The following is a 576716-nucleotide window of genomic DNA, read 5'->3' as shown; positions in this document are numbered from 1 at the left end:
AAAGGACACTATTATTAAGTAAAGAGAAACACTGTCTAAATAATAATAATAATAGTAATAATAAATGCAGACAGACCTAAAGAAGTCAATATTCTTCTGGTTACAAAATTTGAGGAACGGTTCTCCACAAATTTAGTATTTTGGATGCTTAAGAATAGGACAAAGAACCTTAGAATGAACAGTATTAGCAACAACATCCTTAAAATCAAAACAGCCGGGGCACCTGGGTGTCTCAGTGGGTTAAGCCACTGCCTTCGGCTCAGGTCATGATCTCAGGGTCCTGGGATCGAGCCCCGCATTGGGCTCTCTGCTCAGCGGAGAGCCTGCTTCCCCCCCCCTCTCTGCCTGCTTCTCTGCCTTCTTGTGATCTCTCTGTCAAATAAATAAATAAAATCTTTAAAAAAAAATCAAAACATCCTGTTTAGTGCAGCTCTTTCCTGTAACAGCCTTCAGTGGAAGTGGAGGGTGTAGGGCCAAAGCATGATGTAGTAAATGCAATTCTCTCTAAGTGGGTGGTACAGAAACGAACAAACAAAAAGCAAGTAAGTTTTCTTAATGTCTGAGTTGATCTAAGGATCAGTATTTAAATTACTTATTGGGCTGAGTGGACTCTATTCCCCTTAATTAGTCCTTCATGAATATTATTTCTTGCACTTTGACTTTTGATAAATTTGACCAGAGACAGGTAATTGGAGTAATTATTGGAGCAATTATTTGGTGTTACTGATTGAAGTACATGTATTTTTAAAGCTTATATACTTTGAAAAGTATTTTATAAATCAACTGAGCAAAGAGAAAAAAATAAATGTCCCTTAAGAAAATTAAGGTGCCTAGTGTAAACTTTGTCTTGAGGAGGAGTTGGCCTACATCTGCAGAGCAGAGGCCTGGGGAACACTGTAGACAGTATAAAGATTTTTCTCAGAAAACAATTCTGGATCTGCTCCAGGATAAAGGCAAATCAATAAATAAGGTTCCAAAGTTCTATTCTGTAGGCCATGGCTTTGACAATTTTAACCTAGGAAATTTTCAAAGCAAAATTGCCCATACAAAAATTTTAGAAATCCATTTATGAGATGTGTGAATTTGAGAGCTTCCTGGAGAATCTTCTGGAGGTACTTTATGAAATGTACCCTATGCTAGTAAAAAGTATTGACATGCTGTTTAGAGTTGTTGATTTCAACCAATTAAACCTTGGAGGACTTCGGCCAGAAATGTGAATTGTGTGTTCAGAGATAAATTGGCCTTAATTGAACTCTTTCTGACTGTTACATGGTAGCAGCCTAGTACAATCACAAAATAGTTTTTTGTTTTTGTTTTAACAAAGGAATTATATGTGAGTTATAAATTTGAGATTGGTGTTTTTCAATTTCTGATAGTCTTAATGAGATTGCTGTTAATAACTTATTATTATATGTTATATTATATATTATATTATATTATATAAGTTGTTAACAAATTATAAATATTTTATTATATTATAAATATTAGGATTTTCCACACAACTGCTCAAGGAAGGTGGAATATTAGAATAAGTACTCCAAGGCCTTCTGAAATTCCACTGAGTAGGTATGGGCCAAAGCCATATATATGTGGGGTACCTGGCTAGCTCAGTGGATAGAGCACATGACTCTTGATCTAGGGGATGGGAGTTCAAATCTCCTTTTGGGTATAGATCCTTCTAAAACAAACAAACAAACAAAAACTGCATGTGTTGAAGGAACCCTTAGTGACTGAACTTGCATATAATGAGTCATACCTCAGTCACATAAAATGGCTTCTGTCCTCTGAGTGACCTCATGCCTTCCTTATTAAAATTTCTAATTTTAACTCAGGTGCTATAGCATGCAGAACTTCAGGAGTAGATCAACAAACATCACCATGGGAGGGTGGGAGGAAGTGAGAATGAAAAAGAAAGTTGGCATGTTCTAAGTCTTTAAAAAAAATTAAAACCAACAATTTTTTCCTTTTTTAAAAAGTAGGCTCCACAACCAGTGTGGGGCCCAACATGCGGCCTGAACTCAAGACTGAATCATCAAGACCCCAAGATCAAGACCTGAGCTGAGATCAAGAGTCAGGTGCTCAACCTACTGAGCCACCCAGGCACCCCAACGACTTTTTCACCTTTAATCTCTCTTCAAAAATTGCATAAGTTATGTGAGTTTAGTGTGAGTAAAATAGTATAAAGATAAATTTAAAAAGTGAATGATTAATCATTTTTCCCACCTCCTTTTCCAGCTACCCCCTTCTCTTGGGCCTTCACAAGTGACAAATGTTAACCTGATGTCCATCCTTCCACACATTTCTACATGCTCATTCATTCCCAAATCTGTATGTGAAATCCCATGAGTCTTGAATTCAGCTTCTCCTTTCTCTCAATGGACCTGGATTTGGGCTATCTTTTTTCTTTGTCTTTTTCTTTTTCTGAAAAGATTTATTGATTTATTTGAGAGAGAGAGAGATAAAAAGTGTGAGCAGAGGGAGGGTCAGAGGGAGAGGGAAAGAGAGAATCTCAAACAGACCTCCCTTTGAATGTGGAGCCCAACAAGGGGCACAATCTCACAACCCTGAGATCACGACCTGGGCGGAAATCAAGAGTCAGATGCTTAACTGACTGAACCACCCAGGTGCTCCTGGACTATCCTTTTTTTAATGGACATTGAGTAGTTGCTATAGCAGCCTGGGCTGTGAAATGAGGGCTGCAGAAACTTGGAGAGAGCACAGCAGAGATGGCTCTGGGGTCTTAGGTAGCATGACTCAAATGGCTGAGGTGACTTGAATGACTGGGGTTGAAGATCTGCTTCTAAGACAGCTCCTCCATTTCACATCTCTTCTGGACTGTGATGGCTAGCTCAGAAGCAGCTCAGCTGGGATCGTCAGTGGTCTCTGTCTCTGCCCTCCATCATGGCCAGCTCGGGTAGTCAGATTTCTTCTAGTGCCTCAGGTGATTCCAGGGCTGAGCAAGGCGGAAACGTCATGGCTTTTTAGGCCACCCAAGAAATCACATGGTATTGCCTTATCAGTACCCTATTGACCAAAGGAGTCACAGGCCCACCCAGATTCATAGGATGGGCACATGGGCCCCACCTTTTGATGGGAGGCCGGGTACAAAATGTGTGGTCACTCCTTAAGAGTCTTCATATGTAATAGTAATCCGAGAAGCTCATACTTGCATTGTATCAGAATGAAGTATGGAAAAGCTTACGGGCAGACAATTTTGTGTTACTCTTTTAAAAGTTGCTCTTTGAAAACATAGGGCTGTGTATATTCTGAATCTAACCAGGCAGGACCATCTTCTTCGAGATTATAGGTGCCCGTAGAGATTTTCAGAGTGAAAATCAGCCTGCCAGAGAAGAATTGACTGAATAATGGCAAGAATTCCTCAATTACGTATTTTATTTAGCTTGAGCTGTTAAACACCTCTTCTAAAGGTAAAACTTTACTGATACTAAGGTAGAAATAGGCCTGGGTCACCAAGTTCAGAGTCATTGCCCTAAAAATAAAGCTGAGAAAAGCAAACTTCTCAGGCATCATGTGTGCTTTGGACGTGCATGATCTCACCCAACACAATGATACTGTTGGCTTCCCTATCTCCACATCTGCCTTCATTAGTGGTTCCAACAGTGGAACTCAGGCCCTGCACAATCATTTATTATGTGTAAGGGTTCACAGTGCAGCAAGAAGTTTACAGGAGAACTATGGCTAAGTGGTGGGCATGGTACCAGGTGCTCAGATATAAAGATGAATAAGGCAGGGTGGTTGGTTACAAAGCACACACACACACTGGTGGGTGTTTCAGGCATTTGAACAGATAAACTGCACCACAAGGCATTACTTGTAAATGAACCAGGTGATCTCAGAGGGAGATCTTCCTGCCTGGGTGTTCCCCTGGATTAGCACCTATAACCACTACCTCTCTGTCCCATCTGAGCCTTTGAACCTTATCTCTTATCTGGTCTTCTAGGATGTCTCTTTGATAGTCTTCAAACCCAGTGTTTCCCTCTGCCTAGATTTTTTGCTTTAAGTTCTGACTTGTATTTTTCTCTCTTTACCTATCATTTTCCATCCCCCCAATATCCTGTCTCAACACTGTTTATTGCATCTGTGCTCTAAAGCTTGAGGGTAAGAGATTCATTCATCAAAAATATATGAGCTGAACAGTGACTATATGCTGGGCAAAATGTTAGATGATGGGGATATAATGGTGAGGTGGTTAGATACAATTCCTGTCTGTTGCAAGGAGTTTAGTTCTAGTATGATGTCTACTCAACTCTTGGAATTATATGCCCAGCCTCGTCAAATGTGGGGTGGTTTAGACCCTGAGAAAAATCAGAGAACCTTTCTAGCCAGGTGAAATTTGATCTATTTATTTATTTTTCTTAATGAAAAAAATAGTTTTCCAGGTTGGAATGGAGGTAGAGTGGGGAAGATCAGACATTTCATGCAGAAGGCATAACATATGCAAAAAGTAGTAAGGATGCAGTTTGGGAGATGAAGAGAAATTCATTTTTGAGTGTAGTGAGGCATATCAGTGAAGATGGAGAAGTAGGTTGGGGTCATACTGGGAAGGGCCTTGTATGGATAGCCCTTCTGATTAAGTGTGGACTTAATCTATAGGCAAGGGAGAGTCAGCAAAAACTTCTTATAGGTTTGTGACAAAATTGTATTTGTTGTTTGTTAAGAAGATAAAGCCAGGGGAGTGGTCTCAGAAGTGGGGAAAAGACAAGTGACAGGAAGGTGATGTCACTTAGGAGACTATTGTATTAGCCTAGATTAGAACAAAGAGGAATGAGAGCCTGAGGAAAATATTGGAAGAGGGAACAGAGGATAGAGGTTAATTTAGTGACAGCATTTTAAGGTGGAATCAAGAACTCTTGGCCACCCATGAGTATGGAACACTTGATGAATGGTAAGATCATGAATCTACAGTGGAAAAAAAAGGGAAGAGGAGCAGAATTTGTAAAATGAAATCAAGTTTTGTTTTGGATACTTGGATATTCAAGTGAAATGAACAGTAGGCAGTTGGAGACTTTGATATAAATCTAAAAAGGGAGAGAAGATGGGCTAGAGACCCATTTTTGGAGGCCAGAAGAGAGGCAAATGGACAGAAAATTAAACAAATATTTGAGAAAAGAGAAAAAAACCAGATCAGTGAATAAGGAGGAAAACCAGGAAAAGATTAGCCTCCCGGAAGAGAGGAAAGGTTAAATAGATAAGTAGTGTTGCTTTGCTGACCAAAGTTCTGTGAGTCCTGGTGTCAGATGTTGGCCATGTCATGACAAAGTTATAATAAGGGTCAGCTGTCAGCCCTGCAGCTTGGAAGGCTGCCATTGATGGTTGCACCAAAGGTGATATCCTGTGTATTTCCTGGCCCTCCCTCTTGGTTCTTGCCAATCAGGAGTCAAAATGGAGTTAGAATACTTCCCAGATTGGTGTCACTCCCAAGAAAGAGAAGACTCAAGAGACCTGGTACATCATTTTCCGAAACTTGGAAGACATAATTGTTTTGTCTTGGGAGATGATAGCACTTAGGTTTGGCCTTAAACCTGTTTTCTGTGCCAGAATATCTTTTGCCCTATTTTTTTTGTTGAATACAAATTTTTGTTTTCTACTATATTAGAGATGTTTTTGAGTGTATATGTTATGAAATTTTATGCTGGACAATATTTCAAATTATTCTAATAACTTCCTCTCCGGTAAAGTGGTCAGAATTTTCTCTTTTCTCATCAAACATACGTACACAAGCTGACCCGAAGAGAAGACCTGTCCAAATGTCATTGGCTTCCATAGTTTGTTTATTTATTCATTTAATTTGCACTGGGAAGTGTATTAATTATAAATGCTCCACTCGTTTAGGATGAGTCATTTAATTTGCTCAGCTGCTTGTGAGTAGTGTTTGGTATCAAAGGATCTGGGCTCAGTTCAGATGCTAAGTGACACTTAACTGGGGTGTGGTGGAGTTAGGGCAGGATGTTGTTGGCTAAGGGCCTTGGATGGATTAATATCCAAACGCTGGATTATCTAGCGGATGAAAGCACTGCTTGTAGAGTAAAAGAGAGTATAGCAGCCAGGTGACCTGGAAACAATCTTAATAGTGGAGGAAAGTCACCATAAAACCAATCAAACCAAGTCAAACCACTTTGTCTGCCCTGGGAAGGAGACATTGGGACAGGGCTTATGGGAGCCCTGAATTTCACTTCTAAAATTTCATCTTTGTAATCCCTCATTGTTTATAGCATTTTCATTTTTTATTCCTTGTAAGTGACACAGTCTGTGTGATGACTCCTTCCTTATTTTTAAAAATTAGATGTTAATCAACACTGTAATTGAGGCTTTCCTGTTTGGCCTAGGAATGAAAGTGGTCCATGAAATGCACTTAACTAGGCTTTCTTTCAGATCGCAATCTCTGTTGTAAAAATACAGTGGCAAACACACCACATCTTTCGGCTTGTATCTGCTCAACTCCCTGTGTACCAGTTGTATTTTTCTTACTTTATAATAAATACCTTGAGCACAGGAGACACTAGCCTTTCACCCATCTGACCATTCAGCCATTTACCTAAAATATGAGTATCTCCGTGTCAGGCACTGTGATGAATTTTGGAATGACCAAGACATAGTCTTTTCCTTCGAGGAGTTCACAGTCCAGTTAGGGTGGTGGTTCTGAACCGTGGCTGCACATATGAATCGCTTGGTTGCCAGACTTTGCTTTCAGGAGGTCTGTTCGCATGGCACTAGAGTGTCACCTGGTTTCTCCAATATAATTTTTAGAGCTTCCAAGGTGATTCCAGAAGGGAAGCAGATTGAGAGCCACTGAGTTAGGCACTTAGGCCTATATTATGTTAAGTTCTATAACAAGGTAAAAATAGAATTTTGCTGGCTCACAGAAGGAAATGCAGTCATAGAATTTGTTTTTCTTTTACTCCTCGTAGCACCAACCATGGGGCACAGGTCTTGAATATGTTAAACATTTCTTTAATTAATGAACTTACTACCGTTAGACTCAATCATCTACTTCAGTATCATTAGATGCTTTTTCGTACTGCAGTTAAATTAGGACAATGCTTTCATTTGTTAATTGGCTTTCTGTTCCAACTTAAAGAGTTTGGGACCTTTAAAAAAAAGAAATGATGAATTTGGTCATTTCTATATTTACTTTTATAGGGTTTGGATTCTTGATTTTATTTGTTAAAATCTAATTTATCTTTTTATGGGTGAAATTCTTTTTTGATTTCAAAAACACCCTGACTTGTTTTTTCATATTGGTTTTTCCTAGTTTAGTTAGGTAGTTGACCCATGTAAATTATCTATTTTTTAAAAAGATTTTATTTATTTGAGAAAGTGAGAGAGAGACTGAGCATAAAAGGGGGAAGTTCAGAGGGAGAAGCAGACCTCCTGCTGAGCAGGAAGCCTGATGTGGGACTGGATCCTGGGACTCCAGGATAATGACCTGAGCTGAAAGCAGTTGCTTAACCAACTGAGCCATCCAGGCACCTGTAAATTATCTATTTTAATGTACTACATCGCTTAAAATTTTAATTGCAACTCCTATAAAGTAGATAATGAAGCTGATATCAGCCTCTGACCTAGGAAGAATATTTGAAAGATCACTTAGGCAATAGTATGGTACTGTACTTTTCTTCAGAGGGGAATCCATTTCTACTCAGATACCCAATGTAGAAATAACTCTTCTCATTCAAGTTCAAGTGAGATAAAAATCCCCCTCTGTTCATAATAAACAGCAAGCGTGAGATTGGAGAGGACACAGGGGCAGACCACTGAGTACACAGCTATAGTCCAGTTCTAGTCATGCTGAGAGAAGCTGGTTTTGGGGGATCCAGTAAACTGTGGTTGACATTAATTATATATTGAAGGTAGCCAACCTCGTCAGAAATGCTATTGATCAAACATAGTTGTTTTTTTTTTTTAAAGAGAAAGAAAGAGAGTGAGGGGGAGGGGCAGAGAGAGGGAGAGAGTCTTAAGCAGATTCCATGCCCAGCCCAGAGCCTAACGTGGGGCTCGATCTCACAACCTTGATATCATGACCTGAGCTGAAATGGAAAGTTGAACACTTAACTGACTGAGCCACCCAGGTGACCCTGATCAAATGTAGTTCTTCTAGTGAACTTCAAGGAGTTTCAGAACAAAAGTGTAAAAATCTGCAAGTAAGACTTTGGCCTAGGAAAATGGCCTCTCAACACAGACCATGTTTTCTAGTTTCCCTTGTAGCGCAGTGTGTCCATGTGACTAATTTCTGGGTAAGAGGATGTGAGTAGAAGATCTGTGTGCAACTTCAGGCTTTTGCTCTTGGAAATGTTCTCTCCTCTTCCCTGTCTGTCTTCCTACTTACTGAAACATGCATGTGGTGGTGAGCTACACTGAACAATATGGATAAAGACAAAGATAAGAGGAACAGAGACCTGGATGATTTTAAGGAGCAGAGAAATCATACCTGCTCAGAGTTTTATGTGAGAGCAGGATGAACTATCAAATTCAAGCCACTGCTACTTGGAGTCTCTGTCATATGCAGTCTGTACCATATCTTAATTCACTGTTCCTTCAACTTGCAATTTTTATTAATATAAAGATTTTGTTTATTCGTTTTAGTGAAAGACTGTAAACAGAGGGGGAGGGAGAAAGAAGGGGAGGGAGAAGTTTTTCATATCTTTTTACCTTCACCTTGCTGTTCCCTGTACCTGAACGGTATTTTCTTTTCTTTTTCTGAACCGCATTTTCAACTACATCTTCTCTATTAGCCAGGTAAATATCTACTTGTTTTTTAAGACTCAGATTAAATATGACTCTCTCTAGGAAGTCTTCCTCAACATTTCCATGTAGAAGTGAGAATCCTTTTTTGATTGCCCTCGATAGACCTTGTACCTAATTACAATGATGACAATATACACACTTCACTGAGCATCTACTTATGTCATATAGTTTAGATTTGCTTTGCATAAAATAGCTTATTTGTTCTCACAACAGAGAATAAGTTTTATGGGGTGTATGTATTAAACCCATTTTATAGATGAGAAATCCAGACTTGCAGAGAGAGACTAGATAATTTGCCCTTGTCATAATGTTAGAGTAAACCAGAGAGCTAGATTTCAAAGACAGATAAATCTGGTTCCAATTCCATGTTCTGTGTACCCTGCCTTCATCACAGCACTTCTCATAAGGCCTTGCATTTATTTGTTTACATGTTCACCTGGTCCAATTATACTCTGGATTCCTCACCCCTAGCTCATTGTGGGAGCTCAGTATTTAGACGTTAAATTAACTGAGCTACTCAGTTTTCCTCACCAGTCAGTTGCCTTCCAGAGTTCTGGTACAAACTCCAGAAAGAGCACCACACTGCCGGTGCAGGGCCAGGGGCAACCACTGTCTCGTGTTCTGATTGCTCTCCGGATCGTGTCTCTGCAATTGATCCAAGGCTCCATCTGCTCTGTCAAGCAGTGGGTTGTCATCACAGAATACCACCGGCTCGGGGGGCTTAAGCAGCAGAACCTTATTTCCTTGCTGTCCTGGGGGCTGGAGGTCCAAGATCAAGGCGCTGTCAGGGTTGACTTCTGGAGAGACTTCTCTTCCTGGATTGTAGACGTCTGTATGCTTGCTGTGTTTTCATGGGGCCTTTACTCCGTGCCACACGGGCCTGGTATCTCTGTCTCTTTCTTTTTCTAAGGCTACCGGTCCTATCAGATCAGGGTGTGCCAACCCGAATGACCTCACTGTTCAAGTGAATTTCTAGGCCCAAGACAGAGCCACTCCCGTCCCCAGTGGCAAGTCCGTCCTTACAGCACTTTCCTTACCCGTGGATGCTCCCCTTGATCAGACACACAGTATATCCAGTCAGCCAGTTCCAGAATGCCAAGCCAACTCTGGACTCTATACATATTTTGTTGTTGTTCATTTTTCTATTTTTCTCTTTTTTGTTCTTTATTTTTTATCCAATAAAGTTTCCTGCCTTCCACCCCATTTTACAGTTCTCTGGATCCTTGAGAATAGAGGCTGCCTGCTTTGTGGAGTGTTGGATGAAGTTGTTAGTGTCACCTAAATTGTTTTCTTTAATCATTTTTAACACTACACAGACACAAAGCTCCCCTCCTCACTATGTTCTCTGCACACTACTGCCCAAATGTGAGGTGAAGACGTACCTCAGACTCCCTCATCCTTAGTTTACTAATCTTTAAGATGGTGGATAATGGTAACTGTCCCATATAGCTCACAATTTTTTTCTTTTTCTTTTTCTTTAGTGTCGAATGCAGTAATATTCAGAAAGTGCTTTACTGATTAAAGGTGCTATGTCTGAAATGTTCTTTCCCCAACTGCCTGGTTAAGTGTTGACTCATTTTAAGACTGATTAAATATCACCTTCACTGTGGAGCTATTATTCTTGCTTTTCATATGTGTTGACTAGTGGATGGGTGAAGTTTTTATATCCCCAGGGGTCAGATCTCATTTGGGTGGAATATAAAAAAAGCACAGATAATTTGCTGAAGTCTTGTAAGTAACCAGCACTTGCTTTTCTAACTTCGAAAGTACATGGTTCTGAGTAAGTCCGGACCCGGAGCAGACTTCTGGTCATTTCCTTCCTTCTCATCCCGTTTCTCATCAGTGTCTTACAGAATAAAGTGTAAGATTTGTAGGTAGATCGATCAAGGGTTTAAATCTTGGTTCTGGGGGTTCCTGGGTGGCTGTCGGTTGAGCATCTGCCTTTGGCTCAGATCATGATCCCAGAGTCCCAAGATTGGGCCCTGTGTTGGGCTCCCTGCTCAGCTTCTCCCTCTGCCACTTAGCCGCCTTCTCTCTCTCTCTCTCTCTCTCTCAAATAAAGAAATAAAATCTTTGAAATAAACATCCTAATTCTGCAACTACCTGCTTATTTGACCTTGGGCAGCTCATTTGACTTCTTATGAGTCTCAGTGCTCTATAAGTCTGATACTTCAGACAGAATTGCTTCTCTGATTTGGTTCCTACCTCTGTATGGGCATCAAGTGCAGGGGTTATGAGTGCAAGAGAAAACAGACAGGTAGTGGAGAGTGAAAGAGAGAAGTACTGAAAACCATGAGGATAAGTGGCATTTGTGCCATTCTTTGACTTTTGACTGCTGTATGTGTCCCCAGATTGGGATCCTTCTCTAAAATCTCTGGATCTTCTATGTTAATTTCCCATTGAGTAAAATCAGGCTTGTATTGTCTTTTATAAGCAATACTCTTTGTGTTCGGGGAAGACAGATGTCATAGCTTACGCACAGAGTTCCAGGAGCTGGAGGAGGAAGCAGGAGACGTGACCTTACGGTAAAGCAGGTGGTAGGCTGTGGATGCCCATAAAGCGTGTGTGTGTGTGTGCGTGTGTGTGTGTGTGCGTGTGTGTGTGTGTGTTACTGTTGGTTACTGTGTTTACTTGGCCTATTAGAATATAGGAGAGCTTGGATTTTCCAAGAAGGTGAAATTTTTTTTGGCACATGGGACAGAACAAAAGACACTAACCTTCTCTGTTGGTTTCAGATTTGTAGGGGTCTAAGGAATTTGAGAAGGGTGTGCCAATCAAGCAAGAGTGGAAGCTTCACAAACTGAATCAACCAAGTATTTTGAGGCTTGCACAAGTACTGAACATGGTCCAGGCCTTTCAGTAAACATTTATGACATTTCTCAACTCTTAGATAGTGAAAGGAAAAAAAAAAAGGAAACTCCTAACAAGAAGAACCAATTTACAAAACGACAGGAAAGGTTTTATTTTAAGACTGCCAGTAAATGCTGTTTTATTCCAAGAGGATCTGAAATTCTTACTAGTGACTTAGAGGCTTGAACTTCCCTGCTCTAACCTGCTGTTAGGTATAGATTCATTCTTCATTAGAGTGATTTTTTTTTCAAATGGACAATGTTAACTCCTACCCATGTGGTTATTTAATGTAAGCGATGTATGTGTGGTTTGAGACTCCCAGGAAATGAACTGACAGGTATCTAAGAGCAAAGTTCTGTAGTAATGATTGGGTTATAAAATTTGCATCTGGGAAAGGTGTCTTGGCACCAAGAGAGAGAAAGGGCTGGAAAATAGGAGGTATAAAAGGCAACGGTCTCCCAATCCAGACAGTATCTCCTCCATCCCGTCCTTATGGTCTGTCCTGTCCCTTGAAACACCTTACCTTGGAAAATCTTGCCCGGAGAAGCATAATCAAGCATGTGTCTATCAAAAGGTGGCTGATACATTGAGGGCCTCTTAAATTAATGAATCAGTGACCTTGGTTTACATTTTTTAAAGCCTGTTTCCTTCTCTGAAGAATAAAAACAATAATAATAGCTATGTCTAGTGAGCATCGACCAGGTGCTTCACATTCATTATTTTTGGTCTTAAATAAAACAACCTTATAGGAGCGCCTGGGTGGCTCAGTCGGTTAAGCATCTGTCTTCAGCTCAGGTTACGATCCTGGAGTTCCCGCATGGGGCCTCACGTGAGGCTCCCTGCTCAGCAGGAAGTGTGCTTCTCCGTCTCTATCTGCCCTTACCTCACTCATGTTCTTTCTCACTATCTCCCTATCTCAAATAAATACGTAAAAGCTTTAAAAAACCCAAAGAAACCCAACCTTATAAACTAAGCATGATTTTCTCATTTACTCGAAGAGAAAATGATGTACAAAGCGGTTAAATAATATCCCTGAAGTCGTCATGAATGAGTGCCTGAGCCAGGATTCAAGGCAGACGTGTGGGATTAGGGGACTGACAGCCTATTGGTGCAAAGCAGCCCTCGAGGAGCACAAGTGCTGTGGTCAGGACTGAAGTGTGAGCGTGCCCTGTGTGAAGGAAGTACATGCCAGGCATTTTTCATATGTTGGTTCCCTGACCCTTTGCTTTGGGTGTCCAAACCCTGCCCATGTCTACATTATTTCCTTCTTCAAGATAAACTTATGTGTGTATGTATGGGATCCAGGGGGATTCATAAGATGTCCCTATTGATGTGGTACCCCAATAATTAATCATGAAAAAGATGTTCGGCTCTTAGTCACTTAATTTTCATTTACGTAAGGGACAATCAAGTTTTATTTTTCACTGCACTTTGGGTACAGATATGAGGGGAAGCCTAAACATTGGAGGATTAGGGGAAGAGACATACTTAAAATGGAAACTGTGGTACCATGTCCAGGATGTAAGGGGCTAGGCCAGAGCCTCTATAGGGGGCTCTCAGGGGAGGCAGGCAGTGGCCGATGTGAAAATTCTCTTCACCGAGGAGTTCAGAATAAGCTGAACATTGCAGGGCAAGGGCTCAGCAGGCTGGCGTGAGATTAAAGTAAACCCATCAGCCAGGGTCTTAAGGTGTAGCGAGTTTTTTGATTTGAAGAAAGGAACTACTTTCTAAGAAAATGGTAATGAGGCAAGATTTCTCAGGGTCAGTGGGGTGATTTAGCAATCCAATAATGGTGATGTGTATCTAATCTCTGAAGGGCCTTTGACCATATCTACCTAATAGTCTAGCTCTGATAATTCTGGGGTTGTGTGTTGACTGATACTCTCTTTGAAGAGAACTTTGAACTATAGATTCAAACTAGAAAGGAAAAATAATCAATAGTCAAAGAAAAGCCACGCAGGTAAGGAGCCCGAGTTTTAGGCTGCTGAGCCGTGAAACGTACGGCAGATAGACGCCAGGAATTAAAACCAGGCTGCAAATCGGAAGCTGAACCTTCCTGGAAGGGCTCTCGGTAGGCAGTCTTTCTTCTTGTCTTTGCTTTTTGCAGAAGATTACATCTATTCCCATTTTTACTGAATGGAAAGAATAGCGCGGGAGCCGACAGTGATGGCCAGAGGGACAGCTGAGTTTGGCAAATCCTCCATCAGCCCTGCTAAAATCCACAAGACAGAGGTTTTGTGTAACATCTCTCTCTCCTCAAATTGCATCACCGCTACAAAAACAAAAACGAGATAAAAAACAAACAAGACATGACAAACAAAAACAAAATTCCATACTAGACTGTTAGTGATATACTTCCACGGGGGTTAAACATTACAGAGGCAGAACTAATAGCTGCCACAGTGAGGTTATTGCCAGTTTTTTTTTTGTTTTGTTTTTTTTGTTTTTTTTTAGTCTGGTCCAGACATGCTGTTTAATTAAAGAAGGTGCTAAATTCAGGAATTCAGTATTGGGGACGTATAATGACATGTGGGCCTTCACCGTGCCTGACACTAGAGTGAGTCACGCAGGTCAGGACCCTGAGCCTGTGGCCTCCAGTCTGAGGGCCTGTCTCCAAAGGAATCTTCCTTACTGTTTTCTCTCGAACTCTACTCTTTCAGATCCAGGAAGGGCGCCAAGCATTGTATATATAATTCTTGAAGATTTCCTTTGAAATTCACATCTTAGCGGTCTATCTCGTAACTCAGTTTTTTTTTTTAACTTATTTTTAAAAAGATTTTATTTATTTATTTGAGAGACACAGAGTATAAGCTGGGGGGGGGTGGGTGGGGAGGGGCATAGGGAGAGGGAGAAGTAGACTCCCCGTTGAGCAGTGAACCTGATAGGGGACTTGATCCCAGGAGTCTGGCATCAGGACCTGAGCTGAAGGCGGACGCTCAACCCACTGATCTACCCAGGTGCCTTCATAACTCATTGTTATACCTGATATCTTTCGTATCTCAGTCTTTAGATACAACTCGGTAGCAACTTCCAAGTTAATATTCTGGGATGTGTGCATGGGGTTGGGGGAAGAGAAGATTTGAATAGTTCTTATTTTCCTTTTTATGCTTATCTCTATTTTCTATAATAACCATAGATTACTTTTATAATAAGAAAAATTCATATGAAGTGTCACTCTCATTTATTTAACTTTTTAGCTCCAAAATACTCAACGAGAGGTAGATAAATTCATAATACCAATCAGGTACAGAAAGATTGCACGCATAAACAAAGTAAAACAGTTTGGAAAAGTATCTCTCTAACTATTTTAATTTTGAAATGATTTTAGATGTATAGGAAGGTTGCAAGAATATTACAAAGAACTCCCAGAAATCTTTTGTCCAGAGACTGCATTCAAGTTTCCCATTATTGTAATAATTGTTTTTACAGCAAAAGTTTCCTATTCAGTACAACGTGTTGCACCCAGTTGTCAAGGTCTCAGTCTACTTCAATCTAGAACAGTTCCTCAGTATTTCCTCCACTTTGAAGACCTTGATATTTTTTAATATGATAAGCCAATCATTTTATAGAATGTCTATCAATCTGGATTTGTCCATTGTAGCCTCATGATTATAGCCAAGTTTTGCATTTTTGCAGACTATCACGGACGTAATTCTTTGTTCTTCCCATCATATCCTATCAGGAACATACTGTGGCTGTTTGTCCCATTACCGGTAGAGTTATATTAGTAATCACTTTATCAAGATGTAGCTGCTTTGTTTTTCTGTTATAAAATTACTTTTCCACCTACTTAATAAATATTTGTGGGGAGACACCTTGAGATCAACTAAAATCTTTTTTTCTTTTTTTTTTTTTTTTTGCTGGTTGATTCTTTTTTCTCTTATTTTAAAATTTTATTTAAATTCCAGTTAACATACAGTGTAGTATTGGTTTCAGGAGTAGGATTTACCGATTCATCACTTACATGAAACACCCAGTGCTCATCCCAAGTGCCCTCCTTAGTGCCTGTCAACCACCTATCCCATCCCCCCCACCTCCCCTCCAGTAATCTTCAGTTTGTTCTCTACATTTAAGAATCTCTTATTGTTTGCCTCCTTGTCTGTTTTTATTTATTCATTTATTTGAGAGAGAGAATGCGTAAGCAGGGTGGGAGGGGCATAGAGAGTAGAAGAGAGAAAATCATAAAGAGCTGGATGTGAGGGCTCAATCTCACAATCCTGAGATCATGACCTGAGTTGAAATCAACAGTCAGATGCTTAACTGACTGAGCTACCCATGTGTGCCTGTTTTTTTTTTTATTATTTAAATTCAATTTAGTTAATATATACTGTATTATTAGTGTCAGGGGTAGAATTTAGGGATTCATCAGTTGCATATAACACCCAGTGCTCATTACATCAAGTGCCCTTCTTAATACCCATCACCCAGTTACCTCACCCCTCACCCACCTCTCCTCCAACAACCCTCACTTTGTTCTCTATAGTTAAGAGTCTGTTTTGGTTTGCCTCCCTCTCTGTTTTTACCTTTTTAAATTTTTCCTTCCCTTCCACTATGTTCATCAGTTTTGTTTCTTAAATTCCACATATGAGTGAAATCGTACAGTATTTGTCTTTCTCTGACTGACTTACTCCACTTAGCATAATACCCTTTAGTTCCATCCACGTTGTTGCAAATGGCAAGATTTCATTCTTTTTGATGGCTGAGTAATATTCCATTATAGCTATATATATATATATATATATATATATATATATATATATATATCACATCCCTATCTATTCATCTGTTGATGGACATCTGGGCTCCTTCCATGTTTTGGCTATTGTGGACATTGCTGTTATAAAATTGGTGAGCATGTGCCCTTTGAATCACTATTTTTGTGTTCTTTGGATAAATACTTGGTAGTGCAATTTCTGGGCCACAGGGTAGTTCTATTTTTAATTTTTTGAGGAAACTACTGTTTTCCAGGGTGCTTTCACCAGTTTGCATTCCCACCAACAGTGTAGGAGGGTTCCCTTTTCTCTGCATCTTCGCCAACATCTATTATTTCCTGAGTTGTTAGTTTTAGCCGTTTGACTGGTTTGAGGTGGTATCTCATCATGGTTTTGATTTGTATTTCCTTGATGTCGAGCAATGTTGAGCATCTTTTTATGTGTCTGTTAGCCATTTGAATATCTTTTTTGGAGAAATGTTTGATCATATCTCCTGTCCATTTCTTGACTAGATTTTTTGTTTTTTTGCATGTTGAGTTTGATAAGTTCTTTTTTTTTTCAAAGATTTTATTTATTTATTTGACAGACAGATCACAAGTAGGTAGAGAGGCAGGCAGAGAGAGAGGGGAGGAAGCAGGCTCCCTGCTGAGCAGAGAGCCTGAGCGGGGCTCAATCCCAGGACCCTGAGATCATGATCTGAGCCGAAGGCAGAGGCTTTAACCCACTGAGCCATCCAGGCACCCCAAGTTTGATAAGTTCTTTACAGATTTTAGATACTAACCCTTTACCTGATATGTCATTTGGAAATATCTTCACCCATAATGTAGGTGCCTTTTAGTTTTGTTGATTGTTTCCTTTGTTGTGCGAAAATTTCTTATCCTGATGAAGTCCCAATAGTTCATTTTTGCCCTTGCTTCCCTTGCCTCTGGAGACATGTCTAGAAAGAAGTTGCTAGGGCCAAGGTCAAAGAGATTGCTGTCTGTTACCTTCTATAGAATTTTGATAGTTTCCTGTCTTATATTTAGGTGGAGATCAGATAAAATCTTTGTCCTTATCCTGCCCTCATCTATTAGTTTTGCATCTATTGATAACAGTTGTGCAAATTAATTATTATGATCGTGATTGCCAAATTGTGATTTTCAATTTTGTCATTCATTTTATATTTATTAGTTGGCATTTTATTCTAAAGAGGAATTTACTCTTCTCCCATTTATTTACTCATGTATTTATTTATACCCATGGTCTTTTGAATCCTTATATTAATAAATGGGTTATAATTCATTGCTGTTACTATTTATTGAGACATTCAAATTATTCCAGATTTGGGTGGTAACAGGCTTTTCAAATGGTTTCTGAATCTGTTTGACATGTCTCTATCATTTTTTGCACATGTTCTAGGATCATCTTGTTCTTTCCCTGTTCAAGTCCTAGAATTAGCCACTTTTTCTAAGCACTTTGGTTCTACTTAGTGGAGAGTGATATCAGAAGGGCCAGTCTGGCTGATAGGTGTGTTTATTGCTTCTGAGATATTGCTGATCCCACATCCTTTCAGTGGACAGCATTAGAAAAAATATATGTATACACACACATCTCTATCTTATTTATTTCTATCTGTATTGCAAAACATGAGTTCACACTTATGTCTCCCATTCCAGCTCAGCACCACAGGACATATTCCAGCTTTCCTTCTTTCTGTATTTGTACCTTTTTTTGCTGTCATTATCCTCATCATACTTACTTACTTTTTTTTTTTTTTTTTTTTTGTCTCTCTGAGTATCTCTCTCTTGACCTCATTAAGCTGCACCCCCAAGTGGCCACCTTCTTTGTGTGGACCCTGAGACACCCTTCTCACTCAGACACCCTGCTTGTCTGGACTCCTATTTCAGCTGGGCTGGTTTCTTGTCCTCTGGGACCATCACGTGGGCCCTGGCCACCTCTTGGCTGCCATCAGGGAGAGAAGGAAAAAAGAAAGGAAGGAATCTAAAGAAATACCCACAGTGTTAACAATATAAGGGAAAGCCATTTATATAGTCATTGTCTTTTTTGGAAACTCAAGTTATAGATTGTGTTGTGTTATAGCCATTACTAAGGAATTGTTGCATTGAGGCCTAAAAGAAAAGTTAAAGAATTTCTAATCAAATTCTCTCATGTAACACATATGAAGTAGATATCCTGAGAAAGTAAATTACTTGGAAAGGTCACACAACTAATTAGATGCCTTAATGTAAACAAGAAGTCAAGATACCTGAGTCCCTGGAAGGTTCTGTCTTTGCTAGATTATTCAGAGGCTATTAGATACTTTTTTTAAAGTATCAAATATGGTTTCCATATTACAGTGGAAATTTGTTGTTTTTGCTTTCTTGGTATACCATTTTTTCCTTTTGGGAGATGTCTCATTGCCACCATTAGTTTCCTCTCAGCCATCACCATGTGTGGGGCTAACTCTACTCAATGGCTCCAGGAGTGGGCACGGCTCCAGGCCTGTCTGATAAGAGTCCATGGGGGGCATTTGTGGAGCCCCTGAGGGAGTTTCTCTCTATTGGGATAGTTAAGTTGACTGGAGGTAAATCTGGCACTGTGTGGAAAATAGATACCAAAGATGGACTTGACTACAATTTAGGAAAAGACTGTCTATTAATGTAGCCAAGAGATAGAGAGCTTCCTGATGACATCCTTAATCCCTGGAGCAGCTTGTGCTTCAAACCACAAGATATCCCTAAACATCAATGTTGCATAATCCAGTAAATTCTTTTGTTTGCTTAAGGCAATTTGAATTGGGCTTCTGTTACTTGAAACCTAAAGAGTAACATGCTCCCAGTTAACATCTCTGTCTCTAAAAGTGGGAAGCAGTAAAACAGAGCTGAGTTTATCTTCTGTTAACTTGATGTCAGAGAGTTCTTCCTTAATACTTTGATACAGGATAGGAGGAGGCAATAAGGAGTATTGGTTGAATACCTGGCCCTTTTGCTTAATTATATAACGGCAGTCTCACCCATGTGAAGTTTCTAAGTGGTGAAGATGATTACTTCACATAATAGATCTTTAGCAGTGGACCGCATCATCTTTTGGCAAATAGAGGACTTTATCTCTCCTTTTAGTTATTAGCCTCCCTGAAGAGATGATTTCTACTGTGGAGCAATGCTGGTTCATTTACCTCAGCTTAAAAATAGGAACGGATACACATCAGATGGGTTCTGTTTTCTCTGAAGAACACTAATATAATAGCACATACTTTTCTTCTCATAAAACTCTTACCAGGCTTCCTAAAATTAAGTGATTAATGTTTCTGCTTCTTTGTGTCCTCCTGAACCTCAGGAAAGACTTGCCCACTATACAGAGGAAGAGAAGGGTCAGAGGGACTCAAGAAACCCACCTATTTAAATAGGCAGCTGCTAAATAATTGAGACATTAGTAGTACATATCTGAATTTCTGAGCAAATTGAAATAAGACAATAGAAGGAGTTGATAAGGCCAAGGGAAGACAAAGAGTTTATGTTGACAATTTTTTGTAAACCTGTGCGTTCAAAGATTTTTAAAATATCTACAACTGTGCTCATTAGAATCTTTTGTATTTGCCTTATTATTAAAATTTGTTGGTAGTTCTAGTACATATTTGTCTTGTTGCTGTTAGAATATACTGCCAGCTATCTGGCTCCAATGTTGATGAGCAGGTTAAATGACAGTCTTCCCTTTGAATATACCATCAATGTCAAGCTTTCCCTGATAGCGCTGTGCTCACATATGACTTGCTTTTCTAGGTTGTGTTGTGCTTTGAAATTCTTCCTGTGGAGTTTCCTATGGCAGTCCTAGACCACCACAACTCTTCTCACTGTCAGATCCAGAAATGCTGGAGAAGAGTTGCAATTGTTTGATAATAAAAGATACATGAATTGAAGGAGATTAATACATATGTTACTAAAGTGGAGTCCTAATTCAACATTCTGCTGTCTCAGTCAATTAGCCTTAATCACACTCGGTAAAGGAGTTTGGGATTAAGAGCTTGTCCAAAGTAAAGTTACGAATTGGCGTAGGTAAGCAAACATACTTCTAATATGGAAAATTTACTAATGAACTTTCGCTCAAAAAACTTAATCCCAACTTATACTTTCTTCTCTTTAACATGACTAGAGATTTTGGTGACTATCGTGTGCCTTCTCCACCTGGACCTAACAGATTTTTGGATGCCAACATAAAATGCAAATCAATTGCAAAGTGAAACTCCAAATCTTGGCAAAAAAGGAGGATTACATGCAGCATTGAATACAGTGTTGAAGAACTTCTCAACCCCTTTATTGCAAAAAGAACATCAGGCACAATTAAACCAGTTAGCAATAGAAGATAGCAAGTCTATGTAGATGTTAGAGTAATCGGAATGTCAAAAGAGATTGATTTGAATACATTTTGAATATCAAAGGATGAAGAAACATACAGTAGGTTCCCCCTTATCTGCAGCAACCAGGGTCCGGAAGCACGTGATCCTCCTTTTAACATATTGTCAGAAGGTGTAGCCTATCGTTTAATCACAGTGCCTACATGGTTGTCACTTCATCTCACCATGTAGGCGTTTATTTTCTCACATCATCACAAGAAGAGGGGTGAGTACAATACAATAAGATATTTTGAGAGCGCGAGACCACAATTGCATAACTTTTATTCCAGTGTATTTTTATAATGGCTCTATTTTATTACTAGTTATTGTTAATCTTGTACTGTGCCTAATTTATAAATAAACTTTGTCGTATGTATGAATAGGAAAAGACAGTTTGTAGAGGGTTCGGTAGCATCTGTGGTTTCAGATATCTACTGGTGGCCTTGGAACATATCCAGTGTTGATGGGAGGGTGGGGGAGACTACTGTACCAGCAATCAAATATTTCTATAAAAATGATGAGACATGCTGCTTGATCAAATATGAAGGATATAATACAGTGATCTCTTGGAATTTTGTTGGAAAAATGCTACCAAAAAACCACCCAAATTCAAATAGTACTTTGGCTCATTTTTTTTACTTGTTTTCCTCCTCTTTTGTTTGATTACAAGTGGAAAAACGTTAAGTTAATAATGCTTTTTGGCTCATGAACTACTATTAGTATTATTTTATTAGGTGCATTTCTTGTTCTGTCTGTTTGTCAGCTATCTATCTATCCCTATCTCTTTGTCCCTTGTCTATCTCATCTATTCTGTTTTCACCCCATTTCCGAATTCTGTTCAGCAACCTCCCATATGAACTCAGACATATTTATTGTATATTCAAGTAATGTCATTCTTCGACCCTTGGCTCTTGACTTTTAGACTTCACGGTAGAGGGACCAGAACATCACAAAACCAAATTTATCTAAGAGCACCCAGGAGCCTCAATCACTAGCAATCCAGTGTTCAGAGATACAGCATAACCTGTCTCTCTCAGCATTCACACTCCTGAATAACACCACTTACTACTCTGGGGAGAACTTCTGTGTCTTTTGCCTGTACCCTTGTGGGCAAATACCCAGAAAGTTTGTGCATCGTGCTGTTGCCAGCATCAAGACAGACAATGTCTGCAGTGCAGGAAGGGTTTGAGCAGTGCAAACACGTAGGTAAGAGAAAAGACAAATTACTTTGTCAAATCCTTGCTCTCAGATAGTATGAATGTCACAGATTATGGACCAATGTTTTAAGTATTAAGTATTTTCTTGACTTCTCTCTGGGAATATTTCTTGCTTCTCTTTGTGTTCAAGTTGTGTGGTTGAAGGAGGATTTGTGAATTAGTGTGTTATTTGCCACAGTTACACATGGCAGCCAAGGAATGGTCTGTAATTCAATAATTACTCATATATATATCTATATATATCTTTTACATATATGTATATAAATACATAAATATTTGTGAAGATATGTTTACATATGCTATTAAATTTTATCATTAGGAAAGTATATTTGCTAAAGTAAAAGAATAAAACATTTTGTTTAACAATATATCGACTTGATTTATAACTCTTAAATCCTTAGATATGCAGACCTTTATTTGCATTCTTGTTCTAGGCCCTGCAAATTCTGTATATGGACTTGATCCATTTGTTAGTTTTTGCTAAATATGTATGGTTAGTTTATATGCATTCTTAAAGAAAAATTATAGAAATGCTACTGTTTGGTAGACCTCATCTCATTCATTTGTTCTTTTTTTTTTTTTTTTAAACTTGGCTTCTTGTTGTAAGATCTGTCTATGTAACTGTGTAAATAGCAGAGTCTTTCTAATATTGTATAATATCCTTTACTGTGCCTCTGTCAAATTGTATTTATCAGTTCACATGAGGGATGACTGTCAAATTGTCTTTGACTTGCTTTTATGACAATGCTGTAATGAGCATCCTTGAATATGTTTCCTACAGATTTGTGGGATTGTCAGATTTTTCTCCAGAGAGACTGCACCAGTTTGCATTCCTGTCAGTAGAGCATGGGGGTCCCTCTAGTCATATATCCCTGCCCAAACCTGGCATTATCCTGCTAGCTAATTTTTGACAATATAATCACTCTTGTTTAAATTTTAATTTCTCCCATGGCTGATAAGTTTGGTTTCTTCTGTGAGTTTCCTGTTCATAACTTAAGTCTTGTCTTCTTTTTTTTTTTTTAAGAGAATTTTAATCTATTTTACATATTAGATCCTAGTAGATTTCACACATTTCTTTCAATCTACCACTCATTTGCTTACTTTATTGACATTGTCATTTGTTGGAAATACATCTTTACTTTTGATCTAATCAAATGAATCAAATTTAACCTTATGGTTTGTGGTACTGGGATTTTATATAAGAAGTTCTTTCTCTTGTTCACAAAGATACTCTCCTACATCAGCCTCTCTAATGTATCTTAACATATAACATCATTGTAACATTGATTCTTGGGTTTATAATTCATCTGTGATCCTATGATGCTTGTGATGCTAGATCTTCAATCCATACATTGACATACTTTTCCACTGACATCCACTGCAACAGTTTTTACCTTCTCCATTGATTCATGGCGTCTTTTTCAACATATGTTAAATTCCCATGTATACAGTAATATATTTTTGAGTTGTCTATTCTGATACATCGTTTCATTTTCTCTTCTTGTGTTATAGTATTATTATAACACATTTTAATATCTGGCAAGGAGGTCTTCCCCTTTCCTCTCTTTTTTTCAAAATTGCTTTAATTATTTGTGGCCATTTATTTTTTCATATCAATGTTAGAATTACTCATTGAGTTTCTTGAGTTGAATGACCTCATTTCTCACTACAATTGAGAAGTCATATTACATATTTAGAAATTATATATTTTCTCTCTTTCTAGGATCCTATTTTCAAGATTGGTTTCTCTACTTTTGTCCTCCATATCTCTTAGCTTTTCTTTGCTATTTTTATTTATTTATTTAAGATTTTATTTATTTATTTGACAGAGATCACAAGTAGACAGAGGCAGGCAGAGAGAGAGAGGAGGAAGCAGGCTCCCTGCTGAGCAGAGAGCCCGATGTGGGGCTTGATCCCAGGACACTGGGATCATGACCTGAGATGAAAGCAGAGGCTTTAACCCACTGAGCCACCCAGGTGCCCCTATTTATTTTTAAGAGATTTTATTTTTAAGTAATCTTTTGCTCAATGTGGGGCTTGAACTCACAACCCTGAGATCAAAAGTCCCATGGTCCACCAACTGAGCCAGCCAGAAACCCCTTCTTCTATATTTTTAGTCTTTTTACATTTTTCTGATAGTTTCTGGGAGAAATTCCTTCATTTTATCTTCTAGTTCATTGACTTATTCATTAGTAGTATCTATCTTATTTATCCAATTTATTGTGTTTCAGTTCAATTATAATATTTCTTCAAACTCTATGACTTCTTTTACTGGTTCTTATTAATATTATACTCTTGTGTGCCATTAAAGATAATTATTATGCTTACTTTAAATTCTTCTTCAAGTGGTAGATTCTTTTCATTTTGATTCCTTTCTTTTATACTGGTAGTATTCCTGACATGTTAGTTATGTAGGCAGTTCCTAGTATTTCCATGGAGATATCAGATATCTGTCTGGAAACACGCATTTAGAAGAACTCTGACCCTAGGTAATTCCAAATGAATAAATCATTTCAGTGGAGATAAGTAGAATGTGAACAATAAATCAGGATGGTGTGATGGAATGGATGTGGGAATGTTAGGTATGTTAGCATTGACTGGTTAGTAAGGGCAGATGTTTCTGAGGTTATAGCTGAGCTAGGAGTGGACTAAGAAAGAACAGCAATGAGCAGATCTGGGACATGAGCATTCTAGGTAGACACATATGTAGACAGTTCGTGGACAAATAAACTTGGTGTATACTTGAAGAACAGATGGAAGACCAAAGTCATTGGAGCAGAATGACACTATGATGGAGTGATACTGGATGAAAACAGAGAGTGCCCTTTGGCCTAGATTACACAGGACAGTGCATGCCATGCTTCAGGAGTAAGTGTTTTATTCCAAATGAGATGAGAAGCTTCCTTAGGTTCTAAATAAGGAATGAAATATCTCATTTGCTCCCTTTGCCAAACATTTTATTATGATAATTTTAAACATACAACAAAATTGAAAGATTTTTACATTGAATACCTGTATGTCCATAGATTCTACTATTAACATTTTCCAAACTTGTTTTATCACATACTTATTTACTTGACCAGCTATTAATCTATCAGATTTTAAAATACATTTTATAATATTTTACAGACCCCAGTGTATTACCTCTAATTAATTCAGTGTGTATAGCATTAGTTAGAGTTTTAGTCCTTTTTATTTGGATGAAAACTATACATAAAATGAAATGCACCTATTCCTGACTTTTTAAAAAATTTAAATTCAAGTTAGTTGCCATTTAGTGTATTATTAGTTTTGGGGTAGAATTTAGGGATTCATCAGTTGTATACAACACACAGTTCTCACTACATCAAGTGCCCTCATTAATGCCCATCACCCAATTACCTCATTCCCCCCCACCCCACTTCCTCCAGCAACCTTAACTTTGTTCCCTAAAGTTAAGAGTCTCTTTTGGTTTGCCTCCCTCTCTGTTTTTATCTAATTTTATTTTTCTTTCCCTTCCTATATGTTCATCTGTTTTGTTTCTTAAGTTCCACATATGAGTGAAATCATATGGTATTTGTCTTTCTCTGATTGACTTATTCTACTTAGCATAATACCCTCTAGTCTCATCCATGTTGTTGTAAATGGCAAGATTTCATTCTTTTTGATGGCTGAGTAATATTCCATTATATATACATACATATACACACACATATGTATATAATCTCCATATCTTCATTATCCATTCTTCTGCTTTTGGACGTCTGGGCTCCTTCCATATTTTGGCTATTGTGGACATTGTTGCTATAAACATTGAGGTGCATGTGCCCCTTTGAATCACCATTTTTGTATTCTCTGGAAAAATATTTGGTAGTGCAATTGTTGGGTCATAGGATAGTTCTATTTTTAACTTTTTGAGGAAATTCCATACTGTTTTCCAGAGTGGTTGCACCAGTTTATATTCCCACCAACAGTGTAGGAGGGTTCCCCTTTCTCTGCATCCTCACCAACATCTGTTATTTTCTGAGTTAATTTTAGTCATTCTGACTGGTGTGAGGTAGTATCTCATCATGGTTTTGATTTGTATTTCCTGATGCTGAGTGATGTCGAACATCTTTTCATGTGTCTGTTGGCCAGATGTATCCTCTTTTGGAGAAATGTCTGATCATGTCTTCTGTTCCATTTCTTGACTAGATTTTTTTGTTTTTTAGGTATTAAGTTTGATAAGTTCTTTATAGATTTTGGATACTAGTCCTTTAATGATATGTCGTAATGATAAAGATATTTATGTTCTCCCATTTTGTCAGTTGCCTTTTAGTGTTGTTGATTGTTTCTTCACTGTGCTTAAGTTTTTTTTATCTTGATGAAGTCCCAATAGTTTATTTTTGTGACAAATTGCTGACTTTTGACAAGTACTATCACCTGTGCAACTTGAACCCCTATTGAAATACAGATCATTATCATGACACCAAAAACCTGTGCTCTTTTCCAGTTAATGTTCATACCTTCTACTATGCTTACTTTCCCCTACCATAGATTAATGAGTCCTGTTGTAGAACTTCCTATGAATATATTCATACAGTGTGTGCTCTTTTGTGTAAGATGTCTTTCATTCAACATGTTTTCTTTGAAATTCATCCATGTTGTTGCATATATCAGTAACTTGTTCTTTTTTTTATTGTAAATAGTAGTCCATTATATAAATATTTGACAGTTTATCCACTTTAATGATGGACATTTGGGCTGTCTCTGGTGCTTCACAATTATGAATAAAGCTGTAATGAGATTCTTATACAAATCTCCCTATAAACATGTATTTTTATTTCTCTTGGGCAAATCCCTGGGAGTATAATTGATGGTTCATAGAATAGGTCTGTTTCATTTTACAAGAAATGAGCAGACCTTTTCTGAATTGCTCATGCCATACTCACTGAGTTTTAAAAATGATCATTTTGATTACAGTGTGGGAAGGAGTGGAAAGGGATGGGAATAGAAACTGGGAAGCCAGTATTTTGTCCTAGCCTAAAGCCAGAATGTATGTGTAGGTTTCACCCAGAATTTTTGTAAGATATTTGTATGATTTTTAATTGCCAATAAGGCTGATATTTAACTCAGAATGTGATAACTAACCCTGGGCCAGTTTCAACGGTGTACTTTGGAGATCTGAAAAGAATTTAAAACTCCACTTCTACCTAGAGGAAAGAATTTTTCATTTGAGGGAAGGCAATACTTGTAAATCATGCAAGGAAAATATTTCAGTGAGCCTGTATGGTGCTGTTCATGTGAGTGATGAGGTGTCAAATAAAGCTGTATTAGTTTGGGCATTTTTTTTTTTTTTAGTCACAAAGTTCATATTATTTCTTCTTTATCGTAGGATAAAATACAGATCCAGAAAACCACACAAAAGAATTGTATGCTTCAAATTGTTATAAGCTGAACACTCTTTTAACTACCACTTAGACTAAAATGTAAAACTTTGCTGACCATTCCAGAAGCCCATCCAGGTGATCTGTTCTAAATATACCCACTCTTTTCTCCAAAGGTGAGTACTATCTTGGCTTTTATGGTAATCACTTCCTTCCTTGGAATTTATCACATGAATAAGCTTTTTTTTAGATACTATAGTTGATTTTGCCTATCTAAAAAAATTTTGTATGTCTTTTATGTTTCTTTTATTCTCCAGGCTTATTCTCCATCACATTCTTTGTCTTACAGTTTATCTGCTGAAGAGTGTAGGCTATCTAACATAAAGGATCTTACACTCTGGACTTTTCTTATTGCATCCTGATGATGAAGTTCAGGTCAGCATCTTTTATCTTTTGTCTTTCCTAAACATTGGCAGCTGGATCCAGGAGCTGGATCAGTCTCAGATTTTATTTCATTGACTCATATGTCTGGCTCCTTCACTTTATCTGATGCTAGCAGATATTAACACTCATTGTCTCAAATTTTTCATTCACTGAAGATTGTAAAGGATAATACTCTAATTCTATCATGGTTTGCAATTATTAGCTAAAATACTTCTATGAAGAGATGCTTCCTTCCCTTACTACTGGGTTATCTGCTAGTACAATGTATATAGGAAAGGCAGGATGAACTTTTGATTCATGTCCTGTTTTTAAGTAAAGGATTGGAATTTGTTCCATGTCATCTTCTGTAGGTGAATAATTAGTTTTATATATGTATAGGGGGAGGGAATTTGAAAAAGGTTTTGAAAAATTCTCTTAACCTACAATGTTAGCGATTGTGCTAGTATTTAAAAAAAAGGCTGTTTTGCAAAGATATACATCATGAGTGTGTGTGTCACAGGAGAAACAAACTAGTACAATAAAAATGTTGATGAATTATGGTACTTTGGCTAATATAACTAGTGCCCCTCACTTTCCACACAGTAATTTTTCTGTAAAACAAGACAAATGACCACTGTTTGTCTGCCATATGACATAATACATTGTATTAAGTCACTATCCTTATGTCTGTATAAGAAATAATGAGTAGCCATTTCCCTTACTTCATAAATTCCTTGGCAGTAAAATACTGCAAGAGAAAGGAAAATTAGAAATCATAGTTACCTCATTAAGAGTTAATATGCGAGGATCTAAAGTTGACCAGACTCTGATAACTTCACTTTATTTCTTTTGTTCAGGAAGTAGAATAACTTCATCTCCAAAAAATAAAAAAGAAGAGGGGCGCCTGGGTGGCTCGGTGGGTTAGGGCCTCTGCTTTCGGCTCGGGTCATGATCCCAGTATCCTGGGATAGAGCCCCGCGTCAGGCTCTCTGCTCGGTGGGGAGCCTGCTTCCCTTCTTCTCTCTCTGTCTGCCTCTCTGCCTACTTGTGATCTCTCTCTGTCAAATAAATGAATGAAATCTTAAAAAAAAATTAAAATTTTAAAAATAAATAAATAAATAAATAAATAAGAAGAAATATACTTCCAGATATTTTGGCCAGACATTTTGGAACATGCGGTCATAGCTGTAACCTGGGCACAGTGGTTGTGGATCCCATTCAGGCTGAGTAACTCCTCCGCACCGGCATGTCCCGGCCCCACTTCTTTAAAGAGGAGCAGCCATAAAAAAGTTTTGTTCACTCTCTTGTGTTGAAAAGGAGATTGAGTAAGTTCTGCAAATTTTTTCAACCCCTATTTTTTCAATTTTCAATGCAAATTTTTACATCACCCCACTTTGCTTTTTAAAAATTTATTTATTTGAGAGACAGAGCACATGCACAGGGAGGGGGCTGGGGGAGAGGAAGGGAGAGAATCCTTAAGCAGATTCCCCGCTGAATGTTGAGCCCCACTTAGGTTTGATCTCAAGACCCTGAGATCACGACCTGAGCCGAAATCAAGAATTGGTCACTTAATGGACTGAGCCACCCAGGCACCGCATACCCCACTTTGCTTTTATGAGAGATCTACATTAATCCTTGTTTTTGCTGAAAGAAATCCGAAGAGGATTTCATTTTTAAGAAAAACACCATTACTGTGCTAGTATAGATCTTTCATAAAAGTAAAAAAGACTAACATGAATTTTTTGGAAATTTTGGAAATTGGGTGATACTCTTCATTTTAGGTCACGTTGGCTTACAAAAGTTTTCACAGGAGGGCTCTGTTTTTGGATAGTTGGGGAAACCTGTATTATGAAATCTGCTTGTTGCCCTAGCCTGGTCCCAGATTCCATTTCTCAAATACCTCCCATTCTCTTGGTTATGAAGACTTCTAGGAGCCACCTTCATAGTTGCTAGCATTTTAAATTCCCCTCCCCCTTAAAAAAATAGGGCTATTCTCAGCAACATTAGGAATCACTTTCTGTAAATAATCTGTGAATTGTGTATGAAAGTTCAACGCTGGCGTTCCCTGTCATTTTAGAGCTAAAATGTTTCTGTCTCTATTTTTGGTTTTGTTTTGTTTATGTAATTTATCTCCTAAAGCTGTCACCCTACTTAGTGACGTTAAGGTAGAAACCTATGAAATGAATAAAAAATCATTACCATTTAATGCAGAAGAGTAATTAGTGTTGCCAATATGAACCATGATTCAGTAGCTACTGATTCTTGTTGAGCTGGTTTTAGCCTGTTTCTACTGCCTGAGTTTTGAATCCCAGTCTTTCACTGGTTGTTTGAATTATTTATCACTGAAGCTGCTATCTTTAAGTAGCTTGGTTGATCCAATTTAACTAGCAATCAATCTGTGCTGCCTGAGTAGATACAAAGGTGGATAAAACATGCCCCCATCCTCGAGGAATATACATCTAAAGCAGCGCTACCCAAAGTGTGGGTCATGGACCAGTGCCAGTCTGCGCTGGTTTCTTAACCAGTCTATCATGAAATAAATACAGGAATTGAGAGTAATGTCTAAGAAATCCTATAGCAATTTAAGAGAGTCATTTATGTGTGTTGATTTTATTCTGTTAGCCATTTATTTTTATTGTATTTTTAAAAAGTATTGGTCTGAGACAGACTGAAAACTGAAAAAAAAATTTTATCCAATGCTGCTGATGATTTGAGAGGCACCTGTTAAAATTATGTTAGACAGGAGTGCCTGGGTGGCTCAGTTGGTTAGGTGTCTGCCTTTGGCTCAGGTCATGATCTCGGGGTCTCTGCTCCTGGTTCTCCTTCACCCTCTACTCCTCCCCATTGTTCATGCTCTCTCTCTTTCAATAAATAAATAAAATCCTTTTAGAAAAAGCATGTCAGGCATTTAAACAAAGAGCTACAGGTAATCAAAAGGTAATCACTAACTATAAATAACTGATAACTAAGTTTCCTGTCATGAAATTAATCTCTGATTTCAGTATTTTCTTCACATCATAAGTGGTTTTTCTTTTTCTCTTTTCTTATTTTTTAATTGGGAAGTGATTCATATAGAGTAAAATCAACCCCTTTAAAACATACAATTCAATAGTTTTTAGTATATTCACAGCTGTGCACTCTATACCACTACCTAATTCCAGAACATTTTCATTACCCTCAAAAAAAACCTCAGACCCATAAGCAGTCACTTCTCATTTCCCCATCCTCCCAAGCCTTGGCAAATGCTTATCTACTTTCTGCATGTATGGATTTGCCTATTCTGGGCATTTCCTATAAATAGCATCCTATAATATATGACCTTTTATGTCTGGCTTCTTTCACTTAGTGTAATGCTTTCAAGGTTCATCCATGTTTTGGCAGATACCAGTAATGCGTTCCTCTTTATGGCTGAACAATATTCTATTGTATTGATATGTCACGTATTGTTTATTCATTCATCCATTGGTGAATATTTGAGTTGTTTCTACTTTTTGGCTCTCTTGAGTAATTCTATTATGAACATTCACTTGAGAGTTTTTCTGAAAACATGTTTCTGGTTCTCTTGGGTACATACATAGAAATTGCTGGATCATAAAGTAGCTATGTTTAATTTTTTGAGGAACTGTCAAAATGTTTTCCAAAGTGGCTGCACTATTTTACTCTCCCACCAGCAACATATGAAGGTTCCAACTTCTTCACATTCTTGCCAACATCTGTTATTATTCCTCTTTCTATTATAGCCATCCTAGTGGGTCTGAAGTATCTCATTTTAGTTTCTGTTTGCATTTCCCTAATAATTAATGATGTTAAACACTATTTCATATACTTGTTGGCCATTTGTAGGTCTTCTTGGATAAATGTATATTCACATTCTTTGCCATATTTCTTATTGAATTCTTTGTCTTATTGTTGAATTGTAAGAATTCTTTATATAGTCTGGATTCTAGACTCTTATTAGATACATGATTTGTAGCTATATTTTTCTCATTCTATAGGTTGTCTTTTCGTATTCTGGACAGTGTTTTTAAAACACAAATATTTCTCATTTTGAAATTCAAATTTGTCTATTTTTCCTTTCATTGCCTGTGCTTCAGCAGTCAAATCTAAAAAGCTGTTGTCTAATCCATTGCTGCAAAGATTTGCACCCAAACACAAAAAGATGTTTTTCTAAGCATTTTATCATCTTAGCTCTGACATTTAGGTCTTTTATCCATTTAGAGTTAATTTTTATATATGGTATGAGTTAGGGGTCCCACTCCATTCTTTGCATGTAGCTAACCAGTTGTCATGACATTATTTGTTGAAAAGTCTAGTCATTCCTACTTGAATTGCCATGGCACTTTTGTAGAACATTAATTTCCTATGTTTGTATGGGCTTATTTTTGGACTTTTAAGTTATTCTGTCAATCCATATGTTTATATTTATGCCTGTACTACACAAATTTAATTACTGTAGCCTTGTAGTAAGTTTTGAAGTTGGGAAGTGTGAATCATGCAAGCTTGTTCTTCATTTTCATGACTGTTCTGGCTAATCTGTGTTTTTTTGCATTCCATCTGAATTATAGGATCAGCTTATCAATTTAAAAAAAAAAAAAAAAGCCTGCTGGGATTTTGGTAGAGCTTCAGTGAATCTATAGGTCATTTTAGAGAGTACTGTCATTCTAATACTATTAAAATTTCTGACCTATAGACATGTGATGCCTTTCCATTTATTTAGTTCTTCTTTATTTCAATGATGTTTTGTAGTTTTTAGTGTACACACCTTACACCTCTTTAATTTATTCCTAAGTATTTTATTCATTTTGATGCTATTTTAAAATGAAATGGTTTTCTCATGGGCAACTGACTAGCTTAGGAAGAGCATGTGACTCTTGATCTCAGGGTCATGATTTTGAGTCCCACGTTGGATGTAGAGATTACTTAACTAAATAAAACTTTAAAAAAAAGAAATGGTTTTCTTAATTTTATTTTCAGATTGTTCATTGCTAATTATAGGAAAGCAATTGAATTTTGCATATTGATCTTATATTCTATAACTTTGCTGAACTCATTTATTTGTTCTAATATTTATATAAGTATATTTCTTAAGGTTTTCTATATATAAGATCGTGTCATCTGTGAGTGGTTTTACTTCTTCTTTTTCAGTCTGGATATTTTAAATTCTTTTTCATGCTTAATTGCATTAGCCAGAACTTCTAATGCAAAGTTTAACAGAACTGGTGTGAGCAGACATCCTTGTCTTGTAATTAATCCTAGTGGTGACCCTTCTGTTTCAATCAGAGATATATAAAATGTGGGCTGTATTTTCATAGTGTTTTCAGCCCAGTCCCTCCTGTGAGGGTTCACTTCAGCATTTTTTAAGCTAGTCATAATCTTAACACTTGAAGATTTTAAAAGGAAATCCTTCATTTTGTATAAAGTATAAATAAATCTAGATGAGGATATTAAAAATTATAGCACATACAATAATCTTTTAAAAATCTAGAAGAAGGGTGCCTGGGTGGCTCAGTGGGTTAAAGCCTCTGCCTTTGGCTCAGGTCATGATCCCAGGGTCCTGGGATCGAGCCCCACATCGGGCTCTTTGCTCATCGGGGAGCCTGCTTCCTCCTCTCTCTCTGCCTGCTTCTCTGCCTACTTGTGATCTCTCTGTCTGTCAAATAAATAAATAAAATCTTTTAAAAAAAATCTAGAAGATAATGCATAGAATGCTAGACTAAAGAGCTAGTTTTCTTATAATTTATCATTCACTCTAAGTTTTGTTATTGTTAGTGTAATGAACCACTGTGATCTGAATAAATTTCAGGATATATTTCAAAGGTGAAGTGGGAGGGAGGGAAGAGGTAGTTCTTGGTTGCTCGGGACTTGTTTATTGAGCATGTAGAATTTAGAATCATGGGATTTCAAGGTTGATACTGCAAGTCCACCAAGTTCAACTGTCTTCTAATACCTGAATTCCCCTTACACTTAGTTTTTCTAAGTTATGTACGTAACGTGTGGTTCAAACCCTCTGATGAGAAGAAACCCTATCAGTCATTCCACCTTGAGCACTTCAGAACATTTATTGTTTCAATGACCTAAACTTTTTTTTCTCATTAAAACCTTCTGCAGAGAGTGGTAAAGTAAGTTAAATGAGACAAGATTATTATTATCAGTAGTAGTACAGTTAGCTAGAAAGTTATGAATGAATTGCTTCCATGTAATTTAAGAATAATAAATATCAACGTGTTTTTACTTAGGAAATGAAATTTGATAGAAAGTTAAATATCAAAAATAAACCAAATAGAGTATAAAAAACCAAAACATTTCTTTAAATTTATAGTCAAATGTTCAACTATTAGATCATAGGTATATCATGCATATAATAGGAGAAATCCATCAATTAAACATGTTTATTGAAGACCTCTGTTGTAGGTGCTGTGGATGGTGAACAACACCTTGAGATTCTGCCTTTTAATGGGCTTATAATCTCTTTGAACAGGTAAGATAAAAAAGGAAAAAAAATAACTGAAAATAGGAGGACAATGACAGTTTGGCCAAAAAAGGGTTAAAAATAATAACATGTAGGGCTTCCCAGGAAGGTGAGGTACCACCGAAGGGTCAGTGGGCTGCGCTGTGGAGGATAGGATTTATCTTAGCAAGAAATATTATTTTTATTCTATTATATTTGGGGTGGGGGACTGAGGGGTACCTTTGAAGGTGGTGTAATTGGTCGTACTGAGGATGAGCCTGAGGATGAGGATGCCATTTCGGGCTGAAGAGTGTGAGCGCAGCCAGGGAGACAGGGCGGAAGAATGCCTGCAGGCAAGTCAGAGAGCTGCCGGAGAAAGGGATGACAAGGGGGAAACGGGGCACATGGTAGAGGGCCAGGCTGAGGAATGAAGGATTTTGTCTTGCAAATGTTTGACAATGAAAAAATGAGTTTGGATCCAGACATGCTATGCTTCTAAAGCTCTAAAAAGCCAGAAGAACAAAGGAAACGGCAGTCATGTAGACTGTGATTATTTCAGAACTGAAATGAAAGTCCAACCTACGATCGTGGTGGGAATAGGAGAGTAGGGCTGCATGTCAGTGAAGTTACACAAGAAAAATCAGAAGAATTCAGCAACTTAGAGTCAAGGGGCAAATAACTTTCCAGCTTCTTGATAATGATTACTATGAGACAGGTATTTATATATTTCCCATAGAAGTATGTATATGAATAATACATGTATATGTAAAACAGAAACAGAATGAATTCCAATAGTATTTACCTTTACTTTAAAGTGATTCTTGCCTTGACATTTCTATTTCATTAAAAGATAACCTGATGTTAACCCACTCAATAGGTTGTTATCCCCAATTGGAATACTATATCCCACGGGGTAAGATTTAAAGGATACCACAAAGGTATCTTCCCTTAAGACCTTTTGCTGTTGTTGCATCTCTAGCCTTAGAAATGAGATTTTTGTTCTCTGTTTAAGGAAACAGCTTTGGAAAGGGGCTAATTTTTGCCAATCTTGTACTTGAGAGTAAATTATTTATTAATTTTTCTGGAAAGCAAGCTGCGTGAGAGGGAAGACTAGAGAAAAACTGGAAGCTTGAAATGTGTGCCTGAAAGGGACCAAAGGTGAGAGAAGTTCTGAGAAAAATGTTACCTTTATCATTTTACCTAGAGGTTGCTGCCATATGTACAGAATAAAAGTAATATTTCTCGCTAAGACAGGACCTTAGTATTTCATTCTCTGAGTGAGGAAGAAAGAATCTGGGAAGAAGGTTAAATCGGGACTGGCAAATGGACAGTGACACGTCATTTCTCAACTATGCAGATAAGGTACTAACCGTACAGCTGGAAGATGGGAGACAGGAAAGGGAGTGGTCTGGAATTACCAGAAGAGGAAAGGAGACAGAATGTAGGGTTTATCTCATCATTCATTTGTTCATTCATTCATTCACGAGACAGAGAGCATGTGTGCACCAGGGAGAGGGGAAAGGAAGAGGTAGGGCAGGGGGAGGGAGAAGAAGACTTCCTGCTGAGCAGGAAACCCAACATGGGACTAGAACCCAGGACCGTGAGATCCTGACATGAGCCAAAGGTCGACATGCCCCCAGGGCTTACCTCTTTTAAGCAAGCTGTGTCAATGGGCCTTAATAAAAGTGACTCTGGTCTTCAGGTTTAGGCAAGTTACCTAATCTGGGCCCTTTATTTTTATTATTATTATTTTTGTTATGAAGACTTAACCCCACCAGATTAATCTGCCCAAACAAATCAACAGCTAGAGAATTAGGACAATTGGTTCAGAGGTCATCAATCGTTTTGTCAGGAGGACAGAAGAGTCAGGATGCTGGTACTGTCCTAGTGGTTCTACAGATTGAAAAAAAAATCATATTGGAAAAGGCGCTTTGAGTGCATGTTTAAATTTGTGTGTCTAGAAAAGGCCTCTTGTCACTAAGCTTGAATTTTGCCATGTTGGTATGTTCTGTGCTTCCATGGTTTTGTCTGGGCTGAGGGGTCACTTATTAGCAATGCAGGGTTATTTTGTAGCAGGTCATTTTGTCAGTATGTAGAACTTGGCAGTTTCACCTTCAAAACTGAGGTGTTAATTTGTTACAAATAGCAATCAGGGAGTGAAGTTCAGATAATTTAAATGGAGCACAGTGGATGCATTAAATTTTATCAGTCTCTGTTATCGATTGTGTGAGACTACTTCGCTCTGGAAGGACCAATACCCGTAGAAGAAAGATTAATTTTCTCTTACTTAATAAATAGAGGCATTATATATTAAGTTGCAGTTCAATCCTCAAGATTTCTACCTAAAAGTTTCTCTTAAAATTGGGAGTAATTTCTGTGGAACTGGAATAACCAGATGAGTTCATCTGTTTTCTCTTTATCAATTTACAGAAGAGTCAGATAAAAGGATATGGCCACATTGCTTCATCCCAGAATAACAACCGCTCAAGTGCCCGAGAAGCCCAGCACAGAGTTCAGTCTTTATTTCTAGTCTCTGGTGAGAGTGTACAAGGAAGAATGTGGGCCTGTTCTTACCTGCCTGAGATTGAGGAGGAAGGGAAGCATGTGTGTGACCCCCTCCTCCCACCTTCAGTGACTTTGCCCTTTGAGCCTTGCATTCAGGGCTGAGTCCCCACTTACCCTAGACTGGCAGCAAGAGAATTTAGTTGGGTGGTAGGATCAGGAATTCCCCTGAATGTTGTACCCCCCCAAAACCTGTGCCATTTCTGGTAATTGTGTAAAATGACATACAACTGACGGATGGCTGTGACTCCTGTTCCTCAATGCAAATGCCCCCCTTATCCCCCTCTACTCCCTCTCGGAGACAGAGGTAAGTCCTATCTGAGCCATATTTGGAATGCTGCCAGCCCGGGGCAGAGATGAGAGTCTGCAGAAGAACCAGTGGACCACAGCACTAGATCTGGAAGTTCTGAGTCTCTCTCATCGAGAAGCAGGGAGTACCTGTTTGAGATCTTCAGTGAGCAACAGCACCTGTTTCCTCTGGCAGAACTCCTTCATCACTTCACTGATTCCGCAGTGGACCATATTTTAAAGGTTTTGCTGGGGGATCCGGTCCGTGAACATTCACTCCTCGTTCTGTTTCACAAGACCAGGTGTGAGAACTTCAAGGTCATAAACAAATCCAATGATCAGCTCAGAAGACTAATTCACTATCCACAAGAGGCTAGCATTTGCACATTTGATAGGATTTCACAACTGTGATAAATGACTAAGAATAGCATGGAACATGCAACGAGCCAACTACTCGAGAATGACTTTGGGAGATTGCCTCTCCATCCTCTGAAAGCTGTGGCTGAAGAGTCCTGATTTTTGTAACACAGCCTTCTCCTTTCCTGAGTTGTAGTTGGTTAAAACAACTGGGCTGTATACCATTGATTGCCAACCTACGTTGTACAGTTCTTCACAAAGGCAGGTGAAATGAGAAAAGTCACAGACTGGAGGGGGGTGTTCAGAGGCCAAGTTTACTGCATTTGACAGAACTTCTCTCACTTTAAGATTATGCTTTTACATTTAGATGATAAAATATCCTTCCTTCTAAAGGAATATTATGTACAGTGAGTGTGGATATACCTGTATGTGTTTGTGTGCACACATGTATGTATTTAACGTACTTACTTGGCAAAGAAAGGTGAAAAAAATCTGTCTCTGAGACATTTTACTGGTGTCTGCATTTCCAAGATCTAGGAGCTGTTATTTTTGTGTAGTGTTTTGTGGACTGGAAGGTAAAAGAGATGGAGTTCATCTTAGCCTATTTCTTTAAAAAAATTAACTGATTTATTTTAGAGCAGTTTTAAGTGTACAGAAAAATGAGTGAAAAGTACAGGGAGTTTTCATAAGCCCCCTTCTGTTCCATCTGTTTTCCCTTAAAAATACATAATGTAGTATTCATTTGCTACTAATAAAAGGACATTCATCATGAAATTTCAAGAGATACAAGAAATATAATGAAGAAAATAACTGTAAAAAATGTTATTGGTCATCTCACTCCAAAGATAGCACTAGTAACTCTTAGTGTATCTATTCTTTCTTTTTTCCTTAAATCTATATCTAGCTATATTTGGAAGCTCTATCTATGTCTACATATGCCTCAGTTAATTTTTTTATAAGCTTGGGAATTACATATAGAGAGAGCTACATCATATAGAGAGAGCTACATCATATGGAGAGAACTATATATACATATATAGAGTTTTGTATCCTTTTTTGGTGGTCTTTTTCCCACTTAACATGGAAACATTATGTGTATGTATTTTTAAATCTTTAAATTTTATTCTTTGGGAGACAATATTTAAAACTACACAGTGACTCATTGTATGATAAGTGTTTTTTAAAATGAACTGTATGTTATTTTGCTCTAATTCTACTAAAATATGAACTCTAAGAAAGCAAGGATTTAGTCTGTTTTGTTCATCAAAGATCCCTTAATACCTAGAAGAGGGTCTGGCAGACACAATACAGACACTCCAAAAATATTCACTGAATAAATGAAAGAACTGTATTTTGGAAATTTGTGTGATTTCATTAGCTGACACCTTAGAGTCACACAAGAACTTATAGTAAAAGTTATTGCCTGCTAAATTGGGAATCAAAATAATTGTGCGGACTCAAATAGAGCATTTTTAAAGAAATGAGTACTGTAGTGGCTCTCTCGTATAGCTGGTGATGACAATGTGTCTGCATGTTGGGGTATTTCAGTGAAGGGATGGTGTGGTTCCTGCCCATTCTCTTGAGGACAATGGCACAGTGTTGCTAAGATGCTGAGCAACACTGTCTGGATTATGTAGGAAACAGCTCCTCCAGGGCAACAGCGATGACCTAATGATAGTCTCAGCTAGGAGGTGCTTCTCAAGTCTTCCTGGGATGGGAATTGTTTACCGGGAGTGATTGGTAAGATTCCACAAATTCCCTCTAGAATGTCCAGAAAACCAACCTCCCCACCATAGCTCACCCCAAATTCCCACTCATGCACTCAAGTGCTGTTATTTGTTGGTTCCAACAAAGTGGAGAGGCAGAGAATGGCAGGGACTACACATTATTTAGATGGTGGGTTGCTGGGAAGGGCAGTTTACCAAGGACATCTGATAAGATTCGGTGTGGCCAAGGGGCAGGGAGGGTGGTGGGCAGAAACAGGAAGCTTCTGACTTGAGAGCACGTTGCTGAGGTGGAAGCAGTGAGAGGAGAAAGAGCACCATCAGAGTGAGAACCCGTACAGTCATGGCCTAGAACAAGTTTTACTTACTTCTCAGTCTTACTGAAAGGGTACTCTTGTTTAGTGCCTTACTGGTCCATTGAATGAGGTCATAAATGAGAACCATCTCATTAAAAAGTCATTTCAAAATTCATTAGGTTATGGGATTGACTTAATTTTCCATTGAAAATGCTGGCTTTGTATTACAAGCTTTTTAAATTGCTTTCTAAGTAATAGATTTAAAAAGTCTGAGTAGGCATGTATCCATGGTTACAGCAGTAATGGTATCAAAGATTTCTGAAGATAGCATTTTTGTCCTAGATTTTTATAGAGTTTCTATTTATTAATCTTCCTTCTGTTTTGCTTCATCCTTTCTATATGATTTGAAAATTTGTTTGCCAGGTTTTCTGTTGTGAAAAGTGTTTAGTAACATTATTCAACAGTTTGTCTTTCATTTATTAATTCATTTATTTTAATATATTTATTGGATATCTGTGCAGTACTTGAGAGATGATGGTAAATAGAAATCTTCAAAAATTATAATCAAATGTATGACATAAACAAATAAACAGGCAATTAAGACATAGCATAATATGTCTTGAGAGGAAATAGAAGAGGCACCTAATAAGTCAACATCAGAGGTTTTTAAGATTGAGTGCCAACTAAATTAGGAATGGCAAAGCTGAGTGGTAGTGGTGATGAAGAGTGGGGAAAAAAAAGAAATTTCAAGAGGAGGGAGCAGCATGTGCAAAGGCCCTGAGGGGAGATATTGCATGGCTGGTCAGAGACCTAAAAATAGCTTAATGATCCAGTCTACCAGGTGAAAAATGAAGGATGAAACTGGGGAGGAAAACTAAAAGACCTTGCAAATCATGTAAAGGACATCATGCTAAAGACAATTGGGAATACCTGAAAGTTTTTATGAGTGAGTAAGTAAGATCAGACAGTCTATTTAGAAAGCACACACTGACTTCCCTCAGTAGAACAATTTGGTGAGGGGCAATTCACAAGACAAAGAAAATTAGTGAGAAGATTGTATTATTATCCAGTTAAGAGCAGATGGTGGCCTGAACCCAGGGTAAAGGCAGTGGGCTTGGAGAGATTAAACTAATTTGAAGTCCATGGTAGAATCAGCAGAAATTAATAATAGATGGCCAGATAAAATGGTTGAAGGAGGAAGCCAAGAGAATGACATTGACTCTTTCCATGTGGGTTTTCATTCAAAACAAGTATGAGATTAGGACTGGGGTTCAGGAGGTTTATTTTAAAGGTGATCACAGGAAGTAAGAGCGGGGGAATGGAGGGAGTGAGTCAGAAAATGAGAAAAGCCAATTTAGGAAGGAGAAAAACCAAAAAAGTGTACATCACTGAGCTGTTTATTGCTGAAAAAGCTGGAGCACAATTTGAAGGGCCTCTTCTGTGGAACTGTGTTGAAAGCTCTTCAGAAGTGTCCCTCTGGACTACTGGAGATGGCTTTTATTTCTGCACTCTCCTCTGGTTTGTGTGTACCTCCAGGGATAACTCCTCTGCTCTTGAGAACTGCTGAGCAAGTTCTTAGAATTTTGGAGAAAACCCCAAGGCAGAAAATCAGAGAGAACTCTTTGAGGGAAAACTGGAGCTTGAGGTAGGCGAAGGGGTTTGACATGGGACACAAATAGCATCCACAACAGTGACCGTGTTTCTGGCTCAGGCAACCAGATGCCCCAACATATGGCAAATTCTTGAAGTATTTTTGAGACACCAATTGGTGAGATCCAGCAGGAGTGGGATATGATCAGAGATGGCACCACAGTCATAAGTCTAGCCTAATCAGGGGTCATGTATGAATTTCCTGAGGTTACCAAGCAAATTCCACAGACTGAGTGGCCAAAACAACACACATATACTTTCTCACAGTCCTGGAGGTTGGAAGCCCAAGACCAGTGTGTCTACAGGGATGATTTCTTCTGAGGATTCTCTCTTTGGTAATCTCCCGTGTCTTCATATCATCTTTTGCTTATGTCTACCAATGCCCAAATCTCTTCTTCCTATAAGGACATCATTTATATTGGATGAAGGCCAGTCACATGATCTCATTTTAATTCATTTGCCTCTTTAAAGATCATTTGTAGCCACATTCTGAGGTACTGGGCATTAGGACTTCAACATATGAATTTTGAAGGGACACAATTCAGCCCTAACAGGTATAACTGACACGAAGGGAATAGACAAGCTTATTCAAGAAAAGTGCATCTAGAACAGGGTTTATTTTTTAAAAAATTATTATTATTATTATTTAAAGATTTTTCTTTTAAAGTTTTTTGTTTAAGCATTCTCCACATCAAACACGGGGCTTGAACTCATGACCCTGAGATCAGCAGTTGCATGCTCTTCCAACTGAGCCAGCCAGGTGCCCCAGAACAGGCTTTAGAGGGACACTAACATTACACAGGAGTAACATGAACGCTAGAAGGACTCACATTTAGCATTAACAAAACAGACTGCTAAGGAGTATAGGAAAATTGAAGAAAAACAAGGTGAGTGTAGCTTTATGAAAGACAAGGCAGGATTGTTTCAGGGAGAGAGCTGTCATCCAATGCCAAATACTGCTGACAGGCCTAACAAAGGAGGGATACCCTGAGATTGTTGAGCCTGTGGGTTGATAATTGAAAAAGAAGTTTCAGACTTTGGCTGGGAGAAGAAGAGTGAAATAGTGTATTGGCTCCAGTGGAGCATGAAGTAAGTGGATGAGTGTGAGTGCTGCTGGGAAGAAACCAAGGGCTAGGAAAAGGCTGAAGGTATGGGAGAGAGAGGTGAGCAGTGCCTCAGGTGCAGGCAGAGAAGAGGGTTAGTAGTTCAGGTACAGGGCTGCCTTCAGATAAGTGTAGAGATGCCTCTTCCATTTGTTAGGTTGGAAAGAAAAAATGATGGGAAATCTGATTGGAAAGTAAGGAAGGGTGGTTAAGAGGCAGAGTTTTGGGGGAGAGAGAAGTCAGTTGAGTTAAACCAGGGGTTGAAGTAAGATTTCATAAAATAGAATGCAAATGTATTTTTATAAATGATTTTTGTCTTGTTAAATCCAATATCACTTTTCCTTAAAAGTTCTGGAATTAATTTTCTTCTTGAAGTTAATGAGTTAACATAATTTTCGAAAAAGATGACTTTAGTGGAAATATGAAACACAGTATTCACAAAAGTATGGTCATTCTATATATACATAGATGATTAAAATACTTTTGTTATATTACTCTCATTTCTGAAAAAGAGCTTGAAAAAAATTCATAGTGTCCTTCTTCTATGGAGGCCTCTATAGGCAGTGTAATGATGTATCTATGATATCTTTAATTTGCTGCCTTATCTCGCTGTTACTGATAGAGAGGGCAACGAGAAAATGGGAAGACAAGTTCATGTGGATACAGATGGTTGATCCCTGTGAACTATCACATCATAGATTAATGTGATCATAGTCTTATGCACATTGCAGATAATGTACTTTCTGAATATGTTTAACAGTGCTCCTTAATTTTCTCTTTTTCTCACTCACTGTGCTAAATTTTTGCTGCTCCTCAGAGCACTGACCTGAGCAAGAAATCTTCATTTATTCATTTGTTTGCATAATATATCTGATTTCATATTCCTCGTCTATAAATTGCCATAATATCCAGGAAGAAGTTATTTTTTTCTCATTTAGTATAATCAAGATAATAATCTTAAATGTCAGTGAAATTATAAGGTAGGTTTGATGGTGGGTGATTTTACTGGAAATTAAACTGATTTGATCAGTTTGTGTTTTCTCATTCACGCACTTAGATGTCGCAAGAAGGCCCCTTTGCTCACAAGTCATTTAGTTTCTGAATCTGTAATATACAAGTTAAAATAAAATTTCCTTTCCCCAGTACATAGGATGAATATGAAGAGTAATATCTGCTAATAGCTTGGGAAGGGAGAATATAAAATAGAGACATCACAGTTTACCCTAGGGTGAAGAATGAGTAATAATATATGCTTGCAAAGCATTAATCACATTTTTTTTAATTAAAAGATTTTATTTATTTATTTGACAGACAGAGATCACAAGTAGGCAGAGAGGCAGGCAGAGAAAGAGAGGGGTAAGCAGGCTCCCCGCTGAGCAGAGAGCCTGAAGTGGGACTCGATCCCAGGACCCTGAGATCATGACCTGAGCTGAAGGTAGAGGCTTAACCCACTGAGCCACCCAGGTGCCCCGATAAATCACCTTTTTTAGTAGCCTTCAAATTCCCGAAAACTGCAACAAATTCCTTACAAAATTTCTAACATCCATAATTAAAGAGTATTTAAACCCCAGTAGAAACTTTATGTATCACATGTAATTAATACTCTAAAAGTAAATGTATTACATCATTCAACAAAATTTCACTAAGGACCCACTGAGTGCCAGGACCTGGAGGGAGCCAGTGAAAACATACACCAATTCCCTGTCATTTTGGGAGCTTAGATTCTAGCGAGTGAGATAGACAATAGCTAAATTAAGAAGTAAATATAAAATTTTACTTTTTTTGAAGAAAAGCAAAGTACAGTAAGTTATCTTGACAAAAATAGCATCTGAGGAGTGGAGAGAAGGTGAGGATCTTGACCAGAATGAGTGTACTAGAAGACAGGAGAGTAAGTAATGGCACCACTTAGAAGTGACTCTAAAGAAATTTCCTGTAAAAGGGAAGCACAGGTGAGGTGCTTGAGTGACTTAGTCGTTAAGGGTCTGCCTTTGGGTTAATTCATGATTCCAGAGTCCTGGGATCGAGCTCCACAGGGTCCTGGGATTGAGTCTCACATGGAGCCTCACATCAGGCTCCCTGCTCAGTGGGGAGCCTGCTTCTCCCTATGTCCCTCCCCATACTTGTATTCTGTCTCTCTCTGTTAAATTAATAAATAAAATCTTAAAAAAAAAAAAAGAAAAGAAAAGAAAAAGGAAGTCAGGAATTGGTTGCTAGCTTAAGGAAGATTTAGGGTCAAGGGAATTTTTAAGTGATAAAAAATAATGTTTTCTGCTCTTGGGAATAATCTAATACAGAGTGGAAATGATCTATTTGTTTCCCAGGGTTGTTGTAACAAAGTACCAGAGATTGAGTGGCTTAGAACAGCAGACATCTTTTGTCTCAGTGGTTCTGGAAGGTAGAAGTCTGAAATCAGATTGTTGGCATGGCCATCCTCCTCCTGAAACCTCTAGGGGGAATGTCTCCTTGCTTCTTCCTAGCTGCGGGTGGTTTACCAGCAATCTTTGGCATTCCTTGACTTGCAGCTGCATAACTCTGATCTCTGTCTTCATCATCACGTGGTGTTCCTCTGTGTGTCTCTGTGTTTTCACATGCTTATTTTCTTACAGGACACCAGTCATATTGGATCGGAACCCACCCTACTCCAGGATGACCTCCTCCTAACTAATTCCATCTGCAATGACCTTATTTCCAAATAAGGTCATGTTTTGAATCACTGAGGGCTAGGACATCACTCTGTCTTCTTTTGAGGAAAACAATTCAACTTATAACAAATCGAGTGACAGCTCGAGACATTTATAGGGTGAAAGGATCTTTTTTAAGAGGTAAGAGAGAACGTTTTTTCTTGGGAGTAATCGAGTACAGAGGGAAAAACTGATGCTATGGTCAGGGAGAGAAGGTATAATATGGGGGGATCTGCTCCATTGTTCCAGTGGAGGGTTGGTCTTGGAGAAAAGCTTGGAAAATTCATTTGCTCTACCAGGGAAGAAGGCAGTTTGAGAATTTAGAGAAGGATGGGCTACAGAGTTGAGGTAGGAAAATAATTTTCTCTTCTGAGGGTTTATAGTTTTTCAGTGAAAACAGATGTTTCTGATTTGGAATTCAGGTCAATGTCATAATCAAGGATAGTATTATTTTAGGGGCCTGGGGCACATATGAAAGTCTAGCACAGTGCTTGAGACCCACACACACATCCCTATGCCTTTATGCTAGGTACTCTACATATTGGACCTACTCTAATTCTCACAACAATTGAAAAAGCATCTCCTGGTCAAATCTCCTCTTTTTCTATATACCACAAAGGTTTGGGCTAAGTGTTCAGTATATTCACATAGTAGTCCGGGGGTTTACCAAAAGCATGTTGTCATATCAATAGGTTCTGTGAAGGTTATAACGCAATCAGCGCAAAGCTGAGAAAAACAGAGTTAAACGTTTTTTAGAAGAAGCATTTAGGATATAGATTAAAGATGAATTAGTGACTATTTACCAAAGAAAACCACTTCATGAAAATCAGTGTTTATTGTAATCAACCATGTCCTATCAGTGACAGGATGGAGTGGTCCCAAACCAACCAAAGCAAGAAATCCTTCTTCTGTCTTTTAAAATGTTTAAGGAACTCCATGCTATTCTTATTTTTTTGTCATGTATTTTAGATAATAATTAGGTGTTAGAAGAACTCAAGCCAAGAAAAGAAATGAAAAAACAAAACAAAACAAAAACCAAACCAAACCAAAAACCAAAACCACCAAAAAGCCAAACCCAAAAACCAAAATGAAACAAAAGAGAACCCGTTCTAACAGTTATAAAAGAGTTGCAGGTAGAAAAGTACTGGGACCCGCACACTTGGGTTCGTCATAACCCACTCCACCGGCTGATCAAATAGGGCAGCCTCTGGGTACTTTGACCGGACTTCTTGGCAGGAAGCCCAGTGATGAGACATTGTCTCTTTTTGTTTTTGTTTCTCAAATGTAGATCCATTTGTTAGCAGGTAGTGCTCTTTACCAATATTTATATCAATAGAAGACTACAAACTTGAAATATATATTGCTTATGATATTAATGCTGTTCTTTGTTTTGAATGAGTCAATATTTAAAAACCAGTTTACTGGGGCGCCTGGGTGGCTCAGTCGTTGGGTGTCTGCCTTAGGCTCAGGTAGTGATCCCAGGGTCCCGGGATGGAGCCCCGCGTCGGGCTCCCTGCTCAGTAGGAGGTCTGTTCTCCCTCTCTTCTCGCTTGTGTTCCCTCTCTTGCTTTGTCTCACTCTGTCAAATAAATGAAATCTTTAAAACAAAGCAAAACAAAACAAAAACAGTTTACTTTTCTGTGTTTGGTCTATCCTTGATGTAAATGAACTCCTCATAGTTAAGAACATAAACTCTGTGTGAAGCGATATGGTGAAGGCCATGAATTAACTTCCCAAATACTGACCCACTAGAATTGAAATGCCAGGCAGTAGTCATTCAAGACAGAGTATATGACCAAAATAACATCTGTAAGGAAAAGATGTCATTTGGCCAATTACACACGAATCTGATGATGCAGTGAAAACGTTGTTATCTTCACTGTAGGTTCCACCAGATGGGCCCCACAGACCAGATTGCCTCAGAGAGATTATATCTTTGTAGTAACTTTGGCTTTGAGAGAGCAAATTATAGATATGATTTGTGTTGATGGCATTGAAGCTGCAGCTATCAATATTGAGTTTGGTTTTTTTGTTTAAGATTTTTATTTATTTATTTATTTATTTGACAGACAGAGATCACAAGTAGGCAGAGAGGCAGGCAGAGAGAGAAGAGGAAGCAGGCTCCCTGCTGAGCAGAGAGCCCGATGCAGGGCTCGATCCCAGGATCCTGAGATCATGACCTGAGCTGAAGGCAGAGGCTTTAACCCACTGAGCCACCCAGGCGCCCTGAGTTTTTTTTTTTAAAGATTTTACTTATTTATCAGAGAGAGAGAGAGAGAGAGAGAAATAGCGAGAGCGACCATGAGCAGGGAGGGAGAAGCAGCCTTCCCACAGAGCAGGGAGCCTGATGTAGGACTTGATCTCAGGACCCCGGGGTCATGACCTGAGCTGAAGGCAGATGCTTAACCAGCTGAGCCACAATATTGAGTTCTATAGTGTCAGCAGGGAGATATCTGAGTAAAACATGACAGTGATATAAATGTTCTCTAATTATCTTAAAAGCCAGGCATCTCTGAACCTACTTTAGAAATGGTTTTGATATGATCTGGTCTGTGCTGGTACCCAACCCCATTCTTTGGTTCTATATCTACAACAGATCTGAGGGGCAGTGTCTACAGATGGTGAAGCTGTGACATACCTCTTCTTTTTCTAACAAGCCATTTTGTAGTCTGATTCTCCAGAGTTGGCCTAATAGAGCATTACAAACCTCTTTCTAAATAAAAGAGCAGAAAAGACACAGTTTTATCAACTTCACTTTCTCTCTGACCTCTCTAGATGATAAATTTATTTTGGCTCCACATTTGTTCCAAGATTTTTCTGAGTCTTTGAAAATTCAAATCCTAGAATCACAAAATGATGAAGAATAAAGTAGGCGGAGACCTAATAGAAATGATTTTAAACTTGAGCATGATATTGGTAAAGTCCTTTTTATATTAACTTTCAGTGGGTTAAGTAGGAAGAAACAACTTGAATAACTTGGAGAAGTTACTTATTCCAATTTTAGATATTTTAGATGAAATGCTTTAGATTATTTTAAATTGTTAGTTTTATTTAGATTCTAATTAGATTTATTAGTTTTATTTAGTTTTTAAATATTTTATACTATTTTAGATTAAAACTCTCTAAAGTAATTATTATTCTTATTTAATATTTTATCTTATTATTTTCTAAGAGCGTAGTGATTCATCACTTCCATATAACACTCTGTTCATCACAAGTGCCCTATGTATTCTTATGTAATATTTTAGATAAAAACTTGCAAAGTGGTAACTGTTTAGAATTTTGGGGGTCATTTATTATATCCTAATAATTTAGATTTTAAGGTTTTAGTCTACCTTTTTCCTTTGCATGTAGGCGGGAATAATTGCAGTTGGAAAGTTTTATGGAGCATAAAAATTCTGGCCTTTGGGGATTTTCCCCTGCTATGTATTGAGTTTGCTAACTCAGTTTTTATTCTTAATGTGAGTCTATAATTAGCTCTGTAAATAAGGAGAAAGAAGAGTTCTTTCTTCAAATTAAAGGAAACCCCACATACATGAAATCCACAATGGGAAAATCTCACCCACCTTAACATTGGCTTTTCAATAAAAAGCTGTTGGTATCCTCATTCTACTCAACTCTCTAGCTATTCATTTTGTTATTGCTGTCCTAACATCAATATTGAACATTTAATTGTGAAATAATTTTTTCAGATTTAGAGAATATAAAAACATTATAAAGAAAAAATTTTATATTCCTACCATCTAGAGATGATCCATGTTGATAAATTTATGCGTGCAAGTCTTTTCTGTGTGCATATTAACTTCTTTTTTTTACAAAAATGAATTCAAGCTCATTTAAAAAAATTAAGGGGATCTCAGCAACATTTTCACATAACATTTAAAATAATGCAATTAGGGGTGCCTGGGTGGCTCAGGGGATTAAGCCTCTGCCTTCAGCTCGGGTCATGATCTCAGGGTCCTGGGTTTGAGCCCCACATGGGGCTCTCTGCTCAGCAGGGAGCCGGCTTCCCCCTCCTCTCTGCCTGCCTCTCTGCTTACTTGGGATCTTTCTCCCTCTGTAAAATAAATAAATAAATAAAATCTTTAAAATAATGCTCTCTTTAAAGAGCAATAGTAGCAGGGTGAGAGCTCAAATAATAAACCCTCATGTTATCTTCAAAAGATAAAACAGTTCAGAAATCACTGTTTGGAGATTAGATTCCATTTTTAATACTAAAAGTAATTGGGAAGTATCAAAGGAAATAAGAACTTAACTAAGCATATGCAATTCATTTGATCAAACATATCATTATAGAATATCTCCCTCTGTTGTCCTTCTTTTCTCCTCCCCTCATATTCACAAGTGACAGATAATCAGTAATGGAGAAGGAATCCATCTAAACTCTCTGTTTTCCTTGAATGAGCACTGGGATAACAAAACTTTCTTCTTCTTTAAGAGAGAAACCTAGGCAGTAGTTATGGGGCTCTGGAATAAAGTACAACCATTCCTGCTTGTAATAAGCTTAAAGACTCATGGTGCTTTTGTGTAAGTAAGTATTTAGCCTTCTTTCAACATGAGTTTTTCTCATATCTAATTGAGTTACCAAACTTCAATGGAAAATATATTTTTCTGTTACAAAAAAGAGCAAACTTGGTTTGGATAGCTTGAATTAAGAAATAACCTGTGGAGATCCTAGAAGACACCCAAGGGCCATCAGTCATCCATCGGCTGTCCGTGCATTACTCGCGACAAGCCATTTCTAGAGACTATGCCTATAACATAAAAAACCTAGGATATTAGTAAACCCATAATTCTCTCAGTGGCATCAGATCTTATGTCTGGGGAATATTTATTCTATTGTAAATACAAGCTGAAAACTACTCTACAGTCCTTAGGCCATTAGGACATGTTATTTTTGGACCGGATGTTTCCTGTGTATTGTAACCATTATCTTTCCCTGTAACATCTATCCTGCTTTTATTTTGTTTTGTGTAAATGATGCTTTATTCTGAGTACATTTATCTACATTAAGACTTTTACCTAAGAATGGATCATATTTAAGGATAAAGCCACAGGTATCAAAGCTTGGTTTTTCATGTGTGTGTGCCAAGAATAATGTTCCTCCTTCTGAAACGTACAAAACAAAGGCATCAAAACAAGAAATAGAACTAGAAAACATTAAAGTTTCTTTGATAAAGTGACAAACTCCATCCAAGTTAAAAAAAACAAAACAAAAAAACAACAAAAAACAAGCAAGCAAGCAAGCAAGCCAGCTGTGTTTTCTAGAGTGAGCTCTCTGGACCATGCTCTGGCCCTATAGAGAAGGACTTCTCTTTCAGGAGAAGGTGGGCTGCCTGGCTTGTTTGGTGCTGTTGTGTGTGTGCCTTAGAGTGACAAATCATGTCACAATGCTGTAAACTGTGCTGAAAATGACATCTCAATCTGGTTTGGCTCGTTTAGCATTTTTAAAGTTTTCCTTGGCTTCGTGGTTTACGAAATGCTTTAATTTGTATTCTCTCAATGAACTCTTATAACGACCCCTGGGATACCTGGAAGAACTAGGAACTCCAACTACATAGATGACAAAACTGTTCTCATGTTTCAGTTAGAAGGAGAACCCAGATCTTCTGATTCTTATTTCACTTTTTCTTCCTCAATGCCTTGCTGCCAGGAGACCTTGGGTGGGAGTAGTCTCCAGGCGCGTTGCTTGGAAATCATGGAGCTCTTTCAAACAGGGTTTCACCTCCTTGTCAGGAGTCCTAGATGAACGTGCAGTAACAGTGAGAGCACTTCTTGTTCAGCAAGAATGTGGTGTGAGTGAGTTTCCGGAGAAAAGACTAGAAGTGAAGCTGGTCAAAAGGATTCTACTAGCACAGGCACGGAAGAGACGACACTTAGTATTTTGTTTTCATACTTCCAGTAGTCTCATTTAAATTCTTTAGTTGAAAATGTTTTGTGAACTGGAAAAGCCAGTGATACAACTGGTGCATGCACACACACACACAGATACAAAAAACAAATAGTCAATTATCATTTTTTAATTAGTAATTTTTTATATTTTAAGGGGAACAGGAGATCCTGGGATTACAAGATGTGAAGGAAGGGAAGGCAAAGAAGAGGGTGTGGGTCCCAGGTATTAAGGGGCTGAGAACCCAGAGGAAAAAAGTGTTCTGTGTTAGAGTTTCATTCTATAATTTTGCCTATGGCTAAAGCTTTGTTCTCAGTTGTTATCTTGAAAACAAAATTCTTAATTGTTCTTACATGATTATGGTTTCCAGCAGCTCAATTTCAATCAAGCTTTGGAACTCTGAGCCTCAAATTTTGGGAGAGTTGAGATACGGGTAGTACCTCTCCTGTGGAGACTTACTCATGCCTGCTGTTCAGCTCACTCCATTCCCCATCAAAGACCTGGGGCTATTCTGGATTCATAGAGTAAGGGGTTGGATGCCTTTTGGTGCTCTTTTTATAAATCTGTGCTATTTTTGCAGGCGTTCTGTGATACAAAGAAGCGTGCCAGCTACACAGCATGGGATCTTCGTGTCTTCTGCTCAGGACTGTCCCCACTGGGCACATGGAGATGCACTGCTGATTCTAACCCCCCATCTCAGAGGCCACCCAGCCTTCTGCCAGTATGTATGGTTTGATAATTTTTTGTTCCTTTAATTATAAAAGATATACCTGTTTTTTTAAAAATAATGAATGGTATGGTCTAGACCATAGTTAATCTTTTTTTTTTTTTTTTTTAAGATGTTATTTATTTATTTGACAGAGAGAGATCACAAGTAGGCAGAGAGGTGGGGGTGGGGGGGAAGCAGGCTCCCTGCTGAGCAGAGAGCCCGATGCGGGGCTGGATCCCAGGACCCTGGGATCATGACCTGAGCCGAAGGCAGAGGCTCAATCCACTGAGCCACCCAGGCGCCCCTAAAAGATATACCTTTTAAAAATTCAAACACCATAAAAGCATGTGAAGAAAAAGGTATGTTTTCCTTATTCTTCTTTCTAGAGAAAGATACTCTTGCCTTTGAATCCCCTGTTTTCCAAACCTGCTCCTTAGGAGGAAAACATTGTAAACAGCTTGGTGCATGTTTCCCCAGACTTTTGTTAAGTGCAAACATAACACACGTGCGCACACACACACACACACACTGCTGTTTGTTTTACAACATATTCTGTTCTTACTGCTTTCATTAATTTACTCAACACCTTTCCATGTTAGTACATATACATTTTTCAAAAATTTTAACAACATGATAAAAACTGTCTAGAATTACAAAGCACAAAAACCATGGTGAGGTCCTGCTGGGTGAGCTGAGCTGAATGGGAGCAAAGGGCTTTGGGCTATCGGTCCATTAGAAAATAACTCAAGAAAAAGAAGGAAGAAGAGCCAAGAAAAACAAAGGGTGATACAATTTGTTTAATTTACTCAAATTAAAGTCACACAGGTATTATTTTTAAAACATTGACTGGTGGTTTTTTATTTTTTAAGATTTTATTTATTTGTCAGAGAGAGAGAGACAGAAACCATAGCAGGGGGAGCAGCAGGCAGAGGGAGAAGCAGGCTCCCCGCTGAGCAGGGATCCCAATATAGGGCTCGATCCCAGGGTCCCGGGGTCATGACCTGAGCCAAAGGCAGACACTTAACTGACTGAGCCACCCAGGCGCCCCTATTTGTTTTTTTTTTTTTTTTGGATGGTAAAATGGAAAGAAGCAGATTTGGGCCTATATTCCAGTCTAAACGTGTTACTTTACTATTTCATTTGACTCTCTTGAACTTTCTCTTCCTTAGTCAAAAAACGACCAGATTAGAATTGATGGTATTCATGGTTCTGTCTATTTCTGACTAGTGCTTTAATTTCCTGGGGGGAGGAAACCGAACCAAAACAAAAACACCTCAAGATTTTTGTTAGCTGTAAAGCAGTCTTTTGTTCCAAGGTATTCTTGGTGCTCTTATTCATTTCTCAGTGGCACCTCACTGGGCTGATTACGCAGGTCACATTACCCTACCATGTTAGCTTATAATAATACTGACATTCTGTTTTATAGTTTATGAAGAGTCTTCACACACCTTATCACATCTGATTCTCACAGTTATTCGGTGACATAGATTACACAGATATTATTTTAATCCCCATTTTATAGATTAGGAATTTAGTTCACAGAGGAGCAGAAATCTGATTCCGGGATACACTGTAGCACTGTTGGCCGAACAGACATATAAACACGTATGATAAAAAAAAAAACAACACACACACACACACACACACACAAACACGTATGATACGGACAAAGTCATTACCTTACCCTTACTTGAGATTTATGTGTGGCATGTTTGTAATAATGAGGAATGGATATTATTTGGTGCTTATAGTATAGGAAAAAGGAGGCTTAAATTCACTGAGGATATTTTTTTTTTTTTTTTTTTTTAAACCACAGATGACCACAAAGAATCTTTTGGAGCATCAGTAGATGAAGTCGTCTTTGACCCAGTGGAACTTGGAGAGTGTTTTGGATTCTGTTAGATGCTGCTTTATGCTCCAGACTCTCCAGTTCCAAAGACTGCCTTGTGGTTCTTTTTGCTCTTTCAGGTCTCTCAGCGTTTTTTAGTTAAAAAAAATTTTTTTTTTATTTTCATGTCCTTCAGCATTTCTTCATCTTGCAATGTGCTTCCACTCCTTGTTTTCCTCTCAAACTTCTACTTATCCTTCAGGCTCAAGGGTTACCTGCTCTATCAATTATTTGCTCAGCAGCTTCTGCAAATATAGGGGCTTTTATCTCTCTCTACAGCAACCTTTAAAATCTTCACTACAGCAATCATCTTACTTCTCTCTAAACTGAACTACAAGCTTCTTAAAGCTAAGCTAAAATGCATCCTTTCATTCTTGTATTCCTAGACAGTATGGACTGTGATACATGTTAAAAATATGTATGAAATGAGTAAACTGATTTCACTGAATATTATAAAGTTGGGATTTTAGCAAAACTTTTAGATTTGATTTCTATGTAATTTGTTGTGGGAACTTCTTATCTCTAATACTCAGTGTTTTATTTTTTAAATTTTGAAGCAATGACAAACTTACAGAAAAGATGCAAGTGAAGACCTTTCCTCACTGAACCATTTGAGTATAAGCTGCTGATCTAATGCTCCGTTATCTTGGAATACTTTACTTTTATTTATTTATTTTTAAAAAGACTTTATTTATTTGAGAGAGAGAGAGAGAGAGAAAGTACAAGCAGGGAGAGAGGCAGAGGGAGAATCAGGCTCTAGGCTGTGCAAGAAGCCCAAAGTGGGACTTGATCCCAGGACTCTGGGATCATGACTTGAACCAAAGGCAGTTGCTTAACCGACTGAGCCTACCCAGGCACCCTCTTGGAATACTATAATATGTATTTTCTACATTCTTTGACCACTTCCTTGTCTTCAAGCACAATGAGAGTCTCCAGGGTTAGCTTGTGCTTTGCCTGCCTGGAGTTAAACCTTTCTCTAAGGAGCTCTGGTTCTTATTAGTGAATAGTTTTTATTTTATTTTTAATTTTATTTTATTTATTTTTTTTTTTAAAGATTTTATTTATTTATTTGACAGACAGAGAACACAAGTAGGCAGAGAGGCAGGCAGAGAGAGAGTGGGAAGCAGGCTCCCCGCTGAGCAGAGAGCCTGATGCGGGGCTCGATCCCAGGACCCTGGGATCATGACCTGAGCTGAAGGCAGAGGCTTTAACCCACTGAGCCACCCAGGCGCCCCTTTAATTTTATTTTTAAAAGCTTTATTTTTACTTTCATAATCTCTATACCCAGCATGGGTCTCAAACTCATGACCCCAAGATCAGGAGTCCCATGCTCTTCCAATTGAACCAGTCAGCCACCCCCTGAGAATAGTTTTTAGAAGCCAAGCTGAGGGCCATAGGTATTCTCATTGATTGCTGTTAGGGCATCACTGTTTCCGGGACCTGCCAGTGGACAGAGCTAGGGTATTTTTTCAACTATAGTGAAAACCATGAATTTGCAATGACATCTCCAATCCCAAAACAACAGCATGGGTTCATCCTAAATTTTCTCCCTCTCTGAGTTTGCAAATTCCTTCCTTGATAGTGAGAAAACTGGCTGCAATTATTATCTTTATTTACTTGTTTAATGAATCCTTTTATGTGTAATTAATTTTTTCTCTCTGCTGCCATTTTCTTCCCCCTCATTTCCTCCCAGTCTTGCTTGGATTCTGACACTCTATGATTCTGGGCCCCAAATTCATATGAGGGGGTTTTCCATACATATCTGAGCAATTTTCAGACACTAGCTGAGTGTCCCACAATTAATTTATCATACCAACTCATCATACCTGGGTGCTGACATTCCGTGCTAGGTGCATGCACACACTCTTGTTGTCCAGAAATAAATGCCCACTAAGGAAGCATCTTCTGATTTTCCACGTTCCCTCTACATCTGGACACCTTTGCCACCCTGCGTGGGCTATAGCTGCCCATACTAAATTTCCCTCCTACTTGGATACCCTCCTTCTCTCTCTCTCTCTCTCTCTCTTTTTTTTTTTTTTTTTAAAGATTTTACTCATTCATTTGACAGACAGAGATCACAAGTAGGCAGAGAGGCAGGCAGAGAGAGAGGAGGAAGCAAGCTCCCCGCCGAGCAGAGAGCCCGATGCGGGGCTCGATCCCAGCACCCTGGGATCATGACCCGAGCTGAAGGCAGAGGCTTTAACCCACTGAGCCACCCAGGTGCCCCGAGGATACCCTCCTTCTCTTGTTCAGGTTCCAGCACCCCACTGTGACTGCACTCCACACAGCTACTATTTATCAATGCTATGCTCCACTTCATGGCTTTAAGACTGGAGGGAGCAGAAGAGAAGGGAAGGGGGAGAGAGGGATGTGTTGTCTCTTAGATTTGCTTATTAGTCATTCTGCAGAGAAATAAATGCATGAGAAAGTTTAAAAGAAGCCCATTTGCTCCTTATTTGCAATAGTAACAAAAGATGTGGACTGGAAAAAATTTGAAGCTATTAGAAAAAATAAGACTTGACTTTAAATGCCCTTTCAGGCAGTTAAGCATCTGCTTTCCACCCAGGTCATGATCCCAGTGTCCTGGGACCAAGTCCTAAACTGGGCTCCTTGCTTAACAGGGAGCCTGCTTCTCCCTCTGCCCTCTGCCTGCTACTCCTCCTGCTTGTATTCTCACTCTCACTCTCTCTCTGGAAATAAATAAAATCTTTTTTTAAATGTCCTTTCCATTGGCGAATTGATTTTTTTTTTTTTTTTTTTTTGAAGAGAAGAGAAGAGGGGCCCAGGGAGAGAATCATTTTTTTTTTCTTAAAAGATTTATTTATTTATTTAAAAGAGAGAGAAAGAGCACAAGTTGGGGGGCAGAGGGAGGTGGAGCAGAGGGAGAGCGATAAGCAGACTCCCCCTTGAGCAGTGAGCCCACGAGGGAGGAGCTCAGTCTCAAAACCCTGAGATCGTAACTTGAACCCAAATCAAGAGTCAGACCCTTACCTGACTAAGCCGCCCAGGTGTCCCTGGGTCAGTGAACTTTTATTTCTCTTCCAGGAGTTTCATGTTTTGTTCTGAAAGATGACTCCTAAATTAGACATTTAGAAATAAGGCTGGAGTGGATACTTCTTCTTCTATCCCAATTTTCCTGTTTCATAGATGAAGGAATTGAACTTGTCACCCAGTTTCACAGGTAAATTGTTGGAAAGACAAAGCGTCTTTCAGTATCCTGGCTGGACTTCCTGGCATGCTCCCTTAAATATTATCATTTGAAATTACTTAACCACTCAGGCAAATTTCTGAGAGAAATTATAGTTATTAACGTTACACTTTATATTTTAAACTGGAAGTCCTTTTTTCAGTAATGATATTGCTGAAAGAATGCCATATTTTGAGCCCTAAAATCTTATCTGAGTAGTACTTTGGTGATTATATTTCATTAGAGTGGAAGATGTAGAAATTAGCCTTACCGGTTTGGTAGTTAGTAACTTGTAATTTTCTGAATACTCTCTCTTAATTGCATGTTTAAATTATATTAACTGGATTTGGTAAAGTTGCTGAGCAAGTTGATTATTACTTATTTTACTGTTTATTGTCTTTTGGGGTTGATGGGCAGGCAAAGTGCATATATATAGACGTGAATGACTAATACAAAAATTTTATTAAAAAAAAATCCCCAATACAAAATTTGTATTAGTTAAAACACATTTATATTTGTGGAAAATCCAACATCTTATCAATGTTGCATTTCAAGCTGGGAATAAACAGCTTGCTGGATGTGGATGAACCATCTGAAGCATTCACTAATTTCTAAGAAACACCTTGAGTCACTGACGTCAAAAGGAAAAATAACAGTGACATGAATTTTCTTTTGGCCCTTGGGTGAGATATTTGCCCTTTATGTACCATTATAATTTCATAAGTTATTACTGATAAATATACAGATTTTATAATTGGAAGGGACACACCATCAAGATCATTTTGCTGATCTCCCTCCAAGACAGGAATCCTTCTATCACTCACCTGTGGGTTTGAAACACTCGAAATCTTGGAGAAATCACTACCTCCCAAAGCACTTGTGCTTTATATTCTGCGGAAACCTTTCTCTTGGTGACTTTGCTCTGTTACTAGTCAGAATACAGTTAAACATTTTCCATAGGACAGCCCTTCGGTTATGTCCACCTAGAACCTTATCCCTCTGGAATTTTCTCTCTTGTCTCTATTTTTCACATTTACATTTAAGTTTCCCTTCCACATCTCCTTGCCTTTTTCTGCACTTAGGGTATCTTAACATCTGCTGTTTAAAATCTGCACTTAGTATCTCTTAAAATCTGCTGTGCACTCTGAGCCAAGTGAAAGGCAAGAACAGCACTTTGAATTCTTATTGTACTTTGCCATGTAGCAGCGAACCAAGATTTACTTTATTTTGGGACAATTACATCCACTAGACACAACCTTTGTCCCCAAACACCGCATTCACTTTGCACAAGCTTGTTGATCTCACACCTAAGTCAGCTTTTCTTGAACCCTCATTTGAACAAACAAACATTCATTCTGATCTGCGGATATCCTGTGCGGCGTCAGGAAGGGCCGACCTGGGCAGTGCAGGCTCAGTTCGCCCGCCACCACGCTGGAGATCTGGTTTCCTTTTTTTCCTCGGAGTTTACCAAGTAACACAAAAAAGCAATTCCTGCTAATCTCTTAGACAATGCATGGGGCTCCAGACTCTATTCCAGGAAGCTGGTTTCATCAAGGTAACAAAGAGACCACCGAGACCAGAAAGGAGGCTGGGGACACCGACACAAACGTGGCATTCAGGTAACCCCCCGGGGTGAGGGTGGAGAGCCCGGTCCGGTGAGGAATGCGCCAACGCCAGCGGCTCTGCGCCCCGGCGTGGACGAGCGCGGGAGTTCAGGCTGGGGGAGTGCGTGTCACCACGTGCCAGAGAGGCGGGGACAGGGCCCGCCTCTTATCTGTAAAGGGCGTAGGGCCGGATCTCGGAGTTTCAGAGCTGACTTGCCAGAGATAGTGTTGAGAGAGAGACAGAGAGACAGACAGACTCACGTGGACACACTCAGAGACGCAGAGACAGAAACAGACAGGCGAGGTGAGAGATTAGCAGGCTACGGTTTGCCAAGCCCAGCGAAGAACTCTGGGAGAGGGAGGGTCCCGCAGAGACGCAAAGTCCAGGACTCCGAAGGGGCTATTTCCTGCAGCTCAGTCGGGACTGTTTCACGGTGTCTAAGTTTGCTCTGAGGGAATTTAGCCGCAAAAGAGGAAGAAGAGGTGGGGTTCTCTAGTGAGAGCGGTTTTCGTTCTTCCTAAAGAAATTGTTTGGTTTGGGGCTTTATATCCGGGAGGAGCCTGTGTCACCACGCTATGCAAATCCTGGGACGTTTGCAAACCTGGCTCGGGAGCAGTTGGCCCCCTGCCTGGCTGGGCGTCCGAGGGCTGCCGCAAGGCCCTGCTCCGGGGGCTGGCCGGTGGGTGGCCCGCTGGCCTTTATCTCTGTCCCCCTTTGTCCTCTTTATCTTAGGCTCTCCAGGAGGCCCGGGGGCCCGCTCTGCTTATCGCTCCCCACCCCCGTTCCACCTGCACTTCAATGCCCCGCAGGTCGCGGGCTGCTGCTCTTCCGAAGGCGGCGGCGGACCAGGGGCGCCCTCGTCACCGCTGACTCGGACCCGCGTGGACCACGCCTGATCCGCGCGCCCTCGGGCACCGACGCCGGTGCGCCCAGAGCGTCCCGGTGCGCTTCGGCCAGTTCCAGGTCCTCGAGAGGCAGCCCCGGCCGGGATGGTCCCGGGCCGGGCGGTGGCTGGGCTCCTACTGCTGGCGGCCGCGGGCGTCGGAGGCACGGCGGTGGGGCCCGGGCTCGCCTTTAGCGAGGATGTGCTGAGCGTATTCGGCGCGAATCGGAGCCTGTCGGCGGCGCAGCTCGCGCGCCTGCTGGAGCAGCTGGGAGCCGCCCCCCAGGAGGGTGTCGCCGAGCCCGGCCGGCTGCACTTCAATCAGGTACGGCGGGGGCCCCCCGCGCCCTGCCAGGCTCTCGGTGTCCGTGAACTTTCATTTGTATGAGAACACTATTTGTCTGGGAGAAGTGAGGGAGGCAGAATAGCGTGAGGCGTGACTCATTGGTGGCACTTGGTTTTCACCACACTGGGCTTTTCTTCCACCGGGCTTTTATAAAGCTGGTGTTGTTGAGGGAGCTAGACGTTGCAGTTTTACTCCTGATGAGCTGAGAGGTCCCACGCTTGTGGTTATACAATTTTAGAGAAGAGTTTATGAAGTAGTTGAGGGCTGGAAGCACCTTATGAGGTGCTTTTCTATTGGAACGGCGGACCTCAATCTTCCTTGCAAAGATAATGGCTCACAACCCGCCCTCATCAACAGTTGCTTGATGGGTAAGAACTGCCAAGGAGATACGATGCAGTTGTCTTTCCTGGGTGGGTTTCACGAGCCTTACAGAGCTGGGGGGGGGGGGGGGGGTGTCCATTGTACAGAGATCAGGAAACCAAGGAGGCCCTGACCAAGATCACATACCCAGTTGGTGCTTGGACTGGGCTTAGAGCCTTTGTTTTTAATCACTGGTCAGGGCAAGTGTTTGATTCTAATTTTCATTCAAAATAAAAATATATTTCTCAGTATGTATACGCAGTATTAGCTAGACATTCTGTAATGCCTAGAATATGAGGACAGCCATGAGCTACCTGGGAGAATTTTAAGATCATACCTATTAGTAAGTTCCCCCCCCCCCAAAAAAAGAAGATGCCATTATAGATTCCTAGTCACCTCCATAATAAAATATTCTGTGATTGAGTATTTCTTAAAACTGCGAGGTAGGCAAAGTGTGCTTTTAGCATCCTTCACAGAACTCCTCACCACTTCTAAAAATTTAGTTAACTCAGTGCTTTGATTTTTTTTTTTTTTCCTTCTGCTCTTGTTCCAGTGACAACTGATGATGAATGGCAGTATGCAGTAATTTGCGTAGTGTTTGCCACTTCTGGGCGATATGTTAGTTTCTGTTAGAAAAAGTGTTTATGTTTTCAGATGTTTTGGGAAATACTGCATACTATGTATTCTTCACTCAGGAATTTAGGATCCTGATATCCTAAGAAACCTAATCTTAGATGCCAGATAGGGAAACTTTAATCAGGTAAAATCCTTGCTAATAAAACTACAGCTAGGTTGGCATTCTTTTTATTAGAAATATCTTACCCCAATTAAAACATACAATAATTGGGAAGTAGAACTTTCTGATGCCATGGAGTGGGGGAGTGGTGGGGGAGGGGGTTAGAGAGCGACCTGCCTTTGATCTGGAAGGGTTTTGTGGTCTGCTTATATAAGTTCTTTAGTAAACTATGTATAGTTCCCGTTCTGGCATGATACTGCCTTTGGTTTAATGTCTGAGAACTTCTGTGTTGGAAGACTGAAATGCTCCCATAGTATATAGCTATTTTAGAAAATAAAGCAAACACCTTCCTAAGTATTTTCCGTCTAGTTGCAGTCTCTTTTCAATTAGAAATAGCTGACCGAAGTATTCTAGGAGGAGTAGGGGTGGTCATATGCTTGCAAAGGAGTGTGGAGATTTCGTTTGCAGCTGCATATCTGAGGTCCACACATTGTTTTCACTTAAATTATCTCCTTATCATGTCTGGAGGGGTAGATGAATTATAAAGTGACAAAAGACCCCTGAACCATCTGTTGGCAAAGACACTGGAAAATATGCCTAAATTTTTTAGGAAAATCAGATAACTTTATTAGCGATATGATCCCTGGTTTATGAGTAAGTTGGATGCCTCAGTAAGTAAATTATAGGTATGTTGACACCTTGTTTCTTATTCTCATGTTTGCATATTTAACTGCCTTCATTATGGCATCTGTGGGCATCAAAAAGAGAGAGGAAGAAGCTCATAATTACTTTGGAAACAAAGGCAAGCTGAGGAAAGTTTATCATGTAATCAGGCCTAACAAACATCAACTAAAAAGTTCTAAAGAAAACAATAGTCATCAGTTAAATGGTGACAAATGAAATGCCATTACAGAGAATCTACTAATTTGCTGGCATTCTGCTGCAGCAAGACACCATCCAGTTTGGAACAAGATTTAGAGCTATTAATATCTCTATTTTTTAAAAAGACTTATTTATGATTTGAGAGAGAGAGAAAGCAAAAGCACAGCACCAGTGAGTGGGAGAGATGGAGGGAGAGAAAGAATCCCACATGGAGCCAGCACTGAGTGCAGAGCCCATCAAGGGGCTTGATCTCACCATCTCGTGATAGGATCTGAGCTGAAACCAAGAGTCGGCTGCTTAGCCAACTGAGCCACCCAGCTGGCCTTTACTATTTCTATCTTAAAGAATGCAACTTCAGTTTCCCCGCCTGCCTGAAAGTAGAATAAATAATACCTGGGACTATTGTGAGAAGCCTGACTTTCTGACTTTGAATAGGGCTGGGAAAATAGAATTTATTTTGATGAGCCAGGGATTTATTGAATTTTCTGAGCGATCTATTTACAAATGACATTGTTCCTTTGGATGAGGGCTGTGATATTTCTCAGGTCAGCTTCTCTCGAGTAATAGACTAATGTGCGGTGGAATTTTGTTAGACAGTTTTGGAAGGGAGTTTCTAATATCTTTTTTCAGTATCCCTACGTACTATTAAATTAAGTCATCGCTGTAGGAGATGAAAGTGGCCAGAGTTCAAACTGGAAGCAACAGAACAATTGAGTTTTATCTTTCTGCTTCTTGTGGTTACTGAGGGTACAAAAAGCTGGTAGAAGAGGTGACCCCAGCAATGAGAGGACAGAACTCTTTGAGCTAATTGAGTCTTTGGGACCCCAGGACTGGGTGTAAGTGTGATTTATCTCGGGGGGTTCTTGCAATAAACAGGGGCACCCCAGCTGAATGAACACCCTGGGTGATTGATTTAGGGGACTTAAGAATAGCTTCAGTGTTAACCTTTTGTTTGTCTGATGTTCTTCTCTTCTTCTCCAAATGTTCTTTTTTCTTCATTTTCTTTTCAGAAAAACCCCTCACCTCCTAGTTCTTAGGTGTAGACACTGGTTAAACAGCTTCATAAAGGAGGAGACTCTCATCCTCTGAATGATAACACGAAGCTGCAGGAAATGGGTCTATTCAGATAAGGCAGCCTGGCAGGGAGTGTTAGTAGGGGAGCTGGAGACGTGGGGGTGGGTGTAGGAGGCTGGCATGTGAGGCGACCTTTGTTTCACCGCGATCACCCAACCCTATGCTTTTACTTCTCTCTCTTAACTCTTCTTCTTCTTCTTCTTCTTCTTTTTTTTTTTTGCTATGTATCTTGCAGCACATCTCCTGCTTTTGTTTTTCCTTTTATGTTGCTACACCCTATTACCTGGACCTTGTTTTTAAACCTCTTCCAATTCATACTCAATCTTCCCAATACAACACGCAGTATGCCTCTCCCCTTTCAAAACTCAGCCAGGAGCTGGCTGTCTCTTTGCTGGTGAGGTTTAAATCCTGAGACTGGCATTCAAGGCCCCCATCCCTGCTCTAAGATGCCAACCTGCACCTCCAGACTTGGCACTAAACTATTCGCTCTTCTGTGAATTCATCTGAAACTTCTGCACAGCCACTTCCTAGCTCATTATCTTCCTTGTACCTTTCCTGTTTCTAACTAGAAAGTTCTTTTCCTTGAATTACCCTATCAAAATTGTACAGTTTTAAAAGAACAGCTGAACTCCCCCATAAAACCTTTCTGGGACATCACAGCCAGGACCAATTCACTGATTTCTCTCCTTTTTAATTCCTACAATATTTTTTATTATGCTGTTTACACTTAACTATGCATGTATTCAACAAATTCTTTGAATGACTACTATATTCTAATTAAAGTGGTCATTTTTAAAGTAGAAATCTGATCATATCACTCCTTTTACTAAAGCAATTCAACTGCTTCAAGATAAATGTCAAATTCTTTAATGTAGCTAAAGTCCTTTTAAGATCTGGCTCCTGAATATTTCTCAAGCCTTCTCCTTTGCCGCCACTGTAGTCTTAATGGACTGCTCATAGTTCCTGGTTCTCCCTGTATATCTGCCGATGTTTCAGCCATCAGTTTAAGACCTTATTTCTTCTGAAAAGCCTTTCTTGATCTGCTCAAGGGTTTAGTAGGAGCCCTTCTCTGTGATTCTATGTTAATTGGTGCCTGTGCAATCAAAATATATTATATATCACAATTATATCATAATATTATAAAATGTAAATAATTTCATGCGTTACAATTTTCTGTTTATATGGCTCTCCCCAACACCACCCCCCCCGCCCCAACCCCTGCAACCAACATAAACACAAATGATTTTTAAAAAATTGAAGGGAATGACCTGATTCATCTCTAGGGGCTCATATAGTGCCAGGTACATAACACATATTTTCTGCATGTTTTGAGTGAATGGGTGAAGATTGTTTAATAGTAATACAGTCTGGGTTCTCCCATGGCATTACAGTTTATTGAGGGAGGTATGACATATGCACACATAATTTTAATCATGCACAATAGCATGATATATCTAATGAAAGAATTGCAAATGAAAGTGGAATAGGGATCAACCATGTGTTTTCAGAAAATTCACCTGCATGAGAGTGTGGAATGTGTTGGGTTGGGTCTAGACGGAGCCAGGGAGGAGACCGCTGTTGTTTGCTGATGTCACGATTGTTGGAGCCTGGAGACAGTCAGAAGGTAGCATAAAGGCTCTGTCTCTTGCAGAAAAGCAGGCAAAAAAGCTCCCTTCCCCCAGTGAATATCTTCTACTTCATTCTTTTGCCTGTAGTGTCTTTGACTCTTGTTAAATCTTTTCCTTTATTAGCTTCCAGCCTAATGATGCCAAAGGGAGAGGCAGTGAGATAACTCTTGGCTTTTTATTTCACTGGATGGCGGCATGTAGCCAACAGAAGGTGTGTGTGTGTGTGTGTGTGTGTGTGTGTTCATTCCGTATGTATTGTATGCGTAGTTTGTTGTTCTCTGTTGAACTTTTACTTGGGGTGGGGGTAATGGTGGGTTAGATGAGGGAGGCTGTGGGAACCGCTGACATGGACAGAGGAGAGAAAGAACATCTGTTGTTGTTGTTGTTGTTGTTCTTCTTCTTCTTTTTTCTTTTGACCTTCATGTTCTGAGAAATGGTGGGGGGTAGATCTTCCAGGAATGCCTTCCAGCCTGCTTGTTCAGGTGAGAAATGAAGGGTGAGACAGAAGGGCAAGACAGAGGGTGAGGCTGCATTTAGGTCTCTGGTTGCTTTACCTTCAAGACAATGTATCTTTTCTCACTTATTATATCCCTCTCATTTAAGTTGAGGGTGTATAGTTAGATCATTGTTTCCAAGAGGTTTTGGGAAAGTGAAGGACACTTGTAATTCATTTGACTATGATGTCAAGAGCTTAGCTTGCCTCCATGCCTGGTATGATTGGGATCTGTATGGGAAAATGCTCTTTATTCTTTCCATATCTAACTGCCCTAAGAGTCATATGCACCCTTTTGTACATATCATAAATAATTATATCTAGGAATTTACTGGTGTTTCACTATGTGCCATATCTCTTAACCAATTTATTTGTATTATCTCATTTCATCCTCACAACAGTTCTATGATAATGGCACCATTATTATCTTCATTTTACACAGGAGAAACATGTGGTACAGAATGGTTAAGTAACTTAAATAGTGTCACACAGTAAGCGGTAGAACCTCAGGCAGTCCTAAACACTACGCTGTTGTGGATGTTTTGATTATAGTCTTGAAAATCATACTCCCGGGGTGCCTGGGTGGCTCAGTGGGTTAAAGCCTCTGCCTTCGGCTCAGGTCACGATCCCGGGGTCCTGGGATCGAGCCCCGCATCGGGCTCTCTGCTCAGCGGGGAGCCTGCTTCCCTCCTCTCTCTCTCTGCCTGCCTCTCTGCCTACTTGTGATCTCTGTCTGTCAAATAAATAAATAAAATCTTTAAAAAAAAAAAAAGAAAATCATACTCCCTCTAGCCTGGGAAACTATTACTTCATATTTTGAAATATGAATATAAGTTACTCATCGTTGATCACAATCAGCTTATCCATAGCTTAGTCACATGAAGGACCTGTGCCAAGAGTGTAGGAACCACAGTGGTGATATGTCCCTTTCCTCAGAGAGCTTTGAATCGAAATAAGAAATAAGACAGAAACTTGTGAAAGGTGCACAAGGCAAAACTGCATAGTTAATTAATCACTGGGGCAAAGACGGTGAGAGAGAGCATTAGGCTGGCTATGATTCACTGTCATATGAACACTGCTGAGAGCCTGTGCTGCTGGTTTAGAAGGAAGCAATGAAGGAAGAGTAGGTGAGTGGAATTCCTAGCTCTGACCATGCAAGTCTGCGCTGCGAGGGAGCTTGAGCTCTCACACATATGAACGGAAGAGGGCAGAGGTAAAAACTTTTTTCCTTGGTAGGGGTAGATCTTTATTCCTCATGAGGGATGTTCAGAGTAGAGTAGCTGGGTGGGAGGTTTGTGGGCTTTATGCTTTCCAAGAGTCATGCCATATTCCTGTTTCCTGAAGAGACCCATCCTGGGAGATGCTAGGACTTCATTTCTCCAACATAAAAACCCATTTCTTTGGGTGCCTGAGTGGCTCAGTTGGTTGAGCGACTGCTTTCAGCCAGGTCATGATCCTGGAGACCTGGGATCGAGTCCCGCATCAGGCTCCCTGCTCAGCAGGGAGTCTGCTTCACCCTCTGACTCACCCCCGTCTCCTGCTCTCTCTCTCTCTTTCAAATAAATACATAAAATCTAACAAAACCAAAACAAAAACCCCATCGCATTTCAACTGTGACTGTAGTTTAAGAGTCTTTATTTTCCCCTTTAAATTTAATGCACATTGAATCCACTAGGTTTCCCGTTTCTTTTGGTGATGGTCGTGGTTGAGGGAGAAAAATAGGACTATAAATAGGATGGAAAATGAGGCCTGAAGTTGAGAGGGATTGATATTCCTCAGGGAAAAGAAAAGCAACCCGTTTATGAAGGCAGCTTGATGTGGTTGGTAATAAGGGTCTGCGAGTTACTTATATTCAGAGGGCATTTCCTCAAAGGAGTGTCCATATTGCTAGATGCACACAATTAATATTAGGATCATTTACCATGCAATTTATTATTTAAAAAAAAAAGAATCTTACTGAACTCTAGACTACCTAAGAAGCTGTAGTTTTCAGAGTTTTCCCATCCCCAACTCCAGATAACAGTAGATTCCTGCTTGTAATTGAAACTAATTAATTTATTCTCAAACTATTCCCAGTTGTCTGTTTCAGGAGCCAAATGGGTTTGCCAGGTCTTGAGATTTATTTTATAAAGAAATGAAACTATCATTGAATTACCTTTGTGATGATGGGATTTGGGAGCATAGAAAATCTCTAGAATGGAGCCTTGTTTCAACTGGTTTCTGTCTCCTTCCAAAGATCCTCTGTTGTTTTTCTTGGCCTGGAGTTTAAGGAGAGCAAAAACAAAAATCTGTGAATCTAGATCAAAGGTGTTAACCTGAAAAGTAGTATTATGCCTTCCAAGTCCAAATATCTAATACGTTGACTTTTTAAATTACGAACTGAATGGCTAGAGAACAAAAACAGGTGTGCATTGATAAGGCCTGTAAGGCTTTAGTTCCACAAGCCCAGCTTAAAAATAATCCAGAGTTGTCATCGATTTATTTGGTGAGCTCCTTAGATCTCAAACTGTAGTAGAGAATACAACATAATGGTTAACAATTTGGCCTCTGGAATCAAACAGACCTGGGCTGAAACTCTAATTCTGTCACTTATTAGCTGGGGAATCACAGGCAAGTCACTTAACTTCCTTAATCCTTAGTTTTTACATCTGTGAACTGAAAAAATTATCCTTACTCATAGGTGGTTGTTTGAACTAAAAAAATAAGAACAATAATAACATTTACTGAGCAATCACTGTATTTCAGACACTTATATATTTACTGCATTACATGTAATAAAGATTTTTGTCATTGCCTATATTACTTCAAATATTAAGTAACATGTAAGACAGTACATGTAAGACACATATTGCCTGGCTTAAATATGTGCTCAATGCATAGTTATTATAATACTGTGTTACTTGGTATAGCTATACCTTTTTTAACAAAATTGTCTTTTACTGGAGGCCTGAGTACCCCAGGGTCAGTCAACTTACGGAGGAAAGCGCTGCTCTAAAAAGACAGCAAGGATTAATGAAATGAAAAGTTCAATGAGAAATATGTCAGTCCAGCGCTGGTTTCAGTGTTAGTTTCCATGACAACTCTCACCTCAAGAGTCTTCTACCTTTCGCCTCTGCTTCCCGTTGATCAAACACTCCTGATAAATTCCTAAATATGTAAACCTTAGGTGTATAGGCTAATGAGATGATGTTGGGTATTTCAGACTGTGGACATTTCCTCTCCTCCAGATTACTTCTGAGGCTCCATTTAGGAATTAGCTGTATTTTATTACTCTTGTCCAAAATTTACATCACTACTGAAATGTGAAGCGTTGGGAGTCTATGTTCTATTTCCAGAAATTCATGTAATTGTGGTTTGAAGTTTAGATTGACTTCAGGATCTCTGTATGGGTTTTACAAGCTGGCAGAATCCAGGGCTCTTCACGTCTAGCCGGCCTTGTTTGTTGAAAGCAGGTAAGAGAACAGGGGCTGCTTTGGTCTCACTGGAATAAGTGAGAGATGAAAGGTAGCCCAGACTTCAGGTGAAAGGGAACAGTAGAATTGGTAGTCTAAATCTGAGTTGGGTCACAGATCGATCCTGCTTTATATACATGTGTAGGAAAACGCAGTCTCTTTTGTTGAGGAATGCATGCTGTTGATGCTACCAGCTGATTGAGTTTGTGTATCAAATCGTGATCCAGTTCTCTTTAGGATCAGGAACCTCAGAATTTAGGGATATTCTTTGCTTATTTCACCTACACACCGTAATGAGAAAAGCTAGACATTGGCTCTGTTCCTAATTTTGGGATGAATGCCAGTCAAGGAAATATTCTATTTTTAATTAATTAATGTAATTAGTTAGTTATTTTAGAGAGAGGGAGAGAGGAGGGAGAGGGGCAAAGGGAGCGGGAGAGAGAGAATCTTACGCGTGGGGCTCGATCTCGCGACCCTGAGATCATGACCCGAGCTGAAATCAGGAGTTGAGTGCTTAACCAACTGGGCCACCCAGGCACTCTCCCCCTTTTTTTCAGTTAAGGAAATATTCTGAGTAGGACCTTCACCCTAGGAGAGGAAGCAGTTTCTGTCGTAAGGGGAATGAGGCTAATATTTTCGGAGGACTTACCGTGTTCCAGGCAGTGTGCTCAGTGCTTCTTATACATCATCCCGTTAACCCTTAATTAATCTTAATTAACCCTCCTAATCTTACAGGAAGGCCAGTCTTAGCTAGGTTAAATACCTCACTCGGAGTCATCGCTCCAAGGTGGCAGAGTGAGCATTCCATCGCAGGGTGACCGGACTTCAAAACCTATGCTCTTTCCACTTTCGTTCCTCAGGCTGAGGGGTATCACTCCCAAGAAGGGGCTGGTTGATTTTCCGAAAACCCACGTGTCCCCTACTGTCATCCATGTGCCTGGATGTCAGGGTAGAACTGATGGGAGAGAGCTTCTTGAAGCCATTGGGACCTGCATAATTGTTTGAAGTAGGAAGGTATTCTCTGCTGATACTAGCCTTGTGTCAGTAAAACAAGAAAAAAGTTACTATTTTTGTTCCCCCTGCTGAAGTTGTCTCTGCAGTAGTCAGGGTTAGCTCTAAAACCTGATGTTAGTTCCTTCACAGCCATTTTTCAACCTTACGGTGTTATTTCCTGATTACCGGCGTTTGATACTCAAAATAGTATTGTGAGAGAATGAAGACAAATCTGTTTCCCCAGAAAGTGAGACACAAGTGAGTCATTTGGCAGAAGTCACCAAGGGTCCAGACTGGACTGGGAAAACAGATATTCCAAGTTTGAATGCCCATTTCTTCTCATGGTTTGGGGCAGATGCTGTGTTAGTGGGGCCCCTGTGCTGTGAATCCCCTGAATGTATCATGGTCCTTGTGCCTCGTTTTCTGTTCATAACTGGACAGTGGAAATATTTGAAGTTCCATTCCATTTCTGCACCTTTCTGTCCCTCCACAGCACATTGTGGTCTGGCTCTGTCCCGGAGCTTTCATGAAATTAATCCTGGAGGACATTACCCAGAACCTTCTTCTTGCTAAATACAATGGGCGCTTCTCAGGCCTTACCTCTCTCTATTAGTGTTGGTGGCGTGGAGCACGTCCTACTGGAAACACACACCCTTTCCTTGCTGGAAACTAAGTGTGCCTTGATTTTCTTACCTCTCTGCTGCTTTTCAGTTTCAGTGTCCTTTGCTCATCCTTTAACTACTGATGTTCCTCAGGGTCCTGTCTCAAGTCCTGTTCCCTTTGATTTTGCACACTGTGTCTGCACAATCTCCTGTCTGTCCCTCTGGCTGCAGTAATCACTTGTGTGTAGATGCTCTCTAAGGAGAGGGTTCAGATTTCTCTCTGGAGATTTAGCCTAGCCACCCCCATTACCCAGTGATGTGCAACTCCCTCTCCTCCCCAACTCGGCAGGTCTAAACTTGTTCCAGACCGAGCTCATCAACTCTAACCTTTCTCCCTCACAACCTCCAGGTAATCCTGTTTTGCTAGTCTCAGGGATCCTCATCACCCTGTGCTTGCTTGGTTGATGAAGCTGAAAACTGGATGTCGTTCTTGACACCCCTCCCCCCCTTATCGTAATTTCACCTAAGTCCTGTCACTGTATCGTCCACATATTTCTGTCTCAGTCTGTCTAAACTCCAGGGTTCTCTCTTGTCTGATGGGGGTAATTTTACCTACCTGATGGGACTGTTGTGGAGATTAGGTGAGTTATTGCATCTCGTCACTCCGTCATGTGCCTGGCATGCAGTAGGTGCTCAGTAAATGGCTGCCACGGGTCTGCTGCTGCCCTCAGTCTTGCCCCATGCCCTCCCTGTGCTCCCCATTGCCACCAGACTTAATATCTCATATGCACATCTGATAATCGCACCATCCTCAAATTGCTTCTCATTACTCTTAGAATCAAATCTAAGCACCTTTCCTGATATTTAAGGCACTGCAGTAATATTCCTACACCCCTGTTTCTCCAACCCTATTTCTCCTTGTCCCTTTCCATCTCAGCTTAGATACTGTTTTCCCCTGGAGGCCTCTGACAATCCCATACATTTAGGGTGGCTTAATTAACCTTTTTTCACATTAAGGGATCCTACCCTAGCCCTTATCGGCCCATCCTGTAGTTCCCTATATTTCTATCCAAACCCTGCAACAGTCTCTAACATCTTAGTTGCTTAGGGGCTGGGTGCATTTCAATCACTTTTTGTATTTCTGTAACTAGCATAGTATCTGGCATTTAGTAGGTGTTCAGGAAATACTTGTTGAATGAATGAAAACTTCCACCTTTTAACACTAAATTTTATACTGACGTACCAACAAAACTTTAAATCAACCTAGATGTCTCACTTAATTCAATTCAAGGTAAACCAGCAATTCCTTCATTTGTTGAAAATTTTTAAAATAGTGTAAAGGAAATAGAATGTTAAACTAAAACCGGTGTATTATCGAAGTAGAAGGATATAATAGTTTTTATCTCTTCTAATTTGTGAATTTTGTCAGATTTTTTTTTTTTTTCTCATTTAGCCGTGGGTTTTCTCCATAGCTTATAGTTATAATTTCTAGGGCAAGTTGGAAATGTTGGTGACAGTATAGCTTATCTGTAGTATCAAGGCTACACAAGGCTCATTCTGGGAAAGTTTCCTGGCATGAGTAGAGAAACTTGTGTCTTGAAAATTTGGCTCTTCAGAGGTAAATGACTGGTAAATGACTCTCAGGCTATCCAGTTGTCTTTCTCGGAATTACACTCAGGTACTGTGTACTAGTTTCTAATTTCTTTTCCATCCACCCTTCCTTTCCTTAATCTGGCAAATTAATGATTATGATAAGTTGAGCATCTTACATGTCCCAAGCCTCGGTAGGGGTTGAGAAAGATAGAAAAGGAACACATCCATCCTTTCTAGATCTTCATGTGATCTTATTAAAGAGATATCCATTTTCACAAACAGATGATAATACAAAGAGATATGCAGTGAATTCCCAAAACACTGTAGTAGTCTGGTGAGCATAGCCCTATTAGGCAGAGGAGGTGAGGGCCAAATGTTAGCACAGATAGGAGTTGGGTTCTTCAAGAGGAGATACATCAGCATTCTAAGTGGGGGGTGCAGGGCCTACAAAGTCACAGTGAAGGTATATTATAAGACTTACTAAAACTTTTTTATTAGAATAGAGAGTTCAGATATGCTTTTCAGGTTGGTAGAGGGACAAAGGTAGAGGTTGGAGATAGATAATTGAAGTTCTTCAGTGTTGGGATTTTAGACTCTTGGCAGAAGAGAAGTTTCTTGTTTTTGTGTGGGGAGCCAGTTTGAGTAGAAGAGTGACAATGACAATGATCAGCAGAAACCATCTTATGGGAATATAGGATGAACAGGGTGAAAGATACATTAGGTAAGATCTGCCGGAAGCTCCCAACTTGTCAGTTAAGTGGTATATAGGAACCTCTGTGTCATTCTTACGTGCAGACAAAAGTTTGTGCCCCTTTGTACTCTTAATAATTATTGAGAACAGCAAAGACCTTTAGTAAATGTGGTTTATATCTATTGATATTTACCATTATAAAATTTAATGTTGAGGAATATTTTAAATATTTAACATATTAAAAATAACATTAATAAGTCCATACCATGTTAACATTTTTGATGAAAACACAACTGTTTTTTCCATGATAAAAGATTAATGAGAAGAATGGCGTTGTTTTACATTTTTGCAAATCTCTTTAATGTTGGGGTTTCATAGAAGACAGTTGTGTCCTCATATATTCTGCGGCATTCACTCTGTTGTGACGTATATCACACAGCCTCCGGAATGCCCATTTTCACTCATAAAAGAATGAAAGTGAAAAAGGAAAATGCAGTTTTTGTAATATTATAAAAGTAGGTTTAACTGTATATGTTCTCTGGAAGGGTTTTGGTAACCCCTAGGGCTCCCTGGAGCATGCTTTGAGAACCACCGTGCTAAAGGACTGTCATAAAATTGGGGCTGTGATGGATAAGGTCATTCCTTGTATGCAGTGGTGAAATGACTTTGAAGGATGAGCTCCCCCCTGGTGGCATTTACCCCAGCCCTGCCTGGAGAACATCATACCTTCTACACCTCAATCCTGGAGGGACTGAGTGGGAGGCTCTTGGTGAGCAGGAAGACTCAAAGATCTTTTGAGCCTGGCAGCAAATACAAGAAGGTCATCCTACAGGTGATGGAAACTAGGGTAGCTTCTGTCATCTGGAGACGGGTTAGGGTCAGAAAGGTAAGAGTCCAGACTGAGTGTCTGTGCTTTGATACCATGCCAGGCTTTTAGGCGTGGCAGGGCCTTAAGAAACTGAATGTGGATGGGACAGGATTGAGAAATATGTCAATAGCTATGGTAAAATCAGAAAACTTTGTAAACCTCTTTTAAAAAGTGTATCATAGATTCTAAAATTCCTTTTGCTTTAGTAGAAAAAGAAAAAAAATTCCAACTTGTCTTAATTGTGTTTGGAGGAACCTAGAAGAAGAGATTTAAGAAACTTCCCATGATTTAACTTTATTTTTCTAATTGAGATAGGAATACATATATATTGTCTAAAACTTTGGCAAATATCGAGAAACAGAAAAGAAAGAATAAAAATCACTCATAATTTCGTCATCCCAAGGTAAACACTGTTAAGATTTTGAAGCATACATCTCCAGGTTTTCTCTAACCTTATTCATAGCAATGATGTCACTCTATGCGTATTGTTTCATAATACTCTTATTTCCCTGAATGGTGTTTCATAAAACAAGGTGTCTTTCTTCAAATAGCGTATGTAGGAAAGGCCCTTTTTGTCTCCTCTTAATGAATAGTTTGGAGAGTGAATGTGAACATGTGCACGTATGTGCATATGTGTGCTTGCGTCTTTGTGTCTATGTGTATTCCGGGTGGGACTTCCTGAGCACTCTAGTGGCATAAGTAAGAAGCATAAGAAAAACTTGAGGGAAAAGTGAAAAAAACAAATCGGGAAAAGAGAGTTGGGAATCACTTGATTAGCCACTTCTTAAAACTAGAGATCACTTGTCTGGAATGTTTTTTGCTCAAACCTTCGAAAAGTCTGTCTTATCTTGGTAAAATAGTATTGAGAAAACTTTGGACAGGAAAGTAAGAGGGAAAAGTTCAAGAGAATGTTGGTAAGTGTGACTCAGTGCATTTTTGCGTTGAGCAACATCAAGGAGGCTCAGAAGTGGTATGTACTCATGCTCCTTGTGACTAAGGTTTGGTCGTTCCGTTATTGCATCAGTAACAAATCTGGAAGTGGTGTTCTCAGTCACTCTTACTTTGAACACTCCTGGTGCCAGTGTGGTTCTATGCTGCCACTGCTTGTGACCTTGTGCAGTCACCCCAGAAGGGATAAGTGTATGGGATTCTTCCCTTGTTTCAGGGTCAGAAATGTACCTTCCCCCCATTGTTAAACTCAAATTCCTCTGTAAACATTTAAGTATTTGAGTTGTTCTTCTGGGAACTTTGGCTAGTTGCCATACATGAAACACGCTTATGTATATGTCACTTTCCGCACTTGCTTACTTTCCTGTAATTTCATTTAGGTTACCCTGTGAACTTGAAATGTTTTTGCCATAGGCTTTTAAAAATACCATGAAGATGAGTGAGGAGTTCATTCATGCATTTAGGCATTCATTCATTCAGCAAGTATTTACTGAGCCCTAGTGTGTGCCAGGCACACAATATTATATTATTAGTATTAGGGTTCGTGAATACTGGGGTAAATATGATCTCAAGGATTCTAGAGGGTTCTTTCCCATTACATACTTACTTTGGATCTTCACCTTTTCCTCCTCTTCATATGTTCCTGACAACCTATGTCAGTCGTACTGGTGTCATAGTCCAGTGTGGTTATGTGATGGTAGCTCGGGTGGATAAATTAACCTGTTGACTTCTCCCCCTGAGCTACAAAAACACTGACTCTGAAACAGTGACGGGGAAGTGAAGCATTCAAAATGGCACACGTGGAGGTACTCTAGGTTTGACAATCCTGTTGCAGGAGAACTTCATGGCGGTGTCAGCGGCCAGGCATCGGTGGCAGAGAGGACTGTGCCAGATTCTGAGCCATCTGCTGCGCTGGTGTGGTCATTGTGTCCAGCGTTTCTGTTTGGGTGATGGGTAGGAGGGGTCTTTGAAGGGCAAAGAATCAAAACCATCATGCATTTCCTTCTTAATTCTCAGCACGGTGAGAAAACCTGGCTGATGTTTGAGTGTTTTCGAGCTCTGTCTTTGGGTATAATGCTAAATATGATGTAAGAGTAATTTAACCCTATCACTCAAGTCACTTTAGGGGCAACAAATATACTCCTCACCCTGGTCTAAGTGGTCCTTTTATTTATTATCTGTGTTCTTATCCATGTTCAATCAACAAAACGTAAGGGTATAGCAGCGAGAGTATGGGCTTAGAAGTCAGAAAACACACAAAGACATTGGTCTGAATTCTGTTGTTAACAGTTATAAGTTATTTCATCTTGGACAACTTACTTCTCCAAGATATTGATTTCTTCATCCCAGATTTCTCCTTAAATCTACTTTTGTAATTGATGTGGGGATTAGACGAATATAGCTTTTCTGTGTTTCTCAGTACTCCTATAATAACTATTGTCTACAAAATTCATTTGTCAACTGATCACATACTTACTTGCATTACTGATTTCTGCCTAATGTAAGTTTTTGTGGTTCCTGTCTTATCTCTCCAGCCAGCAGAAGCACTGAACGAATATTCTGGACTCAGCACATGTATCTCGTTCTTCCGGAAGCCTTCCCAGACCTCTTCCCTCTCAATAGCTTGCACGTATCTTTACTATTCTCCTTCCTACATTGTTCTATAGCTATAAATTTGTATGTATATGTTTTGTTTTCTGAATGGTGAGCTTACTGAAGATGGAGCCATGTCTTATTCTCAGCACTTTTCAGAACACCTGGCCCAGAGAAGATGTCCTCGACGTGTGCTTGGTGAATGAATACGGGAATGGCAGTGAGGGAGGAGCGGGACTGGTTTTGATGAGAGTAGCGCCGATGAAGATTTTCGTTGGATTCTTACTCAAACTCTTACCCTTTCAAAGCACAGCAGATGAGTCATTCACTTGGGGTCTGGGGAGGATGAGTTGTTTGGCTTTCATCTCGGCTCCATACACGGCAAGTTCCAGAAGGTAGCTAGAGTTCTTGCTATAAACAGGTGTGCAGAGCAAGGCAAGGTAGAAGAGTCACTAAAAGAGAAGGGTTAGACAGGGCTTTTTCGGATGTGGATTCTAATTCCAGTTTTACCCCTGGCTTCTCTGGGGCCTGGTAATGAAATTCAAAGTTTGTGTGGCTCAGGTACTTGACATCCTATATAAAAGACTGGACTAGGTGTTTCATTCTAATTTTGAGTGTCCCTGAGTTTAAGTACATTACAAGGTGCTCTCTCTTCCTACATTGACCCTTGTAAGAGAGAGCACAACCATACCCAGCGGTGTCCTTATTGGGTTCGTGAACTGCTCAGCTTCCGCAGAAGCACAGTTCATGGAAAAACAGAATCTGAAACCATCTTTGGGGTGACTTTTGAATGGGATGATGTTTCACTTCTGGTGTGGTGTGAAGGCTTTGGCACGATGGGTGTGGGATCAGGTGGTCAGAGTGTTCTGTATTATTTAATCTGTGCCATTTGACTAGAGAAAATGGTCTATGTGTTGAGAATAAGAAGACTGGAGAAGATTTAAAGAGTAGAAATCTTATCTTTTTGTTTTCCCTGTAGGTTCTGGATGTAGCATTCATTTCCTAGCTTTGAAAATGTCTTTTGAATGATTACTTTATGTATCAATCAGGACTCTTTCATTTGTAGGTTAAAAAACTTCTTCGTTTGAATTAGCTTAAGTCACAAAGGCCATTCATTGTCTTAGGTCGCTGAAGAGTTTAGCTTCAGGCACAGGTATATCTAGGGGATTAAAAATGGTGTTGGAAACCTGTCTCTGTGCGTTAGTTCACCTGCTTTCATGTGCTAGAAAAATGGCCTGAGGAAATCCCAGAATCAAAGCAATCCTAGTCCAAAAAGATTTTTTCCAATAGCTCTACCAGACAACGGACATGTTCCCTGGTCAGCCCCAAGTACATCACGTGGGAGGAGGCTCCCATGGCATGAAGGTGGTCTGTTACTGGATGATGAGGATCTCAGGCAGGCAAAACCAACAGGCATTCACTATATTTTACTGGCCTAGATGACTTCTTCTGTTTGGTGCTTGTATTGCTCTTTCTTGTTCTCTGGCTCTTTTTGCTGCTTTTGCCCAAATGAAGTTATATGTTCCTAAAGCTTTTCTCTGCTTTCTGTGCTCTGTCTCCTGATGATCTCCTCCCCTCCCACTCATCTCTTATCTCCTCACAGAAGACAGCCACATCCTTATCTCTGGCCTCTCAGAAAAAACTCCCTCTTCATTTTCATCTGGTATCCCACAGGCATTATTACTTAAAATGTTTAAAACCAAAGTGGCCATCAACCTCCCAAATGTGTTTCTTTTCTGAGGTCCCCAGTCACACCTGTGGCAATATCCTCTGTCTACTTTCTGGGAGGTCTAACCTCAAAGTTGTTTTTGACAATTTCCTCTGCATATCATTTCTCTTTTATAGAAACTTCCCTAGTTTTTTTGTCATTATCTTTCATGAATTTAACACTTTCGCTCTGGTTTTATGGATATGGGTGTGAGATTTATTTCTGCCACAATTATTAGGTTTCTTGATGGAGAATCTTAGGACTTACTTACCCTTGTGCGATTTCTTTCTTGGTTGTCATCCTTCAGCTTCCCCTACCTTCCCCTCCTCCCATCAATATTATACCCAGACTTTTATGATTCCAGAAATATTTGTTGAATGAAGAAAAGCATTTATGCAATGCATAGTACAATTACATGCTTATGATACTTGTAGCATAGTACAACAGTAGTTGAAGTGATAAAGACAGATTTTATTCAAGAACTGCTGCAGTAGAGGAGAAGGGACCTCAGTGTAGGACTGGGCTCAGTTCCAAATACATCATGGACAAGTGAGGATTTATAGCCAAGGAGCAGGTGAGGGTCAGTGAATGGAAAATTACTATGGGGAAGCATCATGGGTGGGTGGGAGGGATTTGGGTTAAGCAAACTTAATAGGATTCTTGCTGAAGGCAGGCCAGGGTGATCAGATATCAAAGATGGGGGATTCTCTGTAAAATAACTTAGCAAGATTCTTGCTAAAACCGGACAATGCAGGCCCTATAAGGATGGATGCCAGACTAAGGCTTCATGGGCTTAGAGGAACCTGACCAAATTTAGTCAAGTTCAGCGCCCTTATCATTATCCACACTGTGTAATTTCTTTTCTTTCTTTCCTTTTTTTTTTTTTTTAAAGATTTTATTTATTTGGGGGCACCTGGGTGGCTCAGTGGGTTAAAGCCTCTGCCTTTGGCTCAGGTCATGATCCCAGGGTCCTGGGATGGAGCCCCGCATCGGGCTCTCTGCTCAGCAGGAAGCCTGCTTCCTCCTCTCTCTCTGCCTGCCTCTCTGCCTACTTGTGATCTCTGTCTGTCAAATAAATGAATAAAATCTTAAAAAAAAATTTTTATTTATTTGACACAGAGATAGAGAGCACAAGTAGGCAGAGCGGCAGGGAGTGAAAGAGGGAGAAGCAGACTCTCCGCTGAGCAGGGAACCCAATGTAGGCTCCATCCCAGAACTCTGGGATCACGACCTGAGCCTAAGGCAGTTGCTTCACCAACTGAGCCACCCAGGCTTCCCACACTGGGTAATTTCAGATCTTGCCTGACTCTTTGGCATTTATCACAAGCAGATTTTAACTCTACAGAATGTTGGAGGAGGAAGTGACCCTTATCATTCAACCCTGTCCCGTCCCCTCCCTGTATTAGCATTTCCACAAAGATATGTCTGGGAAAGACACAAAAACAATGAAACAAAAAAAAATTTCTGGCTAGTCAGAATTGGTGAGGAAAAAGGAATAGGGGAAGTAGAAGAAGTGCATGGAACTCCTTGGTTATATGATTTCAAATATAATCTGAGATCATGTGTATGATATGAATCTCAACACCCTTACCTCTACTCGTTCCCTACTTTGGCACTTCCTCTATAGAAGACCCATTTGAGATTTAAGATCACCTTAATGTGGCAAGAGACTCAAGGAGTTTAAGACAGACACTGAGAAAATATCTTTTTTTTTTTTTAAAGATTTTATTTTTTTATTTGACAGAGATCACAAGTAGGCAGAGAAGCAGGCAGAGAGGAGGAAGCAGGCCCCCCGCTGAGCAGAGAGCCTGATGTGGGGCTCCATCCCAGGACCCTGGGATCATGACCTGAGCTGAAGGCAGAGGCTTTAACCCACTGAGCCACCCAGGTGTCCCCTAAGAAAATATCTTTAAGACGTCAACCCACTGAATATTAGGGTGTCGGCTGGCTGGAGTTTGCCTTGAGGAGCACAAAGCTCAAAGGGCCGCAGCAAACAGCAGGGTGGTACTCTTGAGAATAGGGGTGTTGTAAAAACAAATGGATGGAAAGAAAAAAGCTCAGTCCATAAATGTAAAGCACATGGTAAAAAAACTCAGGGGGTTTTATGAAGACATACTGTTCAGGCTCATCATCCTCCCCTTGTGGCTCCTGCTGGTTTCATAATTTATTCCTTGTTTGTTTTGGAGGTGAAGGGGTGTGTTTGACAGGATGTTTGACCTTCCTCAACGGTTCCACCGGTTTTGTTGTCACCTCAGTGTTCGGGCACTGGGCTCTCATCCTGTTTGTCCTTGCCCTGGGAAACACCGCCCTTTCTTAGACAACTGCTCTCTTTGTTGCCGGTTCAACTTTGTTACATCAAAGCATTATGGAAATTCAGATTGTAAAGCTAACTAGGCAGCTGTGTAAAGCTATGGGCATCCTACTTGCTGGCCGATAGCAAAATATTTTAAATAAAGCAGGCCTGCCATTAACTGAGTTTTGCCACACTTTAAGGATTCTGTGAATATTCTCTCCTCATTCTAGGCAAGGCGAAGAGGGTTTTTTTTCTTTTGTTTTGTTTTGTTTTGTTTTTAGTTTTTATTTAAATTCCAGCAGTTTCAGGTGTGTAATTTAGTGATTTGGCACTTCCGGGCAATACCGGGTGCTCATCCCGACAGATGCACTCCTTAATCCCCATACCCTATTTCCCCCATCCACCCACCCACCTCCTCTCTGGTAGCCATCAGTTTGTTTGTTCTCCATAGTTAAGAGTCTCTTTCTCAGTTAGGTGAGGCTTAGAGTTTTGTCATGTCTCCACCTCCTTGTTCTTTCTGGAGATGGAGCAGTTGCCAGTGTCCAGGTGTTATCCACGACAACCTGTCTACATAGATGCTGCACAGATCTTCAAGACTCCAGTAAGCTATTTTCCAGTACTGATTGTATGTTCCTTTGGCTACACGATTTTTCCCCCCAACTGTATGGAGGAGAGTGTCTTTAATGATGTGTGATGCACAATTAAAACATTTTTGAGGACAGTGATTTTCAAACTCTTCACTGCCATTTATAGTAAAAAAATGAATTTTACATTGTGATCCAGGAGTTGTGTGCCTGCTGTCTAACTGGAGCAAGTCTCTCTACGTAACACTTACTCTTGTGAGGTGTGGCGGCGCTCTGTAGTTTCTATTATATTTTTAGCTCCTTACAAAATGCTGACTGTGACGTGGTAAGTGGATTTCTTGATCCACTAATGAGTCACCATCTGAGTTTGAAAAGAACTGCTTAAAACAGTTTCAAGTTTTAGGAAGTCTTAGTATGCTAATTCTGAGAAGACTTTGGAAATTATCTATGGGCAGCTTCCCATTTTTATCCTCGTTTAGAGTTGGAGGAACTTTAAGTCCAAGTAGGTTAAGACCTCCTTGTAGGGGAAGAGTACCATTTTATGCTGCTATACCCATTTATGCTACTATACCCATTTATTCCTGGAATCACGCTGTGGGCAGTTTGACCACATGGACTCTAATGTTTGAGTCTAGCCATTATGCTCCTGGGTGGCTTCATGGTGACAAAAAAATTTTTCCCACTTTCCTTCCTCCAGTAGAGCTATTTTCTCCTTCCATTAGCTTATTATCCCCCTAGTTGGCCAAGGCCAAAGGGAAGACTGTTAACAGAGCATTGAGAGTGGTGTCTCCTCTTCTACAGATGACACACATCTATCATTGTCATAAATCCAAACCCATTGTCATGGCTTGGACAAGAAATAGCTTTAGGCACATACTTGGGCATTAAAAAAACAGAGAGAAGTCTAAATGTGAACTTTCTTTAAGGCATTTGCAATTTTATTTCGACACCTACACACATCTTGGTGTATTAGATGTTTTTCATCTTAGTAATCAGTAGTGAGTGATCTCTTTTTACCTGCATCTTACATTTTTAGTTTCATTGTTTCTGTTGCGAAGGGAATTGCAGAGCTTCATGATCAAACAGTTAACACCAACTTTCGAGTTCTCAAATGCCATGCATAGAGTGTTAGTCAGCTCTTGATGACATAACAGAGTACCATCAACTGGATAGCTTAAACGATGGAAATTAGTGTTCTCACGGTTTTGGACTCAGGAAGTCCAAATCGAAGGCTCAGAAGGGTCAATGTCTGTCTGGTAAAGGGTCTGTCTTTGGATTGCAAATGGCTGCCTTCTAGCTGTCTGCCATGGTGGAGAGAGAAAGGGCCGGCAAGCTCTTTGGTGTCTTTTCTTATAAGACCACTAATCTAGTTGGACTAGGATACCACTCTCATTATCTCATCTAACCCTAATTATTTCCCAAAGGCCCCAACTTTAAATATCATTATATTAAGAGTTAGGGCTTCAGTATATGAATTTTGGGGGAGAATGCAGTCCAGTCTGTAGCACAAAGCCAAGTAAGATCTTAGTGGGGTTTAAATATTGGGTGAAGCATGCAAAGAACTTTTCTGAATTGTACTTATTAAAGATAGACTCTTCTGTTTGAGTGAGTGGATATTTTTCACAGTCTGTAACTCTTAAAATGATTATTAACCACTGTAACACATTTAATTTCTTTTATATTCTCATAATGTAAGTATATGGATGATATGTTGTTTATAGTTAAAATATGCCCAAGAATAAAACGATACCTTTAAAAAGTGATTTTCATAAAGAATTTTTTCCTAAAAATTTTATTGATAGTTAATGAATTTCTAAGCAGCCTAGTACTATTTTCAAAACCTTGTATAAGGAGAAAAGCTACCCACTGTCGTTGAGAACAATACATATTTTAGCAAGTAACCATATGTGCTAAAGACATACTTTAAAACAAGTATTTTAAATTGGAATTATTGTTGCTGTCTAGAAGCATGGACGAATTTCTTAATTAAGAAGCTGTAAGGGAGCCAGGTGTTTGTCTACAAGAAATGTTGCAGAGAGTTACTCCAATAGCCTACACAAAAGATCCAGTCTAAAGACAAAGAGAGAGGAGATATTGAGAATATAGAATCTTCTTAAACCTTTTGATTTGAAAGCTATTGGTCAACTTTTAATGTTTGTAAAGTGCTTGGTACTCCCAACTCAGTTCTTACCTTTTTGGGAGCCATAGTTAGACTATTGATCAAGGAGGACTTTTTGTTTTTTGGGTTTTTTCTTTTTCTTTTCTTTTCTTTTCCTTTCTTTCTTTCTTTGTATTTTTTCTTGTTTCTAGGTTTATAGAAGTAAGGACTGTTTTAAAATTTTAGGGTATAGAGTTAGTGCTGTGTGTCTAAATGAAATATTCTCTGTCTCTTTAAAGTATGTTTGCTGGAATGCTTTTACTATGTTAATACATACATGTTTACTTTGTTTATCCTGTTTCAGTGTCTATCAGCTGAAGAGATCTTTTCCCTTCATGGCTTTTCAAACGCTACTCAGATAAGCAGCTCTAACTTCTCTGTCATCTGTCCAGCAGTCTTACAGCAGTTGAACTTTCATCCTTGTGAGGATCGGCCCAAACACAAAACCAAACCAAATATTTCAGAAGGTATGTTGGAAGTTTTTTCTCCTGTTTGTTTGAAAAGTCTATAGGCTGGTCTGAAATTAAATTAACATGCTTCTTTCTTTGCTTTATTGCTTTTAATTAATCTACGTGGAGGCCCTTGGTAAAATACTTATATTCTGAAAGTATTTAGAATAAGAATAATTAGAACTCATTTAAACTTCATGAACTGTGCTCTTCTGTTTGTGGAGTCAAAATTATACTTGGTACTGCTTAAAAATTTTGTAAAATGCAATATTTGACTTTATTCTATTATTTATTTACCTAGTTATGTATGTATGTATTTATTTATTTATTTTTAGAGAGAGAGAGAGTGCATGGGATGGGGAAGGAACCGGAGGGGAGGGAGAGAGAATCTTAAGCAGGCTCCATGCTCAGCCCGGAGCTGATGTGGGGCTTGATCTCACAATGCTGAAATCATGACCTGAACCAAAGTCAAGAGTCAGACACTTAACTGACTGAGCCACCCACATGCCCCCTCAATTCCTGATTTTATTTTATTTATTTATTTATTTATTTTTTTTAAAGATTTTATTTATTTATTTGATAGACAGAGATCACAAGTAGGCAGAGAGGAGAGGCAGGTAGAGAGAGAGGAGGAAGCAGGCTCCCTACCGAGAGGCAGGTAGAGAGAGAGGAGGAAGCAGGCTCCCTGCCGAGCAGAGAGCCCGATGTGGGGCTCGATCCCGGGACCGTGAGATCATGACCTGAGTTGAAGGCAGAGGCTTAACCCACTGAGCCACCCAGGCGCCCCTCAATTCCTGATTTTAAATAAAACATGTTTTATACTGCTCATGTTGAATTGACATTCACTATTTGGCTCAGAATTGATCAATTTCCATTACCTGTGCTTATCATATTATTTAAAAGCTTGTCAATTTATCTGTACTTTTCAGTAAAGGGATAGGGAATAGCATGGTTCTAGATTAAATATTAAGGTACTGAGTTATTACTGCTTTAATTTTTGTAAATGAAAGAAAATGCCAGTGACTATTTTAAGTGCCTCTTACAGTATTGCCATAGATGTATTTCAAAGGAATAACCTGCGCAAAGAAATTTTAAAATATAAGAAAACAAGTGGGGCACCTGGGTGGCTCAGTGGGTTAAAGCCTCTGCCTTCAGCTCAGGTCATGATCCCAGGGTCTTGGGATCCAGCCCCGCATCGGGCTCTGTGCTCGGCAGGGAGCCTGCTTCCCCCTCTCTCTGTCTGCCTCTCTGCCTACTTGTGGTTCTCTGTCTGTCAAATAAATAAATAAAATCTTAAAAAAAAAAAAGAATTCTTTTGCAAATGAAATAAATCATTTATTTGCCATCTATGTGCAGTTTCTTGGTGTCCTTAAATTGTTAACCCGACCCACATGGGCATTTTAATTCTCATTTTTTTGTACATTATTCATTCAGTAAGTGTTTATTGAATGACATGCCAAGCAGTGTTCTGGGCATTGGGGATTCAATAGTCAACAAGAAAAATTCCCTGCCCTTTTAGGACGTACAGTATAATGGAGAAGAGAAATAATAACTATTTATAAAGCAAGCAAATAATATAATTTCAGGGTGATAACTGCTAAAATAAAGTAGGTAAGGAATAGAAGGAAACAGTGGGCAAATGTGATTTTTGACAGGAGGCCTTTCTGATGAGATTGTTTTTGAGCAGAGTCCTGACTGAGGGGAAGGAGAGGACCAAGGCAAGATCTTCTCTGGGAAAAGAACATTCTCAGTCAAGGGAATGGTCAGCATAAGCTTGGGAATGAGCTTTGTGTATGTAAGGAACAGCTAGAAAGCGTGTGCATCCGGAGCATGGTAAGCAGGAGGGAAAATAGAAGGAAATGATTGCTGGGACCTAGTAGGGGACGGTAAGTTGACTGGGTTTTGTTCTGAATGTGGTATGAAGACACTGTAGGGTTCTAAGTGGGGGAATCACGTGATTTTTTTGGATTTGTAAGAGATTATTCTACCTGCAGTTTGAAGTGGGGTAAGAGTAGAAACAAGGAAATTAGTCAGGAGGCAGTTTCCAGGGGTTGGTGCTCAGATGATGGGACTTCGACTAAGGTGAGTGAGGTAGAGGGAGAAGTGATTGGATCCAGAATGGATTTTGGAAACTGTGCTAGAATGGTTTACCTCTAACTAAATGTGGAGATTGGGAAGAATGAATCTAGGTTCGAGCCCCTGAAACTGGAGAGATGGTTGTGCCGTTTCACAGGATGGAGAAGACTGGAAGGAGAAGTTTCCTTTGGGGGAAACAAGGGGTGAGGATCAGGTGTAATTTCTCACATGGTCAGTTTGAGACATTGACATAGACCCACAAAGAGGGATGTTCAGTGGGCAGTGACATGCACGCATTTAGTGCCCAGAGCACAGGTCAAGGCTAGAGATTGGTCGGCTTAGTGATGGCCTGTGAAGCCACTGGTCTGAGTGAGCACATCTGACCTGAGTATAAAGGACTATAAAAGAGAGAAATGAGGGAGAAGAAAAGGGACACCTCAACAAAGGAAGTTCTTAGTCTACTGACTTTTGGATTCCTTTGTGTATATATGAATACTTTGATCTCTCTCTTACAACAATGATGAAAATATTGATAATAGCCAACTTATGTAGTACTTACTACATGGTGGATACTGTTCCAGATACTTGACCTATGTTAACTCATTTTATCATCATACAGCCCTATGGCATAGGAACTGCTGTCCGCATTTTACAACCAAGGAAACTTAAGTCCAGAGTGTTCCAAGTCATTTGCTCAAGAATATACAACTCGTATGTGATAAGGTCTGGTTCAAAACCCAAGCTATCTCAGCTTTAGGATCCACATCCTCTTTTATAGTTTATTTACAAACACGAAGAACAGAAGGCCCCAGACATACCTTATTAATATAGTTAGCACTTTTATGACTAACAATTATTTTACAACTAATTTTTTAAGCAAATATTTTTCTAGATTACATACTAAATAGGAAAATGTTTGTATCTCTACAAGTTTATTTATTATGATTTGCATTTTATATTTAAAAGTAAATTCAGAAAATGTTTTACGTATCAACATTTAATAGTGTATAACATATGAAAAGCATAGATTCTGAAGCCAGCCTACCTGGGCCCAAATCCCAGCTCTATAATTTTCCAGCTATGTTGCGCACATGACTATGTCTTTATACCTCTGTTTTCTTATCTTAAACAGTATCTTTATCATAAGGTTACTGTAATGATTAATAACTTAATATTTGTAAAGTGTGTAGAATATAATATAGCATGTGGTTAGGCCCTGTATATACATCTGTTAAATAAAATATATCTACCATGTACGTAATTCTGGACGTAGGAGATGAAGCTTCAGAAAAAGCAAGTCCTCTACTTGTGCATTCAAAATGTTTTTAACCTTAATTCCAGATTTCCTTTATCTTAGGAACCGGGAGGGTAGGATCAGAGAATTGGGAAGCAGGAAGTGAGAGCACTCCAGGGTCAACACTGCAAAGTCATAAAATGGAAAATCAATAGTTCTAAGTTACAAGATTAGACAGGCACCAAATATTTGGACAGAGACCCAGTAAGGACAGAAATTCCTCTTAGGGTACACATTATCTTAGGAACTGAAATGGGGCTGGGGTGGGTGGGACAGGTTAGGAGAAGAGACAGAAAAATTTCTGGAGAATTAGGGAATCTGGTGAAGTACTCATTATTACTAATCTAAGATGCTTAATTTGACACTACAGTGCCTTTGTTTGGTGTATGCTTTTGTTTTTATTTTAAAATGTGCAGTTGTGTGTGCAGCTGTGTTGAGCAATTTATTCAATATCTCTGTGCCTCAGTTGTCTCATCTGTCAAATGGAGATAATTATAGTACGTTCTCCTCCTAGAATTGTTGGGGGTATCAAATGAGTTAATACATGAAAATGTCTGGAATAGTGCCTGGCACAGAGAAGGAAGACTCTGTCTTCCCTCCTCTTAGACATGTGTTCATAGGTTCACTCCATTTCCTGTTCCCTATGTAAGCCTTTTCTTTTCCCACAAATAAATAATTTTTTAAGTAAGGAAAGGCACTGGATTCTTGAGGTAACTGTTCACTTAATATAGAGCCAATCCTGAGTTCATTCAAAGACAAGAAAAACCAAAGTAAAACTAATTCAAAGGAGTCATGATATAAGGATTGTATAAACATGGTAAGTGGTCCAATTGTCTTTAGCCAAAGAGCCATGGGAAGCCTGAGGAGCGAGCGACAGCTGCCTGGAGGAGCTGGTGAAGCTCTAGAGATGTCTTGGAGTTGACTTAGAGAAACAACTGTGAGTTTCTCAGGCAAGGAAGATAGAAAGATGTTTTCAGATAAAGAACCACAAGTAAAGGTAATTCTGTACGTGGAAAGCATTGTGTTAGCATAAAGGCCATGTTGAAAAGTGTGTAAACAACACTGGAAAAGTTGTGTGGGAGTCTGTTTATGAACAGCAGTCTCTAATAGGGACATGAGATGATCCAAGTTGTGTTTTAGGATAGTGAGTCTGGTTGGTGGTCATGTCATGTAGGGGAAGGCTGTCATAATGCGTCAGAAGAGAGAGTGAGCGCTGATGAGGGCCTGAACTCAAAGCATTGGCAAGGAGGACGGAGAAGCTGGAGTGAGATATGTCTGAAGCAAAACTGATAGGATTTGGTCGTCAATAATCTATGAAATTGACTGGTGTGGGTGAGATATTGAAATTAATTGTAACGTCTCTGCTCTCTGCGGAGGTCCCAGATTTCTAAGGGGAAGGCGATGTGTTTCATACGTATATGTGATTTTGACAGTCTGGTACTGAGAAACTTCTTTGCGTTTTTATTTCAGTTTCAGCATTACATATCCTGTCTACTTGATGAGATTATAAATATTTGTTGAATGTATGAGTGCATGTAGGCTAGTGAAGGGACAGAAGGCTATTCGTGTTAAAGGAAACTACACATCGCTACACCATGGAGGTAGAGGTGGGATTGTGAGTTTTGTCTAAGGGGAGAGTCTGAGGGGAGTAGATAGTATTGTTTTAGGTGATAAGGTAGTAAACGGTAATGAGGTGGACCTTCCTAGTTCCGATGAGATGACTTTGCAGGGCCTGGTCAGGGGTCTGGAACTGATAGGAAAGCATCTGGGGAAGATAAAGTCATGATCAGTGCTGTGATGATTCTCATGGAAACAGGAATGTTTACTCTCTGTTCGTTTTATTTGGTATGCAGCATAGGCAACCTGTATTGCTTTGTGTGCATATGTGCCTACACATTTCCCAGTTCCCCAAGCAGAAGATCTAGGCTCCTCGTTGGCAGGAACCATGGTTACGTCTATCTGTGTGGCTCCATAAGCATTTGCTAAGGTTGTTTATTTGTAGATAGAGTCGCTTGAACTAGAATCATGGTGAGCAACCTTATATTCATGAAGCACAATATAAAATATCTGCAGTTTCGCTGAGTCCCTTGGTTTTTTTTTTAAAAAACTAGAATATCTCTATGGGAATAATAAAGCATATTGCTCATGTATGTCAGCCCTAGAGCCAGCCAGACTGCCTGGGTTCAAAATCCAGCTTTCTGTCTGCATGGCTCGAGCATCTCACTGGAGCTCCGTATGCTTTGGTTTCCTCAACTGTATGGGGAAGGAGATAGTAGTCCTTACCTCACAGAGTTTTGTGAGGATCAAATTCATGAATATATGTTAGTTTCCTTCCTTCCTTCCTTCCTTCCTTCCTTCCTTCCTTTCTTTCTTTCAAGATTTTATTTATTTGACAGAGTGAGAGTGAGAGAGAACACAAACAGGGGGAGCAGCAGGCAGAGGGAGAGAGAGAAGCTGACTCCCCGCTGAGCAGGGAGCCCAATGCCAGGCTCCATCCCAGGACCCCGGGATCATGACCAGAGCAGAAGGCAGCTGCCTAACTGACGGAGCCACCCGGGCGTCCCTACATGTCAGTTTCTTAGCATGTATCTGGCAGTGGCAAATACTCATTAGCATTAGGTGTTGCTACAGTACTCCACTGAGAGTGTCATTAGGAAAGGGGCCTAACATTTAAAAATGTTTTCTGGGCATTTTAAAGAAGCGACAGGGCAGAGGCAGCTTCCTCATCTTTCACACTGTCCTTCATGCACAGCGGGTGGGCAGAGGTAAAGCCATGTTGTGCGGTTCCGGGGCCTGCACTGCCGACTGCAGATGTCCTGGATGTGCTTCGCTTGCACTCCCATTGTGTCCTTAAACCAGCCCCCCCTCCAGAATAATTGGGGAAACTGAGGTCACACACGCCCCTGGCTGTAGAGCTCAGGATAACATTCATTCATTTCATTGTAAGCAATATTAAGCACCTGTTGGGTACCAGGCCTTACAGGACAGAGAGTCAAAAGACTCACCACCTCCTTCTGTCATCAGAGTCCTCATTGCACAGGATATTTTCGCCCTGATCTGGGAGAGTTGGTCAACACAAGCTACTCCCTGGTTCCCACGTGCTCCCCTCCTGAGTGCTCACCGCACTCAGCTAAGTCCAAGTCCTGGGGGCCCCAGCTGGAGGGCCAAGGTGCTGCCTTCCCAAGGAAGTGCACTCCATAGGATCCTGCAGACCAGTGATTATGACAAGCGCAGTGTCAGCAACTCTGGTCACCTCGAAGCTAACTCCTATTCACCCATCTCCACCCCTACCCTCCACCCATCACTTTGTACTTTTCCCCTGAAACTCACACTGCCTCTATATTCCTCCAAAAGGCTGAGTTTTAAACCAGGCTTTGAGCTACAGATGAAAGTAGGTGACTTGGAGCCTCTGGGGTTTAGATGGTTTGTCACCATTCCAGATGTCTTCCACATTTCCTGCAAGCTAGAAAATTCTTTGAGCCTTTGAGTGGTTTAGGGCTGATGACAGTATAAGCAGTATTACTATTAATATTTATTATTCTGCATTTATGTTCACAGTTTTCTGCATATTTTTTGTTGAGAAGACCTTGTTATTTTAAAGAAGATCTGTTTCAAGCTTTTAAAGAAAAAGTTGTTTCAGGCTTCTTGTACAATAAGACTTCATTTGGCTTCATTGCTCTGATTAATTTCTGCTCTTTACTTCCGATCTACAGTTTGGGGATATGGATTCCTGTCAGTGACAGTTATTAATCTGGCATCTCTCCTTGGATTGATTTTGACTCCACTGCTAAAGAAATCTTACTTCCCTAAGGTTTTGACCTTTTTTGTGGGTCTGGCTATTGGGACTCTATTTTCAAATGCCATTTTCCAGCTTATTCCAGAGGTAAGGATCTTGGCTATTTGTTTCTGTGAATAATTGTTCCTTTTAGATGTTTTAGCACTTTGTACATTTTAAGGCTCCATAATTCTCACAGCATTTTATGGTCTGGTTGATAGCATTGAAGAAGAGAGAGCTGAATCACAGTAGATGAAAAAGCTTGTCTCAAGCTACAGGGAATATCAGTGTCAGAGGTAAAATTAATATTCTAGGAGGCCAGCCACCAGGACGTGCCCAGACAGCTCTGGGACACCTCTGAGGGCCTGAAACTTTATTTTGTCTTGCATTTGGCAAACTTAATTTTTCTACATACTTTTATTATTTATTTATTTTCTGAAGAGCCTGCAATGTTAGATTTATTGATGAGATACCACAAAGTGTCCTCAGACATTCATTGTAGCTTTTATTTAAGTTTATGTGTCTTGTCTGGTAGGAAAACCTGGACTCTTCATAATTTCAAACCCTAGCTCTTGCCCTGTGTCCTTTAAACAGTAGATTATTTCATTCTCATGGGTATGTATGGGTGTGAAAGAAATCTTTTCTTCTTCATTCTTGGGCCCAGCCCTTGAGTTCTTTATCTCTTCAGGGCCAACCAGGATCCTCTGGGTTTAAAAGGATCTCTCTTGGGAAAACAGTAATCCAAATGGCTTGTCATATTTGCTTTAAAAATTTGAATCTGGATATAATGGACAATTATATTACTTTTAGAGAAAATGGATTATCAGTGTCTCATTTTTCTTTATTACTCATATCTAATATTATCTATAAAGGTGGGAATCAGTGCTTCTTTACTATGAAAAGATTTCTCTTTCGAGGTAAATATTGCTGAAGGTAGGAAACTATCTTATAGTCAGGAAACTATAAGATACTCTGGGGGTTTTAGTAATAGAACTTCTTCTGGTTATTAGACTCCTGTATGATCTCTTACAGTTTGGTTACTTAAGTTTCAGAGTTTTTGTTTTGTGATTTTGGTGGTTAAATTCCCCATATTACCTGATCTGAAGATGGACTTAGAACTTTGATGAAAATTGTATACTGAAAGATTTATTGTTTTCCAGAAATCAGGTTAAATTACTTGTTTTACCTGATTTTTTTTTTTTTTTCTCTCTCAGGCATTTGGATTCAATCCCAAAAGTGACAACTATGTTGAGAAGGCAGTTGCTGTGTTTGGTGGATTTTACTTGCTTTTCTTTTTTGAAAGAGTGCTTAAGATGTTATTAAAGACATATGGTCAGGTAAATAGACCTTATTGAAAATGTTTGTTTGACCCCTTAAAGCTACTTTATATAGCTTTATAGGCAAATAAGGCAAGAATTTTATTTTATTTTATTTTATTTTATTTTATTTTATTTTATTTTTGAGAAAGAGAGAGAGAAAGCATGAGCAGAGGGGAGAGGCAGAGAGAGAGAGAGAATCTCAAGCAGGCTCCATGCCCAGAGCAGAGCCTGCCACAGGGCTCCATCTTACAACCCTGAGATCGTAGCTTGACCTGAAATCAAGAGTCAGATGCTTAACTGAGTGAGCCACCCTGGTGCCTCAGGAATTTTATTCTTACAATTATGTGAACAGCTCAGTTATAGACTTGAATGTGAGGAGAAAGAAAAGAGTCAATATATTCATAAATATAAGAGAAATGATTCACAGTGTAGAATTTGGAATAAGTACTAGTAATTTAATGTCAAGAAAAATGTGCACAATCTGTATTCATTCGTGTTCATCAAAATAAGAAGGCATATATACCCTAACATGAGAAAACATAACATAATAAATGAAGATACATTTATAAGTCTAAAAAGATTTATATTGAATAGATGTGTGAATTTTCTCTTACAAATAAAAAGCACTAAACTCTCTATTTTGTGTGAGCCATCATTTTTTATTCTTATAACCTCCTCTTACTTTTTAAATTTTTTTCATGTAGAATGATCACACTCACTTTAGAAATGATGACTTCGGTCCTTCTCATGAGAAAACTCATCAACCTAAAACATTACCTGCCATCAATGGTGTGACGTGTTATGCAAATCCAGCTGTCACAGAGCCTAATGGACATATCCATTTTGATAACGTCAGTGTGGTATCTCTACAGGTATGGTGATTCCATTTTTTTCTTTGCTATATTGCATCCTTTATAAAATCTGAAGACTTCTGTGAATGCAGCCAAGTCAGTATTTTACACACTTAAATGTGTCTGACTTATTCTTGTGTATGAGGGATATGTGGAATGTTAGTCTGTATTCTTTTTCTAATTTTCCTCCATATATTTACCCTGAACAAGTGAGTTAAGTAAGAAATGGAGAGTTACTGGATCTGAGACTTTATTATCCTCTAAGATTATTTAAGTATATGTATGAATTACTTAGATTTATACAGTGATATGTAGCAAACTTAATCAGAGCTTTTCTCTTATTTTGCAATTCTTTCAAGATCCCAAACCAAAGAATCCCTTTGAGTAATTTTGAAACTGCAAGAAAAAAAAGATGTATAAGCTATTAAAATTGTGTTCATTAATTAATTGATTGAGAATTTGTACCTCCATCTTCTAAATAATAGGTATCATTTCTTTCTTTATTTCTTTTTTAAAGATTTTATTTGTTTATTTGACAGAGATCACAAGTAGGCAGAGAGGCAGGCAGAGAGAGAGGAAGGGAAGCAGGCTTGCCGCTGAGCAGAGAGCCCGATGTGGGGCTCGATCCCGGGACCCTGGGATCATGACCCAAGCCGAAGGCAGAGGCTTTAACCCACTGAGCTACCCAGGCGCCCCAATAGGTATCATTTCTTGAGTGAATATTATATGCCAGGTAGTATGCTAGGCACATAATTGTTTTATTTCTTTTACTTTTACTTTTTAATTAAAAAAAAAAAGATTATTTATTTATTTGACATAGAGAGCGAGTGAGCACGTACAAGTAGGGGGAGAGCAGCAGAGGTAGAAGCAGCTCCCCACTGAGCAAGGAGCCTCGACTCGGGGCTTGATCCCCGGATCTTGGGATCATGACCTGAGCCCAAGGCAGACGCTTAACCTACTGAGGCACCCGGGTGCCCCTCTTGTTTATTTTTTATAACAATTATTCAAAATAGTTTATTTTCTACATATTAGAACTATTTTGGTTTCAAGAGCTGGATATCCAACCCGAATTATGTATGCAGAAAGGAGACTTTATTGGAAAGATAGTAGGCTGTCTCATGGAACAGCCAGGCTATAGGAAGAGCAAGAACTTAGGAAGCATTAGAACCATTAGAACTCCTTGTCTTCCCCCTCCCTATAGCTTACAGTCATTCTTTTCCTTCGCTGTGCACTGACTCCTTCCATATGTGGGAAACAGCCACTAGCAACTCCTGAGGTTTGAGTCTTGCAGTTTCAGTCACTGGAAGGAAACCGACCAGACTCTTTCAGTCCTAAGTCCAAAATTCCTGGCAGGTGTCTCCTTGTTTGGGCTTGAATTAGACATCCACTTCTAGACTAATCTAGAGGGTTAGGCCCTTGTACGGGTGCAAGGGCATATGGATGGAGTAGAGGAGCAGATATGGAAAAAGGGTGCTAGTTGACAGTATCGTTGGTGCTCACAACAATTCTCATTCGACAGACCAGGGAAGTGGAACTTCAGATGTTAAAAAAGTCCCCTAGGGTCACTCATTTGGTAAATAGTAGAGCCGTAAGATACAAAGTTAAACACAACATAAAAAAGAGATATTGAAAACAAAATCAAGGAAAGCCAGCTAAGAAAAAATAGAAAGTTGAAAAAAGGGTATCTGGAAGAGGCTGTTACGGCAAATCACCTGAGTTTCCTTCTGGAAAGAAAACATCATCAGTCATATATTTTGCCCCACCGGATTAAGGAAAATCTCAAGTGTGTTTGAAGAGGCATTTTTGTGTTAGCACTGAGCTAAGAGAGGAAATTATTTCATGCAATGTAATGAATGATACTTTCAGCCAAGATTTTGCAAAGAATGTGAGAATGTTCAAATAGATAATTTCTTACAATAATTATAGATAACATTTATTAATGCTCAGGGACTCTGCCTGGAATTTTAAATGAATGATCTGCTTGGACCCTCACCATAGCCTAGGAGAGAAGTACTGTCATAATTCGGAGACTAGCTTAAAAAGGTTAAATAACAAACCCAGGGACAGGTAGCTCCTACATGGCAAAGCTTGGATCAGGACCAAGGTCATCTGATACTGAAGCCTACAAGCTGGCATACCTTGCTGGATTGTCTTCTTTCGGTCATTGCTCTACTGGAATCAAGATGATGACATTAACTCTTAACCTAATAACTATGAATTTTTTGTAAGGAAAGGAGATAATTTGGCCTGAGGCTTTTGCTTTCTGAGGACAAATAAATTGAACTGCTCAGAAGTTCGATTTTAGTTTTAAAGTTTTTGGGCTCCTCCTGATTTATAATTTACTATTGCCAGAAGACGTGTTTGTAGTAAATATAAACACCATGACAAGAATGGGATCCTACACATGATCCTGTTTTGCGTAATTTAGAAATGTCAGTTGAAAAGCTATTCTTACTCTACTTCCGGAAGTAAAGCTGGTACACAAGCTTTTATTCATTTACCCAATAACAATTTATTGAGTACCTGCTCACTGTCCTAGGCACTGGGGATTCAGAAGCACATGAATTCTTGTAAAACTTACAGTTTATTTAATGGTCAATATAGAAAAGAGTAAAACTAGAAAATACCGCATGACAATATGTACTTTGATGCAAATAAAATAAGGTGATGTGGGGGGGTCCCTGGGTGGCTTGTTAGTTAAGTGGCTGCCTTTGGCTTGAGTCATGGTCCTGGGGTCTTGGGATTGAGCCTCGTATTGGGCTCCCTGCTCAATAGGGGGTCTGCTTCTCTTTCTTTCCCTCTGCCTCTCTCTCTACTCAGGCTCACACTCTCTCTGTCTCTCTTTCTCTCTCTCTGAAATAAATACATGGAATCTTTTAAAAAAATGGTGATGTGGGAGTGATATGTGGGAGCTTCCTTGATCAAGAAAGACCCCTACAGAGATCAACAGAGAATTAGATAATGAGAAAGAAAAGCCAGCCATGCAACTGTCTCAGAAAAGAATGTTCTAAAATCTTTGAGACTAACCAAATGGGCTATATACATACAAGGGCGCTAGAAGCCAAATGGCTTTGGACTTCCTGACATCAGCGCTGGAGACTAATGGCACAATTCTGTCAATATTGAATAGAAATGACTGTGGAGGGCAACAGGGTGGCTCAGTCAGTTAAGCATCCGACTCTTGATTTCCGCTCAGGTCATGATCTTAGGGTCCTGAGATGGATCCCCGTGTTAGGCTCTGTGCTCAGCGTGGAGTCTGCTTAAGATTCTCCCTTTCTCTCTGTCCATCCCCACCCTGCTTGTGATCTCTGTCCCTCTAAATAAAGCAGTCAATAAATAAAATCTTAAAAAAAAAAAAAGAAACAACTGTGAAATTATAAACAGTGGTAAGCTATAAATCTAGTGAGAGAGTGTAATGAAGCTAGGATTCTGGAAATACACTTCTAGGAATGGGAAGTCCAACTGAAGGCAGAGAAGTTGTGTTCCAGGATGACAACCATGCACCAGGCCTTGAAATGAACCATATAAATAGCCCTGACACTAATTTCTTATGGGGTCTACTGTCTAGCCCTTTTGGTTGAAGGCATAGTCTTAAATGAAGAGAGACTTAAACTGAGTAATGTACCATTATTTTCAGTTTTCTCTTTAGATTGCATTAAAAAAAATTGAAAGAGGTAGAATTTAAGAAATGCTGTAAAGTTTTAGATATTGTTTTAATAGACAGTAGTAGGTAGTGTAATATAAATGTTAGTGATTTCAATAATAAAATTAAAATACTCTCTAATATTTTATATAATAAAAATAATTAACCTAGATGCTCCATTGTGAGAATTGAACAGGATATGGAAGATTCATGGTTCATATCTAAGTTCAAGTATTGCCTTAAGAATTTTGTTGATGATTCTTGTTGCTCCTGCTTCAACACAGTCAAGTTTTTTCAAATTGAAAATAATAAGAAACTAAGAGCAGGTTAAGAAAAGTAGTCTAATTTGACATTCTATTAATAGAATACAAATTATCTGACAATCTAGATGATAATAGCATGAATTTTTATTTTACTGGAATATAGGAAGAACAAAGGAATTACAGAATAATTAAAATCCATGACTTAGGGATATCTTTACCAGTATTCATTCTGGTCCATCATTGAATACTCAGGTATGCAATAATACTTAACTTTAGTTGCCTTTGGTATTTTGTTTGTGTTCAGTCATGTAAAAACCATAGCTTTACGCATTTTAAAAAATTGTATTGCCATGGAAGGGTATTTATGACATTTTAAGAGGATAGGAGAGATTTTATTCAATAGTTCTTTAGTTTGATTATAACTTTGACATACTTAGACAAATTAGTGAGACTTCCTTAGTAGCCTTGTTCCAGACCCTGTAGATGCACAATCCATGGGGGGGTGTGTGGGTGTGTGCACGCGTGCACGTGTGTGTGCACGCGCGCATGCGCACAGGCCCACAGGTGCTTGTATGCTGGAGCATGCGTATTTCCAGGACAACCTGGGAGTCACGGGAATAAAAGAAAGCAGTTATGAGGGAAGAAGCTGAGCACAGTTACTCAGTTACTGCTATGAGGTAATGTTTCACAGCTCAGCTTGTGACACTTGCTTTGTTCTTCTCCCTCTCTGACAACTGTACAACCCTGTGGAGGAGTCATTGCAGTATCTATGCAACCAAATGGGTCTTGTCCGCCTGAATCTACAGCTTTAGAAGGACTGGTTTTTTATTAGGTGTTGATTGCTTAGGCAGGGGTGGTACTCCGGAGAGTGGTAGTTTTCTAGGCCACTAGGGGGCCCATCTGGCTTATTTCACCTGTAGTCTGGAATCAGTTTTTTTCTAAAGGAAACCTTTTGTGCTTTTCTTTAGGAATCAGTGTCAATAAATATAAAGTGATAGGCATCACTTTTTTTCCTAACAGAAGAAGCATTAATATCAGCTATTTTTAGAAGTTAACTGTTGTACCTTTTATCTTTAAAACTGAGGTGCAGGGAAGTGGAATTCAGCTGTAAAATGTGGCAATGTTAGGGACACTTCTTTGTCAACAACTGACATGAAATGATACTCTCCAGATATGGAGAGAATATTTTTGAGTTGCTTGGATCTCCATGAGAGTCCAATAGCTGTTAAATACATTTAATTCATTCCTCAAACGTTTATTGAGCACCTAATACGTTCTTGGCACTCTTCTAAGTACTGGTAAATATCAGTGGGATAGAACAGACAGATTTTGTGTGCTTTCATAACAAGTGAAATATTACACTGAATGTGGAAAGCATTCTTTTTAAAGTATGAGGTAGAAAAAAAATTTAATCAGGAAGCTCATATGTGTGGGGCTTGTCCATTGGTCTTTTCTCTCAGGTGGTTGGTTTTTCTCTGTTGTTGCCTGGAGGTGGCAAGGGTGGTGAGCCTTCCCGGCTGCCTGTGTTGGGAGTGGGGTGGGAGCAGAAAGGAATGGGGCACTGTGCAGTTTTGACTTAATACCCCGTCTTCAGCTCTGCATCTCATTGCAGCCTTCAGTTTGCCTTGTGTCCTTGAAGTGAAAGTCTCTCTGGTTCAGTATTCCCAAAAGGTGAATCTCTAGTCATGTGGGGTGTTTGCCTTGTTGCATTGTCTTGGGAGCAAAGAGCTGGGGTTCTGATTGCTCCTTAATAAACTTACAATGAATTCTCTTATTTTTAGTTTCATGCTTCACCTGTCACCTTCTGAGGTACTTGGTGCCTCCATTTCCTAAACTTCTCTGGAGTTCTGGGCCTCACATCACTTTGTTTCTTGTTGACTTTTTTCTCATAGGAAGTCAGTTCGACTGCATCCTCCACTTTTCATTTTCTAAAATAAATATCTCCATGTTGTCATATAATCTCCCATTCTTTCTGTCCCTTGACATGTCATGTCCCATGACATGATGACTCCTTTATTTATTTATTTTAAGGAGTTTCGGGAGGGGCTACAGATAAATATATATGTCCGGTCTGCTGTATTTCTTTCCTTTTTTTTTTTTTTTGGCCTTACTTATCTGTCTATTTATTTTTTCAGTGTCCCAAGATTCATTGTTTATGCACCACACCCCAGTGCTCCATGCAATACATGCCTTCCTTAATACCCACCACCAGGTTCACTCAACCCCCCAACCCCCTCCCCTCCAAAACCCTCAGTTTGTTTCGCAGAGTCCACAGTCTCTCATGATTTGTCTACCCCTCTGATTTCCCCCAACTCACTTCTCCTCTTCATCTCCCAGTGTCCTCCATGTTATTCCTTATGCTCCACAAGTAAGTGAAACCATATGGTAATTGACTCTCTCTGCTTGACTTATTTCACTCAGCATAATCTCCTCCAATCCTGTCCATGTTGATACAACTCTGCTGTATTTCACCAAAAAGCTATTTGCTGTTTAAAATCACAGTAGTTAATAAAACAGAAATCGGTTACTTTCCTGTACGTGGTTATATTAGCTATTAGTTAAAATTGAAAACTACATGGGGCACCTGGGTGGCTCAGTGGGTTAAAGTCTCTGCCTTCGGCTCAGGTCATGATCCCGGAGTCCTGGGATCAAGCCCCACATGGGGCTCTCTGCTCAGCAGGGAGACTGCTTCCTCCTCTCTCTCTGCCTGCTTCTCTGCCTACTTGTGATCTCCATCTCTCAGATAAATAAATAAAATCTTTAAAAAAAAACAAAAACAAAACCCCCCCCCGAAAACTACGTAAGTAATAAAATGATGTAAGAGATTATTTTCATTGATTTTGAGCGACTGGTGTTTATGAAAAAGCTGATTTAGTGGCAGGCACGTGATGCCCCTAGATTGTGGTGAAGGAGAATTCTGGGTAGGGCTGGGCTGTCAGTGGAATTTGCTCTGGATCCGGCTCAACAGTTCCTGCCCCATGTGCCATTTTACCTGGCTCTGGTCTTTATGTTGGAAACGTCCCAAAAGCTGATACCTGAATCCTCTCTGAATTTAGCCCACACTTCACCAGTATTAACTCTACTTTTATGCATCTCTAGTGAATTTTTTGAAATTTTTAAGAATCTCTCTTCTAAAATCTTTTCATTACTTTGCAGACTTCCCACTATTACCTCTGCTTCCTTTAGTGAGACGGAGGTCTTTCTTTGCAATCTGTGACCTTTGCTGTCTCACCTCCTCTTTTACGTCCTGAAAACTGCTCTGTTTCCTCATCTGCTCTCGACCTCTTCACTGTATCAGGACTTGTATTCTATATCTTTTCTTAAGGCCAGTTCCTCCATATGTGTTCATCTTTCCCGCAGCTTCTTCCTGTTTCCGTTTACCTTTCCTGAATCTCTCCTTCTCTCCATGTCCACAAACATGCTTGAGTCTTTTCTACCTTAACGTATTGTTCTTTTCCTGACTCTGCTTCTCCGCAAGATTTCCCAACCTTACTCCTTCCCTACACTCTCCAGCTTCTTGAAAGACTAGTTAATACTGAAGACTCTGTGTCAGACATTTTCTTCAGTGCTTCATATATAGTAACTCATTTACTCATTACAGTAACAGCCTTGTGACATAAGTATGGTTATTATCCCCATGTTAATGATATGGGAAGTGATGTACAGGGAAGTTAAGTAACTTGACCAAGGTCACACACATACCAAGTTAGGGTTTAACCCCAGACATCTTGATCCATGGACCCATCTGGTTAACCCTTACTCTGTGCTACTCTATTATTTCCATCTGTGAGCTAGTCTTCATGTGTACCTTCCTCTTTTTCATCATTTCCTCAAGTATTTAATCATGTATAAAAAAATCAGTACTCTTTATCTAAAATACCCCTTTGGGGTGATACAAGTAATTTTTCTAGACAGTACACTATAAAATTTTTTTTTTAAGATTTTATTTATTTGACACACAGAGAGAGACAGCGAGAGAAGGAACATAAGCAGGGGGAGTGGGAGAGGGAGTGGGAGAGGGAGAAGCAGGCCTCCTGGTGAGCAGGAAGCCCGATGCCAGGCTCGATCCCAGGACCCTGGGATCATGACCTGAGCCGAAGGCAGATGCTTAACGACTGAGCCACCCAGGCACCCCAACAGTGCGCTGTATTCTTAACACTCATTCTCGTTCTTTTTGAAACGTTCCTGTAGTTTAGTTCATATTTGAGTACTTACTGTTGGCTGAGTGCTAGGAATATAAAGGCACTGGAAGCCATTCCCTCCATTTTGGAATTGCTCATTAGGTAGTGTCTGTGGTGCTGTACTAACCTTCTCCTGCCATTTTAGCTACTACTTTTCTGGTGCTTTCTCTGTATCTCCTTTACCTTGCAGGGCAGCTAAATGTGGAGGAGGAAGCAAGGGTTTTGCAGTTACACGGGCTAGTGTTCACATGTCAGCAGTAAAATTTTCGTTGTATGATACAGGGAAAATCAGTTCATGTCTCTGGCCTTTGTTTGCTCTTCTGTTAAATGATGAGCAAAAATTTTTATGCTAATGAATTTTTATGCAAATTGAATAATTTGTTACGGGTTAACTGTGTACCAGTGTCTGGAGCACTGTATGCATGTGATAAGTATATTATTTCTCTTCTCCTGTTTGTCATTTTTTTGGTTTGTTTTTGTTTTGTTTGGTTTTGCTTTGTTAATTCCTTTTTTATTAACATATAATGTATTATTTGCCCCAGGGGTACATGTCTGTGAATTGTCAGGCATACACACTTCATAGCACTCACCATAGCACATACCCTCCCCAATGTCCATAACCCAACCATCCTCTCCATACCCTCCTCCCCCCGGCATCCCTCAGTTTGTTTTGTGAGATTAAGAGTCTCTTATGGTTTGTTTCCATCCAGATCCCATCTTGTTTCATTTTTTTTCCTTCCCTACCCCCTAGACTCCCGACTCAGCCTCTCAGATTCCTCATATCAGGGAGATCATATGATAATTGTCTTTCTCTGATTGACTTATATCACTCAGTGTAATACCCTCTAGTTCTCTCCATGTCGTTGCAAATGGCAAGATTTCATTTCTTTTGATGGCTGCATAGTATTCCATTGTGTGTGTGTGTGTGTGTGTGTGTGTGTGTGTGTGTGTATACACGCTATATATATAATAAAGAAGAATATATATATATAATACATATATATACACACTATATATAATAAAGAAGAATATATATATATTATAAGAATATAAGAATATAAGAATATATATATAAGAATATATAAGAAGGTATATATATTATATATATATATGGATAAGAAGATGTGGTGTGTGTGTATATATATATGTGTATATATGTGTATATATATGTATGTATATGTGTATATATGTATATATGTATATATGTGTGTGTGTATATATATATGTGTGTGGTGTGTGTGTGTGTATGTATATATATATGTGTGTATATATATACACACATATATATACACATACACACACACACACCACACACACACATATATACATATATATGTGTATATATACATATATATACACATATATATGTGTATATATATATGTATATATATACACATATATACACACATATATATGTAAGTATATATATATATACACACACACACACACACACCACATCTTCTTATCCATATATATATATATATATATATATATATATATCTTCTTATATATATATATACACACACACACCACATCTTCTTTATCCATGCATCTGTTGATGGACATCTAGGTTCTTTCCATAGTTTGGCTGTTGTGGACATTGCTGCTATAAACATTCGGGTGCACATGCCACTTCGGATCACTGCATTTGTATCTTTAGGGTAAATACCCAGTAGTGCAATTGCTGGGTTGCAGGGTAGCTCTATTTTCATCTTCTTGAGGAACCTCCATGCTGTTTTCCAGAGTGGTTGCACCAGCTTGCATTCCTACCAATAGTGTAGGAGGGTTCCCCTTTCCCCACATCCTCGCCAGCATCTATCGTTTCCTGACCTGTTAATTTTAGCCATTCTGACTGGTGTGAGGTTATATATCATTGTGGTTTTGATTTGTATTTCCCTGATGCCAAGTGATGTGGAGCACTTTTTCATGTGTCTGTTGGCCATCTGAATGTCTTCTTTGCAAAAATGTCTGTTCATGTCTTCTGCCCATTTCTTGATTGGATTATTTGTTTCTTGGGTGTTGAGTTTGATAAGTTCTTTATAGATTTTGGATACTAGCCCTTTATCTGATATGTCATTTGCAAATATCTTCTACCATTCTGTCAGTTGTCTTTTGGTTTTGTTAACTATTTCCTTCACTGTGCAAAAGCTTTTGATCTTGATGAAATCCCAATAGTTCATTTTTGCCCTTGCTTCCCTTGCCTTTGGTGATGTTTCTAGGAAGAAGTTGCTGCAGCTGAGGTTGAAGAGGTTGCTGCCTGTGTTCTCCTCAAGGATTTTGATGGATTCCTGTCTCACATTGAGGTCTTTCATCCATTTTGAGTCTATTTTTGTGTGTGGTGTAAGGAAATGGTCCAGTTTCATTTTTTTGCATGTGGCTGTCCAATTTTCCCAACACCATTTGTTGAAGAGACTGTCTTTTTTCCATTGGATATTCTTTCCTGCTTTGTCGAAGATTAGTTGACTATAGAGTTGAGGGTCTATTTCTGGGCTCTCTATTCTGTTCCACTGATCTATGTGTCTGTTTTTGTGCCAGTACCATACTGTCTTGATGATTACAGCTTTGTAATAGAGCTTGAAGTCTGGAATTGTGATGCCACCAACTTTGGCTTTCTTTTTCAACATTCCTCTGGCTATTTGAGGTCTTGTCTGGTTCCATATAAATTTAAGGATTACTTGTTCCATTTCTCTGAAAAAAATGGATGGTATTTTGATAGGGATTGCATTAAATGTGTAGATGGCTTTAGGATAGCATAGACATTTTCCACAATATTTGTTCTTCAATGAATGAGTATGGAACGTTTTTCCATTTCTTTTTGTCTTCCTCCATTTCTTTCATGAGTACCTTATAGTTTTCTGAGTACAGATTCTGTGCCTCTATGGTTTAGGTTTATTCGTAGGTATCTTATGGTTTGGGGTGCAGTTGTAAATGGGATCGAATCCTTAATTTCTCTTTCTTCTGTCTTGTTGTTGGTGTATAGAAATGCAACTGATTTCTGTGCATTGATTTTATATCCTGACACTTTAATGAATTTCTGTACAAGTTCTAGCAGATTTGGAGTGGGGTCTTTTGGGTTTTCCACAAAGTATCATATCATCTGCAAAGAGTGATAGTTTGACTTCTTCTTTGCTGATTTGGATGCCTTGAATTTCTTTCTGTTGTCTCATTGCTGAGGCTAGTACTTCTAGTACTGTGTTGAATAGCAGTGGTGATAATGGACATCCCTGCTGTGTTCCTGACCTTAGGAGAAAAGCTCTGTTTTTCTCCATTGAGAATGATATTTGCTGTGGGTTTTTCATAGATTGCTTTGATGATATTGAGGTATGTACTCTCTATCCCTGCACTTTGAAGAGTTTTGATCAAGAAAGGATGCTGTACTTTGTTAAATGCTTTTTCAGCATCTATTGAGAGAATCCTATGGTTCTTGTTCTTTCTTTTATTAATATATTGCATCACATTGATTGATTTGCAGATGTTGAATCAACCTAGCAGCCCTGGAATAAATCCCACTTGGTCGTGGTGAATAATCCTTTTAATGTACTGTTGGATCCTATTGGCTAGTATTTTGGTGAGAATTTTCACATCTGTGTTCATCAAGGATATGGGTCTGTAATTCTCTTTTTTGAGGGGGTGTTTGTCTGGTTTTGGGATCAAGGTAATGCTGGCCTCATAAAATGAATTTGGAAGTTTTCCTTCCATTTCTATTTTTTGGAACAGTTTCAGGAGAATAGGTATTAATTCTTCTTTAAATGTTTGGTAGAACTCCCCTGGGAAGCCGTCTGGCCCTGGGCTCTTGCTTGTTGGGAGATTTTTGATGACTGCTTCCATCTCCTTACTGGTTATGGGTCTGTTCAGATTTTCTGTTTCTTTCTGGTTCAGTTGTAATTTATATGTCTCTAAGAATGCATCTATTTCTTCCAGATTGTCAAATTTGCTGGCATATAGCTGCTCATAATATGTTCTTATAATTGTATTTCTTTGGTGTTTTTGCAATCTCTTCTCTTTCATTCATGATTTTATTTATTTGGGTCCTTTCTCTTTTCTTTTTGATAAGTCTGGCCAGGGGTTTATCAATCTTATTAATTCTTTCAAAGAACCAGCTCCTAGTTTCTTTGATTTGTCTTGTTTTTGTTTTTGTTGTTGTTTTTTGTTTTGTTTTGTTTTGTTTCTATTTCACTGACTTCTGCTGTGATCTTTATTATTTCTCTTCTCCTGCTGGGTTTAGGCTTTCTTTGTTGTTCTTTCTCCAGCTCCTTTAGGTGTAGGGTTAGGTTGTATACTTGAGAACTTTCTTGTCTCTTGAGAAAGGCTTGTATCGCTATGTATTTTCCTCTCAGGACTGCCTTTGCTGTGTCCCACAGATTTTGAACTGTTGTGTTTTCATTATCATTTGTTTCCATGAATTTTTTCAATTCTTCTTTAATTTCCTGGTTGACCCATTCATGCTTTAGTAGGATGCTCTTTAGCCTCCATGTACTTGAGTTCTTTCCAACTTTCCTCTTGTGACTGAGTTCTAGCTTCAGAGCATTGTGGTCTGAAAATATGCAGGGAATGATCCCAATCTTTTGGTACTGGTTGATACCTGATTTGTGACCCAGGATGTGATATATTCTGGAGAATGTTCCATGTGCACTACAGAATAATGTGTATTCTATTGCTTTGGGATGGAATGTTCTGAATATATCTGTGATGTCCATCTAGTCCCATGTGTCATTTAAGGCCTTTATTTCCTTGTTGATCTTTTGCTTGGATGATCTGTCCATTTCAGGGAAGGGGGTGTTAAAGTCCTCTACTATTATTGTATTATTGTCGATGTGATTCTCTGATTTTGTTATTAATTGGTTTATATAGTTGGCTGCTCCCATGTTAGGGGCATAGATATTTAAAATTGTTAGATCTTCTTGTTGGACAGACCATTTGAGTATGATACAGTGTCCTTCCTCATCTCTTATTACAGTCTTTGGCTTAAAATCTAATTTATCTGATAAAAGGATTGCCACCCCAGCTTTCTTTTGATGTCCACTAGTATGGTACATTGTTTTCCACCCCCTCACTTTAAATCTGGAAGTGTCTTTGGGTCTAAAATGAGTTTCTTGTAGGCAGCATATTGATGGGTTTTGTTTTTTTATCCATTCTGATACCCTGTGTCTTTTGATTGGGGACATTTAGCCCAATTACATTCAGGGTAACTATTGAGAGATACGAATTTAGTGCCACTCTATTGCCTGTAAGGTGACTGTTACTGTATATTATCTCTTTTCCTTTCTGGTCTACTACTTTTAGGCTCTCTCTTTGCTTAGAGGACCCCTTTCAATATTTCCTGTAGAGCTGGTTTGGTGTTTACAAATTCTTTTAGTTTTTGTTTGTTCTGGAAGCTTTTTATCTCTCCTTGTATTTCAGTGATAGCCTAGCTGGATATAGTATTCTTGGCTGTATGTTTTTCTCATTTAGTGCTCTGAATATATCATGCCAATTCTTTCTGGCCCACCAGGTCTCTGTGGATAAGTCTGTTGCCAATCTAGTATTTTTATCATTGTATGTTACAGACTTCTTGCCCGGAACTGCTTTCAGGATTTTCTCTTTGTCACTAAGACTTGTGAATTTAACTATTAGACGTCTGTGTGTGGACCTATTTTTATTGATATTGATTTCTGTGCCTCCTGGATTTGATGCTTGTTCCCTCTGCCATATTATGGAAATTCTCTGCTATAATTCACTCCAATATACCTTCTGCCCCCCTCTCTCTAACTTCTTCTTCTGGAATCCCAATTATTCTAATATTGTTCTGTTTTATGGTATCGCTTATCTCTCAAATTCTCCCCTTGTGGTCCAGTAGTTGTTTGTCTGTATTTTGCTCAGCTTCTTTATTCTCTGTCCTTTGGTCTTCTATATCACTAATTGGCTCTTCTTCCTCATTTATCCTAGCAGTAAGAGCCTCCATTTTTTATTGCACCTCATTAATAGCTTCTTTAAAATTTCAGTTTGTTAGACTTTAGTTCTTTTCTTTCTCCAGAAAGGGCTTTTATCTCTCCAGACAGGGTTTCTCTAATATCTTCCATGCCTTTTTTGAGACCAGCTAGCACCTTGAGAATTCTCATTCTGAACTCTAGATCTGACATATTACTAATGTCCGTATTGATTAGGTCCCTAGCCTTCGGTACTGCCTCTTGTTCTTTTTTTTTTTGTGGGGAGTTTTTCCACTGTGTCATTTTATCCAGATAAGAATATATGAACAAGTGAATAAAATACTAAAAGGGTGGGAAAGACCCCAGAAAAATGTAGGCTAACCAAATCAGAAGAGACCCCAAATCAGAAGAAGAATAGGGTAAGAGGAAATTAAAAGAAATTTAAAAAAAAAATTAAAAAATATATATTAAACTGTTGAATAGAACAGAGGCACTCACTTGATTTTGGGTGTATTTTGGTCTCTTAGAAGAAACTACCTCCCAAAATTTTAAAGAAAGAAAATGTTACATATATACAAAGCTAGGGTATACATGATGAAGGGATGGAATATGACTGTAAAGATGAAAATTAAAAATAAAATTCTAAAAAGGAATTGATAAAATAAGTTGGTTGGAAAAAGAAAGAAAAAGAAAGTAGAGAGAATTTGCTCAGGCTGGAGGCTAGAACAAAGCCCTGTGCTAGATTTAGGGTATATTTTGATCTATAGAAAGCAGAAGAAATTGTATCCCAAAATTTTTTAGAAAAAACACAAACAAACCCTATATGTATACACAAAATAAGTTAGATACAGTGAAGGATAAAATATGACCATAATAATGAATGCTTAAAAAGTTTTTTTTTTTTTTTAAGAAAGGTGTTGTTAAGATAAACTAGTAAAAAATGTTAAACGAGGAAAGAGGAAAAGTTAAAAAAATTAGAATAAGAAAAAAATAAAATTAAAAAAATTTAATTAACTTTGCAAGGCTAAAGAATTATGGGGAGAAAGCCATGAATTCCATGCTTTGCTTTCCCCTCCTTTGGAATTCCGCTGTTCTCCTTGATCAGTGAGCTTGGTCTTGGCTGGATGTTATTGCTGATCTTTTGGGGGAGGGGCCTGTTGTAGTGATTCTCAAATGTCTTTGCCCGAGGTGGAATTGCGCCACCCTTGCCAGAGGCCAGGCTATGTAATCTGCTCAGGTTTGCTCTTGGGAGCTTTTCTTCCTTGAACACTTTCGGTAGAGCTGTGGAGGTCGGGAATGAAAATGGCAGCCTCCCAATCTCCGGCCCAGAGGAGCTGAGACCTTGGGGCTCCACTTCTCAGTGCACCTTTGGAGAAAAGCAGTCACTCCCATCTCCCTGGTCTCTGGCTGCGCTCTGAGCTCACCCGGCCTGTGACTGAGCATTTCTGTCTCTGGCACACAACCCCATTTGGAGTCTCCAAAACTAGCAGATTCCTGCCTCATTGCTCTTCTGGTGGAGGAAGGCGGGTCTCCTTGGATCTGTCAGTTGTGGGGTCCCTGCTCAAAGAGCAGTGGTCCGACTGTGTCATGGATCACAGCTTAAGGTAACCTCTCGCTGAGAGCTCACTCCTTAGCTCCGTCTCTGTAGCCGGCTTACCCACTCTAAGACCTGCAAGCTCTGCTACACTCAGACACTCCCAATCCTTCTGTGACCCCACGGAACCTGAGACCACACTGTCTCTGTGAGCCCCCCCACCCCTGCTTTTTCTGTGGAGTGATGTCCCTCAGTGGAGCAGAGTTCTAAAAGTTCGGATTTTGTGCTCTGTTGCTCCACTGCTTGCTGGAAGCCAGCCCCTCCCACTGCAGTCTGTCTTTCTGTCACTTCAGATTTACTACTCTGCACGTCCTACCTTTCAGAATGTGGTCGATTTTCTGTTTCTAGAATTGCTGCTCCTCTTCTCTTCGATCCCCTGTTGGGTTTGTTGGTGTTCCGAATGGTTTGATAACTATCTAGCTGAACCCCTGTGACCTGATGTCATCTCAGTCTGCTATTCCTCCGCCATCTTGACTCTGGATTTCATTCATCAGTTTTTATCCTTCTCTTTCCTTAATTTTTAATCATAGTGATCTTATCAAATCCTATCACTTGACCTTTCAGTTCTCTGGAAATAACTTCTAAATCTATATAATTATTTACACATCATCCTTTATGAAGCCATAAAGGCTTTTGAATCTATTTGCATTTTCCATTGGGAAACACAGAGTAACACATTGAGAGGATAAAACATACAGAATTTCATGCCTTCTTATCTCCATTATTTACCTTTTTAACAGTTTGAGTACTTTTTCTAAAAACTAAAGTTTGATTTATTTTTATATATATATTAAGATTTTATTTTTTTATTTGACAGAGGGAGACATAGCAAGAGAGGGAACAGAAGCAGGGGGAGTGGGAGAGGGAGAAGCAGACTCTGCTGAGCAGGGACCCTGACACTGGGCTCTATTTTAGGACCCTGAGATCATGACTTTAGGTGCCCCTAAAATTTGATTTTTAAAACTTGAAGGCCATCTGGTAATAAAGATAAGCTTCTGAATGTAAATGCTTGCATGTCAGACATCGGCTTTCTGGTAAATAGACTATGAGAACGTGAAACATTTATTCTCACTTAATGGAGAATAATGGAGAATAATGGAGTAGAACTTTAAAGTCTAATTTAATTTGCCATTTGAATGATATTATCAGTTTTTGCACCCCAGACTCTCTGTCATAGTTGTTCAGCTATGCACTTTAAGTCCAGTTGTATCTGTCACACTATGAACATCAGTTCATTTGAAAGGACATTGCTAAGGATGTTCTTAAAGGAAATTCCTAAGGAGGAACTTAGGGTTATCTGCTGTGACTCATTAAATGAGCCAGTCATTTGGACATCTAGAACATCCCTGATTTCACACAAGGAGGCTGGTATCACCAGAGGCAGACACATTAAATCATAATGAAAAATGTTGGTACTACCAGCTACTTACTAGATCAGCTGAGAGGATCAAATAAGTTAATGTATATGAAACTGCTTTGAAAGGTAGCCAAACCTGTACTATTTAACCTATTTGAAAGACAGTTGCTTAAAGGTTTCAGTCAGGGATTGCTATGATATCCAATCAAAAGGGGAATATATTAGTTTCCTGATAAACATTTAAATGGTTACTATTTTTGTGGAGTTTATAATTTTAATCAATTGATATGTGCTATTAGCTTCATGCAAACATAATTAAAATGTGAAGCAGTTTGAGTTCTGGGTATAACTTGTAGATTTTTAGGGCTTTTTTTCTCTTTTGTATAGAGATACAAACACAGTCTATTTTCTGTTGAATGAATGAATATCTTGAAGTAAAAAAGACAAGAGAGAGAAGATGTTCAAAGACTTTCCAGTAGAAATCTTCTCAGTCTCCCTAGAAATTTCCAGAAATATCTTGACGATTTCTTATCCCACATAGTGTTTGCCAAAGAATCCTTTAAAATACCCTCAAAAAGTCCAAGTCAAAGCAGACAGAAGCCTTTTAAGAGTTTTCAGATAAGATTCCCAAAACATCTTGGTTCTGAACTTGATTTATAAAACACAGAGTGAGACAGAAAAGAGAAGATCTGTTTAATGTTGGTGGGAAAGAAGGAAAGACAAATTTGATAAAAGTTGCAGTTTGTATTTGTCAGTGTTGGCAAGAGTTGGTCTTCTGGGGTTGAAAGACTGAAAATGAGGGGATGAACCTAAGTTATAGAAAAAATTATGGTGTGATTGACAATAATGAGGCAGTTGGGAAGAGATCCCTGGGAAGCAGGGGTGGGCAGAAAGGAGGATAGATGATTAAATTTTCTCTAAATAAACATTTTTGTCAAGACAAAACATACAGAAATGTGAACAGGTCATCAATGTAAAGCTCTATACCTTTTTACAAAGTAAATTTGTTCCCAGAACCACCACCTACACCATGAAAAGGACATCACCAGCAATTCAAAACCTCCTTTGTCTTCTTTCCAACGATTATACCCTTTCCTCCCAAAGGGAACGGATGTAAGTTCTAATGTTATACAGCAGTTTTTCATAAAGTATGTAATCTTTTATATCTGCCGCCTTTTGCTCAGTATTACATTTGTGAAGTTCATTTGTGTTGTTGCTTATAGTAGTCATTCGCTCATTTTCATTGCTTTATAGTATTCCTCTGCAGGCATAGATCAGTCACATCAGTGTCATTATCATGAATTTATTAAATTACCGTATATCTTTATGCCCATCTATTTCTTATATATCGATATATCTGTACGATATATTGAATTTCACATTTTAAAAACTGAGTGAAGGGCATGCAGGTGGCTCAGTTGTTAAGCATCTACCTTTGGCCCAGGTCATGATCCTAGGATCCTGGGATTGAACCCTGGATCGGGCTCCCTGCTCTGAGGGAAGCCTGCTTCTCTTTCTCCCACTGTCCCTGCTTGTGTTCCCTCTCTCACTGTGTCTCTCTCTGTCAAATAAATAAATAAAATCTTAAAAAAAAAAACAAAACTGTGTGCAAATAGTATTTTGGACATTTCATTGTGCAGCTTGCTTTTTTTTTGGCCCATATTTTAGTACTTCTGTTATCAGTTCATTCCTTTTAACTGCATGATGTTACTACTACTTATTTACCCATTTCCTCTGACATTGATAATTTTTTTTTTACTTTTTTGCTATAACAGCAATGTGTGTGTGTATATATATATATATATATTTTTTTTTTTTTTTTTTTTTTTGAGAGAGGGAGAGAGAGAGGTGGGGCAGAGGCAGAGGGAGAGAGAGAATCTTAACTACGCTCCACATCAGTGTGGAGCCTGTTGCTGGACTTGATCTCACCACCCTGAAACCATGACCAGAGCCGAAATCAAGAGCTGGATATTTAACTGACTGAACCACCCAGGCGCCACTGCAATGTATTCTTATCCATGTCTCATTGTGTCTGCACGTAGAGGTTGTCTAGGGTTGAGGTGGGTGCCAGTGACATTTCTGGCAGAGTAATTCTTTGTGTTAAAGTGCCCTGTGCATTGAAGGATATTAAACATTTAAGACTCCCGGGGTGCTATTTGTCAGATGTAGGACTCCAGTCACTAATGACAATGGAAAAATAGCCTCCATCACCCTCACATTTCTCAATGCCCTTGGGTGATATTAGGTAGTTTCTGATTCAGAATCATTGATCTAGAGCTATTCTCAACTGGAATTTTGTGAGACAAGTTTAGTGAGACAAGAAAATGATTTAAAATGATTGTTTTCTCTCATCTTTTGAGGATGGTACATAGTATCATTCAACATGCACAGAAGAGAAAACAATTTATTATGCATGATGGATACCTCAAGGCATTAAGACTTGTCTTTCAGAACATCTGTGAGAAAGATTGGCTTATATAGCTAGAATTAAAAGAAATGGGTCGTAAGGTATGCACATAGATAATTTTATTGAATAACAACAAATTGTTCTCCCAACTGTTATTATTATTATTTTTTATGTTCGTATCAACAGCAGAAGACAGTTCACATTTTTTTCACATCTTTAGCAATACTTGGGAATTTCAGGCTTCAAAAAATTTTGTTGCCCATTTTCATGGGCTTAAAATCTTATCTTTTTATGATTTGCTTTGTTTAATTCTGATTACTGGTGAAGTCGAGTATCTCTTTATCTGCTTATTGGTCATAAGTGTATTTTTGTGTTTTCTGTTCAACTATTCTACATACTTTTTTTATTGATTCACATTTTATTTATTTATTTATTTATTTATTTATTTTTGATTCACATTTTAAAGAAAAAATTATTCTGATGCTTGTTAAAATGGTGAAGAGGATTTGAGTCCAGGTTATTGCAATACAGTTTTACTCTGTAGAGGACGGGGATTGGACTCAACTTGGACTATAGAAAGGGAAGCTGAGGATTTGTAGCTAATGAGCAGAGTGAGGGGTTTGGTGGATAGGAAATCACTAACAGGAGACATCAAGGGTAGGGGGGCTCTCACAAATCTGACTCTGTGTGATTCTTGCTACTACTGGACCTTGCAAGGACACACAGAAGCCCAGGATTGAGGCTTGATGAGAAGAGGGCTCAGAGGAGACTGAGTGAGGGTTGGTCAAGGAGTCTTTGTTATTTGTAGGTATTTTACATATATTCTGGATCCTAATCTTCATTGAGTAAATGGGTTACACATATATTCTCTAAGTCCTGTGACTTCTCTGTTCACTTAGTTTGTATTTTATTTTTAAAAGGTTTTAATTTTAATGTCATCAGTAAATTAAATATCATCTTCAGGTTTTCTTTTCTTCTGGGTTTGTTTAAAAAAACCTTCCCTTGCCAAAGTAAAGAAGATATGTTTCCATACTTTCTTCTATAAGTTTAATTTCCCATGTGGAATTTATTTTTGTATATGATAAAAGAAAAAGATCTAGTTTTTTTTTCTGTATAAATAAGTTGTTATCTTAGCTTCTTTATTGAATAGATCAGTTTATCTCTACCATATAACAAGTTTCTTTCCTTTTTTTTAAAGGTTTTATTTTTAAAATTTATTTTAAAGGTTTATTTTATTTATTTGACAGAGAGAGACACAGCGAGAGAGGGAACACAAGCAAGGGAGTGGGAGAGGGAGAAGCAGGCTTCCTGTTGAGCAGGAAGCCTGATGTGGGGCTCAGTCCCAGGACCGTGGGATCCTGACCTGAGCCAAAGGCAGATGCTTAATGACTGAGCCACGCAGGCGCCCCAACCCCCCGCCCATTTTAGAATCTTTAAAATGTTTTCTGATCATATCTTCATAGGAGATAAGATGCATAAAATGTTCTCCTCTTTCTAGTTGACTTGTGCTTATAAACCTGGGATATGATCCCACAACTTTGTACAAAGTCTGAGCTGCTCCATACTTGGCCATTGAACTTCGAGTTCACACACAGTTCTGTCCACTGCTACTCTGATTTAATCCCCATTGCTCCTCTGGAACATGGTATGTTTGGTAATGTGGTAGTAGCAGTAATATGATTTAATATTTACTGCATACCTTATACATTACTTTTTAAGTATTTCATTTAATCCTGGTAATAATCTTGACTGGTGGAGATTTTTCCAATTTACAAATGAAGACATTTTAACAAAAGTAAAGTAATCTGATTAGTTGTCAGAATCAGAATTTAAACTCAAATCCATCTGACTCAAAGTTTTAAACATTACTAATCAGTTACATCTACTGGATAATACTGTAGTTCAGAAATGACACAAACATAGAAAATAACTTATTTATTCATTTAGTCTTTCACCCTGATCAAAGACTCCTGAATTCTGAAAGCAGAAAAATTAACTGTTATAGATTATCCATATTTGGTCATAGTATAGAAAACAACAAAAAAAAAGTCCAATAAAATCTAACACTGAGAACAACACTTAGTAAATTCTGAATAGGAAGGAATTTTCTTAATCTAATTAAGGATATCTATTTTAAAAAACACTAAAGCAAGCAATCTACTGACTTTGGAAGTATTCCCATCAAAGTCAAAAACAAGACAAAATGCTGACCATCACAACTTCTACTCAGCATTATCTCAGGAATCCTTATCAGTGTAATGAGACAAGAAAAATAAGAGTTTTTTTGACAATTGGAAAAGAAGGAAAAAATGTGCTTACTTGTTCTTCAGTGTCAACAGAGAAAATCCAAAAGAATAAGTAAATAAAATATAAGAAATAGTGGGACACCTGGGTGGCTCAGTGGGTTAAAGCCTTTGCCTTTGGCACAGGTCATGATCTCAGGGTCCTGGGATGGAGCCCTCTATCAGTCTCTGCTCAGCAGGGAGCCTGCTTCTTCCTCTCTCTCTGCCTGCCTCTCTGCCTACTTGTGATCTCTGTCTGTCAAATAAATAAATAAAATCTTAAAAAGAAATATGAGAAATAGTAAGAGAAATCAGCAATGCTGCAGAATACAGTTACTATATGAAATCTGTCATTTCTGCCTACCAGTAATAGCCAATTAGAAAATACAGTAGGGGAACATCTGACTGGTTCAGTTCAAATGCGACTCTTGATCTCTCTTGTAAGCTTATGCCCTACGTTGGGTGTAGAGATTACTTAAAAATAAAAATCTTTAAAAAAAGAAAAAGAAAAAGAAAAATATAGTAGGAAAAGGATACTAAGAATATCTGCAAAGCTACAGAATAGGAATAAATCTAAATGAACAGTTTAAAGAGATTCATATGGAAAATTACAAAAGAAAGAAAATCTGAAATATTATAAAGATGTCAGCTGTCCCTCAATTGATCTCTAAGTTCAATTCAAAGTCAGTAAAAAAATCCCCAAAATCATATTTATATGGAAGAACAAGGATAAGTTTCAGTGGCGGGGAGTGGGAAACAGGGTGAGGAGTCTTGTCTTAGAAGAGTCACTGCTTACTACAAACTATAATATTAAGGTAATGTGGTATTGGGCCCCCAAAACTCATTTTTAATATATATAAACAAAAGAGAATAGAAAGCCTGGATATAGACACATTGATATACAGAAACTTGAGTGGCGCCTGGGTGGCTCAGTTGTTAAGTGGGAAGCCACTTCTCCCTCTCCCACTCCCCTGCTTGTGTTCTCTCTCTCACTGTCTCTCTGTCAAATAAATAAAATATTTAAAAAAAAAGATTCAAAAATAGATGGCTAGCTTCAGTGCAGGAGCAATTTATACCTAAGAGTTATATTAATGAAGGTTTCTAGAATAGAGGAGGAGAGCAGAGTTTTCATGACAGTTTGCAGAGAACAAAACCAAGTAGCAAGTTTGAATAAAAGATCTGGAGGTAGTTGAATCAAATTTTTTTTTTTTTTTTTTTTTTTTTTTGCTTATCTTTCAGAAAAAATGTCCCAAAGTCAAGGTTATTAGAAGAAACTTTGGTGGACAGAGCCCTGTATACTAGGCAATGCTATCTTCAGGGATATTAGAGAGAAAAAGTGGAAGAAAATGGCCAGGGCCTGGGGTGGAATGGGGTGGTGCCATGTTTCCATCTGTGAAAGAAGACACCCTATGGGTCCCCAGTATGGTAAATCCTCCTTGATGTGTCTTTGTTTACAGTAACCCTAGCACAGGGTAATGAAGGAGAACAATGGATCAGCGTCCACAGTAATGAGTTTATCGGAAGATGGAGAACTGGTGTGGGGTGGGGAGAGAAACTTTGGGAAGAATTTTCAAGAAAGATGAGATCTGGAGGATCTGCTCTGATGGCTGGAGCTATGGCTGAGGAGACAGTTCCGAGGGATATTTAGAAGTGGTGCCAAATGTGTTCTGAATAATTCCTTCCTCAGTGTTTTTGAAAAGGCTTTGGAAAAGAATACATACATTTTCAATGCTTCTGAGACCAGATATAGCTATCTTTGGAGGCATTATTATGCTGCAGTGGGCTATAAGGAGAGGAAAGGCCAGATTTAATAAGTACAGAAAAAGACTAGAAAAATGAACTATTTTAAGGAGTTTGTCATTGAAGGGAAAAATGAGATTTGGGAAATCCAAGGGAGATTTCATACAGGGAGGAAAGCTGAGTAGACAGGGAGAACTTCAAGATGCAGAAGAGAATGGAAGTCATGGGAAGAATATCGGTTGGAGCAAATTCTTAGAAAAGGAATGAAGAGGAAATTAGAACACAGATGGAGCTGTTGATCATGAAAAGGTGAAGGGGGTCCTACTCTAAGATGGAGTGGAAGGTGGAGAAAGTGTCTGTGGGTAGAGGAGAAGGAGTGTATGTCACATGGCTTCCATCTCAGGCAGGTGGGAAATGGTGGTGGAAGATGTGGGGTTGGGGAAAAAGGGAAAACATTTGGACTGGACTCTGTTCCTGTGGTGATTGTAACAGATTGTAGCAGATTGCTGAGCAGAAAGGCAGAATTCTCAGAATTCTCAGAAGTCTCAGTAAGGACAGTTGAGCCTGTGTCCTTACTTTCAGGGATGGACATGTTGACCTTCACAGCCTTGTGTGGAGCCCACAGACTTGGGCACCACTCTGTACAGATGTGAGACAGAGAAAGCAATAGGCTATCTGGGTGGAGTCTCACACTATTGCAAACAGGGAGAATGACATGCCTGCTACTTTCAGAGGGCTGACGGGCTCAGGGAGCCAGGCGACCACATATGGAAATAGCTTGCCTTGACGTTGAAGTTCCAGAAACATCATTTGGACTCCATCTCTTGGAAGGCTGTTTCTGCACAGATTTTTCTTTTCTTCTAGTCTCTAATACTAGTCTCTAGTCAGTGTTAGGGAGAGCAGTCCATTAATATGCATGTCATATTTCTATTACTTGTCATTCTTGAGTAATTCACAGCAAGGATGGTGATGGTGGTAGTTGGTGTTGTGATGGTGGTGGTACCTATCATGTGCAGGGAGTATTCTCAGTACTTAACAAATATTATTCAGGTACAACCTTGATTGGTAGGTGTCATGAGATGATCTCCATTTTCACAGATGAGGAAAATGAGTTTGAGAGAGGTCAGAATTTACTTGAACTGAGTTCAGTCAAGCTCAGAGTTCTTCTAACAGTGCTAAGCTGCTTCCTGATTTGCGTGCTTCTCATCAACTACAATGACTACTTTTAACGAAACCCAAATATAAATAAATTTTTGTGAGAAAAACAATTCTCACCTACTTGACAAGCACCTACCATGTACTTGGTCCTCCTTAAAGGTCTTAGAGACATGTGAAAAAAGTTACAACACAGTGTGACGAGTGCTGTAGGTGTACACATGGTGACAAGAAAGATGTGGCATGTTAGAGTGGGAAGTGAGACAAGTGATGTGGGCACGGGTGCTTTCCCGAGAAGATGATGCTTGTACCATCTTAGGAAGGGCGGGTTGGAGATTACTAGGTAAATAAGATTTGATGAGATGGTCACCAAGCTGCAGAGGATACTTCCAATTACGATTTTTAAACCTTTGTGAAAAGTTCAGGGAAGTTTGCCTATAGAACATTCTGAAGCATTCCCCTCAGGAAGCTGTTTGATGAAGCGTGTTAACTTTTGCAACAGAAGAATATACATACTCTCACCAATTATTAAATATAATTTAAAGCGGTTCATGAACCCATTGAATTGCTTCTGTAACCTCCCAGCTAATCTGCTCTGATGTAGAGAGATAGTTGAGAAAAGAAAAGGAATGCCCAGGGGTAAGAGTAGGTAGCACTTATGGTAGGTGCTTTACAGCTATTATTATGTTTGGTTCTTACAACAGCCCTGTAAAATAGTATTAAATTAATTTATGCATGAGTAACTTAAGGACTCTTACATCACTCACTCAGGTTCAACCAGGTAATAAGTGGCAAAGCTATGATGAAATCCCCTCCTGGGGTTCTGAGTCCCAAGTCCATGTTCCTTCCACACACGTGAGACTAAGTTCCTAATGGAAACATTGCTGGGATCAATTCCAATTCCTAACAAATAACTTACAGGTGAACTTCTGGAATATAACTTGTAGTGAGTTGAGGATTGCTTGCATAGTGAAATCTCCTTAATTTTGACTCTACTAATCTGTCATAGCTGATGAATTATGATTTGCTATATTTTGTTTATATGCCTGTGAGCTGGGCTGTAGAGTATCTTGGCAGCATCTGTGAAAATTGCTTTTGAACAGTTTGTAGGCAAGATACACCTAATAAGGTTTTTAAGTTATCTAAAGAAATAATAACCAAGTTGTTATTATGTAATTGAAATACTATACTAGTCTCATCCATATAATGTGGCTGGATGGCTTAAGGACTTCTTACCCTGCACCATTCTTGTTGTGGGAGCCATTCCTTGGTGTGAGTTCTGGAAAGCAATAATAGTGTATTTATCTAAACATGCTCTATACTAAATTGCTTTCACTAATCAAGCAGGACTTATCCCTATTTAGAAGAATTAGTGAGGTTTTACTCAATTAGGCTTGATGTCAAGTTAATTTTCCCCCTGTTAGTATAATGAAGAATTGCTGTGTTGCTCTGTCATGCATGCTGATTGATTAAAAAAAAAATTGAGAATGAATGCCAACACATTTTTCTTCTGATAAATGACGAAAAAATTTGAGAGGTTCAAGTAAATTATTCCAGTCATCAGAAAGTTGCTTAATTCTATTGTGTAGAAAGCCCATTGCAAACCAACATAAGCAATGGAAGAATTTTAAATACATATTCTGTTGCTGGTTTCTTTAACATCAGGTTTTTCAAAATTTTCTAAAGGTTGCATTATAAAGGTTGTTCTTGTCATAAATACTGGACTTGCCAACATTGTCTGTCTTTTCTTTGACTTCTGCTATTTGCTCATTTGAAAATATTTATAAATTACTATATTCTTTGCATGCTACCTCGTGCAGTTTGGGAATAATGGATCAAGACCTGGTAAGTAATGTTTACTCACATGAATTGCATGATGGAAAATTTGTCGAAGCTTGAGTTGTTTTGTTATAATAAATAGAATTTATTGTTCTAGGGAGAAGCAGTTGGGGAGGTAGATTTTATTCTATATTCAGTTATTCTAGGTTATATTTATCCTGTATATTTCAAAATAAATATCCTAAATTAGAAAGATTACAAAGTGAAAGCATCTTGCAAATGAAGTGTGGTCTTGCCAAAATGTTTTTTGAGTTTGAGAGTACTACACTATAGAGTATTAGCAGATTGTTACACACACACACACACACACACACACACACACGGTCATCTGTAGACACTCATCTGTCTCTCTGTTCATATCTATTCAGTTTTATGTCTGAGGTACATGTCCAGATCAAAAATATAACCCTTATAACTAATAATACTTCACTGATAATCTTAGTGAATAAAAAAATAATTGCAGGTTTTGAAGACTGAATTAAGTGCTCACTTTTAACAACTATACCAAGTTAGAGTCAGATCACTGATTGAGTGATGAAATTTGATATTACTATATGGCTGTTTTTTACATAGGGGATTTCAGTCTCTTTCTGAGGGTCTTATTCCAATTAAGTTAATAACTCATTTATTTTAATTAACTAGTGACTTTCTGTCTTTAACTTTTCTTGGCATGTTAATCAGAGGACCAGATGATTCAGATGTATTAGAAGTTTTGAGTTCTTACTGGTAGGAAGGAGACAGCCCAATGTGTGAGCTCCATTATTTTTTAAAAGATTGGGAAATTATTACTTTATATTTCTGTTATCTGGTATAAGAGTATTAAAATTTAAAAAATAACTATTTTGTATTAAAAGTAAAAAAAAGAACAAAATTTATTTTATTGAATCTTGTTTGTAGGAATATCAATTGCTTAATGAAAATGACTTTATTTAACCTTTATAGCAACTTAGTGAAAGCACATTAAAGTGAAAATAAGTAGCAAGAAAGATTATTTTTGCATGTTCAGTAAACCTTAAAGTTCTGGTTTATATTCTGGTCGTAAAGTATGTATCAGAAAAAACAAAGTGAGGGATCATCGTTAATAGCTTTCTAGGCTGCAAAACAAATACTTAAATCTAGAGATAGTTTTACTTTTAGGAAGTAAAATAGCGAAAATCTTTTACTAGGAAGAAATAGTCCCCATTTTCTCTGGATTCTTTATATTTTTTGTGACTTTGACCAAAATTTCAGAGACATGCAACTTATATGTTAAAACAATAGTGGCTATATATATATATATATATACACACACACACACACACACACAAAGATTTATTTACTTACTTGAGTGGGAGAGAATCTCAAGCAGACTCTGTGCTGAGTGTGGAGCCCACTGTGGGTCTTGATCCCAGGACTCCGAGATCATGACCTGAGCTGAAATCGAAAGTTGGAAGCTTAACCTACTGAGCCAGCCAGGTTCCCCGAGATTGGCAATTTTATTTATTTAATTTTATTTTTTAAATGGATCAGGTATTAGATGCTTCTTCTTTTTTTTTTTTTTTAAGATTTTATTTATTTATTTGACAGAGAGACTGCAAGAGAGGAAACACAAGCAGGGGTTTTGGGAGAGAGAGAAGCAGGCTTCCCACTGAGCAGGGAGCCTGATTTGGGTCTCGATCACAGGACCCTGGGACCATGACCTGAGCTGAAGGTAGACACTTAACCAACTGAGCCACCCAGGCATCTTTTAAATTGGGACTTTTGTGGTAACATTTCTTGTTTTGAATGACATTCTAATCTATAGGGCAAATCAGTGAAGTATATTAAAGGGCAAGAGATGGTATTCATTAATTCATCTTGTCAATCACTCACTTGTCATGTATCCTGTGACCCCTTGCCTAGTGCTGGGCTCTGTTCTATGCCCTCTTAACACTGTGGCAAGTTGGAAAATGTGCCTACTTCGTGGCACTCTATTCCAGTGGGACTCACAGCTCAGTATCCTAGGGTTGGTTACACATGATGTTCAGGAAATTTAAAACATGGTGGTGTGATGATGTCTGGGTGATGACTTTAGTAGTTCAGGTGGCCAGGAACACATTTAAGTTAAACTTTGAACCATAAGAAGCAGCTATCTGTGCAAAGATGAGAGAGAAAAAGGTCATGGCTGAGGGAACAGCCAGCACAGGTCTCTAGGGTGGGAGTTTGGTGGGTTTTAGGAATAGAAAGAAGGTCAGGGTAGCTAGGGCACAGTGGATGCTGGTAAAAAAGGGACACTGGAGAAAATTCAAGATGTGATTCTTTCTTCAAATTTTTACTGTATTCTGACATTTAATTATCTCAATAACCTCAAATAGGTGCCTTGTTCTAAAATTACATTTTGTTAAATGTAAAAACTTAGGAAGAGACAGTGAAGAAACCATGTACATTTTTCCATCCATAATAACAGATCGTGGATTTGAAAGCCCAAGGATGATGTCTTTTCCCCTCAATGACTGGAAGCATTTTCAGTGCGTATGAAGTGTTAGCAAACCTCTGAACACCAGCTTAGTGCATTCTACTCAAAGTCAGAGAGAGGTACTTGAATCACTGGTACCTAACAAGATGGAGGCTGGCGACAGCAATAAAATAATCCATCATTGTAATGACAGACTACTGAATTCGGAAATTCTTATTTGAAAAACCCAGTTTTCTTTTGAGCAGTTTCTGGCTTTCACTGCGTGGGCTTAGGAGCCACATCATGTGGGTTCAAGTCCTGGCTCTTTCCATTGCTAGCTGTGTGTTTTCCCTATCTGTGATTAGGGTGTTAGAAAAGTCATTCAGGAGACTACCTTGAAACAGTAAGCACGCCACAGTGTTTGTTGGGTTTGTTGCTGCTACTCTTATTTTTATGCCTTCTTCTCCAACAGTCTTCTGGAAGATGTGTCAGTCACATAAAGTGAGATGCAAGATGGCTGCTGATAAAAATATTCTGCCCTTTACCGGTCTCTAGAATGGAGGTGGGAGCACTCTGAGCTCTCTCCGCAAGAGTGTCATTTCCACATTCTACTTCTCTACTCAGTTTAGCAAAACAAGTCCCCATTCCCCATCATTTATTTAAAGAACACACTTACTGAACACCTACTAATGTTGAACTCTGGGCTGAAATGAAAGCAAATCCTGTCCTCTAGGAGCCTTTGATCCAGCTCCACAACTTTTAGTCACTAAGAATTGGCAAGGAAACAAAAGACAACAGAAACACTTCTGCACTTGTCCAGTTTTTTAGTGTAGATGAACCAAATTAGCACTGATGAGTGGACATTCTTTTGTGCACACCCTTCTCAATGTTGTATGCAAGTGTCCATGTGTTTGTTCTTTGGACACATTGGAATAGATTCTTCACATGACAACGACTTGTGAGCCCATCGTGAGAGAACATGTATTTTACTATTATTACACCTTCATTTCTTCAGCCAAAAATGTTCGGAATGCCTGCAGCAGTGCTGGATACAGAGGTGAACAGGAAAGAAGATAAAATTCCACATCTCCTAGAGATCAGGGGTGTGATTTGGCATAGGTGTTAAATCCTGTTGATGAAGTTCTAGAATATAAGTGAGGTTCGGTGGGGTGAGGTCCGGAGCTGATGACCAAGGAAGAATTCTTGAGACATCTTTGGTGCAAAATGGTGGTTTATTAAAGTACAGGGACAGCACCCATGGGCAGAAAGAACTGCTGCCCTGGGGTTGGGAGAGGTAGCAGGTTCTGCACCATGGGGCGGGGGAAAGTAAGGAAAAGGGAGGTTTCAATAGAACTTTCATATGCTAAAGTGGGCCTACAAGATACCGGACACCAGAGGCCTTGTCTTCCACCAAGGTCATTCTGCCCTTTTTAGCAAGCTATTAAGAGTAGTTGGGAGAGGGGCCCCTGGGTGGCTCAGGTGGCTGGGCCTCTGCCTTTGGCTCAGGTCATGATCCCAGGGTCCTGGGATCAAACCCCACATCGGGCTCTCTGCTCAGTGGGGAGCCTGCTTCCCACTCTCTCTCTGCCTGCCTCTCTGCCTACTTATGATCTCTGTCTGTCGAATGAATGAATAAAATCTTAAAAAAAAAAAAAAAGAAAAAGAATAGTTGGGAGATTCCTAAAGAATGTCACATATGTCCCACCCAGGAGTGCGGGTGGGAGAAGGCTGCTGGGTGTCAGCTTTTGCTTTGTCCTCAGCCAGCCTTCTGTCTCTCCTCCTTTCCAGAGGTATAACTTCTTATTATACCTTATTATTTAACCTCTTCATACCTCAGCTTCCTCATCTGTAAGATGGGAATAATAACCACCTAGGGTTGTTGGGAAGAGTAAATAACTTATACTACTAATGTTAGGATTACTGTTCTGGGCCAGTGAGTATGCCCTGTGCCTTTCGTGCTCAGTTCCTCACTATAAAACTTCTTAAACTAGTGAGCAGAGCTTCAGAGTGTCATAGTGACATCTTTAAAAGGGAAGGAGGTCCTGCTACCCTTATCTCCTGTGCATTCCCACTCCTTACTTTCCAAATATGAAGTAGACATAGGCTCTCTTTTCCTGAACGACTGAGGTACAGAAGTGAGCAGCTTTTGATTTCTAACTCTGGTGCTTATTTTTCTTTCTACCACAGGCCGAATGCCTATTTCTTAACATCTCCTCTAGGGTCCTAGTGACCTGCTTGGTCACAGTGACAGCAGTTAGCCCTTGCTCTCATCCCTTTCCTCTCTTGTCTCTTCACTTCAAGCTTCTTGCTCTGGGGGCTTGCGTTTCTGGATCTTCTCTGCCAATCCCAGAGCTCTCCTTCATCTTTTGAAGGCTGGTTAATCACTTATTTGTATTACATTGGGTGGGACCATCTGCATTTCAATTCTTTTGACATAACTTCCCATCAAATGGTAATTACGCATTGGGCAGCTCCCACAAGGGGCTGGTTCCTCTACTACATCCTGTCCTACCCCTATTCCCTTGTCTGAACTATTCTGATGCTGAGCAATGTAGATACTCCTGGATTTGGGGAAATCACTTTTCAAGAGCCTAGCAACATTCTCCAGCTTACATTAAAACTTAACCAGTTTCCTGGTGCCTCCTGATTCCCTTTAAGACTTCTCAGCAGTAACGAGGGTTGTGTGGGCTGGGGTGCACATTATATAGGCTTTTTTTGTAAGAAATGATATCTTGCTTCCCAAATGTCTCAGAGAGCATTAATGCTATCCCCATCTGTATTAGCAGTAGGCAACCTTTTAGAGTGGTGTAAATGGTCCATTAGGATAACTGCAAATGCTTAATTAGTGTATACTTTAAATTCCATTGGCAAAATAGTAGCATATTTCTTGAAAACCTGTCAGATTTCTCCTAAGTAATTTTTTTTAAGACAGTAAAATGATATAGTCCCAGGCTGAAAATGAAAGGCAATTATTTCAACTCCTAAAGATCAAAACAACTTTACTCACGTTCCACTGAAGGGATGGAGGGAAAAGAAATAATTTTCAAGGTGTCTGGAAATTGTTATTTTCCTGTTAATGGTTATTTTTATTAGCGAGGGGAGTTTTGGAAGTAGTTATGAGATTTTCCTAAAACCAAATGACTAGCAACTAAGTGCATTTGAATTATGTTTGGTTGCATACATTAAAGATAAAATCGGTTTCTTCTTTCTTATATGAAGTTTCATTTTGGTTATAGTGATTTGAGACTGACTGTTCTGGGCCAGAGGAAGGACAAAGGAACCACTAGCTATAAAGTACATCAAGATTACTAGAAAATACAGTCATAAAAGCAAAGCCCACTAAAATTTTACATTTGTTATTTTAAAATTTATTTTTATTTTGTATTTTTAGAGGTGGGGGAAAGGGAGAGAGAGGGAGAGAAAGAATCATAAGCTGGCTCCACCCCAGTGTGGAGCCCGATGTGGGTCTTGATCTCAGGACTCTGAGATCATGACTTGAGCTGAAATCAACAGTCTGACACTTAACTGACTGAGCCACCCCAGCACCCCTAAAATTTTACATTTGTATGGTACCTTTAACTCTTTATGGTATCTTTATATTTATTTAATCCTTTTTGTAATTATTCCCATTAAAATATATTTGATGGTACATGTAGAGTCTGTGAGCATTCTGTGTGGAAAGAGCATTAGACTGAATCAGTCATGTTCTTTCCAGAATGAGTTGGCATATTTAAATAAGGATAAATAATAAATAGGAAAGGGACAATTTACAAAACTCTGATCAAGGTATAAGTGAGCCACAAGGGAGAGTGTAGTAAAACTGGGACTTGGAATAGTGGAGCTATGAGTAATCTTATCAAGCTAAGAATAATCAAAGGGAAAGGGAAGGAAGAAGTTACTGGAACCTAGGAGGTAGTCTTGTACAGAAAAACACTGTACATTGAACGGTGATCTTTTATTAAGGACAAGCTCAAGTTACCCCTCAAATAAAGAGCCCAGGGAATAAGTACCTTGGTCTTCCTCTCTTTCCCTCCAGTTTTATGGTAGAGCTCTTTGTTTGGAACCAACTAGAAGCCAGAGCATGGGAGCTTTGACATGGTTGATCCTGGTCTGCTAGAGCAGAGAACGGAAAAAGAGGGGTAGAAAGTGGATCTAGAAGGGGGAAGGGGAAATGAAAGATATTTGGTATACTCCACCTCTTTGTTTTCTGTCAACCTCCACTCTTGCCCTTCATCTGGGTGAAAAATGCATGTCCCCAGCACAGAGACTGCATAAATCCCCATCCACTACTGTGTGGTTATATCATCCCTGTGTGATTGCAATTCAGTAATATGCAATCTAGAACTAAAATGTTGGCTGCCACCAGTATTCTTCATATGAAATACCAGCGGATGGAGGTAGGGAGAAGAGATGTAATTAAAGAATATAAACTTAAATTATAGCTGATCTTAGTTTCTGTAGATGGTTTTTTTTTTTTAATTTTATTTATTTATTTGACAGAGAGAGAGAGAGACATCACAAGTAGGCAGAAGGGCAGGCAGAGAGAGAGGAGGAAGCAGGCTCCCCGCTGAGCAGAGAGCCCGATGCGGGGCTCGATCCCAGAACCCTGAGATCATGACCTGAGCCGAAGGCAGAGGCTTTAACCCACTGAGCCACCCAGGCACCCCAGCTTCTGGAGATGGTTTTAAGACCTAAGCCAGTAATTATAGCTGCCTCCTTCCACTAAACCTTTTGTATTTACCTCACTGTCTGATACCACCTTGACTGGTAAGGTCTTTTTCAGGTGAGGTGATCCAGACCTTGATTCCTGCCAGATCTGAGTCCTTGGTGGTCTGGTCTTCACTGGGTTGTTGCTCTTCTTCCTTGACAAGGATCATTGGAAGGGGTGTATTAAGAAGTGCCCCATTAATTTTCCTGAGTTTCAAACATTGTTCTTATCTTTATTCTGTAGCAGAAACCAGGTTTTCCTGATCATTGGATGCCATTATCCTGGGTAATATAGTGACTTTCCTCATCTACCTATGGTTTACAGATAAAAAGAAAATTAAATTTCCTAGGGTTAATCTCCACTTCCAGTGAATCAGAAAATGACCATGTTTTCTGGTGGATGAATTATTCCCTTGGACATTAGGACCTTCAGACTCACCAAATCTAAAGTATTGGGGACAGAAAGCAAGAATACTTCAGGTGAGTTATTAGGTATAAACATGAAAGGGGCCACCCTAATCTCCACTGGCTCTGTGCATCCCTATGGCAGTGGTAGTTCCATATATTTAACTGCTGGTGTAAGGCACATATCTACATCCTGTGGGCAGAGTTCAGTCTCTCAGGCTTTCATCTCTTGGCTTACACCTTAGCTGAGCCTTCACTAGGGCATTCCATAATTCTTTCAGGCTAGTTTCTTCTATGAAGGGGAAAGTGATTATGACATGTGAATTCTAAGGATTGAGCCTATTGTCTCATTTGCTTTGCTGCAGAATGGCTTGGAGACAATTTATATAGGTTATTTTGGCTATATTTCAGGCATACTATAAATCTGTGAAAGATGATTCTAGCAGAAACTGCAAGCAGAGAAGTCATATTACATATATCTATTTTTGTGAGTCCAAAGAGTACCCCCTTATGATGGGTGGTATCATCAGTACAATCATCCTACCTCTGCCTATAGCCAGGTGTGCCTTCCCATCCCATTGGGTGATGATACCTTTTTGGAGGTCCAGCATCAATCCTGGTTTTTGACAGGTTGGACCTTGTTTGGTGCAAGCCAGATCAACCCTGGCTGGAAGAAGAGAATGCTGAGCTGTGAATAGTCACCAACCCCACTATTCTGACACCTTTGTTTATGGGCCCATTGACCAACATTGGAATGGTTGAAAGATACCAACTGATGTTTACAATTAGATCTTCTTGTTCACTTCATCGTGGAGACTGCTCTCCGTGACAGTCTCTTATGAGATTTAACAGAATAGAAGTATCTTCACACTCTGTGCCTTTTTACAAGAGGTCCATCTGTATATTTCTCTTCAGATATCCTTGCCACCAATGTCCAGTTTTGGTTTTTGGAAGTTTCTGACCACCAAGCCAACTTTCCAGCACCCACCCATGAGTTAGTACAGATCCAAATCTCAGTCATTTCTTTTACATGAAGTTTAACACTGCACCTAAAAGTTTTGCCCATGTAGAGAATTTTCCCTTATCAATGTATTTTGAGTTCATTTTGAGTAACATAGTATAGCTGTCTGGTGCTGGCACACTTACAGATGTCCCCATAGTTTACTGGCTTTAGGGAGCTATCCATGAAGCCTTACTGTTGTTGAGGGAAAAGAAAAGAAACATCAGGCTCATATACTAGAGAGGTCTGAATCTCCTGCCATTGCGGTTTGTTTGTGTCTCCTAAGGCTGGTGTGGCCTGTTCTTACATATATAATTTAATAATGGAATGCTGCTGTGAACAGCTGATTTTATGACTTGCTGACCCAGATAACATCCAGTTCATGTGGGGCGTGATCTCATGGCCACTTACTATCCCACGGGCATGAGATAAGTCTCTGTAAGGATCCAGGAGCAAGGGACACCTTGAAAAAGGGAATAGTTAGTGGCAAAGGAAGACATGGCTTTACTCTAACATCTTAGGGGTTTGCACTGTGATTCTCTCACCAGGGCTTCCAAAGCCTCCTTTCAGCATCTCTGTCTTCCATAGACTCTTCTAATTTCACTGGTCCACTGGGTCATAAGAACCAAATGACAGGAAGGCTTGCAACATGGCCCAAACCTTGCAGAGTGCTTTTATGCTTTTATGGTCCACTGGGTCATAAGAACCAAATGACAGGAAGGTTTGAAACATAGCCCAGACCTTGCAGAGTGCTTTTATGTTCTGAGCATCACTATAAAATGCAGCCCACTTATGGGTAACCAGTGTGCTATTTCCCCATTCTTCAAATATATGAAAAACCCAATTAAATCCCATTTGGGGTGCTGTTTGTTATGGCCATGTCCAACACCAGTGATTGTATCATTTAGGATCCCAATAGAAAACTGATGGAACGCTCAAATTAGAATAATGTCAGGAAGATATAGGTATAAGGTGTGAGTGGGGTGTAAGAGGACCACAGGGACCAGTAATCGGCAAAATTTTTACCACCACTGGACCTGAAAGGGTGGAGGGGAGAGAGCAGTTACTAGACTCTACAAACAGAGTTGTCTTGAGAAGAGATGTGGCCTTCATCTGAGGGTCATGGACAGCCTTAGATGACCACACAAATGGGTATCAGAGGAATCAGTACCCTGACTTCTTCCACCTTTCTCCCCTGAGGTCACTTTAGAGCTCCCCAATGGTTAATCTCAAATGAGAACTAGAGGACAAAGAGCCTGAAGAGGTGGCTCGTTTGGAACAAAGAGGAGTGAGAGGTTAGAGGGTTATTCTGGAAGGGCAGATAAGAGCTATTTATCATAGGCCTTGAGTTTGAATCCTGGCTGTTCCTTTCTGGATTATGAATTCCAGCCAGATGGAGATCCTCTGATTTATTTTCTATCCTCAGTTCTCAGCACAATTCCTGCCTCGTATAAAATAGCTGCTCAATGAACAATTGAGTAGCCTCATCCCAGCAGCTCCCGTATGACTTTGAGAAAGTTATTTATATTCCTGGATTGCCATTTTCATCATCTTTAAAGTCAAGATGCCAGTATCTGTTTTGTTTCACTCATGAGGATGTTGTATAGGTCAAAAGAAAATGAAGACCCAAACATATGGAAGTGCTTTGTAAACTCTGAAGTGTTCAGTGTGCAAGGTATTATTTTACATTTTGGAGATTCCTTTTCTCCTACACCCAGTCAGCTATCTGACTCATAGAAACTTACCAACTCAGACTTCCTACTTTTCACAGTGGGTTTTATTAATTAATCTCCTGGCCCTTTCATACACCTTGGACTCTAGTAGTTGAATGTTCAGTAGTTTTCTGCAAGAGTATATTTATGTTCAAGCTCAAGCATCTTTTAAAAAAGTTTTCCTTTTTTTCTGGTTAACAAGTCTCTTTACCCCCTCACTTTTCTAAAGCTCTTTTTTGGGGGATAGATTAAATTTTTCTCCCTTTTTTCTTTAATAATCTTGACCAGTGTGCTCCAAAATATATTCAAAGATGTGAGCAATCTCATGTCTTGCACACTTGTAGGCAGTTTTTGTTTTTCTTGTAATAATTCTGTGTTCATCTGTACTGTGTTAGGAAAAGCGATCTGTGGTAGATGTTAATAAGCATTCATGGAATACTTAGTGGCTTATAAACGTCTCATTTCATTCATCACAACAATCCTATGAAATCTGTAATATTATTTTCTCCATTCTACAGATAAGGAATTTGAAGGCATATTGAAAGTGATTCTTTCTAAAGGACTTCGTTTTTTTTTTTTAAGAGCAGTTCTAGGTTCACAGCAAACTTGAGAAGAAAGTATAGAGATTTTCCATAGACTGTCTGCCCCCACAATGCATAGCCTTCCCTGTTACCAGCATCCCCCACCAAGTCAGGACATTTGTTACAACTGGTGAGCCTACAGTGACACATCATAATCACCCAAAGTCCATAGTTGCAGTTGACTCTTGGTGTTGTACATTCCATAGGTTTGGACAAATGTGTGAGGACATGTATCCATCAATGTAATGTCGTATAGAGTATTTTCACTGCCCTAAAAATTCTGTCCTCTGCATGCCTATCCCTCTTCTTTTCCCAGTCGCTGGCCACTGTTGATCTTTTTATTGTTTTCATAGTTTTGCCTTTTCCACACTGTCATATAGTTGGAATCATACGGTCTCTTCAGATTGGGTTCGTTCACTTAGTAATATCCACTTAAGAGTCCTCATGTCTTTTCACAGTGTAATACTTCATTTTTGGGGGAGGGTGTTAATATCACATGTCCTACAGTTTATTTATTCATTCACCTACTGAAGGACATTTTAGTTGCTTCCAAGTTTGAGCAATTAGGAATAATATTGCTATAAGTATCTGTGTGCAAGATTTTTTGTAGACTTAAGTTTTCAACTTCTGTGGGATATACCAAGGAACATGATTGTTGGATCATATGGCAAGAGTGTGTTTAATTTTGTAAGAAACTGCTAGACTATCTTCCAACGTAGCTGTACCATTCTGTATTCCCATCAGTAATGAATGAGAGTTCCCGTTGCTCCACATCCTTGCTAGTGTTTGGTGTTGTCAGTGCTCCAAATTTTTGTGACCCTAATAGGTGTACAGTGGTATCTCATTTTTGTTTTAATTTTCATTTCCCCAATGATGTATGATATGGAGCATCTTCTCATATGCTTATTTGTTATTGATATTTCCTTTGGTAATGTGTCTGTTAAGGTCTTTGACCCTTTTTTAATCAGGTTGTTTTCTTATTGTTTAGTTTTAAGAGTTCTTTGTATATTTTAGTAGTTCTCTATCAGATTTATCTTTTGCAAGTATTTTCTCTCAGTCTGTGGCTTGTCTTTCCATCCTGTTGACATTGTCTTTGGCAGACAGAAGTTTTTAATTTTAATGAAGTTCAGGTTATCAATATTTCTTTTGTGTGTTGTGCTTTTTTGGTGTATCTAAAAATTCATTGCCCTACTCGAGGTTATCTAGGTTTTCTACTGTGTTATTTTCAAGGAGTTTTATAGTTTTGCCTTTGCATTTAGGTCTGTGATCCATTTTTTTTGAAGGATGTAAGGTATCTAGATTTTGTTTTGTTTTGTTTTGTGGATGTCCACTCGTACCAGCACCATTTGGTGAAAGACTATCTTTTCTCCATTGCTCTGCCTTTACTCCTTTGCCAAAGATGAGTTGCCATTATTTATGAGTTTATTTCTGGACTCTCTGTTTTCTTGATCTGTTTATCTGTTATTTCACCATTATCACACTGTATTGATAACTGTAGCTATACTAGTAAGTTTAAGTCATGTAATGTGAGTCCTCCAACTTTGTTCCATTCCTTCAATGTTGTGTTGGCTATTCTAGGTCTTTGCCTTTCCATATAAACTTTAGAAAAACAAAATACCCACAAAATAACTTGCTGAGATTTTGATGGGGACTGCATTGAATCAGTAGGTCACACTGGGAAGAACTGACATCTTGACAATATTGAGTCTTCCAATCCATAAGCATAAAATATCTCTCCATCTATTTAGTTCTTCTTTGATTTCTTTTATTACAGTTTTGAGCTTTTCCTCATACAGACCTTGTACATATTTTGTTAGATTTATATATATTTCATTTTGGGGGGATTCAAATGTAAATAGTATTGTGATTTAAAACTCAAATTCCACTTATTCATTGCTGGTGTTTAGGAAAGTAATTAACCTTGTTATACATCTTGCCATAATTGCTTATTAGCTCTTGGAGCTTTTTTTGCCAATTCTTTTGGATTTTCTGTGTAAACAGTCATGTCATTTGCCAACAAAGACAGTTTCATTTCTTTCTTCCCAAATGTGCATGCCTTTTATTTCCTTTTCTTGTCTTACTGGATTAGCTAGGACCCAAGTAACTTTCTATAGGACACAAACCCATTAAGGAGATATTATTCAAACTCATGCTGACTTGATGCCAAGTCCCATATCCTCTAATCATTAAGCTAGCTTGCACTCAGTGCTCCTCTCCCTAAATGTCACCCCTTCCTCTTATCTGCAGCCTCTTAAAATGTCATTTTAAAATTTTTATTTATATTACATTAATTTCTCTTTCATGGACATAGAATTTATATATTTCATTGCATATAATTTCCATGTTTTTTGTCATTTATACTTCCCTTTTACCATCTTTATTATGCTTTTTGGTGGGTTGCTCCTTTCCTTTTTGGTTTGGTTTTATTTTTATCAGAGCTCTTCTTCCCCCTGCCCCACCCTGTCATGCCATACCTTTTTCTTATGTTCTTCCTTTTCTGCCCCTTATGCCCTCCACCTCTTTTCAGTCTTCCTCCTCTTTGCTTAAAGATAAGAATTCTGTAGTAAGTCTACTGGATTTCTTAATTTTGATTTCTTAGTACTTTGTTTGTTTTTCTTTTCCTATTTGCTTCTTCCCCTCTATGCTTGCATTGGGATTCTAGTCTCCCCTCCACTCTTAAAACTTTGGTCCATGATATTCTTCCCATCCCTCCCATTCTGAGTAGTCTGCACTTTGCTTTGACTTTTATTTCCATTAATAACTAAGGTGAGAGATGTTAAGAGCCTTGCTGATGATTATGTGGTAATTCCTATCAGAGCCGAGGAAGAATTTAGTCTTCCTGGGTTTCAGATTTAAGGTCTTTTCACTAGATTGAATTGCCTCATCATGGCTGAGGTTAGAAAGAGCCTTAAAAAAAAAAAAAAAAAGAAAAAGAAAAAGAAACAGTTTCAAATGCACTATATGTCACAGAAGTAAGCAAGCAAACAATGACAACAACAGTAACCAAAATAAAAGACAGAATACTCACTAACTTAACTAGAGGGACTTAAATTTTGTGTTTTCTTTGCTCAGTGACTTAGTGTCAGGTGAATTAAAAACAAGCTCTTTGTGAATGCTTGCCTACTTATGTTTGTTCCAAAAGTATTAAAAATACATGGCTGTTAACCTACCCAAAATGTCATTTGACACAGAAACCTGTAAAGCATAAGAAATACAGTCAATAATCTGTACTTAGAGGTAAGAGAATCATGCCTGATATATTAATTTAATTTCTTTTTCAGAATTAAAGGAGTTTGTATATAGACTCTGTACATAACATCAGGTAGTCAAGATTTGGTCTTTGAATCTTTCCCCTAAATACTCACAAGTAAATAAAAACATTATAAATATTTGACTGGGTGAATCAGGTTGGAAGATGAAAGCAACTGGTCTTATTAAGTGTCTTTGGCAGTAAGATTTTGCAAAGCTAAGGTCTCTTCCTCTATTGCTTTTCTCATGACCACTTTTGTTCCTTCTTTGGCAGTTAATGCTTCCTGCTCTGGGGTATTTCTTACCCAAGTCACCCATATGACTTGTACTAAATCATGATTGTTTATTATATTGTCCATTTATGATATAGCAATTGCTCAATTAATTAAACTGGGGTGTCTCTAATGCCTTGGCAGCCTGTGTAAACAAACCAAAATCTAAGCTGTAAATGTCTCAAGGTTATGACATTGAAACCTAAAGATAATTGGTCACAAAAAGCCAACTGGGCTTTAAGTTACAGCCCATCAATAATTTTCTTGCCTTGCTTCTGCCTTTTCTCTGTAAAAGCCTCTTCCTGAGCTCCTGTCGATGGAGTGCTCCTATCCATGTCTGGTTTGACACTGCCCAATTTGAAATTTTTTTCACATACACTCTTAAAGTTTTAAATTTACCTCAGTTTATCTTTTAACACTATAAAGTAAAAAGACCACATTGGAAGACTGGATGGAATTCTTTTTATGCTTCAGATTTACCTTTAAAATGAAAGGAGATTGAGCACTTACTCCAACATTACTTCAAGTGTTTAAAAGAGTTTTTTGAGAGAAGGGGGCATTCTCCTTGTGAATTGCCTTCAGAGCCTATTTCACACAGTAAGTGTCCACCCACCACCATAAGTCTGGAGTAGTAAAACAGTTACTAAAAATAGTCGACTTACTTCTTTTGCATCCCTCGGTAAGCTCACCAAAGTTTCTGTGTTTCAGTTTCTTTAACTCTGAAGTGATGATAATAGTAGACCTTAATTCACAGAATAGTTCTAAAGGAGTGGAGTATCTCAAGGACTTAGAGCAGTGCCAGGCACATGATAAATACTCTATGCCTTTGCTGTGTCTCTTCCGACAACTATTACGGCCCCTGCTATTACTACAACCACTGCCCCTACAAATAACAATCCTCCCTCCTTCCATGTTAATTTAAGAATTTAGTGGCTCCAAATGGCTTTTGGTTGTGTCTACACACGAAAACTTTCCCCAAAGATGAAGCTTTGCCACTAAAGACACAGAGAAAAGATGTATGGCAAGATTTAGTCCATTCTGAAAGAGGAGTCGCCAAAGTGTTTTGAGCAATGAAGCGACATTGGGATAAATCTCAAACCTCCACCATAATGGCTTGGAAGGCAGCCCTTCTCGTCTGGGTGTGTACTGAACATTTTTTAAATGGTCAGTCATATTCTTTACATCTTGTCTCTCCAATATAAATACACTTCTTGAAGATAGAAGTTGTGTTTTCCACTTCTGTGCACTCCCCATAGCATCCAGCACCCTGTTTTACAGATTGCAGATGCTTAGTAAATATGTTGATTGGTTGCTGAGGTAGAGTTGAGGGGAGGAGAATCAGGAATAAAATGTGCTCCGGTTAATTGCAAATTGCTTCCCTACTTAAAAATAAATTTGCATTTGATTATCTTATCTATGATTTCTGGAAAATGCTTTTGGTTGGCATTTGGTATTTGATTTTATGTGATTTTGTAAATTTTATGGAAATCTAAATTCTTACAAAGGGTTTGTTTTAGGATTTTCTGTTTTTATTATTGCTCCAAAATGGAAAGAGGTGTTAGTACAAAGGTAAGCCTGTTCTAATCACATTTCATGAAAATGTTAAGAGAATCATTGAAATTTAGAGCTGATAGGGAACACATTGTTACAGCTTAATCACCTGACGCACTACTTTGGAACACAGTGGAGACTTAATAAGTCATTGAGAAATAAATGAATCATTTAGTACATTATCTTCATTTCACAACTGAAGAAACTGAGGCCCAGATTACCTGCTCAGATAATTTAGGAGGGATTACAGTAAATGTTCTTTGATGTCATTGTTCTCTAAATATGGATTTCACATGAACATTGTAACACGCAAAAGTTTAGTTTTTGAAAATTTACCTTTATTTTAAAGTATGCAGATGAATCAGATTCTTAGGTTAGTATCTGTTACATTTTAGGAAGGCAATAGTAAGAATTGTTCATACAAATCAAAAGGATTTTTTTTTAAGGGGAAACCAGAGTAAAATGTCTTTTAAGTGGGTTGTTCAAGGGCTGTCAACCGATTCATTTCCTTTCTCCCTACTGTAAGTTTTTGTTGTCATTTTGTTGTTGTTATAAATGATTAGGAGTTCTTAACCACTATGAAAGACTCTCTGTTGGGACCGTTTGTCTTTCTTAATACATAACACACCTCTTATTTCTGTGTATCTCTGAGACTTTCAAGAAATGATGGTTATTGGGGCACGTGAGTGGCTCAGTGGGTTGGGCGTGGGCCTCTTGATTTCTGCTCAGGTAGTGATTTCATGGTAGTGAGATCGAATCCCCATGTCAGGCTCAGGCTTGGAGCCTGCTTGGGATTCTTGCTCTCTGCCCCTTCCCCCCAGCTCCTGCGAATGCACTCTTTCTCAGTTTCTCTCTCTAAGAAAAAAAGTGTTGGTTATTTTATTGATTGATTTTCTGTTATTTTACAGGATGGCAAAACGGAGTCAAGTTCGTGTACCTGTTTGAAGGGACCCAAACTGTCAGAAATAGGGACCATTGCCTGGATGATAACACTCAGTGATGCCCTCCACAATTTCATTGATGGCCTGGCGATTGGGGCTTCCTGCACCTTGTCTCTTCTTCAGGGACTCAGTACTTCTATAGCGATTCTGTGTGAAGAGTTTCCTCATGAGTTAGGTAAGAGGCTCTGTTCATACTGTGAAAGTCACTTCTTGGTTTTGGTGGAATGAGACATTTTAAGCGACACACTCTTAAAAATCCCACTGATGCATCAAAATGGAGGAGCCCTGATTGGACATTGACGCTTATCTTTTCTCATCCAAAAATAGCCAAAACTATTCCCTTGGTATTTTCTTCTTTTCCTAGGGGACTTTGTGATCCTACTCAGCGCAGGAATGAGCACTCGGCAAGCCTTGTTATTCAATTTCCTTTCGGCGTGTTCCTGCTATGTCGGGCTAGCTTTTGGCATTTTGGTGGGCAACAATTTTGCTCCAAATATTATATTTGCCCTTGCTGGAGGCATGTTCCTCTATATTTCTCTGGCGGATATGGTAAGAAATTTTTAAATTTTTATTTTAACTTAAAATTTAGAATTAAACATCTGGGTTATGAGTTGAGTAAGCGTAACCTGCTTCCCACAGTGTAGAAATTCTGTTGTAATTTGAAACATTCTTGGTTCAACAGACAACTTGTATTAGCAGTAATTTGAAAGTAATTCTCACTGATCTTTTGATCTAGGATCCTATTGGTAGAAAAGAAATGATTTGCTTCTGTTAAAGTAGAGAGATTTTCCCAGGTTTTTTGCCTTGTGGGAGGTAAACCCTGTATTCTATTATAGTATGTCCCCATGGGACCTCTCCCCCACTCTTTTGTGAGGATGTTACATTTAGAAGGGAATAACTTGTTAGAGTAAATAGCATTTTGTTATTTCAAAGTTCTAAACAGTGGGAGCCTTTTGGGTGGAACTAAAGTTGGTAAATTGAAATTGGACCACATCGACTTGGGTCAGTATATATTTGTATCTGTTTATGTTGGTGCTCTGTCTACATCTTTATTTATGTCTGTGTGTGTGTGTGTGTGTGTAAGAGAGAGAATATTAATAGTCCTGTGCCCTGTGCATTTTCAAATGAATCATGGACAGCTTTCTAGAAAATGAAAATGTGCTCCATATATGCAAATCAAGGAACATTTCCTTTGCATTTGGAACTGAATATGTATTACATACATAATTTAGTAATTTAGCTTCCTTCATCTGCATTCTTAGCTCCAAATGGTAACTGTCTAGCTCTGTTCCTTGCTCTTTGCAGGCCTTTATCAGAGCAAGCATTTCATCTCGGGGAACCATCACTGCATTTATATTTTTCTTCACAGAATTAATGTCTCGTATTGTATCTGTGCTAGGGCATCACTTCTTTCTCTGTTATAAGAATGGAATCTATTAGAAGTGTTCAGTCTAAGGAAATAATGCTAATAAATGATGCTGTATGCCCTAACAGCAGTTTTGCTTTTTTTCGGAGTAGTTTCACAACTTTCACTCACTTTATTCTGGTAACAGCTTCTTCAGTCAGGCACTTGGATTGGTGGGATTCTGGAGACCTCTTTGGTTCTTTGGTACATTGTGCCATTGTATATATAGCACATCATTTTGGAATATGTTTTAGAAAGCTGACATTTACAGATCTTACTGAACCTTTTCTGTAGAGTTTATTCACTGAGTGAGGGTAGATTTTCAGTACAGAACTTGGAGTTTTAATTGCCTTCATTGTAAGGAGATTGTTATAGCGTTCAATAACAGCACATGATTTATTTAAAAGCCATAAGATTATGTGAGGAGTAGAGCAAGCAGAAGGCAACAAATTGAAGAGAACAGGAATTAAATGCATAGTGATTTCTAAAAATTAACTTAATCAGCTACTATTGATTGCTATTATGTTCCTGGCCTGGAATTTATTTTATTTTATTTTATTTTATTATGTTACGTTAATCACCATACAGTACATCATTAATTTTTGATGGAGTGTTCCACGATTCATTGTTTGCGTATAACACACAGTGCTCCTTGCAATCCGTGCCTTCCTTAATACCCGTCACTGGGCCAATCTATCCCCCCAACTCCTTTCCCTCTAAAACCCTCTGTTTCTCGGAGTCCGCAGTCTCTCATGTTTCGTCTCTCCATCCGATTTCCTCCCCTTCATTTTCCCTTCCTTCTCCTAATGTCCTCCATGCTATTCCTTATGCTCCACAAGTAAGTGAAACCATATGATAATTGACTTTCTCTGCTTGACTTATTTCACTCAACATAATCTCTTCCAGTTCCATCCATGTTGATGCAAAAGTTGGGTATTCATCCTTTCTGATGGCTGAGTAATATTTCATTGTGTATATGGACCACATCTTCTTTATCCATTCGTCTGTTGAAGGGCATCTCGGCTGTATCCAGAGTTTCTGGCCTGGAATTTGTAAGGCACTGGAGACACTGGAGTGAGCAAAGGAGGCACAGTCCCTGCATCTGTGGGGCATTCTGTCTTTAAAGAGAGGAAACTAGAAATTCAGTGAACAAAATCACGTTCCATGACTAAATAATTACAAGTAAAAAAATCTGTGAGCTAAGAGGAAATGCAATATATGTGGTGAGAGATGATGTTAGGGGAATCTAATGTAAGGTAGGAGGGCCTAAGGGAAGCCTTGCTAGAAAGTATGATTTAAGCTGAAACCTCAATGTAGCTCATTGAAAAATTGGAGGGGAAAGAGTTCAGATAGCAGTTTGGGTAGGTGTGAAGATTTTGATGCTGGAAAGAGGATGGATGCATTTGAGGTCCTGAACGAATGGTGTGGATGGAGCATAGAGAGTAGGGGGGAGAGAGACGCACATAGACAGACAAAGAAGAAAGAGAGACGGATAGATAGGAGGCATAAGATGAGGTACATCCCATCCCACTGATTCACTCACTTGGGGAACACTATTTACATACATTTATTTTTGTTGGTGTCTGATATGGCTACATATCCCTTTAATGCTGTCTATACTGAACATACACACGTCTGAATTAAATCCCAACTGCTTCCCCCAAAGAAATCTCTAGGCGACTGTTTCATGTTTTACCACCAGATGGCAACAGTTGTCTAACAATGTCTCTCTCTCTCTCTCAGTTTCCAGAGATGAACGATATGCTGAGAGAAAAGATAACTGGAAGAAAAACCGATTTTACTTACTTCATGATTCAGAATGCTGGAATGTTAACTGGATTCACAGCCATTCTGCTCATTACTTTGTATGCAGGAGAAATCGAATTGGAGTAATGGGAAATGAAAGATCGTGTTGCTAATGAAGGCATTTAATAAATAAAAACATCTCCAAAGGGATTTTTAAGCTGATCCTATTTAGTTAAAAGATAATTTTGTTTTCAACTGTAGGTCAAGAAAACTGATTATTGGTTTCAGATCTGTTAAATAGGCCGTTATTTGTTGTGAGAATTGCTTCAAAGTGTTTTTGGTTCCCTTCGGAAAGGCTGGTATACGGGATCTTTGGTCAATACTCACTTCTTCATGTTTCATGCATTCTACAATCAGTTAGACACCCAGACCCAGAGGAAAATACAAGCTAGGTTGTATAAGCCCTTAAACCTCCATGGCGGGCTCAAAAGCTCAGGCAGTATTCAGAGTGGTTTTCTTTCAGTTAATTTGTTCCAGTGCTTTTCATTCAAATGTAGAAGAGGATTGGCTTGTATACAACACAGATAGAAGTGATTCCAAGGCCTCATATACCGGTCAGGGACTTGGAGGATTGTTTTAAAAACCATTCTGGGGGCTCCTGGGTGACTCAGTTGGTTGAGTATCTGCCTTCTGCCCAGGTCATGATCCCAGGGTCCTGGGATCAAGCTCCGCATCAGGCTCCCCTTCTCAGTGAGGAGCCTGCTTCTCCCTCTGCCTGCTGCTCCTCCTACTTTGTGCTCTGTCAAATAAATAAATAAAATCTTTAAAAGAAATAAATTTAAAAAAAACATTCTAAAAAAAAAAGTGAATTATGATACCAGTAAAGTTTTGTTAGCCCTACTAAGTTCAGACTTTATCTCATACTTTATCTCTTAGTGAAAGCTCTCCCAGATCCCACACAAATCCAGATTTGCTATTTTTAATGACTTAGGCTCTAAGCGCACCACAGCACACGGCAGAACGTGTGCGGCTGGGACTCCTCAGCTTCAGGATACCGTGTGTTTGTGTTGTGAAGGGAGAGACTATGTTGGCTTGTAGGAAGAAACCGAATGTAATTTTAAGCAATTTACTTTTAAAAATAAACACAATTATTTAGCAGAGGATATTTTAAATAAATGCAAAATAACAGATGGACTGCGGAATGTCAAGGACTGATTAACTAGAAAACACATCCCTTATGGACGACTGAGAGTGATCAGAAAAGACTTCTGTGTTCAGTCTACATTTTTGCTGTATGGCATACCTTGAAAACAACTTCCACACACCATGGTTATTTTTGTACCTCTTTTAGGTGATAGGGCCTATTTGCTCCTTTAGCTGCTCTAGAAAGCTGGTCTGCAATTGAGCATCCTAACCCCAATTCACACTCCCACGTCACTTCAGGAGAATGATTGACAGCGAGGCAAGTGATGGATAAAAGCCAACAATGATCTCAGGAATCACATTTTCCCACAGACCGTGCGGTGGTGTCACACAGCAGTAACGCAGATTAGATCAACATTTAACGTGTCTGTTAATGTTGATTACATTTTCTGACCGACAACTCAAAAAAACTTAAAAAAATTCTTGTTTGACCAAATAGTAAACACCTTTGAAGCTGTGCGTTGTGTCCTTCGTTATTCATTTTAATATGTATCCTTTGAGTGACTTCCATGTATTTGGCATTATGGGGAGAGAGAGAAATAGGAAGTTGGTGATATGTTTATTGCAAAGATATTCAGCAAAAAAATACTGTAAAGATTAATCAGTAAATGTAGAATCAATTTTTATCCTTTAATCTGTTTACATTCAGTCCTAAGAAATAATCTTTAACTTTTTAAAGCATAGATTGTTTGTCTGGGTTAAGAAGCTATGTACAACATGATATTAAAACAAGACAGTTTAACGGACTCTCATTTGGTATAGATCATTGTGTATGTGGGCAATCCAGGTGCTTTATATGATTCTCTCCACCTGTTGATCTTTTGACCATTTTCTTCAACTATGAGGGAGAACAAAAGGCAATAGGGCGTAAAGGCCCAAAAAGAAAATTGCTACTTACTGGCTGTTATGGTAGCAGGTAGAAGGTAGGATATGGAAAACCATGATTGCACTTAAATTTCCCTAGATAACAACTCAAAAAACCAGTTAGCGTATCTTATACTGAGGCATTCATGATACCAGTTGAAGATTCTGTAATTTGCAAACTTTAAAGATGCTACTGTGACACACCAACAATGATTTCAATGCATAATTTTGGAGGTTACGTCCTTCTATTTTTGCATTATCGAACTTTAAAAAAAATGCCTACTACTAGCTGGCACTTTTTTGAGTACTGAATCAGACCCTGTCTTTGCCCATCCAGACTACCCTAGACTGGGGGGCTTATAAATAAACAGAAATTTATTTCTCACAGTTCTGGAGTCCAGAAGTCCAAGATCAAGGCAGTGACAGATCTGGTGTCTGGTTCGTAGATAGCATCCTTCTTGCTGAGGCGTCATGCAGGGAAGGATAAGGGAGCTCTCTGAAGAGCACTAATCCCATTCATGTGGGCTCTACCTTAAGCACTTTAACATCTCTCAGAGTCCCCTCTCCTAATATCATCATCTTTGGGGGGTTAGGATTTCAACACACAAATATTTGTTGGATGTAACTGACCCCTATTAACCATGCTGACGTGGAGAAACCACCCACCCAAAGAATCTGCGGCTCACAGCAGGTTATTCTCAGGCTCCCAGGTCTGCAGATGAGGTTCCCCTGATGCACCCTGGGCTCTGCTGGGTGGCCCACTTCCAGCTGGGGGTCATCTAGGTCGAACCAGTGTGGTCGGAAGTGCTGCAGTCACGTGGCATAGGGCACAGGCATGCAGTTCTAGTAGCAGAGGAGAGTGAAGTTCTAATGGCTTCGTTTTACCTTAAGTAGTCTCCAGACACTATTATTTTTCCTAGCAGAAAATAGCTCATATCCATAATAATTCACCCACAGCTTCCAGAATTAACTTCCTTGTTTTAAGTCTAGTATTTATCCTCGTTCCTTTTAGAAGAATATGTCCTTTCCTTTACCTGTATGTCAGTATGCATAAATGTGTGGATGCAACACGGCTTTACCCTACTTCAGGACAATTTCTTCTTCTTCAGTTGGTGAGTCTAATCCTGCCATGTTCATTTCTACGGCAATTACCTAAAATGACCAACGCGGGAGTCCAGGCGTCTGACGGTCCCCGACTGGCATTTTGTAATGATCTTGAGATGCTTAGGAAACCCTGCCATGTCTACAAGGCTTTCATTCAGCAGAGCTCAAATTCTTAAAAATGAATTAATTGAGAAGAACCAAAATAGGACTAGGAACTTACCAGATACTTAGCATAGGTGTCTTCCCAGATCTAATGATGGATTGCCTGTGCCAGGGGATGGACTGCCAGTCTGCTCCTATGCTCTGATTGCCATTGACTTCCTCGGCAGCTCACTGTGGTTTTTTATCAGTGGGCTACCATGATTTCCAGACTCTCTGTTTCTTTAAGATCCATCAGAGGACAAGAGGTTCTTAACCCCGCAATAAATAAATTCCCTCACCCAGATGTTGTTACAGCTGTGTTCTCACTGACACTTTGCCTTCTCCCAGCTGTGGGTTGCAATAGCTGAGCGAACTTGCGTTTCCCTTAGCGGCCTTTCTGTGCTGACTGTGCACACGGCACTCCCTGGTGGCCATTGAACTTCCTGTATTGGAGGCTTCCAACTTCCGTATGTCTCATAAGCAGGGGCTTTACTAGGAAGACTTCAGGTAGGCCAAGGCAGCAGGAGAAACTAAAAACTCTGAAGACCTGTTCCATTAATTCTGAGATGGGCGTTTCCCCCGTCTTTTAACAATTCCAAAGGACATGCTGCTATCACTGGCAACCAGGTGGCGTTGTTGAGATAGTTACAGTTGAGTGAAAATGAAAGTAATCTGTTGGGATCTGGTAGTATCACTGTGTTTAGGCTTTGATGGTATATAACAGGCACCTAAACATGTCAGGTTTACTTTCTTTCCTATGAAAGAATGTGGAAGAAGCCGTGTGGGGCTGGCAGGGCAGTGCCTGGTCACTGGGGATCTAATCTGTCATCTGTGGCTTCTGACTTGGAGATGACTTCATGTTCTAAGACATTTGCTAGAGAAATCCAGTCTTAAGGACTAATTCCACATAGCAGAAGGGAGGAAAGGGTAGAAAACAAAAAATTCACACCTAGCTCTTCGTCCCCCCACAACGGAACTTTCTCAGAAAGAACATACAACAATTTCTACTTCTATTCACTGGTCAGAATGAGTCATATGGCCACACCAAATTGCAGGAGAAGCTGGGAAATGTTGCTTCTAGCTGGATATACTACCACCAATAAAATCAGGGTTCTGTTACTAAGAAGAAGCAAAGGATGGATATTGGGTAGACTAGTAGCCTTTTCAGGTGCAGACAGGTTTGTTGTCTGGTTCACTTGGGGAACTTACTATTCTAGATGGTTCTGACACAGCCAGTTCAGGGAACTGCTTCTTTTAGGGATTCTTATGGTTTCTTTCAAATTAATTCCTGTCACCTTGACGATTTTAATTACACTGGCCCACCTGATCAGTGTTACCTCCAAATAGAATTGTTCATACACATTGGTACTTCCCTTTGTAGTTCCTCTGTCTCAGTCTGTTGTGAATACTACTTACTTACCTTGAAGACATCCTATGTTTTTTTACAGGATGGTCTAAATTCTAAGGAAACTGAAATAAAACTTTGCCTATGGACTTTGATCTATCTGTTTAAAACTCTTCTGATCACTAGGCATATATCAAGAATTATGAAACTATACTATTAGCAGATCTTGGCAAAAATAACATTTAAAAATCATTTATTCCTCCACCCTCCTCTACCTGGATCAACACAGCTATTTAGCATAAGCAAAGTTGGGACAAAAATGTTATTTGTTACTAGGTTTTGCAGGTACTTAGATGGGCCATTGGAGACATCAAATCTTAAGGTCATTTAGCTTGCATATGCACAGCAAGAATGCTAAAGAACTGTGCTAATGGTAGGGATTGCATGTGTTGAACTTTACGTGATGACTTAATTCCTACTGTAGTGATTATGCATGTTATCCCCACAACTGTATGGACCAATCTGTGGTAAAGCCCCAGTAAGTGGATAATTTATGACCATGTTTGTGGTCACCAAAGGAATGTCTGATCAGGGGTGTGGGAAAGAAAAATAAAGATGTAAAAATATGAATTACATGCAAAGTCTCTTAGGAAGAATTCAAGTCAAAAAAGTTTCCTTCCCTTAAAAAGCTGAAGAAGCATATAATACCCTTCTGGTTCTGTATTTGGGGGCAGGATCCACCAGTGGGCCCTGCAGAATCCTTGGTAGGAGCTCGCACAGTCAGGATGGACAGGTCGAACTGGTGGTCTGACATCCCCCAGGAAACAGAGAGGCTGAGAGTTTGCTGGCAAGTGGCTTTGGAGGTCAAGTGGGAAAGATGCTGCTGCTTTCAGCTAGAGCTTCAGTCTTAGAGTTTTTTGAACAAAGGATACATGAATATTCCCTTGGCCTGGTGTGAGCCATGCAGTGGGTAAGAGATCTACCTGGTCTGGAACAATTTTAAGTCATGCGTAAGAGGAATACCATCCTGAGGACAGAGAAGGTGAGTACTGGTAGACTTCCAGGAAACCAAGGACTTAGTCAGGTGGGACAAGCTGAGAACTAGAATACATCGTTGGGGAGGAGCCCCTCTGAAAAATCCTAAAAGTGCAAGTAAAAGAAGGAGTTAGCCTTAAGTACCTGTAAGTCCAGATCACATGAAGACACACTTTGTACCCTTCAACTGAGAACTTTCTATATGTCTTTTTCTCTCTGCCATCCAAGCACTTACTCTGGAGGGACCAGAAGCATCCCCTGTGTTAACAAACACAGGGAGTAAGAGAGATAAAAGACAAGGATTTCTTCCCAAGTTCCTTGTCTTTGAATAAAGATGGAATTACTGATTAGTATACTGGACTGCATACTTTCCATAATTGACCTGAAACCATATGATTGTAGGACTTGATGTCCCCTCAAGTCCTGTGTCAGAATGGTCATTTTGCTAACCCCAATTTCACCCAGGGGTAGAAGGACTGCCCAGGCCCTAGGGCCCAGGCAGGTGGGGAATAAAATCAAAGGTGTTTTTGGTTCATCCTGTGAGAACTGCTTGTCAATATACTGATAACATACAAACTCTAAAAATTAGTCCTCACAGCAACCCTAGGAAAGGGTTCTGTTTGTAATTGCAGGCCAGGCTGGAGCTGAGAGCTGGAAGAGGGTCGTGTTGTATGGTTGGGTGTATTGTTGTTGGGGTATGGGTGCATGGGCACAGTAGAGCATGACTGAAGTCTTCCCCCCTCCATCTCCCCCACTGCTGACCTCATGTAGCAGCTGTCAACAGCAGGTGCACCCCTCCCCCCTGCAGTACCCCCCAGGACCTTTTCTGGAGAAAGCTCAGCATGGTGCTCACGCATGAGAGAGTGTGTAAAGAAATTTAATAGGAGAGGTGTGTAAAGAAATTCTGTCCCTCAGAGCAGAGCGTGTACTGAGGAGTGAATCTGGAGCCGAGGGGTCATATATTGGTAAGTGGCACAGGGAGTATGACCAAAACGCCATTACTCTATGATGATGGAACTTTGTGCATCTGCTATGTTGGGAACATGAACTTCTTAATTGTGCAGAAAGGAGATCCACTTTCCCCATTTCTGTATCCTGCTGTTTGTCCCAGACGACTGACCTGTATGGCCATCAAAGCCTTAGTCCATGAGGAACTCCAGTAGGATTGGAGGGAGAGAGGAGCAGGAGGATAGAGTATCAGTTTCCTTGACTATCTTCCCACTTGGTTCCCTTGGATTGTTTGTGTTGCGTAACAGAGGGGCAGCTCCTCTCTAAAGCCTTCTCCAGAGCAGAGCTTCTTACGTTATCCAAATTCCAGTTTGTCACTGGTTGGTACTTCTATAAATAGAATGCAAAGGAATTGCCAGAAAAACGAAGTAAAATTTAAAATAAGGCCATAGATAATCCATGCCATTTTTATTATTAGATACATGAGACAGTTGCTATCGAGATTTGTAAATGCTTACTCTCAGCTTCCGTACTTATCTCATCTAACAGCCACTCGGCCAACACTGGTCTGTGGATTTCTCTCCTTTGCTTCCGGCAAACACTCTCCCAGTCCCCTTGGCCTTGGGGTGGTTAACAATGGGGACAGGGTCGCTGGAAGCCCCTGGTTCACAGAGCAGGCTGTGGGGTCCCTAACTCCCACTCGTGTATTTGCAGTGAAACACTTTGTAAATAAATGAACTCCCCCCTTACTTAGGTTCAGTGGGCTATTTGTTTCTTGTGGTTAGGAATGATCAGCAGTAAATGTCTTAGCTTGGAAGAGGCTGTGGCTCTGTGAATTAGGGAGAGAGAGTAAGACACTGAAGTGGGTAAAATCGGAGTAGAGTTAGTATAATTTGAAAGCAAACTGAAAATTCGTAGGGGGCTAAAGAAGATTAGAAGACATGCATTAAGTGTTTTTAGGTTAACAGGGCAGGACTGGCTTCGATTAATTTGTTGGACTATTCAAACAGAGAATCTCTAGGATGTTTTGAGAGATTAGCAATGGAGGGGACTTAACACACTTCTGGCAGATAAATATCTTTTTTTTTTTTTTTTTTTTTTTTTTTTTTTCAGTTCTAAATTTTTTTTTTTTTTATTTTAATAAACATATAATGTATTTTTATCCCCAGGGGTACAGGTCTGTGAATCGTCTGGTTTACACATTTCACAGCACTCATCATAGCACATACCCTCCCCAATGTCCATTTCCCCACCACCCTCTCCCATCCCCCTTCCCCCCCGCAACCCTCAGTCTGTTTTTTGAGATTGAGTCTTTTATGGTTTGTCTCCCTCCCAATCCCATCTTTTCATTTTTTCTTTTCCTACCCCTCCCCAAACCCCCCCACCTTGCATCTCCACTTCCTCATATCAAAGAGATCATATGATAGTTATATTTCTCCGATTGACTTATTTCGCTAAGCATGATACCCTCTAGTTCCATCCACGTCGTCGCAAATGGCAAGATTTCATGTCTTTTGATGGCTGCATAGTATTCCATTGTGTATATATACCACTTCTTCTTTATCCATTCATCTGTTGATGGACATCTAGGCGCTTTCCACAGTTTGGCTATTGTGGACATTGCTGCTATAAACATTCGGGTGCACGTGCCCCTTCGGAGCACCACGTTTGTATCTTTAGGATATATACCCAGGAGTGCAATTGCTGGGTCGTAGGGTAGCTCTATTTTCAGTTTTTTGAGGAACCTCCACACTGTTTTCCAGAGTGGTTGCACCAGCTTGCATTCCCACCAACAGTGTAGGAGGGTTCCCCTCTCTCCGCATCCTCGCCAGCATCTGTCATTTCTTGACTTGTTAATTTTAGCCATTCTGACTGGTGTGAGGTGGTATCTCATTGTGGTTTTGATTTGTATTTCCCTGATGCCGAGTGATGTGGAGCATTTTTTCATGTGTCTGTTGGCCATCTGGATGTCTTCCTTGCAGAAATGTCTGTTCATGTCCTCTGCCCATTTCTTGACTGGATTATTTGTTCTTTGGGTATTGAGTTTGATAAGCTCTTTATAGATTTTGGATACGAGCCCTTTATCTGATATGTCGTTTGCAAATATCTTCTCCCATTCTGTCAGTTGTCTTTTGGTTTTGTTAACTGTTTCCTTTGCTGTGCAAAAGCTTTTGATCTTGATGAAATCCCAATAGTTCATTTTTGCCCTTGCTTCTGTTGCCTTTGACGATGTTCCTAGGAAGAAGTTGCTGCGGTGGAGGTCAAAGAGGTTGCTGCCTGCATTCTCCTCAAGGATTTTGATAGATTCCTTTCGCACATTGAGGTCCTTCATCCACTTTGAGTCTATTTTCGTGTGTGGTGTAAGGAAATAGTCCAATTTCATTTTTCTGCATGTGGCTGTCCAATTTTCCCAGCACCATTTGTTGAAGAGGCTGTCTTTTTTCCATTGGATATTCTTTCCTGCTTTGTCGAAGATTAGTTGACCATAGAGTTGAGGGTCTATTTCTGGGCTCTCTATTCTGTTCCATTGGTCTATATGTCTGTTTTTGTGCCAGTACCATACTGTCTTGATGATGACAGCTTTGTAATAGAGCTTGAAGTCTGGAATTGTGATACCACCGACTTTGGCTTTCTTTTTCAATATTCCTTTGGCTATTCGAGGTCTTTTCTGGTTCCATATAAATTTTAGGATTATTTGTTCTATTTCTTTAAAAAAAATGGATGGGATTTTGATAGGGATTGCATTAAATGTGTAGATTGCTTTAGGTAAAATAGACATTTTCACAATATTTGTTCTTCCAATCCATGAGCATGGAATATTTTTCCATTTCTTTGTGTCTTCCTCAATTTCTTTCATGAGTACTTTATAGTTTTCTGAGTATAGATTCTTTGCCTCTTTGGTTAGATTTATTCCTAGGTATCTTATGGTTTTGGGTGCGATTGTAAATGGGACTGACTCCTCAATTTCTCTTTCTTCTGTCTTGTTGTTAGTGTAAAGAAATGCGACTGATTTCTGTGCATTGACTTTATATCCTGACACTTTACTGAATTCCTGTATAAGTTCTAGCAGTTTTGGAGTGGAGCCTTTTGGGTTTTCCACATATAGTATCATATCATCTGCAAAGAGTGATAGTTTGACTTCTTCTTTGCCGATTTGGATGCCTTTAATTTCTTTTTGTTGTCTGATTGCTGAGGCTAGGACTTCTAGTACTATGTTGAACAGCAGTGGTGATAACGGACATCCCTGCCGTGTTCCTGACCTTAGCGGAAAAGCTTTCAGTTTTTCTCCATTGAGAATGATATTTGCGGTGGGTTTTTCATAGATGGCTTTGATAATGTTGAGGTATGTGCCTTCTATCCCTACACTTTGAAGAGTTTTAATCAGGAAGGGATGCTGCACTTTGTCAAACGCTTTTTCAGCATCTATTGAGAGTATCATATGGTTCTTACTCTTTCTTTTATTAATGTATTGTATCACATTGATGGATTTGCGGATGTTGAACCAACCTTGCAGCCCTGGAATAAATCCCACTTGGTCGTGGTGAATAATCCTTTTAATGTACTGTTGGATCCTATTGGCCAGTATTTTGGTGAGAATTTTCGCATCTGTGTTCATCAAGGATATTGGTCTGTAATTCTCTTTTTTGGTGGGATCCTTGTCTGGTTTTGGGATCAAGGTGATGCTGGCCTCATAGAATGAGTTTGGAAGTTTTCCTTCCATTTCTATTTTTTGGAACAGTTTCAGGAGAATAGGAATTAATTCTTCTTTAAATGTTTGGTAGAATTCCCCTGGGAAGCCGTCTGGTCCTGGACTTTTGTTTGTTTGGAGATTTTTGATGACTGTTTCAATCTCCTTACTGGTTATGGGTCTGTTCAGGTTATCTATTTCTTCCTGGTTCAGTTGTGGTAGTTTATACATCTCTAGAAATGTATCCATTTCTTCCAGGTTGTCAAATTTGTTGCCATAGAGTTGCTCGTAGTATGTTCTTATAATTGTTTGTATTTCTTTGGTGTTGGTTGTGATCTCTCCTCTTTCATTCATGATTTTATTTATTTGCGTCCTTTCTCTTTTCTTTTTGATAAGTCTGGCCAGGGGCTTATCAATCTTATTAATTCTTTCAAAGAACCAGCTCCTAGTTTTGTTGATTTGTTCTATTGTTTTTTTAGTTTCTATTTCATTGATTTCTGCTCTGATCTTTATGATTTCTCTTCTCCTGCTGGGTTTAGGCTTTCTTTGTTGTTCTCTCTCCAGCTCCTTTAGGTGTAGGGTTAGGTTGTGTATTTGAGACCTTTCTTGTTTCTTGAGAAAGGCTTGCACTGCTATATATTTTCCTCTCAGGACTGCCTTTGTTGTGTCCCACAGATTTTGAACTGTTGTGTTTTCATTATCATTTGTTTCCATGAATTTTTTCAATTCTTCTTTAATTTCCTGGTTGACCCATTCATTTTTTAGAAGGATGCTGTTTAGTCTCCATGTATTTGCGTTCTTTCCAAATTTCCTCTTGTGATTGAGTTCGAGCTTCAGAGCATTGTGGTCTGAAAATATGCAGGGAATGATCTCGATCTTTTGGTACCGATTGAGACCTGATTTATGACCCAGGATGTGGTCTATTCTGGAGAATGTTCCATGTGCACTAGAGAAGAATGTATATTCTGTTGCTTTGGGATGGAATGTTCTGAATATATCTGTGATGTCCATCTGGTCCAGTGTGTCATTTAAGGCCTTTATTTCCTTGTTGATCTTTTGCTTAGATGATCTGTCCATTTCAGTGAGGGGAGTGTTAAAGTCCCCTGCTATTATTGTATTACTGTTGATGTATTTCTTTGATTTTGTTATTAATTGGTTTATATAGTTGGCTGCTCCCATGTTAGGGGCATAGATATTTAAGATTGTTAGATCTTCTTGTTGGACAGACCCTTTGAGTATGATATAGTGTCCTTCCTCATCTCTTATTATAGTCTTTGGCTTAAAATCTAATTGATCTGATATAAGGATTGCCACCCCAGCTTTCTTCTGATGTCCATTAGCATGGTACATTGTTTTCCACCCCCTCACTTTAAATCTGGAGGTGTCTTCGGGTCTAAAATGAGTTTCTTGTAGGCAGCATATGGATGGGTTTTGTTTTTTTATCCATTCTGATACCCTGTGTCTTTTGATTGGGGCATTGAGCCCATTAACATTCAGGGTAACTATTGAGAGATATGAATTTAGTGCCATTGTATTGCCTGTAAGATGATTGTTACTGTATATTGTTTCTGTTTCTTTCTGATCTACTACTTTTAGGGTCTCTCTTTGCTTAGAGGACCCCTTTCAATATTTCCTGTAGAGCTGGTTTGGTGTTTGCAAATTCTTTCAGCTTTTGTTTGTCCTGGAAGCTCTTTATCTCTCCTTCTATTTTCAATGATAGCCTAGCCGGATATAGTATTCTTGGCTGCATGTTTTTCTCGTTTAGTGCTCTGAATATATCATGCCAGTTCTTTCTGGCCTGCCAGGTCTCTGTGGATAGGTCCGCTGCCAATCTAATGTTTTTACCCTTGTATGTTACAGACTTCTTTTCCCGGGCTGCTTTCAGGATTTTCTCTTTGTCGCTAAGACTTGTAAATTTTACTATCAGGTGACGAGGTGTGGACCTATTTTTATTGATTTTGAGGGGCGTTCTTAGCATCTCCTGGATTTTGATGTTTGTTCCCTTTGCCATATTAGGGAAATTCTCTCCAATAATTGTCTCCAATATACCTTCTGCTCCCCTCTCTCTTTCTTCTTCTTCTGGAATCCCAATTATTCTAATGTTGTGTCGTCTTATGGTGTCACTTATCTCTCGAATCCTCTCCTCATGTTCCAGTAGTTGTTTGTCTCTCTTTTGCTCAGCTTCTTTATTCTCTGTCATTTGGTCTTCTATGTCACTAATTCTTTCTTCTGCCTCATTTATCCTGGCAGTGAGAGCTTCCATTTTTGATTGCACCTCATGAATAGCTTTTTTGATTTCAACTTGGTTAGATTTTAGTTCTTTTATTTCTCCAGAAAGGGCTTTTATCTCTCCGGAGAGGGTTTCTCTAATATCTTCTATGCCTTTTTCGAGCCCGGCTAGAACCTTGAGAATTGTCATTCTGAACTCTAGATCTGTCATGCTACCTATGTCTGTATTGATTAGGTCTCCAGCCTTCGGTACGGCCTCTTGTTCTTTTTTTTGAGGTGAGTTTTTCCGCCTTGTCATTTTGTCCAGGTAGGATTTGCTTTCTCCTGCTGTGGAATTCCGCTGTTCTTGGTGACTGAAGTTGGTTTTGGATGGTTTCTTGTTGATCTTCTTGGGGGAGGGGCCTGTTGTAGTGATTCTCAAGTGTCTTTGCCGCAGGCGGAATTGCACCGCCCTTGCCAGGGGCCAGGCTAAGTAATCCGCTCGGGTTCGCTTTCGGGAGCTTTTGTTCCCTGAGCGCTTTCCGTAGAGTTCCGGAGGACGGGAATGAAGATGGCGGCCTCCCAATCTCTCGGCCCGGAGGAGCCGAGAGCTTGGGGTTCCGCTCCTCAGTGCACTCTCAGAGCAAAGCGCCCAATAGCCCCGCCTCCCTGGCTTGCGGTCGCGACTCGAGGAAAGCAGTCAATTGTTGGAGCTGGAGAAAAGCGCCGGGTCGCTTTTGTCTCCGTGGCCTCCGGCCGCGCTCCGAGCCCACCCAGCCTGCGACCGGCACAAGGTAACCCCGGGCTTAGAGCTCACTCCTCGGCTTTGTCGCTATAGCCGGCTTCCCCGCTCTAATACCTGCGAGCTCTGCGGCACTCAGACATCCCCAGTCCTTCTGTGACCCTGCGGGTCCTGGGATTATGCTGACCCCGCCTGGGTTTCCCCCCAGTTTAGCCTCTGGAGCGATGTCTCCCAGTGGAGCCGACTTTTAAAAGTCCCGATTTTGTGCTCCGTCGCTCCGCCGCTTGCCGGGTGCCGGCCCCTCCCCCCGGGGTCTATCTTCCCGTCGCTTTGGATTCACTTCTCCGCAGGTCCTACCTTTCAGAAAGTGATCGATTTTCTGTTTCTGGGATTGTTGCTCTTCTTCTCTTCGATTTCCCGTTGGATTTATAGGTGTTCACAATGGTTAGATAAGCTATCTAGCTGATCTCCTGCTACCCGATGTCGTCTCAGCCTGCTACTTCTCCGCCATCTTGACTCCTCCCCCAGATAAATATCTTTTGAATAGATGAAAAATCCCACCACCTGTGTGGCAATGCTTCTTAAATGGAAGCATCACTTCTTTTAAAATAAAGACTGATTTCTGGGTCGGGAAGAGTGAGTACGTTTCTGTAAATACCAAACAAGCAGTTTGTGCCTTATGAGAATATTTCCCATGTAGATGTATTCTGTTCTTTCATTTAAAATGCACTGTGAATTAGTAGGAGGACTATCGGACTGAGAAACTCCAGCATATAATCAGAGAACAGAGAGGCTCCTCCTATTTGCGGCAGACACCTGTAAATAGGTAATGGGATTCATTGTATTTGTTAGCCTTAAGGTTGTTATTCTTGTGATTAAGTGAGGGATTGTCAATGAACTCGGAAACGTTGATTTTTAGAAATCTTAGAAACTGGTGAGAAGACACTTCCTCTGCATCCTTCACCTTTCTCCACCTTTGCTTTTTGCCTTTCAATTAAAAAAAAAAAGGAACCTCAGAATTCTGTGTTGCATGCTTTCTAGATGCCCGTGAGATGAATCCACTGCACTGTGGAAGTAATCTCTTGCTGTTTTAAGGTGAAAGAAGTTTAAGACTTCTAGAATGGTGAACATTCGGGGTAATATTGTGTAAGGCAGGGGCTCATTTGCCCTAGTGGTGTTAAAGTCACTGCCGACACGGTTGGAGTGATGGACTTCTGTTGACCTTGGCTTCAGCTCTTGTTCTTGTCACAGCTTCAGTCTTTCTCTTGGGAATCATTGCTGCCATCCCCAGGGGTCTGGAGGACCTGTTAACCACTGCACGTACCCCACCCCTGCAACACGAGCTGGATAGGCCACCCAGACGGGGCCGGGCATAAGCTCTCCATACAACTTCCCACCATGGCGAAAGCTTTTTTGGATGTGACTCCAGGACTGCTGGTTGTCACGTCCCTGGCATGAAGAGGAAAATGGAACTGAGACCCAGAGAGAAGTAGAAGACACAGCTGGGGATTGGGGTGGAAAGAGAGTCATTCAGTCCTCAGTGTTTCACGCCTCTGACAGCCTTGGTCTATCTCTACTTTTTCAGCCTGTCCTTCAGTTTTGTGAAGGACTTATTCTAATGTCTCCATATGTCTTTTTTCATTTGCTTTAGGTAATTTGGTTTGAGTTCCTCTTACTTGCAATAAAAACTTTCAAGGGAATACAGCAGTTAATACCAAGATATTTATTTCAAGCATAATTTCTAGATTTTCTAGCTCTTGAATTCAGCACACGCTGAGTACTTTTTGGACCCTCCATTGTTAAGGTACGGGGTGGACTTCCTATTTGGGGCAGCGTATGGCAAAGTCTTCATTATGTTCCACTGGTGGTGAACCAAAGTCTAAACGTGCAGATAATATCCAACTTATTTTTGTTTCACTTTGGAATCCAGAAACACAGTAGGTATTTTAATTTTTGTGTTTAGCTCTGTTAGTGTAGCAAAAGTGACGAGCTTTCCTCGGTAGTGACTGAAACCCTTTGGGGCTACGGGGGCCTCTGTCTATAATCTAAATAAGCTGAGGTTCAGAACAGACAATGTAGCTGAAATCATATTCTATGTATAGAATTGTGATTTTTAATAGCAGGAGCAGCACAGCAGAGGGAGTAACTTATGCGCCTTGACAAGCCATGCAAAATCAGACTTTTTAGGTAACTCCAAGGAAGATGTTTTATGTAGGATATGAATCTAGGCCATACTTCATACACCATGTGTTCACAGAAAAATGCAGTTTCTTAGCAACCATCACCTGGTTGTCAAGTTATCACTTGATTTTTAGAGACACTTGCCTTTTTTAGGTACATGCCTCGCTAATACTTAAATCTAATATCCAGGTTAGTATTGAAACGATTACATTTCACTTTCTTCCAAGTGCTACTTTAAAAACTAACCATTCCAACCTTACCTCTTTTTTTATTTTAAGTAAACTACTGCAGATAATGAGAAAAAACCATCTGAGTGTGTTCTCTTGTGAATGAATGAATTCATTCATTTGTTCAATAAAGCATATATTTGATGTCTACTGAAGCCAGGCCCAGAGGATACAAGATGAATCGGAACCCACGTCAGGAGGATCGTGGGGGTATGGTCATGCAAAAAAAACCACTGATACCACACCATTCAAGGTATTTTGAGAGAAGACACAGGCAGTCAGATAGGTAGACACTGACAAATAATAATTGAGCACAAGTAGGGAATTCTCAGGCTGGAGTGAGAGTCAGATAAGCAGTAATTGACAGAGAAGGTAACATTTGACAATATGACTTTGGCCTTCCTGAGTAATGTGTAATTCCTTTCTGAATAGACGCTCTCTAACAACACATAGCTGGAATCAAGAACTTCACTTTGTTATTTAACTTGAGATGGAAGGCTTTTGTGATTAATTATATCAAATGATACATTTGGTATCACCAGTATGATGCTCTTGGCATCGTTACACTGGTGTCATTTATACCATATATTATCTGGGATATCCATTGGAACCAAATGTATGTATCTTGGTATACTTGCACTGCAAAGTATAAATATGTTGGAGGTAAGTTGTTCCAGGTAATATGATGGTATCCATTGATACCAAATATATACCTTTTAATATCATTTACACTGTAGATTGTAAATACGTTTGAGGTAAGGCACACCAGATATGATTACTATGGACACTACAACAAAAAAGGAAATGTAAACAATTAATGTTAACTAAAAAAAGCAGTCTACCCAGCAGTATACACTATAATCCTAATATTTGTTTATATGTATGTATAGGTATAAATATATATTTTCTAATGCATCAGTGGGGGGATCTCTGTGGGATTATGAATGGCTTTAAATTGGTTCTTTGTAAGATATTAAGATTTTTTTCCAACTTCCTTCCATAAACATGGATATATCAGTGTTTTAAAAGAAGAAATCTCAGTTGTTGGAATTTGAATCATTCAAAATTTGTCATTTTTAATACTTCCTAAATTTTCTTCAGTGAATATTCTAAAAAAAACTAATAAATGCAATCAGTAAAAATAGAGAATTGCTTACAACTTAGATGACTGGAAAATGTTAGTGTGCATACATCTTACATGTGTAATATCTTGTTATGCTCTTTCTCCTTGTCTATCAAGTTGAGACAGTAATTGCATTCTCTGGAGAATTTTGCTTCCAAATATCTGCATTTCCAACCTGTTCACCAGACATTGGTTAGGGGTAGGCATATGAAATAGTTCTGGGCACTGAGACAAGACAGTATGTGTCCTGAGAAGTTTCTTAAAAGGAGTGAGGAAGAGATAGCCTCCATTTCCTTGGGACATTGTATCTTGATGTGATGTCTGGAGCAGCGGTTTTTGTAATATTATACATTGAACTGTGTCCCCCCCCCCCCAAAATAGATGTGTTGGAATCCTAATCCTCAGTACTTCAGAATGTGATCTTATTTGTCAATAGAATAATTGTAGATGTAATTAGTTAAAATGAGGTTGTATCAGAGCAGAGTAGGTTCCTAATCTGGTTATGCCTGGTGTTCTTCTGAAAAGGGCAAGTTTGGGTATAGATGTGCATGCAGGAGGAACGCCATGACAAACTGAAGGCAGAGATGGGAGTGATGCTGCAACAAGCTAAGGAATACCAGAGATCCTCTGCAAACTGCCAGAAGCTAGGAGAGGGGCATGGAGATGATTTTCCCTCGCATCCCTTAGAAGGAACTAACCTCACACCCAGCTTGATCTTGGACTTCTAGCCTCAAGAACTGTCAGACAATACATCTATATTGTTTAAGCCATTCAGTCAGTGGTACCTGGTTATGGCAACCTCAGCGAGCTCATCCCGGGACCCTGATAGGAAATAACCTAAGAGCCCAGGTGAGTGCTAAAGCGGCAAGGTAGAAAGTGGAAGTGTGGTCCAAGGTGACATCCTTAGCAGCTGGATTATCAAATCTCCTCCATACAGACCCCCTTTCTTGGGACTTCTTGATGTATGTAATGTCAGTTTTCCTAGTCTTGTGAACTCTTTTGAGTTGCTTTCAATTACTAGCAGTTAAAGAAAACTGGGTGATGGGGTTATGGACATTGGGGAGGGTATGTGATATGGTGAGTGCTGTGAAGTGTGTAAACCTGGCCATTCACAGACCTGTACCCCTGGTGCTAATAATACATGTTTATAAAAAAATTTAAAAAATTAAAAAAAAAAGAAAACTAACTGATTCATTCCTCCCTAGTGTTCTCTTTTGCAGTACAAATTCTGATGTCACACACTGCCCTCTGGCCATCCTTTTCCACTCATCCCCCAGAAGTTTCTCTATATGTCCAAACTTGAGAGGAATCATGCAGTATTTTTTGTCCTTCTGTGACTGGTTTATTTCACTTTACATAATGTCCTCCAGGTTCATTCATGTTGTCACATATTGCAGAATTTCCTTCATTTTTTAAGGCTGAATAATATTCCATCGCATCTATGTAGCACATTTTCTTTATTTATTCACCCACCAATGGACATTTAGGTTGTTTCCAAGTCTTGGCTATTGTGAATAATGTTGGTATGTACATGCAAATGCTAATATCTCTTCAAGATCCTGATTCAATTCTTTTGAATAAATACCCAGGAATGGGACTACTGGATCATATAGTAGCTCTATTTTTAATTTTTTGAAGAACCTCCATACTGTTTTCCGTAGTGACTGCAGCATTTTGCGTTCCCACCAACAGTGTACATAGATCATCATTTCTCTACCTCCTTGTCAACACATGTTTTGTTTATGCATGATTCCATCTACTTAAAGGCATTTTATCTAGGGGTATCTAAAATGGTTATAATCATATAATTGAAGAATAGAACCATGACTGTCAGGTACAAGGTCAAGGGGGTAATAAGGAGTTGCTAACCAGTGAGAATCAAGTTTCAATTAAGCAAGAGGAGTAAGGTGTTTGGTTTTTTTTTTTTTTTAAGACTTTTATTTATTTATTTATTTGAGAGAGAGAGAGAGAGAGAGAGAGCTAGTGAAGGGATGGGGAGGAGCAGAGGGAGAAGGAGAGGGACAAATGTACTCCTCGCGGAGCACAGACCCTAGCGCAGGGCTCCATCCTGGAACCCTGAGATCATGACCTGAGCCGAAGTCAAGAGTTGGATGCTTAACCAACTGAGCCACCCAGTCATCCCAAGTGGGGTAAGTTCTAGAGATCTGTGGTACAACATTTTGCCAATAGTTAACAATATTATGTGATACACTGAAAATGTTATTAAGAGGATAGATCTCATTTTAGCATTCTTATGATAATTTAAATAAAAATCCAAGAGGAAAGAGGGGTAAATCATTTTTTTCTCCCCTGAGATTACCCTGCTTCTGAAACACCCAGAAGGAAGGGTGGTATCTTGTTCTTCTAAATCAGTAAGAGCCAAGCTCAGTCATGACCCGTGCTCTGCCATTTAGATAGCAGCATTTAATGAGGAGAGACTAAACAGACCAGCCTGTTAGAGCTTTCATCATTATGCATTCTTTGCTTAGTGCTGTAGGGAATGCCTGATTGCTGCCCAGTAGAAAAAAAAGAAGCAATTTCAGGCCTACGCTCTAGTTCCCCACTTCTTAGAGTTGGCTTTTGGGCCTGGACTTTCTAGGACTGAGGAAAGGTAGCTATTTTCATACTCTGCTTTGGTGGAGAGATGCTTTGAAAAGTTGTGTGGTTGGACATAATCTCCAGGAGGAAAGGAGAGAAGACAGTGCCTAAGGTCACAAGGTCACAAGGCCTGGGAAATCAGAGAAGGCTTTGAGGTGGACCATTGTCCCTGAAAGTGGCCTGTTGGAACTCCTCTTTTTGTACAACCCGGCTAGGTGCCAATGCTAACCCTACCTGCACAAGTACAGGGCTAGCATCCCCTCAGGATGGGTTCCTAGGACTTCATCTTCACATGGCTTCCCCGTGTCTTTAAGCCACTGAGCTAACTCACACCTCCACAGGGGAATGGGTCATGGGTTTTGAGGAAAAGGATACTCACATAAGCTATTCAACCCAATTTCCTGGTAGCATTCCCTATAGCTGTCCTGCTTCCATTTGTGTTATGGATCACGGGCTTGAATGATCTGATAAAACTTTGGAGTTCTTACCCTGGGATGCTGTTACGGGCTTTCGTCTTATTTACTCATCCACTGAGTAGATCTACTCAGGGGTTCATCTACTGAAGAAATGGTGGTAGATTGATATTCAAGGAAAGGTATTTTTGAAGGTGGTATTTACCTGCTGAAGAGTAAACAGTGGGAAGTATCTTCCTTGAATTCTTTGTTTATAAGAGCCGAAAGGAATGATTTGTGAAGTATTCACACAAAATTGCGAAGGTAAAAAACTTTCTTAAAAGGTTCTCAGAGGGTGCAAAGAAACTAGATCATCCTTCAACCTGGTTTTAAAATACAGAACTTGCTAGTGCTATTTCAAGATCAGTATAAAAATAGTATAATATTGAGCAGAGAACATTTTATTAAATATAACACTTTTTTTTAAGTGCTGATCTGTTTTCAATCAATCAACCAATCAATATTAGCTGTTAGGGACCTCTGTTATTTTAAGTGATAAGTTATATTACTTCTTTCACGTATCATTACACTACCACTAACTAAGTAGTAGTTTGTAGTACATCTGTTAAAAGTAATTTTTCTTTTGAAACTTCTCCTATGCATGTAATGTTAAAAATAAGTTTTGGGGATAACTGTAGGAACATTTTTTTGTATTAAAAATTTACTATGAGGGGTGCCTGGGCGGCCCAGTGGGTTAAGTCTCTACCTTCAGCTCAGGTCATGTTCTCAGGGTTCTGGGATTGAGCCCTGCGTCAGGCTCTCTGCTCAGTGGGGAGCCTGCTTCCCCATCTCTCTCTGCCTGCCTCTCTGCCTACTTGTGATCTCTCTCTCTGTCAAATAAATAAATAAAATATTTAAAAAAAATTTACTATGAGCTTATTTTCAGCTACTTACACTTTTAGATTTCATCTTATATCGCCAAAAACATTTGTTTTCAGTTTATTAATTTTTAAAATTATTTTGTTTCTTTAAGAAAATGTAGAAACAGCAGACTTACTGGAGACGGAAAAGATTCTGGAGTGAAAGAGATCAGAACTTTTAATCCTACCTCTGATATGTATTTGCTATGTGAACATGGTCATTCCTCTGTGAACCTCAGTTTCCTTATCTGTAAAACAGGGATATTAATTTCTGTCTCCCAGTGTTAAATAGATCATGCATGAAATGTGCCTGGTGAGTGGTGGACACCTAGGTCATTATTTTATAAGCTTTTTTATTTTCTGAAAAGCACTTAGGAAGAGTGAATAGTTTCTGTTTCATAGTAACAAGGCCACCGAGCTGTTATCATTTATAAAAAAAAATGTAATTGAGGGTATTTTTAAGGTTCTGCCCTCCTGCTAGATTTGCTTTCTTTGAAAGTATACTTGGGTAGCAGGAATATTACTAATATTACTTTAAAAGAGCAATATGTAAATGCTATTTTCACTTAAAATGTTGATGTTTTGTAACAGGTTCTTAAGATTGGTGGAATTTCTACTTTGGTTCGGATGGATTCATCAAATGACTTAGTTGCCATCTTGACCTTACCTGACAGAGAACTTTACTTTGGTTTTAGTTCTTTGATTATTTCTATTGCTTTGTAGTTTGTGGTGGTTTTCAGACACACGTTACTTAAAATGCTACAGATTTTTCCTTTCCCTATATTGCCCCTGATGGAGGAAATATGATTCTGTTACAATAACCTAAATAATAATAAAGTAATAAAGGATGTAGTTTTTCTTTATTATATTATTTCATTGCCATATTAACTCTACAAAGGACACAAGACAAAGCATATGCAAATGAAGAAACTAAACCCCAAAGAAATTGTGATTTGTCTGAAATTATAAACAGGATCTAGAATTTAGCATTCATATCACCTTTGTAAAGATTATTTTGACTGTGTAAAGTACAGTTGATTTCTCAGCTTTTTTGGATCCTGGGAATTATTCAAATCTCTGATGAACATGATGGAGCTTCTCTCAATATGACAGTGGAAATAAACATAGACACACATAGCGTCCGTAGTTCATGGTCCCACCCCTAAAGGTACAAACTTCCAGCTATAAATGAGTAAGTCACAGGGATATATAATGTACAGCATGGTCAACATAATTAGTGATACTGTATTATATTTGAAAGTTGATACAAGAGTAGATCTTAAAAGTTCTCATCATAAGAAAAATATGTTTTAAAGGGAAATTTATCTATTTATTTATTTAAATCTGTTGATAATTTGATTGATTATATTCTCGTTGTCTTGACTTATCTGACTCCAGACTGAAGATAACTTTGATACAAACTGATTAGAGAAATTTTAATTCTGGTGCCTGAAGCTCTAACGAATTGATACACTATTTTGTTGTTGATTTTTAATAGCTTATACCCAGTAAAGAGCAGCCAATTTTCTTTCTTGCTTATTTGAAAGAATTTTCCTGCCAAACTGCACCTAAAGATAGTAGAGCTGTGCGTGTCAGGTTGTATCTAAAGCAGCTTCAGGAAGGGGGAAGAGGCAATTATGTTAAACCTTCAGGAAATGCACAATCATCAAGAAAGTCACAGTTAATGGAAAAAAAACCTGATCCCTACTGCTGTGTTTATTTTTTCATTCCTAACTATTCATTACATTTGCCATAGAGTGAAGGAATGGAGTCAGTGTAGTTTACTCTCACAACCTAAATAAATTGCTCAGAAAAAAGAAAGTAAGGGGGCGCCTGGGTGGCTCAGTGGGTTAAAGCCTCTGCCTTCGGCTCAGGTCATGATCTCAGGGTCCTGGGATCGAGCCCCACATCGGGCTCTCTGCTCAGTGGGGAGCCTGCTTCCTCCTCTCTCCCTGCCTGCCTCTCTGACTACTTGTAATCTCTGTCTATCAAATACATAAATAAAATCTTAAAAAAAAAAAAAGAAAGTAAGGCCTACATTTTCTGTTCTTTGCTTATTTTTCATTTTATTTTACCTTATCTTACCTTATTTTATTTTGTCTTAGGTAGGCTCCACCCCCAGCATGGAGCCCAACATGGGGCTTCATTTGAACTCACAACCCTGAGATCAAGACCTGAGCTGAGATCAAGAGTCTGATGCCTTACCAACGGAACCACCCGGGGTGCCCCTGCTTATTTTTCCTTTTAAATTCTATTTTTCCTCTCCTCCTTCAGGAATAGTTATGAACAGTTTTAAGTGCAAAGTAGTTTTATGATCAAGATTTGTTTCCTCCTGAAAGGAGAAAAAATTACCAGTACCAATTTGGATTTATTTGTAATGGTCATTAGCCATTTTCATCAATCAGAAATATAACCTTTTAAAAAGCCAAGCAGTTAGGTTTGAGAGTAGGTTGACTGGGCTCTCTTGGGAAGTGTCAACTGTCGGTGGTCATTGAAAGAATATATGCAAAAGAAATCTCTGGCATAAGGGAAGCCCCGTTCCATGTTACCAAGCAGTTTTCAGACACTTTTTTTTTTTTTTTTAACAACGGGACTAATTATTTACGTGAAATCTTATTTGGAACCTAGATATGAAAGAAGAGACAATAAAAATGTGAGAAACCTGACAACTCCAGGTTTGAGCATCACTGAGATGTGGAAGAAATGAATATCCTTGATAAATTTGTCACTCTCGTATATAAGGTGAAATATTTAAAAATATGGTTAAGCTTTCATATTTGTCACTGGGACTCTAGAAAAGGAGTGGCAGTTTTTTTCTGTAAACAAGCCAGAGAGTATTTTATGCTTAGTGTGCCAGGGTGCAAAATTGAGAATATTATGTAGATAATTATACAACATGAAAGGAAACAAATTTCCACAGAAGTTTTTGAAAAAATTCAAAATAGAATTCAAATTCAAATAAATAAATAAAATAAATAAACAAATAAATAAATAAAATTCAAAATAGAATAATGATTATTGGATACAAGTTTTCATAATGTAGGCTGGCTAATGAGAAGAACTGAATTTTTTTCAAATAACATTTCACTTAATTGGAGTCCTATCATCAAATTGATTGCAAGTGTTCATCTATGAAAACATTACTTAGCTTGTGGATATGCAAAACTAGACAGTGAGTGAGATCTGGTCTGTGGGCCATAGTTTGTCGATTCCTTCTCTAGAATAAACTTCAACTAGAAAATAGCAAGTTAGAGATTTCAATTAGCCGTTACAGTGCTTCTATTTTATAGTGACAGCAATGAAACCCTTTCTCACCGCTATCATATTGGCAATGCTCTTTCTCTTTGAAGGTGAAATTCTAATACTCAGTATTGTGGATAGTTTCAGAAAAAAAGAGAATTTCACATATTCTTAGTGGGAGTCTTTTCTGGAAGAAAATTTGCCAAAAGGTGTCAAAAAACTTTTAAAAAGGGCACATTCACTTTGTTTGACCTGGCGATTTCACTTCTAGGAATTTAACCCAATGAGGATTATATTGAAATATTTATGTGTAAGGTTATGCTTCATGGCACTGCTTATCATAGTGAAAATTTAGGTGCATCGTAAAGCTCAGCCATAGGAGGATCTGTGAAATAAATTATCGTAGAGCTATAAAAGAAAGTATGAGGCAGCCACTGGAAATTATATGGTTGAACTTTATTTATCGACATGGAAAGATTGCTTTAAGAAAACAAGCTACAGACATTATGCATAGTATGATCCCATAATTGAATAAAAGATATGTGAAGCATAAACACAGAAAACAAAATGAAAGCTTACATGCCAAAACATTAATGGTGCTTATTTGTGAGATAAGAGTATAGATCATTATTAGTAGTAGCACAATAATCAGTACTGTTTCTTGGGTGCTTAGCAATTGCAGGCACTCTGGGAAATGCTTAACATACATAACCTCATGTAATCTTTAAATCAATGGTACCAAGTAGGAATGCTTATATCCTCTAATATAATGGGGATGCTTAGGCTTGGAGAAGTTAAATTGCTTCCCCAGTGGACACAGCTAGAAATGGGGGGTCCGGGTTTTGTACTCAGATGTGTCTGATTCTGAAATTTTGTCCTGCCTTCTTGCATGCCATATTGACTCTTATTTTCCTCACACTAGTTTGTACTTCTAATCTTGCTCTAACGTGTCAGGGGTGTTTCGAAGAAAGCCGAAGATATAAGAACATTGGGTGTAATTACACTAAAGCCACTGAACTGCCATGTGGAACATTTAACCATTTCTTGTCCTGTTACTTCTGATTCTGGGGATTTGCATCTGTCTGTCCTTTCTAACTGGCTCACAGGCATCCATGAAGATATGGAAGACAGCAGTTATTCCTCTAGCAAAGAATGGGTATTCCTGCTGCTTTTAAGTCTATAACCTAGCCAAGAAAATGTGCTTTATTTAAGTTGAAGAATAATCTTCCATATTTTAAAGGTAAATTCCCTTGCTCCAAGAGACCATCTGATTCTCAGAGCTTTTTAGAATCAGTGCAAGAAGTGGGAGTAGTTGTCAACTGGTGACCAAGAAACTTCCTCTCACTTCCCCACTATTTCCCTCCTCCTCACCACATTCCCTCAAAAGTGGATAGGAACAGCATTAGTCCAGGAAGGGAGTGTTAACTTATTCAAATTAAAACCTTAAGTGCTTACTTAATAATGTGTCTCCCAGACATAAATTATCACCTGGATTTAAACTTCATGATTCTTTTCTTTTTTTTTTTTTCTGTGTGCTAGGCCACAGATGCTATAAAAATGATAACTATTAAACTCCGACATTTTCCATTCACTGAACAAGATGAACTGTTCTTTCCTACTAAATTGCTCTTTAAGATAATGAGTCCTGTCACCAAAGGTCTGTGATCATCTTGCCACTTTGGTTTGTGTGATTACTGGCTTATAGAGCATAGTCAACATGATCAACTTTTTTTTCTGACCTGTTTTGTCACATCTTTTGTTCCCAGCTCCTTGAAAACAGAATGATGGGTAAATTTATCTTTCTTAGGAATTATGAAAAACCCTAGCTTTATTTATTGAATCCAGGGAGAATGGCCTACTGTGAAATGATGCTGGATCATAGATAGACAAGTAGGGTCATGTAAAACTATTACAGGAGACACATGACAAATCTTGAAACACTGGTAAATTAAAAGCGCTTATAAGTACAAATCTGGGCGTTGGAGTGGGCATATAATGGTCACTATTCACTCTGAAATCATTTTGGAGTCCGCAAGAATCAAGTTGTATAGCGGAGGAGAATAGTTAAGTATAGTAATTGGAGGTGGAGTGGGGGATAGAAAGAACTAATATATAATGGTAGCTCCGATTTCTTTTTAATTCCCATTCATTTAACAATTAGAAGTTCCTTAAAATTAATTTCTTCTAAAAATTAATTTCTGTATAGGGAGCAACTAGTCTCTGATTTCAGAGACTTCATTCCCTTATTTTGTGCAGTCTCAGAGGTGGAGGGGGAAGGAATTAATTTTGGAGGACATGATGGTTGCAGAAGATTCAAGAATCATGGCCTCATATTACAGTATTGGGAAGAAAGTGGCCCTTTCTTGTATTCCTTTTTCCAGAGCTCTTTGCAGACTTCTCTTCAGATTCATTGACCCACTTAGGCCAATCACTATAAAGGGGAGTGGAATTACTGTGCTGGCTTTTAGACCAATCATGATTCACCCTCAGGGTCTGGAGAGTTCAACTTCCCTTGTGGCCTAAGCTTCTTGAAGAACGATGGACATAATAGAGTTTTTTTGGAACAAAGGAGAGTGAATTACTAATGGGTAGGCAAGCTAGGGTGTTTGCCAAAGTTGTTTTTGGCAAGTTAATATTATCAATTCTGGATTTAAAAAAAAATTTCCTCTTGTATCTTTTAAAAATTCTTTTCAGTTAGTGGTATTCTAATTGTTCTTCACATGTTAATTTCCTTATCAAAATGATTGCTTATAGATAACAAGTCAAATATTTAAAAAACGTATAACTCAATATGTAATGTTTTACTGTAATGACATTTTATTAAAGTGGATGTATTTTTAGAATCACTACTTAAAATTTCAGGATTTAAGAAATGAAACAGGGGAAGGAAAATAAAATTTACTGTTTATTGCAGGAATAGGAAGTTATACATAAACTTCTCTGTTACTTCAGGCTCTGATAATAGGAGCATTTAAACTCCTGTTTTTTAAGTTTTGTTTGTTTTGTGATAGTTGAATTATCTGAGATGAAGTATAGTGTTATGGGCTGGACTGTATTCCCCCCAAATTTATATATTGAAACTAACCCCCCCTCCTTTTTTGGATTTGCCCGTGGTTTAGTGATTATAATACCAAAAAATAGGTAATAAAAGAAAAAAAAATACATAACTTAGACATTATCAAATTTAAAAACTTTTATGCAAATGGCAAGTATGCCAAGAAGATAATAAGACAGTCCACAGAATGGAATAAAATCTTCACAAGTCACAACTTTGATGAGGGATTAATATTGAGACTATATAAAGAACACCTACAACTCAAAAACAATAAAAAACCCCATTCCAAAATGGGCAAAGGGTATGAATAACATTTCTCCAATGAAGACATTCAAATGGACTATAGGACGTGAAGAGGTGCTCAACACCATAGTCATCAAGGAAATGCAAATCAAAACCACCATGAGATATCATTTCACACTCACAAGAATGACTTTAATCTTTAAAAATGGAAAATAAGTTTGGTGATCTTGTGGAGAAATTGGAGCTCACATATTGCTGGTGGGATTGTAAAATGCTGCAGCCTCTGTGGAAAAAGAGTTTGCTGTTCTTCAGCAAGTTAAATATAGACTCACCATAAGATCCAGCAGTTCTACTCCTAGGTATAGAGCCAAAGGAATAGGGAGCAGAGACTCAGATGCCTGTACACCGGTGTTCACGGAAGTAATATTCACAACAGTCAAGAGGTGGAAACAACCCCTCCATCTCAGAGTGAGACTGTATTTGGAGATAGAGCATTTAAAGACATAATCGAGTTAAAATGAAGCCATTAGGGTGGGCCTTAACCCCATCTGACTGGTACTCTTATAAGAGAGATTAGAACACACAGAGGGACAGCAGGGGTATGTTTATTCAGAGGAAAGACCATGTGAGGGCACAGGGAGAAGACAGCTATCTGCAATTCGAAGAGAGAGGCCTCAGAAGAAACCAAACTTGCTGAGACCTTGATCTTGGGCTTCAGCCTCCTGAGCTATGAGAAAGTTAAATTCTGTTGTTTAACCTACCCATTCTGTAGTATTTTGTTATGACAAATTAATATAAATAGGAATTTTAATGAGTATTTGCAAAGTGTCAAAGATTGTAATAAGAGACTTTATGAACCCCTATTTGAGGGGAGAATTATCCCATTTTCACCACTGAGAAACAACTGAGCTTCAGAGAAGTTAAATAACTTGTAAGTGAAAGAATTGGATATCAATCCACTCTAAATACTTTCTATATATCATTCAGCCTGGATAAGTCCATTTAGAATATATTAAAAATTTAGTAAAAATTCACCTTATTGAATTCTTGCTATTTGTCAGGCATAAAGTGCTAAGCATATTACTTGTGTTGATGTGTTTGATCTTCACCATGACATCATGACCTGTGTGCTATTATTATTCCACATTGCTGGTAAGGCTCACAGACTCTAAGTCAATTTCCCTGGATCACAAAGCTACCCAAGTTTGGAGTGAAGACTGACTGGATAATCTCACTCTAGAGTATACTCTATTATCCAGCATCCAAACTACTTTCTGTTTGAATGGATCATTAGAAGGAAGAATTTAAAATGTATTAAAGCTTAAGTCAGAATGACACAGAGCACTCACAGTGTAGGAGACATGTAAATTCAATGATATGTTAATTGGTAAATGAATCTTGAAGAGATTTTTAAAAGGCAAATATGAAATAATATTTTTCTATGAAACTAGTACATGCTTGGAAATAGTTACTTGCCATAATAGCACATAGACCAGGCTTTTAATCAGTTAGTCAAAGGATCAACAAAAGAGACAGAGGTAGCCCTTGAAATGGCATCGTATTAACAGAATGGCCAAATGAATTCCACTTTTCTATAGGGACATGCTATAGTTAGGGCTTTAACAACAAACACCCAGTATCAAATAACTCACACAGGTGACAAAAATATGTCACAAACATGGAGATACATTTGAATATAAAATTGTAAGATATCTTGAAGAGAAAAAAATATGTCTGAGGCCCGTAAAATGGGCATTGGTATATTGTTTCAAATATAGTTTCAATTTTAAGTTTCAAAAAAATAATAGGTATCTGATGTATATTATGAAAAAGAAGCAGAAGCAGCAGTCATTCCTGGTGATAGCAGGTGGTGTCTATGAAATCACAATGCAGCTATAAGTCTAGGTTTTTTTCCCCTAAATTCCAGCTATACCCCCTCTCACAGCTTACTTGAGTCACTGCCCAGAAACCAATGGATGAATGGGAAATGCAGCAAGATGTGAAGCAGAGTGTTAATTAGTAGCAATGAATGAAAACTCATGATTTGTGAAGAACCCTGAAGCAGAACTGACTGTAGGAATTCCTGTGATTCATATAAAACATCCTGACTTTCTGAGCTATAAAATCCTTTCTTGGTTAATTTGAGTTTTATTTCTCTTGCCATTAGTAAATTATATGTAATATGCCATATGGTCTGGAACTAAAATTAATTCAGCTTCAAGAAATTTTGTATCATTCTTTGGAATAAATATTTAAGACCTTGAAGGGAAGGAAAAATTCTTCCCCTACCCTTCAAGGTCTTCCAGCTGGACTAAGAATTAAACTGACATAAGACAGATTAACAGAAAAAAAATCCAAAGTTTTATTAAGTGCATAGGAAGGCCCAATAATAAAAAAAATTTTTTGAGAGGGACAGAGAGCAGGAGAAAAAGAGAGAGAGAAAACAAAGGGGGAGGGAGAGAGAATCTTAAGCAGGCTCCACGCCCAGTGTGGAGCTCAGTGTGGGGGCTCGATCTCAGAACCCAAAAAAGATCTGCCCTGAGCTGAAATTAAGAGTTGGACGCTTAACTGACTGAGCTACCCAGGCACCCCCAATAATGAAATTGAATAATGAATTGAACAAGGCAGACAGTTTTTACACTTTCTAGACAAAAATAGACAAAGAGATAATGAATCTGTGAGGAATTGACAGGACAAAGAAAACTTAACTTTGGAAGCTTCAGTTAGTAAGGAATTCTAAACAAAATTTGGGCTATGGTAGTAAATTCGTAAAAAGCAACAAGAGTTCTTTATCTATCCTTCTTGGCTCTGAGTTACCCATCTCTGGTGATTAAGATGTCTCTTTACCTCCTGGTGCAGGGAGGGCTATCTTTCACATGGGAGATTTCTTTCCTGCTTTCAAGAGGACAGAGGAAAGGCTGAGGGTCTTTCTTGCACAGGCTGTCTTTTAAGTAAATTTTATTTAAAATAATCAGTATGCCAAAGTGGACCATCATGGAGAGTCCTGCCCTTCGCCCCTGCAACCTCAAAAGTTCAAGATTGAAAATTATTTCCTTTGAGTTGCATTTAGCATCACATTGGTAGGAATAAACTTAGAAAGAATAAACATAGAAAGTATGTCAGCTTAAATCATGCCAAAGAGACTTTTATACCATGGAATAAAGGGTGGGGGTTGGAAAAGTAAGGTGTTTAAAAAAATATACCTCACTGTCATATTAAGGGAAGTACCAATATAGGCAGGAACGAACTCTCCAAAATTCACATCTGGCATGCAGGAGTAATAATCATGACTCAGCACTTCTAGGGAAGAATGAGAAATACACTGATCTTTGTCAAGAATAAATGTGGAAATTTTGTAAGTGAGTCGGAAAGCTTTTCACGATGGTTAATTCAGACCTTTAAGTCTGACTATTTTCTTTTTTTTTTAAGATTTTAATTTATTTATTTATTTGACAGAGAGAGAGAGAGAGACAGTAAGAGCAGGAACACAAACAGGGGGAGTAGGAGAGGGAGAAGCAGGCTTCCAGTGGAGCAGGGAGCCGGATGCGGGGCTGATCTCCCAGGACCCTGGGATCATGACCTGAGCTGAAGGCAGACACTCAAAGACTGAGCCACCCAGGTGCTCCTTAAGTCTGACCCTTAAACTTACACTTTCCTTGAATATTTAGGCCACAGTGGCTAAACTAATTTCATCTAACATTCATCAAGACGCCCCCTGGGCTGCTGGCAGTCGCATTAGGATTCCCAAGTCCATTTCCTCCCAGTCTCTTAGACCATGACATAGTTCTCAGCCTTATGCCTCTGCTCAAATCTCCAAAACTCTCTCTCCCGCCTTCTGATAGATGAGCTTTTTATCTGTTTCCCCGAGGAAAAAAAAAACAAACAGCAGAGACCTTCCATAAGGTGCTACAAACACTTCTACATAGCCTTACACATCTGTTTTCTCTTCTGATGTCACTTCTAATGCCTCCACTTGTCTATTAGCTCTCATCCCTTCTTGTCTACTCAGAGACACTGCTCAGCAATTCTCCCCTCCTGTCCCTTGTAATCAATTTGGTCCTTTCTGCTTGAATATTCTTAGACTGCAAATATGCTTGAAAGTCTCCTATTAAAAAAAAAAAAAGGAACAAAGAAGAAGGAAAAAAAGTCACTTTTGATGACCTGACATTTCCTTCCATTATCATCTCATTTCTCACCTCCTATTTACAGCTACCATTTTGAAATGAAATTTTTACACTATTTCTCTTCAATTCCTCTTCTATTCACTCTTGAATTCAATCAGATTGGGATTTTGAGCTCACTGGTACATTTAACTGCCCTTGTGAAGACCATCATTCACCTCCGTGTAGCTAAATCTAATTATCAATTCCCAGCCCTCATACTACCAACTTCGAAGCATTTGACATCTTGATCACTCCCACTCTTTGAAATGTGCTCAGCATTTGGCTTCAAGGACACCCCACTTTTCTGTCTTTTCTGATTATCTCCCTGGCCACTCCTCGGTCCCTGTGATGATTCCTACTCAGATCCCTGAGTAGGAATGTTGAAGTAGCCCAGTATTTAGACATGGAGCTTTTCTCCATTTATACTCACTTCCTAGGAAACAGCATGCAGACTGGTGATTCACAAATTTCTACCTCCAACCCAGGTATCTCCTGAATTTCAGAGTCATAGATCCAGCTGTCTACTTGACATTGCTACCTGGGTGTCTCATAGATGATTTAATATTAATGGGTCCCTAAACCTGCTTCCTCCAATCTTCCACATCCAGTAAAAGGCAGCTCCAATTTTGGAAATTCTTTCTAATTTCTCAAGTAAAAAGCCATGACTCTTCTCCTTCTTGATCCCACATCTGATTCTTCCGCAGATTCTTTTGACTCTGCCTTTAAGTTTTTTCTAGAACCTTACCATTTCTCATGACCACCACAATGATCAGTCTGATCTCATCCAACATCATTTCACCATAAGTACAGGAATACCTTCTACCTGGTTTCCCTATTTCTATTCGTGTGTCTCTGATAGCCTATTCTCAATTCAGATGCCAGAATGATCCTTTTAAGCATTAGTGAGTCAATGTAATTTCTCTGTGAAAAAATCTTCTTATAGCTTCTTCCTGTCACATTTGAGATAAAAGTCAAAGGTCACACTATGTGCCTCCCGTGCTGAAATTATTACGTATCACCTCATCTTCTACAACTTTCTCCCTCATTCCGTTTCTTCCCTCACACTAAGCTCGGGATGTTCCTCTGAAAGGCCAAGTATGTTTCTGCCTTGGGTTTTTGCACGTGATATTTCCTCTGCCTTGAACATTCTTTTCCCCAATATTTGTAAGACTTGCTCCCAAATCATGTTCAGATTTTTATTCAAATGTTATCTTCTTTTTATTTTTTTTTATTTTTTTATTTTTTTTTTTTTTTTAAAGATTTTATTTATTTATTTGACAGACAGAGATCACAAGTAGGCAGAGAGGCAGGCAGAGAGAGAGAGGAGGAAGCAGGCTCCCCGCTGAGCAGAGAGCCCGATGCGGGGCTCGATCCCAGGACCCTGGGATCATGACCTGAGCTGAAGGCAGAGGCTTTAACCCACTGAGCCACCCAGGCGCCCCCAAATGTTATCTTCTTTTTAAAGGTCTTCTCATACCAGTTATTAAAAACAGGAACCATCTTATTCCTGGCTTTATATTTTTCTGTAGCACTTTTTACCACCTGGCCTGGTAGCTATTTTACTTCATTTTTTATTCTCTGTCTTCTTTCCTAAAATGTAAACTCTATCATAGTAGTGGTTTTGACTTCCTTAACTCAAACACATGGAGCAATGTCTTGCAGTTAATAGTACTTAGTAAACATTTGAATATATGAACATGTGAATACAATTGGATGGGCATCTAAATGGAACTGGAACAATTTTCCAGGAGATGTGAAATAAGTTAGTGATTTATAGCAGTAGGTTTCTGTATTTTACCATAAGGATTCCATCTTAGAAGAAGTAAAAGGTATTTTTTTATATTGATTAGATGGACATTATTATAACTGGAGAGCCAATATAGCGAATTAAATGAAATTAGTCAAGCCAAAGGTTACACTTTTCACTGTTAACTTACAGCTCTTTTTCCAAAATAGACTTTTGTTCTCTTTCACTTCAGTGGTTTTAAATACTTCCCTATGTTTTTTGTCTCAAAAATGGATTATCTCTGTAGGTCATCTGTAGAAAAGTGGCATCCATCACATTTATAAATGATCTTCTGAATGCCAACACAGATAGCAGAGTGGAAGAAAGTTAGCTATAGTTAGATTTTTGAGTAATTCTCAAGTTTTGAGTGGTTTCAAACTGTCAGGTGCATAGGAACCCCCTGGAGCTGCTTGTTCAATACAGCCTCCCTGGCTCCACTACACACTTGCTTTTCTAGAATCTTTGACAATAAGCCCTGGGAATCTGCACAATGCCCCCAGGGATGCTGATGTATGAGTTCCTGGACTTGTCTTTGAGATGGGCAGCTCTGATCATTCAAAAGATGCTTAGTATCTTTCCTAGAAATCAAGCAAAGGCTTATGGTAAGAAGACAAGTATCATATATTTCATTCCTGTGGAGACCAATTATCCTGCTATGAATGGTGGCTTGTCTGCAAACTGTCCCCTATCCCCAGGATGCCATCTTACATATGTGCTGTGGCATACAAGAGGAAGGTGGGGGGGGCAGTAATTTCAACTAAGCTCTGCTTGATCAATACTAACCTATCACCTTTACTGAAGAAATAATTCCATGGAAATGTCACAGAACTGTAGGTGGTTAGAATCACCTCCTGGCTGTGTTTGCTGACCTATCATCATCCACTCCACAAATGACTACTTTTTATTTTTTTATTTTTTTCTTAGGGCTTTTGTCTCCATGCTTTCTTTATCCTGAGGGAATCAGGTGATGAAAGGGTCAGATTATGACACACTGTTACTATGGAGACCAGAAGCTACTCAGCTTCTGTGTGGGTTGGCTTCCCCCCTTTCTAACCAGCTGTTATTCCATCAGTGTAAAGGATTTTTACCAAGTGGAAATATGAGTCTTCGAGATCTTTTCCTTTAGCTTTAGCTTGTGAGAGAGAGGAATGCCACAGAACACTTTTCATTATTCTGAGACAAAGTGTCAAGAAAATGTTGGGTTTGGGATGGTGAAATTTCCTGTCATCGTGGCATTTGGTTTCTGGACTTGTAGTTATTTTGTTTGAAGCCTTTGGTTAGCATATTATAATCATAAGTGGGAAGACATGGAGTGCTTTTAAGCACTCACCTCCTGCTATGAGAGAAAGAAATGACTATGTTCATAATTATGAATTATTTGATAGAATTCTATCCGCCCCTTTGTGTACTTAATATATTGAGGCCCCCTTCTAAGTACTTTACATGTATTATTTAATTTAACCTACTTCAAACTATGAGGTGAATTTTATTATGTCCATTTTCTAGGTGAGGAAAAGGAAAGACATTGAATTTAAGGGACTTATGCATGCAGGCTTTCTAGTCATGAAACCAGGAGAAGAGCACATGGCCCACAGTCAGGCTATGATCACTGCTCCAGAGAAGCTACTGCTGAATCAATTATGTGTATTGTGATAGTGCCACCCCATAACTGTAATTAAGGTCACATTCATGTTAGTATGAGCATGTAAGTCACAAGGCTAACTCAACAGTTATTTCAGAGAGTTTTGAAATATCCTGGACTTATGGTAGTGCTAACGCCCTTGTGTTTGGAACATAGCCTCTGGGTCTAGCTTTAATTTCAGTGGTGGCCGTGGCAGGCAGGGCTCCTCTAGCTCAATCTCAGCTCAACTCAGTCAACTGCCACCTGGGTCTTTCTGGGCTTTACCCCAAGGTTGTCTGACTCCGGGGCCTCTTATGTGGCACACAACAATGTCCAGAAATTGCAGGAGAGTTAATATGCCTAGGGACAACTCTCGGACCATGGGGGTAGAAGTGGGAGATTAGTGTGTAAATGTCCCAGTCTCCCATTGACAGCTGGATAATTCTAGAAGGCCTTCTATGTGCTTCTCAGAGGTTCTGATAGAGACAAGAATCCATCCTTGAGGAATCCATCTGTGACCTCAAAAAAACAAAAACAACAATTTATAGTAGTTTTCCTCTCTCCTATCTTACTGTACCTACTTTTTTGCTCCTGGTTCCTGGGTTCAGTTCCTAAATAAAGCACCTGCACCATGTCTTTGTTTCAGGTTTGATTTCTGGAGGAGCCCAAACTAAGAACCAGAGTCATTTATCAATGTTCAGAATTGTGATGATTATGCTGTGCAGACAGTGCAGCCAGAAAAATATGGCCAAGTCCATGAGCTCAAGACATACTTGTGTGTGTGTTTGAATCCTGGCTCTGTCACCATATACTTCACAACACTGTCAGTCAAATATTCTGAGCCTCAATAACATCAAATGGAAAATTGAGGAAAACACTACTACCTCATAGAGTTGTTATGAGCTTTCTCAGAACCCTGACAGACTAGTCTTGGTGTGGCTGTGATCCTTGTCCCCACCTCTGGACTCCCACCCACCATGACCAGATATTGGGTAGAAGGGAGAGTGTGAAATAGTCATGAAGATGTGCATGTGGCAGATGAGAACTCAGAACATGCATTTTCTCTTCAGGGAGAATGAGAACTAAATGGTTGGCCAGTGATCTCTGTTTATAAAACATGGCAGAGGATTTGTGGGGCAATGTTGTTTCAACATGCTTATAAGGAATTTAATAAAACGCACTTGCTTTCTTCATTCTCTTAGACAAAGAACTATGAGTCCACTGTAACATACAGAGGACTCTGGAGACTCCAAAAATGCCAAAAGCTTCTATGTAAATTATACCCCCATTTATTAAAATGCTTCTACTTTATTAAACTTTCTGTCTCTTGCTGTTAAAGAGATGTTACAGTGAATGGGAACAGAAAGTGGGTGAGTGTGAAATGGATCAAAAGTTGCCATGGAAACAGGTGGTACAACCAATCTATGAAGAGCTCTGTGTTCATCTGGGAAGTCTTCAAATTGCCCCCGAAGGCCATCTGACTATAAGTGAACTGCATAACCACAGCTGATGTCTGGTGCCTAGTATGCACCACTGAATCCAGGTAAAGGTGTAAGAGAAAGCTTATCTTTCACAAACAGCTGTATGACTCTGTAGATAACAGAAATCATCTGTCCATCAGCTCCCTCCACTACCTTTGCAAATAACAGGAGAGACAATGAGGATGGCAGTAATAATGGCTTACATGTGAATTGTTCTTTCCATATTTCCTAGGGGTTTTATGTTCATTGACCCATTTGATCCTGTAAGACAGGCAGTCTTGGCCTAACTACGCGAGTGTCACAAAGAGCATCGAGGCACAGAGGGATTTGTTCAAGGTCATACAAATAGTAAATAATTAAAATGGAACTAGATTCCTGAACTCTTGTTTTTGCAACTTTTTTTTTTCTGCTAAGGCACAGCCTAGAGATACATCAGAAGAGAAGGGAAGACTTGAGTTGAGTTCCTCTGCAACTGGGAAGAAGTCCTGGTGCTGTTGGGAGCTCAGTTGAGGTGTGAAACATGGGTCCCCCTCCTCTCCAGTCTGTCCTCCATTTCTGCCCTTTGTCAAACCTTAATTTTTTTTTTTCTGCAGCAGTTATTCCTCTATGACACTTTTCTGAAGTTAAGTGATACCCACATACATATCTTTCTCAAAGTAAGCCATGGTACTGAGATACTATGATTTATAAAAAATAAATATTTATCATTCAGATGACCAAATCATCCAAGGTTCCTGGCCCAAAAGTTCCCCAAGCTCTTGGAATTTTCTAGCTATATGAATAATGGGAGTATCTTTTCTCATAATACTGGGTCTCTTGTCCTCAGTTTCTGAAATTTCATAGAGCCATAAATGTGTTGTGTGAGGAGACACTGGTCTGGGAAATTTCTATTGTTTTCTGTGTTTATTTGCAACACATATTGTTTTATGCGTTGCAAATAAAACCTTTCCTTTTCTTATTCTTTGGCTTGGCTGTGTCTTTTGGTTCCACACCTATCAAGAGACGAACCCAGTTTCAGATAATGTTGTAAGCCCTTTGTTTCTCCCCAGTTTCTGGCAGTGTTGGACACAAACTAAGGGTTTAGATGCGCTAATTGGTAGTATGATGATTTGCAGCATCCCCCCTACCTTAGAGATGTGGTTGTTATCATTCTGATTCTTTTTAGCATGTTCAGAAACGTGATATTACATTTTCAGGTAATATCTCTTTATGATTCAGCTGAAGTCTTAATAAGTGGTAAACAAGTTGCTAACATTACCAGAGTCCCCTCTCAGTTGCTGTGGCTTCACTGAGGTTCTGTGCTAACTTAGTAAATCCAGAAACAAGTTTAACTGCTAGAATCTTAGGATATTTTGCTAACGTTAGCCGGTGTGCTTACAATGAGCTATGTATCGCAAGTCTAACTCAAAGGAGTTAAAACCGAAGCAAACTGACAACCCTTGATACAGGTGAAGCTTCTACACATTGCAGTATGCCTTCCTACTTTAGTCCTTCTCTATACTTAGGGTAGGTGAACTGCTATCACAAATACACGCTCAAATAAGTAATGGCTTAAGCACGATAAAAGAATATTCCTGACTCATGTAATAAAGTTGAGAGGGTCAATAAGTCAGAGATGCTGCTCTCCACTTATCCTTAGGCTTGAAGCTGGTGTAAGTCCTGCCTTTTTCAAGGAGTGGCTTCTAAGTTCATCCCGAGGATGTCTCCATTTCAGCGAGATGGAAGAGAAGAGAGGAGAAAGGCTTAGCTGGTTGGTATGGGCCAGGCTTAGATCACATGCATTCAAATTCAATGGTTTTACCTATTTGGAGGGGAGCAGGGAATCTAGTCTGTGCCAGAAGAAAAGGAGACTATGGATTTTGGAGCATAGCCACCAATCTGGGACACCTCTTCCCTTCATCACCCCAATAACCTATATTTTAGAGTAAATACTCAGACTCAGAGTTTCACCTGGAAATACCAAGACGAGCAAAGAAAGGCAAAGAGAAGCAAATTTATGAATGCCTTCTTTATTCCCAAAAGAGAATTTCATTTTTGGAGGTATCAACCAGCAATCTTGTGGTCTCTTAACCCCTTTCAGCCCAGATTTAAGGGATTGCAAAATGTCCTTGGGAGGAAAAAAAACAACTGTCTCAAAGGTGTATAAAGGCAAATAAAAGAGGGGAGGGATACTGGCTAGCCAAGGAGGGTTGGTAATATTTGAGGTTTTTAGACCTGGGTGATCAGTACATCTCATCTCGTTTGTTTGCATATTCATTCCCCTGGTGACTGGCTATAAAAGAGAAAGCCTGAGGCTTTGGCAATGGAAGGGGAGGAAGACCAGGGCAGTGATGGAGCTGTGGGAAAGGAGAAATGCTCAGGGCTTGGTTTTGAGTGGGGGTTGATGAATCACCCCATAGGGGGTGTGACTTGTCAGGTTTCTATGACATTGTTGATGCCACGTGGTCCCACACTTCTCTGCACCTCTTCATTAGGTAGGATGGCACCCTTGCATTCTTTGCTCACAGTGTAGGGTTTTGTTTTAATTTTTACTTCTGTCTCACAATGAGTGAGTGAATGAATGAATGAATGAATGAATTTATTGCCACATAATTTAACCCATTTATTATAGGCTAGCAATGTTTCACATGGCACAGCTTCTACTGGTCTTTCATTCCTTTAGGCTTCTGATGGCAGGTTTTGCTGGATCGTCAGAAGTGGTGTCAGAGGTCCAGACACTGCCAGCTGCAGCATGGTGGCAGATCCCTGCAACTCACCTTTTCATTTGGGTTTGCCATGGAAGGAATAAGCATGCTGGCTAATTTTGATTTTCTTCTTTGTTTTCCTGGGGTGGCACCATAGCAGGTCCTGTATTTACCTATAATTCCATCTTCCTTAGTGCATATTAACCATGTTGTGTTATCAACTCTTTTTTCCCCCCTTTGGTTGTAATAGTAGATTGGACTGTATATTTATTAAAATCTTAACTTTTTCTTTTTTTGGGGGGGAGGGAAGAGAGGGAGAGTGAGTGAGCAGGGAGGGGCAGAGGGAGAGAGAGAATCTCAAGCAAGCTCCATGCCCAACTTGGAGCCCAAAGCAGGGCTTGATCTCTTGACACTGAAATCATGACCTGAACCAAAATCAAGAGTTGGATGCTTAACCAACTGAGCCACCTAGCACCCTTAAAATCTCAACTTTTAATGCTTAGGTTTTACTCATGTAGGAAATACACACTGTTATGTAGGCATTGCATCTAGTGTTCCTAAAAACTGTGTATTATCTCATTGTAAAAATTGAACTGTGTTTGGTGAAAAGTAAATAGACTCCCAGGCCCAGAAGAGATTGTGTTAACTCATTGGGTTGTTTATTTAATTCTTTAAAACTATTTTAGAAAGAAGATGATCTAATTCCATTTTAAAGAACTGAGGATTAAAGATTTTACATGCTGTTAACAATGACAAAAATATTGATCTTCATAGTACTAGTGTGCTAAAAATTAAAAGAGACTTCTTTCCTTTGCCCTAGAATTAGGGTTAATGTTTTTGTTTGCTCATTTATTAACATTTTTCTTTATTTATTCTCTGCCTTTTTGCTTTAAGAGATATTTGAATTTCCATGGTAGCTTCTCTTCCAAATTGGTTAGAATCAATTCAATGTTCTAAGAAATAATTTGTCTCTAGTACATGGATTTTGATTATTTCTCTGAAGTCTTTTTTTGAAGGGGAACTAAAATGTCACTCCTTCTACTCAAAGAAATCATACTCATTGGTATACAGTTACATTGGTGAGTAACTGCAATGACTTATGTTATCCATAACTACATGTCTACTCAAGTTATCATGCTGTAAGTAGGACAACTGTAAATTTGGACAATTTATAAAAATGCTAATATTTATTATTTTGTAATTAAAATAAATAATAATGTGTTATGTTTTCTAAGAAAAAGTGTTCATGCTTATTTTCCAGGAATCTTGAGTCCTCCAAGTTTGCATGTTTTCTTTTTTTTAAGGTTTATTTATTAAAGAGAGAAAGAGAGCATGTGTACATGAGTGGGGGGAAGGGCAGGGGAGAGAATCTTTGAGCAGACTCTCTGCTGAACATGGCACCCAGCGTGGGGCTTGAGGCAGGCTCTTTTGGGGCCATGAGAGCATGACCTGAGATCATGACCTGAGCAAAAACCAAGAGTTGGATGCTTAATTGCAGAGCCATCCAGGTGTCCCCAAGTTTCCACATTTCTAAGGTGCCTTTTACATTTTAAATACAAGGCTCTATTTCATTAACCCATTAATTGGTCATCCTCATTACTGAATAAGTTGGTAGAGTTAGAGGTTTTCTGCATTGTGATGATGTACTGTGTTGTTTGCTGCCCTCTGGTGAACACCAAAGAAGGAGGAAGCCTAAAGTAGATAAGGTAACTTATCTCTAGGGGGCCAATGGGAATGAAATAGTATATCCATTTTCTGGCTACGTACAGTTTCAAATGATTTATTGAAAATCACATACTTATACCTAAGTTCTTTTAAGAGAGTGTGGGAACAGGTTTTTAACTCTAGGTCAAGGAGAAAAAGAAAGGATTTTAGGCTCCCTGGGAGAACCGGATAGGAATAAGAAATCCTTTAATTAACATTTAATCCATGTGTATTCTGAAACCTGAAAATAGTGTTCTGTTTTAGAATGAAACGCTTCTCCTTTTACCTTCCAGAGGCTTGAAAAGATAAAGCATTACATTTTCAGAGAATGGATTGATTGATTTCTTGTTGGCTTCCTCTACCTCCTCTTCCAGGTCCCTGGGGTGACCTTCTCTTTAGGGTGATGGGAAAGCCAGGAAAGAGAGAGCAGGTCCAACCCCTGCTCAAAGTGCCTCTTGACTTTCTGAGCAACTGGGAATTCCTTCCAAGCTGTCTGGATTAGACCAGACATGACACTGAGGATGGGAATTGGTACAGCTTACTTCCCTGATTCTGATGACAGTCAGCATGAGAAACTAGAGAGCCAAAGAGTTCCTTCTTTAGATGAGAGGCTCAAGTTGTCATATCTAAGTAGACTAAGCACATATTTGGTCCTAATGACTTATTGTCCAAACTGAAATATATCTGGGAGTGAAGAGAAGAACTATCAATGATTAAGCCAAGACAACAGGCTTAAATCATGCCAGGCAAACCAGGATGCATGAGGACCTTACAAATGAATCAATTCTTTTTCTTTGTCATGGCATTCACTGCCTTGGGCAGAAATCCCTCCACTTCATCCCAGATTTTCCATGAAGGAGAAGCTACCCAGACCTTACAGTACTTAGCGCTTATTTACTGCTTGCTATACTTGTTTGTGGTTTTTCTTGTAATGCCATTGTGAGGTTGGGGGTTTCCTATTGTGGAAAAAGAGTCTGTGCAATGCAATCTTACCTGAGGTTATTAGTTCCATTTACTTTGAATCCCTGTGTTCTGGTCTTTCCTCATTCTCAGTATTAAAAGATGGCAAGAATACATACAATCTCATTGTTGTACAGATTTTCTGTTCATTGTTTTTCTTTGATTCTAAATTACAGCTGACCAGCATAGATCATCTGAATTTTCTAATTTGGAGAGCCTGGGAAAGCGGCAGAGTAGGAGGACCCTAAGCTCATCTCTTCCCACTGATACACCTAGATAATGGTCACATCACTGCTTCTAACCCAGAAAATGAACAAAAGTTTGGCAGAACGGACTCTCTGTAGTTAATCCTGTAAAGGAAGCCACACCAAAAACAGTAGGAAGGGCGGAGTCCCTCTTGGGAACCAAAGTAATAGGCCAGACTGAATTTACTAATTTAATTTATTCTGTTCCTTCTGCTTAAAGTCAATGCCTGTTCTCTTCTCTTATAAGGAGATTTTCCTTTCTCATTAACTTACCACTCAATCTTATTTTTTTAAAAAAATTGTTGCAGACTACTTCTTTGCTTTGGTCTTAGTTTTTCTTTTTCATGGATGAAAATGCAAATTGATCTGCTTTTTCTGTATTTTAGTGTTTGCTCACTTTTAAGTATATGAATTTTTTTTTAAGATTTTATTTATTTATTTGACAGACAAATCACAATTAGGCAGAGAGGCAGGCAGAGAGAGGAAGGGAAGCAGGCTCCCTGCTGAGCAGAGAGCCCGATGCGGGGCTCGATCCCAGGACCCTGACCTGAACCACCCAGGCGCCCCAGTATATGAAATATTTTAATAATTTAATAAACTTGGATTCAGAAAAGTATAATAAATACTAATGAGATAAATGCTACTTTTGGTAGCAGAGTACATGTAGTATTTTGAAAAACTCCATTTCTAGAATGAAGGTAAACAGTTTAAAAAAGACATTTCATGTCTATCCTATTAAGTATTTAGAATCTAATATAGTTATCAATCATTCTTCAGAAATTCACATTATGCTACTTCATTTTTGTGAAAGACCTACACCAGAGTACCTGTTGTCACTAAGTGAAAGAAATCCAAAGAGGATTTTTGCTTTTCTGGACGACGGTGAAAAGCGAAACTAGTCATCAGTGTTGTATTTGCAGTGAGCAGTTAGAGGCAGCACACACCTGGAGCAGTGAATGTGGCCCCACTGAGCCCCTTCCCCAGGAACTACGCTAGGCATCTCAGCCTTGAACTGTCATAGCTTTGAACTGTGTCTGTGAGCATCTGTGCTTTAGTTCGATTTATTTCTTGCATCCTTTAGCAAGACATGTCCTAAAGTATCAGAAAATCCAAAGATAATTTATTTTTGGGGTCTGGGAAGGCTCAAATATTTTTCCATATAAATTAATGGTAATTGCTTCCTTGCCTTATGCCATCTCAGCTTATGAAAGTTTTCATAGGAATACTCTACTTTCAGATAGCAGAGGAAACTTGTATGAAAAGTGTTTTTGCCTCAAGGATGTCATCATTCTGAATAAAATCTGAATAATTCTAAAATGACTTGCATACTGGTGAAACCAAACCGAACGTTTCTGAGAAAACAAAAATCAAAAGATGGCTATTCTCTCTACTATTTATTCCTCTACTTTTTCTTGTTTTCCCCTTATGCCCCCTATTGAATACAGGTAAATCATTTCATTTTGGTTCACTATTTACAAATCATGAAGCTAATCATATTTCATATTAAGAAAAATAGGTTATCATATATTATTTCTACCTCTGTAACACCTACATTTCTTTTGATATAAAGGTATTCTAAAAATGAGGTATGGAGAAGCACTTCCAGAAAGATGGAGCAAGGATATCCAAAAACGCACTCCTCCATTAAAGCTACAAGAACACTGGCAAAATGGTTGAATCAAATTTCCCCGCACTATGAAAATGAACTAAAAGCTTGCCACAATTTAAAAAGCATTTATTCAATAGAAACTTGGTCAGAACAGGGAGTTCTGTGGATTTAAAATTCTCCCAATCCTACCCCCTCTCTCTAGCTCTCTCAAAGATTGGGAGGGGGCTGGTTTTCAGCAATCCCAGAGAATTGTCTCTATGTAACTTGTCTTTAGCTTGTTTACCAGGTGCCAGGACAACATTAGCAATGGGTAAGTTGGATAACACCACACCTAGCTGGGATGGAAAGGAAAAAACAGTGGGTGCAGATGCCCTCTGAGCATTCCTCCCATTCTTCCCTTTTCTAAGAAGGTGATGTGATTTTTATTGTGAGAGACTGCAATTGCAAAGGAACAGTGCCAGGACAGAAGTGTTGTCCTTAACTCCAGAGGTTTTCCACCTTGAGTAATATCTGGGCCCTCTCCATTAAAGATAGACCCTGGACTCACACCCTCTTCAGAGGAATCCATCACTAGCTGAGCTCTCCAACACTCCTTCCTTCCAGGGGGAAAAGAAGACATTTGAAGTTTGATGTTATTTAAAAGGACAACAAATTTTTTACAAAGCATACTAGATAAACAGATATATGAACCAAACAAAGAATTTAAAACAGGCAAATACAATCTCAGAGAGATGAGGATTGTGGCAGATACTCAAGTCTGGTTAGCTCAATGTTCTTTCCAAGGAGCTTTTGCCATGCCTTCAACCATTTTAAGAGTGTGGGAAGCCAAAACCTGCCATCAAGATGGCCTTGCAGCTTAAGTTGAATATGTGACACAATGGTAGATGATGAGATGTAAGAAGTCTATTGCGGATTTCTGAGGAAGTGTTTGTCTGCCAGATAAACGTATTGCTTCTTCTCTTCCTTCTCTTTGTCCTCCCTTCTTCCTGCTACCAGCTGCAAGATGGCTGGCAGGCATTCACCATCTAGCCTCCATGAAGAAAAGACGTGGGAAGAAGAGACCTTGACCCTAACACTTGGAACTGCCAGTAATTAGTTCTGTAGCTCTTGCTATTTATGAAAGGTAAGCAGTTTAATTTGCTTAAGCCCCTAGCAATGAGATTTTTCTGTTACTCATATGTATAAGTAATTCCCAAATGATGCAGACAGGAAATCTGACATTTGAAACAAAAAGCAGTCATTTATACAATTCACTGGAAATACTTAGCATGAAAAATATAACTTGAATAAAGAACACAATAGAGGGGTTAAAAAGTTCAGTGGGGACAATGGAAATAAATAAGAGAGGTTGAAAGGAGGTCCAGGAACTTTCTCAAAAGGCATCAGAAAAGGATAGAGAAGGACTATGTGACAAAAACTTAAGAATTATGGAAAAGAGTAGTAGCATTAGGGTCTGAATAAAAGATATTTCAGATGGCAAGACAAGCAATAAATAGAAGGAAATAATTGAAAAAAAGTAATGAGTAAGATTTACTCAAACTAAGGAAAAATATTCATGTGATGAACTGACAAGATCCATGCAGTGTGAAACAAAATAAGTAAATGAGAACTTACACATCTGCATATTATGATGAAATGTAAGAACATCTAAGTCTAAGAGAAAAATTCTAATAGCTTCCAGAGATTAAAAGCAGATCGCCTCCATCTTGATAACAAGAATTTCATTGCTATCAGGTTGTGCAATAGCAATATTGGATAATGGAATTCTATTTTTAGAGTATTGAATAAAAAGATATCTGAACCTAGAATTTTTTTCCAGTTGAATTATTTAAATGCCTGAAAAAAATTCTTACATGTACAGTGCTTCAGAAGATTTACCACATAAGGATCCTTTTTGAAAGTACTCTAGAACAAGAGTCAAAAAACCATGGGCCATAGGTCAAAACTAGTCCACCACATGTTTTTGTAAATAACGTTTCATTGGAACACAGCTCTGCTCAGTCCTGGATGTCGTATCTGTGGATTCCTTCCAGCCATGACAGCTTAGACGAGTGGTTGCAACAGAGTCTGTATAAGCGACAGGCCCAAGCTATTTGCTATTTGGTCTTTTACTGAAAAAGTTTGTCAACTCTTGCTCTAGGACAAAGGATGCAAGCAAGAAGAGAAAGAGATCTAGGCAACTTCAAGATAAGGGAAGTTAGGATGAGTAACTAAACAGTAAAGTTCACTTAATAGCAAAGGATGAGTAAACAGTAAAGTTCACTGTTTAAATAGCAAAGGATAAAAGCAAGCTAAAATGTATCTCAAACAATTCAGAACTAAACTATTTTATGTGATGATCACATTGTCGTGGGAAAGTCAGAGGAGGCAAGTTTATGCTCAAGTGTTTGGCTCATTCAGGCAGCATGGTAGTGTGGCAGGGGGTGGGTGTCCTCAGGTTTGGTCTGGACACTGGCATCGCATCTAAGAGGGCATCATTTACATTACTGATGCATCTTAGATAATCAAGGCCTGAATTTTGGCTCTCATGTTACTACCTTACTTGCTGAAGCATGGAGTGAGGCCAGAACTTGTATGTGCTGCCACACTGTGATGTCTGAGATGCTGGTGGTGGGGGTGGCAGGGGCATGTGTGAGCATATATCTAGCAGGGCTGCTGCCTGTCAGGGCACTAGAAAACCCTCCTCACCAATTTAAAATGATTCTTTTCTTGAGGAAGTGTTGTCTTAGTCTCTAACTCATACAAATTTGCCCTCTGAGTTAGCAGTTGTCATTTAAAAAGGGGACATTTTAGCTATGAATAGGTTTAAAAATGATAGGAGAAAGTAATCAGATATATATTATCAATAAATTAGTGGTAATCACCAGAAGTATAGAAATAGACCAGCAGAATAGTCTATCCTGAGGGTGCCCGGGTAGCTCAGTGGGGTAAGCCTTGGCCTTCAGCTCAGGTTATGGTCTCAGGGTCCTGGGTTGGAGCCCCGCATTGGGCTCTCTGCTCAGCGGGAAGCCTGCTCCCCCCACCCCCTCTCTGCCTGCTTTCTCTGCCTACTTGTGATCTCTGTCTGTCAAGTAAATAAATAAAATCTTTTAAAAAAATAGTCTATCCATCCAATGGAAGGTAGGAAAGACAGAGGTGAATAAGAAAACATGATAGTACAATAGTCTGTAAGAAATAAACTCCAGTGTGATAGTAATTACAATAAATATAAATGCATAAAACTGATCCAAAGACATAGTTGCTCAGATCAGATTTCAAAATAGTAATTGTTAGGCAAGAGAATCAAATGACCATATCTCCATGGAAATACAGACATGACATGGTAGTTGTCAAGTGATAGTTATTACTGTGCTTTTTCTGTATTGAGTTAATTATTCAGAATTAAAGCTGTATCTGATATCCTGGAGTCAGAGGTGGGCATCCTAAGGTTTTACTTTCCAATTAATGATCTGTTCCAGCAGTGACTCTGCTTAGTAAAGTCTTACTCTGAGAGTGAAAAGAAAGAGAACTTCTAAGATAATTCCCAAGAGAGCTTTTTACATAGAAAAAGTTCTGCTTTACTAAGAATAAAGCTTAATGAAACAATACTTGGGGTGCCTGAGTGGCTCAGTCAGTTAAGTGTCCAACTCTTGATCTCAGCTCAGGTCTTGATCTCAGGGTTGTGAGTTCAAGCCCTGCAGTGGGCTCCTGCTGGGTGTGGAACCTCTATCAAAATAAAACAATACTAAATATCATAATTTTGAAAATTTTGATTAACTTGCTTGGAACCAAATTTGTCAGAAAAGAGCTGTCAGCTGTAATATAAAGGATGATTAAAATGTGTATAGAGTCTCAGAGAAATTAACAATCTCTTGTATTTTGCATAAAAGTTGACTAGTTCATTATGAAGAACAGAGAAACTATAATTCAATGAATTTTTTGTTACATGACCACTTGTTTAAAGTATTGGTAGATTTCTTCTATAAACTTGATTCTGTCTTATTTAACTTTGGGTCATTAAGTTGCAAACTACTGTATATGATGTAGTTTTGTTTCAGATAGTAGGAACCAAAACCCTCACCTGTTTCTATGACTAAAAGCCATATTAAAAAAAAATGAGAACCCACAGTAGGCAATATGTGATTGGAGAATAATTACTAATTTTCACTAACAATAAGCACCTGGTTCCAAAAATCTATTTTAGTGCCAAAATGTAAAGTAATACAGAGGACACATTTGGCTTTTTTGGAGCTGGTGAAACGAAAGTCATTCTAAGCCATACTTACTGAGATTGATCACCACTTTGGTCCTTCACAGTGTTGTCTAATATCTAAGAATGTTTACACTGCAGAATTGCAAAATTTCCACTGCTTTGCTCCACCTGGACTGGTGAGAGAATGATTAACACTCAGGGAATAGTCACATTATATTAGTCACCATCTTAGTATCTTGTTCATCTTTTATTATTTTTTTAAAGATTTTATTTTTATTTATTTAACAGAGGGAGAAAGAGAGAGCAAGCACAAGCAGGGGGAGCAGCAGGCAGAGGGAGAGGGAGAATCAGGCTCCCCCTGGAGCAGGGAATTTGATGCGGGACTTGATCCCAGGACCCCGGGATTGTGACCTGAGCTGAAGACAGATGCTTAACTAACTGAGCCACTCAGGTGCCCCCATCTACAAATGTTTTCTACGGTAAAATAATTAAACTTCCAAATATTCCAATGTCATGAATATTTATAGCTAGAGAAATGGGGAAAATTAGTTTTGTGACTTTAAAAAGGACATTCAACTAGAAGCCAGATCAAGATATTCTTTTTGGTTGATGCACTAAAAATCACAAAAGAAAGACATATTCTCTGTGACCACTTGGAGGAAGTTGGAAGATAAATAAGTTAGCCTCCGCTCTGTAGTCAACATCTTGTGACCAGTAGTGAGTTAGACTGAGCCCAAGACAGTGGCAGGACTGGAGAGGAAATAGACAGGCTGGCTGAGGGTAGAGCATCCGGTGAGTGAAGCCCTAAGGAAAATGGGGAAGAGGAAAGCGATAACATTTGTTTATACCTAGAATTTAACACTGTTTACCCAGGACATGGCAGGCAGTCTGTGGTTACCTACAATATTGCTGAGACTCATTTGAAAAATTGAAGTGCTGCACACTTACTTGACATTTGGCTGCAGATAAGTGGCTACAAAATTTCTAACAGCTCTGGCTTCTTAGGTTAAATTTGGGTTACCTCTTTCTAGTACCAATATCTGCATGAAGTTGGAGATGAAAACCATCAGAGTGAATTCTATACCTTCTTTCTTTACATACATAAGTTATATATATTTTTTGTCATTTGAAAAATAATTGTTGAAAACCTAATATATCTCAGGCATTTTGCTTGGTGCCATAGTTATCTCTGGTTAGAACGAAGTCCCTTTATTCAAGGAGTTAACATTTTAGTGTGAAGATAGGGAAATGAATAGGTAATCACAATATGGCATATGGTTTTAGGATGTTTTGGGAGCCCACATAGGAGTGTTCCTTGATCCAATTTCAGATATCAAGTACAGCTGCTTAAAAAAAGTGCAGTTGTTAGCTGAGAGCCAAAGCATACAAAGATTAGTCGGGTGAAGGCCAGTGGGGGTAGGGAGTGGTATAGAAGTGTATTCTAGGCAGAGAAAACTGCCCATGCAAAGTTCAGTGGTTAGAAATATTGCAATTTATAAGGAATTCATTATAATTCAGGAATAGAGTAGCCGGTTGGAGGAAAGAGAGAAAAGAGATGACCTCATTAAGATCTACTCTGTAATCCATGATAGGGAGTCTGAACTTCATGACACAAGCTCCAGAAGCCACTGGAGGATTTAGCTAGCATTAGGTTTGTGCCTTAAGAAGATCAGTTTGGAAGCAGTTTGAAGAAGGACCTAGAAAGAAGAAACCTGGGGGTACCAAGAGAGAAATTGGGATACTATAGTGTAAAACAGGTAAGAAGTGGTGGTGGTGAATTCAGATAAACAGCTGAGAGAGTGGAGAAACGAGAGGGAGGTGGGATGATTGGAACTGATGAGTAATCGGACATAAGGAAAGACAGAAGTTAAAGCTGATTGCCAGAGTTTGTGATTTGGGCAAATGGTGGATGACGATATTCTTTGCAGACAGGGAAAATCAAAAGGAGCCTATAATCTCATGAGAGGTTTTAAGCAGCATTATATGCTTGTCATTGTGCCTGACCTGCCTTCTGTTTCAAGGATTCTTACTGTTCCTCCTTCCCATTCCTCTGTTTGGTTCTCATTTCAAGACTTACCCCTTATTTGTTTATTTTCTCTGTCTCTCATTGGGATGTTTTGTCTTTACTTCATCAAAGGCTAAGGCTGGTCAAAATTTTTTTTGTTGCAGGGTGCCCGGGTGGCTCAGTTGGTTAAGTGTTCGACTCTTGGTTTTGGCTCAGGTCATGATCTTGGGGTCATGAAATTGAATACTTTGGTGGGCTCCGTACTCAGCAGTGAACCGGCTAGAGATTCTCTCCCTCTCTTTCTGCCTCTCCCCCTGCTCATGCTCTCTCTCAAATAAAAAATAAATCTTAAAAGAAAAAAACCCCAAACTTTCTTTGTTGTTGTTAGCCCCAATTCTGTGAGTTTTCAGATGCCCCAGGAACATGAGACATTTAGGACTTTGAGATACTTTGCAAAAGTGTCTTCATATTGAGCTCTTCACTGTCATTTTGCATCAGTTTGTTGGAAGTTTGTTTTTAGGCTGATTGTGAAAGATTAGCATGAGCTACACAAAACCACAAATGCTCTTACTATTTCTTGTGATAGCGATGAAGCCTTAAAGACTGAAAACTTAGGGATAGTAATGACCTAATTACCAACTTTCTTATTTTGGTTGTTTCCTTATTGCTACTATGTCACAAATCACCACAAATGTAGTGGCTTAAAACGACATAAGTCTATTATTTTATAGTTTGGTAGGTCAGAAGTCTGACAAGAATCCTAATTGGGCTTAAAATAAGGGTGTTGGTAGGGAGGTTGTTTTCTCAAGGGCTCTAAGAGAGAATCCTTTTGTAAAATTATTATTAAGAACTTTTTTAACCTTTTCCAGCTTCTGGAGGTCACCTATATTTCTTGACTCATGGCCCCTTTATTCTAACTTCAAATCCGTCATTGGTGGATGGAGTCCACTGCATTACTCTGACCTCTTCTACTCTTTCCTTTTCAAATTTTTACAGACCCTCATGTTTACGTCATCCTACCTGGATAGTCCATGATAACTTCCCTATTTTAAAGTCAGTTTAAGGACTGGTAACCTTAATTCCATTTGCAACTTTAATTCACATTTGCCATGTTACATAACATATTCACAGATTCTGGGGATTAGAATTTGGACATCTTTGAGTGGGTGAGGGGATCATTATTCTGCCTACCACACTTATGAAATCCGATTAAGCAGTATTTTAATTGTCAAGGTTTTTCCTCTGTTTTTCAAATTTAATCAAACCGAGGTCATTAATAATTTTCATGTGGCAAAGTACAATGGAGAATTCTCAGTTCTCCACTTGACCTAAGAGCACCTTTGATTTATGAATGATTTACTTCTCCTTAATGCCCATTCTTCTACTAGCTTCCAGGACATTACATCCTTACCACTTTCCCTCTGTCTGATGGACTACTTCTCTGTCTCCCTTGCTGGGTGTTCCCATTTCTCTGAGCACATAATGATAGAGTGCCTCAAAGAGTTCTTTGTCCACTGCTTTTCAACATTTATATTCACTTGCTTGGCAACCTCATGGACTCTTAAGACTTTAATATCACTCAGAAGCTGACAGCTTTCAGACTCGGATTGCTGTGCCTAGACCTATCAAATTCCAGACTTGTGTATTCAGCTGCTTCCTCTACATCTTTACTTGAAGTCTAATAAACATTTCAAAATCAACATACTCATAACTGAACTCCCACTCTTCCCGTCAAAATCTGTTCCACTGTGGTTTGCTCTATCTGTTGAAGTCAACTGTATCATTCCAGGACCTTGGGACAAAAATATTTTAGTTGCTACCGAATTTTTCCTTTCCTTCACACCCCATATCCCTTCTGTTATAAAATCCCATGGCTGTGCTTTTAAAATATACCCAGAATTCATCACTTCTTAACACCTTAACTATTATCACTATGATCTGTAAACTATTTTCAGGACCTCACCAGCCACATGACATTGGTGAAGTTTGTCTTGCAATAAGAAACACCATATTCAGAAGCATGATATACAAAAATTGAGGAACCTGCTATTTTATATGCAGGCAGTAACTTAATACTTTTATTGCATGCTTTATATACCTTATAGATTCCTGGATGAATGCACTATCAAGCACAAATTTTCCTCAGTTCCATTTTCTAAGATGTTTCATTCTTTAAGAAGAAAAGAAAGTCATCTGACTTTAAAAATTATAGCAGCATTTCAAATTGCTTTCCATGACTGGCCAAATATAAAAATGTTCTGAATATGTTTTTGGTCAAGGTAAATCTAGAAATGCTTGGATTTGGATTATACTCACTTCAATCTTTATCAGACTATAGTAACACTTATCTCTAATGGAATGAAAAAGAAGCTTAGAGTACTATATCCTGATTATGTAGGGAGGCAGACACCAACTCAAAAATATTTTATGCATTCCTTTGTATACCTCCTAAATACCTAATTGTTCCTGACCAGAGTAATAACATTAGGCTAAATTTGATACAGTGAAATAATTTTTAATTACAGCCAAGACTGCTTTTGATTTCTTTATTGGCTTAATCTCCCATTAAAATGAAGGAGAAAAGTAAAATTTGCAGCCCAAGTAGAGATTATGTCAAACTTCCTGCATTAACTAATGTGGTGATTTTGCATTAGTATCTTGAGTGTTTCTTTACTACTAAAAAGGTTTGCATTTCTAGATGTTGGTTCTGATTCATTTCTTCCTTCCTGCTGTACCCTCTTGATGATGTTTATTTGAGATAAATATTCCAGAAAAAAATTTCTTTGCTATTCTTTAGCTATATTTTGAAAAGTTTTCTTCATGGTGTTTATTTTTTAAACAGAGATATTAAAATCTAATTGCTATGGCACCTTGAACTATAGAACTTCCCAAACCAACCCAATGTTTCTTAGAATATTGATGAGAACACACTGTTCACAATGGTGGTTCTAAACTATCTTTTGTCTCTTGGAAACCCATCAAAGGAGAGAAAGAAAATGACTCGGGGCCTCTGAAGAAGAAGACTCGGGGCCACTAAGAAAACTTCTGGGAATAAAAACTACAATAAACAAACAAACAAACAAATAAATAAATGCAAAGTATAGAAGATCCTAATGTTTAGGAAAATGCATTTGAAAGAACAATTAGGAAGGAGAGAGAAAAGGACTCCTCTGAGGCACATCAGTTATTATTCCTCCATTTTAGAATACTCTGTGTACCAAGCAATATAGGTCTGATGGACCCACAGAAAAGGCAGGAATTATGACCTCTGCTCTTATATTTATGCATCCCAGTGGTTATCTTGCTGACATAGCACAGGCTACAATATTCCCTCTTAATCTGGGAGCTAATTCTCCAACTCAAGAGCATCCTTGGAGGCCCACTTGGCATTGAAGACAGAGGAACTGTTCAGCCAGTTTTAGCATCTCCATAAAATAGGTGACAATAATTTTCTCAATACTTAAGTAAAGTGGGAGGTAGCATTTCTAAAAGATGCTTTCCATAGCTTCTCTCAACTCTTCTTTTAAAATACTAATGGTGTGGCTCCTAATTGCCTTCTGGCACATATTTGTTCTATGGTTGATCCTGGAATGAACATAGACATTAAGTGTGACTGATATCCCTGGAAGTAAACTAATTACTGTTTTTACAACCTTTAGCACATTAGATAATTTGTTTCTTAGTTTTGTTATATATACTATGGGGGGGGGATGATAGTAATACTTGCCTCATAAGATTGTTGACTGGATTGAATTAGTACCCTCAAATAAATGCTGGTCAATATCACTGGGGTGAGCAGTTCAAATTTTAACATTGACAATTTTTCTTGGGTTCAAGCCTACCCTAAAATAAGAATGAGGCATCTTTAGGGAAATGGCCTATTTTAATCCTCAGAGTTCTAAAGAAAACTGAATCGAAAAATTTTGCCAATATTGAAATAAGTTGTGTAGTAAGAAGAGACCCTGATGACCAGAGGTAGATGCCTGAGACTTTGGTAGGGTAATCACAATATTTTTACATAGAAGAGTAAGTTCTGAAGCTCAAAACCCTGGACTTAATTTTGTTTAAGTCTATCAAACAATACTGATGTCTAAGAGCTTGGAATTTTTAATTGCCAGGAACTATCTAAAAAGCAGATAATGTTATTTTGAATCTATACTTCTATTACTAATTAGCAATTGGGATAGATTGTGTGTTTGTTACAAAATATAATGTTGTTGATGACCATAAAATCAACAAACAAACAACACAATTATCTGCCATTTTGATTGTTCATGGCAATTAAAAAGAAGGTTTTTCTTGGATTCCCATGAATCTAAGTTTCTTTAGAAATTTCCAGGTTGCTCTCACCTCACTGCCCAAGGAGTATGTGCCCAGAGAAAAGAAACTGTAGTCAAGCTTGTTTAAACTGATTCAGTTCAAAAGATTATTAAGTACCTACTATATTCAAAGTTAGTGCCAAGGACTGAGAAGAAATATCGAGAAAAGACAAATACAGAGGCAAATAGATTCATTAACAAATATTGTTCAGAGCTGCAAGAAACTTAGTCAATACACTGCATAATATAATAACATGACTTACTATTATAACAATGTGTTATACTTGATGGTCAATGATGCTAGTGGATATAAGATAATCTGTTAACTTTTTCTTTAAGCAGGCTCCACGTCTAGCATGGAACCCAACTTGGGGCTTGAACTCACACCCTGAGATCAAGACCTGAGTTGAGATCAAGAGTTGGACACCTAACTGACTCAGCCACCCAGGCATCCATCTATTAAGTTGTTTTTAAAGTGCTATTCACATGGAGATGGCTTTACTGTCCTTGGCCATCTCCTCCAACTTAAAATTCTCTGAAATCCCAAAGAACTTTATCTTTTCCTCACCTAACTTTCATCAAGGTCTATGATTTTTGTCGTTACTTAACTTATAAGATAGAATAGTTATTACTACATCAATATCTGATATCAGAATAATTATAAACATTCTCAGCTAAAGCTCTTACTATGTAACCTTGAGCAGGGCTTCTAATCATTTCATGTGTCAGTTTCCTTCTATTTAAAATGGAAGCTAAAGACAGTACTTATCTCACAGAACTATGAGGTTTGAAGGTGTTAACAACACATAAATATGCCTAAGAAAGTGTCCTTCTTATGCACATCACTCATTGTATTAGATTGAATTAAAATTGAAAAGTATTTTTGTCATTCTTTTTTGAATCACATTTAAAACCAAATATAATCATACATTTAACTAACAAAAACTGACAAAAACCTTTCCACAAAATAGTGCACACAACATTATCTTGAAACACTGTAAATGAATGGATACTGGAGAAGACTGAAAGAAAGATTCTTAAAATTTGCTATCACTACATGTATGATCATTGATTTTAACTTTATTTTCATGCACAACTTGAAAACCTGCCTACAACAGAACAATTAGAAATTACAATTAAGATACAAGTTATTCTTTTGAATATGTAGGATGAACTTAGTGATGCCTACATGACCAAAACAAAGAATGGACTAATATATAGCTAATATCATAGTGCCAAAGTGATTAGAAGAGCTGGACTCAGTGGTAACATGAGGCAGGGAATTAGACTTGGACCTTACCACCACAGAGAACAGAAGCCGAGGCCTCTCTGGAAGCAGCATCCATAGTGAGGTGTGAACAAAGAAAACAACAACAACAACAAATGCTTACAAAGATGTGAGATAATGAGGAAGTTTATATATTTCTGTTTAGTTCCTTGTATGGGAAAAAACTCTCTGAGTAACTTGTAATCATGTTTCGGCCACATATGCATGAAGTTTACATTTATACAAACTGCATTACATAGAAATCACCAAGCTAAGAAGTTTAGCATAAAAAAATGCTCAGCTAGCCTGAGAGTGGCTGGCAGAAGTAAATACATACCCTTTTGAATAGGTCCACCCTACCCTCAGGCTGCACAAGATTGTCACAGATAGAGCCCCTCATAATCCCAAATTCAAAAGATACGAGGAAGATCTACTTATGGTTAGTGTCAATAGACACACAAACAGTAGGATCAGATGCCTAAGGACTTTAGATATAAGAATTATTAGAAGAGGGGTGCCTAGGTAGCTCAGTTGGTTAAGCGACTGCCTTCAGCTTAGGTCATGATCCTAGAGTCCCAGGATCCAGTCCCACATCAGGCTCCCTGCTTGGTGGGGAGTCTGCTTCTCCCATGACCTTATCCCCTCTTGTGCACTCTCTCTCTCTCATATAAATAAATAAAGTCTTCAAAATTGTATTTAAAAAAAGAATTATTAGTAGGCACTATGAAATATGTATGTTACAGGAGATACAAAAATGAATCAAAATTGTTACAAAAGAGAGCATTAGGAATAAAAAGTATGTTGAAAATAAAATTGAAATTGCAGAAATTAAAAAAAGCTATTAAAAATATAACGGAGAGGTTAAATAGATATAGCTGAAGAGTGAATTAGTAAATAGGAAAGCAGATCAGAGGAAATGAGACAGAGGCAAAACAAAGTGTTAAAAAGACAAGAGATAGGAAAGAGAGGTTGAGCAATATGGCAGATATTACAAAAAGACCAAGCATACTCTAATAGGATCTCCAGACAGAGAATTGAGAGAATGAATGAGAAGGATTCAATGAATATTGAGAGCCTCCTCTGTGCAAATATTATTCTAGGTCCCTGGGATACATCAATGAACAAAGCCAATAGTATTTACACTTATGTTTTTCACATTCTAGCATAGAGAACAGAAAATTAAATATATTTCTATTGATATAATACATACATACATAATAGAATACATTAAATAGCAAATGTGCTACAAAAGAAATAAAGAATAAAGTAGGTTAAGGTATAGGGTGTAAGTGATGTGTGTGGGGAGTGGGGATAAGGTTGCAATTTACAATAGTGTGGGAAGAGTTAGGCTTTGTTTGAGAAAATGACATTTGAGCCAAGATTTGAAGGAGGTCAGGAATTAATCATTCAGATTCCTTGGGGGACTTTTCTATTTTGATAGTTCAAAAGCCCTAAGATAAGAGTCTACCTGGGTGTTAAAGGACTTTCTTTATGGTTGTTGCCATAGCTTAATGAATATTAACTAGGATATAATAGCTGATCAATTGATATTTGTCAAATTAATGAATATTGTATATATATTCTTATTTCTATTGTAGAGGATGTCTTTTCCTTTTTTCTTACTGAACTTTGTCTCAATAATCTGTGTAGATTTGTTTTGAGGATTATCATGATGTCAATGCCATATCATCAATGTGATGTATGTAGGCAAGGTACAGGTGTAGGGGGATTTTGTGGTGGAAACATACAGAAGTTCTTTTTCTGATGGTTTCTGATGTTTTAATAAAATGAGAAGCAAGGCTATTACCAGAGAGTGAAGGAAATGGAAATGGTGTTAGAAGTTTGGAGAGAATAGAAAGTATAAAATAGTGACCTAGGAGACTGGGAGAGTGAGTTAGAAAGGAAAATATGGTTGGATTACTAGAAAGTTCCTTTTTTAAATTTTAAATTTAAATTTATTTATTTATTTATTTATTTAAAGAGAGATTGGTGGAAAGGGAGAGAGGGAGAGAGAGAATCTTAAGCTGAGCATGGATCCCGACATGGGGCTCAATCTCAAACCCTGAGATCATGGTATGAGCAGAAATTAAGAATTGGATGTTTAATCTACTGAATGGTCCAGGTGCTCCCGATTAAAAGTTCGAAGGAAGATTTGTGGTTAGTACCCAATTGGCATAGTGAGTCATCACATCAGGTACAGGGCATGCAGAGAATTGGATTTATGCAGTACTAGGGTTTGGTCAAGCAAAAACAAGGGAATATGAGAGAGATAAGAAAGTTATGGCTTGTGCAGAAGAGTTGGTATAATGCTGGGCCATAGAATTCAAGGTGAAAGTGGAAGGAAGTGAGGACCTGAGGAGATGAGTTTCAGTTTAAATGTTGCCAGTGGGGTGAAGGTCAAAAGGGGATGAAAGAATATTTTGAGTGGCCTGCTTAAAATTAATATTATAGAGGACTGAAGATATTGGTAAATTTTATTGTGTAACCATGGGTGTGGGTGGCTGAAGTGAGGTGAGGGACAGGGTATCTGGAAGAAGGCAGATTAGGAATGAGGATTCTAGTGTAGGGGGGATAGTATACATTAGTGATTCTCAATCCTGGGTGCTTACTAAAATCACCTGGAGGATATTTTAAAAATATGAAACCTAGGCTCCATCTCAAGCCAATTACACCAGAATTTGTGGGAGTAGGACTTAAGCACTAAAAGTTCCTCATAAGATTTGGTTTGTCACCCATACTGAGAACCACCAACAGATGTGGAGTAGAAAATAATGAAAGAGAGAGAAGATGAGCCAGTAGGTAAAACCTTCAAAGAATGGAGTAAGGTAAGTGAGGATCCAGATGTCTGTAAATAAAGCCACTACATACATTTGTAAAACAATAGTAGTGCCTAGATGTGAAACATCTTGATTCAGTCTACGAGAATGTATGAGGAATGTTTGGATTCCCACGCCCCTAGAAATCGCCCAGTTTTTTGAAATGAAGAAGGAACCCCCTTCTTGGTTTTGTCTTAGAGAATGCTTCTGGTATTTTGATTCTTCTTTAGCAACCCTCATTGTATTTAATTTTGCAACTGTGATATATAGAATAAACTGGCTTTCAAAATCAAAATTTTCTAAAAAATGCAGAATGGAGGAAAGAACAACGAAAACAGAATTAAGTAAATATTTCTAATGCAGGATATAAATGATCTGGAGTCCCTTGCTTCCATAACAAATTAGATTAATTTACATTAAAAAAAATCTAATTGTTAATGCTCACCTTGAATACCGTGCTTTAATTATTCAGGATGCTTTACTGGTGTTATGGTCTGCTGAGGTAGATTCTTCCACAAGTTTTATGTTAAAAGAGTGAAATCAGCCCATACTGAGTTTAAATTTAAATTTTCTTTTGTCCTTGCAATCTCTCATGATTCAGTTTTGCAATTCTCAGCAAAAGCTAGTGTAGCTACCAGACCATTTCACGAATGATCATCCTGGGTACTTTTCCCAGTAATGACTTGGTCTTCCATTATATGTGGAAAAGGTAGAACATAAACCTATCGCTCTCTTCATGGCGTTGCATTGTTGTTATTGTATGTACCTGTTTAAGGATGTTGATCTAAATCATGCATCTTTAAAAAAGGTAATGGAAGTCGACTTTTGATATGTCCATGTAAAACTGTGGTTGGCAGACACATTTGAGGGAATAGAGAGGAGCATAGTCGTGTTTTACTTTTACACTCTGAGAAAATTGGGTATTGGATATGCTCTTGTGTTCTACCATTCCTCTAGGTACAGTAAGAAGAGTCAACTTTATGAGAAGGTGGGAAGGCAATGCTGTTTACCTGTAATTTAAGGGCCCTACAGCGTTTTCATCACATTGCCTGAGAACTGCATTTGGAGGTTTAATAATTTTCAGTTTTGAATTTTATTATCCTTTAAGAGCTCACAGTTCAAATGTCAGTAACACTAGGAATCTCTATCATATACCTTTGGAAGGCTGAAGACTTCATTTAGCTGAGCACAGAGATGTACAGAAAGAAGAGACAGTTTTTTTCCAGTGGGAAGTCAGATCCAGTGTGTAAGGCAGGAGCGGAAGACGGGAGAAAATCAGATAGAGGTACATAAAGAAGAGTGGTGTGAGCTCTATAATTATATTAGAGTTTTGCCTTTTGCTAGGCTTGTCCCCATGGAAGTAATGCAAAGAGTAGGGGGCTAAGGAGACCATACTTATTTATGAATTTAAAAATTGTTTTTCATGTGTTTAGGTGTGGGTGCTGGTGTGGGGGACATAAGTTCATATAATAAACAAATTCCTACAAAGGAATGTTTGCTCTGAGGAACTCAGTGAATCATCAAGAAGAGAGATTGGTTTCTCTTTAATAAAATGTCAAATGCAGGTGAAATTACCCAAGATGGAAAGTTATAAGATTATGAAACCTTTTTTAAAATCAGTCTTTAATAAAATAGAATCTAGGTAATGAATAAGGATTTCACATTAGAAGCTATTTAACAAAGAGACATCAGGAGAGGCTGATAATAAAACTTTACTGGCAGTCATTCTCTGAGAATTCTACTTTGTATAATTAAACCAAGTAAGGAAAAAGAAAGAAAAATAAAATATAATATGGGATCTTTAGACCTCAGTTCTAATTTAATTGATTCATACTGGAAGAAATGCATCCTAAGTCTACATTATTATAATGGAACTGCCATTATTTTAATGTTTATTCGAGTTTTGGTATTAGTTTATTCATTGCTTCAAGAAAAAACTTCTATTAAAAAAATATGAATGTGGTATTTCAAAGTAAAAAGCCAGGGCTTTGATTTTACACATACATACACATGTGTGCTCGTACATGCTATATATATATATTCATATACACATACCATACATACATATCTATACATACACACTTAAACATCTACAAATACCCACAAGCATGCAAACGTGCACAGGTATACTGTATATGCATTTATGCATACATAATATACATATAACCCCCACATACATACATTAGGGTGACCTGGATGAGCTTAAGGCTTCAGGAGAGACAAGACATGTGAGACCTTATATCCCCTTGCTCCTATCACCCCTCCCAAAATAATTATTTGACTGAGTTGAATGCATAGGGACTTCTGTTTTCTTGACTGAAGAAGGAGAAAGGATGCTGATATGAGAGCAACTTCGACAGAAAAAGAGGAGAAATGAATATTGGAAGGATAATGTGGTGGCTTGGTACTGTGTTAGTTTAGCTAGGATGGAACTCTGTTTCCCAGAATTCTCCCCCTGTAGAGTTCAGAGTTAGGGCTGGCTACAAGAGAAACTTGAGAGAGATGCGGGAGCTGGTAGTAAAGCAGTGGCTGTTACATTAGAAAGGTTCGTGTATGATAACAGCTTCTGTTCACATATCTTGTGGCTTATCTGCTGGTTCACTCTGGGGCATGGGCAGGGACTCTGGCTCTAAGGCATTCCTTCTTCGGCTTCTCCAAGTCCTGGGCCAAGCCTGTACATATAAAGGGTGAAGGATAGAACTCCTCCTCCACCAAGACCATCAAGGATAGAGGCAGTGACAGAATCCTGTTTGTCTTTGTGTGTTCTTGTGAGGCCTGGTTTGTCATTACTCTTTTCCTCTTAACATCTAGCTTTTCTTCCAGGGGCTGAGCATTGTGAAAATGAAGCCCAAAGTCTAACTGTAGGGGTGGCTATATTATGTTATATCATATTATCAATCATATCATATCTTATATATTATTGTGTATATGCAAACTGAGTTCCTAACCTTGACAATTCTCTTATGTAAAAGATAGAGCACTGGGAATGAGTAGAATCATAAAAACTGGGATGGAGACATATGGACAGATTCTAATGAAGCCATATATTCCGTCAAGACTGCTTTTTCAGCAGCCCTTCTTCCCCTGTCTGAAGAAGTTAGTCTCCCTTTCCTGAAGGACCTATAACTGCCTCTCTTGAGATAGTTGCATTGTAAGAGGATGCTATACTCCTCAGGACCTAGTCTTAACATCTGTTATTACTTCTAGAACTATAATCATACTTCAGTTCAAGGTAATCCTGCAGGGTGAGGTACAGAGAGTTTGCTATGAGTAGTTATAACACACACCCAAAATAATGGCATAATTTTGCCAATTTATAATGATAGAAACCTGAAGAACATATATCAGAATAGATCCTCAGAAATAGATCAGACTGAATTCATTGAAATGGACACATTGAGCAGATTTTCTGGATTCAACATATTAACATGACCAGTTAAGAGTAGCTCTCTTTAAGAGTTTTCTTAATTAGTTGACTAAAACCTGAATTCTACATTAAATCGAAGTTAAAAATTTCATAACTTCCATGAAATACTGAGGAGAAAGCCTTTGAATAAAGGCTTTGAAAGGTCAGAGTGCTACAGCAGATTTATCCTGTGAAATATGCTTACCCACCCCCTACTTATGTGTCCTAAGACAGTGGAGAGGACACTTGCTTCACCCGATTTGTGGGAAATGTATTCCTGTAACATCACAGAGGAGCTCTGTGGTACCTCTTCTCTCTAGGCTAAGACAGTGGAAATTGCTGCCATTAGAATAAACTCCCTCAGGTCAATGGGAAATGGAGTTCTGAGGTGGCAGGGAGCTAATAGGCAGCATTCAATTGGCAGAGGCAATGTGAGTATGATTACCATAAAGGACAAGGGAACCAAAACAGTTATCAGAATAGTCTGATTTACAGACATCTTTGGCATTGATAATTGAGCATATCATTAATTTCCCTCCCTTTCCCACTAGCCACTGTGATCCTTTGACCTTTAATTGACCCTCTGGGAACTTAGGGCAGTTACCAGCTCCACTCTGCCAGGAAAATGGGCAGGAAGGAACAGGGCAAAGCTATTGCTCACCTAGCACACTGACAGCAGAGTTTTGAGGAGCCTCTCTCAACCACATGCTGGCAGGAGACCCCGGGATCACGCCAAACCTTTGTCATTAGAACTAATACGGTGTCTCTGACAGTGATATCTTTGGTCTTTGATGTTGAGAGTGTGTTTTCCCTTACTGAGTATTTTTGTGCCCCCAAATAATTTCTCCTTCTGCTGTTTATAACAATCACCTGTGTAAGGCTCAAATGCGTAGACAGAAGGCACTTGACGAGAGAAGAAAATAGATGTTGCAGAAGTGAACAAAATCTTCCTTTGGTCAATTTCCATCAGCTGATTCTAATTCTCACTTTATTTACTTTATAGAGAATAAATCTAAGTCCTCTCTTACCAGTTCTCACTCAAAGAGTTTTTCTCTGAGATAATATCTTTGTTTTCCTAGCAGCTCCTCATCTAGCCTAATAAAGAGCTCTTTTTCCTGTCTGGCTGCCTTACTGTGAATTTCCCTTGGGGTTATGTTATGGGTTGAATTGTGTTCCCCTGTCAAATTTATATATTATAATTTTAACTTCCTGTACCTCAAAATATGACCTTATTGGAACATGGGATTTTTTACACAAGCAACCAAGCAATGAAGTCATTGGGGTGGGCCCTGATTCAGTATGACTGCTGTCCTTATAAAAGGTGAAATTCAGACACAGAGACACACATAGAGGGAAGACAATGATAAAGGACATAAGGAGAAGAGGGCCATCCATAAACCAAGGAGTGAGGGCTGGAACAGGACATTCCCTCACAAGCCTCAGATGGAACCAACCCTACTAGCACTTTGATTTCCAACTTTCAACCTCTAAAACTGTGAGACAAGAAATTTCTGCTATTTAAGCCATAACTTTGTTATGGCAACCCTAGATAACAATTACAGGTGAGGCTGGCTTCTATATTTGACTCTATGTTACATGAAGTGATGTATAGAAGGAGCTCTGAAGCTGAATTAAGAAAACTTGGTTATTTATAGACTTGGCTTTCCCACTGTCAAATTATATGACTTTAGTAAGTCATCTAACTTTGCAGATCAAGTGTTTCCTCATTTTTGTAATCCTTCATTCTCAGGACTTGATCTTAAACGAAAAGGGTATTCTGATCAGTCTTAACCAAAATGCTTGTAGTTGACATTATTGGGCATCCATAAGTTCTACGGTGAGTGGAAAGTATCAGTTTATATCTATCATATGGGGGAATTCTTGATTGAGCACCCTTTGGTTCTCAGTAACATTCCAGCTGGATGATAAATTGTATGGTCTCCTTATCCTTTGCCCTTCTCCTAATGCCAGTTTTGTGCAGATATCCATTCTCTCTCCAACTTCAGGGCTGGATCCTGATTGGTTAATGTCAGTTATGTTAATCTCACTCCTTGCTTGTGATTGGTTTAAGAACACTGTCTCACATTAATTAGGGAATAGCATTTCTAAGTCGTTATTGGCCCTGGGTAGAGCACATGCCCCAATTTGGCCAAATCAGATTAAAAGGCAGGATCTATAGACCTCAACTTAGTGACAGCTTTCTTAATCAACAAATGAGATAGTATATTGTCCCATTGTCACTGGCAGGAATAAAATTTCATGCAAAGTGGGTATAACACAGAGGAATGGGAAGAAGCCAGAGTTGTGACTTTAACAAACCTAAAATCTGCCCTAATCTAGATTTCCTAATATATGAAATAATGTATTATTGTTCAAGCTTGGCATTTAAATTACTTATAGCTAAATTCATTGTAAATGAGATAATATTGTATTCATATACTATGATTGATGTGACAAGTTAACGGAACATGGTGGCTTATAACAATAGGGATTTATCCTCTAATAGTTCTGGAGGCCAGAAGGCCTAAGCCAGTTTCACTAAGCTAAAAGCAGTACATGGGACTCTTTCTTTCTATAGGCTTTCGTGGAAAATTGATTTCCTCCCATTTCTTAGATTCTGGAGGCCTACTGCATTTCTTGGCTCCTGAGCTCTTCCTTGCATCAGTCTAACTTGCTGATTCTAACATCACACTTATTTTTGAAGTCAAATGTCTCTCTGCCTCCCGTATATGAAGACATTTGTGATTACATTTAGGACTAACCTGAACAATGCAGGAAAATTTCTCCATCTTAAGAGCCTCCACTTAATTACATCTACAAAGTTCCTTTTGTCATTTAAGGTAACATATTCATGGGTTCTAGGTATTAGGATATGAACAACTGTGAGGGACATTAATTCAGTCTACTACACAATACTTTTGACTTCAAAGCAGACTGACAGAGATTCTGGAATGGTAAGATAGGTGAGACAGGATGTTGACTAGGATTTTTTTTTATTGTCTTGGAATTTCAACTGAGGTCATAAACCTGAGGAAGGTAAGTACACTCACATCTTAAAGAGATGCCAAAATTGGGGTGCCTGCATGGCTCGGTCGGTTAAATATCTGACTCTTAATTGTGGCTCAGGTTGTGATCTCAGGGTCATTGAGATTGAGATCTGTTGTCAGTCTCCACGCTCAGCATGGAGTCTGTTTGAGATTCTCTCTCTCCCTCTCCCTCTGCCCTTACCCCTGCTCACACATGCACCTTCTCTCTCTAAATAAATAAATAAAAGTAATAAAAAAAAGTCTTTAAAGAGATGCCAAACACATCAATAACTAAATTACCAAAAGAAAACAACTTATCTAGGAACTATCAACCCAGTTGCCAATTTCTATTAGAGAAGAACACAAACTTTAAAGAGTGATTGGAGAGAGAAGTTAAAATAGGTATGCCACTGAATTAATTAAAAGTACTATGGCATTTTCTGTTCTCTCCCAAATGAGTAAGTAAGAATAGGATTCTGGCACTTACCTCAAGCCAAATGGTGAGTCTCCAAGAGCCGGGAGATACTAGGAATTTGGAAAGTGTAGACTCCTATTTCCTGACACTTACATAGCTTCAGAAACTTAAGTTTGTCCAGTATTCCCACCAAATTGAAGTTTGGCAGGAAAATTCTTCAGAGACCTTGACATGTCCCTTAGAGCAGAGGCATACATAAACAAAGAAACTGGTCCATGGCTCCTGTCTGCTTCCAGCCTGGAGAACTCTTAAGCCACAAAGCTTAAGTGGCAGTGGCAGGAGGAGTAGAGAAGACAAAGCCCTCACAATGGTTTTCTACTATTTGGTGGGTGAAGAGTACATAATTTTCTGTGGCCCAAGTAGCTGCCGTGGAAGGGCACCTGTCTCATTGAGCTTTTATCCAAGAAAGAAGCTTCTGTGGGGAGGGAACTCCTGGGTAAGAGGCCAAAAGGGCAGGATCTGAGGATAGTTGGAACAAGTCAACTGGAGATGCATCACTGCTATAGGCTGGAAGCAACTAGGCTGGAGGTCCCAAAGAGGACACGCATGTGTCCCGTGAGGGCATCTACTATGGAAAATTATAATTTGTCTATTACAATAAGATATCCTATACACCTGACGTATGAAATATCATAATCTCCCCCATCTACTACCTTCACCCTGGGAGAAGCTGCGGCAAAAGACCAAGGGAAGGGAGAAGACAGACAGTATCACTTTGTCATTGCAGTTACCTCTTTAAATGATCAAGTTCGAACTGTAGGGAGGGATGAGGTTTTGAAGTGAAAGTCATATCGAAGTCCTAATTTAGACCAGACAGGATTTTTTAGTATCTGAAGGTGAATCACAGTTACTTAAATGAAATTGTTTTTGATATTGAAAGAGACTGGATAGGAATGGGATATACCTGGGATATTATCTTGGAGCAGTGAAGGGAGCTGTCAACAGACAAGACTGGTTAGCAACGGCTGGAGAAAAAACGTAGTTTACTCCTTTTGACAAACTGCTATATAGGTAAGAATGGGTTAAGGAAAAAAGAATGAAATTGTGACTCTGGCAGCCAAACGGAATAGTAGATTCAAAGTATAACTAAGTATATTTTGAAGGTAAGAGAACGCCCAACATTAGAATAAATAACATTAGAATAAACTTCTAGGTCTCTTAAAAACAAAGCAAATAATAATCCAAGCCAAATTACAACCAATCTGACCAAAATTTTTTTTTCATTGAAAATTTGAATAACTTGGTTATGTATTGACAGTTATCAACTTGAAACTCCATCAAAATTGTTCTTGTAATTTTAAAAAAACTTTAGGTTTTTGTAATTAAGTGTAGAATGGCATTTCTGAATTAGGGGGCAAGTCAAATTCCACACTTTTTTTCTTACCCCAGTACGTGACTCAAATGAAGAGGAGGTATTCATAGAAGTGAGAGCAAGAATACCGAATGAATACTGTGCATGGCATTTTCCTGTTCATTTTATTTAACAGAAATGTTAAAATAAGTCTTTCATGTGACACATTAGGTAACAGCAACCTAGAAGATCTTTTTTTCACAGCTGGCTTTTACTGTGCCATTTCCTTTCATTTCCTATAAATGTGTTTGGCCCACAGACCTCCCATTAGTTTAAAGGGACTCAGTGTCTAAATATATACGAGAACATGAAAATGTGTCCTACTAAGGAAAAAGCTCTACTGCCTCATGCAATAGTGCTTCAGGGGAATCCTGAAAGATTAGCCATTAATTCTACTTCCTGTCCCGGTCAGTGATTAGATAAGGAAATAACAGCGTTAGAATGAATCAGTCACACAGGGGACATTAATTAAACCACCAACTTTAGAAAATAATGTAAGATTTTTTTTTTTCTTAAATTTAAGTGTAAAGAATCGAGGTGAAGGAGAATATTTTGTTGAAATGCCAAGGTAAAGCAGAGCTGACATATTAAATGATGAAGACTGTGTATCTGTTAAAAATACAAATGTGTACATTAATTCGTTCAACTAATGATTTTGTGACTACCGCTAGGCACAGTTGTGGATGTCAGAAATGTGAACAAAATGTACAACAGAGTTTGTATTCATGTAGTTTACATTCTAAAGTGCAGAGATAGATAATATGCATAATAAATTTTATGTATATGTAAGTTTTACGTACATGCACACGCAATGATGAGTTCTATGAGGTACATATAACCAGGAAGTGGAGGGCAGGAAAAAGAAAACTATCTTAAATAGGATAGTCCTGGAATTCCTCATCAATTAGGGAACTGAATAAATCCAGAAAGTGGAGAAAATAGACATGGCAATTACTGGTAGAAGAGGTTTTTAGGCAGAAGGGGAAGCAAGTGCAAGTCTTGTTTGGTAGTTACTAGAGACTAGGATGGCTGGAGGAGACAAAGAAGGAAAGTGGTAATAGATGAGGACAGAAAGGTTGCAGGATGTAGATTACGTAAGACCTTAGAGACTGTTAAAAGGAATGAAGCTTTTCCTCTGAGTGGAATGAAAGCCACTGGAAGATTCTGAGTAGTTCCATGATGTGAATTTCGCTCTAGTTTTGAAAGGATAACTCTGGTTTCTGGGTTGAAGATAGACTATCTATGAAGAGAAGATCAGTTAGGGGGCCATGGCAGCAATCCTGATGAAAGAGGATAATGGCTCTGGGCAAGGTGGTAGTGGCTAGAATCATGAGAAGTAGATATGTTTTGAAGGTAAGTCTAATAAGATTTGCTAATACATTGGACATGGAATCAGAAATAGAAAAGACCTAGGAATGACTCCAAGATTTTTGATCTGAGGAACAGGAAGGATAGAAGTGCTCTTTATTGAAGCTGGGCAGGCAGTGAGTGGGAGGGGCAGGTTAAAAGGAAGTTCTGCTTTGGGTCTGTTAGGTTTAAGAAGTCTATTAGACATTCACGTGGATTTGTCTAGCAGAAAGCTGATATATGAATTTGGAGTTCTGGAGAGAGATCTTGGCTATTAATATAAATTTGGGAACCAGAAGCATATGTATATACATCCTGGAAGTGTGTGGGGATAAAAATGGAATCATAAGGGACTATGCATGAACCAGAAATGATAAGACGTAAAAAAAGCAAAGCTGGAGAAAAATTAGGAGAGTATGTTATTCCAGAAATCAAAGGATGGAAGTTTTCCAAGGGAGCATGGCTGACTGGTCAAGTTGTTGAGTAGTGATTTGATCAAAGAGAAGTTGGTTGGTGTCTTTGATAAGAGGAGTTTTGAGTGGAGTGCTGGTAGAGGGTGAAAGCCTCCTTGTAATATAGTGGGTTCCAAAAATGGGGATAAACTGGATATAGCAGGTGTAAGAAAATGCGAAAGGAGTTTTGTAGGACTATAGATGCAGTTAATGGAAAATGACTGGAAGGAGATGTGAGGTCAAGGAGAGATTATTTTTAATGGTTTTTAGGTGGTAGCAATTATAGCAGTTTTTGTTTGTTCACTGGTGGGAATGTCACAGTGGAAAGTAGAAAATTAATGATGGAAGAAAGAGAGACAGAGGCATTGCTGAACTGATGAGTTTGTGTAGGCAAGAGGTAGTGGGATCCAGTGCATAAGAGGAATTGCCTTTAGACAGGAGCAGGGATAATCCATCTAAAGTAATGGGTGCGAAGGCAGACCACGTGGGTGCAGATGCTGGTACAGGAATAAATGGTGGGGGCGCCCCTGGAAATTCTTTCCTGTTTAATTTTCTCAGTGAAAGAGGAAGCACATTCTTCAAATGAGAGTTGGGGGAGACGGCTATTGGAGATTTGAAAGAGAGGAGGTTGTGGCATGTAGTCTTCCAGAAGGCTGCAAGAGTGAGTGGGCTAGAGAAATCTAGGAGGCTAACTGGTCTGCACTAAGGGCTGACCACTTGCTTGTTGTTCTCTAACCTGGCACATGGAAGACCATTTTACCATTTCTATTGGATCATTTAAAGTGAAGCCAGTCAGCATTGTTTTATGCTTCCCCAGCTGACATTCAGTACGCGGGGGCAGGCACAGTATGAGGAAAATATTGCTGTTGTCAGGTTTGGAGTTTTGCCAGATCTAAGAAGCAGATCTAAGCCAGGGAGGCTGGAATTGTGGGTTATAGGGCAGGTGGGGATGTGGACATGAAGGAGAAGGAGAGTATAATGTGGGTTTCATTCATTAGACCCTGGGAGTTTTGGCTCAGGGAGTGTTGGCTATAGGTGTAATGGTTTGAAAGTGTGATGCTTGATACTGGTCACAACAAGGTGTGTACTCTAAAGTACAACAGTGGGAAAGAACACCAGGCTAGGAGGATGTCATTGGAAGAGAGGAGGATGAGGGACTGAGAAGCAAGGCAGAACGTTGGAAGGTTCATATGCATTGATAGTAACATCGCTAAAGCCTATATAAAGCCTATATCAGAGTTGTGTTGGAGAAACAGTGAGGCAGAAGCTAAAAACTCAGAGAGAGTAATAGGATGATCCACTACAACAAAACAAACCAAAAAAACCAAAACAAAACAGTGATATGAATACATATCCAAGAACATTCAATGAAGTCTTGCCTGGAAGAGTGAAAAACAAACAAACAAACAAAACAAACAAATAAAAAACCCACACAACAATTTAAACATTTTTTTTTTTCTTTTTAGAGAGAAAGAGAGCATGCCTGTGTGCGTGAGCAGGGGTGGGCGGGGCAGAGGGAGAGGGAGAGAGGATCTTAAGCAGGCTCCATACCGAGTGAGAATCCCAACATGGGGCTCAATGTGAGGTTTGATCTCATGACCCTGAGATCATGACCTGAGCTGAAATCAATAGTTGATGCTTAACTGACTGAGCCACATGGGCACCCTTAAACATCTTTCAATAAGTGAATAATTAAGTAAATTATGGTATATCTATACAACGAATGCTCTGCAGCCTCAGAAAAATAAGGCTAATAAACATCTACTGACCAGGAAATACGTTTATGATATATTATTTAGTGAAGAGATTTTCACATATTAATTGTAAATGAAAGATTATCATGTGTTAATATGAATGGTAACACTTATTTTAAAAGTTAAAAAGCTGTGGTATATACAGAGATGGGTGTATGCACAGGGAGAGAAGTACCCAACAGAAATTCCTAGGGGTTGGAGCTAAGGATGCTCTTAGATCAGGAGGAACTTTTCATTTCTTTGGTAAACTTTTTCTTTAGGTAACTTTTCATTTCTTTTGGTAGCCATATAAGTGTCTTTAACTTTTTTCTTGTAAAACATAACTCATAAATATAAGTGAACAAACCTTGAAGTAGAAATTGATGAGATTCCAAGCCAGCATTAGTGAGACCACCACTTGGATCAAGAAATACAAAACTGCCAGCACCACAGAGGTGTACCCCAGAGGGAGTGTATGCCTACTTCCTATTTCCTCCTACTTCCTCCTCCCTTCTGTTCCAAAGTTAAAAACTCTCCTGACTTGTGGTCACCACAGTCTCATTTTTCTTTAGAGTTTATCACCATAGCATGAATTTTTATACACTGTGTCCTGCCTATTTGTGAACTTCATATAAATAGAATAATCCAATGTGAATTCTATTGTGTTGACTTCTTTTATTCAATATTATATCTATAAAATCCATCCATATTGCTGTGTAGAGTTTTTATTATCCCCTCTGCCCCCGCCTATTTATTTATTTATTTATTTAGGTGAGGACATTTAAGTCCTCATTTAATTAGCAAATTACAAGTATATAATACATAGAATGCAGTTAGTTGTATAATCAACTGTAGTCACCATGTTGTTCACTAGATCCACAGATCTTACTTATCCTAGAACTGAAAGGTAGCAGTTTATTTTTATACTGTATTCTATGTATAAATGCACCCCAATTCATCTTGCCATCCTACTATTAATGGGCTTTTGGTTTATTTCCAGTTGTGGTCTGTCATGAGTAACACTGTTATAAATTCTTGTACACAGTTCTTGGTGCCCACATGCATGCATTTCTGCTGAGCACACTTCTAGCAGCCGACTTGCTGAGCAACAGGGGTTGTGTGGTTTCAGATTAAGTAGATGATGACAAAATGTCTGACTCCCACCAGCAGTAGAGTCCCTTTTGCTTCAGAGTCTTTTCAGCATTTAGTATTGTCATTTAAACTTCTTCCCCAAGATGTGTTAATGGCAGCATAGGGATATTGCTTTATGGTTTTAATTTTTATTTCCATCATTTTCGGTGAGGTGGTTTTTTGGCTCTTTGAACAACCTCTGATTCAAACTGCCTATTCAAACTCAAGAGCATTTTTACCATTGTATCTTCTGACTTTCTTTTTTGATTTTTTGGAAGTTGTTTTTTTTTTTTTTTAATATAAACTCAAGATGTGCATCTTCTTTCAGCTCTATGTTTTGCAAATACTTTTTCTCATTCTGTGGTTTGCTTTTTTATTCTATTAACAGTGACATTTGACAAAGAACTTTAATATGGTCAGTTTTATCAGTATTTTCTGTGTAGATCAAGCTTTTTGTGTCCTGTTTAAGAAGTCTTGTCCTACTTTAAGGATACAAAGATAGTCTCTTTTATTACTTTTTATTACTTTTTATTACTCTTATTACTTATTACTCTTATTACTCTTATTACTCTTATTACTCTTTTATTACTTTTTAGAAAGTTTCCTGTCTTTTGTCCTTTACATTTGGCTAATTAATCTACCTGCAATTGATTTTTGTGTTTGGTATGAGGTAAGGGCCCAGTTTCATTTTTGTCCTTGTAGATATCCATATATCTATCTAATTGTTCCAGCATCATTTTGGAAAAAAGTCTTCTGTCTCCACTGCTCTGCAGTGCCATATCTACAGCAAATCACATGTTCATCTCTTCATAAGTTTAATTCTCAGATTTCTATTACATTCTTTTGAGCTTTTTCTACTCTCAGGATGCTAGTCCTTAGTGTCTTCATTACTGTACCTTTATAGCCATATATATTATATTCAGTATATATATATATATAATATATTATATAATATATAATATATATTATATAATATATTATATATATATATATAACTTATATTCAGTGGAACAAATATTTTCCACCCATTTCTTTTTCGTTAAGAATGCCTTGGTTAAGCTTAGCCCTTTCCATTTGTACCTTTCCATATATATCTTAGTACTGGCTTATCAAGTGCCACTTACACAGATACACAACACTTGAATTTTTATTAGGATCATATCAAAACTATAGATCAAATTGGGGAGATGTGACGTCTTTGCGACATTCAGCCTTTAACTGATATCCATGGTATATTTTCTCCTGTGTTGCTATCTTCTTTGATTTTTCATTTATTGAGGACTTCTTTGATTTCTTTCCATAAAATTTAATAGTTTTCTACATTGAGAGCCACCACATTTTTTTTTTAGATTTATGATGTGAACTTTTCATAAAATTTTATTTAACAGAGATTAAAAGTAGGCAGAGTGGCAAGTAGAGAAGGGTGGAGGGGGGAGCATGCTCCTTGTTGAGCAGAGAGCCTGATGTGGGGCTCGATCCCAGGACCCTGAGATCATGACCTGAGCCAAAGACAGAGGCTTTAAACCACTGAGCCATCCAGGTGCCTCTATGATGTTAACTTAACCCAAATACCATCTGCAGTTGGTGTCATGGTATGCCACCCCCCCAACTCCCATCCCAGCTCCTCCTTCAGGGGCGGGAGCACTTGTTACCTTTTCTGCTGGGAGTATAGAAATTCCTGATGCTCTGCTGAGTCTCCTTGAAACTTGCCCTACATTCTATGGTTGTATGATAGAAGAGACGAAAAGCCTGGCAATCCCCCAAACAAAATTGCAGCTGTTTCTCTCTGTGTTAGTTATCTACTGCTATGTAACAAGTAAGCCCCAAACATCGTGTTTTAAAAGAACATTTATATTCTCACAGGTTCTGTGGATCAACAAAAGCTTAGGTGGGTCCTTTGGCTTTCAGACTCTCACAGGTCTGTACTCATTTAAGCCTCAGATGTGAAAGATCCACTATAGGCTGACTCACAGATTGTTGGAAAGATTCAGTGCCTTGCTGGTTGTTGCATTAAAGCTTCAGTTTCTCATAAGTTGCTGGCCCAAGGCCACTCTCAATTCCTTGTTATGTGAGCCTTTCCATAGGGGCAGCTCACAACAAGATAGCTGGCTTCATCCAAGTGAATAAAGAGAGAGAGAGTGCCAGCCAGAGAAATCCTGCTAGCAAGACAGAAGCCCTCGTCTTTGGTGACTGATCTTAGAAGTGAGAACCCATCATTACTTTATCTTGTTCATTAGAAGCAAGTTACTTGGTTCAGTCCACACTCAAGGATGGGCAAGGATTCCAGGAGGCAGGGATTGTTGAGCATCATTGCATAAGCCTCTTAACACACTGTCGGTTTCTACTTTTTGGAAAATTGTGTGTAAGATTTGTATTATTTCTTCCTATGTATTTCAAGTTATCTGGAACAGGAGGATTTACTTTTAATGTTTTTAAATTGTGGGATGACAACAAGAAGATCTAACAATTTTTTTTAAGATTTTATTTATTTCTTTGACAGACAGAAATCACAAGTAGGCAGAGAGGCAGGCAGAGAGAGAGGAGGGAAGCAGGCTCCCTGCTGAGCAGAAAGCCCAATGCAGGGCTCGGTCTCAGGACCCTGGGATCATGACCCGAGCTGAAGGCAGAGGCTTTAACACACTGAGCCACCCAGGCGCCCCAAGACCTAACAATTTTAAGTATCTATACCCCTAATATGGGAGCAGCCAACTACATAAACCAATTAATAACAAAATCAAAGAAACACATCAACAATAATATAATAATAGTAGGGGACTTTAACACCCCCCTGCCTGAAATGGACAGATCATCCAAGCAAAAGATCAACAAGGAAATAAAGGCCTTAAATGATACACTGGACCAGATGGACATCACAGATATATTCAGAACATTCCATCCCAAAGCAACAGAGTACACATTCTTCTCTGGTGCACATGGAACATTCTCCAGAATAGATCACATCCTGGGTCACAAATCAGGTCTCAACCAGTACCAAAAGATTGGGATCATTCCCTGCATATTTTCAGACCACAATGCTCTGAAGCTAGAACTCAGTCACAAGAGGAAAGTTGGAAAGAACTCAAGTACATGGATGCTAAAGAGTATCCTACTAAAGATGAATGGGTCAACCAGGAAATTAAGGAAGAATTGAAAAAATTCATGGAAACAAATGATAATGAGAACACAACAGTTCAAAATCTGTGGGACACAGCAAAGGCAGTCCTGAGAGGAAAATATATAGTGATACAAGCCTTTCTCAAGAAACAAGAAAGGTCTCAAGTATACAACCTAACCCTACACCTAAAGGAGCTGGAGAAAGAACAATAAAGAAAGCCTAAACCCAGCAGGAGAAGAGAAATAATAAAGATCACAGCAGAAATCAATGAAATAGAAACAAACAAACAAAAAAAGAAAACCACAATAGGACAAATCAAGGAAACTAGGAGCTGGTTCTTTGAAAGAATTAATAAGATTGATAAGCTCCTGGCCAGACTTATCAAAAAGAAAAGAGAAAAGACCCAAATAAATAAAAGCATGAATGAAAGAGATCATGACCAACACCAAAGAAATACAAAAAATTATATGAACATATTATGACCTATATGTGCCAGCAAATTTGACAATCTGGAAGAAATGGATGCATTCCTAGAGACCTATAAACTACCAAAACTGAACCAGGAAGAAATAGAAAACCTGAACAGATCCATAACCAGTAAGGAGATGGAAGCAGTCATTAAAAATCTCCCAACAAACAAGAGCCCAGGGCCAGATGGCTTCCCAGGGGACTTCTACCAAACATTTAAAGAAGAATTAATACCTATTCTCCTGAAACTGTTCCAAAAAATAGAAATGGAAGGAAAACTTCCAAACTCATTTTATGAGGCCAGCATTACCTTGATCCCCAATATCTTTGATGAACACAGATGCAAAAATTCTCACCAAAACACTAACCAATAGGATCCAACAGTACATTAAAAGGATTATTCACCATGACCAAGTGGGATTTATTCCAGGGCTGCAAGGGTGGTTCAACAATACATTAATAAAAGAAAGAACAAGAACCATATGATATTCTCAATAGATGCTGAAAAAGCATTTGACAAAGTACAGCATACTTTCTTGATCAAAATTCTTCAAAGTGCAGGGATAGAGAGTACATACCACAATATCATCAAAGCAATCTATGAAAAACCCACAGCAAATATCATTCTCAATGGAGAAAAACTGAGAGCTTTTCCACTAAGGTCAGGAACATGGCAGGGATGCCCATTATCACCACTGTGATTCAACATAGTACTAGAAGTCCTGGCTTCAGCAATCAGACAACAAAAAGAAATTAAAGGCATCCAAATTGGCAAAGAAGAAGTCAAACTATCACTACTTGCAGATGATATGATACTTTATGTGGAAAACCCAAAAGACTCCACTCCAAATCTGTTAGAAGTTGTACAGTAATTCATTAAAGTGTCAGGATATAAAATCAATGCACAGAAATCAGCTGCATTTCTATACACCAACAACAAGGTAGAAGAAAGAGAAATTAAGAAGTCAATCCCATTTATAATTGCACCCCAAACCATAAGATACCTAGGAATAAACCTAACCAAAGAGGCAAAGAATCTGTACTCAGAAAACTATAAAGTACTCATGAAAGAAATGGAGGAAGGTACAAAGAAATGGAAAAACGTTCCATGCTCATGGATTGGAAGAACAAATATTGTGAAAATGTCTATACTACCTAAAGCAATCTACATGCTTAATGCAATCGCTATCAAAATACCATCCATTTTTTTTTTCAACAAAATGGAACACATAATCGTAAAATTTATATGGAACCAGAAAAGACCTCAAATAGTCAGAGGAATGTTGAAAAAGAAAGTCAAAGTTGGTGGCATCACAATTCCAGACTTCAAACTCTATAACAAAGCTGTTATCATCATGACAGTATGGTACTGGCACAAAAATAGACACATAGATCAGTGGAACAGAATAGAGAGCCCAGAAATAGACCCTCAACTCTAGGGTCAACTAATCTTTGACAAAGCAGGAAAGAATGTCCAATGGAAAAAAGACAGTCTCTTCAACAAGTGGTATTGGGAAAATTGGACAGCCAAATGCAGAAAAGTGAAACTGGACCATTTCCTTACACCACACATGAAAATAGGCTCAAAATGGATGAAGGACCTCAATGTGAGAAAGGAATCCATCAAAATCCTTGAGGAGAACACAGACAGCAACCTCTTTGTCCTTAGCTGCAGCAACTCCTTCCTAGGAATATCAACAAAGGCAAGGGAAGCAAGGGCAAAATGAACTATTGGGACTTCAAGATCAAAAGCTTTTGCACAGCAAAACAAAACAAAACAAAAAACAGTCAAAACCAGAAGACAACTGACAGAATGGGAGAAAATATTTGCAAATGACATATCAGATAAAGGGCTAGTATCCAAAATCTATAAAGAACTTATCAAACTCAACACCCAAAGAACAGATAATCCAATCAAGAAATGGGCAGAGGACATGAACAGACATTTCTGCAAAGAAGACATCAAGATGACCAACAGACACATGGAAAAAGTGCTCCATATCACTTGGCATCAGGGAAATACATATCAAAACCACAATGAGCTACCACCTCACACCAGTCAGAATGGCTAAAGTTAACAAGTCAGGAAATGACAGATGCTGGCGAGGATGCAGAGAAAGGGGAACCCTCCTACGCTGTTGGTGGGAATGCAAGCTGGTGCAACCACTCTGGAAAACAGCATGGAGGTTCCTCAAAAATGTTGAAAATAGAGCTACCCTACAACTCAGCAATTGCACTACTGGGTATTTACCTTAAAGATACAAATGTAGTGATCCGAAGGGGCACGTGCACCTGAATGTTTATAGCAGCAATGTCCACAATAGTCAAACTATGGAAAGAACCTAGATGTCCATCAACAGATGAATAGATAAAGAAGATGTGGCATATATATATATATATATTGTGCAGCCATCAAAAGAAATGAAATCTTGCTATTTGTGATGATGTGGATGGAACTAGAGGGTATTATGCTGAGCGAAATAAGTCAATCAGAGAAAGACAATTATCATATGATCTCCCTGATATGAGGAAGTTGATAGACAACGTGGGGTGTTTGGTGGGTAGGGAAGGAAAAAAATGAAACAAGATGGGATCAGGAGGGAGACAAACCATGAGACTCTTAATCTCACAAAACAAACTGAGGGTTGCCAGGGGGAGCGGGGTAGGGAGAGGCCGGTTGGGTTATGGACATTGGGGAGGGTATGTGCTATGGTGAGTGCTATGAAGTGTGTAAACCTGGCGATTCACAGACCTGTACCTCTGGGGTTAATAATACATTATATGTTAATAAAAAATTTAAAAAAATTTTAAAAAATTGTAGGAATTTTGGATTCAGCATCTTTAATAATTAAAGGAACATTATATATTTTTCTTTTGGTAGTGTTGGTAAGTTCTATTTTCAAGAAACATGACCTATGTACATGTTCAAATTTACTAATTTGAAGTTGTTTATAATATCCTCTTTTGATGCTGATGGCAAGATCTGTAATGATGTTTATTTTTTCATTTCTGACACTGGTTATTGGTGGTTTCCTTCATTTTTCCTTGATCAGTCTGACAAGAATTCTATGAGTTTTTTAATTCTCTTCCAAGAATTATTTATTGGCTACACTGATCTTTATTTTCTCCTGTCTCTGTGTGTGTGTGTGTGTGTGTGTGTGTGTGTGTGTTCTTTTCAGTGTTTGCATGATAGATCTTTTTTTATCCTTTTCTTTTTCAAGCTCTTGTAAATTATGTTTTAGATGTATCTTTCATAAACAGCATACAATAAAGATTTTTACAAAAATTTGGGTTTAAGTCCATAACCTATTAATTTTTTCTCTCTTATACTTCTTTTACTTCCCTTTGCCAGCTATGGGATTTTTTTAAAAAGTCAGGTTTATAGAGGAATAAGTTGTATAAGTAAAACTACAATTTTAAATGCAGAGTTTGGCGTGCTTTGAGGAGTCAATACGTTCATATAACTGGCATAATTAAGATGTAGAACACTTACAGTATACCTAAAAGATGCCTTGTACTTCATTGCAGTCAATCCCTTCTTTAGACCTTTAGACTCTGGTAACTACTTATCTGATTTCTGTCACCATGACTGCATTTTTCTGAATCTCATGGACGTGAAATCATATAGTATATAGCCGTTTGTTTCTGGCATCCCTCATTTACCATAATGTTTTCAAGGTTCATCCATATTGGTGCCTGTGTGGCTCAGTTGGTTAAGTGTCTGCTTTTGGCTCAGGTCATGATCCCAGGACCCCATTGGGCTCCCTGCTTAGGAGGGAGCCTGCTTCTCCCTTTTCCTCTGCCTGCTGCTCTCCCTGCTTGTGCTCTCTCTGTGTGTGTAAAATAAGTGAATAAATAAAATCTTTTGAAAAAAGATTCATCCATATTTTTGCATGTATCAAGAATTACTTCTTTTTCATTGCTGAATAGTATTGCTTTGTATGGATATATCACAATGTTTTTTTACCCTTTTTTTAACAGATGGACTTTTTTTTTGTCAGTTCTGGGTTATTATGAATAAAGCTGCTATAAACTTAAGTACCTAGATCATCTGTTGGCATGTTCTTTAGTAATCTTAGGAAAATACCTATAGCTAGAATTTGCACATCATACAGAAGGGTAAGTTCTGTTATATAAGAAAATGGCAAACTGTGTTCCAAAAACAGTACCATTTGCAATCCCATTAGCAGGGTATGAGAATTCCAGTTGCTCTGCATACTTGGTATCAGTTGGTATTGTCATTTACTTTTTTTTTTTTTTTTAACAAATCTAGTAGATGTGTAGTTTCTACCTCATTGTGGTTTTAATTTGCCTTTCCCCAGTGACTAAGTGCCCTTTACAGCTAAGTCCCTGGAAGAGAGAGTTGCATCTGGTCAGTGCCACTAGTGTCTTCTGTTCCACCAGCCAGCTATGCCATGACACATATGCCTTAGGGCCCCCCGGAGGATCCAATAGGACACACATCAAGCAGGGTGCTGGAGAGATGCTCCCCAAGCTGGGATAATGGGGCATGGACAACACTGTTACACCTACACTTTTTTATTTGATTCTCGGAGAGGATCAGCATTTCCGTTTTACAGATGAGGAAGTTGAGGCTCTTCAACTTTGTATAATTTGCCCAAAACGATAGACTGGTAAGCAAAGGTGCCAGAATTCAGTTCAGGTTTTTGTGGTTCCAAATGACTCTAAAATATATAGCCGATAACTAACCCCTCAAGGTTCTTTGCTCCAGACTGAATAACATCTTTTTAAAAATCCTTATTCTTCAAAACTTTCATCAAATTCAAGGTTTTACTGGATTTTTTTTCTCCCCAAACTACCTATTTCACTCTGTTTTCTACACTACAGTGTTGAATAATTAAATCCAGATTTGCTCCTTGGGTGACAATTACTGTCACCATTATGTCAAGCTATTCTGATTGGGCCCATTGACTCTGAGTAAATGGAACACGGGACTGTTGGCAGGGTTTGGCACAGGCTGTTATGATGTAGCTTAATGCACCCCAAGGGTTCATGGATGGGTAAGCTGCACCTAAACAAGCCAACTACACTTTATGGCCCATCTTTTCTAAAAGAGGCACTGAACATGTTTATTTCAATAATGCACATTCCGTAATAATTTAACATTTAGCACTCACGAGTTGCTGTTCGACCTTTAGTGTTCTAGACAACACGATTCGATTTAGAGGGTTGTTGTTATAGATGGTTAATCCATACTGCTGCAAATTAATAGTTGTGGTCAATATGTGGTTATGGTCACTGCCCATTACAATTTATCTCTGAGTTTTGAGTTATGTTAAAAATATGGGGATTTTTTATAGTACCCTTTCTATTTCATACCACAAGTAATTAGCCTTACTGCTTTTAACAAAAGTTTCACAGTCATATTATATGGTACCTGTTGAGATATTTCGCTATCCTTTGACAATGTGTCCAGAATGGATCACTTTTAATGAACTTTATCTAATCATACAGAGACAGTATCTTGGGGGGGGTAAGAGATAGTTTGTAACATCAGCATATTTTGGCACATATTATTGGCAGCAGATAAAGTTGCATTTATTGAATTTTGAACTGGGAGGCTTATGCAAATGCTAAACTGGGTAGGACAGACAAATTTTAACATAAATCTGATTATTTGGTTAGCTCTTACAGTATAGAGGGCAAGGCTGAGAATATAACCGAAAGGGAGTAACATTTAAAATTTTTAGTGTGCTATCCTTTTTTTTTTTTTTTTTTTTTGCCTTCCAAGCCTTCCAACCTAATTTGCCTGAGCATCTAACTACTTGGTGGATGGGCATGGGTAAGCAGGCAGAGATTATAATTTGTAAAGGAAGAAAACCAGGAAGAGACCAAGAATATGTTCAGCCTTTATTATTCCATCATATGTTCATATAACAGAATATCAGGGCTAGCTTTCTGCCTTGAGAGAGCAGATCTCCTTCATCAGTAGACCCACAACCAAGTAAGACGGGCTTAGCTTATCAAGCTCTCCTGTGGTATAGTGGAGATATAACAGCCTGCCATTTAGGATTGGCTGGAGTTCTGAAGAAGATGTTACTGAGGAAGAGAAGAAAAACCTTCCTTTTTTTCTACTCCAAGAAACTTTTTTTTTTTTTTAAAGATTTTATTTATTTGCCAGAGAGAGAGAGAGACAGAGAGAACACACAAGCAGGCAGAGAGGCAGGCAGAGGCAGCAAGAGAAGCAGGCTCCCTGCCCAGCAAGGAGCCCAATGCGGGACTCGATCCCAGGACTCTGGGATCATGACCTAAGCCGAAAGCAGCGGCTTAACCAACTGAGCCACCCAGGTGTCCCTCTACTCCAAGAAACTTTTGAAGAAGAAATGTATGAAATTATTGAATACCTTCTATGTGTTTGACTGCTGTTAAGTATTTATATGTATATAGATATGTATTAACTCATTTTGTCCTCACAATGACACTGTGAGGTACATTGTTATTTTCCACAGTTTTGGGACTGAGGCACAGAGCCAGTCAACAGCTCCTCTGAGATCACGTGTCTAATGAGTAGCAGAGCAGCCCTGGGCTATCTTGCGCCACTAGCTCCAGAGGCGATGGGTTGGTGAGGATGACGTGGTAGGAAAAGAGGCAGGCAGCTTTTGTCCCTACTACCTATCTAGGACGAGGACATCACCTCTGAGCCTTAGAACACACCAATTTCAGGAATGGCCAAAGCAATGTAGCCATAGAAAGAAGAGGGAGATCTTCCGGTATGACCTTCCTGAGCTGCCTTTGGTGGCCTACATGAGAAGCTGAACTGAGAGCCAGTAAGTAACCCAGCAGGTGATTTTGCACACACAGTGCACACCAGGCTTATGGACCGGAAGGGGGTGGTGACTATCACGCGGAGATCTGTGGCCCCTAGGAGCAGAGAACAGACAAGGTTAACCAGGATATAGTATTAGGCGCTGACCAATCCAGGAGACTGAAATGAGAGTCCTGCTGACGTAGAGTGGGACTCTGCAGCACAGCCGCAGGGCAAACAGCACCCAGGAGCCAAGGGTGTTGCCATGGAGACCTGGGGAAGCAGAGTAGAGTGCATTAAAGACTCTGACTCTTTATTTCCCCTGAGGACTCAAAAGCCTATTCCCCACTCCTACCACCATGCACTGCATGTCATGACAGGGAGAAGTACAGGGGAGCGGGGCTAGCTCAGGGACCGGATGATTTGTTTGAAAAGTCTGAATGTGTCCATAGGGGAAGTGGGCACAATTGGATGAGACTAAGTTTTAACTTAATTAAGTAAATGTGTTGATGAGTGGGGAGGGGTCTATAACAGAGGGCCAGATGAAGTAGAAAACTATAAAGAACTTTCATTCTCTCCTCGCATCTGAGTTAAAGTGCGAGCGAAATCTTATAAACCTGCTGCAAAATAAGGCTGATCAGAAAAAAAAAGAAAAAAATGTGTGTTTTTTTTTAATCAACTCTATGGGCAAAGGGAAATGCACACATAAAATAATCAAAACAATTTGCAGAAGGACATGGAATTCCAGAAAGAGGACAACAAGATAATGACAACCTTATTGATGGTAGCCAGTTGTATTAGAACCTAATTTGACAAAGAAGAATTTGCAAGACATTTAATGTCAATGCTCCCTCACTGTGACAGAAATGTATATGGTTGTAAAAAAAAAAGAAAAGAAAAGAAAAGAAAAGAAAAGAAAAGAAACAAATATCTAAATACTGTGAGTAGGATGGAAAAAATAAATTATAGGGAGAGAATAATAATTTCAATTTCAGTAGATTGTACCAAGGCCACCCACACCTTTATTTGTCAGACTGTACTGTTTTTCCTCCCCACTGCACTTCTGGGTCTGGGCCAGAGGGTGGTGGGCGGAGAAAGAACAGTCGCCTCTACCGTCTTCCACAGCACTTAACTACCTTATCTTGTTTCACATTTGCCTGTCAGCACCCACTGCTCCACTTTGTTCAGGCCCTCGTTTGCTTCTACTTGGGCCATTGTGAAGGCTTCATAATTGCATTTACCTCCTCTAATCTCTCTTCCTTCAATCCATCCTAGATGACTTTGCCAGATTCATTTAACAGAAGCACGGTTTTATCATTTTGCTCTCCAGCATGACATCTACAGAAATCCCTTCAAAGAGCTCTCATTTGGTGACTGAATTGGGTAAAAACTCTTTTCACCAGCATGCAAGGTGCTTCCCAAGACCACTGCAACCCTGTTACCGAAGTCCCAGTGTTCCTTTCCTTGGAAGTGTTATAGTCATGACGGGGACCTGTTCCTTTGCTCCTGGAGGATCTATAGTTTTGATGGTTTAGTAATTATAGGCACATAGATCAACAAACAGATGAAGGAAGAAAAAGAATTGAAGAATATAACCATGTGATCAGGTTAAGTGGAAGCAAGTAGGACCTCAGAAAAAGAATCATGTTATTAGAGAGGAGATCTCTTAGGATTCCTAGAAGAGGCCTAGTTAAGGCTGTAACTCATTTGAAGGCCACAGAAATGCAAAGGAGCTAGTGAAATGGAGGGTATGCTATTCAGTTTCAACTTATGGTAATAGCAATGGGACTATTGGGGGGCACCTGGGTGGCTCAGAGGGGTAAGCCTCTGCCTTCGGCTCAGGTCATGATTCCAGGGTCCCGGGATCAAGCCCCACATCAGGCTCACTGCTCAGCGGGGAGCCTGCTTCTCCCTCTCTCTGCCTACTTGTGCTTTCTGTCAAATAAATAAATAAAATCTTTAAAAAAAAAAAAAAAGAAATGGGAATATTGGGTTGTGAGTAGATTTTGGCAAACACACACCTCCCCTACCTTTGATATCCTTGATCTTAATCCCTTTTTGGGTCCTATCAGAGACTGATCTTTATCTTTCAACCTATTATCTATCTATCTATCTATCTATCATTTATCCATCATCTATCATCATCTGTCATCTGTTTGTATCTAACTATTTCTTATAAGTTTTACTGAAGTATAATTTGTATGCAATAAAATTTATCAGTACCGGCTGTATATTTCAATGAGCTTTCATAAATGAACTCAACCAGGTAATTACCAACACAATCATGAGAGAGCATTTCCATCACCTCCAAAACTGCCCTCCTGCCTCTTTGCATATAACCTCCTCTCTGATTCCTCTCTCCACAATCACTAATCAGCATCCTACCTCTCTAATTTTACCTTTTCTTGAATTTTATATACATGGAATCATATTGTACACATTCTTTTGTGTGGGTTTTTTTTTTTTAACTTAACATAATGCATTTGGGACCAGAGAACCCATTTTTATGTTAATCAGTAGCATCTGAGCTGTGAAAAACCAGGAACTTTGGACTCAGAAGGCAATGATTTTATTCCTAGATTTGATACTTACTATCTGTATGGCTATGGGCAAGTTAACTAACTTCTTTGAGCATTAACCTCTTAACCATTAAAATGGGGGCAAATATTGACTTTATAGTATTGTTTTGAGAATTAATGTTATCATAAAATTATTTACTCTATTAATAAGTAAAAAGCCAAGAAAATACTACATGGCTGACATATTTTTGGCCTTCAGAATGACAGTCAGTATTATTAACAATAGCAGAAACTGCTTGTCGTGCTCCAATATCTGATCTTCCTAGGGTGACCGTATGTCCCAGGTTATATGTACTGTCCTGGCATAACTAATAATGGTGACTTCATGCAGCTCAGTAGAGTTTCAGTTTGGAAGATAAATTACATGATCATTCTAGGTCTCCCCTTCTTCCTCAGTAATGAAATTCCCAAATTTTGATTGGTATGTGGCCTACAAGAATACCAATTATTTTTATGACTTCCTTTGTAACCCAGGGGTTATTTGACTAAATTTTGGTCAATGGCATGTAACTGAAACTGTTGGGAAACTTTTGGGAAGCTTTTTTGTTTTTCTAAATTCCTGGTGTTATCTATTTACTTATTCCTGGTGTTAATTATCTATTTACTTTCCTTTTTCTATTTTGATACAATTTTGAACCTCAAGAAAGATTTCAAGAAAAGTACAAAGAATTCCTGTACACTGTGCCCAGAATCCCAAATGTTAGCATTGTACCACATTCTTTCTCTCATTCTCTCTCTCTAACACTTATTACTGTCAATTGTTTTGCTTGTAGCTATCTAAGGGGGCGTGATGTGGTATCTCATGGTGGTTTTGATTGCATTTCCCTGACAGCTAATGATGTTGCTCATCTTTTCTCCTATTTATTGATAAGAGATTGTTTGCTGAATCAAAAGATTTGGATTCAAATCCCTTTCCAGTTTTTAGTTGTATTATTTGTCTCTTTATAGTTGAGTTGTAAGAATTCTTTATATATTCTGGATACTAGACCACTATCATATATCTGATTTGGAAATATTTTCTCCCATTCAGTGGGCCGTGATTTTACTTTCTTGATAGTGTACTTTGACACAAAATCTTTTAATTTTAATGAAGTATAAATCCAATTTGTCTAGTTTCCCTTTTTTAAAAATACAGATATAATTTTGACATTAACATTACATTAGTTTCAGGTGTAAATATAATGACTTGATATTTGTATATATTATAAAATAATCACCACAATAAGTCTAGTTAATACATATCACCATTGGTAGTTGTAAAAGGTTTTTCTTGTGGTAGAACTTTTTAAGATCTTATGAAAAATTTTGAGTGTTCTTATGGGTGAGGGTATGTCTTTCTCTTTCTTTTACTTACCCATGTTCACTGTAATGGTGGGGAGGAGAGCACATAGTGACCAGAGCTGGAGTAGCCATCTTGGGCCATCAGGTGAATTTGGCAATGGAAATTATGCCAAATGGGCCACAAAGTAAAAGGATCTTCTTATATTTTACTTGAGAGAGGAATGAACTTTATTTGTTTTTAAAGCTAGTATTACCCTACCTTTTTTGTTATTTAGAGACAAACCTATTTCTAATTAATACATTAATCCTTTCTTACACACTACTCTCAAATCTTGATACCCTAACTTACCTTGGGCAAAGTGTCTCAAAACCAAGTGCTACTACCTTCTCTCATTCTGTCCTCTTCACCCTGGAACACAGGAACCAGTTAGAAGAAAAGCATACACAAAAAGCTCCACCTAGCTCATTAAGAGTGGTAAAATTTTCCTTTCATGTGTAATAATTATCAATAAAGTTTGTAGAGTTACGTTCTGAAAAAAAAAAACCAACTAAGTGCTACTAGAAGATAATCTTTCCTTTTGCTGTCTGGCAAAAGATAAATGTCCTTTATGATATTTCTGTTCTTCAGATAACTTATTTGCCAGTTTGTGGCAATTTTATTTATATCTGTGGAACCCACTTGGTTGAATTAATATTCACATGGACTCCAAATGCCCTTTTATTTTTCTTATCATGGTGATAAGAGAAATCGTCTAATGAAGTTAGGATGAATGGTGAGGGTCTTCTACAAAGGAAGTCCCAGAGCCTCTTTATTTGCCTTCTTTTATTTGCACAGGTGCTCTCTCTTATCTTTCAGCTCACTGACATTCAGTTTTGTGGCCAAGGTTATTGTCTTTCAAACATATTACTTGTTCTTTATGCCAGTTACCAGAGGCATACAATACATGCTGTATGGTAAGAATCAAAATATTTATTTAGATATCACTGGGTCTTAGAATTTTAGAGCTGGATGGCATGTTAGCAATCATCTGGTTCAAAGACTTATTGCATGTATGTTTTTGTTTTTGTTTTGTTTTGTTTTTAAAAGGGGAAAGGGCAGAAGGAAAGGGAGAGAGACTCTTAAGCAAGCTCATGCCCAGAGCAGAGCCTGATGTTGGGCTTGACCTCATGACCCTGAGATCATGCCCTGGGCCAAAATTAAGAGTTGGACCCTTAACCAACTCAGCTACTCAGGCACCCCATTACGTATTTGTTTTAACTATCTTTTTTCTTTTACTGTTTATTACAACCAAAGATTCTTCCATCTTAATAGTATCATGTCAGTTTGGCACAAGTTAACTGCAAGAAAAATTTTTTAAGTTGTCAGAGTATAATTCATAAGAAGTAAAGAGTAAGCGGAAAATATGATTAAGAGCACTGTGAATGTGAAATCTTAATTCAGAAGACACTTTATCAACAGGCTCATCTAAAGTTGGTGATGAGTTAAGTATGGACTGATAATTGGGGAGGTACAGTGATTGAATACTTGGTTTCTACTTAATTATAGAGGGGACATTAATCTCCATCAAAATAAGTAGTTAAGCTTCATAAAAATGCAGAGAAAGAAACTCCTTCCCAATGGCCCATGACTATTACCTTAAATATGAGTGTCTATATTCTTGTATGCAGACAGGTTCTCACTCTGTAAAATGTAAGCAGTATAATGAAAAGATGAGAATTGTGTAACAGAGACACTATGACTTCTTCAGCATTTAAGTGTGCACAGAGAAGTATGGTCATATTCAATTCATTCATTCATTCAAATGATGTTCATAATGATATTGAACCAAAAACAGGACCAAATAAAGATTGTTTCCTCTTTTTCTCAGCTGTTGGAGATAGTTTGAGAATGAGTCATGGCTAGAATTTCATTTTATTTTATTTTATTTCATTTATTTTTAAGATTTTATTTATTTATTTGACAGAGAGAGACAAGCAAGAGAGGGAACAGAAGCAGAGGGAGTGGGAGAGGGAAAAGGAGGCTTCCCCCCCACCCCACCCAGAGCAGGGAGCCCGATGAGGGGCCCAATCCCAGGATCTTAGGATCATGACCTGTGCCGAAGGCAGTCACTTAACAACTGAGCCACCCAGGCGTCCCATGGTTAGAATTTTAAACCAGTTGAAACTTCATAGTCAAAGAGCATGTTTTTGTGCAGTTTTGAGAGACTCTATTAAGTAACAGCCTCTTTACTAGTTTCAACTGGTTCCAAGAGGTTGACAAATCAGAGTAGGGGATGAAGGGAAGGAATAATCACTCATGCATGTTAACATGGTGTACTGATTCTGCTGTGAGGATTTGTGTCTTTCCAAATTAGAGGGCCTTCTGGAAAACATTTCTATCATCCTCATGTGTTTATTTATTCTGTCTTTCAGAATTAACATTTGTCTTTAGAAAGGGTGTGCGTGTATGTGTGTGTGCTTGTACGTGTACTTGTGCTTATTCTGATATGAAGAAATGATTTCTTGATGGAGAATCAAGAGAATAAGCAGTCTCACATCATGTGTCTGCTGCTGGAAGATCTGGAAGGAGAATAGATTTAGAAGGTCCGTGCCCATCTTGAACCACCATTTTGCAGGATTTTGAATGCCAGTGGTTAAAATTTTCCATCCTGCTGACGCATCCTGCTCCCACTCTCTTGTTAATCTAGGCCTGTGGTTCTTAAACCTAAGCACACCTCAGAATCACCTGGAAATCTTGTTATGCCCCAGGCTGCTGGGCTTCCCTCCAGGTAAGTTCCTAGGTAATGCTGAGCTTCTTGTTTGGGGATCACATTTTGAGAAACACTGATCTAGACTAAATAATGTAGACATGAACAAATGACTTTTTGGAGAGAGAAGCCTGGATCCTAGGAAAACATAATCTCTCTTGGTAGAGGGAACGAACTTCTGAAAGATAATTGGTGTTTTATGGGTATTACTTCACTTAAGCAATAGTTTATTTCAAGAGTTGAGGTTTCAGAAGGATGGCATGACTTTTGGGGTCATCCAAATAAATGTACAGAAGAGGCTGTTCTTTCTTGAAGGGCAGAGCTTGAGAAGAATTTTTTTTTTTTAAGATTTTATTTATTTGACAGACAGAGATCACAAGTAGGCAGAGAGAAAGAGAGAGGAAGAAGCAGGCTCCCTGCTGAGCAGAGAGCCTGATGCAGGGCTCAATCCCAGGACCCCAGCATCATGACCTGAGCCGAAGGCAGAGGCTTTAACTCACTGAGCCACCTAGGCGCCCCGAGAAGAATGTTTTTGAAGAGTTTCAATTTTTATACTTGAACATAATGATGCAGGCCATGCAGCATAGTTTTGTTGTTCTGCTGCTGAAGACCCATACACTGATTTGACCGGCACCGTCACGTATATCCTGGTGAGATTTGTTTTAATGGAGACCCCCAGATTCTAGTCCTAGTTATTCTTTTTTTTTTTTTTTAAGATTTTATTTATTTATTTGACATGCAGAGATCACAAGCAGGCAGAGAGGCAGGCAGAGAGAGAGGGAGGAAGCAGGCTCCCTGCTGAGCAGAGAGCCCGATGTGGGGCTTGATCCCAGGACCCTGAGATCATGACCTGAGCTGAAGGCAGAGGCTTTAACCCACTGAACCACCCAGGTGCCCCTTGTCCCAGTTATTCTAACTTACTATGTTTGGAATAGGGCCAGGAGCATATATATGTATATATTTTAGAAGATTCCCAAATGATTTTGATGGAAAGACCTATAAAGTACTTAAGTAGTGTGTGTAGGCTCATTCAAATAGCTGCATGGGGAGGCAGTGCATTCTTTCTAGGATCAACAACTTATTGGAATAACCATAATTTAAAAACTCATAGTTATGTTGAGTCAAATTTAGACCTTTTTAAAACTGATACTTTCATAACCAAGTTTTGGTTCCAGTTCAGCTTTCTTTCTTTTTTTCTTTTAAAGATTTATGTATTTATTTTAGAGAGAGAGAGTGAGAGAGAGAATGAGCACAATCGAGCATGGAGGAGAGGTAGAGGGAGAGAGAAGATTTCTAGCAGACTCACCCTTGAGTGCAGAGCCCAATGCAAGGGGGTCCATCTCACGACCCTGAGATCATGACCTGAGCTGAAATCAAGAGTTGGATGCTTAACCAGCTGAGCCACCCAGCTGCCCCCCTAGTTCTGCTTTCCATATAGTAAAGTAGAACAAATCTATAAATTCTTCCTCATGACAACTTTGCAGTTTTTACTACACTTTTTTTCTGAAGGTTTTCTATCTGTGATTTGGTCAAATGTTCATCTAAAACTTGACTTACATACTTTCTATATCCATGTTGTACTCCAATTTGTTAAAGTTCAATTTTAATTTCTGGAATTCAGAATTGAAAATGGTGCTTCATTTCAATTTAGAAATCTGGCCATTGGACATTTCTTAGTACAACCTGAGTTATATAGACTTTTTCTTTCTTTCTTTCTTTTTTTTTTTTTAAAGAACATACAACACTTTTGGATTGTATAAAACTTTCAATTAGCTAATTTTCCCAAATCTTGTGTGTGAATGTGTGTATACAGTTTTAAAACCGGAACACAAGGAAGTTGGTAACTCCAAGGTAGGAATCATAATTTCATATATCTACATGGGGCTAGCAGGTAAAAGATAAATGTGTGACTTAGGCCAGTTGTAAACAATTGGGAATGATAGAATCTATAGCAAGATGGAGAGATCATATTCCACCTAAGGGCTATAAAATTAAAAAAATTAAAAAAAAATTTAAAAACATTGCCGTACCAAAGTTAAATTATTCCAAATCAGAATCTTACCAGTGGGCCAAATGAAGTCATTTCAGCTCCCTTTGTTAGGTCAAAAAGTTGAGAGGCTTGGAAAATATTTCCATAGATTCTTATGTTGTTGTTGATATTTTTAAAAAGAGATCTTTAGGAACAAGAGTGTCATTTTACCATCTGTTCTTTGAGAGCGTCAGTTTTTGAAAACATGCTAATAATTTGAGTTTACTGTCCATAATCAGGGTATGTTGTGTAAGCGCATCATTCTGATGCTCATTTCCCCAGTTATACAAGTGAGGTTGCTATGTAAAACTAGGAGTACAAAAGACAGTTTCCACCACAAAGGATTTCCCCAGTAGGCATCAACCTAGACTCTAATTGAAAATGTTTACATGTTTCCAGCACTTGCGTGCTTATGTTTATTTTTATATACATTCCTTCCAGCCCGTTAATTGAAATTTCTCTTGGGCAAGTGACCTTTTTTTTAAATTAATTTTTAATTAAGTAGTCTTCCCATAACATATCACAACCTGTTACATTACAATGGGCAATTACTGTTGTTTGCTTACTGAACTCTAAATCAATTTGTGAAATCTATGATAATGGTCTATAGAGCCCCATCTTTACATTAGAATAAAGGTATTCCAACTCTAGAACTTTGCTCCAGCTGTACATCTGCTTTGATCAGCTCCTTCCTCTACACTCTGTGCCGGTCACAGTTGGGATGGGTTACAGAAAGTTGAAAGAGTTCTTCCACGATGCTTGTTGAGGTGTTCTAACAGCACCTGTCTTCTGGGTTCATGCCACACGTTCTCACCTAACTAGCTATTTTCAGTGTTGAATTTAGTCTTAAAAAGACTTCTGAGTACATTGTGATTAAGGCCCTCATCATTATTAACTTGTAAACTCTTTAGACTTTCTCTTTTAGCTTTAGGGTCTAAAGGTAATGTTTGAGCTTATTAAACTCTTAAATCCTTCTGCTAAAGGAAGGAAACCTAGTTGTTGTAGTAACCATGGCTTCCTAAATTGTGTTTTCTTTTACAAAGCCATTGTCTTTGGCCAAAGAAGCTTAATTCGGGGGAAATGAGACAGGAGTGTCACCAGCCAGAGGAAGCCCACAGCTTCTATTAGCAGAGCTGCTGATGCACTTTCTTATCTCAGTTGTGGCAGTAATTCCCCCAAGACTGCCTTTGATTTAAGGCAAAGCTCTAGTTCAAACCTTTTTCTTCTTAAGCTGTGGGTATCTGCAGGAGTTTATTTATTTATGTTGGTATGTGCTGTAGGGGATTTGGGACTACATAGAGCTTGATGAAATCTGATTTGAAAACCTTAGAAAAACAAGGTGAAAGCAACCTGATGATTTTGTGTACGAGAAGCGGGAAGAATAGCTCCATGCTGGGCTTTTTTATTCCACTAATCAGTGTAGTAACAGGAGCATGAAAAGTAGCTTTCCAAACTCTCCCCTCCCTAAATTCTCCTTGCACACTTAAAAAAAAAGGCACAGTTGCCTCAATCACTTTTTTTTTTCCTGCAGTCAAGAACAGATTGTAATAATCTGGATATTTTGGGGAGTATTCTTTATCCTGGAATATTGGATCATGGAGTGAAAACTAAAGAGGGGCCTGTGGGTGGTTGCCTGTAAGACATCTACAATTTGTTTTAATTAAAATTGGAAAAGAGGTACCAGAATATTCATTCTTCTTCATATCATTTAATCTAAGTGAGAATCTGTGATTAATATCTATTGAGAAAGTTGTCATAATTTTTTAATGTGAATCTGAAGAACCCCAAAAGGGTGGGCATTTAACTAGCAGTTTTTACATATGAGCTGTTTGATTTGGCCAGGTTCCCCGCACTGGCTCCGCGCTATGGAGTGCTGGTCTGAGTTGGAAGCAGCAGTGAGAAGGGGGAGGTGACCGACTGTAACATAGTCCCAATTTTCTCACTGCCTGGCTATGTGATCTTAGGAAAGTCATGTAGCTCTCTGTGTTTCATGGTTTGGAATTATAAGATAATGGGTGTGGAATTAGATTATACCTCATCGAAATTTCTGCATATAGTTGGCATTACCAAATGCAGATGCCCTACTGAAATTAAAGGTTATCACGAGAAGCATTAAAGAGTATTTCAGAAAACTCAAAAGGATCACCCAGTGTTTATAGTAACAGACACTCTGCACTTGACTGGAAACAAAACTGGTTATAGTATGAGAGAGATAGCTAATTATGATCTGAGGGTTTATTGGAAAAGATTTTTCCACCAATAGTTTTCCAGCTACTAACAGCCATTCTGGAAGAGGTATCTTTTAAATGCCAAATTCATCAATTAAAAAGAAAGCTGTGACTTCTCAGCCCATATATGCAATTTATTAGAATTGTGGTTGGAAGGATCAGACTGTAGAGATAGCATAAACTGGAGCATTTATAGTATGTTTATTCAACTAGAGCTGTTAGTTTATTTTACTTAGATGAAATCAACCTATCCATAGATTCTTGGGGTTTTCTTTTAAGATTTTATTAATTTATTTGTCAGAGAGCGGCAGGGGGTGGGGGGGAGCATACAAGCAGGGGGAAAGGCAGGCAGAGGGAGAAGAAGACTCCCTAGTAAGCAAGGAGGCGGACGTGGGACTTAACCCCAGGACCTGGAGGTCATGACCTGAGCTGAAGGCACTTAACCGACTGAGCCACCCAGGCATCCCTATCCATGGATTCTTTCAACAAAAAACATTATAAGCACCTTCTATGAGTCAGGCACATATGTTGCTCTGGTTTTTAAAGCAAAGGGCACATCTCTATTTCATATTTTCTTGCATCTGGTTAAATATTTTCATTGGGGAGTATTTTTTTTTCCCAAGCCTCCACTTTAATTATAAAATGTTGAACCACTTTTTCTATGGAGTGGTGGATTCTCTATTGGCATCTTGGACATATATTATAATTTTTGAGTTATTTTTAAGTATTAATGCTCAGGCCAGTCCCACACACATATCTTGATTCAAACTTCTGGGCTTCTGCGTCTTTTAGGTTCTATTGACTGTGTTGGAGTGGGAAGAAGGAAGAGCTAACAGGGCCAGCATCCCATTGTTTAACTTTCTCCATTTTGTGGATCTCTCCTACTTGGTTGTCATGATGCCTATGATTAACCCCGGTGGGGCAAGGGTTCAAAGCCTGGCTTAGTCATGGGGGACAGATCCTATGAACTTTTCCTTATGCACAATCCCTGACATGTGGAATCCAGGTCTGGCCAACCTCTTCTACTGTCTCTCCATAAGTGTCTCCCTGACAGCCTCCTGCTGCTGAGATCACCTCACAGTACAGCTGAGCATCCTTGTAAGAAGCCCCAACAGAGCTTTTAAAGCCCAGCTACACTTTCCAGAACTCAAGGGGAGGGCAGGTTGCTCTGTGGTTGCCTCTCTTTCCAACTCTTTTTCCCTTTGTTTGGGTAGAGTCAAAGGGAGATCAGCATGTCCTACTGCCTTAGCAGATAGCCAACAGAGGAATGAGATGATGGTTTTACTCTGATGGAATCACTCAGAATCTTTACAGTTTTGGCCTCTGGGAGGAGAAGGAAGCTCCTGCAGAAGAAAGGGAATTGTCACCAGGCAACAGAACTTGTAGGCTCTGAGGACTCCAAGGCATGTTCCTCCTTTTCCTAGCACTCTCATTTTATGGATTTGCGGGTGGAGGGATGTAGTGTTAGGTGACCATCCTCAATTGTGCTATCCTTTGGAAAATCCTGAGGGGAGATCCATGGCCCCATTTTGGGTGGTTCTCCTTAGAAAATGGAGTATACAGCACCCTATTTTCAGATCTAGGACTTAGTTACAAATCAAGGACAGAATGGAAATATCCTGTCATCATGTCACTGCAACTCTTGATTTAAAAACATTTGTCTCCATAAGGAGTTTCTTTAGATGTTTTTTGTTAATACAGAGAGAAACTCAGATTATAGTTTTAGCTAACAAGGTTAGTACTTAGTGGTGAAAATTTCTTGAGCGGGTAAAGTTAACCAGAAGTCTGAAAACTCTTCAAAATTTTAGTCCCCATTGGTTCATCTGTTGCAAATTGATACTGTATGTGGCTTCACCTGATTGTCTCCTAGTAGAATCCAGAGATCAACAGAGTAGGAAACACTTTATTTTTAGGAGTCTCATAATTCATCAGCAGTTTGGAGCATGTGACTTTATGCTTATAAACTTATTTTGCATCTTTGATCTCTATGAGACTTCAAAGTTTCCCACAGCTTATGGCATGGAGAGAGAAAGAATGCACGATCACTTTGTTAAAGGATCTCTCCAAATGAATATTATGCTATAAATTTATGTAACTAGTGAATATTTAGAAGAAAACATACTCCTATTTCAAATTACTCCTTCCAATATGTCTTCTCTTTCCCTCTTTTACTTTTTCCCTTAGGAATTATAGTAGTCTAGCATACTGTACCTTTTGCTTATTTATCTTATTATCCTCTGTCTTCCCCCTTTAGAATGTGTGCCTCAGGAGGCCAAGGAATTTGTTTTGTCCACTGTGGTACTCCACTCCAGAAGAGTGTCTGGCACTTAAAAGGGATTATGTATTCATGAATGAAGAAATGAATGAATGAATAACACATCTTTTATAGTCCACATTTCCAAGTGTCCACAAAACACACATATGTTCTTACTGCCAAATATAAGAAGCACACCAGAACATTTTAGCTAAGTTACCACAATCTGTGTTGGATTACTTTTAACATAGACTATTTTGGTAGAAAAAAAAATTCAATGTGGGGATTTGTCATTATTTTCACATGATTTTTATCTAGGTCTTCAACTTCTCCCTGACTTTTATGGAAGCTAAGGCATGAATTAAAATATCTTGATTTTTTTTCAGTTCTCAATGATGTCAGTAGTGAAAAAAGAAAATATGAAACTATCTTATTAAAAAAAAAAAAAAAAAGCTCTATTCTTGGTATTTCCAGAGGCAGGACAGAGGCCCAGAATACAGAGTTGGGGGTGTGGTGTTCATTGGATTCTCTCTTGTCACTTAGGAATGTGAGGTAAGAGACATGGTAGAGATTCAAAGTTAGTGGGGTTGCTGATGTTGAAAGGTCAACCTGGCTGTGATGAGATGTGTATGGCCATGAGGCAGAGATCCAGGACTCAACGAACTAACCACTAGGGCAGAAATGTGTCCCCAGTATTATATTTGGATGACAGTCAGTACATCAGACCTAACAACACCTTCATTTTAAAATGCAAGTGTAGAATGATGGGTCATGTTTAGTGGTATTAAAACAGATTCTTATTTGTTTTAGTAATTGTTTAAGCATGGTCATTTCTGACTCAAAATAGACCTTGATGAAGGACATTTTCAGCTTTACGTGTTTTGGGGCCCTGTTCCTGGGTTCCCTGGGGAAGCTATCCTTTTACTAGGGTCAGAATGACTTCCCCAAACTCCAGAGCATGGGCTCTACCTCTGCCCTGAGCACACGTTGTGCAACTTCTTCCTTAGCAAATAACCTGAAAGAAACACTTCCAATTAAAGATAAGGGTAAAAATCTCCCTCAATTCCAATCCCACACCTCTAAAGCCTGCAACCCTGCACATACTAAATGCATAAGACAGAGTTTGTAATTTTCTGAAATGTCTTTCATCCTGATGATTTGTAACTCTTGATGTAACAAAAAACAGAGAACCTTGTATCAAACATTCCCTCTTGGGAGCACTCTCTCCTTTGTGAAGATTGTGTGTCCTGGGCAGCAGCTGTCCTTAATTGGTCTTGAATAAAACTCTCTTCCTTATTTTCTTTTTTTTTTCTTTTTTTTGTTAAGGAATTCTCAAAGGTTTGTTCATTTTGCTTCTGACAATAGTGAAAATGCTGGTAGCTTTGAGACACGTTTCTTTCCTGGATGGTGTTGGCATTTCAGCTCCTGTGAATAGTCCTGAAACATGACAGGCTTGGCTGAGAAAGTGAGAGAACGGCAATAATGTTGATTTCTACACTCACAACATATGATTAACAAAATTCAGAGTTGACTCCCTGGGGTTATGTTGTTGTTGTTAGTTGATTAATTGTTTATGAAAGTGAAATTCTGGTGGGGATCTAGATGATGCAGTCAAGCAATGATAGCTGGGGGATGTCAACATGTTCTTGTGACCCAGGCACAACAGGGAAGGAATTAACTGGATAGAGACTTGGCCTCACTTGTTCAAAGAATAATGCATTTTGCTTTATACTGCAGCTGTTGTGGAAACACTTCTGAATAAGAAAATTATACACCAGGATACCATTGTGTGACTAGGAACATACTCAATTTACCTAAATAACCCTTCTTCCTCTCATTCTGCCCCCTTTTGCTTGCTTGCTTCTCATTTGTTCTTCTTATTGCTTTCACTTATTTTCAGATTCTATTGCCTGGTGTTGACTTGTGTTTGAGAGGCTGAGTTGAAAATGGACTTAACCTTTTTCCATTCTCTGTATCAAAGGTAAAATAATAGAGCCATGAAGGTCTCCACTGAGCCTCTTTTTCCTCATCCTTTCTGCTCAGCTTGCCCTGCCTGTTTTTTAAAAGAAAACAGTTGCATTTATTTTATTTCTGTTTCTTGTTGTTGTTGTTTTCCATTTCATTTTATTGTTGCAAGCACTCTTAATTGGCTGAAGTCATAGAGAAAACCACTTAGGGTTTGGCCTCCAGCTGATAAAAGCCTATTGTCTTTTGGACTAAAAGAGAGTTTCTGTTACTCATTTTATATCTGATTAGTTGTAGAATGAAGCTTAATAAGACAAAAAAAACCTAATACAAGGGGTTTATGTTTTCGCCCCCTTTTAAGCAACATATAATGTAATATAATTAAATACTTAAACCACTTCATCTCCACAGTGTGGAGTGCTACACTGAATGTGGTGGGTATGGGAGCGCAGCAGGCCCAAGTTTCAATTCTGAGCACCCTTCTTGGTAGCTCCCCCCCCTCCCCGCCCCCCAATACATCACTGTGCCAAGCCTCAGGGTCCTCATCTGAAAAATAGCTCTGTGAGGGGTTTTGGAGTGTGGGCTCTAACCTCAATTGCCTGCCTTGACAACCCAGCCTTGTCACTTAACTGAGCAATCTTGGGCAGATTATCTAGTTGTCTTGCGACTCAGTCTTATCAGTTGTAAATGGGATAGCAATAGAAGTCCTGCACAGAGTTGTGGAAGCCATGACTACTGAAAGACAATGATAATAAGGCACTTAAACTAGCCATAAACTTTCACTAGCTATTACAACTGACCATTTTGTGAGATATTTTGCATGAAAATCCTGAAGGCATACAACAACCGTCAGTTCTCTTCTTTATTTCTTTAATCTTAATCAAATTATTTTCTTTTTTCAAAAAAGATTTATTTATTTGTTAGACAGAGAGAGAGAGCATACACACATGGGTGGGGTTTGGGACACAGAGAGAGAGACTCTTAAGCAGGCTCCACACGCAGCATAGAACCCTACAGAGGGCTCGATCTCATAACCCTGAGATCATGACCTGAGCCAAATCCAAGAGTTGGACACTTAACCTACTGAGTCACCCAGGTGCCCCTTTACCAAGTTATTTTCTGCATTTAATTCTTTTATTTGTTTGTATGTTTGGCTTCTGTATCATAAACTGTTGGCATCTGCATTGTTGCCAGTATCCTACTCGTAGTAATTGTTATGAGTAACATTCTTGCTGTGATATACGAGTCCGACGGTTGACTTTTGGTGGAAAGCAACATTATCCTTCAGTGCCCGCCGAGTGCCGTACACCGTACCAAATTATCAAATTCAATGTCTGTGCCTTTGGGGACTTTCACTTTGGGGAGCTACCTTATTGAACAGCACTGCCTCCCCATCTGATGAACAGCAAAACTTAGAAAGAGAAAAAAGCTAAAGAGTGAATTAATTTGAAGACAAACAGACAAGGGGAAATGTGAGCTTAGGGATGGCTTAGCTTAGGGTTAGTTTAGGGACAGCAAATATGTGCGTTTCCTGTAGCCTGCGGCTGTCATTGCTGGGATCGAACACAGTTTTGTGATGTTTTCAGCCCAATTCTCCATAAGGCTACAGTCAGCACTGGCCTCTTGGTTGTTAGCCGTCTGTTGGAGATAAAATAGTGTGGTCAGCTTTGTTTTTCTGGGTTGGATGAATGTCACCTTTTGAAAAAATAATTAGTTCTTTAAGTCTCTCTAGTCCTTCCTGAACATGGAAACAAGCTTATGTTTGGATTTTCAAATTCTAAAGATGGTCCTTTGGGCTAGAAGTTTATTTTCCTGAGGAAAATTTGAAAGGTTTTCTGCATGGGCAAAGGAAGGGTTTAGGCAAATGATGTGTTAACATTGGTCAGTGAATTCATATTTGTATGTTCATTTGACATGAAAAACTACCAAACTATCTTATTTTTGTAAGAAATGAAGAATCTCTCCTTTCATGTTAAAACTAGTTTTTAATGAGTGATACTGTGTCCATCTATACATCTTCACCTCATGGAGTCTTACTAAGGATCAAATATACCGGGACTCATAAAACCATGGTACCAATCAGTTTGTACCACTGATTTTTATTTTACTTATAAAATAAATAAATTATTTTATCACCATTTTCAGATAATGTTATGCTTTAGAATCTTGGGTCAGATAGCCCTAGTAGCCTACAAGAAGGAATTGATTTGTGCTTTATAACATATCTCACTATTTTTACCAGAACCTGGTGGGCCAAAAGTCGCTTACAACGACTGAGGTGTATTTTTAAATTTTTTATTTTACTTTTACCTTTTTCCTAAGAAATATTTCTAGGCTTACTGTCACTGTTGTGTCAGTCCACGTTCCTTCGGCCACCTGAAAGCAAAAGGACAGACTGTTCTTACCAGTGAATACACACAAACCATCCATAGCCCTAGAGGTCCCTTTACTTGGACAACTTTGTCATTTGTTTTCATTTTCTTTCTTGCTTGCTTTTTTAAAGATTTTACTTATTTATTTTAGAGGGAGAGAGAGAGGGAGCGCAAGCCAGGGGGTGGGGAGGGGCAGAGGGAGAAGCAGACTGCCCTCCCCTACCCGCCAAGCAAAGAGCCAGAGGCAGGACTCGATCTTGGACTCTGGGATTATGACCTCAGCTGAAGGCAGATGCTCAACCATCTGAGCCACCCAGGTGCCCTTGCTTTCATTTTCAATAATTATACAGGCATTACCGGCCAGAGGATGAACATGATTATAATATGAGGCCCTGATGCAAATGCAAGAGCAGACAGGTGGAGGCTGAGGTACAAGGAACATTGTGGAAGAAATATTTCCTGCAACATTCAAAGAGTGGAGCAGCTCATTCCCGGCAAATATTCTGTCTGTGCTCCTCAATCGAGGGGCCACTAGCCTTCACTTTTTAACAGCCACTACAGATGATCTAGTGTCCAGAAACTTCACAGCCAGAAAAACTGACTTAAATAATTCTTTAGGTTTGTCGTATTTCTGGCTATCCCACCGCCACAGCAGCCACTCTCAGCGTTTCAGAAAGTAAGTCTTCCTGTGAGAAATTTGAGAGGCATGACTGAAAATAAAGGGTGAACTTGCCTTTGCACATTACACCTGCCATGGGCAGGTCCTTGGTGTCACCTACCTTTGCATATTCCATGATTTCTGTCTGCAATTCACTTCCGCTTTGTTTATTGTCCAACTTCTGCCCGTCTTTCAAGGCTCAGCTCACAGCATTTCCTTTAAGAAGCATTTCATGTACTTCCCATCATATCCTGGGAGAAACAAGTTCTACAGTTTTTGTTCCTATAACACTTGCACATAATGCCACTGTCCTGTGGAAGACAAAGATCTGTCTCCATTACCAGGATTCGAGGTCACCTTTGTAACCTTAAGACCAAGAGATGTTTAGTACACAGTTCTTCCTTCCTAAAGTTTGTGAGTGGAGATTACATTCTTAATTGTCAACTCTACGTAAAAGTGCAGGTGTGTAAGTGAGGTAAGTGGTGAGGTCGTAGAGTTGTGTGCTGTAATTACCAATCAGCTTGCCTTGGAAAGCAACCATTCTGCTCCATTCCAGTAACATATTTGTTGCAGTCTGTCCTTCTTTTCCTAGCATGGCACTCCTGGTGATTGCAATGGCGTAATGCAAATACCGTGGCTTTAGGAGGCGTGGTCGCTAATGGATGAACTTGGATTTGGAGCTGTCTCAAAGATTTACTTTGGATCTTCTGTGATGTTTCAAGCCCTTCGTTTTGGCAAGTCTGTCATTTGCCAGTTGTCAAATAGGTTGAGTCATTAGTCTGGCCTTGTCATTGGAGAGCTTCCAAATGATTGATATGGCTCTGCTACCCTTTCCAGCGGGATAATTAAATGTCCACTCAGCTCCATTTACCTGGTTTTATAAAAAGTAAAATAATATAGAAAGTTATGTTATTCCTTTTTTCTACCTGTGAAAGCAGCAAGCTGGGAAAATGAATTTGAACAAGCTGTTTGCTCTAATATTTAGTCCCTGAAGGACAAATTTCCTATTGGAAAAATGAAACCTTACAGTTCTTTTTAAGCTAACAAAATCATCTCCAATTTTCTACTTTGCATAGTAATTTTGTGTACATTTTCCTTTCTTTTTCACAACTGCCCTGTGTAGTAGAAAGCTCAAATGTTATTTTCTTTACGTTGTAGATAAATATCTTGAAACTCAGGAATCATTTTAATGTCATATACAGTTCCTCTATTAATCTCCTACCAGCCCGTGCTATCAAACATCTTATACAAAAGGGATGTCTGAATATTGCATAGCTGTGTTATTCTCACATTCAGGGTCCGTTTCCAAAGCGTATAGGTTTTGACAAACTTGTTTGCCAGGATGCTGGGGTTTCTTAGATGAACCTGTGGGGAAGGAGAACAAGCAAGACCTGGTCATCCCATCCCAGAGTATTGAACTTGCCTCTGAGGTGCTGTAACCAACAGTCCAAGTTGCAGGGTCGGATGGAAAGTGATAACTCAATATCAGATCGGATGAGAAATCTGTGAGACATTCCCTCCTCACTGACACAGATGATTCCTTTCAAAAGCCAGGTGCTTATTGTCTCCAGTATAAAGTGGCTTTTGGATGCTATCCAGTCAGCAAAGTAGAAACTCATACTTGGCAAGGTGAACCTGGCCATGGTTTCCTGGTGTGCTGAATCAATAGGAAATGACTTTGGAAAAATACAGTGAAGACCACAACAAATGGTTTTGAGTGTTTTCAGCCAAATACTATAAAGTGAACTGCCAAGAGTTTCCCCTGTGATATCCCTTTTTGGATGATAACATATGACTTCGAACTTTTGCCCCTTCCATACTATGTGACCTTCATTCTTCAGACATGATTAAACCAAAACTCTTTCTACAGCTGGACATTGGTCCCTCTAAGGACCTTTAGTTGTCTTCATTTTTGCCCCATGAGGTCCCATATCTTGACACTATTGTTGGCTTCTTGGAGCCCATTCTCCTTTCTTTATTTTTTTCAATGCCTCTGTTTTCTTTTCTTTGTTTCTTTTCTGTTTTGAATGTCAAGTGAATATCAAAACAGGGTTACCATGTGATTCCTCACTCATCTGGGCAGCTGGGCTGTGAGTGAGGAGGAGTGGGTGGGGACAGAAGGAGGAAGAAAGGAGGATTGAACAGAGGCACAGTTGGAGCGAGCAGGACTAGGGACTGTCCTGTCATCATTGTGTGGACGTCAGTGCAGGGTCGAGGGTGGGTGAATGGGAGTCAGTTTATTCTTTTTGCTTTTGTTTTCTGTTTGTTTTGCCATTTTGGTTTTAAAGTGGTAATATTTGATTTTGTGACTATTTTATAATGGAAAACATTTTGAGTATGAAAAAAAATAGACCATTCATAACAATTACATGGGGATTGCCTTCTCATGTACATGCAAACTCATATGTCTAAGGACAAGTTTTCTTCTCATTGCATCGACACTTCCGGAAAATTATGGAGATTTCTGAGGCACAGGAAAACTTTGGATGGACTCTGCTCCATTTTGGGTTATAAAGGTTCAGATGTCAGACAAAACTAAACAGAATACACCAAGAACTAGACATTCCCACACTTTCTCTCCTCTTTTTGTCTCTTTTTACCAGTTAAACGAAAGTATTTTTAAACTTCTTTCAGACTCTGCTAAAACCAAGTAATATCAAAGTGTCTTGCCAATCAAGATCTCATACTTCCTCAATGTTGATGGTGATGTTGAAGACAGAAAATATTTATTGAGAAATTACTGTCTAGCAGACACAAAGGGCAGCCTGTTACATAAATGTATTGCATACATATTTCATTTGCTGTTTTCAACAGTCTGGGGTAGAAATTACTCCTAATTTAAAAATGAGAGACTTGAGGTTTAAGAAGACTAACTTGCTTGATGATATCCTGCTATTTAGCAGTAGAACTAGGATTGATCCCTGGTCAGTTATTTCAAAGCTTATAGTCTGGGACACTGGGTGACTCAGTTGGTTAAATGTCTATCTTAGGCTCACATCATGAACCCACCATCTTGGGAGCCAGCCCAGCATAGGGCTCCCGATGAGCGGGGTGTCTGTTTCTCCCTCTCCCTTTGCCCCTCCCCCTGCCCATGTTCTCTCTCTCTCTCCCTGGCTCAAATAAATAAATAAATTAATTAAATATTTAAGAAAAAAAAAAAAAGCTCATAGTCTCAATCTACATGCAATATTATACTGGAAATGTTATTGTTGTTTTTCTTTTTCCTGAGGGGTATTACCAGGAAATAATAGTCCACAAAAAAGTAGAGTTACCCATGTGTTGGGCAGCTTTATCCAGACTCCGAGGTGATCACTCAACATGTGCAAAGTAGGACCTGGAGAGTTGGGGTTATGGTCCATTTCTGTGAAAGTTTCAGAAAAGTCCTCCAATTCTCAAGTACATTATAGGCTGACCATTGTACTTCTTATTTTATTCTGGGATTATCCATTTTGGCTAATGGAAGTGCTCATAATTGTGTCTGCAACTGTTAATGTGTTTTGTCTATTGTGATTTGAAAACACAGTCCAAAGGGCTCCATGATGAGTTCTGGATATCTGAAAGAACCCAAAGAAAAGTAGCAACACATACTGAGAGCCTGCTGCACCAGACACTGAACTAAGTGCTTTAGACAACCTCTCATTTTCATCCTCCCTAAGATGACGTGAAGTATTTGGGATCATTTTAACATTATCTGCAGAGGAACTGAGGCTCAGAGAAGCTGAGTAACTTGGACAAGTCCTTTGAGCAAATTCTGGAGTCAGATTTAAACAGCTCAATACAACCCACTTGATAAAGTCCATAAATGTTCCTCGAACCCCAGTTCCGTGTCAAGCACAGCTATGAAAGGGGAGTCCACAGGGTGCAGGACCAACGTGGCCAAGTGGCTCTAATGAGCCGGGCCTTTGAACTCCTCTGTGTGCTGCATGCCTATAGCAATGATGATGACACATCACTCTACGTGTTTCTAATGGTATTTCTACCCTTTGAGCATGTCGCTTATAATCCTTGTGCTGGAAAAAGCACACCCGCTAAGTAGTACTTTGCCCATGTTACTGTCACTGAGTTCAAATGGTATTCTTGATAAAACTACAGACTTCCTGAGAGAACATAACTTACTCTGGACAAGATGGGATGGGAGAGACAGTTTTCCTTCAAAAAAATTAGAACATTAAAAAAAAAAAACCAACAAAACAAATGCCAGAGTGAATGTAGGCAAAACTCTCCTTGACAGTGTTTTCAACTGCAAGTCCCAAGGGCATGGTAAGTCTATTTTTAAAAATGTACCACCCTGATCATCATAACCAGACTATACAGTATGATAGCTTTTCTTTTGAGTATTAACATTGCAGTATTTTTATATCCTGAAAAATTTTTTTACTTTATTTACTTATTTTTAAAGATTTCATTTATTTATTTGGCAGAGAGAGAGACAGAGAGAGAGGGAACACAAGCAGGGGGAGTGGGAGAGGGAGAAGCAGACTCCTGGTTGAGCAGGGAGCCCAACGTTGGGCTCTATCCCAGGACCCTCGGATCATGGCCTGAACCGAAGGCAGGAGCCCAACAACTGAGCCACCCAGGCACCCTTGTATACTGAAATGTTTTAATAGGACCAAATATTAAAGAAATAAAGACCTGAGATGAAAATGGACACTAATAATTATGTAGGTGGTATCTTAACCCACAGAATTCATCTAAACCCCTCATGATTCAGTGGCATGATAATGTTATATAGTTATGAAGAACTAAACTTCTCTTTTAGGGAGGCAGCATGAACTTATACCTCCTTGTACTTTAATCTTAAGTTTTTGTCATTTAAGTTATGTCCACCCTGGCTAAAGCACAACCATGTGAGATACCTCAAATAATTTCCTTGTCACTATTGTACATGTCTAGTTATTGCACTTGAAAAAAAAAAATATCAAGGAGCGCCTGGATGGCTCAGTTGGTTGAGTGTCCAACTCTTGGTTTCAACTCAGGTCATGATCTTATGTGTCATGGGATCGAGTTCTGCATTGGGCTCTGAGTGCAGTGGGGGGTTCTGCTTGAAGATTCTCTCCCTCTGTCCCTTCCCCTACTCTTTCTCTCAAATAAATAAAGATATCTTTAAAAAAAATTCAATCCACCATCAAAATAAGGAGGCAAATAAAACTGATTTTCAAATCATTTGAAAAGCATAGAGCCTATCTGTCTAATACAGACTCAAATTTAAATTAAACTCTATAATTATACTCTATAAACTTATAAACTATTTTATATATATATATATATATATATATATATATATATATATATATATATATATCTCCAATGTATAACATTTTAAACATGATCAGTTAGTTGGTCCTTAAAAAGTATATTTCTGTTCCTTGAATATTGACAGAGAATGAGATCTTAAGTCAGGTTATAAATGCCCTCACTTGGGAAGAAAATGTCAAAGGAATTCCACTTTGACCTTCCTTGAGGCTGTCATTTTAAATTGCTGTCTTTGTTACACACTTCTTCTCATTTCTAAATTTAAGCTTAAATTCTATGTTAAGAAGCTAGCATTTTTATCACATGATAAAAAATTGTCTCTTTAAATCTTGGAAAAAGAGCTTGAAGATTTTTAGAACTATAAGTATGGATATACACTTCAAAATCTAGATTTCTTTGGGTTTCTGTCCCCATGGAGGATTCTATTTCTCTGTTCATCCTACCTCTACCTTCCATTTTTAATGTTTTTGCTTTAACCAAGACTTTGTGTAGCTTGTGCTGTTGATTAAAACCAGAGAATTTATTGTTATGAAATTAAAAAGCATAAACCTGCTAAATGACCTTCCTTGAGGAAAATTTAAAGCTGGTCCATGTAACCCCTATAATTTAGGACTTAAATGTACACTGCTTATAAAGAAATACACTGAAGTCCAACTTTAGCTCTTTCTAATAATATTACTAACAAAATAACTACCACTGGGACGCCTGGGTGGCTCAGTTGGTTAAGCGGCTGCCTTCGGCTCAGGTCATGATCCCAGCGTCCTGGGATGGAGTCCCACATCGGGCTCCTTGCTCGGCAGGGAGCCTGCTTCTCCCTCTGTCTCTGTCTGCCTGTGCTCACTCTCTCTGACAAATAAATAAATAAAATCTTTAAAAAAAAATAACTACCACTTACTCTTCTGTGTGTCAGCTACCATGCACGCGCTACAGGCTTCCATGCTTTCACCTTCTAATGCTTACCACAACCTGTGTGTCAGCTCTGTGTCATATTACAGAAAAGACTATCTTGATTAAGATCACACAATTTTTAATTGTCAATGGGGAACAAAGATTGGTCTACCCTTCTTCTATTAACGTTTAATATTCGGCAGTTATTTATTGAGCATTTACTGCATGTTAAATTGAAAAAAGGAGCTGGACCTTCGAGCCCTTAGCGCATGCAGGTAATCTGGGGGAAACCATGGGAACAGGCGGTGCAGAGCGGCGAGTATCGGGTCGCAGGTAGCACGGGGGACTACCTGAGTACTTAAGCGTGCTCTGCTCACCACGCATGAGCACCGGGCAGGAAAGGCTGCCCAGCAACTAGTGTTTAGTTGAGACCAGAAGGACAAGTAGAAGTTGGGCAGAGATGGAAAGGTTGGGGAGTAGAGCCAGATAGAGCAATTGCAAGCGGACATGGAGGGAGCATGGCCTGTGTGTGAGGAGAGAAGCGCAGATAGTTCCACAAGCTGGAGCTGGTGAGGACCAAGAAGGACTGTAGATGCTGGGCTGGGAGCCAGGACCATCTTGATGTCTGGGAGGATTTCTCTGGTTGTGAAGTGGCCTCCAAGGCTGCAGTTGATAGGATCATTTGCATCATTGGGTCTCCTCACTCTCCCAGTGTTCAGAGCTGCCCCAACCGAGGGCCAGTGCTCCATCCCCCATTAAAAGCATTTCTTCTCAGTTGCTGCCCTTTTATTCTGCCTGTTGCTTGTTCTACTCTTTGTACCCACGTACTGCTCTTTGTTATTACCTTTCTCACAGGAGTGAAATTGGGAACACTTGGCCCTGAGAATCCCGAATGCCTAACGGTTGTGTTTCTTGAATATCAATGTGAGTTTAGCAGTGCTCTTGGCATCACCCTGATGCACACTTTTTAGTCTCTGCTTCTCCTCCCTCTGCCACCATTCATTACCCATTTTACAAAAACCCAGGAAACATCATGAAATACAGGCTGTTGGAAAATCACTAAATGAGATCAAGTTGGAGTATGTTGCTTAATTTCCGTGATGCCTGGCACCTATTCAAATGAGTACTTTTTTTTTTTTCATGGTATGTACTTGTTAGCGGATGGATACACTTGTTTCAATATAATTTCTAAAAGGCGTATTCCATTTTCTCCCGGGTGAATCTGCAAGGAGGAAAAAGTTATCACCAAGACATTAGCAGCTGGTGGCTACAGGTAGGGATGATCAAATTGACCAATGAAAGAAGAACAAAAATCCATGCTTTTTTGATGTTAATTGCTGGTGGCGCTATTCTTTGAAACACAGATGATAACTTTTCAATATGCAGCCCATTTGACCGAGAGAACACTAGGAATTCTGCCAAAGTTTTGTTCCACCACAATTTGTCCCTTAAGGCAAGCATTTGTACAGCACTGTCATCTTCATTAGTCCCTTTGGGAGTTGTGCTGGGAAACAAGAATTGTTATTCCCATTTTACAGATACTGAAAGTGAGAGACAAGGAAGGAAGGAGGTTGTTATAAATATTTTAGCATGCCATTAGGCTTTAAATTTCCAGTTTGTCATTAAGCTTCTTGAATTTTCCTATTGATCATGTTGTGTTCTGTCTTTCTAAATGAGCTCAGCAAATTCTAAAAGGGGCAGGATATTTAGAATTTTGGGTCAATGTTTCCGCCACATGGTTCCTCAATCCCAGCAAAGTCCTTTCCTTGCACACTTCATTTTCTCTTTTCTTTTCGGCGATTATATTCTAAAGGCTAGTAAAGAATAGACTATCTCTGACTCTACCTCCCTTAGGTTAAGTAAAGAAGGAACAATCCTCTTCTTTTTTTCCTCCTTTATATATTAAAAATAAAAAGACTCATATGTATGGGCAATTCACTACAGGCAGAAAAATGAGTAGTAGCCCAGGCTCATGCTAAAGGATTCTGGTGTTGCAAGGAAGGTGGGATACACAAATATCTATATCTTAATATAATATTAACAACCACTTAAATTTATTGAGTGCTCACTGCATTTCAGGCACTTTACATACATGATTTTCATTTAATCTTCACTAACATTAGACCTCTGAAGAAGGTAGTATCATTAACCTCATCATGGGTATGAGAAAGCCAAGGCTTAAAGAGTCTGAACAATTTGCCCGAAGACATATAACCAGGAAAACAGAGGCAGGTTTCAAAATCCTAGGCTCTGATTCCTAAACTGATGAGTCCTCCTCTGCTGTTCCTTTTCAAAATTGTTTATTCACCAGGCAATAAGTTTTAGAATCAATTTGTCAATTTGTACAAAATATCTTGCTTGTCTTTTATTTGCAGCGCAATGTCTTTAAAGATTAATTGGGGGAAATAAGACATCTTAACAGTAATAAATTGTTTCATCCAGGACCAAAGAGTGACTGTGCATTTGTTCAGACGTTCTTTTATGTTTCTTAGTATTTGCAAGAAAATATATTTGCTTTTTCTTCATAAGAACCATGTGCATTCTTTGTTTAGTAACCTCTGGTTACTTTATAAGTTTTGTTGCTATTTAAATGGTCTTGATTCTGGGTTTTTTTCCCTGTTTTGTTATTACTGATATAAAGAAATATTGTTTTTAAGTTGACCTTGAACCTAACAACCTTGTTTATCAATCTTAATGACCTCTGGTTGTTTCGGCCTCTGTTTGCTTTCTCTGTAGATGATCATATCATCATCAAATAATGACAGTGTCATCTCTTCCTTTCCAATTCTAGTACTTCTTTATACTTTTTCTCCAAGCCAATGTTGAGCAGTAAAGATAAGAATGAGCATCCTTGTTTTCTGATCTGAAAGGAAATAAATCTCAAAGAAGTATTTTGTATGATTTTTTCTGCCAGAACTAATCAAGCTCAGCATCAATTCCTAGTTTTATATCTTTATTTTCTTTTTAAATCATATCTGACCAGTTAGGTTAATTATATGATTTTTGTCTTATAGGAGATGTGATGACACTGTTAGATTTTTCTGTGGTGAAATCATGTTTACATATGATATAAATTTGAGATAAGCCTTATTTGATCATAGTTCTTTCCTTTTTTATTAAAAACAATTTGGGTATGTCTAGATAATAATTAATCTGCAAATTTTGAATCACTGTTATAAGCAACTTAGATGTGTATTACTTTTCTTATATAGATCCTCACTTGGTTCTGGAATCAAAGTTGAACTAGCCTCTTAAAGGAATGGGCAGCTTTCCTTCTTCTTCTGCTTTGTGGAGCAACTTGAATGGGATAAGAAATTTCTAGTCCTTTTTTGAATTTTCCGAAGTACCACCAGACAACCTGTCATTAAAGAAAAACTTTATCTGAACTCACCGCAGTAAGGAAGAAAGTGCCATTTGGACAGTCTTGGTGTTTCAGAAAAGTCAGAGGTGTGATATTTATAGGGCTTGGGGGTTTGGGCTGAAATGGTTTAAGATGGGTCTTTCAAAGAGAGAAACTGATTGAGAGTGGATTAAGTTTGTGATATAATTTAGGTTTGATGAGCACAGTGAGGCAAATATCTTAAAGTGAAAATGAGGAAACTGTTGTTTGATGAGCAAGGTATTTACTTGGATGAGTACACTGTTTTCTCCAAGAAATTGATCTTCAATAATTTCCTGAAGCAAATGGCTCACTGAAAGGATGACACTGGAGCAAAGACTAGATATGGATATCTAGGGGAAACTCATTCCAAGCAGAGGGAACAGCAAATGCAAAGGCCTTGAGCTAGGAGGAATGTGTTCAGAACAACAAAAAGCCAGTGTGGTAATATTAGAGGAGAATGAGAGATCTGAGCCACAGAGAACATCATAAAGGCTTTGAAGTTTACCTTGAGAAATATAGGGAACTACTGGGGACTTTTGAAGGGAAGAGTTACATGATCTAACTTAGATTAAAAAAAGATTATGATGACTATTGTGGTGAGATTTTAGGGGGTCAATTTAGGATGCTATCACAATACTCTAGATGAGAGTTTATGTGATGGTTGCTTAGATAAGAGCAGGAGGAAGTGAAATCAGGATCTATTGCAAAGGTAAAGAAAATGGGTTTTGCAGATATATGGGATGTGTGTTGTGAGAGAAAGAGAAGAATAGAAGAAGCAACAAGAATTTTGGTCTGAGCCAGTGGAAGAAGATAGTAGTTGACATTGACTGGGAAGGGAAAGGCTCTTGGAGGAGCAGGTTTAGAAGCTGTAGGTAAAGAATTTAATTTGGGCCATGTTGATGAGGTGCCTTTTAGATATACAAGTAGAGATGTTATGTAGGCAGTCAAATATATAAGTCTGGAGCTCCAGGGAGAGGTTGGAGGTAGAAATAGGAATTTGAAGTTCTTAGCAAACAGTGGTATATGAGGTCATGAGACTAGATGAGATCACACCAAGAACTAGAGTAGATAAGAAGGCTCAGGGAGTGGGCACTAGGCTCTCCAATGTTTAGATGATAGATGAAAGAAGAGAAACCAGGAAAGGAGAATGAGAAAAGCCCAGTCAGGACAGTGGAAAAGAAAGCTAGGAGAAAAGAGTGATGTCCTGGAAACCAAGTGACATAATCGTTTCAAGGAGGAAAGAGTAATTAACTTTGGTCAAATTTGAGGATGGATCCTATTTGGATCACATGACATAGTACAGTGAAAGTAGTTGGGGACCTTGGAAAGAACAGTTTAGAGGAGTGGTGAGAGGAAAACTTGACTGCAGAAGGCTCAAGAGCGATGGGAAGAAGGGGATGGGAGGCAGGGAGTGTAGACCACACTTCTAAGGAATTTTGCTGCCAATGGGTGCAGAGAGAAGCTAATGAGGAAAGTGGCGTCAAAGAGATTGTGTATATGCTAATGGGAATGATTCAGTAGAGAGGGAATTAATTATAATGTTAGATAGAAAGAAGAGGATTGTTTGAGTAATAATTAGTCTTTATCTCCCCATAATCCTATCTGCTCTTGCTTGTCTGTTTCAGACACACACATATATATGTCTTTAACTACTATAAATATATTATAGGTATAATATTGTAAATGTAAAATGTCTAACAATATACTATATAATATGTATTATATAATATATATAAATTTTTAAATTTCCTCTTACTTTAAGTATATTACAATCCTTGTGGTGCCATATGCTCTTCATGCTTTTTGTTGTTAAGGTTGCTACTACCACTGTCTTTTGGTTCAAATTTGCCTGAAATATCTTTGTTAATCCCTTTATTTTAAATGTTTCTGTATTCTTTTATTTATAAATTTATGTCTTATAGATAACATATTGCTGCTTATTTTTTAGCCTAGTTTGAGTATCACTATTTTATTTATGAATTTAGTTCACTTATATTATTTTAATTTTATATTAGCTCTTATTTCTGATATCTTATTCAATAATTATTTATTTATCTTTTTTTCTTTTTTTTATCTTTTTTTTTCTTGATTTCTTTGAATAGGTCAATTTTTCTTATACAAGTTGAAAATTGTATATTCTATGTTTATTATTTGACTGGTTTTCCCTAAGGTATTATGGACAATACCCAAGCTTTTTTTTCTCCCAAGGAAGGCTATCTTTCATGTCCTTACTGCCTTTGTTCTGTTTCCATCCTCAGGTACATTGTTTTTGCGTGGTGTTGTCATTTAGACTTTGATTTTCTGGGTTTTATGGCTGTTTCCCCTTCTTTTTAAAATCTGTGTTTTGGTTTTCTGTTTCTTGTTTGGTCATTGCTGATTTACATCATACCCCCAAAAGGTATTACTTTGTTTTCTTGTCCTTCTCATATCTTATGAAAATATTTTTATGTTGATTTCCCTTTTTTTCATGAATGCCCCCTTCAAGAGCATTTTAAAAGTGGGTTCTTGTACAGTAAATTTGCTGAACCCTTCTATATCTTAATATATCTTTAGTCACTTATTTAAAAATTAATATTTTAGCAGAATATATTCTAAGTTCAAATATCCAGTCCTTTTACAGTATGAAAATATTACTTCATTTTCTTGCATCCAGTGTCCCTGACATGTGATACCAATTTATTGTTGTTCATTTTTAGGTTGTCTGTTCTTTCTCTCTAGGACATAGCTAATAGAATTTTCACTTTGTTTTTGATGCTCTTGTAATTTATGATAATGTGCTTGGATATGGATTTCTTTTTTTATTATTGATTTTCCTCAGCACACTTTATTTTAGATATTGGGAAAATAATATAAGATGTAGTTTTGCTGCACAAGCATAATACCAAATATATTGGCCTGCATGAATGATTTTCCATATCAGCCTATTTATTATGCAGGAAACAACGATTACACATAGTTAACAATGATATCCAACCTTTTATTTGTTCTTAGTATGTCAGAATCTGCACAATGAGGTTTTTTTTTCATGTTTGAAGCTTTTATTTAAATTCTAGTTAGTTAACATGTAGTATCATATTGGTTTCAGGAGTAGAATTCAGTGATTCATCACTTACATGTAACAACCAGTGCTCATCACAAATGCCCAGCAACATGAAAAAGAATGAAACTGGGCCATTTTCTTACAATATACACAAAAATAAATTCAAAAATGGGTGAAAGACCTAAATGTGAGATAGGAAACCATCAAAATCCTAGAGGAGAACATAGGCAGAAACCTTTATGCCAAGATTACATGCATTATATTTTAACCATTGCAGTAGTTTTATGAAATAGATACTACTGTTTCCATCTTTAGGAGTTGAAGGATTTAAGATGCAAGACACTTACATGACTTGCTCAAGATCACTTAGCTAACAAATGATGAAGTCAAGGCAAGGTCTAATTCCAGTTTTGTTTTGTTTTTTTTTTTAAACCCAAGATCTTTCTCATATCCCTTTGTTACCCTGTATCTCTAGTTGTATATACATTGTGACAAATAATTTCTATTTAATTGGTCAGTAGTCTAAACAGATCTGCTTTGGGTTAGAAATTTTTTTTTGTCCAAGGGGGAATCTTATTTAAAAAGTTGCATGGTTGTTTTTATAAGTGCTTATGGAGAGAGAGAAAGAGAGGGAGCCAGAGAGCGAGGATTTCATGCAAATGGCTTTGACAGAAGTGTAATAATGTACAATTGTGAAGATAACTGCAGTCTCTGGAACAGGGATGTGCAGATGAAGTGGTTTACATGCACTGTGTGCTCATTCCTCTTTCCCCACAAACTGTCATCCCTTGGTTCTTGCTGAAATGATCTCTATTAGTAAAACAAATGTAAGATTCACATTTGAAAGAAAAAAGATTGCGAACTAAGAGCTGTGGGCAGGGTTATGAGCCTCTCTGTCTTTGTCAATGGGAGGATGCATTTGTCATCCACATGTCCCATTAACAGTTTTTCCAATGCTGCTCCTCAGTGTCTGGGTCTGATAACAAGCTAGTGTCAGACTCAAAAGGGTAAAAATGGTGGGAAGAGATTAAGTGGTGTTTCTAGAATCACTTACTTCCTAGATAATTTTTCCTAGGCCAAATGATACTCTCCAAAAATTGCATATGATTTAGGTTTCAAAAAACAAAAAAACAAAAACAAAAACCCAAGTACTCTTTCAGTTCTTTGATTAGTCAGTCACTTTTCCCATTTCTCTCTTTAACATCTTATAATTCAGTATTGAGTTTGAGAAAGTATTAATGCAGGAAAAGAAATTTTGATGACAACAAATAAAACTTGTGGATGGGTGATTTTATTTATAGGTGTTCACTTATTTAAAAAAGGCTCTTTAAAAAAAGAAAAGCTCTTGAGTCCTAGACTTAAAAGTAACTTGATGGAATTCAAATGGTATTGGCTCCTGAGACTATAACTCTCACAGTTATGCCTGTCATAATAACATTAAATAGTGTTTATTGAGATGCAGTTTCAAATTTGGAGTGCATTATTTATGGTCCTCTCAGCAATCTGTGAGGTAGGTGCTATTATCCTCACTTTAAAGATGAGCAAACTAAAGGAAATTTCCCAAGGATGCCCAGCTATGAATGTCTCGCTAGGATTTAAATCGAGACCTTCCTTAAATGGACACACGCCGCTCACATCACTGCCTCTTCCTTACCTCACCCACAAGATAATACATCTTTACTACCTTTCCTGTGCTGGTTCATTGCCTTTATTAAAATCCCTTTGGTTTTTTTCTCTTGGTACTGTGTCAATCAGTGCCTTGGTTATGAGCAGTTTACATGTCCAAATCCTGGGCCAAAGATCTGTGTTTCTATTTTCAGCACACATTTAACATTTAGTGGATCTCTAAATAAAACATTTCTTTGCTCAATAACTTTGAATGAATATAGACGTGTGTCAATTTATTATTATATTGGAGGTGGGATGGCAGGAGTTACTTGCAAGCATGAAAACTATTGACTTATATATGTTCCAGGTTCCTTTTCCTTCATGTAGCTGAATCTAAAAAGAATTATGCTTTCCATACTATGCAACCCACCAATGGATTGATGGATTGCTACCAAAAGACATCTATAGATTCAATTCAAATGGGGGCTGCCTTGGATCTGGCTGAAGCATCTGATGTGTTTTCTCCACTGGTATTACATGGTGACTGTAATGATTAGTTCCCTGGGATTTCTACAGTTCAAAGGCTAATTTATAGCTAAATCAGATAATATGGTTTATAGCACCAAGGATGTCTTTTGATTCATGCACTGTCTAATGTAGTGGTTGCTTGCCACAGGAAGCTATTTAAATTAAAATTTAAATCTATTAAAATGAAATTAAGTTAAAAGTTAATTTTTCTGTCACTCAAGCCACATTTCAAGTGCTTAGTAGACACATGTGGCTAGTGGCTATTTTACTGGACAATGACAGTATGGAACATTTCCATCATTGCAGAAATTTCAGTTGGACAGGGATAATGATAAAGAAGAATGAGGTTAAGATTAATTATTCCACAGAACTTGCTGGTCAGCATTACCCGAGTTACGGAATGAGATGAAGCATGCTGCACTGCAATTCCCTCTCTATTTTTTTGTCTTCCTAGATACCTGCTGGGAGGAAGGGATTCAGTCTTGTGCATGCAGTGTCTCATGTCATACAGCTCACTCCTAGGGGCTCAGTAAATATTTGCTCAAGGTTGCATGAATAAGAATCCAAAAAATAAGATGAATAGAGAAGAATTCTTGCAGGTTATAGAACTGAGTGGATATCCTATACACTAACAATGTAATGGTAGAAAGAGAAATTAGGGAATCAATTCTATTTACAATAGCACCAGAAACCATAAGATGCCGAGGAATAAACCTAATCAAGGAGGTGAAGGATCTATACCCTAGAAATCACAGAACACTTATGGAAGAAATTGAAGAAAATACAAAAGGATGGAAAAACATCCCATGCTCATGGATCGGAAGAATAAACATTGTTAAAATGCCTATGCTGCCCAGAGGAATCTATAGTTTTGACACAATCCCGATGAAAATGCCAATGGCATTTTTCAAAGTGCTGAAACAAACAATCCTAAAATTTGTATGGAACCAGAAAAGGCCCCAAATCACCAAGGAAATGTTGAAAAAGAAAAACAAAGAGGGGGCATCATGTTGCCTGATTTCAAGGTATATTACAAAGCTGTGGTCCCCAAGACAGCATGGCATGGGCACAAAAACAGACACATAGATCAATGGAACAGAATAGGGAGCCCTGATATGGACCCTCAACTCTATGGTAACTAATCCTTGACAAAGCAGGAAAAAATATCCAATGGAAAAAAGACAATCTCTTCAATAAATTGTGCTGGGAAAATTCGACAACTATATATGGAAGAATGAAACTCGACCATTCACTTACACCATACACAAAGATAAACTCTAAATGGATGAAAGACCTCAATGTGTGAAAGGAATCCATCAAAATCCTAGAGGAGAACATAGGCAGTAACCTCTTCAACATCAGCCACAGCAACTTCTTTCAAGACATGTCTCCAAAGGCAAGGGAAACAAAAATGAAAATGAACTAACTATTGGGACTTCATCAAGATAAATTCTTCTGCACAGTAAAGGAAACAGTCAACAAAACCAAAAGACAGCTGATGGAATGGGAGAAGATATTTGCAATAAAGAGCTGAGAACCAAGATCTATAAAGAAATTCTCAAACTCAACACCCACCCCCCCAAAAAAGCAAATCAAGTCAAAAAACAGGCATAAGACATGAACAGACACTTCTCCAAAGAAGACATACAGATGACTAACAGACACATGAAAAAAATGTTCATCATTAGCCATCAGGGAAATTCAAATCAAAACCGCATTGAGATACCACCTTACACCAGTTAAAATGGCAAACATTAACAAGGCAGGAAACAACAAATGCTGGAGAGGATGTGGAGAAAGGGAAACTCTCTTATACTGTTGGTGGGAATGTAAGTTGGTACAGCCACTTTGGAAAACAGTATGGAGGTTCCTCAAAGAGTTAAAAATAGAACTAACTACCCTATGACCCAACAATTGCACTGCTGGGCATTTACCCCAAAGATACAGATGTAGTGAAAAGAAGGCCCACATGCACCCCAATGTTCATAGCAGCAATGTCCATAGTAACCAAACTGTAGAAAGAGCTGAGATGCCCTTCAGCAGATGAATGGATAAAGAAGATGTGGTTCATATATACAATGGAATATTACTCAGCCATCACAAAGGATGAATACCCAACTTTTGCATCAACATGGACAGAACTGAAGGAGATTATGCTAAGTGAAATAAGCCAAACAGAGAAAGTCAATTATCATATGGTTTCACTAATTTATGGAACATAAGGAATAACATGGAGGACATTAGGAGAAGGAAAGGAACAATGAAGGCGGGAAATCGGATGGGGAGACAAACCAGACAGACTATGGACTCTAGGAAACAAACTGAGGGTTTTAGAGGGGAAGGGGGCGAGGGATGGGTTAACCTGGTGATGGGTATTAAGGGGGGCATGTATTGTGTGGAACACTGGGCATTATACGCAGACAATGAATCATGGAACACTACATCAAAAACTAACAATGTACTTTATGGTGACTAACATAACATAATAAAAAAATTAGTTGGACAAAATTTTTAAAAAATGGAATAGTTGAACCAAGTGTTTCAATGTAGAAGAGATGACAGTTGTCCAGACTTCAAGGCCTAAAGCCTCTTGTCACCAGAAAAGAAAAAGGAAGCCAGAGCTTAATAGCATTGTCAAGTTCAGTTGACTCTGATTTGGAGAGGGTGGTTGTCAAGTCATGGTGAACATTTTTGCTTCTACAAGTTGAGTGAGACTCTGAAAAGGAAAATAGCATTTTTTATTCAAAGTCTTAATTTATTTCCTCTTCTAGAGCTTAGTCAAAAACAAGCTTGGAGGGGTTATTGGAAAGTTATTTACAGGAGCTTTGATTTTTGGGGTTATGAGAAAACCATGATAAGTGGATCATTTATGCCCTTGAAAAGTAAAAGCCATGTTTTATATTACAGTAAAATACAGTATGCTCTGTCCTTACTTTCATATCTCACATGTTTTGTAAGCATATTATATATAAATGGGAGTTACAGTTGTGCTTGCAAGAGCAGAACAAATTATTATCTTTTTTTTGGTGGTTGGCACAGCTAGTGAGGTCTGGGGTATGGAATCATGAGATTCGTTTTGGCACTGTAGAATAAAGTTGAACTTGGAATTTAGTTGACATTTATTTGCCTATGATTTACCACATATTTTATGGCAGGCAATGTTTCATATGGTCATTTATAAAAACAGAACTAAAAATGTGTGTAATTGACCTCACAGTGTAATTGTGTGATTTTCATATTCTGTGGATTGTATTCTTCTCATGGACTAAGTCATTCTGTGGTTGTCACAGCACACTTGCCTCTCTGCCCAGAGCTGCATCTGTTGACCCAAGTCTGTGGACGTGCCCTGAAGTTGTTTTTCCACCGAAAGTGGACGACTTTTGTATATCCAATTAGATCCTCTCATCTGGTCTTCATTTTGCCTGGACAAGTACTTTTGAGTTAGTAGCCTACAGTTATAGTACAGAATGGGGCCACCCGATCTCAATATGGATTGGACTTTACTTCTAATTGTGACTCCTTTCACGGCATGCTCTCAATAACTGATATATGAGGGGAATAGTTAAAGCCACATCCTTGGGCTTTGATGATATGACCTGTGTCTGTGAGTGTGGCCTGAGTGGGTGCTCAAGATGAGAACATAGAGTATTGTTTTGGTATGACCTCCAGCAATCCTGGAGATGGATTTAGAAACTAGGATGGCCTTGGCTCTAGGTTTCCTTAAATTCTCTTCCACGCAATATGGTGCCACACAAGAAAGGAAGATGGAAAACTTCAAATTAATCAGCGATTACTCTAAAAAAATAATTTATGATTGTAGTTTTTACTTATCTGGATACCTTATCTGGGAATTTGGGGGAAAAGTAAATCTTTTCATACAGTAGGAAAACTGTTTAAAGTCAAACTGAGTGGAAGGAAGTAGTTGGATATTCATATAATGAGATTATGTTAGAATAGTGACAAAGCGTTTATTTCACAATTTTGTTCTCCTTTATTCCTTTATATGCTTCCCCCCTTCTTTTACTACAAGTGAGGTTTCTCCCTACAACTGTGCCCCACCATTCCTATTAAAAAAAAGAGACTCCAAACCAAATTCAGCTCTGTGGGAGTTGGGAAGAATAACAAAACCTAAAACAGCTTATCCTGCCATCCTATACATGGCCAGGGAAATTCTGAGTTAGCATTGGTGGGAACTAACATAAAACCACAAGATTTAGTTTCCCTTTGTTTTAATAGAAAATTGGTATTAATCTGTGAATGGAAAGGATTAGGTCAAGCTGCTGAGCTATAAAGAAATATAAGGAATAACTCTAGATTACCGAATTTTCCATTTCAGAAGGTCTTGCTGCTTGTCTGACTAGGTATGTCTGAGATGGGCAAGAGAGGAGTTCCTCTCCTGAACTTGCTGGCAGCACACCATACATTCTCTTCCCATGGAAGCTACATTATTAAGAGATCCAAGTGAGTCCTGAGATTGACTCTGGCGGGCAGCCCCAGAAAACTTAGCTGGAAAGCTCTGATTCAGAAGGGACCTTGAAGTGTTTGTGACATGGCTGGAATATGTCAAACTCTACCACAGACATGAAGGCCTGAGGGGAGGGACTACTTAAAGCTTTATGGTCACACTCAGATGCCTTTCTAGAAGAGGTGATTTACTTCTCCCGACAAGTGTGAAGGAGTACTTGCCGCTCTCAGAACAGCACAAACACCCCATTTTAAACCAGGGAGCCATTTATGGCCTCTTCAATTTAGTTTTTGTGATGAGTTTTTTTCTAATATACTTAAATCTCTACATTCTGGTAGCAAAAAGAGTTCAAGGTGCGTATGAAGAGAAGCGTGAGCATAACAGGTCAATGACATCAGCTCTGAGGTACAAAATCAGCTGCTGGCAGAGAGCACACATCTTTAAACCTGGCTCTACCCCACAGTCAACAATATGGGTCACCATAAGCCTTTTCAGCTAAAGCGAATTATTTCTTCAATTCTTCAAAAGGATTTTTCAATGACCCTGAGAAGTTTGATGTTCTCCATAGGATGCTAAAACTATTTTGGGAAAAAAATGCAAATAGAAAAAAAAAATGAAGATTTGTCCCGTTGGAGAAATACTCTCAGAGCTATAGCAATAGCTGGGAGATTTCCTTAGTGAAGTTATGAGCAATTTTCGTAAGTATGTTTGGGAATCCATTCACTTTGAGCCCCTCTCTTTAGTCTTGACAGTTGTCTGCAGGCACAAGTCTGTTAAAACTTGTGGTACCTTAGGGTCTGATTTTTCATTGCTTCTAGAACTAGCCATGTAAATAAAACACCCTCTCCCCCATCCCCCACCCCCAAAGAAGCTGCATTTCCCAATTCTGAATTCAAAATGTTTAGATTCCAGCTGAACTGGCTGCTAAGATGATCATTTACCCAGATGATATTGCTACCTAGTTATTCTCATCCATGAGTGATTTTTTTCCTTAAGGAGACATTTGACAGTGTCCAGAAATATTTTAGGTCATCAGAACAAGGTGGGTGGCTACTGACATCTAGTACATAGAGGCCAGCCAAAGATGATGCCAACTATCTGGAAACACACAGGACAGCCCCCACCACAAGAATTATCTGGCTCAAAATGTCAGTAGTGCTGAGGTTGAGAAACTTTGTGTTAGTCTATATGATGACAGACCATCTGGTCAATTCCTCTGCCAGATGACCCATGTACATGGAAACCAGCCGCGCAAAGAACTGTTTACTGTAGAAACTCAGCCACTGAGGGAAGTGACGCTTGAAGAACCAGCTATCCTGTGAAGACTTTCCCTGAGCCTTGCCTCATGGCCTAGAATGTTTCAACCTTGGGAGATTGTGTTCAAGAGGAGATGTATTCTCTGTCCCACAAACTATGGATAGATACATGAGTGGCTATCTGGTGTGCCTCCCTTTACTTCCAGAATAATTTACTACATACTTTCTATTTTTATATCAGCTACAAATTACTGCTTAGTTAATTTGTGTCAGGTACATACTAAGTGCTTTGCAGAGGTTAATTTATTTCAGTCTTCCAAAATACATTGAAACTGTCATCATGAGCTTCATTTGTATAGAAGAGGAAATTGATACTTAGAAACAGGTCACAATGTTTGTAAATATTAAGCTTGTCAGGAAAGGAGTTGCTGTGCAAATATTCTAGAACATAAGCTCCAAGAAAGCTTGTAATTTTTTTGTCAGTTATCTTCTCTGTCTTCAGGGCATGGAAGTACACAGTAAGTACTAGATTTACACAGTTGAATCAATGAGTGGTACTACCAGAGTCCAAGATTTCCATGGTTTTTCCATGGTGATGTTATCAGTTAAAGCTTCTTTGCTTCAAAGCACAAGGATTCCTTTCAGAATTCCTTGAACACAAATTAAATGAAAATAAGAATTCTATAGCACCTTATGGAATACAAAGAAATATCGAACTACAAGAACACAGGAAGAATTCAGTGTGGTTCTGGGAGCTTCTTGGACTTTCATTCTAGTGCTGGGCCAACCCCCCACAGCTCTGCCTGTGCCTCAGTTCAACAGTCTGAAGAGATTTCACCAGGCTTCTGTCCAGTCAATAAGTTGTCTTCCCTGGGTCAGGTGATATTTGGTCCAGTAAATTATAGCCAGGTATGGAGCAGGGTCACGCCACGCACAAATGACTAACTTAAGCATTCACTGTCTGAGAGATAGCAACTTTCAGAGGAGAAGTGTGAGGCCTCCTGAGATGTCTAGAATGTTGACATGAAGGGGTACTTGCCACTCTCAGAACAGCACTGCTGCCGTGAGAATGTGCCTAGGACCCAATACGGCTTGATGTTGATACTTTCTGACTTAGCATACTCACAACACAGTAGCTGTCATTAGCTCTGGCAATTGTTTGTGCATTTGGAACTTGGTTTGGGGAGAGTACCATCCAAAGAAAGCCCATTATTAAATTGATTAGTTGTTTATACTTGATAATCAATAAACACCTGTCATTGACAGATGGCAGTTGGTTTCAGTTGATGTGCTGGCTTTCTGAATCAGATGGGCAAATTACTGGTCTTAGGCACCTCTTTCAATTTTAATGTATGGAATAGAATATGTATGGAACGAATTCTTATTTTCCATGAGCAAAAGCCCCTATTTTAAGTACTTTGCAAATGAGATTCCTTAGTCACTGGTGTAGTGTGTTATTGTAGTTCGTGTGCATCTAATGTTGTCACTGAGGCTTTCCATAATAGACTTAGAAGGAAAATGACTGTGTGATTCAAGTTAGATTGAGAAGCAATGGTCATCTGCAGAAGAAAGGACCAGAGCCTGAGGAATATTATAGAATAAGGAACAATGTTTTCTTCTCCTTCATTCAGACTGGATTCTAAATCATCATCCTAATTCATCAAGTAATAAGGGGATTTAAATGCACTTTTTGCTTTAACCAAGGGTATAATTCTAGCACCATTATGACATGGTCATCTGTAATGTGCAGAAATGAGATACTGATTAGGAATACAGAGCTGGTGATTTCCATCTACACTCACTAGATTGTAAAACTCCAATGAGAGAGAGGACCAGGTTGCTAGTTTAGTAGAAATAGCCCTAGAGGACTGGACTCAGTAAGACAAGATTTTGAGCATGTGGGGAGAATTAGTCAGTCTCTGCTAATAATGAGGTAAACACCTTTCTTAACAATGAGGTGGGTTACTTTTCACAGCAGTGAGGAGAGTGAATTCTACCATGAGTCCAAACATGTTCCTTCTCCTGACTTTTCCCTTCCCTTCCCCTGTCCCTCCTGCCCTAATTCATTACAAAATGTTAAGAGCCAAACGGCAACCCTTGAAGTGAGGGACCACCGATCGCCATAGCAGCTAAAGGTCCCCATGGAAACTTGGTTTGTGTGGCTTTATTCTAAAACTTTATTAGCCTTTGTGATTATTTTATTCCCCATATCATGATTTTTAAGTCCCTAGATGATTTGTCCCTTTGATTGTTTCTCTGACAACATTTCTACACTCTGTCCCTCACTCACCCCAGTTCGAGCACTTTTGATGCTCATCAACATCTGAAGCATATTCCCACATCTGGACCCTTGAACTTTCCTGGGCCTGGAAAGCTCTTCCCCTACATATCAGGGGAGGACTTGGTCCTTCATTCTATTCGATTTTTGATCATCTTTCTTCCTTCCCCTGATCACAATATATAAAACGGCAGCTCTGTCATTTTTATATCCTTTTTCTGGTTTGATTTGTTTATAGCTCTTATATCCACTTGGCACAAAGTTGTAATATATGTATTTTTAAATTCTCTCCCCTTAGGAGAATGTAAAGGTCTATAAGGGCAAGGGATTTGTTAATTTGGTCCACTACTGTGTACTAAATCCCAGAATACTGCCTGGCACACAGTAGTTCCTCAGTAAATACATATTGAATAAGTAAATAAATGGGCAAAATAAAATTATAGACATATTTTACATTTGCATCAGGAAATGCATTACATTTGCATTACCTAAGTAGCATATTTTATTCATGGATGTAGGATATTAAACCAGTAGTGAATTCTATGAGTAGGATAATTTAAATTTGACTTCCATCAGGGATCTATTTAATGTATCTGCCAATATTATTTTTTGTCATTTATCATTTTGTCTTTATAACAAGGATTCTGGACTCAATATATCAACTCGTCCTGTGAATGTGTCCCAATTTCTATCTTGTTTTCAGGTCACCAATTATGAAAACATAGGAGAAGAAGGAAAAAGTACATTCTATTCTCACATGCAAAATTTTAGCTCCATTAAAATCAGAGATAAAGACTTTTCACTTTTCTATTTAGAGAGTCCTTAAAACAAAGGGTAGAAAGCACAAAGTCGTTCTGGATCAGCAGTTCTGAAGCACTTGTCTTTAAAATAAGTGATGAGCTTGGAAGATTAGCTATGGAACAAGAGGTAGGCAGAAGATCAAGGGGACATGGCTTGCCTTTAAGGTTTTCCCTGTATTTAGGTTCCTTTCATGCATCAAATGTCCCATATCTCTGGGATTGTTTCTCATTGTGTATGGTTTCTATATCATTCTCATCCCCACTTCTCCTGACACTTCTTTGATGGAACCTCTTTCTTTTGGAATATGGAGAATTTATGATGATAAATGACAACTACTAATAATGCATTAATCACTATCAAATAATTCAGATTATTATTAAATAACTGTTCAGATAATTCAAATGATTAACAATTACTTTGATAAATCAACTTTTGCCACTGAACTTATAATAATAGGAGAGGCTCCAAGGTCTACAATCCAGTTAACATAAATGTGTTCTTCCAGTCTTCTGATGTTGGTGTATATATTTAGAATTACTAGTACTCAAACTTATTTATTGACTGCTTTATGATGACTCTTGTGGTACCAGAAAAATTCAGATCTTGTTAAGGATAATATTATAAACTTACACAGAAGGAGAATTTAGCCAGGTCATAAGTAGTAGGAAGTGTTAGGGCTTAATGAAGCAAGGGGAAGATAGCATATGACTGACCCAAGAATACCTTCAATTTTCCCAAATGGAGAATTATTGTTCACCCTCTTATCCCACATACTTTTTTTTCCCCCAGAAAGCAGCCCATTTTATTATCAACTAGCAAGTTTAGAAGTTTAGTGAAGAGGATGGTTTTTAGTTCTGATATATAGGTATTTAGAAAAAGCAATTAAACAATGGCAATGATAATTCCTATAGCTCTTTTAGCTCTTCATCAATTTTCATCTCTGTACTATCCTAGGTTATAGAGATCTTAGCTAGAAGCCAACTGTATCCAGTGCTGGTGTCCAAAAGGAGCTAATAAATAGGAATGACAGCTACAAGGAGCCAATTTTGCATGAGGGACTGAGACAATACATAGGACACAATTGCTCTACTGATGATGTACCTTATGATTGTCACTAATGTTTGTATCTCTAGTCAGTCATTCTATTGCTATCTCAGAGTTTAACAAGAAGTAGTTCTGAGTCCTAGTTGCAGATCTGCTGTTGAATCAGAATAAAGAGTTAGATATTGACTTTATTTCTGGATCTTTTTTCCCCCTTCAAGATGAAGAAAATGCCTTGCTGGGATACATTTTCAGCTACTTCTTCTAATGAAACAAAAACTAGCATTATGATCAAAACAAGGGTAGGTAGTTTAAAATTTAAAGCCACAGATGAATTTGTTATAGATTATTAGAAAGACAAAATCACTTTATAAATAATGTAGTTACTCAACATGGTCTAAATGTGTTATGTCATTTTAGCAGTAGAAAACAAGTGTGGATTTCACTTACACTAGTCTAACATTCCTTTATCTCTTCTTCCTCTCCTGACCTCCACTTTCTTCTTCTTCTATCAATTTCCTTCAGGCTTTTCATTTATCTGCTAGTGATATCCTTCCTGCTTCAAAGTCAGGAAAAGTGGGATTTCTCATATCAACTCCAGACAGCATCTTGCAGTTTCTTCTTTTGTGAAAGAATAGAGAAGGTGACTTACTTCTTCATATCTAATTTAAGATGTTGATTTTGCAAAGGAACTCTACAGCAGTGATTTCTATTTCTTACGCTGAGTTTCAGATGTTGGTTGCATGTCTATTTTTGTTAGTTTGTAAAGGGAGGTAAGTCTCTGAACAGATTGGGAATTAGAGATTCTATAGGCTTTAAAAAAGAAAAAACTTTCATTTTTGCTAGAGGAGTTAGTGGCTGATTTTAAAACTTAAAATGAGCTTCATATTTCTGTTCCTTGGGGGCTTATTCTGCATCTTCTAATGACCAATATGTGCAGTCTTAAAGCGAGTTCCATGTTTTTCTCAGTTTTAGTATTTCTTCCTCACACAGCTGTCAGTGGTGCAGCGTGTGGGCTCATCTGTGGGCAGAAGCTCTCTCCGGGTGGGCACTGTGGGTGCCCTTGAATGCAGATGGTGCTCAGGGGATGGAGCAGGCTCTTCCCTTTTCTCTCTCCTCCCACTCTGCCCTCTAATAAAAATTTATTCTCACTTTCTATTGTGGAGAGTTTGATTAGCCTCCAGGTTCCATTCTCTCTGTTTACCAAAAAAAAAAAAAAAGAAAAAGAAAAAAAGAATTTGTCTGGAAGTGACACAAATGGATAATTTAAAGTCCTGAACCAGGCAGGGCAGGGAGGTTGGTGACGTAGACAAACCTGAAGAGAATGGAAGCTTGAAACATCATTGCTGAAGAAATATGGAACTGTCTCCAGAAGTTCTTTCCAATAGCACATTTACAATCCTGAGTGAGTCCTAATGCTGACTTTGTTTGACAGCAGTGATCAAATGAATTATAAGCTTTGGGGTATTACATACCTCTGAAGTCAAGGTTATTTAGGTTAAATTACCTTCAGAATGTGCACATACCTCACTTTCCAAGTACTAGAAAACAGACAGCATGGCAGTTTAGAATTATAAGTATATAGCGTGAATAGCTATTCTTAAGGAATACCTATTCCTAGATAATGCCAAAGTCTATTAGAAGAAGCCAATTTGCTCCCCATGCATATAACTTCTGTATCAATATCAATAGAACATATTTTACTTTGAGCTAGAGAGCAATGGATCCTGTAGGAAGACCAGGAAAAGGTAAGGTTCTGTTATGGGAAAACAACACTTTTTTTTTTTTTTAAAGATTTTATTTATTTGAGAGACGGAGACAGAGACAGGGATAGCAAGAGAGAGCATAAGCGGGGAGGAGAGGGAGAAGCAGGCTACCCCCCACCCAGCAGGGAGCCCGATGTGGGACTGGATCCCAGAACCCTGAGATCATGACCTGAGCTGAAGTCAGATGCGTAACGAACTGAGCCACCCAGGCATCCCAGAAAGCAACACTTTGGAAAAGAAATTAGACTTTGGAAATGGTATATGCTTCTGTAGAGGAAAGAGAGGATGATTTGTTCTCTACATGGTTAACATGGTTAACATTCATTTATGTTTTCATCTTCCAGCAAGATAAACCAGAACTGTATTAATTTATATATTTGTTGACATCAGTTCAGGTCCTCTAGTAAGTGGCTACTGTGAAATTTAGTAAAAAGAAACCTCATTTAAGATAGTTGAGAGGCTAACAGGGAGAACTCTCACACCCTACCACTCATAGTCAACTACAGACCCTAACAGGGAGAGACTACCCCAGCAGGAAGAAGAAAGCCTCCCCTCTCCGCCCCCCAGTAAGGACCCAGCCAGTGAGAGACTGTCACAACTCAGCCAATGAAAGGTCACTATACTTTGAACTTCCAGTTACTCCAATGGACCTTTTGTTTATAACAGCTCCTCCAAGCTGCCCCTTTCCTCTATAAAATAACTATCCTCTCCTTTGTTCTCTGGGGTGCCTATGGTTTTGCCCTAGCTTGCTTGGCAATTCTGCACTGCAATTCTCTGCTATTCCCAAAGAAACCCATTTTTGCTGATGAAATAACTGACAGTTTTCTTTTTAAGGTTAATATCTTGACAGAATTAGAGGTGCAAGAGATTTACTGGGGCTGGAGTTGGGGGGCGCTGCAAAAGTTAACGAGGTAGGGAGAGACTGTAGAATGTACTGCATGCCCCACTCAGGTGGAAAGAGAGGGGAAGAATGAGTATGTTAGAAGAGTCAAAGAGTGCACTAAGACTTCCAGAAAGTCTCAATGAGGCCGAGGCGCTGCCTAAAGCAAAAGCTGTCCAGTAGAGAGGTCCCTCCTGGGACAGAAATCACTGGTGTTCTGATCCCTCCGCGCCAGGCTCAGCTATTGGCTGGGAGCAGCCTGGGGGGTGTGGCCTCCGGGTGCGGAAGTGGCATCCGGATAAGGCCTATCTGATGCTGTCAGCTCGCCAGCTCTTTGTGGTGGGTTCTCTCTTGAAGGACGACCTGAGCAGTGCGCCTGTGTTCCTGGCACACTGTTACTATGTTTTCTATGTCATGCGTTTTGGCTACTTGTAGCCTCTAATTCTTCTGTTGAGGCCTGAGAGTTTTAGCAAATATTTCGTTAAATCTCATCCATTTATTTCTCTCTGAAATTGGCATCTGTACCCAAATCGCTCTGCCCTTTTGGGCTGTTGTTTCCATACGATGTGTGACTTAAGGAAAATGTGTCTGAGAGTCGTGACTGATCTGCGTCCCACAGCTGAGGCTGTGTAGAATATGTGCTATTTCTGATATATATTTTTGCTAGCATATTTCCTAAATCTTTTCTTTAAAGTGTGTCACACATTATTTACCAAGTAAGTCCATCCTTTTCTCTAAGATCAAGAGCAGTTTTTAGGAAGTGCACCCCCCCCACCCCAGCCTATTTGAGGAAACAGAAGGGACAGGATGCTGGCTCTGGGTGGGAAGAAGATAGATGGCTTTTCTGCCTGTAAGCCCGGTTCTCCTTCCCAAGATGGCAATAGCAACATTCCAATTCTAATATATTCCCATCAAGAGAAAGCATCTGAGATCTCTGACTCAGCTCTAAATCTAAGTACACCATAGGGCCAGCATGTCTGAGAGGGATGCTCAGCCCATAGACACCTGCAGCATTTCATCTCCTTCTAGAAAGTAGCAAACTGGTAAACCAATTGTCAAGGCAGATATAAATTGTCCTAAAGTGGCTCCTGGGTTTTGCTCACTTCTTCCTCTCTGAGTTCATCAGGACAGAATATTTTCACTCCGAGAGGGAAGAACTGTGAAGAGGCATTGGAAAAGCAGCTTTTAGCATTGAAATGACACCTTTCTAGATTAAAAAAAAAAAAATGTGTATTACGGGTGGTTTGAAGACTAGAGATTTAAAAACTGGCTTTGGGATGGCTGTTTTGAAAATGTCCCCTTTCTGATGTAGTTCCTCTAGAATTTAATCTCATGTCCATTAAAGCCAGACCTTCCTTCCTTTATCCCAGAATCAAATCTGTATGTGCTTACTTGTGTAGACCCTTGGCTAAGGGTTTTCCTCCAAATGACCTGGGGACCACTCCCTTCTGCAGCGGTAGGGAAGGCTTTCCAGAGATGAAGATTCTTGGGTTAAAATAAATTACTATGAACATTAAGATGATTAGTATTCTTACAACTTGTGTTAGTGTACAGCTAATAAAAGTGTTTTGGAGACTCAATTCTAAAAAGCAGCTGGTTATTGTGTTTTGGGATGCAGATCAGAAAATTGGTTGCAGCTATCACTACTTTTTATCCATATCATTCCAGCTGAGCTACCAAAGAAGTCTATTAGACAAGAATCATACTTTTCTCTTCTCTTCACTGCTCCCGTGAAACTCTTGTCAAAAAGAATTGTGTCAAGTTGGTGCCCAGGGCAAATGTTTACTGTTGTAACAATTCTATAAAAGCAAGTTTGGGACCTGAGAACACATGACCTGAAAAATTGCTGATGGACATCTGCTCAATATAGGACCACAAGTGTGGGTCTTGGTGCTACGGTGTACTCAGATAGTTGGCTAATAGGCAGAAATTTGATTTAGTGCTATTTCCCTAAGAGGCAGCACTTGAGAGTCATGTTCTGCTTACGACCTCAGGCAGACACTTAGCATGCTTCTTGGTTGCCCATCTGCCCTTAAAAATATACTATTTCTGGGGCGCCTGGGTGGCTCAGTGGTTTAAGCCTCTGCCTTCAGCTCAGGTCATGATCTCAGGGTCCTGGGATCGAGCCTTGCATCGGGCTCTCTGCTCAGCAGGAGCCCGCTTCCCCCTCTCTCTGTCTGCCTCTCTGCCTAGCTCTGATTTCTCTCTGTCAAATAAATAAAATTAAAAATATATATATATATACTATTTCTATTATTTAAAAAAAGGGAAGATTCTGTGGTGGAAAAATCTGCGTATTTATGGAACTCAGAAGATTTAATACTGGATGTATTACCCTTGAGTTAATTGTCCAGTAGTTTTGGGTGAACCCAGGTTTTTTAATTTGAAATTGGATTCCCTAATGGAGTTAATGAAATTGTAATTTTGGAGAAAGTGAGTTGATTCTTTATAACAATACATATAAAACTAGGTCTTCATTTTAGTTCCTTACCAAATCTTTAAATTGAGGCCATATTTTACTCTATTTAGTTTGCTATTCTTCTTTTGGCACTTTGGTGAAATAGTACATATTTAAAGATTGGTATTTTGGAACTCTGCAAACCACATAAGTGTTTTTGCTGGGAGAAGTTATTTCTGTTAGTTGCCTTCTTTACTTACAAGTTGACTGTAAAACATCATGAAGTTTATGCCCTATATAAATTGCTTTAATTATGTTGGGTTTATGTAACTTCTTCTTGTTTGTATAGGCTAAATGGGTACATGAATTTTTTTCTCAAGGACTCAGGAAGGCTGTTCAATGCTACAGAAATAAGTACAACTACATTTAAATGAAAGTATTTAGTCTTACTGGCTTTAATTAAGTCTTGATCACCAAGATCATTGTCTTTGCATGACAATAATTCATTTTGGTAATTAAGTGGGAAGAATAGACTGGTATTCTCATCAACGCAGTCCCAGATGGCAAGTGTAATTCTTAGACTTCTAGTTTACCAACATAAGAATTCTTCCTACCCTCTCCTCTGTCCTACAGAAACAAACATGGCCCAGATGCTGTGATAAATGTGTGGGATTCATCCTATATTCTTGTAGGAACATTTGTCATGGCCAACTCTAATTTAAGACCAAGAAATGCTTTCAGCTGCTTTTATCCAGTTGCTAAATCAAATAACATTATCAGAAAGAAATTCGAGGAATTTTGATATGACTGAGGAAATAATACATAATGAAAAGCTCAGTATCGAATAAAAATGCCAACATAATACCTATAACACTCATTTTTGTTTGCTTAGTATTCTGCAGTCAGATAGGACTTTGTCAAATAAAATATAACAAAACTTCAAAGAAGTTTAAAAAGCTAATCATTGGCTACTTTAATTTTATGATTGTTGTCTGGTCAGCTGATAAGAGAGTTGCATGTACTATTTAAGCTCCTTCTGGACATCCTCTGTTATGAATATCTCTTTGTCCTTTTTGTTTTAATATACTTCCCCTTTAGTGGTCTTAATCATTGACAGTACATTGAATATGACTAGAACTAAAGAAATGTCACACCTGCGTTCCTTATTTATAAACATTTTGGGGTTGTGATAGTGTTGTCATGGTGACAATCCAGATCTCCCAAAACTCCTGTGCTATTGTATAATATGTAACTCTTGGTTTGTCAGAGACTTGAGCTATTTTATTTTAGTAAATATTTATAGACCATTCAGAAAGTGTCCTGTTGATGGCATGAGGGGCATTTTATTCATGAGCAGATACAAAGATGAGAAAAGTGTTGGGGAGAAGAGGGTAAGACAGAAAACACTTAGGGTAATCCCACTCTGCCCAATGCTTGCTGTTCATTTGCATGTATTAACTGGATTATTTAGAGGCTTACTGTATGCAAAATTTGGGGTTAAATAGGTGAAAAACATTATATGAACAGTTCTCTAGGAAAGTATTTATGTGTTATAGAAATATGATGAGTTTCTTGAGTGAATACTATAACCAATGGTACATAATTGTCATTAGTGAGAATTGAAATTATATATTTTCTAGGCTGTAACAAAGTACCACAAACAGACCTCAATATACACTATCATAATTCTGAAGCCCTGGAATCCGAAATCAAGATGTTGCCAGGGCCACCCTCCCTCTGAAACCTCAAAAGGAGATCTTTCTGTGGTCTTTCCTATCTTTGGTGATTTGTCAGCTGTCCTTGGCGGTCCCTGGCTTGCGGCAGCAGCACTTCAAGGACACTCTTGTCTCAGTGTCTTCACAGAAGACTCTTGTCTCTGGGTTTTCACACAGTGTTTTCTCTTTGTGTGTGTCTCTTTTCTTCTCTAAGAACACAATCCACACCGGATTAAGGGCCCACCCTACTCCAGATGACTTCACCTTATCTTGATTACTCCAAAGACCATTTTCAAATAAGGTCACATTCATAGGTACTGGGGGTTAGGACTTCATATCTTTGGGGGGGAGGGAATACGTTCAATCCAAAATCTATGTGTTTTGATTTCTCCAATCTAGAGTATGTAGAGCAAATAGGAATTTACTGTGAAGATATTGGGAAGTGACGTAATAAATGGGAGACTGGAGGACTGGGCTAGGAAAATGGATGGGAATCAGGGGTCCTCTGGGGGAAGAGCAGGCAGAATTGCAGCCAAGGTCATGCCACAGGAACAGTCTGACCTCTAGTTCGCCCCCACCCCATGATTAGTCTGACTTCAACCATCTCAGGAATGGATGTCTGATTGAATTTAGGAACCTGACTGTGCCAAGAGTGAGCTGAGGAAGAATCTGCCGCCCTCGGCTTATGAAGTGGGAGGCTGCAGTGGGAGAAAGTTGGAATTACTTTCTTGTTAAAACTGTAGTCAGTTGGGAATTTTCTCAAAAGAATGATTGCAGTGCCAATAGGAAGAGGAAAGATCCAGATAGCGGATCACCAAATATGACAAATGTTTGCTGCAGGAAGGTAAAGCTTATGGCACCAAACTAAAACAATCAACTTCTCAGGGATTAAAACAAATCTCAAACTCATGAAAAAGCAAGATTGGGCTTTGTCTTCTAAGTTACCCATCAGCTATCAGTACTAGAAGGAATGTCAGTAACAAACACAAATAATCTTAAAACATGGAATTAGAAGATACAAATTTTGAGAGGAAAAAACTGTAACAGGATTCTCTTATGTAAGGACAACGGAAGGAAGGGGGTGGCATCTGATTCTTCAGGGGCTTGGTTTTTTATAGCAGGTAAAGTTACTATGTTTATACAAACCATGGGAAAACTTTAAATGAAAGTAGATAATCTTCTGGGTCCAGGTGACTAAATGCTGCACCAAACTGGGTAAAGGGCATCGTCTTTTATTCCCATGAAATTCTGGCTGAGAACCAAGTGGGTCACCTGTGGGTGGCAGTCAGTTGTCTTAGGAGGAACAGTGTCTTCCCAAAGCTGCTAGCAGCAGACACAGCAGAAGCACATGTGATATATTATCATGAGGGTTCCTCCAAATAACTACAAAGATGCCTTAGGAAGGATGAGAGCTATCATGAAGATGGGATTGCTGGCTACAGAAGAAGAGTACAGATATTTTAACGGTAAAAGTTCAGTTTATTTCTAATAAAGGATGCTGAGCATACTGCCCAATATAATGCTTCCCCTCTCTGTGAAGAACGGAGATGTAAAAATGTACCAAATGATTAGTGCGTACTTTTCTGGTAACACTGATAAGGTCATGTCCTTTCCTTGGGGGTCATCAAACTATGGTGCTCAGCACCTGCCAGGTAACTAGCATCATTTCAAGAAGAGCTTATCCCCAGCTGTCCATTATTTCTTCATAAAACCTCTAATGGCCCTTGGTCTTAAAAAGCCCTACTGTCTAATTACAAAGTGAACAGAATAGGTGAGAAGTCTGTCTTGAGTCTCCTCTGGGAACCACTGCATCCAATAGATAAGACTGTCTTAAGCACTGGTGTCAGGACTGCTTTATTCTGCTCAGCCTCATGGTTTAGGAAGGAAAATAGATCTGAGCAAATGATACTGTTACTCACACTAGCTGGGTCACGGGTTAGCAGTATTCAATTCATCAACTCCCCTCATTTGTTTCCTTTTGTGTATCCACTATATTTCAAAGCTGAGAAAGTTATAACACAGCCACAGACCTGATAAATGTTTCCTTTGGTGCCAGGTTTTCTAAAATTTGTTTTTCTGCAATCTGAACCTCTAAAGTTTGGTTAAATCAGATTGTAAGATTATTAATAATGAGGGTTGAACATATTTAAAGAGGAAATAATCATATTCAACATAATCTAAAATTGTTATGTGAAGAAGAGAGCTAACAAAAGAAGAATTAACCAGGGGCACCTGGGTGGGTCAGTGGGTTAAAGCCTCTGCCTTCGGCTCAGGTCATGATCCCAGGGTCCCAGAATCGAGCCCCGCCTCGGGCTCTCTGCTCAGCAGGGAGTCTGTCCCCCCACACCCCGCCCCCAGCCCTCTGCCTACTTGTGATCTCTGACTGTCAAATAAATAAGTAAAATCTTAAAAAAAAAAAAAAGAAGAAGAAGAAGAAGAACTAACCAATGAATAATTTAACGGTGGTACCTTGATTGTAGATGTAAGTGAAATTCTTCCTGAATCTGTAATTCGGTATTTTTAGATTTTGATGAAAAGTGAGTTTAATGAGGGTCATTTTATTTAACTAAATATTCTTGAGAAGTAACTTAAGGAGGATCTAAATTATACAAGTGGGTCGATGATGAATAAAACCTTGGTTGCTCCCGTGGCAACACTGGCATTTAAGTTACCAAAAATATGCCATGTTATTATATACACGCTTAGATTATATAAAGTTCAAGAGGATTTTATATTGATTATAGACACCTGAATAATTGGAATCTTGTATTAGATTGGTCTGGAAGTTGAATTTATAACCAGAGGAATGTCCTTATCTTATGAAAAGGGTAACCGTGAAGGTGATCTGATAATATTCATTCATTTAAAAAGCATCAAATAAGCACCTGAAATGTGAATCGAGTGCTTGAAATGTGAATTAAGCAGCAAGGTAACTAGACTAAAATATTTTGGTTAAGAATCACGTTATCAGATCAAATTTTTATTAGAGAAAAACTGAGTTAAATTAGACTTTTGATGTGACTCAATGTACCAGTCAGAGATTCATAAGAAACAGGAAACATTCAGTCAAAAAAGAATCTAATACAGGGAATTAAGATCTTATGGGATCCTTCAGAGAGTTAAGAGAAGTTAGTTCAGGTTAACATGACTGTAGTTCAAATCCAGTGGCCATGAAGCAGCTTGTGCCCGTTATCATCTCTGATGCCATCATCTCAAGCTCCTAGAGCTGATGACCAGAGCTTCAGATGAGGATCCTGCTGGCCACAGAGACCAACGTGGGTCTACTGTACTGGTCAGTCCCCACAGAAGTAGGAGGTGCTCTCTGTCTCACCTCCATCTTCCAGATTTCCCAAGAGACTATCTCATTGGTGGAATGTATATCACACATAACACCTTCCTGATGGGGAGACTGACAAATGCATAGTTTGCCTCCCAGGCCCTTTAATACAGGGGGCTTCATAGAAGGGGATAAAAATGTATGCTAAGTCCACATCTAGCACACTTAGTCTGTTTTGTGTGTGTGTGTGTGTGTGTGTGTGTGTGTGTGTGTGTGTGTGTGTGTGTATTTTAAGGATTTTATTTATTAGTGAGAAAGAGAGAGAGAGAGAGGGTGCGTAAGCCTGGGGGGGGGGGAGGCAGGGGGAGAGGGAGAAGCAGACTCCCTAGGAAGCCTAATGTGGGGCTCTATCCCAGGACCCTGAGATCATGATCTTGAGCCGAAGGCAGTTGCTTAACTGACTGGGCCACCCAGACACCCTGATTTTGAAGATTCATGATAGCCTACAGTAAGTTTTTTAGGAAGGTAAACAAAAACATCAGGAAAACTTCCTCAAACTATTCTACATTCACAAGTGTTTAAAGCTTAACTTTGTCAGAATATGACACAGGCATCCATGGATTAAAGGGCTTTAGACATATAATCCAAAATTAATTTTTTAAAAAAATTTTATCTTCTGTATTTAGTAGAAGGAGGAATATTACCATTTGATTATAATGTTCCTGATGACACTGAATCCAGCTTTACCTAATTTCCTGTTGCATTTCAAGATAACAGATTAAAGATGCTGATGCTCATGATAATTCAACGTTTATTGAGCATTTACTAAATTTTAGGTGTTTCATAAATATAGCTTATTTAATTTTCACAACTACCCAGTGAAATGGCATACTATTCACTTCATTTTACCATGAAGAAACTGAGAATTACATTAATTACCTTGTCCAGTGTCATATAACCCACCAAATCTTACTGTCTTGTCTTCTCCATTTTGGCAAATATTGTCACCTACCAAATTTCTCAAGTCAGAACATTCAGGGATCACCCATATTCTTTTTTCTTACACCGACATCAACCCCATCAGCAAGTGTTGTTGCCTCTACCACCAAAAGATGTCTAAAATCTGCCTTTTCTATCACTTCAATTATCACTCTAGTCTAAGCCACCACCTTCTTGTGAATACCTCACAAATCCCCGGCTAGTCACCTCGTCACTATTCTGGACTCTCTGCAATCCCTTTTCTGTTCTGCAGTGAGAATGAATGTTCTGCTTAAAACATTTGATTGGCTTCCCATTATACTTAGAATAAAATTCAAACTTCTTACATGATGTTTCTCCTACTTAGCACTACAAATTCATCTCATATCTCTCATTCTTACCCACTACATCCCGGGCACACTGACCTTATTAGTTTGCCAGGGCTGCCATAACAAAGTATCCAGATTGGATGGCTTAAATGATAGAAATTTATTTTCTCACACTTCTGGAGGCTAGAAACTGGAGATAAAGCTGCCAGCAGGGTTGGTTTCTTCTGAGTGCCTTGAGGAAAAGATGTCTTCCGGGCCTCTCTCCTTGGCTTGTACTTGGCCATCATCTTCCCCTGTCTTCGCATCATCTTCCTTCAGTATATGTCGTGTCCAAATTTCATCTTCTATAAGAACACTAGTCCTATTGGTTTAGGACCTCATTTTAACTTAAGTACTTCTATAAAGACTCTGTCTTCAAATTTGGTCACATTATGAGGCACTGGGGATTAAGATGTCAATATGAATTTTTGGGGGGACATGATTAAGAACATAAAGTGATCCTTCCATTTTCAGATAATGTGTCATTCATTCTGATCTTGGGGTCTTTGCACTAGATACATTCCCTATCCTGAGTGCTATTCTTGCTTCTCACCTCAAGTGTACTTACCATGATACAATAAAATAATAAAATAAAATAAAGTAAAATAAAAACATCATAGTCAAGATACCACAGTAGATAGAAGCCAGGCTAGGAGAACATATGGTGATCATGAGGAAGTTTCCTATGTCCTTCAATGTCATTATTAATGACAGATCATCTGCTGGGATTTCCCAAGTCTGCCTATGCAGAGGATCTGTGAGGTACTGGGCATGACTTGCTATGTCTGATTTATAGAACACTTCATTTTACAAAATTGGGGCAGGCTGTCCATGTTTTGTGAGGGTGCTTAAGGCTCCTTAGTGTGACTGTAGATGCTTTCACTAAGTACCAGGCATAAATGACAAAGCAGCATCAGTTCATACTTCCTGGAATCCCTTGTTCTTTTGCTCAAATGAAGAAAAGAGAAAGTGTTAGGGACAAAACTGTACCACCTTTATTATAGTTGATATATCCTGTACATCCACACCTTGAGAAATGGAAGATATAATCCATAAGAAATTGTTGGTTAATTTGCTGAGAGCTAGTTTCTCTAAGAGTCACTTATTACTATAAAGGGCAAAAAGGTTATCTGAGAGAAACTATCCCACTAGTTTCCATGGACACAGAAATTGCTTCAGTGTTTGCTATATTTCAGTGCACATTTCCAAATGGTCTTACTCCATTTCTGCGTGGAATCAAGCCTTGATGTTGACTTGAATACGAGCAAAGAATTATACAGAAATTACAGTATTTTACTCTCAGACATGTTTACTAATTCATTTGCTTGAAGATAGGTGACCTTCATTCTGCCTGAAACTGACTTTGGTAATTTGCAAAAGTCAGAATGTAGTATTTTATTTTATACTAACCAAGTGCAAATCCTGAATGCCAAATAAGTATTGCGCACGCCACCACTCCTGTCACCCCCCGACACCATCCGTCCGTGGCAAACATCTTTAATTGGTCTTGACACAGTTTCCCATCAAACTCAGGTTTCAGGCTCCTTCTAAACACATCACTGTGGACATCCTTCAGCCAGTTTTTATTTTACCATTACGTGGGAAATGAGGCCAGCTTACATTTCACAAAATGTAAGTCAGTAGTTTTCAAACTATATAGATTTATTTCAGGATTACTTGGTCTTCAGTACTTGGATGTCTAGTATACTATTCAAAAAGGGACTAAAATAAACAGAGCTTTCAAATGTCACTTGATCACAGAACTCCCCTTCCTCCGCTCCCCCCTTTTTTTGTGCAGAGCCCCTTTTTAATGCAATATCCATGAATTCTTTGTAACACAACTTGGGAAACACTGCTGTACTGCTTTACCACTGATGGGTTTTTCCACTGAGGCTTTTGATCTTTCTGGGAGATCCAGGTGTCATTCAATGCTTTGAAATCATTGTCTTTTAAAATGATACAGATTTGAGTCAGATGCTTTAAGACTGTGACTAAAATCCAGTCAAATAGTGAGCCAGCCCAGTGTATCACAATATTCACATTTCAAAGAGGATTATTTTCTTGCAAACTGTCTTCCTTGATCAAAATGTTCTAAGAACTCATACCTCATTTAAGTAGACTGACCACATATTCCAACTTTATGCCTAGGGTAGTCCCAGTTTACACTTGCTTTTCTATTGTAATCATTAACACTATTCTATTTTACCAACAAAAGTGTCCTCTTTGGATGATAAATTAATTGATGATCTCCTTATATTTAATTCTCAATCTATGCTAATATTGGTGTTATTACCTCCATTTACTCATGATTAAATTGGGCTCAAGAAGACTGAAAACTGGCTTGGTTTTGCAGAGCTGGGACATAGCTGAGCCAATATTCAAACTAGATCAGTTTTACCTCAAAGCTCATGCTCTTGAATGAAGTACTGCACTGCTCCTGTAAATATCCGATGTCATTTAATAACCATGAAAATTATAGAGGATGTATTTACTGTCTACATTTTGAAGATGAAAATATTGAAGAAATCACATGCTGTAATTTATAAATTTGAGGTATATTGTATTGAGAATCTTACCTCTTGTCGTCTTTTATATGGTTATCCCTGCCTTTCAAGGTCAGCCCCACACAAAAGGCAGGCCACAAAGGCTGGCAAGAATAGCTACAGAAAGGGCAGCAAGTAGGGCCTCACACCAGCTCTGGGCCAATCAGCTGGGACCTAGTAGATCAGGTTATGACGCAGATCTCTCTCTTAAATATTTACCCATTTGGAACAGCAATATGCAGTAAAATTCAGGTAAGTCCAAGTTATTAAAATCAGATCCTTTTGCTTTATAGGGAACTAGAAGGACCTCAGATGAGCAAATAGTGTACAGGTAGGGTATAGTGATGACTCAAGGTCATTCTCATCAAAATACTGAGAACAGTCTCATTTTCTAAGAATTGGAGTCACCACCATTGGCAGAATAATTGAATGTTAGATTTGTGAAAATATATTGGAGTCATCCATTCTTTTGAGTATTTAATGATCCATTTAAGCTTAAGCTACACACGCTTCAAAACAAAGCCATTCGTTGTGCTATCATAGGGGTTTCTACTTTCAGAAAATTCTGTAGAAAGCTGTTTTTATTTTAACAACATTCTTTTAAGTGTTAATCCCATTTTACTGTCTAGTGTAGATCAGGGTGTCTCAATCGTGACACTATTGAGATTTTTGGACTGGTTAATTCTTTGCCTTGTATATTATGGACTTTTATTACCATCACTCATCTCTACACACTAGATGCCAGATTCACTTTCTCCATAGTTATGCTAATACAAAATGTTGCCAGATGTTGCCAAAAGTCTGGGGCAAGGGGAGCAAAATTGCCCAGTTAGGAACCACTGGAATAAGTGCTTCCTCTATGTTAGCCTAGGAAATTGACATGGTAGAAAATTAGGGAATTGATATTAAACATAAAACTCTGATAACATTCAGTACCAGTTGAAATGTCCTTAGAAGTCAGAGTTCTGGTAAATTTAACTTGGCCAAAGTTAGGAGTAATGGCTTGGAAACAAACCCGACTTAAGAAAGAAATGATGGGAAAGATAAGGTATATTAGCTACTGGCTGCTCAGGCTACAAGAATCAGCGCAAATTCTTCAAAAGATCTCCCATGTAGGTCTTTCCTTTCTGTCAGTGGTTAGGGGTCTCTGAGAAATGCCGCAAATCTCCAAGGAAAGTCCACATCTTTCTATCTCCTTGCCCCTTGTCTTGACCTCTCCTCTCTTCTAGCATGAATGCAAAGCTTCTGTTGTGCATCTCAAAGTTAATGGACAGTATTCTACATGTTAGGGATGGAGTCCAGAGATGAAAAAAACACTTTTCCATGGGGCATTTTCAGTCGGGATCACTCCTAAATTTGTATTAGTCTTCCTCCACGTTTGCATTCTCTCCACTTTTCATCTCATCTTCCAGTGCAACAGGTAATGATATGGATTCCTCCAGATCCCCCAGTTCCAACCTTATCTAACCATCTCCCAAAGCACTGAAGGATGGGAGGAGCCACGGTAGAGGAAGACTTCAGCTATTTTTGGGTTTCTTTTTTCCAGGTCTCTTTGTCATGATAAAGTGGTAAGATTTCAAGGGCCAGAGTATCTCAGGAAAGAGGCTATTAAAGGGACTTTTTTTTTTTTTTTTGCTATAGTTTTAATCCAAGTTCGCTCAGTTCATAAAGGTTACCACCTTCAGAGGCCCTGATTTCCAATTTCCATGTACGTCAAAGACCTGAATAATATTCAAGCCTCATCTCCCTCTTCCACTCTTAACTGAGTCTCAGGTAAGAGATAATCCAATTGCTTTATAATTAGAAACACTGACATTTTACCTGTCACTGAATTTCACATTTTTAATAAGAATAAAGCCATTGATGAAACTGTAGGTATCAATCACAGGCCAATATAGAGGTTTCTACTTTAGAGATGAGATATATATTTCAATTTAGAAATGTAGAAAATTATATAAAAACAGTTTTTCCATTGGTTTACTGAACTCTTTGGGTGGGACAACCCACATAAATGGGGGATTTGTAATCATTGTTTGGATATAATTAATCACTGTGTGTGGAAGGGCAGGCCATTTCTCGAAAGCTTGGATGTGAAACTATAGACTAGATTTCCAGATGTCATCATCAAAGCATCGTCTGCTAGGGATGAATCAAACATCTCTATTATTTTTTAGAACTTGAGCTTATTTGAGAATGTTTATAGTCATGAGAAACCTGTGATTAATGTTTTGTAGAATCACTTTAGATATTCTTATCACTGTTTAGAAGCTAGAAAAAAAATCATTTGTGTGTTTACTTTGTGGAGCTTAAGCAGTGAAATTAAATGAGTTTAAAATTTTTTTCAGGAGCCTTCCTTTTGTAAACTGGTGAGCAGAGGAATTTGATGGTTAATTATCATACACTTATTTTAGAAAGTCAGACATAATTTTAAACATTAATTTTATTTGCAGGAATTGTACATGGAAAATCATAGAATGATAAAACTGTTCTATTCTAAACTAGTAAGTTGTTTCTAAGAAATACATTGCTGAAAGTGTAAGCCTTTTAATAAAGAATGTAGGTTGTTGAAATGTATACTAATTTGAGATATAGAGAGTTAAAAAAATAATATTCTCAAAGTTATATGCAAATAGGCACTAAGAGAAGGTTTCTGAAAACATGAGGTGACAATAATAATTAGAGGTTTGAATGTCTGAAATTCAGGAAATGGACCAGTCACTTAAAAGGCAAATGTGTATGAAACAAATTTGTATTTTCATGGTCATTCTAAGGACAAAGGAGTCAACTTATGATAAGGTTAGTGCTTCAAACAGGCACAATAACTTTGCTACAGAGCATTTCACTTCTCTGCTCTTGTTTTCCTTTAATTTTCAAAATAGGAAACAGCTGCTTCAGTGGCAAAACGCATTGTGAAATGCAAGAATTGTCAAAGAATACAACTGCTCTATGGCATTCAGTTTGAATCTTGATATACCTATCTGAAGCAAGTTAATGCCAATAAATTATGGCAAAAACAAATCATGAAATCCAGAGGTTGACTTCTGCTTTCATCGTATGCTATTTTCCCTGAAGACAGCAGGCAATCCAAATGCAAGCTTACTTCACTCAGAAAACACAGTGTCTGCAGATTTTTGGGTTTCATTATAATAACCTGAAAGTGAGATCACAGAAATGTATTAGTGAATAATGGATCATCAATCAAAATTGATTAGCTAGCAAAAAATCACCCCTATACATAAATCTTTCTAAGGAACAATCACCTTTAGCTTGAAAAATACACATGTTTATCATTTCAGGAGAAGACAATGAAATATTTAAAGTATTCTGTTTGCTAGACAAATGATTCCTTCAGGTCTCTAATAAGCCTGCTTTAAGTTTTCTTAAAAATATAACTGATATTTTACCTTCTTTAGTAATCTCTCTTGCAACAGAAACCAAATTCCTTTTCAACTTGGAGTCGAGTAGGAAGCTAAGAAAAAGAAAGAAAAAGATACAGAGTTAGCATTTCTCCATTTTAAGGTGGAACAAAGAAACATGATAAAGTCATAGTTGCCTTTGGAAAATACCTCCATAGACAGAACTGGCAGGATGTTCCTCCATCTTTGAAGGAAAGAAGCATTGTAAAGCTCACCAATAGCAAAGTCCTTGAGTTTAAATTTTATTTCCATTTTGAGGGAGAATAGCCTAAGTGCTCGGAATTTATATTCTTTTTCTCTTACCCCAAATATTGTTCTCCAAAAATATGCCATGGTTGTACAGTCATTCAGAACTTGTAGAAGGATCTTTGTTTGACCAGGATATGTTCATAAACTCAGAGAACTCGGTGGTACCCATGATTCTGCTCCTGCCCAGTGAATTTAATGGGTCCATACTCTTTAGACTTCGGTCTAGAGCTCACCGGTTGCCCACAGGATGGTCCAGAAATGCAAATATGTTAATCAGTTCTTAAGGGCAAATGACTTTAAGGATTCCTTATGATTTACTCAAAACAGAGGAGAGCTTAAAGGGTTATTAAAAATTGATTTATTGTGAGATCTTACCAAGGGCTCTAATTCTGGATTTTAGCAAGAAATCCAGCTGCTGCATGATCCTGGGCCATAGTGAAAACTTCCTACATCACAGTTGGAATAACATGCTTGATTTTGAAGAAGAATTTGTGGCCAGGGCATTAACAGTGTTACCTTGAACTAGTCTTAGTTCTCAATGGTGGTTCCCTTTGCTTCATGTTATTTCTAGCTTCTTGTTAGCAGTTCATTTTCAGTTAACTCTACATGTGAAGTGATGCTATTTACATGAACAATATTTGGGGGTTACATTTTTTCCTCAACTAGACTTTAAGGATAGTATATATTGTGGTCCAAATAGATTCAAAATACTACTGTTGCTAAAATAACAACCAACCAACCAACCAACCAAACAAACAAACAAAAAACATGTATCCATCACTCTTCTAAGATTTATTTGGTCTGTGCATGGTAAATTCAGCTATACTTTGGCTTTGGTGCCTTTTTCCTTTGAGTTCCTTCTTTGCTTTTTTCTTAAATAGTCAATTTCCTTAAATTACTGCTCATGCAGTAATTTGCACACAAAAGCTGGTGTAACCTATTTTGGTCATATTTGTTTAAATTTTTCCAAGCATTGGGACGCCTGGGTGGCTCAGTTGGTTAAGCAGCTGCCTTCGGCTCAGGTCATGATCCCAGCGACCTGGGATCGAGTCCCACATCGGGCTCCTTGCTCGGCAGGGAGCCTGCTTTCGCCCTCTGCCTCTGCCTGCCACTCTGTCTGCCTGTGCTTGCTCTCTCTCTCTCTGACTAATAAATAAATTAAAAAAAAAAAATCTTAAATTTTTCCAAGCATAGACAGAAGGCTCTTACATTCTTTCTCAACAAAGTTCTTTTTTTTTTTTTTTTTGCATTTTATAAAAATTAACATAAACACAACCTACCTTATTGTGGAAGGGTATGTTATATAACATATTTTCATTGCGGGCATTTTCATTACCTAGAAATATAAACTCTGTTACTATATCTTCTGTCTTTCACATATTTAATGATTCATTTATTCAGTACTTTAAAAAAATGATATATGCTCTGAGTAGGATATGGGTAAAGGGAAAAATTACTGAAGAGATAGGAAGGGGATTATTGAAAAGGCGCACTTGGCAAGTGTGTTGTTAATTTCTCTTCCCCATATAGGTGACTATAGGATGTTGAGGAGTTGCTTTTGCTTAAGCACAATCTAGCACCTTTGAATAACAACCCAACTAGATTATGCCACTGCCATCTTCATTTTTTCCCAATTTATCATGATCAGCCAATTGCGAAGTACACTTTTTAAACAATTTAAAATTTTTTTAAAATTTTTTTAATTTTTAAAAAAAATTTTAAAATTTTTAAAAATTTTTTTTTAATTTTTAAAAAAAATTTAAAAAAATTTTTTTAAAATTTTTAAAAAATTAAGTTATAATGTGTTATTTGCTTCAGGGGTAAAGGTCTGTGAATCATCAGTCTTATACAATTCACAGCACTCAACATAGCACATACCTTCCCCAATGTCCATCACCCAGCCACCCCAACACTCCCCCTCTCACCTTCCAGCAACCTTCAGTTTGTTTCCCGAAACTAAAAGTCCCTTATGGTTTGTCTCCCTCCCCGGTCCTATCTTATTTCATTTTTTTTCCTCCCTACCCCTCACAACCCCCACCCCCGCTGCCTCTCAAATTCCTCATATCAGAGAGATCATATGATAATTGTCTCTCTCTCATTGACTTATTTCACTTAGCATAATACCCTCTAGTTCCATCCACATTGCTGCAAATGGCAAGATTTCATTTTTTGATGGCTGCATAGTATTCTGTTATATATATATATATATATATATATATATATATATATAACAGAAGATATATATATATATATCTCACATCTTTTTTATCCATTCATCTGTTGATGGACATCTAGGTTCTTTCTATCGTTTGGCTATTGTGGACATTGCTGCTATGAACATTTGGGTGCTTGTGCCCCTTCAGATCACTACCTTTGTATCTTTAGGGTAAATACCCAGTAGTGTAATTGCTGGGTCATAGCGTAGCTCTATTTTCAACTTTTTGAGGAACCTCCATGCTGTTTTCCAGAGTGGCTGCACCAGCTTGCATTCCCACCAACAGTGTAGGAGGGTTCCTCTTTCTGCGCATCCTCACCAGCATCTGTCATTTCCTGACTTGTTAATTTTAGCCATTTTTGACTGGTGTGAGGTGGTATCTCACTGGGGTTTTGCTTTGTATTTCCCTGATGCTGAGTGATGTTGAGCGCTTTTTCATGTGTCTGTTGGCCATTTAGATGTCTTCTCAAAGTACACTTTTTAATGAAAACTTGGTCCTACTACTCCCCATTGGCCACTGCTCCTCCTGCCTTTACCACAGGCTTTCCATTTTCCATCCTAGCCACGTGGCTCACTTCTATCGATCACTCTTCTCCATTCCCATGGTCACTGCTTTGGTTCGGGCTGTAGGTGGTTCCTTCTAGGTTAGTCAGAGCTCCCAGCTGGTCCCTGGCTCCTCTTGACCCCTGACAACCTTCTGCACACATTCCTTCCCACCACACTAAAGCGAATCACCCTCTCAAGTGTTACTCCAATTTCACTTCCTATATCAGTAACTCCCACTTATCAAGTATCTATGCATGTGTGTGTGTGTGTGTGTGTGTGTGGCTTCAGAGGGTTCTAGGCACACAGCCTGTCCTGTGTAGTGGAGAGGCAGCCCAAACCAGTTAACTCTAGCAACAGCCTGACTGTCCTGCCTGCATCCACCGGGTACCTGCTCCAAGCAACTGCTCAAAATACCAGGCGGTGAGGTGACCTCTGTCTGAGCATCTTCATGGGCACCCCATGGCTCTCGGACCAGAGTCAGAACTGTCCAAGGCCTTAGGGGCTCTGCTGGCCTGGCCGGTCTCTTCAGCTTCACCTGGAACTGTGTTCACAATCACTCCGTTCCGGTCACCCTGGGCCCCAGGTCCTACGAGCCACACTTCTTCCTACCACAGGGACTTTGCACATCCATCCTCTTCTCTTCCACACTCACCTGTTCACTGCTGCTCATCCTTCACATACTGTCCTACGGAAGCACCTCTCTTGCACTGCACGGACTACAGCTGTGCATGTTCCCCAGACGCCTGGAGAAGGCCTTCAGTACCGGCTCTCTCTGGGATGTGTGATTTCTTTATGGGATCGTTTGATTCATCTCTGCCTCCCCCACCAGATGGTGGGTTCCCTTAAGGCAGGAATCATGTATTGTGCCCAACATTGGTTCCCCTTGGCACACAGTAGATACTCAATAAATGTTCCTCTGAAGGCAAAAAATTTATACATCATCAACTGCCTTTATAGCAATCCCTAAGGGAGAAGTCTTGTCTCCATTTTACATATGAGGAAATTGAGGCCTAAAGAGTTTAAGTGGTTTGCCAAAGGTGGTAACTGGTAAGCTATGAAGGGCTAGGTCCATCAGGGTTCAAAGCACATGTTTTTTTTTTTTTTTTTTTTTTTACTCTGTAACAATGCCTCTACATTGCTATTCTAGAATCACCCCAAGTTATTTTGGATGTCAAGTGGTTCTGCATATACATAGAAAATCAATATGAGTTTTTGCCCTGACCTGCATAATCGTATTAGGTTTACATTAATATTGAAACTAGTTTGCCATGTACCTTTCAGTAGTCTGAAACTCTTAGTAAATACCAAAAACTTACCATTTGGATAGTGCACAATGGTGAGTTTATCTAGAAGACAGAAAGAGACATTTATTGAGTTTGGCTCAACATTTATCTTAAACTTTGTTTCTTTTAATTGTTTGACTACTTCTTGTCTTTGATGTGACTATGAAGTTTCACAGTCTGATTAAAAATGTACTGATTTCTGGCCAGAGTATGAAACCATGTCTTTTACTACTCTTGTCTTTTTTCCTTCTGATGCTTGTCCCAAGATATTAGGATTTTAGATAAGTTAGACATTTAATAAAAGCTCGCTCCTCTGCTTTGATTCTTCTAGCCTGGGCTACTCCATTCTTTTTTTTAATTAGCATTATTCCGTATGTATAGTACAACTCAAACATTCTAAAGTATATAGGCTTATGACTTTTGACAAATATATATAGCCATGTACCCATCACCCAGTTAGGACAGAGAACATTTCTCTCTACTGAAAATGCCCTTGTGGGGTGCCTGGGTGGCTCAGTGGGTTAAAACCTCTGCTTTCAGCTCAGGTCATGATCCCAGGGTCCTGGGATCAAGCCCTACTTCAGGCTCTCTGCTCAGCGGGGAGCCTGCTTCCACCTCTCTCTCTCTGCCCGGCTGTCTACTTGTGAGCTCTCTCTGTCAAATAAATAAATAAAATCTTAAAAAAAAAAAAGAAAAAAGAAAATTCCCTTGTGCCCCCTGACATCAATCCTCACTCTACCATTACCTCTAGTGACCCCAATCTGATTTCTATTGCTATAGATTGGTTTTATCTAGAATTCCATATAAATGGAATCTTAAACCATGTACTCCTTCATGTTTGGTATCTTTCAGTTAGCCTAATACCTGTGATGTTCATTCATGTTGTTTTGTGTTAATAGTAGGCATTTCTTTCTGTTATTGAGTAGTATTCCACTGTATGAATATACTATAGTATAATTATCTCTTCTTCTATTGGACATTTGGATTTTTTCTGGTTTGGCCATTATAAATGAAACTGCTAAGAATTTTGTGAGCAAGTCTTTGGATACACGTAATGTTTTCTTTCTTTCTTTCTTTTTTTTTTTGAGAAATCCCTAGGAGTGGCTAGCCTAGGCCATAAAGTTGGTGCACATTTAACTGTTCTAAAGCCAACACACCATTTTACACTTCCATAAGCAATGCATGCAATGCATATCCAGTTGTTCCATAGCCGAATCAGTTCATTTTGGCAATATCTAAAAATTCTAGCCATTATATTTGGTGTGTATTGATATCTCATTTAGTTTAATTTGCATTTTCCTCATGATTAATGGCATTGAGCATATTTTCACGTGATAATTGGCCATTTGCTTTTATAAACTAAGACCTAGGTGTGAGATGTGCTCATTGGTGCTGGGCAGTCATTGCTTCTAGGTCTTTTCAGCAGACAGGGTTAAAGAAGTGCATATGTTTATACATACAACCATATTTCTATATCATTTGTAATATATATATATTAACAAACTTGAGTTGTTACATTTACTCCCAACTCCAGAGTAGAACCAAAAGATTCGTTCGAACTTTCCTTCTTTCCTTAGTAGTTACTCCTCTCTCTGACAATAGGAAACCTGTTTCTTACTACCCATAGTACATTTATTTATTTACTCAATCCTAGAATATACAAATGGTAGTTTTGAAATGGCTAAACTATACCCATATAGAGATATAAACCTACTAACTGGAGTACAGAATACGTTTTTATGTACTGATTTTTTTTTCTTTTGTTTCTATCCTTGGAATATACTGTTTTCTAAATTCATTTCTGCTTCCCTTCAGTGTGGATATGTTATGTATTTGTAACACCTCTAGGTTCATTTTCTTCTGCTCTTATTGCCTCCTTCCCAGACTCATCTTTGTTGACTATGTAAAATATTATGTTCAGAGGAGTGTAATTATTTTAGCTTTGTAAGTTTTGTTTTTTCAATTAATTTGTTCTTTTAATCTAAGTTGTTAAATATATTGACAAAAAGTTGATTATATTTCCTTAGCATCTTTTTAATATCTGTAGGTTCTGTTGTGATAGCCTCACTTTACTTTCCTGATGTGATAACTCTTGTTTTCTCTTTTTTCCAGTTCATTTTTGTCATGGTTTTATCAATCTTAGTTATGTTTTCAAATAACTAGCTTTTGGTTTTGTTCATTTTTCTATTGTTCATATCTTTCATTTTTTATTGATTTTTAATCTGATCTTTCTAGTTTTCCTCTTACTTCTTCTTGAACTGAGTTTGCTTTTTATTTTCTAGTTTCCCGTAGTGGAAATATAGATCACTAATCTTAAGCTTTTCCTCTTTTCTCCTACACTATTTATAGCTAAATTTACCTTAAAGTACTATTTTAGTTGCCTTCCACACATTTTGATATGCTGTATTTTCACTATTATTCAGGTTGAAGCATTTTCTTGTGATTTCTTATTTGACCCATGGGTTATTTTGAAATGTACTTAATTTCCTAATGACTTTGAGACATTTCTAATTTCCTAATTAAATTCTAATTTTTTCTGTCGTGGTAGAGAATATAAGATTTCAAAAGGCTGAAATCTTTCAGAGAACATATTCTGAAGATTTCAATCTTTTGAAACTTTTTAAATATCCCAGCATATGTTCTATTTTAGTAAACCTTCCTTGTACACCTTAAACAAACAGGCATCCTAATTTTTCCCATGTCGTATTCTGTAAATATCAATAGATTCCCTATTTATTCACTCCTTAACACCATATTTTTTGTTAATTTAACTGTGGTTATAAGAGTTGCTTTAAAGTATTTTGTCTGTTAAGATTAACAATGGGACCATTTTAGATGCAATTTTTATTGATGGCTTTTTCTTTTCTATGGATTACATTTTCCTACATCTTGTATATCTTCCTTTTTTAAAAAAAAATTGAATACTGGACATTATAGACAATCAATTGTATATTCTGGATTCTGTAGTATTCCTCTTATAAGTAATAAGTGTAGGTTCTCATTTTAGCAGGCAGTTTTATGACCAGCATGAACTTGTATAGGCCTAGTTTTATGCTTTTACCAATTTTGACCTATAGCCCATGGTGTTTTTTAAAGCCCCCAGCGGGACTGAGCCTACAAACTCTGTCTTCCATGTGAACCTTGTAAGGCTTTGGTTTTAGGCTTTGTTAAGGCAGTTTGTCATGGTCTTTAGTCATTACATCTCTTGGGTGTCACAGCAGGGTTCCAGGTGTTCTAACAAAGTGTTAAGGAGATCTTTTCACTCTGACAGGGCAAGAACTCGAACATCCCCAGTATGGCCTTTCCCTGGCTCTGCTCATCTAGTGTCTTGTTTTGCTTTCAGTGTCCCAGAAGCTGTTATCTTGTGTCTGAGTGGCCTTGCCCTACACATGGACAGTTCATCTCTTGGCCACAGACTTGTGGCCTCTGAGGCTACCTCTCTACACAGCTATCACCTCTTCAGAGACCCACCACACACATTGCAGAAGCTTTGGCTGCCCTGAACTCTGATCTTTTCCTCCTCATGTCAAAAAACTGCCTTGCTTTGCACAGACTACAGTCAGAAAATCAGTCTCCTGGGCAATCATTAGAGTCACCTTCTATATTTTGTCACTGGAATTAAGTCTTAGGCTACTAAATGCTTATTGCCTGAAATCAACTGCCTCATATGTTTGCCCACTGTTAATGTTCTATACAGTGGGAGGGTTTGTCTGGTACTACTTTTGGTTAGAAGGGGAACTAAGCCAATTCTTAATTAAGACATCAATGATGAGAAGCATTGACTTTGGATTAAAAAAGAAATAAGCTGAAGTTTCTAATGTGTAATGTCTAATATCTAATGTCTTTGGGCTTCTTAGTTTCTTTTTTTTTTTTAATTTTTTTTTAATTTTATTTATTTATTTGACAGAGAGAGAGAGATCACAAGTAGGCAGAGAGGCAGAGAGAGAGGGGGGGAAGCAGGCTCCCCGCTGAGCAGAGAGCCCGATGCGGGGCTCGATTCCAGGACCCTAAGATCATGACCTGAGCCAAAGGCAGAGTCTTAACCCACTGAGCCACCCAGGCGCCCCTTCTTAGTTTCTTATAATCTCAGTTTCCTTATGTATGAATTGAGACTAATGTCTAACTTGAAGGATTATTATATGAAACTAAAAAGATAACATTAAGTGTAGAGTAAACAGTCAAATATTAGCTGTTACTACCTAATGTTCCTTAGTAAAGGTATTTATATATTTTATAATTTGATATATTGTTAAAATTTTAATATTTTGCCACATTAGGATGGAGATTCTACAGATAGAACTCAGTTATCTGTAAATCAGCCCTGCATTTGTGAACTTAATTATTTTAGAAAGTATATTTCTGTTTTTAGAAAACATTTCTAAGAGCGCTTACAGAATTTTCCTTGGAAAAGCAGATACCAATTTAATAAACTCTTTCAGGGTAGATTTCAACATGAAGCAGTAGTTAAAAATCTATGCAGTCTTATTGAACATGGAAGAGATGGAAATTTTAAGGTTTGCTAGTGGTTGTCAGTTTTTAATTATCTGTGCAGGAGTAAGGACTTGGGGAAAGAGTGGTCCAATTGTGACAACATCATTTATTTTCAATTTTGGAATGTGCTGTTTTTCTTTGGAGAAGATTTACCATCTTAATAATGTTTGGTTTATATTAACATTAAAATGAGTGGTGTCCCCCCACCCCCCACCCCCCCTCCCCACCCCCCCACCCTCCCCATCTCCCCCAGCCCAGCAGCAACTGTTAATTATTAGCAAGGGGGATCTGCATTGCCAAAAAGCATGCTGGCTACAGGGGAAAGCAACCTGAGATTTACAATTTAAAATGATCCACCTGTGGACAATTGCGAGAACTGACTATATGAGAAATATTCAACCTTATTAAAAAAGTATGACTCCTTAATAATTCAGTACTCTGTATAATGGCTCATACATATAAAAGACTAGAGGGGAATTATCTTATTTGCAAATTTCACAGAAATCAAAGGAAGAAACTAGCATTTATTGAAGGTTCATTATGGGTCAAAGAAGGTGAAAAATATTTTAGATGTTAACTTACACAACCACTTCCAGACACATCTATAATTACTCCTATTTTGCAGACAAAGAACCTGAGTACTAGGGATTAATGCTGTCCAATCATGCAGCAGGGAAGTGAGGGAGCACAGATTTGAATTCAAACCTGTTTGACTCCATAGTCCTTGCATTTTCTCCTGTACAGAATGACAAAGGAATAACAGACAAATCTTACTTACCAGACACATTTTCTTCTTCTGGCCTTTTCCCAATAATGCAATCTCGCAGTTGGCGTAGTTTTTCCTTAATGAGGAAATGACCAGAAAATACAAGTGAAGGTTTACAAATTTGTCATAGATCAAGATGAGAACATCAACTACTTACTGTCCCTAGGACCACCAGGACTATGTAGCACTAATCTGGTACTTACAGTGTCCCAACCAACCATCCCTGATATTTTAAATGTGTTAACTTAATTCTTGCAAATTCATGAAGTATATAAGTCATCATCTCATTTTACATATATAGAAACTGAGATTCAGAAAGGTTACATAATTTTCCCAAAACACACAGTTTTAAGTGATAGAGTCAGCTTGGGGACTCAGAGCCCAATTCTTGTGGTTATTTTCTTAGGATAATACCTCTGTCAATAATAACATAACTTCACAGGTACCCCTGATAGATTTACCCTCAGGGTATAAATGAATATTTTGCAAACTACAAGGGTAAAGTGTGGGGAATGAGTGTGTACATATGTTGGGAAAATAGGGATAACATTCTTTTTTCTGCTATTCTGGGTGTTGTCCAGGCCCTTCTATGAAGAACTAAGAAAACACAGGGGAAAAATGCTCCTTGACGTTGGCCTTTGTTGTAGTTTTTTGGATATGACACCTCAAAGCACAAGTAACAAAAGCAAAAATGAACAAGTAGGACTACACCAAACTAAAAGGCTTCTGGACAGCAGAAAAAAATAATTAAAAAAAATGAAAAGGCAACCTACAGAATGGGAGAAAATATTTTCAAATCATCTATCCGGTAAGAGGTTAAGATCCAAAATATATTAAGAATTCAAACAATGCAACAGCAAAATCCAAATAATCTAGTTTAAAAATGGTCAGAGAAATAAATGGGCAGAGGAAGTAAATAGACATTTTCCCAAAAAAAGACATATGAACCAAACGTATGTGAAAAGGTGCTCAATATCATTAATCAATAGGGAAATGCAAATCAAAATGCAAATGCAAAATAGGGAAATGAAAATCAAAGCCACACTGAGGTATTATCACCTCACACCTGTTAGAATGGTTATCATCAAAAAGAGGTAACAAGTGTCAGCAGGATGTGGAGAAAAGGGAATCCTTGTACACTACTGGTGGGAATGTAAATTAGTGTAGCCACAATAGCTTTCTTAAAAAATTAAAAATAGAACTACCATCTGATCCAGTAATCCCACTCCTGGGTATAGATCTGAAAACAATGAAAACAGGATATTGAAGAGATAGGTGCACCCTCATGTTCACTGCAGGATTATTCACAATAGCCAAGATACGGAAACAACCTAAGGGCCTGTCAGTGGATGAATGGATTAAGGAAGAAGGAAATCCTGCAATTTGCAAGAACATGAATGGACCTTGAAGGCACTATCCTGAGTGAAAAAAGAGAGAAAGACAAACATGGTATGATATTGTTTAAATGTGGAATCTAAAAACACTGGACTCAGTGAGTAGAGTGGTGGTTACTAGGGACCGGGGAGTGGAGGGAAAGAGAAGTTGGTCAAAGGGTACTAACGTCCAGTTATAAGATAAATAAGTTCTGGTGATCCAATACACAGCATGGAGATTTTAGTAAACAATACAGAATTATATACTGGAAAGTTGCTAAGAGAGTAGCTATTAAATGTTGTCACCTCGGAACAGAAATGATCATTTTGTGACATGCTGGAGATGTTAGCTAACACTATGGCGGTAATCATATGTAAGTGTGTAAAATCAACATGGTAGTACACCTTAAATTGATCCAGTGTTCTGGGCAATTATATCTCACTAACGCTGGAAACATAAAAAAGGAAAAGGACTGATCGTCAAACAGTATTCAGTAAGAGTCACTGAACTTTTAGCTCTAATGGAAAGCAGGCTTAGTGCTTGTTCTTGTATTTATTTATAGGTTAAATTTCGTTTTGATTTGTCTTGCATAACAGTAACCATATCATTATCCCATTTTCCCTATATATTGGACAGTCAGGTCAGTCTTAAAGTAGTTACAGGCCACCTTAAATTCTTGCTAAGAATTTATATATTAAATTATATATTAAATATAAATACACAAACAAAATAAAACCAACCGAGACTTTTAATAAAACAACAAGGGAAATAATTTCTAAGAAGGTGTTTTGGTTGGATCATTCTAAATTGTCAACTTTATTATGGACCAAGGAGAATGAGGTATAATTGACTTATTTCAGCAAAACTTGCTGGCAGTGCTAGGAGAGTGATTGTGTAGGTCTACACCTGGGCACAGTTTACCCATTTCAGGATGAGAGGGACTTTGACGGTGATGGCATGGGCACAGATCGAGAAGCCCTGTTGTCATTCTGATCATGAACGACAATCAGTCGCAAAACTGTACAATCAGTATTTCATTCCATTTGTTTGGAAAAGCAACTGCCCTAGCTTGGCCCTGCATAACCCGGCTCAGGTCCGGCCACCACCCACAACCAGAGCTGCCCTTCAAGACCAGTGATTTCTGAGAAGGAATGATCTCAGAGGTGTTGGGAAAGTCTCTTTCCCTCAACACCTTCTGCCTCTATGCCCATTTGTTTGAGATGTTATCACTGGGATTCACTTTTCTGTTGCTTAAAAATGTTTTCCTAAGCATTGTTTTTCAATAAAAATGATCTCTTGGGAAAGGGAGTATATTAAGCTATTAATGATTATTTGTACTTTGGCCTAAACCAGCTAATTAAATGTGTTCAATCAGTTTCCGGAAAACAGGTTTCTATGGCACTGGGGCTTTCTGTGATGAGAAGAAAAAACTGTTGGACTATTTTGGGAGTAGGAAGGCCTGTGGGATAAAACAGAATACGGTCTTCATACCCCTCACTGAGGAATGTCATGGGGTATACATGGTATATATTGTTTCCAGGCTCATCTCAGAACCATCTACTCTAAGACCCTCTCCAGATGTATGTTATATTAATAGAAGACAAGCTTATCTGAAGTTAATACGCTTGGCAGCATTTCTCTGTAAATCTTGACTGACATATACAGGTTTTTTTCCCCCAAAGGTTAAGGGGAAGAGAAGAGAAAACTTACTATATTTCATTGAGGACTATTGCCTGATATGATTCAAATTATTTTCTTATTCCCTTTAAGCCTGGTCAATATAGTGCACTCTTCCGAATGCTGAGCACATGTTAGTGTAAGATGTTTTACCTTAACTTCAGCAATGAGATTCACAAAACATTCACTAACTTAAAAACAGCCTTGTAAGGTGATCAGGTATTAGCACTGATACACTGATACTGATACACTGATACACTGATACTCACCGATGCTGAGTTCACCAATGCTTTGCACACATGAAATGTTTAATTGGTAGTTCGAAAACACCTTTTTTGGGGGGGAGGGGGGAGTTAAAAATCAAAAGAACAGTTACCTGTGTTTCTTGTAAAGACATTTACAGAGAGGCTCTGCAAGTGAGGGAATGTTCCAGAAGGGGTCAGTATTACCTGCTGGGGTCAGTATTACCTGCTGAATCATTTCCAGCTCCGTCTTTCCCATCTGCCAATGTTTAAATTTCTCTAGCGCTTCATCCACGGATAGTTTCCCATTTTTGACCTTCTCCTGCAAGAGGATGAGTTCTTCCTGCCCAGCAGCAAGGCAGTCCACAGTGGAAAAGGCTTGACTCTCCATCCGAGCTCTGTCTACAATATGAGGGAAGATGTCTTAACAAGAACATGAAATATGACAACGGGGGGGAAGAACACTGAAAACAAATCAGTTGAGTTTCTTGTTCCTGTCAGTCTATAAGCGGTTACAGAATAAATAAGTACAAATTTTTTAATGAACTTCTTTCTAAGGATTGTTGTGCCTGGTACCTAATGTTATGGGTAAAAAGAATGTGTGCCATCACTGGGGGAAGAAAAGGGGACAAACAGAGAAAGAACAGCAGTAAATTTCTGCATTGTACCAGTTGTAGGCAGTGCCCATATCATGTTCTTTTTCAGAGGATTATTTTTAATCATGCACACTAAATACTTAGCATAATGACTGTCACATAGTAAAAGTTAAATAACATTAACATTATTATCAGTGATAACTATTTGTGGAAGAAACATATTTCTGTAGATTTGGGAAAGGAGATCTCAACAAACATCCAAGTGTCGTGAGAGGTTTAGAAGCATTGACAACTTTACTCCAGAAAGATTTTAAATAAGCAATTGCTGCTCATTTTGTAATGCACTGCTCTCTTCCCAAAAGAGTTTATTTTGTTTAGCACAGTAAGAACATTGGATGGTCCAGCTGCCCATGTGCTGCTGCTAATGCCACACCATAGACCAGCCCGAGGTACAGTAGTAGACAACCATAGACCATGGGTGAGTTCAGTGTTTTATTTGTCCCATGTAGTGTTTAAAGACAGAAAAGAGGCTGCATGCCTGTAAGGATGCTCTGTGCAATCCTGTCACTCCTTATGGTCATTGGATGGCATCACACCTGTTACCTGCCTGGCTGCAGAACTCATCTGAGTTTGTACTTTCTTTAACAAGTTCAACCTGTGTATCATATTATCTCAGGTAATTATATTACCTGGGTAATTCCTCCGCAGTGTACGTCTCATGTGGTATCAAATCTAAATATGTCCAGAGAGTCTAGAATGAGAGAATGGGTAATCCTGTCCAGCTGTGTACTGGTTTGCTGTCCCTGAGTCATTGCTCACTACTGGGAGCCCATCTTCAAGAAAGAAATAGAGCAACTAAACTGTCACTGGACCAGGCAGACAAGGACTTAGGAAATGGAGGGCATTCGAGGTTTTTTTAAAGATTTATTTATTTATTTTAGAGGGAGAGAGGACTTGTGTGTGAATAGGGGGAGGGGTAGAGGGGCAGGGAGAGAATCTCAAGCTGACTCAATACCGCGTGGGGAGCCCAACATAGGGCTTGAGCCCACGACTCCGAGATCATGACCTGAGCTGACCTCAGGAGCCTGACCCTTAACTGACTGAGCCACCCAGGCACCCCACAAATTTTACAGTGATAAGAATTCATCAATAGTGTTTGGATTGGTTAATCTGGAAAAGAGACATTTCAAGTACTTCATAGCAGGTTTTAAGTATTTCAGGGGGGCTCGACCCTTGGGGCTGTCTTAGAATGACCTTTAATGGCTTTCTTGGTTTTGAGAAGGATTCTAGCAGAGAATCTTGGAACAGGGACACAGAGAGGGTTCCTTTCTGAAAAGATTCACGTACACATAAAATTGCTCCATGACCAATCATTCTGATTCCTATGGGGGGTTTTTTGGCTGGTCTTGTCTTTTCTCTTCAGAAGTCCTATTCCCCCAGAACTAACAAGATGTCAACAGATTCTACACTCAAAATCATTTTCTTCAGGGATGACGGAGCATGAAATCCCAAGAGAACTGAAGAAGCACAAGTCAGCCAGAGGGCTCACTGGTTCAGCTGCCAAAAGCACAGATAACAATTGAGATCTTGCTTCTTAAACCATTTGTTTTTTATAGGCCTCCACATTCCACTCCAATTTGGGAGATGCGTTTTGCAAAAGAATTCTATGAGCTGTTCCTGCCAGAGTTTGGAAGCTGAGCGCCATCATTTAATAGCTAAGATACTTAACTAGCACCTCACTCGTGTCATCCCTTTGACTAAATGTGAATGCGCTTTTATCTCGAGTAACCTCTGTGGCTGGATTTCCTGCGTTTGTCGAAGTCCTCCCATGGAAAGGCTTCCTGGAAAACCTACCAGCTTGTTTGGCTCTACGCGCAGGTTAAGCTGAATTCAAAAAAATACTGAATCATGTTAACAATACTCATTTCAGTTACCCTGTCATCTTTCAAATTCTCACTACTAAAATATAAGTCAGATGACTTTTTAGAGGGGCAGAGTTCAGTCTTGCGTGGTTGTACAGAGAGAACAAAAGAACAAAAGTTAGGAACAGCAGGAGTTCTAAACAGAGCAAGTTCTGGAAGTGAGCTGTTTACAATTAGACTAAGTTTACATACTTCTGCTTTTACTCACCCCCCCCAAAAAGATTAAAGAAAATTGTCTTGATAAATTATTATTAGCTATGACAAGTTGCAAAACAAAATGATTTAGGCACTTTATCATCTTTTCTCCTGAGGATAGACTAGTCAAACCAAAACGTGCAACCTGTAATTTTTAGTAGGGTGTGCAAAATCGCTTTAATGCGCTTAGATGACTGTTTTACGGGGGATGGAAAGTTTTTTTCTTTCCTTCCCAAATTTATATTTATTATTAGTTTATTTTCAGGAAATTTAGTATGAATTTAACATAATTATTGTTGAAAAGCCTTTGTCAGATTGCTAACTATACGTATTGCAGAATCTTGGTCTCTCAATATAAAAGCTTCAAGACAAACTGTAGTTTCTAGAGTTTTAGTTCCTTTTGGATCAGTATCTCTTTACAAGATTTTCTATTTGATCATATATAAACACCAAGTAACATCGTTGTGGTGAGTGTATGAATCTTTAGGTAAGAAAGTGAACTGAGTTTTTCATTAAAATTATTTCTATCATTGAGTGACTGGCTAGAATAACATTTTTTACTGAAAATTTGAAAGGAAAAGACTTAATTGCCCAAAACCCAGGAATTTAAAGTATGAAATATTTATGTAATAAATATTAAGTAGTCATTAAAATAATAATAAAAAGACCATGTGAAAAAAAAAACACCATGTGGCAACACAGAAAGTACTTATTATATAATGATAGATAGAGAAGCAGAATACAAATTTGTATCTACAGTAAAATTTTAATGATATAAATATTCATAAAATAAAGCATGGAGGGAAATTATCTTAAGATGATACAAGTTGTTCTATTGTGATAGTATCAGAGATTACGTTTTTCTAATTTCCAGTTTTCTGTGATAATACTGTATTTTTTAAAAAAAATTTTAAGATTTTATTTATTTATCTGAGAGAGACAGAGAGGGGGAGCACGAGCTGGGGGAAGGGGAGAGGAAGAGGGAGAAACAGACTCCCCACTGAACAACTAAGCAGGGAGCCTGATGCTGGGCTCAATCCCAGAATGCTGGGATCATGACCTGACTTGAAGGCAGACACTTAACTGGACTGAGCCACCCAGGTGCCCCTGTATTGTTCTTACACTAAGAAACTTTCTCTCACTTTGCTAATAGGCTTCCCCATGAAATACACACAATTCCAAGCCATGCCATATACATTATACCAATGCCACATCATATTGTACCATCTTACCATATTATTTTGTAACTGGAAAGAACTTGTCAGTAATAGAACTTAAAAACCCAATGACCAAGCTTTATATCTGAAGCTAATTTTTTGGGTCCATAGCTAAGGAACTAGCAGGTAAAATAACTGGGGCACATGAGTGAATTACGAGATACCTGGAGTGTTGAATTATTTGTAAGTTCCAAACAAAATATCCCCATCTCAAACTTAGGGCTGCAATGTTGCCAGAGTTCCTCCCTTGACTAACCTTGAGTCAGGCTCCTCTGAGTCTTCTTTCCAACTATGCCTCACCGTTAGTACTTCCACACCCATCTTTGTATTGCCTAATTCTCCTCAGAATCCTGCTAAGTTTGTGTAGTCAGAGTCCCCCACCTTCCATATCCAATTACCTTCAATATTTGCTTGGGTTTCTGTACCTTCCATCACCCCCTAGGTGATATCTGATCACCTGGCTCTGCCTTCAGCAAGAATCCTGTTGGGCCAGCTTACCCAGAATCCCTCTTACCCCTCGTGTTTTCTCTTAATTATTTTCCATATGCTAAAAAATACTAGTTTCTGGGCACCTGGGTGGCTCAGCAGGTTAAGCCTCTGCCTTCGGCTCAGGTCATGATCTCAGGGTCCTGGGATGGAGCCCCACACCAGGCTCCCTGCTAGCAGGGAGCCTGCTTCCGGCCCCCACCCACTGCCTTCCTCTCTGCCTACTTGTGATCTCTCTCTCTCTATTAAATAAAAACAAACAAACATCACTAGCCATCAGGGAGATTCAAATCAAAACCACATTGAGATACCACCTTACACCAGTTAGAATGGCCAAAATTAGCAAGACAGGAAACAACGTGTGTTGGAGAGGATGTGGAGAAAGGGGAACCCTCTTACACTGTTGGTGGGAATGCAAACTGGTGCAGCCACTTTGGAGAACAGTGTGGAGATTCCTCAGGAAATTAAAAATAGATCTTCCCTATGACCCTGCAATTGCACTGCTGGGTATTTACCCCAAAGATACAGATGTAGTGAAAAGAAGGGCCATCTGTACCCCAATGTTTATAGCAGCAATAGCCACGGTCGCCAAACTGTGGAAAGAACCAAGATGCCCTTCAACGGATGAATGGATAAGGAAGATGTGGTCCATATACACTATGGAGTATTATGCCTCCATCAGAAAGGACGAATACCCAACTTTTGTAGCAACATGGACAGGACTGGAAGAGATTATGCTGAGTGAAATAAGTCAAACAGAGAAAGTCAAGTATCATATGGTTTCACTTATTGGTGGAGCATAACAAATAATATAGAGGACAAGGGTAGATGGAGAGGAGAAAGGAGTTGAGGGAAATTGGAAGGGGAGGTGGACCATGAGAGACTGTGGACTCTGAAAAACAACCTGAGGGTTTTGAAGGGGCGGGGTGGGAGGGTGGGGGAACCAGGTGGTGGGTATTAGGGAGGGCACAGATTGCATGGAGCACTGGGTGTGGTGAAAAAACAATGAATACTGTTACGCTGAAAATAAATAAAAAATTAAAACAAACAAACAAACAAACAAACAGTTTCTGACTTCTGTCATAAAGACTATACATATATGTATATACATACACACACACACATATTAAGTGATTTGGAAGGTACATATTTTATTTTAAAATAAGTTTCAGAGATACGGTTTATCTTATATATATATTTCGATTACTAAGTCATGAATGGAAGAGAATGATTTTAGTTTTGCATTTTCTTCTGGTAACTAGACAATTTTACCTTATTTGAGCATCAAACTCAGATTATTGCAATAAAATTATAATTTGCTGAATTGCCTATTTTTTATCACCAATATTTTGCATTCACATTTTATAAATAAATTTACAATAAATTACTTAAATGCAATTCCATGTTTTATTGAATTCATTATTCACCACAAATTCTTTAATACCATAAGTTCTCTTTGAAATTTTTATATTGCTTACTCTCTCATTTACTTAGAATGCATTTTGGGTAATACTTTCATGATGACCACAGAAATTCCATCTTTTCTAAAACCTTAGGTACCCCAAAACTCTGTTTTCTTCTTACATGAATGAAACACCAGACTAAATATAATCTTAAGTTGCAATCTTTTCCTAATACACCATTTAGTCCATTAGCTCAAATTTTTGTTACACAGATACTCTAATTCTTAAAACTGATTCTGATTTTTTTTATGGAAAAATCTAACTTAAAACATCTTCTCAGTACTTTAGGATTATATCTTCATCTTTATAATTAAAAAGATTTGCTAGGGTGTTTTAAAGGTAGATATATTTCCTTATTGTTTTCTGGGCCACAGTGAGCCCATATAGTTCTTCACTTCCTTGTTCTCCAAAGCTTTGTTTAGCTAAGTCATCGATTGTGTTTTGTATTATATTTAAAAAAAAAAAAAAAAGAAAGAAAGAAAAAAACCCCTACCAAACCTATTACACATGAGTTGCATCTCTCTTCTTCATATCACCTGATTGTTTTTAGTCTTTCTAGGTATTAAGAACAAATCCTTCTCCAATTATGTTCTCAACTCCAATACCTTATTTTTATCCACAATCAGTCCTTTTCATTGTGACCAATGTGGTTTTAATTTGCTACTGAAATTTTAACTTCTAAGCTTATTTTATTTTTACCATACTCCCTCTTGTCACTAGATGCCTTTTCTTCATGTCATATGTTTCGTATCATCCTACCCTCACACCTAAAATGTCTTTCATGCAGTTTGTTTTCATCTTAGCTTGACCTTGACTCCAGACTTTCTGCTGCTGCTTCTTCCCTACTTTTTTTAAGATTTTATTTATTTATTTGACAGAGATAGACACAGTGAGAGAGAGAACACAAGCAGGGGAAGTGGGAGAAGGAGAGTCAGGCTTTCCACAGAGCAGGGAGCCCAACGCCAGGCTCAGTCTCAGGACCCTGGGACCACGACCTGAGCCAAAAGCAGACGCTTAAGGACTGAGCCACCCAGGTGCCTCTCTTTCCTATGTTTTTAATTTGTTTGTAAGTTCACCGTTTTCTGAAATTTTCTTTTTTAGCTTTTGTATATTGATAGGTGTCAGATACTGAAACTGAAAGTTGAATAGTTCAGCTTAAATTTAATAAATGAAAATTCAAAATAATCCATATTTCTTTACTGACTTAAAACATTTTTTAAACAGGTAAAGTATTTTCAAAAGCCTGAGATTTAAAAAATTACAAACTGTTAGCTGAAATGTTCTTACTGTATGTGTGTATGTATTTTCTATTATCTACATTTTAATCGCTTGGTGTTTGACATTCTTACTCAACAAACAAATCATTTACAGAAGTATAATTATCTTGAGTCTTCATGATTAAATTCTCCATCCTTTTCTCTGGAGTTGTTTTTGAAGTTCTTATATATTTATTTGTACTCTTCCTTAATAACTCTTGAAAGAGAACATATCTACAGAATCATGTTCACCAAGAGATTTAGAGTCTACTTATCCTTTGCTTCCATTTCTTGTGTTCAGTCAAATTTTGTTCTCTGCTTTAGTTACAATTCATAACTGAGGATCCCAGGATTTTGCAGGTTTGGTTAGCACAGCCTTGTCACAAATAGGCGAAACGCGATTCCTTGGTGCTATGTACTGATTGTCTGTAAACAACTAACTTTCTGCATCAATTATTAATAGAATTCTTCTTAAGCATGCCATCCCTCCATCGCAGAGCTTTATTTGGGGGCCTCAGGATGCAAAGTGTAATATTAAATCCTTCAACCTGACTTTCTACTGTGGGCTTTTGACACATCACCATTTTGGACCAGAACTCAGTTATTACTCAAGTTTTCCCAGGTGTGACTTTAACAAAAAAACTTTTGTGAAAATGGAAATGTAAGTTACATTGAAAAAGAGAACTAAAGCCATTATTCTTTTATGGAGTACAAATGACCATATTTTGATAATCCCCCTCTTTTCTTTTTAATATATCTACTGTCAGCAAAAAGAGCCTGATTAAAATACCTCAGAGGCCAGCATTTTCTTTTCTTCCACATAAGGGCATTTCCGTCTGTATCTACATTTCCCCAGGCCTCCAACTTACAGAAAATTTCATTATTTAACATTTATCAGACTGCTGCAGCATTGGGCACTTGGAGAACACAAACAAGATACGTTCCCTGACTGTATCTTTCCCATGAGCATTCCCACCCTCTGAAAAGACCAGCCAACAATGACTTTTCAGTCTGTATTGAAGAATCAGTGGGCAGAGACTATACCTGGGGCCAGACAGATAGTCACTGAGTAGAAAAGATTTAATGTCTGCATATTAAACACATGTGAATAGTTTCCATTATCAAAAATAAATATTTTTCCTCATGTTTTTATTGACCTGATTCTCTTGATATTTCATTTTTCTACTTTTTATAGAATTAGGAGTGGAAAGCATGATAATATGGAAAGCATGACAATAAGTGATAACAGCAGAAGTTATTTGTAGCAAGTGATATAATAATATAATAGGGAGTGGTTGTAGATTTGAATTTTTACATAAAACATGGAGTAAAGCATGGTTTAAACATGGCAAAAATTGTGCAGAGTATTTTTGAAATATAACACAGTTAGTCGCCAAATTTGACCATAATAGGGCTTCAAAAAGTTTCTTTTGGAGGGCGCCTGGGTGGCTCAGTGGGTTAAGCCTCTGCCTTCAGCTTCAGGTCATGATCTCAGGGTCCTGGGATCGAGCCCCACATCAGGCTCTCTGCTCAGCAGGGAGCCTGCTTCCCCTTCTCTCTCTCTGCCTGCCTCTCTGCCTATTTGTGATCTCTCTCTCTGTCAAATAAATAAAATCTTTAAAAAAAAAAGTTTCTTTTGGTTATTTTTTTTCTTTTGCATGTTGGTTTTGAGATTATTGTTCAATATTATTCTCACATGTTCCATTGTAAGCCATATCTAAGGTAGGATTTAAGCAACCAAATTTTAGAAGCTCCACAAATAATTCTTATGCTCACCTAAGGTTGAGTGTCTCAGATATAGGCAGCTGTCTATAGGATGTTCTCCCCCTACCTCCCACTAATCCTGGTCTGCAAAGAAATAGTTTGCCTTCCAAGATTGACAGCAACAGCACATCCTTGATGAGATTCATTTTTTTAACTGTGCGACTGAGGAGATTTGCGGTTGTGGCCCACAATCATAGGGAGGCAGTTCCAAAAGCCAGGAATGTTAAACCTCATCAGTTGCCATGTATCATATTTGAGGTAAGACTACATTAATAATAGGTGTACGAGGGGCACCTGGGTGGCTCAGTGGGTTAAAGCCTCTGCCTTCGGCTCAGGTCATGATCCCAGAGTCCTGGGATCGAGCCCCGCATCGGGCTCTCTGCTCAGGAGGGAGCCTGCTTCCCCCTCTCTCTCTGCCTGCCTCTCTGCCTACTTGTGATCTCTGTCTGTCAAATAAATAAATAAAATCTTAAAAAAAAAAAATAATAATAGGTGTATGATTCCAGTAAGGATAGGAAAGGCCCCTTGGCATAGCCCAAGAAAAAGATATAACAGAGGGGGAAAAAAGGTGCAACAGATATGGGAAATGTGAGAAATCTTGACCTGAGACTATTACATGATCTTGTAAGACAGGGAAAATTAATCAGATATTTCCATGTCTTTAAAGAAGCAACCCTCATATTCCTCCAGCCCCCTTTGACTTGGTCATGTTCACCTAGTGGTCTTCTAATTCCTAATAATATTTTTATTATTTAAAAATATTATTTATTTAATTAATTAATTAATTAATTAATAATATATTTATTATTTGTCAGGGGTCTAAGGAATCCAAGCATTCCAGTCACTGGGAAGGAATCTTCCTCTGGTATAGACTTAATAGATTGAAATTAGGGATTATAAATCAGTCTTCTACCAGCATCATTAACATGACTCAGACTTCAAAACTCTGATCAACTCTAAACCCACTGACAAAATTCAGTTCTCTGGCTTGCAATGCTGATGAACAAAGCCTGGAGCACCCTGGGTAGAGCTCAGTTTTGGGAAGGGGTGGAAGAGCTGTGCTAGTAGCAGCATATTCTGAGATACCACTCTGGCATTTTCTTGTTTCAAAACCAACTCAGGAAAACTGATTTTAAAACTGTATTTTGATGGAAAATTTTATCTGGAGGACCCAAAGTCCTCACCATTTTCCCTATATTTTTTCAGGATGTGAAAACTGAGTTGAAGAAATCTGTTAAGTTTCCATGGAAATTGTGCCAATTAATTTTTTCTGTTCCTCAGGAAAATTCCTTGACTTAGCAATAATGTAACTTCCTGGCAATCCCTTGGCAGTCTTGAATATAGGGCATCTGAAACACTTATAATTTCAGAGGGAAAATAGTTGGCTTTTGTAATCCCTTTTCCTTCCAGCATATAGTGAAAGAATTAAGTAATTTCTTTAACCTTCCTTAGAGAACCTGTCTAGTCCCTTTAGAAAATCTTGGTTCTGACAAACATGTCATGAAAGGGCTTACTTTTGTTGTTCAAATAAAGAGATTATCATTGGTGAAGCAGGTGCTGCTTTTCCTACTATACCATGAAATCCCAGGATAGTTAGAGAGTAATCATTAATACAGCAATAAGCAGTTTTGATCTCCTAGTATGTCCCATGGACTGGATGGTCATAAACATCTGAAAAGGTTTAGAGAAAAATGATTGGACAGAGTAAAGAAAAAAGTAAAATTCTTTAATTTTAAAATCTTCCCAATTATTCTTAATTGTCTGCTCTGTTCTTATACTAGATTCTGATTTCCCTGCAGACTGCAGTAATCAGGGAGGTTTTCCAACATTTCACAAGGTTTAATGTTCCTCTTCTCCCTGCAAATAGAACAATATTCTTTTCTGTTCCACAGAATTACTTATATCCAGGGTTAAAGGAATCTAGGGAAACTGCTCTAAGGTGGCTAATCTAAAACATCATCATTAAGTTGGATTTAAATATCCAGAGAGAAAAAAAATTCATACAAAATTTGGGTAAAATTTTCATATCCTAGCCCTAAAAGAGTTTAAAAATCTACTGATTATTAATAGCAATGAAACAAACTAAGTACCAAAGTATGCACAGATATTAACCCAATAAAATATTTTATAATTAGGTTCTTGTTTCCTTTCACTATTCTCCCCTCCCTTTTCTTTTCTGGGTACAGAAGGGACTATTTTTCTGTATATACAGTAGAAGAATAATTGGTCTCTAATAGACATTAGCAGCCTTTCCTTATGTTGCTCTCTGGGGGTAAACAGAGGACAATTGGTAAGAGGGAGAATTCCAAGGATCTCTTCATTCCTCTTGCTAGTTGTTACCTTCCTTCATCTCTGGTGGCCGTCTTCACATTTTCCCCTCAATTCTAACAGAATTTAATTAAAACATGATAATTGAATAATTTATTTAAAAATGCTTCAGGGAAATTTTCTCCTAAAGAGCTTAAAGCATCTGCTCCCTTTGTTCTTTCCAAAACTCTGTGAGGTATGTGGGGGAGTCCTGATAGGAATAATCTCTACTTTGCTAATTCCTCAGGAACTGTTTCATTCTAATTGTAGAATGATCTCATATGGAGGTCTGCACTTACTTCTTGAGAGAGGTAAAGGTACAGTGGAAGGATAATAGTAACCTTAAAAAGATAAATCTTTTCCCTCAAATTATGAAATCACTAGAAATGGAAAGCTGTCAAATAGATGGGTTTTGGGGGTTTTTTTGCATATAAATTTGTAAGAGATATATCTATGTGCTCAGGGCCAGAAATTCAGTTTCATCATGTGTTGCATTCAAGAATCACATACTTCATTGGAAGAATGGTCTCAGTATAACCTTGCTGCCATGGGAAATGCCACTTGAAGTGATGAATGAAGATCACTCATTTAAGGACACACCTTTGTTTGGAAGACAATCCATGACGTTCTAGGAACAGGTCCACCAAGGTTGTGTTTAGTAGCTCAGTGGGCTGAGAAGTCAGTCCTAGCCATCTCTACGATGGGACAAAGGGACACTGGCTGTGTGTGTGTGGCGGGTGTGTGTGTGTGTGTGTGTGTGTGTGTGTGTGAGTTTAGTGGCTACTGTGAGATAAGCTCTTGGTTTTATTTTAATGTCTCTCCAGTAATTTACTGGTAGCAACTTCAAGGCAATGTTATTTTGGACTGAAGTTATTTCCTAGGTGTGTTGAGATTATTGATGATCAGAACCAGCTCCTTAGGTCTGTCACCTTTTACATTTTTTTATTTTTGAACTTTAATCAAGCTCTTATTATCAGGGGGAAAATCATAATAAATAACTTGCTAGAGTTTCTCTTTTCAATTGGAACCATGTATGTCAGGGAAAATTGGAGGCAGGGGCCTCTTTGTAGAGTGAGAGGAAAGTTTTTCTACTGTTTGTGATGTCTCTGCAACTACAGGTTTTAGCACTTTTCTGCATAACAAGTAAGTACTCCAAAAACTGCTGGATTAAGGGCAGAGAGCAAGAGAATAGTGAGACAAGGGTCCAATCTTTGGAGTTTAATGCAGAAGACAGAAATCCTATGCTGGTCTCCTTCTTTGGGGAATCAGTCATTTGTTCCCCCTGCCCCAGCTCTCCTAACTTACACTCCAGAGGCTTCTCTCTAATGGTCTATGAAAGCAAGATCTCTATGTAGGTTAGAGAATTTGTCTTACTTGACCTTCCTAGAGCCTTGGTAACAATATCATCAACACCACCACAAACATGTTCACATGGCTGTTTCTTGCCTTTATTAATTGAAATAATTTTTTTATATTAATCTTATCATGAAATTATATTTGGGCAAGACACTAATTAAAGAGTAAGAGTAATCAGGCACATAATTATTTACTTCTATCCTTGGAGACTTCATCCAATATTCATAAGACTTCTTTAACTCTTACTTAGAGATTATTAAATAAGCTGAAGTTCATGTCAGTACCTTGTCTCTTAGGACCATGGAACTTGTCACCATCAGATTGTCTTCTGGCTGTCTTTTGTTGAAACACTGTAAAAAAAAATAGCATGTAATATTTATTGAAAACAAACATAAAAAAGAACATACTGTGGAAGACTCCAGGAAACTCGAATGCAATACTTCATTTTCCTTAGTAGCAATTCTTGAATTGTATTGCTTTTGAGTAGGAGGATTATTAAATTTACAATTTTCTCATTTGTGCAACTTATCAGTCATTTTGAAAAGCATTTTCTTTAGGCAGAAGAGTATAAAGCTGATAGAACACCTCTTAAACTATTTAAATCAAGATATGATTCCATTCTGATATCAGATAAAGCTAAAAGGTGCGCTTTGTTAAAAGTGATGAATGTTAAAATCACATGAAAAATTCCATTTGCACAGAAATTACTCATGCTGACTGTCTGGTGATAAGCAAGGATAATGACTGTTTCTTCTTAAACAGATGAAAACTGCTGTATTTCACAGATGTAATAACAAAAAAGACACTTTATTCTTGCATCATCTAGCTAGACCTCAGACCTATTAAAGCAGCTTATTCGAATTACTTCATTTTCTGAAAAGGGCTTTGTTCTCATTTATTATTTCTCGCACGAAATTCTGTGAGACAAGTTAGCATTACTCACCCCATTTTGCAGATGAGAGATAAAATTGATTATTTAATATTTATTGAGCACCCACAAAGTTCTGTATAGCTCTGGCATTTGTTAATGAAAAAGCCTATACCCTTTACAACTTGACTTTAGAAATTGAACGTCCCAGAGTTGGTTCCATTTATTTTTTATGGGTAGTCTGAATTACAGGATTTGGGAACTGCTAGAGGCCTTGGACACTGAGTCTAGCCTCATATGTTTAAAGATGAGGGAGGTGGAAGTTTTACTAACTTGTAAAAGGGCTAAGTAATTTCGCAATGATCCCAGAACTGTTTTGAGTAGAGACGTGATTTAGAGCCTCCACCCTTTAACTTCGATCTATTGCTTGGCTCTCCACAGCACTGCCGTTTCTTCTCTTCCAGAACTATTTCCTTTGAAAGATAAAGAAGGAAATAGAAGGAGGGGATTCAGAAGAACCCTTGAACATTTTTGGCATGCTTGGGTTTCTTGTTCCTCTTAGTAGCTCCTCAGACTTTCCTGGGACAATGGAACTGAGGAATGTGGGAGGGAGTGAGCCGTCCAGCTGGATGGTGCTTGACGACTCCGATTGGAAGAGGCAGCCCAGGAGTTGTCTTATATTCTCTGTCTTTAGTTCTTATATTCTTTAGACCTATTATCTATCTATTATCAAGGTCACACCCGTGTTTAATCTGGATGACATTTTTTTGAATTTAAAAAATTGCCCCAAATCCTATCATATCAAAAATGATTTATTAAGGGCATTTTGTTTGCCAGCTATTGCCAGACAAAGAGTACTCTTCTTTCAAACAGGGAAAACAAATATATTTTCAAAGTATGACGGGTTTAAGAAAAATTATACTCATGAAGTAACATTTTGGGTTGAAAATCAATTTTCTGCTTCAAGTCAGTATTTGGAAAACACGCTAAATATAACTTAATGGCAAATTCTGGGTTTGTGGTTTATATTTTTCCTTAAATAAAATATAACGATGGATATATGGTGTGTGAATATATTTTAGGAGATTAGAAAAACTTTTACAAGTACTGCTTGATTTTATTTCATTGGCTAGTTCTAAAAAGTCTTGAAAAAATGAAACAGTTTTGAAATTTTAATAACAGGCGGAGTCTGCACGCTTTTTCTTTTTTTGCCTATATTGTTAAGATAATAACTGAAAATGTGTAAGACAAAAAAGGCTGAAGTGTGGCATCATTACTATGAAAAATAATCTGAATCCAAAGATAAATCTGGACAACAAATTCTCCAAATAAAGAGTACATCGATCGATCAGTTTTAACAATTCTGTCGCATTTTGGAGCTACAGAGTACTTGGAATTAGTTTTTCTGGATTTTTGGCATTAACTTGTTAAAAGTCATTTTACATCTTGTATATGGTTCTGCCCACAACAAATGCCTGGGCGTGCATGAAATGCAGTAAATTCACTACACGTCAACAGTCTCCTTCAGTTTCTAGCCTTAGAATTACAAAGACTGTGTTTATTCTCCTTGAGATTTCTCTAGCACTTCCAGCCGGAAGAGCCTGGGATCTGATGGAAGACTGGGAGGGGAATTGGATGTCCAAGAAGGATGGTTTTCAAAGTGCTGATAACAGAACTTTTTAAAAGCAGGATGTGTATCCCATCACACCCCACATATGAAGGCCCTTTCTCCCTGGATAATCTCTCCGGAAATCCCCTCTTAACTCACCTTGAGCTACACCCATTTCAAAGGGCCCCTGCCTTCCACCTACACACAAGCCTCATTTCTTTACAAAGACGCAATTAGCACATTACCCAACACACTGTTTTCTTCATGCTATGGAAGTTCGGAGGTATTTTTGAACGTGAGGTAATCTTGGAAAAAGACCTATATTAACTTGTCTCCTGAAGAAAGGGCTAGTCCATCAAAATGATCACTGACTCAAACATGCATAACAAGGAAACACTCTGTGGGCTTTAGGAAAAGGATAGATAGATATAAAATTTCAGAATTTGTTAATCTGCCTTTTTTATGGTTAATATTAGCTGAAACATTTTACATTTACCAGTAAAACCTTTGTTCTAAAAAGCTTTATATGCTTTCTATTTACCATGCTCATGGACACAAACCTTTAAGAAAAGTAAATGTAAAATCCATGATATCCTGAGAATTGAACATTGGGTTATAGGTCACTCAGCTTTCTATATGAAAGTACATACTTTTGCACAAGATTTCTGGTGAATAAGTTGAGAGTCTATTTTAAACATGCAGAAATTGAAAAAAAAAAAAAAAAAGGAAACCATCTATATGCCAGAATGCTAACCAACTTGGCACTGGGGAAACAGAATAGTTTTGTCTTAATGTTAACAACATGTGACATGGGAAAATGGTTTTCCCCTCCTGGGCCTTTATTTTCTTGCTGATAAAGGAGGAACTCAGATGAGATGATCTCTGTTGTCTCACTCAGCTCTGGCATTCTAAGATGCCGCTACCAATTCTTATTTCCCAAGTCACTGCATGTCCAGTAGTGCCTGGATAAATTCTTAAGTGTGAATTTAAATAGGGGGCTCTGTTTTGAGGAAGAGGTTATTTGTATCACATGGAGGACTTAGACTAATAGAAAAACTAGAAAGTTAGATCACAGACCAAGGTTAATTTTTTTATAAAATATGGAGGTGATCCTGTCCTATGTGTTTAAATTCTTGCAGGATACTATTTTTTTAAAGTCACATCTTACTGCATCAATGTTCAAAAAATGTTATTAAGGCAATTATGACATACATCAACTTTGATGACTCTACCTCAGTGAAATCTTTTTTTTCTCTTCCTACCTAAAATTGGAATTTGAGAAGAAAGGAAAATGAATACATTATTAGTAGTTGTCACCACCTTTAAACATTAAAAAAAGTTCATAGAGAAAGAAAAACAATTTTGAAGTTCAAAATAATCTCAAACAATGCAAATGTCCCAAATACCATCCCCATTTATCTTACATATTAGCAGAACAACTTCTATAAAATTTTCTCTAGAATAGAAATGACACTAAATGGAAAAAATTAGCATAGTATTAAATATTCAAAACATTAAGCAAAGCAGAACTACCAGAAGAACAGAGGAGGAGAAAGTGAAATATAACGAATTCACTGGTAGTATTTGTCTTTCCAGGTTGCTTTTGCGAGAACACTCTTCACGTCAACTTCATCTGTGGTCCCCCTCAAGCAAAGGGACTCTTCCAAAGCCACCCTCCTTAAAACATCTGACAGCACTTACTTGGAATTTCTTTGTTAGTGGCTAAGGTAATGGAAAGTCCGTGCAATAGCCCAATGCATTCATAACAATGTGGCTTATAAATAACAAACGCCTTGATGTTCTGTGCCCATTAGAAGTGCAACATAAATGTTTAAAGCTATCACCGAGGCTTATTCTCGAAATGAGAGATTTGATATAAAACACTGGACAGATTTGTACTGTGCTCTGGGCTCTCAAATGATATTGTACAGGTAGCAGCAAAGTGTTCATTATTCACTCAATAAACTTTCATTTCGTTGTTAAACGTGTTAAGCGTTAAACGTTGTTAAACGCTACAGTGTTAGGCAAAGGCAAATAAGACCCAGTCATAGTTTCCACAACGTACTCCACTTTGATGTATTCATTTAAGCAAAGGTCCAATGCTTCCTTAGTGCCTACTGATGAGAGAGGATAGAGATGAGAAACAATCAGGGAGGGCTAAGGTAACATCTGACCCCTGTAGCCTTACTCTTCCTACCTTCTTCTCCCAATTTGCACCCTGTGAAAGGTAATCACAGAAAGTTAGACTGAGGCAAAAACAAAACAAAACAACAAAAACACAACCCAAAACACTGAAAACAACCCCTTTGTTGAACCAGCAAGAACAGGTTAAGAGAGTATTCTAATCCTGTAAGTAGTCACACTGGCTAAGCAAACAGAAGCCCAGAGGAGATGTAGCGTCTATGCAAATTGACCAGGATAGATTGAGCACTCCAACTGGCTTAAAACCACCACTGCATTCTGCTGGCAATAGTTGCAGGTTATTAATTTGAACAAATTTATCAAACATAGGTCACTACATTTGAATAGGTACATCAGAGTTAGCATGGCCACGGACAGTCCCACCAGCTACGTCCTGAGAAAGTTGTCTGGCTGAAAGTAGTGCACTACCTGGGAACTATATGGAGTCAGGAGTTGTGATATTCTCTTTTTAAAGGAGAATACCGCAAATGGTCAACAAGCACACTGGAGGTCACTGACTTGTTTAAGCTTACTTCTGAGATTGGTAGGGAAGGAAAGCTGGAACTCACATAACTACCAGAAGGAAAACAGCATAAACATTTTCATTCAATGGCAATATCAATTTTCTCCTCAGGAGAAAGCATGAATTTCTTTCCAATTTGTAATGGAAACTTTAAATCTAATAGACATGTTCCCATAAAAATCTCCCAAAACAGGAAATCTTATTATAAATTATTTTTTTCTGTTTCTAAGGAACTTAATTTTTACTAGCGTAGAATGCAAACTGTTTTTATTTGCATATTTACTCCTTTGATGAAAATAAGAATATTTCTATTCTATAAATGTTTCTTATCCAGGGAGTTGAGACATTCCAAAAGACAGAGAACAGTTGGTTTGTGGAACTCTGGGTTAATTAGAGCTTGAGGCCATTGCAATGAGTTTATTAGCAAAATCTCCAATTCACCACTGGGCAGGCAGGTCCTCCTTCCTCTTGTTATCAGGCAGGCAACATGTATTAACACCTAGTGTTTGCATAGCCCTGGACTGGGGGTTTGTCGCCTCCCAAATGATTTCCTTTAGGTTGATTGCCTGATTTTTCGTTTTGAATATCTGTATTTAATAATGATATAAGTGAAGACATTACTCTAGTAACATCCCTAGTAATTTTCCTTTTGTTTTAAAGAAAAATTTTCCTTTTGTTGTTAAAAAGCCACTCTAATACTATGGAAAGTATGATGAGTTCATCTTTTGGCTCATGCTTGGTGATTACCAAAAGCAAATTCTCTGGCCTCTCTTTTTATCCCTATATCAGGAAATGTTGCTGTCTTAAGAGGTAACCAATAGGACCTGGTCAAGCTCACTTTGAACAGGAATTCCACACTAATTTTGCTATTAAGACTCAAACTATAGAAATGCAGACTGAAAACTCTAAAAGGATAGGGCTGAACCACTTGCTCTGTGTAGTGTTCATTACTGATAGTTCATAAGTAACTTGGAACAGACATGCAAGATGAGATACTGGCATATGAAACCCAAGGTAAGAAGTCAAAGGCACACCAACTGAAATGATCTAGTGGGTCCTGTCTCATCTCTGTGTCTACAGAATACCCTCCATCACGCTGATTGCCATTTTTGCATCCTACTCTGTTGTGCCAGCTGTGTTACCTACGTCATTTCAATTCCCATAAAAACTCTATGCAGGAGTTTTTGTTTTTGTTTTTTAAACCAATGAAGCAAGGCTATATCACTTGCACAAAGCCACGCAACTTTGAAGTGGCTAAGTCATGATTCAAATTCAGTTTCGCCCAGGGGCGCCTGGGTGGCTCAGTGGGTTAAAGCCCCTGCCTTTGGCTCAGGTCATGATCCCAGGGTCCTGGGATCGAGCCCCGTATCAGGCTCTCTGCTCAGCAGGGAGCCTGCTTCCTCCTCTCTCTGCCTGTCTCTCTGCCTACTTGTGATCTCTGTCTGTCAAATAAATAAATAAAAATAAAAAAAAAATTCAGTTTCGCCCAGCTTCACAATCTGCATGAATTTCATTCCACTGTGCTGCTGTTCTTTCCAAGGAGGCTCTTCTCAGTGTGCCGACCCCACAGAACATCTTGTTTTTCTCCAACTGCTACATGTTTAGAGGGAAAAAAATCTGCACACTAAAAGTGCTGGTGAAAAATACTGCAAATTTAGGAAGTCTAACGTGAGAAAGAAGACAACTCATGTGGATAGCTATTTGATCCATCCGTGATTTCATGTTCAAATGACCATTCTCTGAAGCACTCTATTCAGATGTTTACGTTGTCTTAGCAGTGGAAACTATCCATGTCATGGTTTCTCAACCTGCTGACATTTTGAACTGGGTAATTCTTTGTGATGGAGCCTTTCCTGTGTCTTGTAGGAAGGATTAGTGGCATGCCTGGCCTCTATGAACTAGATGCCATTAGTACTGTCCCAGTGGTAATAACTGAAAATGTCCCTAAACTTTGCCAAATGTCTCTGGGAAGGCAAATCATCACCAGTAAAGAACTACTATTCTAGGCCAATTAAACTTCTTACTAAAGACATATTTAGCAGGGACTCTATAAAAATCAAACGGTAAGGGGAAAAATAACCAGAATTCACTCTGCTACTGAATGACAATTTAAGTGCTTGATAATATTTGCATTTACTTTCACATGTAATATAAATCTTATAATGTCAGTTTGCACCACAGTTGATTACTCTTTCTCCCTTCGCTAACACGAAGGAATTGAATTTCTGGAAGATGAGGCTGGGAAAGTTTGTTATTATGCCAACGCTCTAACAGATGGTCAACAAAGCCCTTCATAGATTTCACTCAGTGTTGCTATGATGTGCTGCTTTGAGAAGGACAGAAAACTAATCAAAACTCCTGGGTTACACAGGCAGGCTTGATTCCCTCTGAAGGACAGTGTGAGTATAGTTCTGAACAACTGTTCCTCTGCAGAGCTGTACCAGCACCCTATCAAGGAAAGGGGAGAGGTGGAGAATCACAGCGGGGATACGGGGACTTTGGGCTTACAAACAGAATGATAAATGTGTCCCTCTATCCTGAGAGCATCTGGGATATACATAATAAGGCCTGAAGCTAAATGACTTGGACAAGGTCACCCAGCCAGAGAGTAGGACCAAGGCATTTGACCCAAGGCCTACTTTAATCCACTTGACCACATTTCTTCACTGATGAGGACAGAGACCATTTAGTTCTCTCACATATACAATGGTATGGATTAATTTTCTTAAGAGATTCTACAAGGTCTTTTTTTTTTCTGTTTGCATTTCAATTACATTGTATGTGATCAATTTCAAGTACAAATGAATTGCAAGTGGAAAATTTTTGAGAGCAACTGAGTTGTACTTGACATTTTGGGGTCCCAGTAGCTGAGTAGCTCTCAAAAAGGTCATACACAACTTTGTTGCTCTGCAAAATGCCAAGGGCAATTCAGTAGCAATTGAAAATTGCAAGGGAAATTACATTCTACCCCAAACCAGCAACACAGACTCTGAAGAAGGACCTTCAGAGGCTCTATTAATTGTGTGAGGGGAAAATGGGAAATTACCCATTGATGTTGAAGAATTTTCCCCAATAGGCAGTCATCTCTTTGCATGATTTATGGATATAGTTTTACTACCAATCTATATACACAATGCAAAGTGTTCATTTTCTTTCCTTGATTTTTCTTAAATCAAGAATTCTGTCATAGAGGAGGACTGTAAATCCATAGTAATTCCTCCATATTCTTGAAATTTAATGAACCTAATCCTTTGCCATATTATTGGGGGGGAAAGGTGGAGAGAATACAACATCTGCAAGCACGCAGACTTCAAAATCTTTCCATTTAAGAAAAATAAATTATTCCTTTGTTGTTCATCCAAATTAGGTTGAGTATGACAGAATTGAATAAAAAATCAGAAACATCTCTTAATAAGTTTAGTTTTAAACTTGGGTTTAGTTTTAGTTTTGTTTTGCATTAGTAAGTTATGCTTCCAGGGGTGATGGTTGAAATAGAGCTTCTCTATTTTACACTGTGTGAAAGGGGTTAGAATGCTTAGCTGTATGTCAGTATCCTAGAACTTTGACCCATTTTGTATGACCTCCCCTTTTCACATTAGTTGTACTTCAAACATAGGATGGTTTAACTGTCAAGACAAATACCGTATGATTTCACTAATATGTGGAATCTAAAAAAGTAAATAAATGAATAAACAAAAAGAATCAGATCTATAAATACAGAGAACAAACTGATGATTGCCAGATGGGAGGGTGTGTGTGTGTGTGTGTGTGTGTGTGTGTGTGGTGGTGGTGCAAAATGGGTGAAGGGGAGTGAGATGTACAGGTTTCCAGTTATGGAATGAGCAAGTCATGGAGAGAAAATGTACAGCATAGGGAATATGGTCAATGGTATTGTAATAGCACTGTGTGGTGACAGATGGTAGCTACACTTGTGGTGAGCACAGCGTCACGTATAAAGAAGCTGAATCACTGTGTTATATACCTGAAACTAATGCGACATTGTGTGTCAACTATACTCAAATAACAAAAATTAAAAAAAAAAAAACCATTAGATGGTTTAAAACAGGAGAAATTTAAGAATTAGTAGATCAGTATATTTTTCTGTCCATTCTCCAGAGTGTTAATAAAGTGTCCTAAAGAACCACATTGATGTGGTTTTTGTCACTTTTTATCATTTTTTCATTTTTGTAGTCATTCAATTAACATTCATCAAATATTCATAGTTTCTACCATGAATTCAGCACTAAGCTTGGTACCAAAGATACAATGATGGGCAAAACCAGAAAAAGTTGGTCTCTTCCTCCACGGGTCTTATGGGTCAGAGGAGGAAATAAATATTAACAAATAATCCAGAAATAAATGTATCAATAAAGGAAATTTGTGGTGGGAACCAGACTGATCTAGTTCCAAATCCTCTATCTTCTTCCTAATTTTATCATCATGGGCATGACACTGAAACTCACTGAACATCAGTTTTGTCATCTGCAAAATGAAGCTATTAATGCTAATCATGTAGAACTGCTGCGTGAATTAGAAATTATCATGGAAGTTGTCTCACAATAATTGTTATAAGGAGTAGACTAAGACTCTAAGGAGTAGACAAGTAGACTTATCCCTTTAGAGGACAGGATATCACCCTCCTCCTTCTCCTTCTCTGATAGCTTCCTTAGCCTCTGACTCCACCAGACTCCAGGAAGCACACATTTTTTTCTGTAAAGTTACTTTAAGTCATTGTCTGCCCAGAAACTGAGAAAAGACAAAGTAGAATTGTTTTTAATTAGGACCTATTGAGTGTATACCACATACCAAATATTGTCCTGGATAATGGCTAATTTTATCTCACTTAAAGATTACAGGAATCCTTGAAGTAGGTATTAATTTTATCCCAAACTTACAATGAGGAAATGGAACCTCAGCTATATGAAGTTACTTGCTTAGGCAACAGCAGCTGAATATGAATACGTTCTGCAAAGCTGTAACAGGGAAACCCAGTTTTCCTCCTGTCTTTCTTTTACGTGTGTCTCTTTCACTTTCACACCTCTACCACTCACAACACTTCACTTCAGTCACTTATGGTCACCAAATATGCAGAGGTTTCCCCCCATCAGGCAATTCTATGACACCAGTTGAGTGTCCTGCAATTTAACTCGATTCTGACACTACACGGTGATAGTGTCAGATCCCGCAGGAGAAGGGCTCAGTCCCACAGGGTTGTTTCCACTCTATGTCAGATGCCAATCACAAGTAGTAGATTTCTAGCTTATCCACAACTTCTGTCTAATTTGGCTACAAATTGGAGATTCCCATGACTCCCTCTTCAGGTTCAATTTATTTGCTAGAGTGGCTTACAGAATTCAGGAAAACACTTACATTTGCTAGTGTATTAAACCATATGATAAAGGATACAGATGAACAGCTAGATGAAAAGATACACAGGACAAGGTCTGGGAGGGTCCTGAGTGCAGGAGCTTCTATCCCCACTTAGTTGAGGTGTATCAGCCTTCCTGTGTGGATTTGTTTGCCAACATGGAATCTCTGGGAATCCCCTACCGTTAGGACTTTATGGAGTCTTCCTCCCATAGGCACTATTGATCAATAAGTCCATGTTCAGCCCTTCTCCTTTCTCAAGAAAATGGGGGACGAGGGCTGAAGATTCCAAGCTTCTAATCATAGCTTGGTGTATTTGATGACTAACCCTCATTCAGGAGCCATTCAGGGGCCCATTCAGACTTGCCTCATTAGAGCAAAAAAATTCTACTGTCATCCAGGAAATCACAAAGGTTTCAGGAGCTCTGTGCCAGGTACAGGGTGTGGACCCCAACAGACATGTTTCCTGTGATCTGACAAAAGCCAACATGATTTTCCTGTATCTCTCCAGTTTATTTGCCTAGTCTCTTTGCCAGTACTTTCTTGAATTTCTGAAATAGTAAGTTGGGATTCCGCATCTTGCCTTCTTCCATCTCCTATTCTACATCCTTCTCTTTTGGCTGCATTAACATACTCCGGATATGCCAACATTCTGCTACTACTTCTGTGCTCTGGCAAGAATTGGGGCAAATTAATGTTTTTTTAATGGAATGGATGGCTTTCTGGGAAATGATGGCAATTGTATTTAATAGAGCTGCTTGAGCTATGAAAAGGAGGGGAAAAAAAAGAGGAAAGACGTGATGAAAGATTTTTACCCCGTGCAATGCAAAGAACATCAAGAAAGAATTAGCTGATGAGGCAATGTTTTCTTAATGTGGGAACAGGATGATCAGCAATCAATAGGCAAGCAAGTATATTCCAGTGAAAGAGGAAAAGAGTAAATAATGGAAAGGAACTTTGGTGACCTCATTTACAGTTCATATTTTGCTACTGACTAGGGATGTAGGGCAAAAATCTGTATCTGGTTTTATATACTTAATAACAAAAAAAAAGGAAAACAAAAAACCTGCATACTGTAACACTGGTTCCTGGCTGCATATAACACAAATTTTGTGAGAATAAGTCAAATAGTGTAATTGAATTAGAAAGATTTCATATAGGGGGGAGGAGTCAAGATGGCGGAGAAGTAGCAGGCTGAGACGACATCGGGTAGCAGGAGATCAGCTAGATAGCTTATCTAACCATTGTGAACACCTATAAATCCAACGGGAAATCGAAGAGAAGAAGAGCAACAATCCCAGAAACAGAAAATCGATCACTTTCTGAAAGGTAGGACCTGCGGAGAAGTGAATCCAAAGCGACGGGAAGATAGACCCCGGGGGGAGGGGCCGGCACCCGGCAAGCGGCGGAGCGACGGAGCACAAAATCGGGACTTTTAAAAGTCGGCTCCACTGGGAGACATCGCTCCAGAGGCTAAACTGGGGGGAAACCCAGGCGGGGTCAGCATAATCCCAGGACCCGCAGGGTCACAGAAGGACTGGGGATGTCTGAGTGCCGCAGAGCTCGCAGGTATTAGAGCGGGGAAGCCGGCTATAGCGACAGAGCCGAGGAGTGAGCTCTAAGCCCAGGGTTACCTTGTGCCGGTCGCAGGCTGGGTGGGCTCGGAGCGCGGCCGGAGGCCACGGAGACAAAAGCGACCCGGCGCTTTTCTCCAGCTCCAACAATTGACTGCTTTCCTCGAGTCGCGACCGCAAGCCAGGGAGGCGGGGCTATTGGGCGCTTTGCTCTGAGAGTGCACTGAGGAGCGGAACCCCAAGCTCTCGGCTCCTCCGGGCCGAGAGATTGGGAGGCCGCCATCTTCATTCCCGTCCTCCGGAACTCTACGGAAAGCGCTCAGGGAACAAAAGCTCCCGAAAGCGAACCCGAGCGGATTACTTAGCCTGGCCCCTGGCAAGGGCGGTGCAATTCCGCCTGCGGCAAAGACACTTGAGAATCACTACAACAGGCCCCTCCCCCAAGAAGATCAACAAGAAACCATCCAAAACCAACTTCAGTCACCAAGAACAGCGGAATTCCACAGCAGGAGAAAGCAAATCCTACCTGGACAAAATGACAAGGCGGAAAAACTCACCTCAAAAAAAAGAACAAGAGGCCGTACCGAAGGCTGGAGACCTAATCAATACAGACATAGGTAGCATGACAGATCTAGAGTTCAGAATGACAATTCTCAAGGTTCTAGCCGGGCTCGAAAAAGGCATAGAAGATATTAGAGAAACCCTCTCCGGAGAGATAAAAGCCCTTTCTGGAGAAATAAAAGAACTAAAATCTAACCAAGTTGAAATCAAAAAAGCTATTCATGAGGTGCAATCAAAAATGGAAGCTCTCACTGCCAGGATAAATGAGGCAGAAGAAAGAATTAGTGACATAGAAGACCAAATGACAGAGAATAAAGAAGCTGAGCAAAAGAGAGACAAACAACTACTGGAATACGAGGAGAGGATTCGAGAGATAAGTGACACCATAAGACGACACAACATTAGAATAATTGGGATTCCAGAAGAAGAAGAAAGAGAGAGGGGAGCAGAAGGTATATTGGAGACAATTATTGGAGAGAATTTCCCTAATATGGCAAAGGGAACAAACATCAAAATCCAGGAGATGCTAAGAACGCCCCTCAAAATCAATAAAAATAGGTCCACACCTCGTCACCTGATAGTAAAATTTACAAGTCTTAGCGACAAAGAGAAAATCCTGAAAGCAGCCCGGGAAAAGAAGTCTGTAACATACAAGGGTAAAAACATTAGATTGGCAGCGGACCTATCCACAGAGACCTGGCAGGCCAGAAAGAACTGGCATGATATATTCAGAGCACTAAACGAGAAAAACATGCAGCCAAGAATACTATATCCGGCTAGGCTATCATTGAAAATAGAAGGAGAGATAAAGAGCTTCCAGGACAAACAAAAGCTGAAAGAATTTGCAAACACCAAACCAGCTCTACAGGAAATATTGAAAGGGGTCCTCTAAGCAAAGAGAGACCCTAAAAGTAGTAGATCAGAAAGAAACAGAAACAATATACAGTAACAATCATCTTACAGGCAATACAATGGCACTCAATTCATATCTCTCAATAGTTACCCTGAATGTTAATGGGCTCAATGCCCCAATCAAAAGACACAGGGTATCAGAATGGATAAAAAAACAAAACCCATCCATATGCTGCCTACAAGAAACTCATTTTAGACCCGAAGACACCTCCAGATTTAAAGTGAGGGGGTGGAAAACAATGTACCATGCTAATGGACATCAGAAGAAAGCTGGGGTGGCAATCCTTATATCAGATCAATTAGATTTTAAGCCAAAGACTATAATAAGAGATGAGGAAGGACACTATATCATACTCAAAGGGTCTGTCCAACAAGAAGATCTAACAATCTTAAATATCTATGCCCCTAACATGGGAGCAGCCAACTATATAAACCAATTAATAACAAAATCAAAGAAATACATCAACAGTAATACAATAATAGCAGGGGACTTTAACACTCCCCTCACTGAAATGGACAGATCATCTAAGCAAAAGATCAACAAGGAAATAAAGGCCTTAAATGACACACTGGACCAGATGGACATCACAGATATATTCAGAACATTCCATCCCAAAGCAACAGAATATACATTCTTCTCTAGTGCACATGGAACATTCTCCAGAATAGACCACATCCTGGGTCATAAATCAGGTCTCAATCGGTACCAAAAGATCGAGATCATTCCCTGCATATTTTCAGACCACAATGCTCTGAAGCTCGAACTCAATCACAAGAGGAAATTTGGAAAGAACGCAAATACATGGAGACTAAACAGCATCCTTCTAAAAAATGAATGGGTCAACCAGGAAATTAAAGAAGAATTGAAAAAATTCATGGAAACAAATGATAATGAAAACACAACAGTTCAAAATCTGTGGGACACAACAAAGGCAGTCCTGAGAGGAAAATATATAGCAGTGCAAGCCTTTCTCAAGAAACAAGAAAGGTCTCAAATACACAACCTAACCCTACACCTAAAGGAGCTGGAGAGAGAACAACAAAGAAAGCCTAAACCCAGCAGGAGAAGAGAAATCATAAAGATCAGAGCAGAAATCAATGAAATAGAAACTAAAAAAACAATAGAACAAATCAACAAAACTAGGAGCTGGTTCTTTGAAAGAATTAATAAGATTGATAAGCCCCTGGCCAGACTTATCAAAAAGAAAAGAGAAAGGACGCAAATAAATAAAATCATGAATGAAAGAGGAGAGATCACAACCAACACCAAAGAAATACAAACAATTATAAGAACATACTACGAGCAACTCTATGGCAACAAATTTGACAACCTGGAAGAAATGGATACATTTCTAGAGATGTATAAACTACCACAACTGAACCAGGAAGAAATAGATAACCTGAACAGACCCATAACCAGTAAGGAGATTGAAACAGTCATCAAAAATCTCCAAACAAACAAAAGTCCAGGACCAGACGGCTTCCCAGGGGAATTCTACCAAACATTTAAAGAAGAATTAATTCCTATTCTCCTGAAACTGTTCCAAAAAATAGAAATGGAAGGAAAACTTCCAAACTCATTCTATGAGGCCAGCATCACCTTGATCCCAAAACCAGACAAGGATCCCACCAAAAAAGAGAATTACAGACCAATATCCTTGATGAACACAGATGCGAAAATTCTCACCAAAATACTGGCCAATAGGATCCAACAGTACATTAAAAGGATTATTCACCACGACCAAGTGGGATTTATTCCAGGGCTGCAAGGTTGGTTCAACATCCGCAAATCCATCAATGTGATACAATACATTAATAAAAGAAAGAGTAAGAACCATATGATACTCTCAATAGATGCTGAAAAAGCATTTGACAAAGTGCAGCATCCCTTCCTGATTAAAACTCTTCAAAGTGTAGGGATAGAAGGCACATACCTCAATATTATCAAAGCCATCTATGAAAAACCCACCGCAAATATCATTCTCAATGGAGAAAAACTGAAAGCTTTTCCGCTAAGGTCAGGAACACGGCAGGGATGTCCGTTATCACCACTGCTGTTCAACATAGTACTAGAAGTCCTAGCCTCAGCAATCAGACAACGAAAAGAAATTAAAGGCATCCAAATCGGCAAAGAAGAAGTCAAACTATCACTCTTTGCAGATGATATGATACTATATGTGGAAAACCCAAAAGGCTCCACTCCAAAACTGCTAGAACTTATACAGGAATTCAGTAAAGTGTCAGGATATAAAGTCAATGCACAGAAATCAGTCGCATTTCTTTACACTAACAACAAGACAGAAGAAAGAGAAATTGAGGAGTCAGTCCCATTTACAATCGTACCCAAAACCATAAGATACCTAGGAATAAATCTAACCAAAGAGGCAAAGAATCTATACTCAGAAAACTATAAAGTACTCATGAAAGAAATTGAGGAAGACACAAAGAAATGGAAAAATATTCCATGCTCATGGATTGGAAGAACAAATATTGTGAAAATGTCTATTTTACCTAAAGCAATCTACACATTTAATGCAATCCCTATCAAAATCCCATCCATTTTTTTTAAAGAAATAGAACAAATAATCCTAAAATTTATATGGAACCAGAAAAGACCTCGAATAGCCAAAGGAATATTGAAAAAGAAAGCCAAAGTCGGTGGTATCACAATTCCAGACTTCAAGCTCTATTACAAAGCTGTCATCATCAAGACAGTATGGTACTGGCACAAAAACAGACATATAGACCAATGGAACAGAATAGAGAGCCCAGAAATAGACCCTCAACTCTATGGTCAACTAATCTTCGACAAAGCAGGAAAGAATATCCAATGGAAAAAAGACAGCCTCTTCAACAAATGGTGCTGGGAAAATTGGACAGCCACATGCAGAAAAATGAAATTGGACTATTTCCTTACACCACACACGAAAATAGACTCAAAGTGGATGAAGGACCTCAATGTGCGAAAGGAATCTATCAAAATCCTTGAGGAGAATGCAGGCAGCAACCTCTTTGACCTCCACCGCAGCAACTTCTTCCTAGGAACATCGTCAAAGGCAACAGAAGCAAGGGCAAAAATGAACTATTGGGATTTCATCAAGATCAAAAGCTTTTGCACAGCAAAGGAAACAGTTAACAAAACCAAAAGACAACTGACAGAATGGGAGAAGATATTTGCAAACGACATATCAGATAAAGGGCTCGTATCCAAAATCTATAAAGAGCTTATCAAACTCAATACCCAAAGAACAAATAATCCAGTCAAGAAATGGGCAGAGGACATGAACAGACATTTCTGCAAGGAAGACATCCAGATGGCCAACAGACACATGAAAAAATGCTCCACATCACTCGGCATCAGGGAAATACAAATCAAAACCACAATGAGATACCACCTCACACCAGTCAGAATGGCTAAAATTAACAAGTCAAGAAATGACAGATGCTGGCGAGGATGCGGAGAGAGGGGAACCCTCCTACACTCTTGGTGGGAATGCAAGCTGGTGCAACCACTCTGGAAAACAGTGTGGAGGTTCCTCAAAAAACTGAAAATAGAGCTACCCTACGACCCAGCAATTGCACTCCTGGGTATATATCCTAAAGATACAAACGTGGTGCTCCGAAGGGGCATGTGCACCCGAATGTTTATAGCAGCAATGTCCACAATAGCCAAACTGTGGAAAGCGCCTAGATGTCCATCAACAGATGAATGGATAAAGAAGATGTGGTATATATACACAATGGAATACTATGCAGCCATCAAAAGACATGAAATCTTGCCATTTGCGACGACGTGGATGGAACTAGAGGGTATCATGCTTAGCGAAATAAGTCAATCGGAGAAATATAACTATCATATGATCTCTTTGATATGAGGAAGTGGAGATGCAAGGTGGGGGGGTTTGGGGAGGGGTAGGAAAAGAAAAAATGAAAAGATGGGATTGGGAGGGAGACAAACCATAAAAGACTCAATCTCAAGAAACAGACTGAGGGTTGCGGGGGGGAAGGGGGATGGGAGAGGGTGGTGGGGAAATGGACATTGGGGAGGGTATGTGCTATGATGAGTGCTGTGAAATGTGTAAACCAGACGATTCACAGACCTGTACCCCTGGGGATAAAAATACATTATATGTTTATTAAAATAAAAAAATTAAAAAAAAAAAAAAAAAAAAAAAAGAAAGATTTCATATAAATCCTGAAGGGTGTCAAACTTGTGATAAGTAGGTAAGATGAATAGCTGTTAAAATTTCTTAGAAACTCAAGATTTCTAAGATTCTTTAAGGTCTCTGTGTGTGTGTGTGCACGCACATACATGTGAGTGTATGACAAACTGGACCATTGTCATGTAGGGAATTTACTTAATACACAGAAAGATTTTATTAGCCAAAAGTCTAAAGCAGTGATAGCTTCAAATTCCTCTCCAATGAACGGAGGCAACCATCCAGGATGGAAGGCTTATTCTTTGGTTAATCTGAACAAAAGTAGTTCTGGCCATGGACATGAGACACAGTGGGTGACAAGGCTTATACACTGGACTGAACACAAGAAGAACAAGTCAGATTTTGCATTATAAATGGTGAAATTTCCCAGTCTTCTTTTTCCCATGCTCTGATCTCAAAGGTTTGGCAACCAGATATATAAAGTAGGTTGGAGTTTTGGCTTTTCTTCTAGGTAAACTGAAAAGCATAGAAGAATAGATCTACATAAACTAACATTTTGGGGTAATTCAATGAAAAAGTTGGTTACCTGCCTACAACCCTACAATGCAGTCCACAGGTTAACAAGTAGAGTTTCCTTTTAGGTTTTTGGTGCTTAAAATTTGTACACATAAAAGCACAGCTAAGATATTTGGTGAAAGTATCAAGCATTCTAGGCGGTCACAAACAACAAACAAAGATAAGAGAGATAATACGAAAACTGCAGGAAAAATGAAATCATAGAAATTTGAAAACTCAAATCAAAGCCAAATGAAAGAAAACAATAACAAAATACTGAATTACAGTGTCTTCACCACTGCCAAAGAAAGAGGAAATAATGATATAAAAAAAGAACAAATATGGGCACCTGGGTGGCTCAGTCAGTTGAGCAGCTGCCTTCAGCTCAGGTCATGATCCCAGTGCCCTGGGATCAAGCCCTGCATTGGGCTCCCCACTCAAGTAGGGAGTCTGCTTCTCCCTCTCCCTCTGCCTGCTGCTCTCCCTGCTTGTGCTCTGTTTCTCTGTCAAATAAATACATTAAAATCTAAAAAAAAAAAAAAAAAAAAAGAAAGAAAAAAAAGAAAAGAAGAAAAAACAAATAGAGAAGAAAGAATTCATGGAAAATAAGAAAATGACAGCCCAGAGAAGGATGAGAAGGTAAAATTTAAAAATAGAACACTACAACATGGGAGTCTCTACTTGTGGTCCTGAGAACTCCCCAAGGATTGGGATATAGAGGAGGAAGTACCACTTCAGAAATTTCTCAAATACAATTAAATTCTTGTGGTGAGCTCTATCTATCTTCTTTCTTTAAAAAATATTTATTGGGAAGTAATATCCTTGTGTATGAGCTAATAATATCATAGATGTCACTATGCTAGACAATCTTATAATTTCTAATTACAGCTACTCCCTACCTTAATAATCTAGATAATTGTTACAGTTAACATTTTATTTTAGCTGACACATTTATTAATTTGTTATTATTTTCTAATTTTTAATAGTTTCTTAAAAATTTTCAGCAGTAGATCACTGTTGACTAAATGTATGGTACACTAGTAATTATATATACTCACAAATTTTCTTACACAAAGTCTCAAAACAATGCTTAAGCAATAAAATAGTTTCTTTTGAACATATTAAGCACAGATGAGTAACTGCTTCTTTTGCATAGCTTCATGGTGTATACTTAAATGTTCTGTTTGAGTACTTGTTTTATTTTTTTTAAAGATTTTATTTATTTATTTGACAGAAATCACAAGTAGGCAGACAGACAGGCAGAGAGAGGAGGAAGCAGGCTCCCCGCTGAGCAGAGAGCCCCATGCGGGGCTCGATCCCATGATCCTGGGATCATGACCTGAGCCAAAGGCAGAGGCTTCAACCCACTGAGCCACCCAGGCGCCCCTGAGTACTTGTTTTAAATTGTTTGAATGTATAATTGATTGCTTCTCAGTTTAGTTATCCCCTAAATATTTTGTCCAAAAAAATCTAATAAAGTGTCACATTGTAAGGATATTTATTTGCATATCTGCCACCTAGGAACTGCTCAAGGATGAGGAAATTGTTTTATCCCATTTTCTCAGTCCCTAGGACGGTATTTTAGCCCAAAAATGCATGCAACGCACTGATAAATAAAAGTCATCTCTCAGACGCTATGGACTTGGGGACTACATCAAACTAAACAGAGTATAGAAGAGTGTCAGAAAATAACAATAGTGTAAATATACTCTGCTGGGACTCCAGATATTTAAGAAAACTCAGAGATCTGTTAGTTTTTTAAATTTAGATTCAACTGAGCAGAAAATGAGAAAGAAGAAATGAAGTCTAAAATGAAGTAGAGATTCTATGACAGATGAAGTGAATTTTAATTGTTGGGTAAAGTGCAATTTTCAGAGTAATTGTGGTTACATATCTGAGATTCTAGTGTTCACAACTTTTCTGGTTTTTAAAGTTATTTAATGTGGGAATAGGAGCAAAAAGTAAAGTTGGGGCAAAAGTGAAGTATTTACCTCTTTTCTTGGAAATTGCAAGAAAATCTGCAATTACTCACAGGAGTTTAGCTTCTTTTTATAGGAAAAGATTCAAATAGAATTTCTCCACACAAGCTGTGGTTTCATGTTCTTTGGATAATTTGTCAAAACTATCCTTTCTTAATGAAGAATTATAAACCAGAACCCTACCCATTGTTCTTATTTTCTTTATTCATTGTATTTCTAAATTTAAAAATGGGCCAATACAACTCACCTATGACATGAAAAGAACTTTTCATCTTTGGGATTTTTGACCCCACTAAAAAGAAGACAATTCCTCTCACCCCCAAAGCACTCTCTCACACACAAACAGCACAAAGCATTACCTTGAGCTATGTAAGGTGTGGTTTCCTCTTTCGGAGGGATATTTGTGGGTCGAGGTGTAGGGGCAGGAGGTCTGTTTATAATGAAAGACCAACTCCCCACTTTTTTCTTCATACTCATATTAGCCAGTATCATGTCATAGTCACTGTCTTCAATTTCAACAAACGTGTAGGGGTCTTCTTCCTTCTCCTGCTCCTTTTCATCTTCTTTCTTTAGTTCTTTGGGTTCACCTCCTGTTTCTTGTCTTGCTCCAAGATCACACCAATTTTGACTTCTTTCCATTTGGCCTTCCACCATTTTCCCTGCTTATGAAATATTTAGATGGTGGTTACTCTTCTATTGTTGATATCTGTCTGTCACTTCCTTGAAACTCCCCCCAAATAATTTATACTGTCTCATATATTTAAAAATGAAAAGTACACCATATAATTTACTAACATATCCTCCCGCAGTTTGTAATTGTTAACTTTGTTTAAAAAAAAAAAAGTTTGTAACTGGCTGACTCAATCAGTAGAGTACATGACTCTTCATCTGAGGGCTCTAAGTTTGAGCCCCGTGTTGGGAACAGGGTTTACTTAAAAATACAATTTAAAAAAAAAAAAAAGTTTGTTTAAAACATGGTCTTCTTTGAAAACATATAAATAACCATGTAAGTATTTTCCAGATAGTTTATAAGGAATTTAATATCAGAAAATCAAGTGATAAAACTAGTCTCAAATTCCAAATGCTTCTGAAAACTTTTTCTCAAGCAGAATATGCTAAGTTTTTTTTTTTTTTTTCACCTTTCATAGGGCCTGCACTGGGTGTTTTGCCTAACATTCAATTTCTCTGAAAATGACAGGGAGAATAGCCAAACATGCCATTATTTAGTTTCTTACAGGAAGTCTCACTGTGATTTCACAAACTGAGATTCCAAAATGCAACCCTGGATGTCTATAAACCAGCATGAACCTCATTCTTAGATAAAGAACACTGAAAAGAGAATTTGTGACAAGGTATGGATAATCAATGACTTGAAGATTAATTCATATGAAAAGAATGACCTTTTATTGTTTTAATAGTTAGTAAAATCTTTATATGTTTTTTAAAGAATGTATTAAAATATTTTAGTAGCAGTTATTTAGAAGACAAAGGTATAACACACTTTGGTTAATGAGTAAGTTGGAAAAAATTTTGATGGATCCCTGCCACACCAATGAGAATTTTATTAAAAATTAGACTTTTAAGGGGCACCTGGGTGGCTCAGTGGGTTAAGCCTCTGCCCTCGGCTCAGGTCATGATCTTAGAGTCCTGGGATTGAGCCCCCCATCGGGCTCTCTGCTCAGCAGGGAGCCTGCTTCTCTCTCTTTCTCTGCCTGCCTCTCTGCCTACTTGTGATCTCTCTCTCTCTCTGTCAAATAAATAAATAAAATCTTTAAAAAAATTAGACGTTTGGGGTGCCTGGATGGCGTAGTCAGTTAAGTGTCTGACTCTTGTTTTTGGCTCAGGTTATGATCTCAGGGTCTTGAGATTGAGCCCCCTGTCAGGATCCTCACTCACCTTGGAGTCTGGTTGGGACTCTCTTTTCCTCTCCTTCTGCCCCTCCCCACCTGCTTTCTCTCTCTCTCTCTCAAATAAATAATTAAAATCTTTAAAAAATTAGACTTTTGATATTTTGCATAAAGCATTAATGAAAACAATAAAATACAAAGAATTTCAGTTGTTGACTCAAAAATCATTGCTTTTCTGGGTTGTTCTGAGAGATTTATGCATGTGACCTAAGAGAGAATATTCTCCTTCCTCTTTGGTGAAAATCTGACCAGAAAATTTTAGGTTATTTATGGATATTTTAATGGAAAAATGTAGAAGTTAAGGAGAAAGACAAGTTGTAGAGCAGAATCAAATATATTATTTTAAGTAGTTCAGCAATTGTTTTGGGTAGGCTCATGAAGAGAGGCTGAGATCCTCCCCCAAAGGAGTCTTAGATCTGATTGTTTCAGTTAGTTCAAGCCAAGAAGTATTAATGCCTACATGCCTAGCACTAACTTCCAAATCAGCATGACTTGCCTTTCTCCCTAGGAATAATATGGTACTGAGATTTTGACTTCATGACTTCTGTTTCACTGACAGCATAACAGGTGAAACCAGATTAAGTGTGTGGGAAACATTTTTACAGTGTTTCATTTTTAGCAGAATGTGTCAACTATCTTACTTTTATCAACCCATTTCCTGAGCTGTTAACTCCCTTTGTTTCTCCACCCACCTTCCTTCCCAACTCTTTCTAAAGTTGGGCTTGCACCAGAAATAACACATTTTACTTTTTTATTTCCCAGTGTATCAGATTCCACTTTCCATGTCAGAGTGGGGCCTGAGCATTCTTAATTCAAGTTGTACATTAGTAAATAAAGATGAAACTAAATCACTCCTATCTTCCTAACTTTTGAAAAAAAAAAAAAAAAGAGGGAGAGTATGTAACAAAGAGAAGAATCTTAAAAGCCGAGGAAGCCTGTTTATAGAAGTATCTGATACATTCTAATTACAGGCTATAAAGTCTTGGGTCTGAGTCAAAGAGGGATCATAGTGATTGTTGCTTTGCAAGAGTGTTGGGAAGATAAAAAGGGACAATGTGTTCTTTTTCAACTAAAAAGTGTTCTACACTGTTTTATATTCTTGTTTTCTCCAGTGAATGTGCCCATAAATCCACCATGGGGAATCTGATGCTCAGGACATGAAGAGGTGGACTCTCTTTTTTGGCAATTTGAGGGCATATGGAAACTAATCTTAGAAGACAATTCTGAAGGTATCACTAGCTAAAGTCAAAGATCCCGATACAAAGTCTCTGGCTGGAAAAAAAAAAAGTGGTAGATTCTTGTCTTACTTTCAAAGACCTTAGTCAAAGAATTTTAAGAAAAAAAATATTGATGTTTTATTTTGCATTTACACTATCACCAATATTAACCCAATGAAAATGTGAGATCAAAAGTAACACTGCATAGAAAATAAAAGTATAGTTTTAAAATAAAAAGTGGGGATTTTTTGTTTCATCTTGCTTTTTCTGTTTGGTATTTTTCAGAAGCTATATTAGCCGATGTTACACTTCTGCTTTTAGATGCCTGGTGAATGCTCTCTATAGAGTAGTTTTAGGCCTCCTAATATACTATGTATAAAAATTTACATTTGTGACAATATGATTTATTATTAGTGCCTTTAAGAGATTCAACCTGATAAAAGACAACTTTGCCTTCTTAACAATTTATTTTAATAATTATATAAAATTATTCACATCTGTAAAAAGTGAGAAACTATACCAGAATTTTATTGTCAGTGTGTTGTTTATCTATGTCTCTCTTCCCAGCCCCAGTATTGATACACTTACCTCATTGATTTATCGCAACGGTCTATAAGATCTTGGCTCATTGTAGGTAGTCAATTAATATTTGTTGAATGAATGAAAGAATCAGAGGAGTGCCCATGAGGTTTTCCATACTTTCTTTTAAGGAGGACTTTTCAACTCTAAATACAGTGTATAACCTTAGTAAAGGTTTATGTTCATCAAGTTGAACCTTTATAGAAACAGGCCCTTCAATATGCAAATGCTAAATTTCATGGCTTCAAAATTCACTTTTTTTGCAACGGTGTTTATATACTTTGTAGCCCTCTGGGACTCAAAAGCTAAAACGTATAATGACAAGCAGAGTTTTAATAATAGATATGTCTTTCATCTTTCTTATTAAAACTTCATTATAAGAACCACTTTTTGAATTTGGAAAGTAGATATAAAATAGTGATCAATAAAGTGGGTGATAATTAGTGACTGCCGAGTGAATCTGGAGCTGGAAGTCTGTTAGGCTATTGACTGCTCTGGCCAGATCAGCCCAATATGGAAGCTCCTCTTGATAGTAACTGCCTTCCCCCATGACCCACCCATCATGTGAATTACACAGGTCATTCTTGCGTTTGGGAACAACCGTGATCAGAGTCGTTTAACTGTTCTTCCACTTCAGCAATATACTGAGTGTTCTCAGGCTTGGTCTCAAGGTAGTGTGTGATAAACCTTTTACCAATTGCTTCCCCTACAGCTACCAGGGAGCAAGTGAAAGTCCCCAAGGTCAATTTCAAATCTGTAAAACATTAGCCTTTTCCTTTTGCCAGAAGACTAAGAGTACTTTTTTAAAAGGAAAGGTGTCATTTACTTTTCCACATGATGCTTGAGGTTCATTTTATGTGACGGGCTACAAACTCTTTAAAGTTTTATTGCTTTACTTACTTAAAGCGTTGTAATGAGACTGTTCTAGAATAAAGAGAGGGAGGGGTGGGGGAAGGGAAGGAGGGAGAGAAAAGGAAAGAAAGAGAGAGAGAAAGGGCGAGAAAGAGGGAGGGACAGAGGGAAGGAGGGTGGGTGAGTTAGTGGCAAGTATCTCTTGTTAAGGAACAGCAGGAAAGCTGCTCTTGGTTTTAAAAGCTCATCTTCCCTGCAACAGATCTGTCACTGCACGGTATGCTAGGGAAGCCTGTCAAACTTCTGTTGTTGCTGTTTTAACCTTAAACCTACCCTGTAGTGTGCCGTGAGGTTTCTCCAGCTGGGAGGCAGCAGGGACAGGTCGCGGTGGGGGGAGCGGCGGTCTGCTGCTCAGGAGCGCCTCTGCTGAATTCTGTTCTGGACTGCCTCCAGGAATGAACACATACAAGTCCTCATCGTACTCGTTCACAGAACTCCCACTGCCAACGTCTGCCGGGCTCTGCTCAGCCTCGGTGCCGGAGGCGTTCTCTTTCTCTTCCTTGGCCAGTTCACAGGCCTCAGCTCCTTTGGCACGCTCCCTGTATGATGTCTGCCCGCTTGCGTGATGAAATGCTGGGTTCTGTGTGGCTGTTTATGATGAAGATGGTAGATTTCATTTAAACACACCATCTGGAGGCATTTCATATTTTCTGATTTTACACAGAAGTAGTCGTACTGCTAATAAAGCTTTTATGAGTTGATACGGTCCAAAGCTGACAAGTGCATAATTTTAGTGAATAGTCATTCTTGGGCTTTTAAAGTATTTACCAAATGAACAGTTAAAGCTTCATCATACCTTGCTACCTCACTATAAGACACATATATACAATAACTTTCTGGTTCTCTAGAGTTATTGTTTGAGCAGATTCATATATATGTCTGTATTACTGCATTTTTATTAGAAAACAAAATAACTGACCCAACCAGTAATAAGTGAGTAATGGAAAAGGTAAATGCAAGGAAAAGAGTAAACATTAACTTGCTTGTAAATAATGCAATAATTATCATTATCATAATAATGTGATCTTATTATTATTTTAATATATAATTATCACCAGATTGTATCTTAATTCTTGAAAACATTACTTGGGGGGAGTGTTAATATTTTTTGGTGGAGAAGGCATCAAATCACCGATAGTAGGTAAATCTTTCTGAGACTCACTTCTGTCACCTATAAAATATATCCTAGCCTGAAGCTTAACCACATAATCCAAATTCCCTTCATCTTAAGAATCATGATTTCATCATTTGTTTTCATATGATACCCTCTAACCACTCAAGAAGAACTGAAAAAAGATATGCAATAACTTTAAATCTTAAAATTTGTTAAATTTTCTTTATAAAAACTCTGCTTTAAATAAAGGATTCACAAAATTTTAAAACAATCTTGGAATCTCTAAATTGGAGGGAATATGTGAATTGTTGTCATTGCCAGTGCAACAAAGAAGCAGAAGATTGTTGTTTTACAGTGTTGCTAAGCTGAAGTTTGGCTAAAGAAGCAAACTGGCAGAGTATGGAGAAAAAGGACTTTTTTTTTTTTTTTTTTTAAACAATGAACAGCTAATCTGTAGAAACTTTTCAGTTATGGGAGAAAATTAGTCATGAGGAAAAATCGTACCCATGATGATATCCATATTTCTACATGGAATTTTATGTTTTATTGTTCTTTCCTTTCATGTGAAAAAGAAGAAAGATATAGTTTCAGTACTACAACTGCAGACCAAGATTCTTTAATTAGGAGCCTGAGGAGAGCAGTCTACAGAATGAGATCTCTTGCACAAATCTCATTCATCTTTCTTCCTCTAAATCCAAACACTGAGCCTGAAATAAAGTAGTCTTTAGAAATGTTGATGGAGTCAATGATGCAGTGACTGAAAAGGAATTATGGCTCAGGCTAGCAAAGGAACTTCACTAGTTCTGTCTGGGCAAATCGATCAACTAATAATTACACTCATGCTATAGGAAATTACTTGTAGCCACCTTATGTTTATGGACTCAGTGTTTATGTTTTATGTACACACTGTCTAAGCCACAGAGCCTCCTTGGTCCTTGTCAAAAATGTCCAAACCTGGGATCCAGCTCTGGAGAGTTGGATGTAGTGGGTCAGTGAGTTTTAGCAAGCCTCATAGTGATGGTGATACCAGTGAAAATCTGCCAGCTAAGGTGTGTTATGCTTCACCCACTAACCCATTAGGGAGCCTGAGGCCCGAGTCCAGTCACACAGTATTTCAAACACAAGACAATTCCAGGTCCTAATGGTCTAGGGAAATGAGGTTGTTCTCTATAAATAATTGAAATAACATTTCTCTCTTTACAGGCAGTTCTTCTGAGGACTGAATGTCATGATAAATAAGTGGTCATGATCTTCAGTTTTATTATTATTAAAATGAAAATAAAATGTATAAGTGTAAAATTCAGTGCATTAATCCATTGCTTACATACATAGCATGATTTTGTGTTATGCCCTAACTCTTGAAGGTGTTTATTGATTTGCTAAAGTATGCTAGTTAGACATTGTTTTAATTGTATTTGATTTGCAGGTCCATTTGCCTATATTTGAGAAACCAGTGGTCAGTAATGGTTAGCTGAATATCAACTATACAGTGTTAAATGGGCAATGCCCTGTGGCCAGAGAATGCTTGATATGTGAGATATCACCATGCTGTGAATCAACAAAGAGAGTGGTCAGAGATGGGACTGAAGAAGGTTATCTAGAGCTTTTTAGATGATGAGGAGGATGAGTATGATGGGAAGGTACTGGGAAATTTGGAAGAGAAAAATGATTCGTTCCTTCAGGAGCATAGAGCATTAGGGCTGGCAAATGTGGAAGCTGCTTACACTGGGTTTCTTAATAGCAATACTGATGGCATTTCGGATCCTGGATCCTGTGGGGTATGTCCTGTGCATCCTAGGATATTTAGCAGAATTTCTGGTGTCTACCCACTGAATGCTAGTTGTAAACCTCTCTTCTCAAGTCATGATAATAAGACGGGTTCTGTTTATTGACAAGGATCCTCTTGTGCGTGGGAAACAGTCCCTCAGTGATAACCACTGTGCTACTGCAATAACCCAGAGGAGCGCTGATGGCGCCTGGACTGGGAGAAATCACGGCAGAGTGAGGAACAGCTGAATGCTGGCTATGCTGTGAAGGCAGAGTCAACAGAACTGTCTGATCTTATCGGGTGTGGGGTGAGAGAGGAAGTAAAAAATAGCCCAGGGAGACTCCCAGGTTTTTGGACAAAATTAAACAAGGAAAGAATCTTCCCTTACTGAGATGGGAAAGTCAGCAGGTAGTGTAGGTTTGAAAAGGTCAGGCATTAGGGTTTTTGAATTTGAAAACGGTGAGTGGGAGAAGCCTATCAGGTATGCCGGTGAAGATTCTGACTGAGCAAGCTATTGTATACCAGGGGAATCTGGAATAATGGGTAGAGTAACATACATGTGGGAAATTAGTCTTCGGACATTAGAATATAGAATTACATCCTATCATAGCCAGTAAGGTCCTTAGAGAGAGTTATAGTCCAAGCTTCTCATTGCCTAGCAGAGAACACTAAGGTCTGAAAAGAATGTGACTTTGTTTTTTAAAAAAGTGAAAAAACAGAGTTGTCAAATAGAATATTTGCATCAACTTGACTTGTGTATTTTCTCTGGGTAGGAAAGACTGGTTTTTGATTATTTAACACGAACTTAATAGAAGTATGTAAATTAGCAAGATAATGTAGTAACATCTCTACCGTATTATAAATTAAAAGTCATTCAGTTTACAAAACAATTGTCACAAAGAATTTTTTTCTAATAAACAAAAACATCTTGACTTGGATTAAAAAAAAAAAGTCATTCAGTTAATTAAATGCTTTTCCATGCTCTCCTATGCTCTCTTCAGTCTTATTTTACCAGTTACATGTACCTTAATATAGATGCTACATATATACATATATTTCTAACATCCAGGAACACTTACTAGGAGAAGATATAAGTAATGAGGTAATATCATCTTCATAGTCATTTTCTTGCTCATCGTTTCTGCTAACTTCTGGGATCTGAAAAAAATGAATATAATTTTTAATAATATCCATTAATCTTAATATATCTGCATTTACAGACACCAAAAGGAAAGTTAATACCTGTGGAAATTATGATTTTAGTTTTTAATTAAATACCTTGATTATACTACATATCTTAGCTATTGTATTTTTGCCATCTACAAGAGTTCAGTGACAAAAAGTATTGAAAGTATAACTGTGGCAATAAAACATTTAGAATAGACAACAAATTAACTTAAAAATGAAAGTATTAGGAACTACTTTAAGATTCAAAACAATAGTCATGAAATTTAGGTGCAATAAATAAGTCTTAAATAAAATTGAACATGACTATTTCTCTTAAAAACAATGAGCTTTCAGGGGCACCTAAGGGCTCTGTTGGTTAAGTGTCTGCCTTGGGGTCAGGTCAGGTCTGGCATTTGGCTCCCTGCTCAGTGGGGAGTCTGTTTCTCCCTCTGCCCTGTTCATGCTCTCTATTTCAAATAAATAAAATTAAAAAACAAAATAAAACAAAAGCTTTCTTTCATTTTAACATTTCTTTATCTTCTATCAGTTCAAAAGACATTTTTTTTTTTTTAAGATTTTTTTTATTTATTTGACAGAGGTTACAAGTAGGCAGAGAGGCAGGCAGAGAGAGAAAGGAAGGGAAGCAGGCTCCCTGCTGAGCAGAGAGCCCGATGTGGGGCTGGATCCCAGGACCCTGGGATCATGACCTGAGCCGAAGGCAGAGGCTTTAACCCACTGAGCCACCCAGGAGCCCCTCAAAAGACATTCTTAATTACATCAAGTATTATAATACAATGAAAGACAGTGGAATTGTAAAATGGTTTATTTTCTGTCTTTAAAAAGAAAAAAGGAACAGAATAAGGTTATTTATGTTTGTTTTTCTGAAGTCAGTTCTACTAAGAAGGAAGAATTACTGAGAAAAAAAAGAAACCTGTTATCTCTGAATTGCTAGTCTTTGTTTATAATCTCTGAAGGAGACATGGGTTCTACAGTAGGGGAACATACTTGTGCTCATAGAGTAAGGTAAGTAATAACCAGTGACAACTCTGTGCCAAAGCATCTAGAGAACAAGGTGGAGGTTGGTTTCATTAACATAGGTCACATTTTGTCACCATGAACTGCAAGTGATTATTCAAATGATTTATTCTTTTGTTTTTATTAAAGCTGAAATGATTAGTCCATTTGCTCTGCATTGGGAATGTCCCTTAAAAATTAGAAGCATTCATATTGAAGCATTATTAAATTTGTAATAATATGCCAAATGCTTTGGTATGCAAAGTATTTGACTTGCATATTGACCTCATCAATTTGGTTGGTCACTCACTTTGGTCAGTGGGACCCCAGTGGAACTAACTAACTTCCTTCCTTCTTTCCCTCCTTCCTTCCTTTCTTTTTAACTAAACATCATGGTCTTTGATTTCCAGTAGAATCTTAAAAATAAAAATCTTTTTAGTATTTTTTTGTAGTGAGCTTGATTCAGAAGCTCATTTTATATTTAAGTCATATTTTCCCCTTGGTGGACTCAATCAAATGCTAATACAAAAAGCCGCAACTTCACAAGGGAGATTGACATGTTGATTGATATTTCCATGCTTTGGTATTAAATGCATTGTTTAATATAGCCATTCTTTGTTTCCAATTAGACTGACCTCTTTTCTTCTTAAGATAGATCAAGAATACATTAAAAAAATCCATAAAACTCTTACAATCATATCAAGGAAGTCTTTACAGATTGGATAACAGGGATGGTTTTCAAAGATTTCAGAAATTATGTGAAAATTTCCTATCTACTATTCATAAGCCTAGACATTATAAGCTCAAAAAGTGTGAATTAATAAAGAGACTATGGGCAAGGGTGTGGGTATATGTGTGTGTACTGAGGTTACAATCTAATGCACTCATTTTTGTGTCCTAACTTAAGCTATATGACATTTGTATTAATAAACAAACAAGCAAGCCCAAAAAGGTATTGAAGGGAGAAGCTTTCCAAATTTAAAAAGTAGCTGAGTTTGACAGATTTGAGCTGGCTCACAAATATTATGTAAAACTGACATTTTTTATATCAGGCTATGCAGAGACTAATTGTTTTCTCAGGAATGAGAGGATTTTTAGAAATATTTAAACTAAAAAGCAAAGGTTTCTTACTTGAGTTCCCTACACTTAAAATCAGATTTAGCTTAAAAAATATGTTAGATTCATGACATATTAATAATTGTTTATTGAAATCAATGATGGCTTCAAAGACAGCAAGTGTGGTGGTACCCTGACATATAATCACTTTAGCACTTGGCTGTGTGGGGCAATGGGCAGAGCATGGATGGTGTGATCAATCAAATCACAGCTCTATTAGTGATTAGCTGCATGATATCAAGCAAGATATTTAACTCTAAATCTCAATATTCTATTCTGTCAAATGTGAATAGTAATATGTATGCCATCAGTTTGCTGAGAGGGTTAAATAAGAATAATGTAAGCGAAACACATATTATCTCTACCACACAGTGTGTGCTTAATAAATGTAACCTGCACATGTTAGGTTTTCCTTCATCTTACAAAATATAGATATGCACTTAATAAGCAGAGTGATCACATCGATTTGATGGGAGAATTTTCAATAATCAATAATTATTTAACCCTTTTTTTCCCCTCAATTGTGTGCCTTTAGAAGTTCTACTGATAGAAAAAGAACTGAAATATAAACTTTCTATCTGATTGAAGTGTGGCATTGTGGCTTTGTTAATAAAAATGCTTAGATAATTTATAAGATAATAGAGTTAAGAATGAAAAAAGGGTAATTTTCTAATAAGTTCCTTTTTCTAAGGCTAGAGTCTAACCTCATTCAGTTGTTAAATATTTATGCAGGCCTAATATGTGCTAACTACTCTGTTAGCAACTGGGGAAAATAAGTTAAAAATAAGAGACATAGTATTTCCATTCCCACAACTATCATCTTTTTATAGGGAGAGAAGACAAAATAATAAGATGATTAGAATATAATATTTTAGTTCAGTACCCAAATCCAGTTCTTAGAAGTGAAACGGAGAATTAAGAAATAATCAGATAATCAGGGCAAAATTTTATTAATTTGCTTTTTTTGTGAGGAGATTGTATTAAAAAGTTATCTTGATACTTGCCTTGAGTCCCACTTCTCTAAATGAAAAATCCAGCTTAAATAATAAAATCTATCCCCTGAATATGCTCAATTTAATATTCCAGCCCACAGATACTCCTTGCAGCACACAATGTTTAATGAAATTAAAATCATTCATTATCAAAGATAAACTAAAAAGAGAACTTCTTGTTGACTGAGATTTATAAAGCTCCACATGGCTTTGGCATCTAGCGCTGTACAAATTGATCATCATTTTCTGATTTTGAGGGAGTGAATAAAAACAATCTTCACATGGCAGTTGGTTTCCAAATCTTGTTATGAGATTCTGAAGATATTATAATTAGCTTAACTCTTGCCCAACTTTCCATAGTGTTGATTATAAATGATTTTGCGAGCTGTAAAGCACATGGCAGTCTGTGGAATGAGAATAAGAAGACACATACATGTTTGAAGAGTAGCAAACAGGCCCTGGATTTTATATTTTACCCTAAATGAATATACTAGGCTGCAGAATCTAAGATAATATTCCAATGGAAGTAATAAAGATTATAGTTCCTAAATGTGAGGAGTAATGAACGATGTTTTACTAAAGCCACGAATAATAATATCAGAGCCTTCAATATTTTTTTCAAAGGTGCATAGAAGGACTATATTATTTTAGCTCTCATTACATCTTTTAAGAGAATTATTTTCTCCTTAGGCCTCTAGGAATATGGTATAAAAGCAGAATCATATGATTTTTAATGAAGTTTTCTTTAGATAATAGGAATTGAAATCTTCAGTGTAAAAATTAAATAGGAAGTCCTTCTAAGATTGGGAAAAGAATAAAGGAGAATAAGAGACGAGCTGTGAGGAAGGGAAAGTGGACATTTTCCTTACTGTGGACTAAAGTTTTGTTAGAATAACCTGAGGACGTATGTTCCATTTTTTCAGACAGACTTTTGGTCTTGATGTCTGCCCATGGTGCAGCTCTAACAATAAGCTATGAACTTCACCTTGGCACGTGACCCTGTAACCACACTCTCACCCTGTTTGTTTCAAACGCACCGCAGTTGTGCCTTCATGAGGTACCTGAACCTTTCTTGGACCATATACTTGGTTTGATTTCAGCCATCTCTCACAAAAGTGGGAATGACAAAATTTAAATTCGTTCTTTTGTTAGGATTGTAGCTGTAAATGTAAAAAATAGTTATTTTCATTTAAAATTATGGAATCCCAAAATCTGAAAGGAACCTGTGGATAACTGGTTCATTCTCTTGTTCACACACTGATATAATACTAAAACTATGTGTCACAAGAAAAATGTAGGATTTAGATATTTTTTCCAAGCAAAAGTTGTTTTTATATGTGGTCTATAGTCTGCACTGCCCAACCCTTTTTACAAGTTGGCTTTTCTTGGGCCATATACTTGTCCTTCTCTTGTCCTTGTCACAGAATGAATTTTCTCTAGATGATCTTATTCACTCCATTTTCTTTAATTTATATCTATATCATGATGATTCCTGGATATAACATTTGCTTCAAACTTTTCTGATTTTTGTATTCTAGTATGCAGCAAAGGATATTAGAATAAACAGTCAAATCAAAGGAGAAAGCCTGGAGGGAAAGATATCAGAAAAATCAGGAAAGAGAATGCTTAAATTGAATGCGTCTACCCCAAAATTCATATGTTGAAATTCTAACTCTCAAGGTGATGGTGTTAGCAGCTGGGGCCCTTGGGAGGTGATTAGGTCATTAGAAAGGGCCCTCCTGAATGGGATTAGTGATTATGCTATTTAGATAAATTATGCTAATCAGTTACTCGAATGCTGATTAGATTAATTGGCATTATAAAAGTAACCCTCAGAGATCCCTTACCCCTCTGCAGTATGAGGATACAGTGAAAAGATGGCTATCGATGAACAGTGCCTATCTAGGAACAGTGCCGTCACCAGACACTGAATCTGCTGGGACCATATTTTGGGAATTTCCAGTCTCAGAATGGTGAAAAATAAGTGTTATTTATAAGCATCAGTTTATGGAATTTTTCTTACGGCAACCTGAATTGACTAAGACAGAGGGTTTCAAGTAAATCCCAATATTAAATGATTCACCAGGAATGAAAAAGAAAAGCTCTGAAAACAGTTCACAGTATTTTTCAATCAGGGTCACTGGTTACCCTGGTGAGGGGAATTATAACAGACTTGGATGAATTCATACTGGATTGAAGAATGTTAAAATGGAAGTGAAGAATGGAAGGCAACATGTATGGAATTTTAAGAACCATGATATGAATAGGGCAACTGTGCTTAAAATTTTTCAAAAAATGAATTAGAAATGTCAGTGAAAGTGTTTTATTGCAGGCAAGGGCTGTGAAGACGGTAATAACATCTAAAGCACACATGCACAAAACATGGTAGTAGACAGAGTGGGATATACAAATATGAAAATTTCATGATCCCAAACCTCAAGTATTTTACAACTGTGGAGAACAGAAGGAATATAGATAAGGCAAAATGAAAAAAGCTTTTAAAATATACATATACTTGGGCGCCTGGGTGGCTCAGTGGGTTAAAGCCTCTGCCTTCGCCTCAGGTTAGGATCCTAGGGTCCTGGGATCAAGCCCCGCATCTGGCTCTCTGCTCAGCAGGGAGCCTGCTTCCCTTCCTCTCTCTCTCTGCCTGCCTCTCTGCCTACTTGTGATCTCTGCCTGTTAAATAAATAAATAAAATCTTAAATATATATATATATATACATATACTTGAGAGAGGCTATAAGATAGAGAGAAACCTATAATCATTTCCATTAGGTGCATAGAACAGAGGACAGTTCAGGGTAGGTGGTATTCAAGCTGAGTCTTAGAGGGTGAGTACGGTTTTAATCTGCAAAAAAGAAAAAAGGGAGGAAGCAAGCTCTTGGCTGATGGGCAAACATGACTGAACCAATAGGAAGACCTGGTAAGTGGTTCCTAGTTGGTTTGGTTAGGCTGCATGGAAGGATATATTTGAATGTCAATATGTGGTCTATATTATGATTTTATTTTATAAACTTTTAAAGGTTCTTGAGTTTTTTATCATTTCCCAAGAAGTGAGAAGTAGCATGTTTCTGCCTTTATTTTAGAAAAATAATTCTGATAATAGTGGGTGAGAGGGAGAGGAGGCTATTTCAATAGTCAAGGTGAAGGATATTGAGGACTATTGAAAGAAAAATATTTATTTATTTATAAGAATTTTATTTATTTATTTAAGAGAGAGAGTGAGCAAGAGAGAAAGTACATGAGCAGATACAGCGGGAGAAGCAAACCCCCCTGCTAAGCAGGGAGCCTGACATGGGGCCGGATCCCAGGACCCTGGGATCATGACCTGAGCAGAAGGCAGAAGCTTAACCAGCTGGGCCACCCAGGCACCCCGGAAATAAAATATTTAATGAAGAAGGAATACTTAATAAATATCGAGGAGATGAGATAAACAAGAATTTTTACAGTTTTGATGCCAAAGGCTAGAGGAAAATGGTCAAACATGGTTATGCAAATTTCTGTTCAGCACAATGCTATAATGCTCTAGAGAACTTTTGTCATTTAGAGATGAGAATACCGATTAAAAACGTCTTTTCTATGAAACTGGAGGTCAGAATCTAATGTCAAGATATAATATCAGCATCTTAGATATCCTTTGTGTTGTTTCATGTAACACTTGAAAAATACATTTAGAAAGGGTATATGGCTATCAGATGGTGATTCTTCCCATTTCTTTATGAAGTTAAGAAGTTTACCAGTTTGGAAAAACAGAAATCAGTTAATTGTATGGTTGTCAAATAAACTTTTTTAAAAAAATTATTTCATTTATTTATTTGAGAGAGGGAGAAAGAGCACAAGAGTTGGGTGAGGAGCAAAGGGAGAAGCAGACTCCCTGCTGAGCAGGGATCACCAACCCCCCCCCCAACACAGGGCTTGATCCCAGGACTCTGGGATCATGACCTGAGCCAACAGCAGCTGCTTAACCAACTGAGCCACCCAGGTGCCCCTCAAACAAACTCTTAAGTCAACAAGACACTTAACTACGAAACAGACTGATAGCATTGAATTGAAGAATAAGTACAAAATCCCAATTAAGTTATAAAGATACCAAAAGAGTGCTTAGATACAACTGGACAATGAACTATAAATTACATTTAATCAAATCCTACTATATTTCTTTCCTAGAAATGAAAAAAATTTTTTAAATGTTGCCATGAAATTACATGGGTTGATTGGGTATTAGATGCTTCTGAACAATACATTGAAAACAAAAGCCAGATAGTTGTGTCCATCATTTAGAAATGATGTTAAATGGAATGGAGACAGCAGCAAGAAGGGGTCTGGTAAAAGAGAGAACACAGAGAGAAAAAGGAGACAGCAGCAAGAAGGGGTTTGGTAGAAGAGAGAACACAGAGAGAAAAATGTCAGAGATAGAAGGAGGATGTAATTACACAGATCAAAGGTCAAAGCGAAGAGAATCATTCTTAAGAAACTTTTTCTGATTTCAGAATGGTAATCCAGAATGCAACTAAAGCATCTTGAAGAGGAAAGAGTTTCTGGTACAGGCAAATTTACAAAAACATGCAGAACTCAGGGAAATTCTTAGTATGTATCCATATATGCCATCCAACATTTTTGAGGATGACAATTCTTACCAGCCTTGGTCAATCAGTCAATAAATATTTATTGAATGTTTGCTATATGCGTAATACTATAACACTAGGAGAAACACTAATTTCCAGGGGCTATGCAAAATATGTTATATATAATATATAATATATATTATATTATATGCTATATATAACATATAAAATATATTATATATAATATATTTCCAGGATGCACATATTTAGCTAGGAAAATAAAAGTGAAATGCATAAAATAATTGTAGTCTCTTAAGTGTTTGGTTTAAGTAAAGAGTGCAATAGAAGATAAGAAAAATGAAATTATCCTAGGTTGGAATAATTAGAGCTGGAATTTGAAAAATGGTTAAAACTTGAGAGCTAAATCTTGACTCTAGTCCCAGGAACTAATGCATGATTGCCAAGTTAATGGATGAATAAACAATAGATGAACTGGTGGAAGAAGAAAGAACATGGTGTTCTTGGTAAGGAGAAATGGGGCAAGCAAAAGCACCATTGAGCAGGCCGTATGCAAAGGGCAAAGAGCAAAGCTACCCAATCAAAAAGGGAGGTGAATTTTTGGGAGGACATATGAATTTTGATGCAAAGAGTAGAGTCGAGTCAACATTTGCTTATTATATCCCAATTGTGGAATATTATAAATATTTGTAGATGACAGTAATGATGATGATTGGTATTGCTATTAAACATCCCATCTATAAATACATGTAGGTTATTTAAAAGTTTAGTCCAGAAGTATTATCAGAAAAATCTGGATTCAAATATCACTCTTCTATTTATTACCCACATGAGCTTCAACAATTTCTCACTCTTGACCACTCTGGAAGTAAAAATGACTATATATATATACCTAATGTCAGAGGGTTATTGTGAATGTTAAATAAGAAAATATCAAGTACTTAGCACAGAGCTTGCCACATAGAAAGCACTAAACAACTGTTAGCTCTATTATCTTCATTAAGAACATTATTTTATGACAGAATGACCTTTTAGGTTGCCCTATTTTTTCATATTACTAAGCTATGTTTATGTAAAAATTTATATTCAGTTATAATATTGAGTAAAGATAAATTCTATTCAAGTTGGAATATAGAGAATAAAAATAAAGACCTCCAAGTGCTAGGGATATTTTTATGGCTTACAATAAAAAATGTTTACTTTGAAGTGTGAGGAGTTATAAGACAGATGTGATGGTGATCAATATTGGACCAATTAAGTTAATGGAAATTAAGCGGGGCTCTTGGGTAATGCTTGTGTGGGTGTACATGGATTTTCTCCTGGAGCACCATTTCCATGGACTATGATATACAGAGCATCCTAAGAGCTGGATGTCAGCAGGGTTGTTGAGGAAACGGTTTTCTCAAGTGATTCTACAGTGTTTAATCCCCAGATGGTTTATATTTGGTTTTACAATGTTGCTATTGCAACAAGGACTTGTTCAGGCTAATATTGAACTGGTTGCCTTCTTCCAGGATGAAATGATGTAAGGGAACACAGGTGTTAACTCAGAAGGGTATATCTTACTAGGTTCGCCAAGAGTAGGGAAGAGTAAATTGGCCATGGACGAGACTCAAAGTACACAGATGAGTAGTTAAGAAGGGACTAACGAATTTGATTTTAATAAACCATGAACCTGTGATTGTTGCATTCATTACCTTAACTCTGTTTTTCTATTCCTATAAGGAGAACAAAGGCACATACATGACAGCAGCATAAAGCTTTGCTATTCACAATTCTAAACTCTTGAAATAAGTTTTAATTTCAAAACCATAAGTTAAAAAAAGGTAAAGGTCTGTTGAGGAAACACAAAATACCATTAGGTCAAAAGTATAAATCATTATGCTATTTTGAATGCTCCAATAAAATCAAATTAAAAAAACATGCTTTCATTTGGAGGAAAACGAAACAGACACTAAATAATGGATGGGTTTCCCTGTTTCCAAGTTGGCAGACTAGAGTTAGTAAAGAGGTGGCCAGGTTTACATTTATGTTGATTATTGCTAGAAGTCGCTTTTTCGTCTTTTTTTCTAAGCCTTTGATAATCTGAGGGTCAAAGAGAACCAATGGAAAAAACCAAGCTGAATAATAAAAGGCTGGAATTGTCATCTTCACAGCTGTTGGACATTTCATTTAGCTAAAACCGGAGGAGCGAATATTTTCTGAAATTCGAGCCAGAAACAAACATAAAATACCACTTAGAGACACAGCCTCCACCAAAGATTATACTCTTCAGTTGTTAGATAACATGTATTACTTGACAAATGAAACAAAAGATCCTTTAAGTTTATATTATTACTGTAAAAAATAAGTTTTTGACAAATTAAACCAAATGATTCTTAAACTTACATTGTTGCAAGTCTATTCCCAGTAGGTGTTTATATGGCTGGAATAATCCCTCACTTCCAAATACAGAATTAGAAGAGTCGATTCTTATTGATTAGAGCATTTAAAACATGAAAGATAAACAGTTAGAAAAGGTGAATTATCAATTAATGAAGACATGGTGGGATAGTAAATAAAATTTCTATCCTCCAACTTCAATTTGAAGGCAGGTAACAATTCAGAAGAAGCCGTTCCCATGGAAAAAAGTCACTACAAATAAAAGTATACAAAAGATACATATTTTATATATATAGATTCAATATTTTTTATACTGAAACACATCGTAGTACTCTATGTATTTCCTCTCATTTTATAATTTTATATTTAAATTGTGGAGTTTAACTAGTAACACTATCAAAATCATTCAGTAGCAAAGCAGTAAGTTCGGAACTTATGAGAAATTTTCTCAATTTTCTCATAACCAGAAAAACCTGGGAGATGAACATGTACCCTCAATGAATAATTCTCCTTACTAAAAGCCGCCATTTTCACCCTATCTCAATTTATCAGATTCCATTCAAATTAGTTATCAGAAGGGCTTTACCATTCTTTTTTTTTTTTAAGATTTTATTTATTTATTTGAGAGAGAGAGAGAGACAGTGAGGGAGAGCTTGAGTTGGCAAGTGGGATTAGGCAGAGGAAAAGGGAGAAGCAGACTCCCCACTGAGTAGGAAGCCTGATATGGGGCTTAATCCCAGGACCCTGAGATCATGACCTGAGCTGCAGGCATATGCTTAACCAACTAAACCACCCAGGCACCCCAGACCTTTACCATTCTACTTAACTTTCTAAGTACATTGGCAGGATGTACACTTTTAGATCTTAGGTAAGTATGAATTTATTTAAGAAAAATTACAAAAAATGCATTTTTATGTACCCTAAACAACAAAAATGGTAGTAGAATAAATTTGATAAGTTGATAATAGAACCTGTTGAAACTAAATTTTCAATGCAGGTGGGGTAAAATAAAATGAAAAACTTTTGTAATAGAGGAAACAGCATTGTTATATATTAAAGAAATATACTTCCCATCCACCCACATGTAAAATCAGAATAGAGGAGAATCAATAAAACCAATAAGTTCGCTTTGGAAGAAAATCTCCATTTTCTTTAGCCCAGAAATCTGAAAGCTTTTAATTTGTATTGATGAAATGTATTTTATCTTGTGGAGGAGGAGTCACCAAAACACTCAAGGTGCTGTTGTTCATAGTCTATCGTTACTGTACAATAAGCCTTCATTCTGCCACTGAGAACTGCAAACCTGCTTGTTGGGAGGTGGTAGCTTAGTATTTTTAAACTTCAAGTGATTTATTTAGTAGATCTCACTTGTGAAAATAATTCTTAATCTTCACATTCACGGCCTAAAAGAAATTGGGACCACTGTAATGGAAATCAAGGTGTGTCTCATATGCATTTTCATCTGGAAGTAACTCCATGAGTATGTAACCTTATATGACATTTAAATAAATTTGCCCAAGGCAGTTCACCTTCGATTTTACCTTTGCATATCTTTTGAGAGGGACTTTTCTGGTTTTAAATGTAGATAGCTAGTTATTTTCAAATAGCCAGCCATGGCAGTTGACTGAAAAATGGCTTCACAATAGCATATATGTACTTTAAAGTAGTCTCTTTAAATTAAAAAGAAGTTCCCCTATAAATACAATGAATTCATCTTTGACAAAGCAACAAAGGCAATATAGTGGAGCAAAGATAGTCTCTTCAACAAACGGTTCTGGAACAAATGGACATCCACATGCAAACAATGAATCTAGACACAGACCTCAAACCCTTCACAAAATGCATCAGAGACCTATGTGTAAGATGCAAAACTAAGACTCCTAGAAGATAGCGTAGGAGAAGCCCAGGTGACCTTGGGTATGGTAATGGCTTTTTAGATATGAGAACAAAAACAATCCATGAAAGAAAGAATTACTAAGCTGGACTTCATTAAAATCAAAGACTTCTGCTCTGTAGAAGACAGTATCAAGAAAATTAGAAGATAAGCCACAAACTGAGGGAATATATTTTCAAAAGATACATCTGATAATGGATTGTTAGCCAGAATACACAAAGAACTCTTAAAACTCAACAGGGAGAAAACAAATGACAAGTGAACCAAGACCTTGAGAGTTCATCAAAGAATATATACAAACCATCGGCAAATAAATACAAAAAAAGATACTGCTAATCATAGGTCATCAACGGAAATGCAAATTAAAAAATAAGATATTACTTTATACCTATGGCCAAAACTCCAAACACTGACAACACCAAATGCTGGTGAGAATGTGGAGTGACAGGAACTCTCACCCACTGTTTTGTGAAAGTAAAACAGTATAGCTACTTTGGAAGACAAGTTGACAGTTTTTTACAAAATTAAGCATATACTGTTAACATATGGCAAAGCAATCTCACTTCTTGGTATTTACCCACAGGAGTTGAAAACCTAGGTATACTTAAAAACCTGTGCATGGACGTTTATAGCAGCTTTATTCATAATTGCAAAAACTTACAAGCAACCAAGATGTTCTGTAGTACGTGGATAGATAAATAAATTGTGGTACCTCCAGATAACAGAGTACTATGCAGTGCTAAAAACAAAACCCAAAAAACCTATAAGTAATCAAGCTATGAAAAACATGGAAGAATCATAAATGCATATAACTAAGTGATAAAAGCTAATCTGAAAAGGTTACATACTATACAATTCTGACTATCTGACTTTCCAGAAAAGGCAAAACTATGGAGACAGTAAAAAAATCAGTGGTTCCCAGGGGTGGGGTGGGAGGAGAGATGAATAGGCAGAGTACAGAATATTTTTAGGGCAGTAAAATATTCTGCATGCTATTATAATGTTGGATATATGTCATTATACTTTTTCCAAGCCCATAGAATGTATAGCACCAGGAGTGAACTCGAAGGTATACTATGGAGTTTGGGTGATTATGATGCATCAGTGTAGGTTCATCCTTGGTAAAAAAGAAAAAAAAAAGTACTATTCTGGTGAGTGATATTGATGGTGGGAGAGGCTATGCATGTGTAGGGGCAAGAAGTATTAGGGAAATCTCTATAGCTTCCTTTCAATTTTGTTGTAGGTCTAAAAGTTCTTTTAAAAAATACAATATATAAAAACTTAAAAAGAAATTCACATGCCACTAGATTTTTAATGTTCTTCATTTTGTCTGAAAGTATCTCTGAAACTGTTTAGGGTGAAATTCTATAGACACCAACAATGGCATAACACAGAAATATGATTACTGAATCACTAGGTCATCTAGCTTTCTAGCATTACATAATTAACATTCTGTCTAGACATTTGAGCCACTTCACATTGTTATGGATCATGAAATTAAAACAGTAAGATAAGGACTGAATTACTTTACCTGAGATTTGCATTTATTAACAGTTGAGTTAAGTGAATGAATAAAAAATTAAATATTATGCCCTATGTTTGAGGACATTTTGAAGTTTTACAAAGAAATGCGCCTTACTAAAAAGTTGATTTGCTCATCAAATTAAGCAATATCTTAAGGAAAAAGTTCAGTCTGAGACTGTGGACTCTGAGAAACAAACTGAGGGTTCTGGAGACAGGGGGGTGGGGGGATGGCCGAGCCTGGTGGTGGGTATTAAGGAGGGCACGAATTGCATGGGGCACTGGGTGTGGTACATAAACAATGAATTTTGGAACATTGGAAAAATAATATAAAATTTTTAAAAAAAGGAAAAGTTCAATCTCGAAAGAATTACAACAATAGAATCAGGAGCTTTATTTTTTATTTACTTATTTAAAACATTTATTTGTAACCTGACAAATAGAGGAAAATATATTAGGAAATGGGACTATAAGGAAGCATAAATTTCTCTGAAAAAAAAACACTGACATCCATATACATGTTTATAATATACATGATACGTGTAACAATGTTATTGCAAAAACTAATAACTTACATCATATTACTGTGTGCCAGACATAGGTCTAAGTTTTGTACTCACATTAACTTATTTAATCCTCAAAACAATTTTGCTATTGTAATCTTCATATAATGAGCAAAAAAAAAAATAGGCACAGTGGGCTCAAATAGCTTGTCCAAGCTTACACAGCTAATGAGTCTTATTAGAGGGCCCAAACAATAAGGGGAAAAAGTAAATGAGCATATACCAAGAAGAATGTGTGAAGTCACCTAAGGGTACTATGAGTCAAGAGTTGTAGAGATTCACAGGAGAGAGAGCTGACAAAAATTTCCAAGAAGCACTCCAGTCTCAGGGTGATGGCTGGCATTTGACACATCTTCGAAAGATGAGAAAGTATTTAAAAGTAGGGATAGAGGCGGGAGCTGGGCATCCTGGGCAGTCAGAGCAAAATAATCAAATGTGGACGTGGAAAAGTTCGGGCTGTATTCGGGAAACAATGGGCTGTGTTCGGGACAATGGGTTGTCCAGCTTGACCAGAGGGTAGGGACAACAGATGTGTGTCTCTGGGGTGCAGGGGAACCCTAGTTGCTCGGTGCTTCCTCTCTCTCCTGTACTTCCAGCCCTGGGGTCAGGTGGCTGGGAGCCAGCTGTTCATCGATTTTGTCCATAGAACACAGGCTGAGAGGACTATTGTCTTGGGTATTATCTGAGTTAGGAAGAAACGGAAGGCGCACTCTCAGGCCCCAAGAAGAGATGGGCAAAACAGCGGTAATGGCATTTGAAAGCACAGCAAGACATCGTAAAACCATATCACAGCTGTACCGTTGCCAGTGGAAGAGAGCTAATGGAGGCAATGGGGTCAGAGGCCAGAGAAAACAGGTGACATTCAGTGGACTCCACACATCCCTGTTCATTTTCCTCTGCTACCCCTGCTTGCAAATCAGCTAGCCATTTTTTGAGAAGCAGGGACAGCTACATTTTTACATTTGGCTTGGTATACATACAGGGAAAAGTCTCTCACAAATGTTTTTTGTGTTCTGAGAAATAAAAAAAAATGGGATGAATGGACATATGTTATAATCAGAGAATCTTGCTTTGGCCCAATTTTTCAGGAAAGAAAAAAACTGTTGTAAGATGAAAATGTTACAAGTAAGAACATATGGGTTTCACAGTAATATCATTTGATAACTTAATGGGCTGTATCTCCTTGGTAGCATGGAACTAAAGTATGTGTGGCTCTTATTCCTTCTAAACCTACTTCAAGCAATATACACAATTACCTGTTACTATACTCACACCGCAAATGGGGTAACAGAGGCAGAGGAGTTTTTAATGATTTGTTCATGATCACCAGATGCAGTGAGTTTCTCCTAATCAGGGTTTTATCCACAATTCCTTTCTGAGATATATGTGATATGTGGCTATGGGCACTCCCCTTCATCTTGCTGTCAAATAATAGGGAGATGAAGATCCCATGATCTAGAAAGGTCTTCATGACAGTTCTCTGCATTTATCAAGCAATTAATGATTTTCAAAGCTGTTTCACATATATTGCCATCCTCCTATCCATCCTGCCACACAGGATTGTGTGTTCAGCAGAAGATAAATGTAGAGATGGTAGCTTGTACACTTGCTTTCGGTATTTAAAGCAGAGATTCAAATCCCAGATAACCCAGGGCTTTGGGGTATATGCAGCCAAGTCCAGTGCCCCTTACACTATAAGATGACATTGTCTGTCAAAACAATCTGTCCTATGTATAGATGAAATTAAAAGAGTCTAGTGAAAACAATAGATATTAAGAAATGAAACCTTTTACTCAATCAAGAAATCATGTCTGACTACAGATCAAAGTTCTGTTCTACAAACGACAATGAAGGTTTAAAAATTTATGTTGGTGGTAAAAATGAATTTGTAATTCCTATCTTCTAACTTTGATCAATGTACTTTCTAGAGAATGTGAATAAGAGAAAAGTGTGGAGTTAATCCAACAAAATCTGGTAATCAATTAAAATCCTGAGATACAGTTTAGGATGAAAGATGGCCACTATGCCTTTAAAGGCATTAAAAAGATGACTTTGAATATTCCTGATGATAGAAGAGTCTGTATTTTATTGTCTAATTACTGGCAATTGACTTTTTTAGAAAGTGTTACCCTTTTCGGAGGAGAAACATTTTTACCAGGTTTCTTCATCTTTTTTTTTTTTTTTAAGGATTTTATTTATTTATTTGACAGACAGAGATCCCAAGTAGGTGGAGAGTCAGGCGGGGGGTGGGGATGGGGGGAAGCAGGCTCCCTGCCGAGCAGAGAGCCCAACTCAATCCCAGGACCCTGGGATCATGACCCGAGCAGAAGGCAGAGGCCTTAACCCACTGAGCCACCCAGGTGCCCCTTCATCTGTCTTTTGATAGGTGTAGTAAAAGGAATAGTAAAAGTAAAATTCTGCACATTATAGTTACATTTGTTTAAGTTTTGTGACAAGCAGGTTAAAATTAATTTTAAATTGTGGTTTCCCTGGCCCCCATTACCACAGCGAATTTTATATCCATGTTTGCTTTCTTATTTCCTGAATCTTAAGTTAGTATTTCAAAGACAGGCCAAAGCATTTAGCCTTTCAGCACTGATTTGTCTCTGGAACCCAATACCCACTTCTGTTTGACAGCCTCTGTAATCACTACCAACATTTCCAGCTCAGAGCCCAGAGACAGGTCATTTGCTAAAAGAGGTGTTGGGTTTGTGCTTGTTTCTTTTAATTATTTTTATTTGGCTAAATAATGGCTGTCCAGCTATGCATTTCCAGTTTATCAAATACTTAACACACGGTAATCCAGACATTAGGTATTATCTCTTATGGACTAGGTTTCTTCACCCTTAAACTAACTTGTTCTTTTTCAGACCTGACCATTAGCTCAATGTTTTCTTTTCTTTTTCACTTTTAAAGAGAAATAAACACAAACCACAGAAAGATGGGCTTTTACACAGTGAGTTGCCATTTTCAATCATAGTTTGATGAGACACTTTCTTTTGCCAAATATAGTGCGGTATGAATCAGGTGACCCTTATGTTATCCTTTTGTGAATCAGAGCTGCACTAGCTAAAAATGTGTGGGCCAGGTATACTGAAGATAAAAATACAGCAAGAAGGAAATTTAAATAGATCATATGTTTATAATCATATGTTCATAATCATATGACATTATCAGAAAGATGAGAAAAAAATTAAATTTAAAATTGTAACATCCCACTCAGAATCACCTAGTTAGTTACTTGTTACTGGATAAAGAAATCCATTTCAAACCTAATGTCAATGCTTTATATAATAAAAACCATATAAGAAAGCACTGGAGATTGCCAATCACTTGTTTCCTGTTCATACTTTACCTCACCCTGGAAAGAATAAGGTAGATTATTGACTTATAGGGCATTAAGACCAAAGATAATTTTAAGATGAGGAACAGTATCAGATAGTGTAGTGATCCTGTCTGGCCTTTGATGCACATTAAATTCACAAGGGAAACTTTTATAAACTATCTATTCCCAGGCCGCACCAACTAAGACCAATTAAATTAGAATCTCTGGAAGTGACACCCAACCATTTACATTTATTAATGAGTCTGCCGATGATTCTACTGTGCATTCAGGAGGGGAAACACATAGACAGTGATTACAAGCACAGATTTGTGGTAAAAAGACCTAAGATTCTAAGTGGCTTCTGGCTACTGACTGTGAACAAGTTACTTAATTTAGTACTAGATTTCATCTGTAAATCAAGTACTTGTTTCTTTGGCTTATTTCAAGAGTGAAATGAGCTAGTTCTTGGCATAAATTAAGTACTATTATTACTATGCAGTGGGGGAAAATCCACTTCATGTGCAGGTGAAGTGTGACAGCGTGTGTCATGTTCCGAAACTGTATTTTAGTGCCTATACTCCAATATCTGATGGAATTCCAGATTTGCATGATCACATCACTTCCTGAATTAGGACTTCAAATTTTTCTTCAGAAGCAATGCTGTGCCTTCCTGAAGCAACAAAGCAACCTGGTTAAGAGCATAAACTCAGGAGCTAATAGTCAGGTTTGAATCTTGACTGCGCCTTCTGTTAGCTTTGTGACACTGACCAAACATTTAACTTGTTTGTTCCTCAGTTTGCTCATCTGTAAAACTGTCTACTAACAGTACCTGTTTCAGAGAGATGTTGTGAGGAGTAAATGCATTAATAAGTGCGATATATAAAGCCATTAGTGTTAGTGTGTTCCAGCACATTATGAAGTAGTAAAAAATGTTACCTATGATAATTATGATAGTGATAATGATGATGGTAGTAAAAGAACTCCTTTACCGATGTTTCAAACAAAAGAGTCTATTTTCCTTGGGTGGAAAAACCTAATATTGTATCAAATAGATCTTTCCATTTTTAACTATTTCCCCACACCATTTCCAACAGAATGCCACACCATATCTACCATGCATGAAGAACCATGCATGAAGAATCAAGTTTTCAAGGGCAAGGTTCAGATCTTCCTTATTTATCTGCCAGTTCACAGAATTTTTAAATGTAATGATTCAAATCTGTATCCACTTCTTGAAAATGGTATGAAAGTTCATGTTCTATTAATGGTTAATAAATAGCATCTTCTTTATATATGCATTTATTTTAGTATATGTGCTGCTGAAGCGAGCACTATATGCATTTATTTTATAAATATGTCTTGGTCATATATCATACCATTATACGTGATCACATATTGATACTGGTATTAAGGGAAAAAAATTAAAGAGAGTCCATAAATTATGTTGCTATAATATGTTGTAGTTCTCATATAAAAACTTCTTTTGGGGGCTTTACTACAAATATTCTTTTTTATTCTTTTTTTTTTTTTTTTTAAAGATTTTATTTATTTGACAGAGAGAAATCAGAGCTAGGCAGACAGAGAGAAGGGGAAGCAGGCTCCTGCTGAGCAGAGAGCCCGATGCGGGGCTCGATCCCAGGACCCTGAGATCATGACCCGAGCTGAAGGCAGAGGCCTAAACCCCTGAGCCACCCAGGCGCCCCTTCTTTTTTATTCTTAATATTTTTAAAATATTCTTTTTTAATACAAATATTTAAAAAAATATTTTTAATTTTTTTACGTTATGTTAGTCACCATACAGTACATCATTATAATACAGATATTCTTCACTTGATCTTAGCCAAAAGGCCGAGAAGCGATAATAATACAGATATTCTTAATGACATCTTCAGAGATCTTGAGTAAAGAGATACTTGGCTTTCTCCAAATCGTGTTGAATATCACATTTTAGAATCTTATATTACTTTTTGTATCTTTTAACAAAATTTCATATTTAAAAAATGCTTTACCAGAGAAACATTATGTAATTCATAAATTCACTGTTTGCTTTTTCCTCACTGTAGTTATTAGTGTTTTTCATTACAACCAAAATGTCTATGGAGGAGGCCACATTATAGGGTCAAGGATCCTATTAGATATCACAATTAGCAGCTGCTATAAGTGTTTACAACTACAGCTGTGAAGGTACTTGTCACAGGGATTCATTATAATGTATCTCATATCTGACAAAAGGCACATAATAATCTTTTATTGCTTTTCATGCTTTTAGGGCTTTAATTTTTCTAAGCCAAACAAAGTCATTTCACATCATTTTTACTTGATCCTTAATGTGACAGAAGATATACTTTCTGAAAGAAATACTATTATGAGCTACTAAAAACACCTTAAGGCAAAGTGGGCAACTTATTAACTATGCCCTTATGAGGCATCTTGTGGAAGGCAAATAAAATCCTTATATCTGCCACTGCCTTTTTAATACTTCACAGCTACCATCCAAAAACTCCCTCTGCTGAAGCTTCTAGTGATGGCTGGTCTATCAAAGAGAAATAAAATGCAGATGAAAAAGAGGTTTTAGAGTTATAATTTCCACAGAGTTTGCAAATGCAGACATCAGGAGCTTCAACAACATTCTCTCTTTGTCATGTACCAAGTTTGTTAATTATGGAAGATAGTGTCACTAATTCTTCTTTTAAGTGATGTCTCACAATCTAGCCCGAGAGCCAGCATCTACACTGGTGAATTTGTGGCCCTATATATTGGAGGCAGTATTTGTTTATGCATGTGTGAATTCACTTATTCAACAAATAAATTGAGCACCTACTATGTGTCAGGCAGTGTTCTGGGTAATAAGGATATGGTAATAAGTAAAATAACAATACATTTTCTGTCTCTGTGGCACTTCATTCTAGTGGAGGGCAGATGGATGAAAAACAAATAAATACATGATATGCCAGGTGATTATAATTATTAGGAAAAAATAAAGGAATAAAAAATCAGACTGGGATTGATATTTTATATAGCTTAAATATTCATATATGAGACTACAAATATGTACATTTGAATATGAAATATATTCATCTGTATTTTTCATATTTCCCATCCCTTATATTTCCTACTCCACATGCTTTTCCAGAACCTTCCCATTCCCCACTAGGAATGGATATTAATGTTCTCTTTCCTTGAAAAGGGGTGGGTCATTGTGATTGCCTTGACTGAAGAGTAGAGCAGAAATGGCTCTACGTGACTTCTGAAATTGGTCATGAAAGTGATAGAACTCTCTCAGGAAATTCACTCCTAAAACCCAGCCACTAGGCTACCAAGCACTCTAGAAGTATGGAAATCTTCATCTGCATGGAGGGAAACAGAAGCTCCCAGCTCCAGCTCAGCTCTCAGACCAGAACTCCAACTTCCAGACATGTGAATGATCCAATTTTGATAGTGTAGACTCCAACCCTCTTTTCAACTGTCCCAACCAAAGTCATCTGGAGCAGAGATGAACTTCCCCTAATGATCCCTACCCAAATTGCACATTTCTGAGCAAGTCAATCATCATTATGGTCTTGGTCTACTGTTTTGGGGTGGTTTGTTATACAACAATGTGTAGCCAGGATAATACAGACATACATAGGCATGCTTGATTCAGTTAAAGCTCGACTGAGTGTGTTCCTTCTGATTTTACGGATTAGATGGCAAATAAAACAACTTAGGTGACTTGAGAAAGGGACCACTGTGCTACCCACCATGGTAGGTAGCACCAAGAGCATGGCTATTTTAGTAGGATTATACCCTTGTTTGGCTCTGTCAGGTTGAATCTTGCCAGAAGGTCTGGACATTTTTCCTGGAATTGCCTTCAGTTCTGTGTCCAGGTTTACCTAGTAAGGCACTGAGCCTGAGGTCTAAACTTGTGTGATAAAGCTCTGTAAATTGGAGATGTATAACCTTGGACCAGTTATTTAAACTTTAAGAGTCTCTTTGGATGTATGTGTGTGCGTGTGTGTATATTTATATCATAAAAAAGAATATGTTTGTATTAATGTTGTCTACCACATAAGGTTTCAGTTTAACAAGAGTCATAATAATTGCTAATATTTTTTAGTGCATATTCTGTGGTAGGCAATGTTCCATATAGTTTTCATACATCATCATTTTAAGTCTTAAAACCATTCAATTTCTTGGGTTACCTCCCTTCTCACAGAGGAAGAAACCAAGTTCCTAAGAGATTAAATAATTTGTCCCAGATTGAATGTTAGCCATCAGAGTGGGATTAAAAAAGTCTTTTGGAGAGCAGAGTCAGGTCTCTTCATCACTATGTGGCGTATCAAGTAAATCAAATGTGTGAAAGATGCAACATGCTGAAAACAGGAGAACAAAGAGAGCAGGATACGCTTATACACAGGGAAGGAGCAAGGATGCTGCAGGAAATGAATGAGAGAGAACTCTGGAAAGGCTGGATGCTACTGACACTGCCCATACTACATTTTTATGGTGGAAAGTTAAAAAAAAATAGTGAATTTGGTGGACAGGCAGGCTAAATGCTGTGTTCCTGCTCTGATGAGTAGGGCTTCAGAGAGACAGGTTGGAGAACAAACAAAGGAATGAAGCAAGGGTCTCCTTTATTGGGTTTGGTACCTTGTATTGATTATTCAGATAATATCGCTGAGCTTCTAAATTTTGTTTCCAGGGCTGGATTCAGCCTGTGCACCCTGTGTCTTATTCTGACATTATGATGAATGCTGCCCAATTTTCATCGGGGCTGGGTTCTGTTTTACTCTGGCCACGATTTTTCTGTTTCTGCTCTGCCCAACCTTACTGGAGGCTCACAGTGATCATCTATAATGGACTGCCATCCGCATTCCGAACTTTAATTCCTTCCTATTCTTATGATATCTTGAAGCCTGCTCTCCTGTCTTGTACCTTCATAAAATCAAAACCCTCTAGGAGAAAAAGAGGTGACAAAAGAAGAGACTTTGGGTTTCCTTAAGGGACCTCAGTACACGCTGTGCAAGATCTCACTCAGATTATGTGACGTCTCATTTGTCCGTGCCCGGGAATGGAAAGGTTGCCTTTATTCACAGAGACTTAGTGTGGCTTCTTTGATATTCTAGAAACCAGTCTGTGATCACACACGCCTGTGCTCCTCCCAGACTTTGCTTTGGTGTTCCTGATGCACTTTGTTCTCCACCCACTTCACAGGCTTTGTATTCCACCAACTGTCCTTTGTATTTCTGTTGTAGCATCAGCTGCAGTCATTCAGTGGGACAGCTCTGATCATTTAGGACTTAGTCCAACACTTTAGAACACCACCACCAACAAAAAAATCCCAGTTACACTGGCCCACAAAAATTAATCCACAAAACACAGTTCAGGTCCTTAAAAACATCCTCAGTGGCTGTTCCCTTGTGTGACGGATCCTTCAGCTCATCAATCAATGTGTCCAGGGCAGACACGGGAATACTGTACTTTGTGATTCCAACTTCCTCTTTCTCTACTAAATCCTTCAAACACTCCATAAGTAAATCTTGTTGATTTTATTTCCCAAATAGCTACAAAATTAATCAGCTTTTTACCATTTCCATTACTTCTATGTTGCTAATCCAGAGGCAACCCCATTGCTTACTTGAATTATTACAATACATGTATCTCTTACCTTTTCTCCATTTCTCTTCTCTCTCTTTTTTTTAAAAGATTTTATTTATTTGACAGACAGAGATCACAAGTAGACAGACAGGCAGGCAGAGAGGGAGGGGGAAGCAGGCTTCCTGCTGAGCGGAGAGCTCAATGCAGGGCTCAATCCCAGAACCCTGAGATCATGCACGACCTGAGCCGAAGGCAGAGGCTTAACCCACTGAGCCACCCAGGCACCCCATTTCTCTTCTTTTTGTATACTTCTGCTTCCCTAACCCATAACTAGTCCACACTATAACAAAAGCAATCTTTGCCAGAGGAATATCTAAATATGTCACCTTCCTACCCTCTTACTTAAGATCCATCAAGGGTTCCTCAATAGCCCGAGGATAAAGAGGAGAATTTGTTGTGATTTCCAGTTTATTTATTTATAGCATAGTTATTAGTATCATCTCTTTAACTCCCCAAAATGTACAGGTTTGGATAATACCTATTATAATTACTCAGTTTATAGGGTCACTCATGATTTTGTCCCTCCAGACTCATCTCTCTTTTTATTTAAGCTTCAGATTACATGAGTAATTTTTCTAGAAACACTATTCTTTCTTTCACTTCTGGGTCTTTGCACATTCTATTTCTCTGTATAAATGGCTCTTTTGACTTTTTGTCTAGGTGATTCCTATTTATATTTTAGGTGTCCTAGGAAAATTAAAAAACCTTTTCTTCTTTTCCAAAACTAAGATACTGAGTCTTCTTCAGATTCCTATAGCATTCCACATTCATTCTACCATAGCACAAGTTCTTTATGGTAATTATTTACATATTTGTTTGTTTCATTCTACTGAACTGTAAACTGCTTCAAGTTCAGATAAAATCATGTACACTCTTATATCCAAGTGCCTCTGTAGCCCCTAGTACATAGTAGATTTCCAAAAAATATTTCCCAAATGACTGAATGATAAATAAATAAATGAATAGGGATGCCCGGGTGGTTCAGCCTGTTAAGTGTCTGCTTTTGGCTCAGGTCATGATCCCAGGGTCCTGGGATCGAGTCCCACATTGGGCTCCCTGCTCAGCGGGGAGTCTGCTTCTTCTTTTGCCTACCATTCCCCCTTGCTTGTGCACTCTCTTTCTGATAAAATAAATAATTAAAATCTTAAAAAATGAATAAATCTAAACTCTAGTAAAGAAGAAGTACTTGGGAAGAGTAGATATAGATCCGGGGAGTTTAAAAATTGTTGAAATATCCATGCTTAAACAATATCCATCCTCTCTGAATGAGGAAGAGCTCACTTGAATTAGATAAGAATTTGTTCCTTTCTAAATCTGGAAAACAATATATTAACAATATTTTCTGTTAACTTCATTAATTCAGGAAACTTCAATCTTGGCAGGCCACTGCTATGAAATTCTAAATGGGAACCAAAGAATTCCAAGATTCTTTCATGGTGCAGTTCTTTTCAGTTGGTAAATGGAGTAAGGATCTTATTAAAAGTTGTTATTTTCTGTTGTTAATGGCAGACACGGTTAACCAATCCATTCTGAAGCTCACTTTAAACTAGGGAGGATATTTAGTGACTGACTCATATAATTTTTGGAAGACTGTAATTTAAGACAAATTGTATAAACTTCAAGATATATGTGTAAGTAAGATATCAAGAGCACAGGTAAATTTATTTATCAAAATGTAAACATTTGTTTCTATATCTCAAATAAATTTAATTATAAAAGAAACATTATTATTTAGTAATTTAGGAATAGAAAGAAATGGTTATTAACTGATTAAGGACATCTACAGTAAAAAAAAAAACCCTATGGCAAACATCATAGTTAATGTTGAAATGCAACGGCACAAAAGAAGGATTCTTGCTATCACTGCTTCTTTTTTTTTTTTTTTAAAGGCTTGTTTATTTATTTGAGATAGAGAGAGAGGGAGAGAGCACACATGCATGAGCTGGGGGAGGGGCATGGGAAGAGGGTAAGGCAGAGAATCCCAAGCAGATTCTGCACTAAGTACAGAGCCCAATGTAGGGCTCAATCTCAGGACCCATGATTATGACCTATGAGATCATAACCTGAGCTAAAATCAAGAGCTGGCTGCTTAACTGACTGAGCCACCCAAGCACCCCTATTACTGTTTCTGTTCAAGATTGTTCTGCTGATCTCAGTTAGCAAAAGAAGGCAAATAAACAAACAAATGTGTTTGATTAAAAGGAATGCTTAGAAAATTACTGGATACAAAACTGATATAAAAACAAACTGCATATCTATATGCCATCAATAAAGAATTAGAAAATGAAAAACATTAAATATACCATTTAAATACCATCAAAATATTGAGTATTTAGGAATAAATCTAACAAAAATGTGCAAGAACTTTATGGTGAAAATGATAAATCTTTATTTAAATATATTATAAAAGATATAAATAAATGTATACATGATGATGTCTGCCATTAATTTATTATGCTAGTGGCTCCATTCTTTCACTCCATGCTGGATTGATGCCCTTTGTCATTTTATTCTGTAGTGTCTCTCACCATAGAGGTGACTGCTATTTCAGCACCAGTTGGTAGTGAGTTTAGGGATGTGATTTGTTATAGCCAATGGTGTGTGTCGTTAAGTTGATTAATTGCTTCCCAGTGATCTCCATGTCCTAATCTATAGAACTTGTGAAGATGTTATCTTTTACAATAAAAAAGCACTTTGCAGATGTGATTGAATTAAGGATCCTGAGATGAGCAGATCGTCCTAGGACCTGAAATAATCACAAAGGTCCTTATAGGAGGGAAGGTGGTATGAAGAGGAAGGGGAGAGAGATTTGAAGATGCTACACTGCTGGTTTAAAGATGGAGAAAGAAACCCTAAGCCAAGAAATGCAAGATGGAGGCAGCCTTTCAAAGCTGGAAAAGGCAAGGAAACAGATTCTTCTCTAAAGCCTATTAAAAAAAAAAAAAAAAGCCACGCCATAATCTTGATTTTAGCCCAGTGAAACTTATTTCAGACTTTCAACCTCCAGAATATAAGAAAATAAATCTGTATTGTTTTAAACCATCAAGATCGTGGTTAAGTTGTTACAGCATTTACAGGAAGTTAATTTAATGTATAAGCAGACTGATACATGAAGAGGCTTGAAAAAGTACATGTCTGCCAAAACTGTGAGATCAAGTTCTAGTTGGTGAGTTAGAGAACTTTGCAAAAATAATTTATCAAGATACCTACAAACTGGAGATCAAGAGTTCTGATACTGAGAGTGTCCCACTAAGTGTCCAGTCAAAGTGATGAATAAAGATCCAAATCATGGCATATCACATGAAATTTGAAACAACACTGGAAGCTAGAAGACAATGGGGCAATGCCTCAAAATTTCAAGGAGAAAACGACTTCCAAACTAGATTTTTATATTCAGCCAAATTATTAAAGCAAGAGGGAACTCAGAGAATATAGGTATTTTCAGCCCTATGACTGTGAAATATTTTATGTTCCATGCACCTTTCCTCTTAAAACATAGAAGGAAATGAAACAAGGAAAGAATTCAAATGTGAGAGAGCTAATGAGTAACCAAAGGATAATGAAGTTGAGAATGGCCCAGGCCCAGAAGGCTATCAGTGCATATTGCAATGGAATGGCTCAGGAGAAGATAAAACTGATGGACATATGATGATTTTGAATGTACTGAGCTGAAATTTACGCTGGTATCAGAGGACTTGTGTGTGAATTACTGAGAATGATGCAGGTTATTAAGTGAGCGAGCAAACAACAGCAATAAAAACCAGGTCATACCAACTCCAGAGAGGAAAAAGGTTGAACGAGATAGGAAATGTAATAATTATCTCTGAATGGCTCAGCGGTGGATCTTATTTAAATAATTATAAGATGCAAACATTGAATATAATCTAACCAAAATGAATGTTTTGACTACATTTAGAAGATGGGGGTGGTGAAGTGGAAGGAAACGTACGCTTGCAAGGAGGTGGGCATGAGAAGAGTCAACCTCATATTCTATAGCAGGAAATCAACAGAGAGTACCCAAAAGTAACAATCGAGGGATAATAGGATAAAATATTTTTTTTAGAAATGTGAAAGCAAATATAAAAAAGAACAGCCCAAAGAAATGAATGGGTTGCCTCTCAGGCATCACAACTGCACATGGAAAGAGCAGAATAGACAAATCCATTTTTTTTTTTTTTTTTGTCACAAACCTTGTACATCTACTGTGGTGTCCACAGAAAACTTTAAAGTAATTTTTAAAAATATGTATCTTCTAGTTAAACTCTTATTATAAAACCAAAGTAATTTTAAAAATCAGAAGAAAGATATTGCTGAGAATGAGAAAGACGTGATTTGCTGGTGATATAATGAAAAAAAGGGCATCGGGAGATACTGGTTCTCTGCTTTGTCAACAATGAGCTGAATATGTTTCTCATCTACAAAATGAGGAAGTTGGACTAATTGATCTCTAAGGCCTCACTCAGCTCTGACATGCTGTTTCTTTGATTTCATTTTCATGCACTGTGCACAACAGTATGTAGCCACATCCTTTTGCCATTTTGAAATTGACATGAAGCACTTAAAAATATCATCGATTCTACCAATTAATTAAGGAAACAATTGCTAACAGATGGAGAAATACAAAGTACAAAGTGTAGCAGGTGGAGTAATGTACAACCCGTCCAAAATCAGAAGGGTCCCCTTTATGAGTGAATTCCAGCTTTTACAGAAATCCTCCAGATGTTTCCTTCTGTCAGGCATAGTACCTGAACTGCAATAATCATTTCTGAAGCATACAGCACAGGAGTTCCTAGGCTCTGCATACTCTACCCAGCAAACTGAAACCAAATAATTCAATCTTTAACTGGAATTTAACACAATGTCTATATATTATTTTTTGACAGGAATTTTCTTTAATATTTATTTATCCCCAACTTTGAATCTGAACATGAACCATAAAATATTAAAGCTGGAAGGGACCTTAGTCCTGCCTTTCCATCTCACAGATAAAGGAACCATGATGATAAAGTGTTGTGCCCAAGGTCACACACGCAGTGATGAGTAGCGCGGCCAGGACCAGGGCCCAGGTCTCTGTCTCTGCAGCACTGTGTTGGTAAAGACATAGCTCCCTAACATTGCCAGTGTGAGTTTGTTATTAAAGTACACATGAATTGGAGAAACCGAGTAAATATAAAAATGGTAGGAAAAGCTAAAGTGTAAACAGGGAGTTCCTGGTTCATCTGTTAGAAAACAGAATCCAGAAGGCATGAACCAAAAGCTTTACCTCATCTCCTGGGTTGTGCCAGCTTTTTAATTTGGCAGAAATAAAGAATGTCCCCTGTAATCGAACACCCTGCCTAGGATTCTGGGCTATAATAAATTAATGATGTGAGTTTCTCCTCTCTATTAGATTATCAGTGGCTACCATTTTTTCCAAGACAGAGATAATAAAACACTGTACCATAAAATGTTCTATCAGCAAGTGTTTCTTTAGTGCCAAGTAATTATTAATGCTGGGAAGGAAATATGCTGAATCAGCTTTGGCAATGCATTTAAAAACCTCAGACCCTGAAAATCTCTAGAACCCAATGCCCCAATTCACCACACTTGTTCCCTCAGCTGTTCTTCTCTCTTCCTATTATGTTCTGTGATAGAGAATTCTAGAATTAAAAAACTGGAAGGGTCTTATATGGATTTGCTAGGCTAGTAATTCAAGAGAGAATAAAGTAAATTACTTGAAAGAAACCATGCTTTCTACTGCTGGTGAAACACTAACCAGAAAGTATTAGAACACTATATAAAACTTTTCCCAATTGTTTTAGGGCTCCTGTCTGTCCTGTTTAATAGTTACTTTCACATTCTTTCAAACCCAGAACATGCAGACATGTCTATTTTTAACCATTTATTTGGGCAAGTTCTTTGCAGAATGAATGACTAGATTCACAAATAATAGATTCTTTAAAATTTGTGATCTAGAAAGATGGAAAATAATCTGTAGACTCCATGAGAACTGACTGTGCCTCTCTGAGTGGTACAGATGAGCCATTTGGGGGAGAAACAACACTTCCTCAGGGGATTGTGGACCAACATCTCCATACAGATGTTGGTGGACTGCATGGTAATCAATCTGAGACTGCTGAGATTTTAGCACTGAAAATCCTGAATCCCAGGAAACTCCTCATTTCTGAGCAAACCAGGATAGTTGGTCCCCCATTGTACAAAGTGCTGTTATACACTTAAATACCATTTTTTAGATCCCCAAGTACTTGGGGGAAATCATAGGATTATATTTTGTTATAAAAGGAAAATGTATTCTTGAATCTATAATAGGCATTTATGTACATAAGTTTTTCTCTATATGATTTTAATCATAAACATGTTTAGTTTTTTAAAACACCTTTTATTGTTCCAAAAGTATATGGGCTCATTTAAAAAAGTAGAGAATACAGAGAATTATAAGGAAGACAATTTGCCTATACTCTTACTAACTAGGGAATAATCATTGATTATCTATTTGTAGCCATCCAGACTATTTTCTTTTTCTTTTTTCTCTTCCCCATATGGGTATAACTTTTTGATGTCCAGCAGATCATGCATATGTTTTGAACTTTGGGAAATGCATCTTCTTGTTCTTTACCGATTTGCAATTTAAATGTTTTACCAGAAGCCAGGTGGGGAGGAGTGAGGTGCAGAAAGAGCTATCTTCAAAAGAGATGTGTAAAAAGAAAAACAAATTCTCAGTAATGCTACTACGCTCTTTTCTAACACAGTTTTTACAAATTGCTACATCCATCATATTAAGTCTTTAAACACAAGGCCTATAAAAAGGGTGATGAGATAATAGTTAAATTTTAAATTTAAAGTCATGGAATCTAAGATGTTCTTGGTTGAATGAAAAGAAATACTTATGCCCATATTTTTCTATGTCCCTGTTTGTGATTTTGGAGGAGGGAGGATTTCCTAACAAATATCTACATTATTTTGTAGTCCTTCTTTTTAAGTTATAGTTGGTTTCTTTCGAGAAAGCCCTTTGCATGTGGTCATCCACAATATGTGGTCATTACCAACACGTGATTACCAAAACTTTCCTGTTTCCTTATGGCTTTTTGTCATAGTTGTTTGTTTTTCCCATCGAACTAAAAAGGCAACACGGTTCAGTAAGAAAAGCATGTGACTGGAATAAGACCTGAGCTCAATTCTTCAGTTGACCATCTAGGCAACATGTGATTTTTTAAACAGCCCCTAAACATCCCCAAGACTCCAATTTTTCATCTGTACAACTGAAGCATTTCAAAAATATGGGTTTAAAGCATTGCTTATATCCTATACACGTATTTAAGCCAAGAAGCAGTCCTAAAAGTCCTCATTCATTTGCTTTTAGACTTCAGAGAGAATTTTGCACACTCATAGATGTTGGTGTGAATTCTATGGCAACCTATTCTCTATTCATCCTTCAAAGACTGAGTCTGCTCAAAGGGAAGCATTGAGCTGACTAGACACTCTTACTGCACTGCATAGTCTTTGCTTTTGTTTGAAAAGCCCTACTACGTGTTTGTTTGTTTTCTTTCTTCTAGATGTCCATGGAACTGGTTTGTGTAAAGCATGCGTGGAATGCTTGGAAAGTCTCATGAGGCCTTACAGTGTGACAGAACTTGTATGAATTAGAGTTCCACATGGTCACTTGTCCATGGGCCAATAAAGTTATACCCTGGGATCATTTTTAAAGACAAGTGTGTCAACGATGTGATACTCCTGTGGGATATAGTGGAAGACATTTTCAGCTTTTCTCTCTGTCTTTAACCCCCAGACAATGAGATCTATAGATGTGCAAAAGTGAAAAAGCAAAAGACAAAACAACCACCACGACAAACAATTTACCCACCTAGGAAATAAAGAGTTTCATCTGAGACATTGTATGTGGGCATGCCTGCTATCCGGTCTTGGAAGTCATTACCATTTTCAACTGTGAGCAACCATAGTTGCCCCTTTCAAGGGGCAAATGGGAATTTTCTCACAAGTACAAACTTAAGGAAGCTAGGATAGCAAAGGATCTAATAAGACGGGCTCTAGAGCCTGTAGGCCAGGATTCGAATCCCAGCTCCCTTGCCCTCTGGTAGGCTTTGGTCAGTAACATGATCATCCCAAGCCTTTGTTTCCTCATATACAATGGGGATACTATTATTTATATAAAGCCTATAATAAAGATTAAGAGACTAACATATTTTTAAAAAAATCCCAACATGGTACCCTGTACTGAGTATTTCATGTATGAAAACCGTTATTAAGAAAGCACTTTTTGTCAATTTTATTGAACACTTACTACCTGCCAAGTGTTGTTCAAAACACTTTACATGATTTACATATACTCACAAGAACCTTTTGAGTTGAATGCCATTATCATCTCGGTTTTTCAAATGAGAAAATGGGGCGGAAGGATAGAAAAATTAAACATATTGCCCAAATTTTCTTGCATAAATAATTTGTATTTTGATGATCTTCAATATTTTGAAGTATATTGTAATCTGTGACCTATTTTGTAAAACCTAACAGAGATGTAACCGCACTTTGTAGGTAGCGAAGCTAGGATTCAAACATGAGACTTTTGGATATAGATATTCTTTGCTTAATCACTATGCATGCTGTTTCTGGAGATCCTGTGATTCTCCTAAAGATTTGGATGGAAAATGTATTCCATCTTTTACATGTCAAAACAGTTTGCAAATGACAGTGCTTTTTCTGGAAAGTTTGCAAATGACAATGCTTGTTCTGTGAAAATCCCATAGCAGTAAGTGTTAACATAAACATGGTGACAATTAAGGGAAGGCTACACAATTACTAGATTTTGCAGAGTATCCACAGAATGCAATATATTTTGAAACACTGAAGGACCTCAAGTTAGAAATCCTTTACGTGAGAAAAATTTCTAATTGTTAAATCATTCATGCTAATTCTCAGTGCCAAGAAATACATTTTGTGTTTATTGTTCTGCTTGTTTTTTTTTTTTTTTAATGAACTGAACAAGAAAAATAATTGAATTTCTCTTGTAATTCCAAGCAAGGCCTAGGATGCTTTCTGATGATATGCCAAAATCCTCTTAAGTCATAGACAAACATTTTGTTTTTTCAGTGATATGGTTATTAATTATTATAGTCAGGACCTAAAGAGTATATGGATCTGCTTCTGGAAGCTTTCCAGAGGATGTGTAATCAGATAATCATACATCTAGAACCCCAGTAAAGTGGTAGATAATGATGTCATGTTTTTGAATGCTCTGATGGTTTTGCCATTTAAAGCAACCACTCTGCAGACAGGAAGAGTTTGGAAATGGCAGGGTGGGGATGGGCTGCTCAGTCAATAACCACATTATACTGATAATAACCACATAATTCTGATAATAATTTGGTTACCATGTCTGTTCTACCCATCTCTGCCCATATTCTCCACTCTTATTCTTCATCTTAAACTCTGAAGTCCCCATTTTCAAGTCATATCCTCCTACCTTCTTTTAACTCTCTTTTTAAAAAATAGATTTTTTTTTAAATAGCAGTTTTAGGTTCACAGCAATATTGAGAAGGTATAAGGTTTCCCAATAACTCCTTGTCTCATACATGCATAGCCTGCTCCATTATCAACAACCCCCACCAGAGTGGTATACTTGTTACGGCTGATGAACCTACCCTGACACATCATTATCACCCGGAGTCCATAATTTACATTAAGGTTCACTCTTGAGGTTGTACGTTCTATAGATTTGGACAAATGCATGATGACATGCAACCACTGTTCTGTATCCTACAGAATGGTGTCACTGCCCTAAAAATCCTCTGTGCTCCACATGTGCCTCCCTCCCTCCTAACCCCTGGCAACCTATTTTGATGTCTCCATAGATTTGAACATTTTGTCTTGCCTGCATTTTAATCTCATTTAAACACTGAAACCCTCAATTTCTCTTTATTCTTCATCCATTTTATTAGTATTACGATGGCTTAAACTGCAACCACCAAACGATCTGGACACCATGGTCAGTCACTTTACTTGTCTTTTTCTGCACCCTCAAAGCCAGATTTCTTTGTTCTTCTTTGTTTCTTTTTGGATTCAACCACTAAGCAATTCAGTGCCAATCTGATCATTTGCCTATCTTTGCCAATTTCAGAGGACCATGACTTTACTATTCATGGAGGTGAGCCTCCAGGGATAACCCTAGAGATGGACTCCTCCCAAATGGGTTATGTTCCAGTGAAGTCATCTGGATGGGCTGGGTACCCGCTTCAGTTTCCAAAGTTGGCCTATCCACATCAAACTCAGATTGTTTGTCTTACTCAACTTGAAATGTTTATGCAGATTAGACTGGACATCTACTTATGAATTAACCTAGTTAATTAATCTAGCAACCACACATACTTTAAACCCAATTTTGTTTTCCAGGTTAGCTTTTTGTATCCTACTCATGGGCTCACAGAAGCTGACCTTGGCCTACCTATGGTTTTGGCTTCTTTCTCATCTTGATTCACAGCTTAAAGTGATCTAGTCCCATCTAGTCAAAATAGGATAGCCTTGCACAGATTGATTGACACTCAAAGGAAAATTGCATAATCCTGAGATCTGGCAAGATGAATCGTGAGATGAACTAGCCTACAGAAACTAGTATTTCCAACCTCCACTGAGTTAGAGAAAACCTTCAGTGATAAAATATATGAGAAAATCCTGATAAGATTTATTTTTCCTGATACCAATTATTTTTTGGTTATGTCATCTGTTGCAAGCAGATGCATTCTTTCCATGACCAGCTTCTTCAACTTTAAAATGAGGGAAGAACTTAAGTCACATGGGTGCTAGGAGGATCAAACAAGATATTAAGTATGAAAGCACCATAGAAGATATTAAACATGAAGTGAATATCATTTATTATTGCTTTAAAATATTTAAATCAAAACTTTTAAGTTTTAACACTTTTTTAAAAGCTCAAATAATATATTAAGACATAACTCACTTAAATAGAATTATTTATAGGAGCAAGGAAGTCACTTTTTAGTTACTGTGCTCAAAATCTACTGACTGGTTTTTCCTCCTTGTTAACTAGGCAGAGGGAACTCCAGGCTCAGCATCTCCTGTGCCATCTGACAGTCCGTGACTCTGCAATCCATCTCCTGTTTCTTGCCTAGGATGCTGACTGCAAGAAAGTGTTTCTAGCCCATTCTGGTCCTTATGCACATTCTTCGACATCACCCTCATAGCTGCAAAGCATGCAGCTTTTTCTCTTCTGGTTGCAGTCAGCCCAAGGTCCATTAATTGCCCATTTTCTGAGAGGTGTGAGATCACTACTCTGGCCTCCGTGAACCTTGGATTGAGCTCAGTCATATTCAAGTTATCCAAGTAGAAAGTCTGGATCCTTCCTCTGCACTGCCAAATGTATATTGGATTCTAAGTGATTCCGCTTTCAAGGTACTTTCCTTAAATTATTCACAAATTGTAGAGTGGGTTGAGACCAAGCATGAGCAGCTTTAGTAGAAAAAGAAAACCAGGGGGAAGGGTTACCTAAGCAAATACAGGGAATTTATGATGGATTTCTATGCTGCACAGCATGGCAATTTTCTTTAATTATTTTTTTGTTAATGAAATAGCTAGAAAGACATATAATTCCAGTTTTATTTTGAAAGCTTTAAGTTCTAGAATGAAGCAGAATGTAGTTCATTTTTTTCTCTCACTCCCCCATATGGCTGCTGCTAGGGTGGAGGTAGATTTATTTATTTATTTATTTACCTATTTATTTATTATTTTTTAAAGATTTTATTTATTTATTTGAGAGAGAGAGAGATAGATCAAGGGACAGAGCACATACAAGCAGGGGAAATGCAGGCAGAGGGAAAAACAAACTCCCTGCTGAGCAGGGAGCCCCCTGTGGGGCTCCATCCCAGGACCCCAGGATCAACTTGTAGAAAGCCACTTTGGCATAAAACAGAATCTTTTGCTTAGAATAATTCACCGTTTTTTATTATTACGTTCAGCTAGCCAACATGTAGTACATCATTCACTATTTAAAAATATATAGAATAGGCAGGGGAAATAATACCAGGAATCCACCAGCTTAACTGGGGGCTCTCACATTTTCCCATATAGTCACTTCATACCATATTTAGGAAGAGAAGAAAGGAGGGAGAGAGGGCACGTACCATCATTTAAAATCATTTCTTTGTTGAAAAAAAGAGCAACTTTATAGTGGAGAAATCTGGCAGACATCACTTTGTTTGACTGATCAGAGTTATTATCAACACTAATGAGAATAAGCAGCATCATGTCTCTTGATACGACACCCTAAAAAAGACACAATGTCACTGTTCTGGCATTCTTACCAAAAATAAAAAACCTAAATTTAATCATGAAAAAAAAAAAGACCCAAATGGACAGATTTTTTTTTTTTAACAAAATAACAGTACTTTTCAAAAGTGTCAGTCATGAAAGAAAAAGAAAAAACTTAAAAGAGTCTCAAGGGACATGACAGTTAAATATACTCTGTGATTCCAGATGGGATCCTGGCCCAGAAAAACTCTATCAGTAGCAATCGACAAGAATGGAACAAGTTTCTTTAGATTAATTAATAGTATTGTATCAATAGGACTTGTCTGGTTTTGAAAACTGTAATGTTGTTATGTAAAGTGTTAACATTTGGGGAAGCTGGGTGAGGATCTGGGAATTTCTTTGTACTATTTTTGTAACATTTTATAAGTCTGAAGTGATTTCAAATTGAAAATTTTTTTAAAATAGAAACCTCAAATCTAAAACCACAGGTAATTCGATGTGTCCCAGATAACATAATGATAAGTGGTGCCCCATTCAAAGTTCTACCCCAAGACTTTTATCTCAAAGCCATGCTGCTGAGAACACTGGAAAACGCAATTGCAGTGTGTTTGAAACTCAAATTTTTATACTATATTGCTATGCCTGAACACTAGGTTTATCATTTTATAGAAAAGACATCTTTAGTCAGTAAGAAATGGTTACTAACCATTTATTTGAAATGACTCCTAAATTCAGCCCTATAATTTTATATGTAGGGATATAGACTAAATAGTCCATACTGAATTTCCATAAATAAAAACATCAGAATTGGAAATATTACTTATTATTTTTCTTCTAAATCTATACCATTTCTTTGCAATGTGGGATAAATCAGGAGGAAAACCATTCTTAATGAGTCATAGTCCCTTTGACATTCTTCTGTGATTTTCATGAAGATTGCAACCCCCAACCCTTGATGGCCTCCAGAACTGACTTCTTTCAGCCACAGGTTAGAAATAACAAGGTGATTTACAATGCTGGGTTTTGTGTTTTTGAGCAAACAAACAAGAACAATGCTCTGTTTGGTAACAAAATGAGTAAGAGTAAAAACTTTATTAAACAGATTTTGAATGGCCTCTAGAGTTTTCTTTTAACCTGGAATATATATTGATCTATGTCCATAGATAGGGAAGCATTACTGTATAAGATGGAAAACCATTCCCCGCCCCCCGCCAAATCTTGTAATGTAAAAAAAGCTCTGTTGCATGCTAGCTATGCTGTGATGAAAAATTGAGCATTAAAATTCACCAGCTCAAACGGAAAAACTGTACCACATCAGAACTGTTATGTCCATTCAACTACTGAAACTCAAACTCTTTTAACACTAGTTCACACAAACGTTTATGTCCCAAGAGAAGACTTGACAGTGCCCTAACAGTGACTCTTCACAAACTTTTGTGTTCCAAAAATAAGGCCACCGACTGTTTCAGCAACTCCCTAATTTTCACATGCTGACCAATACTTGCTAAGGTTGTCCCCTAAACCTCTAAGTATCTCTTTCCTAAGTTATCCCTTCTGCGACACCTTCTCCACCAGTACCCATGGGGCGCAGTCTCCCTTGCTGCAGCAAGTTATAAACCCAACTTGGTTGACCACAGGTGTCTTTCTGAAGGTCTCTGGCTGAGACAAATGTTATTTTAGAGAGCAATCTTAATAAATAGAATTTTATTTTCTTACTTTATTTTGTAATGTTAGGAGCTTTACACAGAGATTTCCTCAGAACTGCTTCAATGCCTTTGGAAAAGTTAAGCACAAAGACAAGAGGAAAACGAGTACTTCACACAAGAAAGTATATCACACAAGAAATAGAATAAAAATTCACCAGTCCAAAAAATATATATATATATAAAAAAAACAACAACACTACAGAAGTGTGAAGAATGAAGTGCAATTCTCTCTAAGCAATGGCTCTTAACCTGAGCTTCACATAGGATTATCAATGGGGCTTTTTAAAACACTGGTTTTCCAGGGACCACTTTAGACCAACTTGATTAGAAGCTCTAGAAATGGGGTCCAGGAATTAAAAGTTTCCCACATGATTCAAATGTGTTGCCGAAGTTGTCGATCACTACCTAAGGTGTTCACATAATATTCCACTGTAAAATTTGTTATAATGTTTATTAAATACCAATCCATTCAACTACCCATCTGTTTAAAAAACACCTATTGTGAACTTGGCATAAAACACCATAGTTTCAAAAAAGAGAAAGAGAGTTGAACATTTAAGGAGTTGCATGACTCAGGAAAAATTTGACAGAAATACAATAAAACCTGAGAGCAAAATCTGAATTAAAAATGGCTTTTTCCTGGCACAGAGGATGTTTTGCAGAGCTGGAAAGGCTGATTTTTCCAGTATATTCAGCTTCTGGATAGATGTATATAGAACAGAGGCAGAGGAATCAGATACCTATTTAACAAACATATCAACTCTGGAGGTAAAATAAGGTGGTAAATGTCAGCGGCAGACGGCCCTTCCCTCCTCCGGGACACTGCTGGGTTCTGCCTCCATGCTCACTTAATAGATGTCCAGGGAAGGCCAGGAGCTACAAAATTGGGGTGATAAAGATGTTGCTTTCAAAAATGTTATACAATGATCTCCAGAGCCAAATAGTAATGGCTTTTGGATCAGTTCTGCTTTTGAATGTCTGTAGAGTGCTGTTTCCTTCCATGAGTTTGAATAATCAAGGGCTTGACCATTAGAAAAATGAAGTTCCAGAATGATCCAAGCCGGAATGAGTCAACAACTGAGCAGTCCCTGGAAGGGCCTCTAAAGATTTGTCAGAATCAGTTCTCGGAGGCTGTGATGGACACGGACACTCTGTGTGCAGCTAAGGTGAAGAGCGAGTGGACTTGTGGGAAGGAAACCTTGTAGTTGAAAACTTAGTCAAGCTGTATTAAAACAATCTGAAAAGGCTTTGTTGGAGCACCATATGTCCAGGAGTCTGCAAATAAGAAGGAGAGTGAACAAAATACTCATAGCCACTTAAAACCAACAATCAACACAAACACTGAACATTCAAGACACAGTTGTACGTATAATTATGAATAACTTCCTATCTCAGGAAACATCCCTGGAAGTGAAAGCATAAGCTATTTCGGTGCTGATCTGACCTTTGAAAGCTGTCTTAATACCTAGGAAATGTTTTAATGGCTTACATTTATAGAATACATATGTTGCAAAAACTCAAAAAGCATAAAAGTTGAGTCAAAGGATGCCATGTATTTTACTAACTATTCTAAAACTAAACAGCTTTAGATAAATAAACAAACCATATAAACTATTTCTCATGATAATTTATCCTCAAAAGAGACAGGATAAACTGGCTTGGGTAGTAGCCATAAATATCTCAGAAGTTAACTTAAGAAATGTTTGTTGTTCAGTCTCTGTGCTCTGTTTTGCATGGTTATTCTGGGACTCAGGCTTTATCGTAATCCCTGTGTCTATGATCATCTCCGCAATGGGAAGGGAATGTAAAAATTTTGCACTGGCTCTTCACGCTTTCTCTCATAGGCAATGCACATCACCGCTCCTCACATTTCATTGACCAGCGGAGCCTAGGGTCCATACCTGACTTCAAGAGGACAGTGTAACAACAACAAAAGAAAAAACAGGAAACCAAAAAACCACACTATCATATGTCCAGAAGGAGAACTGGAAATATTTGGAAAAGAGGTCTAATGACAACCCCAAAACTGTATCATATGGAAATTAAAGTAAGGGCAGTCAGAGTAGAATATAATTTCTGCTCTGTTTTTAATATTTGTAGTGAACAGAAAGGCTTCTTTGCACTTAGAAAGTTCTGAAAATTACTTGGAAAATTAATAGGGACTCATCATACAAAGAACCTCCCCCCTGCCCCATCACTAAGACAAAATAATTCACAAGAGATAAGCTTTACTGGTATGAAATATTTTAGTAATTGTATGCTTTTAAAAAAATTTTATTCTTTAAAAATACTTTATTGATTCATTTGAGAGAGAGAGCACAAGCAGGGGGAGAAGCAGAGGGAGAAGACACAGACTCCCAGCTGAGCAGGGAGCCTGACATGGGGCTCGATCCCAGAACCTGGAGATTATGACCTGAGTCAAAGGCAGATGCTTCACTGACTGAGCCACCCAGATGCCCCTGCAATTGTACACTTTTAAATGAGTATGTAAGATGACATGAAAAACGAGTGTCAGTACACTTACTGGTTAAGAGCATAGAGGGTGAGTTTGAATCCTGACTCTCCTGCTCACCAGCAGCATGGCCTTGAGGAAGGAACTTATCCTCTCTGTGACTCAGTTTCCTCATTTATAAGTGGGGGCATAATATGAATGCCCTTGTCACAGGATTTTATGAAGACTAAGTAAGGGTATGTATCCACATATTTATCAGTCAGTAAATATTAGTAAATGTGTTTGCTACAATTCAGTGGACTCATTATTCATTTGATTCCTCATAAGGACTGGATAAGTGAAGAACTGAGAATAAATTTGGTCTGCGAAGATAAATCATCATGCTCTCTAAGAGACAGTGTCATGTAGACTGAGCATCAGGCAGCCTGATGGCTCCAGCCCCATTTCTGCCCCTAACTAGTTGTGTGACCTTTAATACATCACTTAACATTTTCTTGGCATCTCCTTTCTTTTCTTTCTTTTGTTCTTTCTAGGCTAGGTGAACTTGATTCAACTCAAAATATATTCATTAGACATCTTACAGTATACACAATGTAAAAACCTAACTATGTAGTAGGGGACTAACCACATTAGAAGAATGAGTAAGTTCTACATGAAATATAGAGCTTTAGAGTCAGAAAGAATTTTGTCAGGGTGGATGGTAATAGGCTATTCAGTACAGAGAGTATAGCATGACAAAATCTTAATAATCATAGTAACTATCATTTATCAAATGCTTACAAAATATCAAATACACTTACTTTTATTATTTCTTGTCATCAAGAAACTCAGAGAGGTGAATTTATCATCTACATTAAATAAGGAAATAAGGAAACTGAGGCTCAGTTTAAAAATAAGGAAACTGAATCCTGATTTGTCTAAGCCTGGAAAGCCAGTGACTTTCTTCACTGATGTTATTCCATGAGGAGGGGGAAGGGGAGAAAGTAAGGGGGACTGTCAGAGAAGAGTGAGCAATCTGGGCCATTTGGTTATCTAGGGAGTTGGCAGGAATCTAATTTAAAAAGGTCCATTCTGTGTATTAAAATAATCTGTCTGTATTGTCTAAAACTTTCGCTCAATTATAATATGTATATTTTAAATGAAAAATCTACCTCAGGTGTCCCTTAGCACTTTGCACATACATTTATTTGAGCCCTTTTCCCATACCTTGACTTTTATACATGTATTTGTTGGAGCATTTTAAGTGATTGTGGGTCTGTAAAACAGAATTTTGAGTTTCTTGAAGGGAAGGACCAACCATGCGTTATTGATCTTCATGTCCCTGAGCTCCCATCTCTGATTGGTAGACATTATGTAAATAAATTTGTTGAAGTAATGAGTGAATGAAGGAATAAGTGAACAAATGCTTCTAGATACACCCTTTGATGCTTGAATATTTCTTTGACTCTTAGCAAGCTGTCTCAAGCCCTTTGAAATCAAGATAAAGATCTGGAATAAAAGCATAAACTAGACAAAAAATGATTTCCCTCGAGATAAATTTTATTTATAACTAATGATAGGACCCTTGAATCTCCTACTATTTGTTGAAAACACTTTTTTACTTTTAAAAATTACTTCATTTCATTTTCAAATTGGAACATACTTTGTACTGGTAATACATAGTAATGGAAACACATAATTTAATGGGACAGCATCTCACATGCACCATTTAAAACATGTTTCTGAGGCATAAAGCAAAATCAACTAAAATACTGCTGTGACAAAAACAGTGACATTTGCAAGTAACACTCATTGTCAGCCACAAGTTAAAATTTAACATCCTTTCTTCAATATTATGAATTTCTGTTACGGGAATTCAAGAACATTAAGTGCTAATACATTTTGAAACTGAAGGAAAACATTGGATCACATATGTGGGTAAAGCTGGTCCTCCTCTCACCGTCCGATGGAGGACTAGCATAGGTGGCAGGATGTCACTTTAGGACACATTCAGGAGCATAAGATCTCAAATCTCTTTAGATACTCAAAGGATCTTGTTTCACCCTCCCTTTTCTTATGCCAATAGATAGTTAAAATAACTTAGGAGAATAGTTTTCTTTCTTCTTCTAAAGGTCCTGAAAATGAAATGGCATTCATTCCTCCCCATAGAATCTCTTTTTTTCACGTTTATCACTGTGATAATCAGCAAGTTTGTTCTTAGTTCTAATTAAAATTCTGTTTTCAATTAAGTTGGTTTCTTAAGAATTATGGTTATTTTATAAAACTTTCGATGGAAGTAATAATAAGATCCCTTAGTTATATAGTACTTCTACTTCAACTTGCATGCTATGTGTATACAATTCTGAGAGGTGAGTGGTAAACGAAATACTATCCCTCTTTTCTGGATAGGGAAATTTCATTGAAGAGTTTCTTGATAAACTAGTGGTCTTGAGGTTGGGACCTGTTTTATAGACAGAGAACAATTGCTTTAGTGTCACTTTAATAAAATTCCATCACATTCTTAAAGGGAAGATAATGTCGATTTTGACTTCTACTTTGTAGGCTCACTACTGTAACTTATAACTTTCTTTCTAGGACTTCTTTTCTAAAGATTTCTTAATTTCTCTTTATTCCTCATTTTCAAGCTAGCTTAGAGGTCTTGTACGTCTTTTTGGAAGTTTGGCACCTTAAGTTTGACACAGTGTTTCAGGAAAATGATGACTAAAAATATTTAAGTTTCTTGTAATATAATATAAATGAAATTCTCAGCTCACCCAGGCTTCATATCTGATATTCTGACATAGATATACATTGCCCTTTTTTTTATCTACTATAAACATTAACTGTGATATAGTACACAGAAAACGTATTATGTTTGGCTATTTCTCACATACTGCAGGCTTTTATTTTCTCCTCTGACTACCTTCCTTCTCTGTTAGGTCTATGTCAAAATAATAATGTTCAATATAATATGTAGGTTACCTTTTGGCAAATAAAATAATATTGAAAATGAAAATAATTTGGGGGAGGTTTTTAGCACTGACAAATCTAATCCCTCAAGCTAGGTAATTCCCTCTGTGCTAAGTATCTGGAGGCTTTGTCCTCCCTTCTTCCAAAAATTCCTTTGTGGTGGGAAGTCTTTAATCAGATGCATCTATTTTCTTTCATTTCAAAGTTAGCTTTTAAATATCATAGTGAAGACTATGCTACCCTTCAAATAGGTCAGTTATTCAAAATGTGTTCTTGCAACATTAGGAAGCTTCCTATGGTAAGAGCTACCACTCTGTGCCAGGCATTATTGTAAGGACTTTATATAAACTCATTTTATCCTCCCAGCAGTTTGCTTTGAACAAATTGTGGAAGGGAGTATTTAATGGATAAGGAAATTAAGGTAGAGAGATTTAATTATTTGCCTGAAGTCACAATAGCTCTTAATTGGTAAAGACAAGACTCAAATCCAGGCAGGATGGCTGCCAAGCCTGATTTTTTGAATACTAAATTGCCAATAACCTTTAAAAGATTTCCATGCATTTTATGTAGTTTTTCCCTAACATATAACATGGTTAAATGTAAATGCCATATTTGAGTGTAAGTGGTAAATGTGTGTTTTAAAATGAAAAAACTCAGTTCTAACTTCAGATTATCTATGAACTTGGCTTTTCATTTGATGTGAAGACATTTTTTAAGATATATCAGTGATATTTCCATTACTAGTTATTTCCAAATCACAATTTACTACAGAATATTTACAGTGTGCCTTGGAGGAAAATAAAAGTAAAATAAAATCTTTAAAATTTGCCATCAGAAATCTATCCAATCCTGTTTTCATTATTTAAGGAGATCGACTTGGGGGGAAAACTTCTACATAATCTTGATGAGATTCCATACATATGCATACAGATAATATCAGAATAAGATTATTGAATATATAAAATTTTCATTTGTTGCATTGATTGTGATTGGGTGATATTTTAAAATCACACTTCATGGCTCTATCTGTTAAGTATATTTGCCAGTTGAATAAAATATGATACATAGTAATGATGTATTCTTGAAATATTTTAAGTAAAACAGGCACGGTAAAACATTATAATCCAAATGTACAATAGTAGTTCTATATTTTATGAATATTGTAAGTACTTTTGCTTAATGATGGATTGCTTTACAAAGTTATTGAGTACTCACAATTTGTCTTAAAGAGAATCCAGTATTTAAATAAGTCGTATTTATTTACCACAAAGTAAATGTGCACCGATTTGGCTGAAGTGTTCCTAGATGTGATACACAGCACAACAAAGAGAAAAGTCATTCTTTCCTAGACTTCACAATGGCAGGAATTCCAAGTAACGAAGAGGCCAAATAATTTTTATTTGTGAACGAATATTGGCCACTATCAGAATCACAGGCCATCAACATCAGTTTGCATAGGTTTTTTAAGTCTTTTCTTTAAAAATACTCTTAGGTTTCTTGGTTCATGGCTATGTAACTCATCACTTTCTCTGTCTGCTCTAGAAAGCATACACAGTAACAAGGAAAGGAAATAAAAATAGTAAATTCTACTGAAAACTAGAAGGAAGACACCAAAAATTTAAAGGTGGCTAACAGCTATTGGGTTCTTAGCTGAGCCATCAAAAAGAAGGTGAGGAAAGTGAAGAGACCTTTCGGGGGGACTCCAGGTACAGCAGAGTCCAGGGAGAATGGCACAAGTAAACTTCCTCAAACTGAGGGGTCTACCGGAAGGGACAAAAGCCTGTAAAATGGGGATCACTGGGGCACTGAGTGGTGGAGGAACCACATTCTCCATCTTTACCCTACTATGCCTAGTTCAGCTCCAAAAAGAAGCAGGGGTGGGGACAATGGTACACCAAGAAATATACAGAGCAGCCTTAAGCTTCTTCTTCCAGAAAATACTTTGTTTTGTGGCAGCTGAAACTCGTCCTAGCCTCTAATACAACTGTGTTTCTTATGCAAGTAGGTAAATATCTTATACGAAAATTTGACAACTGAAGGTCAAGTAATTATAAAAAGAAATACTGTGGGTAAGTCAGAAAAGATAGCAGAAGAAAAAATGATGAAGAAATCAGACTGTTTTAACAGGTATAAGAACTCTTATCAGAAACCTCCTGCCAGAAATTAAGATAAATATTTAAAATTATAATTCATGTTACTAAAATATTACAAAGCATGTGAAAAAAAGAGACTATTTCCAAAATCTACTTAAACTATGAATACCAAAACTCAATGGCAATTACACAAAAACTGTACTAGAGAAATTTATATTCATGCATTTCAATGTTAAATAATATAATTAGATAAATAGAATTCATCAGTACCATATAAGAAAATATATCATGACCAAGGGGGATTTTTCCAGGAATATATAAGTAGTTTAATGTTATTAAACCCAGTCACCTATTTTAGATTAATTAGTCCAAGCAGAAGAAGAATGTTTTATTCATTGAAACTAAAAAGGTATTGACAAAATAGGAACTAATTGAACTCATATAAACGGAAAGTAGAATGGTGGTTTCTAGGGAATGGGGAATGGAAGGAAATGGGTAGAAGTTGGTAAAGGGGTCAAATGTTCAATTTTAAAATGAATAAGATCTGAAGATCTAACGTATGACATGGTGACACGGTTGATAATACTGTGCTGTACAAATTAAAATTTGATAGGAGAGTAGAACTTAAGGTCTCTCACACACAAGAAACGTAAATACATGAAGTGACAAAAGTGTTAATTAATGTTATTGGGGGAACCCTTTTATAATGCTTGTGTATATCAAATCATGTTATATACTTTGAATATATTAGTTTTATTTTCAGTGTTTCCTCAATAAAGATAAAAAATAGTAAGTTACTAAGGTACAAGTATAGTCCATCTTAATCAATAGCTCCATTGTATGTAAACGATAACTTGTTACAAGTTACAGAGACCTTATTTACAATTGCAAGAAATAGCTGCTGAGGAGTGAATGTAATAAGAATTCACAAAACAGGGCGCCTGGGTGGCTCAGTGGGTTAAGCCTCTGCCTTCGGCTCAGGTCATGATCTCAGGGTCCTGGGATGGGCCCCGCATCAGGCTCTCTGCTCAGCAGGGAGCCTGCTTCCTCCTCTCTCTCTCTGCCTGCCTCTCTGCCTACTTGTAATCTCTCTCTGTCAAATAAATAAATAAAATCTTTTAAAAAAAAAAAGAATTCACAAAACAAAGAAAAATATAAAACTATCCTTAAGGACATACAAGAAAACATAAGGATAAAAATGGAATGACATACTGTGTTTTGGACAGGAAGATTAATATAAGGTTGTCGTCTGTGTCTTAGATTAGTTTATAAATAAAATAAAAGCAATCCCAATAAGATTTTATTTTTCAGAATTACACAAGATTTTTCTAAAGTTTGGAAGAAAAAAATAAATGACACTATGAAACAAAATTCTATAAAAGAAAGGCAATGGAATGAGACAGACCAGCCTTGATAGGTTAAAACACATTATAATGACTTATTCATGAACAGAAAGAGAGAGCAAAAGAACAGAACAACAAAAGTTACAGAAATCAACCCAAATACACATGGACATTTATCATGTTAAATTATGACATAGGAATTAGTGGGGAAAAATGAACCAGGAATTGCTGGGACAATTAGACGTCCATCCGGAATTGGAAAAAAAAAAAAAAAAAAAAAAGTAGATCCAAGCTTCACTCATTAAACCCAGATAAATTCCAAATGGAGAATGGTTTAAATTTAAACAAAGTTATGAAAGAAACATGGCAGAGTTCTTTATACTCTCTTCAATGATGTCTCACTGACACAAAAATCTTTAAACCAAGGAAGAAATAATTGATGAACTTGGCAACACAAAAATATTAAGTTTCTTCATAGAAAAAATTAATGTATGTAAATTCGAGTGACAAAGGAGAAACTGGAAAAACATTTACAATTTATATTATAGAACAGTGTTAAGTCTCCCCCGGAAACGAGATAACTCATCGAAATGGGAAAGGAAAAGACTAACAATCCAGCAATAACAACAACAACAAAAACGGGCAAAGAATGTTAAGTGTTCACAGAAAATGTCATGCAGATTGTTTGAAAATATATGAAAAGATGTTTAATGTCATTCATAATAAGAGAAGTGAAATATTCCTTTACCTTAATGAGAATGGTAAATTTCCAAAAGTTTCTAAGTCATAGCAAGGAAATCTGACACTCTTCTACATTGACTTAGGCATAAACTGGTTCACCAGCCATGGAAGGTAATTTGGCAGTCCCCATCAAAACACACATGTTTATTTACATATTTACATAAATGTATTTTTAATATATATACATATGTGTGTAAAGATATAAACAGGAAGACCCTAAGAATGTGGCAATCAAAGTCATATAGACAGGTGAGACTTTGTTTTGATGACCTAACTGCAATAGCAAATTTCTCATCATGTATTAATCCTTTCCTCCTGATTTGCTCTCAGCTTATATGTTTTTCTGAAAACAGCTTATTACTTAAAAATGCTGATAATTGACTCTATGAAAGGAAACTTTTAAGAGCAGTGTGAGTCATTTGGAGCATTTCAATAAGAGCCAGGTAGTTTTCCTACTCAGAATAATAAAGAGTTGTTTACTGTTCTTTCTCTTTCTGGATTATATCCATAGCTTTATTGGTTTCCTTTGAAATCATCTATACAAATTAATTTTATATGGTCAAAAACCAATGCTATACAAATATACAAAGCTACCAGAGGCAGTCTTTTTTTTTTTTTTTTCTTAAAAAAGCCTCCACTGCAGAGACATATAACGATGAATTCATTCTTCTCAAAGAATAGTTTTTTACATTGGTTTTTATTTTGCAAATATTTACTTACATTTATTTCTTCTTGTCTTATATTTTGCAGGTATTTTGGGTCTCTATTTTACAAAACTGTGCCTAATACTTGCATGAATGCTTTGTTTTGCAGGTACTATACTCTTTGATAATTCATCAAGAAGATAATTAGATGAAAAAGGCATGTGTTATTCCAAACATAATTATCTCCCAGACTCCCTGCCAAATGACATGGACCAAGTTTACATTTAAGTAGGAAAGCTAAGCCTTTATCATCACCCTGATAAAAATGAAAGTCACAATATTTCAATTTTTGAAATTTGGTGATATCAGTTAGATGGGACATAAATTTTAGTGTTTCCAATGAAAATACCGCATCTAAGTCTGTCTTTCAATAGGAAAAATATTTTAAGCGGAATTCTGAGTCATTATACAAGAAAATAACCAAATATAATGATTTTATCATTGTGGTCACACCATTATATCTTTTTAAAATTAGAAGGAAATAGAATAAACTGTGACAATTTATGGTCACTAATATCTAAGTTCTTTCAACACCTTTCAAAAATATAACCAAGAAAGCTTTCTAATTGCCTTGAAATCTCCATAGGTGTGGAAGTGTTTAATCAGAAGCTAAATGTTTATATGTCAGGTGTACTTGGTAATAAAATATTAAGGAATGACAATAATGTTGAGTACTTACTACATTGCAGACATATTGTATATATTATTAAATTTAATGGGTTATAGAACTCCTAGCTTGGTATCTTCCCTTATTAAATTTAATATTAGGAAGGCAGGGATTTAGTCTATCCTATTTACCAGAATTTTTCTTGGTTCTCAGTTTCTTCATTTGTTAATGATTGGGCTGAGCTGTAGGGTCCCAGAGGAATTCTCTGCTTTAAAATGTTATGATTCTAGGGGTGTCTAGCTGATTCAGTAGGTAGAGCATGTGATTCTTGATCTCAGGGTTGTGAGTTTGAGCCCCGTATTAGGTGTGGAAACTACTTAAAAAAGTAAAATGTTGTGATTCTAAAACTAAATTCCACAATTTTTTTGACCTGTAATTCTAAAACAGAATAAATAGAATCACTAGTTTCACTTTTGTTCAAAAGTATCTATTTTATTTTTTTCTATTATAACTTTCAAAACTGTTTTTAAAATACTTCTTTGAAACTGATTTTTAATACACTGTATTTCTCACTTGGATTTGTTGAAATTCAGGAAAGAAATATTTGATTTTTAGAAAGCGCATATTTATCTTTATGCATATTAAATAGATTCATCTATTTTTAAAATAGCAATTCTTATAATAGTTCCATCATTTTTCTTTAAGAACAATGGAGAAATAATAGAAGTGACTCATTTTTTGGCCAAGGATAAAATTTTTGGTGGAATGACCATGGGTCTGACTCAGTATGGGAATTCATGTGATCCTGTTGATATAAGGTCAGGAAATACATGAAAGAAAGAAATAGAACTCAACTATCATTAGTCTTAAAATCACTGAATTCTTAAGAATTGCCATCCTGCTCCTCAAATTAATCAGGTAACCAGTAAGATAGAATGGGGTCATATCACAGAAATCTCTCTCTTTTTTTTAAAGAAATATCTTGATTTTATAAGTAACAATGGGGTGTTTGACAAAAAAGGATGCAAATTGTAGCACTAATGACCACAGTGACAACAACATTTTAGGGCTAATTTGTGTAATAAGTATTTTGTTGCTCCCCTTTTTGGGCACATCATAAAGTAAGATTATCTTTTTCTGCTTTCTTTGAGCTAGGCTTGGCCCTGTGGCTTGCTTTGTCAGGAAGCTTTAAGAATCAGGATGCGATTCACTGGCACTGCCTTTCTCCCGAGGCAGGAAGTGTGGAAATGTGAGCTGTAATGGAGTCTGCCAGCTTGGGTTCCTTAGTGTCTTTGAAGAGAGAGGCCCCCAGCTGAAATGCATTTGACACCAAGAGGGTGTGAGTGTGGTTTTAAACCATTGAGAATTTGATGGTGTCTCCTGGCAGCTAGTCTATCCTGACTAAAACAGTAGTTTTTAAAATTCAAGGACTTTCTCCCCCTTTAACTATATGCATCAGTCTTGATTAAGTGGGCAAAATCCTGATGATTTCCACAAGACTAAGTAAAATTTGACTTTCTGATTCACAATATTCTCTGATTCGTAATATGATCAATTTCTTTGTTACCACTGAAATACACTGAATGTTGCAGTCTGTAAAATAATCCTACCCTGAATATTGCAATGTGCAAGATTTAGGTTGCATATACAAACTCCCATACAGAATCACCTGGATGGCTCAGTGGGTTAAAGCCTCTGCCTTTGGCTCAGGTCATGGTCTCAGGGTCCTGGGATGGAGCCCCACATTGGGCTCTTTGCTCAGCAGGGAGCCTGCTTCCTCCTCTCTCTCTGCCTGCCTCTCTGCCTACTTGGGATCTCTGTCTGTCAAATAAATAAATAAATCTTAAAAAAAAAGCACACACACAAAAAAACCCTCCCATACAGCTAAATCTTTAGAAAATTATAGCCATGAAAAATGCCTGTTTTGACGTAGCTTGTAGATAATTTACTTTATTAACACTGTTATTCTAAAGAGTAGGTTTTGCAAAAGTATTAGTTATAAAATTGAATAGAACTCAAGAGATAAAATTTTATGACATTCATATGAAGCATATGGCACTCTTTCGAGAATCAAATGAAATTTGTAATTGACAATTAAAATATGATGCTTCTTTGGAATGTGAAGGGAACAAGCCTGGATTATTTCTTACTCAAATTTTCCATTTTAGAAATATTAACACTCAAAGGAGAAAATTGCCAAATCGACACTTTGCTCTGGCTAGAAAATTAAAGGAAATGTGAGGATGCCAAATCTACAAGTACTCACTCCATTAAATATTCCATTAAAATGACTAAAATAAAATATCTTTTTGTATATTATTTTTGTATATTCTTTGCCAGCATTTACCCAAATCCTGGATAGTTCAATATTTTCCCAGTTCACAGGGAAGTTTCAGACTAGAAGATTAGTTTAGAAAATGGAGAAACCATACCCCTACTCTCAGCATCTTGTGTTATTACTATCGATTTTCCCCGTGGCATTGCAGTATAGATCCAGAGACAGCCAAGCTGCACTTAGAATACTGAAGAGAGGCAGTGACGAGCAATACCTCTAATTCACTGTTTATAACCATAGATACTTTAGCTCTTTGGACAAACTTAGTACCTGAGATGTTTCTTTAAATGCTTTTCAGTGCTAGTTTGTATAAATAGCAGGTGCTGAAAATTATTTACTGAATGAATTAATGTCTAAGAAGATTCTTTTCCTTGTTTTGGGGGGATATATTGTGTAAAAATGTTTTTGAGAGGAGATCTCATGAGAAGGTCTGCTATACAAAATATCATATCTGAATAAGGAAATTGGCAGAGAAAAATGATGGAAGTTATCAAACATCATTAGTGGTTATAATTAGTCATTGGTTCCATTCTCATTATACCAAGGCTCGTGCATTCATTTACTCATTTAATAAATAGGGACTGATCATTTGCCACATCTAGACATGTGCTCATTACTAAGGATAAAGGGCAGAAAGATAAATAATCTTTCTGGAACTTACAGCTTCTCTAAAAGCCCAAGAAAACAAATGATAACAACGGTATTTAACATTCGAGTGTCCCTGCCAGGTGCCAGTGAAAGGACTTGCAATGTGTTAACTCATTTAGTCTTCACAATAATTTTTGTGAAGGACATTCTATTTGTAGCTCTGCCATTTTACAGATGAGAAAACGGAGATCTAGAGAAGAGAACTGCTTTGGGGCAAATAAGTAGCTAGAGGCAGATCAAAGTTTTGGATAATAGCATCTGCCTACACATCTCATGCTCCAGGGTCTCCCTAATGAGCTGTACTGACTGCAATATCAAAGGAAACCCAGGGATGGGTGTGCCTTTACGGCAGCTGTAACTTCATCCAGACTTGCAGGAAGAACTTGTCTTTGATCTTGAATCTGAATGAATTAGCCTCATAAATATCCGATATCATTCATTCCCAAATTGAAGAAAAGGGACCAATAATTAGCTAAACATGTTTAAAGACAATCTAAACGTTATCTCCAAAACCACTTATAGAATTTATTGAAAAGTAATCTCAGATGGACTTTCCCATCCTTAGAGAAAGGTTTGTAAGGTTAGCATGTCCTTGTATGTCTTTTGGAGAATTTTCCATTGGCATCCCTGAAAATGGGTTTAGAATGAAGCTGTAGCTCCTATCCCCCACCATCCCTGCCCACCAGGGTTTCTCTCTTATGTTAAACGATTAGAGAGCCATGTTTATTCTTTCAGGCTTCTAGGCTACCAATAAGCATAGGTACCTGAATGTTTCAGCTTTTACAGAGCTATATTGTTAAGGTGAAGCTCTCATAATGAAAAAGTCAAGACTATGGGGCTTGACTGGAATCTCAATATGATGTAACAGGAGAGCTATAGTTTAAAGTATGTCAGATTTAGGGTCACATAACTACACTGGCAAGATCCTCTGCTGCCCAGCAAACTCTGAGACCACAGAATTCTTTGGTGCAGTGGAGGTTTGCTATGATCAGTCCATTGCTGGTGATCTTACTTTCAAGCTTTGAATCCAGTGATGAAATGAGATAAACTTACACTGTCTCTAGTGACTAAGCCAATGAGAAAAGTAGGAGTGTTATGGATACTGTAACGCATGCTCCTGGTTCCCATCCAGCATGTCAGAAATTTATTTTGGTTTGGGTAGGCAGTTTAGAAACATGTTTGTACTTTTAAGAGAGAGATGTTTAGGGTCACCTGGTTGGCTCAGTGGGTTAAGCCTCTACCTTTGGCTCAGGTCATGATCACAGGGTCCTGGAATCAAGCCCCGAATCAGGCTCTCTGCTCACAGGGAGCCTGCTTTCCCCTCTCTCTCTGCCTGCCTCTCTGCCTACTTGTGATCTCCGTCTGTCAAATAAATAAATAAAATCTTTTTTAAAAAATGAAATGTTTAAAAAAAAAGATAGAGAGGGATGTTTAGAGAGGAGTGGAAGGAGTTAACAGCTAATTCTGCTCCCATGACAGAGAAATAGAAGAGTAAACAAAGCTGGTTTCAGTTAAATTCTCCCCATTCAGTCAGATTTTTTGACATAAACCAAGATTATTACATGGAAAGAAAGAAAGATTTAAATGACTATAAATAAAAATATTTGCTATTTAATTTCATTTAATATATATAGTCTTTCTCTAATTAAAGAGAAATTTAACTGTTCTTTAAATTAAAGAGGCACCAGCTTCAATTAGCAAGCAATATTCACTAATATGAAATGGTAAGTAAAGAGCTATGTTGTTAACACCCTTCACTGTTAAATAATTTAAAATATTGAAATATACCTCTATAACAGAACAGTGAGCTTAAATTGAATAGCTAGTTAGAATTAGGGAAATCAGTTAGCTTCCATGTGACTTAGTTTTGCCTTTAAAATAGACTGAATACAACAATATTATCTTTCCCAAACTACAGGCTCTGTGAAAATGTTTTAGATACAAAAGATAACATTAATTTTGTTTTCTTTTATGAATATCAATAATATTAATAATATCAATCACCCCCAAACAAGCTAGATTATATGTAACCCTAGGGACTTCTACATAATATGAAAAAGGGAGCAACTCAAAATCTTTTGAAAATAATACATAATGACTATTTTCCACCACTAGAGGAGAATTTGGCATTTCCTGGAATTTCCACACCACGAACAGTCTATATACTGATCATCTACTCTCATGAAAAATATCTCAGGCGGAGGAGTTTAGCGACTTAAGGCAGTAGATTTTAGTAGTTAATCAAGCTCTAGGTTCAGTCATGTCTAAATTTCAACTATGCAACTTACTAACTTAAAGCACATCGCTTAACATACACTGAGGCTTCCTATTCTGAAAAATGGAGATCATAATAAAACCTGCACTGTAAATTTTTTGAAGATTTTCATAAATAAAGTAAAAATGTAAGAGAACTTTAGATGAGAAGATACTAGCCAAGTTGTTCTTATTGTTTTAAAACACTGATTTTGGCTGACTCATGAGTTTTTATCATATATCTATTGCTACATCAGAATTTCTACCAAAAAGATCAGTGATTCTCAGGGTTTTTTGTTGTTGTTTTTTTTCTGTTTCTGACATACTTTGTTTAATAGAATATGTAGGGGCACAATTGCATCTTTTGTAAAAGATAAAAAATATTTATTTCAGTGTCCCTGGAGTTTTAATTTACTTGACTGTCCTTCAATTTTACTTATTGCCCAAAGAGTGATCCCCTGGCAACTGTCAAAACTCAAGGTTTCTTGGGTAACACTTTGGAGTTATTCTATATTTCTTGTCCCTTCCTTTTTATAATGCATAGCACATTCTACACCACATTGCATGGACAGTTCACCCCAAAGTTCCATCTGCTTATCCATCATTTGGATGGGGTGCACTGGGGTATATGTGGGACAAGCTGTGAACCAGTTACTTGGGGCTGAATGTTCAGAATCCTGCTACAGAAAACATTTAAAATAATCATAGGGAAAACAAAGGCTTAAGAAAGCCATATTGCCTCTTCATATCTCACTCTGAGTTGAGTCTAAGAAAAGGAAAACCAGACTTCACTGATTTTCCCTTACCAGCTGTTTGGTTTTCTCTAAGCTAATATTATTCATCTGGGGAATATGGAGGGGTCTTGAAAAATTTCCCAAGTGAGGACTGTGGAGGTTGGCTGGAAGGCTATGTGAACATGTTTGGTGGAAATTAAATACAAGGAACGAGCTGACGTCCACTTCTGCCTTTCTCATCGTCTAATTAATTAAAATGCCAAGCTGCATAGGTCAAGATGACTTTCTCAAAGTGAATATTCAACCAAAATGAGGCAAACGGTGTTTCATGTCCAGCTTTGTTTGTTTAGTTGTTATTGTTTTCTCCCACTTCAGAGACTGTGGTGGCCCCAGGATGACGATATAATAAAATGATAGTGGGACCTGCTCACGTCTGACACTTTTCCACAGCTAACTCATTTTAATTTTCCCAGTCCTGACTCTTACAGGTAATTCTTGAATTTTCTGAACAGATTTCACAACAGAACTGCCAAAAATCCCTTTCCTCAACTCTTCTAGAACCTTCTCCATAACCCTAGAACTCCGCAACCCTAAAACTCCAGTTTCTCTAACTTGACTATAATAATATCAAGGGTAAATGTAGCTACTGATTGAATTCCTAATGTGTGCCTGCTCCTCTCATCCTCACAACGGCCCTGTGGGATAGCAGTGCCAGGCCACAGCAGGGATTCAATAGAAAGTGCAGTCAGGTGGAACGGAAGGAGCTAAGAAGGAGGAAAGGGAGGCTTAGAGAGATGAAATAATTTCCCCAAGGTCACACAGCTAGTACAATCTTTTAAGAAGTGAACACTCTCTGACTTAAAAGACGGGATTCACTACTCTTCCTCTTTAATAGAATACTACATTCTTGTACAAACCTCTTAAAATCATGCTTATCTGTTCCTATTTCCAGACCGACAGTAATGCAAAAGCAACAGGTATCTTACTGAAGTTATTTTAGCATCTAGAATCATTCTATACACAAACTGGCCCTAAGCACACAACCTTACATGATGGCTTAGTTGGAAGAAATGATGAATTTTTCTGATTATATGCTATTTTATTTGAAATTAGCATGGTAGAGGAAGTCCAAAATGGTCCTTATCTATGGTTTTCCTGATGTGCAGGAGGCGAACACTACCACAGTCTCCCTCTTACTCTAGCTGCCAAGAAAGATGGTGTTCAGTCCATTGATAGTAACAGTGCAACATCTATTTCATTTAATAACATAATTCCCTAGAATCTATCTACATTCGTATGCCTAGCCCAGATAAATTTGGACACCAAATTTAATGATAGGGATTGTTTTCAATTCAAATGGCTATCTGCCTCAGTAAAATGGGATTAAAAAAAAAACTTTTAGGAATTTGGAAATATTTTACAGTATCTAGAATGGAACGTAGTGTGTTGTTATAAAATTGCTAACTTTTAATAACCTACTAGAATTTTCTTAGTTTGTGGAGTATTTATCAAGATACTGTTAGTTACTTGTATAAGTTAAATAATACCTGAAACTTCACTTTTATCAATATGCTTCTCATTATGCCAGCTTTTAAGTTAATTCATAGTTAGTTGCCTTGGCATTTTTAACAGCCAGAGAAACAATTTCACTTACATTAGCAAATGATAGAATACAAACTCCATATTTATTTCAGACGACTTAACTTTTGGTTTGCTTTTTTTTTTTTCCCAGATTTTCCCATTTCCATTTTTTCAAGGTCAAGTATAGAGAAGGACATAGTTTAGGACCCTGGGCTGACCCTGTTCTCCGTCTTTTTTTTGAAGATTTTATTTATTTATTTGATAGACAGAGATCACAAGTAGGCAGAGAGGCAGGCAGAGGGAGAGGGAGAAGCAGGCTCCCTGCTGAGCAGAGAGCCTGAGACGGGGCTTGATTCTGGGACCCTGAGATCATGACCTGAGCCAAAAGCAGAGGCTTAATCCACTGAGCACCCAAGCACACCCTGTTCTCCGTATTTTGATCCAGTTCCCAAGGAGGCAGAGCATTCAATCTTCATCAAACATAAGAAGCTTTAAGTCATACCTAAGTTTGCTGAGAACAGTCTGGTAAGGGCGGCTCTCCTTCTGATGAGCTCAAATCTCAGACATTATCTCACAACATCTTCCTTTGTCTGTTTTCAGAAACCTTCAACAATCACAAATGTCTGAGAAAGGGGCATGGTGTCTCATCTGTTCTGTATTGCCACCATCACTTTTGGATGTTTCCATTCTCAATCAAATTTTAGCATCCCATCATTTTCAAAGTATCCTTTCATTATTTTGCAGTCAAATTTTCTCTTGCTTTACCATGAGTAAGAGTTTTATCTATTGGGATTCTCCTCTCTCTGCCTTCTACATGAGAAATTTTCTAGCATTTTCATGATATATGAGGAAGAATCCTTCCTGATTTTTATTTCTTTTCTTTGTAATCCCCTGCAATTTTAAAACTTTACATTTCCCATCCAGATTGGTCTCATTTTCTTCTTCAGGAGTCCTCTGTACTTTTTCTTCTCTAGAAGCACAGACCCCTCCCGTCACCCTGGTACTTTGGCTGGTTGTCTTGCTGCAGCCAGTGGGACATCACTGCAGCAGAGCCCTCCCGCAATGAGCCTGGAAGCTCATTTCCGTCTGCTGGGATATTCCACAGTCGGCTTTTAAAACTATATTTTGGCCATTAAAAAAAAAAGCAACTTTTCAGGGGCATCCACGTGGCTCAGTTGGTGGAGTGTCTTGACTCTTGGTTGCTGCTCAGGTCATGATCTCATAGGTCCTGGGATCGAACCCCATGTGGGGCTCCCTGTTCAGTGGGGAATCTGCTTGAGGCTCCTCTCTCTCTGCCCTTCCCCCCACTCATGCAGGCTCTCTCTCTAAAATAAACAAATGAATCTTTAACAAAAAGAAGCAACTTTTCTGTACAACTCTCCCTGACTTTCCCATGTAGACCCAAATCTATCTGAAGCCTCGATGGGCGAGTCCACAACCTTAGGGTGCCATTTGAGCAGTCACATTGCTGTGTTCTTTACATTTTGTGCCTAAACCACATATACTGTTTTCATCCCGTGGTGTTTAATGTTTTCTCTGTAAATGCCTCCCAGCAATTCTGTGGCTTTTCTGTATATGCATTTTAACATTTGTCATGTATCATTCCATCCCAAAAGGTTAAATCAAATTATTTCTTGCAGGCAGTTTGAACTGCAGTAAATATCTCTTTTGACATAATTCTCAATGAATTATTGATGCTCGCAGCCCTCCCCACATATTCTGTTCTGTGGGCACTTCTCTTTATCCTCTGTGCACCGTGCATGGACATGAAATTGTTGTTTCAAAGATTACGTGAATTTTTTCTTTTCTCTCTCAGAGACTCACATGCTTCCCTTGCTCACCGGCATGCTGCTTGATTTTCACCTCACTTCTCCCCCAAATCCTCTTCCTTTTATTTCCCCAGTTAGCTTTCATGCTTAGCTGCTTCATGCCTGCTACGTTCAGGCTTCCTGCTTGGGTCTTTCCTCATGAACAACTACGGAGCTGAGGTTGAAGCTGGAAGCAGCAGCACATAGGAGTGGAATTCAGACAGTCTGGGATGTGCAGCTTGCTTCTGTTATACATGAGCTGTGTGACCTTAAAACTCTCGGAGCAACAACATCTTTTTTCATTTCAGTAAGGCAACAAAATTAGGATAATTATAAAGACCTTGTGGGTTTACTGAATTTAATATTACTTTCTCTGAATACTTTCCTCCACCCGCCTCCAGTTTGATTAAATCTACCACCCCCTCCTTGGTGCTGCTCTGTGCCTCTTCAGTTTTCTGTAACCACCCTGGCACCATTGCACTGTAACTGCTTCTCTAGAGACCATGAAATGATCCTGAGTGTGAATTCTGGAGCCGTAATCTTGGGCACGAATCCTGGTTCTACAGAGTTGAATACCCTTTGTAATTTCCTCGGGCTCTCTGTCTCTCAGTTTTCTCACCTATAAAATGGGGAATGTAATAGCACCTATATCATATGACTGTTTTAGGAATAAATAACTTAATGCATGTAAAGGACTTAACATAATGTCTGGCACATTGTACCTGCTTAGTAAACATTATGACTCTCATTGAACTGTAACCTCTTTGATGACAACGTTTTGGTCCCACTAATTTATTTCTCCATAGCAGCAAGCATATTACATATTACATATATACATTATATATACATATATATACATATTACATAATACATATTACATATAATACAGCAAATGCTCAGTTAATGTTTAATGAATTGGACTAAATTGTGTAAAAGCACCTAGAATGCTCCTAAATTCAGGTAAGGCCCTTGATGCATGTTTGTTTTCCTTATGACAAGTTTTACTAACTTCCCTGCAGGATGACGGAACATTGTTATCCTGATTTGAAGAAAGCTCGTCACAGAAAGCTATATGTTTTCAGTAGCCCATTAACTGGAATTCAGGTGTAATGAAACCCAGGTGTTCCCAATGTCTGGCCAAGATATTGCTTCAGGAGCAGACGAGAGTCTTGAGTCCATACACTCCAAGTCTCAAATCCTGGCTAATGATGAATACTTCTTATCTTTGAAGGTGTTTTCCTATGACTTTTTCTGGCTTTGTTAGCCAGGACACAGGTGGGTGTATGTCTGTCACCTTAAGTTCCAATCTACTTCTAAATTAAAGACTAATGAAATACCATTGAATAAAAAATATAAGCCCTTAATATACAAAGGGCAAACTACTTGCTTTTCCTTCATCCATCCTTTCAGAAGCTTCGGAAAACTCAAGGAATTCCTTTACTCAAAGTCCACATGAAGTATTCTCCATGGTGTCTATTAAAGCCAGCTTAAATCATTTATTATAATTAGTTAACTTACACACTCCTAGCCCAACTATTACTTTTTTAGATAACAAATTTTTGTCTTGCTTCCTTGAATTAAAAAGAAACCTAAAAAACATTTCTTAAACTCAAAAACCAAGTACTCATTTCAAAATCTTCCTTATTTCATGACCTCTGTTTTGTGGGGGGAAAAAAGAGAAGGAAGAGAAAAAGATTGTTAGAAAAAGGGAAAGGAGAGTAAACCATTCAGAGAATGGTTAAAGGTGCTGTGTTTGAACTGCCTCCTTGAAGTGGCTGACTAAAAATAAAAATTGCTTCTGGATTGGTATCATAATTTTTTGGATATATGAATTTTAATCTTATTGATACTCTACTAGAAGAACAAATGGGTAAGAAAAATAAACTTCTGTTAGGAAAAAAAACCCTCTGGGAAAACTCATCTCTTGGTATTTGCACTTATTATTTCGCTTGGGTTTGATGAAGCAGCAAGCCACAAGACAAATGGATGCTGACCTTTGGGATAAGAGGGCTACTGAAACTTCCGGAAGATCCCAGGCCTTTGAATTAGTCGGAAGTGCATTACTCCAGCACATCTTACACTATTATAAAATTAAAAAAATTTCTGAAGAAAGGTTATATCAGTACAGCAATTAGAAATTATTGGAACCTGCATGAAAACACTGGCAGAGAACCCGAAAACCCAGTGGGTGCTCAAGCATTTTTATCTATCTCAGTGAGTGTCCAACCAATGTGAGCAGCACAGTGTTTGCAGAGAAGCTCCTCAACGCTATGGTATTACGTTATAGGCACCTTAGGTTGGTACCTTAGGTTCCTGGACCATAAAGGTCTTGGCTTTACAGGTACTCTGTGCGGCTTCATAGAGAAATGTGCCTAGTTTTTTCAGTATCTTAGCTGGGAGACTGTTTTAAATGAAGAATAAATTGGCATATAAAACCAATCTGAAATTCTCTTTAGATCTCAAAGAAGATGTACAGTTTAATTAAGAAGAGACAGGCTTTACCACCACCCTGGCTTACAACACTGCTTGTCACATTTGCTTGAACTCAGATCTAGTTGTTTGTATGCTTTGTGGCACTGCTTTTTATTTAGGTGGTTATGCAATGTAAAAACATTGCAGTGGAGAGTGGCAAAAGCTATTTGGTGTCTTCTGGATTTCAAAGAGCCTGTTGTTTTGGACTGAAAATGCTTTCCCTATGTTTTTGACTAAGAAAAGCAGATTAAAAGGCAGATGGCTTTCAAATACTATAAATAAAAATGGGTCAGTATTTTGTCTATTCCTTCTTTAGAATACTTATATTTATTTTAACATAATCTCACCTCTAATGAAAAAAAATAGTTGAGCTCTCCATCCCTAAGGAAGAGGAAAAAATTATTTCAGTAAAGAAGTCATTTAATTCAGAACCTTTGTGAAAAAATGATACCCTGTTATAGCTTTTAATATAAAAGGATTTTGTAAGTTTCATAAGTGAACTCCAAGGTACATACTAGTTAAACTTGCAATATAAAATAACATTATGTACCTATGAGATATAAAATTAAATTATAAAAATAAATGGACATTTTTTTCCAAAGTAGACCACTTCAACAGCCAGAAGAGAAAGCAATTACAATCCTAGTTCTATAGATAGGTTAATATTTTTCCAGACTTTTTTGTTTCTATGGGGCTGTGTGATGGTGCATTTTTAAAGGCAAAGTGGAAGGACTATTCATCAGGAAGAAATCAAATAGAATTTTTTATGAGTATATAAGAAGCCTGTGCTCTGTTGACCTCATCATCTAATTACCCATCAGTGATGGATGGCCAACCAAACTTTTGTCCACCCATGATTAATGGTACATCAGTGAGATGAATAGAAAATGGACCCCCCCAGCTAAGATTAAGATTCCAGACACTTGATGTATTAGAGTGAATAAAAACATGTATATTGGGCTAAGAACATACAACAAAGAGCAGTAGATGTTGTAGAAGAAATGATGATGATAAAAGATAGTCCCTGCCTCCAACTCATACACATTCTAACAACTGATGTCAAATGACCTGTACTAGAAGTGCTATGGGAGCTATCAATGAAGGAAGAGACTTCAGAGAAGGAAAAACCAAAATGATATTAGGAAATATCAGGAAAGGGGGCACCTGGGTGGCTCAGTAGTTTAACCATCTGCCTTTGGCTCGGGTGATGATCCCAAGGTCCTGGGACGGAGCCCCACATTGGGCTCCCTGCTCAGTGGGGAGTCTGCTTTTTCCTCTTCCTCTGCTGCTCCCCCTGTTTGTGCTTATGCTCTTTCTCTCTCTATTGAATAAACAAATAAAATCTTTAAAAAAAAGAATATCAGGAAAGGATTTATGAAAGAGAAACAAGGGTGGATAGATTTTTGGCAGACTGAAATGGAGAAAGGAGGGCAAGAACACTGCAGGTGGATGGAAGGCTTGAATGTTAAGTCACCACAGAGTATGAGAGCAGACCTCATTTAAATGGTTTGGTTGAAGATTTCTTTCTTCCAAAATGAAAATCATGGGTGGTGTGTTTATGGTTTCAGAAGTACTATATCTCATAAGAAGATAAAGTAATACTGAATCTTTTGATGAAAAATATGGAAGCCCAAGAGAATTAACAAATAAACAAGACAGGTTGAGTGGAAAATCCAAAATTAAACTAATGGCATCAAAGTCACCCTATAGATCAATAATATTCTCTTAGAAAAGATAATAAAAAGTGCATTTGTATAAACAACAATGTTGCTAAATATGAGACTAATAATAAGTGTCCAAGGCCTAAGTGGAGAAGATTATAAAACATTAATGAAGGATGTTAAGAAAAATCAAAATAATTGGGGCACCTGGGTGGCATAGTTGGTTAAGCATCCGACTCTTGGTTTGTGCTCAGGTCGTGATCTCAGGGTCGTGAGATCAAGCCCCACACTGGGCTTTGTGCTCAGCACAGGTCTGCCTGAGATTCTCTCCCCTTCTCCCTCTGCCCCTCCTGATTATGCTCATAATCTCTCTCCCTCCTTCTCTCCCTCTCTCTAAAATAAATAAATCTTTTAAAAAAGAAAAATCAAATAATTGAGATATATATCTTACTTCTGAATTAAAAGGTTCAATATTATAAAGATCCAAAAATGTATAAATTTAGTACAGATAAGTTAAAATATCAATTAATAGCTTTAAGTTCAGGAGGAGGCCTTATAAATTTTTACAAATGCTAAGCTTTTACTGGGAGAACAGCCATGAAGATTTTGAAAATAAAGACTAATATGGAAAGGACCTGCCTAAGTAGATATGAAAATTTTATAAAATTAAATAGGATTGTATAATACTGGCATAAGTCTCAGTGAAGATCAATGGAAATATATTCTAAGCCCCAAAAAACAAACTAATGCATACACTGGAACACAAAATGGTATTACAGATCACTAGAAAAAGTATGGATAACAAATCCACTGTTAGAACAGGGTAAATCTGTACCTCTTGAGGAGGAATTTGACAGCATTCTCATAATTTAACTGTCCATACTTTTAGATGCAGCAATTCTACATATATATCAATAATGATTTCATTATAGTATTACTTACAATAAAAAAAGAAAGATTGCGAATAATATAAACATATACCAACAAGTGATTAAAGATACTACCATATCCCAATACTTTGGAATACTATATATCTATTAGAAAGAAAATATTGGCAAGACAAATATAAATTGAAAAAGGCAAATTACAGATTGTTGTTTACAGTGTGGTTTTAATTGTTTGAGACTGGTGGTAGGAAAAGCAAGAATCAAAGGCCGTTCAACAGTATCCAACAGTATCCAAGTTCAGATGACTAGGAAAATGATGGCATCATTAAATGAAGGAGGGCAAGAGAAGTAAGGAATTGGTTTGGTGGAGATGGTAAACTAGTTTTTGAAATGTCAACATCTTCAGATTGATGAATTTATTCAGCAGGAAGTTGGAAGAGAAGGTCAGCAGAGTTTGTGAGCGATGAATATTTGGGGTCATCTACATAAAGATGAGAGTTAGATCATGGTGGACAGGCTTCCTGTGGTGATAGAGAAAGTAGAAAAAAATATCGTCCAAAGACAAAACATTGGCAACACCTGTGTTTAAGCAATGAGAAAGGAGCAGGAAAGATTACAGAGTAAGGGAACCAGAGACAGTGGAGGAAAACTTGGTTTGTGTGATGCCATCGGCCTGACGTAGGAGAGTTTATGGAGGGTGAAGCATGTCATGGGCAATAGAAAGAAGTCCACCAGAAGCAAACCTGAACAAATGTAATTGACACTGGGGTTATTGATAACCCCTGAGAGAACAATCTAGGGAAATGAATGATAACAAGACAGATTGCACGGGAGTGGGTGATAGCAGCTCAATTATATATTTGACTTCTATCTCCACTTGCTTTGTAATCTTTCCAATTACTTCATCAGTGAGGTATCAGAAATAAATAGGAACTAAAAGAATGAAACAACAATGACAGCAAAATTATTCCTTGTGACTAAACTGACACAAAAAGGCACCTATAGGCCTTCCTATAAAATTTTCCAATTTGTTCACTGACACTTCAATATACCACTTAGCAGGGTAAATTGCCTCCCATTCTTCAGGGGCCCAGTTGGATGGAGCTGAGAGGTGGAGGGTAAGGCAGGGAATGACAATATTTTAAATTGCACTGCAGGGTCTGTATTTACGTTCTCTCTCTAGTAAAGAACATAAATGAAATGAGACACATTTCTCTAATCTATCTGAAACCTTTGGTTTCCTTTTTTCACCTAAAGCAAACTGACTTTTTAAAGAACCATTTATTTGCTTTAGATTTTCCTCAAAATAATCTATTTCAAAATAATAGTTTGACAGTGAAATCAATGTGATCACAAAAAGGCAGGGAGATTGTGACCATAAAGAAGATTAAGGAGATTCTAAGAAGAGGAAAAATTTTCTTAGTTGAATAAAAGAAAAGTGACTAAAACAAATGATTTCACTCACCAGGGAAATCAATCTGTCAGTCCTCTCAGAGTTGGCAACTTAATGTTTTAATGTGTGTGGGAGACTCCCCCGATTGGCTGAATAAACTAATGAAACAGCCTTTATCATAATAGAGTGATCTGGCAACAAGAGAATCCAGACATGGCAATGCTAACTCTGTGTTCCAACAATAACTGTGGCACTGTCACCATTTTATTAAACATGTGTGTCTACCCAATCAAACTTCATTAATTAACTATTGCATACTGACTATAGAATGCTCACTGTACATTTGTCAATAATAAAAAATTACAATGTCATCTCTGGATATCTTCCACTCGATACTTTTTTTTCCCCACTCAATACTTTAATTTACATTTTTACATTTACTGGCAAATAATTTTTCCCCATGTAATCATAAGCAAGTGATGAAAACTGGGGAAGAGATTTAAATAAGGAGTATTTCTTTCCCCTCCATGTATTTTCAGCATTTGACCACTATCCTCTTCTCTTCATTCTCAAAACAGAAAGATAGAGATAAGACAGTAAAATCTCTCTTAGTGATCATCTAGTTAAATCTTTCCATCTTACAGATGAAGAAACTGAGTCTCTGAGAGGTGACTTCTCTGGCATCCAAGAGCTTGTTAGTAGAAGAGGCAGAGATAAACCTCTTGCCACTTTGCTCTCAGTCCTTGTTTCTTACGTGTACTATATATTGAAGTTACTTAGCTTGTTAGTGGCTAATGGCACATAACTTTGCTTTAAAATTGCTCATAGATTATTTAATTCAGGAAGGTTTGGTATGTTTGAGCAAAGCTGGTTAGAACAATAAAAAGAAAACTTAGAATCAGACTGTGAAGATAGACTTTCTTTGTCATCTCCATTTTCCTTCACCACAGGTGGAAATAATCTCTGTTTTCCACTGCTTGGCCCTGTTAATTTGGTCTGTGGCATCCTCAGAACTTTTCCAGTTCTCCACTGCCCACTAAGTAATCATCCACATAGTCACATGCCACACTGGTGACTTGTAAATATGCACAGCCATGGAATTCAATGTGACTGCCAAGACTATTAACCAGTTCTCAGTGACTAAAGCTGCTTATTGTTTTTGGCCTTCAAGCCCACTGTATCAATTTGTACTTGCTTGTGTACAGTTCTGTAAATTATCTACATGTATTCTTGAGTAGAAAGTAAGAGCTCCAAGAAGGAATGTGGTGACCCAACTTTATTTCATCCATTTTTCTTACAAGTCAGCATAGTGCAGTATGGTAAGGGACCCAGAAGCCCCTTAATAAGTTCCACTTGTATTCTTAGACTATGGTGACTTGGTGATTTCCAGTAAAAACGCCCTTCTACTTTCCTTTATAAAAGAAACAATGAATGAGAATTAGAGGTTTTACTAGTAGATCTACCCATAATCATTCATCTGGGAATCGTGCATTTCATTTATAAAGTGAGGGTGTCTTGCCCATTTCTGAGGTCCTTTCTTCTTCTAACATATAATGAGTCAATGTCAGGACCCTGACTCATGATGATGAGATCAGGGAAGGTAATGACCACATTTTCTAAACATGACATTGCATGCTGCTATGGGAGGGACGATATGGAACTTCAAAATCTCTATTTATGTCGCTATATATGTGTTGTTTTTAAAAAGTGTGCAGCAGGTTAGTCACATAAGATTTTTCTTGTCAGCCTACCTCATGGTGGATGGATTTCTGCTCCTCTAGACTTAACCAAAGAAGCTGCATGGAAGCAAGCATCACCCGCATTCCAGTAGACTGACCATATTTGATTATCCAATAAGACTACCTTTCTTGTTAATCCTAAGGGTGCTTGCAGAGACCATGGGGGAATATATTGAAGAAACCCCTGTGACATCATTATGTTTTGATAGGTACTATTATTACTCATATACTTTCAGTCTTGATAGGCATTGTGGGCATTTTCATGCTATGTTTGATTTTTCAAATTCCAAGAAGATGCTCTATCTCAATTTTCCTTGTCTGTATAAATTGGAACATCAGAAAGAAGATGCAGTGTGTGTATATATGTATACACACACACACACACACACACACACACACACACACGGAGAACGGAATTTTATTCAGTCATAAAAAAGAATGAAATTTTGCCATTTGCAAGGACATGGATGGAGCTAGACAGAATAATGCCAAGCGAAATAAATCAGTCAGAAATACCATATGATTTCACTCATATGTGGAATTTAAGAAACAAAAGAGGAGAAAGAGAGAAACAAATGAAGAAACAGACTCCTAACTATAGAGGACAAACTGATGGTTACCAGAGGGGAGGTGGGTGGGGGGAAGGGGGAAACAGGTGATGGGGATTAAGGAGTGCACTTGTGACAAGCACCAGGTGCCATATGGAAGTGCTGAATCACTACACTGTACACCTGAAATTAATATAACACTGTGTGTTAAATCAAAACATTAGTAATTTACTTGTTAAGGAAGCAAAATAATAAGAGCTTATAGTATTGAAAGTAAACATCTCTAACTGGACTCGAGGTTTCTCCTCTGTAGAGTGTGTGCCTTTAACTTTCTGTGGCCAATCATGAATCCATAGGAGAATGATGATTTTATAAGATGAGCCATGAGGTTTTATACATCAAAATGAAATAATCAACACATCACATAGTTCTCTCAAGGACTCTTGATCATATACATTCTTAGCTAGTTGAGGTGTAAGAGTTTCTCAAAATACCTGCACTACCATTCAGTCTACCACTAGAGAGTTCTGGAATGCAGCCATGGTGCCAGCAGTGAACAGTGCTTGCTGCATCAGGACTCTGCCGAGCTGAGCATGTGTAGAGGACGGATGTCAGTATCCATTATCCACACAATTGCTTGGGATCCTGCTGACATCCTCAGGCCCACATGCTTAGCTCATCAGAATTCAGTTTGCAGCAAGGTGACCATGACAGAGGGACCATTGCAAGGTGAGAATAAGCAATGTTTTAAGGAAATTAATTTAAAGTATATCTTTGAATAAAAAGGCAGTACTGTAAAATTCTGGGAAAATAGCACCAGATGGGCCAACCTGGCATACAACTATCAGAAACAGCAAGAAATATTTTAAGCAAAAAGGCATTGGGGCAGTCTGCAAAGCAAAAACAAAAAGACAGTAAGTGAGTGTTGTTTTTTAGTTTAATTTAATTTAATTTAATTTAATTTAATTTAATTTAATTTAATTTGTGTGTGTGTGTGTGTGTGTGTGTGTTCCAAAACTCATTGTTTATGCACCACACCCAGTGCTCCATGCAATACATGCCCTCCTTAATACCCACCAGGCTGGAGACTTAATCAATACGGACATTGGTAACATGACAGATCTAGAGTTCAGAATGACAATTCTCAAGGTTCTAGCCGGGCTCGAAAAAGGCATAGAAGATATTAGAGAAACCCTCTCCGGAGAGATAAAAGCCCTTTCTGGAGAAATAAAAGAACTAAAATCTAACCAAGTTGAAATCAAAAAAGCTATTCATGAGGTGCAATCAAAAATGGAAGCTCTCACTGCTAGGATAAATGAGGCAGAAGAAAGAATTAGTGACATAGAAGACCAAATGACAGAGAATAAAGAAGCTGAGCAAAAGAGAGACAAACAAATACTGGACCACGAGGAGAGAATTCGAGAGATAAGCGACACTATAAGATGACACAACATTAGAATAATTGGGATTCCAGAAGAAGAAGAAAGAGAGAGGGGAGCAGAAGGTATATTGGAGACAATTATTGGAGAGAATTTCCCTAATATGGCAAAGGGAACAAACATCAAAATCCAGGAGATGCTAAGAACGCCCCTCAAAATCAATAAAAATAGGTCCACACCTCGTCACCTGATAGTAAAATTTACAAGTCTTAGCGACAAAGAGAAAATCCTGAAAGCAGCCCGGGAAAAGAAGTCTGTAACATACAAGGGTAAAAACATTAGATTGTCAGCGGACCTATCCACAGAGACCTGGCAGGCCAGAAAGAACTGGCATGATGTATTCAGAGCACTAAATGAGAAAAACATGCAGCCAAGAATACTATATCCGGCTAGGCTATCATTGAAAATAGAAGGAGAGATAAAGAGCTTCCAGGACAAACAAAAGCTGAAAGAATTTGCAAACACCAAACCAGCTCTACAGGAAATATTGAAAGGGGTCCTCTAAGCAAAAGTAGTAGACCCCAAAAGTAGTAGATCAGAAAGAAACAGAGACAATATACAGTAACAGTCTCCTTACAGGCAATACAATGGCACTCAATTCATATCTCTCAATAGTCACCCTGAATGTTAATGGGCTAAACGCCCCAATCAAAAGACACAGGGTATCAGAATGGATAAAAAAACAAAACCCATCAATATGCTGCCTACAAGAGACTCATTTTAGACCCGAAGACACCTCCAGATTTAAAGTGAGGGGGTGGAAAACAATGTACCATGCTAATGGACATCAGAAGAAAGCTGGGGTGGCAATCCTTCTATCATATCAATTGGATTTTAAGCCAAAGACTATAATAAGAGATGACGAAGGACACTATATCATACTCAAAGGGTCTGTCCAACAAGAAGACCTAACAATCTTAAATATCTATGCCCCTAACATGGGAGCAGCCAACTATATAAACCAATTAATAACAAAATCAAACAAATACATGGACAGTAATACAATAATAGTAGGGGACTTTAACACTCCCCTCACTGAAATGGAAAGATCATCTAAGCAAAAGATCAACAAGTTAATAAAGGCCTTAAATGACACACTGGACCAGATGGACATCACAGATATATTCAGAACATTCCATCCCAAAGCACCAGAATATACATTCTTCTCTAGTGCACATGGAACATTCTCCAGAATAGACCACATCCTGGGTCATAAATCAGGTCTCAACCGGTATCAAAAGATTGGGATCATTCCCTGCATATTTACAGACCACAATGCTCTGAAGCTAGAACTCAATCACAAGAGGAAATTTGGAAAGAACGCAAATACATGGAGACTAAACAGCATCCTTCTAAAAAATGAATGGGTCAACCAGGAAATTAAAGAAGAATTGAAAAAATTCATGGAAACAAATGATAATGAAAACACAATGGTTCAAAATCTGTGGGACACAGCAAAGGCAGTCCTGAGAGGAAAATATACAGCGGTACAAGCCTTTCTCAAGAAACAAGAAAGGTCTCAAATACACAATCTAACACTACACCTAAAGGGGCTGGAGAAAGAACAACAAAGAAAGCCTAAACCCAGCAGGAGAAGAGAAATCATAAAGATCAGAGCAGAAATCAATGAAATAGAAACTAAAAAAACAATAGAACAAATCAACAAAACTAGGAGCTGGTTCTTTGAAAGAATTAATAAGATTGACAAACCCCTGGCCAGACTTATCAAAAAAAAAAAAAAAAAAGAGAAAGGACCCAAATAAATAAAATCATGAATGAAAGAGGAGAGATCACAACCAACACCAAAGAAATACAAACAATTATAAGAACATACTATGAGCAACTCAACGCCAACAAATTCGACAGTCTGGAAGAAATGGATACATTTCTAGAGACATATAAACTACCACAACTGAACCAGGAAGAAATAGAAAGCCTGAACAAACCCATAACCAGTAAGGAGATTGAAACAGTCATCAAAAATCTCCAAACAAACAAAAGTCCAGGGCCAGGCGGCTTCCCAGGAGAATTCTACCAAACATTTAAAGAAGAATTAATTCCTATTCTCCTGAAACTGTTCCAAAAAATAGAAATGGAAGGAAAACTTCCAAATTCATTTTATGAGGCCAGCATCACCTTGATCCCAAAACCAGACAAGGATCCCATCAAAAAAGAGAATTACAGACCAATATCCTGGATGAACACAGATGCGAAAATTCTCACCAAAATACTGGCCAATAGGATCCAACAGTACATTCAAAGGATTATTCACCACGACCGAGTGGGATTTATTCCAGGGCTGCAAGGTTGGTTCAACATCCCCAAATCCATCAGTGTGATAAAATACATTAATAAAAGAAAGAATAAGAACCATATGATACTCTCAAGAGATGCTGAAAAAGCATTTGACAAAGTGCAGCATCCCTTCCTGATTAAAACTCTTCAAAGTGTAGGGATAGAGGGCACATACCTCAATATTATCAAAGCCATCTATGAAAAACCCACTGCAAATATCATTCTCAATGGAGAAAAACTGAAAGCTTTTCCGCTAAGGTCAGGAACATGGCAGGGATGTCCGTTATCACCACTGCTGTTCAACATAGTACTAGAAGTCCCAGCCTCAGCAATCAGACAACAAAAAGAAATTAAAGGCATCCAAATCGGCAAAGAAGAAGTCAAACTATCACTCTTTGCAGATGATATGATACTATATGTGGAAAACCCAAAAGGCTCCACTCCAAAACTGCTAGAACTTATACAGGAATTCAGTAAAGTGTCAGGATATAAAGTCAATGCACAGAAATCAGTCGCATTTCTTTACACTAACAACAAGACAGAAGAAAGAGAAATTGAGGAGTCAGTCCCATTTACAATCGTACCCAAAACCATAAGATACCTAGGAATAAATCTAACCAAAGAGGCAAAGAATCTATACTCAGAAAACTATAAAGTACTCATGAAAGAAATTGAGGAAGACACAAAGAAATGGAAAAATATTCCATGCTCATGGATTGGAAGAACAAATATTGTAAAAATGTCTATTCTACCTAAAGCAATCTACGCATTTAATGCAATCCCTATCAAAATCCCATCCATTTTTTTTAAAGAAATAGAACAAATAATCCTAAAATTTATATGGAACCAGAAAAGACCTCGAATAGCCAAAGGAATATTGAAAAAGAAAGCCAAAGTCGGTGGCATCACAATTCCAGACTTCAAGCTCTATTACAAAGCTGTCATCATCAAGACAGTATGGTACTGGCACAAAAACAGACATATAGACCAATGGAACAGAATAGAGAGCCCAGAAATAGACCCTCAACTCTATGGTCAACTCATCTTCGACAAAGCAGGAAAGAATATCCAATGGAAAAAAGACAGCCTCTTCAACAAATGGTGCTGGGAAAATTGGACAGCCACTTGCAGAAAAATGAAATTGGACTATTTCCTTACACCACACATGAAAATAGACTCAAAATGGATGAAGGACCTCAATGTGCGAAAGGAATCTATCAAAATCCTTGAGGAGAATGCAGGCAGCAACCTCTTTGACCTCAACCGCAGCAACTTCTTCCTAGGAACATCGCCAAAGGCAACCGAAGCAAGGGCAAAAATGAACTATTGGGATTTCATCAAGATCAAAAGCTTTTGCACAGCAAAGGAAATAGTTAACAAAACCAAAAGACAACTGACAGAATGGGAGAAGATATTTGCAAACGACATATTAGATAAAGGGCTAGTATCCAAAATCTATAAAGAGCTTAGCAAACTCAAAACTTAAAGAACAAATAATCCAGTCAAGAAATGGGCAGAGGACATGAACAGACATTTCTGCAAAGAAGACATCCAGATGGCCAACAGACACGTGAAAAAATGCTCCACATCACTCGGCATCAGGGAAATACAAATCAAAACCACAATGAGATACCACCTCACACCAGTCAGAATGGCTAAAATTAACAAGTCAAGAAATGACAGATGCTGGCGAGTATGCGGAGAGAGGGGAACCCTCCTACACTGCTGGTGGGAATGCAAGCTGGTGCAACCACTCTGGAAAACAGTGTGGAGGTTCCTCAAAAAACTGAAAATAGAGCTACCCTATGACCCAGCAATTGCACTACTGGGTATATATCCTAAAGATACAAACATGGTTTTCCGAAGGGGCACGTGCTCCCGAATGTTTATAGCAGCAATGTCCACAATAGCCAAACTGTGGAAAGAGCCTAGATGTCCATCAACAGATGAATGGATAAAGAAGAAGTGGTATATATACACAATGGAATACTATGCAGCCATCAAAAGACAGGAAATCTTGCCATTTGCGATGACGTGGATGGAACTAGAGGGTATCATGCTTAGCGAAATAAGTCAATTGGAGAAAGACAGCTATCATATGATCTCTTTGATATGAGGAAGTGGAGATGCAATGCGGGGGGGTTGGGGGGAGGTAGGAAAAGAAAAAATGAAAAGATGGGATTGGGAGGAAGACAAACCATAAAAGACTCAATCTCAAAAAACAGACTGAGGGTTGCTGGGGGGAGGGGGGACGGGAGAGGGTGATGGGGAAATGGACATTGGGGATGGTATGTGCTATGATGAGTGCTGTGAAATGTGTAAACCTGGCGATTCACAGACCTGTACCCCTGGGGATAAAAATACATTATATGTTTATTAAAGTTAAAAAAAAAAAAGTTGGGTATTCACCCTTTCTGATGGAGGCATAATATTCCATTGTATATATGGACCATATCTCCTTTATCCATTCGTCTCTTGAAGGGCATCTTGGTTCTTTCCACAGTTTGGCAACTGTGACCATTGCTGCTATGAACATTGGGGTAGAAATGGCCCTTCTTTTCACTACATCTGTATCTTTAGGGTAAATACCCAGTAGTGCAATTGCAGGGTCATAAGGTAGATCTATTTTTAATTTCTTAAGGAATCTCCACACTGTTTTCCAAAGTGGCTGCACCACCTTGCATTCCCACCAACAGTGTAAGAGGGTTCCCCTTTCTCCACATCCTCTCCAACACTTGTTGTTTACTGTCTTGTTGATTTTGGCCATTCTCACTGGTGTAAGGTGATATCTCAATGTGGTTTTGATTTGATTCTCCCTGATGGCTAATGATGATGAACATTTGTTCATGTGTCTGTTAGCCATTTGTATGTCTTCTATGGAGAAGTGTCTGCTCATGTCTTCTGCCCATTTTTTTTGATGTGATCATCTGTTTTGTGTGTGATGAGTTTGAGGAGTTCTTTATAGATCTTGGATATCTGCCCTTTGTCTGTAATGTCATTTGCGAATATCTTCTCCCATTCCATGTGTTGCCTCTTTGCTTTGTTGACTGTTTCCTTTGCTGTGCAGAAACTTTTGATCTTGATGAAGTCACAAAAGTTAATTTTCGCTTTTGTTTCCTTGGCCTTTGGGGACATGTCTTGAAAGAAGTTGCTGTGGCCAATGTCGAGCTTATTGCCTATGTTCTCCTCTAGGATTTTGATAGATTCCTGCCTCCCGTTGAGGTCTTTTATCCATTTCGAGTTTATTTTTTTGTATGGTGTAAGAGAATGGTCGAGTTTGATTCTTCTATACATAGCTGTCTAATTTTCCCAGCATCATTTATTGAAGAGACTGTCTTTTTTCCAATGTATATTTTTCCTGCTTTGTCGAAGATTACTTGACCATAGTGTTGAGGGTCCATATCTGGGCTCTCTACTCTGTTCCATTTATCTATGTGTTTGTTTTTGTGCCGGTACCATGCTGTCTTGGTGATCACAGCTTTGTAGTAAAGCTTGAAATCAGGAGACATGATGCCCCCAGTTTTGTTTTTCTTTTTCAACACTTCCTTAGCAATTCAGGGTCTCTTCTGGTTCCATACAAATTTTAGGATTGTTTGTTCCAGCTCTTTGAAAAATACCGGTGGAATTTTAATTGGGATGGCACTGAAAGTATAGATTGCTCTAGGCAGTACAGACATTTTAACGATGTTTATTCTTCTGATCCATGAGCATGGAATCCTCTTCCATTTTTTGTGTCTTCTTTGATTTCTTTCATGAGTGTTCTGTAGTTCCTTGAGTACAGATCCTTAACCTCTTTGGTTAGGTTTATTCCCAGGTATCTTATGGTTCTTGGTGCTATAGTAAAGAATTGATTCTCTAATTTCCCTTTCTATATTTTCATTGTTAGTGTATAAGAAAGCAACTGATTTCTGTACATTGATTTTGTATCCTGACACATTACTGAATTGCTATATGACTTCTAGTAGTTTGGTGGTGGAGTCTTTTGGGATTTCTATATAAAGTATCATGTCATCTGTGAAGACAGAGAGTTTGACTTCTTCGTGGGAATTTGAATACCTTTTATTTCTTTTTGTCATCTGATTGCTGTTGCTAGGACTTTTTTTTTTTTTTACTATGTTGAACAACAGTGGTGATAGTGGACATCATTGTCATGTTCCTGATCTCAAAGGGAAGACTGTCAGCTTTTCCCCATTGAGGATGATAGTTGCTGTGGGCTTTTCATAGATAGATTTTATGAAGTTGAGGAATGTTCCCTCTATCCCTATACTTTGAATTGTTTTCATCAGAAATGGATGCTGTATCTTGTCAAATGCTTTTTCTGCATCAATTGAGAGGACCATGTGGTTCTTCTCTCTTCTCTTATTGATTTGTTCTATCACATTGATTGATTTGCAAATGTTGAACCACCCTTACATCCCATGGATAAATCCTACCTGGTCATGGTGGATAATCTTTTTAATGTCCTGTCAGATCCTATTAGCTAGGATCTTGTTGAGAATCTTGGCATCCATATTCATCAGGGATATTGGCCTGAAATTCTCCTTTCTGATGGGGCCTTTGCCTGGTTTGGGGATCAAGGTAATGCTGGCTTCATAAAAAGAATCTGGAGGTTTCCCTGCTGTTTCTATTTTCTTGAAACAGCTTCAGGAGAATAGGTATTACTTCTTCTTTGAATGTTTGGTAGAATTCTCCAGAAAATCTGTCAGGTCCTTGGCTCTTGTTTTTTGGGATGCTTTTGATCAGTGCTTCAATCTCGTTACTAGATATTGGTCTATTCAGGTTGTCAATTTCCCCCTGACTCAGTTTTGGAAGTTTATAGGTTTCCAGGAATGCTTCAATTTCATCGAGGTTGCTTAACTTATTGGCATATAACTGTTGATAATAATTTCTGATGATTGTTTGTATTTCCTTGGTGTTAGTTGTGATCTCTCCCTTTTCATTCATAATTTCATTAATTTGGGTCCTCTCTTTTTTCTTTTGGATTAGTTTGGCCAGTGGTATATCAATCTTATTGATTCTTTCAAAAAAACAGCTTCTAGTTTTGTTGATGTGTTCTACTGTATCTCCAGTTTCTATCTCATTGATCTCTGCTCTACTCTTGATTATTTCCCTTCTTGTGTGTGGGGTTGGCTTAATTTCTTGCTGATTTTCCAGTTCTTTTAGGTATAAAGACAGCTGGTGTATTTGGATTTTTCAATTTTTTTGAGTGAGGCTTGGGTGGCTATATATTTCCCTCTTAAGACCGCCTTTGCCATATCTCATAGGGTTTGTACTGATGTGTCTTCATTCTCATTGGTTTCCATGAATTGTTTAAGTTCTTCTTCAATTTCCTGGTTGATCCAAACATTTTTAAGTAGGGTGGTCTTTAGTGTCCAAGTGTTTGAATTCCTTCCACATTTTTTCTTGTGGTTGAGTTCAGTTTGAAAGCATTGTGGTCTGAGAATATGCAGGGAATAATCTCAGTCTTTTGGTACTGGTTGAGCCCTGACTTGTGATCCAGTATGTGGGCTATTCTGGAGAAAGTTCCATGTTTGCTCAAGAAGAATGAGTATTCTATTGTTTTAGGATAGAATGTTCTGTATATATCTATGAGGTCCATCTGGTCCAATGTGTCATTCAATGCTTTTGTTTCTTTATTGATTTTCTGCTAGGATCATCTATTACTGAGAGTGTCATGTTAAGATCCCCTACTGTTAACGTATTCATATCAATATGACTCTTTATCTTGATTAACAGTTGGTTTATGTAGTTGGCTGCTCCCATATTGGGGGCATAAATATTTACAATTGTTAGATCTTGGTGGATAGACCTTTTAAGAATGATGTCATGTCCTTCTTTATCTCCAACTACAGTCTTTAGTTTAAAATCTAGTTTATCTGATATGAGATTCACTACCCCAGCTTTCTTTTGAGGCCCATTAGCATGAAAGATGCTTCTCCATCCCTTCACTTTTAGTCTGGATGTATCTTTAGGTTCTGAATGGGTCTCTTATAGATATTATATGGACGGGTCCTGTTATTTTATCCAATCTGCAACCCTGTGTCGTTTTATGGGAATGTTTAGGCCATTCTCATTGAGATTAATTATTGAAAAATATGTTTTTATTGACATCATGTTGCCTGTAAAGTCCTTTTTTCTATAGATTGTCTCTGTAAATTTCTGTTCTATGTCCCTCTTGGGTTCTTCCTTCTTTTATAGAACCCCCCCCCCCTTAATATTTCTTATAGTGCCAGCTTCCTGGTCACATACTCTTTTAAACCTTGTGGGTTTTGGAAGCTCTTTTTCTTACCATCCATTTTGAATGTCAACCTTGCTGGATAAAGTATTCTTGGGTGCATGTTCTTCTCATATGATGTCCTGAATATGTCTTTCCAGCCCTTTCTGGCTTGCCAGATTTCTGTGGACAGGTCTGATGTTATTCTGATGGACCTTCCTCTCTATGTAAAGAATCTCTTCTCCCTAGCTACTCTCAAGAGATTCTGTCTAAAATTATGATTCATCAGTTTCACGATGAGGTGTCTCGAGGTCTTTCTTGATTCATTCATCTTGGGTGGTATTCTTTCTGCCTCTAGGACACCAACGCTGGACCCATTCCCCAGACTGGGAAAATTTTCATCGAGAATTTATTCAACTATATCTTCTAGTCTTCTTTCTTTCTCCTCCCCTTCAGGGATCCCAATAATTCTGATGTTGGAACGTTTCATGGTGTCATTTATTTCCCAAATTCTGTTTTCATGGCTTCTAAGCTGTTCGTTCCAGGCCTCCTCCTGATGCTTTTTCTCTATCAGTTTCTCATCTAGATCACTAATTCTATCTTCTGCCTCCATTATGCTATTAGGGTATTTAGATTAGATTGGATCTCATTGATAGTGTTTTTAACTTCTTCCTGGGCAGCTTTCATTTCCGACCTTAGAGATTCCATGTTGTCGTTAATGTTTTTCTCCAACCTGCCATTGCCTGGATAATTGTTACCCTGAATTCCCTTTCTGACATAGTTTATGTCCATATCCAATAGTTCTGATGGAGATGGCACAGTCTCTGAATTTTTCCTCTGTTGGGTGTTCCTCCTCCTAGTCATTTTGGTGAGAGGTGGTTGAAGGGATGTGTAGCTGAATATATCAACTGTCATCCAGGCATGGTGCACCCTGGAATGCTTCTGAGCAATTGGAAGTCACCACCAAAAAGAAAGAAAAAAGAAAAAGAGAGAGAGAGAGAGAGAAGACCCAGGTGGAATGGGCCCCAAAGGTAAGATTTATAAGGTAAACAAACAAAAATGGACAAACAAAAAGGCCAACAAACATAAATGACACACAAAAAAAAAAAAAGAAGAAGAAGAAGAACCCAGCCAAACTGAACCCCAAGGATAGGATATATATAATACCAGAACAAAAACAAATACACAGAAACACTGACAGAAGAAAAAGATGGGAGGGTGGTGACAAATCCTGGATGTGAGTGAGGAGAGTTATTATATTGATTCTTCCTGGGTGTATCTTGGTATTTTTGTTAAAGGACTCAACTTTCCAGAGATAAAGGGAGATTAAAACTGGTTTATATATAGGGGTAACATTGATTAGGGAAAGAAGATTACCTTGAAGCTTATATCTATATGTGTCTTAAAAAGAATAGGAAAAAAAAAGAAAAACACAGGTATATGTATGAAAAAAGTTCAAGTTAAAAGGTTACTATGGAATATGTTGCATTGAACCTCTAGTTGTAATGGTAACTATGTTAAAAAATTAAAAAGAGTAAGAATAGTGAGAATGAATTAAAAACAAAAATTATATCTATGAAATATACAGGTTTTAGGGTAATACTGGGAACTTAATATTTTGTTTTCCCTGATATTAGGGATTTACAGTTTTATGGGGATCCTCTTGTTCTTTTGGCTGGCTTTCAGAGGGATGGGCCTGCCATGTTGTTTTTCAGACAGTCTTGCCTGGGTTGCCTCTTGCTCCCTATCAAGGGGCTGGGCTCTGTGGAAACCAGTTTTTCAGGCTTTTGTTCTTTGGAAGTTTTTGTTTTTTGGTGGCTTTTTGTGACCTTCTGGAGGTTTCATGGAAAGCAAACTGCACCCAGACCTGTGTCTCAGAGAAAAGCCTCAGTCTGCTCACCTCTGGGTGGTCCAGAACAGACAGACTCCTTTCTCTGCAAACTCCGTTGAGCCGTGGAACCTCCCACAGGTAGTGCACATCTCCAGCCACCGTCTCAGGGGTCGCCCAAAGCAACTGCTTTCTCTGCACCTCCGTGCCAAAACCGCGAGTGACAATGGTCCAGGGAACCCACTTCTGGTGGCTGCCTTTGCCAGGACTGCTGTCTGGGGTCCAGACCTCAGGGTTTCACAGGTTGCTGCCAACCTTGAGATCCCAGCTAGAGACAGTGACACCGAGTTTTTCAAGCCTAGGTTGGGAGTGTTCAGACTCACTGCCGGTCCTAGAGACCACCAGCTAGCATCCACATGGAGCTCTCTCAGGTGCGGGTGGGGAGTGTGGTTCAGATCTTGGTCATGCAGTGCATGCAGAGCACAAAAGGCTGTGGTTCTAGAGAGCACTGGCTGGTGTCTACACCAGACTCCCTCACGCACGCTGGTGGGAGTGCACCCTGGCCCAGTGCTGGTGCAAGCAGCGAAAAGCCAGGGGCTCCGGGACCACAGCCTGGAGGCTTCACTGCAATCTCTCTGGCATGGGTGGTTGCCAGTGGCAGCCGTCCTGGGTCCGTGGAATTAGGCCCGTGCTTGTGACCGCCCTATTCCACCAGTTACCCCTTAAGATCTTTTGCTCTTTTTGAGTGCTTTTAACCAGACTCCAAGTTAATGCTCATCCCTAATCACAGGGCACTTTTGTATTGGGGTATTACTTTCCAATGGGTCGCTTCTGGTTGCTCCCTCTCCCTTCTGTTTATCCTCTGGTATCAGTCCAAGTGTTCCCACTCCACATTACCTGTCCACTGATGTCTTCTGCCCCTGCAGAGATCCAGAAGTGTATATCTTACATCTCAGGCTGATTTCATGGGTGTTCAGAGTGTTCTGGTAGATAATCAGCTCACTTTAGGGGACTGATTGAAACAGGGTCTCTTACTTCTCCGCCATCTTGCCCCTCCTTGACAGTAAGTATTTTTAACATCACTTAGGAAAAAGGGTATTATTGGTTTTAATCTCAGACTTGCTTTTAGATCCCAGCTATTTAACTTACTCTAATCTATTTTATGAAACTACATAGCAACTATGAGTCTCAATTTTAAAGAATGTACACAAAATGGGGATGGTAGTGTTTTTCTTACAGCATTATTGTAAGGATTCAATAAGTCAAATACATAGCTCTGTGCCCAGCACATACCAGACAGTAAATAAATGGTAAATATAAACAGAGATTGATGCCTATACAGTAAACTTGAAGGACAGTTTTCATGTGCGCAAAATGGAAAAAGTAGTTTTGGCTTTGAGGTCTGTGTTTCCAGTTACACTTATAGCACCAAGATCTTCAAGCAGAAGATTAATAAATTAGGTAAAATGCAAAGAAAAAAAATCTCCTGTTAAGTGGAAAATTGAAACACTTTCAAATTTTCCACATAATATTTAAATGTTCAGAAATTGGAAGGACAGTGTCCCAACTGTTTCCCTTCTACATTTCCAGAGCGAGTTTAGCCAACAATTCCTTCATGATGTGTAAACTGTCCTCAAGCCAGTGAGTCACAGTAGAGTCACAGACCACAGCTCAATGGAGAAAGGGCTGTGCGTTGCCTAAATTGTGGCTTCCTTGGGGAAAAGATATCCATTCAGTGTCTGTTACAGCCTGAATAATCACCTAAGTGTAGCTACTTATTATTTATTAGAAGAATAAAACTGGCTTAATAGTAGGTAACAGCACTCAGTATCCACAGGAATACAGCTAATGTCAATGCAAAGATACTCCCAAATCAATGAACCCCTGAAAGAGTGGCTATGAGACTGGGGTGGGGGGAGGATGAACATGATAGACCAAGGCAGTCATACTGCTTCACAACAAAACTAAGATGCAGAGATACAGTTTAAAAGGTTAAGATCATCAAAGGCATTTGTGGCTTTGAGCAAAACAATACAGAGCTAAAGGAGAGTCCATACTTATCTTCTTGTTAGTAGATATGGTTTCTGGAGAAATGGAGCTTATAACTGATGGGATGGAATGGACTCACTAGCTGTATCATTATAGGAAAAAAAAAATTGCCAAGGGACCTTTGGAAGGAGAAGATGGGCAATGCTTTTCTTTTATTCAACAGCAATGGGACCCAGGAAAGAGCAAGATGTCAGGAGAACTTGGTTCTTGCAATTCCAGTGCATTCCCTGTAATTGTCAACTTTCCATCTGCACTATGAGGACTCTGAGGTTTCTCTTTTCCACATAATTCTTCTTCCAAGGGGAAAAATATATATTGGGCGGTTTCTTTAAATTTTCAGGTGGGCAGATTTCATTCTTCTCTTTGTTTTATGTCAGCAGTAAGGCAGAGCAAGGCAGGGACTGGCTGAGCAGGAGTGATGAATGCTGCAATAGGTTTTGGTTTGCTCTCCAGATAAGCAGAGAGCTTCTGAGTTAGCCTGGTCTCATTATTATCTTCAAGTGCTACATGTGAGATTGGGATCAACTTGCACTTTTAGCGGCTGGGGTATCACTAAGGGGATTGCCCAAACTGCCACAATAGCCAAACTGTGGAAGAAGCCAAGATGCCCTTCAACAGATGAGTGGATAAAGATGTGGCCCAAACATACAAGGGAATATCATTCAGCCATCAGAAAGGATGAATACCTACCATTTGCATCAACATGAATGCAACTGAAGGGGATTATGCTAAGTGAAGTAAGTCAAGTAGAGAAAGACAATTATTATACGGTTTCATTCATATGTGGAAAAGAAGCAATAGCATGGAGGACCATAAGGGAAGGGAGGGAAATCTGAAGGGGCCAGAAATCAGAGAGGGAGAAGAACCATGAGAGACTATAGAGTCTGGGAAACAAACTGAGGGTTTCAGAGGGATGGGAGTGCAGGAGGGCATACCATTGTGATGGGTATTAAGGAGGGCACATATTGTGATGAGCACTGGGTTTTATATGTAACTAATGAATCACTGAACACTACGTCAAAAACTAATGATGTACACATTTAAAAAAAAAGAAAAGAAAAAAAGAAACAAGATGATAGTCATAGTTTCCCTGGAATACAGGATAGTCATGAGGGGAAACAGGGCCATTTAGCCCTGCCTTCTGTGCGTAAGGGGGTTTCACACTAGCCTTTTCACTTTTGCTTAAACATTCCAGTCACAAGGAACATATTCCTTGCAAAGAAAACCATGTTGGGTTTTAAGTGTTTGATTGTTTGAACAGTCTCGCTTATCTTGAGCTCCCAAATTATACTTTCCTATATTCCCCACATATCATATGGAAGATCATATTTTTAAATATTTAATATAATTTTAATTAAATGGGTAGATTTAGAAAAACCCATAAAGTTATTTTGAATGTTTATTTTGGAAACATTTTATTTTTCTTTTTGTTTTAACAGTTATTAAGTCCTTACTATACAGACACTAATACACATTATACATCTACGATCTCATTTAATCTCCACAAGATATGAGATAGACACTATTATTTCTATTTTACAGATTAAGATACTTGAATGCTTTGTCTCAGGAAACACCTATAGTTAATTCATAGAACTGGAACATAAACACAGACACTTAAGTATAAGACTATTATTAAATAGTTTTCTAGATTATTTTGTTTTAAATATAGGTTAGTTTTTAGATGTTAACTAGATTTTTTGTGGCAGTCATTTTGCAACATACATATAAAAGTCAATTATTATATTGTTATATACACACACAAAATAATGAAGGGTTGATTTACTTCCTCTTCCTCACCGTAATCATATAATTCATCTGCAAAGAATTGGCACCAAAACTAATTCAGCGAATCCACATAAATAGAGATTCTTACATGTCACTTCTAAGGAGAAAAATTTTACAATTCAAAACTGTGAGTGATCTTATATAACCTTAACCAAGAAAAGGACTAGGGAAGAGACACTTTTCTCCTCAATAAGAAATGAAGTATCAAATTCCTGTTACATAATCATACTGCATTATCTTTCAAGAGGTTGATGGTAGAATAACACACAGGGTACCATTTTTCTTGTTTTGTGTGAAGGAATAACAACTTGTGTGAAAATACGTGACATGAAAGGAAAAGAAGCAAAGTCTCTAGCTATGTGGTGGGATTACAGAAGGGAGGACAGCTGAAGTGCACTAGGAAATGAAAAGCAAGTTTATGTCATTAACACCGAGACATAGGAAGAGACAGAGTCCTAGACGTGGTAATTATTTGTCTTCTCTAATTCTAGAATGGACCTTTTGAACAACCTATTTAAATGTGCGGTCTGTTAGTAAATACAATGGCTACGCCAGAAAGATGTATTCCTGTGTTAACTGTAGAGTCTCCCTCAGTAATGACGTTATTTCTGGCTGCTCATTTGGTCTAATGTGCTCCCCTGTGCTGCACCGTTATCCGCATAACTCATCCGTCAGCCTCCTTTCTAGAGCACCTGTCACCGTAGCGTTTATGAGCTATAAATGGGGCCTGCATAGCCTATACCCACGGAGCTAATGTATTAACATAATGCCTCATTAAGAAAGATTTCTTTTTTCTTTTCATTAATTAATTCAGCTCATGCCTACACATCACCGATCTTTACATTTCTGTTTGGCTCTACAACCCATACATCGCTTATCAAGGAAAACAAACAAAAACTTAGAAAATACTCTTTATTGTGTTCAAAACTGCTTTCTCACCCACCAGTGGGAGATTCCTTTTTGGTAAAATGCAAGATTTCCTCCCTTTGTGATTTTAACATGTGTGCCATTAAATAAATTTTTCTATTACATTTCAAGTAATTGTGTGTAGTTTTAAAAAATTCTACTCAGAAAACTGATTGCATATTTGGTGAACTGTGATGACAATCAGCTTAGAAAAATGCACAAAACTCAGGGGATTTAGGTTCATGCTCTTATACTGGTGTTTCCTTTGTCAACGTGCCAGGCCTCCAAGCCCTTGCTCTGTCAATCAGGTCACCTTACCAGTTGGCTGCTTGACAAAACAAAGTTCTTGGACATTGGAGTTTACCGCCACCTTTTCCAAGCATACCAATGTTCATCAGAAGCTTTGTCTGAACTTTCTATCGTGTGCGGAGGTCAAGAGAACAGCAAGATACTACAAATGAGCCCTCCATGAGCGAGAATGTAAAATTCACCATTATTTCCTCAAAATGAGGCTTCATGAGGAGGGTGTTTTGAGTTGAACTGTATCCAAAAGATACGTTGCAGTCTTAATTCCTGGCACCTGTGAATGAGACCTTGTTTGGCAATGGGATACAACCAAGTCAAGATGAGTTCACAGTGTAGCAGGTTGTGTCCAAGGTTCAATGACTGACTGATGGTCCTTTTAGAGGGCCATGTGAAGACAAAGGCCCAGAGAGATACACACAAGGAAAATGCCATGTGTTGCCAAGGAACACCAAGCATTACCAGCAATACTAGAAGCTCAGAGAGAGGCATGGAGGAGTCTCCCTCAGGCCCTTGAGAAGGAATTAACCTTTCAGACACCTTGATTTCGTACATCTAGCCTCCAACACTAGATGAGAGAATACATTCCTGTTGCCTTAAGCTATACAGTTTGTGGGAATTTGTTCCCAGAGCCCTAGGAAACAAATACAGAAGGCAAGAGGTACAAGACAGTAGAGAAATATTAGACTCAACATATGTACCATTTTGTTCACAAAATACAAGGCAACCTCTCCACTTTTTAAAGGTCACAACTTACAAATTTATATGACAATGAATTATCATATATCCAGTATCTATAATCAAGGAGAGAAAGAGGGAAGTGTAGGAAGAGAAAGGCAGTTGGCAGTATACGTCATTCACCCTCTTTCAGACACTTGGCTTTTCAGTTAAACGGATCCAGAAAACAGATAATGCATGACAACAGGTCTGTTGCAAAATTTCAATGGGCTATGACCTTTTGTTCTATATTGGTTCTACGAATCTCTTCTAATCAGTCTATTCTCACCATACAATCCTGCCATATTGGAATCTTGATATTTACTGAATAAGAACAGAGATGCCATAATTGTGGGCAGATTTCTCATTGTTCACTCTTTCAAGATTAAGTGCTCTACACAAGGCATTTTCTATAAATATGACAAGAGATGGGAAAAACAGATGGGAACATTTTAATCCCAACCCACCTATTACATATGCTACCTTTGTTCTCATCTAACTAACATCAACTTTATGGCTGAAAGAGTGCTATTGCATTACCCCTAGGGTTCTTATGCACAGTAAACCTTCAGGTAACAAAATTTCTTGTTTATTTCATTTCTGTCATCTAAGCCTTCATGTAAGAATTAACATAGCCATCTCACCTGTTTAAATAGGTGTGGGGTGCCCTCTATTGGTGCAGATATGGGTGAAAGGCCTTGCCTAGCTAGTGATCATTAACCATTAGGGGAAGAATTTTTGTTCTTTTTCTTTGGTTGTCAGTTCATTTAAAAAAAAAAAAAAAGCAGTTAGGAAGATCAAAAGTATTGACTTGATTTAATTCTACGTAAAGCTTACCTGGCATGAATGAGACATGGTGATGTAGTAATGTGGGGGGCACACAGGTTTGACATCATCAAGTCCTGGATTTGAAAATCTGGTTTAACTGAAAAGGTTCATTAACAGTTCTCATCTCGCTTTTGCTAACATGTCCAACATGAAACTCCCACTTCACTAAGTTGCTAGAACCAAGACCTGGCATTCATTTATCTGACAAATATTGACTGAATACCTACCAGACGCCATTGTTTTTGATGTTGCAGACACAACAGTAACCAAAACAAATTTCTGTCTTCAGATTTTCAATAGAATGGATGTGTACTAAATTATAAGCATACACTAATAGTTGCTATTACATATACCAATAGTTATTTCTACTGTTATTACTATTTTCATTGTAACTACTATAGAATTACTAAACATAAATATCCTTTTTGTTAAAGCTTTATTTTCTATTTAGAGCAGTTTCTATGAATCTATTGTATATATCAGACAATTCTTGTGCTCAGGAAACTTTACTATGAAGATAAACACAGGTAATCCTAGTAATCAGAATATTATTAGTATACATACAAGGGCCTGCATCCTTAAATATAAAAGACTCTAGCACGTTTATTTATTTCTGTTATACATAAAAGCCACAAGTATATAGCCTACCAACTAGACCGTTATGAAAAAGCATCCATCAGGTATGCACTTTGTTCTAGAGGGAAATATACAAAAACAGCATGTGGCCATTCACTTGGTACAGCTGAGCTCTGAAATGATCACATGTTTCATATTTTTCTATTTATGAACATGCATTTATGATTCCTTTGTTTTATCAATGTGAAAGATCTCAGAGTATAAAAACTAAAAACTCAAATTTAAAAAATCATTTGTGTTGGTAATTATTTAATTTTAGCTAGACTGTTGAAGGAAAATCCCAGCAAATATATATAGGTTTGTTTCTATTGTTTCCTATGCAATTTAATAATTTTTCTTAGTTTCAACATTGGCAGAGTGGAATAACAATTAGAGGTATCCTCTTGTACTTGAATTTATTATAGTAAGAATGATACTTCTAAAATGTCAAAACCAGCATTTTTGTTTCTTTTATTTCTCTTTTATTTTGTTTCTTTTATTTCTTCTATTTCTCCTTATAAATGTCTATAAATGTCTGTATAAATGAGTAAATCTAAGGACTTGTTTTTATAAAGGGATAGTCTAAGAGCTTTTGAATTACAAATTGTAAAAATAAAAATGTTTTAGATTTGTTTAAGGAACTGTAGAATAATAATATAGTTATAAAATACTTCAACGTGTGATATGAACTGGTGAAGCAACTGCCTTTAATTATTTCTAACTTTTCCTTATAAACTGATCTTTGGGCTAAAATTTATTTTAAAAAAAGTCCTTGGTAAATAGAAAAAAAATAACATGATTATCTAATAAAAAGTAATCACATTTTTATAAAAACACATTTTTTATGTTTTGTTTAAAATTCTGAGTTCTTAATCATTTAGTAAGTTAGAATTAGTCTTTTAAAATAATCCTTTCAGGGTGCCTGGGTGGATCAGGTGGTTTAGGATCAGACCCATGTTTTCCAGTCAGATCATGACCTCATGAGTCACGGGATCAAGCCCCTCATCTTGGGCTCTGCACTTATCAGGGAGTCTGCCTGAGATTCTTTCCTTCTCCCTCTGTCCCTCCCACATGCAGCCACATGGGTGCACTTTCTTTCTCTAAAGTAAATAAATAAATCTTTAAAAAATAAAATAAAATAATCTTTTCATTTATGTGGAATCCAAAAGACAAAACAAGCAGACAAAAAGCCCAAACAGATTCTTAAAAACAGAAAACTGGTGGCTTCCAGAGCAGAGATGGGTGGGAAGGTGGGAACAACAGATGAAAAGGTTTAAGAGGTACGGACTTTCAGTTATAAAATAAGTAGGTCACAGAGGTGAAAAGTACAGCACAGAGAATATCATCTACAATACTGGTAATAATATCATATGGTGACTACACTTTCGTGGTGAGTATTGAAGAATGTATAGCATTGTTGAATCAATATGTTGTACACCTGAAACTAATATAAAATTGTGTCAATTATACTTCAATAATAAAAAAAGGAATAAAAAATTTAAAATAAAATACTCACTTTGTTTTTAAATCATTTTAGATTTAAAGAAAAATTGTGAAGACAGTAGAGCATTCCACACCCAGTTCCCCCTATTATTAGACTCTCATCAGTATAGTACATTTGCTTGACTAGTGAACAATTTTGATACATTACTATTAACTAAAGTCCACATTTTATTTAGACTTCCTAAGTTTTTACCTGAAGTTGTTTGTTTTACCTCATTTGTTGTTGTTGTTTCAAGATCCCAACCAGGATAGTATGTTGCATTTAGATGTCATGTCTCCTAAGGCTCTAGAGGTTACAACTTCTTGTTTTTGATGACTTCTCAGTGTTAAGAATTACTGGGCAGGTGATGTGTAGAATGTTCCTCAAAAGGGGCTTGTCTGATGATTTTCTCATGATTAGACAGAGATTATGTGTTTGAGGGAAGAAGGGGTGGGGAGTAAGTTTCCTCTCATGACATCACTTCACATCAATGGTACCAACTGTCAGCACCACTCATCACAGTTGGTGTAATTCTTCATCACCTGGTTGGGGTAATACTACGAAGGTACTACCCCTATTTCATACACAGTTTGGGAAAGAAGTCTCTATGCACAGATTTAGCATATTTTAAGCTTTAATTTTGATTGCATTTTTCTGAATATGAAGTGGTAATTAAGTACATTTGGAAATATTTGGTTTCCAAAGAAAGAGCAAGAATATTTATGCACAGAACTGTCTCTTCCCTTACTGAAGCACACAGCTGGGAGTGATGTTCTAAATGGGGACGGTTCTCACTGGGCTATTCCTCACCTAGAGAATTTTATTGGTTTAGGTCCCAGTTTCTCTTTAAATCTGCAGAATCCCAGAGATTCACATACAGTTTTATATGCATCTCATATATCTTACTCTACTCTTCAAGGATTTACCTGTAGTGCACATTGTAACAATTATCTTCCTTAAATTTTCTAGTCATTGCCTCTCTTGTGTGGCATATATATTTTGGAATTATTACTAAAAGAAACTGGGAATAGCATAACAATGGAAAATTTCCACCAGTGGCATCAACCAATCACATCTTTCACCACCTGCCTTCATCAGTCAGCTTTTCAAGAGGCAAGGAGCCCAGCAATCCCAGCTTTCCTGGAAATATGATTGCTTAGGGTCTCACCCAGGCAGGCATGTGCATGTGCACGTGCACACACACACACACACACACACACACACACCCTTTACCTTACCTCTTTAACAAAATTTAGTTTATAAGTGTTCCTGCCCATGGTTAAATTAATAAGATGCTCTGGAGACAATGTGACCCTAGAGAAGTCAAGGCTTCTCTCATCTGGCCTATTTTTGCTCTTTATTTTTCCCCAGAATTTCACTTTGATAGACCACATATACTTCTTGGTGAAGAAACTCAGGCTCAGTTCCAAATAATATTGAGTGTTTGTGTATGAGAAGCATCTGATAGCCATTTTCATACATGCAGTACTTAAAAACCTACATACTGATCTTGTGTATTTATTGCTTCTATTATCTAGGTAAGAAAACAGAGCATGCATTCTTTCCCCCATACCAAAGGATCGTCCCGTTCTCTGGTGTTCAAAATGTTAATTCAGAATGTAACGTACATTCAAATACATAATGAAATCATAGCTGTTACTGAAAGCTTACCACATGCCAGGAACTTTATCAAGAGGTTTACTCGAAATGCTTCATTCGGTGCCCTCGAAAATGTTAGTTAGTAGGTTCCACAGTATTCTTATTTTATATTTGAGGAAGTCAAGGTATAAAATATGTTAGATTGATTGCATCATGGTTCTAATTAATGGCTTTCCTGAATTCATGACCTTTGCCTGTAACTCGCAACTTCAACTTCGTAGTCCCCCCTGCACTGACTCTGCCCTGGGGCCAGAGGCAAACTTGATAGAAGCAGAGACTTGAAAAAGAGCTTGCATGGCTCTGCTTTCTGACTCAGTTCTCAGTGTTCATCTAGAAAACACACCTACATTAGCCTGAGAATACAGCTGGTCTAACCTGCTAGGAAGACACAAGAGACACCTGCTCTTGAGATTGCACAGAGCAGGGCCAAGCCATCCTAGTCAGGAGTATCCTAAATAAGCCGGCTCCTCAAGGACCTGTCAGCTGACCACAGACACGTAAGCAAAGCCAAGGCTCAGTGACAGGACCAAGACTAGAATGAGTTAACAGGGCATTTGCTGTATGTGCAAAATTTAAGGAGCACCCCCCCAAAAATAATCAGAAATAAAAGTAAATAATATTTTAATGTAGTAGTTCAAAAAATAAAAAATAACGCAAAGAAATCCATGATGCACAAAATATCAACATTTTAAAAAAGAAAGGATCAATATTACTGATTTCTCCTCTTGCCTCAGGCACCAATACAGCATGGCACAGCACTGCTTAGCAGAATTATCCAGCAAAACCAAGAAATCATGAAAAATAACAAATGATGATGATGATGATGATGATGATTATGTTCCATATACACCCTCTACTTTCAAGCCTAACCTTCTCTGAGGCCTATCCTAACAGGGCAAGAAAAGGTAAGGGCAGAACAAGGTTATTGTTTAGCCTTCATTTTCAAAGACGTATTTTAGCGAAATAGAGAAAAATTTTTTAAAATTCATTGACCCATATTATTATATCCGAAGCAGGCTGGTTGTTTAACCATGGAGTGTTACATAAATAAAATAGCATTAAGACTTAGAGAGAAATAGGAAAGCATGTTCTTTCAGACCTGGTAGATTACAGCAGGAAGGAAGATAGCTATAGAGTGCATGGGTGAGATGCTACCTTCCCTGCTCCTCTTGGAGCCATAACTCTTTGGAGGGTTGGAGTAGCCCAAGAACATCAAGATCCCTGGGATAACCCCAACCTTATTTCTAGCACCATGATCATTGTGCCTTGGGTACAGTGCTGCATGGTTGGTGGTGAGGATTCTTGAGAGATGAGTCTGACATAGTCTCACCAAGGCCCTTTTAGACGGAAGTAAGGGGCAAGGAGAAAAATATGAAGAGCAGTCATTCAACAGAGTATGAGTTTCCTAAAATGATTGCTTTGATTATTGAACTGTACTGAATTTACAAGATCACAACAAATGATTTCTGTCCTTACCCTTTAGGATGAAGGCACTGTGAAGAAGATAAATTCTAAATCAAATGTTTTACTTGCACATCTGAGTTTCAGCTGTGACACTGTGCAACATGTTACATGATTTCTTAAACTCTGGAGAAAAGAAGTTGCCATTCATAAGGCAATTTTGCTGTGGATGGTACACAGGCCAAGGAAACAGTATACGGGTGGCGGACCAATAGCATGCATTAGGTGTTCATCTAGAGGTAGTCCCCCAAATGACTACACTTTAACATGTTTGTCGTCTTCCTCTTGTGTAGGGCTCTGGTCATACTCTTTGCCTTGCAAAACACTAGTAACATGAAAACTTAAAAAATGAGTACACTGTATTTAAAATGGTGAGTAATACACATTCATTGTTCACTTAATGTACCAAATTGCAGTGTCAAATTAATAAAATTACAACAGTAATGACGATTTCTTGTGTCTAGCATATAGTAAGCATGTATTCATATTTACAAATGAATGAAAAATCCTGAGAAGGAAAGAACTCTTGCCTGGGAGAACAACTAACTATAAATTTATATCAGTCCCAGGGGATTTTCAGTGACTTACAGAAACAGAGAAATAAATTCTTCAAAAATATTTTATATCATTGGTTCTTTCGATGGAATGGAAGAGAATGATGAGCCAATAGGAGAAAACTTGAAATACTTGTGGCAATATGTTATTCAGTAGGGGTAAAAGAAAATGATTCGTGAGACCAAAGTTCAGCAGAATTATTCAGATGAATAGACATTAAGCATGATTATGTGTGTTTCCTTGTGTAAGCATGGATTTAATTTTATAATTTACATTTTAATGGTTTATGGGTAGAATTAATCATGAGGAATAAATCTGCAAACACCAAATCTAAAATGTACACGAAAAGATAATACAAAATAATTCCACCTGGAGCTTTCATGAACCAGACTTCCAGCATCTGTGCCTATTCTTGAACCTCACAGACATCCTTGGTGTGTTCAAGTCAATATACCCTTCAGTTAAGTTTTCTATTTCCAGACTCTCATGGGCACCCAAGGGTTCACCTATTGATTAATCTCCTATATGATAGAGGGTGTCACTCCTGAGTTTGTTGAGGAATAGAATATATAATACATATGTGCAGCCTCTTCAACCACAAACCTGGCTCAGCTTCCCCTGGAACCAGCCTTTTGTTTTGTAGGTTTCACATTATTTATATTTGGCCTTATTGGCCTGGTCACCTCTATTCAATCTTCTTTACATGCTCTTTTTAAACATGAGAATATCAGAGAACTTACTGTAAAACTTTATGTCTTTAAAAATTTCTACTTTTCCTCTCTGTGTCTTCTTATTGTGACTGGAAAGTTAAACTGTCATCAGTTTGTCTTTATTATTGGATTGTGTTTATTATTTGCTTGCAATTATTGTTACTATGTGTATCCAAAATGGAGTTTGTTTATTATTGTTCTTCAACTTTCTGAGAGAGAAATTTTTCTGCAGAGGAAGGAAAGAATGTATCTTGTGTTACTTTTAAAGAAACAGGTTCCCGTATTTGGATAAATGAAATATCCTTTCACTAATGTATATTGTGTTTTTGCCAGTTTTATATACTCAGTAGGAAAGCATATTCCACACTCTTCTGGTGTGGCAACATGGCGTCTTTATGATGATAGAGATATCAGCATATCTCTATCTTCTCTTATGCTGGCCCAGATATATTTCAAAAGGCTGCCACTCACAACTTTTTTATTTCCATTCATTCATTCATTCATTCATTCATTCAACAAATACACACTGAGAATCTCCTTTGTGCTAAGCACTATTCTAAATACTTGGGATATAATGGTAACTGAAACAGCAAAATTTCTATACTTAAGGGCTTTGGAGGATAATGGAGGAAACAATCAATTATAAATAGGAAAACTGGCTAGTATGTTCATAAGTGGTATGCATAGAGAAGAAAAAAAGCCCCAGCAGAGTAAGAGGTATCAGAAGTACAAATGTAGTTGAGAAGGCAATTCAATTTTAAATGTTTCTTTTAGTTATATCATTTTTATACCCTTCTTACTACCTACTTTTCTTCCATTGCCGTATTCTACTTATGCATCTTATCCAGTAAAATCTTTTCCATTGTTTTTCACCAGAATGTGGCAGAAATCACATATATATTTTATATTATTACAACCTCTGCTCTATGCATGCTACCAACACAGCCATTGGACACTATCTTGCTTTCTCCTGAAAATCATCCAGAGCCTCTTTTACCACTCATACTCACCATGAGAAATAAACATCACACCTGATGTTCACCATGTTGTACCAGTGGGAGGTGACTAAATACAGAAGTATCAAATGAGGGTGGGAAGCTATGGGAGCAGGAAAGGTAAAGGAGAAAAAAGCAGGGAAACAATCACTAATGTAACTAGATTGCTGTGCTCTTGCCCAGAATATTCTTGTCCTGAAATATCCCAAAATGTTCTGGTCTCTAAAACCTCACGCACTCAGTTTTACAGTTTTATCCTTCTACTTTGTCCTTCCCTCACAAATATCAGATTACAGTAGTTTTAAATTGACACTGGGCATAAGCATTTGAATTTTTTTTTTTTTTTTTAGTCTTCATAAGGTATGTCATCCCTCCCCCCCACAGATGAGCATTATGTTATCATGCACCAAGTCCAGAACACTAGTCTATTCTTTGAAGGCTTTAGTGTATTTATCTGTTCTCTTCTCTTACATGCTTTATTTCTTTTCCAAAGTCACAAACTCCAACTAGGGAAGGAAATAGAAATAACACATGGGCTTTCAAATGCTTCTGCTTCCTAGTTAGAATAAAGAATTACATGGAGATAGTAAAATAATGTTTATCTCTGAATGAGGAACTATCAAATGAGGAAACAATTTGTAGAAGTATGAGGTACTGTACAAGTATAACATATTTGTTTCCCTATTTCTAGCCAATATTTCTAACAAAATCCAGTACAATTCTTGTGCATAGAAGGTATATAGTTTCCTCAAAAAAAGAAAAATAGCACTAAAAAATATTGATACAAAGTTCTTCTGAGTTGAGTAGGAACATTTAGCCCACATAACTCACTGTGGTATTATATTTCTAGGTTTTATTGTTGTTGATTCATGAATTTTGTTGATTCATGGCTCACTAAATCACGTTTGACTTGAAAGAATTAAGCTTTCGGTATAAATGCTATACTATTTAAGCAAAGATGTAAGTTTTATTTGTAATATTGAGACAATAATACCTCATCAAGTGGTTTTGAACAGTGAATAAAATGGCATATACATAGTATGTGGCATAGGGCCTTAGACATAGCAGGGATGCAAAAATATTTGCCCTTTCTGCCCCCAAGACCCAGGAAGTTTGTAGCAATAATCTGCATAATGAAAGAGGAAAAAAATTAAAAATTATCAGGGGCAGACATGGCTTTTCCATTGTCAACTCAAGTTAAATCCATTTGGTCATAATAAAAAATCATATAAAACTATGAATAAAGCAAGCTTAGTTATGATCCATCATAACATTATACTTACATAAATTTTCCAGAAGTTTTTTTTTTATTTAATTACTTAAGAAAGGCCCTTAGTCCATATATCCACAGCACAATCTCTCACCCCAAAACCTAGAGGAGAGGTATAATAAACCTGCCTTCTGAGAACTTTCCATTGGAAAGTTTGCCACACTCTTTAGAAACGGATTCACAAGCTTCTTTCCATCTGCAAGTTTGCCAAAACCTTTTAGAAAATTGCAACATCTGAAACTTTTTTTTTTTTTTTTTAAGGAAGTATCTGGGACCTGAGTACTGCTATCCATTTGAAATGTTTTCTTTCTTTTTTTTTTTTTTTTTTGGTCACGTGGGCTTCTTTCTGGTCACTCTCATTCACATACGTTTCTTTTCCTTCTCTAGAATCCTCGAATAACTTGAATAAAATAATTTGAGGAAGAATTAGGGGCCACAGGAAACATAACAGGGGATCTAATTTAGTCTAGACTCAGAGAAAGGGATGCTTTAGCTGAGGTATGGAAGGAAGCTGAGGTATGGTGGAAGCTGGCCAAGTGTCAAGGCTTGTCAAAGTCTTAGGAAACAGGAACAATAATCCCAAGGCCCTTCCCTCAGGAAGGAGCCATCATAGCAGTGGAGGAGCCAAGGGAAACTGAGCATGCTGAAGCTGAGGGACGGAGGGGAGAATAGGGAGAATGTATCATTACCCGCTGCTGTTTTATTTTTTTACAACCCTCTTAAATAGTGAATTTCCTGGCAAATACCATGTTTTATGCTTCTCACAGAGTTTTTACCAATATGTCATATCCTAAAATTCACTGACTGACACAATGACTTTAGAGAAAACCAGTGTATTAAGAAGTCTCAAAGAAGTTAAGGTCTACTGCACACATGTGCATGGATACACAAACACACACACAGACACACCCCACACACACACCCCACACACACACCCACAATTTATTAGTTATCTACAAATACCAGACACTATTTTAAACAAATTCACTTGTATTAATTTATGTAATCCTCTTAGCTATTATCCTCATTTTACAGAGGACATGAAAGCCTAAGGAAATTAAGTAACTTTCTCAAAAATAACAACTACTAAATAGCAAACAAAACCAGAAAACTAGGTAGGAGAGAGCTTGAGCATTTAATCACTATGCGGTGAAATAGTTTGTTTTCCCTACTACAATTACTTTTTTAGCAGTATGCTCTGTTAAGGTTGCTTTTCCCATCCCCACTGTCTCCATTATACCACCATCTGCAGTCTGGACCCTTTTGCTGAAAGCTAGATCTAGGGGTAAGACACACCCTACAGCACAGCCAGTACCCATCCTCCCTCTGAGCTCCTATCTCCCTCTCAGATCTCCTCTTTCCCCTTTATTCCCTGTACCAGTTACAAGTCCCACCACTTTCTCAGGAATTCAGGCCAGAAACTTTCTACCCCCTCAATCCCCATACCAACACAGCCAGCATGACCTGTAGTCCTGTCACCTCAATGCCTCCCTGGTTGTACCACTCTCCACCTTCCTTTCTGTCACTATCTCCATTGGGTTCCCCATCACCATTCCTCTGATGGGTCCCTTTGCATCTGATGTTCCCTTACAACACATTCTCCATCCTGTGGCCAGAATGTTCTTTCTAAATGTTGATTACTATCATATCACTCTCCTGTCCAAACCCTTCTAGTATTCTCCATTGTTCCTGGGACTAAGTATTAATTTGTTAATATGACTGACTTCAAGCTCACCCTTCTAGTCTGATTGCTTACAAATTCTTCTGCCATATGCCCCATATTTATTTTAACGTTATTAAAGGTAGTTGCAGTTTTTCAAATAAATCATATTCTTTCTCACTTCCAGCCTCTGCTCATCCTACTTCTTATGTCCAGAATGTCCATTCTTCACTTCTTTTTGTAGCTACTCCTATTTGCTTCATTGAAACTCAATTCAGAGGCTGAGTGTTCGGATAATCTATTGATTAACTTCTGAGTTTTAAGTTGATATACTTAACAACACTTAATTATATAATCACACCAGATTGTCATGTAATTCAAGGGAGAGTCCTTTTCATTAATATTCATATCCTTAAGGTCTACTATAGTACCTAGTACCCTGATTGATACTCAATAAAGATTTGTTGAATGAAAGAATTTATTTCATTTTAATAGACATAGTGTCTCAAATGCTTAAAAAGGATACTTTTCTATTTTTCTACCTTTTCCTTTTATCTCTCAGCATTTTATTTCCCATGTCTATGCACAGAATTAGCTACAAAGTCTGGCTGTAAAATGACAAATTATGGAATTATAAAAATGAGAACTATAAACTGTTTAAGACTCTTATTTTTTTAAGAAATAGCTCAATTTTTTCTTTATATCACTTAACTTTAAGACCGAAAACAATTTCAGAATTCCTTTTAGCTTGCACATTTTTTTCTGTAAGAGAGCAATGTTGAGATGCGCATGTGGCTATTTCACTTACTTATGTTATTTTCTCACTTCTAGTCTTGCTCAACCCTCAGCAAGTAACAGTCTACAAAGAAATCTGGGCCTCTTGAGCTCTCTGAGAAAGAACAGGCTCAGGAGGCCCACCACAGGCTCTGTCTTCCTGCTCGGCTTCTTAGCGGTGTTCCCACTCTGGGGATGAAGAGGCCTGTCTGAGGGCACAGTACTTTCAAGGTGCATTAAGAGCAGGCACTGCGGCTGTGGAGTAAGAGAAATTTTATGGAACAACTTTGGGTGATGCAGCTGCAGAATCAATTAAGGCTGAATAAGTCCCTGGTTGCCAATCTTAGTAACAGCGGAAAAATGAAGATGCTGAGGCTGGTAGTCACCCAGATGTTTCAGCCCTGCTGACTGGCACATCAGTGTTCACTCTTCCTGATCCCTCTCTTGGTTCTTGGGCTTACCTCCTGATATAAATAAGTATGGCTCTCACTGTCCAATGAAGTCCAATTACTGGAGAGGCTCAACATGGTAAAGTAAAAACCATAGGCTACTGTTCCATTTCATGGCTTAGGAATCTCAGCCACCCTACACAAGTGGCTCTCAGAAGGGTCAGCAAAAATAATACAACAATATAAGGAGGAGTAACAAGTCCAAAGAAATGTGGGGGAGATAATAGTACGAATTCAAATGTTAAACTGAAAACTTTGAAGTAAAGTCAAACCTGCCCACTTTTATTCAAAAGCAAACTTCCAACTATCACTTTTATAAAAAAAAGTATATATTTATTATATATATATATACACACACACATACACACACACACACACACACACACATATATACAGTTATCACACTTTACACATTTTGAATATTGACTTTATATATAGTCCCACCTTACACTTCTGATAAATGGAGGGCACCCCCCTTCAGGACAAGACTTCCACATTCATTTTTCAGAACTGGAAGTTCTTATTCTCTTGCAGGTTTCCACAACCGTCAAAGTAATTCAGCTAAGAAGGAAAAATCTTTTATTCCAGATGAGGATTGTTGGGAATCTCAGTAAACCTGAGGATCACCTCAGTCAAAACTGAATGGAAAACTCTTATCTTTCTTTGCTTTCTCAGCTAACAGGGCCTAGAAGGAATGCTAATATAGTAGCAATGGGTTGTGCTCAAATCTTGATTTCTAATACCATTCTCTAACAAAAGAAGCCAGAGCTCATTGACAAATGGCTGATACTAGGCCAGGGGTGGGAAATATAGAAGACATTATACAAACTATAGTGCCAAAAAGTAAAAAAGTATGGGAAAAAAAAATCCATAATGATGGGTATATCAAAGAGCCAAAGAAACCAAATGAAACAGCTCCTAATGGCCAAAGCTAGAAAAATTTGGGCAACAAAATAATATACTATTGGATTATAACCCAAAATATAAAATAAACGTCCACAAGTCCATTCTGATATAAATAAATGATTGCATAAAAATAAGTAAATGGAGGTAGAATAGACAATTATCCTGTGCAGAAGAACTCTGTATATTTTATGTAAATATTTTGACCTGAAGGAGGTAGAACATAGAAACCTGGCCATTCCCCTGAGGTGAGCTGCCACCACACTATGACTGACTGGGGTGGGAGGCTTTGGCCAGGATTAGGGTTTGAAAAAAGAAGTGAGGCATACATCCCCACTCCTTAAGTGGAGGTTGTGCATAGTGATGTCCTTTCAAGGAGGGCAGTATGAAGTGGGGGTGGGGAAACCCCTTTACAGTGGCAGAACCGAAGGAACACTGCCCCAGCCACACATACAGGGGTGACAGCAGTGATGAGTCTGTTGACAGTCTGTTCTATTGACTTAGTGTGATGGGATGAGACTCATACTCCATCTCTGTGGTCTTCCTCTCCCAAACCCATAACTTCAGTCTAATAATGACAGAAACATTAGACAAGTCTCTCTTGAGAGGCATTCAACAAAATACCTGACCACTACTCTTTTACAGAGAAGTCATCAAAAATACAAAGGAAGTTTGAGAAACTGTAACAGCCAAGAGGAGCCTAAGGAGATATGACAACTAAATGCAATGTAGTATCCTGCATGGGATTGTGGAAGAGAAAACATCAGGTAGAAACTAAGGAAATATGGAAGTCTGAATAAAGTATATTGATGGTAATATATCAGTAATGCTTTATTAATTGGGACAAATATACTACAATAATGTAGAATGTAATAGAGAATACAGCTAGGTGGGGAGTCTAGGGGAACTCTGTACTATCTTTACAACCCATCTTTAAATCTGAAAGTATTCTTAAATAGAAAGTTTATTTAAAAAAAAAACTAAATAAAATAACTTTATATATCACTTTTTTTCTACCTAGAGAAGTGAAAAGTCCTTGCCATTGCAATTTTTAACGTACAGAACATTAATCACTCTAATTACATTCATTTATCTAGAGAGCTACGTGAAAGCTTCATAATGATGAGCAGGGGAGGGAACCGAAGGAACACATCTCTTAGGGACAATAATCAAAGAAACAAATTGAAGCAAATTGACAACAGATGAACAAGCTCTATGTAGCTTGGTTTATGGACTCCCCAATGGTCAAGAAGGAAAATACCCATTGAAGTCACTCTTGCTCAAGTTATTTGTGTCATTTAGAAGATTTATGAGCAGATCAGAGAAGCTAGTTTGTCAGAGGAGATCAGTTTTGTGATTTTTAGTGTTATTCTTGAAAATTACTTTCTTATTGATGAATTATATATTTTCTATTTTTATGCCTTCAGAATGTCTGGACACATTAAAATGTATTTTTCTTAAAATTACGTGGTTTGGAGTTTGATCCTTCTAAGTTAGTGCCCGTAGCTGCTGAGCGAAACGTGTGTGGCAAAGATAGTTCTTACCAAATGTTCCATGCATTCCACTACATTTCTCAAAATTCCTTGTAGTTGGGTTGGGGCCATGTGACTGTTTTGGCCAATGATTTGTGAAAGGAAGTGAGATCTGTCCCTTCTAGCAGAAGCAGTTAAGAGCCTAGGTTTGTAAACCTCCATCTCTCTGTTCTGAGATTGTGACTTCAGAAGTCACGTTTCCAGGTGCTGCTGGTGTAGCATCCACTAGCCTAAGTTTCTGAGTTATTGTGTAGGATGGACACCTCTCTCCAAACCCTGCCAACCTATGCTGAATATGTGATATGTGTTACACTGTATTATGCCATTAAAATTTGTCTATTTTCATATACAGTGGGAATTACCCTACTACAACTAGTAAGGAAAAATGAACGTAGTTCAAGAATTTAATATCACATTATAATAGGTAGGCAGAAGTAGCTTTCAGAATTACTATAAGGTTTACTTGCCACAGAACCCAAAGGGAACTGCTCTATCCCACTAAAGAATTTTGTAAAATTTAGAAGGCATTAGGTATAGAAGTTACAGGTAGGGACAGAGGCCCTTGTAGAACCCATTTGGGAAGGAAAGTTACTCTTGTCAAGCCAAGAAGAATGACATAAATTCAAAATATTGAAAGAATGGGGACTTCAGCAAAAGATTAGGATTTCAGTGCATAATATTTCAGGAAAGGATACATCTCATGTAGAGAGAGCCAGTCATTACTATCTACTTGTTTGGTCTGTGATTTTAGGAACATGCGATGAAGGAACTCAGGCCATGTTATTCCTGGAAGTAAGGAGAGATGAGCTTTGACTGAATAAAGTTTAAAATATTTTGAGGGCATTTGGGTGGCTTAGTTGGTTAAGCTTCTGCCTTTTGGCTCAGGTCATGATCCCAGGGTCCTGGGATCCAGCCCCACATTGGGCTCTTGGCTCAGCAGGGAGCCTGCTTCTCCTTCTCCCTCTGCCTGCTGCTCTCTCTCTCGCTCTCTCTCACTCTGTTAAATAAATAAGTAAAATCTTAAAAAAAAAAAAAGATAAGTAATTTGAAGACTGACTATAAGATGCTGTGTATAATTTCAAAAAAACATGGGGGTATGAACAGAGAACATGTTCATACCGTATAGATCAGCTTTGGAATATAATGTCATTAGTCATTAGTCAATGCAGGAAATGGCTGTTACGGATGGACATTCCCCAAGGGCTATATACCATTCACTTAATTGTGCCTGATGAATGTGTTGTCAAGGTTGGTTTTTTTGTTTTGTTTTGTTTTGTTTTCCTGGTGATTGAAATTTTTGCTATGACTGTAGTGACAGGGTTTGTTCCATGTTTCATATATTCCCTAGAGGCCTCCTTAAACTAATTACTTGAGGGAAATATGACAGGTTCTATCAATTATGATGTTATATAATATTTTCAATGGCATTTGATGATAAATTGAATAAATGTTGAATTCAAGGCAGAACCCTTTTTCCTCCCACCCTTTTATCTTAATAAATTTCAAAAACTAAAATAGATACCTTCTCAAAAAGTAGATTATGAACACTGGGTTAAGGTATTGATGGTATATTTATCTCTACTCAGCTAATGAGTAGTCCCAGTGCCCCACTAATGAACCAAATGTATTTTTCAGAAAATTAACAGTCCACAGCAAGATTTATATTTTAATTTACATTCACAAGGCAATTTTCTGACACAGATGTTTTCCTGATTGACTCCTTAAGAACTTTTCTTATAAGTTTTTCATTGCTTTGATTTTAGAATTGCAGCGTGGGTGTTCAATTTTACTATGTTAATTTAGGTAATCTGCTTTCTTCAACTTTAGATATTTCATGCCATTAAAAAAAACAAAGATCCCTCTCCTCATAATACTTATCTTCTCGGATAGGGTGGAGGCAGACAATTAATACTGCCTATAGTATTTCAGAAAGTGGTAAGTGCTACAGAAAAAAAAAAAAAAGTTGAGCAACATAAAGGTTAATTAGAATGCCAGGTGAAGGAGGGATTGGGGCTGGCAGTTTAAGCAGAGGGTCAGAGTAGACCTCATTAAGATGACATTTTGGCAACTTCCAGAAGAAAGAGAGGAAATTACCCTGGTCCTGATTATGAAAAAAGGTGGGTAAACACTGCCCATAAAATAAGAATACAATGAAGAACTGTGGTATTGGCAAATATATATGTATTTTGGAAGAGGTGACCTAGCAAAGTTGTTTGAAAATGGCATTCTAGTATCAGTACAGCACAACAGAGACTGGTATGGTACCACAGATGGAATCATTGACTCATGGATGAATTATTGTAAGAGTTTGAAGGTGAGCTAGTGGTTTTGTTTTGGTTTTGGTGTTTATAAGCTATGGCCATAAAATCACTGGCTATACCAACCTTTGATTGTCTTGTTTTGACAGAAACAACATCTGAAAGCCTCTTCATAAACATAAAATAAGGGAGTAGTTCTGATTTCTAGAATTTACTTGGGATGCATGTGGTGGAAACTCTCACTACTTAAAATGTTCATTTCCTTCAAAGATAAAAGCCATTGAATCATTTTCCCTTTACTCCTCCTTGTTGTAGCCTGTAAGCATATCACATATACAAGTCAGCCTACTCATCTAGTAACTACCGCATAGGGAGATACTGAAAGACCCATTTTAAATAAGGGAGTTGTAGGGCCACAGGCTCATTTGATGAATACAAAACTGTATTCAAAAGGCTTAGCATACACCCTTTAAACTGCTAACGAATGCTTTTATAATTCAGTCTGGAAGCTTCACCTTAGTTAATGCTAATCCATGCTTGGCCTTCTTTCTGCCAGTAAGGGATCCCACGCCTGGGGCCTATTCCTTTGCTTTTGGCTATTGGTGTCACATTTATACTGGGCAGCTTGCTGGTGGCATCCAGGCCCTTAGGCAGAGTTCACAATATTTATGTGGCTGCAGTGAGACAAACTGTGAGACACCAGTTTTTGGCAGCCAACTAGAATGGATGAAAAGACTCAAATCACTCTAAACAAGCCAGCAATAATTACAAGAGAATCCTGACTGCTGAGTGGCAGTGTCTCCCAGAGTTTATAAAAGTGTCCACAGTCATGATACTATCTATTTGGTAGCCTTTCAACACTGTCATGAGGTCTGAGTAGAATTGTTTTCTAGCCTGGACACTTTCCACTAAACTTGGAAGGCAGAATTGTCACTCTTTCAATAAATATTTGACCTTCTCTTGCTACATACTTGGTGTTACTTCTTTTACTCTTATTTTTGCAATAAGCTGTTTTTGTCTCTACATCGCATAGTGCTGCCTAGCTCAGTATTCTTTTTGACAGTCATCACTATAATATTATATATGCTAAGTTATTTTTTTAATACATGTGGATCAAAATATGATGATAAACTTGTGAAGAGACTGCAACATAGCAGTGAGAACGGCAGGGAAAACACTGAGAAACACTTACCTTTCTTATTAAGGGACAGATATAATAGCCTTTTGTATGAGGCCAAAGGTGCCAATGCTACAGCCCTATAAAACCTTGCACCTCTTCAGTATGCTTTTCTTCCAATGACTTGTTTTCTCTGCAAAAGAAAGTACTCCTCATGGGTACTCTCATGCTTAACGTTTTTGCTTTTTGCTTTTTTTCTTCTATTACTTTTTTTTCTTTCTTCTCTGATCATTGAATATGCTACTGTTACTCCAACATAAATAAAATTCTTAAATCTTGTGTCCATTATTTTCTCCAGATAATCCCCCTTTCTATAGCCCTAGTCCCAACATGGGCCATTGTTTTTGATAAATTTCACAATCACCCCTTGCCAATGATTCATTCATTCATGACATTTGTGTGTCTAGGAATTGTGCTTGCATTTCAGGGGAAACAGAGTTTTTGATATAACTAATTTATACCATAAATTGTGGAGGCAAGAATATTTTTCAGGTGCATTCTACAGATGATACTATGGTATCTCCACAGCATAGGCCATTTCAAAATCACAGAAAAAAGAGTACATAATATCAGACATAAACCCCTTTACTAGATCCATTTTATTGATTGTTCTTATCATATAGCTTCATATTTAGTCTTATCCTGTAATTTTTGCCCATCCACGAAATCTGTTGTTTTGCCTCTTATCTATGTTTGAGGGATAGTTTAACTCTATTTGAAAATGTTTTATCTCCTCTAGTACATGTACATATTTCCCAGAAGAATGGGTGGTCTCACCTTATTTCTTCTTTCAGAAATGCAAAAATTCCATTGACACAGAAGAAAGATATCTGATTATTGTAGGAAACAGCCACTTAGTGGATGATATGCATTACACCGTCAGCTATAATTTCATCCTCAGTTTTATTTTCAGAAGCTGCTTAAGCTGAGCTCTATGGTGACAGTTGTTTCTCACAAAATGGTGCCCTCTACTTTCTGACATACCACAATTTATTAAAATACTTAATTTATAAATATTTAAGAAAATGGAATTACTATAGAACAACTAATCTGAAACCACAAAAAAATCCCCTTAGAAAAGTCCAAATTCTGACTTCAAATCAGTGGAACTGACAGAAATCTTATGAACACATAAATTAAATTAAGTAAACAAGGGCACCATTAGACTGAAGTGGCTCTCATATCATGGTGGCCTACTTTTGGCACACCAAAATCTAACTCTGTAAATGCCTCAAGAGTAAAAATCAAAACCTATGGACAACCAACAACAAGTAGCTGATGAAGCTTTAGGCTTTAGCCAATCAATAAATTCCTTGCTTGGCTTCCACCTTTTCTCTATAAAAGTCTCTCCCCCAGCTCCTGTCAGTGGAGTGCTCCTAACTACTTCCAGTTTGGCACTGCCAGATTCCAATAAATTTTGCTCAAATAAACTATTAAAATGTTTAATATGCCTCAGTTTATCTTTTATCAAACACATATATAGATGTAGATATTCAAGGAATAGATATTCCTTGACTTATGATGGGTTACACCTCAATAAACCCATCATAAGTTTAAAAGATCGTGGGTCAGAAATGCATTCCGTCTATTCAACCTACCAAACAGCTTAGCTTGGCCTAGCCTACTTTATACATGCTCAGAACACTTGCTTTACCCTGCAATTGGGCAAAATCTCCTAACACAAAGCCTACTTCATAATAAGAATTGAATATCTCATGCAACTTTTTGAGTATTATACTAAAAGTGAAAAACTGGACATCTGCATGTGCACAGAATGGTTTTAAGGGTTTCAGTTATTATGCTCGTCACGGCATGGCTGACTGGGAGCTGTGGTTTGCTGCCACTACCCAGTAAAGGGGTTCAGACAGGTCCCCCCAGAATGTACCAAATTGGCATGTGGATTATTTTGAACCAAAGGCAACTGAGATCCTGTGGGCTCAAGGGAAACTTTTGCCCCTCCCTTGATTACACAGAAAAATCTAAATTGGGAGTCTTTCCCAGAATAAGGGTTATTAACAGAGATAAATTTTATCTGAATAATCTGAATGTGTATGGCATGGCAAACATCTAATTACCAAACATCTGCTCTTCTTATTATCCTGCTAAGTGCACTTCTTTCCTATGAAATCTCAGGCTCTTACCCCTTTTTCTTTAGTTCTGAATGACATGTATACCTCATTTTGCCTGTCTGCGGAATTCCCAAGTCTGTGTGGATTCCCCATATGTATACTATTAAATCTGATTTTCTCCTGTTAATCTGTCTCAGGTCAATTGCATTCCTAGTACAGATAGAAGAACCCTTGAAGGGGACAGGAATTCTTGCTCCTTGACACCAGCATCATGGGAGAGTACTGTACTGCATATTGCTAGCCCAGGAAAAGATCTAAATAAAAAATTTGAAGTATTCTTTCAACTGAATGTATATCACTTTCTCGTTGTTGTAAAGTCAAAAAATCACTAAGTTGAAACACTGTAAGTCAAACCATCATAAGTCAGGGATTATCTATACAGACATATTCACACACTTAAAGAAACATACATAATATGGCCATTGTTTAGATTCTGTTTAACATACCTACTTGCCAAAGGGTTAAACAAATCAGAGAGAATATGGAAAAAAGCTGAATTCTATGTTTACTGAGGTTATAGTGTGATTAGCTGAAATCTTTTGCTAGTATTTCTTCTTTATTTATTTGAGAGAGAGAGAGCACATATGCACATGTGAATGGGGGAGGGGCAGAAGGAAAAGGAGAAAGAATCTCAAGCAGACATCCCACTGAGTGTGGAGTCCAACGTGGGGCTTGATCTCGCAACCCTGAGATCATGACATGAGTGGAAATCAAAAAAAAAGGATGCTTAACCTACTGAGCCACCCAGGCAGCCCCTTTTGCAGTATTTCTTAATGTTTGTTTGTTTATTTATTTATTTGTTTTTATCATATTCAGTTATCCGCTATATAGTACTGATGTACTATACAGTGGCTAGTATGTCTTAAGGGAGGTTCTACTAGCATTTTGGACAGACCCATTCTTCATCCCCCTGTTGATAGTCAGTAAGACTTCAAAGTATGTTTGCCTGCATTCCCAAACACCTTCTAGGAATTACATGGAAACACTACAAAGATCTGAAATAAACTTCATTTTCGTTTAAGGAAACATTTGAAGTGATTCTCATGATATTTTCCTAAAACAATTTAGGAACCTACTCCTGGATTGTTATGGATTTTTATTGCATCATCTAAGGCCCATCTGTCTGCTTTTATCTTTCTGCCTTCTGGGGCTCTGTGTATCTCTTGCTTCATCTTTGGCACTCCAGCTCTCTGTCCTCTGAGAAGAACTCAATACCTGGGTACAGCCCCAGTAGCAAATAGCAACATGACAGGATGAATCTAGCGTTCAGAGTACTTCCTCATCTTGATTTGTACCATTGAGTGATTGAGAGAAAAAAAAATCACAGAAGGAAATTTAAAGTAAAATTAATACTTGTGTTAGGGTTCTCCAAAGAAACAAAACCAATATGAGATATACACACATACACACACACACATATGCAGATAATTATTATAAAGAACTGACTCACATAGTTATGTCTGGAAAACTTCAAGATCTGCAGGGCAAGTCAGCAAGTTGGTAACCCAGGAGAGCTGATGGTATAGCTCCAGTGCAAAGGCCAGCAGACTTAAGACCGAGGAAGAACTGATGTTTCAGTGTCAGTTCAAAAGAAGGAAAAAGCTGAAGTCCCAGTATAAAGGAGATTTAGTCTTTCTGTTCTATTCAGGACTTCAACAGATTGGATGAGACCCACACTCATTAAAAAGAGCAATATGCTTTACTCAGTCTGTTGATTCAAATGTTACTCTCATCCAAAAACACCATTGCAGACACACCCTCATGATATTTGATCAAAGAGCCAGGCAACCCATTGTCTAGTCGGGTCAACATAAAAGTAACCATCACATACTCTTGAGAGTCAGTAAAACTAGAGTGATAAAATAGTTCAGAAAAGAAGCAAAGGTATTAGCTAACTTAATTTGACTTCTTAAAACTAGAATTTGGTCTTTTCTTTTTCTTTATTTTTAAAGGTGCTTTAGTTCATCTGCATGAAACACAGGTGAAACTGAATTTGCACCCAGACTTCCATTTGCATTGAATCATATGTGAGGTACTACAATAATTTTACGCAGAAAAGTCTTCTTTCAGATTTATAGTAGGGTAAGCTGTTAGAGAAAGCACTAAAAAAGGTTATGTGTGGGGCACCTGGGTGGCTCAGTGGGTTAAGCCTCTGCCTTCGGCTCAGGTCATGATCTCAGGGTCCTGGGATCAAGTCCCGCATCAGGCTTTCTGCTCAGCGGAGAGCCTGCTTCCTCCTCTCTCTCTCTGCCTGCCTCTCTGCCTACTTGTGATCTCTCTCTGTCAAATAAATAAATAAAATCTTAAAAAAAAAAAAAAAAAAGGTTATGTGTGCCTTTCTGAAGTATGGAGATCTAGTCTAGTGCAGTGGTAAAGCATGCAAGCTAGAGGTACCCTGCCTGAATTCAAACCTCAGCTCTATCTCTTACCAGCTATGTGACTTTGGACAGTCACTTAATCACTCTACACTACATACATTTATCTGTGAAATGGGGATAATAAAACATAGCTATTATCATAAAGCAGTAAAACATCTATCAGTACATAGCAAATTCTGTATAACATTTTGCTAATTCTATTATTTTTGATTCTTACACTAATCTGTTTTTTCCAAAGTACTTAACTGCTGATTGGAGATTGGATATGGGGGCAAAGTTTATGGTAGAATTTTGAAGGACAGATAATAAAGAACACTTGTTCTTCCTTCCTCCTTTTAAATGTGAGCTCAAGGGGAGTGACTGGTCTATCTTGTATTACTGTAAGTATAGTAATATCCACCATAGAGTATATTCTTAATATTTGTAGAAACTGTTTTTTTAATGCAACAAATACAATTAATGTATATACAGATATGTGTGTGTGAGGGAGAGCATCTACTGAGAGCCACTGTGTAGGTATAGCAGATACAATGGTACAATGGTGAACAAACATAAGCTTGTGAGGAATTTACAGTTCTGTGGGACAGATATTAAACACATATCCACATACATTAATATGTAATTATAAACTCTGATGTACTATTGTCAAATTGATAGTGTGATAAAGGAAATAGAGTCTAGGCTTGAATTTGTTAATATATGAATTATATTAACACATTATTATGTTATAAAGATACCACAATATCTAATATTAAGTGGAGATCTATATTTATAACACTTGATATTAAGCATAATGTGACAAATTTCTATTTTTATAACTACATTTAAATTGAATTTCATTTTTTAATTAAAAATATTGATAGCATATATCATTTTCTGAAATTACCTTGTTTGTTTATTCATTTACTATCTTTCCACCACTAAGCACAAGGGAAAGGCTCACAGCATTAGCTTACTGTTGCTAAATACCAATCTCTACTACTCAGATTATGACCTCTTAAGTTTTTCTGGGAATTGAAAACCTCTACTGACTTAATAAGTAGAAAACAGACTAAAAAACAAAACAAAACAAAACCATATTCATTCTCTGTTTCAGGGACTATTACAGTATAACCTGTTTAAAAGGAAATTTGATGAATATTATTTGCTATATTTACTTCAGGAGTAATAGCCTAAACTGGAAAGAAAAAAATTCATAATATGAACTATTCATGCATCATTTATGCAATTTTTAAAATTATAAAATATTAGGTATTAAAATAACTCTCGAACTAACTGAAATATTAAAATACATTCATGGGGAAGTTTAAAAATTATGATAGGCTTTATAAATTCCAAAGGCCTTTGTATATATAATTTGGAAAATTACAACATTCTGATAGTTAATAAAGTGGATTTCAGAGAAAAATATAAGTACAGAGTTTTCTCTGTTCTCCTTCCCTCCTCTAACGATCCTATTTTATCAGATACAGAATGAGTGCTCAATAAATACGGGGGAGTGATTTTAGTGATAACAATATAACATTGAGGTCACATTTGATTTAGAAGCATTTTATGGGTATAAGGTTGGAATACAAGGGCAGAGAGCATAAGCAGATTGGAGGCGAGGACCTGGCTCACTCAGTATTTATTATTAAAATTTAGATCATTCTGGCTCCCTTTGTGCTGATACAAAAATCCATTCCCTTTCTCTTGCACTTTTATAGTCTATGCTAAAATTGGGAAGAATCATTCTAATCATTACAGAATTCACATAGTGAGACCCTAAAGTTAGTAGGTTCTTATTATTTTTACAGCTAGCATTCTCTTTTGGAAGCCATCTGATGAAGATTCTGGCTCCAAATTTCACTTATGAGTCTCCACTTCCCAAAATATAAAGAAAGTAACAGTCCCCCAGAGAATAGTGGAAAACATGGAAAAGGGAAGTGTGCATAGAGCCTCTAGCCCAACCACATATGTAACAGGTCTTCAGCAAATAATCAACTCCAAGACCTCCCCATTCCCACGATGCTATTGTAATCGTCTGCAGGCTTGTTCAGCAACACGGTCCAATACTGCGGTAATGAGCTAGATTGCTCGGATAATTGGCATTCTCCCCACCCAATGCAAGATTGATAGATTCAATATAAATCTATGCAGTAACCCATTCTTGTAATAGAGAGTTCTCATTAAGGAAATGGATTAATTGGCTTACTGATATTTTAGTGAGAGCCAGATTTGAGTAAGTGGACTCGGCAGTACAGAGAAAAAGCAAATTAAACACTAATAAAGGCAGAGAGGTTCTTGTTTCGAATGAAGTCTAAGCCACAGGCTCAAATTGAGGATTTGAGTTTAAGATTTGTCAATGCAAGTGGACATTAATGTCTGACAGATGAAAACACTCTGATTTTTACCCCTGTCAGCTCCCTTTCTCTCCAAGATACTCATCCCAGCTGGAGGTTGTGTCGCTCCTCCCCTAAATGATTTTCACCAGAGATTTCTAACCCATTGGAGGGAATGTATGTCTGATATAGAATATGCTTCACACTTGTTTCCACACACAGCTGATAGGACACACCCAATAATATTTGGGAAAACTAGATTAGAGTAAAATATTCACCAGAATCATTCCCAAAGTATCATGGTGCTCACGCGCCCTTAGAAGATGTTATCTTAATCTCTCTGTTCTCCCAGTGAATCGCTGTTCCATCTTTTCAACATTTGGAAAGACTTTTTATTATGATTAATTTTTAAGGAGAAATATATAAATATACATGTATAAATGGACATACACACATATTGTTGGTATTCGCATCCTTCTTATCCTATTCAAGCATGTAATTTCCTCAACCCTTTTTTTATGATTCATTTATTTATTCAGAGAGAGAGAGAGAGAGAGATGGAGGGAGAGGGAGAGAGAAAATCCTCAAGCAGACTCCCTGTTGAGCATGGAGTCCAACATGGGGCTCGATTCCAGGACCCTGAGATCATGACCTGAGCAGAAATCCAGAGTTGGCCACTTAAGCAACTAAGCCACCCAGGTTCCCCAATTTCTTCAATTTTAATTATTTTTTAAAGACTTTATTTACTTGAAAGAGAGAAAGAATGAGAGAGAGCAAGCACATGAGCAGGGGGAGGGGCAGATGGAGAGGGACATGCAGACTACCTGCTGAGCAGGGAGCCCAATGTGGGGCAAAATCCCAGGACCCTGAGATCATGGCCTGAGCCTAAAGCTGACACTTAACCAACTGAACCACCCAGGTGCCTTCTTCAATCTTTAAAAAAATGAAAAACCAACACCTCTATTGACCCCATGTTCCCTATTGGCTGTAATACCTTTTCTCTCCTCCCTTTATAGTAAAATACCCCAAATAACTGTCTCTCTCTAATCACGTCATGGCTTGTTACCTCTCCCACACCTCTGACTGTACCTCCCGCTCTCAGGTACTTCCCACAAACTGCTTTCGATGGCCACAGTGCTAAATCCAAAGGTGGATTCTCTGTCCTTATCTTAGTTAACTTGTCAGTAACACTGCACACAGTTGACTACCTCCTCTGTGAAAATTTCCTTCTCTCTGGCTTTTTCCTGATGTCTCTTTCTACCTCAAGGCCTGCTGCTCATTATTTTCTGCTGGTACCTCCGTCACTTCAACTTCTAAACTTCGCAATGTCTAATAAGTATTTAAAATTTAACACACCTAAAACCAAACTACTGATCTTCCCTGGCAAACTGCTTATTCACACAATCGTCCTCATCTCAATACATAGGAAGCAATTCATTCCTTGTACCAAAATCCTTGGAGACATCAGTAACTACTCACTTCTTTTCCATTTTGCTGCCAAATAATCAGTAAATCTGTTGGCTTTCCTGTAAAATACTGGAATATTTCACATCTGACCACTTCTCACAGTCTCCCCCACTGTTATCCAAGTCTAAACTGCTGTCATTTTGTCATTTATCTTCCAGATGATTGGGATGGTCTCCAATCAGTTCTCATCTCTTGCCCTCTACAGTCTGTTGTCAAAGTAGCAGTTAGAGAGTTAAATCAGAACTCCTCATACCTCTCTTTGGAATTCCTTAATGGCTTTCATTCTCCCAGTTCCTCACCATTGCCTACACCACTCTTCAGATACTGGCCTGTGTGACCTTTCTGACCCTATTACTATTCTCCTTCTAGCTTGTTTATTCTGCTTCAGTAACACCTGCCAACTTGCTCTTTTAGGGACATGCCAGGCACATCCACCCCTGGGTCTTGGCATTCGCTGTGCTAGTTTTCTCTTATCGGAACTGTTTTCCTCTAGATATCTGCATGTTTTTCACAGCTTTAAAGTTATTACCAAAAGGCTGCCTTTATAGTGAGGACTTCTCCATTACTCATTTCAAAACTGCCACCCAAATCTCCCCCCACGTACCACCCAACACAATGCTATGCTTCCTATTTCTTCTTGGTGTTAAACACTAATGTCCATTTGACACATTATATGTCCTATTTATTTGTTTATGGTCTTTTTTTCCCCCACTAGAGTTTAAATTTTATGACGACAGGAGTTTTGGTTTGTTTTGAATTCCCAGTGTCTAGAACAATACTGATACATAATAGGTACTCAAGAAATACTTGTTGAATAAGTCAATGACTTGACCTGCCAAACTAAAATGAAAGAGATTATTGATTTTCCAGTTCAAGTGAAAGTTGATTAACTTATTTAAAACAAACCCAATATTTAGACCCCAACTGGTACCATCTATTTTTCTTTTATTATTTTTGGAGGCAAAATAAGTCAGACATAATCTTTAATTTCTCACATCCATATATATCCAAGGAAGGTGTTGCTGCATAAGGAGAATGAAGAAATCATCCTGCTTGGCGCAGCGCTATGATATTTGATGAATATTCTTTTTTTAAAAAATATATATGGATCTCCATTTTTCTCATGTAATCTGACCTTGGAGAGGGCTTTATATAAAGTAGAAACCATGCTACAATACCAGTAGAGAAGTATATACCCTGTCTTCACTGGATTACACTAAATACTTTTTCATATCCTCAACCACCAATCATGACTGAAATTCAAAGTCAATTAATAGACAAGAATTTCTAAGACTCTTATTTTCCCACTGAAATTTCAATTCATTTGCTTTTGTGTACTTTCATTCTGAAAGCATAATATCAGTGTTTATTTCATGAGGTCCGCTCACTAAAGCTATGGTGTCAATACTGATTGCTCTAATTAACATTTGTGATTAATTTCGCACTCACTGAAATTGCATTTCCTTTTGACCAGCAGGCATGTAAGTGACAGCACGAAGAATATCTGTTCTACACAAGCTAATTGGTTTTAATGAAGCCAGAGAAAAACAAAAGAACTCAAGTTTGGAAGGTGTCTGAGGAATTAGAAGACAAATAATTATAAAAACATAAGGCTGCTAGGGACCTTAAAGACCATTTAGCCACCATAAACAGGGGTGGGACTCTTCTTAGGATACTGGAGACTGCCCTTGTCTGAAGCAAATACATCAAAGATAACAATGTTTGCAAACTGTACCTGGAGTCTTAAGTCAGGAAAAAAGCCCAAGTTAAAGACAATGACTTAGTTATCAGTCATAAGAAAAGATTGTATAGGAAGAACTTTAGCTGTTGGGGTAAGAGAAGAAACTCACGAGGGATCAGTGGAAATTTAGGGAGATGGCAGGGTCATGGAAACCTATGCCAAAGCCTGAGCCAAAGGACACCTTAGAGGAAGCCAATGGATCTGATCTATGGTAGATTATTCATGGCCTTTGAGAGAGCAGCTTCAGAGCGAAATGAAGAGCTATAATTTCAGTTAATTCTGATATTGAAAAACAAATTGAAGAGAAAGCAGAGCTGTTGGAATGTGTGTGTGCCTGTGTGTGCATACGCACAGGTGTACATGTACGTATTTGAACATGTTTGTTCAGGGAGGAGTCAGTATAATGGGAGAGATTAATGATGGAAGAGGAAAAGACAGTATGATTGATGGGGAGAACTAAAATTGATTTAAACAACAACAAATCAAAGGAAAGAAGGTGGATGCAATATAATTTATTGTGGATCTACTATGTACTTAATACTTTCACATTTATCAGGTCCTAAAAACACCCATAAGGATTTATTTTTTTCCATTTGCAGATATAGAAACTGATGCCAGAGAAAGCGAAGAGATTGTTCAAGGATGCAAACCTGGTATATGAGGAAATCAGGATTCAAATCCAGAGCTGGCTGAATCCCAAGACCCTATGTGTAGAGAAAAATGGAAAATTTGGCAAACAAGAGAGAGGAGTTGAGGGAATTTAACAGGATGTTTAGAGCTGCAGAGTTAGAGTATTAAAACTGGGTTTGCAGACTTACAGAGGAACAAAATTCTGTAAAAGCCGCTATGGTGCATTTAATGGGATTTTAGAAAGAGGTTGCTAAGTAGTTCCAAAAGCATAACTGAAACATGAATTTGTAATGCCTGCAGTCGAGTGCAGTTATGTGACTTGTTCCAGGTTCTTCAGTTCTAACAGAACATCAATATTGAACATGGGCCAGGGTTTTAAAATTCATTGTAGGCTGGCCTATTAAAAATATATGCTGAAGTTAGCAGTTGGGATATTTGTCCATGAATTCTCTAAAACTAAACTTTAAAAAAAATCCTGAATACGAAGAGAATATGACAAACTATTTTATTTACATCATGGGACCTAGTTAAGCATATTATTGGGTAAGTGAGGTCAAACAAGCTCTTAAACTGGACGCTTAACTTCTGCCTCATCAAGAGTAAATACATGCTGAGCACCTTCTGTGCACCCAACAGTGGGACAGGAAGGGAACCCATTGCCCATTATGCGCTTCTAGACTTACAGGAAGAAAAACTCCATTGACAAAGTGGAGTATGCTGCTATTTAGCCTGAATTAGTATATACTAACATATACTAAACTAAATGAGCAATTTACTGGAGAACAAATATTATGTACAACACCAAGTGAGCAATGCTAAGTGATGTTCATTGGCCTAAACATGAAGTCTAATTTCTAATTTCTCATTTCAGAATAATAGCTTCTCTATACCAGTCAATCATTGCTTTATGAAGGGATTCTCAAAGTGCTTCAACATCTACTTCTCTGTACTTTCATTCCAAACTCTGGACCATTTGAAAAAATTCCAGGGTCATCGTCTGACATATATTAGAGGAGCAGAATCTCTCTCTCTCTCGTACACACACAGACAGACACAGACACACACACACACACACACACACACACACACACACACACACAAGCCCACTGTCCACAGGGTCAAAGAGCAGTGTTGGGGTAAATCAATGAGAGCAAGATGTCACAGAAATCTCATCAGAGATGTGAACAATAGAAAGATTTCCGGTGAAGAGTCCTTCTGAAAAGCCAGCTAGAGAAAGTGCATGGAAAGCTGATTTTCTGTTTCCTAAAATTTTAATGAAAATGACTTATGATTAAGATCTTATTCACACACACATAAAACTACATAAGAGAACACTGTGGTGGAAGAAAAAGATAATCTGAATGTTGCTCCAAAGAGAAGTAAAATCTGTTCTCCAACTCCACTTTCAGCCAAGAGAGGAGGATAGATCTCTAACTTCCTGTCCATTTACACACTGATGTCATCATTTTGTTAAGTGTGCTAAACTGGAGATGGATGGGGTGACATGGTCTGGATAATATAAGGAAATATCACGTATTATTTTGTTTAAAACGCATTCTAATTTTTGCTGTATATCCTGAATCACAAAGTATGACTTAATTTGTGGCCAAGTTCCGGTTTATTTTCAATTTTTCAGCTACGTTTTGTATTTAAAAGTTTGACTTTTTAGAGGGTTGAATTAGTTGTCAATATTACTTTTTGTTATTTGCAATAGTTTGAGATTTCCTCAAGATATTTGTTAAGTAAATTGTGGTTCACATTCAGTTGTAGATTTAAATACCAACCCTTACCCTCTTTGTCTATCCACCTTTCAGAGTGATTCTCCCAGGAGACATTGTCAGAAACCGAAAATAGAGTAATTTATTTGAAAGACCATAGAAATATATGGTATTATTATCTATAATAGTACTGAAAACCTGAAAAGAAATGTAGGTATTAATTTGATGATGTTCTTAAAACATGAAAGCTATGCATTCACAATAAAAAGGTTCTGCTCATATATTATGTATAAATTATTAGCTTCTCAAAGGAAAAATGTCATGAAGAAATGTAAGAGATGTGATTTGAAGCTTCTTCTCTTCTTTTTTCTTATTATTCATATAGTTTCACTAAGATATGGCACTTGTTTGTTTATGAATGCTTGCCAATGGTTCTCTCTCTTTTTTTCTATGTTTTTAAAAATCACAATTGCTTTCTTCCTTCTAACAATTTTATTCAGAATGACCAAACACACTGTGTTGTAATTCTCTGTGAAATTCTAGAATTAATAGTGTTTCACTGATGGGGGATTGGAAAGAATTGAACACATCAGTCAATCAGTTGGGGGCAAAATATGTTTGAATTAAAAAAATATATATTGCTTCTGTACAGAAACATAGTTTATTGGATTGTAACCCTCAAACCTGGAAGAATATTACTCCTTTCAACAATTCTGAAACAATGATTAATGGAAAGGCTTTTTGTAATGGAAAGTCTGAACACATATGTCACAATCTTAGATTTATCAGAATGTGATTATAACATTAAAGCTATGTAAATACTATTAAAGAAACAAAGTATTATAGCAGCATAATGAGATTGTGCATTTTTTTCTCTATCAGATTTAGATATACTCTTAAAAAGACTTAGCTACTATAATTTAGAATATAAAATTTCAACATGTGTTTATCTGGCATACTTTCACTAAGAGGATTAGATGTTTGGATTTATTTAAATAAAACTGATAATGAGAAGAATAATCAGAAAAATAAATCAACAGGAAACACACTTTTCCACGTGTGTCACAACCTGAAATATATTTGTTCCTGTTTCCTTAACCACGCATTTGCGAAAAGGCCTTTGGTAGCTTACAAAATTGTTACATTTAATTATTCATAACCATAATATGCCCTTATAAAACTGCTGTCCCAGAGACGCCTGGGTGGCTCAGTGGGTTAAGCCTCTGCTTTTGGCTCAGGTCATGATCTCAGGGTCCTGGGATGGAGCCCCGCAGCAGGCTCTTAGCTCAGCAGGGTGCCTGCTTCCCCCTCTCTCTCTGCCTGCCTCTCTGCCTACTTGTGATTTCTCTCTCTGTCAAATAAATAAATAAAAATCTTTAAAAAAACCTGCTGTCCCTTGTAACTGTTACAGTTACTTTCTTACTGACATCAGAACATTCACAAAGTAATTAATCTATCCCACCTATAATGGTAATGTCTACTATAGACATTCTGGCAAAATGTTAACGGCTCACAAAGAGACAAGATATAGAAAATCACTAGTAGATTTCATAGCATAAATGATCAAGTATAACTGCAAAATTAGAATGCAGCCATTATAAAAGAGTGAACAGTGACTTAAAGGCAATAATTTCTATTTAGGCTATCCATGCTAATCTATGAACAGAATTTCTTCATTATGAATGAATAGCTTTCATTTTTTTGAGAATGTTATCTAGTTAACACCTACACTTCTTTCATGTTTTCAGTACCAACACAGATAATACCATAATACCATCAGCTTGTATCATTGCTATTACTGCAAGAGCAGAGGTACAAATACAAATACAAATGTGAGAGAAAAAGAAAATTATTTCCCATATCCATCAAATCCTACCTTTGAACTTAAGTTCATATCTAGTTTCATGTTATTTATGGGGCACATGCAGTTTGCATGGGGCTGCACCTGTTAAAGGCTGAGTCTTCACTGGAGAATGAAAAGTGAAAGCATCACTCTGAAAATCAGGGTTTATCTTAGAAACTAACCTTGGATGCTACAGACTTTCATAGGAAATTTTAACTTAAGTCCACCAGTGGTTAAAAATTTGAGAAGAGGGTTGTAAAGAATTGACACAGGCAACCCAGGGACACTGCACAAGAGTACTGTAGGCAAATGTGCTCAAGGCTGAATTGATTCATTGACTTACCTGAGACATATACCCTATACCATATACTGGTCAATGACTGTAGAGAGTAGATACTTACTAAAATGAATGCACTCATTAGGTACACGAGAGTCACAGTCTGAAATCTTTTCAGGAATAAAAATAATCCTTATTCCTGATTTGAAGGATATAGAATAAAAATAGGTACCTTTTCAATTTTGTTACAAAACTTCATTTCTGTATTTGTTTATTTATTTATTTATTTATTCATTTCTGTATTTATTTTAAATAGAAACAACAGATATTCTATTGTGCTATTTCTTAAAAGTGAGAAAAAAGATAGATTGGTTATCATTTCACTCTCTGAAATCTATAAATATCAATGGTTTATAAAATCCAACATTACATTGACTTACTCTAATAATCAGAATGAATGCTAAAAACAACCCGAAGCTTCCAATAGCATTTCAATGTTCTATATTAACTGCTCATTGGCAATAAAATTATTTATCTTCTGAGAATCCAAAGACAAATTTTGACATATTCACCAAGACAATTATTGTTCCAAACAGCCATCAGGAACATAATTCACTTTCTTGAGCAAAATGTACATACATTTCTCTTGTTACAAGAGAAAATAATTTCTCTTCTAAAGCTGATCATAAAAATACAAAGTGTATTCTATATACTAAAGTAGTATCCCCTCCTTCAAAATCTTCTCTTGGCTGTATTCTTACTAATTCCAAGCTAATATCCTTCTGAAATTTGGGGCTTCAATCTCCGTAATAAGGATCTGGGACTTAACAGAGAGAGAAAAGGAATCACATACGAGAAACAAATTTAAGTAACATGAATAAACTTTTTATGGATTAGACTTTTTGAATGATTATCAAAATGTTTTCCTTTAACCTAATAATTATCCGATTTCATAAGCCTAATAGTGTCTTACTTAGACTCTTGAATGAAAAAATAATAAAGGTAATGGGCTTTCATTGCTTTTTTGCCATCTCCTCTTCAACATGGAACAGACTATAGAGAAGCCAGAAAGACAAGTTTTAAAAAAGAGCTACTTGGGGGAGGAAGCATGGAGTCAAAGCTGGTTTATAGTGATAATAAAACAAGCTGACCTATCTTGCAAAATGCTTTTTAACACAATGAATGACTCAGGACCAAAAGACACTACAAAGTGGCCGAGCAGTAGCATCATTTCCAAAAGAGCAGTGTGTGTGTGTGTGCGCGCGCGCGCACGCGCGCGCGCGCACACACGCGCTTTATAAAAGAGTTTTAGAGATAAAATGGAAAAAAAAAACCTCTTACTGAAAAGTCTTCAAAGATTTTCTTGAGTTCTTTGTGACCGTGCCTTTCAGCAATATGTGCTGGATCTGAACCCGCGAAATTTTTCATCTTAGATGCCCAGGTTGCTCCCGAACATTGAAGCAAATGAATAGCCAAATTCTTAAAACCAAATTTTGCCGCACAGTGGAGAAGAGTTGGGAGTTCTTTGAAATGAGTATCTGTAAGCATAAGAGGCAAAGGATTAATGTGTTTTTATCATGTCTGGAATGCCACAAGAAAAAGTCAAACACAATCTACTCCTAAAAGTAATTCTCACAAAGCAGAACAGATTTTCAGTGTGATTTTGCATGTAAGAAACCATCAGTGGTTTTAACAACAAAGCATCTCCTTCTTTGTATTTCTCAGCATACAATAAATGGAAACTAATATTCTCACTAGCACTAATGGCCCCCTCTTACTTGGGGGGTAAGTTTAATTTGGAAAAGTACATCAACCTCTTAAATACAAAATAAAGCAGAACACAAATATCATATTGTAATAACTCTTTTTAAATCTATTTCAACATTAGCCAAACACTAACAATATTAAATAGGTCCATCTATAAAATCTTTCTGTGTTTTCTACTGCTATGCTTACTTTGCTGCCTTCTGAAGGTGAGATGGACACATAATTGCTGGAAAGGTTATGTGAGATTTCTATGTAAAATTTTTCTTTCAAAAAGGAACTGCAACAGAAAATACAGGTGAGCACTTTGATAAACATCTTCAGCATGGAAATTTCCAACAGGATTTTTCAGCTTTCATATCAATGTTTCAGAGTTTGAGTTTCAAAATTGATTTTTAACTATCAATTAGAAGTATTAATTATGTATAACTGTAAAACAGTGAATGTAAACAGCTATCTCAGTGAAAACACATATACACAGAAATGAGTGTTGGCTTGTTATTATTCTATACTTTCACACCTAGCTGGAAAAAATGTGTCACAGAAATTACACACCAGCTTGCTTGAATAGCTGTGGCATTATCAGGAGCAAGCAACTGGAAGGCTTATGGCAACAGAAACAAAGGTGTCAAAATAAAAGTCAATTTTCTTCCATAATATTTTGGAAAACTGAATCTGGCTTCATTTTACCTCTTTGCTATTCTGTAGACTAAAGGAACAAAAAAGGAAATGAGGAAATGAGACTTTGAGTTTTCAATTCACTTGGGTGTCTCAGGGCAGAATAAATTATTTAGTTTATTGGTTTATATGTTTTAATAGAAAACAAAATAAAAACCTCCAAGATACATTAAGAACATTAAGAACTTTGCTGTAGGGAAATATTTCACCCTTTAAAATGTGTTAGTACTAAATGGCTATAGGTAAATTCCATGGTTATATTTCAATGATAATGCACCTGTCCCTTCTTATATGGTATTCTTATATTTTATGAAGATGAGCCTGTGAAAGCTGAAACTGTCTAAAGTAGGTACCATCTTCAAAATAAAAATGTAGTTACTTAAAAAAGTATTAAGATATAATTTTTTATTTATTTTTATTAAAAGGCACCATGAAATATAATTTTGTTATAATTAAAACAGGGCAAATTTAATCAAGAAAATATTGACATGATAATATCAGATTTCTACAAGTCCTTGGTTATCTCTCTCACTGGCACATCATACAATAAATAAAAAACATCACCTGGCAATCACTGCTTTATGCATTATTCTTGCACACCGCTATTCTGGTGAACTTTTAAATCACTGTCAATGCAACTTAAAATGTTTTTACCATTAAAGAAATGTTCAATTATTTTGGGAACACAGTCATCTTTTAACCTCACCAAACCCCTGTCAGTAAATCCCTCAAGTTAAAAATAATATAATACTAGAAACAACAACAACAACAAACTTCATTAAAAATCTCTCTTGTACATCAAAAAGTGTAACAAGGACTGGGACAAGAGGTCATGCGTTTTCAGGCTGCCTTTCTTAACAGTTCTGCAACTGTGAACTGTGTTTTCTGACACGTATGGAAGAAGGTCTATTGATTTATGATCATAGTGATAGTAAAGGGTGCTACAGATTTGAAGGTTGGCTTATTTCCCATTTCTCTGCTTCATTTCTAGTGGCAGCTTAAAATCCATTAATATACTAGAGTACTTTGTGAGGTTACAGACATGAAAGAGCCTTAGAGGGTATCTTTTTATTTTCCTAACCAGTAATAGAAATGTTGTTGTTTTTTGTTTGTTTTAACATTTTTATTTATTTATTTGACAGAGAGAGAGAGAGAGAGCGAACGAGCACCTTTGGACAATGTAGAATACGATAGTCACAAAAGCACAGGCTTAGAGTCTTAGGCATTCACTATGTGAACTTCAACAGGCTACTAATTATCTGAGCCTAGCCTTCTCTTCCAAATTTGTAAGACTATTGAGATAATTAAGGGACATAACACAGTAAACGTGCCCAGCAAAGTGTCTGAAACATAATAGGCATTCAATAAATATTCTCTCTTCTGTGTCAATAGATTAAAGCATCCTTGTCCTAATTCATCTTTGTTCCAGCCATAAGATCCCTAATTTTTTTCATTACTCCAAAGTACGATCTTGAGAGCTTTACCCCAGAATAGTTGGTCCATTATAAAATGATGAATCAGTTTTAAACTGGCCTAAATAATCATTTACAGCAACCCTTTTTATTATCTTGGGTGAGGTTATTTTACCTGCTTATTTTCATTAAGTTGGAAATGCTCAGCCTGCTAATATACGTGGTCAATAATGAAAAAATTTCTAATTTAAGTTTTTTAAATTAAAATATGACAGAGCTAACCTTTCAAAGAATTTGAAATGATTCATAGGAACTATGTTGGGTTATTTTAATGTTAATTAAATCATGATCTTTAGCATTATTTTTGTAGACCATCAAATTAAATATACTCGGCATATGAATATAATATTATATTTATGTATATGAATAAAGATATTCATGCCAATACAGGTATTATTACGCTAAGAACTAGTTCAGGCTTTTATGTATACTTTTTATAAAAATCATACTTTTTGTATTTTCACCTTGATTTGATTATTATGAGAATTTGAGATATGAATGGATTCCTCTGTATCTTGAACAGGCATGTTTGTAATCACATGATCACTAACGTTTTTGTGTAAAGATATTTGTGTTTCTGGGGCTTAAAATTTTTTTATGAAAGTATGATTTAAAATTGCACTGATGAGTTTAATGAATTCTAATAATTTTTGTACATCCATGCAACTACCACCCAAAACAAGCAAAAGAAAGTTTCTATCATGGTAGCAAATTCTCTCATGTCTCATTTTAGTCAATTCTCCACTTCAGAAGCAACCATTTTCCAATTTTTATCAACATAGGTAAGTTTGATTTCTTCTTGGATTTCATATAAGTGGAATCGTATATGCCTGTGTATTGTATTGTCTTCCAGGCTCTATTTCTGATGAGAGGTCAGATATCATTCTTAAAATAGTTTTCCTGTATGGAATGTGCTTTCCCCACTACAAACTCTTCAACCCCCTATAACTACTTTTAAGACTTTATTTTTATTTTTGATTTTCAGCAGTTTAACTATGGTGTGTGTCAGTATGATATTTTTGTATTTATTCTGCTTGGGAGTTAACAGGGCTTACTGAATCTGTGGATTGATGTGATTAATCAATTTTGGGTCATTCTTGGCCATTATTTCTTCAAAATTTTTTTTGCTTCATTCTCTGTCACTTTTACTAAGGGAATACAATTACACATATGTTAGATTATTTAATATTATTCTATGCAGCTTGGATCAGAATTGAGTCAAATTAATATGTAGATGAACTGACCTTGTTCTTTTTTATGGCTTTACTTTGAGTCTAGATTTTTCATCTCTTTTTCAGTTTGGATAATTTATTTGGACGGTCTTCAAGTTTACTGATTCTCTTTTCCTCTTTGTTGTTTCTATGATTAACTCCATTTAATTTTTTAAAAATTTCTGATATTGTACATTTCTAGGATTTCCTTTTTTTAATTATAATTTCTATTGCTCTGATAAAATTGCCATCTTTTTACACATGTTGCCTAACTTTTACAATAGATTCTATAACATATTTATCATAGCTTTTCTAATATTCCATCTGATTATTTCAACATCTGGAACATTTCTGTGTCTGCTTCTAATCACTGTCTCTTTTCTTGACCAAGGGTCACCTTTTTTTCCTTCTTCATATTTCTTGTAATTTTTTATTGTACTGTATTAAAGAGCTCAAGTAAATAATGTTTACCCCCAGAATAAGGCATACCATTGCATCAGTCAGACAACTACATTTGGGAATGGAGAGAAATTTTTCTGTCGATGAACTGAGGTTGGTCATTTTTGCGTCTTTACTTAGCTTCCATTTATAACTGGCCTCAAATATTTTGAGGGGAGGATCACAACTTTCTTCAGCATAGGTTGGCATCTGAGTCTTGCTGAGACTCAAGAAACCTCAGCTGCTGTACAGACTGGCTGTCAGCTTTTGGGTTATCAGACATTCTTTTTTTTCTCCTGCCTCCAAAATTCACATCAGAATATCTCTTTAAGATTTTGTGGGGCCTCTGTAGTATACTTGGTTAAGACAGACTCCTTACCATCCCAATAGCTTGGAAGTATTTCTTCCAGCTTTGATGCCTCTCTTAATTTATAACTTGCTCTCCATATGCTCTCTGTAAGCACATGATAAAAGCTTTGGTGGGATTTGTCTCAGCAAACCTGACCCCTTTCACTCTTCAGCCGCCATGACCAGGACTTCAGGGAGGAGTCAGAATGTTTTTCAAGGAGCTCTCTCAGGTTTCCTGCCCTCCAGCCCTTGGTATACTAGCTCTGTGCACTTGTAACAGCCTACAAAAGAGAGGTAGTGGGTGAGGCAGACCCAGTCTGTAATTGGAGCTCCGTGGGATTTTTGTACATCACAGTAGCCTAGTACATCCACTTAAAGTTTGCTAAACATGCAGCTGGTTTCTCTTTACTCCTCATCAATAGTGAGTTCTTGTTGCTCTGTAAAGGATAAAGGAAGTCATGAATTTCTTCTTTCTTATGAAGGACTCTTTCTGGAATTTGGTTATTTAGGTTTTTTTGTCATTAATTTTCTGCTGGATTAAAAAAGAGATACTGATTTTGAAAATCATCTTGCTTGTTGTTATAATGGGAGCAATAGCCTCTTGTGATGAACATTGTAATGAGAAACAGAGTCCTATTAGTCTTAGCTCATACACCATTTAGTGATTTTCTTAAATTTACATTTATTTTTATTTTTTATTAACATGTCATGTATTATTTGTTTCAGGGGTACAGGTCTGCGATTCATCAGTCTTACAGAATTCACAGCACTCACGATAGCACATAGCCTCACCAATGTCCATCACCCAGCCACCCCATCCTTCCCACCCCCCTCTCCTCCAGCAACCCTCAGCTTGTTTCCTGAGATTAAGAGTCTCTTATGGTTTCTCAAATTCCACAGATCAGTGAGATCATATGATAATTATCTTTCTCTGACTGACTTATTTTGCTTAGCATAATACCTTCTAGTTCCATCCATGTCATTGCAAATGGCAAGATTTCAGTTTTTAGATGGCTGCATAATATTCCAGTGTGTGTGTGTGTATACCATATCTTCTTTATCCATTCATCTGTTGATGGACGTCTAGGCCCTTTCCATAGTTTGGCTATTGTGGACATTGTTGTTATAAACATTGGGGTGCACATTCTCCTTTGGATCACTGCATTTGTATCTTTAGGATAAATACCCAGTAGTGTGATTGCTGGGTTGTAGGGTAGCTCTATTTTCAACTTTTTGAGGAACCTCCATACTGTTTTCCAGAGTGGCTGCACCAGCTTAAATTCCCACCAACAGTGTAGGAGGGTTCCCCTTTCTCTGCATCCTCACCAACATCTGTCATTTCCTGGCTTGTTAATTTTAGCCATTCTGACTGGTGTGAGGTGGTATTTCACTGTGGTTTTGATTTGTATTTCCCTGATGCCAAGTGATGTTGAGCACTTTTTCATGTGTCCGTTGGCCATCTGGATGCCTTCTTTGCAGAAATGTCTGTTCATGCCCTCTGCCCATTTCTTGATTGGATTATTCGTTCTTTGGGTGATGAGTTTGATAAGTTCTTTATAGATTTTTGGATACTAGCCCTTTATCTGATATGTCATTTGTGAATATCTTCTCCCATTCTGTTAACTTTTGGTTTTGTTGATTGTTTCCTTTGTTGTGCATACAACATTTATTTTATAAGTAGTTTATAATCTTACTTATTAGATTAAAATAATGGATTCCTTAAGAAGATATAAAGTCTTATAAAATTTGCTTACTCTGTAGTGTACATCTGCTTCATTTCATGGAAATTTTCATTGAATTAATCAAGATTCATTGCAGATGTAATGAATTTTATTATCAAGGTGTACATAAGAAACCACAATTCACACTAAAGTTTGGTCAGTTTGCTTTTGACTTTTTTTTCTAGATGAAATAAATTTTCAGTTTCAGTTGTTTCAACCCACATTTGTTGAATGCTAATTTCAAAAGAACAGAATTAAATGTCTCTCCTTTTTCAAGGAAATTCTAATTTCACTAGTTTTGCAAATAAAAATAAATAGGTGAGTTGGTACATAGTAAAGAAATTGAGTCATATATTTGTTTGTGTTGAGCCATTTCTAAAAGTTCAAGGTAATCCCTATAAGAAGTGGCCAATAATTAGATTGAAGTAATCAAACCAAAGCTTTCAAAAGATTAACCTTGCTCACCAGAATAATAGAATGGGAATATACCCAAGTTTGGAATATAAGCTTTAAAAATTTAAAAGATGATGATACAAACTGGAAGTGCATGGCTATGTAATCCATTTGTTCTCATAAATCACTATCTAGAATCATAAATATTTATTCACTCAGAGTAGAATGAGCAGGTGGCCACTTTAGGACAAAACAATGAAGCACACAGCAAAGAAAAGATAAGCAAGAGACCTGCTTTCTAATCCCAGCTCAGCCACTCAATCTGTAATGTTTAAGAAAGTTCATCTCCCTGACCTCTGACTCTTCATTTATAAAATTAGAGAGGTTGGGGACTTCTGATTATCTTCTGGGTTAGAAGCCATGCCACAGATGGTTTTAGGGTAATTTTCCCTGAATGCTAATCAGATGTCAATTAAAAGAATAAGGATGACATTTGTGAAGGTTGAAGAAAGGTAGTAATTTTCATTCCTTTCATCATAGGATTTGGAGTGTGATAAAATGTTAATATTTCTGGGGGTCTGTAAAACGGAGCATTGCTGGGTGTATGAATCTGATTGTTCTGTGACAGGAGAAGACAAATGCAACACGTGAGGTGCCATTCTCCACATCCTGTTGAAATAGTAAACACAGAAGCCTATTTAGAATTTCAAGCAACAAAAAATACCGCTGGGGTTATTATATTTCTAAAGCCTTGACAGTGAAAATTAAATGCACAAGGGAAATAGTGTTCCATCAAATCCCTTTGCTACAGTTTTGTTATCTCTTGTATTACATAAAATATGAGTGGGGGGGCACCTGGGTGGCTCAGGGGGTTAAGCCTCTGCCTTGGCCTAGGTCATGATCTCAGGGTCTTGGGATCGAGCCCCGCATCTGGCTCTCTGCTCAGCGGGGAGCCTGCCTTCCTCTCTCTCTCTCTCTCTCTCTGCCTCTCTGCCTACTTGTGATCTCTCTGTCAAATGAATAAATAAAATCTTTTTAAAAATATGAGTGGGAAGTGCATGGATACACACTTTAGTATTAACCTCAATTTTGGAATCACCTCATTAATTACATTAATTATATTATATCTTATTAATTACATTAATCACATTCTTGTTACTAAAATAATCTTTTAAATATTAAAGATAAAATATTAAAAGTTGTATTCAATTTGTATGACCCTTGTAACTGTCTCTGGAAACTTCATGTAAGTTTTTTTTTTTTTTAATTGTTTTAATAAAAATAGTTAAATTCCTAATCAACATTATATTCAAATTAATTCTGGTTTCATCTTAATAAATAATGTTCAAAATAATGACTTTTATTATTATAAACCTTGCAATTCTAAAACTTAATACTTGTTTATTTTGAGAGGCAATATTGTGCAGTTAGTGCTTAAACATTAGGGCTTTGGAACCAGATTGGATAGATGGAATCCCAACTCCAGCATTTACTAATGGTGTAATTTGGACAAGTTACTTGAATTTTGTGTCTCAGTTTTCTCAATGTTTAAATGAAAATGATAACATCTAACCAATAAGCTATTAAACCTTCTTTTATACAAACAAGTACTGTTGATCCTCACTACTCACAATTTCATATTTTCAAATTTTCCTACTCATAAAAATTTATTTGTCCCCTCCCAATCAAAACTTGTGGCCCTTTTGTGGTCATTTGTAGACATGTGCAGAGCAGTAAAAAATCTGACTGCATGTTCCCAGCTGAGGTCAAACAAGGCAACACCCTGCTTTCTTATTTCAACTCTCATACTTAAAGCAGATGTCCTCTCTGTGATCTATGTAGTGCCACATTTTCTATTTTTGTGGGTTTTTTGGTTGGTGGTGGTGTGGTGATTAGTTGTTCGCAAAGTGACCCCCTGGCATAGCACAGAGGTGCTATCTGGTGTTCTCAAGCACAAGAAGGCTGTGATCTGTTTTATGAAGAAAATAAGTGTGTTAGATAAATTTCATTCAGGCATGAATTATAATGACATTGTTGGTGAGTTCTATATCAATGACTCAAAAATATATATTAAATGCTGGGTTTTTAAACAGAAACATGCATAAAATGAGGTTATGTATTAATAGACTGACAAAAATGTGACCAGAGGTTTGCAGGAAGCTAATCCTGTATTTCTCCTTGAGCAATGTTCAGTATTCTCTATTCAGAGACTTTATGTAACATAACTACCATGAACAATGAGAATCAATTGCATTGTAAAGAAATCTAAAGGCCCCTTTTCCTTTGTGGAGAAAGAGTTCAACATTTGTTTTCTGCTGCAACTTGGCTGGGCATTTTCAAAAGTATGGTGCCTTCTTTTCTTTCTCCCACACTGTTAAGGTATCTCTGGGTGCAGTCCTGTGCGTTGCTTCTCAGAGTGAGGCCAGGAAAGGCATCAGGCTGGAGGAGGAAGCTGTGAACATTTCAGCCCATGATTTCTGAGACATTCTCCTGCTTGTCTCTATGTTTAGGGTTTACAAGGTTAAAATCCAAACTGGGCATGGTTAGACCCCATACTGGCAACCATCCTAGACGTAGAACGAACAGTCCTATTGCCTTGACCCTGTCTTGTTTATTTTCCTACTTGCCAGACTTATTTAAAATAATAGGGAAAATCTAGGATGAAAGTGAATCCTTACTCTGTTGTTCTCAGATAATATAAATTCCTTTGAGTGATTGTAGGTCTTTTTGATTTTGGTTAGATTCTGTATATTTATTGTAATTAAATGCTTAAGATTTGGGAGTTTATAAAGCTATAAAAATAAAGTTCTGGAAGACTGATGTTTTGGCACGCAAAATATCTGAATGATCAACTGACAAGAAGCATGAGAAATGAATGGAGCACGTAACGTTGAATCCAGAGAGAGTTCATTGTTCACTGAATACCCTCATAGATAGAATCCACCATAAAATTAGCAACAGTAGTAATAAGAGGAGAAGAAAGAGGAAAAGAGGAAGGAGGATGAGAAAGGGACGAAAATATGACACCTAATGAATGAATGGAGTTGAAAAAGAGAAATTGCAGCCATGTAGGGTCAGAATGAATGATAACAGAGCAGCAGAACAGGGAAGCAGCAGATTGATGCAAGACGGTCTGATCCCAGAGAAAGAGTATTTGGAGACACACTGTAAAACAGCTTCTTATCCAAGACAGTGGCCAAGAATGGCAACATGTAAAGCAAGAATGAAGTAAACCATGACGCCACAATAAATAGCCTGGGAATTTGGACCCCATGCCTGGAGGTGATGTTAGGAAACAGAGGACGTATAGTCTTTATTAGCAGTTCTTATAATGGTATCAGTTAAAGTTAAATCTCACAGCATTTGAGTAGGTTTATTATCCATTCTCCACTATCTAACTCAGACAGTGATGAAGTAATAAAAAGAGTGGGGCTGCTCCAAGTTCAACTAATCCGGCCAGTCTGTGGCTACTCTCTGTTTAAAATAAGAAATCTCTAGAAATGTTATTTCTATAGAAGTGTGACTGTATTCTTTTCCTCTCTGTTCATTTAAAAAAGACTTTTGAAAACTACTAACTTTGTCTCTGCTGAATCTTGACAGTAAAACAAAAACAAAAACAAACAAACAAAAAAGAAAAACAAAAACAAAAAGAAAGAAACAAACAACAACAACAACAACAAAAACAAACTAAGAACCCAAGAAGAAGCCAGGAAAGAACTTAGAAAGAGTCAGGAAATCTACAACAACATAAGTAAGGAAACATGATGGGTGAAGCTAAGATCAGAGAACTGAACACTTTTCCATGAGGCCATGACTTACAGGAAGTAAGCCACCCACTAGACTTTGTATGGGTCTCCCATGGAAATCCAAGGGATATGCACCACCAGGCAGTAAACCAACATATCAGGCAAGGATGTTTGATTTCAGTAGTAAGGAATATTCAGCAATTCTGAGATTTTATAGTCTTTAGCAAAAGATTTATTCTTTAAAAATGCTAAATAATTTTGAAAATAAAAATGAACTAAAGGGGCACGCCTGGGTGGCTCAGTGGGTTAAAGCCTCTGCCTTCGGCTCAGGTCATGATCCCAGGGTCCTGGGATCGAGCCCTGCATCAGGCTCTCTGCTCAGCAGGGAGCCTGCTTCCTCCTCTAGCTCTCTGCCTGCCTCTCTGCCTACTTGTGATCTCTGTCTGTCAAATAAGTAAATAAAATCTTTAAAAAAAAATGAACTAAAGCAAGGAGGAAAATTTGGGTAGTATTGGGAGCAATAAAATTACTGGTTAGAGCTTAGGATGACTTTGGGAGCACCATCATACATAATATAGGGGCAGGATAAAAATGGAATGTAAGAATATTTAGGGGAGCGCCCAAATGTAGGATAGAAAATGAAATATGTTAGAAAAACCTGCTAGAAGACTTTCTCAGGAGCAAGGAGAAATGACTGATGGTCTGAATTAGAGTGGAGTCACACTGGAATGGACAAGGAAGGATAGAAATGTTGGACACTTCAAAAGAAAAGTTAATAGGAACTTGATGATTGAGTCGGCTGGCTCTGAAGGAAAGAGGTGAATTTAAGATAACATCCAGGTGATGGGTATTAAGGATGGCACGTACTGCATGGAGCACTGGGTGTTATACACAAACAATGAATCATGGAACACTACATCAAAAACTAATGATGGACTGTATGTTGACTAACATAACACAGTAAAAAAATAACATTCAGGTTTATGGCTACAAAGTTACAAGGTAAGAGAAAGAGAAACTCATTAAGGAAGGTGACAATGATGGCCATGAAGAGGTACAGGTATGGGTGTTGATGGAATAGCTTCCATAATAAGTTATAGAGCAATAAGTCAAATTATACATATGGGTCTTTGAGTAGAGTATATTGGCTATAAACTTAGCTCCTGGGTCACTGCAGGAAACTTGTTTTGGGAAAGAGCAAATATTCTGAGATGATTTTTTTTAGATGAGAAAATATTCTGAAATAAGGCCCCAGATATATTTTTGCCATGTAAGGTAACTTAATTACAGATCTGGGAATTAGGACATGAATTTCTTTAGGGATAATTTAGCTTATTATACTAAGCAGGAAATGTTAACTCAAAAGACACCCTCATGAAACAGGAAGGTAGTAATAGCTCTATAATTCAGTATGTCTTAACATTCTAAGCAATACCTATTTTTCCTTGATCAAGGATTTATATTACATATATGAATTCAAATGATTAACCACACTATCAACACATCCTCAGTCTATTAAGTATGATAGGAGATTTTAGGAGATTTTCCAGCTACTAGGTTATGGTTGCTTTACAAATCATTTGAGCAGCCATTTTTCAAACTGATTGCTAGGGATCCCAAGAGGTGTGGGGGTAAATTACAGTTGTTTAGAGCTGCTGACCTCTGAACAATAGAATGATGGTAAGTGTGATTGTTATTTTTAAGTGTCACCTACTTGGATATGGTGCCCAGTTGTTTAGTCAAATATAAGTCTAGATGTAACTATGAAAGTATACTGTAGCTATGATTAACATTTAAATCAGTAGACTTCTGAGTATTAGCCTCTTTCGTGGGACTGGCTTCATCCAATCAGCTGAAGGCCGTAGGAGAAAAGACCGAGGATCACCAAAGAGGAAGAAATTTGCTTTCCAGACTGCCTTTGGACTCAAGGCAACAAAATCTACTCCTGAGATTTTCAGCCTGCTGGTATGACCTACACGTTTCAGGACTGCCTGCTCCACAATCACATGGGCCAGTTCCTTAAAGGAAACCTCCTTCTGTCTCTTTGTCTCTCTTAACACATCCTATTGGTTCTGTTTCTCTGGCGCATCCTGACTAATTACGTGAGGAAAATGACCATAGGGGTTTTGTTAAACCATAATCTATAGAAACAAGACATAAAAACAAGTTCTTCTGTGTCTTTGAATTACTCTCCTTTTCAGAGTAGTACGATGAGTCTTTAGACCTGCAGTGACACTACAAAGATCTTCTATAACTATTTGGTAATGGTAGAATCTCGAGAGCAAATGAGTCCCTTTCAGAAATGAAAGGTATTTGGAGAGAGGTTAATAATAGATTAGTGCTGGGGGGTTTCTGGACCTGTCAAGAATCTCAGAGGACAGAAACTCCAGGTTTGAGGATTACTACTGCACACTAGCTGAAAAAGTAAGAGGAGTTCCTTAAGTAATAACTTATTCAACCTATAATAAAAAAAAAAGTCCATTTTCATTGTGTGTGTGTGTGTATGTATGACTGAGGCTAACCCATGCTTGCATTTCTTAATAAAATGGATATTACAGAGCCTCTTTCCTGTTATCATTTACTAATGGACAGTGTTTATGTTTTTTTCCCTAACCCTATGATAAATTTACAGATTTAAACTTATTATTTTTGATTCTGAAAGCCCTATATTTTTTTGTGTGTGAGTCCAGAGAAGATGAACATACATGTTTTAGGTTTCTGAGCACAGAGAATTCAAGCAGCATATTCAGAAAGCTCATATGCCATTTTTTTTTCATTCTGCTCATGGCTGATACCACAGATTAAGGTAGAAAAGAAGATAAAAGACAAAATAATGACATTAAAATTGCTGCATTATATTCCTACAAAGAAGAGCTCTTTCATTTTTGGAGCTCAAATATTATAGTCTATATGGACTGCTGACTACAGTCTTATTGATGTTCTTCTGTAGTTAACTTGGTTGTCATTAACAAATTAATTAATGTAGTAAATGTTTATTGAGTACTAGAAACACTTACAGGTTTCTAGTACTCAACTAGAGTACTGGGAATACAGGACTGGGAATAAATCCATGGACAAAAGAAACAGAGCTCCATCCCAAAGGATAGTATTTGCCCACGGAGGCAAAAAGGGTGACTGGAAGGAAATCACAAACTATGACACAAAAATCATATTTCTAGGATTGCAAAACATAACATACAGAGCATCTGAGATAATTTCAAACTTGCTTATATAAATCATTCATCTAAGTAGTAATTTTAAACAATTTAACAAAAATAATTCATAATCTTTCCTCTAAATTTAAGATCATCTCTCTAGGAAGCTTCCTCTGACTACCCTTCTTGCTCTGGGCTCCCTCGGCACCCTGGAGCTACAGCTCATTACAGTGTAAATAGGGCTGCAGTCCTTGGCTAGTAATGTGGCCAACCTCAGCTGGGCTGTCTGGATCCAAATCCCCGCTCTGTCACTATTTGGGCAAGAGATACAATGTCTCATCCGTAAAGCAGAGATTAAAAATAGTACTTTCCTCAGGATTCTTGTGAGGAATTAAATTAGTTAAAGTAATTAAAATGTAGGCACCAGGGTGGCTCAGTCGGTTAAGTGTCTGCCTTCTGTTCAGGTCATGACCTCAGGGACCTGGGATCGAGCCCCACATCAGAATCCCTTCTCACTGTGAAGTTGGCTTCTCCCTCTACCTTTCCTCCTGCTTGTGATCTTTCTCATTCTCAAATAAGTAAGTAAAATCTTAAAAAAAAAAATAATATATATATATATATATATAGTGGCACTGTATTACTGGGTTGTATTTTATTTATCTCATATTTTTCTACCTTTCCTCAGTATCTGGAAGAGTACCTAGGATAGAGTCTATTAAGCTTCTAAGAATTCTTGAGGGTTTTTTTGTGTTTTTTTAATGAAACATACACAAAACATACATGTTTTAGATAAGGACTCTAAGATTACTTCATTCTGCAGCTATCCTTTAAATCCTGGGACACAGAGAGATAAAAACAAATATGATATCTTGACTTTAATTATATTATTTAAATTATTTAAATATATTCTTAAAATTTATTTAATTTTATTCATGTCATGTCATTATTGCGTGTTTACTCAGTACGTTTCACTGGTGACTCACAGACCAGTAACATCATCATCATCTATGAATTTGTAAGAAATGTAAAATCCCTGAGCCCATCCCAGACCTACTGTATCAAAAATTCTGAGTAGGGTCCAGCAATCTGAGTTTTAACAAACCTTCCAAGTAATTCTGATGTCCACTGAAGTTCAAGAGCAAAATGCTAAATACAAGGAAGAATGGGGCTTGGTTTAAATGATTAAGCAAGAGTGGATAGCCAGGAAAATTTAGGTAAACCTCACAGAGAGCTAGTAAAACTGCTAAGTATACAGAGTATGTCTGGGGTAGACTTTTTCTCCATTCTATTCACTGTTTCTTTAAGAGATTTCCACTTCCAACATGGTTTACATGTTTGATTTATTTTTTAATTTTTAAAAAAGATTTTATGTATGTATGTATATATTTATTTTAGAGAGAGAGAAAGAGAGAGCATGGGGGCAGGGGCAGAGGGGGAAGGAGAGGGACAAGCAGACTCTGCAGTGAGCATAGAGCCCAGTGGAGCTTGACATGGGGCTCAATCCCAGGACCCTGAGACATGACCTGAGCAAAACCAGGAGTCGGACTTCCAGCCGACTGATCCATCAAGGCACCCCTGCTTTACATATTTTAAAATATCTTTTTGTGTTGTCAATGGAAAACACTACAATCAAAGAGAAAATTTACTGCTAAAATATCTTTATCTTTACTTATTTCCTGGAGAAATATACAGTCTTACAGCAATCTGAGAAATAAACATTGTTAGAAACAATATTTCAACCAAACATCTCACATTATATTCTTACAGAGGTAATCTTCACTCAGATTCTGTGGATAATAAGCACAGAGGATATAATTTCTTACAGTCTGTCAGATATCCTGGGTAGAGGTCATGCTTATTTCTCAGATTGCTATTATTGTCAACAATTTGTTCCATAAGGATACAACTTCTGCCATTCCAGCTCACCTTTCTGGCTTCCAGAATGACCTAAGTCAGAAAGTGGCTATGAAAGTAGCTAGACACAAGCAGCCTACTGCTTTAGCTTCCAAGCCTCATCTATCCTTTATCATGTGCTGTTAACCCTGCTATTGCCATATTGCCAGTTTGGAGTCTCTGCGTAATTTGTTACTTTTTTTTTTTTTTTTAACTTCTTTGTCGTCCTGTTCCTTGTATATTACACTGCTCTGTTCATAATTTTGTCCTGTAGTCTTCTAGTCATAGCTTATCCCAATGTGTGTATATATGAACCCATCCTTCAACTTTGGAGATGTTTAAAATGGGGAAGGGTATATGACAAATGAAATTCAGGTTCAGTACAATGGAAAATGAACTTGAGAGGCAGTTAGTTACAACTACATAATACTCTTCTCTGTGTCTTCTGAATAGTGCTTTATTTCACTTGTTAACAACTTGCATTCTCTGAATCAGTCTGCATTTCCAACTACTTTTAGTTTTTTTTGCAGAATTTTGGGGGTCTTGGGGAGTTACTCAAAACTATAATTCTTAATCTGTCCATTATTTGCTCTACAGATACCATCTATTGATACAGACTTTCAGGAGAAACTGATAGGCCAAGTGATCTTTTTGGTGCAAAGATCTGGGGAATACCTAGATCCACTGGGGGGACATTTTGGGCATTAGTGAATGGTTTTGCAAATTACGAATTATTATGTGGCATTTCCCCACTTCTACTCTCAGTGGTAGGATAAGATGTGGTAGATCACTTCTTTTTCTCAGTAACACTTTCTTTACTTGCTCTTGAGAGACAACACTGCTACTTCAATGAGTGATCCTTCTCAGTCTCCTTTTATGGAAATTTCTCTTCCAGGCCTCTAAATATTGCATTGCCCAGGACTGACTTTTGCTCTGAACTACCCTCTCTACAGAGTGGTCTTATCCAGGCAATGGCTGTGAATACCACAATGACCTCATTCCTGGGCTTTAGACAATCTGTCAGCAAGTCCTACCATTTTTACCTTCAAATATCTACCACGTAAGGGCGCATGTTAGTAATTCCACTGCCCCTACCAGGTGATAGCTGTCATCGCATCCCCTCCCCCACCAAGACAACCAGAATGGCTTCCTGCCTAGTGTCACTGCTTCTGTCCTTACCCAGCTATAATCTGTTCTTTGTGTAGCAGCAAGATACTACTTCTAACATGTAGATAATACGAAACCATATTATAATCTTCACATGACATCTCATCACCTCCCATCTTTCTACCTCCCTACTTGATTTTTCTTAAAACCAGAATTACTAGTTAAAACAATATTTTGTTTATTCTGTTGCCCTCATTAAAATAAGAGTTCCACAAAGACAGGCCTTTGTACAATGGCGACCCAGGAGTACCTAGGAGAGTATCTGGTACTTTGTTTACACTTATAATATGAACGAACGAATAAGATTGTTTAATAAAATCTTTTAGATCAAAGTTCTCTTAACTGGGAAAAAATATACATTTACAGGGTCATCTTTTTTATCTATAATTTACAGACTTCTCAGTTATTACAGAATATGTGTTGTTATGCTAGTGGGAATGGGTATAACGAGAAAGAATTACAAATGTTGAAATGTGAAGGGCTGACCATTCATAAATGGTTGCTGGACTCTGATAGCATATTGCCTATCTTCACAATGTTAGGATTCAACCTCAGGCCAGGGAGGTTTCTTTGATTCTGTAGGACGTACTGTTCTTTCTTACCTATGCTCTCTATGGACTCAAGGCCAGAGGTGCTTCCTTGTCTGGGGAATAATTCATGTGCGGGGAAGGTTAAATTTTTGCCCAGGTATCAACATTATCTTTTTTGCTTCCTTCCTTCCTTCCTTTCTTTCTTACTTTTTTTTTTTTTTTTTAATGTACAGTCTCTAATCACAGGTACAATGCTTATAAGAATAACTTTTCAAACTTCTTAACTGGAGAAATATAGAATCCTCAAAGAAATACAGTGAAAGTAAATACCAGTAATATAATACTAAAAGAATAACTCTTTTTTTGGTTATTGAAGTGGAAAACATTTTAAGGGATTCAAAGTGCTTGTTTTATTTTTTTATTATTTGATACAAATTGAACCATCAGTTCATGAAATCAACTTGAGAATATGCTAAAAAATGTCCTTGGTAGAAAATATGAAAATCTATATACTTGTAGGTTGAGTTATCAAGAAAATGAAGTGGAAAAATCTGTAATTTTACAGTCAATTTACATACCAAATCTCCAATTTACTCAATCACTACATGTTTTGATAGTGTGTCATGTGTAAATCTGGCCCTAATTTAGTGTATTTACTAAACAGTGATGTGTATGTAACTAATTTAAAGTGAGATTACATGACTATTTTTTTCCTACCACCTATTACTACTTATCCCAAAATAAGGAATAATCTTAACCGATTATTTTCCTTTCAGATTGACTTTTTTCATTGTGTTTGATATTCTTCTCAAGTGATTTATAATCAAAACGAATACAGGTTTCCAAGTTATGGAATGAATACAGTGTAGCATAAGGAATATAGTCAGTGTATTGTAATAGCAATTTATCCAGACAGATGGTAACTACACTTTTGAACACAGCATAATGCACAAACTTGTTGAATCACTATGTTGTACACCTGAAACTAATGTAACATTGTGTGTCAACTATGCTCAAATAAAAGAATTAAATTTTAAAAAGAAAACTGAAAAGGTCCATATAACTTCATGTTTTGCAAAATTTATATTTTGGGAAAATATTCAATTAAAAATGTTTTTGTAAAATATCCCTGGTGTTGATTCTATCTGTTCCTAATTTTCTTCTTAGGAAATAAGAATAGTAATTCCTCATTTGCAAAAACTCTTCTTTCCATACAGAGCTATGATATGTTATAAGATACATGGCTCAATCCCATGGGTATCAAGGAAAGGAATAGTCAAAAATAATTAAAAATCATAATTTTAAAGTAACATTTTTGATGGCATCAAAACCATAAAATAATCAGAAATAAATCTAATAAAAGTTTTTAAGGATTTTTAAAAAAATATAATACTTTTGAAGTATATAATAAAAACACCCAAATAAATAAAATACTATGCATATGATCAGAGAGAGTTAAGTATGCTAAAAAGTGGTAATTTTTACAAAATTAACTTATAGCTTTACTTCAATTTTATTAGAACTTTAAAAAAATATTTTATTTAATTATTTGAGAAAGAGAGAGAGGGAGAGCGTGGTTGGGGGGAAGGGGAGGGAGAAACAGACTCCCCACTGAGCAGAGAGCCTTATGTGGGGCTTGATCCCAGGATCCTCGGATCATGGCCTGAGCCAAAGGCAGCCGCCTAACCAACTAAGCCACTCAGGCACCCCTTTATTAGAGTTTTTAATAGAATTTGACAAGCGATCCTAAATATCAAAGGACAAATAAAGGAGGAAGAAGAACAAAGATAATTTTAAGAATGAGGTGGGGATGAGTTCTAATAGAAATAAATTCTATAACGAACTTAATTATATGCTTACATAAAATACCATATAAACTAAAAAACAAGCAACCAATTAAGTAGATATTTGCAATGTATAGAACTAACAAATAGCTACTATAAAGAATATAGGGGCACCTGGGTGGCTCAGTGGATTAAGCCTCTGCCTTCAGCTCAGGTCATGGTCTCAGGGTCCTGGGATCAAGCCCTGAATTGGGCTCTCTGCTTAGCAGGGAGCCTGCCTCCCCCTCTCTCTCTGCCTGTTTCTCTGCCTGTTTGCGATCTCTCTCACTCTCTGTCAAATAAATAATAACTAAAATCTAAAAAAAAAAAGAATATAAACTGAAAAAGAAAAAATCCCCAATTCAATTAAGAAAAAGATAGCAACCAATAGAAATACATGAACTCTATTAAATGGAAATTCACTGAAGAAAAATAAAATTGTAAGTAACAAAAGAAAAGATGCACAACTATATTAATAATAACAATATTAATTAAAGACTGATATATCATTTCACACTTGTCAGATGGCAAAAATAAACTCCCTTGCAATTGTTGATATAGAAAAGATGTGGAGCACAACACTGCTTGGTGGAATTATAAATTGGTACCAGCAACTGTAGCCTCTTTTAAAAACAAGCCAAGCTATTTATTTTTTCCTATTACATGACATGTAATCTTCATTACAGTCTTTGGAAGGGTTCTGAAGTTAGGGAAGTTTATGTATCTGCTATAGCAAGACTTTCCTAAGACTCTGCAGAAAGAGGGCTTGAAGCTCAGAACAGGGGAGAGTTGGGCTAAGGCAATGGTGTCAGGCAGCTGAGCTGCTTGGCCCCACCACCCTACCATCAGTCACCTTCAAACCGATTTCACAGCGGCCTGTACCAAATCAACAACCAAAACAGAATTCGCTCATAAATCACTCACGCTTACTTTAAGAATGTACTCGGATACTTCTTACTCTAGTATCTTGTGTATCAGTAGGAAACTGCCTGTTAAAATACCCTGTATTGATTTCACAATCCCCAGTGATTCACATACTGGAACGTTGTACATGAATTATTTCTATGACTGTTGTGTTCAAAAGTGTTTAAAAGTCCTACGTTCTACTACCCTATCAAGTTCATTTAGAAATCTTTTATTATTTTAGTAGGGAGAATTTTTTCCTATGAAAAATGTTATTTCGAAGTCAATAATAAAGCATTACAGGGTAAGAGAACACTAAAGTAGATACGGTTTCTTATACAATTTCTATCTTATCTCTATAATACCACATCTCAATGCTGCTTGCCTAGGGGAAAAAAGTCAAATGAGGAAATTTATTGGTAGACAGGAGTGAAAATGGCCAAGGCATAATGATATGGAATAGCATTTTACTTATTACAAATGAAGTAAGAGGGAACTAAGCCCAGAATTTACTAAAGTCAACTTGAAAAGAGGATGGAACAATGATATAACAGTTTGATAAATATAGCATTTAGCATCATATTTTTAAAGAACCAAGGATATTTGTATGTAATTCCATGGCTCACCCTGAGGGTAGGTTAATACCCGAGTATACCCTACCAATTCCTTATGACTATCTTCTCCACAAAGTGTCCTAACCTCCAATTTATTTCAGCTAAAATATAGAGTAATAAATAATAAATATTTAATAAATAAAACATTTCACCAAATAATTGTAGAACTGTCTTCAGGGATAGACATCTGGAGTTATACCTGGTTCATTGTTTGCTGAATTTACTTCTCAGTGCATCTCTAGAAATGTTTCTATAGAACTTCCTTAAAAACCTACCATTTCTTTCCCAAATTCTCTTGCTCAATTAATTCCACTTTGTGTATAAAGGCTCCTCAAATCTTATCATCAATTTAACTTGAACACTATGAAAATACAGGTGCAAGGTCTTCCGGACCAGCTTTTTGAAGCTGACACTAATTCAAGATTATGAGGTCAAGGAGGCAAGCAAAACATGAGTTCAGTCGTATTCATGTCTATCTTGTGTATTTTTGTTCTGTGATTTGTATTTTGTATTTTGTATTTTGTTATTTTGTTATTCCACTAGAAATGAAAGCCTGATGTTATGATGGTTGTTTTCTCCTGTTATAGGCTTCATAGCATCTGTCATCTAACAATACACAGCAATGAGGTTTCTGAATGAATTACCCAGAGTATATTGAACTTTTCATCTTTAACTTCTTTTTAAAATTGTAATTGTTTTATAAAAATCTTTTTCAAACATGTATTGATCATTATATTCTAGAAATGGTTCAAAACTTTCTTATACTACTAATTTTCCGACCTGAGAGAACAGTATTTTCTCTATGTCAAAGATCAGCACGAAGAATGATTTTGCTGTAGAAATCTGTAATATGTTGAAGAAACAAGGGGCTGATAAACTTGGCCGCCCATTGGAATCACCTGGAAAACTTTAAAAAGTACTGAGAGCTGGGACCCACTCCCAGATTCTTCATTGCTGGGGAAGAGGGCGTGGTTTAGTCATCAAATGCTCTAAAGCTCCAGAGCTAATTATAATATGCACCAAGTCTGAGAACCACTGTTCTAAATACTTAATACTCAGTGAAAGATCTGAGACTGGCAAGCATCAGCTTTACCTGGAGGTTTGTTAGAAAAGTAGAAGCTTAACTGTATTCACAGTATCAGGAACTCTGATTTAACACACCCAGAATTCTTCTTCTATGAAAATAAAGGATCAGAGCTCTTCCATTCTTTCCAACTCTAAAATTCACATTCTAGGGTGCCTGGGTGGCTCAGTGGGTTAAGCCTCTGCCTTTGGCTCAGGTCATGATATCAGGGTCCTGGGATGGAGGCCGCATCGGGCTCTCTGCTCAGCAGGGAGCCTGCTTCCCCCACTCTCTCAGCCTGCCTCTCTGCCTACTTCTGATGTCTCTCTGTCAAATAAATAAATAAAATCTTTAAAAAATTAAAAAAATAAAACTCACATTCTGTAACCTAAACAAGATACTGAGAAGCACTTTGAAACTTAGCTAGAATTCTTAACCCATATAAATGAGAGCCCATTCTGTTCTCTCTAAAGCCACAATTCTTATTCCACAAGCCTAAATAAATGCAATGCTGAAGAAATCTGAAAAATTGGGTAATAGTTCCATCCTCATACTTTTCAATGCACTTTCTCTTGTCTAGAATTTCTGTTTCCTTTCCCTCTCCTTAGGGGAACACATCATTCAAGACATAGGTAAAATCCTACCTCCTTTATGAAGCATATCCTGAAAAAGAATGCAGCTTTTTTTCTAAAATTCTATTGTTGATATAACAAATTCCATCGAGTTTAGTGCATTGTTTCTTTCGATTATAACATATGTTATCTTGTTTCCCAGTCAAATGATGAGTGTCTCAAGTGAGAAATCAAATTATGTTCCTTTTCTACCCTAACTTAATTTCTAACCTTAGTGAGTTATATATACATTGTTAAAATGTATATGGGAAATATGTTTTTATCACTCTCACTGGATTCCTTTTTCAAAACTAGCCCATTATTAACCTTTCCACGTAATGTAAACTCATAATGTAAACATCTTACAGGTTCTTGCACATCTAGGTAAATCACAATTGGCTGTGACTTTAGACTCCTACTCTTTTTCTTTCTGCTTCCCCGAGGATTGCCAGCCTGAGGATAAAACCGCTTCAAATAGTAGAGAAATCCTACAGAAAAAGCCTCTGCAAAATAGTCCTACAGTATTCCTATAGTCGACCTCTCATATTCTTCAGCTTCATGCCTGTCTTACTCACCATTACATCTCTATCATAGTGTTTGGCACCCAGTGGGAATCTAAGCAAATTATAAACAGTGTGTCAACAAACTATGTAGGAACAGGCGATTTTGAAAATACACCGCTGAGCTCATGATAAAATTTAGAAGTATGATTTTTCTTGTAGTAGCTCCTCTGTAATTTTTCTTGATACGTATATATATTTCTTTTTATGACACAAATAACACAGTCATTGTGGGAAACACAGATTAAGTAAAATGAAAAAAGACATAATACCTGCAATTGCATAACTATTGTTAACAGGTGCATGCCTGTCCAAACCATACACACACACACACACACATATATAAACTATATTTATTTATATATAAGCTACATTTACTTATATATAAACTATATTTATCTATATATAAACTATATATATTATCATATATATAATATGTATATATATAGATACATATATACTACTAAACCTATGTACTGTTTTAAGCAGAAGATCACACTCTATCTACTGCTATGTACCCTGCTTTTATTCAATTAAGTATATATCAAAGCATCACTCCAGCCAGCAAATCAATTCATAATAAAATTTGTTTATGATGTTGCATTAATGGATGTCCCAAAATTTATTTAATCAATTACCACAATTAAGTTATTTCTACTTAATTTCTAGTTTCGGTATTTATAAATAAAGCTATGATGAACAATCTCCATTATCAATTGTCTAAAAATTTCCTTAGAATAAGAACAGGAATCAGGTTTGCTGATTTTAAAAGTTAGGCACATTTTTGGGGCTCATGATAAAACAATTTACCAAATGGACCTCTAGAAGTTTGTTACAAATGTGCTCTCTTGCCAGGGGATGGGAATTGTCTAAAACATTTAATCAGCAATGCAGCCAGCTATATTCTTGGCTATAATATTTATTAAATAGTTATAGTGTGTGAATAATTGATGCAGTTGGAAAATACTCACATTCTTTTTGGAGGTTGATTTCAGGTTGGAACGATCGAAACTCGTAATATGGTATCTCGTGTTTGAATATGGATGTAAGAATATCATCAAGTTCATCAATGTCTTTCTGTTTTCAAACGAAAAAGAAATTTTTATTAATTCAGTTATTTACATAAAAACTCATCTTAGTGCAACATAATAAAGATTATTAGCTGGGCTAAATGTTGGTTAATCTATCTAAGACTGGCCCCTCTTTTGAAAAGTACAAAACATTAGGGGCTTGACTAAAACTTGGTTACTTTTTTTTTAAAGATTTGTATTCATTTGAGAGAGTGAGAGAGAGAGAGAGAGCACAAGCTGAGGGAGGAGTGGAGAGAGAGGAAGAAGCAGACTCCCCATTGAGCAGGGGGAAGGGTAGACTCAGGATCATGACCTGAGCTGAAGGCAGACACCTAACCAACTGAGCCACCCAGGTGCCTCTAAAAATCAGTTATTAAAACAATGGAAAAATAGATGCAATAAATAAAAACTTTTGTGCCTAGATGAATAATTTTATTTAAATACTTATTAATTGTAATAAAGCTTTACAGCAGATCAATGATAACACTAGAATTTGTTTCAAAAATAAATTTTGTTAAAATATGTGTTACATTTTAATAAATGAAGTAATAAAATGATGAGTCTGGTTCTTCAACCTAAGGATCAGAAATGGTATAGTTTTAAATAGATTATTTCACTTCTGTGTTAAAGTGAGGGAGAATATTCATCTTGGTTTCCCCCCTGCCCCCAGCTATAGAATAAGCTATATGTTGACTCTATTTCCCTAAACTGAGCATTTGGGAGATGAGCCATGTAGAATCATACTACCCATGACAAGCCTATTACAGACCCACCATTCCTTTAAATTTGTTTTTTGTGATCTATGGCTATGACCAATTTGGCTTGAGACCTGGATAACTATATCTGAGGAGGTGGGCCAATCAGCAAAGCCATTGAGTGGAGAGAGGTTTGTGGAACAAAAGTTCCTAATTAAGGTTTTTGTATGATTTCCAAATAAAATTAGACTTATTACCAATACCTAGTCACAGAAATTAAATGACTGGATTGAAAAAAAAAAGACATTTTCTTACTCTATTTCTTTCAATAAATCCGCATGCCTTCAATAACAAAGTGGTCTGGGCTTCTCTGGATTTTTAAAAGTCCTCCTTAAAAGTGGAGAGAGAGGATGAAAGTCTTTTCAACTTATAGCTATAGAATGCTAAGCAAAACCAACATTAATCTTCTTAATGGTATGGTTATGGACTATGTGACGCCATTAGCCCTGGAGCATTTTTTTTTTTTTAAAGGGAGGAGAGTTTCAACAATAAGGCCTGCCTTCAAGAAATTCATGGTCATCTAATTACATATGGGCAATGAATTGAGTTCAAAGTACGATGATAGAAAATCTTCATGGGTCAAGTACAGTGCAGGGAAAAGGGAGGTGGCTCAATTCCACACGGGATGAAATGGTTAGAAAAGGCTTTGTAGGTGAGATGAGCTAAACTGAGATTGCCACGCATATAAGGAGCATTCTGGATTAAAGGAACAAATTGCATATTGTCATGGAGGTATCATAAAGCATGATCCAGTTAAGGGTTTTAGGAATTTCCATACAACTGCAGAAGAATGAGAGAGAAGGAAGTGGGCAATTCAAAAAGTGTTTTGTATATGAAATAAAAAGTTTATAATTCATTCTGTGGGCAACAAGGAGCTGTTTAAGGCCTGTAAAAATTAACATGGAAATGTTTATTATGTGGATTAAATTAAACTTATTTACATTACTGGCAATATACTTACACTTTCTGTATACTAAAGCTCAAAAAGAATGTCTTAGCTATACGAACTAATGAAAGGGACCATGAAAATATTAAAACCATAACATTAGTTTATAAATTTTCTTTAAAAATTGGGCCATTGGCCACAAGAGTTCTGCATAGACTATTATCTAGTTAGTGATAATCCTACGTGAGGAGATAAACTTGGTATTTATTCTGTAAAGTGTACAAGATTTAATATGGACAGGCTGGTGTGTCACTGAGTTGCCACACTTACATATAAGTTAGGCATAAGATCACCTCTGAGATTCCTTCCAGTTCTGAGATTCTGAGACACAGATGAGAATTCAAAAGGGCAAGAGTTCCCAGTAGGAATTTGAGAAGCACCATTTCTTCCCCTAAGGCACTGTGACACTTTAATGTGAGAAATGTTACTGCTTATACCACTGAATTTTTAAAAATACAGTTGCAGTGTTTTTAAAGTCAGAAGAAGGAAAATACCTTCACCATGTAGACAATTATTTAATTAGGAAAGAATATAGGAAACTTTTAGTATTCCAGCCTACCACAACTAGTTGAATCACATCCATTTTCCTTTTCACAATTCTTTTACTAGTATTATGCCTACAAAAAAATGGTATAGGACACAAACAAACATGTGAAAAATTACAGAAATGGCTATTAAAAATGATCCCCAAAGGATTTCTCCCTAGAAGATATCCTAACTAGAAAAATCTGATATGAGCAGTTATGCTTATTTCTAAATTTCAAGGACACAAATAGGCAACCTTTCTAAACACTGACATTGAAATTTGAAAAATGGGGAGACAAACCATGAGAGACTGGGGACTCTGAGAAACAAACAGGGTTTTGGAGGGGAGAGGGCTGGGAGGTTGGGTGAGCCCTTGGGTATTGTGGAGGGCACGTATTGCATGGAGCACTGGGTGTGGTGCATATACAATGAATTCTGAAATACTGAAAAGAAATAAAGTAAAATAAAAGAAAAAAAAAGAATGCTCATTTCTGTTGTTGAGCAGTACTTCTTTATGTCATGGGTGGTCTGTAGTTTGCTAATCTGTTCACCAGTTAGAGAACATTTGGGTTTTTTTCATTTTTGGCTGTTATGAATAAAGCTGATATGAATTTTGCTTGTAAAAAAAAATTTCCTCTCCTTAAAATAAATTGTGCAACCTAAAACATACTTAATGAGGTTGATACAATGGTTGTTCAAATAGAGATTAAAATAGAGTAGTTTAACATTTATTCAGCAACACCTTTAACCACTCTAAGATTTTAGTTAATAAGGAACAACTTGATGTGAAAATTAGAATGTAATGATAAAATTATGTTTATACTAGTATTTGGTTATAAGAAAGATTACTTATATATAAATAATATAAACATATATACATATGCACTTTTGCTTTGATCTATACCTATCAAGAATATTAGAAAAATAATTCAGAAAAAACTAAGCAATGAGATAGAAAGATATTAAAAAAAAGGATAACAACTTTGTACATATGAAATAAATATATGACTTTTTCCAGAATTCTTTCAGTGTCATGCAAGGAAATGTGGGATTGGTTAATGTACTTGAAAAAAAAAATTCACATACATATTTATAAATCACGACTCTATATGAATCTGAAGCATGATATATATATGTACATATATATATATGCAGATATATACTGTTATTCCTGATAAACAACTTTATTATAATAAGTATTTTTTTAAAAGAGAAAAATATATAAAGTATCTGTTTTAAAAGATATTTAGAATCATGGAATCCCACTTCTGAGAAGATGGAACAGTACTATCTCCTTTTCTTCTACTTAAATACAACTAAAGTGTCCACATTTTAATAGAAAATCAATTTTTATACCAAGAACCAGGAAGATCTCTAACTGAATAAAAAGAGACAATCAATAAATGTCAATACCAAGAGGACAAAGATTTTAGAATCATCTGGAAAAGATATTAAAACAGTCATGATAAAAAGCTTCAACAAGATAATACAATAATTCTTGAAATAATTTTTTTAAAAGCCTCAGCAAGGAAATACGAAGTTTCAGCAAAGAAATAGAAGATATAGAAAGGAATCAATTGTAATTTTTAGAACTGAAAAACACAATAATCAAAATGCTGTGGGTGGGCTCAGCAGCATAATGCAAGGGGCAAAGGAAAGAATCAGTGAACTTGGAGAAAGAACAATGAAAGATACTCAATCTCAACAACAGAGACAAAGAAGACTGAAAGACAAAAAAATACCAGTGTCAGGGATCTGTGAGACTATAACAAAAGATTTAACGTTCATGTGATCGGAATCCCAGGGGAAGAGGAGAAAGATAGGGATGAAAAAGTACACAAAGAAATAATGGCTGATAACTTCCTGGATTTAGCAAGAGATAAACCTACAGATTCAAGAAACTGAACAAACCATAAACAAAGTAAAGCCAAAGAATTTCATTTCAAGAAACATTATAGTTATACTGCTGAATATTAAAGACAAAGAAAAAAATTTGAATGAGAAACAAAACCTTACCTTATAGGGTAAAAACAATTAGAAACACAATAGTAGTAGTAGAAAGAAGTGGCACACTATTTGCCAAAAATTAAAAGAAGAGAACTATTAACCAAGAATCTTATGCCCACCACAAGCATCCTTTAGGAATGACATAGAAATCATGACATTCTCAAACGAAGGAAAAGAAGAAATCTATTGCCAGCAGATGTACCCTACAATAATGAATAAAGGTAGTTCTTTAAACAGTAAGAATATGGTAAAAGAAAGAATCTTAGAACATGAAGAAGGAAGAAAGAACATAGTAAGTAAAAAATATAGGTAAATACGATGGGTTCCCACTTCAACAAACTAAAAAAAAAAAAAAAAAAAAAAAGAACAAACTCAAAGCAAGTAGGAGAAAAATTATAAATATAATGCAGAAATCAATGAAATAGAAAACATAAAATAGAAAAAAGTCATTGTAACAGATAATTCTTTTAAAACATTAGTAAAAAACTGACAAGCCTCTAGAAAGATTGACGAAAAAAAAGACAAGATACAAATGACAAACGTCATAAATGAAACATGGTATATCACTATAGAACCTGCAGACATCAAAAGGATAATAAGGAAATACAAGAAACAAGTCCACACACATAATTTTGACAAGTTACATGAAATGGACCAGTTCCTTGAAAAATACAAACCAAACACAAACCAAAACCAAACACATAATCTCTATTATTTCTTACAAATACATACACATCTATAATTTCTAATAATTAAAAGTTTAAGTAAATACAAAAAAAACAGGAACAAAATGAACCAGAAAAATAAATATAAACAAGCCAGGAAATATTCATTACACAAAGCTGAATTCCTTGAGAAGAATCTATTTACATAGCAGCACCCCGTTAAAAAGTCTGATGTCCCCCTTTCTTGAATAAGGGGCGTCAATACTGCTTGGTCATGACTGCACTGAGAGACTATCCTTAATAGGATTTTAGAACAGTATCATATAATAGAAGCAATGAGGAGACACTTCAGATGTCTGGATTGGTACGAAAGCCTCTATGTTTCAGGTGTGACATAAGTCCATACGGTGAAACAGACCCAAGAGTTGAGGTACTAATAACTAAATGTTGGATACCTAGAATATGCTAAGTTTACATAATTTGTCTCTAATTTTTATAACATGCCTTCGTGGTAGATTTTTTTTTAAATGCCTTTTTAAAAAAATAGATGTAATACTACGTTACAAAAAACTTAGTAACACCCAAAACTGTAGAGCTAGTAAGCGCAACATCAAGGATTTTAACTTATGCCTTTACATTCTAAACACACTGTATATAATACTACATTCTAGCCACAGAGAAAAGAATAAAATCTGATACAGTTTTTGAGTAAAGAATAAATTATGGTCCCATAGTTTCATGATGGACACTTCAAATGCAAACATCACATATGTAGCCAGAAAGGGGAAGGAAAGGGGCATACACGGGAGGGTGATGGTAAAGTAGGCTACTGTCAACCACATCTATTCTTTTTTTAACCGCAAAAACAAAAGTTCCAAAGATGTCCCCTTGTGTCTGTTTGTCTAAAACTCTTCACATGAAAACTCTAGCTGCCTGGGTGGTTAAAAATGTGATAATCTGGCTTGTCCAGGTTTCACTGCAGAAGCAGGCAAAGAAGTAGTGTTTTCAGCATTAATGGTGGGTGATGAACCCTATCAGTCTGGCCACAGAATATTAAAGTAATGTTACAGATCTGGTAGAGAAAGACAGTAATAGTTTTAAAGTACCTTGATTAGCAAGAGAAACAACTTGAGTGAAATAACCATAGGAGGGTTGTAAAATGTTACAGGAGACAAAGCCCATTAAATGGTTCCATTTTACTCTTTACCTTCAGATATCTAAAAGGAAAGTCAATGGTTGAGCTCAAAACATGTTATTTTTATTATAACGAATTGTTATGCTTGTTTAACTAGTGAAAGAAAGGTCACTTCATTTGTTCCACTGTTAACAGTGCTTGCTGTGAAAGTAAGCCAAGATAGCCATTTAAAAGGGAATTTGATAGCTTACATAACATATCTTAAACAAAATTTCCTACTGTAGCTTGTAAAGAAAATGTTGGGTAAAGGAGCAAAGCAAATACTTGCCAGGGTATGCAAAGACTTTTTTTTTTTTTTTAATTTAAACGTTATGAGTATTTAACTCCAAGCAGTTAATGGAGTAACCTAAATAAGTGATAGAATAAGATAAAGGAGATATTTTTCTTTGTCATATTAATTTTTCTCAGTTTTAAGTGAGTCAGTTCTTAGAATTTTAACCTATGTCTGACCACAAATGCAAAAGTAAATATGAAAATATAAAACAATGCAGTTTAAGATGCATATGTTCTATTTATTTTGGTTCAGTATTTAGAGTTGTGGCATCTCTTTACATAGCACAAAAATGGTATTATAATAAGAAAAAATGTTTCAGATCTGAGAAACCTGTGTTGAAATCCCTGCTCTAGGACTCATTAGCTATGGACCTTAATAATACTTAACTGACAAAACTATTTAAGAGTTTAAAATGTGTAAAATCTCCAGTACATATTAATTCCCTTTTCTCTAAATACTATAATGTGAGCCCTCATAACTACTCATGAAATGCAATCACTGTGATTTAGAACAGCACACCAGTCTCTAATGAGGAGACTGCTCCCCAAACTGGTTTTTGTAGCAACTGAAGAAAATAGTTGGTTTTTTTCTTTCTAAATTTTTAAATTTAATGGCCCATGTCTTATAAATCAATCAGAAGGTAGGTTTGGCTATTGCAGTACTGAGACCCAAAATGCCAGTGGCTTAAACAAGATGGAAGCCTATTTCTCTTTAACATGAAAGCCTGGAATTAGGCAATCTAATTAAGGGGTGATTAAGGGATCCGGGCTCTATTGGATTCAGTGCTATACTTCCTCTTCATGGTCCTAGCTGGTTCATCCATCACTCCCATGTTGTTGCTGTAACCAGTTAGAGACAAAAGTCAGTGAAGGAGAGACTCCACCCTTCTTCAAAGGACATGATGAGAGATGTGCACATATCACTTCTACGGACATGCTCCCGGCCACTGGTTAGGTAGTTAGATGGCTCTGCCCAGCTTCAAGGGAGTCAGGAAGTATAATATTTACCCTGGGCAAACATGTACCCAGATAAAGTTATATTATCATATAAGAAAGGAAAAAGAAATTCTGGGGAACAAATAGGAGCTTCTGCCATCTCCATCAGTCGTGCATAAACGTTATAATTTAGGTAAAGGCAATCTAATAAAATTAAAAAAAAACTTTACTAGAAATTGACTGAAGCTTGATTATGCTGAATTTGCTGAATTGACCAAACCTGAACAGACTCATTAATAGACATATTTAATGACATTAATGATGAAAAAAACAAAAGACCAAAGTTCTCCTAATGCAGGCATTAGAAAGAGCAGTCCTAGGAACCATGACTCTTCTCACCCTTACCTCCCTTTAGCAATTAATTTGTAACAACTTACTGTTAAATAGGTAATTACACAAATTTTAAAACAAAAATTGCCCTATAATATCCAGAGAAATGTTTTTCAAAAAAGACTTCTCTAAATAATGCCATGATTTCCTAAATTTTTGAAATTATTTTTTGAGTTGTTTAAGGTACTGGTTCCCAAGGTAGACTGTTAGAATTGGTCTCATTGTTTTATACTCATTTGGTTTTTCCTTTGTCTTTCCCTTCTTTGTCCTGCTTTTTCTATTTCGGTCAGAAACAGCACTCCTTCAGCCAACAGTCCAATAAACAGCTCTGAAAAAAGGTTGTGCTTGTACTACAGGGAAGCTGGTGGCTGTTGGAATTAGGGGCTGGATAGCAGTTTGGGAGGGTAACTTAACGTATAAAATACCTCTCATTCTTTTGCCCAACGAAATAAGCATTCAGTAACCATGTTTCTGGCAGTGTACTTGGCTCTGGAGATGAAACAGGGAACCAAATAGATAGGATCTCTGCCCAAAATGACCTTGGAGTTTAATGAGAGGCAGATATTAATTTGACAGATATTATACACATAGATATCAAATTCGAATGTGATCAGAGCTACAAAGAGATACATAGGGAGATGTACAAGTTCAAGGGAGGCTTCACTGAGGAAGAGAAGCTGGAATTAAAATTTGGAAGATGAATTAGAATTAACTAGCGGAAGTCAGTGAGGGGAAAGGAGATTGGGAAAATGTTTCAGTTAGAAAGAAGAGCATATATAAAGGCCCTGTAGTAGGAGATTAGGAACTAAAAGTCCAGGAACTGGAAGCTGGCTAGTGTGTCTAGAGTGCAGAGAAAGAGAAATGAGAGTGAGATTAAGCTAGAGAGAAAGAGAGGAGGCAACATCTACAGGGCCATATCGTTCATGTTAAAGATTTTCTTTTTTCTTTTCTTTTTTTTTTTTTAAGATTTTATTTATTTATTTGACAGATATCACAAGTAGGCAGAGAGGCAGGCAGAGACAGAGAGATGGGGAAGCAGGCTCCCTGCTGAGCACAGAGCCAGATGCAGGGCTCGATCCCAGGACCCTGGGATCATGACCTGAGCCGAAGGCAGAGGCTTCAATCCACTGAGCCACCCAGGCGCCCTGAAAGATTTTCTTTTTTTAATCCACACAACTTTTGGAATCCACTAAAGGGTTCTAGCAGGAGCATTGCCAGCTGAGATCTTTCTTTTTAAAAGAACCCCTCTGACTATGGACTTTGAGATGAGTAGGTCAGGTGCAAGAACACATGGCGGAGGACCAGTGAGGAGCCCGCTGGAGTTCAGGCACGAGGAAAAGCAGAGGACAAGGTGCTAGAACTGGAGGGATGTGGAGAGAAGTGAGCAATACTCACTGAGTAAAACTGATATGGATTGAATTTGTCAGGTGAGACAGTAGAAGGTATTAAGGAAGACTGTTACATTTTTGATGTTTAAACTGGACAACGATGCCTATCCCGAGGCAGAAAGACTGGGGAAACCACATTTGGATTGTATTTTGTAAGTTGATGAGCTAACCTGCCAAGTGAGTACTTATCAGGAAAGGAAGAGAGTCTAAAAATTAAATACTGAAACTGTAACTTTATTTTCTAGATCACGGAAAGAAGAGATTACAAAGGTTATTGAGAAGAAAAGGTGAAGGCAGTAGAAGGAAAACCAGAAAGATAGAGCTTCTTGAAAGCTAAGGGGGAAAAAAAATCAAGAAAGTGAGTTTGGTCAATGGTATCAGTTGCTGCTGAAAGTCTAGTTAAATTGAACAAGAAAAACATCCAATGGATTTGTTGTGTAGGACTTGAGCAAAATTGACATGCTATATTTTTTTGTGTGCTGCTACTTAAGGCAACATGGTTGACGGCGAAATGGCTGAGAGGGGTGGGAGGGAGAGAGGCAGGATTCTTAGAAGTTGAATTCTCCTTGTCAAAGATTTCTTTTACTTCATTTCCTGCGTCTTGATGTTGTTTACTGTGGAAGCACAGTTTCTGAATGCTAAACACAATTTAGAGTTCCCAGATTACATATTTACTTTATTGCTTTATCTTATTGTTGATACTATAACTATTATTAGGAAAGAGGCCCACAGAATGCATAATGACTTTTTAAAAATGCCAACAAACACATTTTTGTCACAAGGATTTTTCAGTCTTCTAATTTCCAAAGGGTTATTGATGATTTGGGATTCATTCCAGAGGCAGATTCTGTAATTTTCCCTAATTGTCTTGTTATGAATAATAGCAATGGAGGAATATTGTTAACTGCATTTGACTTGTGCTTTGTTTTCTGGATTGTTTAAAAACATTCTTTATGGGTGAAGAAGATCTGAAGCCTCTAAAGAGCTATATATTAAAGCAGAAGGCTGCCCTCGAATGAGGTCATTTACAGGAAGCACTGACGTGGACACACAGACATCCTCTGCAAAGGGCTGTCAAAGCCACCCCAGTGACAAGAGGAGAGGGGAATATAAAAAGCCAAAGAGATACTTAGTTGGGGAGAAATAAAAAATGAAGGGAGTATTTATTTCCACTGAGTAAGCAGAAACTATAAATTAAAGTGGCATTAATAAGATACATTCTAAACAACAGTTAAACATAAGCTAAAATGAATGGGGCCAATATGGACTGAGATGGCTTATAAGATAGAGAATTAATGGGAACTAAAACTATGGTTGTGTTCATGGCTAAGTAACTCCATTCAGAAATACTTATTTTCCCCCTACAATAGCTACTGTAACTGCTGTTAAAGTTAACTAATTTATTTTTTATTTCCTAAATAAATGGATGAAGGTACCAAGTGGTATGCTCCTGTTTGACTCAATGATTGGTAAGTGAGCTGAGGATTGTTGTTTAAGTCTGAACTATCCAAATAGGGCATCAGTAACCATTGTTGAATCGTTATCCCAGGTGGAGGCATGGCACAAAATGTCACTTATTTTATCAGTAAAATGCAAGTTTCGATAGATATGCCTTATTCTTACTCATCTATTCTAATTAAGGGCATAAATATATAGGAAAAATTAAGGGCATAAAAATAGGAAAATAGGAAAAAAGGAATCCAGAAATAAATGCCCCAATGGTACTTCATTTTTTCTTTCCCTTCTCACTTCAAATATTTCATCAGAAATAGGAAACACGTAATAAAAGTGGTGAAAGATACATGAAATTCACATCATTTCCTTCTCTGCAGGGAAAATTGGGAAGAAGTGCTAATACAAGTGAAATAAAGGGTGCATGGAGAACCCTTGCAAGCCAATCCTCTTTGGTGAGAGTGGTCAGAATCCCCAGTTGAAGTATTTATTTTTTTGTCATAAAATTGTGGAATATTTGAGTCAGAATTGGCCCATGCAGATCATATATTCTAGCTTCCTCCACTGTACACATGAGGAAATTCCTTCCACACTAAGGAGAATGAGCTCTCATGAAGAGATTGCTGATTCGGTTAAAGAAACTAACTCCTGCACTTGCCCCATGCAGAACGAAACGGTTCTCCTGTGCTATGCAGTCACTTTCCAGGAAAGGGAAAGAAAAGATAACATGCAGCCTTTTTGAAAGAGTGATAAGAAAATTATAGGCATTTTTTGAGCAGCAAACATTACTGAATATTCAAAAGAAAAGGAAGACTAGAATCTGGAACCCTGTAGCTGTTAAAAGTCCATAATAAGCAACATGGTAAAGATATGGTTCATTCCTGAGGTAGAACATGAAAAATGTATAGCACAAATTCTCCACTTTTCTGGTATCCAGGGCCTCTGAGTGTTCTTCATTTTCATAAATACCAGATTCATTTACTCAACCTGAGGAAAAATTAAAGCGTATTTTAAGAGGACAGTTTTCATTCTCCTTCTTATCATTTATATACCTGCACTATAGTTCACCACTTACGTTTTCAGTTAGCACTGGAGGACAAAGCAAGCACTTGTGTTTTCCCATTTTGTCTCAGGGTGTCTCATGTGTCAGGAGCCAATTGCAGGAAAGTAACTGGGTATGTGAGGATGAAAAAAAAACACAATGCCCATGCCTTAAAGTAGGGGGAGAGAAGGAAGAGCTTAATATGTGCTAAGAGGGAGCAACCCTGGAGGGCTAAACCATAGGACTCAAAGAGAGAATTAAGAAGATACGGAGGGTATGCTGTGGTAAGAGCCGATGTTGGGAGAGATGTGGGACTCTGTGGCCTGATATGCCATTCACGGGATTTTGCACCTTATCCAGGGAGTCAGCAGAAGTCTGTAGCAAGGGAGAATCTCAGATGACACTGGCATTATGATGAAGTATAGGTACTAGATGGTTCCGTACCCCTTATCAATAGAAGCTGATGAAAAGAAGAAGAATGGTGTCTACCAGTCTTTCCAAGGAGACAAGGACGTTAAAAAAATTACTGAAAGGCTTTGGGGTGAATCTCCTGAAGAATTCTTTAGGGGAGACACTTGCTAACATCTGAATTTAACCTTGTGAAAAAACTAACTTTTAAGAGAACGATTCACAACTACAAAACTCCTCATGATATGAGAGTTCCCTATGTCTGTATCTTCCCTCATCCCAACTGTACTTGGCTTCACACTATATTAAATAGATGCAAACAGCAAACCAAAGATTGAATCATATATATAATTTAATAAAAACTGGAAATGATGTGTACCCTAACGTGAAAATAAGATTTCAATGAGTATAAAGTAAACTGTGCAAAATGATCGATAGAGGCAGCACAAAGGTATCATTGTACCTACAAGAAATACAACAAAAAAGAATTATTTGATACCACTTCAAAAACTCTTTTAACAGATAGAATGCTAATGATTTGATCAATAATTGCTATGTTCTTTTAGCATTTTGACCTAATTTGTTTTCTTATATTGTATCTAGTTGTTCCTATACAAAGTTAACTTTATGGTTGTCCCCAGATGCTTTTGTAAATAGAATGAAAATCTCAAAGGTTTTAATTATCTCAGTTAAATGGGAGTTACTAGTATATCTAACACTAGCACTTGAATTCTAATTATCTTCCCAAGTTGGACTCTGGATTTTTTTCATTTTTTCATTGAATCTCTCTTAAATTTGTTGTTTTAGGTAATGCTCTGGAAATTGTATGTTTATGAGGCTACATGCTGGGATTTAATATCTATCCAAAAAAGATGAAATGATTTAGGGAGTTAGATAATTAAGCCAAATTAGGTAAACTATTTAAAACCTAATGGACATCATTAAAAATAAACTAAGAAAATAAAAAATCTCATCATTTCTTTTCTCAAATGCACAGAATGGTCATTTTGCTATATATCCAACAGCTTTTAAATGATAATATAAAGTTTCTTATTACAAGTTCTAGGATTACTGAAAAAAACCCCCACAGATTTCTCATTAGTATTCCTTTCCTCAAATTCACAGGATGTTCACATTATTATATGCCCAATAGCTTTTAAATGATTACAGGAAGTGCCCTACTACTAATTTGTAAGATTACTTAAGTCACATCTGCCATTAAAATTTACAGGAAAACTCAGGATGGCTCTTACACTATGCCATTTCAACAAAGTAGATCAGATACTGAAGAAATTAAAATCTGGTGGTATATTTTCTTACAAATGCATGATAACTACAGTGAATAAAATTACAATGCATGCTGTTCTTTGACTAGAGATGTTCAGTCAACTATTTGCAAAATATCCAAATTTCCCAATTAAGTGACAGAATAGCAAGTACATGAAAGAAATAATTACTGTAATGTTCTATGCTGGCACGGAAAAGCAAACCTTTTTGCACATTTTAAAAAATGTAATCTGCTTGGGAACAAAGCCAAACGTCAAAAGGGAAATCCAAATGCCTGCAAAGGAAAGCACAGTATGGGCTGGGCCACCTCATTTGAGGCCAAACAACCCTAACACACATCAAGGAAATGCCCCTGCATTTCCTTCTTTTTCATCAGGGGTAGAGTCTGCCTTTCACTATCTCTGCAAATTCATAGAAGGGATAACTCATGTGGTCCAAGTACCAGTGGACTGGAGAACCCCATGCCATTCCTGGTCTAAGATTTGACGGAGGCTGAATGAATTGTAGCCTTTTCCCTCCTTCAGGCCTGCGGTAGTACAGCTCAGTCTGGTCCAAGGTCTCAGTCTCAGAATTTGTTTGATCTAATTTCATGACACGTCCACGTCCCCTGACGACAGTAGCAAAACTCGTAAGCCTATCTAGAGTTGTACAGATTAAACTAAATCTCTTAATGTCTCTTCTTATCATGTTGTGGTCTGCTGTCACCAAGTTAGAGTAATTGTACCTCTCAGTATTCACTCAGGTTCAAAGTGATTCTCCCCTGAGTAAAAGCCTGAATCAAGCTGTGACTGTCCAGCATCCTTCCTTATGCTAGGCCACCAGGGACAGGTGAAGAGGAGAACCCTAAGATGTAATCATAAGCCTTTCTCACCTCTCTTTTCTGACACTGAGTGTGAAAAGCATTTTCTAGTTATCTGAAAATGATGCAAAACAGTTTTTATTCACTCAAAGCTGTAAAACAAACCATGACTTGGCATAATAAAGCACTCTGAAAAATTGTCCGAGTCATACATTATATTTAATCTTCTTGCATATGAAAGTTTTTTTCTCCACAAAGGTAAAATCCACATAAAATGTGTTTGGGGGTTCTGCTTTACTTCTATGCTAACTGAATACTGATAATGCAATATATCACTTTTATTAATCTTTTTGCAATGAATGGAATTTTTAAAGTGGAAGATAAGGTAGACTTGTCACAATAAAATGAAACAATCTGTATTTCAAGCTAATACTTTTGTTTTTGCTTTGCAATTACAATATGGACATTTTATCAAATGTCCTCAGACTCACCAGTTTGACAAATGGTACTTTATTTCCTGAACCTTCTCTAAGACATTTTTAACTTTGCCATTGTTCTAACAGAAAAACGTGTCACACAAAATAAATAACAAAGCTTCCAATTTCAAACTAGTTTAAACAGTTAAGGCTTCGTGACAACCTGTCAGCCATACTATCATTGATGATTTCATTATAGAGTGTTTTGTGGTAAATTTGAAGATCTCATTGTTTAGTTACCTCTTTTTCACTTTTACTCCCTTTTACCCTCCCTGTCCATGCCAGAAACCCAAGGCAATTCAGTAAGGTTATAATCTAATTATTAAGTAGCTTTAAAAAGAAATGAGAAAATGTGATGAAATAAGCACATAAAGGATAAACATTCCACATTAAACAACTTTCTTTTGAAAGTGGGTCAGGTAACAAAAAAAAAAAATGCAGAAGTCAAACCAATGGTTTAAGATTAATCAAAATGCAACTGTTGCATTCTCTACAGATGAAGGCATTGGCAGCATCTCCATTTGCCTGTAAATGCCTCAAAGGAGGCCTTTTGAGAAAACTAGAAACTCCTCACCAAGTCTGCCTTGCTGAATAATGCTTTGTCACACTAGAGAAAGAACCTGGGGCTTGCAAATGCCTCTTTGCTCACTTCCCTGAAAATCTGAGCAGTTCTGGAATTCCTAATAAACACTATCAATTTAAAGCAATAATTTTCACTTTCGGGTAACAGGAATAAATGAAACAAAGAAAAACACACTGAGCTTGGAAATTTCCACACGAAAATAACAATTCCTAGATTAGTGCCCTGGGCTCCCTTTTCGGTAGTACTCTTGGTTTGTCTGACTCCTGAACCTCAATGACCTTTTATTTTGCACTATCCAGGTCTGGATAAAGAGGGTATTTGTTTCTCAAGAGTTCAGCCTAATCCTTCTGTCTTTCTTTATCTGCTCTGTGGCAGCTTTCAAATGAGTCTGGCACAAAAGCAATTTTGTAACGGAGAACCTGTCTCCCAGTGACATTAACTGGAATGACTTTTAAGTTAAGCAAACTAATTCATCTGCATCTCTGCACCACAGAAGTCCATTTCCTCCCTCCCTACTGATGCGTAATTCACTCTTATTCAACCAACATTCAGACTTTATACCAAAGCATGCATTCTGTTATCCAGCATTGGCTCTTTGGCTTGTTACCAACTTTGTGGGAAGATCCACCTACCTGGCACACACTGTCTCCTGGATGTGCCACTCCCAGTAGGTTTTCCATAGGCTTTGCTATTGTAGAGTATTTCATCTCTGTTGTGGCCTTAATGACTCCATCGCAGTACACGCAGACATTGACAGAGCCAGCAGGAAAGTCTTGGAAACGCAAACAAGAGTTAGGAGCTGAGTATGCAATGCATGTATCCTGTTTTTGTATCTTTTAGAGAATATGAAGGAATATTTAAGAATTCATAACAATTTTACTGACTTCTAGCACTAAATGTTTTCTTTTTTATCCTTCGTATCCAAAGAATATAATGTACAATTTTAGACTTAATTAAAACCTTACAAGATGGGAACATGCTAAAATTATGGTAAAAGCAAAGCCCTAAATCCTTTTTTCCTACTACTAAACCTCTTTTTTTGGTATAATCTATAATTGTCTTTACATAATACTTTAGAATTTAGAAGGATACAATCATTCATTTAAAGTTGTGTATCTGTTAATAACCTTAAGAGAATTCTCATTTATTATAGGCAAGTTTCTCAAAGTTGTATTTGGAAAGAGAAAGAATAGGACTCGATTGAAATTAGCAAACTCTTATGAAATTGATTACAGTGAAAAACTTGGGAAGGTGAGGTTTAATACCCTGCTATTTAAGTACTATTTAGACTATACATTCATCAAAACCATATTTTTTTTTAAAGATTTTATTTATTTATAGAGAGAAAGCAGAGAGGGGAGAAGGTCAGAGGGAGAAGCAGACTTCCTGTGGAGCTGGGAGGCCGAAGCAGAACTCAATCCTAGGACTCCAGGATCATGACCTGAGCTGAAGGCAGTTGCCTTACCAACTGAGCCACCCAGGCACTCCTCATCAAAACCCTTTTTGTGAACAAGTTTTTCGAAGTGACTGATATGATGCCTTGTGAATTCTGCATTAACATAACAACAGAGTTAGAGTTTCCTAGGAATTTTGGGATCGATATGAAGGAATAACAATAAAAAATCATTTCAGTAAGAAAGTTATTTTGTTTTATTGTAACAAAAGTAAACAAAATTAAGCCTTGAAATCCATTTGCTTTAAAAAAATTCTGACTCTCTGTCATGGAGATATTTCCCAAATTCTCCTGGAAAACTGTTACCCAGACATCTGGGGGTTGGATTATAAGCCATTTGGTACAAGATCATAAAAACCTGTTCTAACCTCAGGCACCTGATGAAGCTTTGAATATTTAAAAGTTTCTAAGGTTTAAGCATTAATTTTACTTTATCTCCTGAAGAGATTAAAGGACCTCTTATAATTTTGCTCAGAGAGATTTAAAGCTAACAAAAGCAATCTTAAGCTTAAGTAGATCAAGAAGCTGTAATTTTCTCTTTCCATATTGCTTGACTAGACACCTAACCTGTATTATAAAGAATATATATGTATAAAAGTTCTCTCCTCCCAAAATAAGTCCATCCAGAAGATAATGTAAGAGAAAATGCAACAGAAGTACAGCTCATCAGCTGAAGCTGCCCACATATAGTAAAGAGAGTTCTGGAGTTACTCTAGTCAAAGGAAATAAATTTTGGTAGATTTTAGAAAGATGATTTTTTAAAAAAGATTTTATTTATTTATCTGACAGACAGAGATCACAAGTATGTAAAGAGGCAGGCAGAGAGAGGGGGGAAGCAGGCTCCCCGCTGAGCAGAGAGCCCGATGTGGGGCTCGATCCCAGGACCCTAAGATCACAACCTGGACTGAAGGAAGGGGCCTTAACCCACTGAGCCACCCAGGCGTCCCTAGAAAGATGATTTTGAAAGAAGATATCGATTTTGTTTATCAGAAAAGAGATTAGAGTTTGCAATGGGATGATCACCTTCTGAAAGAAAGCTGGGTGATGAATCATGAGAGATACAAGATGAGAATATTTGCTTGGTAGTTCTTTGATATAGGATACTTAAAATATCCTAATTCTTTAAAATCTAACTTGAAAGCAAATGAACTGATTTATTTTTGATAACTTGCACCATTAGATCTATTGATAATGATGTTGATTTTAGAATAATCTTCCCAAGAGATGTCCTTTGAAGTACTGTCTTTGCTGTATACATTTTCTTATCTGTTGAGTGTCGGTTATTAAATCAAGACCTTGGAAGATTCCTTATGGATTCATCTGGCTGGGAGGCCCTCCTTAAATATGTATTGTTGAATTGGTCTTTTCATAAACAGCACCCTGTTCCACTTGAGCATTATTTTATTTTGAGTGTGGTCATTAATGTACCTACATTTTATAGCTCTTTAATAAAAATAAAAACCAATTAATTTAAGGACTCAGAAGAGAAGGAAAGTGAATTCTACTTGTTATCTAAAGTCAGGAAGTAACATTTAACACTGGAAATATACACAAGTATAAGTCAAGATCACCAAACCAAGCAATGGTATTAGAGTCAGCAATGGAGAGGAAAAAAGGCTTATAGTGTAAGAAGATGGAACTTCTTTCCCACATCAAACACAGATACATAAGAAAGCAAACTTATAGAGGAGAAACAGCAAAAAAGAAATTCTACTCAAATTTCAAATCTCAAGGCCCAGGCCATTTAAAATTCTTTGTCAACCTGCACTGACTCTGGGATTTAAGTGGTCTGTCCTTCCAGATGAGGGACAACAGACTAAAACAGTTTATGGAAAACATGATCTAAAGTGTTTTTGAATAGTCAGAATTACCTTCATTAATTCTTTAAAAATAGGTATTTCACAAATCCAATAACTTAAGAGCTGTTTCTTTCTGTATTTCCACTCTCTGCGAAGCTGTGTTCCTTTATCAACCAACTTTAGCCTTTTATCACATAGTAAACCTTACATGAACCCACCTAATGTTTCCATGGGAACTGAAAGCAATATGGTTTTCTTTTGATTAGAACATTATTTTATTATTAAATAAATATTGGTGGCTTCAAAACTTTGGTCATGCCTAAAAATTGGTAACAATTTAATATATATTAAAACTGCTCTTCTCAATTATGATAGTTAGAAAACCTTCTTATCAGTTGTTGTTACTTATCTATGTAGGTTAAGCATAATAATTGGCACACCCTAAATAAAGTATTTTTTGGACTCTTTTAATGAAATATGAAATTATAATTTACATTATCCAGGATATCTTTGCGGGTATTTTTACATTTCTTTCAACTTTTAATTGGTTGTCCCCCTGCCGTGCAAAGTATTTTTCTGGCTGAGCTACACATACCAGAGGAATACCATCTTCCTTCTGAGTAAATATTAGTTGATATTTCTAGTTTAAAGACTTCACGTGTATTTTCATAACTTTTGGCATAAGCAGAGACCACTGCAAGTTCCTGAGTAACTTCGAATTCCTTTAGCACAAGGCAGTTCCTATCAGTAATAAAACTGTGGATACCATTAGAAAGGTATGTTTTTTAGAAAACAAAGTAACTATAGGTGTATGAATTTATTAATCTGAGAAAAAAAGAAGACAGAATTAGAGGATATTTTGTCAAATAAAAAAATCAGGTTAAGCTATGGAAGTACGTGAGAAGGGAAAGATACCATTTAGAAAAAGAGCATCTTAAGATTTCTTCACTGGTTGGTGTAATTGTACTTGAATATAATTTTGATTTTTTTTCTGAATTGTTACCAAAATTAGAAAGAAACATACATTTAAAAAGAACATTAATACAGCAAAGAGTTGTGTTGGGTGGTGAAAAATCTGAGAGCTCTGAGCACTGTAAGAAGGTCTCAGAGTATGTGACATGCCTCAGTGTTGAGTATTATTACACACACTTAAAATGACTAAGAAACTCTTCAAAGGAAGGAATAATAAGGAATAATTGTTTTATTTTACATAATTAAATTAATTAATTTTATTATTAGTTGGTTTTAAGAGGTACCATTATCTAAAAGAGAATGCTAGTTGCCTATCTCAAAGTTTGTTCTCATTTTAGAAACAGAATCTTGATTTTTAACTAATTAATTAATTATTTTTTTTGCTGGGCACATGACTATCTAACTAAAAAGACTAGATTTTCTGCTCTTCCTTATAGCTAGACATAACCTTGGGATTATGCTCTGATTAATGGGATACCAGCAAATGTGTCTTGTAGAAACCTTCTCAATTTAGTAAAGCCTTCTTTATCCCAGTGTTGTGTTGATAAACTGACTTTCCAAAGAGAAAATAAAAAAGATGTGATTTATAGTTTTTGCCAATTTCTGTGGCATATATACTTCCACCATGGCTGATTTCAAGTAACCAAAGACTATGGACTGAATTATGTTCCCTCTACCCCACAATTCCTCTGTTGAAGCCCTAACCCCCCAAGGTGACTATATTTAGAGATAAGACCTTTAATGAGATAATTAAAGTTAAACTGAAGTCAGAAGGTAGGGTCCTTATCTAATAGGACTTGTATCCATATAAGAAGAGAAAGAGACACCAGAAGTGCCATGCACTGAGAAAAGGCCATATGAAGACAGAGCAAGAAGGTAGCCATCTACAAGCCAAGGAGAGAGATCTTGCCAAAAACCAGCTTTTTGCCCATTGATCTTAGGTTTCCAGTGTCCAGAAATGTGAGGAAAATAAATTTCCGTCCTTTAAGCCACCCAGTCTGTGGAATTTTGTTATGGCAGCCAGAGGAGACTAATACACGAGGTAATGTCACTGAATATGAAGTAGAGAAGAGATGCATAGAATTGACTTTTGCAATCAGAGACGGTGCTAGAAAACCACTGCTTTATCAGGTTGCTCAAAATTTGGGAGTGATAGTAAGGGTCATAGAAGCCATCTTGCTCCATGATGATTATGGCTATACCCTAGGGACTATGGAATGGTGACTAGAAATAATTCTGCTCTGGGACAATAGTGTGAAGCTGCCATACCAGTCCTCAATACCAGCCAGATTTAGTACACGAAGCTCTGGCTATTGCACAAGAGAGTATTTACAGAAAGAAAACCACATTTTGAGTAATATGGCTGATTAAATAATGACCCAGATGATCAGAAATCAAATCATATGAGCAATTTTTCTACATCAGAAAGAGACTGGAAAGATGGAGGCCATCTTTTGAACGTGATGTATCTGTAATGGGGAAGGATCCCTAGTATGTTTCCACTTTGATTTTAGATCTTTCCATCTTAACTTGGCATTCAAAGAAGTACAGAAAAAAAATTTTAGAGACTTAAATCTGTATAGACTCTCTCTCTCTCTTTTTTAAAGATTTTATTTATTTATTTAACACAGAGTGAGAGAGAGAGAGAGCACAAGCAGGGGAAGCAGCAGAGGGAGAGGGAGAAGCAGGCTCTCCACTGAATAGGGAGCCCAATGCGGGGCTTGATCCCAGGACCCCAGGATCATGATCTGAGTCAAAGGCAGACACCTAACTGACTGAGCCACGCAGGTGCCCCTGTATAGACTTTTATTAGATAATGTGGGATATTAATCAAGATCTTTCCTGCCCCTAGAAATCACCAATGAGTTCAGGGATTATATATGAGATAACATAGAATTAGGAGCTTTCTTGAACATGATTCCCCAAAGGTGAAGGTGGATGAACAAATTTGGTGGCTTTCATATCAAGAGATATAAACAGAGGACTGAGAGAAAACAAGATGCAATATAAGGAGTACAATACTTAGAAAGATGATCCCCATAAATTTTTACTTTTATTTCTATTTTTTTTAAGGATTTTATTTATTTATTTGACAGACAAAGCTCACAAATAGGCAGAGAGGCAGGCAGAGAGAGAGAGGAGGAGGCAGGCTCCCCGAGGAGCAGAGAGCCTCAATCCCAGGACCCTGGGATCATGACCCGAGCTGAAGGCAGAGGCTTAACCCACTGAGCCACCCAGGTGCCCCCCACCCCATAAATTTTTAAATGGTTTATCATACCCTATCTGGAAGCTGAGGGTGAGGTATTCCAGAAAAGCCACTCCTTATGTTTAAAGGAATTACTAGAGGGAAAGATTAACCCTTTATTCCTCAGCTGGATATTTAAGGGTTGTCTTGTATGTTATCTCTCTTATTTCCAAATGTCTATAAGTATTTAAAATGTAATTAGAGAAGTTGTTTTATCAACAAGGAAGTTGAGGCACTATTGGGACTTGTCTAAAGTTACCCAGTAAATGGCTCAAAACAGAATAAAAACAGCTCTTTTGTCCACTAGTTAATTGTTTCCTTGGCTACACTAAAGATTCTGGACAAATCACTAGCCTTTAAAGAGCATGCTGGATACTCTCTTATTCTACAACTTGTGTAGAGAAAAAAGAACTCTGTTATATACTGTGCTGTTCAGTGCTGTTCAAGGAACTTTCCAAGAGGATGGATATGTTCTAATGAAGCACTTAAAATATGGTTAGTGCAACTGAGAGAATTCATTTTAAATTGCAGTTAATTATAATAAAGTTTAAATAACTAGTTGTGGCTAGTGGCCACATTGGTCAGTGTACCTATAAAGCATAGTTCTCCACCTATGATTTGTGACCCACTAACATATCATGGTTACAGCTGAGTTGGTTTTGACTAGCATTGAAAAGAAATAGTTTCTATCTCTCTATTTATATTACCCATATGTTTTTGCATGTTTTTCACTTTTCCATTATAGTCCTTAACACATTAATAATAGTTATTTAAAATTCCCTGTATGATAATTCCAACATCTGTGTCACATCTAAGTCTGGCCTGATATTTGCTTTTTTTCTTTAGACTGTTTTTTCTTGCTTTTTGGTGTGTCTTACAATTTCTTGTTGCAAACCAGACATGCTGTGTCAGGTAGAAGAACTGAAGTAGGTAGGCATGTAGTGAGAGAATTAATAGTGATCTGGCTGAGAGAGGAGCCATATTTCATGTTTGCTATAGCTGTAGAAGCCAGAGGCTTCAAATTCCTCTATTATCCTTGTTTTTGTCTTTGCTTTTGACCTTGGCTTCCCTAATTACTCCTCCTCAGAAAGGTTCTGCAGCTTGCAGTATTTCCAGCTGTAGCCTTCTGCCATTATACTCAGACCCTTTTGTGGTGGTGGTCAGGTTGGGGTGGGGGGAAGCATTCTAATCATTTCTTGTCATTAAATCTTGGTCTTCAAGTGGGCTGGTATCTCTAGGCTGTCACCTTCACAAGTGTTTCTCCTGTGGTATGAATTTCTTTCCCCACCCCAAGTGAGAGAGAAAAGCTAGAGGGGGCTACAACGGGATAGATATCCTTCCCCAGCGGGGATAAGGCATTGGTAAAGTAGTTTCCCTGAAGAGTAGGCTGTTGCTATGGAGATTATACGGGGAGTATTTCACCATGATTATTTTTCCTCTATCCTTGGCAGAGCCTCTAGAAGATCTTCCTCAGAGCTTCACTATGTGAACCTGGTAAGATTCCTGGAGGTGACTCCATCAAAATTAGGGATGCGCTCAGGAATTTCTTACTCTTGAGCTAGTTCACACTCTACCCTTAGTAACTGATGAAAATTACCATTTAAGTGTGCCTACCACTTTATGGCACCAGTGACTTCTGCTCCAGCCAAGCAGATCTTAGATGTCACTCTTTTGATTTACTTTCCTTTCAAGATTCTGGGATAGTGGTTTGCCCACAACTTTAGTTCTCTGAGGAGCTCAGGAAAAGTCACTGATTTTCAGTTTGTTTAGCTTTTTCTTGTTGTAGGAGTAGGAGTGACAACTTCCAAGTTCTTTACTTATCAAGGCTAAAACTGTTACTCTCATGACTACTTTTTAAACCTCCGCTTTAACTGTATATTTCTGAGTATGTACTGAGTTATAATGTAAAATGTAGCTCTTGCTAAGGTTACGAGAATGTTAAGAAACAGTAGTATGAGGCAGAAAAAATAAGACTCTGGGGCCACTTCTGTGGAGGCATGTCCCACACACTTTCATGGAACCATCCTATATATTCCTACACTTGGTAAGAAAATTTCTCATTAATTTCCAGAACATATTAACTGAAAATAAGAGTAGGAAGGGTTAAATAGCATAACTGGTAAATAGTGGTTTATTTGTTTTTTACTACAAATGTGCTGTTCAATCACATAGCATATGGCCTGGCATATCTTGAAAGGTATAGACTATCAGTTTTCTGCTTTTCTGAAAAACATTTGAATTTTTGACATAATTTGTTCTTTGTATTGCTTTTAGCTACAGGTAAGCTGAACATATAATCTTTTTTTTTTTTTTTTTTTTTTTTTTAAAGATATTTATTTATTTATTTATTTGACAGACAGAGATCACAAGTAGGCAGAGAGGCAGGCAGAGAGAGAAGAGGAAGCAGGCTCCCTGCTGAGCAGAGAGCCCGATGTGGGGCTCAATCCCAGGACCTTGGGATCATGACCTGAGCCGAAGGCAGAGGCTTTAACCCACTGAGCCACCCAGGCGCCCCTGAACATATAATCTTAATGTGAATAATTTTACTTGACACTTTGATTTGCTATTTGGGAAATATTATCTAAGTACTTCTTAATTTGCAATATTGATTTTTCTGTAGCAATTTTAGTCTAACTAGATTTAGTTTAAACTTGAAAACTAATTAGTTAGAAATTAATGTTCATTAAATCATTTTAAAATGTGGCACAAGTAAATAAGGGGCTTTGGGAAGAAAAAGAAAAGAGACAAAGTTCTTTCTTATCTCACTTCTGCATATCCTTGCCCTTAACAGGGAACAGTGTCTGAAATGTTTGTAAGTGCCTGGTATACAGTCCTTCCCTTTCTATAATTCAACTCTGACCTAACCTGTGCAAGGAAATCCATAGAGGAGATGCATGCTTTTCATACCACAATAGAAATGCTTGTAAATGTTCTGTAAATGGGCTTCATAATAGCTACCTTCCAAAAGAAAAAAAAAAGTTCAGGATGAATTTCACATTGTATTTAATTTTAAATGTTTTTACTACATTTATAGACTCATAAGATTGTGTACTTTTGGGTGCCTGGGTGGCTCAGTCGTTAAGCATCTGCCTTCAGCTCAGGTCATGGTCCCAGGGTCTTGGACTTGAGTCCTGAATTGGGCTCCCTGCTCAGTGGGGAGACTGCTTCTCCCTCTTCATTTCCTCTGCTTATATTTCCTCTCTCGCTGTCTCTCTTAAATAAATAAATAAATAAAATCTTAAAATAAAAAAAAAAGATTGTGTACTTTTTTGGTAAAAAATTTTACAAATTTCATATTTAAGAAGTTTCACAAGGTAATTTTATTCTCTGATTGTTAAATGATATCATAAATTCAAAAACGAAGTAGTCCTACCTTTATATCAAAACATTCAGAAATTAACATAGTAGACTGTGATTTTAGTACAATTATTGTGGCAGGTGTGGCTATTCTATCTGGAATTTTAAATCTGCTACATTATCATGCTGCAAGCAAAGGGGGATAATAAAATGGTTAACCTCATAAATTAAATAAGGAAAAGAGGGAAGATTGTATATAGAAATGTACCATGATGATAAATAGTGAAAAAGAATTATGCTTTCCAAAGCATCCAAATTCACAAGCTTGGCAAAAAGAAAAAAAAAAGAAGAAAAAAAAAGGAAAGGATAACATTCATGAACCAAAATCCAAATGTTCATTAATCCTATTAGAATAAAGCATATAGTTTTAGTTTCATATTTAATCACTTATATATATTAAAGGGTCTCTGCTGACATATTTAAAATGATGTGCTATTGCAGGCAGTCATTTCACCACATGGTCCACAAGCTAATTTCTCATAATTTACACATTCATACTTTTGGGAATCCAGATTACTAATAACCACCTTGGGTATGTGAAAGCTACACACAGGAAGCACCTGCAGAACAATCTTAGTTTCTGTAAGGAAGTGAAACCATTTATCATAAATTTATTGAAAGAAACTCAGGATGATGTTTTATATTTATTAATGCATAAAAAAGTTTCTTACCTAAAGCTTTCATACACCAGATTGTCTTATTCCAACGGGTTGGCTGTGTCCTAATGCGTTTACTATTTGTTGTAAATTCAACCTCCACAGTATCACCAATGACCTCATCTCTCAAAATAATAAATATTTCACCAGGATTCTGTAAGATAAAAAATATTACCCAATTAGGGTCTTGAAAAGGTTTATATTAACCAATAGAACACATTATATTTATTAATGACAGAATTTGCGCATGATAATTGTCTTCCACCATGTCCACATTTTCAATTATATTCAGAAATAAAATACGTAAATGTTGATTCTCACTACATTTTAACTTTATCAACTTGGTGTCTATTTTGTCTTCATTCCCATCTTTGGCAACTGAAAAAACAGTGAGGACACAGTTGCTCTCTTTTTGTCTTGAGCCTTCCCTGTTCTTTAGGCTCCCTCTCTCAGGGCAATAAGCATCACTTCACAGACCTCCAGGGAACAGTAATTTGCAACCAAATCCTTTTTTTCCTAAAATCTTTTTTCCTTCACTCTTCTAGAACTTGGTACATTTATCTATAAATGAGAGGGCTGAATAAGTTTAGCTCTAGGATCTCTTAATATTTTATTTTATTTATTTATTTTTTTAAGATTTTATTTATTTATTTGTCAGAGAGAGAGCACAAGCAGGCAGAGTGGCAGGCAGAGGCAGAGAGAGAAGTAGGCTCTCTGCTGGACAAGGAGCCACATGCGGGACTCAATCCCAGGACCTTGGGATCATGACCTGAGCCGAAGGCAGAGGCCCAACCAACTGAGCCACCCAGGCATCCCCATCTCTTAATATTTTAGATATCTGTTTTAATGTCCAATATTTTAAACATCCAATAGTTTTAAATCTTACCTAACAGAGGTTCTCTGGTTACTCTTTATTTGTGATGAGTATCTGTGAGGGTTACTGAGTTGATAAAGGTTATAAATCTAAAAGTATCAAGATTTTATTGAGGTCAAAAAGCTAAATCTCTGTACATAAGGCAAGAAAGTTTTTGAAAACTCTTTTGGAAAAAAATCCAGAAAAAATAATTAGGGATAAAAAGATTGACATTAATACAGGGAAAAAGAAGGAATAAATATTTGTTAAGTATCTATGTTATACTAGGAATTATGTGAAGCACTTTTAATAGAAGGATATTTCCTTTAATCCTAATCAAAATATACACACACAGAAACAAAAATGGAAGGCTATTAGTTTTCTCTTTTAAGAATAGGGTAGCTAATACAGAGAGTTACATTCCGAGGATTAATCAGAACTATCTAAATCAAAATCTATACTCTACATTGTGCTGTTTAACCCTTCAAAATGACCAAAATGAAAATACCATTTTTATGTTTATCTCCGATATCACCTTCAAAGTCAAACTAAATTTCAGTCTCTCACAAAATAAACAGAAACCTCATTTACATACTCTTACAAAACTGTGTTTACCCAAGTCATTAACTTCAAAGTTCTCTTATTTAAAAGTTATCTCTCGGGGCCCCTGGGTGGCTCAGTGGGTTAAAGCCTCTGCCTTCGGCTCAGGTCATGATCCCGGGGTCCTGGGATCGAGCCCTGCATCGGGCTCTCGCTCCGCGGAGAGCCTGCTTCCTCCTCTCTCTCTGCCTGCCTCTCTGCCTACTTGTGATCTCTGTCAAATAAATAAAAATCTTTAAAAAAAAAAAAAGTTATCTCTCTAAGCATAAATCACTTACAGATAAAACTTGTATCTTTAATGCTCTGTGCCAAAGGGTCTCTATGAATATGTTGATGTCACAGAACTGGCTCAGCTGATGCACTTCCACTTCAGGAATTTTTCCACCAGAGTCTAGTGCTCCCAAATATTTGTCTGAAGGATATTTTAAACTAAATTTCTCTTCATCAATTACATTGCAAATGGAGGAAAGATGCCCACTATTCCAGCTAACACACATTCCCACGTGCCGAGAGTGTCTCCCTGTTTCTTTCCCTATGCCTCACCAAGACACTGCTTCATGTGACCCCTGAGGTCAGGAACGTGAGCCCCTCTTGTTCCTCACATCTGATACGTCCTCTTCACAGGACCTCATGTTTAGCCCAGTTTTTTTAGTTCCTTTGTTGCTCACATCTGTCACCTTATTCCAAATCTTTAATGACTTCCGATTGACTTTGGCCCAGATCCCCAAGATCCTCTGCTTCAAAGTTCCTCAGAGCTCTCTTTCACAGGTATGCCTCGTTTAACTTTGACCCCTCCCCTCCCCAACTTAGTAAGCCTAAGCAACCTCTCTCAATGTTTTATTCACCTAGCTAACTCATTCTCATTCAGGAAGGCTCACACAGGCTGCTTCTTATGCATCAGATTCCCGCCTTAATAAAGGGCAGGACTCCACCTTTCAACCATTTCCAAAGGACAGTTTTAAACAAAAAACAAGCATACTGACCACCCCAAATGAGGCACTGACATCTGCATTTGTACCCAGGGCCAGCTTCATGGGTGTATGACCTGTGCAGTTACACAGGCCCTCTACTCAGAAGGCCCTGCACTGGGTTTAATGTTCTGCTGTCACTGCCTTAAAGTGCTTATTAATTTGAACAAGGGCCTCTACATTTTCATTTTGCACCAGGTCTATTTGTACATAATGTTGGCATGCCATTTATTTCCTACTCTCCCTCTGTCTCTCTATACTTCTCTCTGTCAAGGTCTGACTCGGGTTTCATAAGCTCCATAAATTCTCCTTAAACTTCAGCCCATAATAACTTTCAGAGGAATTGTGGAACATTTCACACCCATACTCCTCTTTCCTAAGTCATACCCTCTGCTCTTAATTAGTTACTCGTGTCTTTGTCTTGGCTTCCCAGCTAGATTTTCAAATCCTGCAGTATTTTTTAATTTTTTTTCATATCTTTGTGGCATCTTGCAAGAATTATGTACATAGGAGGCAATCTGTACGTATTTTTAAAATTTAGATGGAATAAGCCTGTTAAAACACAACACTTTAAAACTCAACATGCCCAACTCTACTCCTTACACTCCTCAGGACTCACAGCTTCATCTGTTTCCTGCATCTCCACAGAGGAAGCGGCCTGCTCTAGGAAGCAAGGCCTGCATTATCCAGCCTTGCCCTTAACTATTATGAACATGTTAATTAAAAATATAATTGTGTGGGTACATTTAATTCAATAGAGAAAGTACTAGACACTCAAATAATCATAAATTTGGTTTTATCAGTTATGAAGCTGCTATTTTGCTCTCAATCTTTCTGACTCATCTGTTTATCCCTTATTTGGTTCTGAATATTCAGAGACAGAAAGAATTCTGATAATCATCACTTCCAAAGTCTAAAGTTTTGTGACATTGGTCACAAAGCTTGAGACCTAAACAAAAGAACTAGAACTTGGTCTATAATATGACATACAGATGGTGAAGTTTCTGGTTCTGCTAGGGTTGTTGTCTTTAGGCTTTAAGGGTATATTATATGCAGGCAACAAAGGATTTTTATCCCAGTGGATCATCATGACTTTTGTGCACAGACCAATGGCTCTCTTCATGTATCCATGCCTACTTCAATAGGCATGAGGTTAACAATCATAGTTCCATGGATTTAATTAAGCCAGAACTGCACAGGTTCCTACAGCTGACCTCTATCTGACCCATGACAACACAGCGAGGATTAGGTTCTGGCAATTGTTCCAAATTTGGCTGTTAATTCTCACCTCCAGGATTACCTGGAAAGCTTTTAGAACTGCCAATATCCAAGCCATAACCCAGAGTGTTTATATCTGAATCTTTGGGGATAGGATTCAGGCATTTTTTATATATATATATATACGTGTGTGTGTGTGTGTGTGTGTGTGTGTGTGTGTGTATATATATAATTTCTTTGAGAGAGAGAGCGAGAGAACGAGCACAAGCAGGGGAAGAAGCAGGCAGAGGGAGAGGGAGAAGCAGGCTCTCCACTGAGCAGAGAGTCTAACGTGGGGTTCGATCCCAGGACCCTGGGATCATGACCTGAAATGTCATTTGCAAATATCTTCTCCCATTCCGTGGGTTGCCTTGACTTTGTAGTAATACACAGCACAGAGAAGCTGGTAAATAGAGCAGGTCCAGTTCTGGTTTAGATGTTATTCCAGAGGAAGAATGCCTCCCAAGTGGATTTCTCATTGGGATATAAAGTTGGAACGGACTCATTTTTACATGAATGTGTTTGGCAGGCCTAGAACTCATTGACTTCCTATTTCTCATGATCAATTACTACACAAGACAGAATCAAAAGGAATATACTAGAAAAACAAATGTGCTGGCTCATAATAAAAAAAAATGAAGGCACTAAAATATAGCAAAGAATGCTAATCCTAGAAAAGGTAAAAGAAGAGGTCAAATTAAGTAGCAGATTTAAGCTGTTAAGACTTATCCAGGTAGCTCTCAAAGAGGGAATAACTTACATAAAAAGAACATCTGAGGCGTATCTTCACTAGCCCATGAAAAACAGTGTCGAAGAAAATATATTTCCTCTGCTTCTAAAGTGGCACAACATTATCAAGACCTAGGAAATCCAAAATCCATGGGAAGGATCGAGGCTGGGAAGGATGACTACGTGGAAGGATCAATACTTCCAGGCTCCTGGGTCAAAAGCAGCAGCAACATTACCTGCTGCCCCAGGTAATGTCGATTCTTCAGAACAGATTAGGGAACAGGGAGGGAACTTCTCTAAGAGGCAGGTCCAGATCCAAGCAATTTTATAGCAAGAGGCAGATTAACTCCCCCTTGGTCAGAGAGAAGGAAAGTCATGTCACTATACAGAACTCCTACCATGCTCGGGGCTAGCATGATGTCAACACAAAACTGTAAGGGAACTCACTAGATTTCGGAGGTGCTGGGTGTGGAAGAGGCATGTATCATCTAAGACCTGATGACTGGCAAAGTTAGTACGCTAAATGTCTAGATTTTCTAAGACATGGCTAAGTCTCAAGTCTCACTTATGGGGAGGCAAGGTCCTATTCTTCAGTGATCTTTACTCACCCATTAATTGGAAGAGGTCTCAGAAACGAGTAAGCTCATGGGTTTTGCTTTTAGACAGCTGACACAGACTGAAAGTTATCCTGGCAAATCTGAAAAATGATTTTCACTCATTTGGATACAAATGATTTCTCCTTTGGTACTTAGCCATTGTTACATGGACTCAGAGTGCACTAAGATCTAGGTTCTGGGAATACAAGATTTTGACTGGGGTAACTATTTTTCATCCAGGGATCAGTTCATTTTGAATTTTTTAGTGCATGTGGCTGACACTAAAATAATCTTGAATGACCTTCCAACTCTTAAAAAGTGGGGTACCTAAGAGAGATGTGAAATTGAAATAATTTAACTTCCAAGGGTCTGAAAGAATTGTATCCATGTCAATAGAAGACAGCCCATGATTCTGCTATTAAAAGAAACCAGATCCTACCCAACCATCTGAGTGAGCTGTCTCAGCCTGGAAGATAGTGGGGTTTAATTTTTACACTTCAATTTCTTGGCAAATTTAATAGTGGGGGCAGGTTTTACATTCTTCCAAATTTACTGTTGTAGGTTTTGTTCAGAACAGCTATGCAGACCCATTGCAGAGTTCTTGGTGAGTAATGTTTAGTTCCAGAGGGTTTTTTTCCCCCCTTTTTTGTGTTGATTTTACCTACTTGAAAACAATTCTCATTTCCTGTTGATTACAGTTTTTTCTATTTATTTCTGTCTCTTCCATTGTTTCTGATTCAATAGGAGTCACCAGTTCTGATTGCTTAGCCTCCCTCCCTCACATTTCCCAGGCATGTAAGTTGTAATTTTCCTCCGCCTGGTCACCTGTGTCGGTTCCCTGAAACCAGACCAGTTTAGTTTCTTAGAGTCTCTAAGGTAGCATCGAAGAAGTTCTTGTCTCTCCGGAATTGACAGCATAATAGCTTAAAACAACGATTCTTCTGCCTAAGTGTGGGGTCTGGGGATGAAGAAATTAAACCTTGCCCAACTGCACAGGACTGCTGGTTCCAGCAAAATCAGGAGAGTGTCTTCCCAAAGACACCTCCTAGACAAATGCAGCCCCTGTCACCTGTGGCATAAATCCACTGGGTTCTCCCAGAAGGACCCTTTCATGCAACCTCCAAGACTCTCCTGTATCTTTGGCTTGTTCTACTGAAGAACACCACAGACACTGAAGATCAGCATCTTTCTATTGTCTGGAGATTATGTAGACCCAGTTTCAGGTCAAGTTCTACCAGTATGTTTATTTTAGTAGTTCATTCCAATGAAGACTTAGGAGAAAGACATGCATTCATATAGTCCTTCTCAGAAATGCACATTCCATCCCCTGCTGCATTACCTTTTTATTCCTGAAAGGACCTTCTATATCTTATATTTTATATATCTTATATTTTATATCTTCTATATCTTATATTTCCACTTAATAATGTAGGCCTTTAATACATGTTTAAGAGTTGAAAAATCGGTGATCCTAGAATATGAGTATTTTCCAATTCTATTCAAGAATGTGTTTCTACTTATAAAAATAAAATCCTTGATCTGGTTTATATGAATCCAACTTTTTTAAAAAGTGGCTTGATACATATATATAGCAATTATATATCTTTTGGAAATATGTCAAATAACACCTGATAAAATTAGCCTTTCATATATTCTCCAATATTAAAATATTTGACAAATATTTATCAAATGTCTACTAGTTACTAGATATTGCTCTGGATTCTGAGGACATAGACATGAACAAAGTAAAAAAAGTGTCCAGCTATGTTAGAGCTTACATTCTAGTGAAATGCAATATTTATGAAAACAATAGAGTCAGCCACTTAAATAACAAGGTATCTTACTCACCTCACATGGAATTTCAGCAGGAAGTACCATTGCCAGAGGTATGGTGTCTCTTGAAGCTTTTGATAATTCTTTAGTTTCCTTTCTCTTACTTATTTCCCCCAAATGTTCCACTCCTAGGTCTGTTGGAATGTTGACTTCAAGGTAGTCTTCAGAATCTAGAGAAAAATTCATGAATTCATGATTATATATATCATGATTATATATATCATGATTATAACATAACTGAGGTTATATTATTTCCACCATTGTTATAAAGACTAACTGCTAAATAATTAATATAATATATAGGGCAACAGAACTGAGTTTAAGATACTGAATGTTAATAATTAAAATAATGCTTCACAATTTAACCAGCATTATAACCTTATGAGTAAACTATACCAACTATATATATTCACTTAGTGGTTCAAGGTTTTCTTCCAAAAAAATCTAACCACCATTTAATATTTTTTCTTGATATTAAATTAGCAAACCTGAAAAAATGAAACTCTTTCTTTTCCATTACTGTAATTAAGAAAATTTATTTTATTTTAAATCAAAATAATTATTTACTCTTTAAATATATTTCTAATTTTTAAAAACAAAAAGCACAACTGGCAAACATCACTAAATAAATTGGTATTTCTATACAACACTGGTTTAGTAGTAAATATTAATGTTCATTCAAATGTTTATATGCTCTGTGAAAAGTATGTTTGTTCTATATCAAATAGGCTGGGCTTCTTTATGGCAGTACAACTAAGAACAGTGAAATATGTTAATATGAGTTTTGAATCTCAAGGAAAAAGAATATTTGATTTCTTTTTGTTTTAACATTTAGTAACTTAGCATTTGGTCTCAATTGTTAAAACATTTTTCTCTATTGAAGAAAAAAAAAGTTGTGTTAAGGATGATCGATAATTGTTTCATTATTCAATGTTTCAAAGCTTAAAGCACCTCATTAGCATACAGACCAATGAGGCTGAAACCAAGTCTCTAACAACTAGATCACATGTATAAACTTAGGTCAGCTCCAAAAGTATCCCTCAAATCCACAAGGAGGAGAACTGGAAAAAAGGAAAACAGCCTTTGACAGCTAGAAACTGCCCCGACACTGTATAAAAACCTTGGTGTTGCTGGGAGCTGGCCCAGTGTTCTCCCAAGGAAAGCAACATCAGACATGGCTACTCTGTCACCATGATGGAGCAAGTCAGAGATGAGACCACTTTGTAGTCATCTCTGAACCCAAGCAAACACATGAACATTGCCAAAATCACAAAAATGACCAAACATCCCCAACCCTAGCTCCTGTCAGTGGCTATTACTTCCTTACCAATTTCAGCCTTAGGCTCTTTTCATTTAGCTTGCCCTCTATAGAAGGCTACCTACTCCTCCCGGTTTGCCTGGGATTTTCCTGGTTTGACCACTGAGCATGTTGTGTCCCAAGAAGCCCCTCAGCTGCAGGCATACGGGGATAATTGGTCACCTAATTTTGGATTAAAGTCAATATATCAAATCAAAAAATTACAACTGCTTTTTGAGAGCAAGCAAACTATTGCAAAGCCTTGTTTTCTTGAAACCTCCCTCAAATCACTCAACAACAAGCCTAAATCCTATGGTGTCTTTTCTAAAACTTTTACTGAGATGGCCCATGGTTCTCTGTGGTGTCTAGAAAAAAATCCAAATTGTTCAAGTATAGGTGTGTTCCTAGTGGTGTGTGGCAAAAGGACACTGACAGGACAAAAAGGAAAAAGGCAATATAGATGGAAGCAGCTGTATACTTTATCAAAAAAAAAAAAAAGTGAAGTTACATCTTCATATAAGGTAATTCTATCAGTAAAGCAGAATAACAAGAAAATGCCCTCTAGGGAGAAGCTATCCCCATGCCACATCTAAGGACAGTGGTGGGTTTATTTTTATTTTGTTTTGTTTTGTTTTTTTTTGTCCTATGAAAGTTACAGAACAAAGCACAAAAATATCTGGTATTTCCAAATTCTTCCAAGTACTAGTATTCCTTGAAACGAAATGAAAAATAGCATTTATTGAGAAACCATGAGAGACTCTTAACTCTTAACAAACTGAGGGTTGCTGGAGGGGAGGTCGGTGAGGGAGTGGGGTAATTGGGTGATGGGCATTAAGCAGGGCATGTGATGTGATGAGTACTGAGTATTATATGCAACTGATAAATTATTGAACACTACATCTGAAGCTAGTGATGGGCTATATCTTGGCTAGTTGAATTTAAATAAAAAAAAGAAAAAAAGAGAAAAACAGCCCTTATTTCTCTAACAATTTAAAATACTATCATTAGCAGTTTCATTTTCTTTCTCTCTCTTTCTCCCCCCCACACACATACAAACACACACACATACACACACATTCGCACACACCAAAACAGTAAAAGATTGTGTAGAACTGGCTCAATCATTTTGTGAATTGATGAAAGAACAGGGAAACTGATTTTATTTAATCACCTTAGGAGAAGGTGGAAGTTATTCTACCATGTCAGTATCTAGAGGTTTTCTGCTAATTCTTCTGTGGCATTAGGTTAAGAGCTGTTTTATTTATTTATTATAATCTTGACTGTACAAAAAAAATTTATTTCCATGAATGTTCACAGAAGTACTCTTTATAATGCAGAAAATTGGAAGTGGTCTAAGCAATAAGGGACTAGACTAAAAATATGTACTATGAAAAAGATACTGTTGCCAATAAAAATTCCATCAAAGAGTATTTACCTATAAGGAACAAGTTTAAAACATCACTGAAAAAATTCCAAGTTACAAAATTATCAATTTAGTAGGTTCCCATTTAGTAAAATAAAAAGTATAGGACTTCTAGTTTCAGGTTCCACATATAAGGAGGTTTAGAAATCACCACTTGTAACAAAAAGCTGAACAGACTGAAAAATCAACTCTTTTTTGATCCGTAAGAAAGGGGTGTACATAACATAAACTGCTGTCTCCAAATTAGAGGGATAGACAAATACAAGGACTCTCAACTTATAAAGAGTAAGGAGTGAAAACCACCCGAGGAACCAGTGCCAGGGTAGGGAAGCCTCAACTGTAGTGGACAAATGGATGGAAGGTCAGTGTGGACAAATCTGAGAGTTAAGAACTGCAGGCAAATCCAGCCAAAGTAGGGGCTCTGCATTATTTTGAGATTTACCTCCAGGAGCTTGACTAGATGCCCACAGAAAATACTGGAGAAAATTCCCCTCCTGCTTCTGGCAGAGGGAGGGAGAAAGAGACCATTTTGAGATACTCCAGAGCACTCTGTTTTTCTAAGAAAGTTTTGTCCTCAGGGCAGACTGGTTAATGACAGCCTAAACTACTGGGGTATTATCAGAGTCTAAGTGACCTGGGAAAGAGAAGTACCCAACTATAGCCCGCTGTAGCCATCTTGCCACAAAGAAGGGGGAGAAAAAATCTAAGGAACTCTTGTGAAGTTCATGGTCCAGAAATATAAGTTCTCTAAATGACTAAGATCTAATCATAGGACTCTAAAAAGCTTCTCCTACCCCCATACCTCACTACTATATTACTAAAGGCCTATTAAAGCAGTTCATTTTACCCAGTACATCATGTTTACTGAGAAAAATTGGAAGGCTTCTCAAAACGCAAAAACCAAAACTTGACAAGACAAGAGTAAGCATCAGAACCAGATTTGACAAGGATGTTAGAATTAGAAGACTGGGAATTTAAAACAACTCTGATTAATATGCTAAGGTTTCTAATGTATAGAGTAGACACCAGGCAAAATGGATAGGTAATATAAGCAGAGTACTGGAGCACCTACCAAAGAATCAGAAAGAAATGCTGGAGATTAAAAACACTGTTACAGAAATGAAGAATGACTTTGATGGGTTTATTAGTAAACTAGACATGACTAAGGAAAGAATCTCTGAGCTAGAGGATACACCAATAAAATCCTTGAAAACTGAAAAGCAAATAGGAACAAAATAAACTAAAACAAAAACAAAAAATAGGACAGTACCTCCAAGGACTGAGGGAAATGACAAATGTGTGACATACATGTAATGGGAACACCAGAAGTAGAAGAAAAGAAGGAACAGAAGAAATATTTCAAAGAATAATGACTGAGGGATGCCTCTGTGGCTCAGTCGGTTAAGTGTCTCCCTTTATCTCAGGTCATGATCCCACGGTCCTGGGATGGAATCCAACATCAGCCTCTCTGCTCAGTGGAAGCCTGCTTCTCCCTCTCCCTGCTGCTCCCCCTGCTTCTGTGCTCTCTCTCTCTCTCTCTCTGACAAATAAATAAATAAAAAGAAAAAGAAAAATGACTGAGAATTTCTCCACTTTAATGTCAGATACCAAATCACAAATAGTTCAGAGAACACCAAGTAGAAAAATTCCAAAAAATGATATCATCTTTAAACTGCAGAAAATCAAAGATAAAGAAAAAAATCTTAAGGGAACATGGAGAAAAAAAAAATCTTGCTTATAGAGAAACAAAAACAAGAATGATATTTGACTTCTTAGAGACCATGTGCAAGATGAAAGTGGAGTGAAATCTTTAAGTAAAAACAAACAAACCCACAAACACAAAATTCTGCATGCTATGAAATTATCCATCAAAAGTGAAAGATAAATAAAGACTTTCTTTGAAAATTAAATATTGGGATAATTTGTTGTTAGTAGATCTGCCGCAAGAAAAGTTAAAAGAAGTTTTTTAGAAAGAAAGAAATAATATAGATCAGAATCTCTGATCTGCATAAAGAGAAGAAGAGCATCAAAGAAGTAATAACTAAGGTCAAATAAAAACATTTATTTTTCTTATTGGTAATTGATCTAACAGATTATAGTTTGTCCAAAATAACAATAGCAACACTGTATTTGAGTATGTATGTTTATGTGTATATGATATATATGTATATGTATATATAAAAATGAATGACAGCAATGATAAGAACTAGGATTATTTTGTTATTGTAAAGTAATAATACTATCTGTGAAGTGGTATAGTGTTATTTGAAAATGGACTTGAGTTAGTTATGAATATATATAGCAAACTCTAGGAAAACCACTAAAAAAGTGAAAAAAATAACTGAGATATACTAAGATATACTAAGATAAAAAGATATACTAAGAAAGGAGAGGAAATGGAATCATTATAAAATGCTCACTCAGTTAAAATCACAAAAGTCAAAGAGTGGAAGACAAAATATGAACAAAGGCAAAGAACAAGGGGAAAAAATACCAGTAATGAATAAGGTAGGTATCAATCCAAATATATCAGTAATCACTTTGAATGTCAATGATCTAAATGCACAAAAAAAACGACAGGAGTTGTCAGAGTAGATCAGAAAATGAGACCCAACTATATGTTCTCTACAAGAAACATATTTTAAATATAAAGATACATAATGATTAAAAGTATATGGATAGGGAAAAATAGACAATATTAATACTAATCAAAGGAAAGGAAGATTAGCTATATTAATTTCAGACAGAGCAGACTTCAAAGTAAAGAAAGTTATCAGGATTAAAAAGAACATTATATAATGATAAAGGGGTCAATTCTCCTAGAAGACTTAGTAATTCTTAATGTACATGGGTCTAACAACAGAGCATCAAACAGTGTGAAACAAAAACTGATAGAACTGTAAGTAGAAACAGCTGAATCCACTATCATGGTTAGAGAATTCAATACTCCTGTCTTAGAAATAGATCCAGCAGGCAGAAAATCAGTAAGGATATAAATGAACTCAATAATACCACCAATAAATGGCATATAATTAATATCTATAGACTGACTCATCCAACAAAAGCAGAATACATATTTTTCTCAGGCTTACATGGAACATTGACCAAGGTAGACTACATTCTGGGGCATAAAACACATTTTGACAAATTTAAAAGAAATAAAGCATATAGTGTCTGCTTTCAGATCAGAATGGATTAAACTAGAAATAAGTAACAGAAAGATAACTGAGAAATCCCCAAATATGTGGAGATTAAATACACTTCTAAATAACACATGGGTCAAATAATAAATCTCAAAAGAAATTATAAATCTATTTTTTAATTAAAATGAAAGTACAACTTATCAAAATGTGTGAAAAACTAAAAAAACAAAGGTTGGTTCTCTGCAAAAAAAAGTCAAATTGATAAGCCTCTAGCCAAGCTTAATAAAGAACAAGAGAGGCAGAGAGAAAGAAGAAAAAAAGAGAGAAAATATGAGAAATATGAGAAATAAAAGAGGGGGAGGGGGACTGCATTATAGATCCCTTGGACACTATAAAGATAATAAAAGAATACTATAAACAACTCTATGTTAACAAATTTGGTAACCCAGATGAAATAGACCAATTCCTAAGAGACATAATCTCCCAGCACTCACACAAAAAGAAAGACAATCTGAATAAGAATAGGTCTACAGCCAATTTCTATTAAAGAAATTGAATCAATAAGTAATAACCTTCCAAAATAGAAAGCACTAGGCCCGGATAGGTTCATGGGTGAATTCTGCCAAATAATAAAGGAAAAAATATATATACCAGTTCTTTACAATTGCTTTCAGAGGATAAAAGCAGAGGTAGTATGTCCCAACTCATTCTATGAAGCCAGCTTTACCCTAATACTTAAAAGTTGAAAGAAAGAATACGAGAAGACATATAAAAAGACATTACAAGAAAAGAAAACCATAGACCAATCTCTCATGAACATGGATGCAAACGCCATCAACAAAATATTAGCAAATTGAATGCAAAGAAGAATGAAAAGAATCATACACCATGACCAAGTGGGATTTATCCCAGTCATGCAAGTTTGTTAAGCATTTAAAAATCAATTAACATAAAACATCACATTGATAGACTAAAAAATTTTTAAAAATATGATCCTATCAATAGATGCAAAAAAGTACTTGACAAAATCCAATACCAAGTCATAATAAAAAATCTCAGTAAACTAGGAATAGAGGGAAACTTCCCCAACTTAATAATAATAATCTACAAAAAATCTACAGCTAACATCATTCTTAATGTGAGAAACTCAAAGCTTTTCCAATAAGATTATGTAGAAGGCAAAAATGTCCCCTCCGACTTTTCCTTTTCATCATTTTACTGTAAGTTTTTCCTAATGCAATTAAGGAAAGAAAAGGACACAAAACACAGATTAAGAAGGAAGACATAAAATTGTACTTGTTGGGAGAAACAGGATTGTCTGTTTGTAAATCCAAAAGCACTGACAAATTCCTGGAACTAATAAGCAATTATACAAGGTTGCAAGATATATGGTTCATATGCAAAAACAGTGATTGTTTTTCTATATACTAACAATTTGAAAAAAAATTCAATACCATTTACATTAGCACCCCCAAAAGTGAATTACTTAGGTATAAATTTAACAAAATATGTACAAGAGTTATATGATGAAAACTACAAAACTCTGATGAACAAAATCAAATAAGAACCAAAAAAAATGGAGAGATTTTAAAAAAAAAATATTTTTTTATTTGGCAGACAGATATCACAAGTACACAGAGAAGCAGGCAGAGAGAGAGTGGGAAGCAGGCTCCCCACTGAGCAGAGAGCCCAATGTGGGGCTCCAACCCAGGACCTTGGGAATCACAACCTGAGCCAAAGGCAGAGACTTTAACCCACTGAACCACCCAGGTGCCCCCAAAATGGAGAGATACTCTATGTCATGGATACAAAGACTCAATATTGTTAAGATGTCAGTTTTCCCCAACTTAATCTATAGATTCAGTGCCATCCCAATCAGAATCTCAGCAAGTTATTTTATAGATATGGGCAAACTGATTCTAAAGTTTATATGGAAAGGCAAAAGACCCAAATAGCCAGCTCAATATTGAAGGAGAACAAAGTTGTAAAAGTGACACTATCCAACTTCAACACTTACTATAAAGCTACAGTAATCGACAGTGTGGTTCTGGCAAAAAAACAAATAGATGATTAAAAGAAAATAGACAGCTGAGCTGAGAAATAGAGCAACATAAAAACAGTCAATGGATCTTTGACTAAGGAGCAAAGGCAATAAAATGGAGCAAAGGCAGTCTTTCAAAGAGTGGTGCTGAAACAACTGGAAATCTACATGCAAAAAATGCACCAACATACAGACATTGCACCCTTCACAAAAATTAACTGAGAATGGATCACAGACCAAACTGTATAATTCAAAACTATAAAACTTCTGGAAGATAACAAAAGAGAAAACCTACATGACTTTGAATATGGTGATTCCTTTTTAGATACAACACCAAAGATATGATTCATGAAATAAGTCATCGATAAGCCGGACTTCATTAAAATGAAAAAAACAAAAAAAAAAACCACTTCTGTAAAAGATAACATCTAAGAAGAGTCAAGATGGCAGAGGAGTAGCAGACTGAGATGACATCGGGTCACAGGAGTTCAGCTAGATAGTTATAAAACCATTCAGAACACCTAAAGACCCAACAGGAAATTGAAGAGAAGAAGAGCAGCAATTCTAGAAACAGAAAATTGACCACTTTCTGAAAGGTAGCATGTGCAGAGAAGTGAATTCAAAGTGACAGAAAGATAGATATGCGGGGAGGGGCCAGCTCCAAGCAAGTGGTAGAGCAACGGAGCACAAAATCCGAACTTTTAGAAGTCTACTCCACTGATGGACATTGGTCCAGAAGCTAAGCAGGGGTGGAGCCCTAGCTGAGAAAGTGCGGTCTCAGGTCCCACAGGGTCACAGAAAGATGGCGGTGTCTGAGTGAAGCAGAGCTCGCAGGTATCAGAGCAGGAAAGCTGACCACAGAGACAGAGCCAAGGAGTGAGCTCTCAGCTTGGAGTTACCTTAACTGTGATCCACGGCACAGTTGGACCACTGTTCTTTAGGCAGGAACCCCACAAGTGGCAGATCTAGGGAGTCCCACCTTCCTCCCCTGGAAGAGCAGCATGGCAAGAATCTGCTGGGTTTGGAGTCTCCAAATGGGGCTGTGTGCCAGAGACAGAAATACTTGGTCACAGGCCAGGTGAGCTCGGAGCGCGGCCAGAGACCAGGGAAACAGGAGTGATTGACTGCTTTTCTCTGAGGGCACAGTGAGGGGTAGGGCCCTGAGCTCTCGGCTCCTCTGGGCAGAGCCTGGGAGGCCACCATTTTCATTGCTGTCTTCCAGAGCTCTGTGGAAAGCGTTCAGGGAGCAAAAGCTCCTGAGAGCAAAGAACCTGAGCAGATTACTTAGTTCGGCCCCTGGCAAGGGTCGTGCAATTCTGCCTCCGGCAAAGACATTTGAGAATCACTACAATGGGCCCCTCCCCCAGAAAATCAGCAAGAACATCCAACCAAGACCAAGCTCACTGATCAAGGAGAATAGTGGAATTCCAGAGCTAGGGAAAAGCAAAGCATGGAATTCATGGCTTTCTCCCCATGATACTTTAGCCTTGCAAAGTTAATTAAATTTTTTTAATTTTATTTTTTATCTTATTCTAATTTTTTTAACTTTGTCTCTTTCCTCTTTTAACGTTTTTTAACAAGTTTATCTTAACAATACCTTTCTAAAAAAATCTTTTTAAACCTTCATTATTATAGTCATATTTTATCCTGCATTGTATTTAACTTTATTTTTCGTATAAATATAGGGTTTTTTTTTTTCTAGAAAATTTTGGGATACAATTTCTTCTAACAGATCAAAATATACCCTAAATCTAGCACAGGGCTTCGTTCTAGTCTCCAGCCTGAACAAATTCTCTCCACATTTTTTTCTTTCTTTTTCCAACCAATGTATCTTATCAATTCCTATTTTAGAATTTTTTTAAAATTTTCATCTTTATAGCCATGTTCCATCCCTTCATCATGTTTACCCTTATTTCTGTATGTATATATGTTTTTCTTTCTTTAAAATTTTGGGAAGTAGTTTCTTCTAAGAGACCAGAATACACCCAAAGTCAACTGGGTGGCTCTCTTCTATTCACCAGTCTAATACACACACACACACACACACACACACACACACGTATACATATATTTGAATTTTTTAAAACTTCTTTTTACCCCTTTATTCTCCTCCTGATTTGGGTCTCTTCTGATTTGGTTAGCTTACATTATTCTGCGGTCTTTGTCACCCTTTCAGTATTTTATTCTCTTGTTCATATATTCTTATTTGGGTAAAATGACAAGGTGGAAAAACTCACCACAAAAAAAAAGAACAAGAAACAATACCAAAGACTAGGGACCTAATCAATATGGACATTGGTAATATGTCAGATCTAGAGTTCAGCATGATGATTCTCAAGGTGCTAGCTGGGCTTGAAAAGGGCATGGAAGATATTAGAGAATCTCTGTCTGGAGAAATAAAAGCCCTTTCTGGGGAAATAAAAGAACTAAAATCTAACCAAGCTGAAATAAAAAAAGCTAGTAATGAAGTACAATAAAAAATGGAAGCTCTTGGGGTGCCTGGGTGGCTCAGTGGGTTAAAGCCTCTGCTTTCGGCTTGGGTTATGATCCCAGGGTCCGGGGATCAAGCCCCACATCCAGCTCTCTGCTCAGCAGGGAGCCTGCTTCCTACTCTCTCTCTCTCTGCCTGCCTCTCTGCTTACTTGTGATCTCTATCTGACGAGTAAATAAATAAAATCTTTTAAAAAAATGGAGGCTCTTACTGTTAGGATAAATGAGGCAGAAGAGAGAATTAGTGATATAGAAAACCAAATGACAGAGAATAAAGAAGCTGAGCAAAAGAGAGAAAAACAACTACTGGACCACAAGGGGAGAATTCGAGAGATAAGTGATACCATAAGATGAAACAATATTAGAATAATTGGGATTGCAGAAGAAGAAGAAAGAGAAGAGGGCAGAAGGTATATTGGAGTGAATTGTTGTAGAGAATTTCCCTAATATGGCAAAGGGAACATGCATCAAAATCCAGGAGGCACAGAGAACCCCCCTCAAAATCAATAAAAATATGTCCACACCCTCTCAACTAATAGTAAAACTTACAAGTCTTAGTGACAAAGAGAAAATCCAGATAGCAGCTCAGGACAAGAAGTCTGTAACATACAATGGTAAAAATACTAGATTGGCAGCAGACTTACCCACAGAGACCTGGCAGGCCAGAAAGAACTGGCATGATATAGTCAGAGCACTAAATGAGAAAAATATGCAACCAAGAATACTATATCCAGCTAGGCTGTCATTGAAAACAGAAGGAGAGAGAAGTTTCCAGGACAAACAAAAACTAAAAGAATTTGTAAACAGCAAACCACCCCTACAGGAAATATTGAAAGGGGATCCTCTAAGCAAAGAGAGAGCCTAAAAGCAGTAGACCAGGAAGGAACAGAGACAATATACAGTAACAGTCACCTTACAGGCAATACAATGCACTAAATTCATATCTTTCAATAGTTACCATGAATGTAAATGGGTTAAATGCCCCAATAAAAAGACACAGTGTATCAGAAAGGATAAAAAATAAAACCCATCAATATGCTGTCTACAAGAAACTCATTTTAGACCCAAAGACAACCCCAGATTTAAAATGAAGGGGTGGAAAACAATTTACCATGATAATGGACATCAAAAGAAAGCTGGGGTGGCAATCCCTATATTAGATAAATTAGATTTTAAGCCAAAGACTACAATAAGAGATGAAGAAGGACACATATCATACTCAAAGGGTCTGTCCAACAAAAATATCTAACAATTTTAAATATCTATGCCCCTATCACGGGGGTGGCCAACCATATAAACCAATTAATAACACAATCAAAGAAACACATCAACAATTATAAAATAATAGTAGGGGACTTTAACACCCGCCTCACTGAAATGGACTGATCATCCAAGCAAAAGATCAACAAGGAAATAAAGGCCTTAAATGACACACTGGACCAGATGGATAGCACAGATATAGTCAGAACATTCCACCCCAAAGCAACAGAATACACATTCCTCTCTAGTGTGCTTGGAACATTCTCTAGAATAGATCACATCCTGAGTCACAAATCAGGTCTCAACTGGTACCAAAAGATTGGGATCATTCCCTGCATATTTTCAGACCACAATGCTCTGAAGCTAGAACTCAGTCACAAGAGGAAATTTGGAAAGAACCCAAATACATGCAGGCTAAAGAGCATCCTACTAAAGAATGAATAGGTCAACCAGGAAATTAAAGAAGAATTGAAAAAAATTTCATGGAAACAAATGAAAATGAAAACACACTGTTCAAAATCTGTGGGACATAGCAAAGGTGGTCCTGAGAGGAAAATATATAGTGATACAAGCCATTCTCGAGAAACAACAAAGGTCTCAAGTACACAACCTAACCCTACACCTAAAGGGGCTGGAGAAAGAACAGCAAAGAAAGCCTAAAGTCAGCAGGAGAAATCATAAATATCAGAGCAGAAATCAATGAAATAGACACCAAAAAACCAACCAACCAACCAACCACAGAAACAAACAAAAAAACCTAGTAGAACAAATCAATGAAACTAGGAGCTGGTACTTTGAAAGAATTAATAAGATTGATAAACCCCTGGCCAGACTTACCGAAAGGAAAAAAGAAAGGACCCAAATAAATAAAATCATGAATGAAAGAGGAGAGATCACAACCAGCACCAAAGAAATACAAACAATTATAAGAACATACTATGAGCAACTATGTGCCAGCAAATTTGACAATTTGAAAGAAATGAATAAATTCCTAGAGAATATAAACTACCAAAACTGAACCAGGAAGAAATAGAAAACCTGAACAGACCCACAGCCAGCAAGGAGATGGAATCAGTCGTCAAAAATCTCCCAAGAAACAGGAGCCCAGGGCCAAATGGCTTCCCAGGGGAATTCTACCAAGCATTTAAAGAAAAATTAATACCTATTCTCCTGAAACTGTTCCAAAAAAAAAAAAAAAAAGAAATGGAAGGAAAACTTCCAAACTCATTTTATGAGGCCAGCATTACCTTGATCCCCAAACCAGACAAAGACCCCCTCAAAAAAGAGAATTACAGACCAATATCCTTGATGAACACAGATGCGAAAATTCTCACCAAAATACTAGCCAGTAGGATCCAACAGTACATTAAAAGGATTATTGACCATGGCCAAGTAGGATTTATTCCAGGGCTGAAAGGTTGGTTCAACATCTGCAAATTGATCAATGTGATACAATACATTAATAAAAGAAAGAACAAGAACCATATGATATTCTCAATAGATGCTGAAAAAGCATTTGACAAAGTACAGCATCCCTTCCTGATCAAAACTCTTCAAAGTGTAGGGATGGAGGGTACATACTTCAATATCATCAAAGCCATTTGTGAAAAACCCACAGTGAATATCATTCTCAATGGAGCAAAACTGAGAGCTTTTCTGCTAAGGTCAGGAACACGGCAGGGAGGTCCATTTTCACCAGTGCTATTCAAAAGAGTATTAGAAGTCCTACCTCAGCAATCAGACAACAAAAAGAAATTAAAGTCATCCAAATCAGCAAAGAGGTCAAACTACTACTCGTTACAGATGATATGATACTTTATATGGAAAACCCAAAAGACTCTACTCCAAATCTGCTAGAACTTGTACAGGAATTCAGTATCCTGTCAGGATATAAAATCAATGCACAGAAATCAGCTACATTTCTATACACCAAGAACAAGACTTAAGGATTTAGTCTGAGAGTGAGATTTAAGGAGCCAATCCCATTTACAATTGCACCCAAAACCATAAGATCCCTAGGAATAAACCTAACCAAAGAGGCAAAGAATCTCTACTCAAAAAAACCATAAAGTACTCATGAAAGAAATGGAGGAAGACAAAAAGAAATGGAAAAATGTTCCATGTTCATGGATTGGAAGAACAAATATTGTGAATATGTCTATGCTACCTAAGACAATCTACATGTTTAATACAATCCCTATCAAAATACCATCCATTTTTTTTCAATGAAATGGAACAAATAATCCTAAATTTATATGGAATCAGAAAAGACCTCGAATAGCCAGAAGAATCTTGAAAAAGAAAGCCAAATTTGGTGGCATCACAATTCCAGACTTCAAGCTCTATTACAAAGCTGTCATCATGAAGATAGTATAGTACTGGCACAAAAACAGACACATAGATCAACGGAACAGAATAGAGAGCCCAGAAATAGACCCTCAACTCTATGGTCAGCTAATTTTTGACAAAGTAGGAAAGAATGTCCAATGGAAAAAAGGCAGTCTCTTCAACAAATGGTGTTGGGAAAATTGGACAGCCACGTGCAGAAAAATGAAACTGTACCATTTCCTTAAACCACATACAAAAACAGACTGAAAATATATGAAAGACGTCAATGTGAGAAAGGAATCCATCAAAATCCTTGAGGAGAACACAGGCAGTAAGCTCTTCGACCTCAGCTGCAGCAACTTGGTCCTAGAAACATCACCAAAGCTAATGTAAGGGAAGCAAGGGCAAAAATGAACTATTGGGACTTCATCAAGATCAAAAGCTTTTGCACAGCAAAGGAAACAAAACCAAAAGCCAACTGACAGAATGGGAGAAGATATTCTCAAATGACCTGTCAGATAAAGTGCTAGTATCCAAAATCTATAAAGAACTTATCAAATTCAACACCCAAAGAACAGATAATCCAATCAAGAAATGGGCAGAGTACATGAACAGACATTTCTGCAAAGAAGACATCCAGATGGCCAACAGACACATGAAAAAGTGCTCCACATCACTCAGCATCAGGGAAATACAAATCAAAACCACAATGAGATACCACCTCACACCAGTCAGAATGGCTAAAATTAACAAGCCAGGAAATGACAGATGCTGGTGAGGATGTGGAGAAGGGAGAACCCTCCTACACTGTTGGTGGGAATGCAAGCTGGTGCAGCCACTCAGAAAAACAGCACAGAGGTTCTCAAAAAGTTGAAAATAGAGCTACCCCATGACCCAACAGTTGCACTACTGGGTATTTACCCTAAAGATACAAATGTGGGGATCTGACCATGGGGCATGTGCACCCGAATGCTTATAGCAGCAACGTCCACATTAGCCAAACTGTGGAAAGAACCTATATGTCCATCAACAGATGAATGGATAAAGAAGATATGGTATATATATATGTGTGTGTATGTGTGTGTGTATGTGTGTATAGATAGATAGATAGATAGATAGATAATGGAATACTATGCAGCCATCAAAAGAAATGAAATCTTGCCATTTGCAATGACGTGGATGGAACTAGAGGGTATAATGCTGAGCGAAATAAGTCAATCAAAGAAAGACAATCATCATATGATCTCTCTGATATGAGGAATTTGAGAGGCAGGTGGGAGGGGATTGGGGGGTAGGGAAGGAAAAAGTAAAACATGATTGGATTGGGAGAGACACAAACCATAAGAGACTCTTAATCTCACCAAACACAATGTGGGTTGCTGGAGGCGGGGTGTGCGTATGGAGAGGGTGGTTGGTTTACGGACATTGGGGAGGATATGTGCTATGGTGAGTGCTTTGAAGTATGTAAGCCTGATGATTCACACACCTGTACCCCTGGGGCAAATAATACATTATATGTTAATTTAAAAAATCTAAAAGATAATATCTAGAGAATTAAAAGATAAGCCATACATTGGGAGAAAATATTTCCAAAAGACACATCTAATTAAGGACCATTCTGCAAAATATACAAAAACCTTTAAAATCTAACAATAAGAAAATTACCAAAATTGGAATATCAGCCAAAAAGCTTAAAAAATATCTCACCATGGGGCACTTATGTGGCTCAGTGGGTTAAAGCCTCTGCCTTTGGCTCAGGTCATGATCCCAGGGTCCTGGTCTCTCTGCTCAGTGGGGAGCCCACTTCCTCCTTTCTCTCTCTGCCTGCCTCTCTGCCTACTTACGATCTCTGTCCGTCAAATAAATAAATAAAATCTTTAAAAAAAAATCTCACCAAAAAAGATACACAGGTAGCAAACAGGCATATGAGAAGATGCTGCACATCATATGTCATCAGGTAAATGCAAAATTAAAAAAACAAAAAACAATTAACAGTATGCATCTATCCATTAGAACAGCCAAAATCTGAACACTGACAATATCAAATGTTAGTGAGGATTTGGAGCAAAACGAATACTCCTACATTACTTGTGAGAATGCAAATGGTACAGCCATTTTTGAAATTATTTTCGTGGTTTCTGACAACATTAAACATAGTCTTGCCATGTAATTCAGCAAACATGCTCCCTGGCATTTACCCAAATCAGCTGAAAGTTAGGTGAACACAAAAACCTGCCCATGGATGTTTATAGCACAGTTTTCTTCAAAACTGCCTAAACTTGGGAGCAACCAAGATGTCCTTCAGTAGATGAATGGATAAATTGTGATACATCCAGACAACGAAATATTATTTAGAGCTAAAATGAAATGAACTATCAACAATGCAAAGACATGGGAGAACGTTAAATGCATATTACTAAGTGAATGAAGTCAGTCTGAAAAGACCACATACTGTATTATACCAACTATATGACATTTTGTAAAAAGCAAAACCATACAGATAGTAAAAAGATAAGGGGTTGCCAGGGGTCTGGGGTCAGGTGGGGATTTGAATAGGCAGAACACAGAAGACTTTTGGGCAGTGAAAATACTCTGTATGCCACCATGGTGAAAGGTGCTTATCATTAAACATTTGTCCATACACATAGATTATATAATGCCAAGAGTGCATCTTAAAATAAACTATGGACTTTAGGTAATTATAATGTACCAATGTAGATCCATCCTTAAGTGGTGGACCATTCTGGTGATTGATGTTGATAATGGGGATAGCTATGCATGCTGTGGGTGTGGGGTGCAGGGAGTATACGGGAAATCTCTATCTCCCTCTCAGTTTTCATGCAAACATAAAACTGTTCTAAAAAAACAAAGTCTTTTAAAGAAAGCTTACATATACAGAACTATGTGGTAAGGATTTAAGATACATTCTTGAATGCATAAGAATACATTGGCTACATATAAAAATGTACATATTCTGTTAATATCAAGAGTGGTTATTTCTGGCTGATGGGGTTTTGGATAATTTTATTATATATATTACTAATAATGTTAATAATATCTAATATACATAGTATATTTTTTGGTTTTTCTATAAGGAAAATGTATTTGTTTTACAGATTGAACTATATACATTCTTAAATAGTTGAATGATTTGAATGATCAAGCATAATTGATGAATAAAATTAGCTGATCAAAATTATAGACCAAGCACATGTTTCTTTACCCCTCCTCTATACATGTAAATGAAATAATAAAAAGATTATTTTCTTTATAGGTCATGACAAAAATGGGTAGGAAGCACTGCTCGGCAGTTAGTATGTGAAATGATTCAGCTTTTCACAAATCCTCTCTATGTTAGGGTGATCTAAGCAATTCTAAAAGATATCACCTAGAATAAAGGTGCCCCTCCTCTTTAAAAATGAATTTAATATTAGGCAAAAATAGTCACAGATACCCTAAGGCAGGATAATTTTGTGTATTTTTCTTAACAACAAATAAAATTACACTTCTATCTTAGTAAATAGTAAAACTGTAAAATAGTAAAGCACTAGAAAATAAATTTTCCTTTGCGAATTAAGTGACAAAAATGGGTATATATGTAATTTTCTTAAAAACATTTTTTTAATTATATAAGAGAGAGAGAGCAGAGAGGGGAGAGGGAGAGAGAGAGAATCTCAAGCAGAGTCTCTGCCGAGCACAGAGCAGGACATGGGGCTTGATCCCAGGACCCTCAGATCATGACCTGAGCCGAAACCAAGAGTTGGATGTTTAACCAGCTGAGCCACCCAGGTGCCCCTATATGTAATTTTTAAAGCTTGCCATATGCTTTTCAAAACATCTACCTTTTAATAATATATTTTTCAAAAAATCTAATTTTTAGCTTAGATTTTTAAAATTTTGTTTCTATTTATTTGTCAATTGATTAAACGCTCTTTTGGTATGGGGACAGATTTTCAGATAATTAACAAAACTAGGTGAAGACTGGAAAAAAGTGGAATCTTTTACTTCTATCATATTTGAACTGTTTTTGTTATATTGATTTGGAAAAAAAAAAAAAAAAAGCTATTCCTCAATGCCCAAAGATTCTTCAAATCTGGTAATAGTTAACAGACAAACCAAAGGTTCACTTTTCATCACAAATGATTTGGAAACAACAATAACAAAAACTAATCTAGAAGAACTATACCTACTGCTAATAAAACCCGCTTGTCCTCTCATGTAACCTTGGGAAAAGTACTGGGTACTAGGAGCTTCAGTGTCCTCAATTGCTTAACAGGATAAATAGTGCCCTTCTTGCTGGACTGTTTTCTTTACATTTAATAATATGTGTGATGTGTCAGGCCTAAAATAGACATTCAGTTTTAGTTTCCTTTTCTTTTTTGATTTCTTATATCAAAATGAATAAAAACATCTTATATTTTCAAAAGATTCTAAATCAATCTTTCTCAATTTATAATACAACTATTGTTTAGGAAGGACTACAACATTCCACTGGAATTTCAAAAACTGAGTATCTTTATTTCTGTCAAATTTATAATCTTGGTAAATGATTCTATAATCACAATATTGCTGATTTGTTAAGTGTGCTTAAGGCAATACAAAATCCAGCATGCTTCTCTGGAGTTTTAATGATCATAACCAAAAGTATAATACTCTGGGCACCTGGGTGGCTCAGTTGGTTAAGCAACTGCCTTCATCTCAGCTCACGATCCCGCAGTCCTGGGATAGAGTCCCGCATCGGGCTCCCACCTCCATGCGGAGTCTGCTTCTCCCTCTGACCTTGCCTTCATGCTCTCTCTCACTGTTTCTCTCTCAAATAAATAAATAAAATCTTTCAAAAAAAACCAACTATAATACTCTCCACCATTCAGGTAAGTAAACACATAATTAATTTCTCTAAGAGATTGAAAAAAATAAATGTACTGTACAAAGAAATGTAATTTTTACCAACATATTGGTCTAGTCACTGGCTTACTTAGAACAATTTTTTTTAAAGATTTTATTTATTTTGAATAGAAAGAGAGTGAGGGAGAGAGAGATTGAGAGTACGAGCAGGGAGACGGGCAGAAGAAGAAAAAGAACCAGACTCCCTAGCTGAGCAGGAGGCCTGATGCAGGGCTCCATCCCAGGACCCCGGGATCATGACCTGAGCCGAAGGCAGACGCTGAACCGACTGAGCCACCCAGGTGCCCTGCATTCTAAAACAATATTTGTTGTATTTTGTACATTATAATGGACACCAAATAAGGAATATTTCATTCAAGGCTACCTCCAAAACAAAAATAATAATGATAACAATAAAACTTCTTACCTACCAAATACATACAAAGATAAATATACTCAATATAGCCAAGCAAATGTTGGTTCCCAATAAGAAGGTAAATCTACTTTGTTTTAAATGCCCATTTCTTTCTTGGCACTCTAATTGCACAAACTACAAGCTAAAATTCTCTCAAATGTTAGCATGAATGTAAGTTTATAATTGACTCTTTGATTCTTGGTACTTTAGTTTTTTAATTTTAGTTCATAATATGCAGGGATAGTTCCAAGGCAAAGCATATGTAAAGAGATGCTTTCTTTTGTGGCCTATGTGTTCCATTTTTACCTGCGTTTCCATTTCATTTTATTATATTTTCTCCTTTTTCCTATGCTTTCCCTTTCCTTTTCCTAATCCATCACCTTCAACCCACTCTTCCTTTAAGGAGCCTTTTCCTACTGACCTCTTAGTCAAACTTGTACTGGTATTACACATTGCAACTCAGAGTGTGGTCTTCAGACCAGTGGACTATTAGACATGCAAACACCCAGCCTCCACCCTGGACTCGCTAAATCAGAATATACATTTTAAAAGGATCCCCAGTGATCTGAATGCACACTGAAGCTTGATAAGCAATGTGCAGTAACAATTTACACCTTAGTGTGATAACTTTCTGTTACATTATCATAGCATGAGCCATTAACTGAAATTATATCATGTATTTACCTGTTTCCTTGTTTCTCGTCCATCCATCTAGAAGTCAAGCTTTTGAGATGGGGCAATTATTTCTTTTCCTTCACCTCAATGTCTCCACTGCATATAAAAGGGCCTTTTACAGAGTAGATGCTCTAAGTATTTGTTGCCTGATTTAATGATTGAATTAATCCATGCCTAGCTTTTATTATCACAGCGAGGGTAGCAGTCGGTTTGACTCTCAAGGCCAGTAATTTATCTATTACATTTTATGCCTGACTGTCTTAAAAAGGTACATCTCTGTTTCAGTCAGTATAACTCCAAAAACAGGAACTGAACAAAACTAGAGAAAAATCACCATAGCTTAGAAAGCAATAGCTTGCCTCCTTTCCTACACATTTCCATTGTTACGTTTTCTGAGAGCTGCTAAGGCAATTTTAGTATCATCATTATATCAACATTATCTCCTATATCTAGATATATGAAGCACTGAGATAGAGGAACTGAAACAATCTCTAATTATATCATCTCTGAAGAAGTTTGACATGTATGAAGATAATTCCTTTAAGCAGATTGTCCAGAATGAAATAAAGTCAAGATCTGTTCAATAAGATTGCAAATAAAACTGACCATCAGACTTTCAATTATTACTTCTAATGAATAACATTTCAAAGTTTAGACTCTATTTAACTGCTATATTTTCAAAATCAAAACAAGAAAAATGTTTGTATGAATTGATCACTCCAACTTTGAGTGTTAAATTTTTACATGGGATATAGAATTCATGAGTAGAGGAAAGATTCCTTTGTTGTCTTGTGAAATATCCCATTGAAATACATAGGGTATGATAATACACACTCAACCTTGACATATTCAGCACTTTGCCAGTTTGTGTTTTTATTCTTTCCTTACAATTAAGAAAAAAAAAGACACAGATTAATTTGAACAGAGATTCATAAACTGTATAGTTTGCATAGTGTTCCATGTGAAGTTGCAGTAGCATGAGACAATTTTTGTTATAATGTTACCTGGATAAAAAAGCCTATATGTGTATATGTGTACAGATAAATGCACATACATATGTATATGCATAAATACATATAAATGTATATGTATATATAAATATACTATTTGTACATATATGTATAACAAGAAAAATCACAGTTACCTTAACTGATTTTTTCTGAGGTGGAAATAAAAGTCATTTTCTTTTTCATTCTTTATAATATACACTAGACTTTCAACAACCCATAAATATTACTTTTTCTAGTCACTAGACAAAAATGAACATCAAAAACTTATTCATCATTCTTGTTGGATAACAGACACAACAATTCCATTTTTTGTAACTAAATTTATATATTTTTACAAGAGCAATAAATATTCATTGTATGTAATTTAGAACACAAAAATAAAAAGAAGAAAATAAAATTACCTATAGTTTCATTTCCTAGAGGTAACTCCAGTTGACTTTATGATATATATCCTTTTAGCCTTTGTTAGAGGAATATAAATGCTTATTTTTGAAAAAATAAAATGGGACAAGGTGTAATAGTGTTTTATACAAGCTACCTTGGAGAAACTGTGAGTTTAGTTCACTGCAGTAAAGCAAATATTGCAAAAAGGCAAGTCAAATAATTTGTTTTGTTTCCTAGTTAACATAAAAGTTATGTTTACACTATACTGTAGTCTATAAAGTGTGTGATAGCATTATGTTTTTAAAAAGTACATATCAACTAAAAGATATTTGCTAAATATTTTTAGCAATATTTGCTAAAAATTACTAACCACTATCTGTGCTTTAAGGGGGTCATAATCTTTTTGCTGATGGAGGGTCTTGCCTTGACATTGATGGCTGCTGACTGATCAGGGTGGTGGTTGCTGAAGGTTTGTGTGACCGTGGCAATCTCTTAAAAAAACACAACAACGAAGTTCACCACATCAACTGGCTCTTCCTTTCACAAATGCTTTTCCTCTAGCATGTGATGCTATTTGACAGCATTTATCCATAGGAGAACTTTCTCCAAATTGGATTCAATCCTCTGAAACCCTGCTGCTGCTTTATTGCTCAAGTTTAGAAAATATTCTAAAACTTTTGTTGTCATTTCAACAATCTTCACAGCTTCTTCATCAGAAGAAGATTCTATCTCAAGAAACAACTTCCTTGCTCATCCATAACAAGAAGTCCTCATCCATTCAAGTCTTATCATGAGATGGCAGCAATTCAGTCACACCCTCAGGTTCCACTTCTCATTCTAGTTCTCTTGCTATTTCCACCACATCTGTGGTTACTTCCTCCACTGAAGTCTTGAAGCCCTCAAAGTGCTCCATGAAGGTTGGAATCAACTTCTTCCAAACTGCAGTTAATGTTGATATGCTATTCCCATGAATCACAAATGTTTTTAATGGCATCTAGAATAATGAATCCTTTCCAGAAGGTTTTCAATTTACTTTGCTCTGATCTAGCTATAGCCTTAAGAAATGTATTTCTTAAATCACAGGATTTGAAAGTCAACATTTCTATTTGACCTCTGGGCTGCAGAATGGAAGCATTTTAGGAGGCAGGAAAACATTAATCTCATTATATTACTCCATCAGAGCTCTTGGGTGACTAAATGGATGATCAATGAGCAGTCATATTTTGAAAGGAATCTTTTATTATGAGTAGGAGTTCTCAACGGTGGGCTTAAAATACTCAGTGAACCATGTTGTAGACAGATGTGCTGTCATCCAGGCCTTGTTGCTTCATTTATAGAACACAGAGAGTAGATTTCACATAATTCTTCAGGGCCATAGACTTTTCAGAATGGTAAATGAGCACTGGCTTCAACTTAAAGTCACTACGTTAGCCCCTAACAAGAGAGTCAGACTGTCCTTTGAAGCTTTGAAGCCAGGCATTGACTTCTCCTCTCTAGCTATGAAAGTCCTAAATGGCATTTTCTTTTAATAAAAGACTGTTTCATCTACATTACAAATCGGTTGTTTAGTCTAGGCGCTTTCATTAATGATCTTAGCTAGATCTTCCGGATAACTTGCTGCAGCTTCTACATCAGCACTTGCTGCTTTACTTTGCACTTTGCTGTTATGGAGATGACTTCTTTCCTTAAACCTTAAGAACCAACCTCTGCTCGAGTCCAACTTCTCTTCTGCAACTTCTCACCTCTCTTAGCCTTCATAGACTTGAAGAGAGTTAGGGCCTTGCTCTAGGTTAGGTTTTGCCTTAAGGGGATGTCGTGGCTGGTTTGACCTATCCAGAACACTAAAAATATCTCCATATCAGCAATAAGCCCATTTCACTGTCTTATCATGTGTGTGTTCACTAGTGTATCACTTTCAATTTCCTTGAAGAACTTTTCCTTTGCCTTCACAACTTCACTAACTGGCACAAGAGGCCTAGCTCTCAGTCGATCTGGGCTTTTGAAATGTCTACCTCACTAAGCTTTCTTATTCATAGCTTCTTTTTACTTGAACATGGGAGGTCACTGTATGGTTATTCATTGGTCTAATTTCAATATGGCTTTGTTTCAGGGAATAGGAAGGCTCAAGGAGAAGGAGAGAGATGGGAAGGCTGGTAGGCAGAACAGAGATGTATTATGTGTATACAACATTTACCCGTTAAGTTTGCCATCTTATATGGGTGTGGTTCATGTTGCCACAAAACAATTACAACAGTAACTTCAAAGCTCACTGATCACAGATCACCATAATAAATATAAAAGTAATGAAAAGGTTTGAAATACTGGAAGAATTACCAAAATGTGATGCTGAGACACAAAGTCAGCAAATGTTGGAAAAGAGAAGAGAAGCTTGCTTGATGCAGGGTTGACACAAACCTTCAATTTGTAAAAAACACAAAAACTGGGAAGCACGATGAAGCAAAGCACAGTAAAACAAAGTATGGCTATATTCCAATGGCTCCTTGCAATCAAGATTTTCACATACATTATATTTTATTTTAAACACACACATGAAACTATAGTCCCTGTTCAATGCTGGATTACTGAATTTATATCAGTCATTTAAAACTATCTGTAGAGAGTTTTAAAATTCTGTATCAGAAACTGTTCCTCCCCTATAAATTTTTCAGCTGAACAGAATCTTTTATGTGCACACAATACAGTATTTGTATCAAACAGTTTTTAAAAAAAAGGTAGATACAATTAACCCAGGAAGAAAGTAATAGAGCTGTAAATAGTGAATTCAAATCTTAAATTTTGCAAATTAAATGCAGAAGATCCTCTGGTCCTTGTGTAGGACATAAAATATCAGTGTTGTTTATAAAATGATTTGAGTTTGTTCCTCCTTAAGCTTTAAGTAGTTTAACTCGAGAGACATTACTCTGTGCATGTGTACGTGTGTATCCGAAGAACACTTAATGTTCCACATGGTGGTTGTCAAGATAAAGACCACTATGAGGATCAAGGATCAAGCATTCAGTCTGGCCCTCTCAGAATAGGCCTTAAATATAGAACAATGAAGAGGGGAGAGGAGAACATTGTAGTCACCAGAACCATGTTCCTACCACTCTTTCCTTTAATCCGCATGAGACTGAGGAACTATCTTGTTCATTGTTGAGCACATAACAAATTCTCAGTAATAAGTTGTAAAATGGATGAAGTGATATATTTCAACTGAAAATGCTTGAAGAAGTTGAGGTTAGGGGAAATTGACTAAGAGCAGAGTAGTGCCAGCCTCTTTTTGTGATGGGTCTACATATAATTTTCTTTCCTTTCAAACTAGGGGAGCCATCCATTTTAAGGGCAATTATAATATTTTTGGTTTTGCTACTGCCTTTGATACAGGTATTTACACATAGCTACAGATTTGAATATGGCAGGTTTCAGGAGACGACAGAGTACTAAGTACTGGGAAGCAAGAGCAAGGCAAGTGTGTCTAATCCGACTTCCTCAATGGCTCAGCAGAGAAGGGCATGAGCTTGTGGAGTAGCTAGACTTGAAGAATGACTCAACAGCTGAAAAAGAAAGGAGGGAAGCTATTGGAAGGACAATAACAGGTTCTTAGAAAGACAGACTAGAAAGAGAAAGAAGGGCACATCCTTCTACAATGCCCAAAAGTTTCCCTTGGAAAGAGTGAGCAAAAGAGATTGTACATTTGAATTACCCAAGCATAAATCAATAGAATGTTTCATTTTAACTTCCATGAATGAATGATTAGATGAAATTAAATAATAAAAGCATGGAAAAATACATCAGGATATAACCCTTCACTTCAAATTTCATGCCCTTGCCATTGGACTTGAATTTTTCTGACATCATCAGTGAGTGAATATACACACTGTCTTAACAAGCTGATCTAACTCCTGACTTTTCTCCTCTCAATGTAGCAAGATCAATCATAAATTACTGTCAGAAAGCTGGAATTTTAGTGATGATGTTTAGTAAATGAAAAGGAAGCTATAATCAATTCATTGCCTGAAAGGAAGAGAATTTTAAAAAGAGATTTGATCTAAAATGAATACCCATGATTTTATAAACAAACTTCCTCAGGATTATTAATAACACCTAACAAGTATTGAACATTTACTATGTGTTAAGTAGTGTTTTTAGTGCTTTGCATATATTAACATACTTAATATCAGCCAACTGATGAAGTAGGTGATAATATCGTCCTCATTTCACAAATTAATTCATTTGTTCTTCAAACACATATTTATGAAGCACTAACTATGTACTAAGTGTTATGCAGGATGCTGAGGTGAGCCTTCCTCCCCAGACTTGCAATCTAATGGGGTGGAGGCAAACCTACCTGGATAAAATGTGGAGAGCAGAAGATGCTGGGGAGTGCTGGGAAGAAAATTAAAGCCAGGAAGCCTAATGGGACTTCAAGGAGATGGAACGGGAGCTGCTGTTTTAAATGAGGAAAATGAGGGACTGGGCTGTGAATTAAGTCTTCCAAGGCCACACTGCTAGTTACTGCTGAAGACAAAGAGGAAACTAGTCAGATCTCAGAGATCCCTAGTCACTACGCTATACTGTCTCTCCATGCACAGTGAAACCATACATATGGCAATTTGTCACAGGGATGATCTGACAGAATCAAAGACACAAAATTTTCAGAGCTGTTAAAAACAACATATGGTCCACAACTCCAGTGAAAATGTCTAAGGCATTAATCCTTATGATAACAAAAGACTGTACTCCATTTGACATTAAATTGATGTTCCAGTTAGGGTAGCTCATTTCCATAGAAATGGCAGTTTATGTGTGAGTGTGTATGTTTACCAGTCTTGTTGCTCACTGAAATATCTCACAAGAATGTTTTATTTTACAAAGAATTCCCAGGAGCTGCTTATGTGTGCTTGGATTGACTCTTGCTGCCAGAGAAAATGACTCTTTTTATAATGTTGAACATGTGGAATCATTATCAATAGGTAATGACGATTTTTCTCAGTCTAAATTGGATTTGAAGGAAAAAGATACATTTCTGCTTTTTTTCTTTTGAGTATCTTCAAATTCTTTACAATTATCTAAGAGTAGAACTTGAATGTTGACAACAAACTTTCTTTCCTATGTTTTAGAAAAATGTCTACCAGCATTTAATGCATGGTAAATAATAATCGACACCTTAAGCTGATACATCTAAGATTATTTCCATAAAGTAGTGGAGACTTTGTACCTGAGGATATTATTTTAACTTCCAAATTAAATAAAAAATTCCAGTGCTATATGTAAATAATTTTAGGATGTGTTGTAGTTTTTAGTTTCATGTTTTCATGTGACTAGACAAAATGACTTTGAAATTGCCTGCTTTCATGTAAAAGCAGCCTTTTAAGTGACATTCCCACTTTCTCAGAAATATTATATCTAAGCATGACTCTTTTTTAACTTGAATAAAAATTATAGAAATGGAATCTACCCACCTTTGGAGCAGAAACAGGTTTTGCTTTTTTTCCCATTTATTCCGTGTGATATATTAAAATGAGGAAGAAATTTTTGCAGTTAAGCCAAAAAATTGTTTTTGAGGGAGGGCTCATCTTTTTGACAGAAAGCCCCTAAAAGAAGTCTTTTTGGGGTACAGTAAATATAAGAAGTAACATGCAGTGATTTCAGATTAAGTCTGAAATACCCTAGGTAGAGATTTATATACATAATTCCCTTTGATCCTCACAATTATCCTAAGAAATACATACTTTTGTTTTCTGATTTTACTGATGAACAATTGGGTTTTTAAAAAGTCAAATTGTCATAGCTCACAGAGCTGTGATGAAACTCTTTGATTCCAAACACTGGTCTGTTGGCCACAGAGCTATACTTTCCATTAAAGGGAAACAAACACCCTTTGCTGATCCATATACATCCTGCTCATCCCCAGCTTCACACACAAGTACTAGTAAGCTGGCCTCATCAGCCAATTGATTCTGTTAAGAGCTAAGAGGAGCCCTAATGACCCACTTTGTTTGCCTCATCTGTGACAATGCTTTACTCCCCTTGGAGCCATTCCAATCTCCTCCCCAGTCCCTGAATATAACCATAATCTTTCATTTTTTCATGTATGTTCCTTTTTAAAATTTATTTTTTTATTTAAATTCAATTAATTAACATATAATGTATTATTAGTTTTAGAGGTAGAGGTACCGTGATTCATCAGTCATATTATGCCCAGGGCTCATTTTTCTTTTTGCTTGTTGTGCCTAGTCCCATTTTTCCTTCTAATTTTCAACACTCCCATCAACACTCCTCGTGGGAGACCTTCTCAGCTTCCTGGTAATCATAGCTCATATGATGTACTATACATCATTAAAAAGTATCACATGGATAGTATCTTTATATATTATTATTTTCCTATCTTTTTCATTACATAGTGAACTTTTGATAGTACAACTGATAATCATTTTTATCTCAATTTCAGGTGACTACCAAACACTGGCCACATAGTAGAAACCCAATAAATGTCAGTTGGCTAAAACCATTATTTAGTAGGAAATCAACCAAGCTGAAGAGGAAAACATGTATTGCAAAGGAAGGATCTTTATAGCCAACACATATATTTTAAAAGAAAATCACTCAAAATTGAGTAATGAAGAAAAATAAATAACACAGGTATTGTACTAACTAGCATAGTAAGTGAAGAAGCATATTAGACATGGAAAATATGAATTTTCTGGGTTATGGAATAAGCAATCCTAATTTCTAAATCCCTCAGAGTAATAAAAAAAAGCACTCTTTTTAATAAATGTAACAATAAAAGGGAAACCAATAAATGCTTGGTTCTAATGTTTCAATTAACAATGTGAAAATACATCCTGGAGATGAAAAGGCTAATCAAAGAAAGTGTCTAAGTGGATGATGATCAGAGCCGTTTGGTATGATCAATATGCTGATGAAGAAGGAACTATGGGTACCATTTTATGTTGTTGAGTCTGTTCATATGATAGACTATTTATCATGAAAAGCACAAAATAGGGAAGTAATTGTTTGATAAGGAAACATGAAAACAAATCTTACTATATGTAAAATGAGATCAACGAGGGAGGCACACATACTCAGAAGATGGCAGATCAGGAAAAGTGGGTAATATTTTTTGTTTGTAATTTTGAAAGTTATCACAATTGAAATGTGATAACAATTTTGGAATGTGATTCCTAAAATGAAAAAAGAATACATTTTCGATGAAAAAGGAAATGTTTCAAATGAAAAATTCAGAAACTTATTTATTTTAAAAGTTTTAATTTTTAAAGTACTGCTATACTGTTTCAGACAGGAAAATGTCCTGAAGCTTATTTAGCATGAGAAAGACAACTGGAATGGAAGAACTGCATAATACTGTATTCAGATAAAATATATTTCAAGTTTGTAAACGTAAATCAAGACTTAGGGCCCAAGACACAAAATATGTCAAATTCTAACACTCCTATTAAATTTAGAATGTGGAGGTGGCTTATGAAACCTTAGCATCTCCCCACAATTGAAAATACAGATGATGGGGAAGGAGAAGATTCATTGCCTATGACAGCATTAGCCTCAGCAAAGCTCATTTTAGTTATTGTTACCTCAGGTTTTCATCCTAGCCTCTGAAATGTAAAAACCTGGACAATTTTTAAGAATAGTCTGATCAGAGTTGAGCATGTGTACATCCAAAAAATAAAAAATGCTCTGGTATTCCCAAAGTACCCCAAAAGTTATTTGTTCAAAATCAATCCAGAATTTGTTCACTAGTCTATTTATTTAAAATGTGGGTTCTAGAAGTATCTGGTCCATTCCAGTTCTGTTATTTTCTTGTCGCTTACCTTCCTATGCTTGTATTTTTACTTAAAAATCAGAATGGTACCAGTACCGAGACTTCACTGGTTCTGTAACAATTAAATACATATTTATATTAAGTTATAGTAACAGCACTTGACTCATAGAAATTCATAGATGAACATTAGAAAATATTTTTGTTGAAAATGTAAGGAATAAATGGATCAATCATGAACAAAAAATAGAAGGGAAGTAATATGCTTTCTCATGTGAGCACTAGTGTCATTTGAAATTGAGGCTTCAGAAGGGAGGAGCCAACATTTTGACTCATCATGGATTTTTCCAGATTCCTCCCCTCTGACAGCATGGAACCTGCACAAAGAATGTAATATCTTGGGGTCTAATGACATTATCTTTCAATAACAATGTTGGGGAAGATATTATTTGAGAAGAGTTTTACCCTGAAAACTTTAAGTTTCAACTCTGTGATTTATGTATAAAAAGAGTTTTTAAAAAATAATTCCTCATGTGAAGTACTAGAACAATTTTCTTTATAATTTTATAACTTCTTTAATTTTTCATAATAGTTCATTTGTTTGTACCTCATCTCTGAAACACTTTTGCTTCTCCCTACATCAATAGTTTGTACAATTCTGTGTAATTATCATTACCATTTAAATCTATGCTTCCATATATTCATATTTTATTTTATTATTTTGAACTATTTGTTCTAAATTGGAATCTTTCATTAAAGTACAACATTGATTTTGAGGGAGATTTTCATTTTCTCGTGGAACAGTTCTTAATATATCATTCCCAAACCAAAGGCAAATTTGATATCCTGGGCTATCATTGAAAATGTTTTAAAACTTAAAAAAAATTTTTTCTGGGGGCACCTGGGTGGCTCAGTGGGTTAAGCCGCTGCCTTCGGCTCAGGTCATGATCTCAGGGTCCTGGGATCGAGTCCCACATCGGGCTCTCTGCTCAGCAGGGAGCCTGCTTCCCCCTCCCCCTCTCTGCCTGCCTCTCTGTCTACTTGTGATCTCTTTCTGTCAAATAAATAAATAAAATCTTTAAAAAAAATTTTTTTTTCATTCCCACATACTTTCAGCAGTATAGTTCCACGCTTATTATGCTTTACCTTTTCTTTGAACATAACTTGTGATTTTGTGTTAAAATGATTGTATGTACATATTTGGCAAATACTCTTTCAACTTTAAAGTACCTTATATTCTACACATAAGAATTACTCTTTGAAATGAAAAATGCCAAAAATGTTAACAGTGATCGCCATCAGGTATTGTCATTCTGAGTGACATTTTTGTGTCTTTTATATTATGTTTTCTTTTATATTATCCATATATGTGTGTTTCTTTTATATTATGCATACTATTCAGATTTTTATAATGAGCATAAATTTTTATAATTAGAATAAAATCTTTAAATTTTTTTTACTTTAAATTTCTTACCCATAATTCAAAGTCAGTGTCATATATTTGCTGAGATTAAAAAAAACTATAAAAAATAAATATGTGAAATTATATATTATCCTTAAGAAGGGAAGAAAAAAACCTCAAAACTGTATAGCTCCTTTTTTTTACCCTCTAAACAGCTTTGAAAGATGAAGAAACATTTACAAATTAGACATGAACTTTACTTTCTCGTATTTTCAAAGAATTTAAATGAGTTCAAAATAACTTGGCCAGCTGAACAACAAAATTATTGTGTTTAGTTCTAGTCATTGTAGATACTGGAACAATGGTTGAGAAAATCCTTTACTTAAAAAGCTCAAGATTATTGAAAGAGATGATAGAGAATTTGTTGGGGGGACTGGGTGGCATTCAATCAGGGCTGAAAAATACATGTGCTCAATTACTATAATAAATTGAATTCTTGTTGAGGTACTTGAATAAAAGGAAATGTTGAATAAAAGTTAAGCTTCATATGGGAAGCTATTAAAGAAACTGATGAGCATTACTTACATCCTTATAAATACACTTTATAGCATTATGATACCATTAACAGTCAAAAAAAATACAGATCCAGGATAAACTTAAGAGAAGGACTTCTGTTGATTTCCATCTGCCCAAACATTCTCATTACAATTAGAAAGGAAATCCTATTTGCCTAGTAAAGAGTACAACCATAAAATGTTAATGGATATAGTTCCTAGGAAGACCTGTAATTCCAACTTTGCTATTATGCAACTGTAAGTGGTGATTTGAAATTTTTTTCAGCTCTCCCAATATATAGGAGTATTAAGACACTAGTAAAAATAATTTGAAATCTCTCATGCAAACTTAAGGTGAAAAATATACATCTTCCATATATGAATGTAAGTGAATTTCCATTTGGTGATATAAAAGGTCTGACTTTTTAAATCTTTTTTTTTTAATTTCTAAACATAATTTAAAACTGTGTATTGTGTTTCTCTGAAGAATTAAGTTAAAATATAAGGACCTCTCACTTTATTTCCTATATGAGATGTAAAAATATGGGAAATCAGTATCAGAGTCATTGTTTTGTTTTAAGCTATTAGTTAACCTGATATGATTCTAAATTTGATCTTCCAGCATAAGCCCAAGTGTGGATGGGAAAATATTACTGATGTTAAAAAAATAAAACTTAAAAAGTCTGCCTAGGAAAATAATTACCAAGACTCACAAATGGTTAGTTACCAGCTAGAATAAGCCATGCTTAAGTAAAATGCAGTTCATATGGAAAATTCCCCTCCAATGGCTCAATCTTCACTTGAGAGTGAAGTTCTATAGACCTCAGATTACAATCCATAGACTTCAAGATATTGACTCTCTTGACATACATTTCAAAGCTAGATATATATTTTCTGCAATAAGAGAGGGCAATCTTTTGCTTTTCTGTCCTATACATAGTGTATTTCCTATAACACTAGAATTAATGTTCAGAGAAGCCTCAGATTGATTCTGTTAATACAGCAGACGGGCATTTACAGGTGTAACTGAAACATGCAAAAGACCAGCTTTTGGCAAAAATGAGAGCTGGACTTCTGGAGTAGCAAAGAATGACAAAAACTAGGTAGTATGTAGTTAATAGCATAATGACTCTGAGTAATATGAAACAGTACACCTTAGCTTTGATTCAACAAAGGGAGGTGGTAGAAATCTGGAATAGAGGGCAATATATTTATAATATGAATGTGATGAAAAGCTACCTAGCATAGTGATTAAAATGCCATTGCTGGGGTGCCTGGGTGGTACAGTTGGTTAAATATCTCATTCTTGGTTTCGGCTCAGGTTCTGATCTTGGGGACGTGAGACAGAAGCCCACTTCTGGCTCCACACTAAGGGCAGAGTCTGCTTGAGATACTCTCTCTAAAATAAATAAATAAATCTTTTAAAAGACCATTGCCAATACAATTGAAAGTATTCGGACTAAATGTCTTTATGTTATTTTTAATAAGTAACTTGCAATTAAACTCTGTTGTCTAGGACTAATAAGCTTCTGTTAACAATTTTGGTATTTGAATTTCATTCTTCAACATATATAATAATGACCAAAAAATGACATTAGGACACAAAGTAAAATAAAATGAAGAAAAATAAGATTCAAAAAGATAAATTGATTACAATTTTAAAAGACAGACTTTAAAGAGACTTTGAAAATATGTCATGAAGTGGGGAGAACACCTTGAAACCTTAGTCTCTGCAGCCCCAGAAATAATTTGAGCTACTTTATAAAATCCTCTAAGCCAGAGAAGCTTACAGGGACAAAATAAAACCCTGTGTAGAGCATCACATACCTGAACTCACATTTATAATTCAGACTTTCTGAGTAATACTCTTTTCAAACAATCCATCATTTTAATTGGAATTCTGAAGTTATAATGAACTATTAGTTTCTTAGAGAAAGAAAAAAAGCAGATATTCAATCTTTGAATCTAAAAGTTGGCAGCTAATAATTTCTCAAACCTTAATACATTCTAGACGTAAAAAAACAGTTCTACCAGCCTTTGTCTTAAATAAACAAAGTTATTATTATTCATTTACTGTTAGAATTGATTAATTATTGTCTAGATTAGTGAACAATCAATGTATGTGTTTTAAATCATGTCACCATTTAAAATATTTGATTATGAGCAAGCTTTCTGCTGCTCTAAGGCACTTTGACTTTATTCTGTTGGTGATGTAGAATCCCATAATGAGTCTGTGCATTGGAAAGAAAGGAAAGGAGCCACCAGCAGCAGACCAGAAAGAGAAAGATGATGATACAGGTCAGTCGGGATGGAGAATGGGAAGGCAAAGGCATTTTTCTAAGGCAGAGAATTTGGCTGAATGTGGAAGAGAGAGTTCTGTGATAGCACTGGGGTGACTGAGCAGTAGTAACGTCTTTAAAATATGGAACACATGAATAGGGTTCATTTTTTTTAACAGAGAGAAAGTAGAAGAAACAATGATTTTAGCAAATCCAAAGGTGGGACATAAACAACGTGAAATCTAGGGAAAAAGTGCAGAGTAGAGCAATGACCAAGGAGTCTCTGAAGTCGAAACAATTTCCATGATAATACTAAGATGTCATTGCCTATGATGGTGCGAAAGTAGTAGAGAATAAACCAACTGTCACCTAAGCATTAATGACAAAGACAGTGGTGCCAACCACTGGGTGTTAACTGGTGTTATCAAGCACTGGGCACTCGGGGTTAAAATACATATTGATTTTGTATAAGAAAAAAAAAGCAGTAAGACACCCCTCTCCAACTATTAAAATGACTGAAATTAAAAACTGACCAAGGGGTGCCTGGGTGGTTCAGTGGGTTAAAGCCTCTACCTTCGGCTCAGGTCATGATCTCAGGGTCCTGGGATGCAGCCCTGCATCGGGCTCTCTGCTCAGCAGGGAGCCTGCTTCCCTTCCTCTCTCTCTGTGCCTGCCTTTCTGCCTACTTGTGATCTCTGTCAAATAAATAAAATTAAAAAAAAACAAAAAACAAAAAACAAAAAAACAACTGACCAAGCATTGACAGGGTGTTGAGCAACTGGAACTCTTAACGTGGCTGGTAAGAGAGTAAAATGATATACTACTTTGGAACACAGTTTTGTAGTTCATGTTCCACTAATAACGTGAATATGTTTTCATGTGCTTTGTTGTGCTCTGGGTATCTTTTTTTTTTTTTTCTGTAAAATATCTTTTACCCAGTTTTTTTCATTGGATGTTTGTTCTTTATATTATTGTGTTTTCAGAGCTCTTTCTATATTCTGGATACAAGCCCTTTTAGATTGATTTTTCTATTGATTATTGGAAAATTGTCCTGCTTCTTTGCATGCTGGATAATGTTTGATCTGCTGGAGGGCATGATGGACTTTATCTTCCTGGGTGCTACCTTTCTATAGATATTCCTGAGCTTTGCTCTGGGATGCAGTTATGTTACTTGAAAACACTTTGATATTTTTAAGGCTTGCTTTTAAATTTTCTGAGAGGTGGCCAGAATAGCCTTTAATCTATGGTTAATTTTGCCTCCACTACCCAGGCAATACCTTTCTAAATATCCCACCCAATGTTTCTTGGATTATAAGGTTTTTCCACTCTTGCTGGTGGCAACAAAACTCTTTCCAGCTCTGAGTGAGCTCCTGAGATGTTCCTCTCCTCCCTTAGATGTTCCCTCCACAGGTCTTGAGGAGTTTCTTGGCGGGCATATCCTGAAGAGTATTCAGCTGAGGATTCAAGGGGGAATCCCCTGCACCTTTCCACAGCTCCCTCTCTGAGCAGTTTTTAACTGCCTTTGAACTTGAGATCCCACAGTCTCCTGTACTCCCACCTCCATCTCTGAACTCTGGGAGGCCACTAACTGTTCGTGGGTTATTCTTTCCTGTGTTGTGGCCTAGAATCTTTCTCCAGGTGGTAAGTGGGGGCAAGTATATTTTTGTTTTTGAAAAATAGCCCTTTTCCATAGAAATAAGTTATTTATGTTCACATGTAATGAGCTTATTATTTTTAAATGAAATAATTTTTAAAATTCTACATTTTAATTTCTGACATAGTAAAAATCAATAGATATAACTGACATAAACAAAAGCTCTTTGGGGTTCTCAAAATATTTTAAGAATATAAAGGTGTTTTGAGAGCAAAAGTTTTAAGAATTGCTAGCCTAGGATTACAGATCTGAAAGTCTTTAGTTTAGACAAAATGTTTCAAACTTCATTTAGGGAGAGCTAGTTGGAATAAAATGGTGAAGGACAGAAATCTGAGAGAGAGCCTTACCTTCCTGTGATTGCTCAACCTCTATATATACAATCTGTCCTTATGACTTGTTTATTTGATCCTTGAAACATCTTTCCAATTTCTTCTCTAGAATTCATTCCCCTGTTAATTCCTTAATTTAGGCTCTCACACTTCTCTTCTGTATCATTGTAGTGTCTTCCTTTCCCAGTCCGTATAGCCATTATCTGTCCCAGAAAGCCTTCTAAAACCCTTATCTAGTTTTATCTTATCCACATTTAAGATGGCTTTGAAACCAGGGCCTTGAAGTTAAAAATCTGAACTCCACAGAAGCATGAAAAGGCCTTTCGAACTGCATAGCTCAGGTTTGCTCTCCAGTCTCTCTATACAGGAACACCTACACATGAATTGTCACTTAAAGCTACATATGTTTTCTCAGTGAAACAGATTTGCCTTAGCATCAGAGTGCTTGTCCATGTTTTCACATACTCCCCAAACCAAAGATTTAAATAAATAAAAACAAGTAATTGAGCCTACCTAGAGTTATTTTTTATCACCCTACATTTATGAATAACAGACATTAATATAAACAGGTGACTAGACAACAATTACTCTAAGGTTTTCTTTCTAATCAGGTAAACAATTGTACAAGAGTAGAACTGACAAGAAATTATCTGAATGTGATGTTTACATGGTAGAAAAAACAGTCACCGTATGGTAGGTTTATACTTTCTGATCATTGCAAATGACTATGTTTAAATTTAAAGAAAGTTGTAATAGACTGAAGTAATGAACTTGATTATTATTATTCATGTACTCTAGTTACAATCTAAGGGTTTATGAATTTATCTAAAACATTCTTTTTTAGCTATACCTTAGTTTCATCCTATGGCCTCTCCTGCCCCAACTCCCTCATACCTCACTAAATTGGCAGACTGTGTATTCAAAAGAATACTCAGTAAAGCCAAAAGTAGATTTTTATGCCACATTTCCCCAAGCACATCTGACCAAAGGCCAGCACACAGAAAATGCCTGATTACTGGATACGCTTTCCACTAAAGAACACCATGGTTCATAAAATAAGCACCCCCAAAAGGTATCCTCGCAATAGAAATTTTCAAAGAAACCCATAATACAAATGTTTCCATTTAATTAATACACCATATCACACTTATTTCTTTACTATTTACTAAGTAAGTTTCTTTACTATTAGGTCCACTATGAAAAAAACTAGTATTTTCTTTCATATGAATCTAAACTCAACTACTTAATGACGTGTCATGAATGCTAACAAAACATGACTATTAATTAAATCATATCTTTCCTACAATGACATGGGCTTACTTATATCTTTTATGACTGACAGATGATGGGAAAAGTAAAACACAGTTATTTATTATACTTTTTTCTTTCCAGTTAAAGAACACTGGTTGGCTTATTTTGAAATATTGATTAAATCTCACTGTTTCTAAGAAATCCCTTCCTCATATATGCTTATTTTTTTTCATGTATTTAAATATCATTTATTTCATTGGAATCTTTAAAGAGAATTTTTATTTGCAGCATTTTAGAGTCATTTAAAAACATTTTTTCCTCTCAAATTGGAATGTCTACAAATTTTGCACTAACAATCTACTTAGGCTTTATGGATTTTTATTTCATGGGTGGATCGTGATAATGAAAATAAAACATCTAGAGGAAAAACAAAAAGAAAGAGCAGTTTTAGCTTTTGATATTTGGTTCAAAGCCTCCTGGAGGTCATTTCTCAAGATGCTTGCCAGAGACCTTAATTAGCTGAAATTTCTCATTGTTCACAGTCCTTATTATCCTTGTGAGATAACAATTCTTTTTACAATTTACAATAAGTATTTCTAGTAACCTGTTTACAGAAATATGACAGACTAGACATTCAGAAATATCCATCCTTTTATAGCAAACCTGAAATACTCTAAATAATAATATTTAGAAAATAATATTAATAACAACATTCATTTATGAATAACTGAAGATGAAGTAAGAAAACTTCTCAGAGACCAAAACAATAAATAGGCACAAATTCATGGTCTTAAGGCACTACAATGGAACCCATTTTTGCTCTGAGTTTTTTGCTGATCCCTAGTGGTACTGGGTATTAAGGAGACCTGTACTCATTGAAGAGGAGAAAAGTCCAGGCATGAGCAAAATGAGATATCAGACCAGAAATCTTTTTATAAACTAGGGCACCAAAACCTGCAAAAAGAAATTTTCTTTCTCAGCCTTGGCTCAGGGTGGAATTAAAATGCAGAAAGATTGTTTCTTAAGATTTCCCAGACTACAAGCGTTCACATGGGTTTAGGACCTGGATAGATTTTACCTAAAAAACTGCCAAAAAAAACTGCAAGCCAAAAATTTAGTTTAAAGTGGTCCCAGGTGGAAATTAGAGTTCCTGGCAGAAAAAGACCTAAATCCTTTCTTTAGCAAAATACATTAAAATCAGACCTCAAAGGATTTCCATAGATAAAGTTCCATGTTACATCAATTACAATGAAAAAATTACTTAAATAGCAGAAAGTCTTAGAGAACCAGGCCAGCAATCCACATATTACTATTTCCAGGAAAAGAATATAAATAAGTGTTAATATATCGAAAGAAATAAAAAAAGAAAATGAGGCTGTAAAGAAATCAAAGATTATTAAGAATGGGCCAGGCTTTGATAAAACATCCAAATGGAACTCTTAGAGATAAAATGTGTAATGTCAGGTAATAACTGAATTTAGAAACTCAATGAAATTTTCAAAGGCAGATGAGAAATGGCTGAGACATCTAAAAGATAAATCTCAAGAAATTAAGTAAAGTGAAGCGAGAGGGACAAAGGGAAAGCAGATGTGAAAGGGTGGTTAAGAGATATACAGGGAGAATGAGAAGGTTGAGCATGTGCTTAATCATAGGGTTCCAGGAAAGAATGAAAGAATGGAGAAGAGGGAAGATTCTAGAAGATGAAATGGCTAACATTTTTCAGATTATGGAAAGACATGGAATCTCAGATCTAAGAAGCTCAAATAATTACATGCAGGATAAACAAAAATATTAAAAATCTAGGACACATCACTATGAACTGAAGAAACCGATACACGATGAGAGGATCTTAATAGTTGACCACGAAAAAATACAGAAAAACAGATTGCCTACAGAAGAATGGATGCCAGATAACCAGCTTCTCAGCAGCAACATGGGTACGAGGGAACAAGAATAATATTTTCAAGAACTGAGAGAAAACTATTCCTGTATCTAATGAGGCTGTCTTCAATAACGATGCAAATAGTGATATTTTTGGTGCAAACTGAAATTGAGATTTATTTATTTATTTTTATTTATTACCACAAGAGCTCACCAAAGAAAATCTTTAAAGATATATTTCATGGGGTGGAAAATAACCCCAGGAAGAGAGTTTGAGATTCAAGAAAAAACAGCATACAAAGAAAATTGTAAATATATGGTTTAAGTTAAACAAATATTGATTCTATATGTATAAAAAATGTGGAAAAAACTAAGAATTATTACCCTGTAAAATTGGAAAAGAGATGATTAGAATTAAAACATTATAAAATGTCTTTTTATTTTTCAGTACAAAGGAAATATAATAATTAAAGATAATAGTTAATAATTAAAGGCAATTTTTAATAATTTACTTGCCACTTTATGTATACATTCTGAAATTTCTAGGATATCAATAAAAGAATAAAGTAGCACACCAATGGAATGGGGAGGGACTCAAGCTAAAAGATGGCAAAAAAAGACTAAAGAAAAGAGAAACATGAAAAAATAGAACAAAAAAACCCAATAAAGATGAAATTAAATCCATATATATCAGGTATCATAATCAATGTAGCCTGATTAAATTATACATTAAAAGATTAAGGTGCTAAGACTGAATTTTAAAAATCCAGCTAGGTACCATTTATAAAACATATGCCTAATCTATAAAGACAGAGCTAATATATAAAGATAGTTCAAAATAAAAGAATGTAAAAAGACATATCATATAAATAACAAGCTTGATTCAATGGCCATAAATAACAGTGCATACTAAATATGGAGATAAGTGTTCTCTTCAAGCACACGTGGAATATTTTAGTAATCAGTCAGATACGAGGCCATAAATAGAACTCAATAAATTTCAAACAATCTGACTAATATAGTCTGCATTCTCTGACCATACAATAAGATTTAAAAATCAATGTCAAAAAGATAAATTAAAACCCATATTGGGGCTCCTGGGTGGCTCAGTGGGTTAAAGCCTCTGCCTTCTGCTCAGGTCATGATCTCAGGGTCCTGGGATGAAGCCCTGCATCGGGCTCTCTGCTCAGCGGGGAGCCTGCTTCCTCCTCTCTCTCTCTGCCTGCCTCTCCACCTACTTGTGATCTCTGTGTCAAATAAATAAATAAAATCTAAAACAACAACAACAGATACTGCTGTTTATTTATAATACTTTTAAAGAAGAAATCAAAATAGAATTAGAAAATAGGTGGAACTGAATAATATTGAAAAGAGTTATACGAACCTGTTGGATATAGATGAAGTACTTAGAGAAATTATAGCCTTTAATATTTATTGTAAAAAGGGAAAACAGAAAGATTACATGTCCATGAGATAAGCATTTAAAAAATTTCAAAAAATATAACATATTAAATGTAATAAAAATAACTAAAATAAAAAAATATTCAACAGAAATAATTTTTTAAATTTAAAAGTTGTCTTTTGAAATGGACAAATGACATTGAAAAACTGAGAAACTCAACTGATATTTAAAAAAGGAGACACACACACACAAAAAGGAGACACAAATAAAGCATCTTAGAAATAAAAAAGCACGGGGGTCCCTGAGTGGCTCAGCAGGGTTAAGCCTCTGCCTTCAGCACCGGTCATGATCTCGGGGTCCTGGGATCGAGCCCCAAGTTGGGCTCTGCTCAGCCAGGAGCCTGCTTCCCTCTCTCTCTCTGCCTGCCTCTCTGACTACTTGTGATCTCCCTGTCAAATAAATAAATGCAATCTTAAAAAAAAAAGAAATAAAAAAGCATGTAATTTCATATAAATAAAGAAAATAAAGGAATGTTATAAACAACTTTATATATAGAGAGAAATCTGAAAACAAGTGAAATCAGCAAATTCTTGAACAACAAAAATGGCTCAAATAGAAAATGTGAATGGTTCCAAAACTCTTAAATATATTTGATTGAAACATTCAAAAAACAGGTAATTCACAATGGAAAACATAATCTGTAGGTCAACCTCATACTGCATACAGAATTAATTCCAGATGGGTGTTATATGTTAATGAGAAAGTCAAAAGTTTCAAATTTTTAGAAGATATTTGTATGACCTAAGAGAGGCAAAGATTTCTTAGACAGGATGTAATAAATAGTAAGCTTAAAAATTATTTACAGACTTAACTTTGTTAAGAGCATATTTATCAAAACTGTTAAAAGGTAAGTTAAAGATTGAAGCCCTAAACTCAAACTTTGAGAAGGTATCTGTAAAATATTAACGAGTATTTTTTAAATTACCCTACAAATCATTTTTACAAGATAAAAAAAGGTGGGTAAAAGACACAAGGAAGCACCTCACAAAACAAAACTGGAAACTGAATATATGAAATATATAAATATAAGAGAAAATGTCCATTAGTGATCAAGAAAGTATAAATTAAACCTATAATAAAATATATTTTCACAGCCACTAAACCGCAAAACTAAAAATTCAGAAAGCATCAAGTATTGGAAAGATGGGAAGCACTGGGAACTCTTACATTTTTATCAAGTAAACTGGCACAAGAGGGTTAGAAAGACAGTTTATATTAACTATTATATCCTGTGACCCAACAATTCTCTTCCTGTACACAAGCTCCAAAACTAACACTTGGTCACCAAGATTGTAATTGCATTGATTAAAGAAAACCAAAACCAAAAAGCTCTGTAAGTAGTTATAATTTATGTGAAAAATAAAGTTGAAAGATAAATTATGGTGTGTTCCAATTATGGGCAATGAAAATAACTGAACTATATATACATCAACATGGATAGGTCTCAAAAACACAGTATTGAATCAGAAAAAAGAGTTAATACATAGGTTTCCATTAGTATAAAGTAAAAAACCCAAGCAATCCAGATAATATATTTTACAGATAAATACACATGAAGTAAAACCATAAAAAGAAATTGCAGAATGGTGGTTATCTAAGAAAATGGGAAAGAGAAAGATGATGTGGAGAAGTCCCCAGGGAGTTCAAGGGAATTAGTAACATTCTGTATCTTAAGGTGAAGGCGAGCCTGCAGGTGTGTGATTTTTAAATCTCTCCACAAAATGCTTATATACATATACTCTGCTATGTATGCATAATGTATTTCACCTTAGAGGACAAGAATAGAATTTCAAAAATAACATTTTCATACCAGTAAAAATGATCAGGTGTCATGTTTCAAGGTAATCATTATTTTCTAAACTAAGGAGGTAAATTATAATTACATACACACTTATAAAATCAACATAAATGAGTTCCTTCTCTAAAAGAAAATTTAGAAATTTTCAAACAACAAAGCAGAGATACTGATTTTAAATGCATAATGCCATTATTTCTATTCTTTGAGCAATGCTTTATTATCCATTAACAAAGATTATATTCATGATCAGTGGTTCTTAAATTTGAGGGTGCACAAGCCACAAGGGGAACTCATTTAATGTTTATTCCCAAGTCCTCTGCTCTCTGCTTTCACAACCCACTCCCGGAGCTGTAATTCAGTTGGACTAGGGTAGTGCTAGGTATCTGAAATCTTGGCAAGTCCTCTCCCCACTCCTTGCATAGCCTGACTAAGATGGATAGAGACTCACCAAGTGAATACTGATTTGTGTTTATTCTTCTTGCTATTATATAAAGATGGAACAACGTAGGGAGGCTTCCTTTACTTCATGAAACAATACAGTAAGACTTTCATTACTTCATAAAACCAGTAAATTTAATTTACCATTTTAAGTTCCCTTTACTCTTTTTTTTTTTTTTTTTTTTTTTTTTTTTAATCAGAGAGGGAGAGGGGGTTAAGGGCAGAGGGAGAGGGAGAGAGAGCATCTCAAGCAGGCTCCATGCCCAATGCAGAGCCCAACTTGGGGTTTGATCTCACAACTCTGAGATCATGACCTGAGGCAAAATCAAGAGTCAGACACTTAACCAACCTAGCCACCCATGCGCCCCAAGTTCCCTTTTACTCTTAAAAAAAAACTTAAACTTTGAAAACTACAAACATTTAATAAACTAGGAGTGGCTCTATTTCATTCATCTTATTAGAGAAAGCCCAAACCCATCAAATTATGAAAATGAACAACTAGAACCACTAGAAAATAGAATTTCTGCTTGCTCTTAACATGTATATACTATTCTCCATATTTACCACATCCAGCTAGTGAGAAAAACAAACCCAATTGTCTGTCTATCCTCTCCCACTTTTTCTCCCTTCCTTTCTCTCATTTTATGTATAGAAAGAAAAGTAATAAAACCAACTTATATTTATTGAGCACTGATTCTTTGGCAGAAACTATTTAAAGCTCTTTATATGTAAAAATAATTTAATCAGCATAATAATATCAGGTGAAAAGTATTATTACTTAAGTCAGCTCTCTGCTACCCCTATTATTCTGAGGCAACTAGTAGGATTTCTGTGTGAAATATATTTATTTAAAATTTGTTTAATGAACAAAATAAATTTATCTTTCAAACATTCAGATTATATAGGAAATTTTGAGGATAAACTCATTGTAAGTTGAAGATTCCTAATCATCATCTAATGTTTTTGAACCACTCAGTTTTTCTAAGAGGAAAACACAATACACAACAAACCAGAGTATAAGACATAGATACGGTACTTGACATAAGGACTATATATTATTAGAAAAAAAGATTGACTTCTCATGCCTCATGCCAGATGATTCCTCCCTTCCCCACAGTAAGAATGGCAGGAGAATGCTGTATCATTACGTATGAAATAAACATTTAGAGGCTCTGTGGATGCCAATCACAGGGTAATTAGGTCGAACTTCACAGTGCATGCACTCAACTATGTCCTCAGAAAAGCATCATTTCTCAAAGCTGCACAACTATTAACCCTAGCAAAAGAATGAACTTACTTTGCTCATTTGGAAAGTAGATAACTCAGGATATTCAGCCAATTATCATACATACAATACACACAGAGACATACCTCTACACATATGTCTGTGTAAATAGATGCATATGTCTATCTATATATGTGTGTGTTTATATACATGCCAATTGACATCCTGTCATATTACCTCTAAACACTTCAATATATACTTCCTTAAAAATGGGATACTCTTTTTACATAACCAAAACAATTCCAAAATCTGAGAACAGAACATCATACAACACTAATACAGAGTTGATAATCACATTTCATCAATTATCCCACATTTCCTAATCCAACATCCAATTCAAGATTATCATTGTATGTAGCTTTCATATAATTTTGGATTCCTTTAATCTGGAACAATAATTCATCCTTTCTTTTAGTTTCTTGACCTTTGCATTTTTGAAGAGTACAAAAAATTCTTTTGTGGACTCTCTTTTAGTTTGGGTTTGTCTGATATTTTCATCAGGAGTAGATTCAGTTATGTATTCTTGGCAAGAATAGTGCAGTAAACCTTTTCATAATTATCAAAAGAAAAGCCCAACTGTACTAATAAACATTCATAAACCCGCACTTAAAAAGCACAATTTGTACTCTTCCATTGTTTTTTGGATGTTTAGAATGCTGAAATATTTTAAAAAGAAACTTACCAGAATTACATTCTTAAAATTGAAATTGGGAGAAGAAAAGAAACTGTCAAAAATAATTACAAAGAATTGATAATCCTCAGTAAAAAATAAAATTTTAATAGAATTAGGGATGAGGAAAATATTTTTCAAGGAGAAAGGATCTGAGATGAATTCACTGATCAAGCAGCTTTTTACAGCTGACCTTGAAGAATGGCTGGGATTTCATCTGAAAATATGGGGAAGGGTATTCTGGGTAAAGAAGGCAGTGTAAGAACAATGGTACAGAGGCAGGAATGTGAAATTGTGTTTATTCGATGGGAGGTGGTGTAATTGCCCTAGTGTACAGCCTGTGCCTACACTAAGGGTAATGACAGAGATGGCCTGACCCTCTATGCTAGAGCCATACCCTCGGGGAGTTGAAAGTCCACGCAGAAAGGATGAACTTCATTTCAAAGGCCATCTGACCTCACTGACCAGCAAACCAGACTTCACTGACCAGAGCAGATGAGAGCTCTTGCAAATATGGCTCAAATGGGAAGAAAGAAAAGCAAATGCTTCTGGATAGTTTGTTTCTGTTGTGTTGTTGTTTTGTTTTTCTAGTAACTCCACGATTAACATTGTTATTCTTGTTATTAAAAATTAACTAATTAATTAATTTATTAATTTATTATTTAGGGAGTTAGTGCAAGTAGGGGGAAGGGCAGAGGGAGAGAATCTCAAGCAGACTCTGTGCTGAGCACAGAGCCTGACCCCAGGCTTGATCTCAAGATCCGGAGATCATGACCTGAGCGGAAATCAAGAGTTGGACGCTTAACCAACTGAGCCACCCAGGCTCTCCTAACATTGCTATTGTTAATTTTAGGTTGCTTCTTTAGGTTTAATGAAGCTAAGAAATCAGAGTCCTTGGTTTGGTAATATGGCAACAAAATTAAAATGTTAAAGTTCTTCGTGAAAGAGTTTTCCCACCACCATGACATCTACCATCTGACAACGAAGAAAGTCAGATAAATATGAAATACTGAAGTATAAAATTATTAGGCAAGGAAGCTAGGCAGGAACAATAGGAGGATGGGCCTTCCACGTGGTGATGGCAAGCCCCAATGACGACCGCCCAGACATCTCCCCGCTGCACCCATCTAGCGGTCAGTTTGCCATTACAGCATCCCATCTGAGTAAGAGTTAAGTTTGTGGTGCTTGTTACAAGCAGCCCCTTGTCCTTATTTGACCTTTATCTAGAATAGAAATAATGTTGCAGTTTCCTACCCCAGGCAGGCATTTTGAATACCTCTTGGGAAAGGACATGGGTAGCTGGCTAATTATTATATAATCCAGGCCTGTCTCTCAAATGTTGTGATCCAAGGACCTATTCAAAAGAGAAAAATTAGTGTAAGCCCACACCCCGGAGTTTCTGGGCCCTTGTCTCTCCTGACCAACCCACTTCCCCCTTGAAGTGCACTTTAATAAAACTTTGCTTGGTTTTACTTTCGTTTCATTGTCCTGTAATTCTTTACTGTGGCAACGAAAAGAACTGAGGCTTCTTTCTTTTTCCATCTCACCCTCGGTAAGGAAATGAATAGGAAACATGAATATAATATCTTGACATACATATGAAAATATGATAAAATACAGGTTGGAGAGCACTGACCCAACTGTTAGAACAAACCATTGTGCTTGCAAGAGTCCAAAGGCAAAAGATGTCATAATATAAAACAAAGAACAAGGGAGGAAAGAGACCAATAAATGTGCCATGATCACGGAAACTACTCGTCTTTTAGAGGTAAGATTTATAAACAATAAAGTATATAATGGTAACACTCAAAAATGTTAGTTTATTTTATGTAAGTTTGAGAGTAGATCATTTATATTCTATATAAACAATGCTATATTGAAACCTACATATGTAGAAAGACTAGACGGAAAAAATGAGTTAAAGCTCCAAAAATAAAAAAAGAAATAGAAGACCAAAAAAGGAAGAAACATGGTCAAAGTGGTTGTACCACACACAGAAATGTGGAAAACACAGATGGTTTTGTATTACTTTCAATTAGGGAATTAAGAAGACAGGAAATTTAACTTCCTTAATTCCTTAAAAGGAAATAAAATACTCAGATTAACCATGAACTTATCTTTTCTTCATCTTTTTTTTATATTAAAAAATTCTCTGGAGCCTTGATTAATTATAAAATGTCTTTCTTTTTCATTAACTTTTATAAAAATCTCCTCTGGTTTTTCCTTCTTACGTGACTGTATTAGAACATTTAATTATTTCCATGACTTTCTGGCATTTTTATTATTCTCTTTATCATGTTTCTGAATAATAAGTTTCCTTTTTCTTTGCATAATTTCTCTGTGGGATAAGGAGGAGGTAAGAAAGGAGGCAATAAAAATCGAATTCCACGCCTTTCATCTTATTTCGCCAATTTTTTAAAAACCAGACTTTATGTATTCAACACCAATAGCAGTATGAAACAAAATATTTTAGCAGATCATTTAAGCTTTTATTAAAAACATTTATTGTTGCATAAATTACAGCATTCAGCATCAATTTTGTCAAGAGACACAACCTACACATAAAAGTTCTTCTATGCAGGGTTTGCAAATTGTTTATAGATCTACATTCTGGCTGCATGCTTGTAGTTCAGATAAATTTATCACCTTGGAATGTATTTTCCCACACAACTTCATTATATTTTCCATTGGGCAGGTGCATCTAAGTTACTCTAAGAAATCAGAGTCTAAAACTTGAATGTGGGAAGATGAGAGTTAAAGTGTCTTCAAAAGTCAGTCCTGTGTTGTCCAAAAAGTGTAAGCTTTTCTCCTACTAAATATCAATAGACTATAATTTGAAGATACAGCAGGACACCACTGACATAGCCACCCAAAGGTACTTATCATAAAACAAAATAAATAAAACAGAATAAATAAAAAAGATATTCAATATTTTTACCTACCAGTGATATCATAATTTAAGTGGCCAAAAAAACCTCGAGTTCTTCAAGAAAATAGAAATGATGGGTGTGGACAATGACTTGAAATGTTGCCACCAATTTTTAGTGCTCCTCTGTCTCAGGGAGGAAATTAGCATAAAATCATTTGCACTTTATGTACATCATTGTAATTTTTTCCGTAATTTCCAACTGTAACATTTTTCCTTTTCAACTAAAAAAAAACCCAAGCCTATAATGTCATGAGGAGGACTAAAAAACCCAGAGACTGTAAGAAACTTGAGGATTGCCAATTTGAAAATTGTAGCGCAGAGTCAATATTTCCCATTTTATTCCTGGAAATCATTCCAAAACATAGAGAATGAACGACAACTATGCAAATGCCCTATGTATTGAAAATAGGAAACAGTGCAATCCTAGACCCCCAGATCAATGGAATGGTTCCAAAATCAGTGATGGCTGAGCAAAAGGGTGTGCAGGAGGAAAAAGAGAAAATAAACCTTGAAGAAATAATCCAGAAGCTGCAGATTTCAAAAAAGAGCTAAAAAACCTACCTACCTTAAGGCCAGGAGCTATGCCTTTCTATGTTGTAGACATAAAATGCAGCAGTTTCAGGTAGAAGCAGCTGTGTATGGTTTCAGAAAGCAGAGAAAGTGAGGCTAAATAAAGAAATATACAGAAAAGACAAATTTACAGAAAGTAGTCTATACCTGTGGAAACAGAGAAGTAAAGTCTTTCATTGTATATGAGAGGAACAGAACAAAACAAACAACAAAACCCACATTGCCTATCTCCTTTGGCTAGACTAAGAAAAACTCACTCAGCTCCGTGATAGAAAAGAAAAACTGGACCAGCACTGGGTCTATATAAAGATGTTAAAAGAGCGGGAGAAAAGGGTGGGGGAAGAGAGGAGCAGAAAACCAATGGCATATAGGGGAAGACACACTAAAAACACGTTAGCATTAACGAAGCAGAAAATTGTGACCAAGTATTTCACCATGAACTTTTCAAATGTAATGAATAGCAATCACCTTTTTGAAGCAACTAGATAATGCAAAAATGCAAGGTGTCAAGGCAAGGTTAGCAGCACAAGAGCAAGAGATGAACCGTAAGCTTCCAGTACTCAACCAAATGGCATAATGGAAAAAAATAAAAGCACAAGAAAAATGAAGGAGAAACTGGAAGTAATACAGGGGAAGAGAGGGTACTGAAAGCATAAGAAAGTAGCAAGGATTGAAGTGCTAGATGCAAATTAAATAAATATATATTAAGAATGAATGAAAAAGAATTGGAAATTATAGAGTCCAGCACAGACAAAATAAATCCCATACACATATAAAAGGAATCACTGAAGAAGAAAATAATAATAAAATAGTACAAATAATAACAATAAAATAGTGGAAATACTTAAAGATATAAGTTAAGAACATTTCAATCTCTATCTTGGGGAAAAGACCAAAAAAAGAAAAAGTGAAATAAAGACAAAAATCACCATGTCTGTGGGCAAAATATTTCAGAACAGTCAGCACTAGAATAAAATTCTAGTGAAAATCACTAGACTTCAAATATAAATTAAGAATCATTTATTCAGGCACATAATTAAGAATTCCCTAAATTTTATAATGCTAGAAGAAAGAAGAGCCAAATGGTCCTCAGCCCAACTATACTCCGAAAAACAAACATGCAAGAATTTTGAAAATGCAAAATTTCAGATATGTGGCTCCCAAGGGCCCTTCCTCAGGAATCCATGAGAGATGACTTTCATCCAATGAGATGATTAAAAAAATAACACACTTGCCAATAATGTATATGCTCCTGTTAGAAGTAAATCTTCCCCCAGTGACCAGTGGAGACTTCAGATGACTGTAGCTTTGGACAGACTGACAGCAACCTCACAAGATACCCTGATCCATAAGCTCCCAGTTAAGCAGCACCTAGGTTCCTTAATTGCATAAACTGTGATATAACCATCATTTGCTGTTTTAAGTTGCTAAATTTTAGAGTAAGTTGGTATGCAACCATAGAAAACTAAAACGAGGCTTAGAAAGTATTGAATTTGAAGAAGTTGGAATGCTAGAAAATAGAAAGAGGATTTTATATTTTTTTAAAGGATTTTATTTATTTATTTATTTGACAGAGACAGAGTGAGAGAGGGAACATAAGCAGGGGGAGTGGGAGAGGGACAACAGGCATCCTGCAGAGCAGGGAGTCCACTGATGCGGGGCCTGATGTGGGGCCTGATCCCAGGACCCTGGGATCATAACCTGAGCCGAAGGCAGACACGCAACATCTTCAAGCACGGTGAGTGACCAGGGCCTCCAGCAAAGCACTGGGGATTGACAGATGTTCTCTGGTTTTACAGAACAGGATTGGTGCTAGACCCATGTTTGGAAACGACTCAAGGCAAGAGGCTGTGGCTGTATTGCTGCTCGGAGGGTAAGATGGTGTTGGCTATACTGAAAATGGCCTGCATGCCCAGAGTCTGACCGGAAAAGACAAACACATGTTTTTACAGACGGATGTGGGCCAAGTGAAAGAAAAGGTTAGGTGGGGGAAATCTCGGAGTGATTTCTTTCAAAAGTGAAACTGGAGAGAGCCACAGATATCAACAGTAAGAAACCATAGTGGGTGGACCACCACACGTAGGAGCTTCGAAAGAGGACACAGTCGTCTCATTAAGGAGCCGCAGGTGATACATCCCAGTGAATGAAGGCAACTCCAAAGACCCAGAAATATGCTCCAAGAAAAGGAGGCAATACTTCATATTTGATATGGCCAGTAGAAATTAAGAACCCCACCTCTTCCCTGTAGGAGAGGGAGCCATAGTTAGAATACTGGGAATAAAAGGTTTAAACAGAGGTTGAGAAAACCAGGAATGCAGCTGACATGGCACCACCTCTGCACTCAGGCAGAAGCAGAAAAGAAACAGGGGAAGGGAGAAACTTTAACATTAGAGAGCTTCCGAGTTTTGATTATTACATGGAACTGTAATTAATTACCAGAGGGGAACACTGTGTTCTGTTCTTTGACATGTGGCTATATGATTAAAATGAATTTTTTTATTTAAAACTAATTAAACAATAACAGCATTCCATAATATAGTAATAGAAATCATACAATTGTCAGCACAATGGACGTTTTATAATTCTAAAGCAGACCTTTAAAGCTTGGACTGCTACTGACTGGTAACAGCAATAGGGTAGATAGTAACTCAAGCCTTACCAGTTAAGAAACCAACCTCTAGGGGCAACTGGGTGGCTCAGTGGGTTAAAGCCTCTGCCTTCAGCCTAGGTCATGATCCCAGGGTCCTGGGATCGAGCCCCACATTGGGCTCTCTGCTCAGCAGGGAGCCTGCTTCCTGCTCCCCACCCCTGCTCTCTCTCTGCCTCTCTGTCTACTTGTGATCTTTGTCTGTCAAATAAATAAATAAAATCTTAAAAAAAAAAAAAAGAAAGAAACCAACTTCTAGAACCAAACTGCCCTATAGTATAGCATACCATACTTGTTTTAGCAAGTATGAGCTCACACGGATTACCCTAAGGAATATATTTATAAACCATTTTTAAAACAACTGATAAGCCCTGATTAGAAGAAAATAGCTAAAAATTAAGAACATTCATGCATTTGAAGAAAGTGTAACATACATTCAACATAAAGTTGGCTTCCATTTTTCTTTTTTATCCTAATATCAGATAGTCATTGGTTCAAAAAAACTTTAGATTTCTTAATTATAAAAAAATATAAAGAAGATTTGGCAACATTACCTCCAAATATGATACTCTCAATTACAGCTATGTAATCTTGGGGCTCCTGCTCAGTAGACATCTCCCATTTGCCTCCAGCGATATTTAATAATTTGTAGAGCTGATCTGAACTTGTCACCCCACACAGCAGAGTAACCACACTCTCTGGTGAATGAAGTACCTTTTCCAGAAACTGACATTTCTTTGGAGTTAGGTCTTTAAGCAGGCCATTTGATAATATCAGAAGTTTACATTTGTAAGAGTTTAAATTCAGCAATTCCAAATCCCAAAAAGAGTAATTCTCCAAGCGATATAATAGGACTGCTTCCCTTTTCACAACATGTAAAAAAACTTCCGTCAAGTACAGAGCCCATTCCTCAGCATCTTCTTCATATATCATTATGATGTCTCTTGTATTTTCTGGAAAAAGAGAAAACAATGTATTAATTTTCTTGTGTTTGAAATGCTAACAACATATTATACTATTAATCTCAAAATTTTTTATGTACTCTCTAGGGAATATATTATTTTTATTACACCAGAGACCCATAATATAATTCACGTTATCCCCATTATGAAATCATACAGGATTAAAGTAATCCTTAAGGTCAACACAGTTCATGCTTTGTGCGAGTCTACACTATACTCGTTGTACCAGAGTGAACCAGGATGCTCAACCCAAAGAAGAGAGAGGTTTCATGGCAGAATAAAAGGAATATTTTGCAGGATTACAAGAGCTGGGCTCAGACATGGCTGTGCCAGTAACCACAAAATTTATCCAGATTCACAGTATTTAACTCCTTTGAGCTACTGTTTCTTCTTCTACTAAATGAAGGTAAAAGTAAAAAATAAATAAGCCCTACCTAAGGAATCAGATTGTTCTGTGAAGATATGAGGGAATTTTCATTAAAGAATTTTTGAGTCTTTTTTTCCAGGTAAAGATGACTGCCTAAAGACAGGTGCCCAGAATTCTAACAAAACAAAAATTGTTAAAAAAAAAAAAGAAAGAAAGAAATTCAATAGCAGAAATGAAATAAAGGGGGTACTATCTCATGCCATAAACTAAATTTTATGCTGATAAAATAATTAGAAGGTTCTGTTGGAACAACACTAATCCGAAACCTCTCTCTGAACCTATAACCAATTCTAATAAAGAAACTTGAGTCATCACCAAAACCACCAACGGTGCTTACGAATCTCCTCTTCATTTGGAAACTGACCAGGGAGTGTCTGCAGCAGTAGGAAAGACTGTCAGGACTCTCCACAGGCCAGGGCTCACAGATGAGTCAGGAAAGCCCAGCAAATCCCACAGGAACCCAAGTGCATCCTTGGCAGAGGGCAGGGGCCTCACAGACAATATTTAACAGGTCTCATTAGAGACGACAACCCAGGACCTCCAACCCGGGACACTTTGCTTCTCCTCCCCTTTTCTTTCTGGTCATTAAAAACTGACTGGAATATAGATTTTTGTCACCCAAACTGTAGCTTGAAGGGAAAAATAAAAAGTAGCAAAAAAGATAGGGAGGGGAATTTAAAGAATAATTTGTCCTCACTATCTTAAGCAAACAGATGCCTAAACAGAGCTAAGAGAAACACAAGCAAAATGAAAAGATAAATAATACAAATTTGTAGTTGTGGGAAGGGATTACACAAATAATATTAACAGTAATAATATGATCATAAAAATAATTAAAGTAACACAGCATGTGAAGACTAGTAGAAATCATAAGCAGGGAAGAAAAAAACTCCATAGAACTTATCTATAGTATAAAAAGACTAGAGATTAAATAAAATCAGAGTTCAAACACAAGTTGATTTAACTTTTTAAAAAAAGTATCATTTAAAAGTGTATGAGATAAGGAGACAAATTGAACCCAAACAGTACCATTACCCAGATAATACATAAATTAGCAAAAGCAATAACTAGGATAAACATAGATAATATTTTAATTTATGGACTAAAAGAAAAGCTTGATATTTTCATAGTGAATGCAGAAAAAGAGAACAAGGTATAGCAATTGGTAGAAATATATCTGCATAAGAGACTAAAAAGGAAAAGACTTAGTCTAAAGACAGTTTAAAAGCTGCAGTAGAAAAGAACAAAAGACACTAACATATTTTAAAATATAATTTAAAAAATCCTTAAAATATAAAAGAAAAACGAACCAGTTCCATGTATCAGTGGGGCATGATCATGTTCTAAGATAAATTGTTAAGGGAAAATCTATCTTGATGAAATTGCCCTTGGTTTAATGATTATTATAAAATGTCTTCATGTGTTCAGGAAGGAAGAGCAACTCACCCAGGAGGAGAAAAATATTAAGTTGGTCAAAGATTTCTTCAGAGAAACTTCAAGCTCAGGTTAGAATTAATTTTAAGAAAGTTCTTACAAAAATAATATTATATTCATATTATAGAATATTGTACAGCAGTGAAAATGAACCACTGCTACATGCAACATGGATAAATCCAAAGACAAAAGATGTGGTGAAAGAAGAAAAAGAGTGTATTCTGCAATGATTATATTTATATGAAGTTCAAAAACAAACAAACAAACAAACATCCATGGTGATACAGATAGGATATCTGCGCATAGGATTAATGAATGAAAGCAGTCATGGGAGAACCTGCCAGGATTCTGGAGATGTTCTCATCTTGGTCTGAATGGTTGTCACACAAAGTGTATGTGCGTGTGTGTGTGTGTGTGTGTGTGTGTGTGTATAAACTTTATGTATAAAGTTAATTTATCTGTATTTCTTAGATTGTGTGTGTAAATTATTCTGCAATAAAAAAGTAAAGTACCAAAAGAACGAAGAAAGTTCCATGATGACAGCTATGCAAGAGGGCTGGCCTAGAGACCAGTAGGGACTTACAACAGGTGAATGGAGCATTTGAAGAGGGAGAACCCGAGTGCATTACAGGAAACCAACAAATACTAGTTAGAATTAGTAAATCAAGAAGTTGTAGGATAGATGTATCTTTTAGAAACAGAACAACAAAAAGGAAAAATTTGAAAGAACTATGGTTCTTGAGGTTCTATGGGGAATGAAATTGTGTTTGGTGATGGGGAGAGCAGAGGACTGCTGGTTTTCATTATAAATGTTTTACCATCGTTCAATATGCAAGTGTAACCATACTCAAAATTTAAATAACAAAGAAAAATACAGCCTACAAATAGAAGAACCAGAGTAAATAAAATGGAAATGTAAAAAGTTTGAAAAAAGAAAACACAGTAGGTTTCATGTAAGTACATGAAGAACAAAGATAAAATGTTGAAAAAAAAAGATAAAATGTTGAGGGGATTATGATTGTACTACAAAATCAGATATTAAAAATCTTGATGAAAGAAACGTACTCATGGGATGGGAAAGCTGAGCATTTTTGGAAAAAATAGTATAAAATATTAACCTCATCCTTGATAGAATTTAGTCATTTAATAATCCCTATATTTGATTTATGAATTTAGAAAAATGATTCCATCCTCTCACTATTTTCTGTATCATTTTCCCTAAACAATAATAATTTAGAGTATTCTAAGTAAAGATTTTTATCTGAAAATTAATGTCCTTCAATTTTACTTTATATTATTTTATTTAAAAAATAGCTTGCAGAATATGATCTCATTTTTTAAAACATTTTATTTATTTATTTGAGGGAGAGAGAACAAGTAGGGCAGAGAGGCAGGCAGAGAGAGAGAGGGGGGAAGCAGGCTCCCTGCTGAGCAGAAAGCCCAATGCAGGGCTTGATCCCAGGACCCTGAGACCATGACGCTGAGACCATGACCCGAGCCAAAGGCAGAGGCTTAACCCACCGAGCCACCCAGGCATCCCTATGATCTCATTTTTAAACAATCACTCCATGAGCATCTACTTAAAATAATTCTATTGATTGTTAGTAACAGTTACCCATGAAAGATAGGACTGTGAGAGATACATTGCTTTCTTTAAAAAAAAAAAAAAAAAAAAAAAACTCTTCCAGGGGATCCTGGGTGGCTCAGTCAGTTAAGCATCTGCTTTCAGGTCAGGTCATGATCTCAGGGTCCTGGGATCCAGCCCCGTGTTGGGCTCCCTGCTCAGAGGGGAGTCTACTTCTCCCTTTCCCTCTGCCCCCCCCAACTCTTTGTGCTCTCTTGTTCTCTCTCTAAAGTAAATAAATAAAATCTTAAAAAATAAAAATAAAGAATTAAAAACTTCCATATTGCTTATATTTCCATAGTAAACCTGTATTATTTTATGAAACAGAATAATCATCCTTAAAAATCAGTGGTAAGGTATTATCATGAATACAAAGAGCAAAGCACCAAAACTCTTATAATCTACAATTATCTTTTTTTTCTTCTGGATATAAACCTTGTATTTTCTATAACACCGATGGGCCAATTAAGACTATAATGATTTTGAAAGCTATTGTATTTTTATTGAATTATCTGCATCTTTTCTCATGATATAAATATCATCTCCAAGGACAGATGCTTCCTCTTTCAACTCCTTGATTCCTAAATAATGCCTTTCACAATTTCTTGAACAGGTATTTTTTAATTTACTTATTTTTAATATTTTTTAATATACTTATGTGTGCAGCATGAAGATGACATCTGGAAGAAAACATGGGAATCATACACAAGTTGTGTATGAGTCATCAGGGTAGCTCTGTTATTCTCTGTGTAGCATTTCACCAAGCCTGGATGCGAAATACATACTTGTTGAACAAACACAAACATGGTGCCATAATTCAGTATTTTTATGTTTGAGGAAGAGTAGAGAAAGAGGTTCCTTTCTATTACATCTAGCCAGAGTAGGCTACCATATAGTTATAAACTAGAGAGTAAAGATAAAATTCATAATGTGAATTATTAAGTGTTTTAAGTAAACTAGGACTCCATGTTTTTTACATATATCATTTTACTTTATTCTCAAAATTACCCTATTGAGTAGATTCAAACATTATTGTCATTTTACAGATGGGAAAACTGAAGTGGTACTAGATTTGGATTCCATTGCAGGCAGTTTGACCCTATAGCCTGTACTTTTAAACCTAACAGCAAAGGACACAACATTATTTAAAAGATTAAGACAGATTCTTCATTGGTGATATGAGTTGGGTTAGTCAATATTTAGCAGCCTATGAGTTAATCTCAAGTATGCAAAGTCTGTGAAATCTTACAGGGACTCTGGTTCCCACCAAGGAAAAAGAGGAAATAGAACATGAGGTACTCCAAGAGTATGGTTATCTATGAAGAACTTACAGAACTATCTTCTTGACTCAAAACATAAGTCAATAAAATTATAGAACAAGTTTGAGGATATTTTACAGTACAGAATAAGGGGTGCCTGGGTTACTCAGTCAGTTAAACCTCTGACTCTTGATCTTGGCTGAGGTCATGATCTGAATTGTGAGACCAAAAGCCAGAGAGGGTTCTATGCTCAATGTAGAGTCTGCCTGTCCCTCTCCCTCTGCTCCTTGCTCCCCTCTCATTTGATCTCTTTAAAATAAATAAATAAACAAAATCTTTAAAGTACAGAATGAGGGGCGCCTGGGTGCCTCAGTGGGTTAAAGCCTCTGTCTTGAGCTCAGGTCATGATCCCAGGGTCCTGGGATGGAGCCCCGCATCGGGCTCTCTGCTCAGCGGGGAGTCTGCTTCCCCCTCTCTCTCTGCCTCCTTGTGATCTCTGTCAAATAAATAAATAAAATCTTTAAAAAAAATAAAGTACAAAATGAATATTTCCATGTTACGTAGTTGGGTATCACACTACCATAGGAAATCAATTCTAGAGACAATCATAACTTATCTTTCCAAAAGTTCCCAAGAAATAGTAGACAGGTAACCTTTCTCCATATTCTATGGTCATTTTATTCTTAGGTTAAAACTGAGCTTTCCTTCTAAATTTATATTTGACTTATAGTCAGTCTATAACCCCTGTATGACAATTTTCAAAAGCTTAAAGATAAGCACTCAATGTCACCCCTTTCTTCTCTATAGATAAAGTCATTTCAATCTTTTAATCTTTAACTTTCTCAGTTATTATTTACTGACACTTTCCATGTAATAGGCATGTTGCTAAGCATGTAGCATGTATCATTTCATTTAATATTCCTAAAACTACATGGAGTTGCCCTGCTATTCTTACTTTACCGGTGATCACACTGAGCCTCAGAGAGGTTCAGTAATTTGTCAGGGCCACAAGGACAGTAATTGTTCCTTACGCTGCCTTCCAGTCTTTTCATTTTGAAACCATGTTGAGTCAAAATGCAAACGTTAATAAAAGGCCTTTTCACAGCCATGGTTTTCTTCTTCCTTATTCAGAAAACAGAAGTCTGTCCTTGAGTAACATCTGGACTGTAGCCCCAACAATAGTTCTCTATTGATTTTCATGAGATACCTACTGGCCTTTGTTTTACACACTTGGAATAATCAAATCTAAATCATTATTTGCCAGTTTAAAAAGGAAGGTTATTGTTGCTAAGATTGACTGACTTTTATAGGCTGTGAAATGAAACAATAAAAGATGAATCTGAAATACAGAAACACAAAATTTTCATTCCTGGAAAGCTTCATCAAAATAAAAGAAAGTTGTTTTTGGAGATTCAATTAAGGCCTGTAAATAAATTATTTAAAATGTAAATCTCCAGTCTAACAACATAATGTAAATGACAGCATTTTACAAGGGTAGAACAGAATATTGCCATATTAATTTTTATAAATTTACTCTAAAGTGGTATTTCAGATTCCACAATGATGTCTTTTATTTATCCTACAAAGTACTATAACAAATTTTTTTAACTTGAAGGAAATTTGTATCAGAATTGATATCAATAATTGCTTTTGCACTGAGAACAGATTATACTACATATTACCAAAGAATGAGACTGAGCATGAATCAAAACACTTCCTATTACATATGTGTAGGTTTAAATGGCATATTTTTTCTTTTTGAATAAGATCCCATCTCTTACCAATGTCTGTGCAAAATGAAGAAAGATAGCATAATGCATCTTTTCAATATTATATTTTTTCTACCTGGTGACCAAAGTGCAGAAGAAAAAAGAGCAGAAAATTACAAAGAAATGACTTATAGCCCAACAGGACTCAGTGGTGGTAACACGAACATTAATCTTGATTGAATCACACACACAAATATATCATTATTCAAAATACATAGTAAGTGTAACTGAACTTGGCTTACGCTCTAACTTTGTACTTTAACTAGCACAAGGAAAGAAAACTGGGAATTTTTCTCAAAGGCATTAGCATAGTAAAACACACCATAACTCTTTGGTTAATTTCACTTATTCAGAGTGGCAAAAAATACCAGGTGCTTTCTGTGTATATCTGTGTAGCAGATTCTGCTAATGTACATCCCATATCTTCCTGGCCCAAGAGCTGCAGGTTAGTGGTCAGCTGTGAAGCACACCGACCATTTCCAACCTCTGTTTTGCTTCCTGAGGACTTTCTCTGTTCTAAGGAAGCTTCCTCAGCGCCATGCATCTGCCTGGCAGCTCAGAAGTGTGGGGATTTAGGGCAGTGAGGGCTGGGAGGCAACCCTCAGTCAACCTCCACTCACCTTCCTCAAAGGCTGGATGTTCTGAAGCTGAGTGAGGCCCTCCCTAACCAACACTCATCTACTTGCCCACAAATCTCAGCTCACTTTTGCAATGGCCTGAATCCATAGTATTATATACTACTGTACCACATAATCCAAGACTATGGAAATCAGTGTGTAAATAATAGCTTTCCCATCCTTCAGGGGGACAATCCTGGGGGTTTATTCTACATTAGGGATGCTGAATTGTAATTGTCTATTGTGTTTCCTGCTTATTAATATACACATTATTAGCTTTTCTCCCTTTGTCTCACATCCCCTATTTTTTCACTAGTGCTTCATCCTCTAAATCAACTACCTACACGCACATCCAATTCTCAGAGTTTTCTTCAGGGGAAATCTTTCTCTGTCATATCAACTTAGCTCTTCCTTTCAAATACAGGAAGGCACGAATACATCAATTTAAGATTATGCTTTTTAGCTATGATGAAGAACAACCAGGAAAAGTTATTTTTATATAAATGCAGAACCTTCCTCTTTCTTCTTCCTTTTAAGATGCAAACAAATGCATTTGTGCTTCACAGAACAACCTCATAAGAGGGGAAAAAAAAAGCATGGTGTGAACTGCTACAGGATTATTCTGCAAAGACCTTCTAACCCTCATATATAAACTGCAAATGTTCAACTCCTTCACCTTGTCAGTTTTTAATCTCTGATACAAATTATTAATATTATTATTATTAATTATTAAGTTTATTTAAAATTATAAACACAAATGATTCTATATCTGTGAACAGGTTTTAAAATATGTCAAACAGTGCAAATTTGTGGAATCCTATTTCTGCAATGTCTATAGCCTTTCCCTCCTTTTATTGTCATTACTGATAATTCAATCTAACATAACATTGATCATAAGACAGGTTATTATTTGATACTCCTCTAAGGAAAAAAATACTATGGTCAAATAAACTACAATATACTGTAATTTTTTTAAGAGAGGGAAAGGGGAGGGGCAGAGAGAGAGGGAAAGAGAGAATCTTAAGCAGTCTCCATACCCAGCACCAAGCCTAACGCAGGGCTTGATCTCATAACCCTGAGACCATAACCTGAGCTGAAATCAAGAGTTGGACGTTTAACCAACTAAGCCACCCAGGGGCCACAATATACTATAATTTTTTTTAAAAGATTTTATTTATTTATCTGACAGACAGAGATCACAAATAGGCAGAGAGGGAGGCACAGAGAGAGGAGGAAGCAGGCTCCCTGCTGAGCAGAGAGCCCAATGCTGGGCTCGATCCCAGGATCCTGGGAGCATGACCTGAGCTGAAGGCAGAGGCTTTAACCCACTGAGCCACCCACGTGCCCCTATACTATAACTTTTAAGATGAATTCTGATTTCAGAGAATTTGACTAGCCCCAAACAGAAAAATACTGTCAGAATTAATTGAATACGGTAATAGTATCACGTTTACACAGTCTCTTAAATGTTTCTCATTCCTTCAATTCACCTTCAAGAATAATCTCCTTAGGACTTGTATATTTTTTATGATCTGTCCAGGCTGATTCCTCCCATGTGTATTATATCACTCAGGCTCCCGTGCCCACACCAGTGGAAAGCACATTAGAACATTAGCAGGTGAGAGAAAGGAATGATAGGGTTAATTACTAGCTCTCTCATTTACTTCCCCATTCTGGTTTTGGCAGTACCTGCTTTCTTTTGTGACCCTCTTTTCTGTGGCTTTTCTTCCGTGGCTCTAGTTTTTATGCAGCTCTAGCAACCATCTTCCTTCCCCTTCCCTTACAGGGGTACTAAAAGATTCCTGCTGTTAATCTTTCAATACTTAACTATCTCTTCTTGGATTCTACAGCCCTGCACATATTAATAAATAATCCCTTTATTTTTATTTTTATTTTTTTCAGTTAAGATCTCTGATGGTGATATCTGTTTCCTGCCAGGATCCTGATAAATACAGGTACTAAGAGTGGCCACAGGAAATAGATTCTATGGGATGGATTTTGGAATTGTGTTGCTCTCATAATTACAGAGAATACAAGCGACCCCTTGGCAAAGGAAAATAATAGATTGACAATTTATGGCATGCAGAAGCAACATAATGACTCAGTTTTTCACCAGGGATAATTTGGTATGGACTGTCAACGGAGGGGAAAGTTTTGGGAGCTCGAGTGCCTATGGAATTTAGTTAATATTGTGGCAATAGGAATTACAGGGATGGGGTGATTGGTGTATAATGGTTTCTCTGACTGTCCCAGAGAGCATGCATATACATAAAGACAGGGTTACAACTCCAGTAGCAGGCAACTCCCCACCCCCAAGATTCTTAAGCCAATGTGAGGACACTGTTTAAAAAAATGTGGAATCAAAAAAAAAAAAAGTGTGGAATCATAAGACTCACGAGAGACTGGGGACAGAGATGAGGCTGAGAACTTTAAATTCCCTGCATCTCTGAATCATTTTTAACCAAGAGAACGTGTGTTCCCTTTAAAAACAAACAAACAAACAAAAAAAGTTTTAAGAATTTTATCTAAGGCAACTGCCTCACAAGTGATGTCTACTTTTCTCAGTATCTATGCCAACACCCCTCCTTGACTGCCCATAAGGTCAGTAACTAGAATTAGATCCCGTAAGTAAAAGGAATTTTAGAAAAACCATTTCACACACAAAAATTGTTATATAATCCTGCCAATATGTATCAGCATTAGTTTGGAAAGAATGTATGGAATGGATTTTAAGAGTTATTAGACCAAGGATGGCAAAAGGGAAGACTTAACCTGATTGAATCCATCAATATGGCTGTAGTCCTACAAGATTCAGAACTTAATGTGTTAACTCAAGAGCCTGGGGTGGCACTTGCAGCCTATTAGAATGGTTAATTAAAATCTGGACTCCATCACTATGGAGTCAATGTGATTACATTGCCAGACTTGCCTTCTATGATGGAGAAAAGGGGTCAGCCAGCAAATTTTTTTTATAAACACTCAGACAGTAAATACTTCAGGCTCTGTGGGTCAAATAAGAAACTTTCTTCTTCTTTTTTTCTCTACCCTATGCTTTTCTCTACTCTTTCTTTCTTTCTTTCTTTCTTTTTTAATAACCTTTAAAAACTGTGCTTAGCTCACAAACTGTTCACAAATAGGTCACCAGTTAGATTATGCATATTGGTTATAGGTTGCTGATCCTTGCTCTAGAGTATTCTGATATTCTCTTTACTAAGCATTAAGAAATTCAATCATGAAAAGCTCTGGGATATATGTCCTGTGTAACCTGGACATGGTGATAACAACTGGATCTTCAAATTGAACTTTTTTATGTCAATGAGGCATAATGAAGTCTGGATTGGTAGAGAAGTCTGAATGGTAGCACTAATCATTAGAGGCAATTTAACTAACCTACATATTTTTTCACTCCAGGGATCTATTGTGGTAACTAACTGATCTGAAGGTCCTTAAGAATGAAGTACATGTATAGCCTATGAACCCTTCATTTTACCTTAATAAACAAAACAATTCCAGAATTAGGTGCAAAAAATGACTTAAGATGAAGTAAGTGGAGATTCACAGGCTCCTATCTGGTTTACAGACTCAGAACTCTTTGGCTGAGGAAAAGCCAAATCCCTTTGAAAAAGGATTCCTCTATCTAAAGAAGCTTCTGAATGTATATACAATGAATCCTCATCTAAGCATTTCCCCCAGAAGCCTGCAGCTATGTACACTGGGAAAAAAGAATGCCCATATTTCCTAATGTTTATTAGTTACTGATCTCCATTGACACAGATTCCTGAAGACCCAAAATGTCAGCATGGCACCCTAGTAAGAATGGGAACTTACGGAAGTCAGGTGTAATGACAAATGACATCTTGCCTTGGGTATATTTAACAATAGTTCCAGTGGCCCATAGAGATATCTTAGGGTAACATATAATGGCAATACACATAAATGGCAAATGCCAGAATCCTTACAGAGAATGATATTATGGCAGGAAAGGAAATACATGTCCAGAATTGTCTAACTCCATCCGCCCACCATCAAAAACATAAACCAAAGCAAATACTATGTTCCTGGTATAACTGTAAAGACTGGAACCACAAAGAAAGATGTGAAAGTTGTAATAGTGATTATATCTTCACATCTTCATTCAACTCATCAGTTTTGCCAACAAAATAACTGTTGATTTTCACAAACATCACTAGGTGTTGATATCGACTTCTGTTCTACACATATCTTTACTGGAACAAATTAACCAGCTTACGGAAACTATATACAGATATTGACCTGGTAAATACTTCCCTTGTAATTACAATCAATAAAGATAATAAGCAGTTTGCATTCACCTGTCACGAACAGGACCACCTGTCACTGACTGACCTCAAGGCTATGCTCGCTGTCATAATACAGTCTGCAGAGATATTGATATACCATAAGGTAGGTTATCATAATATGTAATATATAATTGGTGACATGATTCTAATTAAACTTGCTCATAAAGAAAGAGCTAATGTCCTTGAAGCTTATGTACCAGAATGTGGGGTTTATCACCATGCTAAAGGTCACTATCCTGCAACATTGGCAAACTTTCTACACAACCAATGGTTTAAGGCATATCAGGATACCACTGTGTATTGAAAAATAAGTTACTGCATTTCACCACTGGATGGACCTTTTTGCATTTTGAAGGAAGCATACATACCTTGTCAGTATCCTGACCATTTACCAGGTAGCCAATAAGGATACCAGCTCCGACTGGGGCCAGATTAAGAAAGAGTTCTGCTACAAGGCCAGGTTGCAGTGCAGACTTCCCTGTCATTTAGGCTTTATAATAATGCTATCTCATACTCTGACAACTCTCAATAAGATAATCCACAACTCACACCCCTAAGGTTTTGGAGAAAGACCATGCTTTATTCTTCTAACAATTCTTCTCTATCTGAAAATTAACTTGTGAGTATACTTGAGTCCAGACAGACATTAAGGTCTGCCTATAGGACACTAAGTGTTTATGAAACCTAACTGGTCATTCATAAACCCCATGTTATACGACCAACCAAATGATACATTTGGTTGTGAGTAACCATATTCCATTAGGAAACTAAAATGATAAATATACAACCAGACCCATGTAGTTGTCTGGGCTTAAATTCACATGGATTACCAACTCTGGTTTGGGTATCAAGCCATAATGCAGGCAATATTCTTGAAAAAAATGAAATAAACTGCAGTCCCTTCCTTGAGGTTTCCAATGGATAAAAGCATATGACCAGTTATTAGACTATAAAAAGAGGATTATCTTTAGATACATTGGCAAATGAAATTTTGCTGTCCTAGTTCTGAGCAAGAGAAAATTATATTGGTATTCCCTTGTTTCTTTGCTCTCCCTCACTCCCCATTTTGACCTCTTCTTTCCAGAGCACAAGATGATGGCAGTGGGCGGGGGGCGGGGGGTGTTTAGTACAGCCATCCATGGCTTAAAAACAACGACCAAACAGCTTGCTTTTCTTCCTGAATTCTTTTCACAGACTTTAGGGGAGATTTAATTGCACAAATGAATGCTCTTCAGTTCCTGTTTCTGAAGTATATAAAACAAGGACATGACAAATACACTCCATATTCTCAAACTCTAATGAAATCTTCCAATGTAATTACATAAGCAAATATCTGATTATCATTTAGACACTAATGTCTTTCAACAGTTTTGTTATGTGCAGAATTACATATGATGTCATAATATGAGAATATAACTGAGTAAGAACACACCTTTAGCAAAACCCTCTGTAGGAAGTTTATCTCACAACCTACTATGGGGATTCTAAAATATCTCAGAATGTCTATATACTAGAAATATGTACATACTGGAAGGAAGAATAGGATAATTAGCTCCTTCTTTGTTGAAAGTTACATCAGCAAGCATGTAAACCCCCAGCCCTTCCTGATGTCTGCATCTTCTGCAGCCATTCTTGACTAAAAGGGGAACAGCAAACCTAGCAAAGTGTGTCTCCTACCACTCCCAGAAGCAACCCAAAGCCTCCTGGGGCCTTTGCTCTCGGTAAACACGACTTCTGGTTAGAGCTCACACAACAGCAAAGGATCAAAACCCTAGGCACCTCTAGAAAAGTCCTCAACCCTATTATGTATTTGATAAGAGCTACACTGCCCTGCTGTGATCCCATTCTCTCCTCATGATGTCGTCAAGGTATTACTTGCACCAGAACCACTTTGGGAACTTGGAAAGAACTGGGATTGGGACCTAGAATTAGGATTGGGACTTGGAAAGAATTGAGATCAGGGTTATCATCCATCATATAATGAAGCACCCAGAGCAATCCTGGTAATTCTTTAGTCCACTCAAGTTTGAGAATTACTGTAGTCTCTTTTTCTTATATAGACAGTACTTCTACTAGTATATTTGATGATCACAGTTGCAATTATTATCTCTCAAGTTTTTCTGATATATAAAAATATAAAGATTTTGGTCTTTTCTAATAAGAAAAAAAATCCAAATGGCTTATGTTGTTTACTAAGGAATGCATGCATATGTATTATTTAATTTACTAAAATCATTAACTTGCTCAAAATCTGCTTTATTTCACCAAAGTGATTTTTTTAGTCATATATGACCAAATTGTTCTAAAAAAAGAACAGAATATTTGAAATTATATATTTAAAATTTAGGTTGTAATGCTAAAGTGAATATTTTATGATGTTTATCCAAAACTATATGAAGTAATATAGATGGGGAGGAATTTATACTGTATGTGGTTAAGTAAAAGCAATTTTAAAACTATTCCACTTCATACTAACTTTTATAAAAATTGCCGTTTTACTATTATTCATTATCATGCTCCAGGTGCCATATTAGGAAAATGAATAGCCCAGAAGTCAAGCACTAACCTGGTTACAAAAACCAAAGATAAAAAAAAAAAAATCACATCCAATTACTTTACCCATGGCTAATATTTTGCACAAGATTAAATACTAAATTCTATTCTGAACTGAAATAATGAAGCATAAGGAATTCCTGATGGGGTTATTTTCATTAATATTTGACATTTGGAAATGTATAATATAATAAAATCTATGCATGAATTCTTTTAAAAACGTGAACTTTCAGACAAAGAAATAGAATTTTAGGTTACGAAGAAACAAAAAGAATTTTTACAATTATGTCTACATTTCTTCTCTCCTATTAAAATATATAAGGAGAAGCTCTACACCATATAAAGTTTTAAAGATAGAGCTATCAAGAATATATGAAAATAAATGCTTTAAATTATTCTTAATTTTTGTAATTCATCTTATTTATTGAATCTGATTGCTTAGTTACTTACATTTAAACATAATGTAGAGAAATAGTTATCTGAATACTGAATTTCCCCCTGTACTTTTTTCTGAAGGCATAAAAATAAGATACTCTTCATATTTAAAAGTTTTACTGCTTGAACTTGAGGAATTCTTATATTTTAATGTGGTTTGCAATTGCAAGCAAAGTTGAAAATCAGCAACAGACTTAAAAATATAGGGGCGCCTGGGTGGCTCAGTGGGTTAAGCCTCTGCCTTCGGCTCAGGTCATGATCCCAGGGTTCTGGAATCAAGCCCCGCAACCGGCTCTCCGCTCAGCAGGGAGCCTGCTTCCTCCTCTCTCTCTCTGCCTGCCTCTCAGCTACTTGTGATCCCTGTCTGTCAAATAAATAAATCAAATCTTTAAAAAATATATATAGAGAGATGAATGATACAGTCCATTCACTGGAAATTATTAACACTTCCAAACAGTCATATTTAACACATATTTGTTCCTACCCTTCTGGATCTTGACCCTCACTGCTCTAACATTATTTTTGTTTTAATTTCTTTTTTTAAATGCTTTATTTTAATTCCATTTAGTTAACATATAGTGTGATACTATTTTCAAGTGTACAATATAGTGATTCAATAATTCCATACATTACCTGGTGCTCATTATGACAAGTGCCCTCGTCAATCCCCATCACCTATTTAAAATGCTCTAACATTTTATAGTCTCACTTGTTGCTTGGATTTTCAGATCCAGCATTTTGACATTTAGCAGGATATTTTCCATAATCATCCATAAGTATAATGTTGACAACAATACCTCAATATCAATTTCATAATCATTTATACCTTTTCATATATTTACTTAATAATTACTTAATGATTATTATTCAAAACAACTGTTCAGACTTTAAGAGATATAAAGATTGTGAAGCACAATTCCTGCCCTTAAAGGAATTTCCATACTAGAAAAAGGAAATGGATTTTTAGAAATTACCTCAATACAAGGTAGTTTATTGTAATATTGCTTTAAGACCTGTAATTGAACAATCTCTTGATTTTATTTATCCTAGGATTAGTGTAAAAGTATTATCTTGGAAAGAAAGTCAATGTCCTTCAATATCACAAAATGCAGAATTGAACTATTTAACAAATCTAAAAGATTTAAATTTTACAAAATGTCTCTTTTGACATAAAAGAATGAAAATGTATCATGAATCCATGTGCAAATCACATTGAACATTTCAAAACCATATATACAATGTGAACTCTTTTATGAATGCACATACAAACTCATATAACTCAAGATAAATATTAACAACACTTATTTCTGAGAAGACTGTGGTATATTATAATTTTATCCTGATATTTTCCATTTTTAAATGTTTTACAATGCATATATATTACTTTTATAAGAAAATTCCCTTAAAGATTTTATCACATATGGTTCTATTCATGCCTAACCAGTCTGGCTCCAACCAAATTTTTATCATTAGGAGAAAACAGTTTCAAAATAATTCTCTACCAGGATTAAAAATGGTTCACATTCAGAGAGTAAACAGAGTAGGACTATAATACAATACTAGTGACCTTTTATGAAGAGTGCACATCTAAATCCGTTATCTCTCAGAGTATTTTTGTCCTTCAAAGGGTTGGGACAGAAAATCCTTTATGTAATGGAAGCACTAAACCTAGAAGTTTAGCTACACGTATCAGAACAGTCCTCACTCATCAACCTGGTTAAGCTGTTTCAGTTTCTTAACCTGAAAAATATGGGGATACTAATCCATTATTCCTAGAAAGAAAATCTGAAGCCTGTGTATCAAAATAGGTCATGGCATTCAGCACTCACTGATAAGCGTAGCAGGGATTATAACAATGATGATGATAATTACAATAAAAACTACCTAAATGTAGCTAGTTCCTAATATGTGCCAATGACTGTTTTGGTGTTTACAAGAATTAACTTCTTTTAACCTCATAACAACCCTGTGAGCATATGCTCATCCTACCGCATTTTGCACTTGTGGTACCTGAGGCACTGAGAAAGTAGATACTTTGCTGAAACTCACAGATCTGTACTAGTAAGAACTGTGATAGCAATAGCAGCTGGTAGCATTAATGATAAGGATTATTAAACAGGTTAAAAACACCAAACGTGAACAAACAATAATGGGACTTCCTTTTTTATTTCACTATAAAAACAACGGTGAATTCCAGAGAGATATTCCAATAATGAATAAGGATATATCTTGCCAAAGAGAACCACCTAAGGGTACTATTGATATGCTGTTTATATTTTATAAAAGTTTATTTCCTCATGGTTATAATCCAGTGTTTTAATTAGACTGATGGTGTGTGAAGTCTGATAGATATGACCTGCTCTGTGATATTCATGCTACTCTTTGTCCTTGTGGTGTCCACGTGTTTAAAAATCCGTATTCGTTTCCTATTGCTGCCATATAAAATCACCATAAACTTGTGGCATAAAGCAACACAAATTTATTATCTGACAGTTTTGAAGGTTAGAAGTCTGAAACGGGTCCCAGTAAGCTAAAATCAAGACGTTGGCAAGGCTATGCTCCTCTGGAGGCATTAAGAAAGAATCTATTTACTTGCATTTTCTAGAAGTCATCCATAGCTCCTGGCTCCTGGCCCCATTCCATCTTCAAGCCAGCAAAATCGGGCTGAGTCCTTCTCATGATGCCATGTCTCTGGTTCCCCTCTACTGCCTCTCTCTTTGTCTTATAAGGACCTTTGTGATTATGTTGGGTCCAGCTGGATAATCCATGATCATCTCTCCATCTCAAGGTAAATTGATGCAGCAATCTTAATTCCAACTGTAACCTTAATTCTCTTTGTCATGTAGCCTAACGTATTCACAGCTCCAGGGATTAAGATGTAGACACTTTAGGGAAGCCATTATTCTGTCTATCAAACATCTGAACATTACTTCAGCTCTAGTTCCTTTTCTAAAGCCTTTTAGAAAAAGTTCCTTTTCTAGGCCTTTCCTAAAGCCTTCTGAAGTAGAACAGATATATGTGCAAGTATACTTTCTGCTTTCCTCACAGAGTGTTTGCAGGATGACCCTGATTAAATAGTTTAAATGATCATTGTTTAGATTTCTCACTGAGTCAAAGTAAATGATACATTAGGAGAATTTTCTAAAAGTCAATTAGTAGGGTTTGAAAATTCCTTTAAGGTCGCAAAGCATTAGGCAGATACAAATTATTAGCCTTCCACTTTTAGAGTACTCTTCATTGCAGCCATTTTGCAATATATTTTAATCACATCTCTATTACAGCCTTGATGATTTTTAAATATCCAA

At 37.5% G+C, this 576716-nt stretch overlaps 2 protein-coding genes across 3 annotated transcripts; one reads left to right on the top strand and one right to left on the bottom strand.

The window, feature by feature from the left end:
* The first annotated feature begins 58264 nt into the window (after nt 1–58264).
* Nucleotides 58265–140012, top strand: SLC39A8 (solute carrier family 39 member 8). Of its 2 annotated transcripts, none has more exons than XM_080797556.1 (9): nt 58265–58373; nt 58803–59278; nt 82260–82422; nt 89488–89657; nt 90764–90886; nt 91573–91740; nt 134885–135092; nt 135282–135466; nt 138066–140012. In XM_080797556.1, exons 2-9 carry the CDS (start codon nt 59060–59062, stop codon nt 138213–138215), a joined length of 1386 nt encoding a protein of 461 aa, XP_080653682.1. In that variant the 5' UTR covers nt 58265–58373; nt 58803–59059; the 3' UTR covers nt 138216–140012. The 2 variants fall into 2 exon arrangements, with proteins under 2 accessions (XP_080653682.1, XP_080653683.1); XM_080797557.1 differs by having other exon boundaries at nt 58266–58552.
* A 138442-nt stretch (nt 140013–278454) lies between these two features.
* Nucleotides 278455–570908, bottom strand: BANK1 (B cell scaffold protein with ankyrin repeats 1; the record flags this gene model as incomplete). Its single annotated transcript, XM_080796335.1, has 18 exons — nt 278455–279176; nt 279430–279494; nt 280971–281026; nt 283768–283797; nt 289004–289067; nt 292511–292686; nt 305131–305196; nt 325495–325797; nt 330024–330338; nt 333712–333790; nt 451473–451669; nt 475193–475298; nt 491051–491190; nt 500916–501054; nt 507752–507906; nt 558567–558965; nt 569933–570008; nt 570792–570908. 17 exons carry the CDS (start codon nt 570906–570908, stop codon nt 279435–279437), a joined length of 2478 nt encoding a protein of 825 aa, XP_080652461.1. The 3' UTR covers nt 278455–279176; nt 279430–279434.
* Between the last annotated feature and the right edge of the window lie 5808 nt (nt 570909–576716).

Source organism: Martes martes (assembly GCF_963455335.1).
Source record: "Martes martes genome assembly, chromosome: 2".
In the NCBI taxonomy this organism is placed as follows: domain Eukaryota; kingdom Metazoa; phylum Chordata; class Mammalia; order Carnivora; family Mustelidae; genus Martes; species Martes martes.
This window is presented reverse-complemented; position numbering and strand designations above follow the sequence as displayed.

Bases quoted from the DNA above. Each gene is read 5' to 3' on its own strand.
- SLC39A8 (XM_080797556.1), top strand. From the start codon at position 59,060: ATGGTCCCGGGCCGGGCGGTGGCTGGGCTCCTACTGCTGGCGGCCGCG. The intron at 135,093-135,281 runs GTAAGAGGCTCT...TTCTTTTCCTAG, and splicing joins AGAGTTTCCTCATGAGTTAG to GGGACTTTGTGATCCTACTC. The intron at 135,467-138,065 runs GTAAGAAATTTT...TCTCTCTCTCAG, and splicing joins ATATTTCTCTGGCGGATATG to TTTCCAGAGATGAACGATAT.